Raw genomic sequence first — 415455 nt, forward strand, 5'->3', positions numbered from 1 at the left:
ACTTTTATTTGGATACGTTTCAGGAGCATTGATAAAATTTAACACAAACTCTGTGATGTCCTGCACACAGTATTATCTGAGAATGAAAAAAACTATAGAAAAACAACAGGAAAAAAACTATAGAAAAACTATAGAAAATCCCACTTTGCCTGCAAGGAAGGCTTCAGCTGCAGAATTAATAAATAGGATAAATTAAACACAGCTGAGAAAAGGTAACTTTGAGGTCTGCATGTAAAAATGAAGGTGCCCAAACACAAAACTGTGTTGGTCAATGATTAATTTATGATTACCAGACTCACCCTGTGCAGGAGCTGATTTCCACAACAGAGATTCAGGAGACAGAGTGACTTTACTTTTGGGAATTGAGAAATACCAGTCACTGGCATTAAAATGAATTAACTCTTCTTCTGCAGATCCCACAATGCTCTCTGGTTCATCCACAAAGAAAATGCTGAGGGGGAAGAACAAACCTGTAAATTCTAGAACAACCTGATGTCTGGAAGGTTTTTAGGCTATTTCTCATACAAGTGGCTACAGAAAAAGGAGTCAAAAGCATGTCTGGAAAAGGATTAGGAGGGAGTGAAACCCTCTCTAAATGGATGCAAGAATTAAAGTCAGTAGCTTCCAGAGACAGCTTGTAGCTCCAGACTGCACTGATAATCAAAGATGATGTGGGGAACATGACTTTTTTCCTTTGATAATCACACCATCTTATTGCTGATACTGTTCAAGCAAGAAAGATGAAAAATTTTAAGAAAAACAACTGGATACTAAAATCTTGGTATTTCTAAGGCTCAAAGCAATTTTTAGGGGTCAGTGGAAGAAAGACAGCACCACTAAAACACCCTCATGGCACCATTGCTCCAAGGAAAGTACTCCCAGACATTCCTGAGGGAATTCAGGCAGCTCAAGCTGCTGTTTGACGGGCAGCAGTGCCCAGCCAGCAGCTCCCCCTGCACAAAGGGGTCTCAGCCCTGCCTTGTGCCTCCCCATCCCCATCCCCATCCCCATCCCCATCCCCATCCCCATCCCCATCCCCATCCCCATCCCCTCTGGAGGAAGGAGCAGGGCTGCAATTTATTTAAGAGCTAATTAACACATTGCTAACATGACAGATCTCTTTAATTAGATGCTCTTTGTGTCATTTCTCTCAGGGAACAGGTGAGAAGCAAGACCCAAAGAATAAAAAAAACCCAAGAAAACAGAATACGGCATCTAATAAATTAACTAATCAGTTTGATCATGTGGGACTTTTAGTTAAAAAACCCTAAAGAGGGCTTTAGACAAAGATATGGGAGTGCTCATCAATACTTTATTATTATTACTTAATATACATTAATATTTTATTATTTAAATATTTAAACAATTTTTCAGAATAATTTTTTTAACTTCCTCTGGAGATAAGGTCAGCATTTAAAAAAGAGCATCAGTATGAATACTGGCTAACTCCATATCTTAATATCTATATTTTATACTTGTTAATAACTTATACTTTAAATATTAGAATCTAAATAAATCTGTACAATAACAACTGCAATTCTGGGGCAGTGTCACACCTCAGGGATGGGTTTACATGTCTTGAACATTCTCCTGGGTTTACCCATTATTATCTTTGCGTGTTACTACTTCAAGTCTCAGCTGACATAAAGATAATTTAATTAATTTAATTAATAAACCTTCCAGACAGTGGTTTGCAGGCTGGTTTTGTGTCAGGTGTTTTGTTTTGGAGTCGCTGGCGTCTCTGACATTCTCTGCTGGTCGACTTGACAGCAAAAACCATTAATATAGAAGAGCCGTTGGATGCTTTTAAATGGCAGATCTGACAGGGATGATGGAAGAAGGGCAGCCGGGTGGTGATTTAGGATGAGGGGGAAATGTCCTCAGAAAAAAAAATTAAAACCTAAAATAAGGACATTTTTATTATCCCACTGATACATAAGCGCTGCATGAACAAAGGGCTGGCTCTGTTGTCCTCTCCAGCCGGCGCAGGGTGAGCCCGCTGACAGTTCCGTGTTTGGGACGGGACAGCTCCCGTGTTTGCCCGGGGCTGGGGAGTTTTGTATTTCCTTCAGCTCCGTGTCCGACACCCGCCGTGTCCCGCCGTGTCCCATCGTGTCCCCCCGTGTCCCCCCGTGCCGGCCCCGCAGCCGCCGCTCAGCGGAGCGCTCCCGGTTCCCGGGAAACACCGGCACCCCCTCTCGAGCTCCTCGCTCCTCTCAACGCTCCCAAGAAACCCTTGCTGAATTTATAAGGGCGGTAGAATGGACCCTAATGGACAGGAGCCTAGCTGGGTTTTGTAATTTACTTTGGAATTTACTGAGTAATAATCCCAAGAAAATGATGCTGCATGGCTGTCCGAAGACATGCTAAACCTGCAGCAATAACACGAACAGAAGGGTGCTGAGCTTTTCCCTCCTCCATACCCTCCTGCTCCTGACATGCATAAGGCAGGGATAACACTGCAGATGCTGCAGGGAAGTGTTTAAATCCAAAGCAAAAATCTGTTTCCAATTAGGTCTCAAAAAAAAAAAAATTTAAAAAAAATCCATAGAAACTTTTCTGTTTAGAATTGTTTCCTGACATCACCTGAGCTTCCTGCCAAAACTCCAGATTATTTTGGTGTGTTCCAGATTTTACTGCTTGTTTAAGTTATTTTTTTCACACACCTATGCAGGAATGCTTGGAAAAAGTTGGTTTTTTTCTTTAGAAGTGTGTTTGAGACAAATACTTCAAAGCAGTGACAGAAGGGTTTGCTTAAACTCACACCATGTTACATCCACGGACATTCATCGCTTCTGAGGCTCAGCAGCACCACTGGAAAGGCTCCCAGGGACTTACCAGACATGGGGAAAACTGTACAAAAGTGATTCATTTCTTGTAACATTTATGACCCTTTCTGATTCTGGGGATTTGGGGTTATGTCTTGTCTCATCCCAAAGGGATTATCTGATTCAGTAGCTGGATGAAAGGCTTTAGGGGAACCATGTGGAAGCTTCCACCCTACAAGAGATGGAGCAGGCTGCTGCTCCCAGCCACTGCATCTCCAGGGATCAAACACCCACAGAGTAAAGAAAAATGGAAGGGTCCTTCAGAGCCTCCTGGGCACCCAGCAAATGGGGGCTGATGTGATTTATAAGGCACATGAGAACTGATACAGAGCAACCACACACATGTGCTGCCAGGGCCAGATGTGCCCCATTGGCATTTTTCAGGAGCTTGGAGTTATGGTACAGCAAGAGTGGAGTTACTCTGAGGAAGCCAGAGCATCATAGGATGGCTACCTGGGCTTCTGAAGGACCAAAGCAAGCTGTTTTACAAACAGAATGTGCAGCCTCTCACACACAGCTCTGGAGATTTTCTGCTGGGTGTAACCCCTGCTGCTGGATCCCCTTTGGCCCCAGAGCAGCCCAGCCTGATAGAAAGATGCTCAGAAAGCAGCACCCGAAAGCTCACCCACCCTTCTCCCTGTGCTCCCTTCTGATGAGTTGTTTTGGAAAAAAGTCTGAGTTGCCAGGTGTTATTTCCAAGACTGGAAGTGAAACAATTGGCTGAACTAGAGGAGCTTAGGGCTGTTCTGCAGGACAGGCAGAGGTGTGGGCTGGTCACAGACAGGGGACAGCTCACCTCTAACAGCAGGACCTGGTGCCTGGGTCCCAGCAGAATTCCTCCAGTCGTGTCTGCTTCTTGTAATGCCCCTCACTGCTGGCAAATGGATGGATTTGGACACAACAGAGAGCTATTTTGGGGACCATTAACATTATACCCTTAATGAGGCTGGAACTGGTCACAGGTGTCTAAGCCAAGTCATGAAAATGCCAGTTCAGTGAGCAGCACATCAGGAATATTCTGTGTCTGATGAAACCTTTTTTTTTTTTAGAAAAACATCTTAGGTCAAAACGGGAGAGTGGAGACCTGATTGCCTTTTGTAATCACAGATGTGATTGCTCCACTGATGTGCTTCCAGCTGTCTTAGCACATGCTATTGATCTCTTGGAACAGCTTCTATCAGTTATTAAGGACTGTCAGCAATCTCTGCATGAAATCTTAAAATGACTCTTGGCTGTAGCTGCAGGTTGTCAAACACAGAGCTCTGGGCTACAAGCTTAGAGCTCCAAGTACAAATGTTTTAAAATGTGATTTTGAATAAATGGAAATCAGCCTGGAGAAGAGAGGAGGAGACCTTAGAGCACCTTCCAGTCCCTAAAGGGGCTCCAAAAGAGCTGGAGGGAGACTGGACAAAGGCATGGAGGGTCAGGACAAGGGCGAATGGCTTCACACTGACAGAGGGGAGAGTTAGATTGGATATTGGGAAGAAATTCTTCCCTGTGAAGGTGGTGAGGCCCTGGCACAGGGTGCCCAGAGCAGCTGTGGCTGCCCCTGGATCCCTGGAAGCATCCAGCCAAGGCCAGGTTGGGGCTGGGAGCAGCCTGGGACAGTGGAAGGTGCTCCTGCCCATGGCAGGGGGTTGGAACTAAAGGCTCTTTAAGATCCTTTCTAGTCCCAAATATTCTATAGTTACATGATGAAACCAGGGCATCAGTTTTGGAAAAATATCTTTGCAGCAGGTGCCCTCTCCCAAATGCCTACTTATCATTTAATCTTTTTTATGCAACAATCTTGCCTGGGTCTTTCCTATCCACAAATGGTCACACTGCTGCAGCAGCTGACTGAAGAGAGCCACACTGTTCCCAGAACACCTCTTCCAGCTGAGAGATGCAGCAGTCATGAGAAATGCACCCTCATCCCCACTAGGAAGATACCATCACGCACCTGGGAAGCTGTGCACACAGCTCTGGGTAGCTCTGGAGTTCAGAGCAATTAATCCATTGTGCTCTGTACAGGGAACAAAACAGACATTAAATATGGACCACGCTCAGTTTCACTTCACATGGTATCTATCTCCTGCTGTATTTCAACCTGGTGAATCCAATCCTTGCCTTTTGTTTACTTTCTCTGCACCTTCCTGCTTCCATCTCCCCCTCTGTTCTCACGACTCTGCTGCAGTTATTACATTAATAAAATGCAGGGATGAGTCCTGGATAATAACATTTCTGGAGCGATGCCATGCTGGGAAGATGGTAATTTAGTTAATTGAATTCTGTCTAAAAGGGAACCAAATCAATATTCCAGCACGTGGCTGGCAGTGAAGCATTGCCTGGAACACACGTGGCCAAACCAGTCTCAGGGCACTGACAGGAGGAGCTTGAATTCAAGTGTTGGGTTTAGGTGGCAGAAGCTGCACTCTGATTCTTGTCTGAACATGATTTACAGCCTTGTCTGTGTATTTTGGAAAACATTGTCCATCAGGCTAGCAGGGAAATGGAAAAGTACTGAGGAAGCAGGGCAGGTACAGCTCCACAGGGCAGGTGTTTGCCAGGACCTGCCAGGACCAGCACAGAGCCCTCTGAGGAGGGATGTTCCCTGGGGAGCAGATGTTTGGACAACATATGAGCTCCTCTTGGTGATCCTGCACAGGGACAGAAAGGGTCAAACCTCCCTGAGCATATTTTATCCACTGTCTCCCTCTTCTAGGAACAAATCTATATCCTTAAGGACCAGAGTGATCCATCCTTATCAGTATTTTTGGTCAAATTGCTGAGAGGTCATGAGCAATGACCTCTCAGAGGAGCCAGTTCCCTCATCCCCAGCACACAACTTGCTGTCAAAGCATGAAGCACATTAGCCATGAACCCAGATGATTTTAGAAGCTCTCTAGGGAAGGCACCTTGGGGCAGAAAACACATTTTACAGTTAAATTAATTGCAAACCACCCACCTGATCCTTCTGGGCTGCACGTCTCAGTGACAAGGTGGGACACCACCTTGTAAGAGAGTCTGGATTTGTCTAAAACCCAGAGGAGGTGGCAGTTTCTGGTGGCAGTGCACCACAAGGGACAAGGTCTGGAGTGTCTCTCCACTGTGGGAGCGTGGCCAGAGGGTGGCCAAGGGGAAAGAGACAAGTGGGAAGGAGAAAATATCTTCATGTCTGGAGCTTGGACCAATGCACACAACACAAACACTGGCTGAGACACCTCCCTGCTGCTGGCTCCTCTGCTGCCAGGGAATTGCAGGCTGGCTGCAAAGTGTCTGTCTGGGGCTGGTGAGGAGCCAAGCCCAGAGCAGATGCTTGGCCAGAGGAAGGTCATTAGTATGAGGAAATGGCTGCAGGCCCTTGGTTTGGGCAGTGTCACTTTTCATCACACACAGTAGATCTTCAACTAATGCCCCAAGGTCTCAGCAGCCTGTGGCACCACTTCAAGCTTCACTGGGCAAAGAGCTGGAGCTGCTAGTCCTGTGGAAGTTTCTTCAGGTTTTGGTCTTCTCAAGTGCTGAGCAATCCAGCCCAGCCTCTCCTTGTCAGTCCTGTGCTCCACTGCCAACCACTCCAGGAAAGCTGCCCATGCTGCTCAGGAAAGCTGCTGTTTAAAGGCCATATTCCTTGCACTTACCTGTGTCTCCAGCTGGATTTGACTACTTTGAGGAGCTGTGGGATGTGTCTGTAATCAGGTCACAGCCACGGTACTGCAGGTGCTCTTTCTAAAGAGCATTCACACCCTCCTGCAAGGATGAATGGGGCCTTGAACATGCACACACAGAGCCAGCAACTCTCAGACCATTACACTGGTATTCAGTAAGATTCCCCTTTTTGGTGAAGATCCAGATCAATATCTTAGTCTTCCCAGAAAGCTGTTCCCATCACCTCAGAGGACATGATTATTTTCAGGCTGATCTGGGGCACTTTGCAGCCAACAGATCCAGCCACTCTTTACTGGCACAAATTCTCCTGGGGCTGCTTTTGGCATGACTGAGATGCCTTTTCTGTGCTGGGAACAGGGGGCACTGGAGCTGCCTCCTCCAGAACTGAGAAGGCTGGAGGGGAGAAATTCTGTATAAACTGTGGAGAAAGTGGTGAAGGACTTGAAGAGGCACTGGAGTGGGTGAGGAGCATCCTTGTGCAGGGGGTGGCAGCAGGTGGGAGCTGTGAGAGCTGTGAGCTCTTACCTGACCTCTGCAGGGACTCCACAGGCTGTGAGGAAGCTGCTTCTGTTCAGGATTCAGAGCAGGGAGAGGCTGGCTGATGGGGCTGGCTGTCCTGGGAGATCCTGCAGGCCTGCCTTGGATGAGCCATCACCTGAGCAGCAGTGGCATCACCTCAGCAGCAGGGTGGGGAGGCCCTGGCCCAGGCTGGCCAGAGAAGTGGGGATGCCCCATCCCTTGGAAACATTCACAGCCACGTTGGGCTGGGCTGGGACCAACACGGAATCCCTGCTCATGGTGCAAGGGCTGAATGAGATGGTCTTTAAGGTACCTTCCAACCCAAATAATTCCAGGATTCTGTGATTCCCAGTCTTGATTTCCCTGTATCAAAAACACATCAACACCTGCAACTCCCCTGCAGAGCTGTCCCCACCTGGGAGCTCCTGTGCTCCACAACCAGGGCCTGACCAGGGCCACACAGAGGCAGGGGATGAGTCCTGTGGGGCCTGACCTGCTCACCTCTTCCCAAAATAATTTTCCTTTGCCAAGCCTCCAAGGACAGGGCTGAGTCACTTCCCCAGACCTCAAGGCGTGCAGGGCAGCCTGGCCCTGGGAATGCTGCAGCTCATTTGTGCAGCTGGGCAATGGAGTCAGCAAAGGGTTAAAGACCCCCTGCCTCTCCCTTCATAAGCAACAACTTTTGAAGAAACTTTGGCTGTTCATAAAGAGCCTTTAGGGACAGAGAGCCACAAACTCCCTCCAACCTCTCAGAGGAGAAAGGAGAGTTAACATCCCCCAGCCCCCACTCCAGCCCACCACTGGTGCACCCTCAGTGAGGGTGGGACTGAATCCATCCTGGAAGAAGACAACCAGACAAGCTTTTCCTTCTCCTGTGTTTGCCAAAGCAGGTGTCTGGGATGCAGAGGTGCAGTGCTGTGCCATGGCAGTGAGTGAGCCAGTCCCAGCCTCATGTGTGCCCCTGACACATCCCTCACGTCCTGAGCAGTGCCAGTGCCACAGCTGAGGCACCTGGGATAACCCCTGTGGGTTATTTAGGGAGCCTGGCTCTGAGTGGATGACCCTGGAGGTGGATATGCAGCTGCAGATCCCGGCATGCCACCCCAGCAGCGCTGCAGCAGGCTCAGCCCGTGCCTGGGGCCAGGGTCACAGCCCCCACACCCGGTTTCATGCACTCGCCGAGTGACCATCCCATCCCGGAGCTGCCGTCCCGTCCTGGATCCCGGCCTGTTCCCAGGGATCGTTACCAGGAGCTCGTGTGTTTGGTTGCAAACAGAGCAGCAGTGGGAGCCAGGCGATCGTGTTTGTGTGCCTGCGGTTGCTCAGGCAACTCGGGGCCAGCCAGGAGCTGCCAAAATCCTCGGTGGCCAGGGCCAAGCCCCCGGCGCAGCTGCCCCGGGGCGGCCGAGCCCCCTCTGTCCGGCCGGGCGAGCAGCCGGAGGGGCTCGGGCCCACGAACAAACCAGAGCGGAGCATCAGTGCGGACGGGGTTTATTGCAGAGCCGGGTTACAGAGCGGGCCTGCAGCATCCTTTGGTTTGGGCTTCACGAAGGGAGCGGGAGGCCACGGGGGTTCAGGTCGGAGACCTTTACCGATGGCCAGGAGACTCCAAACTCTCGCGGGGTGCATCCCGGGGCTGGGCCGGGAGCATCCCGGCAGCTCCGGCGCAAACGGCACCGCAGGGTCCGAGCCTCGAGTGCCGGGCAAGCGGCAGAGCCAGGCAGCGTCGAGGGGAGGGCACCGGTGGGGAAGGAAGGAGGCGGCTGCGGTGGAACTGCTGCGGGGTTAAGGCAGGTCAACGGAGGGGAGGACAGGCGGCGGTCCCCGCTGGGACAAGGGAGGGTGCCCCGAAAGCCGGGGCTGAGGTAGGGAAGGTGTGGGTGCCGGCGGGGCAGGGGAGCCCTGAGGAGCAGTGCTGTTAGTGCGGTGTGGGGCGGCGGTGACAGCACGGGGGACACGGAGGGGCGGGGGGATCGCAGCACGGGGGGGGCACGGCGCAGCGCTGGGGCAGAGCTCTTGGCCAGGCGCCTTCCTCAATCCCCCCAGCGCTGGGGGCCGACATCCCGCCAGCCCGAGGCCGGCCCCAGCGCAGCCTCCCGGGCCCCAGCTCACGGGCACGTCCCGGGGCTGTGCACCGACCCCACGGCCGGCGCGCAGGGACCGGGGCGGTGGCGCCACGGGCACCCGTCCCTACTTTTTGACTTTGGCGTCGTAGGTGCCCGCGTTCTTGTAGGCACTGACGTAGCCGCTGGTGTCCACGATGTTCTCCCGCCCGCTCTTGCCTTTGCCCTTGCCGCTCTCGTCGAAGCGCTCCTTGTGGGAGCCCGTGTACTTGGAGGTGTCCGTCAGCCTCTCCACAGCTCCTACTGTCTTGGCTTTCTGCAGTGGGAGATGGGACATGGGACACAAGAAGATGCTCCATCCCCTTCCCACACAAGCTCCAACCCTTGCCCCACATAAGCTCCTGACACTCAAAGACCCTGCTGTGCCCCCTGTGCCCTATGAAACCCTCAGGTCCCCCCTCACTCAGGGCCATGGGGTCTCCTAGAAAGCATCCGTGCAGTGGGCAGAGCTCCATCCTCCCCTCCTGGTGATCGCTCCTGCTCCCACAGCCCAGGGGCTCCTCACTCACCGTGACACCAACGTTAATGGGCTCCTTCCCTGCCACCAGCTGGCAGATGGCTTCATAGGCCTCCTCTTTGCTCTTGTCCTTAAACCTCTTGGGGGCCAGCTCCTCCAGCGCCTTCTTGAACTCCTCATAGTTGATGACGCGGGCTGTCTTCCCTCTGCAAGAACACAACTCAGGCTGCCACCAGCACATCTTTGGCTAATGCCTCCAAATGGGATGAGCTGCATCAGAGAGATCCTGACTTTGTCCTACCCTCACCCACTTCTGAAATTCAGCTACAGCTGGATGGGTTGGACTGGGCACAGCTGGTGCTGAGCTCCAGGATCTTTTCAGCCACATGCTGAAGTCCCTGTTACCAAACACCAGGGTGCATGGAAGTGCTCTAAGACTTGGTGCTGGTGTCAGGAGAAGAGTGCATCCATCCCTACTGTTCCCAGCCTGCCTGGGTTGCCCGCCACACTCTCTCCCCTGGCAGGCATCAATCCTCCAGTCAAATTTGGAAGGACATGCACAGAGTATCTCTCCCCTGAGCTCCTGGTCCTTATCTCTAGGGCAGCAAAGCAGCCTGCTCTCCTGCACCCCAAAAACCTCCCAGTGCTCAGCTCCACCTGATCCAACCCAGGAAAATGGGAATTCCTGGACAAGGCACATGGAGGAATCAGGTTCTCCACGCATCCTTGTTCCTGCACCCTGGTGTGGAACATGAAGCATCATTGTGTCCCCAGGGACCCTAAAAGCAGTTCCAGGAGCCTTTTAGCCCTTCAAGCTGCCCCTGTGACTGCCATGGACCAGGATCCTCTCCAAGCTTGGGCGCTGGCTGGCCAGGCCCAGGAAGGGCCACATCACATGGGACAACCCTGAGCACCTTCCTCTGTTCCCTGTGGCACCTCTTGAGAGATGGGAACCTGGCAGAGCCAACCAGGCCCACCCCAGTTCTTGGAGTGGGAGCAGGGGCACAATCTCTGCACTAAATCTGAGCCTCCCACCCCCAAATTTGGGTTGATTTATCATTAGGTCTCGCAGAGGCAGCCACATGTCCCCCCTGAAGGTGGGACACTGCAGGACAGCTCCCACAGCTCTGTGACAAGTGGGATGGATAGTCTGGGCACACAGCAGGGGTAGCAGAGCTCTGTGAGGACCCCACACCCAGACACACACACCCTGCCCAAACTGCAAAAGCATCCAAGTCACTTACTTCACCTTGGAGAAGACAATGTCCACGTCGGTGCTGGTGACGCTTTTGCCGTCGGTGACTTTGCAGTCCTTGCACAGCTTGGCCCAGTTCTTGCCGTTCATCTCCTGCCCCGTGGCCTTGGTGTCGCCGTAGATGGCGAATTTGCGGAAGCTCTCTTCCAGGGATGCCACCTCAGCATTCCCGGCCATGGGGCTGCAGCACAGGGCAGATGGGCCCGGCACCACCCAGGCTCCTGCTGCCTGCAAGGCAGAGCTCAGCTGGCTGCTCAAGGCCCTCGAGGGCAGCAAGAGGAGGAGGAGGAGGAAGGCTGGCGAGGATGGAGGCTCTGCAGCAGGATCGGGGTGTTGGCAGCACCTGCGGGCGTGGGGTGAGGGCTGACAGCGGGCTCGGATGAGCCCCGAGGCCGAAAGCCAAGAAGGTGTCTTGGGGAATGGAGGCTCCTGGTCGAGAGCTGTCAGCAGCGAGGCTGTCGGCTCCGGGGCTGGCGGGGAGTGAGTGCATCAGCCTGTCCCCTCGGGAGTACTCTCCGGGAATGACGCAATGAGTCCGCCTTCCTCCCGCTCGCTCGCACATCAGGAGAAGCGGCACCGCCGCCTGCCTTCAGCCCCACCTCTCCCCTGCCTCCATCCCCCTGCGTGGAGCTGCAGCACCCCAGCCCTGTGACCTGCCCCCAGGGGGGGCCAAGCGTGATGCCCTGCAAGGTGACCAGCAGCCAACAAGTCTCTGCATCCCGTGGCGGCACTGTTGCTGCTGTCCTATCCCCGCTTGCCATCGCCTCGCCAGCCTCGCCCTGGCGGCTCAGCATCCCTCCCCACGGGCTGAGCACCCACAGAATCTCGCCTAGGACTCGGCACTGCCGAACTCCGGGGAGCTCCAGCACCCAGGGGTGCTCCGGCATCCCGAGGTGCAGAGAGGGTACCTCGCCCGGTGGGTGCCCGGGCAAGAGAAGCTGGCATGGGGCCCCGGAGCCTCGGCGGGAGCCGGGGAGTGGTCCCTAAGACCGTCGCTAGGGAGGATGGGCGTTGCCTGGCGACCGTCGCTAAGGAGGCGCGGCGGGGCGGGGATGCCGCCGGTCCCCTCCCGGCCTCGTCCTCCCGCGGGCTCCCACAGCCCCGGGCCCGCACGGCCCCGCAGCGGCAGCCGGGGCTCTCCCCGCCCGGCTGGGAGGTCACTGCCGGCGGCTGCGGGGTGCCGGGGCAGCGACGACCCCCGCCCGGCCACTCCCCGGGTTTCCTCCCTCCCCGTGCAGTAGCCCCGGGACGGACACCGGAGGGGCCGCGGGTGCGGGGGGTCCCGGCCGCTCTGTCTCTCACCTCCAGGGCACTCAGTCACCTCCCGGTCACTCGCTCACGTCCCGGCGCCGCGCTCTGAGGCGGGCGGGGGCGGCCCCGCCGCCTGTTTAAGGCGCCGCCATGGAGACGGGAGGGGCCGGGCCGCCCCCGCCCGCCTCCCCCGGGCCGCGGCACAGCGGGAGCGCCCTCGGGGCGGGGAGATGGAGCCCGGGCAGCGGACCCGGACCACCTCTGGGACCCTCCACCACTGCAGGAAGCCTCTCTGCTTCCCCAAGAGACCCTACCGGCACCTGATCCGTCTTTCCTACACCCCACAAGGTCTCTCCATCACCCTACAAAGCCCCAGCATTGTCCCACAAGGTCCCCTTAGCACCCCCCGAGGCCCGACCATAAACCCACGAGGTTTCTCCCTGACCCCCTCAGCACAGGCTCCCCCGGCACCCCAGCTGTGCTTTACCCTACAGCCCTTCCCCTGCCCCACACGGTCACCATGCCCCCATAGAGGAACTGTCCTCTTGGTGGGTGACACCACAGACCAGGGCCTCTGCCCAGGCTGAGGAGACAATGCCAACCCCTCTGGTGTGTCAGGGACTGTGGTGAACACCTGTGGCCCAGTGGAACACACTTGGAGCAGCCACATGCCAGCACTGCCCACCCTGGCAGCCCAGAGCATGACCACACGCAGGGCTCCCAGTGGGTGCTGTGAGCTGAGCCAGTACCCAAATATTGTGGTTGTCATGGAGCTCCAGCACAACCCACATCTCTTACTCACTGCCCCACCTCAGCTGTTTGCCCAGAGCCTGCTTTGATCCCTGTGCCCTCCTGGCATCGCTCGGGGGTGCAGGGCATTGTGGGTGATCAGCTACAGCACCAGCAGAAGCTCTGCACAGCCAGGACACACAGTGTGAGATTTGCTGCTGCCTTGGGGGTCCTGAGGACAAATCAGCAGCTTTGGGGACTGGGAAGTGGCTCAAACATCAGTCTTTGGCACCCTGTGGTCTGTCTGCCCTGCTCCCTGTCCAGAGAAGCTGCAGGTTTAAGGACAAACACAGGTGTCCCCATGGCTGAGCTGTCCCAGGGCATCAGTTCTGCTTGTGCACCCAGAGCATTCTGCTGTAGGGCACAGCCCCAGTGACAACCTCCCCCACTTGGCTGAGGGGTACCTGTTCTCTCCTGGGACACTATTGCCTGTTCTTGACTGAACAAAGCCATGAGCAACCCACTCACACTGATTCTCTCTTGGATTAGGGTCTGGAGACTTCCAGAGGTAACCACCAGCCAGCTCTGGGAGTTTGGGATCATTAACTTTACCTCTCACTTCAGAGGTGAGTGCCAGGGCTGGTGCCTGAGGCCTCAGGTGTGTCACAGCCCCTGGCCCCTTTGTGTAGGCATAGCTGGTCAGACACATGAAGGACCCCACTTTATTATTCCCCCCATCCAACCCTGTGGCCCCTCAAGAGCTGCTCTTTTACAGCCCAGCCAGAGGCAGGATGGCAAGGACATCCTGGAGGGGAAAGTTCAGAGTGGGAAGGGCAAGTGCGGAGGCTCACCTGATGCCAGAGTCCAGGCAGATCTCTCCAAGTGTTTTTCCTCTCTCTGGTTTATCCTGGTAGAGCTCAGACATGGCCAGAGAGCCTGGGAGCTACATGGAGCGGGTGGCACAGGACTCTCCTGATCACACATTCTTCCTGCTCCTCATACAATGTGAAAGCAGATTCCAAAGTACAGAGGGTCAGAGGGGACAGTGCCTGGCTGTGAAGTGAGAATTTCAAGCTCTCTGCAGGCCATCAAGGACCCAGGGGTGTGATCCCACCTGCAGAAAGGTGGGGAGGAGCTGTAAACTCTCTGTTATAAGGACAAGGGAATAACTAATGCCACACAGAGGAGGGTGGTTAAGTCTTGATGAAGGTACAGCCTCATCCTTAGCTTGCCCTGCAGCTCCCCACCAAAGCAGGTGTCTGGCTCTGCTTCCAGCTGACACCTCCAGACAGGAGCCAGGTAATATCAGCTGGAGCACCCAGCAGGACTTGGCAGCTGTGGGCAGCGTGGGAGCCTGGATGCTCCGAGCCAGCAGCAGGTGGAGGAGGAGTTGGACATGTGGGCAGCTCTTCTGTAGGAGCTTCAGCTGGCCCTGGGGCTGCAGAGCCCAAGGAGCCAAGCAATGGCACACGGGGAGAGCCGGGTGAGGGGGCACTGAGCCACGGCTGCTGGGTTGCCCACGGGGTCGGGTTGAGCAGGTCAGATTTCGGTTCCTGAGGGCTGGGGTTTGTTGTGCGTTTGTTGTCACCATGACAGCCCTGTTGGGATGGAGCGTGGTCCTTGGCCGGCTCCCGCTGTTCCTCATGCAGCCCGGAAAAGGAAGCCCGGGAGGAGGCTGTGACTTGGTCCGCAGCCCACGGGACGGGCAGGAATTGAGAGGAAGGCTGCACAGGGCCTGTGAAGTGATGGAGGAGCATGGACACGGCCCAGTGCTCTGCTCGCCGGGGGCTCTTCCCTTCTTATCAAGGTCAGGATGTTCCCAGGCTGTCTCCCGCCCCAGGGACACAATGAGCCGAATTCTCTAGCGCTCACCCCGGACACACCGAGGCTCACACACAGCTGCATCCCCGAGGTGTAGCTTCGGCTGCTGGGCTGCTTCCTGCTGAGGCTGTGTCCCTCTCCCCACCCTCACACAGAGCTCGGAGTGCCGTGATTGCTCAGGGTGCAGCTCAGAGCTTGCACGAGGGCACAAGCACAACCTCCGAGCACCCTCTGAGCTCACCCCCATCCTCTGTGCCCCTCGCTCCCTCCGAGGCTGGGCACCGCAGCCTCCCGGGACTCATCCCGTTCCAGGAATGAGTCTCTGGCTCGGTCGTGTCTGGGGTGGGATGAGGTTATGCGGGAGCGCCGCTTGTCTAGCGCGAGTTGCTACAAAACAGAGGGAAGTGTTTCGGAGGTTGTGCAATATGTACACGGTCACCCCAGCAACAGCGTGTCCACAAGGCATTAGCGGGGCTTAGCTGCGGCTGCTGAGAGCGATGGGGACCGGGCCGTGCCGTGTCCGTGCCGGGCGTGCCACCGAGCACGAGCTGCGGGTGTGCCATCCACGGCACCGGGCACAGGAGCGGGGGGAAAACTCCATCCCCCGGCAGGAACTTCCTTTTGCCCCCCCTGCAGCTCAAGGCAGCTCATTGAGATGCTCTCAGGACGTGTCAAAAGCAGTGCAGGAACAGACTCCTACAAAATCATTTCCCAAAGGAAGGTCCCCTTGACTTCAAAGAGGAAACAAAGAAACTTGAGCCAGCCTCAAAGATGAAAGTAACCACGACGTGCATCCCATGCCAAGGTGGAGGCTTGGAGCAGGCACTGGTGGAGGCTTGGAGCAGGGCCTGGCACAGCTGCCAGACAGTGGCCAGGGACCATGATATGATTTCAGAGGATTGTGGAAAGCTGTCCTCCTGCAAATCATTGCTTCTTCCTAATGGAAAGCCACAGTGTCTTGTGGTGAAAACAGCTGGTCCAAGGTACTGCCTCCAGCTGGTGGGAGAGTTCACACCCTAGCAAAAACCTTTTATTTAGTGCTGGAGAAAGTGCTTGAGGATGTCAGACCTCAGTGTGTCTGCAGTAATGGGGAGCTGAAGCATCAGGACTTCTGCTGTCAGGACCTTAACCCAGCTTTCTTATGGCCTTAGGCTGCAGCTTGTGGTCATTGTTACCCTCTGGTGCTGAGCTCAGGACTGCTCTGCCCATGCTGGACTCTGCAGCAGCACCCCAATGTGACTTGTTCCTTCTGCTTACTGCCACAGGTCTGCTATGGACATTCCTCATGCAGAGCAGCAGAAATGCCATTGGCATTTGAACCTGCAGGGTATCAACATTAAAGGCCCAAGAGGACAAAAGCAAGGTTGGGAAGGAGAGTCCAGGAGCTAGAACTGTCTCAGCCTCACCATTTTCACTCTTGGGTGCTCACTGTGCATCTTCAATAGTGCTCCTTGGATATGGTTGTGGCAAAACCATAAACCCCAGCCAATTTCTATCACCATGTGGCAGACACAATTCTGCTGCCCTTGAGGCTTAGGATATCAGAGTCCAACACTGGCAGTGCTGGGAGCCATCCTGCTGGAGCCTGACTCTTGGCTCAGCACCCAGCTGCTCCAACTCACGGACACAGCTCTGCATGTTTGGTGGTCTTGAGCTATACAGCAGAGTGGAGCAAATGTTCCAGCTGAAGGCAGCAGAAGGATGTGCCTGGACATCTGATAGCCCAGGAAACCCAGCTCCCCTCAGCCCAAAGAGCACAGCAGCCTTTCTGCAGCAGAATGCAGAGCTGGCTGGGCCTCCTTCCTCTGGTGCTCCAGCACAAAAACCAGGCTGGGGTACACAGCTCAGGAGAAGATGGTCTGATCCCTACCCCTCAGGGAAGACACTCTCATCTAACACCCAAAAGGCCCTGTGGAGAGGGGACTGCTGTCACCCCCACATCAATTACAGTGCTGAGCCCTTCTGGGACTCCAGAGGCTCAGGGAGAAGAGAACCAAACAGCCCAGGGATCAACAACAGGGCAGAGCCAGGAATTGCTGCAAAAGAAAGGAGGAAACTATTTAGCAAAGAATATAGAAAATTTTATTGTGGCCAGAGCTACCAAAGAGCTCCATACATGATTTTGGGACTGATTCTGCATGGACAGAGTAACACACAAGGTCTGCTCAGGGGCACCTGCTGAAGAGGAATTACCAATGCTTTCTGGTGGAGGGACAGCTGGCCTTGGAAAACCAGGAGCCCAGCATTGCTGCAGGACACAGTTTCCTTGGATGACAGTGGACATGAGGAGAAACAGGAGAGACTTTGTCTAAGTAGGACACATAGGTGAGCAATGCCCTGGTCTCTGCAGACACCCAGTGCCACGTCTGCTGGTCCACACTCACCTGCTTTCCCAAAGCATCACACTGCCAGTGGGAACCACTGGCCACAGCAGGCAGGGAAGCTGCAAGGAGTGTGACCACAGGCCAGCCCTTCCTGCAAACTGAGACAAAATGACTTCAACAGCTACATCAGACTTCACTTTTTCTGATCAACAGATTGTGTAAATTGATGAAGAGTCAAAGCTCCTCATCCCAGTTCTTTCAGGAGACAAAAAAATCACACAAGAGAAGAGTGGTAAGGCAACCCTTTAAAACACTCCCAGGTCTTTCTCTCAGGCTAGCCTCTCCCATGAAGGCTGTGAGTCCAGCCTGCCTGTCCCATGTTGACTGTGCCCAGAGAGCCTTTGACTCCGGATCCCTGTCCTGCTCTGAGCCAGTTCCAAGGAATGCTTGCAGACTGAGCTAGACAGAGGGAGAACAGCTTAGCTTGGCTCTCACAGCACCATGCTTTGTCCTGTCCCTCCCTAACCTGCCATAGGCTGGAGAAAGGTCAGTTGTGCCTTCCACACATCAAAACATTTTGAAGGGTGATGAAGACTTCCCTGGCTTCCTTTTCTTTTCTGGTGCACCTGTTTGCTCACAGCACCAGCAGTGTGCTGTGCTGGGATGTGCCTGGAAATGTGCATCCAGCCACGCCAGTGCTGCTGCTCAGGGCTGTGCCAAATCCTGTCAGACATGGCCATGCTGGTGGCTGCTGTCTGGGCTCTGAGATAGCTGGCTGCTAGGCAGATCTGGGCTTGCTAAAGGCCCAACCTCAGCACTCAGCCAGGAACCTGAAACAGGGCACACTGCTTGGGGAAGCCATGAGGGCAGGGAGAGCACAGGTGCTGTAGGATGGCAGCCCAGACAGCTCTCTGCAGCTCACCCCCAGCACAGGGTGCTGTGGCTCAAGGCACTGCCATGTGCCCCACTGTCTGCTGTGGGATCTTTCTGCACTACACACACCCCAGGCTTGGCTGTGGACTAATACGGATCTGGCAGCCCAGGAACTGGAAAGGTTTCAGGGCCTGCTGTATCCCAAGACTTCTGATGAGAATGCTGCAGTGTGGGGCACCCCAGACTGCTGGGAAGGGGGAGCAGGTCAAACTATGCTGCCTTCCAGAGAACATGCTGGTGGTGGTCTTGGCTTGGGGATGCACAGTGGAAAGCGGTATAGGGATGGGGCAATCCTGAGGTTACTCCCTGACCACCTGCTGAAGCCCCTGAGCATGATCCAATGACAGGGAGTAGGCAGATGGAAATACAGCTTGCAGGGAATGGCAGAGGTGCAGCCTTGTTCTTCCCCATACACTCTGCTGGGAACTTACTGCAGTACCAGTGTGCAGAGGGCCAAGTGGGGTTGGCCCTTCCCCAGGGAAAGCACTTGAGCTCTCGTGAGCAAGTCTACCTCAGGTTTGCCACCTTGCTGCCTCTTGCCTTTGGCTGAGGATGAGAAATGTCCCACTGCAGCCTGACAGCACGTGCACAGTGAGGGGTGAGTCCTGTAGGCCTCCACTCAGCACTACAGCTGTTCCCAAAGGCCATGGCTTTGAAGGATGATCCCTAGGCCGCTGTGGTGCTTGTCCTTATGTCCTTTGAGCATGGATCATGTGTGCTCACATGCTGCTTGCTGGTGCATTTTCTGTGGTCAGGCTCTGACGTGCTCTCACTGGGCTGGGGCTGAGGAACAAAAGGTTCTCCACTGCTCTTACTTACAAACACAGCAGGAATCTTAGAAAAAAGCTCCAGGTCTCGTTCCACATGTCTGTCCTGCTGGCAGCTTCTTTTGACCTTGTGCTCAGAATACAGATTCTTCTTCCTGACTCCTCTGGGATTGTCTGTGGACAAGGGATAATGTTGAGAGTTGCCTGAGTTATTCTGAGGAGGCCCTTGAAGGACTGGGCTCCCAAGGTGAGTCTGAGCCACAGGAATCTCATCCATGGACTCAGCAGACTCAGAGTGATAGTCAGCTGGAGGTCCTGCTGCCTGGATGAGGCCCATGCTGCTGGGGGACACAGCAGCTCTCAGAGGAAAAGCTGGCACTAAGAGGTGAAGCCTGTGGGAAGGTGAGGTGACAGCAGCCGTGGCTGGGAACTCTGCAGATGGAAATAAAGGGAGAGGAAACCTTAAGGAGAGAGAGATGTCTCAGCCCCACAAAGACATCAACAAGCCCAGGAAGTCTGTTCTGGCTGATGCACTAGTGTTAAAGCAGATCATACATATATTTATGCAAGATTCACCAGAGAAGCTGACTGGTACACTCTCACCTGACAGGGGATCTGGGAATGAGGGCTGAGGTGTAGCATGTGCTTTAGATCCACTGTCCATTGCAGAAGAAGAAACTTTCTGCATTTTCTTTCTTCTTTTCTTCCGTTGCTGTGAAAGCAAGTAGCCCAAGAGAAGGGAAGTCACTTCACCAGCCCAAAGGAAGGAGACAATTTTTTTACTTATTACCTCTTTCTAATTCTTCCTACTTTGAATAACAAGCACTAGGTATAACCAAAGTCCAAGAATATTTTACCAATAAAGACTGAGATACTACAAAGAAGTAATAGAGAACAGGCATTTAATGAACACACCCCCCAATATCTGCATACAGTGACTCTCTCTGTGTAGGTACCTTGAAGCTGCTGTCTCATAGAGCTGGGGGGTTGTGTGAGACACTGGTCACTTACATTTGTAAAGCCAAACTACAAAAGGGAAATAAAACTCACAGAGCACAGGATGTCCCAAGAAAGGGACAGTCCTTGTCCCAAATACAATATTGATGAAAACAATTTTTTCTTGCCATCTAGATGGCAAGACTGATTAATAAGCTTGGAGGAAAGAGGAAAAGCACCACCACCTGCCATCTGAGCAAGAGGAGAGAGCATCTGGATGCAGATATGTGAATATCAGGAGCCCTGTCCACTTTGGAGAGCTGTTCCATACACTCAAGCTCCATATTCACACACACCATGTTTCCCTGGGAAACTGCTTTATTTGAACATTTAAACTGTTGGATTTTGCTCTATAGAAAACATGCAGAGCTTCTAACATCAACAAAGCAGTATAGCCAGAGTCACTGAGCTGCACTGGGGCAGCAAGGCACTGGATTACAGCTGTGAGCTTACGAGGGGACTGTAGGATAGCTCTGATCATGCCTGAGTGGAGACAGGAGAACATCACCTGGATTTGGTGACTGCAGGGCACAGCCACACCTGCAGACACTCACTGAGGGGAGGCAGAGCCTGTGTGAGCAGGGGTAAGCACAGCCTGCTCTAGAGTGAGCCTGCCTCAGCACCTGGCTGGGTTGTCAGCAGCACCTTGGGTGTGTGGCAAATCCTCCTTACCTGAGAAGGAGCCACAGAGTGAAGAGATGGGGACCCAGGGGATGAGCTCTGCTTGGGGTCACCTTCTTGGTTATGGACATAGAGCTTTGGAAAGCTAAAAACACAGCAGACACACAAGGTGATTCCCTAAGGCAGGATGTAAGTCTGATGCTCTCTTTGCCTGCACACACAGATCAGGCTGATCACAGCCTCCCCTGCCTTCCACAGCATTCCCAGCAAAACTGCAGGGGAACTTCTCCTGCACAATTGTGCAAAATATGAAGGAAATCCCCAGGGACACAAGTTAACAGGAAAGGACTAATTAAGAAACAAGGATCCTGTTTTCCCATGAGTGCTTGCCTGTGTTATAAACTTGTAACTGTTGTGATGCATTCCTCCACAACCTAAAATCATGCAACTATAACGAGCTCAATAGAGGAGTTACAGGACAAATCAGCCAGCCTTAAAGTAATTTTAATATAAAACAATTAATAGAAACCAGTTTGCTATAAAATATTTAATATAAAACAGCCTAAATAGAGTATTCTAGGAACAATATTTTCCCAGGAGAGGGAAGGCAAGTATTCCTGCAGGTATCTACCCTCCTGAAACTCAAAGATATCACCATGCCTTGCTCCAAACACTGATGCTCCCTATCCTTCTAAGTACTGCTGTCTTAGGGCCCATCAGTGACCTTAACAGCAATTTCCCATTCACCACACATGGTGCTGGGAGAATCTTATCCTTGACTTTTCTCACCTTTTTCCTGAAGTTACTGTTGAGAATTCCTCTACTTGAATTCCAGGGTCTGTATAGCCAGGATTACCTGACAATAAGTCTGCTTCCTGGAGAAAAACAAAACAAACAACATCTTCAGAGTAATACAAACACAGAGGGGAGAAGAGGGATTTCCATTACAGATGTACTCTCTCTCCTTATGCCAGATATCTTTCATTCTTATTGGTAGCACAGCAGGAAATTGAGCTTAAGAAGATGGAAAACCCAAGATTGGCACAATTAGAAGTCCTTTATTAATTTGTTTAGTCCAGTCAGTATTTCATATGACTCAAAACCAAATCACACTTACAGAGATCAGCTTAGTCATTTCTTGGGAGCACATTCAAAATACCACTTAAAGCTTCCATTAGTTACACAGTCCAATCTGAGGAGCTCTGCAGTGAATGCAAAAAATGTCTTTTAAATTCAAAATGGAGGTGAGGAGAATGGAAGCATCAAATATACAGGAAAGACATAAAGTGTTTTCTATTTATTGTGTAACCCTGTATGGTTAAGACCTGCTGATTTTTAAAAATGAGTGTGATATATTGTTTATTTGCCTCAAGTATGGATGAGCTCAGAGTAATGACAGCTGAACTTGAAAACTGCGTATTTTCAGAAACATTATAAGAATAAGTCTCCTAAATCCAAGTGCTGTATTACAGGAAAGGAGCCCAGTTCTCCCTCAAAAGCACCCAGTTAGCATGGTCAGAGTACCAAGGGATGAAGAGTATGAAGCACTGTTATCAAAAAAGGAAAAATCATGCTCAGAAGAACCTGGACACCACACAGCTGCTTTTAAACTTGGCTAATCATCAAGAGAACTTCTTCATAAGTATTTCACTGTGCAGCGACTATAAAGATATTTTAAAGTAACTTTTAGGTTAAGATGGAAGGACTTAAAATGTGATAGGCATTAGCTTCAAAAATAGCTAAAACGAGCTCATGAAGACCTTTTTGGCATGTCCAATTTTGACTTCATGAAGACCTTTGTGGCATGTCCAATTTTGACTTCATTTTCTCAAATTTGCTGATCAGGCTCTTTTTTCTGAAGAGCCTGATCAGCAAATTTGAGAAAATGAAGTCAAAATTGGACATGCCACAAATGAGTTCCTGAGAGATCCAGGGCCTCTGCACTTGAACAAATTCATAAACAATCAACAAAAGAGCAGAGCAGTGAGAAGCCTGGTGATGACACTCCCTGATGTAAGGCATTAAAAATGAAAGCCCGCCGCAAAGAGCTGCGGAAGATCTTTGCAATATTGAATTACAGGGTGCTAAAATGGCACAAAAAAAATCAATATTGCTAGAGGTAAAGATGGAAAGTGAAGCATGTGGGAAAAGCAGTTTAAACTTTATATACAAAGCAACAGTCTCTGAACCGGAAAAGAATCCATGGAGCTGCACATTCAGTGACAGCCAAGAAATCATTTCAGATGTTAGGAATAAAAAGGAAAGACAAATAAAAAGAGAAAAAAATGCAGCTGTTTTATAGGTAGTAACATAAAATCTAAAGGGAATTGGTTTAGAAATCAAAACCATGTCCTTCTGATTTCAAAATTCATCCAAGTGCAAGATTAATAATCTGCAGAAATTTACTACATGTATTTCAATTGGAACTTGTAACTCAAGTCACATCATCACTCATCACCAAATGAACACAAAGTGTGCACAAATGTCTCCTCAAAGCTCCTTGGGACATTTACAATCAAGATTTACCTTCAGGCCTCATGCACCTGAGTCACAAGGGAAGGAGACCTGACACAGTCTCATGTCACTGTGAGTGTACAGGCAGAGATGCAGGTCTTTTCAGAGGGAAGCAGCTCATGGCTGAAATGAGCTGCAGCAGGAGACATCTCACTGCACAGAACAACTGAAAACAATCAGGACTCAATGTCCACAGCACATAAACAGGACTGCAGTACTGGCATTTCAAGGGAGCTTAATAAATGATTCATCTTGAGAATAACGTGGACAATTTCTTTCCAAGCAGGGAATGAAAGAGCCTTTTTAAATCCATTTTGTTCATTTCAGCCTTCTATAAATAATGTAGAACCAAATCAGCCACATAAATGAAAGTAAAGCATTAGAGCTGACTATGAAAACAAATGAGACTCAATCAGTAGAAAATACAATGTTCTCTCTGAGTGTGACACAACAGCTACAGCCACAGCAACAGCCACAGCACAGAGCCCAAGCCTCCCTCTGCTCCCAGGCATTTAGCAGGAGAATCAGAATCCTTCCACTGCAGCATCAAGACGAGCCACCCTTTGCAGCTGGGGTGTCAGGATTCAGCTGCTGCTCCTGCTGAAAGCAGACTGCTGGAGTGACACACTGCCCAAGTTCTGCCCCCATGCAAATCCTGGCCACGTTCACCAACTGCCAGCTGTGACCACCCCAAGGTCCATGGCTTACAAGCCCAGGATGGATTCAGCTCCCTTGCCCCCTGCAGCTGCCCTTATCAACCACTTCAGTGTCAGGAAGCGCCCTGAAGTGCTGTCTGCCTGGAGGGGAAGCAGAATTGAACAGGAAGAAAGAGTTCTTGTCCCAAGGAAGGTGGGTCTGTTGCAAGTGTTGAGGCTGAGAGTGAAGACTAAGTTTGTCTTACATCAACATTGGAAGAAAGAAACAATTCTGAAAGTGTAAGGGAAGCTGAGTAAAATCTGTGTTTAATATTTAAAATCAAATCCCACCAACCTGAATCAGCTTCCAAAGCAAGTTCAAAGCTTTAGGAATGTGAGAAGAATCACATCCCAGCTGGCCTCATATGAAAGCCAGCTCCCTGGCATGAATGCAATTATGCATTAAAGCATAGGGTTTGGTTTAGTTTATATTTCTTTGGACTGCAAATGACTGCAGAAAAAATGGTTACTTGCACATCCTGCTTTAGGTATGGTAATAGAAGCAAAGGCTCAATGTGGCCAACTGTTTTGCATTTTTTGTAACATCTGAACCACTTAAATGTGCAAAATTAGGGCTCGTATTTTGTAGATCCTACAAGTACATAAGAATCCTTTATCCTGAACAAGAATCCTTTAACTTGAACATAGCTAAAGACTTGACCACAGACCAACATGGAAAAGTGAAGCCAAAACCAACACCCAAGCTTGAATAAGGCTCAAAACCAAACGTTAAAGGGGAAAAGCATGTTTCTTCTTAGTCCCTAAAATGAATGAACAGTTCAGACAAAAGTGGGAAGAGGATAATTTCCATTTTATGCTTACAACATGTTGGATCAATTACAAAGGGTTGCAGTGTTCAAGCTAAAGAAGGCTGTATTCAACACAGCTTACAAAAGGCAAGTCACTTGGTGTCCTCCTACTCCAATCTATTTGTTTGTGTTTATCTCTGGTTGCTATGTAAGAAACAAGGAAAATCTAGTGGGTTAACATTTTTCTTAACAATGTTACTGGGCATCATCCAGTCTTTCTTGTTCCCCAAGGTCCTAACTGCAGTCCTGAAACATCAAACTCCTTTTCACCCTGCTCCTTCCAGGCTTGCTGCTTCAAATTAACCATACTCACACATATTTAGATAACAACCAGTGCAGACAGGAGAACAACACAGGACAGGAGAATGCTAACATCCCAAAAGTGCACACACACATAAAGTCCACCCCTGTTCAAATACATTTTCAGTATTAACTAAAATTCAATAACTAGATGATTAGAGATAATGCTTTGTTATTTTTTTAATTTTCATAGTAAGCAAAGCTCTGTGAAACAAAGTGCCAAATATTTTTGTTGTTATGGAAACCTCTGTTTAAACTGAAAGTTCAACTTTTCCAAAACAGTAAAAAATATATATGAAAAGCTAGGGAGTTCATATTATAGAAAACTAAATGAACTCACTTTCCCCTTTGCTTTGATAGGGAAGAACTATGGATGAATCCAGAGACATCCCAGTATCTCCACAGAGAATACTTGGATGAAGCTTGTATTAAATTAATTTCTTTTGAAATACAAAAATGTTTGTATAGTAAATAACTTACTTGCATAAAATGAAAAATTACACATGACTGAGAATCACAGAATTTAGACTAGGAAGAAGTTTTGGAAATTTCTAGTTCAAGCCCCTGCTGAAGACAGTATAGAATGTGTCCAGTCAAAATCTGAGTTAATCCAATAATTTATTTTGCCTTGTATCAAAATAAATTACACTGAACCACTCCATTCAGAGGCAGATATACTTACCTCAGCAGAGTCTAACAGCATTTAAGAGCTTGTAGAACTCTTTTTACACAGACATAGATCAACATCATGGTAATAACAAGGACCCTTATCATTATACAGACTCATTTCAAAGAAAAGCAGATATCTGGGTCATTTCTGAAAACTGGTGCCCTTTTCACTTTTAAGATGGTTAAATTACTGATATTATTAGCTGCTCAGTGATTAGCCCCAGTTTCCCCAGCCCTAGAGCCTATCTCATTTGAAGTCATGACACAAGGCCCCAAGATGTGCAGTGCCACCCAAACAGATGGTCCTGTCCTTTTCAGGGAAAGGATTCTTCCCACTCCTCAGTCACCCTCCTTCGTGCTGAGCCAGGCATTTATGTGACTGCTTGGTGAACCGAATGGGAGGCAGCTGGGCCAGCTCAACTATTTTTTTAATAAAGTTTATTGTTACTCAGATGAGTTCCCCCACCCTGTCCTAATGAACAGCTGTGCTGGCAGAAGAGACAAGATAGTGCAGGGCCCAAAACAAGTGGTGGAGGAAGAGAGTGGGTGGGATTGATTCCTTTGAAAGCACTACTTGCTTATACCTAAAGTGTTCATGGAATTACAGGCCTTGCACTCTTTCACATCCTACTCAACTCCATCAAAGTACCAAGTCTTATCTTTGGCAACTGCCTTTAAAATCTGGAGCACAAGAAAGCAAAGCAAAGTTTACACAGCAAACAAACAAGGCTGTTTTTGGAAAATGGGCTGAAAGTGAGTACCTGACTGGGTCTCACTTGGGAGGAACAAGACTCCTGTTTCTTGTCTACCTTGTCTGGCTGCTGCTGGGGACGCTGCTGCAGGATGTACTCATACGTAGTCAGCTTGTGCCACACTGAAAGGGAAGAAAGAGACCTGTCAGCACAGGAAAGGCCCCTCCCTGACTGCACTTACACAAACAGGCTGGATAACTATACCATCAAATAGTAACTATAAACATGAAGAAACTGATAATCCAAGCCAAAAGCAGCTGTGCTCTGTACATCCTACTAGATCCTTTATTGTCACCATCACAAAGCTTTCTTATAGTCCTGCTATTCTAAAGTGTATCAGAATGGTACAGCCCTCTATACTGTAGTAATTTGTTCAGTTCATTTCAGGGCAAATCCATTATTCTTGTCTAAGAGGTTTAGATCTGCACTGTACAAATAGCCCAGTGAGCAATCAGAAGGTATTGCAGAAGGTGGTGCTAAATGGAGAGAAGAAATGGAGCAGGTTAGTGTGTCCTGTAGTGATTGAGACACTTAATGTGCAAACCAGAGAGCATCAAATGCACAGCTTGCCTCGTGCCAAACAGATGTGCCCAGAGTTCACATCCCTGACTTTATGAGCTCTCCAGGTGCCCATGCAAACACATCTTCTTCCATGAATGACCAAAAGCATGTGACATTTCTGAGCAACTTGGTTTCTTCATCAGACCCAAGAGTCCAAAACGCAGACATTCTTCCCATAATGACCTTAAGTATTTTTAGAGAATAAACCCAGAAAAGGATGCTGAAGGGTTTTAGTGCACAGCCTGGTGGCTATTCCTCCTTTTTACAGAAGCACAGCAGTTAAAGCAGATGCCTAGGATCAGCTGGACTAAAATCCTCCCTCTGCCTGAAGACATTTAGATCACTGATATCTTACCTCTCAATACCATGCCCTGAACACAGGACTACTTCACAGAGAAGTGGAGGAGAATCACCTTATGAATAAATAAAAATCACCTTTTGAAGGAATCACAATCACTTTATGAAGAAATAAAAAATCAGGATCCATTTGGCCAAGAAGAGAGAACATAGAGATGAATGTGAGTCTGCAGCCAAGGGATTACTTAACAGGGACAGTGCAGGGTGCTGGCAAGTGCTCCTAGAATGGCACCCTTTGCTTTCTTTGAAAAACAGAATGTTGCTTCATAAGCAAAGGCCTATTAACCATTTTAAATTTGGATTTTGTTGGTTTCTGAATACTTAGAGTGTAACTTTTAAAATATTTTAATAGAGCTATTTAGTTGAAATACTGCATTTTTTGGCCAGATAACACTGCAGCACATTGCATGCAAAATATAATCAGTCTGTGAATAACCCTATATGCTTTCCTATATTCCCTAGTATTTTTTTTTTTTTATTCTACTATCAGCCTTTTGGTATTGAAGAAAAAAAAAGTCCTCCCTCCAAGCTTCTGAAGTGCCATGCTTCACCAAATGCCTCCAGAACTGAATCTGAATCAAGACTAGTAATTTTGAATACATGGATCTACTATTTGAAAATAACCTACTTTATTTGAGTGATCATAGTGAGTAATTAACTGGAGAGTAACTCTGAGATTTTCACTGTGCTTGTAACAAAATTATAGATTCTAAATTTTAATAGCCATACCTGACTTAAGCCATTTTGTAATGAGAAGCCTAAGGGCAGTACCACTCACATGGGTGCTATTGAATTTCTGTAATTTAATTACTGAAAAACAAAAAAGTATATGAAGAAATACTGACCAACGGTAATTACACTGGAATTGGTAAGGTGTATTTCTAGTCTCAAAAGAGGGAAGACAGTTCATTACTACACTGTCTACCTTAAAACATTCAGAGGAGACTATTGGCAATTACAGGTATAAAATAAGAAGAGTTTAAGTTCACACATACTTTGTCTCCCTAAAAACCAGTAGTAAGTGCAAATGCAGTGGTAAGTGCAATACATATTCATATGCATATGCAACACACAATAAAGGCTTCAGTGTGGTGACACCCCTCCTTTAAAGCAAGGGCTTGCACACTACATTCTGCACAGCTGGGAACATTTTCATTAAGGCAGCAGATTATAATGTAATAAAACATTAAAAACATTAGCAATAATTCTGTTTTCACACAAGATGGAACATAAAGATTTAAAATTGGGCCAAAAGTAGAAGTTAATTTGGCTCGAAATTTATTCAAAAAGAGGAAAAAGAATCACACCAAGACAAGAGCAGCAAAATCTCCCCCAAGCCCAGAGCACTAGTGGCACACAAAGAGGTTTCTGTCTGTCAGATAAAGCAGGTCATTATCTCAGGCAGGGAGCACCCTCTTGTGGAAGCTGCATACAAGGACAGGATAAATACCACTCAGAACTAAACAGAATAATCCTTTTTCATTCAGGAGAAACCTTCCTGGAGCTTTGTTATGCTTTTCGTCTTTAAAAAGTGCTAGATCAACCTTTCAAATCTCCAGGCAGTGCCATTAACCCAGAAAAGCCAACTGTCAATTCTGCCAAGGAAGTGAAATTGCAGCGTGCCCAAATTTCAGTCAAGCTCAAAGAAGCTGTAGAAGAAAAGGATGGTCAGTGTCCTCACTGGGTGCACTGTCCCTGACAGCTGGGAACATTCCCCTACCAAACACTACACTTCAGCAGTGCAACTGTTTTGCTTCTGGAGCCGTGCTGGTTTGTGCTGACCTAGTTTGTGTTGGCATCTGCAGGTCTGTTAACTGAGAACCTGAAAATCCATTCAAGGATCCTTTGTAACCTCTGTCCTCACTTCTCTTCCACCACATCCCTTCTTTCCTACTTCTGGCACCACCAATCACTGCAAATGTAAGATCTTTCCCTATCATGACTTTCATCAGCAGCCAAAAAGCATTGGCTTAATTTTGGATGATAGCTGAAGAAAAGTTTTTGACGCCCATCTCTACATAAACAAGCATAAATATCCTTTCTTGACAGAGCAACAAGCAGTAGATCTAAAGAGAAGCCTTTCTGAAAGCCTCTTCCTCTGAATTCCACAAATCTTCTTGTATCAATATGGTACAATTTCCATAAAGGGACCTTAACCTGCATGGCAGTGCTCCAATCAGAAATTCAGCTCCACACATCCACATTTCTCTGGGTAAGGGAAAAATACAGGCTCTTTCACACAACAGAAGTGGGGAGCACTGTGAGGAGACTCACAAAGGCCGTATGTGGAGTTAATCTGAATCTGCCATCACTGGCACCAAGCTGGGATTGACCAGTTCATCCCACTTGGCCTCTCCAGTACCCTACCATGCGCTTTCAGTTTCAGGATAACACAGAATAAACATGGCTGCAGAGGACCAACATAAGCCCCACATTACACAAGCACTGATAAGCCTACCTGGTACAGGGGGGAATTCAGAAATATAATGTTAAATCCCAATTTTGCACAATGGGTGCATATTAGTGACATGGCTGAACACACAGTGAATGCAGGATGAGTAGAAGATAAGCAAAAATGAAACGGGGGTATAGATGACAGGAACAAAATACCTACAGAGATAGATGTGAAAGGTCAAGAGGTGGCCCAGCAGGATCATGGTCACTAGGCTGAGAAGAATAAAAATCCCAGCTGTCACCAAAATGGCAGGTGCCCGAGTCTCAACAGGAGATGCAGGAAGAAACACAAACCAGCGGTCCATGTGGTTCCTCAAAGCTGTAAAACAAAGAGAGTTGGAGGTAAGTAGATTGTCCAGGTATGAATTATCTCTAAATAAACTTTACAGTTGGAAATCCTGTTAACTCAAAAGTAGATGCAGACCCATTGTGCACTGGAGGCCTATGAAATCCAGTGTCTGCAGGGCTTTTAGGAAGAGCAACTAGCCCTGTAAGGAAAGACATTCCATCCAGCTGAGCAGAGATACTCTAACAGAAATATAAAATGGAAGCAGTAAGGAACGGAGCTCCTCCTCAGTGGAAGAGCTGACAGAATCCAAACCCTCATCAAGATATGCTGCCTGCTCCCCAGGATGCTCATGTGAAGCACTGCAGTACCATCGAAGTGCTGGTCAGAGCGAAGCACCGCGGGGTCGACGAAGAACTCCACAAAGACATAGAAAGCGACGAGCAGCAGAAGCCCCAGGCCCAGAATGGCAGACAGCACGCTGTTCAAAAAGAGCCTGCCAGGAAAGGGAGAGGTCTCAGTGGCTTCAATAACATCACACACACAAATCAATATCCCACCCTCTAATAAACATAGAGATACAGACAGCTACCTCAAATTACTGTCACACTTTCTTACACTTATGATAAGATACTGGTGAACAGCTTTACTTATTATTTGTTACTCTGAGGGACTAAACTGTGACCCTTTAGTGCAACCATGGTTACAAAACAGTCAAGTATATCTAGGACAGACAAAGAGCTCCTTTGCACAAAATCTGAAGTGTAGTGTGTGTCAAAGGCAAATCCCTTCCCGATCTGCTTCACCAGCCACCAGTGTAACATGGCACGCAGCAACAACACCACTTTGCTTTCCACAGGGTTTAAGTGCAGGAAAGTAAATTGAGAAGCAACAGCGACGGTCTCCTTATTCTTATCTCAAACCTGGCATGGATTAGAGGTCCTTATATGCTGCTGTGACTCCTACCAACTGGCAAGTCTTGTAAGGAAAGCACATGATGTGGATGCAGGTTGTCTCAAACTGGAACAGCACCATCATGGTTCCATTCCTACTCCAGCTTTCAGAAGCACTAAGGACACTCAATTAACATCCTCTAAGCATTTCCTAATACTAAATAGTAACTCTGTTTCTAGTTCTAGTAACTCTATTTCTAGTTCTCTGTTTTTACTTACAGATGTTTAGCTACAACATTCTAAGTTTAGGAATTTTATCCCTGGTTATTTGAATGTCATGATTATGCTTGTATTTCCCATCTAGTTTTCTTATGACTGATTCTATTCAGCCAGGGGATAAAACAAAAATGGTTCTGCATGTCTAAGTACAGACTGGACTGAGATACAGGAGAACCCTGGAAAGAGAAGAAGCTGCATTATTGATGCAGTGTTGTGCTTCTGCCACAATGCCAAGCTCTTACCAGTAATTCCTCTCTCCCACACAGTTGTTGAGCCATTTGCAGTGATGATCAAAGCCACACACACACTTGTTGCAAGTTCCACAGTGCTTTGACTTGGCACTCCTGCCAAAGAAAGGGTAGCATTAGCATGGCAGGCAGCACCAGCTCATTACTATGACTTTTCAGTTACTCAAACACAGGGGGATACAGCAGCAGAGATCCTGGTAATAGTGAGTAAACCTTCTGCATCAGGAGTACTTCATCTCCCAAACACTGCGGCACCACAATCCCAAAATTCGCTTTTCAAGGCACTGCATGATTTTTAATTTGGAGATTGTTGAATTCTTATTTGAATCCCTTCAGCAATTCAGCAATACTCAATGCCTGCCCTCCAAGCATTTCCTGGAACTCGCAGCATCCAGCTAGAGACAAGCGCGCACACACACACACACACACAAAGAGACACAGAGACACAGAGACACAGACAAACACACACTGATACGTAAAACACCAACACCCAGGGAACATGTCACACTACAGCCTTCTCCACACAACGTGAGCAATGAAATAAAACACAGAACCCTGCACACAGCTGACAGAAGGCCCCTACCCAACTACCTGAACCCTGCCACAGCATGAAGCTTAACTTGCACTGTAGCAGTTCAGGGGCTCAATTTCAAATCTTAGTGTCTGATGTTGAGGACTAATGGTGAAATGCAATGATGAAGAAGACAGCGCAGGAGAAAGAAGAGATACTTACACATCTACATCACAGACATGGCAGTGATGGTTCTCAATGACATGTGCGTGTTGGTTACGGTTGAAGGTGGCCAGAGGGCCCAGATAGTTTTTTTCTCGCACATTTGCATCCGCAGGATCAATGGAAACTGCAGTAAGATGAACAACTAAATGGTAGATAAAACACACTCCTGGACACTGAAGTACACAGTTAAGGATTTAATATGTCTTTTAATCTTTAATACACAAACCCCACACAGATGAAAAATTTGTGGCATAGAATTAGAAATTGCTATAAAACCGATTGCAGCACATTAATCTGAGCTTTATTGATAGAGACGTTTGCCTTGTAATAAATATCCCTGGAAAAAGATAACTCAATCTACAGGAACATCCCTCCTCATTATGTACTACTCTGTCTTGCAGAAGTGCCCTTCCTAGCACAGAATGTCTTCAAAAGTTACCTGTACTTACCAGAATCTGACCCCAAGTACAGCCTGGTGACATAGGTCCAAGTTTCTTAGTCCATACAGACTCCTTGGAAAGGCTGTGCACATGCCCCTTTCACTGGACCAGACTTTCAAGAAAAAAAAGGTCACATCAAGGAAGTAGTATTGATTACCTTGCTTTCCTTTTCCTTAGAATCCCAAGGAGGAGGAGCACATCTTTAAAGCAGGCTCCTACAAAGGATCCAGAGTTTGTCATTGTTTCTATACACCCAGATGTGCACATCATTGATCATACTAAGACCTACAGGAAATAGATCAGTGTAGTAAGTTAAAAAAGGAGGCCTCTGAGAGGTCCAGCTCACTGGAGCTCTGATGGCTGGTGGAGCAGATTGGGAAGGGATTTGCCTTTGACACAAAAGAGACATTAGTGCTTTATTAATGGGAAGTAAAACTTGAGGAAATGTTAATCTGTTGAATTAAAAGTAACTTTAGATTGCATTAAGATATTTGTTAGACAAATTCATAAGGTTTGAACTGTGATAATATCAAGGACTTGAGCAAGCTAAATAGATGTAAGACCACTGAGCTAATTATATTAATGTCTAAATCATGCAGGTGTAAAAACTATAACAATAATAAGCAAAGTCATCCCAAACATATCCAAGACTTAGAGGCATCTGTGTCATATGTATAAATGATGTAAGTGCACACCCCATCCCTTTAGAACAAGGTCTGGTCTTGAGGAAGTTCCTTCCCTGGGCACAGATAATAGTAGAGGTGGCACTAGGAGTACTGGGAGCACTAGGATCACTCCCCAGCTGCTCCAGGCTCAACAAGCCAAGGGTCCTCAGCTGCTTCTCCTCTAGACCCTCCACTATCTTTGTTAGATGTGTACTAAACTGCTGCTCCAGACTGTTCCATAAGAGACCTCTCCTCTGAAGTTCATACCACACCACCTTGTGTACCACTCCCAGGAGAGTGCTCAGGGAGGAGATCCACTGTGAGCCACCACAAGCAACCCACCATCCAACCACGAGCAAGCCAAGCTGCCTTTCATGACTCACCCAGCCAGCACAGAGAGGTGGGGCTGCCTTCACAACAAGGATGTTTCAGGAGGGGCTTTTTTGTATGACTTCCCTCAAACCCTGCAGCACCCTGGTAGAAGAATAATATAAAGCAAAGGAAACACACAGGCAGAAGCAGGCAGCAGAAGGGAACTGGAGGCAAAGGCAGTAACCTTAATGGAGAGCGATGAAGCAGAACATCAGTGACCTAAAGTGAGGATCTCAAAGCAACTGTTTTTTTATAGTCAGGAGATGATCAAGATGATGGTGACAGTTCAGAGAAACATTCTGGCTTAGGTGCTTTTCTCCTATGCTTTCTGTGCTACCCAACAAGCGATCTGTGCTAACAAACCCCCAGGGACAGTTGTACCAGCCCCTGCTCTCCTCTCCATCCAAGGATACGATGTAACCAGCGGGCAGCCAGTGGCGGGGCAGGAGGGGAACCAGGATCCCAAAGCCAACCAGAGCAAAGAACAGGAACAGCAGCCAGGCAATGACCTGGAACAGGTGCAGGGGCCAGCTCCAGCCATTTCTTCGAGCACGTTGGACCTTCACCTCAGGGACAGCTTCACCCAAATCCTCTGGAGCTATCTTATTATGGGGTTTATTGCAGATATTCATCTACAGAAATCAAAAATGGAAAACAAAAGGATGTGAAGCAAAAGTACTGTGACTGAGCCCTGGTGCTGGAGAGATGCTCCAAGGCAGACAAAAATGATGACACACATGAAGAGAAACAGGTCTGAGCTCAGAAGCAATTTCTCCTTTTCTCAGTTTCTGATGGATTATTATATGCTGCTTTTCACTTGCCACAGGGCCAGAAGAGCTTCTAACAACAGAAAGTTGGGCTGCTCTGCTTCACAGAAAACATGAGATAGCAGGGAGAGCAAACCAGGCAGGAGATCAGGGGCAGCATCACAAAACCAGCACAAAGGAGCTGTGCTGGACCTGAGCTGACTCAAGGTACCTCTGCACCACTCCCACCCTTCCTTAGTAAATAAGGAGGATGTGAAATTAACATCTAACATGACAAACAACTTCAATTAGTCTGATTAACATGCACAAGAGAGTGATGAAAGAAAAGGAGGAGGTCTCTGGCTCACTTGTGGTATTTTTGATAACAGTGCCAGAACAATTCCACAGGGCTGGAAGAGAGCAAGCACAGCAACTGCTGAAAGAGTGAGCAGGACAATTCCCACCTTGGTAAGCCAACAGCCCTTCAGTCCCCGGTGAAGGGCTGGAAATGTCTTTTTGGGTCAACTGGTAGAGGAGTGAGTAAGAATAGCAAAGAATATAATTTATGTTCATCAGCATGGCCTTATCAATACATAAGCTGGAAAAAAAAAAATTCCTAACTTCACCCTTTGAAGTAATTAGAAGCATCTGCCTGCATTCACCATTTAAGTTGCTACCTTGCAACTGGCTCATCACCGATGAGAAATCATTACAAATCATGTCATCCTTTTCTCATTAGGCTGTTGAAAACTTGCTTGTGCATCACTTCGAGCTACCTGTTACAAAACCCACAGTGGGTATATCCGGCATGCCTTTATACCCAGCTTCAGAAAACGCTGAATATAAAAACCAGCATGAAGTCACTCTCAGGGTAGACAGAGAGAGAGGCACCGGGACGCAAGCGCAAGAAGCACCAGGAGCCGAACCGGCCCGGGCCAGCGGTTTCCCGGGCAGCCACTCTGGTGAGAGCCGCGTAGACTCCTCCCGCACTCCACCACCTCCAACCCCTCACCTTCTTCCCGCAGAAGCGGTGGACAGCGGCCCCGGCCCCGCCTCATGCCCAGGCAGGGCGCGGGGCCCCCGGCTGAGGCCTCCACGGCAGCGCCCGGCGCCTCCGCGGGCCTCGGGCCGCTGCGCCCGTCGCCATGGCAACGGCTACGGCGGCGCGCAGGGGGCAAAACAAGCCGGGCGCGATCGCTCCTACATGAGATTCCGTCCTACATAAGCCCCGGGGTGGGGTCCTCTCATACCCGGGGAAACCCTGCCCACGACACCCCCCAGCCTTCCAAGGGGTGACATTCCATACAGATGGGGCTGGAGATGCCCAGTGAGCCATCGGTGGAGGCTGGTTGGGAGCTAAAGCCATCCCACTCCTGGAAAATTCCATTCCCTGCTATATCGAGCAGCCTTTATGGCATGAAAATGTAGTATTTTTGTTTATATGTATATATATATATATATTCAGATATACACTGTGATGTAATGAGGTTGCTGAATTTTACTGGGGTGTTTGGAATCTTACTTTGGAGGCTTTGCAGTGGTTTGTGCTTAAGTAAAACAAAGTAAAGGACATGTAACTGAGGATTGCTTTATCAGTGGAGGATAAAAGATACCCCTGGGCAACCAGGATAACATAGCATTTGATGGATTTGAAACCCTCCTAGCATCATCTGGCATCAGTGATTCCAGGGATGCCTGGATTGTAGAATCATGGATTACCCTGAGTTAGAAGGGATTCACAAGGAACATCAAGTCCAACTCCTTACCCTGCACAGGACTACCCCAAAAACTCACACCATGTGTTTGAAAGCATTGTCCAAATGCTTCCTGAAGTCTGGCAGGTTTGGTGCTGCAAACATTTCATTTCAGTGCATTCCCTGACAAGCAGCAAGAACACTGGGAAAACAGAATCATAGAAGCAGTAAGATTGGAAAAGATCTCTAAAAATCGAGTCCAGACACTAACCCAGCACTGCCATGTTCATCACTAAACCTCATCCCCAGGTACCACATCCACACACCCTGTGAGCATCTCCAGGGATGATGATTTCACCCATGATTTCACTGGGCAGCCTGCCTCAGAACCTGGCCACCTTTTCCATGAAGAAATTAATACCCAATTTAAACGTCTACTGGCACAACTTGAGGCCATTTCCTCTCGTCCTATTGTTTGTTACCTGGGAGAAGACCCCGATCCCCCCTGGCTCACCCTGCTGTGAGGGAGTTGTTGAGTGATAAGGTCCCCTCTGAGCCTCCTTTTACCCATGCTGAGCCTTCCTAGCTCCCTCATTAGCTCCTGACCAGAGCTGTACTTCAGACCTTCCCCAGCTCCATTGCCCTTCTCTGGGCTCGCTACAACACCTCCATGTCCTTCTTGTAGTGACCTTTGCAAACTTTTATTATCATTAGCAGTCAGTGATGTGGCTGTTAGTGCCTAGTCCAGCTGTACCTGAAGGTTTCAAGGGTAGAAGAAAACCTGCGCAAAACCTGGGTTGTTTTGTCCATTTTGGCTGGGACACCTCATGTGCAGGGATAAATATTTACCCCGTAATTCCCTTCTTTTTATCCTAGCCCGCCACCGCAGTGGGCACGGGCCGGCTGCGGGTTTGTGTGACGCAGTTCTGCTGGCCCGGCCCAGCCCAGCCCAACCCGGCCAGGCCCGGCCCGCTCCTCTGCTGGCCCTGGGGAGGCTTTTCCGCCTGCCCCGGCCGAGTGCAGCCTAGCCCAGCCCGGCCCGGTCCGGCTCAGCCCAGCCCAACTCGGCCCGCACCTCTGCTGGCCCTTGGGAGGCTTTTCCGCCAGCCCCGGTGGAGCACAGCCCGGCCCCGGTGGCGGTGCCGGCGGCGGGCACAAGGAGCCCTTTATGGGCCGCCCATGTCTGCGCACAGCGGCTGCTTTGTGTGAGGGCTCCGGCCGGACCCTGCACTCAGAAGGGTTCTGTGTGCGGCCCGGGGGCGGTGTGTCCTCCGCTTGCTGTCCCCAAAGGCCCTCGTCACCTTTTGAACCCCTGGCTGCACTCCCTGCGCAGGGTCTGGCCATGCTGGCGGTGACAGGGGGTGCCCGAAGGGTGTGGGGCACTGCACCCCACTTGTTGCCACAGCCCACCCTCCTTCAGATGGGTGCAGGGGGACAGCTCGAGTGCTTGGGGAGCTGCAGGTTTGACCAGCCTGCATCAGAGCTGCTGCAGAAGGAATCCTCCTGCACACAAGGAAGCGCAGCCCCTGTCAGTATCCCCTGCTCACCAGGACCAGGGAGCCCTGCTGTGCTTTCCAGGCTCTTTCCTTCCTCTGTCCAAGAGGACAGTCTTGGCTGTGCAGGATGCTCAGGGCAGCATGTTGGAAGTTGTGCTTGCCCATGGCAGTGGAGTTGGCACAAAACGATCCCTTCCAACCCAAAGCGTTCTGTGATTCTCTGCTCAGCCCATCTCCCATTTTTATGCCGGGAGACTCTTCACTGTGGCCTCAGGAGCAGCGGTGCTGAGAGGGGCATGGACACTGCATGACCCTGGATGGGCTTGATAGCTCTATTGGTAGCTCACCCCAAGCTCTGCAGGGTGACCCTGCCATTAGCACAGCCACCAGCTGTCCCCAGGAGCCTTGCCTCAGGAGAACAAAACATAGAGCAAGGAGGACACCCTTCCCACAGTCACTTTTCTTTTATTAGAGATTACAAGATACAAGAAGCTGAATCTGCATGCCAAGTGCTTTTGGCTCACTCTGTCTTTCCCTTCTGTGTGCCATGTGGGCAGAGAGGAAGGGGGCTGGCAGAGGCAGGCACCCCCACTCCGGTCCTTCCATTGGCCATGGGGTTTTTCCTATAGGGACAGTTTTTGCTGTGATGGTTATGAGAAAGCATTATGGCAGAGGGATATCTCCAATGGGACAAAATCTGGGACCTCTGAGCTGAACCTGCTCCATTCCTCCCGGGGAGAGGCCCTGGCATGGCCCCACACCTGCCTCCAAAGGCAATCAAAACACGTATGGGGACACAAAGGCCATGACCTTGAAGATGTGCTTGCCCAGGAGGACTTTGTGGGAGAACTCGCTCATCTCCAGCTCCACCTCCAGCGTGGCTGGCCCCGCCACGGGGCTGGTGAGCAGCAGCTCTCCCGTGTGCCTGTCCGAGCGCCGCACGGCGAAGACGCCACGGCCCTGCCCACCCGCGATGGCGAAGCGCAGGCTGTCCCCCACCGAGCGCGTGGTGGACATCCTGAACAGGACACGGGGCACGGTGCGGTTGGCCTGGAGTGGCAGGTAGTGGAAGGAGATGGAGCTGGCAGCCAGCTGGCAGGCTCGGCTGTCCATGGGACAGGGGTTCCGCTCGCACTGGCTGCCAGGAGAGAAGGGTGCCACCGCTCAGTGCCGTGGTTTGGCTCTCAGCGTAGCCACATTTCTTCTCACAGAGAAAAGCAAGGCAATCTTCCCAAGAATGTTTCTGGGATTCACATTTTCTGAGCCTCAGAGAATGATCAAAACAATTCTTATCTCATTTGCTGCATCTGTGTTTGTGCAAAAGTAGAATGCAGTATGGAGATTGTTTACCCAAAGTGATGGTGTTTGGTTTCCTTGGCCTATCAGGGCCAAGCACGTGTGTGTGTTGGGACTGTCGGCTGACAGCCACAAGATTCAGTGCAGTGGAGTGCAGTGCTTAGCAGATTCAGTTTAGATGTAAAGTAATATAATGTAATATAATATATAATAATATAGTATAATAAAGTAATTAATTAGCTTCCTGATAAGATGGAGTCTGATGCATCATTCTCTCCCCTCATTGGGAGCAAAAATATTCACGATACTCAGGGTGCTGCCCTCATCCTTGCACACAAGCCCAGCCCATGCCACAGGCAGCATCTCCAGCCCTGCTGTCGGTCCTGTGGCACAGCAACCCAAGACAGCCACATCCAGGTATGCCCATCATCGGATCTCTGCCTCATCGCTGTTTCTGCCAGGCAAATGCCATGGCTTGCAGGGACACAGCTCTGGGTGACACTCTGAGGCTGGGACTGGGATGGAGCCAGATGTGCCTCCTGAAGAGGAATCTGTCAGGATCAGGGATGCTTCTCTATTTGGTTGGCACAAAGCAGTTTAATCTCAAGAGTGGGATGTCTGGGAATGCTGGAAGGCAGCTGATGGCACCACATGGATGTGCAGCAGAGGAAAATCAGCATCATTCCCCCCAGGCTGGGACTCTGAGAGGGGCCAGGATCCTGGATAAAGCCACCACATATTGGGGTGCCCCCACCTGCACCCCCAGCATCCCAAGACCACCAGGGAACATGCCAAGCACACCTGAGCACCCCATGTGGCAATGGGCTACCAGTGCTGGCTGCTACTCTCCCTGCTGGCCCTGGGTGACACAATGCAGCCCCCAGCTCACAACAGGACTCATCATCCTGGGACAGGGTACGACACAGCCCAACACGCACAGTAGGGTACTCACAAGGCAGAGGTCTTGACATAGCTGGTGTTGTGGCGCGGCGGGGGGCACTTGGGGCGCACGCAGCGGTGGCTCCCAAAGGTGTTGATGCAGAGGTCGCCCTGGCTGCAGTTGTGCTGCTTCCCAGCGCACTCATTCACGTCTGTGGTGGTGACACAGGGTGAGTGGGGCTCTCCCCACTGCACCCCTCTTCCCATGGCCATGGCAGGCTCCCTGCCCTGCACCCTGGGTTCTTACCCTCACAGGCATTGCGGTCAGCGTGGAGCAGATACCCAGGGGGGCAGAGGCAGCGGTAGGAGCCTGGGAGGTTGAGGCAGTCATGGAGGCAAATCTGTGTCTGGGGGCTGGACTGGTAGAGCTGGCATTCATCCACATCTAAGGTGGACAAAGTGGGGAATGGTCAGAGGTCCCATTGGCACCAAGCCTTGGTTCCCCACCCTCCATCATCTCATCATCTTCACCCCCCTTTTACCTTGGCACACGCCACCAGGTTGCAGCTGGAAGCCGGTGTCACAGCTGCAGCGCCGGGAGCCTGAGCGGCCCTCGGCACAACGGGGCTGGCGGCTGAAGGAGGTGTTGCTCAGTGTCACCCAGTCTGCAGGGGGACAGCAGGTGTCATGCTGGAGGATGGGGAGATGGTGGGGGCTAAGGTACCGGGGCTGCCAGGGAAGGGGGAGATAGGCACAGCAAGGCCAGGTACTGTCCCCATGAGAATCCCCATCCTCTGCAGCCCAAATCCAGGAACCTACAGGAGTAGATGGGACTCTGGCAGCTGGGGCCTGACCAGCCTGGGGGGCAGAGGCACGTGTAGCTCTGGTTGCCATCCACACAGGTCCCGCTGTTGGCACATGGGTTGCTGGAGCAGTCATCAATACCTAGGGAGAAGGAGCTTGTGAGCATCAGCTGGAGAGGTGCATCCTTGCATGACCCCAGTGCCCATTGCTGCAGCCTCTGAGCACAGTAATGAAACCCCAGCTCAGGGTGACAGAGGAGCCCATAGGGAGGGCGGAGCCCATGGCACCCCAACCCTGCTCCACTTCACTTCTGCAGAAGGGTTGGGTGCCACTCCATGTACGGTTGTGCCGGCAGGCGCGTGTCTCCGAGCCCACCAGCCGGAAGCCGGCGTCGCAGATGAAGTGAACCTCGTGGCCCACCCGCAGACTCCGGCCCAGCATCCGTCCATTCAGGGGCACTGCCAGCTGCGGGCAGATCTCTGTGGACAGACAGACATGGGTGGGGATGGGCACTGCCAGCCTGGAGCCAACTCCAGCCTGACAGGGAGCTGGGGGTCCTTTGCCCAGGGAGCTGGGGGTCCTTTGCCCAGGCTCTGCAGGGCCGGGGGTCAGAGCTGGCCCCGTGAGGATGTCACCCATGGCGGTGACCAGCCAGGATTACCATTGCGTTTGGTGGCCGGTCTCTGGAGGCGGCTCTGGAGGATGGAGAGCTGGTGCCGGAGCCCGCGGGTGCCCTGCAGGTGGGCAGCCTCCTGTGCCACCAACAGCTTCTGCATCTGCCGCACCACGCTGAGTGCCTGCTGCTGGTTCAGGCACTCCTGGGGGATCATGGACACACCTCAGTCATCTGCTGGGTTCCCCTGCCACCCTACCACAGCCCGGGAGGACCCTTCCAAGCAGACAGCATCTTTGGGGTTGGTTTGGATGTCCTGCCCTGGACAGAGCCCCTTCCCATCCTGGCTGGGGTCTGACCCTGGCTCTGTGTCTGCTCCAGCCTCAGCCTCCACCTCCCAGTCCTGCTCTAGCACTTGGATGCTGTGGAGAAGCTGCATGCCCTGAGTGCATTTAACATCATTTCACTGCTGCAGGGGAAAAGCCCCATGACCATCCCCCTGGCCCCGGCAGCTCCACAGGTACTGTGGCTGTGCCATACCCCCTACTCCGGGCTGGTGTTGGGGTGTGAGAAGTGGGTGCTGAGCAGCCCAGAGAGGGAGGTCTGCTGGGGGGCTGGAGGGGAGAGAATACAGGTCCTTACCTGGGAGCTGCCAAGGGGCAGCTGAAGAATGCCCAGGGCCAGCCAGACTGGCAGTGGGGTGAGGAGCATCACGCTGGGGCTGACTACAGGGGCAAGACGCTGACGGTCCGTTTCTGCTTGCAGCTGCGCTCCTGCACTCGCAGGGATTTATCTGCAGCCTGTGCCCATGTGTTTGTTGGTTTTTCCCCTGCCTGAGGCCGAGCTGTAGGAAAGTTTCCCCTTGGCACTGGCTCTAGCCTCTCCCTTCCCTTCCCTTCCGTTCCTTTCCCTCTCTGCACATCAGAGGCTTTGGGGCCTTTCATGTCCTAGGGCCAGCAGATATCGGGGCCAGGCAGTGGCTGTCACAGCACTTACAGTGGTACTGGCGGTGCCGGGCTCACCACACGACCAGTCCTGGCTCTGGGGCTCCCCAGCATGCAGAGATGCAGGATGAGGCTAATCCCATGCACTAGCTAAGCCTGGGAAAGTCTCCTGGGAGAAAAGATGACTTTGAGGTCTGTGCGGGGGTTCTGCTCACCAGTGGGGCTGGGGCTGCTGGGAAGGGTAGCCCAGGAATGCTGCGGACTCACGGGACTCAGCACAGCTTTGCTGGGGTGAGCTCAGCCCTGGCTGGAGTTCAGAAGGGCACCCCAAGGTGCTGCTGCAGCCTGGAGCTGGGGTGCAGTTGGTGTTACAGTCCACATTAACATAAAGGTTAGGGTTAATGTTAGAGCCAGCATTAGGGCTAGGGATGAGGTTAGGATTAGGGTTAGGATTAGAGTTGGGGTTAGGGTTGGGGTTAGGATTAGAGTTGTGGTTAGCATTAGTGTTAGGTTTGGAGTTCACATTAATTTTAATGTTTTGATTAGCATTAAAGTAATTGTTAGGGCTAAAGTGAGTTTTTTTGTTAGGGTTAACGTTACTGTTAGGATCAGTGCCAAGGATTCAGATCCATATTAGCTGGAGGGTTTGTATCAGAGTCAGGGTTGGCATTATCATTAGTGCCAGGGTTCAGGCCAGGGTCAGGTTTAGACTCAGCCTGAGGGAACTGAAGCATTTACAGCTGGGTTTATGCTGACACCCAGCTCAGCCCTGACAGCTGGTGCGTAGGATGCTCCCAGTCCCTCCTGCCTGTGGCATTTCAGAATCCTGAGCAAGGATGTCTGAAGCCCTCACCTCTGCCCTGTGCCAGGGGAGCACCTGACATGGGTTCTGCAAAGCCCTGTGCTGGGGCAGAGCTCTCGTGGTGCTGTTGAGCCCCCTAGGCAGCCAGGGCCATGGGACCCCTGCTTGATCCAGGTGCCCACTGAGACACGGCCCCCTTGGGCCCAGCACCTCTCCCGCTGCTGGCCCCTGGCTCTCACATCCTCCCACCCTGTAACCACGCTGCCCAGCTCTCTGGAGCGGGTATTTGGCTTCGTGCCTGCACGGTGTGTGTTACCTCCCCGGCATGTTTAATTCATGGGGCAGGAGGAAGGCTGGCAGCAGGGGCCCCCTTGCTGCCCCAGCCCCTTGGCTTCCAGTCTCCCAGCGTCCCAAAGTGGGTGCCGGTTGTGACCCCTGCTCCTGTTGCCTTCACAGCCCGACCCGGGCTCGGCAGAGGGGCTGGGGCAGAGCACGGAGGGCTGACCCCGCTGCGGGACATCCCGGCGGGGCTGCAGCCCGGGGCCCTGGGAGTTGTCTGCCACATTCGCTCCAGCGAGCAACTGTTTTGACAGAGCCATTACTCACCCGTCAAGCTTTTGTTCCCGCTGCCCAGCGGTGCCTGTCTGGAGTCCTGAATAGGATCAAATCCTGCAACCAGACACACACACACACGCAGGAGCGCGCGGCCGAGCTCGCCCCAGAGCCGGGGCTGCTGCGGGGCGGCTCGGCTCTCCCCAGCCCTCCCTCCGGAGACTGGGGGTCTGCTCCCCCCATCGCGGGACCTACATGAAGCTCTTGGTCCTGCTGGTTTGCAGCCTCCTGGTGTGGAGGGTGGGTGAGACGAGATCGGATGCTCCAGAAAAGTCGTCCCCGCTGGCTCCAGGAGGTAACTGGTGGAGGGGCTGCCTCTCCGGCAGCAGGGCTGGGAGGCAGCTGGTTTGGGGGATGAGTGCACCCTGAGCACCGTCCCTTTGGGCCAGATCAGATGTGTGGGGGACTGGGTGGGTGATGGGCACCCAGGGGTGGCAATGGGGGGCTTAGTGGGTGGTAGGGGCTGAAGATGGAATGGGGCTGGGAGAAGGGGCATGGACTTGGTGATGGGATGGAGTTGGGGGGCTCTGGGGCTGGTGTTGCAATGGAGCCAGGGGGCTCTGGGGCTGGGAATGGTATGGAATGGGGCTGGGGGTCCTGCAGCTGGTGATGGGGGCTCGTGATGGGTCTTGCCCAGTGGGGTCTGGATTCTGGCAGGACAGAGGCGGTGGGGCAGAGGGGGTACATTCCTGGCAGTCTCAGCCCACCCGTGCGAGACGGGGGCCCAGCAGGCTGCTCCCCCTCATCCCCTTGCCCCTTTTGTGTTCCCAGCCTAAAAGCTCTTTCTTCTCTCCCCTCAAGTCTCCATGGAGACCCGGGTGCCTTCCCGGTATCCCCGGCTGCGGTTGGACCCTTCAGGGGGAATTCCCACGGCCTCCTGAACGGTCCGGCCACAGCCAGGGATATGGGGAGGGCACTTGTACCTCTCAGCCCCCTCTCTCCCTTCCCTATCCACTGCTGTCCCCCCAGCTCTCAGCACGAAGGAGACCTTCCTGGTGCTCTCACTGCACAACAAGTTGAGGAGCAAAGTGCAGCCCCCTGCTGCCAACATGCAGAAGCTGGTGAGCCCCCTTGCAGGTCCCGTGTCCCCCACTTCTGATGTCACATCCACCTTCCTGCCCATGCCCAGGGAGTGGGCAGCCCATGGGGGACACACAGTAGTTTGCTAACATGCTAATGAAGCAGAAGCGCTGGCTGGTGCGGGGCCCCTGGGGAAGAGCATGTCACTGCCAATCCAGGGCACACTAAAAACAGGGCTGATCCGTTGTGGTGCCTTTTGGCGACCCCATGTCTCTCTGATCCTTCCTAATCACCCCAGGACACAGCCGGGCTCTTTGGACTCCTTTGTGGGGTCCCCCATTCCCATGAAGGCCCTTGATATTCCCTGACCACCTCACCTGAACACACCAAAGGCAGGGCTGGTTCCTAGGGGTGTCTCTCATGTCCTGTGGTGGCCCTCAATGTCCCTCCATCACTCCCCAGCTGCCCACACCAGGGGCAGGACAGGTCCCTTGCAGCATCACCCATTGTTGAGCCTCTGATGTCACCTCCCGGACTGGCCATCTTGGTGGTCCCCACACCCCCTGGGGCTGTTCCTTGGGTAGCTTATGCTCATCTCGCAGGAGTGGAGCGAGGAGCTGGGGCGGCTGGCGGGGGCACGGGCAGCCAGCTGCCTGCAGGGCCCCGCTCCACCGCCAGCACCACAGCTGGGCTGGAGCGAGCTGCTGCTGCCGGCGGGCACGGGCGGCTTCGGGGCCGTGCTGGAGCTCTGGTTCGCCGAGGGACAGCACTATGACTACAGGACGGGGCGCTGCGCCGGCAACGCCACCTGCCGCCACTACACCCAGGTGGGCACGAGGGGCACGGGGGGGCTGCTGGGGACCGGAGCCCAGTGACAAACGCTCTCCCACAGCTGGTGTGGGCCACAGCAGGGCAGCTGGGCTGCGGCCGGCACCGCTGCCCCGGCCCCCACGGCCCCAGCGAGGCCTTCGCGTGCGCCTACTCGCCGGGGTAAGGGCTGCGGGTGGGGCCGGGGCGTGGCGGGTGGGGCTGCGGGTGGGGCCGGGGCGTGTGCCTGAGGGGGCAGGGTTTGTTGTGAATGGGCGGGGCTTAGCGATGTGGGTGGGGTCTCAACCAGGGTGGGGCATGGGTTGACCTATGGGATGTGTGGCAGGGGAGGGGGAGCTTGTCCCGGTGGTGGGTGGGGCTGTGCACTGAGGTGGGTGGGGCTGGATGATGTGGGTGGGGCTGGAAATGCAAATAGGGCCGTCTTTTGGAAGACGCAGGGTTTGGGTGTTCTGGGCGGGGTTGTGTGCTGAAGTGGACGGGGCTGAGTGCTGTGGACAGGACCGAGTGCTGGAAGTGGGTGGGGCTGCGGAACGAAGGCGGGGCGGTGAGTTAGAAATGGGTGTGGCTTTGAGAGGTGGGTGCGGGCTTGCCCTAGAAAGGGGTGTGGCTTGCCCGGGTGGGTGGAGCATCTTCCTCCAGCTGTCTGTGGGGCCAGGGGCAACTGGGAGGTGGCCGGGATGCCCATCCTCCCCTACAAGCAGGGACCCTGGTGCTCCCTCTGCACTGCTGGCCTCTCTGGCTGCTTCAAGTCCTGGGACCACAGCGGCGGGCTCTGTGGTGAGTTCCTCCCGTCCGCATGGCCTCTGCATGACCCTGGAGATGCTGCCTCCACCCCTGATGTCCCACTGTCACTCTGGTGTTTCCAGAGGTGCCCAGGAACCCCTGTCGCATGAGCTGCAGGAACAGTGGACACCTCGACATGAGCAGCTGCCAGTGCACCTGTCCCCCCGGCTACACGGGCAGGTACTGCCAAGGTGAGAGGGCACCGTGCAGCCTTCAGAGGCTTGTGCGTGGCTGCTGCAGGGCATGCGGGCGCAGGCTTGGTGCAGGGCATGCACGGGCACAGCCCATGCTGTGGGCAGCACGGGGGGCAGGGGCTGCCGAGCCCCCTGGCAGCTAATGCAGTGCTGTGCCCGCAGTGAGGTGCAGCGGGCAGTGCCTCCACGGGAGGTTCAGGAAGGAGGAGTGCTCCTGCCTCTGCGATGCGGGCTACGGAGGAGCAGAGTGTGGCAGTGAGTCTGCGCCCCCTGCACTGCTGTGATCCACAGTCAGGGCACCCCAAAGCAGGGCAAAGGGTCCTCCGTGGGCCCATCTCTGCTGGCACAAGGACCCACCTGCTCCTGCCTGTGTCCCCAGCAAAGATCCATTTCCCCTTCCATGCCTGTGATGTGCGGATAGACAGCGACTGCTTCATGGTGTCCCCTGAAGCCGACACCTACTATGGAGCCAAAATTAAATGCCAGGTGAACTCCTGGGGTGCTCCAAGCATCTCTGGGCAGCTGAAAAGTGCCACCCATGCTTGCAGTGCCTCTGAGCATCTCTCCTCTGCTTGGAGTGGTGCTGGGCCATGCAGGTGGGACAGATTCACTCCTTTTCCCACAGGAGAAAGGAGCTATGCTAGCCCAGATAAGAAACCAGAAGGTTCAGGACATCCTGGCTTTCTACCTCAGCCGCCTGGAGATGGGTAACAGGGTGACAGACACCGATTTTGAAACTGGAAACTTCTGGATTGGTAAGAGACAGCAGTAGGCAGGGTGCAGAGTGCCCGGGGTGCTGGCAGACATGCCAACCCAGGACCTGACCACCCAGGTCTCACCTACAAGACATCCAAGGCTTCCTTCCGCTGGGATGTGGGTGAGCCATCCTCGTTCACCAGCTTCGCTTTTGGGCAGCCGGACAACCAGGGGTAAGTGGATCTAGGGGACACCAAACTCTGCATGGTGTCACTGCTGGCTGGCTTCAGCACCATCCTGGTGGGACACAGGTTTGGGAACTGTGTGGAGATGCAAGCATCAGCTGCCTTCAACTGGAACGACCAGCGCTGCAAGACCCGAAACCGGTACATCTGCCAGTTTGGTGAGTGGGCAGCTGGGAGCCCTCCTGGGTGTGCTGGGCCCTGGAGGTGCCAATCCCCAGCTTTGCTGTGTCTGTGCCTTGCTGCCAGCCCTGCCCAGACCTCTGTGTCTCTCCTGGGGTGGGAATCACTGACTCTTACGCACTCCATTGCAGCCCAGGAACACATCGCCCTGTGGCAGCGGGACCCCTGAGCTGGCAGCCCTGGGAACTGGCCAGCGCTGGCTGCTGTGCTGAACCTGGGGCTCAGGAGGAGCCTGGTGCTGTGCAAAGCCCGGGCCATGGCTCAGGAGGATCTCTGCACAGCTCGCTTGTGCAGGGAATGAGGGGCTGAGGGGACCCATGGCACTGGGACCTGGCAAGAAGGGGTGTGCTGTATGTTAGCATCCCTGACACAGCATCTTCTTCTGCCCCTCACCTTCCTCTGTCACTATCACTCTGCAACACCCTTGGAAGGAGACATCCCTTGCAACAGCCAGGTACAAAGGCATCCTCCTCCAAATTTGGCAGCTGGGCTGTCTCTGGACTGGCGTCTCAGTGATATGAGGGGCCAAGGGGGCTCTTTGGGGGTGCAGACCTTGGCATAGCTCAGGGAGGACCAGGCTCAGCTCTGAGCCATTCTCCTGACCTGGGTGAGAACGCCCCAGCCTGGTGGGCTTCTCACCATCACCTGGTCCTTCATCATCTGCCTGGTCATTAATAAAGACCCTTTCTCCTTTGGGAAGAGCAATTTGTCTCATTTTCTTCCCCTAAGCCCACCAGACTCTCCTTAGCCACAGTCCACATCCTGCCTGCACTGGATGGAACCTCCAGTTTCATCTCTGGAGTGGGTTCTGGGGTTGCTGGAGCCAAAGCCAGCCTTGGCTGAACTCATCTTCAGCATGTGAGGTTTGGAGAGATGGTGCTAGTCAAGAGCTACTTCTTCCAGCCCTAGGATGGCCCCAAGTCACAGCACCCCATGTGCTGGGTGCAAGCCGGTGCCCCCAGCACTGGTGGGTGTCAGTGGGTGCTTTTAGAGGTGATGTGCCACTGCTCTCCTCCTGTCATAACAGCCCATCCAGTGCTGGGCTGGGAATTAAAATAGCTTCATCCAAGGCGTTTCATGGCCTGTTGGTTGTGCCCTGTCTCAGCCGAGGGAAGGCATCATCCACATCGATGGGCAGGGCCTGGGGCCCCTGGGGCAAACTGGGCAATCCAGTGCGGCCCGTGACCCCCCCCACCCGGCAGTGGTAGCGCCCGGCGGCAGCGCTCGGTCGGGTGCCGGGTGCCGGGTGCGGGGAGCGCGGTGCGGGGCTCGGGGTGCGCTGTGTGGGGCCAGAGTGAGGCCATGATGCTCTTTGGCAGCGGAGACGCGGGCTGGAGATGTGAGTACCGGCCGGATCCAGCCCTCCACCCTCCCCGGGCGCCCCTTTCCCCGCAGGATAGGCTGTCCTCTCACACCCCTTCCCCGGGAGATGCTCGCCTGGCACTGGGATGCTCAACTGGTTTTCCATAGGCTGTTCTCAGCCAGGCATTGCATCTGCAGCCCGCAGGACTCTAGTAAGAGCTTTATGAGGGCCCCTGGCCTGCACCCAAAGAGTCCTGGTCACACCTGTGCTCCCCAGTGTCACGTTTCAGTTCCATGTCCCTCATTTCTCAGTCATCCTTCTCTCACTGATAGGAATTTGTTCTGTATTTCTAATTTGCTCAGGTAAAAGAGTGTATTGTATTGGAAAGAAAAATAATTTGTATTTCTTTTCTTTGGTTATTTGACTCCAATGCAGTTTTTAACTGTCTGAAGTGCACAGTTTTGTACCCCGTTTTATGTGCTGCCAGACACAACCCCCAGCTCTGATTGTCTTCTTGGATGCTGCCTTTCCTACAGCTCAACCCAGAGCCACGAGTGCAGCTCTGCCTTGTATCCCAATGGAAAATACCCAGAATATTCTCTACTAGCCCACCATGGTGCAGCTTGGCAGAGAAGACCACCTGCTCCACTCCATCCCCAGGAATAATCAGATTGCAAGGAAGCACCCAGCTCCCCCTGAACTCAAGGACACTGGGAGCAGAGGGGGTGACCCAATTGTAGAAGCACATCCTTCCATATCTGCCCATGGCTCGCAGAGGTCCCAGGAGGGCCATGCAGGCAGAAGACTCACCAGAAAAAAATATGATTTATTATTAAGAAATAACTAACAAAACACAACTCTGCCACCCTGAAGCACTGCCTGGGCAAGAAGTCCAAGGGATGCACAGTCCATGCCATGATGTGGCTCCTGCCTGGTGCTGCCTGCACAGATGGATATGGTGGGGAGCTTGGAGTGAGGGTTTCAGCCTGGTGCTGTGACCACCCCGGGTGGAGATGCAGGGTCCCAGAGTGCCAGCAATTGCTTGGAGGGAGGTCTTGGGCAGGCTCTGGCTGCTGAGGTAATATGGAGGTTGTTCTTGGGGTGCTTCAGCAGTGTGCAAGGCAGTTTGGGTCCTGTGGTGTCAGCTGAGAATGGTCTCCTGCAACACGAGGGCTCCTTGGGTGCACTCTGGGGTGCTTGGGCAGTGTGTGGGGAGTGCAGATTCCCGTGTCCTTGGGCACAGTTCTTGGGCCTCCAGCTGTGTAGGCAACATGAGGGGAGTCCAGCTGTGCAAAGGTTGACTCATCCAGTCTCCAGTAGCATCAGGCATGGATCAGGCTGAGTCTGGGGGATCACCAGCAGTTACAGTTAAACTTAATAAACTTTTAAGAATCTAAAAGTAAACTTATTTTAATCCTCAACAGTGAGGCGTGGATCAGGCAGGCTCCAGGGGTCTCCGGCAGCATTGAAAGCAGCTTGGGCGGGCTCTGGGAGATGCCCCATCCTCACACTGGGGTACGCAGGTCTCACGGGCACTCAGGCACTGGTGGCGGCGGCAGCGGCGGTGGCAGCGGCGGCGGCATCGCGGCGCTGGGTGGCCCGCAGCAGGCTCTGCCGCAGCACCGGGTACTGCCGGTGGCAGCCATCGAGGCCGAGCCGCAGGGCTTGCGCCCAGTCCTCGGGCGGGCCGCCCCGGCCGCCGCCCAGCACGGCCGACACCTGGTTGAGGGCGGGCAGCAGGGCCAGCGTGAGGCGAGCGGCGGCGCGGCGCTCCTCGGGCTCGGCGGGCTGCAGCATCCATGAGGCGGCGGGCGCGGGCGCCCGGCACAGCGCGCAGCCCACGGCCAGGTCGTACATCTCCACCCCCGCGTCCGCCAGCGCCAGGGCGGCGGCACTGACGGCGGCGGCCAGCGCCGAGCCGCCGTCCTGCAGCAGCAGCGCGCTGACGGCCAGGCGGGCCCGCGGGTAGCGGCCCAGCCGCACCGCCGGCTCCAGCGCCTCCCGCAGCGCCGCCGCCGCCTCTCGCTCCGCCTCCCGCTCGGCCGCTGCGCCCGGCCGGCCCCGCGCCCCTCGCCCCGCGAAAGGCGCCCGGCGGAACTCGCAGATCAGCCGGCCCGGGCCGGGCTCGGCCGCCTCCCGCGGGCCCCAGGCGGCGCAGAGCACCTTGGTGCCGCTGCCCAGCTCCACGTAGGCCGAGCCCTGCGCCTGGCTCAGCAGCCCGGCCCGCGCAAACAGCGGCCGCAGGGCACAGGGGTCCCGCGGCGCCGCCCCCGCGCTCTCCTCGTCCTCCTCATCCTCGGCCGCGGTCGCTGCCCACAGCGCCGGCGGCTGCGACTCCTCCGGGCCGCGCAGGCGGCGGTGATCCAGCGGCATGTTCGGCGGCACCCCGTGAGAGGGCGGCGACGGGGCGGGCCCGAGCAGGAGGCGGGCACAAGCTGTGACTGGCAGCGGGATCCCAGCCCACTCCATCCCGTCCCATCCCGCCTCCAGAACCGGGGAGCAGAGCGCGGGGCAGGGAGCCTTTATTACAGGAAAGCTACGCAGGGCACAGAGAGGGAGACAAAGGGACCGGAGTTCCCCCCTCAGTCAGTTCTTCAGCTCCCCCAGGCGGAGCCTGGCAAAGTCCGTGGCCAGTTTCAGGGCTTCCTGTAGGCAGCCCACATTCTTGCCTGTTGCCTGCGCAGAGATGTCCTTTCCGCCACCTTTGCCGTCCATCAAACCAGACACTTCCTGCACCCACTGGCTGGCCTTCAGGCCCTTATTTGCAGTCTCCTGGGCAGGAAAAGAAACCCAGCGGTCAGCACTGAATAGCAATTGCTCCGCCCTATGCCTACCACCCCATTAAGTCGTGACTCTTCCCCTTCCCTATTTGCAGAGCACAACCCCTCTTCCCTCACTTCTGCAGCCTGACAATAAGCCCAAGCACAAAGGCTGTGGCTCTTGCCAAACCTCAATGAGTTCTGGCTGTCTAATGTTAGATAGTTCCTGTCTGGAGGCTGCAGCTCCTCCATGGAGGCTCAGGGAGAGGCAGCCGCATAGTCTTGGCATTACCTGGGGTACTTGACACAGGCAGGTGATCCTGCCAGCTTCATTATCCACAGCAAAGAGCATAGCAGCAGTCTGGGGGGAATTAGTCTTGAAGAGCTTCAGAGATTCATTCAGAGCCTGGAAGAGAACAAAATCATTATATGACTGCCTCCCTGCACTTGCATCCAGCCCAGCTCCAGCCCCAACAGCACGCACAGAGACCTCAGGGATCAGGAATTGCATGAAACCAGCCAGCAGCACTCTGCAAAGCTCCTCATCCCAAACATCAGCCATCTTCACATTCGTGGCAGTGTAGAACCTTTGGCAGGGGACATAAACCCTACCTGTGTACCCCAAGGCAGGAAGGAGAAGATGCTTTTATTTCCCCACCTTGAGGTATACAGCAATTGGCAAAATCAGCCCCAGAATAATCCTTTGCCCGAGTGTACTGGCTGGAGGGCAAAAAGCTCCTCCCAGCAGAAGGGAACAGCTGTTCCAAAGGGAGTCAAGAGTACTCAAACACAGCATGAAGAGCCTGCAAGAGATATCAGACACAGCAGGCAGGGAAGAATCAGGGAGACTGTCACACATTCTATTATTCTCAAGGAGACCATCCTGCCTCACTCACACAGACAGCATGATGCAGCACAGAGCCCCAGGAGTGGGTCCTCCGGTGAGCAAAGCAGTGCTGCTCTGGGTGGATTTGGAACATGCTGGTAGCACGGCCATCCCATGGGATGCACCCTTCTGCCAGGAAAAATGCTGCAACAGCACCCACTGGAGGCAGAAGCATGGGTATCATGGTGATGCTGGTGGCCACAGAGAGTGAGCAGGATCAGCTCCAAGACTCAGAGAGGAAATTTTAACAGAGCGTTAGTCCACAGGGGTCTAAGCCCAGGCACAACCAGCTCCCACTGCCTGGTACTTACTGGGCTCAGCACTGTGACACAACACACACAACAGAGCATTCATTCCAACAGAAATCACTTGGAAAAAAACTTGTGTGTGGAGGAGGGAAGGAGGAGATTCAGCCCTGGCCAGGGAAGAACTTGAAGCTAGCTGAGCAGACAGTGCTGGGGGCAGCTCTCTGCCTGGCCCTGTCCACACACTCAGCCCAAGACATCACTCCAGGAGCTGATCTGCAGGGCCCACAAGCATCATGACCTTCATGGCTCAGCAGAGCTGCTGCTCTCAGTCCCTTATGTGCATTTCAGTGTTGTGACTGCTGCAGGATGAGTCTTACCTGGGACACAATGGGATTTCCGCTGGGCTCCTAATCTACCAGCATGGCTGGAAACTCAGCAAATGATAGAAACCCCACCACCCCTGCAAGCTCACTTGTCAGTCCAGGAGGTGGGACACAGGAGAATATCCCAATGGTCCTTCCCCCTTCCCAGGGATGGCAGGTGGCAAGAGGGACAGCTCTGTAGCACTGAACTACCTCCCCAAGTGATGAAAGACCACCCAGCTGCTCCTCAAGCAGGAAGGCTGCTGAACACAGATCAGACTTTCCCATACCTTTGCTGAGGCTCCATTTTCCATTTCCATGATGACCCATGGCTGGTTAGGGTGACTCTCAATAACTTGCTTGGTCTTCTCCAGCACCTGAGGACAACAGTGGTCAGCCACTAAACCATCCACACTGTGTATGGACACAAGAACCACCTGGGTAGAGCAGGGACAGAGGTCCCCAAGCTGCCCAAACACACCCACAGCCCATCCTGGAGCAGCCTCACAGTATGAAGCCAGGAGGAATGTGCTCTGACAGGCAGGTCATGCATGATTCCTCCTCCAGAAAACTCCAGTGGGATCCAGGAGGAAGCCTGCACCCAGGGCCACTGTTAGGGCAGGAACAGGCTGCCAAGCTTCAACCCAGGGAACAGGCACAGAGGTAATTCTGCTTCAGAAGGCAGCAGGAGAAGCTAGAAGACTGAACAATGTGAGGGGCACTCCCACACATCAATTCTCTTCCATCCTGGACACTGACAGAGCTCCCAAAGGAGCACCCCACAGCCCTCCCACACTGTCCTTTATTCCAGCCCACAGCTCACTCTTTTCTGGATGTCGGCTTTGCTTGCTCGGTCCAGGTCATCCATGACTTTCTTCAGTGCTTTAACAGCCTCTCTCAGTTCATCTTTCTGCCACTGTGGGATAATAGCAGTGGCCAGTGTCTGCAAAAGAGGAGCAGGTAGAGAAGGTTAAAGGCACCAGTAATCATGGCAGGAGATGCAGTACCTCATGAACTCTGCCTCAGCTGGCAGAGCCCAGTAAGTTCCACTCCTCTCCCAGTGCCAATGACCTGAGGAAAGAGGTGCTGGCTGCAGCACCCACGGGATGCAAGGTTGTTGGACAGGAGCAAGAAGGTGAACTCAGGCCTCATTAATACCCAGTTCTGGTAATCAGGATCCCTTTCACTTTGGGGAGGGAGAGCACTGCTACCATCCTCACCTCACTGAGATCTGTGATCTCCTTCTGCACGTCTTTGTTGGGAGCTGTCTGGACCTTCACCTTGGCCTCCAGGGCTGACAGCAGTTTCCTGAGGCTGTCGACTTTCCTGAGAGCCTAGGAGGATACAATCTGAGTTAAATCAAGCTGGAAGATTGAGCAGGCTGGGCTTTTGGTCACCTCAGAGTGCGAAGGGGTGAGGAATGCTGGAATGCCCCAGGATGGAACTTAGTAACTCTTGGAAAGCCACAGGGCCAAAGCAGGCAGCACTTGACCAGAACCAGGGTGTGACACTGGCACATGGGCCCCAGGTCTCTTTCCTTTGCCAGCATTGCCAAGATCCCCCCAAAAGAGAAATCATCTCCCCAACGAAACCCCTTTCTCCCACTTTAGGGAGCACCAGCCCACATCCAAAGTCACTGCCTCCTGCAGCAGAGGACTGGATTCTCAGATTTCACCATTCTCCCACTGGCCCTGCCAGCTGCTGAGAGCTCTACATCAGCAGCAACTCTGAAAAGCAACCTGAGCTAACCCTGGAGCCCTCCCACACACCCAGCCAGGTTTGTCTGCCACAACACCTACAGCTGAGACTTCTCCCTCTCTTTCCTGCTATGACTGTAGGACAGCCAGGGTCTCCAGAACAGTCTTTGGCAACAGCAGCACCCTCTTCCATGAGTCCCTCAGAGGATATTGTGCAAATTTGAACAAAATGAACTTTGTCACAGGGCTAATAGGTGGAATTTCACAGAGGATCTCTCCTGCCTACCCTTACCTTCCGAGCTTCAGCCCCGGTGACTGCAACTATCCTCCGAATGCCTTTAGCAATTGCTTCTTCTGAAACAATCACAAAGGGGCCAGCATGGCTGGAGTTCTGCAAGTGCCTTTGGAAAGAACCCAGACAGACCCACAAAAGAGAGTTAGAAGTCCACCTCTCATCTCAGCAAGAATCAGCAAAGAAATAAGACAACCATCCTGCCAGGGGAATGCAGCAGTGTGGGGACAGGCAGAAAAAACAACCACTGCTGAAAGCAAATGAGTGAGGAAAGGGTGGTAAGACCTGTGCTCCTTGCACTGCCAGAGACACTGTGTGAGGGCAGGGGCAATACAGGCAGTTTCCTGCCTGCAAAAGGTAACTTTAAAGACTGATTGACTCAGGACTGGGAATGCAAAGGCACATCATCATCACCACCTCCATCTCTGCCCTGGGTCTGCCCAGTGTATGCTCATGACAGGAGCTCAAGCTCCACAGGAACTCCTTTCAGCCACCCTGCCACCTTCCCTGGCCTCTCCAGGTACTCACGTCCCTCCGCAGAACTCAATAGAGGTGATGGAGCCCCCAGGGCCAGAGGGGTCAGCCAGCAGCTCCTCCACAGGGATGCCAATGGACACCACACGGACAGGATCAGGGTAGGTCTCGTCAAAAACTGCCCGAAGTCCTTGGATAGCTTTGGCTTCTGCGAGAGGGCAGTCCTTGGCATACACAGTCTGCAGGGGACAGCAGAGGAATGCAGGTAAGTACCAGTCATGTCAGCTGTGACTGAAGGCCCACATTCCCATGAAATTTCTTCCTCTGAAAGATCTAAAGTCATGTGCTTTACCTGAGCTGGGGTTTGTTGAGCTACAAGAATCACAAAGTTATTAGAGGACATCTCATCTTCAACACTCCCAATACCACCTGCTCACACTCCCTGTGTGTTACTGCACATGCAAATGGCTCCAAGCACAGATTCCAGGGTCCTTCAGGGTCAGCTCTGACACTTGGCACCAGACAGAGCAACTCTCCTGCCATTGGGAACACATCACTGGGTTGTCTGGGTGTATGTTGTAAATCCAGCCAGGCCTGCAAAAGTACTCTGCCAAACTTCCTGGCTCTTGCAGCTGACTTGACACTACTGCAGGCATGGGAACACTTCAAACCTACAGAGGGCTTGAAACCAATGAACTGAAAAATGCATATGGGTTTTTCCCACTCAAAACCCTCTAAGGTGATGGCAATCCGTGCACAGTACTGCACCGGCAGCTTGGAATCCTCCTGTGCATGCCTAACTCCCAGCATCCCAGATCATCCAAAATGGGGACTCAAGGCATAAAACATGTCACCCATACCCACCTTTGACTCCTCGATCATCTGGTTGGCAATCCCCTCAACTTTCTTGATTTCCTGTGTGGACAGGGCTCCCTTGGCCGTGAAGTCGAAGCGCAGGCGGTCGGGAGCCACCAGGGAGCCCCTCTGGTCAGCCTCCCCCAGAACGGAGCGCAGGGCGAAGTTGAGGATGTGGGTGGCCGTGTGGTTGCTCATGACCGGCCTCCGCCTGGCCTGAGGGAGGAAGCCACTGTTGGATGGGGTCCCACGCCCCAGAGCCACAACCACCTCCAGCAGTTGAAGGGGAGGTTAATGCTCTGCTCCAACAGAATCCTAAACTAGCTCAGGACATCAGAAACAACTGATGGCACTTGCTGCCTTGGAGCTTCAGCTACAGGTGTTACCCACCAAATCTTGTTTGGCCTGTGTGGAAAGAGGCCAAGGTCAGATCAGGACACAGATAACTAATTTCTGTTCCTCAGCAGGGAAAAGCACTTCCAAGATGGAAGCCTTCCCTCTTCCTCTAAAGGTGCTGCCTCTACAGGGAAGGGAAATTCATCAGGCTGACTGTGCTCAACCCAGCACTCAGTCAGCAAGCTGAGCCCACAGGAGCAATGTTTGGACTGGGGCAGACAGCCCAGGCTCTCTGCTGTTGTCCCCATACAGTGGAGCACCACACACGTTCTCCCTGCAAGACAAAACCCAAAATATGTTTCTGCCTGTGACCAGCAAATGCAGCAAGAGTGGGTCTGAGCTAGCTGGGCATTATCTGCCTTGTGGTAGGAGAAAGCCAGGTGTGAACCAAGAGAGACTTGGAGTCAGCCAGACACTGGTTGATCATGTGATGCAGGGAGAGCAGGACCCAAACACTGGGCCCTCAGAGTGGCACGGATGAAAAGAAACGAGACAAAATCCAGAAACAAAATCCAGAGAAAAGAGACAAGCCCATGTGTTACACCATATTTTAACTCACCTCATCAATAGTCAGGTGGACCTGATCTCCCACTTTCAAGCTCCCATACAGAGTTCCTATGTGGAGCACGTAGCCTCCCCGGACCTGAACATTCTTCACAGTGAATTCTGTTTTCTGTACAAAGAGGGAAATGCTCCATGTGAGCAGGGAAGACATCCAGCCAGAAGTCTGAGCTGCAACTGGAAAGGTCGCAGCTGAGAGACAGAGTGGTATGTGTGTTGGAGAAAGCTGAGTGTCCCCAGGTACAGCACACAGCAAAGCAGAGAAGTGAGTGAAGGTGGGGCAGAGTTATGGGGCACAGAAAGAGCTCCCCACCTCAGCTCCCCATCTTGGCTTGAGAGCACTGCCCTTGGGCTTGGCAATCCCAGCACCACTACCACAGGCATCCACATTCTGATGACAGCAGCAGAGAACTGAGCTCCTCAAGGAGCAGGGGGAACAAAACTCCAGCACATCCATGCCATGCTGTACCCCCAGAAAGGAACCCTATGCCATGTGTGACATCTGACATGGATGGGAAATTGCTGGAGCTTGCTTGGCCCCTTCTCCCCTCTGTCCAGGCCCTGAGTCAGACTGAGTCTAGCAAAAGGCTCTCAGGCCCACTCACATCCTCCCTGCTGTCGTCATCCTTGACCATGTAGCCCTGGTCGTAGATCTGCCCACCCTGCTCGGCGTAGAAGCAGGTCCGGTCCAGCACTATGCCGCACTCCTGGCCAGTGGAAACCTCCTCCACAAACGTCTTCTCCCTGCGGATGGCTTTCACTGTGGCCACGAGGTTCCCGAAATCTGCCACCAGGATGAGAGGCAGTGTCAGTAAAACAGGAAAACCTTGTAGACACCACATGGGAGCAGAATGTTATAGCAACATCTCTCAGTTATTGCAGGGGCTCATGGCAGCTAACATATTTGCAGGGGATCAGGAGAGAGGAGTAAGGCAACAGTTAATTGGGAATTTCATTTAGTGCCCTCCAAGGCAGGGACTGTCACTGCTTTCCACCTATGCAGCAAAAGTCAGCAGCCCATATGGCTATGAGCCTGCAGTCTCCTGAATCTCCATCACATCAAAAAACTAGCAGAAGAGCCCAGCAAGCAAGCCAAGGACCCTCCAACAGGCCAAGCAGAAACTGCAGTCTCCTGCAGCACTGGCAAAGGAGCAGCTGAGAAACACCAACATAGGAATGTGGAGACATAAAGCTGCAGGAACAGGAATTCCCTTAATTTGGCAACAGCAGTACAGTAGCCCCTGAAGAGTCTGTCGTCTTTCTCTGCTCAATTAGTAACAAGCAGACTATTCACCTGCACAGCCTCCCACTGCCAGATCCATGTTCCAGGAAAGGGGAGCCCAGAGGTACATGCCAGGGAAGGTTTAGTAGCAGAACATGACTATGAGAAGGTTTTTCATACCATAGGTACCACTCGGATCTGAAGCATAGTTGTATTTTGGTGAGTCATCTGTCACTTCCAGCCCTCGGGCTCTCAGCTCTTCAATGGCATAGATGTCCAGCATGAGGAGATCTTCTCCTCCAGCACCCTTGCCCTGGGATTTGAGCTGCCAAGGAACAAGGTTTGAGAAATGACCTGCCAAATACCAAGGTTTAAGAAACACCAATGCATGCCAGCCTAGTTGCACATCTCACTCACATCCCTCAGCACTCCCTGATTTAGAGCCTTGCCCTGGGAAGCTGTGTGCCAGCACCTGGAATGTGCTATTTTTCTGGCTTCAAAGCACCCAGTTCCAGCATGCAGACCAAGTGGGCCTGAACCCAGTAAGGACAAGGCAAGCACCCAGCTGGTCAATGCCACTCCCTGCTGCTGCAGCAAACATTCTGGGAAATGCACCCAAGGTGCAGGCCTGCCTGGATACTGATCCTTGGACAGGGAATAACTTCCCTAACCAGAATAGGACAGCAGAGGTGCTCCCAGCACTCCATTATCTCTGTCTGAAGGCTGAGCTCAAGCTTCCAGGCTTTGCTAGTGAGGAGAACCAACCCCAGCTGTACAGAATAGACATGTCCCACAGCAACCTCAGCTGTCCTGGATTTTCCCACAGGACAAACCATGAGGCATAGGGGGTGTGAGCAGAGTCAGTGAGAAAGGAGCAACTCATGACTGCAAACTGCAAGGAAGGGAATTCTACCTGCCCACTAATAAATTAGCTTCCCCTGGAGCTGTAACCTACCTGAGCATTTTTCCGCTCTTCTTCAAAGCCCTCCATGTCTACAACAAGGCCCTTCTCCTCTGCAATCAGCCCAGTGAGATCCGCAGGGAAACCATAGGTGTCATACAGCAGCCAGGCAGTGTCACCTGCATAGAAAGGGCAAAGCAGTCACCTCTCATGTTCCATGAGACGCTGCTCCCTTCCCTGCTCACCCACCAGCTCCTAGCTATGGCAGGACAGCGAACAGGTCTGGAGAATGTGAACATCCAAAAGGTTCCTCCCTGGCAGCACAGAGATGTGTGTCTGGGCAGCTTAGAAACCACAGCAAGTGAGCACAAGCCAGAGGAGAGATGGGTGGTTCAACTCTAAAAGATGTCTTCTGACTCCAACTTTGTCTCCCTACCACCTTCCACCACCACCTCTAATTTTCCTACCCTTTCCCTTCCCCCAACTTCCCTAAGCCTGTTCGTAACCCCAGGTATCAAATGACTTTTACTGCATCCAGATGGAAGTCACAGCCTTACCAGGAATGACTTTACTGTCCCCAAGGCTCTGGATCTTCCTGTCCAGGATGCGACGGCCTCTGCTCAGTGTTTTCAGGAACTGATCCTCTTCTTCATTGATAATGTCCTTTACCATATCTGGGTCCTTCTTCAGCTCAGGAAAGGCATCTCCCTGCAGACCCAGGAGGAGGAGCCCTTCAACATGGAGATCTGCACACCTCAGCAGAGGAAGTTTTAAGCAGATACAGTGGAATAGGAGCACTTACCAGTGACTGCACCACCACATCAACCAGAGTAGCAAAGAAACCCTTGGGGGCATTGAGCTTCTCATGGGAGTAGCGCACAGCCCGTCGGAGAATCCGCCTCAGCACATACCTATGGAATAGCAGAGCCCCCCCCAGCAAATGTTACACATCTGAGCTGTTCCCAGGGGCTCCATCAGCATCCACCTACCAGCACCCCCTCCCAGGCCCAAGAGCACTGGAGTTTTCTCCTCTCGTTTTCCCTCATGGCAGCAGCAAGGCACAGGTGAGGTGCTAGTCCCCAGCTCCACGACCCACATTCACTGTGTGCTTATGGAGTCCACTGGCACCTTCAGCACAGCTCCCCAGCCCAAAATTCCTTGCTTTTTCAACAGCAACAGTGCACTAAGCCAGGCTTTGTGCCTTTCTGCCCTCAGTCATCTTATCTGGGGGCTGGCATAGCAGCAATGGTGCTCACAAGAACCTTCAGACTCGTGCATCGTGTGGGTGTGAACCTTACTACAGCGATTCAAGCATCAAACATCCGAGCAAACACTCTGCTACCCACTGCTTTAATGATGAATCCAAAGAGATCCCAGAGCCTTGAGGGAAACCTTGCAGAACAGAATGAGTGGTGACAATGCAGCAGCTCCTTCTTACCCTCTGCCAGTGTTGTCAGGCCTGCCCCCGTCCGAGAGGGCCAGGGTGATGGTCCGTGCATGGTCAGCCAGCACACGGTAGGCCATGTCTATTCCATCAGCATCCTCGGCCCCAACCTGCCCCAGGTATGGCCTGGCACCTGTGCCCTTTGCAAGAGGAGAAGGCAGTGGGCAGAGGGTACAATTACTGGCAGTGGCACCATGGCAGAATTTCAGGCAAGGGCCTCAGAAGCCAAGCACAGACCACCCTGTCCAACCAGTCCCATATATCTCCCCAAGAATTCAGGGAATGGATGCAGCTAGGTCAGGCTTCAGTTCATACCTTTTGGATGGCTTCAAAGTAAGGAAGGAAAAGGTCAGTGTCATAGTTGGACATCTTGTTCTGCAGCACAGAAACCAGCCTCTCCAGGCCCATCCCAGTATCAATACTTTTCTTAGGAAGGGGTTTCAGTGTCCCATCAGCTTCCCTGCCAAAGAAAGGTGAGATGTTATGGATGGAGGCTCTGCAGGAGGAACCCCATTTCTCTCAATCTCCCTAAGATTTAGTTCCACCAGATTTGTGACACAGGACCATACACAAGCCACACAAAGAACAACTTTGATAAAATACAGTTAACAAGACCCTAAGCAACAACTTAGACCCAGAACAGACAACAACTTATTTCCTACTGAACACCTGGCAGATAAACAGAGAAAATATTCTCAGTTTGTCCCAAAAGCAGCCTGACCAACCCGTTCTGTACCAGCGGGTAAGGGGACAGAGCATGACAAAGTGCTCAGCTGCTGGATAACTGGGAATGGTGAGTAAGCTGTGGGCAGTTGAAAGAACAGACAGCCCAAGCAGCCTCCCAAACTGAACGGCAGCAACCTGGCTCACCTGGAAGCTGGAAGCAGGTCTGGCTCACCTATTGAACTGTATGAACACCAGGTTCCAGATCTCCAGGACGTTGGGGTCATCCTGATTGACCAAGTGTGAGGCATCTCTGTCCCCGATCCGGTCATAGTGGATCTCACTGCAAGGGCCACAGGGGCCGGTGTCTCCCATTTCCCAGAAATTATCCTTCATACTGCCAGGCAGAATCCTGCCCTCAGCCAGCCTATAAGAAGAAATTTATTGAACAACAGAGACTAACTAAAAAGAATTCCCCAAACTAAAGGCTATGCCAGAGAAATCACAGCTCACTAGTTCCCTAGATGGGCTGATGAATTCTTAGAGTCTTGGGACAGATCAATCCAAGAGCCTAATGCTCACTCAGGATCCCTGCTGAGGGGATCAAGTGAACATTGGCACCTGGCATTGGCCATCCCATGTGGAGACAGAGGTTTACACAACACCTCAGTACTGCCATCAGCAAGAAGACACTGATGCAATGAAGAACCTCTCCGATGAAAAAAGGCTGAGAGAATGTGGATTGTTCAGCATGGAGAAGAGAAGGCTCTGGGATTACCTTGTTGTGGTCTTTCAGTACCTAAATGGGACTAGAAGAAATCTGGAGAACCATTTCAAAGGGCATGGAGTGATAGGAAAAGGGCTTTAAACTAACAGAGGACAGATGCATATTATATATAATGAATAAAGTCTTCCCTGTAAGTGTAGTGAGGCAGTAGAACAGGCTGCCCAGAGAAGCTGTGTCTGCCTCATCCCCGGAAGTATTCAAGGCCAGGTTAGACAGGGACAGGAACAAGATGAGCTGTAAGGTCCCTTCCAACCCAAACCATTCTACAGCTGTATGATTCCATGATCTTCTCAAATGCTGTCAGTGGCACCACACTGGGCAGGACATCCCATCCACCTCACCAAGCAGAACTCTTAAGCTTACACAGGAGATTTTGAAACCAGAGCTCTTGGTATCTTCCATCTAATATGAATACTTCCCTTTGGGGTGGAAGCTCCACCACTCTGCAAAAGTTATTTGTGACACTTCAATTTTGTTAAAGTCTCCTTTTATATGTGTTCTGCCACATAACACAAGCCATCAATGAGTCATAGAAACATTTAGGTTGGAAAAGACCTTTCAGATCACCAAGTCCAACCATTACTCCAATACTGCCAAACTCACCACTTAACCATGCCCCAAAGTCTCACAGCTACACAGCTTTAAAATCCCTCCAGGAATGGTGATTCCACCATTGCTCTGAGAAGCCTGTTCTGTTCTGCTCCTGTGAAGATTTTTTCCCTAATATCCAAGCCAAATAAATTACTATTCCTCATCAAAACATGCTCCTTCCTCAATGAAAAGCCTTACCCCAAATCCAACCAGATCTGCTTGCACTCCAGGTCTGGTTGCAGTCCTGCAGCCTCATTTCCACCAAAGTAAGTGACATAAAGTCTTTCAGCAGGGATGCCAAACTCCTTGGTGAGAAGTTCCAGTGCCAATTTACAAGCAAGTTCCTGCAGAAGGAAACATGAGGTCAGCAAGTGAATGCAAAGACAACTTCTCTTCAGCATCCAAAGTACTGACTACTGTAGGTATCAGCAGCTGAAAACTTTCTGACTTTTGACATAAGAGAAAAATTAATACATGCAGTGAAGAGGGCACAAGAAACATCTCATATGACTGTCTTGATACAGCCAAGTTAACAAGTAGCATGTTCACTGCCTCCAAAAATGCTTTTAATTCTGACTTTGAATACTAGACTAGCAAGAAGCTTGGGAAAGGAAGTCAATATTGTATCATCACTCCTGTTTGAAGGTCAGTCATATCTGCATAGCACATGTTAGTCATCACATCTCCAGGACAGCCAATAAAATCTCCACCTGAAGACTCCAAACTAGCAGAGTTAATTTAATCAGCTTTGTAAACCTTAAGTAATTAATCTCAAATCATTCTGCAGGGTTGGGGCAGCTTCCAAGCTCATTTATTCCAAAGGAGCCACATGCACCTCTTTGCCAACATATTCTCTTTCTTCTTGGCAATTGCTCTGCTGAGCTTACAGAGACACAAATCTGTGCAAGAGATTCAGAGCTGCACCCAGACTGTTTTACCTTGAAATAATCCCCAAAGGACCAGGACCCCAACATCTCAAAGAAGGTGTGGTGGTACACATCTTTGCCCACATCATCCAGGTCGTTGTGCTTGCCCCCTGCTCGAATGCACTTCTGAGTGTTGGTGGCTCTGCTCAGTTTAGCGAGCGGGTGTGAGGGGTCGATGGTATTGAGGAAGATGGGTTTGAACTGCAAGGAGAGAAAAAGGACAAGTGAACTGCTAGAAAAGCTGAGAAACTGAGGAAAGCACTCAGAACCTGTTTTCAAATGTTGCATGCAACAGCAAGGCAGTAAGTGTCCTGATATCACTAGTCTGAACATACGCAAAGCACTTTCAGAAGCAAACCTGCTGCTCCTGTCCATGAGAAGGCTGCCTACAACTCAGCACTTGCACATACACACAGGTATTCCTAGAGCCCACCAAACCCCAGGCCTTCCAAACGGACTGAAAGCTGCCAGATTCCCAGCTGTCAAAAATAACAAACTGGGTGCTGATCTGCAGCAGAGCCCTTGCAGCATCCCAGTCTCAACTGCTCTTCAAAGACACCATTAGTCATTTGTGCCAGGACTGCTGTGGTACCAAGGATCAAGGAAACGAGACTGGCAGAGCTTTCACCACAGGAACCTATTCCAGTGCTCTTGCCAATTTTGTGAGAGCACAGAGGACTCCAGAGGACATACCACCCATTTCTTTGTGACCAGAAGGAAGGTGGAATAAAGAACAATTTTCCCAACAGCTCTGCAAACAGCTTCACAGGTTCCAACAGGATATGTTCGTAAGAATGCAGTGCCAGGGTGGGAATCCTACCTGATTCATACCAGCATTGGCAAAGAGCAGTGTGGGGTCATCCAGGGGGATTGTGGAAGATGAGTGCACATAGGTGTGCTGGTTTTCCCTGAAGAAGTCAATGAACCGTTGCCGGATCTGGCTGGCAGTGAGCGGGGTCTCCATCTGGAAGCTGAAGTTGCCACTGTCCAAAGCAAGTGGCAGGAAAGTGGCAAAACCTTGGTGCAGTCTGAACAAATGAAAACAAACAACACTCTGATGTGCTGTCAGCTCAAGGGGAACATCAGGATCATTGTCTCCAACTCCTGAAAGGGTCTCCCCACATTGTTAAGTACTCACTGATACTTCTGTTCAGCCATCAATCTGCCCCAAGCTGAAATTTCCTCTCCCCCAAACTCCCTGATTTCTGGGCTCTACCTCAAGTTGCCTGTTGTCTGAAAACACATCGTTATAAAGTATCAAATGCACATGGATACTAAACTTAGTAGGTTGTGTTCGCCTTAGCGGGGACAGAGGGACAGCCAAGTCACCAAAGCATTCAAGGCGAATAAATGCAGAGTGAAGAGACATCATTACGACCTTCCACTATCTAAAGAGCCTTATAAAAATGATGGACATCAACTTATTACATGGGCAGATAATGATATGACAAGGGGGAACAGTTTTAAACCAGAAAAGGAGAGATTTAGGTTAGATATTAGGAAGAAATTATCCCCTGAGTGGGTGGTGAAGACCTGACACAGGTTGCTAAGAGAAGATGTGGCTTCCCCATCCTTGGAAGTGTTCAAGGCCAGGTTGGATGGGGCTTGGAGCAGAATTGTGTAGTGGAAGGTGTCCCTGCCTATGGCTGGGGTGTTAGAATCAGGTGGGCTTTAAGGTACCTTCCAATCCAAACCCTTCTGTGATTCAATGACTAAATCATAGAACAGCCAAGTTTGAAAATGGCCCCTGAATATAACCTTGTCCACCCTCCCTGCTCAAAGCAGAGCCAGCTGCAGGGATGCCTGGAAGCCTTCCTTGATGGGACCCACATCCCCACACGCACACCAGAGGCAAGTGACAGCCTGGAGGGCAGCACCGCCCGTGCCCTTCGGCTACACAGGGCTGTCCCTGACAGTTCAGCGCAATGCGGATCCAGGGAGGGAAGTGAGATTCCAGCAGCCAGCTGCGGCGCGGAGAGTCGGGAATTCCCCACAGGAGCAAGGCCTGGGAGCACTCAGCACACAATCAATTAGGCTGGAAAAGTCCTCTGAGATCATCGAGTCCAACCTCGATGATGCAGGAGGGAAGGACCCGAGGTGGGGAGAACCAAGCACAGCAGCGGCCCCAGGACCTATCAGAGCCTCTGCCCAGAGACACCCGCTCTCCAGCGCCCGAGGAGGGGTGAGGGCACCGCGGTGTCCGGCAGTACCGCCGGCCGCCCGGCATCCCCCCGCGGGCCCGCATGGGGCGCGACGAGCGCACCGCCACCGCCACCGCCACCCTCCCGCCCTGCCCTCTTCGTGCCCCTCTCCCTTGTGGCCGCGGGTCCCGGCCGGGCCATGGAAGCCAAACGCAGCAGCCGGAGCTCCCCAGGCCCCTCGGGCCGTACCTGCGCGACCACCGCCGCCCCTCGCTGCGCTCCTCCGACCGCGCCGCAGCGCCGCTCCGCCCCGCCCCTCTGTCAGACACTACCTCCCATTGGTTGCGGGGGCTGTCACTCTTCTGCCAGCCCCACCCCTCCGCGCGGCGCCCCGTCCCCGGCTGATGCAATGGCGGGACACGGCGGCCACGTGACGCGGGTGGGCTGAAGCCTCAGTGGGCGCCGCCATTTTAGGGGTGCCGGCTCTGCCGGCATAGGGAGGTTGCCTCAGAAATCAGGTTCGGTCCCTGGTGTGCAACGAGCCGACAATGACACACTCGAGTGAGACATTGTTTGATTCAGAGCTGCCCCAGCCTGGGTGCTCGGTGGTATTCCACAAATCCAGCACACCCCACCGGAGTTTCCATGCTGTTATTTATACACAGAAATTCAGGGTTAATAACTTCTCAAGCACAGCCCTGCTGTTAGGATTGACCAGTACCTTCCATACAAAAAACGTAACCCCAGCTAACTTCTACTCATGCTCAGGGGAAGGGTCTTTATGCACGGAGGATCTTTTTGATGTGGAGGGGTGATTTTCAGTGTTACAATGAAGACAGTTTAGCTCTGAGACACACGGACCAGTGTATTTTGCCAAGTTAGCAATCCCTAAATCTTTTTAGTTCTGGAATGTCCTTGAGTGAGGGATGCTGGCTCTTGCCTCCAGCGATTAGCTCTCCTTTCCTGCTGATTAGGCTTGAAAGTATACAAAGGTCTTACATCAAAGAACAGCCTGACTTAAGATAATACTGACTGACACATTCAACATTTTTCAACAATGATGCTGCCTGCTGCTGTGGAGGGAGCAGGGAGCTGTGGGGCTCAGCTGTGAAGGGGCTGTGGCAGAGCAGGAGCTGACTGGGGTGCTAGAGGGGTGAACCAAGCCCTGTGGGGGGATGTAGTGGCTACAGGGTCTTTGCAGGGGTCTTCGAGGACAAAGTCAAGGCTGTGAAATGCAGGAGAGGTCACTGCATGACTCTGGTCATGGAGCTCACAGGGAGGGCCTTGTGGACCGTGGCCAAGGGGCACAGCATGTAGGCAGGGGAGGTGCCACCCTGACAAAAAAAAAAAATCACTCTGAGGACAATCAAGCATTGAAAGGGGGTTTGGGAAGTCTGCAGGGTCCCTGGAGGGTTTTGAGGTCAGGTTCAAGCCCTGGGCAACCTGCTTTGAAGTCATTGCTAATCCTGCTCCTCCTGATGGGCCTTGGAGTAGAGTTCTCTCAGTTCCTCTCTAACCTGGATGGTTCCCAGGTGTCTCTATGGCATTGTAGTCTGGTCTCATCTCTTCCTTGGTGCATACTTTCTGGCCCTGGGCCGTGATTCTGGAGCCAGGAGTGTGCCTGTGCTGCTGTCCTTGGCTGCCATCGGTCAGCCCTTTCCAAAGGCCACTCCCCTGCTTGGCACTGGCCCGTAGCCATTCCTGGTCGTGCACCCTTCTTTGCTTGTATCTGTTGTTTCCTTCCCGAGGAGCCTGGAAGGAAAAGAGGAAACTCCAGTCTAATTTGTTCTTAATGGGAGCTCTGCTCTGGATGCTGCTGGCAGAGCAGGCAAATTTGTGCAGTGCAATTGTCTGTGCAGGTGATTACACCTGCAAGAACGTCTGCAACAGCAGGTCTGTCTCCAACACCATCCAAATCCACACCCCGCATGCTTACCTCTCATGGGGGCCATAGTCTGTCCACCACCATGGAAGGAAACATCACTGCTTCTTCCCCTTCATGATCTGCGTCACCTGAAAGCTCATCTTTCAAACATGGGGGCCCTTCACCATCTCCCAAGTGTTTCTTTGTTGATTGCCAAATGTGGAACCACTCAGCTACTTGGGGAATAGAGACTTCTGTCCCTTCTGCCACACTGAGCAACAGGTATGTGCCATGAGGCACATCCAGATGGGATGGACTCACCCCCACTACTTTCCTTTCCTTTTTTCCTCCCCCACCTCATATTCATGTTGCCCCAATTCTTCTGTTTTAGCTGAGGCTTTTTACATGGCAGCTCTTTGCATCTTTTAACACTTCTGCATCCTAAAAATCCATGCCCCCAGGCTGGCCTGGGTTGCAGCAGCCTTGCTTTTACAGGCATTTCTTTGGCTTATAAGCATCCAGCATTGTCGTCCAGCAAGGAGGAAGGTGATGGATGTGAGCTTGAAGCCCCAGCAGTCGGTGGTCGAGGCTGCAGGGATTGGGGGGTTGTTCTTTGCTGGCTCCTAGGTGCTCAGGGCAGAGGGAAGTGTTGGCAGGAGTGGAACTTGCAGTACACAAACTGCACTCCCTGTGCTTCCCAGGCTGGGCTTTGGATTAATGTCTCAAAATTCAACCATCCCAAATTTACCCTCCAAACTAGGAGATTGCTGGCCACAGCCAGATTTGAACCTGTTCTCCTTTTCCGGGTAGTGCTCTTCCAAGCCTGCAGATGAGGTGGACCCTTCTGCTGTTACAGAGATTCTGGGAAGTAGGGCTTTAGAGGAGCATAGTGACAATGCAGGTGACATGCAGCCCCATTGTGCCAAATGTCAGGGAGCCCTCGGTCCTCTTGAGACCCTGGCTCCATTTGGGGCAGGCGAGGGGCCAGGTGCTGGCACTGTCCCAGTCCCCATGGGTGCCCAGAGCCACACCCTGGGCTGTGCCGGGCTCCTCTTCACGCCAAGCAGGCGGCAACCTTGCCATGTGTCACCGCCCGGCACAGAGGCTAGGGACATGGCTGCTCTGGCTCGGAGTGTCCTGGTGACAGGGTCCAACCGGGGCATCGGGCTGGAGCTCGTGCGGCAGCTCGCCGCCAGCCCCCGGCCCCCCCAGCACATCTTTGCCACCTGCCGCGAACCCGAGGGTCCCAGAGGGAAGGTCAGTGTGGGCACGGGAATGGGATGGTGCTGAGCCAGGTGGGCAGAGGGGATCCGCGGTCCCCGCAGCCCTGTTGGCTTGCTGCCCTAGCTGGGTAGCCCAGGAGTGGGGGCAGAAGTGCTCTGGGAGTCTCATAACCCCCCCAGCTCCCTGGATAAGGTAGTGCCCAGTGTGGCCGGGTGGGATGAGGCTGGAGAGGCAGACATGTATTTAGCACTCACTCCTGGCTGTGCCCATGGCTGGCCAACCCCTTTTCTGTTCTGGGATCACTTGGTGGGGGGGGCAGTTCCTAAGCCCAGCAGCACCTTTCTCCTGCTTGCTGTGGAGCTGCTGCCCTACCCCAGCCACTGGGAATGGCCCTGTGCTCTTTCCCCAGAGAAAGCAAAGTCACCCTGGCTCAGTGACCTGGGAGCAGGGGTGGGACACCTGACCATGCAGCCGGTGGCTTCTAACCTCCTCCCTTGCCCCATCACTTTATTTCCAGGCCCTGCAAGAATTAGCTGCCCAGCACTCCAGCATCAAACTGGTCCAGCTAGGTATGGAGCAACTCTTCTCCTTGCACCCAAGATTGCTTCCAGCTCTCTGGTGACTTTGGAGGTGGGAGCAGGGGCAGCTTTTGCAGGAAGCTCTAGCCCTGACAGGTGGGGAGGGATCCATGCACACCTGGGCAAGCTTCTCCCTGCAAATTAAGCTGTGCCCTGGCTGGAGCAGTCAAACTGGCTTCAGAGGAGGCAGAGGTGGGTCCAGACATCTCAGCTGAGCAAGTTTCATGGGAAAGGGATGACGTCTGTTCCCAAAGATGCTAAATACAGTGCCCAGGTTGTGGGCTGGGACACATGGGTTCACAAAGTGAAGCAAGGCAGGGCACAGTAACTGCCTGGATGGTTCCTAAGTAGGAGGGTTGGTTTGGGATCTGTTGGGAGGTGGCCATGGTTGGCATTTCTTTCAGGTAAAAAAGGGAGGAAAAAATAGCTAAAAATGACACATGGGAAATCTGCTGATGCTCTGACCCAGAGGCACAGGATGTCCACAGCCTGGACTGGTGAGATGTCCTCTTGGCCATTCCCTCCTTCTGTGGATGTGGGCCAAAGTCAGTGACCTTTTTCAGCAGCATTTGGGAGAAGCACAAGGCAGCAAATAGACCTAGAGAGTATAGGGAGAACAGCCAGGCTGGCATTTGGAATTGGCAAAGTTGGGGTATTCACAGGAAAGAAGCTTTCAGGGTGCTGGACAGGGATAGCTCACTGGGGAGGACAGTGTTTGGGTGAACAGTGGGGAGATAAGGAGCACCAGGCTGAGGATATGTCTTGAGAAGCAGAGATTTCCTGTGTTCCCCTGTGTCTGAGAGAGCGAGGGCGGCTTTTATTAATGAGGAATTAAAAGAACATCTAAATCCAAAAGAAATGTTTTGGCCAAGTGCTTGCACTAGGATTGCCATTGCTGTAAAAAGTGAGGTGGGAAGTAGCCATAGCTTCTAAATATTTGTATTTCATTGAAGCCAATAATAAGAAAACTGAATCAAGGCTATTCCATATCAGTATCTACCTATCTACCTACATGTTTATTTATTTAAAAACATCTGAAAAGTTCAAATAATTTCAGTTCAAGTTCAGTTTTTTTTTAATATTTCTTATAAAATAGGACATTATTGAGTTCAGGCTTTACTACAAAGAGGCAGCAAATGTCTCTTTTGCTATTAAGTAGATTATGAAAGTAAAATACCTTCTCTGTAATAAAAAATACATGAGCTGTGAGCCCCAACTGGCAGTATCTGATGGGAAGAGCATGGCCAACATAAAAGGGACATCTCAAGGGACTGGCCTCTACATGAACAATCTTTACTAAAAACATGCAGCTGAAGCCCCAAATTGTCAATAAAGTCCCAAAATAAGCTTAAAAGTGCTTAAATATCAACAGCAACAAGGTAGTTTTTAAAAAGAGAAGTTGCTTCCAGCTCTCTTGCTCCATAATAAGGAAGGGTTGTCTTCAAACCAGTGACAGGAATGGACTTTTCAGAAAGAAATGTTAAAAAAATAACTCAAAAATGTGTAAGATCTGTCACTTCTTTTCATTCTCTCTCTTTCTTTCCCAGCCTTATTTCTTCCAGGGAGACAAATGTTGGTTATTTCACCAAATTTGGGGGTTAAGGACTAAAAATGTGTTGGTCCCACATGCCTTGGAGCAATGACTCAGCTAATCCCAACAGAGGAGTTAATCATTCACCAGTGGCCAAAAAATCCCTCAAGTGTGCTGGAGTGGCAGAACCTTGAACTTCATCCCATTGTTATCCAAAGAAATAACTCCAAAGCACTCTGTGATTTGTCCTGCAACTGGACATGTAAAATCCTCTCAAATCCCAGGGCTTCTTCCCTTCCCAGCAGCCTCACAGCAGATTATCCCATGGTGTTCGCCTCAAATGTTTTTAGGACACCTCTACAAAGGTCGGGGCTGCACAACACAGGGTAGCAACAAGTCCCATGCCACTCACATACTTGCTTACCACCATAAAGACATCAGGCTAGTTAAAAATGCCAGGGAAAAAGATCTTTTTGCTGCCCATCAGTCTGTAAATATTCCAAGAAAGAAATCTTCAGCCTTGGAAACCTTTGCTAAGTCACTCTTTTCCAAGAATGAGAAAAGAAACACAGCTCAGGGGCCAAAGTGTTGCAAAAAATCTGCAGTCCCCCACTCCCAGCAGGCTCATACATTGGCATCTGCAAAAAACACTCACAGAAATGTGCATGGAAACAAGGGCACACTCCAACCTGCCCATACACGTGAATATTCATGATTTTTAAGGGCTCCGTGGTATACCTGAGGTATTAAAAAGCAATATATATAAAGTTTAATGTTGGCCTGATCAGCCCATTTCACATTCTGAAGGTATTTAGATTACCTTTTTAAATAAACAAACTATGGCCACTTCAGTTGGTGAGTATCCAGGACATGATGTAAATCCTAACAAGCAACCCTGACAGTTGGACACAAACTTCAAAAACCACCACTTTTATTGCCTAAGTCAGAAAAATCCTGCAATTAAACCATGACAGAACTTCAAACGCTATACCAGTACTTCAGCAAAGAGGAAGGCACTTGGGATGCTTATCCCTGTTAGCCCAATTTCAGTTGTGCCTTGTTACTTGAGAGGGGTTGTTGCCACAACTTGGTCAGTAGGGATAGGGAAGGTCAGATTCAGAGCCTGCAATCAAATACTACAGGCTACATCCCAAATCTTTTATTACTTGTACTCACCTCAGCTCATCTGTCAGCTCCAAAACCTTGCGGGTAACTGCGTGAAGAAAAAAATGGCTCCCTGTGGAAATAAACTTGGGAGCCTCAGTGTGCAAGGAACAAGCTTCCTTGGTACAACCATAAAGTCCTTGAATACAGAAAGTAAATACAGACAAGTTTTTCCTACCAATAGCCCCCACATGACCCAAAATGAGTTGAATTAAGGTTTAATTCAGCTGAGGCTGCAAAACCAAGAGGTGAGGACAAACTGCTGTTCATTCCAATGTGCATAATCTGCTAAACCTGCTGCATCCTTTCTGTATAGGAAGTGCTGGTTCCAGCCACAGCACAATTTCCAGTGGGTGCTGTGTGATCCACCAAAGCTGTTCTTCACTTTGCTTTTTCCCTGGCAGACACAGTGAATTTGCCCAGCATCCAAAGGGCCATGCAGACTGTGGGGAATCATCTGAAGGACCGGGGCTTGAACTTGCTCATCAACAATGCAGGCATCAGCTCTCATGCCACACTGTGCTCCCTAGATTCGCAGGAGATGCTCAATGTGTTTGCCACCAATGTGGTTGGGCCACTCCAGGTTGTCAAGGTGTGTCTGAGCCTTTTGCATTTCTCCTGCTTGGGAAGATGTTCCCTGACGAGAAAAAAGGCATCTCCATGGATCTCCTCTGCCTACCCAGAGGAGCTCAGCAGCTTAGCCCAGCCCAGCATGCCTCTTGCTTAGTTCTTCCCCACCTGGAACGGCTGCCTGCTCCAGGCTCATTGGGCCAGGTCACTCCTTTCCTGGGGATGGAAAGGCTGGAGCCTGGCCCCTCCGTGCGGCATTTTCCCCATCCCCTGCACTTATGCCAGGAGTGTCTCTCCAGCTGCTTGTCTACAGTCTGTGACAGAGCCCTCCAGGATGATCCTGAAATTGGGGTTCTGTTCCATGTTAATAGAGTGTTGGTATATTTGCAGCAGGAATTTCTGCCGCTCCTGGAGCAGGCGGCGAAGGGCACGGGAAAGGAGGGTCTGAGCTGCAGCAGGGCAGCTGTCATTAACATCTCCTCCAAGCTGGGCTCCATCGGCCTGTGCCTCCACGTGCCAGAGGCCCCCATGTACCCGTACCGGGCCAGCAAGGTGAGCAGCCAGGGGAGGTGCTGGGGATGCTGTCCCAGGCACAGAGGCCGTGGAGGGGAGGGAGCCCTTGGTCACCCCCTGCCCCAGGCACCCACATCCGGCCTGGCTCTCCCACATGGAAGCAGAGAGACTGGGACAGCAGCAGCCAGGACTGAGCCTTTCCAGCAGGTCATGCTGATGCTTTGCCACAGGACCAAGCCCCATTTCCCACCTCCACAGCCATTTTGTGGTTATGAAATGTCTCCTCTCCTTCCCACCCACTCCCTGGGTTGTGCTGGCAGGGTTGTGCCTCTTCCAGGCTGCCCAGAACATGGTGACGAGGTGCTTGGCTGTGGAACTCCAGGACAAGGGGATCTTGTGCATGGCCATCCATCCTGGCTGGGTGAAGACTGACATGGGCACACAGGAGGTACTGGGCTGTGCAGGGGAGGGTCAGCAGGACCCCCACTGAATCCCCATGTCCTGGGGAGGGCAGGGGCACTTGGGGGATTTTGTGTGATGCTGTGGGCTGCCAGGACCATCTTCTGAGCAGAGCAGGCAGGGAGCAGGCAGCAAGCTGCAACATACTGAGTAGATGGGATAGCCAGCCCTGTCTTCCCAAGCCAGCCTGGAGAGGTGTGGCAGTAAGAAAAAATATCCCCCTGAGCACCATGGATGCTGCTCCCGGGCATGCACCCTCCCCGAGAGCTGCTCTCTGTTACAGCTCATTGTTCTTTTCTGCAGGCACCACTGACAGTGGAGCACAGCGTAAGGGGCATCCTGACTGTGCTGGCCAGCCTCTCACAGGACACCTCTGGAGCCTTCCTCGACTGGGAAGGGAACAGCCTGCCCTGGTGATGGACAAATGGATGGCACCTCTTGCCCATGCTGCAGACTCTGCTCGCTGGCTCATCCCTACTCACCCTGAGCCCTCCCCACACTGCTGGGGAGAGGGAATCAGCTTGGGAAACAGCCTCTGCTTCCCTTCCCACACCATGTGTTCCCTGTGGTCCATCTGTACCCCTCACTACTGTAAAGTCTGGCAGCTGATGCCTCTCTGCTCTGTCTCCACATCCAGTCTCAAACCTCCCGTCTGAGCCCGGGGCAGGATCCCTGTGCTCTGCCTGAGCTCTGTGTGTCCCTCTGTCCCACCTGTGACCAGACATCCCCCAGCTGAGGGAAGAGGGCAGCTGCTCCCTGTGACCGCGAGCCCCTCAGGCAGCTCAGCCTGGGCAGGGGAAAGCCAGGCCTGAAGGGGCTCAGGAGAGGGGCCCTGCTCCAGCTCCTCCAGTGCCTCCTGACGGGGAGGTCTCCAGAGGGCAGTCACGGTGCCATGGGACCTGCTGGCTGGAACTCATGGGGATGCCAGTGACAGCCGTGGGTTGGGAGCAGCTGTGGGCACCACCAATCCCCAGTGGAGCAGAGGGATACCTGGAAAGGGCCACCCCATGAGCTGGCACGGCACAAAAGAGCTGGGGGTCTCAGCAAGAGTTTATTGAGAATGTGGGGGAGGTGGGAGCCATGCCAAAGGGACCTCTTGGCTTCCAGGATCCTGAAGTGGTGTCTCACCACGGGATGACATTCCCTTCCCAGTCCAGGTAGGCGCCCGTGTTTTTCTCAGAGAGGGAGGAGAGGACCTTCAGCATCCCTTGCACGCTGTCATCCACTGTCACAGGGGGCTGTGGGGCAGAGGGGGAGATGCAGCCCATGCCCAAGACCTGGCTGAGGGCCCTGGAGCAGCTGGAGCCAGGGGAAAGAGCTGCTCCAGGGCAAAGAGAAAGCTGAAAACCCCATGGGGAAGGGACTGAGATGAGAACTGAGGGGATGGGGACACCCAGCACAAAGGGCCAGGACAGGGGGAGCTGCCCCAGCAGGGACTGGGCAGGCAGGGAAGCCATGGGCAGGGGCTCAGGACAGCAGCTCCCACCGATGCAAAATCAGCACAGGAGCTCTGATGGACCTGCCCTGGGGGAATTCCTACCGCATCTCCGCCAGATCTGCCCATGTCAGTTTGCACCCAGCCAGGGTGGAGAGCGACGCAGAGGATGCCGTGCTCCTTGTACGCCAGGGACTGGCACTTGCTCAGCATGTTCAGAGCAGCCTGTTGGGAGACAATGCAGGGACAGTGGTGGGAGGGGAAGGGGGGTCTGCAAGGGGACCCGCAGCTGGGCAGGGCAGGGGAAGTGAATCTGTCCCCAGGACGTGTGACAGCACCTTGCTGCAGCGGTACGAGGTGACGTGCATTAACTCCCAACCAAAGGAAGAAGCGATGGAGCCAGCAATGCTGGATATGTTGACGATAGCAGCCTTGCTGCAGCTCAGCCCTGAGCCTGGGCTCCCCTGGGCAGCCTTCTTCAGCAAGGGTAGAAATGCCTGTGAGGAGACAGAGGGGACAGGGGCATAAATGGACATGGGACAGGTCAGGGGAGAAGCTCCCTCCATGGTGTCATCCTCCCTCCTCTTTCCCATTGCCCCAGCCTGGCTGGCTCCAGCTCGTGAGCTCCAGCCCATGGCTCCCTGAGCTTCTCATCAACTGAGAGCCCATTAGTAACCGGGGTGGAGGCAGGATTCCCTCCCACCAGTCCTTCATGTTCCCCCAGGACAGCCAAGCTTGGGTGAGTGTGTCACCTGGCCCATCAGCATGGGTCCAACCGTGTTGGTGGTGTAAATCTCCCTCATGTCCTCCAATGTCTCCATATCAAGCATGTTCAACTTCATAATTCCAGCATTGTTGATGAGAAGGGTGAGTCCAGAGTCCCCCAGGCGCTCCCCAACCTTGGCTGCAGCTGCCTTGATGCTGGCGGGGTCAGAGATTTCTGCAGGGCCAACACAGGGGAGGTCAGAGGCTGTGTCCCCATGCTGGAGTCCCCTCGGTTCCCCTGGAGGTGGCAGTGCCCGATGGCCCTGCAGGCACTAGCCCATGGCACAGCTCCCTCCCAGCACGGTCTCCCAGGGTGTGCCCAGCTGGGCACTCGCCAGAGGAACTGGGGCAAAGGACCCGCACCTCGGGGCACCTACCGAGCGGGATGATGATGATGTTGGGGTGCTTGGAGGCCAAATTCTGTAACTCCTGAAAGAGAGGGCACTGTGTAGGCATGGAGAGGCTGGAGGGACTGTGCAGAGGCTCAGTCTTTCCCAGCTAAAGCCCACATTGCCCTGGCTCCATCCCTGCACTGCCAAGGACCCGCACTGTGCTCCAGCTGCCCTGAACCCAATGGATGGGGAGGACTCCATCACCAAGTATCACTGTTCCCTCCATGCATCCCATGCACAGCTGCTCCTAAGTTGTCTCAGCCCAGCTGCCCTGTGCCCCAGGTGCCTGACTGCAGCTCTGGCCCCTTGCAAGCCCCATCCCTGTTCCTATCTCCCCCTGGCACTGGGTGCTCCCATCCCCCAGCACAGCCCCTGCCTCCCGCCTGGCCTCACCTGTGCTCTCTGTCCCTTGGGGTCCCGACAGCCTGCGAAGATCCACTGAGGTGGGTTTGGCATCTTCAGGAAATTCTGGACAAACCCCAGGCCGATGCCTCGGTTGGCCCCAGTCACCAGAACGGAGCGGACATGGAGCCCTGCCATGCTGCTTGTCCTCACCTGCTCCAGCTCTCACTGCTTGCTCTGCTCTCTAATACATCCTTTTAGCTTTTCCATACACTCCACCCACTCAGGGTTTACACCAACCCTTGGATCCAGGAGGAGCAACCTCACCTCCCCTTCAAACTCCAGGCCATTGATCCTGGCTGGGAGCCAGTCCTTGTTTCTAAAGGGCAAAAACCTTTGGCGTTTTCAGGCAAATTCTGCTGTCCTTGGGAAACCTAATGCCACAAGCCAGGAGAGGTTGATGTGGCTGAGGAGGGAAGGAGCAGCATGTGGAAGGGATGTGGGAAGCTCCAGGGCTCACATGGGCTTGACACTTTCACAAGAAGGGCTTTCTGCATCAGATCCACACAAGACTGGGAACAGGCTGATCTCATCCCCCAGCCCCGATCCCCTGGGCCAGGACACTCCTCACATGGCCCCCAGCAGACACTCTCTGCCTTGAGCTGGCCTCTTCCGAGCCAATGCCCATTCCCTGATTGTCAAGTGAAACAAGGCTCCCATGGAGGGAAGCACACCCAGAGGACCCAGTCTGCTGGCAGAAAATGGGCACCTGCATGGCCAGCACGTCCCCAGCTGCTGGCCTTGCACTCCAGCAAGACACAAACTGCAGGCTTGACTCATCTTCATGCAGCATCTGAGTCCTTGCAGCAGGAATTTCTGCCATTCCTGGAGCAGGCAGCCAAGGCAAGGAGGGTTTGAGCTGCAGCAGGGCAGCTGTCACCAACATCTCCTCCAAGCTGGGCTCCATCGGGCTGTGCCTCCACGTGCCAGAGGCCCCCATGTACCCGTACCAGGCCAGCAAGGTGAGCAGCCAGGGGAGGTGCTGGAGAGGCGGTCCCAGGCACAGAGGCCATGGAGGGGAGGGAGCCCCTGGGTCACCCCCTTCCCCAGGCAACCATGCCTGGCCTGGTTCTCCCACATGGAAGCAGAGAGACTGGGACAGCAGCAGCCAGGACTGAGCCTTTCCAGCAGGTCATGCTGATGCTTTGCCACAGGACCAAGCCCCATTTCCCACCTCCACAGCCATTTTGTGGTTATGAAATGTCTCCTCTCCTTCCCACCCACTCCCTGGGTTGTGCTGGCAGGGTTGTGCCTCTTCCAGGCTGCCCAGAACATGGTGACGAGGTGCTTGGCTGTGGAACTCCAGGACAAGGGGATCTTGTGCATGGCCATCCATCCTGGCTGGGTGAAGACTGACATGGGCACACAGGAGGTACTGGGCCGTTTAGGGGAGGGTCAGCAGGACCCCCGCTGAATCCCCATGTCCTGGGGAGGGCAGGGGCACTTGGGGGATTTTGTGTGATGCTGTGGGCTGCCAGGACCATCTTCTGAGCAGAGCAGGCAGGGAGCAGGCAGCGAGATGCAACATACTGAGTAGATGGGATAGCCAGCCCTGTCTTCCCAAGCCAGCCTGGAGAGGTGTGGCAGTAAGGAAAAATATCCCCCTGAGCACCATGGATGCTGCTCCCGGGCATGCACCCTCCCCGAGAGCTGCTCTCTGTTACAGCTCATTGTCCTTTTCTGCAGGCACCACTGACAGTGGAGCACAGCGTGAGGGGCATCCTGACCGTGCTGGCCAGCCTCTCACAGCACACCTCTGGAGCCTTCCTCGACTGGGAAGGGAACAGCCTGCCCTGGTGATGGACAAATAGATGGCACCTCTTGCCCATGCTGCAGACTCTGCTCGCTGGCTCATCCCTACTCACCCTGAGCCCTCCCCACACTGCTGGGGAGAGGGAATCAGCTTGGGAAACAGCCTCTGCTTCCCTTCCCACACCATGTGTTCCCTGTGGTCCATCTGTACCCCTCACATCTGTAAAGTCTGGCAGCTGATGCCTCTCTGCTCTGTCTCCACATCCAGTCTCAAACCTCCTGTCTGAGCCCAGGGCAGGATCCCTGTGCTCTGCCCGAGCTCTGTGTGTCCCTCTGTCCCACCTGTGACCAGGCATCCCCCAGCTGAGGGAAGAGGGCAGCTGCTCCCTGTGACCGCGAGCCCCTCAGGCAGCTCAGCCTGGGCAGGGGAAAGCCAGGCCTGAAGGGGCTCAGGAGAGGGGCCCTGCTCCAGCTCCTCCAGTGCCTCCTGACGGGGAGGTCTCCAGAGGGCAGTCACGGTGCCATGGGACCTGCTGGCTGGAACTCATGGGGATGCCAGTGACAGCCGTGGGTTGGGAGCAGCTGTGGGCACCACCAATCCCCAGTGGAGCAGAGGGATACCTGGAAAGGGCCACCCCATGAGCTGGCACGGCACAAAAGAGCTGGGGGTCTCAGCAAGAGTTTATTGAGAATGTGGGGGAGGTGGGAGCCATGCCAAAGGGACCTCTTGGCTTCCAGGATCCTGAAGTGGTGTCTCACCACGGGATGACATTCCCTTCCCAGTCCAGGTAGGCGCCCGTGTTTTTCTCAGAGAGGGAGGAGAGGACCTTCAGCATCCCTTGCACGCTGTCATCCACTGTCACAGGGGGCTGTGGGGCAGAGGGGGAGATGCAGCCCATGCCCAAGACCTGGCTGAGGGCCCTGGAGCAGCTGGAGCCAGGGGAAAGAGCTGCTCCAGGGCAAAGAGAAAGCTGAAAACCCCATGGGGAAGGGACTGAGATGAGAACTGAGGGGATGGGGACACCCAGCACAAAGGGCCAGGACAGGGGGAGCTGCCCCAGCAGGGACTGGGCAGGCAGGGAAGCCATGGGCAGGGGCTCAGGACAGCAGCTCCCACCGATGCAAAATCAGCACAGGAGCTCTGATGGACCTGCCCTGGGGGAATTCCTACCGCATCTCCGCCAGATCTGCCCATGTCAGTTTGTACCCAGCCGGGGTGGAGAGCGACGCAGAGGATGCCGTGCTCCTTGTACGCCAGGGACTGGCACTTGCTCAGCATGTTCAGAGCAGCCTGTGGGGAGACAATGCAGGGACAGTGGTGGGAGGGGAAGGGGGGTCTGCAAGGGGACCCGCAGCTGGGCAGGGCAGGGGAAGTGAATCTGTCCCCAGGACGTGTGACAGCACCTTGCTGCAGCGGTACGAGACACCTTGTACCAACTCCCAACCAAAGAAAGAAGCAATGGAGCCGCCAATGCTGGACAGGTTGACGATGGCAGCCTTGCTGCAGCTCAGCCCTGAGCCTGGGCTCCCCTGGGCAGCCTTCTTCAGCAGGGGTTGAAATGCCTGTTAAGGAGACAGAGGGGACAGGAGCGCACATGGACATGGAACAGGGCAGGGGAGAAGCTCCTTCCACAGTGGGCAACATTGAGACCAGCACTGGGGTGTCATCCTCCCTCCTCTTTCCCATTGCCCCTGCCTGGCTGGCTCCAGCTCCTAAGCTCCAGCCCGTGGCTCCAAGAGCTCCTCATCAACTGAGAGCCCATCACAGCGCCAGAGCACTGACAGGAGCCCCTCCCACTGGCCCTTCCCTCCCTCTGTAATGTCCAGCTTGAGCACATGGGAAGGGATCCTTCTGGACCTGTGCTGTAGTGCTGGCGACTCACCTGGCCCATCAGCAGGGGTCCAACCGTGTTGGTGGTGTAAGTCTCCGTCATGTCCTGCAGCGTCTCATTATCAAGGAGGCTTGGCTTCAAAATTCCAGCATTGTTGATGAGGAGGGTGAGTCCAGAGTCCCCCAGGCGCTCCCCAACCTTGGCTGCAGCTGCCTTGATGCTGGCGGGGTCAGAGACTTCTGCAGGGCCAACACAGGGGAGGTCAGAGCCTGTGTCCCCATGCTGGAGTCCTCGGTTCCCCTGGAGGTGGCAGTGCCCGATGGCCCTGCAGGCACCAGCCCATGGCACAGTTCCCTCCCAGCACAGGCTCCCAGGGTGTGCCCAGCTGGGCACTCGCCAGAGGAACTGGGGCAAAGGACCCGCACCTCGGGGCACCTACCGAGCGGGATGATGATGATGTTGGGGTGCTTGGAGGCCAAATTCTGTAACTCCTGAAAGAGAAGGTACTGTGTGGGCATGGAGAGGCTGGAGGGACTGTGCAGAGGCTCAGTCTTTCCCAGGCAAAGTCCATGCTACTCCGTCTCTGTCCCTGTATCAATTTGTGTCCAACACCTGCTCCAGCTGCCACATCAGTGGGGCTCTGTGCCTTCTATACATGCCTTGTGCCATTCTCCCCTCCATGTATGCCATGCACAACTGGTCCTGTGGCATCCCAAGCCAGCTGACCTGTGCTGTGGGTGCCTGACTGAAGCTCCAGCCCATTGCAAACAGCATTTCTGATCCAGTCTCCCCTTGCCCAGTCTCACCTGTGCTCGCTGTCCCTTGGGGTCCCGACAGCCTGCAAAGATCCACTGAGGTGGGTTTGGCATCCTCAGGAAATGCTGGACAAACCCCAGGCCGATGCCTCGGTTGGCCCCAGTCACCAGAACGGAGCGGACGTGGAGCCCTGCCATGCTGCCCTGGCTGTGGCTGCACTGCTCTCGCTTGGACTCTGCCAGTGCCTTTTGCTACTTGGTTATCTCGCATGTTCCCATGAGGACTTGCATCAGCTTGTGGCTCTCGGAAATTCTCTGCCTGCACCTCGATCTCTTGGCTCTGGTCCATACCCATGATCCATTTTTCCTGCTGGCTGTGGAATGACGCAACAGGAGCCAAGTGTCCTGCCCAGACAGGGAGTAGGCCTGGGCTAGGTGTCAGGAGCGTTGCTTTATGCTACCAGACCTGAGCCGTTTGGTTTTCAGGGCCAGCACTATCCCTGTCCTTGCAGTGCGACACCCTCTCCCACCACCTCCCTCCCTCTTGGGATCCCAGGCTTGTCCCTCCCCTTGCCCAAGGTCAGACGGGCAAGGCTGGACTCGCTGGCTGCACAGTGCAGTTTGTTGGCCTTAGTTCATGCAATGCCAAAGCCAGGGCTGGGGATGGAGCAGTCAGGACAGGTGAATGTCCCGTGAGGACTTGAGGATGGAGCAGCCAGGACAGACAAGTGTTCCTTAGCCACAAGAACAGGCTGAGAAACATAGAAACCCTCCAGGACCACTGGGAAAAACCCTCCAGGGCTGACCAGAGTGACCCCTTTCCTCAGAGTCTGCTCTAACAGCACCTCTAACATTTAAGTGTGACAGAAGGATAATACCTGCCCCATCCCTGGAAGTGTTCATGGACAGGCTGCAGGGACTTCTGAGCAACATGGTCTAGTGTAAGGTGTCCCTACTTGTTCAGGGGGGTTGGAACTAGATGGTCTTTAACATCCTTTCCAGTCCAAACTATGGCTCTGTGATGCCATGATAAAATTAAGATTTGCCCCTGGGTGTTACTTTGGTGTGGCTGGGAACCAGGGCTGTGCCCAGGCACATGCACTGCAGGTGAACATCCAGCCCCAGGGTGGCCCAGGTACCCTCCAGCTCTTTCCTGAAGTACAGACTGAACCAATTGATGGACTGAACTCCCAGGGAAGCATCTGACTGGTGGATTCAGGAGCTTTGGACAGGCCTGAGGACCACTGAATCATAGAATCATCCCCCAGGAGCTCCTGTTGCACCTAAAACCAATGGAGAACCATGACCTGCATGTTTCCATGTGTCCTCATCCTGCAGAGAGGGTCTAGGCATCTGATGGATGATGGATGGATTGTACTTGGTGGTCTCAGGGGTCTTTTCCTGTCTAAATGATTCTCTGATTCTATGATCCCATGGCCTCCCCAGCTGGTTCCTGCTGCAGCATCACTCAAACTGCCCAGACCATTTGCAACAGTGGAATATACACATTTAAGATAGTTCAGAGATGTTGTGTAGGTAGTTTAAAGTAATTAATGACCACTTATATGGGATGTGATTGGGCAGGACTAGGGGGTATAAGCTTGTGGAACCTCTCCTGCTCCAGCTGGAGATGCTACTCCAACTTTGCTTTGCAACTGGACAATGATGAGCTGTCATGTTCAGGAGATCTGATCCTCCATCCAAATGCAACCTTTCCAAAGAAATCAGCTTTTGTCAGTAAGAGCAAACCCTGCTGCCCACTCTTCTGTGTATGTGGTGAATTGACCCTGGCTGGATGCCTGCCATCTACCAAAGCCACTCTATTGCTTCCCTCTGCAACTGGACAGGGGAGAGAAAAAAATGTAACAAAGGTTCATGAGTTGAGATAAGGTCCAGGAGAAATCACTCACCAAATACCATCACAGGCAAAACAGACTCAAACTGGGGATATTAACTGAATTTGTTACTAACAAAATCAGAGCAGGATAATGAGAAGTAAGATAAATCTTAAAAATACCTTCCCTCCACCACTCCCTTTTTCCCAGCTCTACCTCCCCCTGCTCAGCAGTGCAGGGAGGCAGGGAATAAGGGTTGTGGTCAGTTCATCACATGTATTCCCTGCTGTGACTCAGGAAGAAGAGCTGGACTCCTTTCCCTGCTTCAGCATGGGGTCCCTCCCATGGGAGGCAGTTCTCCATGAACTTCTCCAAAGGGAGTCCATCTCCTGGGCAACAGTTCTCCACAAACTGCTGCAACATGGATCAATCTTCCATGGGGTGCAGTCCTTCAGGCACAGGCATGGCTGCACCATGGGCTGCAAGAGAATCTCAGCTCCGGTGCCTGGAGCACCTCCTCCCCCTCCTTGTGCACTGACCTTGGTATCTGCAGAGCTTTCCTCTCATATATTCTTACTCCACTCCTCTCTTGCTGCAATTACATCTGCACAATAACTTTTTTGTTTTCTTGTTAAATACGTTATTACAGAAGTGTTACCACTGTGGCTGAAGGGTTCAGCCTTGGCCAGCAACACGTCTGACACTGGCTCTGCTGGACATGGAGGAGGCTCCTGGCAGCTTCCCCAGATGGCCCACCCCCACCAAAACCTGGCCATGCAAACCAAATACAGGGTGACAATTATATCCATCTTGCCATGCCATTTCAGTACCCTCAGTATCAGCCCACTGATGGAACCACAGCTCTGGCACAGGGATGGAAGGCACTGACTGCCCCAAGTCACAACTGAACTGGTGAGGGGAGGAATTTCCCATCCCTTAAGCCAGAACATCTCCCAGGTTGCTTGACAGATTTGACCAAGTGGCTTTAATACCTTAAAATGAGATAAAGGATGGACAAGGCTGTTGTGGCAGGATGCTTCTTCCCACAAGCAACCATCTGGGGAAACCCTGGGATTACCTGGAGCTGGAGTCAAAACTAAAGAAAAGAACATAAAACCAAGGTAGAGTTCCAGGGATGGTTTGGCATCACATATGAACCACTGAATGGCAAACTGTACTGACTGGGGAGGGATCAGTTGCTCCAACACCCCACCATGGGCAGGGTCACCTTCCCTTAGGCCCAGAGCCCCATCCAATGTGGCCTTGAACATTTCCAGGGATGGGGCAGCCTCAGCTTCTCTGGGGAACCTGTGCCAGTGACTCACCCCACTAGCAGGGAAGAATTTCCTCCTCATATCTAATCTAAACCTGCCTTTATATTTTCTGTTTGAAGCCATTTCCCCTTATGCTATCACTCCAGGGCAATGTCCAAAGTCCCTCCCCAGCTCTCCTGTAACCCCTTTATGTACTGGAAACGGCTCCAACATCTCCCCAGACCCTTCTCTTCTAGAAAGGGACACGTGTGCCCAGCAAAAGAGCCGGGGTTGGGCACAGGGATTGGGCAGGGCATAAGTCTCAGAATCTCTGCTGGTCAGAGTGACTCTGAGATACGTACAGGCCTCTTTTTCCCAGCCTGGTAGTCGAAGAAGGAGTCAGGATTCTTTTGTTCTCAAGGTTATTATTTCTTATCTATAACATTCTTTCTCCGACCTGCCGCAGGTCTGTCTGGCAGGTCAGGGTGAGGCACACTGGCCGTCTTTGAGGTGGTGTTATCTTTTTATACTAAAAACTACATGTATGTTATTTACCATAACTTTCCAATACCTATCACCTGTGTCAGACAGTGAGTTTCTACCTTAAACCAATCCAAAAGTGCCACGATCACAGCAGAAGATGGAGGCCAAGAAGGAGAAAGGCTGGACACGCCCATATTCCTCCATCTTGCCTCCTGAACCCCCATTCCAAAAACCCCAAAAATCTATTTTTCACCCTGTGAAAATAGATTAGACAAACTAAGTTAGACAAACTAACTATTATTCTACTTAAATTCTCTTGACATACAATTCTTCATATAAAGGTTGGCAATTGTTTTTCCATGGGTCAAGATCTAAGGCACAGGGGTCTTGGGCTCTGTGCCAAGGTCTCTGAGCCCCCCGGGCAGGGGCTCAAGTCTTCCAGGGCAGTCAGAGGAATTTCCTGGGTTCCGACACATAAGGATGGGGACTGGGATTGGGGTGAGACGGAGGGCCGGGGCGGGGATGAGGACGGCCGGGAGCCGGACCCGAGCCCAACGCTGCCGGCGGCGGCCCCTGCCGGGCCCGGCCGCCCGCCCCGCCCCGGAGGTGGCGCCGCCGGGCCCCGCTTCCTGTTCCGGGCCGCGCGGCCATGGCGGCGGCGGCCGCTCCGCCCGGCGGGGCGAGCCCGGGGCTGGCGGCGGGGGAGCGGTGAGGGGGGGCCGGGAGGGGGGTCAGCCCTGCCTGCCCTAAGCCCCCGCCTGGCCCCAACCTCGCGTGGCCCAGACCCGCCTGCCCTCAGCCCCACCTGCCCTCATCCCCTGCCCGTCCTCAGCCCGTGCGTGTCCCCAGCCCCTACCTGTCCCCAGTTCTTCTCCCTTTCACAGTTCAGACAGTTATAGTTAAGACTTGGTCCCAGGAGAATAGTTATTGGGTGATAATAAACAATATGGAAAGAGGTAGAAATAAATGTCTTCTCCTGTGTGGGAGACTTGAAGAAGGCCAGGCACACTCCAGAGCTGTGAGTGTCCCCCTGCTCTGTCTGAGCAGGATGCAGCAGGACCTGTGCCCCCAGCAGTGTGGCTTCCTCAGCACAAAGCCCTTAGGATGGGTCCTTGCAGAGAAGTGGGTGGATTTGGGTGCACTTGGGTGGATTTGAGCAATCTCCTGGGTTTGTGGCTGTGCTTGGAGTGCAAAACCCTTCCCAGGGTCATGGAGCACTGCTTATGGCTTGGTGTCTTGTCTCTTCTCATGTAGTCTTGTGTGTGTAGACAAAACTGTGGCTTCTCCCAAGCTCTACGTCCTGGAGCCATGGATTGCTGACCTCTTGGTGAATTACGAGCAAGTGGATGAGCGTGAGAATTTCCTGGCTGGGCAGGTGGTACGGGTAGGTACCCAGAGGGACTGTCTCAAAGTGCTCCAACAGCCTTTGAAATCAATTCTGGGAAGTGTGCAGCGGTTCCCAGTTTGGTGGCTGTGGATGTGCAACTCTTCCTCCTCAATGTCTCTGATTTTAATTTTTTTTTTTGAGGAGGAAAGCTTGGTGTCATGACCACCTTCCTGTGAAAGGTGTTCCAGGTCTATGAATAAGAGCTCTTTTTGTTTTATTCCCTTCTCCAATCTCCTGACAGGTTTTGAGTGACTCCAGTGCAGCTGGCCAGCCTGGGCTCCTCCAGGACGCTGTGGTGCAGGTCTCTGACGGATCCTGCTACATCCGTGTGGTCATTACAGCCGAGGCTCTGCAGGCAGAGGAAAAGTGGGTTCCACCATGGCTGGGACAGCAGTTCTGCCCCAGCTGGGAGCAGCTGGGCTCCTGCCTGCTCTTGTTTCAGGTTGTGTTAAGCTAAAGCAACCTCAGGGTGGGAAGTTGGTGTAAAAGAGCTGCTAAGAGAAGAAAGCTGGAATGCCCTTGCTCCATTGTCTGCTGGTTGGGATGGGCAGGGATCCATTGCAGAAGGTGTGATGCCATTAGAAAAGACTGTAGAGCCCTTGGGTTTTGTGGAAGGAGCCAGATCATTAACCATGGTAGCCTGGGTAGCTCCTTCGGTGCTTTCCTCCATTTCCTCATTTGGACACCTTTAAACTGTTGGGGTGCTGGTAGCAGAGAGGCAAGGATAAGCAGCAGGAAGAAGCTGCTCTTAGGCAGAAATTACCAAGGAACAAGGAGCCCTTGGTGCCTGCTGCTCATGCTGAGACATGTTCCAGAATGCCCCAGTGTGGTTGGCAGAGCTCTTGCAGGAGCCCCGCTATGTGTCAGGGGGGGTCCAGCTCTGTTCTTCAAGGCACTTGTGCTCTGCTCCTTTTCCAGCGCCCACCTGCAGCTCAGGCTTTCCAGCCTTAATTGCAGAATTATCGTCCTGCAGAAGTACACGGTGTGTTTTCAGGACGAGGCCAGGCTGGTAAGTGCTCTGAGGAGTGGAAGCAGCCTGTTCCTTTACGTTGCTGTGCTTCCTGTGCTCTTGCCTGTTTCCAGCTGCTCCCAGGAGCTGAAGGCAGGTGATGGGTGGCCTTTCATTTCCATCTGCAGCTCCGGTGGGGTCTGTGGCAGCTGACCTGGGCAGGGATGAGCCCTCACTGGGGTTGGGGTGCATCTTTCCCAGGGTCACCTGACTGTCACCTCTGCCTGTTGGACAGCGCAGAAGGCCTGCATGGGCTGGTGGCAGAGCAGCCCACTGTCCCCTTGCAGTGGTTCAGAGGTGTCCCCACAGACTCCCCTGGGCTGCCCCACCCTGGCATGTGGCTCTTGCAGAGACATCAGCTGACACAGGAAGACACAAACTCCTGTTTGAAGGGGGCTTGTCCTTTTTGAGGGGACCTTCTCTTAGACTGGAGGGTTGTTGGCAGAGCTGGGGTGGCTGTGGGAGTGCTGGCTGTCCCCAGGGAAGGCAGGGGCAGTGTTGGGACTCAGAGGTGCCTTACAGGCTCTGTCCTCCCCACAGGAGGACTGCGAGTTTTACCTCACGGCCCAGCAGTTCATCGTGCTGCCCATGCAGAGACAGAGGATGGAATCATCTGATGGGTATGGCCCATGGGATGAGGGGGTGGGGGCTGTGCTCAGGGGGACTTCATCTTCCCCACAGCAGCACTGACCCTGGGAGTCCTGATGTGATCTGCTTGTGGCAACCCCTTTTGAAGGAGGGGTTGTCTCCAAGGCGAGGAAGAAGGGAGATAGGGATTTGGGGGGAATCAGTAACCGGCTTCTCTCTTGCTGCAGGAACCAGGACCCCTCTGTGTTGAAGAAGATAAAGGAGCTCTGGCTGTGAGTATGGGCCTGAAGGATGTATCCAGATGTGTGCAGCCTCAGACTGGGGTTAGAGCAGGCTGGCAAGGGCTGGCACAGGTTATGGCAGCTGCTGGTTAACCTGTGTGACTCTTTGCCCTGGAATGTGACAGAGTTGAATAGACCATGAAAAATTAAATTGTGGTGGCCCATTGCTAGCCTCTTCCTCTGAGCTAGGAGGAAACACCTGTGGGGAGCTTGTTCCTGCCAGTGGTGGGCAGCACAGCTGCATGGGTGAGCCCTGCACAGCTCATTCTTCATCCTTGGAGATCCAATACTGGAGATCCTCAGGGCCTTCAATCAGTCCATCTCCAGGGGTGAGGCTTCCTGATATCTATACCTGGCATACTGAGCATGTGGCCAGTGGCAAGATCAGCACCCAGTGGGGGATCACTACTTTCACAAGCTGCTTCTTCCAATCCAGGGTGCTTGATCTGTGACCAAGAGCTGCGTATGTCCGAGCCCTAACCTGGCTTTGTCTTCTCCTTGGTCATTACAGGAGGAATCTTGCTGTGAGGAATGCTCCCAGCTCAGGTAAAGGGTTGTGGGGGGCATGCAATGCTCTTGACTGCCTGGGGAGGCCCTTGCATTTCCTCAGCTTGGTCCATGTTAGGCAGAGGTAGCACAAACCTGGTCAGATCTCACAAGCATATATTGCTAAGCCCAAAGCAGGAAGAGATAATGCTGACAGCTAAAGCAGAGTGGTACATTAAATGCCTGTGCTCCTGCTCCTGGTCCGGGATTTGTGAAGAAAAGAAAGATAGTTTCTAGAAGCAAAGGAAATGCAGAATTGTGGGTGTTCCCACAGGTTTCAGTGTCATGACAGTCACCAAGTCATGCAGCAGGGTAAAAGTGTTTGCAAGTGAGGCTTGCCTGAGTTCACCTGTCTCCTCCACTGGTGTCTGTGTGTTCTTACTCCAGAGCCCTCTGTCTCTCAGCTGATTGATGCCATAGGACAGAAGCAGCTGGAGATTTTGAAGGAAAATGCTGAGGAATGCTTGGATTTATGGAAATCAAAGGAGAAGCCAGTGACAGTGGAGGATGAGGTTCCCATCACCCAGTGGGAGGCAGAGCGCAAGAAGGAGGTCAGTCTGTCTGCTGGGACCAGCTGGGACAGGGCTGTGACAGCTCTCGTGGGTGGGGGAAGGAAGGGAAAGGACAGTGGGCAGAGCTGGAGGTTTGCTGGGGAGGGAGATGGTGTTGGGTTGGCAGGTACAGGTAGACTTCTGCATCTGGAGAGGGACTGCCCAGCAAATCCTTGTCACGTGTCTCATTTCAGCAGGGTGAAGAAGTTTTCACGGTCCCAGTCAGTGCCCTGGTGATCCCTCCTGAGGAGAAGGAGGCAGTTGTTTGTGATTCTTCTGAGGCAGTGTCTGCAGGGTACACAGGTAGGCAGTGCAGCACCCAGGCATGTGAAATTAGGGGCTCCCCAGGGTGTGGAGAAGAGATCCCGGAGAAGAGATCCCTTGCTCTGGGTGTACCTCATGCTGGGGATATGACCAACAGTGCCCCTTTCATTGCAGATACAAGCCAAGTAGCTCCTGGAAAGAGTAGTGATGACAGGACAGTACCAGGAGACCTGAGTGTTGTATCTCAAATCAGCTGTGAGTAGCAGAATCTGCAGATCCTGAAAGGATTTGTGTTGGAGGGGACCTTAAAGAATATCTAGACCCAGTCCCTGCCATGAGAAGGGACACATTGCACTAGACCAGGTTTCTCCAAGCCCTGTCCAGCTTAGCCTTGAACACCTTCCAGGGCTGGGGCAGCCACATCTTCACAGGGCAACCTGTGCCAGGGCTTCCCCACTCTCACAGGGAATAATTTCTTAGAAATATCTAATCTAAGCCTGCCCTCTGTCAGTGTGAATCCATTCCCCTTTGTCCTGCCACTCCATGGCCTTGTCTAAAGTCATTCTCCAGCCCTCTTGGAGGCTCTTTAGATACTGGAAGGTTCTTGAAGGTCTCCTTAGAGCTTTCAATTCTCCAAGCTGAATAACCCCAACTCTCTCAGCCTGTCTCCATAGCAGCGGTGCTCCAGCCCTTGGATCATCCTCATGGCCTCCTATGAACACTCCAGATCCCATCCAGCCTTTAGTTTCCTCTACAGTTGGCTCAGCCCATCTCCTTGGATTGAGTGGAGGAGGTACTGGTGTGGCCAGGTCTTTGGGAGACCTTGAGCAGACAGGGGATGGTCCCAATCCTTGAGCTTCTTGAAGCTGCAGCTTTGGTTGATTGTGCTGGGAGCACAAGAAGTCATTTTGATGCCATCACGGAGCGTGAGTCTCCTGCCCTGGTGTGGGATCCTCTCTGGCTCAGCACCATGATGGGTTTGTGTCACCTTACTTGGCTTGGTGTCACCAAGCTTTGCTACAGAATTACCTGTGGAAGCTCCATGTGGAGGAGGAGCTGAAGGCAAGAACTGTCCTGGGCAGTGCAGGGTGTAGGAGAAGGCCTTCTTCATACCTGCCTGCTCTCTGGGCAGTGTCTGCCTCTCCACTGCCTGCTCTGGGAGATCTTGGAAAGGGTCTCACTGGAATACGCCACATTTTGGGCTGGAAAGGGCTGCAGAGCTCCCCTCAAGAGCTGTCTCTGAGGCCTTGTGCACAGGGGATCCACAAGGAATGGGCAGCTGCTTTCTTTGCCAAAATCTACCCTCTGGCTTCTTCATTGCAGATGCTGTATCACCAACCTTGTCAGATAGCCTGGAGGGATCCCTGGACAACCCCTGGAATGGAATGCCCTCGTTGTCTTTGACCCCGAGCTCTTCAGATGGTGAGTCCCCATGTCCCAGGGCATCCAGCCTGCCTTCCTGGCAGGAGACAGATCCTCTCTTCTCAATGGGTGTAGCTCACCCTGGATGCTGGCTTGATTTCCTCTGGCCATAAAACAGTGCTGTGGTGTTCACATAGCCTGGACCTGCATCATTCCAGCCCTGACACTTCTTGTGTGCCAGGGCAGGTCCCACCACCAGCCCCCTGCTCAAATTGATGATGCTTTTCCTCTTACTAGAGAAGACCTTTCAATATGACCCTCCCCTGAAGACCCAGAAAGATGTGGCTGCTGACAGCAACACCACTGACTTGTTGGAATTGTGTAGCCAGAGCTCTCCCGAGGGCTCACCCCAGGGAGATGCAGCACAGATCTCCTCTCCCTCCCTGCTCTGCTGCTACAGCAATCCCAGTCTGGCAGAGATCAGCACCAGTGAGGCAGCATCAGCTGCAGAGGCAGCCTGGGATGCCCGGTGTGCTGATCAAAGCCTGCAGGGATCCAGGGGCTCTCAGCCCACCCTGCCCACTCTTTCTCCAGTTTTCTCAGTCTTGCCCAGCAGCAGCTTGCAATTGCCATCTAGCAGGATTCCTCACAGGGAGCAGGCCTGCTCCAGTGGCACAGCTTCCTCTACAGAGGCATTGAAGCCTGGACTGGCTCACACCAGGACAAAGGGAGGAGAGACTGTGGGTGCCAAGAGGAAGCTGGTGGAGGAAGATGAGCAGGCCCCCAGTGAGCAGCAGCATCTCCCAGGCACCTCGAAGTGCAGGGGGAGAGGCACACACAAGAGATTGGTGCTCAAGAGCTCAGAGGGTGCAAAGAAGAGCAGAAAGGAGACAGGACTGGAGCATAGAAAGGAGCTTGAGGAGGAAGAGGAGAAGGAGGAAGAGCAAGCATCCCCTGCAAGAGCTGGGCCCAGCTCCAGGCTGGACCAGTGCAGTGCTCCGGAGCCGGTAAATACAAAGCAGCTGGTGAGGTCCCCTGAGGGCTGGGGGTGCCTGGGGAGGCTCTCTGTGCCCACAGCACTGGTGTTCGTCCCCAGGATCTTTCCTCACCAGGCTGGTGGGGATGGGAATTTGAATGCAGGTGTCAGTGTAGATGGTGGAGGATCTGGGAACCCTGAGGGAATCATGTAATCACTTAGGCTGGAAAAGAACTCCTGACTTGGAAGTCTAACCATTCCCCAGCACTGCCAAGCTCACCACTGAACCATTGCCCCTGCTGCCATATCCACAGGTCTTTAAATCCTTCCAGGGATGGTGAAGATGTGGTTTAGCCTGAGTTAAACAGTTGGGTAGGAACAAACAATTGCTGGAACATCTTCTGAGCTATCTGGGTAAAAGAAGATCAGAAGAACAGAAGGAGAGACACCTCAATCCTAGGTGTTTTCCTGGGGTTATTGGGCTCTCAGGCTGTATGGGGCTGCACTCTGGGTGCTGTGGCTAGAGCAGACCCGTCTCACCTTGCCCTTTGCTTTTGTAGTTCGTGGAGAGACCACCCCAGTACCAGTACGAGGCACCGAGCCCTGAGCTCTGCCAGCAGGTACAATCTATCAGGTCAGTGCCATATCAGCCATGGATTTGTAGCTGTCCCTTCCTTGTTCCTGCAGTGGGACTCACATACCTATAGTGAGCCCCCAACCTCTGCCCTACCCCTTGTCACCAGCTGCCCCAGTGGTATGTCTACAGCTGGGTTTCTTCTCACCCTGGCTCCTCCTGTCTGGTTTCTCAGGATCTCAAAGGCAATGCTGAAGTGGGCATGCTGGATGCTGACTGAGGAGGAGGACTCCTGAGCCCAGCCCATCTTTCATTCCTTTGTTTCTTCAGTGGGTCTGTCAGAACACTGGGAAGAGTGGTTGGGGGAGGGATGGGGGGATACCAGAAGCTCTGTGCCCCAGGAGACTGCTGAGTAGGCTGGCCTGGCTGCAGAATCCCTGGTTCCAGGGGTGCTGGCATATGACCTGTTGGAAGCCAATACCCTCAGTGCCAAGAGGGGAGAAAAGCTTTCATTCAGGCATGCCTATAATGTGAGCCACATCCCTCTCCCACCTCTTCATCCTTTTCAAATGCCTTGTCCCAGCAGGTGGGGACAAGAGGTGACCCAGTGCCACCATAGCAGCAATGGCAGAGGCCATACAAGCTGATCCTGCTCCAAGAGTACCCCAGGAGCTTGGATGGTTTATTGAATAAGTTTAGGTAGGGTCCTGCACTGTTTATTACAAAAAATATCCCGCAGGGTTATGCTGTAGAAATTAAAAATTGTATATTTTTTAAATACACAGCTCTTGTATTAAAAAAAAAAAAAAAAAAAAAAGAAAAAAACCAAAACAAGCATCTTGCTTTGTCGTAAACATCCGTGTAAGGAATGCGTTTGGTCCGGAGCAGAGGGCAACACAGGAGAAAGCCACTGGGGTGTCAGGATCACACTGGTGCCGTCAGGGAGCTGCGGGATGGAGCTGCGTGCTGAAAGGCGCTGGGTCGTGGTCCCGCTGATGGAAGCCTGCGTCTGGCGGGGGCTGGAGAGAGCGGTACCCCATGGGGTCAGGAGCTGGAGTGGTGAAAGTGCCTTGGGAACGCTTCCTAAAAATAGCTGGCTGCCTAAAATCACCGGCTCCCCCACTGCAGCCCACAGTGATAGAGGGCACTGGGGACTGCAACGCCACTGGATGCATCCTGCAGGCTCTGACAGTCCCTGGGCATCTGGGCAATGCTGGTGGCCCGGCTGTCCCCATGGCGAAAATTGGGCAATGCCATCATTGGCACATCCACGCCAGCCTGGTGCCCCGTCTATCTTCTCTGCACCCCAGCTGCCAAGCACCCCGGCACGGCGCACTTGCTTGCAGGGTTTTATTGGGAACAGCGTGGTGACATGCAGGGGCTTCACTGTCCCAGGGCCGGCTCCTCCCGGCCCAGCACTGGGCGTCTTTGGTCTACGGCAGCTGAGTCTTGTGCATTCCCAACAGTTTGTGCCAGGGCTTGCGGCTGCTCACCCTCAGTGCCTGTGCCAGCCTGCGGCTCCTCTAGCCCGGCACGGGGCCAGTCCTGCAGTGTGGCACCTACAGAGGTGACAGGTGCCAGGGTAAGCATGGGGGGACTCTTGGTACCCCAACAGCTGCTTTAGCAGGGAGGGGAACATCTCACCTTCAGCATCCGAGGTTGGTCCAGGCTCACCCTCCATCTCTGAGAGGGACTCGTGCTTGGTCCTGTGCCTGAGCACAGGCGAACGCCGCAGGCGCAGGGGAACGGTGCCCACTGGGGGAAACACAACCCAGCCCCATGTTAGGGTGGGGCACAGTGACCTGCCTCCTGCTGGAACTGATCCCAATGCTGAATTCCCCTTGGGAGCTTTCCAGTTTGGCAGTGCCATTGTCTATCACCCACCAGCTGGGAGAGGCAGCGCCAGCACACATGTGGAACTCCACCACCCACCTCTGTTAGTGTTAGGTGCATGGAGGTCTTAGGGTTCCACTTCACACCCAACTTACTTCCCAGCTCCGCCGGGCACTCGGGCTCCCTGAGCTGCTCCTCATGGACGGACAGTGCTCGGCGGCTGGGCCCCCGTGGCGCTGCCAGCCGTGCCATCAGCCGGTTGTCTGTGTAAGCAATGGGGAGGTGCCATTGGAGGACAGCCCACGGCACCCCAGTTGGCAGGCCCCATCAGCACCCAGCACCCACCGTGTGCCTGGCTCCCTGCTGCTGTCCATTCCCAAGGGCTCCAAGAACAGACCAGCAATGGAATGAGGCACACATGGGCACCTCGTGCATCCCTACCTTCAGTATTGGGTGGTGTGGGCAGGGTGCCAGCACCCACCTCCCCACCATGGCTGACCCTCCGTGGCAGTGCCACCGGCACGTTCCTGCCCAGCCGTGGCAGGCTGCTGCTCCAGCCCTCCCGGCCCCCGGGCTCCGGCAGCCCGCTGGGCTCTGCTAGGGTGAGGGAGCGCTGGGGCTGGTCGGAGCTGGTGGCTGGTGGCTCAGTGGGCAGCTGCCTTCCCAGGGCTTTCCAGGCTGGCCGGGGCTCGGCGCTGGGCTCCGTCCTGGCGGCTGGGCTGCGGAAGGGTGCGTCTGTGGGGCAGGCAGGATGGAGCTGTGGGCGTCCAGAAGTGACAGCCCCAGGGATGGTTCTTGGTGCTGGGAACCAGCCTGCAGTCAGCCCAGGAACTGGGCAGTGGGCTGGTGTCCATCTGCCAACACCAGGGATGGGCACCCATGGGTGTAGGGGCACCTTCCAGAGGGTGGAATTCTGCCCATGTGCCTGTGCCCACCAGTCCCTGTTGGCTCCAGTCCCCATGCTTGGTGCTAGGAGAGGGGATGAAGTCCTCTGCCCCAGGGGCTGATGTGAACCCCAGCATGCACTGGTGACCCACCTGTGGACACAGAGTGTGTGCGGGCCTTCAGGGATGGGGGTGAGTCCGCAGAGCTGTCTACGATGTCCCCTGCAAGCACAAGCCACCGGCCAGCAGCAGTGAGCTGGGGTCTGCCCAGTGCCACCAGCACCCAATAGAGGAAAGATGTAGTGGGACCCACAGCTGGAGTCCAAGGGGGCCTGCCCATGGCCACCCATGGGTGCCCAGCTGGGTGGGGGTCAGGGTGGGGAAGGAGCAGCCCCTCACCATCTGAGCCAGCTTTCTTGATCTCGCTGTCTTTGCTCTGCAGGGGGGAAAACACTGGTAAGGGGTGTATCAGGGAGGCAGTGCCCACAGAGACAATGGGTGCCAGGCTCTGATGTGGACGCATGCAAGGAAAGGAGGGACAGACTGACAGACATCATGCAGTGTATAGGAATTCACCCCTTGCAGAGGGCAGAGGCTATGGGCAGTGGCAGCACAGAGCTGGGTGCTGCCATTCCCAGTGGGGAGATGTCCCCACTTGAAGGACCACCATCTCCTACCACCCTGGACAGGCAGGGTTCATCCCAAAAATGGAACCAGTCCCCACCTGCTGCTTCTTGCTCTCAGCAGCCGGGCCCTTGGTGACGCCGATGCGATGGAGCATGACCTGCACTCTCTGCTCGAAGGAGCTGGACAACTCCCCCTCGCTCTTCTCCAGGTGCCTCTTCTGCAGGAGAGACACAACCCTGCCAGGAACACAGACCCACCACAGCACCTCTGGCACCCACACTCCTGCCTGCGGTGCACCCACATTCCCAACCCCAGCCATGGTGCCCGGAGATGGTGACATGAACATGAACCAGTGGGGATATCTCCAGCCATCACTCCAGTGTCCCCACATCCCCTGGTAACCCCACTGGAATCCATGGATGGGAGCAGCACCCACCAGATGAGCTGAACAGTGGTGGTGGCTTGGTGACTGTGACAGTGCTTACCTTGTCATGCCTGACCCCCAGCGCATCCTCGTCCTCCCCGGACAGCAAGATGAGTGACTGGGATTTGCCCTCCCGAGAGTATTTGGGCCGGATCCTCCGGGCAGAGTCGGGAGTCTGGCAGTGCTCAGGCTCTGCTTGGGGCTCGGCAGAGAGCCCCCCCTCCTCCGATTTACTCAGGGGCTTCCCTGACTCGCCTGCCTTGCTGGGGGCTCGTAAAATGTCACTGAGCATCGAGCGCCTGCTCCTAGGGGCAGTGGGACCACCCTCGGGCTCCTTCTCACACCTTGAGCCCCGGCTGGATTTGGGTTTCTTGAAGGCAAAAAAATTCCCAATTTTCTTCTTGAGGGTGCGGGAACCAGAGGGAGCCAGAGGGGTTGATCCTGGGCATGTCTCCGGAGTTGTGGGGCTGGGGAGAGATGAAGCATAGGAAAAGGTGAGCTCCAGACCACCAAGAGGTAAGGGATCAGTTTTTTCAGCCTGCCCACCCTAAAGTGATGGATCCAGACCCTGGACACTCCACCTGAGATGGCAGTGTCCTGGCAAGGGCACCCATTCCCAGCATGGTTCCCCTGGGTGCTGCCTCATTGCCTCCCCACTGTGGAACAGACTCCATGGCCACATCCAGCACACCATGGCTGCCATCCCATTCCTCCTCCCCCAGCCTTGCTCTTGGCAATATCCCTGGGTGTACTGCTTTCCCCAGCATCCCTTTTGCACTGGGACCAGCACCGTTTGCAGGGAGGCTGCTGGCATCTGGGGATGGGTGTGTGCTGGGCAGGTGAGGGGCCCTGAGCACCCCTGGGCTTACGGCAGTGTTTCTGTGATGAGCCTCTTGGCAAAGAAGTCCTCCAGCCCCTCGTCCACGCGGGTGATGCTCCTATCCTCGCTGTTCTCACAGGCCACGGGCTGCACCTGTGAGGGACAGCTGCTGTCAGCCCAGTACAGGGCAAATGTGCCCCCGGGCATGAAGGTGTGTCTGTGACCTACCCCTGGGCATGAACAAGTGGGTGCCCCTGCAGGATGGGTGCTGACACGCTCCATCTCGTACCCAGCATTAAAGCCAAACCATGGTGTTATCAGCTGCATCCCAGCTCTAATCCTGCTCCCTCCCTTGAGCATTGGGAGCTCCAGGCAGCCCCAGGCTCCTTCCAACCCCTTGCCCAGCACAGTGGCTGAGGTATGGCACTCGTACTGTGGGAGAAGCCTTTGGCAGGGATGCCTCCTCCATCTGAGCTGCAAAAAAGGGACCCCTCTGGTAGGTGATGGAGCAGGTGACCTGCAAGGACCCACATCTGCATCCTTTAGGTGTTCCAAGTCCAACCTTGGAGTGCCACCAAAGCCTGCCTGAGAGCCACCTGCTCCATCCCCGTAACAAAGTGATCCACACCATAGCCAAGCCTTCCTCCATGGCACCTTCCTCTCCCTGGCATGTGCCGCTGCATCAGTGCCATCCTATCGATGAGAGAGAGGCACTTCCCCATCGGTGGCATTTCAATCCATAATGACTTTTCATTACAGCTGGATTGATGCTGCTCAGGAGCCGTTCCAGCCATCTGAGATCTGCTCCCCCTGTCATATCACATCCATCAAAGCCTGTCCTTGCTCAAATCTTAGCCCACCCTGGGTGCCAGCCATGCCTGTCCCACTGCAGGGTGATGGTCCCCTGGCCCTGCCAACCTCCAGAACCCACCCTGCCTGTGGGACACAGCTCCTGCCTCCCCTCCGGCCCTGTGCCAGCCCTGATCCCACCACAATCCAAGGACAAGCATCACCACAGCCCTGCAAGCCAGGGCTTTCCAGCAAGTGAAAGGATGCAGCTGCATCACGGTGGCATGGGGATGAGGTGATGCCAGCAGGATCCAGCCCCAGGGACAGTGATGGAGCTGTACTCGCCACTGACTGCACCCAAAAGTTACTTTTCCTTTGGGAAGGGGGGTGCAAAGGCAGGATCCCCATCCAGTCGCCTGTTGGATGGGGGGAGCACAACCCACCTCATCACGGCTGGCAGAGCCCCACCAGCATCACCAGGAGCCGTGGTGGCCACCAGTGCTTCAGGGATGATGGATTTTGGATAAGGGGAAGCAAATGGAGCTCAGGAGGGAGGCAGCTGGAGCCATTGCCAAACACATCACTGGCCCTCTGCACCCAAACTCTGCAGGGTTTTTTCATTCCTCTCCTGGCTCCCACCGCTCAGCGTCTCCCAGTGGGGAGCAGGAAAAAGGATGGATGATTCCCCTCGCCCCCCCCCAGCCCCCTTGCCCATCCTTTCAGGCAGCCCCCCGAGGAGGAGGAGGCTCCGGCAGCAGCTGAAATGCAGAATAATAAACCCATCGCGTCTTTGCGCATCTTATTTTCCTGCCTTGCAACGAATACTGACCGCAATAATTCACCCAAGCAGAAAAAAAATGGGAAAACCACCCCGAATACACCCCACCTCCCTTGCCAGCCGTGCCCCCACCCTTACATTCGGCTTGCTGGGCGGTTGCTTGTGCCTGCGGTTGGGCCGGGGCCTGGCTTTGGTGCAATGCTCCAGCTTCTCGCCGGCGGTCGGCAGGTCCATAAGGAATCCGGTGGCGGTGGCAGGCTGCGTGGCGGGGAGCGAGCCGCTCGCAGGCTCAGCATCCTTTGTGGAGGCAGGGCGTGCCGGCGGCGCGGCGGGGCTGAGTGACGGCGGCGCCCGGTGAGCTCGGAGCCCGCTGGCGTCTCGACCCGCTGCCGGCTCCAGCTCCGAGACACCTACGAAAGGCGAGAGGGTCCCTGCTGACACCCGCCCTCTCCAGGCCTCCCCATCATCATCATCATCACCATCAGCATCATCATCACCGACGCCGTCACCTTCGCCCACGCGCGGAGGGTCAGCGAGCGGGGCACTGGCTCCGCCGCGGGGCGGGAGCGCGGCCGTGCCCGCCGGGAGCGTGCGTGGCGGCTTTGCGGCGCAGCCTGGGATGGAGCCTGCCACCGCCGCCGGAGGTTTGCGTGCCGGGGATGATGCTGTGGGGGGGAGTGTGAGGGGATGCTCAGGCAGGGGCCAAGCCGAGCCGAGCCCCGCAGCCAGCCCTGAGAACTGCAGCAGGCAGCAGTGGAACGGCACAAACTCTGCCAGCAGTGAGCAGCACTCACAAACACACCCGTTTTGCTCTGCAGGCAGCTCCTCATCCCCCCATGTACCCTGTGGATGGGTGGCAGGGTGCTGCGGGGCTCAGGGATCCCCTGGGGACACAAGGGTGCTGGAGTTTGCATGGGCTCCACTTCAGCCAAAGCAGAGAGACCCACCAGCTGCTCCTTGCCTGTGCCCCCCCTGAGATTCATTTCCCTCCCAGGCTGGTGGGGACAACACCAGCAGCAAGGGAAACCCATGGGACACATCTTCTCCCTGAGGGTGGTGGGTGAGTGGGTGATGCCGAGGTCCAGGTTGGCCGTGGGAGATACCATGGCACCCACAATCACAAACAAACTGCCTTCCCCTGGCTGGCTCTGTGAGGAGGGAGTTCAGGGCATTTACTCCACTCCCTAAGGGCACTGAGCTAGCTGGGGCCCAAAACCAGCACAAGAGCAAGGTCATGGTGAACTTCCCCCACAGACCCCACCATGGCACTGGGAGAGGCTCTCTGAAGGGTCCAGACCCTGCTGCCCTCAGCCCATGACTGTGGGGGGCTCAGACCATGAGGCTCCCCCGTTGCTGCTGCGAGCCCCCCGCCCCTGCCATGCCCTGTGGAGGCAGCACAGCACCCACAGCAGAGGGACAGCTCCCACAGCGACCTTACTTCTCACAGTTGGTGTGGGCCGAATGCTCCTGAAGTGCTTGTTTCTCCTCCGCAGGGCCATCTTGTACTGCAGGGAGAGAGGGATGGGGGCAGCTCCGGCATGGGCAGGCTGGCTGTGCCAAGACACATCCCATGGCAGCCAGAGCCTGCCAGGCTTCGCCCAGTGATGGGTGCTACCCCTCCATCACCCCTAGGCTCCCAGGGCTGCACCCCTTCATCTTATCCCAGCTCCAAAACCACCCACTGTGCTGGATTGGATACTTCCCCATCCAGAGCCATGCGCTACACTGGATCCCAGGTCCCAAAGCAGCAACAGCAGGACAAGGTACAAGCAGCCAGGCCACCACAAGGACACGTTCCGGTGCCAGCAGCATGGCCTGGCAGGCTGACGGTCCCATTTCCCAGCACTAATTGCCTTAGCACTGCCCTGGGGGGAGTTGGGGGTGCGTGCACCCGGAGAGGCTGTGGCTAAGCCCGGCATCATCCGGTAAGGCGGATAAAGGGCGGCTGTACCGTGGGCATCACGCGGCGGCTCCGGTCCCTACCTCCTCTGCAGCCAGGTCCGGAGGATTCCTGCTCCTCGCCAGTGCCGTGGCATCGTCCTCAGCCGACTCCGGCAGCAGCACCAGGAGGTCGAGCCCCTGCTTGGAGAGGCTCTCTGCCTAAAACCATTAGGAAGCGCTTAAATTATCCCAGGGGCTGAAGCGTGCTGGGCTGCCCTGTGTGCTGTGCGCTGCTCTGCTCCCTACCCACGGCTGGGATTTGTGAGCGGATTTAGGCCTGATTAGCCGGTGTCCAGCCCAGCGCAGCTGCCCTGCTGCAGGAGTGGCCGATGCCCGGCGTCACCCCAGCACCCCCCAGCACACAGCAGCAATGCTGGGACTTTGCTCAGGGTGTTAATATTGCTGTGACCATGCTGGGAGAGGATTACCTGAGAGGAAAACCAGCCTGGGTGGGAATTGTCCTGCTTCCCAGGCTGCAAATCCACGGTCATGGCATTGGTGTCCAGGCACCTGGACAATGCTGGGGTATCCAGACCCCTATCCTGCATCCCAGCCCCACATCCCCATCCTGCAGGTGCTGGCAGCCCCGAGCACTCACCAGTTTGCACTGGGCGATGGTCAGGTCTCCCAGCACAGCATCCACGATGCAGTCGGCTACAGCGGCTGTGATGGAGAGCTTGATCTCACTGGGAGCAGAAAGAGGGTGCTCAGGGCCAGCACTCACCAACCCTGCAAGCCATGGGGCCATCTCCCCAGGGAGGGCTTTGCTGAGGAGATGGATGCTTGGCTGTGGCACACAGCAGGGCTCCCAGGACATGCCCGTGTGCTGCAGCTTGCTGGGTCTGTGCTGCCAGAGCAGGAAGGGGAATAGGCATTGGCTGGGATGGAGAATGCCAAATGTATCCCATTGTTGATGGTCAGGGCCAGCCAAGGGGATGTGCCTTCATGAACATCATCGCCCCACAGGTTTCTCCTGCGCCCTAGGGACTCATCCGAAGTGGATCCAAGCAGGAAACAAAGTGCTACTGCTTTGCTGGAAAACCCAGCAGCAGGACCCAGCACACCTCTACCACAATGTGGGGAAAGGAGAAGTTGCTAGAGAGCCCCCAGAATTCTCCTCTGGCCCCAGGGATCAGTGCCAGTGACAGAGTGAGAAGGAAGAACAGCACATCACCCACTTCAGCTTGCTGAAGACATCGGTGACCATCTGGTCCAGGACAGTGCTGAGGCTGAGCTGGTCCTGGAGGCAGATCCTCTCTGACATGGCATTGACCAGCTGATCCCTGACCCCACTCTTCTGCACCACAGCTGGGCACAGGCTGTGGGCCGTGTCCAGCACCGCCTGCATGATTGCCTGAAGTTTGGGCAGGAAAGGAAGGTTTCAGTTTCTTTTCCATCAGGATTCACATGGTTTTCAGTAGACACCAACCCCCTTATCCTTGGGCCAAAGCTGATGAACATCCTGTGCCGCCCACGGGTGCCCACCTGGATTTCCCGGCTGCAGGTCTGTGACGCTTCCTCTGTGAGACACTCCAGCTTGTGCTGCAGCTTGCCATTCTGGTAGGGGGTGTTTCCAGCCTCATACAAGAGGGGCAGGATCTGACATGGGAAGAGAGATGGTGTGGATCACCCTGGGTCACCTCATCTTCTCTTCCCATATTTCCATGCACAGCCTGCACCCGTGGCTCTCCCATGGAAGAGCATCACATCCGCATCAGCTGGGGAGACCCAGTGATCTTTTGGCTTTGCTGGGTTAGGTTTGGGCATCCTTGTCCCTCAGTTTCTCCCTGCCACCCACTGATTCTCCTTCTCTTCTTGCACCCTACTACACTGCTTCCTGGATCAGGAAGACGCTTAACCAACCCTGTCACACCTTCCCAACATCAGTACTGTCTTCTTAAATCTTGTCTCTGCCAGATTAAGTAATCAGCAGGGTACCAGGGAGGTGGGGAAAAGGGGAATGGAGGTGGTTTGAAGAGAAGCAGAGGAGAAGGAGGAATAGGTGCAGTGAGGAGAGAGAACCAAGACCAGGAGGATCAAACCATGCCTGACAGAGCCAGGAGCTGCCAAGCCAACACAATGGATTTTTTCATGGGCTGATGGAGCATTCTCATTGCTGGGGTGGGATGAAGGAGCCCCGGGGAGGGACCCCTCAGGGATTCAGGGAGGTTTCTCAGTGTGGGCATCTGTGGGTTGCAGGGTGTTCTCAAAGCTGGAGCACCCATCTCTCCCAAGGAGGGATGTGTGAGCATGGGATGCCAGAGGAAGAAGGGTTGTAACCCTGTAGGGAATGTGCACACAGCTGTGTGTCTCTGGGGCAAGGGTACTAAGAACATTTTGATCTTTGTTCTAGAAGGGAATTCAGAAATTCTCAGCTGTTCTTTAGTTCTTGCAAGTGCTCGGTGGTGTGCGTCTGTTGCATCGACGTTCTGGAATTCCCTGACCGCTGGTTAATGATGTCATTAATTAATCAATGTCCAGCTTCGATCCCGAATGGATGCTGGGTGAGCTGTGGGGGTTTCCCACACTGTGCACTCACACTGACGGAGAGGTTGGCGTTCCTGATGGCCTCCTCAGCACAGAGGATGTCCGTCTCCACCTCCCTGCCCGTGCAGGTGCTGAGGATGTCGACGTGCTTCTGCACACTCAGGCAGATCTCATTCACCATCTGGAGCACAGAGAGGCTGTGTCATGTGCCAGCATTGGGGCAGCACTGCCAGTTCCCTTCCTTGCTGTGACTTTCCCAGAGAAGAGTATGCTCGGAGGGGGCACAGGCAGGTTACAGCCTCCCTGCCTAATAACCAGGGATGCACACGGCAGGGATGTGCTGGCAAGAGTGCCCAGGGGGCAGGAACACACTGCACAGGTTAGCGTGGCAGCAAGTTATCTCAGCAGTGCATATGCATGAGATGCATGGATGCAACCAGCAGGGTTCCAGGAGATCTGCTTTCCATCCGCCCCCACCCTCGCCACAGAACCATGACATGGTTTGGGTTGGAAGGGATCTTAAAGGTTCTCCTGTTCTAGCCCTCCTGCCATGGTCAGGGACACCTTCCACCAGACCAGGTTGCTCCAAGCCCAACCTGGGCTTGAACACTTCCAGAGATTTGGCATCCACAATTTCTCCAAGCAACAGCTCCATGCCTCTAATCTGCTCTGCCTTACACTCAGGAAAGGTTAAAAGGGTGTTTTGCTGCTTGCAAGAGCTTACATGAGCAAGCCAGGGTGGTTTGGGGCAGGGGAGGAGCAGCCCCATGCAGTAATTTGTCCATCAAACCTGTTCAGAAGAGGTGGTGAGGATGCCCTGCTGCAGCCGGAAGGTCTGTGCCGGCAGCGTTTGCCGCAGCTGGTTTCTTGTCAGGCAGGACTGGAGCTGCAAAGGAAGAGGCCATGAGCAGTGATGGTGGCCCCTGGCCCTGGGTTCCAGCCCACCTTCCCCACCTTGTGCACGGCCTCCTCCGTCCTCTCGGGGTGGCTGCGGTAGGCCTGCGCCACGTCGCTCATCGGCAGCGGCATCGACTTGAGTGTGTAATTCCTGTGAGGCAGAGTGGGGTCAGCAGGTGCCGCTGCACCCAGGGCTCATCCCCCCTGCTCGTGGACATGACACCCACTCAGAGCCCACCCAACAGCAGCCTGGATGTTGTGCTGAGGTCCAGCCCTGGAGATAGGGATGGCCAAACTCTGGCCCTCGGCAGACCCTGATGGGGTGGCAGTGACCATGTGCCCAGGCTCCTCATGCACCCCTCTTTCTTCAGACCTCTGGAGATCTGCACAGCCAAACACCAGACAGGGTGGTGGGTGTGCTCAGCAGGGGAACAAACTCTATCCATCTGTCACGGGCAGGGAGGAGAGGAACATCACATCAGCACCACCAGCAGATCACCCTGTGCTAACTGGGGGCTCCTGGGGGCACCATGGGCACAGATCCATGACGCTGTGCTGGTTGGGGTGCAGAGCCCAGGGGAGTCTCTGAGGTTGGTAATGGGGGTGTCATCACCAAATGGGTGCCAGGTTGCTTTTCTAGCTGCAAGGCCAGAGCTGTGGACCAGATCCCTTGGGACATGTATGAAACTGTGTGATGGCCAGAAGAAAAAAGGCCCTGGGGACAGTGACATGTTGGTGACAGTGGCTCTTTTGCATGGCAGTAACAAGCCAGGAGGACCAAGAGGCTCCTTCCTTACCTCTCCAAAGCTTGAGCCACCTCCAAGAGCCCATGGGCAGTTGTGTTGTTCCTGTCCCAAACCACAGTCCTGCAAAAAGAAGGACCTGGGTGAGCCCTGCCCACACCCACACTACCCTGAGGCAGGTGCTAGCAAGAGTCAGCCCAAGGCTGACCCCAGGCATCAGAGAGCCTGAAAGTGGGGTTAAAAATTACAATTTTCAGTGAGCAAAACATAAACTTGGACTTTGCAAGGAGCTAGAAGTTAGGTGGGCGCCTGGAGGGAGTGAAGGGTTGGGAGGACACATTCAGGCACCATCCTGCAGGCAGGGACAGATGTCTCCAGAGGAACAGCTCTGGCTGAACAGCATTCCCTGTCCTCTGCAGACACCCCTGCTTTGGTTTTGTGTACACAATATGGTCAAAAATGGTGTTTTAGGAACTGATGGCAGAGCACGAGATGAGGGCAGTGACCACAAAGGTTTGTCTGCAGCATGCTGGGCTGGGCAGGAGCCTGGAAAGGAGTGGCAAGCACCAGGGCAGGGATGGAGCTGCTATTTTGTCCTTCACATGTCCCCTGCCAGCACTGCCAGATGACTGCCATGGGTGCAAAATGCAGTCATAGCACCCAGCCTTGTACCAGGAGTGATCCAGGACCACATCCATGGCCATCGGGAGCTGTGACAAACTCCTCTGATGGCATCAGCATCACAACCATCACATCAGGGCCAGCCACAGGGTGTTACAGAGCTGCTGCTACCTGAGCTTGGTGTTGATCTGCAGGGCCTTGGCGAGCATCTTAGCCCCCGTGTCCCCCATGGAGTTGCCACTGATGTCCAGGGACACGAGGCTGGTGTTACTGCCCAGGGCACTCAGCAGCACGTTGGTTCCCAGCTTGAGGCGCGATTCAGCCACAGACAGTGACTCGAGAGGCTAGAAAAGGGACAAGGAGGGGGACAGGTGGCCAGGACAAGGTGCATGTCACCCTTCAGACACAGCCTCCACCCCTGTGCAGCAGCCTCTGGGCTGGTGCTGGTTTTGGAGAGAACAAGTGATACTGAACCCTGAGAAACAGAAGGGCAGTGACTGCTTGGACAGGCTGGATTTAGCTCAGATGCCCAGCAGGCAGTGAGGAGAAAGGAGAGGTTTTTTGGGAAAGCTGTGCTGAATGCAGGTTACAATAAGTCTCCTCCATGACTTTAGCCAGATACAGGCTTCCATTTTCCCAGATTTCCCACTTCTCTGTCTGAGCTTCTGCTTCAGACTGAGGAAAAATAAAAGCAGAAGGAGTTGAATGGCAGTGGGAGAGAGGGAGGATTGCTCCCAGGGGTCTGGATGGCAGCACTACGTGGAGACTGCACAGTGGAGGCTGAGGGAGACCAGGAGCATGGATGGGATGGTTCTGGTGGCTGAGGGTAAGCTGGACTTACACAATCCTCCTCCTGGGTGAGCTGGACAATGCGGTGCAGGACATCCAACAGACCTTCCCTGCAGGAGAGGTGTGTGTGTGAGGGGGTTACTTGTGCATGCCCTGGGGCCACAGAGGCAGAGCTCTATCCTCTCTCCCACTCTTGCCTGGGCTATGATTCATCTCTGACTCTGCACCAGGTGCTGGCAAGTGGTGACCCTCCCTGGATGGGCAGGCAATTCCTACCAGCCCATGGGCTTTTGATGGGGAGGGAGAGTCAAGGTGGGTGCACCATTCCAGGATGGCTCCAAGCCAATCCAAGCTCCTTTGCACTCACTTGGATTTGATGTTGAAGTTTTTCCCCAGGGAGACGTGCCTGATGGATTTGCTCCTGCCAATGGAGAGCACCAGGGTCACCATGTCGGGGTCAAAGCCTGCAGGAGAGGGAGACACCCCAAGATGCTCCAACAAACCCATGGAGGTGGCATCAAGGTGGTCCCTCACAGGAGAGCTGCAGAGCCACCGAGCTGCCACAGTGGGATGCTGGAGATGCCCAGGGAGGCTCCTGGCTTTCCCAAGGAGACTGAAGACTTGTGCTGAGCTGGGGTCCCTGAGAAATGGCCTCCAGGAAGGAGCAGCCACTGTGGGCACTCCTGATATGGGGGTGCCAAGGCTGTGCTGAGCCACTGGGGCACTGAGGAAGCTGGAGATGGAACTTGCTCTCTGCCATTCCTCAGGGATGTGCCCCCCCACCACCCACCCACCACCCTGGACACTATGGGGGGAGGGCAGCTTTCAGGCAGCTGCCTGCACTCCCATCCTCCTGGCTGCACCATCCCCAGGGAAAATCCAGCAGAGATATGAGCAGGGATCTGCTCACCCAGCAGCTCAACCAGCCAAGGGCACCAACACCCACCTATGGACTGTTCCTCCTGCACAGAGGTGCTCTACTGGGAAAGCCAAAAAGAGAAGCGTATTTTGGCAAAGGTTGACTGAAGATTTTGGGTGAGAGCATGAGCTTCTGGAGCACTGGTGTCCTGAAGGACTTCAAACCACATCAGTTTTCCCAGAGCCATTTGGCTACTGAGGAGTTGCATGGTCTGCTGTGAGATCTTAGCAAGGCTGTTTAGAAGTTTCGGTGAAATTAACAACTGGCAGAGGTGATGTTTGTGATGATTAGGATCGCTCGCCCATGGCTTTGGAGGCCACAGCAGGACAAGGCTGGCAGCAGAAAGGTGGGAAGGGTTTCTGCACAGGGAAACCCTTTCAGTGCTTCAAACCCTGAACCAGTGACAGGAGAACACCTCAGATTCAGTGAACTGAAGAGGACTGCATCAAGAAAGATGCAAAATGAGAAATTCTGGCAAGTCTTGCAGAAGGAGGGCATAAAGAAATCACCTCACTCCCTGTGCTGGGACTTGAAAGCCCAGGAGATACAGGAGATCTTTTCCCAGGCTGGGAAAAGCAACCTACCATTGTCAGACAGGTCCAGGTGACTGATGGAGCTGGCATCAGGGATGAGGTCCTGGATGACTTGGGCTCCCGCTGATCTCAGCTTGGAAGAAAGAGCAAGATATCAGTACAAGGGGAGAGAGCGAGCCCTGCAAACGAGATTCTTCTGTCAGGGAGGTCAGACTGGGCACGGACCCTCCCACACTGCCACAGTGGGACCCCCTGGCCAGAGGGGTGCTGCCCGTGGCTGCTGAGCCCTCACCTCACAGCTGCTGAGATCCAGGTGCAGGTCACTGATGTGACTGTTGTCTGCCAGCCCTTGCAGCAATGCCCTGGAAAAGTCACCAAAGCCCCATCAGTGCAAGAAATGGGGGCACCAGCAGCTGCCATGGGGCACCCCCAACAGTGCAGGCAGTGGGAATGGGATGCTGGAGAAGAGCATCCTTCCCAGAGCTCTGCCTCTCACATCCCCTTCCCTCCATCCTCCCCCTCAGCCCTGACCAAGGTCTCCCCAGGCTGTGCTCACCCCAAATCCATTCCCGCAGCCCAAGCGCACCTTACGGCATCGGCTGGCAGCCTGGTACCTGCCAGGGAGACATGTCTGAGGGAGCAGGCCTGGCTGAAAAACTCCTTGATGTCAGGGGAGATGGTTTTCACCCTCCTGAAAAGGATGGGCACAACATGGCAACAACTGCAACCCAGCACCAGCCACACCCCTGGGTACCACATCCCCCTGGGTACCACATCCCTCTGGGTACCACAAACCCCTGGGTACCACACCCCCCTCACACCATTCCCACGCTTACTTGTGGGAATACACGTTTTTGGAGAGATCCAGGTGGATGAGGCTGGTGTGGGATCCGTGGACCAGGGCTCCAAAGAGCTGCCAGGGTGGGGATGTGAGCCGTGTGGAGGAGGAGCCAGAGGCACTGCAGCCCCTCACACAGCTCAGGGATGGAGGGGGCTGAGGGCAGGGCTCAGTGCCAGGAGCCCCTGCGTGGTACTCACTGCATCCAAAGGACAGTCTGTGCCAGCCAGGCTAAGGTGGGAGAGCGAGTGGCAATGCTGGAGGAGGCTCTGCAGGTTCTGTGAGCAGAGGGGGCTCAGCAGCTTTGCCCCTGAGTCCCACCCCCCACCCTGCAGCCCTGGAATCCCAGTTCCAGCCTGACTCCTCCCTCTTGCTGAGCACAGGGGTGATCCAGTGCACAGGAGCCCACTCTCTCATGGGCTACATCTCAGCTCCAGATGGCATCTGCGACACTCCCACAAGGAGATGCAGGGGGATGTCCCCAGGGTGTCCCTGGCTGCTCCCAGGCATGCACAGGGTGCTGCAGCCATGACCTCCCCATCCCTGGGGTGCTGCAGGGCAGGGCACAGACCAGAGATGACCAAAGCTGTCCAAACAAGACTGGGGACAGAGTCTGAGTGTCACCCCACCCCATCACAGCATGGATACTCACACTGATGTCATCCCCAGCCAGGGTGCCTGGGTTTCCAGAGAGGTCCAGGTGCCGGAGGGAGAATCCAGTGGCTTTGTTATCTCTGAGGGCCTTGCATAACGTGCTCATCCCTGCTCAGAGAGAGGTGCATGACTACAGGCTCCCTGCACTGGGGAGAGCCAGGGAGCAGAGCAAGGGAACTTCCCTCCAGCTGGGGCAGCAGGACATCACATCCATGGAGGTGCCCTTTCCAGGCTGTCCCTGCAGCCCCTCCATCACTCTTTTTGTGGAGTGGGGCAAGGGCATCTGGGCTCTACCTTTGGCTGTGAGCATTGTCCTGGCCAAGCTGAGGCTCTGCAGACCCTTGGAACTCTTCTCCACGTGCCGGCTGAAGGCAGAGACCCCTGATGAGAGCAGAGAGCTCTGAACGGCTGTGCCAGCACAGCTGGGTGTCCATCCCACCCTGAGCTGCAGCCTCCAGGACAGGAGGCAGCTGCTGGTGGGATCTGGAGTTGAACATCAGTTTTTGTGGGTGTAAACTCATCCCAGCCCAGAATTTGAGTACCTCTGTCTTCCAGCTGGTTGCCAGAGAGGTTGATGGTGTGCAGGACCGAGTTGGGATGGCTGCTGAGCGCCTGGGCCATCCTCTGCACAAAGTCACTATGGGGAGAAGGGTCACCCATCTGAGCAATGCCTGGACACCTCCAGGAAAGACAGCCACCAGTCCTGTAGTCTTACAGGGACATGCCAGCAGCTCCTGCCTGTGTGGCAGACCTGGCTCCTCTGAGCAGCCAGAAAGAAGCAGAGCATCTCCAGGGGTGGGTGGTATTCACTTCCAGGCTATGGGAGTCTCTGCTCCCAGTGAACTTCCCAGTGTGGAGGGGATGGAGCCACCAACCCTATGGCACAAAGGTCCATGGATGGACCTCCCTGCTCCATGTACTGAGGGAAGAAGCACCAGGCTGCCAAGATCCTGCTCATCATTGCCTTGCAACACCTTCACTTACGCTTTCAAGCCACTGTTCTCCAGCACCAGCTCCTCTAGTGTCACTGACTTGCTGAGCATGTAGAGCAGCTGCTCTGAAATCTCCTGATTCTGGCAGGGAAGAAGAAAGCCTTTCTGGGAACCTGGCCACCTCTGGTGCACTCAGAGCCACAGCACTGGCACTCACCAGCCTGAAATCCTTGCAGGAGAGCTTGGTGAACCACAGGTTGAAGGACAAGGCAGCAACACTCAGCGCCACATCCCTGCAGGGTGACAGGGAAGAGGGAGTCAAGGGCCAGGTTGAGCCAAGGCTAATCCCAAATGGGTGGCTCAAAACACCCAGCTGGTGTGCCAAGACATCCAGCCCCAGGGTGCCCCAAGATTGCTGGAGTGCCCCAAGACAGCCAGGATGCCAGAACACACCCATCCCATCCAAACTCAGGGTGCTCCAACTGACCCAACCCTGGGATGCTCCAAGACACCCAACCTCAGTGTGCTCCAGCACAACACTCAACAGAACAGGACTGGGGATTGTGGGTTTAAAGCCACCCACAGGTACAGATCATCTTCCCCAGGTTATTTCCTTGGGGAAAATAAAATGAATTAAAATATTTGCGTGCTTCTATCAAAACCTCTGGGTTTTAAATTCTTTTTTAACTCTGAGCTCTCATGTGAGCAACACCACAGGTTTTGGTTGAGTGGAAACAAGTTTCTTTTTTACTTCCTCATCCAAAGAAATCTCTAAAACCGTCTCCTTTTTCACCAGCTGAACACAGATCCTCTGTCCCCCAGAACACTCAGCCCAGAACTTTGACTTGCTGTGGCCCAGCCTGGCAGCTGCTTCCCCTGAGAGCTGAGCCCTTGCTCTGCTTTTCTTGGGATGGAGACGTGGCTGAGCCCCAGAGGGAGAACTCCAGGCACAGCTAGAGCTCACAGCCCCACTATCAGGTTATAATCAGGTGATAACAGGGTTATAACAGATATCTGGGGGGGCTGGTGGAGAGCACTGCAAGTTTCAGAATGGCAAGCTGCACCAGCTGCTTTGCATAGGGAAACACCTGACAGCCACGAGCTGTGAGAAGACACTATGACATTGGGTTTTCAGCCCTATAAACAGCTCCCAGGCTGATCTAAGAGTTAAAAATGGACAGAGAGGCTGCCTGGACTCTCAGCTGCTGCCCCATGGGACGGGGCTCAGGGTGTTTGGTGAGGGGGAGTGTCAGGCTGCAGATGTGGCATCCCTGGAGCGTGTAACCTATAAAAGCTTTTAACGTGGGCAGGGGAGCATGCTGGGCCCCCCAACCGGGACAGAGAGAATGAGGATGGGTGCTGGGACACTGCAGGCAGCATGGCTGTGGGGCTCACCGGCTCTCCAGGTGGCTGAAGTCCAACAGGTTGAATTCCCGGCAGTCCTGGCTGTGGTAAATGTTGTCCACGTCCTTCCCAGAAGGAGGCACACATGGATCAGGCTCAGCACTGGGTCCTGGGGAGGGCTCAGGTCCCTGGTGCTGCTGGAGGGAGCTGAGCCCTTGGGGAGCCTCTTCTGGGGAGTCCCTTGCCTAACCCCAAAGCCTAAAGCCTGCCCTGATGCTCTGGCTGGCAGGGGACATATCCCAGCTTGGTGGGACAGATTGGCGAGCCTTGGACAACTTCTGCAGGGAATGGTCAGAAGGCAGCACACCCCAGGCTGGTGGGAGTGAGGGTGTGGGGAGGGGATCAGTGTCCAGAGGAAAGGGGGATAGGGAGTCCTGCTATGGCTGGGCCCCAGCAGAATTCTCCTCTACTGGGACACCCAGCAAGGCCCCAGATTTCCAGGGCCTCTCCTGGGTCACGATCTGGAAAACAACCCGGTCCAAGGCACGGCGCTCCCACCTGCACTTTGATTCCAGCCCCCCAGGAGCAGGGGGCACTCAAAGCTGCAGCTCCCAGCCCCAGCAGCACCTTGAGGCACCCACAAGCATCCTGTCACCAAGTGACACCCTGCTGCATCCACGGGAGGACCAGCTTACCCACTGGATCTCCTCGCGGAAGGCAAAGCCGTTGTAGTCACACAGAGCAGCGTAGGTCTCTGAAAATCCCCCTGCAAGGAGAAAGCAGTTTGGGGACAGACCTGCCCAAGGGAACATGGAGGAGAACTTTGGGGAGAGTGGGCAACAGGAGAGGGATGATAGCATCCAGTGATGCTGAGGGCTCCTCCTTTCCTGCCCAAAGGGGAGAGAGATCTACTGTCAGTCCCCAAGTGGGGCTGTGGCTTGCTTTGCTTGGTCCATGTGGATACCAGGCAAGGCACATTGCCACGGGGATAATGGAGGGATCCTGCTCCAGACCAGGCTACAGGAAAAGCTCCTGGCTTTGCAGTGGTGCCATATGGGGCACGTAGAAACCTGCATAGCTACAGGTCCTTGCAGGTAGATTCTGAGGAATATTGCTTGCTGTCCTGCTTCTTCCTGGGGAGCTACATCCCCTCAAACCTGCTTGTGCCCCATGGGATGGGGTGGGCTGGTGGGCAGCAGACCCCAGCAGCAGGGCTCCATCTGACCAAAGCCATCACAGGAGCCCTGCCAGCAGAGGCGAGGGCTGGCAGCAGAGCTGCTGTGGGTGGATGCAGGGCTGGTCCTCAGAGTGCTCCTACCCTCCAGGTCCTGCCTGAGGGAGGTTATGACAGGACTTACCACAAGGCCCAGGGTTGCTCTGCAGCATTTCCTCCAGTGAGTCTGTGATCTGCTGGATCCTCTCATACAGGCTGGGGGGGGAGTTCTTGAGCAGTGTCCTGGGGAGGGAGCAGAGGGGTGTGTCAGTGTGGGCCAGGAGAAGAGCATCCCCACCACTCTATGCTTAGCTACAACCCTTGTGTATAGGGTGGTCAGAAATAATCAGTCAGGGAACAGGGTCTCACCTCCATCCATGTTTTTCTCCTGCTAAAAGCAATGTTGTAGACCCATCCCATATTTGGGATTTTCTAGCTGCAGGTGTCCTGGTTCATGGCAGGTGGGTTGGAACTAGATGATCTTTAAGGTTCCTTCCAACCCAAACCATTCCAGAATTCTGCAGTCTGGGGCTTTTCTGGGCAAAGGGGCTGCTCTGGTTCCTACACCACCACTCCTCAGGAGCAGAAGACCCTTACCCAAGAGATGAGTCTGGAAAGACCTTCTTAAGTGACATGGTGACATGGATAACAACTTGCTCCAAATCATCCAAGGACATGAACCGGAAGGCATAAGATGCTGCATCTGTTTCTATGACAACCTGCAGGGTCCAAAGGATGAGAGATTCCTGAGCAAGCTGGCAGCACACAGCATCCCCAAGCCCCCAGACACAACGGTGACAGCCATCAGCTCCTCACTGCCAACCCAGCCATAAGCACAGAGAATGCTGTGAGCACCAGGAATTTAGGATAAAATACATTAGTGTGCCAGAATAAAGCATAAACCTCCTGAAAATTCAGCTTAAGCTGATGCAGAGGCAGCCCAATGCAGTGAGGTGAGAACAGCCTTGTCTTTGCCTGCAGCAGCTGCAGCTGGAGCATGGAGGTTTCCTCCCTGAATTTATTTAATCGAGGTTTAGGGCTTTTTCAGCTTATGGTTCCTACCAGGAAAAAAAAAAATCCCATGGCAACATGCTCCCTGATTTAATTACACGCTGATTGAGGCGTGGGAGCAGGATGACAATTATCTGCTGGCATCGTGCAGGACGGCGCTTCCGCCAGTGCCCGGGGCTGTGGAGGCAGGAGAGCGTGGGACCGCCTGCACTTAACAATCCCTGGGCTTTCCATGTCCCAGTCAGACATCTCAGCCCCCTCCACCCAGAGGTATCAACTCCCTGCACCCCTCTGTCTGTGCCCAGCTCCTGCAGCTGTCTCCTGGAGCTCAACCACACAGCCTGCTGAGCAGCAGAAACCCCATGTGGAGGCTGAGGCCATGGTTGCTGATGATGCTTTACCAAGAAAAAGCCAGACAGGATGCTAGAAAGGAGCAGGCAGGAGGTTAACCAGGACCACAGCCCTGTTTTGGCCAATACATCCAAGCCTTGATATGCAAGTCCTCTCTTCCATGGTTTCCACCGCCACATCTGCCCTATGTGCCCGCCCCTCTCTAAGAGGATTAACGGGGTTTAAAACACCCTCCTGCTAAATTTGTCTTCACCTTGGTAAGCCTGCAGCCATTTGTCACCTTGTCCCTGCTGAGCAGGAGGTGCCATGGCCAGGCACTGTCCGTGGATGTCAGAGGGGAAGAAGTGCAGGCACCCACCCAGCACCCCTGGGTGCCTCCCTGCACCTCTAGGGCAATATCCTGATGAGATCAACACTGGTGACCCTCAATGTGCAATGGGGGACCAGAACAACCCTAGATCCAGTGGGGAGCTCTGGACCAGGGTTTGCCACAGGGGAGTGGGCAGAAAGAGGGGTAATGCCCAGGCTTGGTTTGTCCCAGTTTGTCCCACTCACCACACTGGGCTCTTGGACTGTCATCTCCCTCACCTCCAGGAAGCTGAAGCTGCTGTGAACCTGTGGGTGAGAGAAGCAAGAACAACCCCATTGCTGATGGAGAAAGGAAACCCAAGGGTTCCCCTCAACTCCCAACTTTCCCATGCCTCAAGTAGTGCTTGGCCTTGGCCCCACCCTTCACCAGCCCCCAAAAAAGACCCCCTCCCCTTCCCCCCATCTCTCTCCTCATCCTGCTCTTGAGGGCTTCCCAGACCCAGTGGCCCAGGTGACTCATGGGTCACTCCCTCCAGTGACCCAAGCCCCCCCGGGAACCCCAGGGCTGTACCAGGGTCCCCACACTTACCCTCACTGGCAGCATCACAGGCAGCACATAGGCTCGCCAGGGTGTCAGGACCTAGGCAAGGTGTGACAAGGGACCATGGTGACATGGAAGCCACCCCTGCCCCTCACTGCAACCATGAAACACCTTCCTGGGGAAACCAGGAAAGCAAGAACCAGGCCAGACTCTGCACATACCAAGATAAAGTCGTCATACTTGGATTTCACCTGCAGCTGGATGCTCAGCACCAGGAGCACCTTCTTTGCCCCCAGGAAGGCGGTGATGCCCTCTGGAAAGACCAATGTCCACATGCAATTAGGTGGTTGAAGTCACCTTGGTCCTCTCTCACGTGCCCTGTTGCTCTTGAGGATACTGTCCCCACCTGAATCATCTCCTCTCCCTCCACATCTGACAGTTAGACCCTGGTTGCCCTCAGACAAGCCTCACACACCACCTGTGGCTGTCCTCTGCTGCTCAGGTGATGCACCCACTTCCCCATCTTCTGCCACAGCCTCAACCAAGCACAGGGCTGGGGGCTGCTGCTTCACACTGCCTGTGCTGCCTCACCCACTGGGAGTTGGCACTGAGTGATAAGAGGGTCCTGATTTCTCTTCCTTTCCAAATTTACCACCAGGGAGCAGCTGGTCACCCAAGTCCTTCCTCTCCACGAGGCAGTCAGGGTGGTCACATGTGCCATCCTCCACAAGGTCACAGACTGGTCACTCCCACCATCAGTGGGCCAGTGTGAGCATCGCTCCTTCCCTGAGCACCCTCTCTGTGCCCTCCTGATTCATGCCTCTCATGGGAGAAAACAGCACCAAAACCACAGCTGTGCATCACTGTGCAGAGCACACCAGACTGTCACGATGACATCAAGCCCCATGGGTCAGTGGTTTGAGCCACACCTCCCCAGGGGTTGGTAGAGCCAGGGCCTGAGGCTGTGGGGACACAGTGACCCAGCTCCTTCCCACCTCACTGCCAGCCTTGGAGGGGCTGATGGGGCTGAAGGACCCTGAGACCCCTGAGGCCTTTTGCTTTTCCAATCAGCCAAGAGAAGGCTGTGAGCAGTGCTATTTCACACCCCCCATGCTGAGCTGCAGGCTGTGCCTTCCTGGGGAGCTTCTGGGGACCTTTGGACCTGGCCAAAGGAGCCCAAGCCCATGGGACTGAGCAGCACCAAGCTGCACCCACAAATCTGGCAGCTTGAGCTGTGCAGAATCCCCTCCTTGAGGAGCCAGGTTATCTTGGGATGCTCTTGGTCCAAGGTCCATCCTCAGACAAATGAGTTTTGCAGAGAGGAGGAACCCCCAGACACTGCATGGGCCCCCCTGAACCTCAGCTGTAGCAGCTGAGGGACCCAAAAGGGACTCTGCCAAGCCCAGCAAGACAAATGGGGGCCAAGCAGGCCCGGTACGGGCAGCTCCATGTGGCAGCGGTGCCCCGGCAGCGCAGCGGCGGGCGATGCTTACCTTGCAGCTCAGTGGGGATCCCTCCGGGGGACACAGCCATGCCTGGGACCGCGGGGTCACCTGCCCAGGGATGCGGGTGTCAGGGCAGCATCCTCGGGCGCCGCGGGAAAGGCACCCTGCTGGGAGGAAGCGCTGAGGTTACCAGCCGGCAGCGCCGCCGCCTCGGTGCCTCCTCCCCCTCCCGGTGCCTCTTCCTGCCCCGTCAGGCGAGATTTACCGCCTGAGCAGGAGAAGCGAAATGAAAGCGACGGTGCCCACGGCCCACCGGCCCCGCCGGGAGGAGAGGGCGGCACTACCCAGCACCCCTCTCCTGCCGTGTGCCTTCCCCTGCGAGGGCAGGACACCCCTCCCGGCACGAAGTGGGAGCATCTCCCCACAGCTCCAGCCTTCTGAGGTGGAGGATCCATGACCTCTCTCTGTCTCCTGAGGTGTTTCATGGGGACATATTTCTGCCTGAAGATGGCTGGTGTGTGGGGTAAGGGCAAGTTTACCCTTCCCAGCACTGGGCAGCCAGCCCAGCTCCATCACCTTGCACTGGGAATCTGCAGGGGGAGCTAATGGAGATGGGGGAAGGTGCCCACTGCAGGCTTCTCTCTGGAGGATGGATGCTGGTGCCCATGGCAGGATGCTGAAGGAAGGGCTTTTCCAGAGCAGAAATGCCCCAGGCTTTCTGTCAAAGTGACAAAACTGCAGTCCCAAAGCAAGGGTGAGAGGCAGAAGCCAGGTGACCTCCTTGGAGCAAGAGGACTGAGCACATCAACCACTCCACTCATCCAGGAAGGTTTTGGACCAGGAAGTGCTCCTGTGTCCCGTGACATGCTGCAGAGCTTCCCTGGACTCAGGATTTCCCACTGTTGGCTCAACTTGGCCCCATTAGAAACTCTGGAAAGGTGCTGAGGGAGAGGCAGAGCTGCTCTCAGCCAGTAGCCTGAGTCCCTGTGACCAGCACCCACCGGGATGGATGGTGACAGCTGCCTTCTTCCCCTAAATTGCCCCTTTCTGACAAACTTCCAAGCTCCAGGCTGAAATCTGCCAACAAGGAGCTCACTGAGTTTTCCCAGAGGTCAAATGACTTGGGAGAAGGTGGTCCTTGGAAGGGACTTCGGGTGAGTTTGCCCTCCTGCTACATGCACTCGGGGCCACAGTGCTTCTGAAACCACCTTCTGTGGAAGGGTGAAGGCAGGAAGTATCACCCTGCAGGGATGGCATCTTCACAGAGCCCAATGACAGCACAAGCTCTTTTCAAGGAGGTGACTGGGGAGGACATGGCTCAGGGCAAGGATCAACCTCTGCTAAGGCACCTCCTCAAGCCTCCTGAGCTATGTCAGTGGATGGATGAGCACCAGCAGGATGAAGGGCACAGGGTGTTCACCACCCAGTGCAGTCAGCGGCCACCAGTAGCAGTCCTGGCTGGATCCATGTTTTTTCCAGGATGGGAGAAGGCCAGGCTATTGGTATCTGAACTTCTAAAAGGGCACTATCTCCCAGCTTTGCCATGCAAGGATATTCAGGACAGAGAGAGAGCAGCTGTCCCCTTTCATGCATCAGAGTGGCTTCTATAGAAGACTAGAAGCATAGAGGAGCTCCAGGCAAGCTGCATCCAGCAGCTTGCCATTCCCCAAAATACTGGCTCCCACATGCTGGAACATTCTGAGCAGCAGTGCAGCAGGACACGAACTCCAGGAGTGGGGCAGACATCCATGTGCACAGGTGTTCCCTGCCTCTGTGCAAGCCCAGGCACGCTAGGATGTCCAGAACAGCACACACCCTCTGTGTCCAGCAGAGAATAGCAGCACAAGCACCAGGGATGGCAGCCAGGCCAAGCCACTGGCAGAGGCAGCATTGCTCCTTGGATTCATCCCAGCCCTGGCTTTACACTCAGAGCCCAAAGCCCAGCTTTTCCAGCACTGATAACAGCTCTTGGGTTGAGCAGAATTGTTCTGTCCATATTCAGGCTTTGGATGCTGCCCTGGATGTGCATCCTTGGCAGCAGGCTGGGATATTGATCTGCATCTCTCCAGAACAGCTCCTCTGAGGGCAAACCAGAAGCCTGCAAGAGGCACAAGCAGAGATCCCTGCCCAAGGCAGGAGCCTCAGCTCAAATCAAATAAAACCCAGTCTGCATAACAGGACCATTGATTGAGCAAGCACAGAGAAACCAGGTCAACTGAGCAGATCGCAAGGTAACACACCAGGCTGGGGAAAAAGAAGGATGGCCACAGGGTGACAGCTTCCATCCTCACTAAACCTCTACTGGGGTATGTGAAGAAAATTCTAGAATCAGAGCACAATAAAAAAGTTGCTCAGAAATTGCTCCTCAGATCTGGGTTAAGGGCTAGGGTTATGCTTAGGGATAGGGTCAAGCAAGCCAAGGAGCCCAGAGCTCCAGGGACACTGGTGCTGGCAAAGGCCTGCCAAAGCAATTGTGGCAAGGCCCCAAAATTGCTGCTCCTACACCTTTCTGATCTGGACCCTCCCACAGGAATGGGCACCTCAGCCCCAGTGACAAGCTGCCCTGTGCCTTGGGCTGAGGCTCCAGAGCCAGTGTCCCTGTTGAGTCTCCAGCTCCAGGGACACTGGCACTGGAAGAGGCAATTGCAAGGGCATTGCACAGGGTGATGGTATCTGTGGCAGGTACCTGTCAGAGACTGGATGTTGCACATCTCACAGCCTCTTGGATTGCCAGTGCCTGTGTCTGGTGGGAGGGGCTGGTGGAGCTTGGCTAAAGGTGAGGCCACACCCTGCTCCATCCCCAGACCACCCATACCAGGGCTGGGCTGTCAGTCATGGACTCTTGGTGTGCTGCTGTTCACCTGAGCCCTGACTGGCCAGGGCACCGGCCATGCCACCTCAGGGGTGGGCACATGAAGGGCTTAAAGGATGGAGCATGAGGCCAGCACATGGTCACAGCCCATAAGCCTTCATGGAGTGGCATCTCCTCAGATGAACACTACAGAGGTCACTCAGCACCAGCCATACCTGTGGTCTTTGGACAAATACACCTCTCAGCTCTCATCCTTTCAGCCTCCCATTAAGCTGTTCACACACAGCCACCTCCCCCAGCTCTTCTGAATTCCTGGAGCTGCAGCACCTGGTATGGTGTCATCCAGGCCTGTGTACAACAGCATGAGCTGCTGCACATGAACACTCACACAGACCAAGGGAGGTCTCTGCTGGACCATGTGTGGCACCTCCTGGGGCCACCACACCATCCTTCACACCCCACTTGTCAGCACTGGCTTCAGCCACAAGGTTTAAGATATGATGGTGTTTTTCCTTACAGAGCCCAAGGACACCTTTGGTTTTCCCACTCACCACAAAGCCTCCCTAGCTCCAGGCTTATGTAAAACCACCTCAGCACTGCCTCAGACTAAAACATCTTGGCTTCTGAGCACATAAGCCCCTTGCCCAGCTGGGAAAGCACTTGAGGATTTACCCATTTCTCAGCCAGACCTGACTTCTCACCAAAGCAGCCCTCTCCCACCTGCTGCAACAACCCTCCAGCCTGCTCAGGACTGCAAGCTTCCACCTCCAGACAGGCTTTCCTTGGCAACTCATAGAAGGACCATCTCTCAAGACCAGGGATAACAAGTCACCAAACACCTCGTGAAAGCCAGATCTAGCAACTCTTGTGCTTGGTTACAGTCTCCTGTAAAACAGTGTAAAATAAATTAGTGCCATTTGCCAACAGTGACTCCTGTACCAGAAGGAGGAGGTTCTATCCTGAACCTGCAGTGACTGCCCACAGCTGGCACCCTAAGCTGCTGTCAGAGGTAACCAAAAAACACACCACAGAAACTCCACCAAACTACCACTCCCATTTTTCAGAACAAAATGGAAACAATATTCCTGTTAACTAAACCATCAGCTATAACCAGCCAAAACAAACAGAAGTAACAACTACTCCCATGTTACTCCAAGCTTAAGCTGTTAACACCAACATTTGCATTCTACATCCTCCCTCCTCTACACACAGAGCAGCACATCCTGATTTAATGTCACGGACAGGTACCTTGCATTTGGCATGGGGCAGAGAGAACACCAGCAGAGAGAAAGGAGCCAGTCCTGTTGACAGCATCCTTCTGGGAAGAGCAGCTTTTCCATCTGGAGGCGGCTGCCAGGTTGCACCGTGGATGTACACAAAGAAAGCAGCCAGTGAGCACACGTGTTAATCCGTTATTATTTATTAGCTGTACAGCAGTATATTCTCCTTCCCAGCTTTCAAACCCCATTACATATTTTATAACAGTATTTTTTTTCCCATGTTGGCTTCCTAAAATAATGAAAAATATCACACAGTACAGCTAAGTACAAAAATGCATCAACCTAGAGTCTGATAGCTAAACTGATAGCTCTCTTAAAAGCGATACATAGAAGAAAAATTTGTTTGAAATCAGCAAGACTGAGGCTCTATAAAAAGCTTACATATTTTAACATGTGACATTTTCATATACAGGCATCATTTGTATTTCACATTATTCCTTTTTTTGTCTTTATCAGAGATTCAAAAATTGTAGAATTACTGACCTATTAATAAAATTTCCTGGCCCAGGTTGAGGGCTGCAGTGACCCACTCATAAATCACCACGTTTGTCTTAACATAGGATTCATAAACACAAAATACAACTACAAGATAGAGCAAAGAAAATGTATTTGTGAAATTATAACTCAAAAAGGTTAATTATATGTTTCAAATTGGTTGGATGGTCACATCCAGAGGGCAGTGGTCAACGGCTCAGACTCTGGATGGACAGCAGCGACTGGTGCCCCTCAGGGGTCCATACTGGGACCAGTGTTATTTACTATCACCGTTAATGGCATAGATGAAGGGATGGAGTACACCCTCAGCAGGTTTGGTAACACCAAGCTGAGGGTGCAGGGACACACCTGAAGGACAGGGCCATCCAAAGGGACCTAGACAAGCTCAAGAAGTGGCCCTTGGGAATCTCATGAGGCTTAACAAGAGCCAGCACAAGGTGATGCACCTGGGTTGGGGCAACCCTTGGGATCAATCTGAGCTGGGAATGAACTGATCCAGAGCAGCCCTGGGGAGAATTTGGGGGAGCTGGTGGGAGAGACTGGACATGGCCCAGCTGTGTGCCCTGGGCTGCATACAGAACCCTGTGGGCAGCAGGAAGGGGGAATTCTGCCCCTCTGCCCCACTCAGGTGAGACCCCACCTGCAGTGCTGCATCCAGCTCTGGGGTCCCTGGACAAGGAGGACATCGAACTGTCGGAGCGAGTCCAGAGGAGGCCACAAACACGATTTGAGGGATGGAGCACCATTCCTATGAGGAAAGACTGAGAGAGCTGGAGTTATTCAGCCTGGAGAAGAGAAGGTTTTGGGATGACCTAATTGTGGCCTTACAAAACCTTGCAGGGATCCTACAAGAGTGCTGGAGAGGGACTTTTGGCAAGGGAATGGAGAGACAGGACAACAGGGAATGGCTTCAAACTGACAGAGGGCAGGGTTAGATGAGCTATTAGGAAGAAATTCTTCCCTGTGAGGGTGAGGCCCTGGAACAGGTTGTCCAGAGAAACTTACTGCCCCATCCCTGGAAGTGTTCAAGGCCAGGTTGGACAGAGCTTGGAGGAAGCTGGTCTAGTGAAAAGTGTCCCTGCCTGTGGCAGGGGGTAGAACTAGACAGTCTGTAAAAGTGCCTTCTAACCCAAGCCAGTCTAAGATTCTATAAAATACTTTTTTTTTTGTGCTTCAAAACCAGATTTCACATGTGGGTTTCTCTTGTTCTGCAAGCAATAGTTTGGGTACATATTTTCTCTACCTTATCAACAGCTTTTCCAACATTTACACTCTATCAATTCTCTTGTCACATAGTTTGAAAGGAATTAGAATACTGGGGTTTCTTTAAACTGCATTTTTGCATACCTCTTAATTAATGGAAAAAGATTAAAATGTAAAAAAAAAAGTTATTTACAAGCTTGACCATTACAGAAATGCTTTGCAGAAAGCAAAGCATATTAAGGACAGAAACCAGTTGGAGCATGCCAAAACTACCATGTGCAGCCGACTTGGAGAACCGGAGCTACTCAGTGGGAGAAAGCAAAAACAAAAAACCAAAAAAACAAAAAACCAACCAAAAAAAACATTTCAAAAGTCTAGAACCCTCCCAAGTCTGCATTTACAGTTAAAAACACTACCGAGAGAAGAGGCTCAAGGACTCTGGGAACTGGAAGGGCAAGTCCGAAGTGGTTTTCCACATACTCTAGTCAAGGCTTCCACTTTTGTATATTAAAACTTGGTGCATGTAAACACGGCCCTTGGACCAGCTTTACAATGCAGTTCAGAGCAAAACTAAATCAAGCATCTCAGAGGAAACCCTCAAGGACTCCAAAATATTTCCTAATGTTCCATGATCCTGTAATGCTAACATAAAACAGCAAGTTCTAGTTAAATCACATTCTAACATCGTTTTATTTCCCAGTATGTTTGGTAAAATGGTCTAAAATGATGCACTTCCCAAAGCCAAGAAAAAGATTAAAGGAAAAAAATAGATTTGAGCCGCTTAAACACAGCCCAGGCCAGTTCAGTCAGCCAATGTGGTCTTCCTCCATCACCGGTCCATCATGCTGAGAATCATCTCAGGGGTGAGGTCTCCATTGGGAGCTTCCACTACAGCAGGCTGAGCTTCCTCCTCTTCCTCTGCTGTTTCTGCATCAGGTTCTTTCTTCACTTCAACTATAATGTTTTCAATTTCACCAGTGTTCTGGTCTTCAACCTGAATGATTGCTGCAGCTGGAAGGGCAAAAACAAAGGAGGAGGGGGTGAGAAACAGATTGTTTTACTGTTTTCAGAGCCAGTCTGCATGCCTCAAGCAGGTCTTTGGTAAGACTATTCTATGGCAAGGGAAGGTGAGGCCAACAGCAATCACTGCTGCATCAGTGGGGAGTTTTCAACCCACCTCACTCACCCCAAGCATCAAGCATTTATTTTCTTGTCCCTTTACGAAGATGGGCCCCCAGTACCACAGTTCCAGTGTGCACTTTCATATTAAAACATCTTTCAAACAACGGATTTCATACAATAATGAAATCAAGCCCCATATCAATATACAGGCCTAAGACAAAACTTAAACTTCAGAGGAAATTAGTGATGACACATTCAGCATTAAATGTTTCCACAGAATAACCCCAGGGAGAAAACAGGCCACACTTTGTATCACTGAGCAGACAGCCGAGCCACTGAAGAAGCCACCACCTCCTTAAAGGAACTAATTTCCCTTTCCCATCCTACTCTGAGCCTAAAATGTATTTACTTCGACTTTGCACAGTTACAATGTCTATTCTTAACCACATCCCTGTGGAATTGAAGAAATACCTGCACTGGTCCTTGCTCAGAACTAACAGCCTGAAGCAAGTTCACTTGTGGCAATACCTGCAAAAGCTAGCCAGGTAAGAACACCATGATGTTTTTACTGCCAGCTGTTTTCCCAAGGACTGTATGTCAGCAGAGACAGCATAACTGGTACAAAAAGAAGTGAGCAGTTTGCACAACTATGAAATGAAACAATACTAAACAAACACAATGCCCTTTCTTTTTTAGTCTGGCCTGAAGTTGCCATGCTCCCTCATGACAAGGAAACCCTTGCAACAAATTTCAAGGTGAGTTCTTAGCAATGCAGAGACAAGTACAGTTACCTACTTTTAAAATAATCTCATTTGCAGGGATCACACCTACAAGAATGGCCAAATCTTAAGGCAAAAGGTGCTCAAGCAAGCAGGGTAAGGTGAGCTTCAATCGGTGACTTACGCTGGGATTGTTTTGGTTGCGCAGCAGCTTTGCCTGGTGGTCTTCCTCTTCTTTTCTTACTGGGAGGTGGTGCAGGAGCCTCTTGCTCAACTTCTGGTTCAGCCTCAATTTCTACTGCTGTCTCCTCCTCATCTTCATTATCATCCAAATCTGGTTCAGCATTTTCCTCTGTAAGAAAGCATGTCAGATAAATCTTCAGTTTTAACAAGAATAAAACACATCCATCTACACAGAAGCACCATCAAATCCCGCCCAAAAGGGATGGCTTCGAAGGAGTCACCTCTGAGAAAGAAGGCAAGTAAGGCCTTTGCTCAGAAGCTGCTGCCATAGACTGTTAATCTGTTACCCTCACTTAGAGGGAACAAGCTGTCCTTCAGAAAACAAAAGGTAATTTAATTATGTTAGATTATGTGGTAAAAGCTACTCTGCACATGCACAAAGGAGCTCAGAGATAACAGCACAAGGGAGACCAAATAACACACAGCTGGGCTGCTCCTGAGCCCATCAGAGGGTCTAACAGCCCATCCAAGTCTCACCTGCACAACACAAAGGAGCACAGCATTGCACAATGGAAGGCGGGAGCCCAAATTCACGCCTTCCGAGGAACAAACTCCCTGTCCAGACCCCTCCCAGAAGGAGTGTCCAGTGTTTCACACCAGGCGTGAAACCCATCCCAACCATGGGAAGCAGCCCTTGGTACTACGGGGAGTTAGGGAATTGCTGGTTGGGACACAATAGGATGCAGGAGGAAGGCCATTTTGGATCACAAAGGACTATCTGCAGGATGTTTAGGGGAGGGGATGAGGTGATTTCAAGAAGTGTGGGGAAAATAGAGGGGCAAGAGGATAAAAGAGGTTGATTCCATGTAAATTGCTATGGCAGCCATTCCAGGATCTCTGTAAAACAGGAGAACTCCAACAAGCACCCAAGAATCAGGCACCTACCCCTCAAGCTCTACACTTTATTCTTCACAACACTCCTTAAACCTAATAGGTGAGGACCATCAACGCATCCAGAATGCTCTTTTTGCCCAGACAAAAAGCAGTGAGAGATGTCAAAGAGAATAACATTGTTTGGACAGCAAAATTATTGCCCTTAAATTTGTAAGGCTGTTCACTACAGGAGTAGCTTCACTCAAGAATATATGGGCCACAAGGATACTCCCTTTTGTCTGACTAAAGGGAAAAACCCCAACCCACACTGGGGCATGTACATGCTGCATGATTTTACAATCACTCAAGTGATACCCCCCATGAGGAATTTACTGGATTTCTCAGGTCCCACCTTTTTAGAGGTTCATGACATTCTCTCCTCAACTCAATGTCCATCAGTTAACATTCTGTCTAATGCTGGGCAGCCAGAACTATCATTCACTGCTTGGTATTTCCTCCACCCCCCTTCATTAACACAAATAGGTCTATTTCATCCCAGCTTTGCCCATAATTTTTAGGTATTTAGTAGTTGCCAAACCTCATGAAATTGCAGAAATCCAAATAAACACAACAGTGAATAATGCAATTCCTCAAGCAGGTGATTAGCAAATCTTTCTTACAGCTACTCAGCTCTCACTGGTCAATTCTTCTATCAAATGACTTCTGAGGTCAACCCACACTTGCCACTTCCACTGAGGCTGAAGTGATTCCCTCAGCACAGAGCCTGGCATCATTCACTGCATATCATCAGCTCAATAAAAACCCTGACTTTTGACGAGCTTCCCCTACAATAAACCGCTTTAAACTCAGACCAAACCAACTAAATAAAATGCAAGTTTTCAGAACAGGCTGAACTCCCAGGAAGTTTGAAATCAGATACTAAGAATGCAATACTCCAGAATGCCACATTCTGAATTACCTTCCATCAATTATTTCACCCTGCCTCCATTACCTTATCATGTTTTAAATGCACAATGAGTTACATGTGCTTAAATCACCTAATACATTTTTCTAAAGATCTATACAAACATGAGTTTAAGCAGCAATTTCTATAGTTTTGAATCAAGGTTTGCAAATAATTTGATCAGACTCATCCTAAAACTTGTTTGCCATGTGAGATTTTCAGATATGCATTGTCTAGCCAGAAATATCCCTGTTCTCCCAGCCTACACCCCTTGATTATTAGATAAAGCACTCCAGATAAAAGACTAATCAGCAACATTCCTTCTGCAAAATCACCTTTGAACTGGTTGGTCTTGAGACTCTACTTGGCTCTTCCTGTTGAAGACATGTAGGGGGATAGAATATAAGAAAATAAAGATAGTGTAGAAAGTAATCTTAGCCCTAAGGAGTTGCAGCTGGGCCAGTTATCAAAGATTAGGAACAGGCCTGACTTTACCAGGCCACAGCTGTAACCAATGAGAAGAGTGCTATAAAAGAGTGGGGTGGCTGGTTGAGAGGGGAACTAGAGTCAGTTGGCTGCTTTGTGAAGAAGAAAGAGTCAGTGCTCTGAGGAGCTGCCCTGAAAAACACCAAAGAGGTGTGAAACTTTTGTGATAAGGAGACAACAGTATAGGACCCCTGCAATGAGATGACAACAAAGACATGATGAAGTTTTTCCTCTACCAGGAGACAGAAGTAGGCCTGAGTTTTTCCTTCATATACAGTATTAATCTCCACCACTCCCTTGGATGTTGCCAGCCTTTCTCCATAGAAGTAGGTAAACTATTCAGTGGTGGAATTGTCCGGACATGCCACCCAGTAATGCTGAAGAATGATCAAGTAACATTTCATAGCAATGCATTGCAGAACCACGCAGCCTCTTTTGGGACTCTGAAAAAAATTACCAGAGAGTTTCCCACACAGGCAGGGCAGGAATGGCACAGCTGACACAAGGGGTGTAAGTGTTTTTTAAACTACTGTCTTGGAACAGGCCTGGGACAGCAGGCTCTGTATTATCCCTTACAGGCAGTACATCCCTCTGTACTTGGCCATGTATCACCATATTCTGTGCTTGCCAACCAGACAAAAAGACTCTTTCATGTGCCAGAAGAAACCTGCAGAACTGGCAAACCAGCAGCTAACACACACAGTGAATCACAGACCTGTAACTCTCAGAAGGTACTGAGCTGTTCTTACCACTATCAGAAGAATCTTCTTTCTTAGAACGCATCTTTCTCTTTCGGCCACGTTTGCCTTTCTTTGTCTCTCCTCCATTCTCTCCTTCCCCACCATCTAGGCCAGAGCAGTTATCAGCATGTCTGGCCATCGTGTTCTACTCAGTGAAAGATCAAAAACACAAGAAAAGTTAAACCATGCATTGAATTCAAGATCAGACATTCTGGCTCCGTATTTTCAAACACATTTCTGGTAATTATGCCTTTTACTTTTTTTTTTTTTTTAAAGAGAGATTCTTTAGGGGAAACGGGTACATTCATTAACTTTATGAATTAAGCTGCATTTCCACATTGTTCATGGTGTGAATGCTAATGTTTGTTGGTACCAATTCTAAATTCTCTCTCCTCTCTTTCCCTCTTAAAGAGAAGGGCTCTATTAATAGATTCGTATTTTACCCTGTACCTCACCCATCTTTCCTTTTGGGTAAACATTTCCCTCCCCTTGGCTAACAAAAAAAAAAAAAACAAAAAGCCTCATTCCACCCCAACCCTGCCCAGTTCAAAGCCTCTTTCCTTACCCTGCGAGTGAATGTTTTGCCACACTTGGAGCAGACAAAGGCAGCAGGGACAAAGTTGGGATCATGGTATCTCTTGAAGTGCATGTCAAGGAGCTGCTTCTGGCGGAAGGTTTTATCACAATGGCTACAGGCATAAGGCTTTTCTCCAGTATGGGTCCGTTTGTGCATGACCATGTGCCGCTCCTGGCACGGAGAGGAAAAATGGAAACCCGTGTAAATGGATACAGAAAAGTGAACTTTCAGCTAAAATGAGGCCAAAATTTTATGGTTAATATCAGGAAAAGAATGATTCCACAGCAATGCAAGAACATCTTGACTGATGGCATATTCAGTCCTAGCTATTCCCATCCTATATGGGCTCTTATTCCTTGGTCAAGGGGTACATCAAGGCTATAAATTAGAAGGTTCTTCTCTAGTGAACAGAATCACACCAAGAAAAGGCCACTTGTAGTCTCCTTTACACCCTTCAAAAAATTTAGAGAGCTAATTTGATCTTGACAGCTGGTTGTCACCCTGGTTTTTTAAGTTCTTCTAAGCCTTCTGATGTTTACATTCTTGTAATGAACTTTCTCCTGCACTTTATGTAAATAACTTATTGTTTTGCATTCTTTTATGGAGGAAGAGAAATTTGATGGTCTGTTTCTTTGTCCAGAGTCATTGGAGAGGTGGCACTGCCATCCTCCAATCCACTGTCACTTTTGGAAATCTAGAAATGTTGGAGTCAGAATTAAACTTTCCCTCTTTTTTTACCATGGAGAGTCCAGTGTCCACGTCATTTCATTTCGTGTCCTAGAGCAATATCTGGTCAAACCTAAAACCTAAGATTTCCATCCTATACTTTCAGAGCCTGTCCTAACACTCTTAAAGGGTGCCAGTGCCCCCAGCTTACCTGTCTGCAGGCATAATCACACTGGTCACACTTGAAGCGCTTCTCGTTCTTGTGGGACTTTTGATGCTGGATGAGGGCATACCTCTCATGGAACACAGCGTCACAATAGCGACACTTCTTGCCCTGCTCAATGTAGGAATGCTGCTTCCGCAAGTGGACACCTACAGGACAAAGAATCAATCTTTCACCACCATGGATTTGAATGAATGAAGCATGAATGATGAGCCCATGGTCCTTCAGTGATCCTCCCAAGATCAGCCAAAACAGTGGAATTTAGGATTCAACTAAAAACCTGAAGGACTTGCAAGTAAAACCAACTAGAACCATTTCTAGACAGAAAGAGCTCCCAGAAAAACTCCATTAAGATTTTCCACAGGATTCCAGGTTTGGTTATTACTTGCAATCTGTGCTGATTCAGGATACTTGAATTTTATGACACATGATTGTCAAACTAAAGTGTCCTGTGGACTGTTATGTTTAAGACGAACTTAAATTGGCTGGATACAGCCAGAAGCCAGGTAATTCAGTGGGGGGAAACAGGATTTTCTGCAGGATTAGAAGTCAGAGTGACAGGACTAGAAGGCGACAGGGACATCAGCAGATAATCCCCAAAAGGTTTTAGTCACTTCTTTAAAATCGTCCAACTAAGAGCATACCACAGCTGCACGAGGTAGCTTAGGGTAGATTAAAGCATTATTAAAAGAAAAATTCTTCAGAGTTAACATCAGTTTTCCTCTGTTGTAAATCAGCTTGTCTGCTCCTGACATCAACTGACTGCCTTCTTCTCAAACTGCCTCTCACTGCAGTATTTGTCTTTACTGGAAGGGAGCCTGCCTTCCTATTACTTGGGTGATAATTCTGTTTAAAGACAGAAAGTTCTGCCAAATCGTGGCTCCTTCCTTTCCCTCAGCTGCTCTGGGCATGATATTGTTTGTCACCTTCTAGAAACATAAGAGCTTGCCTGCTGGAATCACACTGGGTACTGCTCACTAGCTCTAATTCAAATCTTTTAACTTGATGAAAATATCTCTGCATAAAACTTAATGGCCTCCAATATGCAGGAGGTTAAGCCAAGTGATCTTCTTGCTTTTCAGATCCCAATCCTTATGCTGTTGAAATCTCAGTCCAAGTTCAATAAATGCCATATATAGGCAAACAGTAACTTACCTTGTATGCTTGGGGAAAAAAAATAATGAGAAGAAACTGAAAATTGTTCTAACTTGCAGCAGCTACAAGCTAAAGGTGTGTTTTACCCGCCCCATATGTGAAGTTGTGCTTCATGATGTGCAGTTACCAGACTGGGTATTGGGTTAAGAGACAGCAGTTGGGTTATGTGAACTCTAATTCTGGGAAGTTTTGTACCATCTTCAGCAAATGGCTACGTTTGGGAGACACGTACCCAGGTCACTCTTTCTCGCTATAACAGTATCACAGTGAGGACAGTGGAATTTGGCCACATTCTCCGTGTGCTTCTGCAAAATGTGCATCTTCATGGTACCGCTCTGAGTGAAACGAGCATGGCAGATGTAACATTCATATGGCTTCTCTCCTTCAGGAACAAAAGGGAAAAATAGAAAAAGTACTTTTATCAAAAAGAATTCTCACCAAGAAGCCCCAGACAACCTCCTAGAAACTTGCAACACACAGCTAGACAACAGAAATTGTAATTCTACAAAGCACTCAATAACATCTTTCTCTGCAAGTTATAGCTCCACTAAGTGTCTTTCTACAAAGAAATTAAAGTTCAATCCTTAAGGAAGTTAAATTATTCTTACTCTGAGAAATACAGGCAAGACCTATATGCTGCCAGAAGAGAGCAAGTGACATCAGATTTTTTTGGGGTGGAAGTTCTGATGTTCATGTATACATAAAAGGGCATATTTCTCCCCTTTAATTTTAGCAATATGATTAATTTGGCACTGCATTAACATTCTGTGCTAAAATCATCCCTATTTATATTGAAGAAAAAATTAGCATCTTTATGAACTAACATGCATGAGATGCTTTTAAAAATGCACTAGAGCACGAAACTCCAAATGGCTCTACTCTTCAGCTGGAACACTGCAAACAGAAGTTTCTTCGGTTCACACTAGAGGTGCCTGCATTTTATCACCTCACAGTCAAACTAGAAATCACAATCCGCCAAGCTCATTTCTCAGTGAAGTAATTTAACCTGGTTTTAAATTTATAAGTGCTTACAAAACATGGTGCATTCTCTTCAGCTACACACTTGATTAAGGTTTTATATTAAACTACACAATAGTATTTGTTTGCTGTGTGTCAGCAGACACTGTAGTCTCAGCACCCTGACACTAAGAGAACATGGCATCAGTACCGGAGTGGGTCCTCATGTGCCTCTTCAGTTTGTAGGTGTCTCTGCTGGCATAGCTGCACAGGCTGCACTGGAACGGGCGCTCCCCGGTGTGCGAGCGGATGTGGCGTTTCAATTTGCTAACCTGGAAGCCAAGGGCAAGACTGAAGTTAGCACAGATGAGCAGGCCAGATTGTCAAAAGCACAAGAAACCAGTCAAGAGTTTAAGGCAGTTTATATTTACTTAGGCACAAAACCAAACAAGCACATTTCAGTGCCATTTTCCCACTGCACACAGCCACTTGCTCCTGCCCACTCTACCTCGCCTCCCAGCTTCACTCTGTCTTGCCTGATGTTTGCTCCCACACTCAATGAGGCCTTTAGACTCTGTGCTCACCTTACTGCTATTGACCATCTCAGCATCTGAAGACACCCTAAAATTTTAAAATACCCTGGAGAGACATAGGGAAGTGGTGTGGGGAAGCTTAATTCTTTTCTCCTCCTGCTTTTATTTAGAAGGTACAAACCCAGCTCAAAGCAAGAACACCAACGGTATGGCATTTTCTACTCCAGCCTGATCATGCTGCTTAATCACCAACTTATGCCCACAAAAAGCAGCATGACCTCATAAGGACCAACATGGTTGTTCTTTCCTAATTTATACTATGAAAACCTCTGCAACATAACTTATTCAGCTCTCAAACCACAGGACCTGAAGTGACAGCACTGCAGGCATATCGTGGGCAGGGGGAAAAAAACCCTGAAGCCCCTGCACCAGCTTTCCCACTGCAGCCTTCTTCCACTGCAGACATCCCATTTTTTTAAAATTATGTAGCTGATCATCTGGCTCAAATTTCCTTTCACAGTATAAAAGCTGTCCAATAAAATATCTAACAATACTGCACAGAGGGAAGGCATTCAAGAAAGCTTAATTTGCCTGAGCAGATTAGACAATCATCTAACTGAGACAAAGGCTCATTAGTTTTAGCTACAGACACCTTCATGGCATAAACAGATGATGTGCAGAATGCATGTTTCTAAAATGGGAGAGGACTGTGGACTGAAAGGACATCCCACTGCAGCAGGAAATGTCTGTCTCATTCAACATGAAGCACACTACAATTCCTGCAATCAGCTTAAAGGACAAATCATTTAAGAAACTGTGACAACTATTGTTTCCAAAGAGGAAATGGGTATCACCTAGAATTTCTGTAAGTGATCTCAAACTGCTTTCTGATTCACTGAGGAAACCCCACCATTTGCTTCCAAGAGCAACCCTGATTTATAATTTCTTTTTCCCAGAGCCTTTCAACCAAATGGCCAAAGAGGAAATGCCTAAGAACAGAGTTTGTAACAGATGGTGAGCAAGCTTTGAAGTGCACAAGGAAGCAGTCAGCACTGTAACAAGTCCCATACCTCCACACTGGCATAGTCACACATGGAACATTTGAATGGTTTCTCGTGGGTGTGTTTGTAGCGGCGATGCCGAACCAACTCTCCACTGGTCACAAAGGCCATGTCGCAGTCTGGGCACTTGTGAGGGCGAGTACCTGACGGTGTGCAGCAAGACAGGAAGACAGTGATACAGAGATTTAGTGACAAAAGAAAATACGGGGCAGTGCTCGTTGCAGATTTTTTTTATTTTTTGTTTTCCAAGTGAATTAGCAACACTGCTTTCATGTTCTGAAAGATTAAATTAGAGCAACAGAATGCACAAAAGTCAGAGGTTTTGTATAAATAACTAACAGATTTAAGATGTTAGAGAATTAATATCCTTTCAGTGAGGAAATAGACTCCTTTATTTTTGTACCACTTGGTTGTTTACACATTAGGAACCAGCTAGTCAGACGACGTAAGTTCACTAAGCAGAGAAAATGAGGGATTATGAATTATACTCTTTTCTTTGGCACAAGCAGCTGAAAACATGAGTGCTAATGCCCAAGGCAAAGAGAACATTTCTATAATTTCAGGTAACTTGAGATCAAGCCCAGGATCAATTTTGTACCTGTGAACAGGATAAGCTCTGCACCTGACCTGGCCAGGCAGAAAACAACTATGCCATTTCCTCTTTCTTAGCTTGCTCCAGAAGAGAAAGTAGGAAAACAAGCAGGGTCTACCTTCAAACCTTGCTCTGATGGCAGAGCAGACCCTATAAACACAATGCATGCCAAAGGAAGAGTACCTGTGTGAGTGTTGAGGTGGTTCCTCAGCAATGTGACTGTCCGGAAAGCCCTGCCACAGAGATGGCACTTGTGTGGTCTTTCATCGGTGTGGCTTTTCATGTGGCGGTCCAGGTTGGAACGACGCGGACAAGTGTAACTGCACAGCTCACACTGGAATGTCTTCTTTACACCTGGTCATGAAGGAAATCATCTTTAGTCTTTGACAGTACTGTGGTCTACTGTGTAATATAGGAGGAAAGATTCTTGGGGCTATAACTACTGTGCAAGGAACCACCATGCACCACTAAATCCAACTGCATTGCCTGTGACTGGTTTGGATTCAATTTTCACTGGTATGCCAGCACTTATTGTTCCTTCTGCACTCTAAAAAGGGTTCCTTAACTTACAGTTCTAACAAAAATCAAACAGACTTATTACTGTATTTTGCACCATCTACCTTGCCCAGCAAGTGGTTCTGAAAAAGCCCACAGAATTAATAATACCATTGGCTCCTGATGTAAAACATGCACACAAACTGTTACATGTACAGTACAGCAGAGAGAACAATCTTTTCAGTCACAGTTGTATGAGAATATTAATGCCACAGTATCATACTTGTGGAAAATGATCTCCCTGTCAGCCTATAGAGAGGAGAAGGGAGGTGTGCCCCAGAAACACTGCAGTCAAGCATTATTACTTTGTGAGCAAGCAGCATTGGGCATGTCTGCTCTACTCCCACTTGCACGTATTCATTCACCTCAGTCACACTGCAATCACCACAACAAAAGCATTTTCAAAACCATTTGCAGATGAGGAACTTACCTTTCTTTTTAATTTTTGTTGGTTTTGGTGGCTTCATATTGCCCACCACCTTTTCTGCATTAACCTCGGACAATAAACCCTCCTGCTGCTCCTCTTCAAAGTCATATACAGAGACATCCACATCTTTGCCTTCCTCAGTGTAGCGAAGCTTACTCTTTTTGTTTTTCTTTGTTTTTTTGGCTGGTGGCTGATAGTCTGGATCTTTTTGCCAATTGGGATCTTCCTGTGGCTGAAGTTCACCTTGTTCCAGTGTCTCCACCTCACCGTTTGCACCCACTTTTACAACTTGGAAGCCTTCTGGTAAAGGGAGAGTGTGACAGATCATGGGCTCTCCCTCTTGCAGGCCTCCTTTGGAAACCTCATTTTCATAAGCTCCCTGCAGTTCTTCCACAGACGTGGTGGCAACAGGTACAGTCACTGGTACAGGTACTTGGACCAGTTGAAGCTCACCAAGGTTTATAGGCTGCTCTTCCATGTTAACAACCTGAAGTGTTATGATCTGTGTGTCATCCACAGTAGCCTCAGTTTCTTGAGGCACTGCACCTTCCATTACTTCGGTCTTCATTTGAAGAAGAGTTGGATCCAGCTGATCCATCATCACCATCTGCACCCCACTGCTGACATCCTGCACCACTTCACTTCCATCTGCTTGGTTTGGTGGTATATGACAAGCATCATCCTCTTGTCCACCTTCGCGGCGTCTTTGATAGGTTTTCCTCTCTTTTCCCTTAATGAAAGTTTCTGATTCCTCCACAATAGTGTCGACTGCCTCACCTTCCATTTCACCTTCCTGCTGTAAAAACAACAGAATGAATGCTGCACACCATCCAATGCGTGTTTAACAACTGCACAAACCCCACAGAAGGACAAGTTGCTCAACTGGAAACACCCAACTCATCCCAATCATATTCAGGAAACAGGAGCTGAGAGCTGTAGTTCTCCACAAGCCCATCACACTGCAAACCAAGGCAATCACAGAACGCTGCCTGCAGTGAGACAACTGTATCAGCTTCTTGGAAAGGAAGGAAAGCAAGGAAGAGAGATTGAGTGATACACATGTTCCCGTTTCTCAAAGACCACAAATCCCACCAGCAAGATGCACAGTACTATAATTCCTTACTGAGCTTATTTAATCATTTCACATAACTGAGCAGTATCAGAGGCAGTCTCCGGCTATAAATTTTAAAGGTACAAAATTACCACACTGTTAAAAACAAAAGGCCAACCTTAGAAAGTGTTACATTTGAGATCTGCAGAACTTTTCCAGGAAAAGGCACTAAGACTTAAACACAAGAACATAAGCTGCACTTATTTAATACCAAATTACTATTACTTCAAGTCTAAACTCCACTGAACAATATAAGGACATAAAAGAGACAAGTATGTCTCTTGTCACCAGCCTGGAGTTCAATTCCTGCTCCCACCTCTGGCACTGCTGGGCCCTGAGTGGATCTGAAGATGCACTGTGCACTCCCTCCTCAGCTGAATAAGTCATAGCAGGAGACACAGCTCAGGTAAAATCTTATTTCAGTGTAAATGATGTGGACTCTGAGCTGGTTGGACTCTAAGGATCTCACGACACCTGTGTTAAATCCATCCATACAGTCACAAACAAACAGCAACACAGAAGTTTAGCATTTGAACTCAGAGTTCAGCATGTAACTCTGACAGTAGCTGCATGCAAACATAACACTGAGATTTTGTGCCTCCTCAGATCACACAGTGTTCTTCACTGTAGTTGGGGAAAAATATTAAACTCCTGTATTCTCATTATGCAGGAAGGTTATTTCAAGAGTAATAAGAGCTAAAATAAATTATCATTTTGCAGCTTTTTCCCAAACAAAAGAAATAAGATTATAGTAAAGGAGCATTTTGTAAGTCTGTCTCTGTTCCAGGTGGTTTCCTTTGTAAAAATAAGAGGTCCCTAACCACACCAAACACCTTCCCTGCATCAGGATACCATTTTTTATACCCCTCATTAAGCATTAAAAAGGTACCAAGGTCAATTTTGGGTAAGAAGAAAGTGACAAAAAAGCCAGCTTCCTTACTAAGACTGTGAAAAATTCCTGAATCCAGTTCCAGATTTGCTAAGAGACTTCTGTATTTTCCCATTAGACTGACAGGCCTCTCAGACTAGCTAAGTGAATTAATATAAATATTTAATCTCCCTTGCTAACTCAACACATTAAAATCCCCACACTATTTTCAAATATCTACACTTAATCTTGTGTACTCAATTTTGATTATACAAAAGACAAACACAAAGCACAGCTAAAGTCTCCATCAGCTTTAAAAAAAACAAGACACATAATTGCTATTATTTTTAGAGAGTTCTTGCTTTTACTCTACTGTCTTTTCTAGTATCATCCACTTCTGCTGTAAAAACAATACAGATCATCTTGTTCTTCAGCCTGCCCAGACAAGGGACATAAATTAGCGTGGTGTCTTGACACTGGTGATGTCGTGGGCAGCCACAGTCTCCAGAGGGCACCAGATACCCAGGAATAGTGACATATGGCTTCATGCACACTCCCTGCAGGGATCCCGCCTCTCCCTTCCTTCACCACCCGTCAGCTTTTCAAGTCGGAGCAAATCCATATGGACAAACAGCTGAAGTACACGAGATGATGTAAGTACTTAACACCAGACAGCAGGCAATCAGAACAGAGCAGGTCTTTGGCCTGCAGCAACTGCAAAAGTGTTTAACGATTATCTGAAGTATTTGCAGAGAGAACTTTCCAGGTGACCAAAAGTGTCTGAACAAAAAAAAGGAAGGACATAGCTAAACAACATATAAAAATGTGGTAAATGGGCAAGGAGGTAATAAAATATGTAAGATGGAGGGAAAAAATGGCAAAAGTCCATCTGCAAAGCTAATGCAACTTTGGTGCCGATCAGAGGTTTGCAACCTTGATACAGAGGTGGGGCCCTCGCAAGGACCTTCACATTCACTGTCAATATCAGCTGGTAAAAACATTGCTAAGTCAAGCAAGCCAACAGGCCAAAATTTGCCAGTGTCCTCTATGATTCTACAGTGGAGTAGTACCAAGGCACCACTTCTGACTTGTAAGGCAGAAAATCCTATGTCCACCAAGGAACAGGACACTGGCATACAAGAAGACTTTGGCTCACACTGTCAGGAATTTTGCCAGCCTAGGAATGCAGGTGTATGGGGACACCAAGGAAATGCCTGCAGCAAGACTCAGGTTAAAGGCACTCACAGTGGGGGTGTACCTGTGTGAAAGGAATGGATGGATTCTTACAGCCGTCCGGTAAAGAATCTCAGACCTCGCCACTGCCCCTGTCCCTCTGTCACCTCTCACCCCGTTTCCCGTCGGGCGGCTATCAGGGCTTACACGGCGGGGCACGGCTGCCCCCGAGCGGCGAGACGTGGCACTGCACCGGGGCTGGGGCCGCCGCCTCCATCCCTGCCTGCCACTGCACCCCGAGCCTGCCACCTCCGTGTCACCTCCATCCCTGCCTGCCACTACACCCCGAGCCTGCCACCTCCGTGTCACCTCCATCCCTGCCTGCCACTACACCCCGAGCCTGCCACCTCCGTGTCACCTCCATCCCTGCCTGCCACTGCACCCTGACCCTGCCACCTTCATCCCTGCCCACCACTTCCACTGTCCCCTGCCCACCACTGCCTCCTGACCCTGCCACCTCCATGTCACCTCTATCCCTGCCTGCCCCTTTCCACTGTCCCAGTACACGCTGCATCTTGACACTGCCACTTCCACTGTCGCTGCCTGCTGCTGCATCCTGACCCAGATTCCCTGGCCTCCAACACTCAGCACATGGATCAGCATTCACTCCTGCCTATTCCTAAGTATCCAATATACTCCTTTCCATCCAAGTTAGTGCATCTGAAAATGTCTGGTTCTAAACCAAACTCTTGCCACAGGGGAAATGTCACAATATTCCGAATGTCACAATAACAACATATAAAATTACAGAAATATACAGGAGCCATCTCACTTGATGCTTTGGACAGCCCAAAAATCTCAGGAAACTGTTGAGATTTCCTCTGAAGAAGTGTGGATTGACAAATTTCAAAATTCTTCAACTGCAGGGTGGGGACACAGGATGTACCCTAAACTTGAGAGGAAAATATATGGGTGCTTCCAATTAAACAAGCACTCTGTAAAGACTCCATTTCTGCTGCAGCAAGCTTTGCACTGGCTGTCCATGCCACTTCTCAATCACTCTGTCTTGAACAATTTGCTACTTCTTTTACTTAATTCTTTTTCTTAACCCTAATTCTCCCTTTTCATAAAGTGAGTCTCACAGGCAAGTTTTGTATTTATTGGAGGACATGTGACATTTGCTACAACTATGACCATTATAGCAGAACACTAGGAATAAAAACTGCAGAGTTGCTCTGAACTTTTTATTTCTGGCTTTTGTCTCCAGCTCTCTTCCTACCAGTTACTGCTACCTTACACCAACAGCTCGGTTCCACAATGACTGAATCTAAAAAGGAAAACAAAGCAGCAGGTTAAAAGATGCAGTAAATCAAGACTGAAAAAAAAGCAAAAGAGAAAAATATTCCACAATAAGGAAAATGACCAAAAAATAAATCAAAGATCTGAAAGCACAATTCCCACTAATAGCTCAAGCCAGCCCTTACACATGGGCTCACCCAGCAGGCTCTACTGAGAGACACTGTGACACCAAACAGCTCAGTGCACTGTCACAATCCAATTAGCCAGGTAAGGAGCTGTGACATCCAAACAACAGACCTAAGCTTCCTCAGACAGCTCATGGACAGCCCATCTAAAAAGCTGGAACAAGCAGAAATACAAAGTGCTGTGCGTTTCATACAACTGACATGGCATTCCAATGAAAGGAACCAAAAAGGTTGCTTGAGAGAAAGTAATTTAGTGCCAGCTATCCTGCTGACTACAGCACACGAGAGTTTCAGCCCAGATATGCTCACTTTCTTCCCAATATCCAATCTAACCATGCCCTGCGTCAGTGGGAAGCCATTCCCCCTTGTCCTGGCATTCCATGCCCTTGTCCAAAGTCCCTCTCCAGCTCTCTTGAAGCCCCTTTAGGTACTGAAGGGAATTGTAGAAGCACTAAAAACAACTTGCTGTCATTGTCAATGTAGAAAGCACAAACTCAGAGGCAGGGATGGCTAGTGCCAGTGCCTATTTTTTTAACTGGCGTTATTTATAACAAAGCTGCTATCAAAGAAACATTTGTCTGCCTCTCAGGCACATTAAAATTAAGGAACCCTGAACTGCATCAAGTTTCATGTACCAAATTACACAAAAAATTGTATTTTTGCCAAATAAGGCATAGCCTCAATAAAAACTGCTGGGAGACTAATGCAATTGAGAAGTGTCATACGTTAAATGTTACACATTTAATGCTGTAATACTCACTTGAGGAAAAAAAAAAAAACTCCAATAGAAACAATGAAGCCAAATGTTGTCAGCAAATTTTAGATGCTCATAAAAAAATGAAAAGTATCAGCAGCTACTCTAGTGCAAACAACCCTATCACCTTGCAGCATATTCAGGCCTTGAATTCAAGTCAATCTACATACAGATCCCACTCAAAAACTGACATGGCTTCGACACGTGTAGATTAGCCACTTATTAAAAATTACATGGGAGTGGAAATAAAGCCTAACATTATAACATGAGAGATTTGTGTTCCTCCTGCATTCTCCAAGAATCCCTCTGAAAGCTGAATAAAGGAATAAACAAAAACTTCAACTAGGAGTCTGCAGTTATGCACTGTATTTGCCTCTTAAAGCAAGAGAAAGGTTGAAAAAAAAATACACATCCAACAGGATTTATAGACAACAGAACTTTTTTCTCCCCTGCTTGCAGTCCACACATGTCTGTGTAAGTATTTTAGGGCATGAGCAGATGCAGATTAACTGCAGGAGTGCTTGGCCATTCTCCTTCCCACCATGAAACAGCCATATCTTTTCCCTGAAAAGTCTCCCAGCTAAGCACAGCCCAAGATAAGGCACTTTAACAGGTAGGCAGCCTTTCCATTTCCTCCAGCAGAGCTACCCTGATAAGAGATGAACATGGCGCGACTGTAACTTACTCTAAAGCAGACAGACATACATCCAAACAGGCCAGCTGTGCCTTTCACATGCAAAACACCAAAGAGTTACTATCAACAGGAGAAACTAAAGCATTGGGTAAATTTCTTTCACTAAGTAATTTTCTCACAGCTTAAGGCTTTCATTTGGCTACTGCAATAATTTCCATATTCACTGGTTATGACTGCTACACCCATCTCCAGCTGTTTTCTCATTTCCTCCTTGCCACTTACAACACTGGTACTAAAAGCAAACAAGAAGAGTAAAATGGACAAACATTTACTGCAGCTTTAAATGAAAAAAAAGGGTAATCTCATTAACACACTATTAAGCAATTATTCTGAGAAATATTTCAGCATCTTGGAGGGCAAAAGCAAGAAAACCAGAAGTAAAAAAGCAAACTTCACCACAGGTGAATAAGCATTTTTGCTTTTCCTCCGCATGAAAAGGGGCCTGTCAAGACTATGTCCCAAGAAATACATAAGCCAGCTATGGGAATGAGAGCTGCAATTGGAAAATGCAGAGCTGTAGAAGGATGGTTTCCCTGAGTGCTGACCCTGTGAGGGGATCAGAGAAGACAGTGTTGGTGGTGATTACCTAACCACGGTGTCTGTGCTGGGAGGTTGGTCTAAATAGGACAAGAAGAGCACATTGTTCTAGGAAGTGATTCAAAGCTTTTAAGTGAATCCCTACACTAAACTGACATATAGAGGAATCCACTTTTTCCTTACTAAAAGACAGAAGACCAGATTTTTAACCTGTGTAAGTTTCATGGTCTCTGTAAGACAGCTAAACACAACATTCACTGTCCAAAGAGCTGCTCTCAGCTCTTTCCTTCACACTGACAGAATAACTCACCATAATGAACTCGACTGAGAACTAATTTGGCCCAGATGTTATCAAAGGAGATTTTTACCTTCAACCCCTACAAACTCCCAAGGGCACAGCCAAGCCAGTCCCTTGCTACAGGACATTCCTTGCCCACAGCCAGCTTGATGCACTGTTAGAATCAAAATGCATCTTGTGCCATTTCTCTACTTCCCCACTTTTCTTTTCTCTGCTCCTCCTGTAACCTACAGAAGAAATCTTCCTGGTTGCTACTGCTGCCCAGGGCATCCCAGCAGAGCTCTTTCCAATTTCACTGTGTCTCATGAAATGACAAAGCAATGAGAAGCTTCATTCAGCACTGGCCCCTATTTTTCAGTCAGCAAGGAGCACACACCTGTGACCTGCTGCAATTACTCAGAATAAAGCTGACCTTTCACTTTGGATCTGAAACTCAGGGAGCTCATGTAAGACGTGGAAACAGAGTATATACCCAGGGCCCCCTGCCAGGCAGAAGGAAACTCAATTCCACATCTTTCCTCAGCTGTTTGCTGAACAAGCTCCCTCTTAATCCTTGCACCTGACAGTGGCAGAAAGCCCCAGATCATGGCTCTTCCAGAACTAATACTGCTAATTCTGCTGTAATAAACAGCAGCCTACAATGGAGAGAAAAGCAGATACAATAATGTCAACTGCTTGAAACTTGCATTGTGTAACAAAAGATAAAAAATAATGGCAGTTACTGACAACAAATCCTACACATATTCAAGACACTTGGGATATCTTGTAACCTGACAAGGAAAGCCTTGATGAAGAAAGCAGACTGATGAAAGCATTTACAGCTTTATTTCTGGAATAGTTTTTTCCTTGCTTTTATTTTAGATTTGGAGAATTAAAGGTCAAACGAGAAGGTAAAAGGTACAAAATTAGTTAATGTTCTTAAAATTTGTTCCATTCTTCCTTAATTTCTCCTTCAGTTCCTATCTACCATTCTTTCAAATCTCAGTTTTATTTTTTCACTCTGTCTTTCAATAACTCCTAGTGCATCTCACTAGATGACACTAGGTCTTTATTCATTCAGAGAATTCTCTACTGAAAGCTAGGAAATGCAGAAATGTACTCTAATCAATAATTTTTTTTAACGTTTCCCTTTTTAATTTAGTAAGGAAGTCATCATGTTTTGCTGACCTGATAGTCCATTTTAGAAGGACAAACACAATCTATTCAGGTGTAGAATACAGGAAGTCTTACACTTCAAAAAAAGCAATCACAAAGGAATTTCTTTTTAGCTGATCTTAGATCATAAAACTAATCAGTCCCTCCCTTTTACAAGTCTTCATAAAGTAAAAGTGATAAAGAAGCTCATGAAAGACCACTAGAATACCTGAAGGTACTAAATTGAAAATCAAAAATGATTTCAGCTTAAACAGCCTGAAAAATCCACTGCCACAAAAAGTGAAGCCTTATACTGTAGGCAGATACTGGAAAAGATTCTTAGTTTTATCAAGTATTTGTCATCATTTCTTCTATCACACATTAATTTAGGCTTTCATTTAATTTACTGGCAAACTGCTAACAGCAAAAGGTGTTTTTTCAAAATAAGTCTGAGCAGAAGAGGACTCTTTAGCCATCTGATTGTATTGCATGATACAATATGGCAACACCAGCCACTCCCACACCTGAAAAAAGACCTGTGCAACAAGTTTCATGGCATTCTAGAGACTTCATAATAAGTATCCGGATTTTTTTTCCTCCAAGGCTTCACCTAGATGAACAGGTATCCAAGGACTTTTGGTGAACAGCTATTTCTTTTATCTTTGCATATGTACTCACTAAGTAGTGATACTCCACCAGGACAAGGGAATTCAGGCTTCAAATTGGAGGAGCAGGAAGTGCTTATCCCTGGGATGGTAACTTGGGTCCTACCCCATGAACAACAGCTGCCCATGCACTATTAGTCACCTCACAAATCACACCCTGATGCACACAAGGAAAACTAAAGTCAGTGCTAGTTAACCTAATGTCAGGCTGTCAAACACAGAGGTGCAGTTTACTGTTGTTGCAGCAGGAACAGGAAATTCCAGGAGAGTTTTGAAAGCACCTATGGCAGAAGGGTGGTGGACAAGACAAACTCCCAGAGCCTAAATTAAGACATCCTTGCTTTTAAGTCACAGAAAAGTTAGTCCGAATTAGTAAGTGTTGGAGCAGACATAAACAGAATCAAACCCAGGTGACTCCTTTAAAGTGACCCTCATGCTGAAATTTTAAGAAGCTTCATTGCTTTACACACACCTCTAGTTCATCTGGACTCGTATTCCAAATATTCTCATACACCAAGCCTTAAAAGTGCTATAATCAATCTTCAAAGCAGATGAAGCAAAAAAACCCCAAAATCCCACAAAGTCACTCAACCTTGGAAGGAAAAAAACAAAAACAAAAACAAACAAACAAAAAAACCACCAAAACAAAACAAAAAAACTTTCTCCCAGGAAGCAGTAAGGTCTCATTTCCAAACATATTCACTCTGCAAAGAAACCATCCCTTCCTTTAAACTGCCTCCATCAGCCCAACTATTCCTCATGTTAGCTCAAGCACTCTCAAGACTGCAGCTACTGGTCAGGAAACTAATCCAGGCCAGAACTCACCCAGCTAAAGATACCTATTTTAATCCAGACTAGGTCTCTGGTGTGCCCCAACACTAAGGGCAGCCAAAAGAGAAGCAGGGTCAAAGTGTTTCTACTAGCACAATGTTAAGCTTTATGTTCAGGAAACTACTGCCTCAGCATGGAACACATACCACACTTTAAACCCCCTCAATTTACATTTATGTTCTTGATGCTTCTGCACTTCTGCCTGGACTGATTTGTTCTCTTCATGCTGGCTATTCTTCATGCAGCTCCTGAGGTCAGAACTCACTCTGGAACAGAACAGATGAACTAGTGAAACTACATAAAAGAGAAAGGTAAGGGGGGGGTGGGGAGAGGGAGGGGGGAAATAAAAGCAGTGTTCAATACTTAATGCTTGTTTAACACAGGTGTAGTCCCACACCCCTAACAGAACAGCCCTGATAACTGCTTGAGGACCCCTTCACTTACCAAAAGAGCTATAAGCAAAACCAAAGGAATATTTTAATCAGCTTTAATACTTTCACTAGGATGACTGAACTCATATTACAAGCTTCTCTACCTACCTGTTCTCAAACTCTTTAGCATTTACAGTTCTGACAACCTAAAGCTCCGGATGCCTCATGACAGATTACAAGTGCAATATGACATTTTAGAGCCAGCTCTGCCTACTTCAGATGGCCTCTTTGTCCTCTGCTGTGGAATAGCACATCACACACTGAAGGAGTTTTTATTGCTGAAGAGATGTAAATGAGAGCAAATATCACTCCTTACACCCTGTCAATGCAGCAGTGGATACACTGCTTATATCAAATAACAAAATCAGCTCTAATACAGTTCTAACCTTGCCACCCTGAGGAAGACAAGGCTCTCTGCTCACTGAAGCAAGCTTCATTACCCTTATCAATTAAGGGCTTAAAATATCCACATTTACAGAAATACAATACTTACAAGACAGCACTTTATTCCTTTGAGTAATCCTTGTCAGTGTGCAGTGTGCACACATGCTAAAAACCCTGGGAATGGTAAGGAAGTCCAGAGGAGTAATTCTCAAGAGAGGCACCTATTCTTGCACTCAGTAATGAAGGCCAAGCAGTGTTGGATTTCACACTAGTTGGATTTCACACCCTTTGAATTTAAGTGCTTCCCCTCCAGGTTCTTCTGTCATTTATTCAGTACAAGGCACTCAAGTCTGGGTCCTGGCTGCATTTATTACTTGGCAAGTCTATTTATAATTGTTCAGCAGCTTCAAAGAGCATTACTGATAAGAGGTTTGTTGGAGCTGTGGATGCTCAGTGATAGTGAGCTTTTAAAAAATTTGGAATTTTTTAATCTAACACTCACACTGCAAAAATCACAAATGCTACATACAGGTCCTGACCAGGAAAGAGGATGCTCAGAGGATACATGGGGTGTGCTAAACTGCTAAGGGCATATTGAGACTGCTGATGGAAGTTGCATCCTTGCCAGCTTCTGTGCTGTACAACATTGGAAAAGATTTCCTGAACTTTACAAACTTTTCAATTAATGCAGACTTCTCCCTTCAAAAGACACTTGATACAAAATTAACACCTCCCACATGGAATATTATCACCTTACAAGTTTTGTCACACAGACAAGAGGACAACAGAACACACTGAATTGAATGAAAGCATCTGTTTATCCACTTTGGGTTTCCTGAAATTTTGAATCAAGAAATAGTTTTCTTCAATTTTTCAAACCTAATCTTCTGCTTGGCAAATGATTTAACAGTAGAGAAAGCTGTTTTAAATAAAGATTGTACTCAAACTCTTACAAGAGGAAAGAGAAAACAAACCTATAATTGTAGCTCTTTTCTACACTGAAGACAACACAAATAGAGAACATTTCACAGAACATTTCACAGGGATGCCTGCAGATTAGCACTGGTGGTGAGTTAATGCAAGGCACAGCCATCACCCCTCTCTGTTTACAAGGTATTGATTCTGATTAAGGAAATAAGTTACTGGAGTTTTTTAAGAGATGTTTTGAAGCTGCTTGGACACCACTCAAGAATTATCAACCTACTAATTAATGTACAATCCAGGGAGCTCCAAAGATGCAAGGGACTCCTGTTCTGATCCACTCCAAGGGAACATCCCAAAGGGAGAGTAAGTCATTTCTACTCTCCTTTACTGCAGAGATGACACTGAACTTCTGTTAAATACCTGGTGTATTTTCTGGCATGAAATATCTTGCATGAATTTACATTCCATCAGATCTTTGACATATGGGCAATGTTTGAAAAGCTTGAAGGAAAACAGGCATAAACTGAAAATTTAAAGTGCTTCATATGTCCACTGCTGAGCTTAGAACACATGGAAAAAACATACCAGAAGGCTGCCAGAACAATAAGGTGGCTGGATATACAAGACCTACACAGCAGAATGACAGAGTTAGCTGTGAAAATACCATGGGGAGATCCTACTGCTACCTTTAAAGGGAAGCAAAGAGAAGATGGAGCCACACTCTTGGAAGCAGAGAGCCAAAGGACAAGTGCAACAGACCAGCTGCAACAATGAGTGGTCAAACATGGGAGTAGGTAGCTCAGAGATGCTGTGGAAACAAAAATATTTCCTAAATACAACCCTAATTGACCTCATCTAGCATCAATGCCAGCCCTGCACTGAGTCAGGGGTTGAACCAGGGTACCACAAGAAGTTCCTTCCAACCAAAATTATTTTACCATTCTCTGGCACTACATAAAATGAAGGATAAACTTCAAACACAAATCATTGAGACCTTTTTCCATCTATTCAGTTATAACTATGATGCTCCTAGGACTGAGATTTACTGGTCTCAGCACTCACTTCCACACAAGACGGAGAGGCCCTGGAACACTTCTGCAAGCTCTCATATACTGACCAGTTCTTTGAACTGTAACTCCTGGCAATCTATTGGGAACCAGCACTTTCAGAGTGGTGGATATCCAAATCACCCAGTATTGAAGAGAGCAGCACTAGAAAAGCACAAATACTGTGTTTTATTGTTTAGGAGACACAGAATCACCTGTGCTATGAAGTACAAAAATGCACATCAGACAAGACTCCTATAGGGACTTCAGTAAGAAAAGAAGGAAGCATTACTGACAAGAGACCTCACTACTATTTTTATAATTTGCAGCAGAAAACCCAGGTCCACAGTGAGTAATTCTAAACTAAAAAAAAAGGAAAATCTGGCTTTGAAGTACTGAGGGCTACTGTATCCTCTTTTCTCCAGGATGTTAACAAGAAATTGTATCTTGTCCGATAGGCAACAGGAAAGGTGTGAAAAGGCAGATGAAAACTCTCCCTTGGCTGCCAGCACTGGAATACCTGTTTCAAGAGGCAGCACATCATACTGACCAGCAACTGCACTGGATCAAGCACTTCTAACCAGGAAGAGCCAGACTGGTAACACAGCAGGACAAACATTCAATCTCTCTCCTTTGAATCTGGTGGAGATGGAGAAATCATCCCTAAGGATTTGTCTGCACAAGCCACTCAAAGCAGATGTCTCCAAAACCATTACAGATGACATGTCAGGAAAGCGAGACATCAAAATATTTTATTGTCTGCTCCACCATACTGTCATGGAAGCTCACAAATTCTTCTTCATGTAGGTCAAAATGTTGGTAGGACAAGGAGAGGATGCAGCTGCTTTAACAGGACACACAGTACAGAAGCGAAGCATAAAGTAGTTGGGGATCATGTAATGCTCCAGGTAGCTGAGAGCAGGCAGGAGTCAAGAGCAGTCATTCTTTGGCAGGAAGGAGAGAAGAGTATTAATAAATATGGAAGGTAGGCAAGGATCAAGTAATCAATGAGTACCTTTTGAGTATTCAGTATTGCCACAGGAAGCGATAAATCTCTCTTCAAAGATCAGAAGTGGCAGTAAGTTATATACTCAGCAGGAATGCTGGATAACACTAACTTCTTCCATCCTCCAAAAAGAAAAGAAAAGAAGAAAGGTTTTAATAATCAGATCAGCTTTGACTGACACTATTAGCCCTCAAAAATGTAACTTTTTTTCCAACCTGTAATCTGGAAACTCCTGAAGTGCCTTTAAGGGGTTTTCTTGCAGTACATACTGAGAAAGCAAAACTGAAGTTTAGACTGCACTTCCACTGCAAACAGTTTAGAACACAGGAGAAGCTACTGGTTAAAATGTAATAATGTTAACTTATGTCATGGAATTATACAATCAAAACCAGGGGGTATTTTTAATTCCGTGGCATTTCCTGTTTTCATTTTCAATCTCTAGATGTTAGAAGCGGTTTCAAGGGAAGAGCTCTGCACATCAAATACAAGGAGACAGAAAAACTATACAAGAAGCTGAAGTAATTGGCCAAAAATCACTACTGGTTCTACTGCAGTGAAAGGCTCTTCCAGGAGCCAGTCCGGAGAAACCATGTCTCTTTCAACATTAAACAATGGGAGAATTCAATTGCCTGGACAACAATTTTAAACATACAGGGAAGTTTACAGCTCCATTTCAAAGGAGTAAAAAAAGTTTACAAATCGCCAAATGCTGCTATTACTACTTATGCTCTTGGCTTCCCTCACAGAAAGCCTCTACTTACCCCAAAATATTTTGGGGCATGGTTCCACGAAGGCTCAAATCAAATTTGAGGCAGCTTTTTTTCCACATCCACTTACATGCTATCGCCCTCATGAAGCAAATTCTGCTGACCAGTTCATCACCTGGAGATGAAACTGCCAGCACACACGTGGAAGGAGATGGGGTCACAACAATCCTGATGCAAGCCAACCTAATTTTCCAGGGAACCCTTGACTTTCACCTCCTTAAATGCTTTGGTGTTTATTCCCAAAAGAGCAAGAATTGTACATTTCCTTGTATAGTTTTTATCAATAGGTTGGGAAAAAATGAGAAAATTTCTTTTATCCAACGTGAGCATAAAAAAAAGCCCTACAGGGACAGATCATTGTCCATTTAGTGCAGCAGTCTGTCCCCAAAAATTCTAGCAGGAAACAGTGTGTAGAGAGAGCAATCAGTCATGTCTGTGGTTTACCACCCTTATCCCAACACCCAGTCAAGGGATTAGGGATCATTGCCTCTGGACTTGTGGATCCCCTTCTGAACCTACAGCATCCCCACAGACTCTTACCAAAACAGGTTTCCCTCAATTGTGGTGTATTTACCTCATTTTTCACTCCTACAAGCTATAGGCTCACCACAAAACTCCCTGCACTTACCCAAGAAATTGGCCTTGTGTGAGCACAGGCAAGCACAGCAGCCAGACTGGGCACAGACTGAGTTCTGTGAAGAACTCAAGGGGCAGCAGCAGAGTGACACCATTCACCTTCTTATGAACAGCCAGGAGAAACCAGAATTGCCAAACTCAAGCATCATGTGCTTCTGTTGAAATTACCACACAGAGGAGCACACGGATTACAGGTAAGCTTGCTCTGTAGCTCTGAGTTCTCAAGATTACATGTCCCCTTTCTACCTTTCTAATGTAAGATGTGGAAAAAAAACCTTCGCTTCCAACAATCTCCACCTAGAGATGCTTAAGCCACCATCAAGCTATTCACTGCAACATCCCTGAGAGCTAAGAAAGTGTCAAACACTTGTGTCAAATCTCCACACGAGGCATTAACATAGCTTAAAATTATTGATTTGTTTACTCCTCCTTTCACAGCTTTATGCTTCAGTTTAATTCCTGATTAAGCCAGTATTTTACTCAGAATCCAGTTTAAAACTAGGATCACTGCAGATAATATAATTCCACACAACAAACACAAATTCAATATATAAAAACTCCTTTGCTGATATAAAGACTGTCTGAGCAGCAGCACTTGTGCCAAGGTCCTTGGGCTGCTTGGTATGCAGCGAGCTGGACATGAGCCAGCAGCTTGTCCTGGCAGCAGAGAGGTAACATTTATCTTTCCAACAGCTCCCCAATGCCACAGCTCAGATCAGGATGTAAAGTCACAAGTCTGGACCGGGTATACAGGACACTGCTTGACAGATTTCCAATACATACCAATATCTGCTTATTTTCCCCATTCAGAAGATTTTACTGGTTTGATCATATTCTTGATTGAAAAGGAAAAGTCCTAAACCTCTCTCTGTTTAAAAAGAGGGAAGGTGGTTCAAGAGAAGAGGTGCTATCCATAATTTTCTTTAACATCCCTGGTTTATCACTGAGCCTGACCTCTCATGAATGACAGTTCTCTAAATATATACGAAACAAGAAAAAGTCAGCACTTTGCAGCTGGCTGAAGCAATTTTTAGATTTTTTCCCCCACAATCTTGATTCAAAGATGATAAGAAATTAGAAAATATATGACTGCTCATGATATCAATCCATTAGTTAACCACCCTCCCTGTGAAACACTTAAGCCTTTTAATTTGAACTTATTGGGTTACAAATTCATATTGTGTTTGTCAACAAGATTAGAACAAGATCACTAATATCCAGTATTATTTTGTAAGGGACATATCTGAGGACTCTCATCAAGTCACCTCAGTTTTGATGAGAAGCTGCACAGCACGTGTTTAACATTTTACTGCATGGCAATACAGCTTAGATTTCCATCACACTGGAGATGAATCCCTTTTCACACAGTAATTTTTTGGAGGGTTTTGAGTGCTGAGGCCAAAACCATATGTAGGATTTTGGGAATGACTTGATCCCATCCCACAAGATGGGCAAGAACATACTCGTGTTTATTTCACTAATGCATTTAAGAACCACATTAGGTTCTTTGTCACAGCATCACCTTGGAAACTTGTGTTTATGCTGTTTATTCACTATGACTCCAAAACACACTTCAATCACTGCTTTCTAGGATACCATGTGCCTTGATTTAAATTCACCTGGAATACCTGGTTCCCAGGTGCACAGCTTTACATGTAGCAGCCTTAGCACACACACTGGACTGGATTTACTCCACCTGACAATCACAATGGCTGCCTTAGCGCCCAGTTATTTTCCACGAACCAGAAGTTTATCATGAACAAGTTTTTAAATACATTTTTCACCAACAAAATCATTAATGAAAAAAAATTGTGACAAGCAATTACTAGTTTTTGCTGAATATCCATGGAAACAATTCACTCTTGTACACCCCCAGATTAATCCTGAACTAAATGGCATTTACTGATACTCAGTACTAATATTAATATACAGTAAGGCCATCAAGATCAAGTCCTTTAAAAAAGTCAAAAAATAAATTTAACAAGCTCTTGTTTTCTTAAAGCCTTTGCTACTACGATTAACACTTTTCTCTACATTAACTAAATTCTGTACTAAGAATAAATGGGAGAGAGGGTAATAATCTGAACGACACGCATGTTAACACCATGCAGAGCTAGCCAAACACCCAAGGTGTCTTGGGCACCTGCCACCCTCCCTGCACAGCCATGTTCATCCACTCCACCTCCTTTTAGAACTGACACATCAGCACTTCTCTGACCTCCTGGAATTTCACTACTGTTCCAAAGTGTACTGACTATAAAATCTCCATTCCAATACTGCAGTTAAAAATATTCCAGTGGTGAAAAATATACCAATATGCCAAGGTAAATGTCTCTCTCCCCTCCCAATGTACTCTGGTAGGGAGCAGTTTTAAAGAGTTTTTGTGTTTTGTCTTGTGTTTATTTTTTTTAATATACTTTACCTGTGGATGTCTGAGACATATACAGGCTTCTAATGATGATGCATTATTAATACAGACAGGGGTGCAATTCACATGCCAAACAATCTGGGATTTGCCTTCTGTTTTGCCAGAATTTGACAAATTCAATGATCAGAATTTTTCTACCGTATGGGAAAAAAATATGCAAAACAAGATTTTCAGTATAAGATGAACTTACTTAACCCTGTCTTTACATTTGAGCAAAGCTTTCCAGTGAAACCCATGAAGCTTTACAAATTTCATGAGTTTGCAGCTATAGCAGAAAAAATAAGATGCTGCTGCTAACTGACTGACACAATATGTATCTGGGCAGACTACTTGCACTGCAGGGAGAAAAAAAATACCCTGTAGCTCAGCTTGCTGCACTGCTACCTTTACACAAGCCTTTGCTGGTGTCACTGGTCAGAATATTAACTGATCACTGCCCTTGTTTTTTTAAATAATTTCAAACATTCCTGGCCTCACTTCTTAATATGAGCCCCCCACAGCACACTGAAATCCTCAAGTAGCTGACAGTAAACTGAGGGAGGGCTTGAACTGAGGGAGGGGGGGGGTCTCTAAAAACAAACCTTTACAGAAGAAATGCAACTCTATCTACGACTCAAAACTTCACCTGCAGGGATAGTTAGAGAATAATGCTTCGGGAGTCCATTCTATCAGAGATGTCCCCTAAGTCAGTGCATGTTAACTGCGCCATTCTTGAGAGCTGGCTCTGCACTACTTCTCTTTTCACCTGTTAAGAACCACATTGGAAGGAAATTAAGATTTTATAGCTTCCAAGGTTTTATATACTGAGGAAAACTTCACTTTAGCTTTAATTTACATTAGATACCCAAACCAAATTGTTCTGTGTACAGTTACTTAAATGTTAACATGATCTGAAACATAAAACTCCCTACTCACCTTCTGTTTATTCTGCTCTTCTTTTTGAGATTATTTTTCTTAATTAGAGAAAAACAGATCACTCAGCTGAGCAGCAACTCTTTAGTTTTCATATTAAATATATCTGGGGTAAGCATACCTCACTTAATTCCTAAAGACTGATGAATTATTGGAGAGATCTGGGAGAAGCAGCAGAACAGGGTGTTGTAAATGAAATTCAAATATCTTTCAGCACAATAAAAAGCAGTATTTTTAGCTACAGTCATGACAGATTCTTTCTAAGTTTCAGTAAAAAAACCTGAAAGAACAAGTGCCACACGTATGATCTGAACCATTGTTACCATCACTAAATATAAACAATAAAAGGGAATTTCCTGGATCTGTGTGTGTCTCTAAGACCATGTAGGTTACAGAGTAGCAGAGCTTGATACTATATTGACATTTTAAGGTTTAGTACACCAAAGAGTGAACTGGGCATCTGAACTAAAGCCAAATGGATGAACAGGGGTTTACAGCTAAGCAAATAAATCAGTACAGTTCAGTAAGTCATCACACACAAAACAAGCAGTCAAAGCTTTGGTTTCTTTCAGCTTTTGTCAGTGTGTGTCCTCATGTGTTAAGGTAAAGCAGTGGCTGCTCCTTATTACACATATTTCTAGAGCACCTACAAGCACATTTGGGATCCTAAACCTTATTACTCCCTCAAGCATTCCCTCTCTGGTAAAGAGGTAAGAGAAGCTAAAGTTGGCAGGATGGGGAATTAGGGAGTTTTTATGCAAATATAATCAATAATATAGCTGAAAGAGCTCATGTACAAAAAACGGCTCAGACAGAGCAGGGAGAGCTATCCAGAGGTCAGCAGAACCTGTTTAAGTATGAGGGATAAGTACAAGGAATAGGCTGGCTTTGCTCCAAGAACAGACAGGCCTAATAATATTCAACATCCAACTTCCAAAAATCTAGAAAAGCAGGAGTTCTTGGACATGAAGTCCTAAGGGAAGGAGAAGAAATTAAATTCTGGAGTAGGCTGTGCACAGAAATTCCTTAGCAAGTTAGTAATCCCATATAATTAGATTTTTCAGGTAAATGCTGAATTAAGTCAAGAACAACACGGGTCAGCTTCTGGCATTTCAAGACACAGCCCTGAGAGCGCAGCAGGCGGGTATCAACCTGCAGCCCCAAGAGCTGGTGAGGATGCACACAAATTAGCTATGGATCATAGTCAAGATCCAGCCTGCTCACATGAAAACAGCTCTTGAAATAGCTCCTTCCCTCAGAAACTCTGCAGGCACGAGTCACCAGCAAACTTAACGCTGTAGTGACAGTTCTCCAAGCTCTGTCTGAAATGGACGAGCCTTGCTGTTATTATTTTAGTTGCAGGGCCACTGGAGGCTACAGGAACTCGAGTTTTGCACCTTTTGCTCAGATACTACTCCTCAAAAATACCCCACAACGTCTCTTGAGCCTCTGTGCATCCTAATAACCGTCCATGCACAGCGGATAACATTAAAACTGAGCTAGCCCTACACATAAAGAAGAAAAACAAAATGGAAGTAAAAATCCATCAACCAAGGGAAAAAAAAAGGCAGCAAGCACTGCTTTGCCCTTATACTAAAATTCAGTTCTGCTGATGTCTTCTACACCGAAGTAAAGTGTTAGGGGAATCGTTTAAGTAAGAACAGGTTGAATACAGAGCAGAATTATTTCCAATACTCAATGGGCTCCTACAAATTCAACAGGCTCGGCAGAAGATTAATGAACTGGAGAATTTGAGATGATATTTACACACTTCCTGCACTGAAACAAAACGACGTACACTGGAAGTGGTAAACAGTGTTTTAGATGCAGCGTTTTAACAACACCTCTGGAGTTTATTACTAGGATTCAGTAACTGCCTAGAGATGAGGAACAGCCATGCATGTATTTAGGGGAGACATGCTCGGCAAAAAAATAGGAAGTCACAAAAAGGAAAGCGAGCTCATTCTCACCAAGTCCTAAGGATTACACTGAACGGAGAAGGATCCATACAACACGACAAAACCCTTCTACCGAAGTCATTTCACAAGGTTAACACAAGGCCAAATCCGATACCATATAAACATATATTCTAAAGAAATCTAAAGCTGATTTCTTTCTCTCTTGTTTAGAGAACAAGCAGCAAAGCGTTTGGACACAGAGCATGTGCGGTTTCCTCCTCTGCATCACAAAAAGAATCAGGTTCTGTGCTTCCCCCCCCCCCCCCCCAAAGCAGCATAGACCCATGGAAGGGAGGGAATAACGCCGTCCTTTGCCATGAGATTTCGGGCTCTATCCCTGGGCAAGCGCCTGGCTGCGGAGGCCCGGGAGGTTCCCGGGGAGGTGCCCCGCGAGTCGGGCAGCCGGGCCAGGTCCCAGCAAGTGACACAGCTGCTCAGTAGCAGCCCAGGTGCTCCCGATCGGAGCCCGAAGCCCTGGGGGGACCCCGGGCCCGAAGTGGGGTGGCGGGGACGGGACGGGGAGGGAAGGGCGGACACAGAACGGCGGGGCCGCCGCTCTCCGGGAGCGGCGCGGGGGGTGCGGGGGGGGCTGCCGGCCGGTCACCGCGGCGAGAGCGGGCGCCCCCCAGCCGTGCCCGCCCCGGTGCTGCTGCATGGCGCTGCTCAGCCTGCCTTGCAGAGGGAGCTCGAGTCCCGCTCTGCGCCTCGCAGCGCCTCTCACTCCGCCGCACACGCCAGCGCAGCGAGGCGGCGGCCGGCGGGAGCGGGACACGCAGCCGTCCCCGCGGGCAGCGTCCGGCCGGACACCGCGGCAAGACACGGGAGGCGGGCGGAGGGCGCCGGGCGAGCCCCGCGGAGGTGCGAGAAAGGGGGGGGAGAGGTGGCGGGGCGGGAGGGGAGCGGGCCCGGCGGGGCGGGGGAGGAGGGGGAAGGAAGGGACGTGCGGGACGGGAAGGGAAGGGAGGGGGCGGTAATGGGGCGGTTAATCAGCGCCGGTGGCGCGGTGGAGGAGACAAAGGAAAGAAAATGGAGTCGAGGCCGGCGGGTGGCGGCGGCCGGGGAGGGAAGGAGGGCGGGCGGCCCGGGCGGTGCCGCAGCCCAGCGCCGCGCTGTGGGGAATGGCGGCGGTGGAGGCGGCGGCGGCGGCGCGGGGACGGTAGAGGGAGACAAAGCCCCCCTTGCTGCCCCGGCGGCGGCCGCTGCGGGGCCCCAGCCGCGCCGGAGCCCCATCGTGACACCTAGAGGCCGGAGAACGCGACTGCAAACCCCCCGCCGCCGCCGCTTACCTGCGCCCCGCGCCCCGCCGAGCTCCCTCCGGCCGCCGGGCCCCGCCGCCGCCCCGCGCCGCCCGCGGGCCCCGCGGAGGAGCCGCCGCGCCCCGCACGCCCCGCCGCGGCCGCCGCCGCTTTAAGCGCCCCGGCACCAGCCCCGCGGTTTAATCGCTCCACAGTCGCTTTCGGACACAAAATGGCGGCGGGCGGGGCACAGTGCGCACGCGCCACCCAGCGCGGCTCTGCCGCGGCCGCCGGCCCGAGCGGGGGGGAAAGGGGGGGCGGGGGGGGCCGGCGCGCGCGGGGAAGCGGCCGCGCGGGGCAGGCTGGGAGCGGCGGGCGGGGCAGGGCGGGGCGAGAGCGGGGGGGAGCAAGAGCGCGAGTCGCGCGCCAACTTCAAACGCGCGGAGCCCGCGGCGTCACCCTGCGCGCGCCTGTGCGTGCGTGCGTGCGTCACAGCGTCACGTGCCGCCGAGGGGCGGGCAGCCGGGGGGGCTGGAGGCAGCGCCCCTCCCTCCCCTCAGGGCGGTGCGCGGGGCGGTGTGAGGGGAGCGCTGGGCAGCTCCTCCGCGGGGCCCGCTCCCCTTGCGTGTTAGTGCTGCCCCGAGATCCGGACAACGGCGGGCAGTCCCAGCTCTGCACGCCGCTGCTCAGCTGGAACTGACCCCCTCAGCTCAGCCAAAACTGCCCCTTCACCTCTGCAAAACTTCCAAAGCAGGAGGCTGTGCCTTAGCTCCGTGGAAAGGAGCTCCTCAGGAGAATAAAGCCACAGAGAAAGTCCATGCTCCGTGCTGAGGAGGGTTTTGTCCTGGTTGAAAGACCCAAACTTCCCTTAAGCTGGAAGAAACTCCAACACTGAGGAGTCAGTACAATCATGAATTAATCAGCAGGAAGGTCATAGGACAGTTTTAAAAATACCAACAATTGTCTAGAATTAGGGTCTAGAGAGGAAACCATGGGAGGAGTAGCTAAGGGCACTTGGCTTGTTCAGCCTGGGACAGAGGATGCTGAGGGCAGAGCTCACGGTGGGCTTCAGCTCCCTCAGGAGAGGCAGCACCGATGGCTGCTCCCTGTGAGCAGTGACAGAGTCTGAGGGAACAGCATGGAACTGTGTCAGGGGGAGTGAGGTTGGGTATTAGGTAGAGGTTCTTCCCCAAGAGGGTGGCCAGGTACTGGAACAGACTCCCTAGGGATGTGGTCACAGCACCAGACCTGACAGAGAAGCGTTTGGACAACGTAAGGCATGTGGTGTGATTCTAGGGAATATCCTGTACAGGACCAAGATTTGGACGTGATGGTCCTTGTGAATCCCTTTCAACTCAGGAGATCCTAGGATTCCACAATTCTGTGATTTAAGATGGAGTTTGCCTGGTGTTTTTAAGGACCTTAGGCTTGCCAAGCTCATAATCAAGTAGGACAAACCAGCTCCAGTCAGCTTCAGCACAGTGGGAATGGTAGATGTGCTGCCAGGTGTTTAGTAGGGAGCTTCTGGGAAAGTCAGCAAGGTTGATTTCCATGGGAAGTTAGACACCATGGTGTTTTCTGTCCACAGCTTATTCCCAAAAGGTGAAAAGAGCCATGGCACCCTTGGTGAGACGCATGAATTTATGTGAGGATACTCGGGGGCTTGCCTGTCTTTTATTTGCTGCAGTTTCCTGAGTTGCTGAATCTTCTGGGTTTAACATATTCTCTCATCTCCAGCAGTGTTGTAGCAGCCCCAGAGCTGATTGACAGGCAAGCTGAGGAGAGGAGAATTCCATGAGCTCATGCTGCATCCTCTCGGTATTTTCTTACCATAAATCCATGTGAAATGGAGCAAGAGTAATGGGTTAAAATATTAATGGTTCAAAAATCAGACTCATTGGAAGGAAGCTGCATCTTTTTGTTCCTCTTACTCCACCAGTCGCTGGAGAACAATAAGGCCAGGAATTCAGAGAGAAATCTGTTAAGAAACCCCAACACAAACCTGTGGTGGGAATTTTAAGGCTGTTAGAGTTGAAATCCATGTTAAAAATCTTTCCTCCAATTTAAGCCTCTTGAGATATCACTGCAGGTTGGGGTAAAAGCTGTTCAACGGCCCAGGCGTTACCACAACCTGCTTAACAAGTGACAAAGCCATCAGAAAAACATTAGCATACATTAGCATGTGTAAACTGTACCCTTAAATGCTGGTATGAATAATGGTGATGACTTGCTGAGCTGCGCTGTGGAGAGGAGGGTCCCTCTGCCAGGGAAGTTGGGCTGAGAGTGAGATCAGGCCCTGACCCGGCTTTACGGGTTTCTCCTGCCTAAGCCTAAGCTCTCTCAAGTCCTTGCAAAGCAGCAGAGCGCCGTGGGCTGTGTTCTGAGTACCAGTACTCCTTTGGAGGTTGTTGACGACCCAGAACAAGTTTCCTTCTCAGGATCATGACAGCAAGATAAGTCCATTAGCCAGTTTCAGTGGGGCATAGGCAGCTTTACCGAGGGGCCAGAGGGGATGAGCTGTGTGGGTGCAGCCTTGGCTGAAGGAGAAATAAATTATCTACAAAGCAATGGTAAAAAGTGGCCATTAATTATGAGAGGTGATGGTGTATCCCACAACCATGAGCTCCTGGGTCTTCATTGCATGAGCAATTTGAATCATCAAAACAATACCCTGAATTTGAAGGAACCTCACAAGGATTTTTGAGTCCCATGTTGGACAATCAAAGCTTTGCTAAAATAAAAAAAAAAATCCCCACATCCATGGCCTTCCAGTTTAGCCACTGGATGAGTTGGTGTAGAAGGAAATTAAGTTAGCACAGCACGAAGAATCTACTCAGAACATTTCTGTAGTGTGAGTTTTTAAAAAATCATGTGCATTCTAAGCTGTCAAGCCATCAATTCTCACGCTGCAATTTTTGGGGGAATGGCATATCTTTCGTCTGTAGCCATGAATCCTGCTTTAAGCTTAAAATTTAGCTCAGGCACGAATCAAAATGGAGAGGAGCAGTGGCTATGTGTAAAACTATCTCTTACCCTGTTTTAACTACTTACCCAGGGCAGGGTGTAAATGGTTGCTAATGATCCCTCTGCTTTTTGTTTGAGCCATTCCATGTCAAACGGTCGCATCTTTCTAGTAGGAATGTCGCTGCTTAGGAAGCAGAAGGTTTTTGTCCTGGCAAGCACCTATTCGTGGACTTCTGCCAGAGGGTGTCCCGGGCCATCCACCAGCGAGTGCTGGGGGTCTGCCCTACTGATCCTGGGTTTCCTCACTTGGAGGCGCTTTTGAGCTGATTTGCAGGGAATTCAAATCCCCAGCTTCAGTCCTAACTGTGACTGCTCCTGAGTATCGGTCTCTGAACCTGTCCAAATGAGACACCCAGAGGCAGATGCTCCTTCTAGAAAAGTTGCCTGAGCAAGGCCTTTCCCAGAGACACCTTGCCCATGAGCAGAATGGAAAGAACTGAGGCCAAAGAACTCTCGACCACCTTGCTGAGGCCGCGGGTAGGCTCACCCTCCTCATTCCAGCTCTGCACTTCCATCACCTTCACAATCCCTCGGGAGTCACCACTCTAAGTCAGCTCTAAGCAAGGCAGTAGTCGAGCTTGAGAGCATTAAATTACATTTTGAAGGCTGCCTAGAGCGCCTCGTCTCTGTGAAACAAGGCCCCAGCTGTTGCCCCAGGAGTGGTCCTTGGAGAACAAGCCCATACAGATGTGCCTGACAGCCCTGCAAGGAACACGTCCGTGCTCACGAGGAGGCTGTTGCTTTGCTGTGGTTCAGCTCAGGCTGCCTAGCTGTTCCAATCATCTCTAAGTGCCCCAGTGAGTGCCTTGGAAACATAATTTCCCACAAGCCTAGGAAAAGGTGGGAGGTCCAATTTTAAGATTGCTCAGACCCATAAACTGTAACCTCCAAAAATTACTTCTCATCCAGATTTAAGTGATTTCTAACACAAGAGCTGATTGGAGCTTATAGTGCCACAAAGTGGCAGTGTCTCCTTGGGGTCATCCTGGCTGGTGGCTGCTGTTGGTGTCAAACCTAGGCAGATGCACCAGCCCGGATGCTGTGCAATAGGAGGGAACGTTGTGCTGATGGTCTTTAGGGGCTCCTTAGGACACTTTCCCAAGACTGGCAGGTAAAAAGTGATACCGCAGAGTGCTCCAGAATCTGTATGCACCCTTCCAATTAAAAGGAAAAAAAAGCAAAACCAGCAGTAAGCAGGGAAAAGGAACATCTTTCCCAAGCCAGAGCACATGGATAATGTAACTGTGACACAGACACCCTCCCACAGGCTGCAGCTCCTGCAAGAAAAGCAAGTAGCTGCTGAGCACAAGCACGTCCGTACGGGAGGGGGATGTTTTAAGTGCTGACACAGTTTTGGCTGACAAACGCGGTGCTGGCACGCTGTCTCCTTTGAAATAACAAACGCTGCTGCAAAACGTGCTCTGCACTGCTGTGTCTGTCCCTAGGGCTGTGAAAGTGGCTCCCAGGGAGTTCACCCATGAAGCTGAGAGGTCTGAAAATCAAGACCTTTTTGTGTGAAGTTTGGCCCTGTGGAAATGGCAGTCCTGCAATTCCAGGTGACCTGGTGGTGTCCATAGGGCAGAGGTCTTTGGCAATGCCAGCACAGACTCATTCACAGCAAGGGGCTCATCAATAGATTCTCAAGTTAATCTGTTTGAGTTTTTTTCCCACATGTTCTTACAGCCACAAAAATAATGGGATTATTCTTTGCAATTCCAGGAGCAGAATCATTTTGTCCTGGCCTGCAGCTCCCTGCCTCCCCTGACGGAAGTCTGCTTTCCTGCTCTGATCTCTTCAGTCAAGGTGTAGCTTATCTTGGAAAGTGGAATTGTGCTGCTGGGAGTGGACAAGGTTTTGGCAGGGCAAGGGGAACAGCCAGGTAGGTGAGTGAATTAAATTAATGGCTTTGGCCACTGGGGCACTGGGCTGGTTTTTTTTTTCAACAGTTATTGCAAAGGGAAAAGAAACCAAACCAAACCAAACCAAACGTGTGAGATGGCTGGGCCACTTTCCACCTCGCAGGTGCTCTTGTCTGCAGTTGCATGTGCCAGCTGGGACCTATATCCCTCATCTCTTGCTGCTCGAGCTGACTATATGATGCAGTGCTTTGGGAAAAGCACTGTGCTTCTCTTCTGGTGCTCATCCAGCCCCCAAAGCAGGTGGAAGAAGGCTAAGGGATGAGTGATGCAGCAGTGTCCCCTGGTTAGCCCTCCCTGCAATCCCATCTGCAGATAAAACTGCATTCAGAAGTGGTCATGCTGAGGGGGTGTCCCAGATGGGACCACTTGCACCACAACATGCTACATTCTGCCTGAGCCTGCCCCAAAAAGCTCTGCTACAGTGAGGAAGGAGGAAGTGAAGGCTGCAGCCTCTTGGGATGTACTTAGAAACCCTGGGAAGCATCGATGGATGGGCCTTGCTTGCCCTGGGAACTGTAAATCCCTTGCTCCGCTGGTGATGGCAGTGCCCCTGCTCTGGCAGAACTAAGGGGATGTCCCTGTCTCCTCTGCTTTTGGGAACATCTTTGCTGCTCTGAACTACTCCCCTCCCAGGACCATACAGGCCATTAAGATGATTAAGGGATTGGAGCAGCTGTCCTGAGAGCTGGAAAAATGAAGGCTTGGGAAGGGGGTTCTTGTCCATGCCTGGTTGGGGGATAAAGAATCACAGAATAGTAAGGTTGGAAGGAACCACTATGGGTCATCTGGTCCAACCTCTCTGCTCAAGGGGTCATCCTAGAGGGCATTGGACAGAATTGTGTCCAGATGGTTTTTTAATACCTCCAGTGAGGGAGACTCCACACCCTCTCTGGGCAACCTGTTCCTTTGTGTGGTCACCCACACAGTGAAGCTGTTCTTCCTCATTTTCATGTGGAACTTCCTGTGCATTAGTTTCTGCCCATTGCCTCTTGTCCTCTTGGGGGGCCTCACTGAGCAGAACCTGATCCATCCTCTGGCACCCTCACTGCAGATACTGACAGACATTGATGAGGACCCCTCTCAGTTGTAACTTCTCCAGGCTGAACAGCTCAGCTCCCTCAGTCTTTCCTTGTAAGAGAGATGTTTCAATTCCTTAATCATCTTTGTATCCCTCTGTTGGATCTGCTCCAAGAACTCGATGTGTCTCTTGTACTGAGGAGCCCAGAACTGGACACAGCATTCCAGATATGGCCTCAGATATGGAGGGGCAGGATCTTGCTCTGCTGCCAATGCTCTTCCTAATGCATTCTAGGATACCAGTGGCCTTCTTGGTCCCCAGGGCACACTGCTGGCTAAGGGACATCTTCTTGTCCACTGAGATTCCCTGGTCCTTCTCTGCAGAGCTGCTTCCCAGCAGGTTGGCCCCCATCAGGTACTTGTGCATGGAGTTATTCTTGCCCAGGTGCACCATCGTAGTGAGTGTTCAGGGGTTTAAACCAGCAGAAGGTGGTAGGCAGGATTTGAGAAGAGGAAGGCAAATGATACAAGCTTAAAAAAATCACCAGTGAAACCACAGAGACACATCACAGAGAGGGGAGGGAGCAGTTCTGGAGGCCCCCAGCCCCACAGTGACACCATGCAGGGTATAGGAGCAAGGGCCCCAGCAGCCCTGCTTCATGATGCCAGTAGAAATATCCAGGATTCCCCCTTTCTGCCCAGCCCAATCCTCACTGCTCAGTGTGGCCCAGCAAGAGGACAAGAGGCAATGGGCAGAAACTAATGCACAGGAAGTTCCACATGAAAATGAGGAGTGGCACAGGACCCAGCACTCTGCCATGCACTTTGTAGCCTGATGCCACCTCCTCCTTGGTGGGGCAGAAGGCTCCGTGTCATCAGCCACATGCTGCCAAGGCCACTGAACTCAGGAAATTTAATAAAAGCAGTGAGAACCATTTGTGTTGTGAGTGTCAGGGAGGTGGCCCCCACTATGCTGCTGCACCATGCTGTCAGAGCCACCAAGAGGGCAAAGTTCCTGGGAGAGCCATGGGAAACAGTGCTGTCCTGCCAGCAAGCTTCTGAGAATCCAGCAGCTTGTTGGTGCTGAGGAGCTGCACAGGAGTGACACAAAAACCTCAAAAAAAACCTCCAGCCTCAGGGAGTGTGGTGAGGGGACACAGAGAACAGCCTCCCTCCCAGCCCAGTGGTGTGTCCCTCACACAGTGAGGTGGGGACAGCGGATATCCTGGGACAAGGCACAGCCAGTTAGGCAGAGCAGCTCACAGGGTGGTTTAGCATTCCCTGTCACACCCATCCGGTGTAGGAACATTTGGGAACATGGCCTGGCCACCACAGCTGCTGCAATCTGCTTCTAGTGCTGGACATGGGTCCTTACTGGTCCAAACTGGAAGTCAGGGCCTAGATAACCAACAGCAGCTGGAGATGGGGAACGTGTGGATTTACACACACACACTCACACAGGGCTGTTTCCATTCCCAGGGCAGCCCTGGTTTTGGTGGCCCCCATCCTGTGGGGTCACCTCCTACTACTTGGGTGATGCATCCTATGCTCAACAGCCAAATTTTGGCAACATTTGGCTGAGTTGCAGGGCCAGAAGTCACAATTATTTCCCGTGACATCCCCTGTCACCCTCCAGGCAGCTATGCTGACACCCAACTTGCCCTGCCCCAGGGCACTGGGGCCAAAGAAACACCCTTACAGCGACACCGACACTCTTTAAAGATTTTTATTTCTGCTTTAAAATCAAAATTAGTCATTCTCTGTAATTACATTATATATAGATTTATAGAGACAATATAGAAAAGAATTTTTTGCTTTTGTTTTTCTGCAAAAATCTGTAAATAAAAAATAAAATAAAACAAAACAAACAAAAAAAAGAGGTGGCAGCTTCTGTCCATCCGTCTGTCCATCCCTCTATCACTCCTCCTGCCCCTGCCCTCCACAGCACTTTCCAACAGGCCAGGAAAGGCTCTGGGCTGAGGCCACATCTCACTACACTCCCTACAGCCACAAGCCAGGGAGGGACAGGAGCACGTGGAGCTGGAAAGAAGAAACGCCAGCAGAATATATTAATATCTTATATTTCATTTTATTTAAGTCCTGGGGACTCCAGGTGGCAGAGGGCAGCAGTCCCCATGGCCCTGGCAGCTCCTGGAAAGAAACAGCAAGGTTTCCAAAGTGCAGGTCCTTCCGGGACAGGGCGCGTGCCCTCGAGCAAGAAGAAGGCAAGAGGAGGCAGAGAAATCCGGTACCTCTCCCTCCACCCCAGTCCTGGCAGCTGCAGCGGACGAGGGGGCAGGAAGGGTGGACTCCCTGGGTACTTTAAATAGCGATCAGAGGGTGGGATGTGCAGCGAGCCCCCTGCCCAGTGGTGTGGAGGTGACACCCCTGGGGCCGGTGGCCGGGGACAGGGAAGCGGTGCTCCGTAAGGCAGTGTGCGGCCATGGCGAGCTGCCGGCGGGCGGGGTAATACTGTGGTGTGCTGCCGGGAGCGGAGCTGCCGGGTCCCCAGTCCGTGCAAGCCCGGGTGGCCCAGCAGTGCCTTTGCCCTCAGGGATGGCAGGCGGGTGTGCGTGGGTCTCAGAAAGCTGTACTGGCCATGCTGGCTGGTGCAAAGATCCGTGGGAGGCTATCCAGGGTCTCCTCCAATCGCCGGTGAGCTGATTTACCGTCTTCCCCTGCAAGTACATGCCACGGTCAGTGATATGAACTGCAGAACTTCTGTCCCCTGCCAATCTCTGTCCACTTACCCTGGCCTTTCCAGGAAAACATGCCTAATACCTGGTAGAGCTGAGCCTGCGTGCTATGGCTACAGCATGGAAACCTCTCTTGTTCTCTATAGCATACCCCTGGGCAGGTCCCAGCTGGGATCTGGATCAAAAAGTCCCCAGAGCTCCCGACTGAGAGGTTGAAAATCCCGTTCTCAGCTGCCCATGTGGGACAGGGTTAACCCGTGTTTCAGCTGCAGGACTGTTGGCTTGTGGAGAGCCTCACTTGGGGCCAAGGTACCAGTGCTCACTGTGCCAGCTCCAGCTCCAGTGGCTCCAACAGCTGTGCACATCGGCATGCACTGGCATGGGGGTCACAAGGGCTCCCCCAGAACCCCCAGGCACACACAAGGATGCACACATCCATGCTACAGGCTCACTCTGAGCTCTGCCTGCAAATCTGCCCGCAGCGGCCATCCCCAGCAAGAGATGGTGACATGGACAATCTGCTGGGACATAGGACACAAGGCATCTACATGTGTCGGGGTGTCAGTGGAATGTGCACTATCAACAACCAAGACTATCAACACACAGACTCCAAAACGTGACACAGCTGACAGGCTCTAAGACAGAGACATTCGTGAGCAAAGCAGCCAGAGCAGGGACAAGGGGTACAAGGACAGCTCACGTGTCCCAACCTGTGCAGCAGCTGCCACGATCTGGAGGCCTAGAAACACACTCAGATGGTTCTCTCAGGGCCATCTAGCAAATAATAAATAACAACCAGGCTTAGTGCTGTGGCTACAGGATGCCTGGCCCTCACTGCCAGCTTGTTCTTGCCTGGCAGAGCTCGGGGCGTGATGAACCAGAGTGCGTGGGGTAGCCATGGAGCCCCATCTCCCGTGGGCACAGCTGGCACCAGGAGATGCCACTTGGGATGCTGTGGGTGGGGAGCAAGCAGAGAAGCATCAGGACACTCACCGCACAGCATCAGGCTCTGCTTGGCTGCCTCCCTCACAGGCTCTTTGTCGGTTTGGCACAGGTAAACCAGCTGCTCGATGCTCTCCTTGGCCTGCAGGAGAAGGGACAAGGAAATGAGTTTTGGCTGTCAAGGCTGGAGCAGGAACACAGCCAGATGAGGAGGGTAGCAGAGGGCACTGCAGCCCCAGGGTGCAGAAAAGCCCCTCATCCTCTTTCTTTTCCTCCTCATTGTGTTTCCTCTTCTCCTGGAACATGCAGCCCTGCTGTCTCCTCCCCACATCCCTCACCTTCAAGCAGCCCAGCGCCGCACACCCTGCCACACGTGTCTGCACCTCCTCATCCTCCAGCTGCTCCAGGAAACACACGAGGGCCTGGGGGAGATGGGGGAGTCAGTTCCACCATCTGTAGCAGAGCAGGGGCAGCACCCCGGGGTCTGTGGCACCAGCCCACGTCATCCCTGGCTTGCCCAGCACATACCCGTTGGCGGAAGCGGGGGTTTTCTGCCAGGCTACGGAGCTGGGCTGACACGGCGCTCACCACCTTGCTGTTGCCCTCCACGAGGAGCAGGCTCAGTGCCTTCAGTCCCTCCTTCTTCAGGCGGCCCTCGGGCATGCGCTTCAGGGCACGCAGCACCACGTCCTGGTCATCCGAGTTGAGGTTCTGTGCCAGCAGTGCTGCAGGAAGCCATCCAAGGTGTGGGAACTCACACAGCACTCCCCCACACCCCTGCCACCCATCCCCGGGCACCTTGGATTCATGCTGGGCAGAGTGGGGCCCACACAAGGTGCTAATGCATGGAATTGCTCCCCAAGACACTAGGGGACCTACAGCAAGGATATCAAAAGGCAGCATGGGACTGGGCTGCGCTCTAGATCAGACTGACTTGCCCACCCCAAGGATGGCTGAGCCTCTTGATGATGCCCTAGAATGGTCATGGCACTGCTGCAGGGTGATCAATCACTATGGTGATACTCTGGCACCCCATCCCAGGACTTAAGGAGGGTGGGAGGACACCCACCTTCTTCTGCCAGCTCCATCATGTAGCTGTCAAGCACCAGGGCACCGAGCGACTCAAAGTGGCTCCAGTACTGGAAGATGGTGATCTGCTCGCTCTGGGCACTGCCGGGCCGCCGGGGCAGCCGCCGATTCAGCACGTCCTCCACCAGTTTCACAAACACTGTGGGAAAGAATCAGGATCACAATGTGCAGCAGCATGGTCACTCCTCTGTGGAGCTCCTGGCACCCATATCCTCCCACTCATGGTCACTGAGTGAGGCTGGCAACTCCCCAAACACCCCTGGGCACCCACTCACCAATATCAGCCAAACCAGAGTGCTGCTCGCTGATGGGAGCTGCATACTGGGCACTGAGCACCTGCAGGAACCGCTCCACAGGGCAGGTGTAGACATTGGGCACTTCCACACAGAGGTCCCAAAGGGGCAGCACGCCCTCCTTCCGTGTCGAGAACTGCACCACTGTGGGGACAGGCACTGTCAGACCTCCCCGAGGCCATGGCAGCAGGCAGGTGACTCCTGCCCTCCATCTGGCACGGTCCGTCACTGCCCAGCCATGCCCACGAGGGGACACAGGCTTCACACAGCCTCCAGGATGGCACAGAGAGTCCCCTCAGCTGTGTTTCTTTACCATCAGCTGCTGAACTGGCTGCTCCTGTGCGCTCCTCCGTCAGCTGGCATACGATCTCTAGCACCTGGGACTCCCGCAGCAGCCTGTCCAGGGCATACATCTCCTGGCACCGCAGGGGACCGAAGGTGCCCAGCTTCTGCAACACACAGCCAAACCAGGGACTTCAGGGACAGAGCTCACTGCCCACATCACAGCCTCCAGGCTGCAGCAAGACCCCCTTCAAGGGGATACATACAGCCCATCCCAGGGTGTCCCCTGCTGCCATATCCCACCCTGGTCCTCACCAGCAGCAGGCGGTTGCAGTTGTTGAGGTGAAGCACCAGAGCCTTATCCAGGAACTCATTGCCAGTGCTCATGGGGTCAGTGCTGGCCTCAGAACCACTGCACATTCCAGTGTCATCTGCCCCCATCTCGCCAGCGCTGGGGGCTCTGGTGCTGCGCAGGGATCTGCCAGCCCTCCTGCAAGCCAGGGAGAGATCAAGGCCGTGGATCAGCACAGGACAGCTGGACTTGGCCCTTCCCCACCCACAGGGCAGAGGACAAGTCCCAGAGGCTCAAGGACTGCCTTCAGCCCACCCCTCATGGAGAGCTGCAGGGTGACATTATGCCACCAGAAGGACCAGGTACTGCTGGTTCTTGACCTAGACGTTCCCTAAGCTGTGATGAACAGATCTAAATATGCTTGGGCACCCTTGAACATCCCCTATTCCAACTGCCCCAAAGCCATCTCCTGCCCTGTGCCCCATGCCATGAGCCCCACTGTGCACCTCTCATCTTGGAGAGGCTCCTCCTCAGAGCCTTCTGAGTCCTCCATGTCGGAGGTGTTGAGGAAGCTGAAGCTCTCCAGCGCGTGCTCCACTGTCAGGCTGATGCTGGAGGCCCGGCTGAGGAAGACACCTTGCTTCTGCTGTGGAGGAAGGCATGGTGGAGATGGATCCTGGCTCACCAGCCAAGACAGCCCTGCCACCCGCATCACCAGGCTATGCCATCATGGATGGCCCCATCCCCATCACCCAGGGGCACTGCCACCAGGGATGGTATTGTCTCCATTATCTCTGAGCACTGTCACCATGGCTGGCCCTGTCCCCATCATCCCAGGCACTGCCAACCAGGATGATCCTGTCACCCTCACCCCATGACACCCCTGGGAGCCCCTCACCAGCAGAATCTCCTCCAGACGTTTCAGCTCCCGTTCGAGGGGCTGCAGCTCCGGGAACTGTCCCCGATAGTCATCCAGAGCTGAGCCCAGGAGGCCAATTGCCTCCTCCAGACCTGAATCCACCATCTTCCCCCGTGGCACTTCAGGGGTGCTGGTGGGCAGTGGTGGGGTTGGGATGGGGATCTCTTCTGCAGAGGCTTGTGCCAGTGCTGTGGGGATCCCGGTGCCATAGTCACTCTGTGCTGGCACCTGGCTCTGCACTGGCTCTGCACTGCCAGCCTCCTCGTCGCAGGAGGTGGCCCATGCCACAGAGGCACGAGGCTTGGCCTCAGTGGCCCTGTCCTGCCCTGACACAGCAGCTGCCACCGCAGCACCAGGCAGAGGGTGTGCATCTTGCTTTCCCATCCCTGTGTCCTCCGTGCTGGACGCAGGCTCCCAAGGGCTCTCCACAGTCTTGACCTCCATTGTGGCATCCACACTGGCCTCGCTGATGTGGCTCAGAGTCCGGGAGTAGGGCACATGCCCGTTGGCCACTGTCTCCTTCTTACGGCTGCTTGGCTCCTCTGGCTGGCTCCCAGCAGATGGGACACTGCTGCCACTGGCTCCAAGCATGGCGTCAGCCTCCTCTGGTTGCTGGGAGAAGGAGATCTCGATGGCAGGGGCGGAGGCCTGAACCTCAGGCTGCACGATGGGCTTGTGTGTGGCATGGCGGGCACTGCTGGACAGCTGGGGGCTGGAGGAGTCATCTGAGGACTCAGAGGAGATGGACCAGGCTGTGCCATTCTCCAGCTCCTCTTGGCGCCGCAGCATATTCTGGAGAGGGGGAGAATGGTGTCAGCTGAGACCCTGCTCCTGCTGCCCCATCTCCTCCAGCTGTCTGCGTGTCAAGCAGCAGCAGAATCGATCTGAGCTGGACGGCACTGACGCTGCCATGGCTCTGCTGACACAGCAGGATGGCCAGCAAACACCTGGCATCTTCCAGCTCTGGATCCCATCCAATGCCAGCAGGCAATCCAGCTCCCCATGAACAGCCCCATATGTCCTAGAGCCTTGGGGTGCCGGCACTCCCTCAGCAGAGGGGGATGCAACACATGGAGCCAAGGACAACAACCACCATGGTTTCAAGGACAGCAACAGCTCCAGCACTAGCTGGTGGGGACAGCACTGGCCACCACCAATTTTGTGGTTCACCATCACTGAACTGATGCCAAGCCAATTCCATGTTAGTCACACCAGCACCATGACAGCTCACACCAGCACCACACCAGCACTGTCACACCATCACCATTTCACCAGCACCATCACCAGTACCACATCAATGCCACCAGCACAGGGACATGGAGAAGCTGTCTATTCACTAGAGCCCAACTCTTGCATGGGGGTGAACCCAGGGTCCCGTAGCTTTTGGACCAGCTCTGCAGGACCAGCCAGACCCAGCCTGGCAGAATCAGGCCTTCAGGCATCAGCGAGGGATAGTGAGTAGGAGATAAGGACCGGCTACAGCTACAGCGGGATGGCCACAGTGCTGGGCTAAGCTACTGGCCTGCTCCAGCCCTGCACTTACGCGGCCCTGCTGCGGCCATCTCCCGAGCTCGGCCGAGGAGACATCGCCACAGGAGCAGCTCTGAGACAGCTTCTCGAAGAGTGTCTCCCGAAAGATGTCCAGCAAGGACCAACCACGCTTGTCAGCTGCCCGCTCCGGGCTCTTGGGCAGAGAGAAGAGGAGCTGTGAACGTGGGAGGGAGGTGCAGGTGCCGGTACTGGGGAGTCCTGGTGGGATAGCTGGAGAGGAAGGAGCTGCCTACCCATCCCTGAGCTGTGCCACCCTCTCAGACGTTGCCTAGGCACATCCCTGTGTGGACCCCTCCACTGGCCATGTCTCCTGAGCAGCCCTGCCTGGTGCACACTTACATAGAAGGCCTGTTCCCGCAGGGATGGCGTGTCAGGTGGACTCTGGTTGTAGGTGGAGAACCTCTTGTTCACTGTGGAAGCCTTGTTGACAGTGCTGGCTGCCGAGGGCTGGTCGTCCTTGTCAAAGGGGCTGGGGAGAACAGCAGGGACGTGAGGGGTATGCACCAGCCCAGGGAGTCTCAAGGCACCAGGACCCCCTCCAGACCAGCTCTGGTTTTCTATAATTACAGCCCTGTTTTGGGATGGGAGACAGCCTGGGGCGGGTCATCTCTTGCTGGGCATCCCTGCACTGCCATCTGCCACCAGCAATGCCTGCTGAGGTACTCACTTCCAGGTCACCTCCAGGCTGAGTTTGAGGGTGCCCAGGTCGTTGATATCCACAGCCACTACCTGGGGCAGAGCTGCAAAGAGGTCCTTGGTCTCACAGGACACATTGCCCACCACAACATGGTTGGCCAGGCTCTTTAGCTCCGTCACCTGGAGAAGGAGGAGAGGAAGGAGAGAAGGAGATGAAACCATGGGCCAGTGAGGGTGATGTTTAGGTGAGGTGTTAGAAGTAAACCCTGGGAAGTGGTAAAATCACCATCCCAAAAAATGTTAAAAAAAGTGTGGATGTGGCACTTGGGGACGCAGTTTAATGGTGGATTGGCAGTTCTAGGTTTACAGTTGGACTTGATGATCACAGAGGTCTTTTCTGACCTAAATGACTCTATGATGCAGGGGAATAGCTGGCCCACCCTATCCCTGTCCTTTTATGCACTATACCTTGATGGAGAGAAACTCAGTGACGAGGGGTAAGAAAACCATTTCCTCGCTGTCCCACACCTGCTTGCTGTTCACCTCGATGCGCCCTCGCAGCTTCCACCGCTGCCGTCCATACTTCATGAAGATCTGGGGATGCAGAGGTATGGGTATGGGGAAGACACAACCCCAGGGTGATGGGTGCTCTCTGTATGTCCCTAGGCATGGCCATGGACTCATGCCACCCACCACCACCACCCTGCAACACGCCCTCCACGCCAGCACCCACCTACACCCCTCAGACACCCCAAGGACAACAGGGCAGAGGAAGAGCAGAACCCAACCCATATGGTCCCACCAACCTCATACTGGTCACCAGCACAAAGCCGGGCAAAGCCTGCCAATCCTGCAAGAGAAGGCAGAGGGGCGTCAGCAGGCAGCAGGCAGGCAGGCAGGCAGCGGGACAGGGATGGAGCAGGACATGGTACCTTTCATCCGGATGTGGAACTCGCCCAGCTGGCTCTCCAGTTCATTCTCCAACAGACACATGTTCTGGGAACAGACAGACGGATGGACAGGACCTATGAGCAGCCACCCATGGACTCAGCACCCTGCCAGCCCAGCCAGCCAGCTGCCTCACCTCTGTGTACTCCTTGTAGCCCTTGCTGGCCTCGGCCAGGCTCTCGCGTGCCTCCCGGCTGCCTGGCGAGCCTGTGCTGTAAGCCTTGACCATGTTGTGGGCTCCATCACGGAGCCGCCGCTGGATGCAGTAAGCCTCATACAGCTCATCTATCTGCAAGGACAGGCCCGAGCTGCAGTGAGGGGCAGGGCTGGCAACAGCATGGCCACCCCAGCACTGCCTCAGCTCTCACCTTGCTGGCATGAAACTCCAGGCGACGCAGGAAGCGCTCGATTGACTTCACTTGCTGGAAAAGCAGAGGAGATGGTGTGAGTGGCAGCACAGCCCCTCCATGGAGGAGCCACAGGTCAGGATATGGCCCTTGCAATCCTCTGCGCTGAGGCTGGGGTCCTGCCTTGGAGCTGCAGGGTGGCAGCCAGTGGGAAGCACCCATGTGCTGCAGCCTCCTCCAGACTCCCATGCACCAGAAGGTCCTCCAGGAGCCAAGCCAGGCTCCAGGGTGCTTTTTTCCCAGCCTGTGAGCTAACCCATGTCCTGCATTCACTAAAAACAGCTTCTGTTTGCCTGAAAGGGGTTACAAGATCATCTCTGCTTCATCCCCTGCCCACCTGGGCTACCCTGCCTGCAGAGCCCCAGACCTTCTCCTTCCCAGGGGACAAGTCAGCAGGGCAGTGCTAGAGCGGGCCTGGCAGTAGCACATCCCAGGCACAAGGAAGGGGAATACAAGAGAGATGAGACACTGATCCCGCTTACCTTATCCAGATCGTAGAGAAAGCCCTGGAGGAAAGATCAGAGGCATAAGATGTAGCACAAAGCCAGCTCTGCCCACCCAAAAAGACCCAGCACATGGCATCCACCACCCATAGCACAGCAGTGGGACATGCAGCACCCAGCCAGGGCTGGAGAGTGCATGACAGAGGGATGGGAGCCCCAACACCAGAGCCTGGGCTGGCCCCTACAACCCCACAGAAACAGGCTCTGTTGGAGGACACAGATGAACCACAAGTTGTCCCAGCTGTGCCCATAAGCCCAGCTGTTTACCCAAAGCACCACTCCCCATAAGGTTCTTCCCAATCAGCACTCACCAGGCGTGAATTCCTCTTGGACTCACGGATCTGTGTGCTGAGCTTCTCCAGTTCCAGCTGGTGCACCTCCAGGTAGGCCCTGGGGGCAACCACACCATGGGAGTCAGATTGGGATGCTGTCTCCAGGGCTCCTGCTCCCCACAGCCCACACCAGCCCAGCACACATGGCAACACATCCCCACTCCCTGTGCCAGCACGCAGGTGTGGGAACTCATATATGCCTCTACATGGGATGTGAGACCCCACACAATCTGGGACACCAAGGCAATGTGTCCAAGAGACCTGATATGTCCCTGCCTGGTGGGAGCAGAGAGCTGCCAATGCCAGCCATGTCACAAACTGTCCCCCTGCCCCTCAGGAGCTCTCAGCCTCCACCCACCCAGCACTTACGTCAGGCCCTTCTTGAGAGCTTCATACACCTCGTCCAGGCGGTTGGGCTGAGGCACCTTGGGTGGTGGGGACTTGTGGGACATTGAGAACATCCTACTGACCCTGGAGCCAGTCTTGCGGGAGACAGTGGGGGTGAAAGGTGAGAGATTCCTGGGGAGAGAGGCTGGGATCAGCACACAGCACCAGGGTCCTTCTGGGTGCTCCAGCCAGCCAGGCACCCGTCTCTAGAAAAGAGTGATCTCTGGCATGGAGGCCAGGTCCACTGGGCCAGGTACACCAGGTCCCTAGTGCCAGCTGGGAGGAGACTAGGCAAAGGAAGATGGCACCACCTGGAATCAAACTGAATTCCTGGAGGGTCTATGGGGACATATGCAGCCCTGGCTGCCCTCTAAAGGGGGCATACTTGGTCCACCCCAACACCCAGGGTGCCAGGGGCATAGAGGTGATCCCTCTGGGAGGGTGAAATATGCCACCCTGTGCTTCCAGGGTAAGGCAAGAATCTCAATCCAGCAGGGGAACATCCTGGGGACTGGCAGCCCTGTCACCTCATCACCCAGCACAGACACATGGGGCAGGGACATGCTCACTGATGCTGTGCCTCTCCAGATGTCACCAAACCTGCTGGATGGAGCTGCCTCCCCCAGCCGACCCGCGGGATGCCGACCCAGCGCTGGGACCTGAACACCACCCTTCCTGCCTTGTGCAATGGAGTCACTCCCCAGCCCAGCAACACCTCACTCAGACTGGCTCTTCCCTTCCTCCTTCCCAAGCATCGTCGTGCCACCAGTACCCAGGAGACACCATGGGCTCCTCATTTCCCAGCCTCAGGCCATACCTCCCATCCTGTGCTGCTCTTCACAGAAGTGACCAAAAGACTTCCCCAAATCATGGGTGGGGAAATTAATGCCTTGGCCTCGTCCCAAGAGATGGGTAAGCACCTCATTTCCACGATTCCTTCTCCTTCCCATCCTCCAAGGTCCCTGGAGGCATCTCCCACAAGCATCTCCCTGGCAACCACAGTTTGATTGCAGGCATCTAAAAGCCTTCCCTCTTCTCTGTCTCTAAAGGACCCGCTCTGGTACCCACAAATCATAAGCAATGTGCTGGTGACCTGGAAAGTGTCACTTGGCCCAGAGGCTGGACAGGACTTGGGGACAGAGTTGAGCAAGGCAGGAGGCCAGAGCACAGGAAGGATCTGCCTGCTACTTAAGAACTACCTGCAACACGGTAGCCAGGAGCTAGGCATGGTGCAGAGAAGGTTGGTGGGGAAGTGCAGCACATGGGGATAGGGTATGAAGGGACCGTAACATCACGAGTGGAGGGAGAGGATGGAGCAGGGAACAGCTGCTCCTCCTCCTCACACTGCAACTGGCAGGCAGCTGGTAAAACCTTTCAAATGATAGGTTTGAGGTGACCCTGAGGAAACCCTGATTCACACCAACACTCAGCCCCGCAGGATGTCAAGGCTATCAAGACACTTCAAAGACACCCCAGCTCTACCGCACCCATTAAACATTATGAGATGGTCACAGGGAAGGTCTTAAGAGCTGGTTGAAGAATGAGGTGAGCTACACCTGCCCTCTCTCTCATGCTCTCATGGCAGCAGCCACAGGGCTGAAGGATCCTCACCCCAGCTGGAGCACGGCATGGTTAGAAGGTTGGGATGATGAGCTCTGTCTCCTACACGGCCTCAGTGTTCCCTGCAGGCCCCTGTGCAACAGCCCCTGGCTACCAAAAAGATCCCCGAGGGAGGTGCTGGGACAGCTAGATGGAAAAGAGCCTCAGGATGCACAGCAGGTCCCACCACAAGGCCCCAGCCTGTCCCCAGTCCCTGTGGCAGGCAGCATGAGCAGCCATCTCCTACCTGAAGGGCCGGTCGGCCGATGAGTTCACTCCGGCGAAGGACTGGCTCCTATTGATCTTGGTGACGAGGACTCGGCGCTGCGGGCGCACAGACAGTGACATCGTTGAGTGTGACCTGGAGGGCCGCCCTGGGGACAATGACACATCAGGGTCACCAGCAGCAGGGTGAGGACACACATGCAGGCAGGACTGCTGCCAGCACTGAGAACAGCACCCACGGACCATGGGTTGGGAGACTTCCCACTCTCAGTCCAAGAACACTCCTGGTGGCACTGGGACACAGATCCCATGCTGTCCCCAGAGATACTGCCCTTGATGAAGTGGGGCTCTGGGCACTGTGAGCGCTCAGTGGGCACACCCAGACAGACATGTCCCAGGTTGGCCCTATGAGAGGTACAGAAAGGGGCTGATGCCCAGTGCCTACCATGACCTTTCCCAGATACATCCATGGCAAACTCTCCACGGTGCCCAAGCCCAGACACCTCCTCCTGAATTCCGCCTTCTCCTATGTCCGTTGTCACCCATGCCACCCTGCTGCACGGGCAGGACTCAGCTGCCCAGCCCTTCGATGTCTCCTCACTTGCTTCCGCTCACTCCAGCAACCAGGAGGGAAACCCAAGGACAACAAAGCACTTTGGAAAGTTCCCAGCTTTGCCAAGAGCTCTGCGTGGGGGAAGAAAAGGCCAAGCCATTCCCTGCCAGACCCTGGAAAGTCTGTGCAGGCCACACGTGTCCAGCCCCAAGGCTGCTGCACCCTGTCCTCTGCTCATGGCAGTGACAGTGTCAGGAACCTTGAAACCACTGCCATGAGCTGCCTGTCCCCACCACAGCTGGTGCAGTTGATGCCAACCAGGGATAGAGTAGTTTTCTGAGTCTCAGGGCCTGCACCTGGCTGCCAGTCTGCATCACAGGAACCATCCCTGTAGCCCTGGCCAGGGCTGGGGCTTGGGGAGGGCAGCCCAAAGGACAAGGCAAGAACAGGGGAGAACAGGGCTCCTGGCCCTGCCACCCCCAGCAGTGCCAGCTGTGCACAGGAAGGAGCCCAGCCCACAGGGCAGCCACGGAAGAGCAGGATGCAGGATGCTCCACTTCATTCTGGCCACCACTGATGGCAGGTCAATCCCTCTTTCCCAGCCAGCTCTGAGCAGAGCTGTGGCAGCTGCTGGGGATGAGCCCACACCGTGCCCAGCAGTCACACACCACCAGGGACAGCCAGGCAGGACCCCAGGGATGCACAGCTTCCCTGCTGACAGACTGAGCCAGAGCTACCTCTCTCCATCCTAAGGAACTCACTTTGCCTTTCCTCATGTCTCCAGCATGGCCGACTGTGAACAGCACAGGGACACAGGCACTGCTGGGGCTTCCACCCCCTCCCATCCCCATCCCATCCCCACTCCTTCCACACGCCCAGGAGTCCAGTTCAGCCTGGTCCCACACGGCTCACATCCACTCAGCCACCAGTGGGCATCCCCCCGGCACCGTGCCCTTCACCACCTTGCACACTATGCTGGGGCCAGGGATTTGCAGCACCCAGGATGTGCCAGAGCCATTTCCAGTCAAAGCTAACCACCACCACCACTCACCTCTATCCCAGTGGAGCTAGGAGGCAGCAGGTCCATCTGGTTCCCCCTTGGGACTCGTGTCCCAGCCCACACCACGGAGCCACTCGGCGGGTCCCACGGACACAGCGTTATCTGGGTTCCAGTCCCTCCATTTTCCAGGACAACACTGTCCCAATTAAGCTCATTATGAAGAGCTGTAATCCCTGGCAGCCCAGCTGACCTGCAGGCCTGGGCAGATTACCCTCTGCAGGGCTCTTTAATCTGCTCCCCACTGAGCGAGAAGGGCCTGTGGCACCCATGCTACAGTGGCTCAGCCATAGGACAAGGCTCTCATGCATGGGGCAGGTCACAGCTCAGAGTGAGAACAGTCCTACCAACCCATCCTTCTCCAGCCCACCTTGCCACTTTGGAGCACAGTGGGACCTCTAAGGAGGGTTTCCCAGGCAAGAGCCCACACTGGGGAAGGACGGTGAGGTTGTCAGAGAAAAAGATGCTGAGAGCATCAGGGAAGGAGGATGCAGGAGGGGGAGAAGAATGCTGGGTGTGCTGGAGGGGACTGATGCCCCAGCACAACTCGGAGCCATCTGCAGCCACCTGCCCAGGCACCTCAGATGCTCCAGCAGACACTTGTGCCATGCTGGGTCCTGCTCCAAAGCACAGGAGGCTCCCTCACTGGCACAGGGAGCAGTGGCTGCTGACAGGACCACATCCCTGTGCTCCAGCCCTGGACCTGACTCTCCCCCACACATTCACCATGATGCACCATGGCACCATGCATCCCCAGACCTGGTACTCTGCAACCAAGATCCTGTGCCAGGACCCCAAGCCCCCTTGGAGGAAGGGGACACCGTACCCCTGCTCTGCAGGAGTGATGCTCCCAGAGCCCCAAGGATGCTCCAGCCCAGCACAGGCAGCCAGACGGGTGCCGAAGGGCAGCACTCCCTTCCTGAGGCAGGGCAGGCAGGATGTGGGGTCTCTGTTCCTGGCACTCTTGGGCTTGGCTCACAGAGGAGGAAAAATCCCCAGCATAGTGCATTCCTGACATTACTGAGATAAGAGGTACCTGGTACCAGCAGTATAGCCAGCCCCTGCAGGGAGCAGAGCCTGGGGCATGCTTGGAAGGGATCACTGGGCACCGTATCTTGCCCAGGCTGGTGAGCCCTGTGCCAGGCTTACCATGAGGATGGCACCATCAGAGCACCAGCACACTCATGTCCCTGCCACAGGCTAAAGCCCCAAGCAAGCACATCCTTTCTCTCTCCTAAGCAGAAAAAGTCCTGCCCCAAAGGTTCAGTCCCAGCAAGGCCCACCGCCCCCTGCCCTTAGTTAGGGCTCAGTGCTAACAAACCTGCCTCCCGACCAAGCTTTTCACCTTTTCCGTGCCACAGACTGCCTCCAGATCTCCCAGCGTAGGAAATGCAATCCTAGGAGTGTGTCCCTCTGTCCGTCCTTGGCCAGCACTGCCCGTGGGCAGCGGCCAGAAGGGCAGCAAGCAGCTGAACAGGCAACACAGCACGGGCTGCTGGAGCCCACCCCGGGGCTCTCCAGCCCGGCTGGGCTGCCGGCTCCTCTCTCGTCGCCCGGTGCTCTGGAGATGATTGGGATCCCAAGAATGCTGGTCTGAGCAGCGGAGGGGGCAGTCCGACCGGCTGGGTTGGTCCCAGCTGGTTTCTGTTTCCGACACTCAGACACCAGCCTCAGGTCGCTCCGGCGGGTTTATCAACACTGCCCTGGTCGGAGACGCCCCAAACTGGCTCCCCCTGAGTCCCCAGCCCTGCAGCCCTGGGAACTGGGGGTGCCTCTGACCAGCACTTCCAGCGATGTCACTCACTGAAGGGCACCAATGCCCAGGGTGGCCAACCCAGCAGACTCCAGCACCCCTCACCTCGGGGAAGACATCCAGGACCAAGGTGCAGCACCTAGGGCACCCAAGGGAGGTGGGCTGTGGTCCCTGCACTGATGGCATTGCGGCGATCCCCGGGGCTCAGCAGGGCACATTGTCCCTCAGTGAGGGAGGCCACGATGGCCCCAGGACCATCCAGCCTGCCCGTGGTGTCTGGGGCAAGTGGGGGGTCCTGCCACCCCGCCCCAGCACCTTTGGGTGAAACCTGGGCGCACGGCGGGGATGACCTCGGGAGCCTGTGAACTCAGCCCGCTGGCTCGGCTCTCCCGGGAGCAGCCGCTGCATCCGTGTTTGCACAGCTGCGGCCCTGCTGCCCCAACCCAGGCACGTACCCTGGCCCCCGCCGGCCCCTTCCGGCCCCAGGACGGCCCTTGGCCAGCTCCCAGCGTGGGCTGGAGCCGCTCTTCCCTCCCATCACGCCTCATCCCCCCTCAGCACAGAGGATGGGAGCATCCGGGGACCGAAGCCATCACGCCTTGGTCACAAGGAGCCTGAGAGCTGCCTCTTCCCTGACCTCTCCATGCTCTGCCTCTCCTCCAGGAAGGCAGGACACACCCGGTTCCTTCTCGTGCTGGGCAAGGAGAGGGATTGGGGGCTTTTGGGAGTCAGATGAGTCAGTGAATGGCATCCCAGCTCCAGTGACTCAACCGGAGAGAAAGTCTCAGCTATAAGGTCACAGCCCCACAGCCCCCACGGGAACAGGGAATGGTGGTTTGGTTGTTTGGGTGCTGGCTGCTCTCAGTAGTTTGGGTTGGATGGGTGCTGGGTGCTCTCAGCCCCATGGCAGCAGGGACATGGCGCTGATATCCGCCTCTGCAGCCAGGGGAGGCTGCTGGCTCCTTGGGCCAAGTGGGAGGGCAGCAGGAAAGGGAAGGAGCTGCGAATGGGAAGAATTGGAGGAAGTGCTTATTTACCCCATGGAGTATCCCTGCGGAAGGGCAGGGCACAGCTCAGGCGGACACTCACAGCCAGTTCCTTGGGGGGGCTCACAGCCCCCAACCCTGCCACTCATCCCACGGGCTCCCTGTCTCCAGACAGAAGGAGATGCAAACCCAAACTGTAACTGTTTGCGGCCACCACTGGGGCAGGGGGTTTCCCAAGGGCTGGCAAAGCTCAAGCCCAATGTGTTCTCTAGGATGGCTCCTGGGAACCAGCCCAGGACTACTGTGGTCCTGGTGAAGGGAGTCCCCCACCACTGAAGGCACAAACCAAACACCCAGCCAAAATCCCCACAGACACCGCTCATCTCCATACCCCGTGAGACGGGGCTGCATCCTGGCCATGGGCACCAGACTCTGCTCCTGAGTGGGCTGTGATCCCTCTCAGAAGTGCTGGGAACCTCTGGAAGGATCCTCTTGGGATTGGCATAACCTTGTGGAGGTCCCACATGCACCTTCCCCCTGACATTCTTATCTCCAGAGTGCTCTGCTGGGTACCAGCAGCTGCCCCTGCAAATCCTGCCCAGACAACTTGGTCCAAGTGCACAAAATCAACTCCAAGGCCCTCTGTTCTGCCCAGGTCCCCTGGGGCCACCATGCCAGGTATGCTTGACATGGAGATGGGCTCTGTTTGTCCTCAACAGACAGGGGGGCATGAGCGGGACAAAACCAGTTTGCCGAGGAAAACTGTGGCATCAGGTACTGCCCTGGCATCAGGGGTGCATCACCCCGGAGCAGCTGGCAGCTGTGGCCCCTCTCCTGCCTTGAGACACAGTGGATCTCAGTGGAGGCAACCGCAAGATCAGGCAGCCAGGGGGTCCTATCCTGCATGGACGCCCTGTCCTGACACCCCGTCACTGCAACCCGCGGTGACAACCACGTCCCTTGCAGGTGGCGGGTGCATATGTCCTTGGTGTCCCTGTCAGGGAGAGCTTTCCCCTCAAGAAAACTCCTCACCCCAAAAAACCCCGCCGGAGCCCAGCCACGTCACCCCGGGAGCCTCGAACAGCCGGGGGTCCCCAAATTATCGCCGTTCGCTGGGGAGCCCTGGCACTGCCGGTGCTCGGTACCTTTCGGTTTGCCATTCATTGCGTGCTGCTGCAGCACATCCCCCTCGGGCTGGGCTCAGCGTCCCGGGTGGTTGTTGCTCTCTCATGCCGTCTGTCCGCCCGAGTGCGGGGGCCGTGGCCGGAGGGCCCCCCCGGGCAGCAGTCTCCTCCCCCGCTTCCCCTGCCCGCGGGCTGACATCACTGCCCAGCGCCGCAGCTCCGGCGTGACTCAAGGGGACGGAGAACGGGAGGACACGGGATGATGCCTGACTCCCCTGGACGGAAGGGGCCCCACCAGCACCGGCTACACCCGGAGCACAGCACACTTCGGTCCCTATGCTTCGCTCCCCACCGCCCCCCTAGGGAAACTGAGGCACGGGTGGAAAGGAGGGGAACGCACTGCAAACCCCCCCTCCAGCCCCTCTCTGGATCGCTTCCCTTGGAGACCCCCGGCACCCAGGGCCGAGCACACGCCAGTGAGCGCACACCGCCCTGCCGAAAGCCCCGCTGGCCCTGAGCCGCACCCGAGGCTGGGCGGGGGCTGCACAGCCCCTCGCCCCCGTCCCTGCCGGCTCCACTGCGGGCAGGCACAAAGCCGTGGGCAGCAGACGCTCACACCACTGCCGCTTGCTTCTGCATTGCTTGGGTTTAAATATAAGTACATACAAATGTAATAAATATATATAGTTATATTTATGTATATATAAAACCACCGTGGCTTTGCTGTAGGTTTCCCACAGCATGCAATCCCGTGGTATGCCTGCGGGCATCCTCCAAGACCCAGGAGCCACTGGGAAAAGGGTTTCCTTACTCAAAAGTCCTTACTTTGTATCCTGAGTATCCAAAGCCTTGGAGGAGCTCGCTTCAGCCAGGGCTTCCTCACAGGGCTCTCCAAAGGTGCTGGGGTGCAACTCCCATTTGGGAATGTCTGTCATGCTTTCCATGGGGGTCCAGCTCCCACAGCACAGTGTGGCAGACCCACCTGCCCTCCATGCCAATCCCAGCAGCCAGCAGCACCTCTCAGGCCCACAACTCCCTGTTTAGTGCCATAATAACCAGGAGACTCTGTGGCACAGATGTCACCATGTTTCAGCGCTGGTCCTGGGAGTACCCAAGACTGCAACCCCCCTCCAGGTCAGACAAAGGCTGGAACAGCCAGCTCTGTCCAGGCTGGGATCAGCTACCCCTCACCACGTCACTGGAGCAGGAAGAAACACCTCCCTCTCAGGCTCCTTTCCTGTTTGCTGCTGATTTTAGAGCAAGGTCAGGACAGGTTCAGGAGGAAAAGCACTGAGCCAGTCTTGGGGGTCCTTGCAGATATGAGGTCCTCCCACAAAGTTAACCCCTTCCCCAGAGAGTGAGCCTGTTGTGGGATTGCTTCCCCAGCCCAGAGCAGGTCCCCTCCCTGCAGGTCCTGTAGGGGACAAGAAGCATCAGGGGCTCCCACATATGGTGGCATGGCTGCCCCACTGTGGGCACCTACATGTGGCTTTGGAGCCAGCCAAAGTCAGGCCTGCAGAGCTGAGGCTGCAGCAGTGTCAACAGAGAGTGCTGTGACCCAGACCATCCTCAGGTCCCAGGGCCCAGGTGAGTACCTGGGTGGGAGCACAGCATCAGCCACACTGGGAGAGCAGCTGGAGCTGGTGAGGCTGGGCCAGCTCTGCGAAGCATCCAAAGAAAAACCATCCCAGGTGTCCACCAGCCTCCGTGCCAGTGCCACAGGCCATGGCAGCCAGCAGCCCGGCACACTGCAAAGCCCATCTCCACCCCAGCCTTCCAGAAACTGCAGGAAAACCATGTCTCCTACCTCTCCCAGATACAATGCATCCCCCCGGCTCTCCCCACCGAAGGGCAGAGTCCCATCCTGGCGGCTGCCGTGGGCAGTGGCCACCACCGGCTTTTCACCCCGTGCTGATTCTCCCCAGGGAATGGCATCACTGCCGGCACCGCCCCGGCCCCGACCATCCTTGTGCAAAGCCTGCACTGGCTGGCAGCCGTGCGGAGCCAGCGGCCGGCACACGGCCAGGCAGCGCGCCTGCAGCGCCGGCCCATGCCAGCTTGTTTGTTCTCATTAAAGGTTAATGAGAAAGCCACGCTAAAGCTGCCCCAGCTGCGGGAGGGGCTTTCCCCGGTGTCACACAGAGTGAGGGACCTCCAGGCTTCCCTTGCAGAGGGGTGACAGCCAGGCTGTGCTGCTTGTGGGGACTCTGGGTCTCTGTAGCCTGCAGTCCCAGGGGGATCTGTGTGGCAGCTGACACATGGGTGAGGTGCCTGGCATGGCACCACCCTGGGCATCGCCCTTGGGGAGACCACCAGGAGCAGGTAGGAGACAGGGTCAGGCATTCCAAAAGTGGCAGAGGGTACCGGAGAAGGACACATCCCATCAGCCATGGCCTCTGAGCACCTCACAGCACCCTGCATGGCACTTGGCGAGGCTTGACAGCTCAGGACACCTTGCCAAGGGAGGGCAAAGGAAGGGCACAAGCCACACCAGCAGCGCCAGGGTGGTAATTGAGTTAAATGAGTTCCTGTTCCTGGCTGGGCTGGGAATAGGGAGTGGGTGCAAGGAAGGGGACATCTCCATGTGACTTTTCAACTCAGGAGGTTTCCCTGCATATTCACCACTCTGGCTCAGCTCAACCTGCCAGGGTGGCTGCCTCAATCCCTCCTCTGTAGCAGGGATGTTGTGGGTGTAATGCCTCAGGTGCTTCCTTTTTGGCCGTGTCCCTTTATGCCTTCCTCGTACCAGGCTTGGGGAGCTGCCCCAGGCATCCCCACGCCAACCACAACAGCTGAACATGCAAACACTCCCTGGGCAGCCATGCTTGTACACACACATACAGCCACGGCCAGTTTGTCCACAGGCAGAAAAATCCAGCAGGTTATTCCCACTTCCCTGCCCTCCACGGGATAGGAGACCAGCTTCCCATAGATCCCACATCCTGCCAGCAGAGTCCTAGGGAAATTCTCCAGCTTCTCCCTGCTCCCAGGGATCACCAGCACTGAATCTGAGCCCATCTAGGCCCTGGAGAAGCCACCAGTCCCAATTCAATGCTGCCTTAGTGGCACCAGCACCAAAGGCCAAGGTGATGAAGAAGCTATTTCAGGCTGTTTTGGACAAGTACTCCCAAGCCACAGACATCTTTGAGTGGCTGGGAATGTCACCACAGCTGGAAACCTGACAGGAAAGGGCATAGACTAGCCTCAGTTAGTGTCAAAAGTCATGGCTAGCCCAAAAGGTTTGTGGAGATGGAATCAGCCTGGTGAGGGACCAAAATAGCTCTTAGCCATGGGGGAGTCCTGGGGAAGGCAGGAGATGACAATTTTGGCAAGAAGACACACAGCCACAGCTTGAAGGAGAAGCACAGTAAGTGACCAAGTGATCTGTCCTGAGCTGGGACAGCTGGTCCTAGAGCTGCAGGTGGTCACCCCCACCACAGTGCTACAGCTGACTTCTTGGACTTTACTTTCTGCTAAAACTGGCAAAGCCAACTATAAAAAATCCTGGGAGCCCAACGCATAGTTTTCTCCACAAGCGGATGCCCTGAGGGCTGGAGAAGGACCAGCCCTGGTGCCAAGCCAGGCTCTACCCCCAGCCAGGCTGGCCCTAAGCTGTCAGCAACATCCCTTCCTGGAGGGGCTGGGCACGGGGCGGTGGCAGACTCGAGCCCTCCCCCCTCGCTTCCTCGCATAGTCCCCACACGGCAGCAGAAATAGAAGCGATATAAATGGCAGCCCTATAAATAACCCCAAAGCACGCGGCGGGGAGCTCGTCCCAGCCCAGCACTGGCCTCAGCCCACGCAAAGCCAGGGCTTGGGCTGCCTTCACTGTGCCCAGGGGATCTCAAATGCCAGCTGCTCCCTGCCCGCCATGGATTTCCCAGGGTCCTGTCCTTTAGGTCAGTGTCATGGCAGGAGCCTCAGCCACGGGCACGCTCTGGATCCCAGCCTAATGGCATTCCTGGGGGACACCCTACGCCCATCCAGCTCCTCCCGTCCAATGCCCATCGCAGGCATACTGCTGCAACCCAGCCAGCAGAGTCCTGGGCGAAGCAGCAGCTCTGACCAGGAGCCTCAGCAAGACTTGGGAAGAGATATCCCTGTCCTCACCACTGTCCTCACTGCAGATCAACAGTTATCCCCTGGTTGCACCCCAACACCTCTCAGCTGCGCCCCCCGACATCCCCCATCCCTGCCATGTCCATTGCTGCCCCCATTTCCATGCTCAACCCCATCATGACATGTCCTCCACGGGGATTCAGCCACCACCATGGCAGGGATACCACCATGCCACCACAGCTCCTCTCCACCCAGGAGACTGTGGCAAGGCACTGGGGACCCTCATGAGCCGAGAGGAGGCAGCGCCACTGGTGACAAGCCGGTGACAAGCCCTGCACTGCCGGATTTTGCGCGGCGTCACAGCCTCCCGTCCGAGCCCTGCCAGTGAGGCCACCAGCCAGGAGACGGGAGATACGGGGTTTATAGGATGCCCAGGACTTCCCAGTGCCCTCGGGAGTTTCCTCTGGGAATGCGGCAAGGGCGAAACCAGCTGAGGCTGTTTGCATGCCCTGGGATGGCCGGAGGTGCGGCAGGGGAAGGGTTAATGGTGCGAGGCCTTCCCAAGCACTTCTTGGCAGGCTGGGAAGGGCTGGGAGACAGGAGGATCGGGCCAGCAACAAAGCGAGATCTGTCTCATTAATTCCTCCGAGCATTCCTCCCCCCGTCACCCTGGAGGGGAGGAGGAGGCAGCACCCAGCTGACACGGTGCACCCAGGTCCCTGGGGAGCCCGGCGGGTCCCGCCCGGCGCGGGGCTGCCATGGGGGGCGATGGCTGCAGCCTCTCCCGCGGGATCCAGGGCTCTGGAGTCCGCGGGCGCTCGAGCACGGCCCTATATGGGCACGGGCAGCTTCTCCTTCGCCCTCCGTAACCCTGCCCGTACCCCTGCCTGGAGTCCCGAGGGATTCAGGACAGGGCACGGTTCGTGCCACCAGCGTCATTCCAAACCCGGGAGCGAAAGAGTGGCTGGAGAAGCTGATCTATCCCAGTCAGGGTCTGGGGGGCACCGGGTGACATTGGGGCTGCTCGCCCTGATATCCCACTGTCAGGCGGCTCCTTCTCCGGGCGTCTCCGGCCACGGTCCCGGCCGGAGCGCGGAGGATCGCTCCGATCCGCAGTGGGGCGGAGGAGCCGAGCCCCGTGTCCGTGTCCCCGTCCCCGCCCTCCCGCCGAGCCCGGACACCCCAGCGCGGCGTGGGGCGCCCACCGGGGGTGCCGGCAGAGGGGACACGGGCGGGCGGTGGCTTGCGGCGACGTGGCCCCCCAAGGGTGTAGCCCTGCTAAGGCCACCAAACCCGCTCCCCCCGACCCTCCCGTGACCGCGGGGTGCGGAGGTGCGGGTGGCACTCACATGTCCCAGGAGAGGCGGGGGGCGATGCGCGGGGCGAAAGCGGGCCTGGCTCGGTGCATCCCCTTTGTTCCACTCCCATGGACGGGAGCAAGCGGGGAGTTCGTGCAGGCTCTTGGCAGCGCCCACCCCGGCTCTCTCCATGGAAACGCGGGAGCCATGTGATTTCGGCAGGAAACCACGGCCCAGCCAGCGCCAATGGCAGCTGCATGGACGGGAGCACCTCCCTCCCCGAGGCGATCGACACCGCTGCCGACACCGCTGCCGACACCGCCATCGCCACCACGGCCACCACCAACACCGCCGCCGCCGCCACGGCCCTGCGGGGGTTCCAGACCCCCCGGCCCATCAACATTCCCCGGGGGTCCACTAGCCCCACCGTGAGCCGGAGCAGGATCCCACCTCCCCCAGGGCGAGGGGAGTGGGGCAGCCCGGCTTGCTCGGCCCCGGGCTGTTGGCCTTCCTGGCGCACACAGCGCCCACAGCCTCCCTTTGCCAGGGAAGCAATGGCTGGAGCAATAACAGCAATACCTCCTCCCTCACCGCCCCCGTCTCCCCCCAACAAGGGCCACAGCCTCCCAGGCTTCAGTGCTCTCTGGACCCCGGGCATGTTTCGCATTCCAGCAGTGAAGTGACATGACCAGGGCTGTGCAGTCAGTCAGTCGGTGGCAGAGGGAACACTCAAACATCCTTGCTCCCAGCTCTGTGACACCCAGCACCCCACCCTGCCTCCCCCCACCCAGCTCCTGCATCCAACTGAGCCATGCTCGGACCTCTGCCAATCAGAAAGTGCAATCTGGGGGAGCAGAGCATGGGCACTGACCCACATTCCCCATCCCACCAGCTTCCAGCATCCTAGGGAAGCAGCAGAAGAGCACTCCCAGCTTCCCCAAGTAAGGGACAGGCAGCAGCAGTCTAAATGCAGGCTGTCCCTCGGCAGGCTGTCACCCGAGGGATGCCACAGTCACACAGTGCTGCTTCCACAGCTGCTGGTCCACTTCCTAAACCCTGGCACCTCTGAGCATCCCTGAAGATGGAGGGGTGAGGAAGCCACATGTGTTGGGGGACTGCACCCTGCTCCTCTCTCCCAAGACCATCTTTCTCCTACCTGTCCTAGATCCTACTGAGTCGACCCAGTTTTAAGTGGAACTGAAGCTTTGCAGCCCTGGTGAGACATCCTCCATGCAAGGACAAGGCTGTGCAGTGCTCCCTCTAGCCCTGTGAGGCAGAAACACTAATTAGACCATCGTCAGGTCCTGGAGCCCAGTGGAGCAGGGCAATATCAGTGACAAGGAAATCATTGCACCACTCTCACTCTCCTGGGGCCACACCAAAGAGCAGAGCATTTGCTGCCAAGATTGCTCAGTGAGAACCAGGGCGTCCCAGCTCCCAGCCCAGTTCTCCAGGCTGGCCTGGTTACACAGGAGAAGTGAGGCAAAGATGGAAGAAGGGACAGCAGGTCCTGAGGCCACCAGGGAAAAGCCAAGACAAAAGGCCAACAGGGAGAGGCTGCCAAGCCATGTGGTTGATGAATCCCAGAATGATTTGTGTTGGAAGGGACCTTAAAGACCACCCAGTTCCAACCCCCTGTCATTAGCAGGGACTCCTTTCTCTAGATCAGGTTACTCCAAGCCTCATCTAACCTGGCCTTGAACACTTCCAGGAACAGGACAGCTACAGCTTCACTGCACAGCCTGTGCCAGGGCCTCCCCACCCTCACAGGGAAGAATTTCTTTCTAATATCCAATCTAATCCTGCCCTCTGTTACTTCAAAGCCACCCTCCTCCTTGTCCTGGTATTCTGTGCTCTTGTCTAAAGTCCCCCTTCAAGTCTTTTGGAGCCCTTTTAGGTACTGGAAGGGACTCCAAGGTCTCCCTGGAGCCTTCTCATCTCCAGGCTGAACAGCCCCTACTCCCTGAGCCTGTCTCCACAGCAGGGATGCTCCAGACCTTTAAGCATTTTCCTGGCCTCTTCTGGACTTGCTCAAATAGGTCCACATCCTTCTTATTTTGGGGCCCCAGACTGGATGCAGTGCTGCAGATAGGATCTCACCAGAGCAGAGCAGAAGGGCAGAATCTCCTCTCTCAGCCAGTTGCCCACTCTACTGAGGATGGACCCCAGAGTACGTTTGGCTTTCTGGGCTGCCAGTGCACACGGCCAGGTCATGTTGAGCTTCTTGCACAACCAACACCCCCAAGCCCTTCTCCTCATGGCTGCTCTCCATCCATTCTGAACCCAGGTCCCAGTGCCACACTGTCCCTGTATGACCAGGGTGACCCACCTTGTGCTTGGTGTGGTCAGCACCACTGTCCCACTCTGTCATCACCTGATCCAGCATCCCACCTGGATCAAGTGGGGGGCTGGATCCCACCCACACCCTGTATGTGGTGTCACCACTGAAAATTTTCAGTTGAAAGTGACATCCAAGGATTATTGGGACCAAGTGCCTGAGCACTTTAGGTCTGACACAAAGTTAAGAGCACTGTCCGAATGCCTCTTAAGAACTGACATGCTTGGGACATCGACCACCTCTCCAGGAAGTCTGTTCCAGGGTTTGACCACCTTCTCAGTAAAAACTTGGGGTGCCTGGAGGTAGACTGACCCACACCATCACATTCCACTTACCTATGCACCACCATCCCAAGTTAAGCCCCATTCCTGGTTGCTGCTGAGGAGCAGCTGTATCCCTGCAGACAGCAGGAGAGGGGACTGCACCCTCCCCTCAGCCACATGCCTGCCTGCCCTGCCAGGCTGAGTTGGGGAGCCAAGCACTCCCTGTGCCAAGGTCGGAGCTGGCACACTGCACTGGCTGCTTTGGGAGCTTGCTCAGCATGGACCAGCTTGGCAAACAAAAACAAGGACAGGCTCCTGCCTGAGTTCTGGCAGCATCCCTGGCCTGCCTGCCCTTCAAAACTCCCTCCTGGATTTATGGAGGTATGGTGTCTGCTGGCAGGAAGGAGATAAACCTCCCAGCATGGATTTGGATACTCCTGGGTTAACCTTCCCAGCATGGATGCAGATAATCTTGGTTTAACCCTTTTTTTATGGATATGGATACTCCTGGGCTAATCTTGCCAGTGTGGCTATGGATGGGTACTCCTGGTTTAGTCCTTTCATTATGGATACAGATACTCTTGGGCTAACCCTCCCAGCATGGATATGGATACTCCTGGACTCCTGTCACTGAAGGAGCCTTCCCAGCAGTCTGGTTGGGAAGCTGGGCTTTGGTGCAGGAAAGAGTCCCTGAGCCCAAGGGCACTTTGTCTGAGAACCTGCTGGCATTAATGAGTTCCTCCCAGCACAGGATCAAACCTTTCCAGAGCCTGGTGACCCGAGACCACTCCAAGCACATTCCCCTCCTCCTGGCAGCTTCAGCAGCAGCCGTGCCAGCTGCCTGCAGCCGCCTGCCGCGGTGCAGAGAAAGGCCTGAGCCGTCGGTGGAGCCCCACACCACGGGTCTCTGCCCAAATTGCTCTTCTCACTGCAGGCTGGGCCTGGAGCCATGTCTTCCTCTCCACTCTCTCCGGAGGGCTGGAGGCCAGCCCTTGGCTCCAGGCTGGAGCTGCTGCATGCTCAGCATTCCTGCTCAGCGCTGGAGCAAGGCACACAGAGGCCGGGGCTCCAAGCCTTGCACCGGGACAGCCACGAATGCTGAGTACACTCAGAGCCCAGCCACCACCCCTGTGAGCAGCTGAGGTGCCTCCACAGAGCCTGCCACCATCCCTGCCACCACCTTGGAGATGAGCACCCAGCATCCCAGCACGGAGCTCCCCATCCCTCCAGCTGTGCATTTTTGGAAAACACAACCTGGTAAAAGCTAAGGGAGCCAGGGCGGTGCTGATGCAGCATGAGCAATGTGAGCTGCTGCTCCAGCTGACTCACCAGAGCCCAGGCCGTGCTCGGGAACTGGCCGGCAGCACAGAAAGGCTGTGCCAGCAGGTCCTCTGAGCTCTGCTGGAAAACCTTCCCCAACACACTTGGGGCCAGCTCACAGCGGCAGCAGGCCGGGGCATGGCCCTGACCCAGCCTGTCCTTTTCCATGGGGCAGAATTGCACGTCCCAGCACTTTGCCTGCCCATGGGGCCAGGAAAAGGGAAGATAGGATACCCCTGAAGTGGCCACAAACCTACTCGGTGTGGGCCAGCACTGGGTGCTGGTCAGCTCTCCCAGACTCTGGCCAGCAATCTGGAATCCAGGTCAGGGCTTTGCAGCAAAGCCAGGACATCCAGACTGTGACTTCATCAGATTCAGCCTCAGCATGGGCCAGGAGGGTAAGGAGCGGCAGAACAGCACTGGTGCAGACTCTCTCACCACCAACCAGCCGCCCCCCCTCCTAACTCCCTTCTCCACCCCGGGAAAGTTGCTGGCAGCATCTCCAACTCCTATCCCAGCTCAGCCTGGGATGCTGAACATCCCCTGGGACCACTCCACCTCCTGCAAGCAGGCAGCCATGCCCATCTCAGCACAGCGGGAACCAGCTCACACACACACCCGCAGGATCACTCCAAAAGTATCCATGATTCACAAGACTCCTACAGTCCCTTGCTGTTGTCCAACACTGAGCAGGAAGGCTGAGGTTGTGGGCAAGCCCAGAAACCAGCCCAGCCCAGCAGACATAGCCAGTGGCAGGGCAACTGGCACAGCTGGGCAATGGCACAGCTGAGCTGTCAGCAGCCTTGAGGACTCAACATTGCACCAGATGAAGCAAAGCTTGGCCAATCCAGTTGGCTGAGCTAGGAATACATTGCCCCAAAGCTGGTGCTGTAAGGATATGAGAGCAAAAGGCCATTCAGAGCACGAGGTGTTTTGGCAGAGCTGAGTCTGCAAATTTGGCAGAGCTGTATGCAAATGCATGTAAATATAGTCCTCCTAAGCAGGGCAGGGGATCCCACACACACCCTGATCTGCTCCACTGCTGAGGTGGGGTCCCTGTCCCCCCGGTGAGCAGCGCCTGCTACACCCAAGAGCAGAGTGAGTCCACCTGGGAACAGACCAGTCCACGCTGGTCTCCCAGAGTGTGAAAGTGCTTCCTTCACTGCAGTGAGCAGCAGCCTCCAGCAAAGCTCCCTCCCCTCCAAAGAAAACAACAAAGAAAATGCTAGGATGGGGATTAAGGAAATGAAACCGGCTGTGCAGGGTAAGCAAGGATAGGAAGTGGCTGTGATATCTCCTCTCCCCACTGGCCTACAGCTCTCCTAGCCTGGAGCCCACAGCATGGCACATCTAAACCCAAGGGAAATCACGTGCTGGAGAGTGTGTTGAATAACTGGGAGGTTTCTGAGTGATCCCTGCTCCTGAGATAGAACAGGCACTGTTAGGGAGCCTCTGTGCTCCCGGACTGGCATGACTATGCTCTCTCCATCCCAGCACAACATGCAGGGAGACCTCCTGATGCCACAGGCTGCACTCTTCTTCTGAAGCTGGTACTGTGGGGTGGCATGTCAGGAGTTTTGCTCTCACAGAAAAATTAAGGTTGGAAAAAACCTTTAAGATCATCAAGTCCATTAATCCCACAATTCCAAGCCCACCATTAAACCACATCCCCCAGATGTCCCATCCATATGTTTTTTTTAATACTTCCAGAGGTGGTGAGGCCACCATTGCCCTGGTCATCCTGCAGCTATTCTACCTCTCCTGAGCTGCTGGCCCATATGGATTTGTGCTGGGAAGGAAGGCCCTGGAGGAAAGCAGTGGCAGTCAAACAGAAAGACAGGATTAAAACGAGCTGCTAAAAGTTGCCAGTGGGGTAGGGGTAGCAGAGGGGGGACAGGCTAATAGCAGGGATCCTGCCACATCCTCCCCACCCAAGTGATGCTTCTGAGCAGGGCCGGTTCCAGCTCTTGTTCATGCCTCTAGCACATGTGTGAATGCCACCATTCACACATGTGCTAGGCTGTGGCTCCAGCAAGTCTCTCCTGTATCTGTCTCACGTCCCAGCGTGCGAGGGCCAGCTCTGTTTACATGCACAAGTCTCAGATTCTCCTGCTGGGGATGAGTCAGGCTTCCCTGGACACCCCGCTGAGGTGGTGGTGTCAGGGCCCCAGCTGGCGTTTGCCTCCTGAACAGCTCTGAGCCGGTGGATGCCAGGCTGGGGAGCGGCTGGAAAGGGCTCGCACAGCCCTCTGCCTGCTTTCCATCCCGCTCGGAGCCATCTGCGGCAGCACGGAAGGCACTGAAGGCTGCAGCTCCCTGCCAGGAAGCTCTCCCTGGCTCGGCTCCATTGGGTCACCTTCCTTCCCCTCCACCCCACAGGCACGTCATGGCTCAGCATGGGGCAGTCAAACCCCGAGCAAGCCCCCAGACACCTCCAGAGGTGTGGGTGGGATGGCCAGGCTGCTGCTAAGAAGACCCCATGTCCTCCAAAGCCTTGGGGTGCTGGGGTGTCTCCTGGGGATCCAGCTCACAGGAGAGAGGGGTCCCCTGGATTTGGGACCCCCAGGGACAGAGGCTGGAGCTCGAAGGAGAAGCCAGCCCTCTTCCCATCTGCACATTGCCTGGAGATGCCGAGCTGCCGCTGGACTTGTGGGGTGGTGAGATGAGTGCCAGCTGCACGCCACTGTCCAGCCTGCACACAGTGGCAACCAGCAGGCTGCCCTATCCACAGGGTCCCCAGCTGAGCCAGACTGAGCATCCCAGGAGATAAGAGAAACCCCAAAACACCCCAATGACATCCACCTCCCCCTACCCTTTCATTGCTCCCAGCCCTTGCTTTCTGCTCCTCTTTTCCACACATCCCAGAGTCAGAAAAGTTCTTCTCTCCAGAGAGAGGCCTTTTCCCTATGCTTCCAAACTTCCCAGGGTGGGAAAAGAGACTGGAAGCTCCTTTTTGGATACCCCCACCTGTGTCCCCCTTGCTGTGACAGGGGCTGGGCTGGCTCTGTGCAAGCACAATAACCAGAAGTGTGTGGAGCCGCTGGAAGGAGTGATGTTCTGGGATGGTATGCAGCCCTGACAGCACTGGCTCTGCTTTAAAGGGTAATTTTATCCTGTAATAACAAACAAGAGGAGCCAAGTTCCTCCCCAGCGTCACTTCCCTGGCTCCAAGGAGAGGGACATGGGGGAGAGAACTCATTAGAATGAGCTTGGATCCTTGTTTTTGCCATCACAGGGTCTTAACTCCACTCCCCCTTGGGACAACAAGGGGGGGGGAAGATGCTCCAGGGCAGCAGGTCTGGGTCGAGAGTTGGAACAGATATATTTGTGGGCTGACATTCTGGGGCCTGAGGAGATGACCCCTCTAGCAACTCCTGTCCTGCAGACAGCAGCAGGAAGCCTGCCCCAGCCCATGGCATGCCTGGCTGAACCTCATCACCATTCCCACAGCCCCCCCACACACTCGCAGCACTGGTCAGACACACTGGCACCTTGGCACTGTGCCAGCTCCAAGTGCAGCCACCCGGGAACTTGTTCTGCAAAAGCTGGAAATTCAGGCCCAGCTGGTGCCATGGGATGGGCAGGGAGAGGCTGACCTGCTCCAAACCCCTGGCAGGACCCTGCAGAGCAGGACTGGGTGCTATGGCCAAGGGATCATCCCTTTTGTGGGCATCCCTGGGGGCACAGGCATGGGCAGAGCCCAGCTGTGGGAGGAAGGGTGAGCACTTCTCTGTGACCCATGGGTGCACCCTCCTGTGCTCCCAAACAAACTGGTGTTTTTTTGAAGATCCCTGGGTGTTGCAGTGTCAGGGCCCCAGGGCACAGAGCAGGCTGGTTTATTCTTAGGGGGCACCGGGGCATGTGATGGGCTCATCAACATGTGTGGTGCATTCACAGGGGACAGGGAGTATCTCTGCTCACCCCTTCAGGCTCAGCAATGGCTGACCTACCTCTGCTCCTGCAGGGACACTGATGCTCAGGAAATGCTCAGGAAAGGTGTCCCTCGGTGGTCATCACCAGGGAGGGCACAGCCCAGCCTGTGCTGATGGGATACTGATGTCCCCTCCTTGCCAGTCGAGAAATGGGGACAATTTGGCAGAGCTCAGTTGTGTGAGAAGCTGATAATCTGGAGAAGGCTGCTGAGATGTTCTGTCTGATTTCCACTTCCCCAAGGAGCACTTCTGGACATCCCGGGGTTTGATTAAATCCCAGCCTGTCAAATGAAGCTGGAGAAGTGCTGCATTTCTCTTCCCCAAGATGGATTTCCTCCAAACCCCTTATTAGGGGTTTGGGTTAAGTCTGTGTGAAGCTGGTAAAGCTGCTGTCTCCATGGTGCCCCACCAGCAGACCAGGGGGCTTCCAGAGGAAGCAGAAGACAGGATCCAACCAGCTAAAAAGGGGAAGAAAGAGGAAGGAGGGAATCATTGGCATCTAAAGCTTTCAGGGCCTTAGAGGTGGCAATGCCACTGTCTGCCCTCTCCAAAAGGGGTTGTGGGACACCCATGGGAGACAATGTGGTTTAGGGGAGATGAGTCAAGGGGTGCTTCTGGTTGCCAGGGAGGTAAAGCCTGGAGCAAGCTCCCAGTACCAAACCATCCTCCCAGGGCAGATGTGGAGCCTGCCTGCCTCTGGCTGATGGGAGTCGAGAGCAGGGCAGGCACCAGTGGGTTAAAATCTTGAGGTGGGACTTGGGTGAGCTGCTTCCTCCCAGCAAACAATAATAAGGGAGGGAGAAGGGATGGATGGGGCTCTGCAGGGGCTGATAGCAATGGAGCAACCCCAGCCCTGCAGCTGCAGCTGTGCAGGAGGAAGCCTCAGCACATTATCTGCTGGTCCCACTCAGCTTCCTCAGCAGCCCTGGTGCTGCAGGGACCGGGTCGTTCCTCCTCCAGAGCCTCATTTCTCACAAACACAAGTTGGGTCCCTGTGCTGTGATGGCAGCCCTGGACCCCAGCACCCCCCAAACCCTGCACTCTCAGACAGTCCAGCCTTCCCAGCATCAGTGTTTCCCACTGCTGGGGGCTCTGGAAATGGTCACCCAGGCCTCAGAGCCCCCCAGGACTGCGGTGCCACCCAGCACACAGTCCCCACAGCGACCATCCTGCTGCCCTATCCCCCCCCATCCCAGACAGTGCCCACACCTTGGCAGAAAGAAGTTTTGGCTGGAAGACGACTCCTGCAAAGGGGATCTCCAGGTCCTGGCTGAGGTCCCTGCAGTTCTGGTTGCCTCTGCTCCTCGTCCTTCTTAACAAAGATCTGCTGCACCTGGAGCTCCTGCAGCCTGGCCACGCTGGCTGGTGTCCCAGCACTTCCTTGTGCGCGGCTGTTTGTGACCTGCCTGCTGCTCCACCTCCGCAGCTGCATGGCTGTCACAGGAGCAGCCCTTTTCCGTTTCGTTTCCGTTTTTTGACCCTCTCCTCCTGTAGCAGCCTTTGCCTTTCACAGAGGCTCTCCTGCTGCTGTCTGCCCCACTCAGGTCTGGGAGGGTGTCTCTCAAAATGGGTCTTGCCCTGATCCTGGCAAGTCAGGTCAGGACTCCTGATGTCCTCAGTGCTCCTACCCCAATCCACAGACCTGCCTGACTCCAGCTCCTGGTGCAACAAGTCTTTGCCAGTGAGCTATTGGTCTGGAATAAGGCAGCTGCTTTAAGAGCCTGGGAAATGTGGGCCTTTCCCACCACTGAGGTCAATCCCTGGAGCCCGGAGAGCTGCTGGGCTCCCTGGAGCAGAGAGATGTTTGCCCCCAGATGTTACCATCGCTCCAGAGAGGCAGGGGAAGACTGTCTGAGTTGCTCTGGGTGACAGCTTCCCCACCCATGGTCTCTGGAAGTCCCAGACATGTTTCCATGACCCTGTGCAGCCTCAGGAAGAGTAGAGTCCTCAAGGAGTTGTCCGGCTTTCCTCACTGCTGGAACCAATGCTGGCACCTGTGCCCCAGCTTCAGAATAGAGATGGATCAGCTGGTAAAAGCAGATGGATCCTAAATCACACTTAGTCTGTTCAAACCTGCCTGTGCTCCCAGGGAGCAGCTAGCTGGTCAGGGGGAGCTGGGATCTCAAGTGTCTCCTGGGGCACTGTAGTGCACCCAGTGAAAGGACATAGGGCTGTGTGCTGCCATCCCAGTGGGCGGGGGGACACTGAGGTCTGACACTTCCCAGAGCCAGGAAATAAGCCTGACACAAAGGGCAAAGCCAGCAAAAGGGAGGGAGGGAGGCAGGAAACATCAGGCAGGAGAGGAAATGGGGAGATAATCAGCTCCATGAGCACAAACACCCGGAACCTGTGCAAAGGAAAAGCCAACACCACTTGGCAAGCATTTGAGCAGGGAGACCTGCCCATCTGGCCTTTTACTGAGGCTTCCTGAAGAACATGTGCCCTGCAGCACCTTACGGTTCTCAGGGGTCCCTGGCCTCCAAGTTACCACGGGTGGCACAGCCCCTGGTGGCTTAGCTCCAGCATGTTCTCCCTGGGATGAGCCTTGTCTCAGAGGGTGGAAGGATGGGCTCCTGGAGAGCACCTGGCTGCACTTGTAAAGGCAAAGCAGTCACCAGGGGTGAATCCCAGTTGCAGAGAGGTCCAAGCTGGGTCATGCTGCCCCAGTCTCGTGTTGGCTTGAAAACTGGGATCAGCTGACCTGTTTCCTCTTGGCTCTGCCCAGAACTGGTCTGTTATCCCAGCACCCAAAAGGGAGACCACTGCCAGCAGTGCCCTGGGGTTAGTTCTTCTCCCCAAGAACTGTGTCCAGTACTGCCAGACTGGACTCCATCTGCAGAGTTTCCCACTCCTCCTACCACCTTCAGAACACAGGGCTGCCCATGCCCCAGGTGACCTGACTACATCCCAGGTGATGGAGCTTGTCCCAGCTGCCAGCAGTCCTGCCTCCTGCCGCGTTCCCAAGGGAGCAGTGACATACATCTCATGGGGCTGGCAATGACCACAAGGGGGACGATGACTGTAAACTGACAGAAATCCATGGTGGGATCCCTGGCATTGCTCATCTCCCAGGATCCAGCACGCGGCGTGGGACAGAAAGGAGGAACGTGGAGAGAGATGGGCATGGAGCCAGCCTGTGGTGACTGGCTGGGCTCCCACTGGCTTGTGTGGAGTAACTGGGGCAGGAGAAGTTCTGCCAAGGGGCAGGGAGGGCACTCGGGGGAGGCTTGGCTGTGTCTCTGAGCCAGCACTGGGCTGAGCACAGCAATGCACTGGCAGGATCAGGCCCCTCACCCACGCTCCTGTCCCTCAGCCATTCCTTCCCAGGGATTCCCCTCCTCCTGCTGCCATTTCAGCACTGATAGGGAGGTGCCCAAGTTGGCACTGACCGCTCTGGCCAGTGATATGAGTTGGGAAAGAAAAAAGCAAGCATTGACATGGGAAATCAGGTGGCTGGATCATGTGGAAGAGCCCAGATGGTTCAGAGCTCCCCTGAGGATGAGGCTGAGGTCAGTGTCTCCCTGGCAGGGGGCACCCATGCAGCAGTGGGTGCCTCATGTGGGTGCTCTGCTGGCAGTGCTGGCTCCTGAGGGCCTTGGAAAGCACAGCACAGGCTTGGAAAAGAGCATGTCAGCCTGGGCATGGGGAACACAGCTCCTCTGGCACAGCCAGGTGGGGCATGGCTTCAAGATTCCCAGGAAAGCTCTTGGTGGCAGGCAAGCTCCCACTCCAGAAAGAGGTACAACTCCAGCAAAGCCCAGACCCAGAGGGACCTGGATGCCTCAGCTGGTCCTCCAGATGAGAAAGAAAAGGTGGTGGCCTCTGAGGGAAGGAGCAGGGGGCTGCCTGTCCAGCAGGCCAGGTTGCTCTGCCCACCTGAGACCAGGCTTGGTTTTGCAGGATTCTTGTCTCCTTTTGGCCATGCTACTTTAAGAGAAGCTCTTTCCAGAAGGGGCAAAGCCCTAATACCACCCCAAAATCCATTTCTTTGGGGCTGTTACCACTTCCTGGTCAAATTCCTGCAGTCAAGGGCTGCCCAGCTCACCTTATTAAGGTTCTCAGCTTCTCCATCCCACAGAAGTGCTGTTCCCATGCTGTGATCCCCCATGGGACCAAATTTCCCCCACCCAGAGGTACCATGCCCAGCTGGGGCACCACTGTGGCAAGAGCTGTCTGCCTGGGATTGCAGAACTGGACTGTCCTGCCCAGTCTTCCCATTCCAACCATGAGGCTGCTCCCAAAGACACCATGTCCAGAACAAGGTCATCCCAAGAAATCTATGGCAAATACACCATGCTTTGGTGGAAGCACAGCAGAGACCAGGCAGACCTGGGCACACCCTGGAAACAGACAGGACAGCAGGAACTTTGGGTGAGTTACATGTCCCCTTCAGCTCAGAGCAGCTGAAGACAACGCAGGCAGACTGCTTGGATCACAGGATCATTCAGGCTGGAAAAACACCTCCAAGGCCATCAAATTCAGCCATTAATGCCAGGCTATTTTTGCAGAGTCAAGACAGTCTGAGTGGAGACTCTGCAGCTGGGAGAAGGCACAGGTACTAACTGACTTTATTTATTAGCAAGTTAAAGGCAGGGATCACACCCTGCTCATCCACTGGAGTCCCAAGTAGGTCCCTTGCAGACCAGAGAGGACTGAGCACCCTGGTGGACCTGTGCAAGCAGGAAGTCCCGTGGCAACGGGGAGTTCTTGCAGGGACAGAGGGCAGTCACCAGGGGATGGCTTTCCCTTCCCAGTTGAGAAGAGTCCCACTGTGTTTCTCAGAAAGGATTGGCAGCACAGACAACAACCCCCGCACACTTGTGTCCACTGTCAGGTCAGCCTGCAAAGGGAAAAATGAGACACCACCATCATTCCAGGCCATACAGCAGGACCCACTTGGCTTGTGTGCAGTGACAGCAAGACTCCTTCCACCCAGAGTGAGAAGAGAGCCATGGGAGCTGGGACAGGTCCACTATGCGGGAGGATGGTTGAGCATCTGCACTGCTGGCTTGGATGGAGGTGGCTTGGGCTAGGAAGCCAGCCACAAGTTTAACCAAACAGGAAGAGGTCCCTGCTGCAAATGAGATGCTTTGTGCAGCCTTCTCAAAACCCCAGTGCTGTAGGGACCACCTCCACTTCAAAACAGGGATCCTGCAGGATGAGTGGAAACCTCATGGACCTGCAGTTCTTCAAGGAATGGGGCACAGGATGGGATGGTGTTGCTCTTCTCCCTGCTCTGTTGGATTCAGGTTCTCTGCATATCTTTCAGGCTGCCCAAAGCCCCTTTCTTCCCCCTAAACAAGCAGCCTGATATGTGCTGATGCTATTTCCCAGACGTCCCAGTATCCACATGTTCTGCAGGGGCCCAACACAGACATGGGCAACTTGGAGCACGAGAGGCAGCTCATTTTCACGTGGATCCTCCCTCCAGAGAGCCATCTTGGCCACCTGGGCCACCTCCTGTGCAGGTTTGCAGCCTTGGGTACCACCTATGTGTTCCCTCTTGACCTGCTTGGCCAGAACTCACCTCCTGGGTGCCCATTTCTGTTTTCACCCAGCCAGGGTGCAGTGCCACACACAAGATCCCAGCTTCCTTGTAGGTCAGAGCCTGGCACATGGTCAGCATGTTGAGGGCAGCCTGGGTGAGGAAGCAAGCATCATCCATGGGCAGCAAAAAGTTCCATGAACCAGGTTCCCTACCCATTGCTGCCTCTTGGTGAGGGAGAAAAAGCAATGCCAGGTTTTCAAGAGACAGTGTGTGTCTTCCCTGGGTGGTAATGGAGATGCCCTGGGAACTTGGGGACTCCCTCCATCTCTCCATCCCAGGTGTTTCCCTGAGATCCAGCCTGGCAAGGGCAGCTCTGACCCCATGGAGCTCAGGAGCCAGGGCAGGTCATGACTCTCCATACCTTGCTGCAGCGGTAGGAGATGACAGGGTGGAAGAAGGAATCAGGTGTTTTCTTGATGGACCCTAAGATGGTGGAGATGTTGATGATGGCTGCCTTGCTGCAACTCAGGCCCTTTTCTTTGCTGTCCTGGGCAGCCTTCTTCAGCAGAGGCAGGAAGGCCTGGGGAGAAACAACCTAGTGGGACACCTGTGCCTCAAGCCACTCCCACTTACTGCAACTGCAACCCAGCCAGGGTGAGGAAGAACAGCAGGATGTCAGGAAAGTCCAGGTGTTGCTGCAGTGGCCCTGCCTGCTCCCAATTAGACTTGCACAATTCAGAGAGGCTGCAGAAGCAGCCTCTTCTTAGGCTTTAAGAGCAGCCCTAGCGCTCCCTTGCACAGCCCCAAGAAATTTGGCAAAGCCCTCCAAGATTTCTGTTGTGACCATGGACAGCTTGGGACACCCTCAAGTTGGGCCAGATTTCATCCCCAGAGCTTCACCCGTACCTGGGCCATCAACATTGGCCCCACTGCATTGGTCTTGTACGTCCTGACCATGTCCTCAGCGTCGACAGTCTCCAATGAGGCCGTGGGGGTGTAGATGCCGGCGTTGTTTATCAGCAGGTTCAGCCCCATTCCGTTCAGCTTCCCCTCCACCACCTTCGCCGCATCGGTGATAGCCGAGGGGTTTTCCACATCTGCAGTGCGAGAGAACAGTCTGAGAGCCACGGAGAGAAGAGGGAGGGGAGGACGCCGAGGAAATCTGCGCATTCTGACCCGCGCGGCCCTTCCATCCACGGGCACCAGATGGTGCTGTGAAACCAGCTCCAACTCATCCCAATCCTCCCAACACCGCCGCCTCCGCCCGCAGTTGAAGGCGCCCGCCAGGAAAAGCCCACCGTGGGGGCAAACGGCTGCTGTGACTCCCATGCTGCGTCAGTTCTCAGCAGCCACCGCTCCAAAGTCTACGTCTGAGCAATTTCTGGAGAACCCAGGACAGCCTCCGTGGGGACAAGTCCCCAGGAGAAATGTGCTGGGACCTTCTGTGAGACAGCTTCTGCTCAAGCTCTGGGCTAATCTTACAGCACTTCCACAGGAGCTGCTTTCCTCCCAGGGCCCTCCTGGTCTTGCCTAAGACTTGGGATCAAGGCAGAGCAAGGATGAGGTCACTCAGCTGGGGGAGCCAGGGGGCTGCCCAGGATGGGTCTCAAGAAGATTCTGGTCCTGTGGCCATGGAGAAAGGAGGCTCCAGGGAATGGGGTACTGAGGCTGAGACAGGTCTGGAGAAGCTGGGGTTTTGGCAGCAGGACGTGAAGAAGCTCTGAAGACGTGGATCCCCACGTACAGCCTGAAGGGAGGGAGGGAGGGAGGGAAGGAGAAATGGGGCACGCATGGCTGGCAGTTAACAAATTTACCAGCTTAGAGGCAGAGCACACATACCCAGCTTTACAAGAACCAGGTTTGGGTGTTTGGATGCCAGATCTCTCAGCTCCTACAAAAAGAGACATGGAAACAATCAGCACGAGGCAAAGGCAATGCCAAGCATCATGCTGGGGTGCCAGCAATGGCCCACCCTGAGGGAAACATCTTCCAGGTTTACGCAGTGCTTGTGAACAGCTGGCCTGGGGACTGGCCTTGGCTCTCAGGCTTCTCCCAGGCTCCACAAAGCAACGTGCCATGTGCTCAGGTCATGACACGGCCATGACTGCAAGATGCTGTAGTCACTTTCCCAAAGGGTTATCCACAGCCCAGCCAGAGCCAATGATGGGAGCAAAGTGTAAAGGACCAGTTTATCAGAGAACTTATGTGAACTGGCTGGGAATACAGCCAGAAGTGTCTCCCAGAGGCTGCCGGAAATGAGGTGGAAGAGGAACACCTGTGAGTGCCAATATCAGATTTGATCTATGAGGAAATCATATCTGGATAGGCCAGTCCCAGATCCACTCACTCTGGACTTTATTAATGATTAGTGAATTTAATCACTTGGCACATTTTTATTGGTTGTTTTCATCTCATGGGGATATTGGGCGGAGTGGGTTAAAAGCTGAAGTCCTGGGAGGAGGACTGTAAATCATTCAAGTGACCTTACAGCTGGGAATAACACTTGATAAACCATGTAAACAGCAGCCTGTGATCCACTAGCATGCATCTTAACAGTACCTGTGTCTCCTGTATCTCTGTACCTCCCTGTACCTTTGCCTGGTGTTGCTTCAGGGATCCCCTGGTTATCAAGATAACAGAAATAAATGTACTCTTTGTGTTTTAGCCATCGATTTTCTGCCTGCCTGTGCCAACTCACACAGTGGAGGATTCAGAAGCTCTTTTCAGCAAGGAAACTTTCTACTGCGCAGTTCCTGGCAGCTCTTTGCTCTGAGTCTCCAACTACGGCAGGTTTCAGACAGCAGAAACCAAACCACCTTGTTTAATGTGCCCAAAAGGATTGCTTTTACAACTAAAAACTTCTTCCAAACATGCCCACAGGAGAAATACAAATTGGTGGTTTCTTTTGAGAGAAACATAGAGCAGGAGAGCTGCTGGGACTGGCTGCAGCTCACTATCAGTTATTTGTGGGCTCCCTCACCAGACCCCATCTTCCCACATGAGCCCTGGGAAATCATGTCAAATTAATTTGTGGTGGCCAACAGATATTTCTCCTCCCCTGTTTTTCCCTCAACAGCCTCATATCATCAAAGCAGGAGCTTGCCCCACTCCAACACCTGGTGCAGGCACAAAAGGGCAGGAGAAGAGATGTGGCCTCTGCTGTCTTTGTCCTGTGGTCATGCACTTCAGCAGCACCCTGACAACACTGCTCTTACCCTACCACAGCTGGACAAGGCTTAGGGAAGTACCTCCTGGCTGGGAGAGTTGCATGAAGACCACCTTGTAGGAAAATTGGCTCCAGTCCAGCCCTGAAAAAAATCCCTGATCTCATCACTGCCCTGCAAGAGTCCTGCAAGTTGTGGGGAGGAAGAATGGGGCAAAAATAAAAGACCTGGCCTATCTTTGACCCAGACAGCTTGGGCACCAGGCACAGCAGGAGCTGGGCACCCCCGGGTTGGCAGGAGGGTGCGTTCTCACTGTGCCAGGACTACTCCTGGCAGGGAATAATACACACTTGCAAGAAGATGCAACAAACAATCAGCTGGAGCCAGGATCTATCAGAGAGCAAGTTTCTCCCTAGTAGTATTTCAGTGGGACACAGCAAGCAGAGGAAGACAAGCTGGATGTAAAGAGAGCTGGAAGAACAGAGAAGCTTTGTGACTCCCTGCACAAGTAACATGTGTGAGTCTCTCCCATTTCAGCAAAGGGGAAAGCAGGGACAGGGGGATCCCACAGTTCTACTGGCCACCACTTTTGGAAACCCCATATCCTGAACCTCCGGATTTTGCAGAGAGCAGCATGACACAGCAGAACCGGCCCGAGCAGCACCGCTGCCGCTCGCAGCGCCTCAGGCCTTGAGGCCAGCCCAGCTCGGGCCGTGCCCGCAGCGCAAGAGCCAAACCTTGGCACGACAGGGCGGGTCCGGGCACATCCACCACGGCCCGGAGCAGCCCAGCGGCGCGGCCTCAAGGGTGACACGGCCGGTTCTTCGCCTGCTGCACTTCAGGGGACTTTCACAAGGGGCAGAGCACCGTGCGAAAACCAGAGCCCCGCGCCAGCAGCGAGTCCTTCAGGCCGCTGACAGGGGCCGAGCGTGTGACCGCCGCCCCCCCCGGCCCGCACTGACCTGTGCCCGCGGCCCCTCGGGGTCCCGGCAGGTGGCGAAGATCCAGGCAGGGGGGCGCGGCGAGCCCAGCAGCTGCTTCACCAGCTCCAGGCCGATGCCGCGGTTGGAGCCGGTCAGCAGCACCGTGCGCGCCGCCGCCATCGCCGCCCGCGACCCGGCCCGCCTGGCGCCGCCTCCCGAGCCCACGGGCCGCACCGGGCTGCCCCGACCCCGCGGGGAAAGCCTGAGGGGGCGGGATTGTGTCTGTGTGTCTCTGTATGTCTGTAGGTCTGTGTGCCTGCCCACCTAATGTTCAGTGCAAACAGAACAACCACGTCCCAGCCCTGGCGTCCCCGAAGGGAGGAGCGAGGGGTCTCGGAGCGAACCGGGAGCGCTGAGGGGACTCTTGCTCAGGCTGGTGCGTGAGGGAGAAAGCTTGCAGCAGGTTTGGAGTGGTGTCTGCAGCACCTTTGGCACACTAATCTTAACCGTAGATAAGAGTCAAATAAAAAAACCCAACCCAAACTAAACCCAATTTAGCGTTAGAAAGTACCAGCCCCTTTACAAGCTGTTTTTATTGCCTGCCCAGAAATGCTCATGATTTGCCTCTTTCCCTGATCATTATATGCAATGAATCTGGTTAACAAATAGATCCACGAAGATGCTCTGAGGCTGTAGCACCCCTCCTATAGAGGTGGGCTGAGAGAGTTGTGGTTGTTCAGCCTGGAAATGAGAAGATTCTGTGGAGCCTTTAGAGCCCCTTCCAGCGCCTCAAGGGTCTTAAAGAGAGCTGGAGGAGAACTTTGGACAAGGGCCTGCAGTGACAGGACAAGGGGGAATGGCTTCAAACTGACAGAGGACAGGATTAGATTGGGAGTTTGGAAGAAATTCTTCCCCAGGAGAGTGGTGAGGCCCTGGCACAGCTTGCCCAGAGAAGCTGTGCCTGCCCCATCCCTGGAAGTGTTCAAGGCCAGGTTGGACAGGGCTTGGGGCAGCCTGAAGGTGTCCCTGCTCATGGCAGAGGGGTTGAATGAGGTGGTCTTTATGGTTCCTTACCACCCAAATGATTCTGTGATTTAGGCAGTTTGGGCTTGCAGGTTTTTTGAGGGATGTTTTCTCCTTTTTGTTGCTATCAGGTACCTGGTTGAACAGCTGCACCAAAGGGGTAGTGTAGTGTAAAGAAAGGAAAAGGTTTGCTGGCATCTAGGGATGGGGAAACAGGGTTGGAGGGGAAAAGGAGAACAGAAGAGAGATAATCAGCTGGAGGACTGTGTCTGGAGGGGATCTGCTTTTACCAGCCCTGCTGCCAGCCTGGAGGTGGGTGTTATTGTTTTATTTTTAGCTGTTATATGGATAGCCAGATACCCATTAAAATCCCATTACGGTGAGCACACAACTGGGATCTCAACAGTGAAGTAATGACTAAGCAACTCTGATGTATATAAATGTTGTTATTTATGTTGCTTATTGTCATCCTTGTTTGACAAACACCACAAAACATTTCTGATACTGATAAATACACCAGAAACTAAATATTTATTTCAGTCGGGTAATAGCATCAGATGATTTGTGCTAACTCTATTCTGCTCCATGATGGTTCAAGTAGACGGGAACCTCTGCTCCCCAGTTTACTTCTGGATATTAAAATGCTTTTAGACTTTTCTTTTACAGAAGTTGGAATTTAATAAAAATAAATCTTTAATTATACTACTAAATACTAAGAAAAAAACCCAAAACCTTCCTTTTAGCAGATACTTGGATTTAAGGTCCCCTTCTCCTTTTCCTGCCTCCTGTGCTCAGGCCATTAATTCAGTGACTTCTCAACAGAAATGCTGCTCTGTCTATGGCAAAGTTTAGCAAATAATAATGAGAGTTACCAACACTTACCAACTCTCATAATAATGAGAGGTACCAACACTGGTTAGGGTGAACCACAGCCAGGGTTTGGCCACCTATTCCACACAGATCCTGCATGCTGCAGGCAAATTACATTGATGAACTCTTCCCGAAAAGTGCTTGTTTGAAAACGCCTCGGAGTCAGGGATCCCCAGCGGCCTACTGTGCAGAAACAGTTAAAGTGCAGCCAGAGCTGAGGGCAGGAGGAGCCTGTTCTGAATGCTAATGCGAACCGTGAAAGAAAGGCAGCTCCAAGTAGCAGTAACTGAGTCCTTTCCGGGGCGAGTGTGGGCATTGCTTGACCTGCCTCTGTTCCCCATGAATGAAATAGAGGATTATCGATTCTTTGAAAACCTTGTTAGTTAAGTGTTGGGAGACTTCCAGCAGGTAATAATGAAAAATGCAACCAAAAAGAACACCACCAAATAATAATAAAGCAAAAAACCCCCAAGGCTTATCCAAGTGCTCTAGTTTCACTACAACAGGCATTGGGAAACTCCGTGCTGCTTGGTAAAGCGCTGAGTCTGATATTGGTGAATTTTGGAGCATTTGAGGGTATAAATCATAGCATCTTAGAATGTTTTGGGTTGAATAGAACCTTAAGATCACCTAGTTCCATCCCCTCTGCCATGAGCAGGGACATTTTCCACTAGACCTCCGTAAGAATACAAAGTAGTATTTGAGGTCACTTAGCTAAAAAAACAAAACTAGTAATTCCTGTTATCAGCTCATTGATGCTGCAATTTGGTTGAAGATTCTGCACTGTAAAGAACAAAATGCATGTGGGCACATGTCCTTTGCACTGAGCTGATGAATTCATCATAAGTGTTGCTTTAAGTTACTGGATTAAAAAAAATGTAGCTAGAGGAAGAGGGGGAAACATCTTAATTTAAAAAAAAATGGTAAGTGGGTTTTTTTCCCTCTTCCTTTTTACAAATATGGTTTTAAACCAGAATGAACAACTATGGTAAGTTTTAATTTCTGGTGATAAAATACCAATGTAGCCCATTTTACTCTAACAGTGTCCACAGCTACTTACAGAACAATTTTTTGAGTTTTTGCTGTTCACAGACTGTATTTTTTCTGCTCAGGTGTGTGGGCAATGGGTCACATCATTTAGGCTGGCATGGCATTTTTGGAGTAGCATGGTGCTCAGCTTTTAGCTTCTTTACAGGGAGTAAATTTTCAATAGTCCCATAAATGCTTTTTAATTTAAAAATTTTACTCACTCTTTCCTGCTTAAATATCTTTCCTTAATAAGACTTACTGATTTTTCTCAACTGGATTCCTAAATTAACATCTGCGTTATCTTGTATCTATTCCTAAACTTTACAGTGCCTCCTTTTCTCACTTAATACTTGGATGTCAAACCAAGGCAGTCACAAGCTGATCATTTAGCCTGTGCCTTAGTGTTCCTGAGAGGAAGCATATCTGCCACGTGTGACAGCCCGTTCTCAGCCATCCCTGTTAGCAAATCTAATAGTGGGAAAGAAAATTCATCTTGCTTGGTGGTTCTGAGGTCCCTCTTCATGGCACTGTGCTGAAGCATGAAGAATAACCCAGCCACCTATCCTTAGAGGATGGGAGAGAAGAAGGTCAGTGAGAATCTGTGCTGTCCCCATGGGTCCTGGCAAAGCAGTTCTGTCCCTGTGGTGCCAGCCCTGCTACACCTAGGTAGCTGAGGCATCTTGGCTGCTGTCACAAGGGGAATATCCCCAGAAAGTGTTTCTGAACCCAGTGTGAGGCCCCAGGCTGGCACAAGGTCAAAACATTGTGGAGGTTACATGGACAGTGTGAGTATTTTAAATCCTCAGAGTCATAGCATTACAGAATGGTTTGGGTTGCATGGAACCTTAAAGACCATCTTGTTCCAACCTCTGCCATGGGCAGGGATGCCTTCCACTAGACCAGGTTGCTCAGAGGCCCCCCCAACCTGGCCTTGAACATTTCCAGGGGTGGGGCAGCCACAATTTCCCTGTGTAATCTCTGCCAGGGCCTTCCCACCCTCACATGGAAGAATTTCTTCCAAATACCCAATCTAACCCTTCCCTCTTGTCAGTGTGAAGCCATTCCCTTTGTTCTGTCGCTCTATGCCCTTGATCAAAATCCCTCTCCATCTCTGATACAATGCAGATGTAACCTTGATGAGTGCTTGGAAAACAGCAAAGCTATGACAAAGGTACCATGGGAACTTCACCTGGGAACTGCAGGTAAGCTCCCCCAGTCCCTGCTTCCTTTCACAATGAGGTATCATTACTCATAGAATCATATCATGGAATCACAGAATGGATTCTGTTGGAAGAGACCTTACACATTACTCACTTCCAACCCTCCTGCCATGGGTTTCCAACTCCCCTCAGATCACTAATCCTCTTCAGCCCAGAAGAAAATTAATCAGGGAGGGTGGGTACTGCCCAGCTCCAGTTACAGTGCTGGGTTGGTCTCACCCCACCTCTCTGTGGGTGGCTCACTTATCACTATCTATTGATTCTTTAGTAAATGACTAATAGGTGATGACAGACCTGAATGCAAGGTGGAGCAGTGGACAAAAAAAGAAAAAGGATAAAATCAGCCTGATTAATAGCATCGAGTTTATTTCTTATTTATAGTAGATTAAATGTACTAAAACTAATTGTGCCGCACCCCTGATCCCCTGGCAGGCAGAGAAAAGCATGTTCCTCCATGCTTCTGTCAGCAGCACTGTCATTGTGCAATCACCTCAGTGACTGAGAGCATGCTTGAGCCTCCAGCAACTAAGAGCGGAAAAGGTGTGATAGCCTCTTGGAAAACTGTCTCCAAGTCTTCCCAGTGTGGTGATGTGAAAACAATCCATGGGTAAAATGTGCAGCAGCCTGAGGGTCATGGGAGAAGAGCTGCAGTGCCCCTGAGCTTGGTGTTTGTGAGGCTGCACCTTGAATCCTGTGTTCAGTTTTGGGCCGCTCACAGCAAGAAAGACATTGAGGTGCTGGAGTGTGTCCAGGGAAGAGCAATGGAGCTGGGGAAGGTCTGAAGCACAAGTCTGATGAGGAGCCGATGGGGAGCTGGGAGGGCTCAACCTGGAGAAAAGGAGACTTGGGACCCTCATCACTCTCTGCAACTCCCTGACAATAGCCAGGTGAGGTCAGGCTCTGCTCCCAGGTAACAGGTTACAGGACGAGAGGAAACAGCCTCAGGTTGTGCCAAGGGACGTTTCAATTGGATATTAGGAAAAAATTCTTCACAGAAAGGACTTTCAAGCACTGGTACACAGGCTGCCCTGGAAAGTGGTGGTGTCACCATCCCAGAAGTGTTTAAAAAATGCATGGTTGTGGCACCTGGGGACATGGTTTAGTGGTGGATTTGGCATTGTTAGTCTAATTGCTGAAATCAATGATCTTAGAGGCCTTTTGCAACCTAAATGATTCCATAATTCTGAGGACTTTAATGCTCAGCTTAAGATTTAGACCATGCAAGAACATTTCAGAGCAAAGTAAGCATCTGAATCCCCTCTTAGGAGCTGGACCAAGGTCCTTCCAGAGGCTTGGGGACAGCAGCAGCCCTTGTGATGAGACTGGGCTGTAAGGCAGTGAGACTGGTTTCTTCCCCCTCTACCTCTTCATGCCAGGCTGGATTTAGACTCCTGGTGAAGCAGTGCTTGTTTAAACTCTAATAATCAATAATGCAGTGTGTGGCCCCAGAGCAAAGTCAACATGATACGTTTACAGCTCTAAAACAGTGGAAGGCTACACAAATGAGGTGACACAGCAAAAATAGGAAAGTTAAAATGTTAATTGTTTATTTTCTGATACTATCTGCTTCTGAGTCACTGTGGAGGTTTCAAACAGGCTGTGGGTGAGGGCCTTATCCACCACCTAGAGGAAGAAAACCATGGAAGTCTATTTGGAGGATTTGAGCTCTTGTGCATCTGTTGGCAAGTATAGTTGAGGTCTGTAGTCATTGAAAAGGAAATACTGAAATGATCTATTTAGCCTGAATGCCAGTCCAGCCATGTGGGAGACCCTCAGTGAGAGATCAGTCTGAGAGGCTGACCTGAGAAGCTGAAATGTTGTCTTTGAGATCACAAGTTCTAGCATCATCATAGCACAAGGATTTCGTATTATCAGAGCTTCATACCTTCTCGATGTTCCTCACAGGCAGCTCCACTACATACTGACTGTTCCAGTTCCTTGCAATAGTAACCTAACTCCTCTCAATCCTCTTTCCTTACTCTTATATATCACTAGTTCTTGCTGGTTACAGGTGTGGCCTGTCAAGATCAGGCCCACCTCCAATCTTCAGCAACTGGTCCAGCTGCAACTCATTGGGGGACAAGATCACCCTCTACACTGAAAGGCCCAAAGCTTTGTACTGCTGGTAAGTGGTAGGAATTCATAAGGGAAAATAAGTCTCTCAACCCATTATGGAAAATTCAAAAAGTAGACAGAGATCCAATTAACCAAGGAAGCAAAGTGGGGAAAAAAATAATTGCATGGAACTTAAGGAGAGGCTCAGACTTGCCAGAGAGAAGATATGGGATCAGCTCACCATAGAAGCTCCAGTGTGCACCTTCCCAAATGGGTTTGGGGAGGGTACCCTTTGCAGGTCGTCCCAGGTCAGAGCAGGAAAGGACCTTATCTCACAGTGTCTGCCAGCTGAGCCCCAGAAAACAGGCTGGAGTGGGCAGGAGGAAATCAGCTGCTGCCAGAGCATGGAGACACACTTGGCATTGCCACCGGGAGGAAGCTGTTCTGGTTAATGCTGCTGCCAAGATATCCTGGGGCAGAAGGTGACATATGAGCAATGTTGTCTCCATTGCTGCCCAGCAGCCTGTGCAATGGCTCTGGGACTCAATGTAGGAGGACAAGGGGTTGGCAAGAGGTTTCTGGGGATGGGTCTTCACTTAGAGTGGGGCAGGAACACATGGTGTACACACACACCTGATCCAGCCTTGCAAACCTGTAATGCATCACCTGAGGTACTGAACAGCACTGGGCTCCACTGATGGCAGCACAGAACAGTCAGTGCCTCATGGTAATAGCTGAGGTGGAGAATAGGCTTTGAGCAGGGCATTTCCTTTGCAGGTAAATGTCCCAGGTGCCTGAGTCCTCTGTGGCTCTGAACAAAGGGACAGCTCAGCTTAGAGCTGCATCCCATGGGATGGGGCACATGACCTGCAGCATGGTGCTGTGCCGGCCATGCAGGTCCCACCCTTCTGCCAGGACACCACAGTGGGTTTGCTCTCCCTCTCCACAGGTCTTTGCTCCACAATGAGGGAGAGGTTATTGTCTCTTGAGGAAGAGGCAGGTGCAAGGCAGAGAACGTTTTCTCAGGGCCACCTGAGGGACAGCTTGGTACAATGTGGAAAGACTATCAAGCCCACAGGATGCTTGTGAACGTGTCAAATCCACCTGAGCCATGGAGCTTCCCACATCAACTCACATGCTGCTCCCTCCCTCTTCACCCACAACAGCCCCACCTGGCTTATGGCATCAGGTTACCCTGAAAGGAATGCATAATTTTCCTGCAAAAACCAAGTGATTTTGCAGTTAAGTAACAAGGATTGGTCCCCAGCCAGGACATATGTCCTGGAGCTCAAAGAGCTGGAGCAGTTGCTCCTCCCAGAGAAAAGCCAGCACTAGTGCAAGCTGTGAGTGAGTGGGGTGGGACATGCTAAAAGGAAATATTAGAGAGCTGGCTAAACAGTGCAAGCTGAAGAGAGAAGCAGCATGGCAGAGCTTTGTGTCAGCTCCGTTCTGGTGACTGGGGCCAACCGGGGACTCGGCCTGGGGTTTGTCCAGCACTTCCTGAGGATGCCAAAACCACCTCAGTGGATCTTTGCGACCTGTCGGGACCCCAAGGGACAGCGAGCACAGGTGAGGCCAGGTGGGAGGCAGGGGCTGTGCTGGGGGATGGGAGCACTCAGTGCCAGGAGGATATTGGAACAGGGATGGTGCTTGCAACTGTCTGGAGCTTCAGTCAGGCACCTGGGGCACAGGGCAGGTGGGCTGAGACAACGTGGGAGCAGCCGGGCATGGAGGGGACAGGGATATGTGATGCGTGCAGGAGCTGTGGAGTGTTCCCCTGGAATCAGGATCAGGGCAGCTAGAGCAGGGTGCTGGGTACTTGGTGGTACAGGGATGGCACTGGAGGGACATGGGTTTGGCTGGCTTAGCAGGGTGAGCCTTGGCAATGCTGTTCCAGTGTGTTGGTACCAATGTCGTGATGCCTCTTGCAGGACCTACAGAATTTGGTCCCCAAACATCCCAACCTGGTCATCATCGCTCTTGGTAGGTTCCCTCTTGCCTCAATTCCTCTGATGAATGCTTCGGCATTCATCACAGCCCTGGGAGCTCCACACAGGAGACAGTCTGGGGGGGGCATTTCCTTTGGGGGACACAGGGGATCCCAACACCAGAGGGTCACTGAGCTCCAGTGTATTGGCCCTGCAGAAATTGCCGACCCTGCCAGCATCAAGGCGGCTGCAGCCAAGGTTGAGGAGCACCTGGGGGGGTCTGGGCTCAACCTCCTCATCAACAATGCTGGAATGGTCAAGTCTAAGATGCTTGAGGAGGAAACGTTGGACGACATGACCGAGACTTACACCATCAACACAGTTGGACCCCTGCTGATGGGCCAGGTGAGTCGCCAGCACTACAGCACAGGTCCAGAAGGATCCCTTCCCATGTGCTCAAGCTGGACATTACAGAGGGAGGGAAGGGCCAGTGGGAGGGGCTCCTGTCAGTGCTCTGGTGCCGTGATGGGCTCTCAGTTGATGAGAAGCTCAGGGAGCCATGGGCTGGAGCTCAGGAGCTGGAGCCAGCCAGGCAGGGGCAATGGGAAAGAGGAGGGAGGATGACACCCCAGTGCTGGTCTTAATGTTGCCCATTGTGGAAGGAGCTTCTCCCCTGCGCTGTTCCATGTCTGTGTGCGCTCCTGTCCCCTCTGTCTCCTCACAGGCATTTCAACCCTTGCTGAAGAAGGCTGCCCAGGGGAGCCCAGGCTCAGGACTGAGCTGCAGCAAGGCTGCCATCATCAACATATCAAGCCTTGGAGGCTCCCTCACTTCTTTCTTTCCTTGGGAGTTGGTACAAGTTGTCTCGTACCGCTGCAGCAAGGTGCTGTCACACGTGCTGGGGACAAATTCACTTCCCCTGCCCTGCCCAGCTGCGGGTCCCCTTGCAGACCCCCCTTCCCCTCCCACCACTGTCCCTGCATTGTCTCCCCACAGGCTGCTCTGAACATGCTGAGCAAGTGTCAGTCCGTGGCGTACAAGGAGCACGGCATCCTCTGCATTGCTCTCCACCCCGGCTGGGTGCAAACTGACTTGGGCAGATCTGGTGGAGAAGCGGTAAGAATTCCCCCGGGGTAGGTCCATCAGAGCTCCTGTGCTGATTTTGCATCGGTGGGAGTTGCTGTCCTGAGTCCCAGCCCATGGCTTCCCTGTCTACCCAGTCCCTGCTGGGGCAGCTCCTCCTGTCCTAGCCCTTTGTGCTGGGTGTCCCCATCCCCTCAGTTCTCATCTCAGTCCCTTCCCCTGAGGTTTTCAGCTTTCTCTTTGCCCTGGAGCAGCTCTTTCCCCTGCCTCCAGCTGCTCCAGGGCCCTCAGCCAGGTCTTGGGCATGGGCTGCATCTCCCCCTCTGCCCCACAGCCCCCTGTGACAGTGGATGACAGCGTGCAAGGGATGCTGAAGGTCCTCTCCTCCCTCTCTGAGAAAGATACAGGTGCCTTCCTGGACTGGGAAGGGAATGTCATCCCGTGGTGAGACATCACTTCAGGATCCTGGAAGCCAAGAGGTCCCTTTGGCATGGCTCCCACCTCCCCCACATCCTCAATAAATTCTTGCTGAGACCCCCAGCTCTGTTGTGCAGTGCCAGCTCATGGGGTGGCCCTTTCCAGGTATCCCTCTGCTGCACTGGGGATTGGTGGTGCCCACAGCTGCTCCCAACCCACGGCCGTCACTGGCATCCCCATGAGTTCCAGCCAGCAGGTCCCATGGCACCATGACTGCCCTCTGGAGACCTCCCCTCAGGAGGCACTGGAGGAGCTGGAGCAGGGCCCCTCTCCTGAGCCCCTTCAGGCCTGGCTTTCCCCTGCCCAGGCTGAGCTGCCTGAGGGGCTGGCAGTCACAGGGAGCAGCTGCCCTCTTCCCTCAGCTGGGGGATGCCTGGTCACAGGTGGGACAGAGGGACACACAGAGCTCGGGCAGAGCACAGGGATCCTGCCCCGGGCTCAGACAGAGGGTTTGAGACTAGGTGTGGATATAGAGAAGAGAGGCATCAGCTGCCAGAGTTTAAAGAGGTGAGGTTTACAGGGGGACCAGAGGTGAGTTGGGGAAGGAGATAGAAGCTGCTTCCCAAGGCCTTTTCTTCTTGAGGTGCCACAGCCAAACACCTCATCCCCGTGTGCTTGGCAGCCTAGAAGAGGCACAGCCCTGCCAGCACAACATAAGAAGAGCATGAGCAGGAGAGGAGACATTTCCCAGGAAGGAGTGAATACATTTCCTAGCCACAAAACGGCTGTGGAGGTGGGAAATGGGACTCAGTCCTGGAACAAAGCGCCTGAACGACTCTCCTGGAAGTCTCAGTCCAGGCTGCTGCTGTTTCTCTGTGCTTCCACCTGGGAGAACCAGGCCGGGCTTGGGTGGCTGGGGCAGGGAGTGACCCAGGGGCTCCCTCACCTCCAAGGGCACCATGCCTGGGACAGCATCTCCAGCACCTCCCCTGGCTGCTCACCTTGCTGGCCTGGTACGGGTGCATGGGGGCCTCTGGCACGCGGAGGCACAGCCCGATGGAGCCCAGCTTGGAGGAGATGTTGGTGACAGCTGCCCTGCTGCAGCTCAGACCCTCCTTGCCTTGGCTGCCTGCTCCAGGAATGGCAGAAATTCCTGCTGCAAGGACTCAGATGCTGCATGAAGATGAGTCAAGCCTGCAGTTTGTGTCTTGCTGGAGTGCAAGGCCAGCAGCTGGGGATGTGGTGGCCATGCAGGTGCCCATCATTCTGCCAGCAGACTGGGTCCTCTGTGTGTGCTTCCCTCCATGGGAGCCTTGTTTCACTTGACAATCAGGGAATGGGCATTGGCTCGGGAGAGGCCAGCTCAAAGTAGAGAGTGTCTGCTGGGGGCCATGTGAGGAGTGTCCTGGCCCAGGGGAGCGGGGCAGGGGGATGAGATCAGCCTGTTCCCAGTCTTGTGTGAGTCTGATGCAGAAAGCCCTTCTTGTGAAGGTGTCAAGCCCATGTGAGCCCTGGAGCTTCCCACATCCCTTCCACATGCTGCTCCTTCCCTCCTCAGCCACATCATCCTTTCCTGGCTTGTGGCACTAGGTTTCCCAAGGACAGCAGAATTTGCCTGAAAACGCCAAAGGGTTTTTTCCCTTTGAAAACAAGGACTGGCTCCCAGCCAGGATCTATGGCCTGGAGTATGAAGGGGAGGTGCAGTTGCTCCTCCTGGATCCAAGGGTTGGTGTAAACCCTGAGTGGGTGGAGTGTCTGTGGAAAAAGCTAAAGAAATATTAGAGAGCAGAGTAAGCAGTGAGAGCTGGAGCAGAGGAGGACAAGCAGCATGGCAGGGCTCCACGTCCGCTCCGTTCTGGTGACTGGGGCCAACCGAGGCATCGGCCTGGGGTTTGTCCAGCATTTCCTGAAGATGCCAAACCCACCTCAGTGGATCTTCGCAGGCTGTCGGGACCCCAAGGGACAGAGAGCACAGGTGAGGCCGGGCAGGAGGCAGGGGCTGTGCTGGGGGATGGGAGCACCCAGTGCCAGGGGGAGATAGGAACAGGGATGGGGCTTGCAAGGGGCCAGAGCTGCAGTCAGGCACCTGGGGCACAGGGCAGCTGGGCTGAGACAACGTGGGAGCAGCTGTGCATGGAATGCATGGAGGGAACAGTGATACTTGGTGATGGAGTCCTCCCCATCCACTGGGTTCAGGGCAGCTGGAGCATAGTGCAGGTCCTTGGCAGGGCAGGGATGGAGCCAGAGCAATTTGGCTTTAAGTGGGAAAGACTGAGCCTCTGCACAGTCCCTCCAGCCTCTCCATGCCTACACAGTGCCCTCTCTTTCAGGAGTTACAGAATTAGGCCTCCAAGCACCCCAACATCATCATCATCCCGCTCGGTAGGTGCCCCGAGGTGCAGGTCCTTTGCCCCAGTTCCTCTGGAGAGTGCCCAGCTGGGCACACCCTGGGAGCCTGTGCTGGGAGGGAACTGTGCCATGGGCTGGTGCCTGCAGGGCCATCAGGCACTGCCACCTCCAGGGGAAGAGAGGGGACTCCAGCATGGGGACACAGGCTCTGACCTCCCCTGTGTCGGCCCTGCAGAAGTCTCTGACCCTGCCAGCATCAAGGCAGCTGCAGCCAAGGTTGGGGAGCACCTGGGGGACTCTGGCCTCAACCTCCTCATCAACAATGCTGGAATTTTGAAGGCACAGTCCCTTGATAATGAGACACTGCAGGACATGACCGAGACTTACACTACCAACACAGTTGGACCCCTGCTGATGGGCCAGGTGAGTCGCCAGCACTACAGCACAGGTCCAGAAGGATCCCTTCCCATGTGCTCAAGCTGGACATTACAGAGGGAGGGAAGGGCCAGTGGGAGGGTCTCCTGTCAGTGCTCTGGTGCCGTGATGGGCTCTCAGTTGATGAGAAGCTCAGGGAGCCATGGGCTGGAGCTTAGGAGCTGGAGCCAGCCAGGCAGGGGCAATGGGAAAGAGGAGGGAGGATGACACCCCAGTGCTGGTCTTAATGTTGCCCACTGTGGAAGGAGCTTCTCCCCTGCCCTGTTCCATGTCCATGTGCGCTCCTGTCCCCTCTGTCTCCTTAACAGGCATTTCAACCCCTGCTGAAGAAGGCTGCCCAGGGGAGCCCAGGCTCAGGGCTGAGCTGCAGCAAGGCTGCCATCGTCAACATATCCAGCCTTGGAGGCTCCCTCACTTCTTTCTTTCCTTGGGAGTTGGTACAAGGTGTCTCCTACCGCTGCAGCAAGGTGCTGTCACATGTGCTGGGGACAAATTCACTTCCCCTGCCCTGCCCAGCTGCGGGTCCCCTTGCAGCCCCCCTTCCCCTCCCACCACTGTCCCTGCATTGTGTCCCCACAGGCTGCTCTGAACATGCTGAGCAAGTGCCAGTCCCTGGCGTACAAGGAGCACGGCATCCTCTGCGTCGCTCTCCACCCCGGCTGGGTGCAAACTGACATGGGCAGCTCTGCCGGACACGCGGTAGGAATTCCTCCGGGGCAAGCCTATCAGAGCTCCTGTGCTGATTTTGCATCAGTGGGAATTGCTGTCCTGAGTCCCTTCCCAAGGCTTCCCTGTCTGCCCAGTCCCTGCTGGGGCAGCTCCTCCTGTCCTAGCCCTTTGTGCTGGGTGTCCCCATCCCCTCAGTTCTCGTCTCATCCCTTCCCCATGGGGTTTTCAGCTTTCTCTTTGCCCTGGAGCAGCTCTTTCCCCTGCCTCCAGCTGCTCCAGGGCCCTCAGCCAGGTCTTGGGCATGGGCTGCATCTCCCCCTCTGCCCCACAGCCCCCTATGACAATGGATGACAGCGTGCAAGGGATGCTGAAGGTCCTCTCCTCCCTCTCTGAGAAAAACACGGGCGCCTACCTGGACTGGGAAGGGAATGTCATCCCGTGGTGAGACATCACTTCAGGATCCTGGAAGCCAAGAGGTCCCTTTGGCATGGCTCCCACCTCCCCCACATCCTCAATAAACACTTTCTGAGACCCCCAGCTCTGTTGTGCAGTGCCAGCTCATGGGGTGGCCCTTTCCAGGTATCCCTCTGTGCACTGGGGATTGGTGGTGCCCACAGCTGCTCCCAACCCACGGCTGTCACTGGCATCCCCATGAGTTCCAGCCAGCAGGTCCCATGGCACCGTGACTGCCCTCTGGAGACATCCCCTCAGGAGGCACTGGAGGAGCTGGAGCAGGGCCCCTCTCCTGAGCCCCTTCAGGCCTGGCTTTCCCCTGCCCAGGCTGAGCAGCCTGAGGGGCTTGCGGTCACAGGGAGCAGCTGCCCTCTTCCCTCAGCTGGGGGATGTCTGGTCACAGGTGGGACAGAGGGACACACAGAGCTCAGGCAGAGCACAGGGATCCTGCCCTGGGCTCAGACGGGGGGTTTGAGACTGGATGTGGAGACAGAGCAGAGAGGCATCAGCTGCCAGAGTTTACAGAAGTGAGGGGTACAGATGGACCACAGGGAACACATGGTGTGGGAAGGGAAGCAGAGGCTGTTTCCCAAGCTGATTCCCTCTCCCCAGCAGTGTGGGGAGGGCTCAGGGTGAGTTGGGGTGAGCCAGCGAGCAGAGGCTGCAGCATGGGCAAGAGGTGCCATCCATTTGTCCATCACCAGGGCAGGCTGTTCCCTTCCCAGTCGAGGAAGGCTCCAGAGGTGTGCTGTGAGAGGCTGGCCAGCACAGTCAGGATGCCCCTCACGCTGTGCTCCACTGTCAGTGGTGCCTGCAGAAAAGGACAATGAGCTGTAACAGAGAGCAGCTCTCGGGGAGGGTGCATGCCCGGGAGCAGCATCCATGGTGCTCAGGGGGATATTTTTCCTTACTGCCACACCTCTCCAGGCTGGCTTGGGAAGACAGGGCCGGCTATCCCATCTACTCAGTATGTTGCATCTCGCTGCCTGCTCCCTGCCTGCTCTGCTCAGAAGATGGTCCTGGCAGCCCACAGCATCACACAAAATCCCCCAAGTGCCCCTGCCCTCCCCAGGACATGGGGATTCAGCGGGGGTCCTGCTGACCCTCCCCTAAGCAGCCCAGTACCTCCTGTGTGCCCATGTCAGTCTTCACCCAGCCAGGATGGATGGCCATGCACAAGATCCCCTTGTCCTGGAGTTCCACAGCCAAGCACCTCGTCACCATGTTCTGGGCAGCCTGGAAGAGGCGCAAACCTGCCAGCACAACCCGGGGAGTGGGTGGGCAGGAGAGGAGACATTTCATAACTACAAAATGGCTGTGGAGGTGGGAAATGGGGCTTGGTCCTGTGGCAAAACATCAGCATGACCTGCTGGAAAGGCTCTGTCCTGGCTGGTGCTGTCCCAGACACTGTGTTTCTACCTGGGAGGAGCAGGCAGGGCTTGGGTGGCTGGGGAAGGGGGTGACCCAGGGGCTCCCTCCCCTCCACGGGCCCTGTGCCTAGTACCGCCTCTCCAGCACCTCCCCTGGCTGCTCACCTTGCTGGCCCGGTACGGGTACATGGGGGCCTCTGGCACGTGGAGGCACAGCCCGATGGAGCCCAGTTTGGAGGAGATGTTGGTGACAGCTGCCCTGCTGCAGCTCAGACCCTCCTTGCCTTGGTTGCCTGCTCTAGGAGCGGCAGAAATTCCTGCTGCAAGGACTCAGATGCTGCATGAAGATGAGTCAAGCCTGCAGTTTGTGTCTTGCTGGAGTGCAAGGCCAGCAGCTGGGGATGTGGTGGCCCTGCAGGTGCCCATCATTCTGCCAGCAGACTGGGTCCTCTGTGTGTGCTTCCCTCCATGGGAGCCTTGTTTCACTTGACAATCAGGGAATGGGCATTGGCTCGGGAGAGGCCAGCTCAAAGTAGAGAGTGTCTGCTGGGGGCCATGTGAGGGGTGTCCTGGCCCAGGGGAGCGGGGCAGGGGAATGAGATCAGCCTGTTCCCAGTCTTGTGTGGATCTGATGCAGAAAGCCCTTCTTGTGAAGGTGTCAAGCCCATGTGAGCCCTGGAGCTTCCCACATCCCTTCCACATGCTGCTCCTTCCCTCCTCAGCCACATCAACCTCTCCTGGCTTGTGGTATTAGGTTTCCCAAGGACAGCAGAATTTGCCTGAAAACACCAAGGGTTTTTTCCCTTTGGAAACAAGGACTGGCTCCCAGCCAGGATCAATGGCCTGGAGTTTGAAGGGCAGGTGCAATTGCTCCTCCTGGATCCAAGGGTTGGTGTAAACCCTGAGTGGGTGGAGTGTATGGAAAAGCTAAAAGGATGTATTAGAGAGCAGAGCAAGCAGTGAGAGCTGGAGCAGGTGAGGACAAGCAGCATGGCAGGGCTCCACGTCCGCTCCGTTCTGGTGACTGGGGCCAACCGAGGCATCGGCCTGGGGTTTGTCCAGCATTTCCTGAAGATGCCAAACCCACCTCAGTGGATCTTTGCAGGCTGTCGGGACCCCAAGGGACAGAGAGCACAGGTGAGGCCGGGCAGGAGGCAGGGGCTGTGCTGGGGGATGGGAGCACCCAGTGCCAGGGGGAGATAGGAACAGGGTTGGGGCTTGCAAGGGGCCAGAGCTGCAGTCAGGCACTTGGGGCACAGGGCAGCTGGGCTGAGACAACGTGGGAGCAGCTGTGCATGGGATGCATGGAGGGAACAGTGACACTTGGTGATGGAGTCCTCCCCATCCATTGGGTTCAGGGCAGCTGGAGCATAGTGCGGGTCCTTGGCAGGGCAGGGATGGAGCCAGAGCAATGTGAGCTTTAAGTGGGAAAGACTGAGCCTCTGCACAGTCCCTCCAGCCTCTCCATGCCTACACAGTGCCCTTTCTTTCAGGAGTTACAGAATTTGGCCTCCAAGCACCCCAACATCATCATCATCCCGCTCGGTAGGTGCCCCGAGGTGCGGGTCCTTTGCCCCAGTTCCTCTGGCGAGTGCCCAGCTGGGCACACCCTGGGAGACCGTGCTGGGAGGGAGCTGTGCCACGGGCTGGTGCCTGCAGGGCCATCGGGCACTGCCACCTCCAGGGGAACCGAGGGGACTCCAGCATGGGGACACAGGCTCTGACCTCCCCTGTGTTGGCCCTGCAGAAGTCTCTGACCCTGCCAGCATCAAGGCAGCTGCAGCCAAGGTTGGGGAGCACCTGGGGGACTCTGGCCTCAACCTCCTCATCAACAATGCTGGAATTTTGAAGCCAAGCTTCCTTGATAATGAGACACTTCAGGACATGACCGAGACTTACACTACCAACACGGTTGGACCCCTGCTGATGGGCCAGGTGAGTCGCCAGCACTACAGCACAGGTCCAGAAGGATCCCTTCCCATGTGCTCAAGCTGGACATTACAGAGGGAGGGAAGGGCCAGTGGGAGGGGCTCCTGTCAGTGCTCTGGTGCTGTGATGGGCTCTCAGTTGATGAGAAGCTCAGGGAGCCATGGGCTGGAGCTCAGGAGCTGGAGCCAGCCAGGCTGGGGCAATGGGAAAGAGGAGGGAGGATGACACCCCAGTGCTGGTCTCAATGTTGCCCACTGTGGAAGGAGCTTCTCCCCTGCGCTGTTCCATGTCTGTGTGCGCTCCTGTCCCCTCTGTCTCCTCACAGGCATTTCAACCCCTGCTGAAGAAGGCTGCCCAGGGGAGCCCAGGCTCAGGGCTGAGCTGCAGCAAGGCTGCCATCGTCAACATATCCAGCATTGGAGGCTCCCTCACTTCTTTCTTTCCTTGGGAGTTGGTACAAGGTGTCTCCTACCGCTGCAGCAAGGTGCTGTCACACGTCCTGGGGACAAATTCACTTCCCCTGCCCTGCCCAGCTGCGGGTCCCCTTGCAGACCCCCCTTCCCCTCCCACCACTGTCCCTGCATTGTCTCCCCACAGGCTGCTCTGAACATGCTGAGCAAGTGCCAGTCCCTGGCGTACAAGGAGCACGGCATCCTCTGCGTCGCTCTCCACCCCGGCTGGGTGCAAACTGACATGGGCAGATCTGGTGGACAAGTGGTAGGAATTCCCCCAGTGCAGGTCCATCAGAGCTCCTGTGCTGATTTTGCATCGGTGGGAGTTGCTGTGCTGAGCCCCTGCCCATGGCTTCCCTGCCTGCCCAATCCCTGCTGGGGCAGCTCCTCCTGTCCTGGCCCCTCGTGCTGGGTGTCCCCATCCCCTCAGTTCTTGTCTCAGTCCCTTCCCCATGGGGTTTTCAGCTTTCTCTTTGCCCTGGAGCAGCTCTTTCCCCTGCCTCCAGCTGCTCCAGGGCTCTCAGCCAGGTCTTGGGCATGGGCTGCATCTCCCCCTCTGCCCCACAGCCCCCTGTGACAGTGGATGACAGCGTGCAAGGGATGCTGAAGGTCCTCTCCTCCCTCTCTGAGAAAAACACGGGCGCCTACCTGGACTGGGAAGGGAATGTCATCCCGTGGTGAGACACCACTTCAGGATCCTGGAAGCCAAGAAGTCCCTATGGCATGGCTCCCACCTCCACCACATCCTCAATAAACTCTTGCTGAGACCCCCAGCTCTGTTGTGCAGTGCCAGCTCATGGGGTGGCCCTTTCCAGGTATCCCTCTGTGCACTGGGGATTGGTGGTGCCCACAGCTGCTCCCAACCCACGGCTGTCACTGGCATCCCCATGAGTTCCAGCCAGCATGTCCCATGGTACCGTGACTGCCCTATGGAGACTTCCCCTCAGGAGGCACTGGAGGAGCTGGAGCAGGGCCCCTCTCCTGAGCCCCTTCAGGCCTGGCTTTCCCCTGCCCAGGCTGAGCTGCCTGAGGGGCTTGCAGTCACAGGGAGCAGCTGCCCTCTTCCCTCAGCTGGGGGATGCCTGGTCACAGGTGGGACAGAGGGACACACAGAGCTCAGGCAGAGCACAGGGATCCTGCCCCGGGCTCAGACGGGGGTTTGAGGCTGGGTGTGGATATAGAGAAGAGAGGCATCAGCTGCCAGAGTTTACAGAAGTGAGGGGTACAGATGGACCACAGGGAACACATGGTGTGGGAAGGGAAGCAGAGGCTGTTTCCCAAGCTGATTCCCTCTCCCCAGCAGTGTGGGGAGGGCTCAGGGTGAGTAGGGATGAGCCAGCAAGCAGAGGCTGCAGCATGGGCAAGAGGTGCCATCCATTTGTCCATCACCAGGGCAGGCTGTTCCCTTCCCAGTCGAGGAAGGCTCCAGAGGTGTGCTGTGAGAGGCTGGCCAGCACAGTCAGGATGCCCCTCACGCTGTGCTCCACTGTCAGTGGTGCCTGCAGAAAAGGACAATGAGCTGTAACAGAGAGCAGCTCTCAGGGAGGGTGCATGCCCGGGAGCAGCATCCATGGTGCTCAGGGGGATATTTTTCCTTACTGCCACACCTCTCCAGGCTGGCTTGGGAAGACAGGGCCGGCTATCCCATCTACTCAGTATGTTGCATCTCGCTGCCTGCTCCCTGCCTGCTCTGCTCAGAAGATGGTCCTGGCAGCCCACAGCATCACACAAAATCCCCCAAGCGCCCCTGCCCTCCCCAGGACATGGGGATTCAGCGGGGGTCCTGCTGACCCTCCCCTAAGCAGCCCAGTACCTCCTGTGTGCCCATGTCAGTCTTCACCCAGCCAGGATGGATGGCCATGCACAAGATCCCCTTGTCCTGGAGTTCCACAGCCAAGCACCTCGTCACCATGTTCTGGGCAGCCTGGAAGAGGCACAGCCCTGCCAGCACAACCCAGGGAGTGGGTGGGAAGGAGAGGAGACATTTCATAACCACAAAATGGCTGTGGAGGTGGGAAATGGGGCTTGGTCCTGTGGCAAAGCATCAGCATGACCTGCTGGAAAGGTTCAGTCCTGGCTGCTGCTGTCCCAGTCTCTCTGCTTCCACCTGGGAGAACCAGGAGAGATGTGATTGGCTGGGGCAGGGGGTGACCTGCCCTCCACGGGCCCTGTGCCTGGGACCGCCTCTCCAGCACCTCCCCTGGCTGCTCACCTTGCTGGCCCGGTACGGGTACATGGGGGCCTCTGGCACGTGGAGGCACAGCCCGATGGAGCCCAGTTTGGAGGAGATGTTGGTGACAGCTGCCCTGCTGCAGCTCAGACCCTCCTTGCCTTGGCTGCCTGCTCCAGGAATGGCAGAAATTCCTGCTGCAAGGACTCAGATGCTGCATGAAGATGAGTCAAGCCTGCAGTTTGTGTCTTGCTGGAGTGCAAGGCCAGCAGCTGGGGATGTGGTGGCCCTGCAGGTGCCCATCATTCTGCCAGCAGACTGGGTCCTTTGTGTGTGCTTCCCTCCATGGGAGCCTTGTTTCACTTGACAATCAGGGAATGGGCATTGGCTCGGGAGAGGCCAGCTCAAAGTAGAGAGTGTCTGCTGGGGGCCATGTGAGGGGTGTCCTGGCCCAGGGGAACGGGGCTGGGGGATGAGATCAACCTGTTCCCAGTCTTGTGTGAGTCTGATGCAGAAAGCCCTTCTTGTGAAGGTGTCAAGCCCATGTGAGCCCTGGAGCTTCCCACATCCCTTCCACATGCTGCTCCTTCCCTCCTCAGCCACATCAACCTCTCCTGGCTTGTGGTATTAAGTTTCCCAAGGACAGCAGAATTTGCCTGAAAACACCAAGGGTTTTTTCCCTTTGGAAACAAGGACTGGCTCCCAGCCAGGATCAATGGCCTGGAGTTTGAAGGGCAGGTGCAGTTGCTCCTCCTGGATCCAAGGGTTGGTGTAAACCCTGAGTGGGTGGAGTGTATGGAAAAGCTAAAAGGATGTATTAGAGAGCAGAGCAAGCAGTGAGAACTAGAGCAGAGGAGGACAAGCAGCATGGCAGGGCTCCACGTCCGCTCCGTTCTGGTGACTGGGGCCAACCGAGGCATCGGCCTGGGGTTTGTCCAGCATTTCCTGAAGATGCCAAACCCACCTCAGTGGATCTTTGCAGGCTGTCGGGACCCCAAGGGACAGAGAGCACAGGTGAGGCCGGGCAGGAGGCAGGGGCTGTGCTGGGGGATGGGAGCACCCAGTGCCAGGGGGAGATAGGAACAGGGTTGGGGCTTGCAAGGGGCCAGAGCTTCAGTCAGGCACCTGGGGCACAGGGCAGCTGGGCTGAGACAACGTGGGAGCAGCTGTGCATGGGATGCATGGAGGGAACAGTGATACTTGGTGATGGAGTCCTCCCCATCCATTGGGTTCAGGGCAGCTGGAGCATAGTGCGGGTCCTTGGCAGGGCAGGGATGGAGCCAGAGCAATGTGAGCTTTAAGTGGGAAAGACTGAGCCTCTGCACAGTCCCTCCAGCCTCTCCATGCCTACACAGTGCCCTTTCTTTCAGGAGTTACAGAATTTGGCCTCCAAGCACCCCAACATCATCATCATCCCGCTCGGTAGGTGCCCCGAGGTGCGGGTCCTTTGCCCCAGTTCCTCTGGCGAGTGCCCAGCTGGGCACACCCTGGGAGCCTGTGCTGGGAGGGAGCTGTGCCATGGGCTGGTGCCTGCAGGGCCATCGGGCACTGCCACCTCCAGGGGAACCGAGGGGACTCCAGCATGGGGACACAGGCTCTGACCTCCCCTGTGTCGGCCCTGCAGAAGTCTCTGACCCTGCCAGCATCAAGGCAGCTGCAGCCAAGGTTGGGGAGCACCTGGGGGACTCTGGCCTCAACCTCCTCATCAACAATGCTGGAATTGCAAACCCAAAATCCCTTGATAATGAGACAACAGAGAATATGATACAGGCTTACACTACCAACACGGTTGGACCCCTGCTGATGGGCCAGGTGAGTCGCCAGCACTACAGCACAGGTCCAGAAGGATCCCTTCCCATGTGCTCAAGCTGGACATTACAGAGGGAGGGAAGGGCCAGTGGGAGGGGCTCCTGTCAGTGCTCTGGTGCTGTGATGGGCTCTCAGTTGATGAGAAGCTCAGGGAGCCATGGGCTGGAGCTCAGGAGCTGGAGCCAGCCAGGCTGGGGCAATGGGAAAGAGGAGGGAGGATGACACCCCAGTGCTGGTGTCAATGTTTCCCACTGTGGAAGGAGCTTCTCCCCTGCCCTGTTCCATGTCCATGTGTGCTCCTGTCCCCTCTGTCTCCTTAACAGGCATTTCAACCCCTGCTGAAGAAGGCTGCCCAGGGGAGCCCAGGCTCAGGGCTGAGCTGCAGCAAGGCAGCCATCATCAATATGTCCAGCTCTGCAGGCTCCATTGAGGATATATATTTGTGGGATTATGGACAAGTTGTCTCGTACCGCTGCAGCAAGGTATTGCCAGATTTTGCTGGGGTGAGCCCCAACATTTTCCCTGCAAAATCATCACACTGCCTTGCAACCTCCCCCTCTCTATGCTTTGACTGAGCTCCTGTCAGCCCCTGCGTGCTCATCAGAGATCAGTTATGTGCCTGGCCCTGGGTCCTTCCTCAGAGGGACATGATACGGTGTGACTTCTTCTAGGCTGGACATCTGCACAGGGATAGTGTTTCATGTACCCCAGGAAGTGTTCCCTTCTGCCCCATCCCTGCCCCAGCTGTTGGGTCTGCACATGTACCCTGGCAGCCCCCCTTTCCCATCCATTGCTGTCTCCTCCCTGTCTCCCCACAGGCTGCTCTGAACATGCTGAGCAAGTGCCAGTCCCTGGGGTACAAGGAGCACGGCATCCTTTGCATCGCACTCCATCCTGGCTGGGTGCAAACTGACATGGGGGGTGGAGGAGGATCATTTAAGGTAAGAGATCTCCTGTCCATGGTCTGTGAGAGCCTCATCATTTAGGAATGAAGAATTTGCTGGGGTCTCATGCTGGGCTGTGTGAGAGCTCCTGGCCAGATACCCTGGAGGCACAGGAGGGAGGGAGGGATGTGAGGACTGGGAATGCTTCTTGCCCAGAGCAATTATGTGTTTCAGGGCAGACCCCCGAGCACAGACCTGCTTCTCTCTCTGCCCCACAGCCTCCCCTGACAGTGGATGACAGCGTGCAAGGGATGCTGAAGGTGCTGTCCTCCATCTCTGAGAAGGAGACTGGGGCCTTCCTGGACTGGGAAGGGAAGGTCGTGCCCTGGTGAGATGCTGATTCAGGATTCCAACTGTGAGGACCTTTGCTGCCTGCACCATGTTGTACCTGTCCCTTAGTAAATGAGTTTCCACAAACAATTAGTAGCACTGTGTGTGCCTCCTTCTCTTGATCTTCTATTAACTATCACTGACAATCCTCACTGGTGCTTTGAGAGCTCTTCTCAGTTATTTCCGCATATCACTGAGCTGGATTGGTCTGAGCATTTGTTCTTGTCTAACTGGGGATCTGGACACCATCCTGATGGGAATTTGTCCCTGGGCTCATCCCAGAGGTCTCCCTCAGAATGGCAGCACCACCTTACAATGACTCAGGCACTCTCCCCAGTGAGTCCTTTCTCGTTTGCCTGTTCAAAGTTAAAGCAGAGCACTGTTCAGTTTAACTCCTCTACCACACAGGTCAGGAAGACAAAACCTGACGTGATCCTCCTGGCTTGCTTATGCCCTGCTGGGGATCAAGGCACTCAAAAACACCCATGAAGACCAGGGCCTCAAATGGGAAATCTGTCAGTGCGGTCTTGAGCCCTCTCAGGGATGGGAACCTATTCTGTGTTCCTGTTAAATCCTGTCTGTACCTCTCTTCTTGGCAGCTCTGCTCCCTGTTGCGAGCTGGTGTGTGGAGGCAGGATTGGCTCTTGGTGTTGTGTACATTTCCATGGGGCACATGTGGCACTGGAGGCTCCAGTGATGAGCAGAGGTGCCCACAGGTCCTCTAGGACTCACTGTGGGGCTGATGGGGTGGGGTGTGGGACCAGACGGGCACATGGGGCCTTGGGGTCCATGGGGACCCCGGGGATCCCCCACTGTGCATCCTGTGGTGCAGGGAGGGGTGGGGAGGAGCAGTGGGATGGCTCCCAGTGGGCTGTGGGCTGCCTTGGATGTGGAGCAGGGAGCTCTCACACCCACGGAGTCCTTTCTTCACCACCAGCACTAAGCCCAACCTGCGCCAGGGCCAGGAACAGCAAATGCAGCTCTGGAGTCACCAAAGTACAATGCTGAAGGCATGAAATTGGGGAGGAAGGGAGGAAACACAGAGAAGGATCATGATAAGTCAGGGAGGTGGCAGTGGGACCCTGAGGATGATGGCTGATGGAGACCAGGAACATTTTGGATTACCCAGACCTCCCTGACTGTATCCTTCCCACAGCACCACTCAGCTCCCCATGGAGATCATTGTGCCATTTGTTGTATTTTCAAATGAACTCCCTCAAAGTTGTCGTATTGTACAGGATGCTAAAATGAATTCATTAATTTCTCACCTGTTGTATCACTTAGATTTAGCTGAAATTATTATAACTCTGACTTTGCTGTATTATACGATGGTGGCACCACTGCAGGAGGCCCCTCAGCAGCACTGTCCTTTGCAGCAGTCTCATTTCCTGGGTGCCATCCCAGCACTGCCAGTGTTCTGCACAACTTAGGTCACTGTTCTAGGTTGCCAAGGCTCTGAGCAACAGCATCCAAGCCCATCCGTAGCCTCCTTAACTAAACAGGATTTTTTAGCCAGGCTGTGCCAGCGGAGGGGACAGTGCGGGGACATTCCCCGCTGTGCTGCTGCTGTGTGCGGACCTGGCAGGCTGCAGGGTTCCCTCTGCCGAGGGGCTCCCTGCCCTCCACGGGCCCTGTGCCTGGTACCGCCTCTCCAGCACCTCCCCTGGCTGCTCACCTTGCTGGCCTGGTACGGGTACATGGGGGCCTCTGGCACGCGGAGGCACAGCCCGATGGAGCCCAGCTTGGAGGAGATGTTGGTGACAGCTGCCCTGCTGCAGCTCAGACCCTCCTTGCCTTGGCTGCCTGCTCCAGGAATGGCAGAAATTCCTGCTGCAAGGACTCAGATGCTGCATGAAGATGAGTCAAGCCTGCAGTTTGTGTCTTGCTGGAGTGCAAGGCCAGCAGCTGGGGATGTGCTGGCCATGCAGGTGCCCATCTTCTGCCAGCAGACTGGGTCCTCTGGGTGTGCTTCCCTCCATGGGAGCCTTGTTTCACTTGACAATCAGGGAATGGGCATTGGCTCGGGAGAGGCCAGCTCAAGGCAGAGAGTGTCTGCTGGGGGCCATGTGAGGAGTGTCCTGGCCCAGGGGAGCGGGGCAGGGGGATGAGATCAGCCTGTTCCCAGTCTTGTGTGAGTCTGATGCAGAAAGCCCTTCTTGTGAAGGTGTCAAGCCCATGTGAGCCCTGGAGCTTCCCACATCCCTTCCACATGCTGCTCCTTCCCTCCTCAGCCACATCAACCTCTCCTGGCTTGTGGCATTAGGTTTCCCAAGGACAGCAGAATTTGCCTGAAAACGCCAAAGGGTTTTTTCCCTTTGGAAACAAGGACTGGCTCCCAGCAAGGATCTATGGCCTGGAGCTTTAAGGGGAGGTGCAGTTGCTCTTCCTGGTTTCAACGGTTGGTGTAAACCCTAAGTGGGTGGAGTGTCTGTGGAAAAAGATAAAAGGAAATATTAGAGTGCAGAGCAAGCAGTGAGAGCTGGAGCAGGTGAGGACAAGCAGCATGGCAGGGCTCCACGTCCGCTCCGTTCTGGTGACTGGGGCCAACCGAGGCATCGGCCTGGGGTTTGTCCAGCAATTCCTGAAGATGCCAAACCCACCTCAGTGGATCTTTGCAGGCTGTCGGGACCCCAAGGGACAGAGAGCACAGGTGAGGCCGGGCAGGAGGCAGGGGCTGTGCTGGGGGATGGGAGCACCCAGTGCCAGGGGGAGATAGGAACAGGGATGGGGCTTGCAAGGGGCCAGAGCTTCAGTCAGGCACCTGGGGCACAGGGCAGCTGGGCTGAGACAACGTGGGAGCAGCTGTGCATGGGATGCATGGAGGGAACAGTGATACTTGGTGATGGAGTCCTCCCCATCCATTGGGTTCAGGGCAGCTGGAGCATAGTGTGAGTCCTTGGCAGTGCAGGGATGGAGCCAGGGCAATGTGGGTTTTAGCTGGGAAAGACTGAGCCTCTGCACAGTCCCTCCAGCCTCTCCATGGCCACACAATGCTCTTTCTTTCAGGAGTTACAGAATTTGGCCTCCAAGCACCCCAACATCATCATCATCCCGCTCGGTAGGTGCCCCGAGGTGCGGGTCCTTTGCCCCAGTTCCTCTGGCGAGTGCCCAGCTGGGCACACCCTGGGAGCCTGTGCTGGGAGGGAGCTGTGCCATGGGCTAGTGCCTGCAGGGCCATCAGGCACTGCCACCTCCAGGGGAAGAGAGGGGACTTCAGCATGGGGACACAGGCTCTGACCTCCCCTGTGTTGGCCCTGCAGAAGTCTCTGACCCTGCCAGCATCAAGGCAGCTGCAGCCAAGGTTGGGGAGCACCTGGGGGACTCTGGACTCACCGTCCTCATCAACAATGCTGGAATTGCAAACCCAAAGTCCCTTGATAATGAGACACTGCAGGACATGACAGAGACTTACACCACCAACACGGTTGGACCCCTGCTGATGGGCCAGGTGAGTCGCCAGCACTACAGCACAGGTCCAGAAGGATCCCTTCCCATGTGCTCAAGCTGGACATTACAGAGGGAGGGAAGGGCCAGTGGGAGGGGCTCCTGTCAGTGCTCTGGTGCCGTGATGGGCTCTCAGTTGATGAGAAGCTCTTGGAGCCATGGGCTGGAGCTCAGGAGCTGGAGCCAGCAAGGCTGGGGCAATGGGAAAGAGGAGGGAGGATGACACCCCAGTGCTGGTCTCAATGTTGCCCATTGTGGAAGGAGCTTCTCCCCTGCCCTGTTCCATGTCCACGTGTGCTCCTGTCTCCTCTGTCTCCTCACAGGCATTTCTACCCCTGCTGAAGAAGGCTGCCCAGGGGAGCCCAGGCTCAGGGCTGAGCTGCAGCAAGGCAGCCATCGTCAACATATCCAGCATTGCTGGCTCCTTCGCTTCTTTCTTTGGTTGGGAGTTGGCACAAGGTGTCTCGTACCGCTGCAGCAAGGTGCTGTCACACGTGCTGGGGACAAATTCACTTCCCCTGCCCTGCCCAGCTGCGGGTCCCCTTGCAGCCCCCCTTCCCCTCCCACCACTGTCCCTGCATTGTCTCCCCACAGGCTGCTCTGAACATGCTGAGCAAGTGCCAGTCCCTGGCGTACAAGGAGCACGGCATCCTCTGCGTCGCTCTCCACCCCGGCTGGGTGCAAACTGACTTGGGCAGCGCTGCCGGACACGCGGTAGGAATTCCCCCGCAGAAGTCAATCAGAGCTTCTGTGCTGATTTTGCATCAGTGGGAATTGCTGTCCTGAGTCCCTTCCCAAGGCTTCCCTGTCTGCCCAGTCCCTGCTGGGGCAGCTCCTCCTGTCCTAGCCCTTTGTGCTGGGTGTCCCCATCCCCTCAGTTCTCGTCTCAGTCCCTTCCCCATGGGGTTTTCAGCTTTCTCTTTGCCCTGGAGCAGCTCTTCCTCCTGGCTCCAGCTGCTCCAGGGCCCTCAGCCAGGTCTTGGGCATGGGCTGCATCTCCCCCTCTGCCCCACAGCCCCCTGTGACAGTGGATGACAGCGTGCAAGGGATGCTGAAGGTCCTCTCCTCCCTCTCTGAGAAAAACACGGGCGCCCACCTAGACTGGGAAGGGAATGTTGTCCCGTGGTGAGTCATCACTTCAGGATCCTGGAAGCCAAGAAGTCCCTTTGGCATGGCTCCCACCTCCCCCACATTCTCAATAAACTCTTGCTGAAACCCCCAGCTCTGTTGTGCAGTGCCAGCTCATGGGGTGGCCCTTTCCAGGTATCCCTCTGCTGCACTGGGGATTGGTGGTGCCCACAGCTGCTCCCAACCCACGGCTGTCACTGGCATCCCCATGAGTTCCAGCCAGCAGGTCCCATGGCACCGTGACTGCCCTCTGGAGACCTCCCCTCAGGAGGCACTGGAGGAGCTGGAGCAGGGCCCCTCTCCTGAGCCCCTTCAGGCCTGGCTTTCCCCTGCCCAGGCTGAGCTGCCTGAGCGGCTCACGGTCACAGGGAGCAGCTGCCCTCTTCCCTCAGCTGGGGGATGCCTGGTCACAGGTGGGACAGAGGGACACACAGAGCTCGGGCAGAGCACAGGGATCCTGCCCCGGGCTCAGACGGGGGTTTGAGATTGGGTGCGGAGGCAGAGCATCAGCTGCCAGAGTTTACAGAAGTGAGGGGTACAGATGGACCACAGGGAACGCATGGTGTGGGAAGGGAAGCAGAGGCTGTTTCCCAAGCTGATTCCCTCTCCCCAGCAGTGTGGGGAGGGCTCAGGGTGAGTAGGGGTGAGCCAGCGAGCAGAGGCTGCAGCATGGGCAAGAGGTGCCATCTATTTGTCCATCACCAGGGCAGGCTGTTCCCTTCCCAGTCGAGGAAGGCTCCAGAGGTGTGCTGTGAGAGGCTGGCCAGCACAGTCAGGATGCCCCTCACGCTGTGCTCCACTGTCAGTGGTGCCTGCAGAAAAGGACAATGAGCTGTAACAGAGAGCAGCTCTCGGGGAGGGTGCATGCCCGGGAGCAGCATCCATGGTGCTCAGGGGGATATTTTTCCTTACTGCCACACCTCTCCAGGCTGGCTTGGGAAGACAGGGCCGGCTATCCCATCTACTCAGTATGTTGCATCTCGCTGCCTGCTCCCTGCCTGCTCTGCTCAGAAGATGGTCCTGGCAGCCCACAGCATCACACAAAATCCCCCAAGTGCCCCTGCCCTCCCCAGGACATGGGGATTCAGCGGGGGTCCTGCTGACCCTCCCCTAAACAGCCCAGTACCTCCTGTGTGCCCATGTCAGTCTTCACCCAGCCAGGATGGATGGCCATGCACAAGATCCCCTTGTCCTGGAGTTCCACAGCCAAGCACCTCGTCACCATGTTCTGGGCAGCCTGGAAGAGGCGCAAACCTGCCAGCACAACCCGGGGAGTGGGTGGGCAGGAGAGGAGACATTTCATAACTACAAAATGGCTGTGGAGGTGGGAAATGGGGCTTGGTCCTGTGGCAAAACATCAGCATGACCTGCTGGAAAGGCTCTGTCCTGGCTGGTGCTGTCCCAGACACTGTGTTTCTACCTGGGAGGAGCAGGCAGGGCTTGGGGGGCTGGGGAAGGGGGTGACCCAGGGGCTCCCTCCCCTCCACGGGCCCTGTGCCTGGGACAGCATCTCCAGCACCTCCCCTGGCTGCTCACCTTGCTGGCTCGGTACGGGTACATGGGGGCCTCTGGCACGTGGAGGCACAGCCCGATGGAGCCCAGCTTGGAGGAGATGTTGGTGACAGCTGCCCTGCTGCAGCTCCGACCCTCCTTGCCTTGGCTGCCTGCTCCAGGAATGGCAGAAATTCCTGCTGCAAGGACTCAGATGCTGCATGAAGATGAGTCAAGCCTGCAGTTTGTGTCTTGCTGGAGTGCAAGGCCAGCTGCTGGGGATGTGCTGGCCATGCAGGTGCCCATCTTCTGCCAGCAGACTGGGTCCTCTGGGTGTGCTTCCCTCCATGGGAGCCTTGTTTCACTTGACAATCAGGGAATGGGCATTGGCTCGGAAGAGGCCAGCTCAAGGCAGAGAGTGTCTGCTGGGGGCCATGTGAGGGGTGTCCTGGCCCAGGGGAGCGGGGCAGGGGAATGAGATCAGCCTGTTCCCAGTCTTGTGTGAGTCTGATGCAGAAAGCCCTTCTTGTGAAGGTGTCAAGCCCATGTGAGCCCTGGAGCTTCCCACATCCCTTCCACATGCTGCTCCTTCCCTCCTCAGCCACATCAACCTCTCCTGGCTTGTGACATTAGGTTTCCCAAGGACAGCAGATTTTGCCTGAAAATGCCAAAGGGTTTTGCCCTTTTGAAACAAGGACTGGCTCCCAGCCAGGATCTATGGCCTGGAGTATGAAGGGGAGGTGCAGTTGCTTCCCCTGGATCCAAGGGTTGGTGTTAACCCTAAGTGGGTAGAGTGTCTGTGGAAAAAGCTAAGAGGTAATATTAGAGAGCAGAGTAAGCAGTGAGAACTAGAGCAGAGGAGGACAAGCAGCATGGCAGGGCTCCACGTCCGCTCCGTTCTGGTGACTGGGGCCAACCGAGGCATCGGCCTGGGGTTTGTCCAGAATTTCCTGAAGATGCCAAACCCACCTCAGTGGATCTTTGCAGGCTGTCGGGACCCCAAGGGACAGAGAGCACAGGTGAGGCCGGGCAGGAGGCAGGGGCTGTGCTGGGGCATTGGGAGCACCCAGTGCCAGGGGGAGATAGGAACAGGGATGGGGCTTGCAAGGGGCCAGAGCTTCAGTCAGGCACCTGGGGCACAGGGCAGCTGGGCTGAGACAACGTGGGAGCAGCTGTGCATGGGATGCATGGAGGGAACAGTGACACTTGGTGATGGAGTCCTCCCCATCCATTGGGTTCAGGGCAGCTGGAGCATAGTGCGGGTTCTTGGCAGTGCAGGGATGGAGCCAGGGCAATGTGGGCTTTAGCTGGGAAAGACTGAGCCTCTGCACAGTCCCTCCAGCCTCTCCATGCCTACACAGTGCCCTCTCTTTCAGGAGTTACAGAATTTGGCCTCCAAGCACCCCAACATCATCATCATCCCGCTCGGTAGGTGCCCCGAGGTGCGGGTCCTTTGCCCCAGTTCCTCTGGCAAGTGCCCAGCTGGGCACACCCTGGGAGCCTGTGCTGGGAGGGAGCTGTGCCATGGGCTAGTGCCTGCAGGGCCATCGGGCACTGCCACCTCCAGGGGAAGAGAGGGGACTCCAGCATGGGGACACAGGCTCTGACCTCCCCTGTGTTGGCCCTGCAGAAGTCTCTGACCCTGCCAGCATCAAGGCAGCTGCAGCCAAGGTTGGGGAGCACCTGGGGGACTCTGGCCTCAACCTCCTCATCAACAATGCTGGAATTTTGAAGCCAGGCCTCCTTGATAATGAGACAACAGAGAATATGATACAGGCTTTCACTAACAACACGGTTGGACTCCTGCTGATGGGCCAGGTGCATCGCCAGCACTACAGCACAGGTCCAGAAGGATCCCTTCCCATGTGCTCAAGCTGGACATTACAGAGGGAGGGAAGGGCCAGTGGGAGGGGCTCCTGTCAGTGCTCTGGTGCCGTGATGGGCTCTCAGTTGATGAGAAGCTCAGGGAGCCATGGGCTGGAGCTCAGGAGCTGTAGCCCGCCAGGCTGGGGCAATGGGAAAGAGGAGGGAGGATGACACCCCAGTGCTGGTCTCAATGTTGCCCACTGTGGAAGGAGCTTCTCCCCTGCCCTGTTCCATGTCCATGTGCGCTCCTGTCCCCTCTGTCTCCTTAACAGGCATTTCTACCCCTGCTGAAGAAGACTGCCCAGGGGAGCCCGGGCTCAGGGCTGAGCTGCAGCAAGGCAGCCATCGTCAACATGTCCAGCATTACAGGCTCCATGGAGGATATGTATGTGTTGGAATTTGGACAAGTTGTCTCGTACTGCTGCAGCAAGGTACTGCCAGCTTTTGCGGGGGGGGAGCCCAGACATTTTCCCTTCCGAATAATCACACTGCCTTGCAACCTTCCACCTCAGTCTGCGCCCCTCTCTACCCTGCGACTGAGCTTCTGTCTGTCTCTAGGTGCCCATCACAGCTGCACATATACCCTGGCAGCTCCCCTTTCCCATCCATTGCTGTCTCCTCCCTGTCTCCCCACAGGCTGCTCTGAACATGCTGAGCAAGTGCCAGTCCCTGGGGTACAAGGAGCACGGCATCCTTTGCATCGCACTCCATCCTGGCTGGGTGCAAACTGACATGGGGGGTGGAGGAGGATCATTTAAGGTAAGAGATCTCCTGTCCATGGTCTGTGAGAGCCTCATTTAGGCTCTCACAGAGCCTCATTCCTTCATTTAGGAATGAAGAATTTGCTGGGGTCTCATGCTGGGCTGTGTGAGAGCTCCTGGCCAGATACCCTGGAGGCACAGGAGGGAGGGAGGGATGTGAGGACTGGGAATGCTTCTTGCCCAGAGCAATTATGTGTTTCAGGGCAGACCCCCGAGCACAGACCTGCTTCTCTCTCTGCCCCACAGCCTCCCCTGACAGTGGATGACAGCGTGCAAGGGATGCTGAAGGTGCTGTCCTCCATCTCTGAGAAGGAGACTGGGGCCTTCCTGGACTGGGAAGGGAAGGTCGTGCCCTGGTGAGATGCTGATTCAGGATTCCAACTGTGAGGACCTTTGCTGCCTGCACCATGTTGTACCTGTCCCTTAGTAAATGAGTTTCCACAAACAATTAGTAGCACTGTGTGTGCCTCCTTCTCTTGATCTTCTATTAACTATCACTGACAATCCTCACTGGTGCTTTGAGAGCTCTTCTCAGTTATTTCCGCATATCACTGAGCTGGATTGGTCTGAGCATTTGTTCTTGTCTAACTGGGGATCTGGACACCATCCTGATGGGAATTTGTCCCTGGGCTCATCCCAGAGGTCTCCCTCAGAATGGCAGCACCACCTTACAATGACTCAGGCACTCTCCCCAGTGAGTCCTTTCTCGTTTGCCTGTTCAAAGTTAAAGCAGAGCACTGTTCAGTTTAACTCCTCTACCACACAGGTCAGGAAGACAAAACCTGACGTGATCCTCCTGGCTTGCTTATGCCCTGCTGGGGATCAAGGCACTCAAAAACACCCATGAAGACCAGGGCCTCAAATGGGAAATCTGTCAGTGCGGTCTTGAGCCCTCTCAGGGATGGGAACCTATTCTGTGTTCCTGTTAAATCCTGTCTGTACCTCTCTTCTTGGCAGCTCTGCTCCCTGTTGCGAGCTGGTGTGTGGAGGCAGGATTGGCTCTTGGTGTTGTGTACATTTCCATGGGGCACATGTGGCACTGGAGGCTCCAGTGATGAGCAGAGGTGCCCACAGGTCCTCTAGGACTCACTGTGGGGCTGATGGGGTGGGGTGTGGGACCAGACGGGCACATGGGGCCTTGGGGTCCATGGGGACCCCGGGGATCCCCCACTGTGCATCCTGTGGTGCAGGGAGGGGTGGGGAGGAGCAGTGGGATGGCTCCCAGTGGGCTGTGGGCTGCCTTGGATGTGGAGCAGGGAGCTCTCACACCCACGGAGTCCTTTCTTCACCACCAGCACTAAGCCCAACCTGCGCCAGGGCCAGGAACAGCAAATGCAGCTCTGGAGTCACCAAAGTACAATGCTGAAGGCATGAAATTGGGGAGGAAGGGAGGAAACACAGAGAAGGATCATGATCAGTCAGGGAGGTGGCAGTGGGACCCTGAGGATGATGGCTGATGGAGACCAGGAACATTTTGGATTACCCAGACCTCCCTGACTGTATCCTTCCCACAGCACCACTCAGCTCCCCATGGAGATCATTGTGCCATTTGTTGTATTTTCAAATGAACTCCCTCAAAGTTGTCGTATTGTACAGGATGCTAAAATGAATTCATTAATTTCTCACCTGTTGTATCACTTAGATTTAGCTGAAATTATTATAACTCTGACTTTGCTGTATTATACGATGGTGGCACCACTGCAGGAGGCCCCTCAGCAGCACTGTCCTTTGCAGCAGTCTCATTTCCTGGGTGCCATCCCAGCACTGCCAGTGTTCTGCACAACTTAGGTCACTGTTCTAGGTTGCCAAGGCTCTGAGCAACAGCATCCAAGCCCATCCATAGCCTCCTTAACTAAACAGGATTTGTTGGCCAGGCCGTGCTGGTGTCGGTGCCAGCGGAGGGGACAGTGCAGGAATAGCCTCTGCCACACTGCCAGCGTGTGGCAGACCCGGCAGACGGCAGGGTCCCCTCTGCTGTGATCGTATAGTGGTCAGTACTCTGCGTTGTGGCCGCAGCAACCTCGGTTCGAATCCGAGTCACAGCAACTTTTGTCCACAGCCGGGAGGGAGGCAGCTCTAGGGGTTTCAAACATGTCATGCCTCGGGAGGGACCACAATTTTGGGTGGTCCGAGAGTGACCAGACTCGTACCAACAATGATTTCCCGACCTGCAGTTGCTGTGCAGGGTGTCACCAGTGAGACTGCAGTGGCACTTCTGGGAAAGCACTCCAGCTTCTCCATTTTTCAGGCTGACGTGAGAATTTAGAGGAATTTGCCCAGCCTTCCATGTTCCACTTCCTCACAGTTTTGCAGAAAGAGGACCAGAAGATGCTGTGGGGGCCCTGCAGAGTGAGTGGAGGTGGGAGGCAGCAGCTTGCTCAGCTCCTGGCCCCCAGAGCATGAAGGACCTGCCACAGCAGAAGGCAGATAATCAGATGAAAGTCCTGCTCTGGCACTCCCTGCTCCAGGGGAGCAGGATTTTGGTTGCAGGACTTCCAGGGACACTTTCACAGCAGAGGCAAAAGTCACCCAGAGCTGAGGGGTCACCCTGACACACTGTAGGTCTGGGAACTCGAGGTCTCACGGGCACCAAGAAGCAGGTGGAGATCTCTGGGTGCACCAGGAGATGCTTCAGCCTGGGGAAGCCTTTCCAGCTGCTGTCTTTACCCTTCAGGAGCCTTCATGGCGTCACCCTGTTTTCTTGGACTTGGTGCCCTCTCCTGACAGCCGCGCAGAACTCACTCTAGTGGGCAGCTTTCAGAGGAGAAGCGACACGAAGTGTGGCACAGGCTGGTGGTGGAGAAGGCACCACCCCAGCAGTGGGACTCAGCTCGCTGTGGGGGCATCGGAGAGCAGCAGGAGGCTGCAGCACTCAGGCAGAGGGGCTCAGGAGTCTGCAGGGCTGGTGCTTGGGAAAAGGGGAGGGTAGATTCTTTTTCTAGCACAAAATAGATATATTTTCTTTTGTATCTTATCCAGAGCAAGAAATAAAGGGAAAAATTCATTGCACATTTACTTTTGGGAATTGAATTTATAGGGCATTTACTTGCATGACTTCATACTCCTCCAACATTCATTTACTAAATACATATCTCTTTACTTAGGGAAAGGTCAAAAACCATTTTTTTCTGTTCTAAAGCAGCTGGAGCCTCCTGTGCTCCGAACAGAGCCTGGCTTCCCTCCCAGGAGAGATGCTCCAGTCCCTTCAGTATCTTCATGGAGGCTGTCACGCAGAAAAAAACAGTTGCTAGGAGGAGCCTAAACTTTAAGAACTCTGCCTAGAATCAGGTGCACTCCCTTCCCTGAGCGAGGGAGCAGTGGAAAACACAGTCTCCTGCACCAGTTGCCCCGGTCGGGTCTTGTCCCGACAAGAGGAAGTGCTGCTCCTGCCTCAGGGCTCCTAAAGTATAAAGCCACCGCCTGAACAGGGGCTTGAACCCTGGACCCTCAGATTAAAAGTCTGATGCTCTCCCAACTGAGCTATCCAGGCTCACATTAAAGTTTGAGGGTGGTCTGTCACAGGTGGGGGGGAACCCCCCTTTCCTCTGCATTGCAGGGACAATATGGGGACTCTGGTATTTCCCACTCCCACGCCGCCCCGACGAGGCTGCCAGCGCAGGCCAGACTGAGCACCCGGGTTCTGGGAATCTCCCTGGGCGCTGAGCAGGCACAGGGATGCGCCCTGGGAAGGCGCCGCTGCCGCAGGGATGCGCAGGCAGGAGAGGAGCGGGATGCTGCCGGAGCGGCTGTGAAACCTCCGCCGCTCGCAGACAGAGGCAGGAGGGCCCCGTCGGGGCAGGAGCAGCAGCGGTGGCTGGGGCCGAGCAGGGCTCCGAGCTCTGCTCTGCGGCTGCAGCAGCCTCGGCTCGAATCCGAGTCCGGCGGCGCTTTCGCAGGAGCCGCGTGAAAGCAGGAGGGCACCTACGGGTGCCACCCCACATATTCCCTTGCCCTTCCTCCCCATTCTTCAGGAGGGGACCCTTTTGCTCCATAGGGAACCCACCCTGTCAGCCAGCCCACCCACCAGTGCCCTACAGCATCCGTGTCCCACCTCACACTTCCCGGGAGGAAGAAGACATCTTCCCTTCAGCAGGAGAATATGATTTTGCCCCATCCCTTGAAGTGTTCAAGGCCACGTTGGATGGGACTTGGAGCATTCTGTTCTAGTGGGAGGTGTCCCTGCCCATGGCAGGGGTTTGAAATGAGATGAACTTTAAGGTCCCTCCCAGCCAGAGCACGTACCCAGTGCAGGCTGAAGCTGCAGGGGCTTACCCCAGCTGGGACTGTCACAGAGGGAGCTTTCCAGTGGGTACTGGGAGCATGCTGCACAAGGCAGGGGCAGTGCCCAGGATGGCACTGGGGAGCATGACACTGCCATGTGGCACAAGGAGCTGCCCAGATTTGTCTTTTTTTATCCCAACCCCTCCATCTTCTCCCAGATACCTGGGACCACCTGCCCACGCTGGCAGCACCAGCATCCCCTGCCAGGGCAGGGGAGTGGACAGGGGCTGTGTTCACCGAGGCAGGGAGTGAGCAGCCCTGGGCAGCCCTGGGCCATTGCCCCTAGAGAACCACACAGAGGCAAGAACGTGGCAGCCATCTCCCAAGAACACGGCAAAGGGACACCGAGGCACCGGGAAGCTGCTCAACCTGCGGCCCCCCTGAGCAGGCCTCCCGGGGCCCTCAGAACCCCCCGGCGCTGCTGGCTCGGACAGGCCACGACGTGTCCATAAGGCCAGTCCTTCGTCCCTCCCCGTCCCTCCTCCTCCTCATGGCCAGCCCCTTGCAGCTCTCCCCTCCCCTGCAGCCCGGGTGCCTCTTGGCCGGACCGGCGGTACGATCATAGAAGGCAGTTTGGCCCGGAGCCGTGCGGAGGATCCCGGCCATGGGGAGCGGCGGCGCCGGGGCTGTGCTGCTGGCGCTCTCGCTGCTCCTGCAGCCCACGGCCCAGTTCTGGCTCTTCAACGTCCTCTTCCCACCCACCACCACCCCAGAAGCTCCCCCGACGAACAGCACACCGCCCGTGGTTCTCGGTAAGGTGGCGCCAGCGCGGGCACCTGCAGGCTCTGGGTGGGAGCTCTGGCTGCCCTGCAGCCCCCCAGGCAGACACTGAGGCCGGGGTTCTGTGCCACTGCTGGCTCACTGGGGTTTGTTTGGCTGTGTGGATTGGAGCCACCAAGTGAGGGTGTCACTCAGTCCCCTCCCATTCACCGGGCTGGCCATGGCCAGGTAGAGCCTTTTGGAGCTGAGGGGGCAGACTGGGCACCCCAGAAAGCAAATGGGTCTCTGATATCTCACACCTGGCCCACAGAGTGTTTTAGGGCTTGTTTGTGTCTGGGGAACTCTGCTGGCAGAGGGACAAGGGCTGCAGCACAACCTCTTCTGCCACTTCCCAAACAGGCTGCCATTGGTGCCGAGGGTGGATCCACCACCTCTCACTTTATTAAAGCCCACCCCATCCTGTGTCTGCTCCCACTCCCTGGAGATGGCTAAGCCATCCTCTCCTGCTGCAAAGAGGATCCATCTCACATCCCACCAAATCCCGACTCTGACTGGGGGCAAGCCAGCAGGAACAGGGGCACGGGGAGATTAAAGGAGACGCGGGGGCATCATCTCAGGGAGGTGGAAGCAACTACCACCAGCTGGTGCCACTGTGCTGCATGGTTCTGCCTTCCTGTGCCAGCACCAGGCACTTGAGCTCAGGTTTTGCCATGAAAACTCTGCTGAGCAGAGTCGGGGTTTTCCTCCTTTTTCTTGAATCATGATGAGTTTCCCCTTAAAAAAAAGAGAAGAGAAAAAGCAGAAGATCCCTCCCTGCTGCAATGCCAAGAGCTGACCCTGTAAATTCCCTTCCCAGGGGCATCAGGGGGTGCAGGCCTCCATGTGCTGGGGTGGTCAGAAGACCCAACTCACTGTCACCAGGTGCCTCTTTCCAGGATTACCTGTGACAGTGGCTCACTGTCACCAGGTGCCTCTTTCCAGGATTACCTGTGACAGTCAAAGCATCTCCTTTTGTCCCCGGTGCCAGCCCCAGGCCGTATCCCACGCCCAGATGCCCCTTGTGCCACTTGGCTGCCTCTCCTGCTCGGCATCCACAATCAACCCATCCCCCTGGGCTGGGCGTTCCAGAAACCCCCAGTGCCCTTGGGACCACTGATAACCCCTCTGCCCTCACAGAACTCCCTTAATAATTACCTAATGTCCTCTGGGAGGGGAGGCAGAGCTCAGAGCTGTGTGCCAGGGGCAGGGGGGTCCTGGCTGTGCACCTTCAGGAGCTGTCAGAGCAGCTCATGGTCCTGCTCCTCTTGCTGACCATCCCTTCTGCCCACTCCCTACCGGGGCTCTCCTACACCTGTCTGATCCCCACCCAGGTGCTTTGAAGACAGGATTAGGCCCTCCCTGCACCCCTAGGGATGTGCTCCAGGCATGAAGGAGCTGTGAGGCAGGTTGAGGAAGGAAACTGCTACATCTCCTTCCCCCTTTGCAACGCATGAGGCACTGAGGTCCACACCAGCCCCAGCCGTGTGTTGCAGGCAAGTCCTTGGACCTGCTGGGGCCTTGGGATTTGTCACATGCTGCTCCCATTCCACCAGGTTCACTGTCCCCTGCAGTCATTCACCTCTTGTCCTCACCCTCACAGTCAGTGCTGGCACCAGGAGCTGGCTCTTGGCTCTTGCACACAGCAGGGAAAGCTCTCCATGGTGCCTGATCCCAGCACAGGCACATCTCTCATGGCAGCAGCAGGACAGGTGTCCCATCTGCTGGGAACCACACTGACATTCCCACAGGCAGACCAAACACCTTGGTGACTGTCACCTTCCACTGAGGGCTGGCTAGGGCATAAAAATGAACTTGCTTAAAGGTGTGCTGTGTTTCCTGCACACTGTTCCCACTGAATTTCTGCAGAGTTCAGTTCCACTCAGCACTGAACCACTTCAGAGCCACTTTGTTCAGCCTGTATGGAGGGTTTAAAGTTCAGGAAACTCTCCCTGGGAGCTCTACATCCCTGAACTGGCCACTACCCCCAGACAAGGTGTCAGGAGTGCATTAGGAATGGGCAGCACAAATTTCTTCCCCCAGGCTGCAGCAAGGAGAGGAAGGTGGGAACCCATCCAGGGAGGGGGAGAAATCTAGGATATTTTGTGCTGCTGGGGACTTGTGTGTTTGAGCCAAGCGTGACAGCTCTGGGGGTCACCCCACAGAAATGCAGCTCTAGGGGTTCCCAAGGATGCATGTTTTCATGCTCACCCAGCATCTCAGCTCCAAGCACCCTTTCTCCTGTGCAGAGTGGGTTGTTCTCCAGGGATGCTGCTCCAGCAGGTGCTCAACCATCCCCAGGCTACCCCAGGGGAGCACTGCCTGGGGGTGGGGTAAGCACCAGGTAGGGCAGCCCCGAGGGTGAGTGGGATGGGGTTTCTAACTGGCTCTGCTCTCCCTCTGTGGTGCCTCCAGTGCCCGGATGTCTCGGGAACCAGCTGGAAGCAAAGCTGGACAAGCCAGATGTGGTGAACTGGATGTGCTACCGCAAAACAGAGGATTATTTCACCATCTGGCTCAACCTCAACACCTTCCTGCCAGTGGGAGTTGACTGCTGGATCGATAACACCAGGTACCATCCAACTCCACCATGGGAGCTCCCTGGGGAAATGACCTACCAAGGATCTCCCTCCCCTCTCCTCCCCCTGGCCATGATCTAGCACACACAAAAAAAAAAAAAATGGGAGGACCATGGGATTGTTTGGGAACACAAGTGAGTGGCTACTGCTCTGAGTGTCTGTCACTTTCCCAAGTCCCTGCCATGTGCTCAAGCCCAGCTAGACCACCCTGAGCACCCACTGGAGATGCTGCCACCCTGCTCAGAGCTGCGGGGTCAGGGGGCTGTGGCAGCTAGTTCCATCAGAGCCTCCTGTCCCAGGATGCCAAGAGAGCACAAAGGACTCTGGCTGGGCTCCAGTGCACCTCACATCCACACAAGGCTTGGAAACAGCCAGGTCCAAGCCGCTACCCAGTGATCTCCACCCCAGCCCTGTGTTCTCCATGGAGATATGGCTCTTCTGCCACCTCTTGTCATGTCCCCACAGGGTGGTGTACAACCGAACCTCTCGGAAAATGTCCAATGCCCCAGGGGTGCACATCCGTGTTCCTGGCTTTGGCAAGACCTATTCTGTGGAATACCTGGATCAGAGCAAGCTGGCAGGTGAGAGGAGGAGAGGCCAGGGTGTCTGGGAATCCCACGTGCTCCCTGCAAATGGGGAGCTGTTCCCATGTTTCCAGCAGGGACCAGTTCTGTAGAGAGCCTAGGGCACCGGGACTGAGGGACATTAGCTTGGGTGACACACTCCAGTTGGGTGCTGGCAGGGAGCACCCCATCCTTGACCCCAGGACTCAATGGGGTGCACAGAGTCACTATGTCTGCCTGGAGGCACTGAGCTACAGGGCTAACCAGGGAACTTTTTGACTATGACCAGGACCAGAATGGAAAAAGCTTGACAAGAGAAGACTACAGACCTAATTCCCCCTTGTTCCCTCTGCCCACAGGCTACCTGCACACCATGGTGCAGAACCTGGTGAACAACGGCTACGTGAGGGACCAGACGGTTCGGGCAGCCCCCTACGACTGGAGGGTTGGACCCCGTAAGTCTGGGGGTTGTGGCCAGGCCCCCCATGCTCAGAGGGAAGCAGGATGACCCTCATGCCATCGTGCTCCCCTCTTGTCCACAGAGGAGCAGCCCGAGTACTTCCAGAACCTGAAGGTGCTGATCGAGGAGATGCACGATGAGTACCAGAGACCTGTGTTCCTCATCGCACACAGCATGGGCAACCTGCACGTCCTCTACTTCCTGCTGCAGCAGACACAAGCCTGGAAAGATCAGTACATTGAGGGGTTCATTTCCCTGGGTGCCCCCTGGGGAGGCTCCGTCAAGCCCCTGCGTATCCTGGCATCCGGTGGGTGACTCCTCATGTGCAGCCACCTCTTTGTTTTCTTTCTCTCCTGCCAAAATGGAAGGGTGGTGGGCAGGGAAAGGGCAGAGGGATGAAAGAGGTGGAGGACCCAGTTCCTGTTTAGCCTCTTTGCAGCCCAGAAAGCCACAATCACTTGCCTAATGCTGACAGCCCAGAATATCTACAAGTCACAAGTCCAAGAATGCATGAGATTAAAAATCTTGTTCTTGAAGGTTTTAACATCTGGCCCCTTGCATCACCCTTAAGTCACCTGCTAATATTTTTCTCCATTGCCACAAGAGCCAGAGATATTTTTAAGGTCATCTGCGGTCCTTCCATGGTCTTAGGACTCCTGACATACCAAAAAATGTCAAGGCTTGAAAGAGACATGCAAGTTGGCCACTTACTACTGCTTGCTCCTGTCCCTACAGGCAAGTGTGGTGGTGCCCGGGTTGCAGGGAATGTTCAGGGCTGGGTTGGTCTGTGCCATCACACATCCAGGTTTGTCTCCACTCAGGCCCTTTGAGCAGCTAGAGATGTGGAGAGGAGTTTGGAAGGCTGTTCTTGATATCTGCAGACAGGGGGGTAAGGAGAGGGCATAAGGTTATGGGCCAGGGAAGAGCTGAGCTGGAGAAGGCCAGGGGACCGTGTTGAGTCACTGTGGGGAGCGCTGATCCCAGCCCAGCTCTCCAAAGGCTCTGTCTGTTTGGGGACATTGTGGTGCCATTTGTGATGAGCCCTTGTGTGTCCTGCAGGTGACGAGCAGGGCATCCCGCTCATGTCCAACATCAAGCTCCGTGAGGAGCAGCGCATGACCACCACCAGCCCCTGGATGTTCCCCACCACCCTGGCCTGGCCCGAGAGCCACGTTTTCATCTCCACTCCCTCCTACAACTACACCTACCGTGACTACCAGCGCTTCTTCACCGACGTCAACCTGGAGGATGGCTGGTACATGTGGGAGGACATGAAGGACTTGTTAAAGGATTTGCCCCCTCCTGGGGTGGACACGTATTGCCTCTATGGCACAGGCTTCCCCACCGCAGAGACATACATTTATGATGAGCGTTTCCCCTATGAGGACCCCGTGGACATAATTTATGGCGATGGGGACGACAGCGTCAACACGCGCAGCTTGGAGCTGTGCAAGCGATGGCGTGACCAGCAGAAGCAGAAGGTGTACGTCCAGGAGCTGCGAGGTGCCCACCACTTCAACATGATCTTCAGCAACCTGACCCTCAGTTACATCAACGAAATCCTGCTGGGGAGCAAAGAGGAGCAGGAGGAGCCAGGGCAGGCGAGATCCAGCCCAGAGGCTGGGAAGTTGGGGAAGATGCTGCGTGAACACAAGGTGCGTAAGGAGCCTAAAAAGAACTGAAAGGAGGGAGGGCTGGCTTCCCTTCGTGATGGTAGGCACCACAAACTACCATGCAGGGGAGCAAAAGACTTGGAGCTGAGTTTGGAAGGAAAGTGAGCAAGACCAACAGCTCAGGTGGATGGGCTGGCACCCACTTCCACACTGATTGGTTCTTCTTTCGGGAATGGTGATTAATTTTACTTCAGAGGCTTGTCACTTCCCACCAGCAGGTGGATAATTAACCATGCTGCCAGCTCATTAACATCACACTTGTGAATTCCAGCGTATGCACAAGCCCTTGTCGCTAGCAAGCCATTTTTAGGCACTTTAGAGGCTGTGGACCTGTGGTGCTGTAGCTTCTGCTCACTTGGGACAGAGCAACTGACTTAAGAAGAGCAGGCTCTGACTTACCAGGTGATCACAGAGGTAGCATGGGGGCAGCACAGTAGGTGTGGCTTACAGAGCAGTGAGCTAGGCTCCTTGGGCAAGACCAACTCGAAATCAGCAGATTTACAAAATAATAAACACACTTTGCTTCTACATGCTGAGCCTGCCTTGTCCTTGAGAGCTGGACGGTGAAGCCAGCCATAACCAGAAGGTGAGGTGCTTGCTTCCTGCAGGCACTGGAGGAGACAGGGCTTTGGGAAAAACCGCAAGGCCGATGATGCAGCTGGGGTTGGTGATGCGACCAGGGCTGGCAACATGATGTGAGTGACACTGTGGTGGGGTTGGTGACATAACCAGCGTTGGTGATGCTACTGGAGCATGATGTAACTGGTGCTGGCAGAGCAACTGGATTGGAAATATAACTGGCCTTGGAAATGCAACTGGGACTGGTGATGCAGCTGGGGTTGGTGACACAACTTGGGGTGGCGATGCAGCCAAGGCTGGAGATGCCAACAGGGTGGGGATGCAGCTCGAGACTGGCGATGCAGCCAGGGGTGGCAATACAAATGTGGTGACACAGCTGGGTTTGGCCACGCAACCGAGGCAGCAATGCAGCCGGGACAAGCAGTGCAACCGAGACTGGTGTGCCTCCGGGCCTGGTGATACTGCCGGGGCTGGGGCTGCTCCCGCGGCTGGCGGCGCTGCCGTGCCCGCCCCGATCCCGCGTTGCGGAGCGCAGCGCTCGGGCCCGGGCCGGGCTCGGCCGCCGCGGGGCGGGGCGGGGCTCTCCCTCCGCGTTCCCCTTCCATTGGCTGCGGCGCGCCGGGCGCGGCGCCGATTGGCCGGCGGCGGCGCGTGCTCGGGGCGGGGCGGGGCGCGGAGCCGGCGCAGCCCCGGTGCCGGCCCGGTGCCGCCGCGCTGGAGGCCGCGGGCTCGGGGCCGATGGGCTCGGGGGCCATGGGCTCGGGGGCGGCCGGCGGGCCGGGCCATGGCGCGCCGCTCTGCCCATGCCCGTCCCCGCCGCCGCCGCCGCCCCCCGCGCCGCGCTGTCCGCGCGGAACCCGCCGCCTCTCCGAAACCGGGGCCGGGACGCGGCGGAGCGAGGGCGCGGCGGGGCGCGGGGGGCTGCGGGCCGCCGCCTCGCTGCCGCACATCGCGCGGGGCCGCGGCGAGGAGGGCGGCGGGCGGCGCAGCCCCTGCTTGCTCGTGGCGCTGCGGCCGCGGAACGTGGAGGCGGAGCGGGAGCGGTTCTTCCGCGCCAGCTTCGCCTACGACCCGCAGTTCGAGTACGCGGAGCCGGTGCCCGCCGCCGTCCTGGACAAGTACGGGGCCGCCTCCGACCGCTTCGTGGCTCAGGTGAGGCGGGGCCGGGGAAGGATGCTCGGCCGGGAGGGAGGAGGAGGAGAAAGGAGGGACCGGTGCAAGGGTGTGGGATGTACCCTGGTGGGGTTGGCCAGAAGATGGTCCATGGTCATAGAATTCTGGAATGGTTTGGGTTAGAAGAGGTTTTAAAGACCGTCTAATCACCCCACACACCCTGCCATGGACTGCAACATCTTCCACCGGATCGGTTGCTCCAAGTCCCATCCAACTTGGCCTTGAACATTTCCAGGGATGGGGCAGCCACAGCTTCTCTGGGCAACCTGTGCCAGGGCCTTGTCACCTTCACAGGGAAGAATTTATTCCTAATGTCCACCCTCAGTCAACTTAACACCATTCTCCCTGGTCCATGTGAAACCTTGCCTTCTTTCCCTCCCAGCTGGTGCCTGATCCCTCTCCTCTTAGCATCTTTGGTATCCTGCCTTCATTACATTCACCCTGTGATTTCTTAAACCTCAGGTTTTAGTGACCTCACCTACCTGCAGGAATGGTACATGCTCTGTGGTGACATGGGTCGTGCTGGTGCTGGGTGATGCCAGGTTGGATGGGGCTTCAAGCAACCTGGTCTAGTGGAAGGTGTCCCAGCCCATGGAGGAGGATTGGAACTAAATGATCTCAAATGTCCCTTTCCACTCAAGCCAGTCTGTGTTTCTATGATCAAACTGGCTCCTGCTTTTGCTGGGAGCTGTGCTCTATCAGGGACACCTTGCTGGTATGCCTTTGCACTTGTTGCTGTAGAACTAACAGCAGAGGAGCTGGAACACATGGGTGACAGCATGGAAAGTGCTCCTTAGCCTGAATTACCTGGTGGTTAAGTCTGGCTTGTTTTCTGGAAGGCCTAAAGGTTCTCCAGTGCAGCAGCATCCTTAAGGCATCAGCAAACATGGTCAGTAATGATATTAATTGGTGAAGACTCCACTCAAGGAGTCTGTTATCATTTTTCTTAACTGTTTCCATGGCTTATACCCTACTAAAACATTTCTGAGTTGCTCTCTGCCATGGAGATAGCACTGAGAAAACTGTTCCTGGTCATTCAACAGGAGAAAAGAAGCAGGAGTGTCCTTTCAGGGTGCTGCGCCCACAAACAAACCTTTGTGGATGCAGGAGTAGAGCTGCTCTGTCCCTTCACCCTGTTCTTGGAGCTGGGAGCCTGGCTATGTCCCAAAACCAGTTTGCACCTGGGAGTGAGCATCCTGCCTCTAGAAAGAGCATCCTTTCTGCCACATGAGCAAGTGAGCAGATAAAAACTTCCTCTTATCCCAAATTCAGGCTGGCACACCAGAGGTGTTTCTTTGCACCTCTCAGTCAGGAGTTACTTATTCAAATAACAACTTCCTCACTGGTTTATTTATTTTTTTTGAATGTTTACTTTTCCCTGCATCACTGCCCATGCCTCTGCCTGGGTTATTATCCAGATGATTCAGACCTTTTCTGCAAACAGCTTTCGAGCAGTTTGTATTTTCCAGTGTGTGCCATACCTCTGCTCAGATGAACTGGTGCCAGAAAGGCTCTTGCAGGGGAGACACTCTGATGCCTGCAAAGACCTCGCAGCTTTTGGCATTTCCCTCCTGTATTTTATTCCCTGAGTTGTGCAGTAAAATGAGTTGCTCAGAGCTCTTGCTCCCCGTGCTTTTTCCTTTGGCGCAGTTGGCTTGCAGCAGAGTAAAAGATGAATAATTGAGATTATTTTTCTCTGGGAAGTGCTTTGAATGAATGGAATGAAGGTTTGTATCCACTGTGGATCCTGGAAGCTTTTGCAAGAGATTCTAAGTGTTGAGTGTTTCTGCTAATGTTTCTCCAGATTTTCTGGTGAGGCTGGGATGGGGCAGCATTCATGGCACTGTTCCTCTGCTCTTACCCTGCAGTAACCTCCTTCCAGTCTCTTTTTATTTTGGGAAGCATTTTTCGTTGGCAGCTAACTCTTAGCTATAAACTGCTTTTATTTTCAAAGACCTTCATTAATCATGGAGATTAAATAAATGAGACATTTTGCTAAGTCAGCATCCTTGGACATGAGCAGACAAACCAACACCAGCTCCCTGCTTCCAGCTGCTCTGCATGTGTTTGGGGGGTTATTTTATTTTCTTAATAGAAAACTTAAATAAGCCAGGAGGATTCTTCCAGCCCTGTGGAGGCTCATCACCCTGGAGATCACAGCCCTGGTTTGCCACGTGAATTTGAGTGGCACCATTACAGAGCTGGAGGATTTGTTGTTCCACTGCATATGTTGGGTGTATGATCTGGGGATGCTCAGGACATTGGAATCTCAGGAATGTTGCTCCCCAGGATGTGCTCTGAAGGTCGGGAAGGAGCTCTCTGGTTGTCTTACTCCTGGGCACCAGCTGTGCTGGGTTTCTCTTGGCTCAGTGATTTGGTTCTCCTGGGAGGAGAGAGGGCAGAGGTGGGAGGATAAAAGGTTGTTTTTCTGCAGTGGTCAGCTGAAGGTACCTTGCAGTGCTGTAAAAATGAGTCTGATTGTTTAGCAAACAGAGCAAAAAAACCCAAAACTCCCCACCCCAGCACCCCAGAAAACAAAACTGACAGCAGAAAAACTGTGCACAGCTTCTCCTGGAAAGACTCAGTAAATGACTTGAGAATAAAAACCAGCTGTGAAAACTGCCCAGAGAAGGAAAATCAGGACCTTCTGCAGGGATAGAGGAGGTTGCCCACCAGATGCAGACCTAAAGCCCCTCTTAGGATCATAGAATTGTTTAGGTGGGATAAGACCCTTAAGATCAAGTCCAGCTGTTACTTAAGCACTGCCAATCCCACCACTAGAACACGTCCCCAAGTGCCACATCTATATCTTTTAAATGCCTCCAGGCATGGTGACTCCACCTCTACCCTGTTTCAATGCTTGACAACCCTTTCCATGAATAAATTTTTTCTAATATCCAACCTAAACCTCCCCAGGCACAACTTGAGCTATTTCCTCTTTTCTTGTGGGGTGTTGGATGATTTGAGCACCAGTACTGATGGTGAGCACCCATCTCCTGATCCTGGTAACCTTAGGGACTAGGGAGGGGCAAGTGATCTGGGGCTGGGAAGCTTGGCAGCAGCCCAGCCAGGTTTGCAGATGCAATAAAACTGCTGGAGAAACTCTAGAACTGGTTGAAAGTCATCTGCTTTGGAATATGTACTAATATAATCTGAATATAACATCTAATATTAATATATTAATATATATTCCAATGACTGGAGAAAGTAATTGCTTGAAAATATCTGCAATTTAAGCACACTTTTTGGGGAGGAAATGTGCTAATAAATGTTCATATTTTATAGATGCTCCATAAATGTTAATGTGAATAATGGAGCACGTGATGCTTTTATTAGAAGGCTACTTGGGAGTACAGCAGGCTGGTGGTGCTGAGATGCTGCTTGAAGCAGCATCACTGCAGAGGGTGATGCACAGCCTCACTGCTGAGCTTGGAATTCAACCCTGGAGTAAGAAACTCTGGGAGTAAAAAGCAAGCTCAGAGGCTGGAGATCTTTGTGCAAGCACTGGAGTTTGCAAGGACAGCTGAAAGCAGAAAAGATTGAAAATAATCATGGATTTAACCACACTGCAACGATGCAGTTTAACTTCTGCTTTGCCCCATTTCTGCAAGAGATGCCTGCAAGAGTGATAAAAAGCAGAAAAAATATGCTGTGGGTTATGTTGTGTGAAGTGTCTGTCTGTCCTGGTGGCTGCTCCAGCCAGCTCAGTCTCCTTGGTTTTTTAGATCATGCAATACCACGTGGGATTTTATTGGCGTTAATCGGGGTTGCCTTCACTGGGTTTGTTGCACGTGGGATTTTGTAAGTATTTGTAAGCAGGGAGGTGTTTGTGCTTATGTTTGTACTTTCTGTGTGCCACAGGCCATCAGGATCATTCGGACTGTCCTGGAGAAGTACGGGACCTACGAGAGCTTCGAGGTGGCCACGGGCGGGCGGCTGCTGAGCAAGTGCCAGATCTGGTCTGTGATCCGAAAGTACATGCAGAAGGAAGGCTGTGTGGGAGAGGTAATCCACATCCCTGCTTTATCACTTGTAAAACACAGCAAAATATTTATTTTCTGATAAAAAGGACTCTGATTAAGAAATGTTTTGGTTACAAACAGGAAGCTTTTCTGCTCTGAGCAGTGGTGTCCTTTCACCTCCAGCTTCACCATACCCCAGCTTTAAGACATGAGTGCTGGTTCCCCGCAGACTTCCTGTGATGTTTTCCATGTGTATCTCCCTTCTGTGCTTGAGAGAGAGGAAGCAGCTGCTGCTTGTCTGCATGGCCATGCAAGGAGCTTTTTGCTGCATGCTTGAGGCGTCAATTACTGTTGGGAAGCTGTCTCTTGCTGTTGGCAGTGGGAGGGCAGACTTCTCTGACAGCTGCTTTTACCCACGTGTCCAAAAGCAAAGCCAGGGGAAAAGACTTCCTGCTGTCCTGCAGGGCATGCAGGTTATGGTGCTTTGAAACCCCAGGCTTGGGTTTTAAGGCTGGGAAATACGTGATTAAGATACAACAGTAGCCACGTGGGATAGAGCCAGGGGAGAAGTTCAACATGTCCTAACCTGGTTTCTCTGCACTCCCTGCAGCATCCAGCATGGAGCATGCCACAGGTGCCATTAAGGAGCCTTTTTTATCCCCTCTGCCAGCAAGGTGTGGGCAAAACACTTCCACTGTCCTGGGTTCAAAATCTGAGAAGGATTTCTGGACCTGGCTTTTCATGTGTTGGCTTGCAGGGCTTCCTGGGGCTGTTGGCTGCAGGGCAGGCACTGTGCAATGCTGGCTGGTGTGGGGGCTTCCTCACCACTGCTTCTTGGCCAGACTCTATTTCCTATCTCTGATTTTTCACCTGTGTCTCCAAAGAGGGTTATTGGTGAGCATTCTCCAAAGTATCACCTCGCCAGTGGTACCCAGTGCATTCCATGCAGGCAAAGCAGGAATGAGTGCTCCTCTGAGGTCCTTCCTCCCCAAGGACATTTCATTTCCTCCTCAGACACCTTTGGTTTGCCCTGATGCCTCCTGAGGGTGTTCCTGGGATGTGGATTTGGCACCTTGGTCCTCCTAAGCCTTTGCTTGGGACAGAACAGATTTCTGCAGATGTTTCCCTATAATTCATCTGCCTTTGAGTGCCCAGAGCCAGTCCCAATACCCAGCCAAGCAGCTGCCATCTTACAGACCTGCACTTAAACCTTGCTAGTTGAGCTCTATCTCTTGGGTTTATTAATTTATTAAATTCAGCTACTCTGTTCTCCATTAGTTGAGCCCTGGCTGGGCAGAAAGCGATTGATTTTCTTAGGTATTGGTGTACAACTGGCTTCCTTCCAGCCCTGTGTAATTGTCCCTGTGCTCAGAGCTATTAGGACTGGAGTCAATGAACCCTGTGGGTCCCTTCCAGCTCAGGACATTCTGTGATTCAAGGCAACACAGAGTTCAGTCACTGTTCGCACATCAGTGTGGCTGTTTTATCTGGGGCCTTTGATAAGTGCTTTGGAAACAATGAAAGCATTGGTTTGTTCCTTTCTATCCAATGGAAATTTTGCTGGATGTGTCTGGGGTAGGGAAGAGAGAAGGGTTTCACCTGCTCTCGATTCAGCCACGTTGGCAGAACTCGCACCCTGTACAACACCAAAACTTGTTGAAACTTCTGCATCACTGATAATCTCACACCCTGTCAGGGAACTGGGTGGTTTCAGGCTGTGTCTCCCTCCCTGCACCTGTATCTCTGATTCCTGACTTTCACCATCTGTGTCTGTTCTGCCGTGCCCTTTGCTTCCCTGGTCCATACTAATCGTGGTGGCTTGCTTAAAAGAGAAGAACCTCGTGTGGGGGTACCTTAGCCCAGAGCACGAGCAGCTGGTGTGTCTCTGCCCACGGGCAGTCCTGCAGGCAGTGTGGCCAGGCTGGTGCAGCCCCTGCAGCTGCCCTTTGTCCCCAGCACCCATCAGCAAAGGCAGGATCCTGCTTCCAGCACTGCAGGCAGCACGCTCCTGGGTAAGTGCTCATGCTGGAATTAAATTTGTGCCCTCAAAAGCTGTTTTGTTGGGGTCCAAGCTGCAGATCCTGAAGCTCTTCTGCTTTTCTTCTGACTTAGGACAGACATGATGCTGCCAGAGGTTTCCATATGGATTTCAGTGGGCTCACAGCTTGCAGCAGAGAAACACTTGGCCCCACTGGTAAGTGCTGCATGGCAATCCTTGGGGTTGTGGAGTGTTGTCAGCCTGAACACTGCTAGCTGGTGTCTCTTGGGATCCCATCAATGGCCTCCCTCTACCTTTGAGCTGCTTGCTCAGTGTCAGAGGTCCTGAGCAGTGCCAGGAGAGACAGGAACCCATACCCTGGTGCCATGGGGACCACCAGAAGCCTTCCCTTCGTTCCTTGGGATGAGCTCTTTCTCCATCAGTGCATTGACAAAAGCTGAGCAAAACCATGGACCACAAGGATCGCTGGGGATGCTGCTCAGAATGAGAGGTCACAGACCTGGAGAGCTGATCCTGCTGCTCTTTGGCTGGAGTTGCAGCCCTGGTTGTATCTGCAAAGCTGGAGGGTCCCAAAACAAGGCAAGTGGTGCTGCTCAGCAGGATGAGGTTTTGTAGCAGGAGAAGGGCTGCAGCATAAGAAGCTCTGGTCTCTGGCACTGCCCAAAGTCCCTTTCCATTGCTCCTGGATGGCTGGTTCTGCATGAGGAGTCAGAGGTGAACTGACAAGGCTCAGCACTGGAGGGATTCCTTTTCACCCTGGTATATTTTAACCCAGGTAAGCAGTTGCACTGTAAGTATTTGATGCTGTTTGTTTGCCCAGTGGTGGACTCTGTTAGGCTGCACTTTTGGCTTTCATAATAATAATAAATCTGACTTAAAGCAAACCAATTCAGTCTCCTCTCGTTTTTTTAATAAGAGAAGAATTGTCTTGTGCCTGTGTTACTAACAGGCACATGTTAACACATGTAACACAGGCACATGTTTTCATCCTGAAAAATGTCAGTTGTGAAATAACAGGTTGTTTATAGAGTCAATGGGTATGTAGGGGGGCTTAATTGCTATCCTGAGGTTTGCCACTGCCAAACCTCAGATGTAAGAGCTCCCAGGGACCATCCTCTGGTGATGCTGCAGCTTTGAGTTGCTGCAGATCTGAAGTCAGGTGGTCAGAAAGTGCTGCTGGCTGGCAAGTTAACTTCTGGTGAGCAGCTCTCTTGGCTCCAGCACCTGTGATAGCCAGGTTTCTCAAAATACCATTTTTTTTCTGCTTTAAGATACTGACTAATCCTACACATGCAATGTCCATCCCTGCTGTGAGTTGTGGCCAGCACACATGGTTCTTCCTGTGAGGGTGGACTGGCATGGAGCCATCCTCACTGCTCATGTCTTGAAGCCTCAGATGAGAGAATCTGTGGAGAAGTCCATGAAAATGGAATCAGAGCTTTGGATCCCTCAGGAGATGTTTCTTGGGGAGTGCAGAGCCATTACACAGTTGGTGCTGTTGGGTGTTCAGAGTGGGGTTGTTTTGATGGCCAAAGTTACTGCTCCATCCCATTGCCAGTGGGGATGCAGAAGTGGGACCAGGCAGGTCTCCAGAGGATGTCCATCCTATGTGGCCACAAAAGTGTGGGGAGCCCATGGGAACAAGCTGGGAAGGTGATGCTGGAGCCACAGGGGTGCTGCAGGAGGCTACCCAGGAGCTGCCTGCTCCCTCCACAGTGCCTGCTCAGCTTTGTTGGCTGTAAAGAGATTAAAGGAGCTACTTCATCCCTGCATGAGATCATCTCTCTCCTCTCATTATCCCCCCCACCCCCAGTGGCTCTTGCTGTCTGTCATTCCTTTGGGGAGCTGCAGCACAAGCCAGTGATGGTGCAGCAGTGCCAAACGGCGCCATCCATGCTGTCAGTGGATTTTTCTGACCATCTGCCACCATCTCAGCCTCTGCTGAGAGCCAAGCCCCACTCATGGCTGTTGCCTCCTCCTCCTCCTGCAGGTGGTGGTGCAGCTGACCGATGACCTCCTGTCCCAGGCAGTGATGATGGTGGAGGACAGCCGGCCCACGCTGGCCATCAACCTGGCCGGAGCCCGGCAGCACTGGCTGGAGGGGATGCTGCGCCACGAGATCGGTCAGCTGGGCTGCTGTGGGTGGGGGCAGAGCTGGGGGACACTCTGGGCATTCACTCCTGTCCCCTCTCCCCAGGCACTCACTACATCCGGGGGGTCAACAACACCCGGCAGCCCTGGCACAGCTCCGAGGGCCGCAAGCAGTACAGCCTGAAGCCCGCCAACCCCACGGAGGAAGGCCTGGCCAGCCTGCACAGCGTCCTGTTCCGCAAGCAGCCCTTCCTGTGGCGAGCAGCCCTGCTCTACTACACCATCGAGAGGGCCAGCCGCCTCTCCTTCTCTGCCCTCTTCCAGGACCTGGAGCAGTACGTCCAGGATGCTGGGGTCCGGTGGGAGTACTGTGTGCGGGCAAAGCGGGGTCAGACGGACACCTCACAGCCAGGTACCACTTGGGGGTGTCAGTTGAGTTTTGGGAAGAATTCTATTTACTTATTTTATGTATTTCTTTTTTGGTTTTTTAAGAAAGAACAGAGTGTGGTATGTTCTGCTTCTGTGTAGGTTGAGCATCACCAGTCCTGTAGAGTGTGAGCTGGCACAGGCAGCCAGAACAGGCACAAAGTCATGGCTAGAACACAAAAAGTAAATTTATTTGCATTACCTCGCTAACTGGGGGATCCCCAGAGCAACTCCCAACACCTGGGCAGAGGAACACAAGATCAAAGGGGTCACCAGCCTGCTGTTCACAAGCTTATCAAGAGTTACACCCAGGTGCAAGGTCACTTGAGCAGTTTACAATCCTCCAGATCACAGTTTTGCTTTTAACCCTTTCCTCCCAACACAGCTAGAGCACCCAGTCCCTGTATCCCTCCCCATCCCGAGCACCACTCTCCCTGTCCCATGGGAGTGATTTGCACAAGCTCTTGGCGAAGCAGCAGGCAAAGGAGAGGAAACATTTGGATACATTTGGATGCTTGCAGTGGTTTACCCTTTAAAAAATTACTTGGAAAGAAATGTGAAAGTATCTCAGTGGGGTTTGTGGCTCTGGCTGCACCCGGCTGCCTCCCCAGTTCTCACCCCTTGGGACTCAGCCGTCCTGAGCCCTGGCACATGTATGGGCAGTGGCCTCATTCTGATTACTGTGGTCAGCAAACGTTCAGGCAAGTGGAGGGTGATGGAAGGCAGGAGCCCTCTCCCAGGCCTTTTCTGCTGCTCCAGGCTGTTTCAGTAAGGACCAGGTGTACCTGGACGGGATTCTCCGCATCCTGCGCCATCGGCAGACCATCGACTTCCCACTGCTGGCTGCACTTGGAAAGGTAAGAGCCAGGGTGAGGGTGGGGCAGGGAGTGGCTGATCCCACAATCCCATCCCAAAGCTCACACAGGCTCCCTCAATCTCATGACTTCCCAAAAACCAGCCCTCGCCTGGCAGCCCTTCATCTCTGTCTTTTCCTGTGCTCATGGATCTCTGCATACCAGGGAAAGGCTGTGCTGGGTAGGATGCAAGGAAGGACAGGACAATCCATAATCCTCTGCGGGAGACCTTCGGGAAGAGGCTTAACCCAGCAGGTTAAGCCTTTCTGGCCCTTAGCCACAGCAGTCCTGCTGTCACCTGTCCTTGCAGTGACCGAAAATTACCAAACCCACAAATCCTTGCAAATCCCACACCCCCAGCAGCTCTCCTTCTGCCTCCCCACGAGCAGCAGGGATGTTTTGACTGACCCAGGGGTCTACAAGGGCACCAGATGCCTCCCGTGGCACCTGCCAGGGTTTGGAGTGGAGGGGACTGACCCCCATCTCCTTCCTACCAGGTGTCCTACGAAGATGTGAATCGGCTGAAGAAATTCGGGGTCCTGGAGAAGGCTCGCATCCCCCACTTCATGCAGGATCTGGAGCGGTACATGAAGCAGCTGGATCACATTGTCACCACCAATGGCCTGAACGAGGAAGAGCTGGAGCAACTGCTGCCTGACTGAGGGGCACCCCCTGAACCAGCACCCCAGGGGTGTAACTGGTGCTGTTTGTTGGGTATTTACTGGAGCAGAGGGCAGAGCCCGAGGCGGGCGCTGTGCATGTAGCGCTGTGTAGGGTAGCGCGGCCAAGGGCCCGTGTGGTTGTGTTGATGTGTCCCCTGCATCGTCCCTGTGTATTGTGGGGATGCCTGTGCTGCTCCACGTGGTTTTGGGGAGCCAGACAAGAGGGTTCAGGGAGAGTGAGGGCAGAGTTGGGGCAATGTGCTGGTCCCCAAGTGCAGAAGGCTGTGCTGGGGGAGCTGCAATGGGGGGGATTGCTGTAGGGTGCCAGGAGTGCTCCCAGCACTGTGGGGGCACCTACTTGGGGCCAGAGACAGGGCTGGGGGCTCTGGGCTATGCCTGGCAGGGAATAAGGGCTGCACTGCACCCATAGATCGCCCCATGGATGCCTCTTCCACTCCCTACCCCTTCCCTCATGTCCCCCACCAGCAGCAGGAAGGATTTTAATCCCCCATTACCAATCTCTGCCCAGCTCTGCACCCCAACTACAGCCACCCTGCCTGGCTTTGAGGACTCAGGGTGGGGACTGGGCTTGATGTTAGGAAAAAAGCGTGTAATAAAGGTGATGTAATGGAAAAGACATGTGGGCAAAAGGTTGTGGATAGCATCAAAACCATGGCTGGCACCAGTGTGAACACCCACGGTGCCTCTTGCTGGCACAGGCAAAGCTGCGTGGTCTGAACTGGTGCGTCAGGGGCTGGAAGGGGTCATGGACTGTGACAAACAACATACTGGACAGGGACATCAGTACATCAAAGCAGGCAAAAGTAAAAACTGCCTCATTACTGGTCTTTAACACATGAGCTCTGGAGCAGTCACAGTACCCCTGGGAGCACCCTCTTAAGAGAAAACAAAACAAAACCCAAACCAAACAAACCCCACAGCTTCTTGTCTTACATCCCACTGAGCTCCTGCAAAGGTAGCACAGGCCAATCTGTGGCTCCAGAGAGCTCAGGCTCCATCCCAAAAGCTCCAAGTTTGGCTGCAAGCCCTATTCTCAGCATCCCCAGCTGCCCCTCACTCCTGATCCTGCAGGGCAGCTGCAGATTCTTCACAGGGTGCAGAGGCTGTAGCAGGCAGGGCAGCACAAACCAAGCTTGGGAAAGGAGAGCACTTATCTCTGGGGATTCTGCTCCCCTCTAGTCCAGCTCTCCAAGAACAGGCTGGCACTTTTCACAGCTCCCCTGCACAAACCCACTGCCAGCACGGTCAATTAAGACTCTGCTCTTTAATGTACTATTTCCTCCAACATTGCACTCCCCAACGCTGAATGCGATACAGCGCTGCTTTAAAAAGATATTTACACACATCCCAGCATCACCCCTTGTCAGCCCAAGGAGCAAGGCCTCAGCCCACGCTAAGACCCAACCAGGGGAAGTCTCTTGCAGCCTTTCTGTCGGAATGGCAGCAGTGACAAAGGGCAACAGAGCTACTGCGGTGGTTCTGGATTGGTTTTGGTCGCATCCCTGATGAAATAACAGCATGGAGATGGGAGAGGGTGCTGATCTATGCCCAGGCAGGGCTAGAAGCGCTTCATCTGCCGGCGTTCCTGCCGCCGCTGCTTCTTCTCGTTGGGCTCCTGAGCAGCGGGCGAGGACTCGGCTGTAAACCAGGGCCCCAGGATGTTCACCCACAGGAGGTAGAGAGCGCGCCCCGGAGCCTGCAAAACAACGTGGCACAAACTCAGGCACTCGGGGAGGGACAGGAGGGCTGGTCCTCCGAGGGACACAAAGCAGCTGATCAGAGGCACCTCAGGGTGCACGGAAATCAAAGGCAGTGGCAGGCACCCAAAATAAACAGCCTGATTTCATTCCATGGTTGAGGAACATATACAGAGCTCAGACTTCATGCACGGAAATCCCAGCATCAGGTCTGAATTACCCAGAGGGATCCAACTGTCCAGACATTCCGCCTCTCCTTCCTTTGGAAAACACACCCATATTTCTTTGAATTTATGAAAAAAGCAATCCAGATGGTCTCCAGGGGACAGCCGAGTCTAGGCTGCCCTCTGCCAGGCCAGCTAGAGAGGAATTTGTGGGTGAGGACTGAAATAAGATCAAGGACTGAACTGGGATAACTTTCCATGCTCCCACAGTTGCCTTCTGTACCTCTGTGGGATATCCTCAAAGCAAATGTGGGATTTTAAAACTGAATGGAGACATTTTTTCTCCTTCTGCACAAGCAGTTTTAGCTGGAGACACATGGCAAACGTTTCAGGAGTAGAAAAGGTTTGGTGTGTTAAGGGGAATGAAAGCCTGTAGCATTTTATCTATCCAAAAGCACAGTGTCCAGCAGATCCCAGCCTTGGTGCATGCTGAATGGTTCAAACAGCCAAACATGATGAAACACTGTTTGTTACAGACACAGAAAGACTCTGTGCACCAAGACAGCTTTGATCTGCCTCATGTTGCTTGTTGCCCATTTATGGGACCAGAGGGAAAGACAAAGGCCAGCATAGTTTTTGTGTCATTGACCCAGAGGGATCAGGAATTCTTGCCTTGTTCAGCCTAAATTTTAAACAAGATGTGACAAGGACATTAAAAAACATATCAGGAAATAGTTTGGTCCTGAAACATGACACTGAAATGAAATGGATAAATAATGTCCTCCATCCTGAAGACAGGGAAAGAAAGCAACAATGCAGAGCAAGATGGAAAACAGGAGGGCTGGGGCTTACCAAGAGCCAGAAGTACCAGACGTAGAGCGAGAAGCAGCTCAGCACTTGGACTATAGCTGTCAGCAGGATCACATCCTTGAGGTGCCTGAGGGAACAAAAGCAAAGCATTAATCTTTCATTCCAACCCCTGCCAAACACAGCAGCTCCTCTGCCAGCACAGTCTGCTCTGCCTCAGGGGAGCGACCCTGCCCAAGCCAGGCTGTCCCTGCAGCCCTGCTTTGCCACACACAGTTATCTAGAAGAATCAAAGCAGCAAACAACAACAGCAAAATACTCTGATGAATTAAAGAGATGATCTCTCTCTGAAAAAACAACATTGAGAAAGCTGAGGAATTGCTGGGGCTTGGAAATCAGCAACAAAACCACCCCCCACCCCCACAGCTGAAGCAGCAGCCAGCACTGCTGATTTGACACCTATAATGACATCAAGTGTAACTCCTCACGACTGGCAGTGCTGAAGGGAGCCATGAATCTTCCCCATGCCATTTCACAGGCTGACAGACACTTGGGGTCACTAAAGGACAAGCACACCACAAGCAGAGCTACAGCAGCAGACAGCTCCTCCTCTCCTCCTGCTTATCTGACTCCAGCTCTTCCGTGCCAGCCTGAGGCAGAGCTGAGAGCAGCCAAGGAGAGGAATAAGCTGCCCACACTTCAACCACCACCCTCGGGGGATCTGACACCCAGGAGAGGTAAACAGGTATTAGTTTTTCAACACAAGCCTCAGGGAGTGCCATGAAGATGTAGAAAAGAGGCCAACTCTCACTCTGGTTAAATCATCATCTGCTGGAGTAAAAAACCCTTGAGTCACATCCAAGAATGGAGACAAGAAAACAAAGGCTATGGCATAAACAACATCGACTCAAGACACTGCAGAATCCACCATCAACAGCTCTAGCACAAGACACTGAGGGTTCAATGACCTATGGCATTACCAGAGGCCACAGAGGGGTGAAGGCAGAGCTCCCACCAAACCCAGTTCTCCCAGAGACCATGAAGATGAGCCTTCCCCAACCCCAGAGCAACACAAAGCATCCATTTCAGCAACAGACAGCACGAGAGAAATGCCATGAAATCCACAGTGTTCCAGAAGCAGCTCCAAAGGAGCAGCATTAATCAGCTGCAGCAGGCTTAGCTAAGAGGCTGGAAATATCCACTGCTTTCTGAAATACCTGCTAGCCTAGGGTGGTTCCCTGATCCCCAGAGAGGTAATTTAGAGGTACAGGGTAAGGATGGGAACTTCAGCTCTGAAGGTTTTGTTTTTAGAGCTCTGCCTCCCCTGTGTTTTGCATAGCCCATGACTCAGATAAGCATTAATTCATTTTAATGTGTTATAAACCCCACCCCAAATGCTCAGGCAGAAAAAGCTCTGTGCCTCAGTAGCAAGGGAAGTACATCTGCACCCAGGACTGCAGCAGTGCTGTGGCTGTGCCTGTCACCTTTTCACAGCAGGTGCTGGGATCCCTGTGCTACCTCCTGTCAGTCACTTCCCCTGACAGCACCATCACACACACACAGAGGGCAGTTCTCAGGCACTCTGCCTCAGTGCCTCGCACAACTCCAAGAGGCACCTCCCAAAATCAGGAGCACACCCCAAACATCAAAGTTCTGTATTTTCCCTTTTTGACTGTCCCACATTGTTTCACTAAAAAGGTATTCAAAATATTTTGCAATTCCACTCCAGAGAGCCAAACCAGTATAAAATGGGAGCAAAACACTTGGCTGACCAGCAGGGAAATAAAGTCTCTATAGATGAAGAGGGGGTAAGGCACCCAGCTCATAGGTCATAACCCCTCTCCTCCTGGCCACGGTGTCCCTTGTCTGAGTCTCTTATACCAGACATCTGAGTCACCCCTGCTGCAGGCAGAAAAGGTACCATTCCACCAACCCAGACACAAGATGAGAGCTCATCCTGGGCAGAGACAGCAGGTTCTGTACCCCACTGCCTGCTGATAACATCCCCAGGTAAAAATCAAAACTTACGTTAATGAAACTGTACACATCAATATATGACCCTGACAGCCTGAGAACACCTGATGCAACACAGAGGGCTCAACTGCAAACAAGGCCCCACTGTGCTTCTTCAAAAGCCTGGCAGCAAGGGAAGGACAGAGGTAAACCTGGAACTGTAACCCAAATACGTGGCAGGAAGGAGCCAAGGACCCCAGCACCTCGCTGAGCACACGCTGAAGATCCCCAGCAGAGGCTGGACCTGGGCAGAGGCTGAGGGCAGGGAACACAAAGAGCAAAGCCTGATGTGTCCACAACTACCTGGCAGTTTTCTGTAACTAGTTTGAAGCTCACTGTTGAAAAACATGTAAATCTAGAATGTATTTCTGCTGTACCAGCACAGCTGCCTCCTTATTTTATTTAGCAGTGCTTTGCAGGAATTACTGCAGTGTTTCCTGCAGTACTGTGGCATTCCTTCCCCAAGGAAAAGACAGTTACAGTAGCACCAACAACACTGGACAGGCAGAGACTCAGTGCTGTTTGCAGAGGGACACAAAGAATGCACAAGCATGGGGGACAGAAATGGCTGAGGAGGTGACAGGAGCTCGCTGAGACAGAGGCAGGAATTTTTAGCCTGTACAGCATTTCAAGACATGGCCAGTTTGCAGCCAGGATGGCGTAAGTGGCAGCAAAACCCTTCTGCTCTGTCAAGCATTACCTGCTGCGCTGGTTTTAAAAAAAAACACCTATCACTGTGTGCTGCAGCAGCATTAGTTAACTGAAAGATGACTGTAAACTACTCCTGCTGAACTCTTTGTGATCTCTTACCTCTACAGCTCAGCCCTATGGACAGTGACCGTGGCAGGCTGACACACCCATATTGTGGCTCCTGACTGGGGCACACCAAGCCAAGTGTTCAGGTAATAAAGACAGTTAAGGTACACTCTGAGAGAAAATGGTTCCAAACTTCCAGCTCCCTCCATGCCCATGGCAGTCGGCAAGATGAGGAGGGAGCTGAGGCCCAGCCTTCTCCTCGGGAGCCTCTCCTGGCTCTGTGTGCACGCTCAGGCAGCAGGTCCTGCTCACCTGGACTCGTGCGGGTGTGGACACTCACTCTGCCATCCCCTGCTCCATATTCAGGTCAATTCCCCCGTCGGCAAGGCTGCCATCGTCTGTGAAAGACGGCTTTGCCATGGAGTTCATGGACCGGTAGCTGGTGCCGTAGACCACCAAGCTGAAGATGAACGCGACCTGCAACAGGGAAGATGCTGTCAGCTGCGACGGCCACGACCCCGGGGCCGGGGGCCACGAACGAGCCCCAGTCCCGGCGCCCCCGCCGGGGCAGAAGACGGTGCCCGGCGCTCACCCACGTCCAGGCGGAGGCGGCGGAGTAGAAGATGACCAGGTTCACTACGGCGTACACGGCCTGCGGAGAGAGAACGGCACAGCTTTCCTCGTCTGCCCGCTCCCGCCCCGCGCCCCGCCGGCCCTCCCGGCCACACTCACGGAGGCTCCCAGGATGATGCGGAGGTAGAAGCGCAGCGTCTCCCGGTTCTCCTCGAAGATCTGCTTCTTGCCCTTGGTGCCCGCCTTCCCCTTGGGCTGCGGAGCCAAGAGAGGCGGTCAGCGTCTCCCCGGAGTCCCGGGCCCCGCAACCCCGGCCCCGCACTCACCGCCATGGCCGCGCCGGCTCCGCGCTCCGCTTCCCGCGGACGTGACGCGACGGAAGCGGCGGGACAGAGCCCCGGGGGCAGGCGGGACAGGACCGGGCGGGACAGAGCCCCGGGCGGGCGGGACAGAGCCCGGGCGGGCGGGATAGGGCCCCGGGCGAGGGGGCTGGGCGCGCCTCGGGCCGGGAGGGGACGGTCCTGCCCCGCGGTTCTCCCACGGAATCGCGAAATAGCGAGGTTGGAAAGGGTCAGTTGGTCCAACCTCCCTGCTCAAGTAGGGTTTTTCCAGAAGTGGTTTTTGATATCTCCAGTGAGGGAGACTCCACACCCTTTCTTGGCAATCGAACTGGGAAGAACTTCACTGTGCGAGTAACAACGCAACGGAACAGAAAGATTGCCCAGCATGGCACTGGGACCATCCACAGTGCTCCCAGCCATCCTGGGCTGGAAATGGCCTTAGCTGTAGTGAGCTTGACTCTGAGCCTGCACCTCAACACCAGGAACGAGACCTTGCCAGCCATCCTCCCAGCTCCTTCATGCACGGCTCCCACCGTGCTGCCATCCCAGCCTTACCCACTCTGGCTCTTTTTGACCCTCAGCCGGAGCCCTTCCCCAAACCTCTGGAAAGGACACGGCTCCGAGTTCTCCACAAGTGTTTATTGTCCCAATACACAGGAGACAGAGGCACGGTTGGATCCTCACCGACCTGTGGCTGTTAGCACAACACCCTTGGGAGAAGCTGCAGGCACGAGGAGGTGCAAGGAACTGGGGTGGGGCTCTGGGGCTGGGGAGGAGGTAGCTTGTGGTGCAGTAGTGCAGCAGCATGGCTGAAGTGTGCAAGTATCTGCCCCAGGTGGGGAAGGCACCAGAATTGGCACGATGGGCACACCAGGGTCTACTCCTCACACCAGGCCCAGCTGAATGGTGCTGGGAAAAACGGGCTTGTACCCTAATCACCCCCATTCCAGGACAGTGCAGAGGGCTCAGCAAAAAGACCTTTCAGTGCAGGCACATTGTGCCCTGTAGATGCCATCTGCTTGACAAACTTAATGGAAAGGTGTGTTCCATCCTTTTTCTAACCACTTTGTTGTCAAGAAAGGATCCCCTACACTGATGGTGAAAGTGAGGCAGTGCAGATTCGTACCTTTGTAGTGTTACTCCCCCTCCAGCTATCCTAGGGCTGCCTGTACCTTTATTCCAGTCCACATCCTTGCCCTCTCTGCCCAAAGCCTGGCTGCAGTGTGGGGGAATCAGTGCCACCACAGAGGGGTTTGACTGTATTTCATCTCACCTCCCCATGGCAGGGAGGCAGAGCAGCCAGGTCACCCCCCTGGAACAGGAGGCTAATGCTTGGTGGCTCATTCCCATGCTCTTGCAGAAGGCAGGACACAGGCAGGAAAGGGTGGGACGCCCAAGCCCCCAGACAGCACCTGGTTTGTCCCTTTGGGCCAGAGATGAGGGACAGAACCTGGAGATGGGGGGCTTGATTTTGAGGGTCATAGAGGGTGGGGACAGGGCACAGGGAGGAACTCACTGCTCTGCATGGCTAAAGTCATAGCAGAAGTTTAAGTTGCTGGGAGGCTTTGGGATGGGAGGGGGGTCGTCGGGAATGCTGATGTTCTCCAGGTCCAGGAGCCGCAGCTTGAGCTCCATGGACAGCAGGACATCGAGGTCTGTCTGTGTTCGCTCACTTGTCATCTCCTTGCCCAGAAGCACATTCAGCCCATCTGTCCAGAGGCAGAACTGGGGAAGCAGAGCATGGGCATCTCTGGCACCAGCCCCAGGCAGCCAGAGAGCCCAGCTCTCCCCTGCTGTGGCTTCCACCCCCCAGGGATACAGAGAGCTCACTGCCCTGACTGCTGTGCCCTGGAACCACATCTTGGGCATGGTGTGCCACCCCAGCCGGTCCTGGAGCTCACCTCATACCGGGTGGGGGCAATGAAGTTGAGGCAGTATTCCTCCACATCGTGCACAATAGAGAAGGCCAGCTCCAGGACATCCTGCAAGGACAGCACAGGGGCTAGCTGGCTTCTCAGCTGGACTCTTCCCAGCCCTGGTGGGGTTCAGAGCAGGAGCTGCACCCAGCCTCCTCCTCTGCACTCCAGGAGACCCAAGAGGTCTCTGTCCATGAAACCATACAACCTGCCACCATCCACCTACTCCCAAAACCCATTCCCAGATGGACAGGATAAGGTGTGAGGTGCTGACCTTGTTCTGCTTCCCAGAGCTCTTCTCCTTTGTGTGTGGACACTCCTTCCCCACCAGCAGCATCTTCATGTCTGCCACAGGAACTGTGGCAGCAAGTGGAAGAGCTGTGAGTTCCTTCTCCCTCCTCCCATACCTCTCCCCCTCCTTCAGGTCCCCCATGCGCAGAGCCCAGTACAGCCCAAATGTGGGGACTCACAGCCATCCACAGCTTGGGGTGGGGGGGTTCAAGACACTCTGCAGCACCCTTTGGAAAGCCAGCCTGAACTCCCACAGCTCTCAGTCCAGCAATACCAGGAGATACTGGGACAGCCATGCAGCAGCCAAGCAGAGGGGCTATTCACACCTTAAGGCAGTCTTAACCTGGAGGTTATCAGAAGGCTCCCCTCCCTCCTTCCCATCCTCTCTTTCTCTCCATCACCTACTTTTCTCTGTCAGGCTCTCGATGGGGGGAGACTGCACCCCCTCCTCCACGTCCCCATAGTGCAGCACCTTGTGGTTAGGGGACAGGCGGCAGTACCACAGCTTGTCTGCAGCAGAAGAGCCATGAGAAATTCTCAGCCTCCCCTTGCAGATTTGCCCTTCCCAAGGGGCATGGAGCTGCCCCTTATCAGCACTCCCCACTCCTCCCAGCCCATGGGACAGCCCATACCAGCTGTCCAGGGAGTTGGGCATTCTACTCCCACAGATTAACTGGGACTTCCCCAGTGGCAGGGGACATGGGAATAAGCCTCTGCCCCCCTGCCAGGCCCCCCCACCCTGGAGCAGGGTTCTGGCACCCACCCTGCCTGCGGCGGCTGCTGATCTTGCGGAAGAGGGTTCCCTCGCAGAGGTGCAGCAGGCGCTGCTGTCGGATCAGCTCCAGGAGCTCTGGCTTCAGCTTCTCCCGCAGCTCCCTGGGGAGAGAGCCAGCAGAAGAGAAGCACAGCCATTTCAACAGGCACTCGCTGACCTCCCAGCCCGATAGCATTGTGCCTGCCTCAGGCCCCCATCACAGCCCCACTCCCGGCCCACAGCCCACTCACAGCACAGGCACAGCCAGTGTCTCTTCCTGGTGCAGCCGCTCCGTCTGCCGCAGCTTCAAGATCTCGCTGTAGTTCAGTGCGTTCACTCTGGTCTTAAATAGCTCCAGGGACGTGGGCTTGAGGGACAGGGTCCTGGTGATCTGCTCCCGCACCACCTGCATCACCTGCCAGGCCCAGGACGTCAACTCCAGTTTGGCAACACTTCCCAAATCCCTGAATTTGTACTCCCATCCAGGGAAGAAGTATCCCCCCTCACCTTGTCAAAGTCCTCCTGGGTTGCCCTCATCTCCTTCCAGGTCTTGTTCACCAGCTGGATGCAGATGCAGAACAGCTCTTCAAAGAAATGATCCTGCCCGAAGAACATAGGGTAAAAGGCCTGAGCCGTCTCCGAGCCTGTGGTGAGAAGGACAGATGAAGCCAGACTCCCCCATTTTTCCAGGGGATTTCAGTGTCCAGGGAAACCTGGGTGTTTCCCAGCCCTACATCCCCTTCCCATGCTGTCAACCATGCCAGAGCCTGGTGGCTGCATGGATGCAGTCCCCTGCCCTGGCAGCTGGTTCCCCAAGCAGCAGGGCAGGGAGAAGGACAAGCTTGGGCACACGTACATGGCTCTCCAATGTGCAGGATCTCGCAAAGGATCAGGGTGAGCTGGATGCTGCTTCGAGCAAAGGGACATTCGTGTTTGTCTTCCCGGCTGCTGTTCTCAAGGATAAACTGGAGAAGAGGGCCATAACCTCATGTTACATGGATTTGGAGGGCTGCCCCAACATTGAGTGTCAGACATGCCACGCTCCTCCTGCATTCCTAGTCAAGCTGTCCCCCCAACAGGTGAAGCCATCTCTAACACAAGTGACCCACTCTTCCCAAAATCCAGCCCCAGCCTCCTCCTTCTCTTGTGGCAATGTGGGAGCTGGTCACAGGCACTGCAGGTTGAAGCATGGCTCATGCCCTGCTGGTTTTGCCCAAACTGCCCCAGTTAGCTGGGGAAACCAAGCTGTGAGCAAACACTGGCCTGGAAACCAAGCTGTGAGCAAACATTTAAAAATTATAGGGACCCTTCAGAGGCACTGGCTTCAAATGGCTTCTCCTACCCACAGGAAGGACTCATCTCCATCTGAAACAGAGCAGGGACACTTGCCTGGGTGTGGCCAAGGACAGATCACAAGGAAAGGAAAAGAAAGTGGAGATCCACCAGCACTTCTCCACCAGGGAGTTCTCTGGGAGAGCACAGCACCTACCCTGCTGTAGGCATTAGGGGTGTTCCTGGAGAAATACACCATGTTGTCCAGAGCAAGGAGTCCTGGTGGGGCACGGCGGAGATCTTCTGCTGGGTTGCTGTTGTTCTAGGAGGACACAAAGGATGCAATTTAGTAGCTGCTGCTTTGTTCTTCAAGCAGCAGTGTCTTCCCAACACAGCCATGGGGTTTGCCTTTGAGTCCCAGCACTCCACAGCACTCGCTGTTCAGGAATGCTGAGGGAGCAGAAGGGAGGTACTGCATGGTGGTCCCTCAGCATCAAAAGGGACATCTGGCTAAAGAGAGCCATCAGAAGGTGCCACCAAGGCCATGTGGTGGAGCCAGCATGGGGCTCAGGAGGCGATGCAGGGGGAACACACCATGAAGCCCAGCTTGCGGAATTCCTTGGCACACAGGGATCGCCGGCGCTCGGTGCTGAAGGTGCCAGCAGATGCCTCGCTCTCTGACTCAAAAGCAGCCTGGCGCAGGGACTGGAGGAGATCCCGCTGCTCCTGGAGGGACAGCAGAGAGGAGGGGATGTCAGTGAGCACCACAGAAGCAGGTTCGCCCAGGGCAAACCCAAATGTGTTGGGTTCACCCAAATTTGAGCTGCTGATCTTGCGGAAGAGGGTGAAAGAGACCAGACTTGCAAGGAGAGTACTCCCAGACCTGTGAGTAAGGATCCATGGACATTTTCATGCGATGCTCACACAAGTTGAGGCTGACAGACTGCAGCACGTAAAGATAATGGGCCATCTCGTCCCCCAGTGGCTCGGAGCTGTGGATAATGTTCTACAGCAGATCATGAGACAGAAGGTTCCCCCATGCTGCTGCTTCCAGTCCAAGCACAGGACGCAACAGCCAAATCCCAGCAGGTCCTGCTGCTCAAAGGGGTGTTGGGAAGTGGGAAACTCTCCTTGGGGTTGGGCAAGATCTGTGTGCACTGAACTGCAGGTAGATGGGGGTGCAACCCTGGGCACGTGGGTGCCAGCAGAGCAGCACCCATAGGCATTCTCAAGGAAGGGGTATGGGGCACACAAGCAACCCAGCCAAGCATGGTCACCAAAGGTTGGGGCTCAGGGGACAGGGCCTAGGGAGAAAGGACAGAGAATGAAGCACAGAGCAGACCCTTGCACAACCCCAGCTCCTCACCTTGTGGATAAACTGCCTGATGTTCTTCTCCCTCAGGTAGTCCATCATGCCCTAGGAAAAAAAAAGGCTGTGAGACATTCCCCAGCTCAGCACACCACCACTTCCCCCAAAAAAAAGAAGGAGGCAGAGTGAGGATATAGACTTTAAACATCTCTGGGCACTTCTTGCAGCCCTGCCATCCCAAAGAGCACAAACCCCACAGCAGAGGACCCAGCTGCCCAAAGTCCCATCATGGGGTGGGGGGGTGGGGGGGCACCCTGAGAACTCAGGTGTGCTAGGGGCTGGGTCATTACAATCACTGTGCCACCACCAACTGTGATACTTCTGTCATTTGAGCCAAAAGTCCTCTCAGCTGAGGGCTCTCAGCAGAGCACCCCACTGACAGGGGCACGGTGGTGCCTGACTCTGCAATGCCACCACCCTGCCATGGTGCCCCTCACCCGCCGCTCGGTGTCGGTTGCGCTCAGCAGCAGTGCAATGAGCAGAGCCATCGCCTTCAGCTGCAGCTGGGCATTTGTCCTGTGGGAGAAAGAGCAGGAGGATGTGAGAGTCACCAGCTCTGAGGAGGGGAGTGAATGGTGCTCTGGCCTCTCCACTTACACCTGCAGGTGGGTGAGAAGTCGGTCCAACGTCACTTCTTTTTTGACCACTTCAAAGAGGAGGCGACTGGTAGGCACCATATTCTCCAAGATAGATAAGGAGAGCTGTTGGATAGATGCATCCACTGCATTCATGTTGACATAACTTACTATCTAGGAGACACAAAACCATCTGTCAATGGCAGCCTGAGCCTGGAGCACCAGGATAACAAGGGATGCCACAGGCACAAACTATGGACTTTGTAGAAAACTCTTACCTTCTTAATGAAGACTGTACTAAGATTTTCCCAGGAAACAAAATCATGCTCCATCAGCTCTGTGAAGGCTTTGAGGGTATGAGCCAACATCTCCCCTGTACTGGAGGGACAGATGAACAAATACAGTGAGGATGGCTCCAGATACCCTGCTCCCATCTTATGGTGGTGTCTCTGCAGTTGAATATTGGTGGGCATGTTAGAAACAGCTAGGGAAGAGAGCAGTGAGCAGGAGAAAGGAAAGAGACTGTTGGGTAAGAAAACAGACTCTCACTTAGTCATCCCAGGAAGTTGACTTGCCCAGGAAGTCAAGGCAAGGGAAGTTCAGTAGTTGGAAGCTGCATCACCATGGTACAAAGATCACTGCAAACAAGCCCTCAGGAAAGCTGAACCACCCCACATCCCTCCCTCTACTTCCAAGAAACATGTGCTGCATTGCCTGGTTCCACATTCTCTGTGTGACAGGAGCTCAGAGCAGCTGCACCATCACATCCTGGAGGAGTCACACAGGTGGTGGTATTTGGCTACCAGGGTTTTCTCAAGCTCCTGGCAGAACTCTTGAAGCTATAACCTCAGGGCAGAGGGATCATTCAGGGTGGCAGGAATGAGGAGCAGCACTGGAGGCCAAGATGATCACAGGAGGTTTCCTGGTAGCAAACCCCATGAGGCTACAGATAACCCAGCCAAAGAAGGGATGGAAGGTTCAAGTCTGGGCACATTCACAAGGAGTCAGGACTGCATATCTGTGGGGACCTTCCCCTGGCTGCCAGCATGCAGGGACACAGCCACAGTACAGGCATCAACAAGTCAGGAACACAGAGTCCACTCCAACACCCAGCTTAGAGCTCATGCAGCATTAGCAAGGGAGAAGAAAAGTCAAGGACTGCAAGTAAAGTCCTGTCCTGATACTAACTCGTTCCCTTCTTCTACAATAGAGTAGATTTGCTTCAAGCCATTCCTGCTGATGAACTCTTGAGCAAAGGTAACGTCCTGGGAGAGGCTTGCAAGCTTCTTCAGTGAGTCAGTCTTCACATCCACATTCTTGCTCTGGATCCCGATATACAACTGCTCTGCTTCTTGGTCCTACCAGGAGGGAAAGAATCAACCCAAAGGGGCTCATGGAAAGACAGCAAGAAACTTGAAGGTGGCTGTAAGAACTGAAGTGCAAGTTTTGGAAGAAGCCTCAGGCTAGAGCAGCCCCAGTAAGGAGCTGAACAGAGAAACAGAACCACCAGAGCAGAGACCAGGTGGAGTTGAGGATGGTGGTCAAACTGGCATGACACCAAGAACAGTTGATGAGTTGGCCCCCTATGTCCAAAACATTTCAAGATTATTTAATTTCTCTTCAAACTCCCCCAAACTCTGCCAAGGGAAAATGAAGGCTGAGACATGTCTCCTGCCTGTGTTATTTCTGCTGGGTCTGAGGCACAGAGGAGAGCCATCATGAGCTCAAGTCATGGAGGCAGTCAGAAGCAGAGGGCTCGGAGCACCCCACGGCAGGGGCACGGAGCACCAGAGCACACAGCGGAGGAAACAGAGGGGCAGAGGGATGTACCGGGGAGGTGGTCAGCCGTAAAATGCTCCCGTTCTTAATGTCCCTGCGGTTCTGTAAGGAGAGAAGGAGCCGGTGAGCCGGTGGGCGCTGCAGCGGCGGGGCCGGGGGGCCGGGGGGGTGTCTCACCGACTCGGTGATGTAGGTCTGCCGCCCGTCCGCGTACTGCAGGGCGTAGCGCTCGGCGTTGGGCAGGCTCCACCTGCGGCCACAGGCGGCCGGTCACAGCCCCATTCGGCTGGTGCCGGCAGCCACCGGGTCACCGCAGCCTGGTCACGGGCTGTCACGACTCGCAGGCAGCGAGTGCGGTACTCACGCATCACAGACGTCCTTGAGCACTGAGGCGAGCGGCTTGGTCTGCGAGAGGGAGGCCGGCCGTGACCCAGGGTGGGGGGCGCGGGGAGGGGTGCGGGGGTGCCGGGCAGTACCTGCTGGAGCTCGATGAGTTGCGGGATGGCTCCCACCATCTGGATGGCGATCTTCACCACGTCCTTGGGCGGCGGCATGGCTCCCGCGGCCGCTCCGCACCGCCAGCAGTTCCGGGTTGTTGCCGCCGCCGCCGCCTCCCCTCACGAAGGGCCCGGCCGCCGCACCGAGGCCTTGTGCCACCACCTCAGCCCCGGGCAGGCCCGGCCCCCTCACCTGAGCTGACGCGGGTGTGGCAGGACCCACCTCCGGCAGCAGGACAGGGCCTCCTGCCGGGAAAGGAACCCCATCCCTTGGGCTAGGGCAGAGAGGAGGCACAGGCTGGGGCAAGGTGAGAAACTCTGGAAAGTTTTTGTTTATTCACGTCAGAGAACACTCTGTACAAATATGACAGACAATTTTCTTCCCTTGCAAAAAAAAAAAAGTATAAAAATAATCTTTATATATGAATCAAAAGTTCATTTGCAACTGTAAATTCTTCTCTAAGTATCCTTTTCAGGAGGTCGTCTAACTGGTGGTGGACATGAACACTGGGAAGGAGGGCAAGGGCCAGGCAGTACATGAAGAGCTCGAGCTACACCAAAGCCATGGAGCCTTGTCAACAGGCAGGACCAAGGGATTCCGGGCAGCTTCCATGTGGGGAGGGGAAGGTTCAGGGACAGGCGGCATGCAGGCTGAAGTTCATCCCCCAGAGGGGTCTCACACCTCAGCTGTCTTGCCAGCAGCAGCTGCCAAACTCGTGTCCCCATTGCTCTTCCTGAGTTCTTCATGCTTTCCCCAAAGAGGCTGCCAGTGCTTTGTTACTGCAGAAATGAACAGTCCTTGTGGAGGAGTCCCATGCAGAATGAGAGGGCCTGAGGAGCCACTCCAGGGACACAGGTCCCAAGCATATGCTCTTCTCACCTCTGCAGGCTCTTGATACTTTACATCCCTTAGTGCTGGTGCTGCAGCTGGTTGTGTGGGTCACAGGCAGTGAGCAGCTACACAGAGAAATTAAACATCAGCTGTTTAAATGGACTGCTGGAAGCTCCCTGTCTGCAGCCGCCAGCCATGGCCTGGCCTGGCTCTCTGTTCAGCAGTTTGCAGAGCAGGAAAGGCAGGACAGCTGCTTCCACTGTAGTGGCAGGAAGATGTGCAAAACTAAAGACACTCACAGGACCCGACCAAAACCCAAAGTTGCGGCTTGCAAAATACAATACAAATTCCATCAGGACATTTTTACTCCAACCAAACTGCACAAGGTCCCAGCCTGGTACCAGCTGATGATCCTAAAGAAGCCAAGAGCAGACCTTCCGTTACAAAGCAATGAAGAAAACGTTGAGGAAAAACGATGCAGAGAAAGCATCACAGTAGGTAAAGACCTGCCACAGGATCAGGAACTGGGAGTGTGGGTATGGGCACTAAGGGAGCAAATGCAAATATACAGAAAACCTGATCCTGAGAGAAAAAGGGGTAAAAAAGCTCACTATTTTGACAACACCTACCTAACCTGTCACAGCAAAATACTACTGAATTGTAACTGCTTGGTCACCTTTCAGACAGTTGCAAATTCAAGTGCAATGGTTGGAAAAATTTGCTATTTGCAAATATGAGCAGGCTCTGATGTCCCTGGAGTACCTTACAGGAACCAGCTGAAGCAGTCTTATCCTTTGAAACATCTCTTCAGTCAGGCAAAACCAAAAATTAAAACCAAAACCATACTGGCACCTCTGCTTTAGCCTTGTTGAAACAGCACAGCTGCTGGACAAGGAGCTGGAGCCCCTGGGGTTGTGCATCAGAAGGCTGGTGAAAGCAGATCCAACATTCCTGCTGATGCACCAACAGGGAAAGGCTCAGTGCTCCTGGGTCCTACAAGGAGCACTCAGCTCCTGAATCCCACTTGGAGGCACAGCTGGCTAAAAAAAAGTGCTTTTTGTAAAGCATACTAGCTTGGTCTGAAGTCACTGAAAGAAATAGACACTTTGGTGCCTTTTTTTTTTCCTCTTGATGCCTTTTGGAAATAAAACTACCCCAATCCAAACCACTAACACAAAGAAATCTAACAAACAACCTCTGGGCTTGTTAACTGGCCATGGTATTGGGGCTCCTTGTAGCAGCTGGTACCTAGGAGGTGCAAAGTGCCTCTGGGAGTGCAGGAAAAACCAAGGCATGCAGATTGGAGGAAGCTCAGAGAGGCACGTGGGCAAATTCTGCAGGTGAACTGGGAACACTCAAAACACAGACCCTTTGAGAGGGGAGAGACGCGGGGGAAAAGCTGCATGTGCGTCGTGCACATGCACCAGAGGAAGAAGCAAACTACAGGGAGGCTCCCAGCCTGCAAGTCCACATCTCTTGGTTCTGAGTCCATTTGACAGCATCTCTGAATTACTCGGCCATCGAGTTCTAGCACAAAAGGAATCCAAAAATAGACACTTTCCAAAGAGTTACAAAACAGTCTGTGTTTGCAGGGCTCACAGCCGCACTGAGAAGTCAGAGGTTGAGGACAGGCACATCAAAGAGGTCACAGACACCTTCACTCTCATCCAGGTTGTAGATGTAGTCGTGATCTCCAGGTGGAGGGGAGAGGCGGAGCAATGGAGCAAACACTGAGGAAAGAGAAGCCTGAGGTTGGTTACTAAACTCAGCACTCCCACCCCAGCTGAGAGCTGCCAATGGCACTGAGCAGCGTAGCCACCTCACAGGAACAGTCTTTGAGGTGGCTTCAGTCAGCCTCACAGAATTGAAGAGACTCCTGGGTCTCACACCTCTCTCAGGGACCGGCAGGACAGCGAGAACTGAGTCTGTGTCCAGAGCCCAGAAAAGATGAGGCAAGTCTGCAGTCACAAGGCTGCCAGCTGGGTAAAGTCACACAGCATGGTCTTCCTCCGAGGAAGGCCACACCATGACAGGAAACTCTGAGACTCACCTTCAGATGACATCAGCTCTTCCAGCAGCTCAGAGTTCACACATTCTGGGGAAGAGACAAGGTTGGTAGCAAAACAGTCTGCTCTCCTGGTCTGCTCCTGAGTAGTTCCCCACTTTCCCCACCCTTGTTATCCCTTCTCTGGTAAGGCACAGTATGTGCAGCAGTGAAAAGAAGCTTGTGCTTAAAAGAGATAAAACCATGTAGTAAAAGTAATTCCAGCACAAAACACTAAGAGAGAACTCCAGCTCCTGTGGCTTAGATTGCACAGCCTTAAAGCAGCTGCCAGTGCCAGGACAATGTTACTGGGATCACACAGAGGATGAGAGGCTGCATGGAGTGTGCTGCAAGGACCGTTCCTCTGAGCTCTGCTGTGCTGCTCTCTTCCAGTCCTGAGTGTTGCCTCTGTAGCTGTTGACTCTTTTGTCCTTTGCTCCTGGATTTTTTTAATCTTCCCCCTCCAAACTGTGAAGAATACTCCATAAAACCACATACTTTACCACAGACAGTAAACATCTCCTTTACAATAGTGTCCACATAGTGACACAGTAGAGTTACTTTGGGGAAGTTAGATCTTTTACATGGCTGGGGCTTTGCAGCAGTTTATATCTCACATTGTGAACTCAAACTTGCTCTTCAGATGTACTTAGACATCATCAAGACTTCATCCACTATCTGCAGCAGAGGTGCTGGGCAAGGAGGAAGGATGTTCTCCAGGCTGACTGTGGAGCCCAGGGCTAAGAGCACACAAATTGGAGACTCATATGTGTCTGTGACTGGGTCTGTGGGGATTTTTACCCAAAAGCAGCACCTTCACAAAGCATCTGCTAGAGCATGGAACTAAGGACAGCTGTTGTACATCTCCTGTGACCACCACTGAAGTGCTTGGGTGTACTTGGCCCTGCCTTGCTGTGAGGCTACAAAGTATTTGGCCAGTAGTGAAGAGGAATAAATGTACTGATAAAGTTTCCCAGTTTAGGTTTATGTCAGACCAAATTCCTTCACCTTTTCTGCCCTTAACCCAGAGTCTGTCCCACCATTAGGCAGCAACCCACAGATATTCCTTGGACAGAGTCAGAACTCCAAACACACGTAACAGCACTTCCCTCCCCTACTGCTCCAAAATTACCAGCTCCTCCACCACCACCACTGAGAAGTATTTTGAAGAGAGAACACCATCTCCTCAGATTATCTGCTTGGATTAGCCTTAGGCAGCTAAAGCTGAAACAAGACTTAGCAACTTAGCAGGGATTTTTCTTTTCCATACTGCTGACAAGCTGAAGGAGGAGCATGAAAAGGCTGAACATGGATTAGTGTCGGCATGGGGACAGGAAAGCCCTTGCTTGGTGCACTGCAGGCAAGATCTAACAGAGGTTGCTGGAAACATGGAGACAAAAAAATACATACAGAAACCAGTAATTTTAAAAGTGCCCAACTACTCTTTAGTAGAGGGCCAGCAGCCACCAATGACCACAAGCACCTTACAAAACCACATCCACAAAATAATCCAAAAAGGAGTGAATCAAACAAATTGTCCCTTTTCTGTGGATAGATGGGCACAGAAAAAAGCTGTGGTCAGGGAATGAACGTACCTCTCATTGGATCAAACATCTCTGACAGCTCTTTGGGAAGTTCCAGTACTGCAAATACAACAAACCAGATGGTTTGGATCATTACATGAAGAGTCTGAAATGCTTTACAGCAGAATCACCCACAAACCTACTGTGCTCCTTACGCACCCAAATCATCCAGAAATTCTGTTCCCACACTCCATGTCAGATATTTCTGCTGCAATGACAAGCAACAAAACACTTGAGCTCCACTACTTTAAAACAAGTTTGTAGGAGCCCTGGGACATGAACATGTTATCACAGTCAGCAGCTGTGTCTATAAACCTCACCCAGTACACTGCCTTGATTACCTTGTGTAAGATGGGGACATGCATTTGGAGAGGCACAGTGATAAGATATATGCACATCCAAGGCCTAATTCCACAACCAAGATGACTCCACAGCTCATGCTGCTCTGAAACACGCCAGCAGCAGAAGTGAAAAAAGCACTGGGTGAGCTGTGTTTGAATAAGATTTCTTCTTCTAACCATAACCTAACCTCGAGTGTTTCTTCAGGGAAGTTGGGCTTCAAAACATTCCAGCAGTGTGGCTTACCTAGAGGATGCTTTTTCTCTCCTTGGGCCAGCCTGCCATTTCCTGGCATAAAGCTCCAGAGTTCCTTTTTTAAAGCACATCAAGGAGCTCCCCAAATATATACTGCAGGGTCACTAAGAACACAAGATCACTAAAGACAGATGAAGTATTCCTGAGCAAAGGAGGAAAAGGGAAACAAGAGCTCTCCTAATACGGAAAACTCCCCAAGTTACAAAGGCACTCTCAGTGGTGGCTGAAAATTCTATAGCTTCATGCAGTCTCAAAAACAGGACCTTACTCTACAGAAAGGATTGAAAAGGAATAACCCTACATGTAACAGCAGAGACGTGTGTCATGAGGGTGTCCCTTGCAGATTTTCTAGTACTGATGTGACAGAAAGCAGCAGGACACTAGACAAGACACAGTCACCTTGTCACCATGTTTCCTGGCAGCCTCACAGGGCACTGCCTACTCATCCTTTGCAGACTCTGGCTGACAGCAAAGACAGAATGGAGTTCAGCTCCTTCCTCCAGGCCCAGCAGCCTTTCCCTCACTCCCAGCAGCCAATCTCTCAGCAGGATTTTGGAGCAACACATGAAACAAGCAGCATACTCACCTCCTGTGGGGTCGGGCTTGATGGGCTCAAAGGAGGTAGAGGTGCTGGGCAGGACAGAGCTGCTATCCAGCGAGGCTGAGGACTGCAGCAGCTGCGTGTCCAACGCCGCCGGCTGGCCCTCGAAGTCACCGCTGCCCTTGGACTCTGCCGCCGGGACATCACACTCTGGGAACAGCCACAGACACACCCAGGAATGTCATCTCCCATCAGCTCAAAGGCAGCTGCAGCACAGACTCAGCCCTCACTGGCAGTGCTGGCCAGGCAGCTGCACAGAGAGAAGCTTTCCTGCTTTCCTCCAGGTCCATATTTGGATATATTTCCTGCTGATCAGTGAACCTGCATGACCAGCTTCTCCCCTACAGGTGCTCCTACAGGTTGGCACTACTCACTGAAGCCAAGTGCCTGATCTCCCTGAGCACAGCCAGTCCCACTAACCAAGGCCAAAGGAAGGGCAGCAGCAAAGGCAACGATGCCCCTCTGCCAGGAGCTTTCAACGCTGCACATCCGGCAGTGCCAGCCCCAAGGAATGTACCCTGCTCTACCAGCCACCAGCCCGTTTCTGCCTCCTGTAGCTCCCTCTCACCTGTGCCTGCATTTTTCTGTGTGGGAGGCCCATGGTCCTGAGTGCTGGTGGGTGTTGGTGTGGAGGGCTGGGTGCTGCTGGGAACAGAGGCCTCCTGGAAGTGGGCGAGTGGTGGGATTTGCGGTTTCGAGGGTGCAGCTGCCTGGCACTGAATGAGGTCTTCAGGGGGAGGGACAGGGAGTACGACAGGAGGAGAGCTCCAAGTATCTTTGTTTACTAGGAGAACATCAATGGGACCACTTGTGCTCTTCAGGTGGATCTGGTATTTCTTCTGTCCATTTAGGCCCTGAAAAAAATCAAAAGCAAAACATAGACTTACATTAAAAACCGTTTTCAAAGAGCACATCAATTTTCCACAGGCAAAACATGCATGTAAACACACACACACACACAGAGAGTCTCTGCACTCTGCCCATGAATTTATCACTCACCTCAGGGACAGGAACCTCCAAACGTGTTCCTGATGGGGCTCGAATCACAAGGAGGGTGTCTCCTGTGAAAACAGAAGCAGTCAGGGCTCCTGGGCACAAGCTGTTGTGATGTTAATTAAGCACTGATGAAGAGCCCCACCTCAATGCCCCCCCTCTCCTGACAATCCTCCATGGAAGGAAGACATCTACACCCTAAGCACATCATACAGTTCCTAATGCCTCACAAGAACTAGCTTAAATTCACTCTTAAGAACATCTGAATCCTAAGGGAAGTATCCTTCATTCTGCTGTCACAAGCTTTTAGATGTGAATTAGAAACAAGAGAGCTGCACTGCCAGCAGAGAGATGGGGTTGAACCAGGCTCAGAGCCAGGCTGCCAACCTCAGGCTGGTGTCCCAACACTCCCCAGTCTCTACTGGCCAGAGCTGCCTTAGTTGTACTGGATTCTCCACAGAGCCCAGCACAGGTGGGGCTGGAAGCCAGGCCGACAGCATCCTTCCTTTCCAAGTTCTGCAGCTACTTAAGACCTACACCCTAATAACTCAACAGTCACAGGCAAGCAGCTCCCAGCCCATATCTGGGTTTAGAGAAACATGAACAGAGAAATAAATACCAGAGCTGTGAATATCTGACATATTTAGATCAAGCAGCTTGCAGCTTTCACTTTTAATGTTTAAGCTTTAGTGTGGTTAATATTCACAATTCCCCAGTATTCTGATTAAGCTTCATGTGGTAATTAACACAGAAGATCCCCAGAGTGATGAAAAAGAGTGGACAGCAGAAAAATATATCCCTTAACTTCAGGCTGGCAATCAAAAGTCAGATCAGCAAAAGGTAAAGAGATTAAAAACAACATGGGATGTGTCAATTGGATGGGATTTGTTTAACAAACCTACACTTAAGAAAAATGTAGAAGACATTTAAAATGCAAAATAAAGCTCAAAGACACCAGCTCAAACTGTAAAACCTCTTAGTTTCAAAGACAGGTGCTGGGTTTGTATCTCCTTTGATAAATATGTCCCAAATACTTGTACAAAACAGCACCCAGTAGGTTTCCACTTCCTTTTTGAATCTGCAAGTGCAAAATGCATCAGAGCAACAGATGCAGAAATTAGGTTTCCCAGTCACTAAAAACTGACATATTCTTACTTCTTTCTTTTTTAATTAATCTCTATTTGACAAGAGTCCAAGAGTGGAAATCTTGGAGCAAGCAAGTTCAATAGCAGTCAATTAGAGAAACCAAGAGCTGAAATTCAGCCTGCACCACAGTTCAAGAACACAAGAGGTTTAACCAAAGAACATCTGTAAGGCTCAGGTGTTCAGGAGAGGAAAATGAATCATGTAAGGCATATTCATACAGGAAAACTGGACAGGCAATGGAAAACCATGGATGAAAGCCTCCATTCTAGAGGGAACTGACACCTACCCTCAGTAAGATCTAATCTCTGAATGTTTTGGTGAGGTCTGACCTCCAACACAAAGAGGTTTACAAAAACCAGGTGCAATGAAATGCAAAACACTCAACCAGCCAAGCAAGGAGCTGTCTGCTGGTCTCCAGTAAATTCTTCCAGACTGTTACAAGTGATCTGGCCCCCAGCACTGTCAAACTGAAAACACAATGCCTGCCCCCAAAAGTGCAGCTTCAACCAGAAGAAAGAGCAAAGCCAAGGGGGTGGTGATGCAGCCGTTACACCGGCAGGAACTTGATGAACAAGGAAAGCACAAAGGCAGCAACAGCAAACAGAGGAGCTGATGAAGTGCAGGGTGAGAATAGTGCTTGGAGGAGATGAGGAGAGCCAGACACAGGTGAGATTATGCATGGCTGGAGGCAGCCAGGATAAACAGCTTCAATCTCTGCAGCAGCTAAGCAGAAGCAGGTTGCCAGGTCAGGAGAGGTCAGGCACCCACTGAAGCAGAAAGGGGCTGCAGCTCCACTCCACTACAGCTGGGAAGAGCAGTTTATGTTCTGAGGCTGCCCCTCTGCCTGCTGGCCACCAGGCATTTACATCTGTCATTAGAACTGGCAGCAAAAGAAACAAAGACTCCTGTGGGTTTTCTGCACTTTTGCCCAGAGACAGAACATAGGACTTCTGATACAGGCCCCCCCAGCTTTAGGAATGAACGAGTGAGAGCAGAGAAAGTGGTGCATTCCCTTCTGTCCTCTGCTGTCTCCTTCCTGCATTCTTGTTGGCAGGGGAAATGATGTAGCTGAGGGACCACCTTTAATACTATTTCGCTGCTTACATCATGGTTTCTGCTGTGAAATAAAATGTTTTCTGTCATTAGAACACTGACCACCCAAGCCCTTAAAATTAAGGGCTTCTACCATAACACACATACACCCAGCTGTGAAACCCAGCAAGAAGACTTCCTTAGGAGCAGCATCTCCATTCCTTTAAGCACAAGTAAAAGATATGGCCTGTCCCCTCTAATGGAGACAATAAAGCGGCAACTCAGTGGTACACAAACCCAGGACAGCATCAGAGCTGACATTACATTTCACTTGATGCTGTTGGCCAGCCCCTAGTCTGCTGCCCACTCTTTCTTGGAGAAAGGAAAGCAGCTGGGACAGACTGACAGGCCTGCAGCATCACATTTTTACAATGGAGCACCTCATTGAAAATGAACATTTCCTCACCTGTGAAGCACTTGCAGATATCTTCATGTGTCACATATGCTAATGTTCCCAAGGTTAAGGAGAAAGGCTGCAGCTTCCTGCACAGACAGAGAGCTCAAAGGGCACCTGGTGCTTCCTTTCTGAGCACAAGGAACACCATTCCCAGAAGGCTCTCCATGCCACACTCTGAAGTGGTCTGCAGGTGAGGTCTGCAAGCTCCATGCCTGTCAGAGCTGACATCCTGAGATAGTTAAGCCACAAGAGCTGGTCTACACTCAAGAAAGTGGCACCTGTGACTCAGAAAGAAGCCCTTTTCTCACTGTGGTAAACATTACTGTGTTTTTTACTTCCAAAAGCCGGAGGAGAAGCTGGGTGCAGAGAATAGCAGGTCTCCAGGCTGTTACCCTAATTTCAAACCAAAGTGCTGCCTTTTGACCCCTTTCAGTGCAGCTTCTCCAGCAGCAACAGGTCAGCACCCACCAAGCCCTCAGGTCTCTGCTTCTCAGCCCAGCAAGTGAACATGGAGACAGAGCCATCAGTTCACACAAAGGATATCGACTGTTCTGCATGTCTTCTGTGACATTTTTGATGCTCTGCTGAACCCACATCTTCTGCTGCTCCAGCTCCTGTTCCCGCTGCTCCAAGTCCTCAATGTCTGCCTTCAGCTCAATCAGTTTGTGAGCTATTTCACGTGTGTTGCAGCCAGGACCCACCCCCCTGGGTAAAGCAAAAATGTGTTAGATACATCAGCCTCTGGAGGCCCCCAGACCAACCCCAACCTCTCTGCCAGCCTCTTATTCCCACCTGTGTCAAACATCAATGCCAGATTGCCTGGAAAGCCATGTCTGTTCCCACTTTAGATCCCCACCTCCCAGCACAGCAATGTTTGGTACATCTTTTTATTTCCCACAGTCTAGCAGGACTCTTCCCCACCTCCAGTGTCATGACAGGCATCTTTTCTAGACTAAGGCAGTGCAAATATTTGATTTGTACCAAAATAACACCTTTGCTGTAAGAGAGACACCATATGTACTTCAGCTGTCCTCACTGTGCCATCAGCACAGCCCAGCTGGGGGAGGCACAAGCATGGGCCACTGAGGAACCTCCCTCTGCACAGGGCATTTTAATCCCACTGTCACTTAAACCTGCACTAGAAGGGACCTGTGAATGATTTAGACCATCTCTGCCACTCACTTCCACTGGATACTGTTCTTGGACTTCTTCTCAATCAACCCGATGCCTTCCAAGACATTTGTGATGTCGTAGATCCGTCGCTTCTGTCGCACAGCCAAGGTATCTGCAGCCTGAAAAAGGTTAAGACACTTAATTCCAAACTCTCAGTCATGTTTAGCTCCTTCCTGCCTGGCAGACTAACTCCTGGCCAAGTACTTTGCTCCCCATTTCATACCTCTCCTGTTTCAGCGTTTCAAGTTACACAGCCATGTTCTTGATCTCATATGACCATGAGAAGAAGTCACTAATTTTTCTTTTTTTCTTACCCCACAGCCTCCCCACTAAACACAAACCAAATTCCAGCACTCCTGCTTGCAGTGGATCCAAAAATCACCATTCTCCAGTAGCAAAGCAGAGCTAGAAAACAGTAGTTAAGCAGCCTAAAAATTCAGTGCTCCCTCGGGGTAGAGCTGGAGATGGGAAGGGGAATGCTGAGAGCCGTCTGTGCAACACTTCAGTGAAATCAACATTCACAAGGTCTTCTCTAAAGCTGATCTGATGCCACTTGACAAAGAATCAATATCTTTTCAAGAGATTCCTCTGTTTGAATGACATGACTCCAGGTGGAGAGGAACCATGAGCAAGCCTGGGGCTTCCCTGCCTTGCTCACACGACCCTTTTCCCCTCAGGTTTCAGGACTCGAGGAATGGCACTGTTTCCACTACCACATGGCAACCTGGCACCAGCAGGATTTAATGTGTGCACAGCCAGGACAAACCACATCAGTGGCAGTGCAGACAGAGCAGGTTAGCACAGGAACCATGTTCCTGTCACCACCAGTGAGGGGCCAGGACTTTAGAGACCCTACACCACACAGTGTAAATAAATCACACTGACCAACATGAATTCCCTTAATGGACATTTGAAGCACAAAGATATTGTCAAATCCAATGAGAAAACAATTTGGCAAAGGCATGGAGCCAGGAAACTCCTCCAGCCCTGCATTATTGGGGCTTTCTGGCACTTGTCTGTCTCACACACATCCCCACTTAAGAGATGATTATATAAACCACAGCAAAGGAACTTCCCCTACAGGAAAGGCCAGAGACTAAGTACTATACATTGCACAGTGTTACTTCCTCTAGGTGAAGATCTGAAAAATACAGAAGCAAGATGCATTCACACAGCACTTCTCCACTGCCTAAAGGCATGGGGGACACAACCTCTGGCAGGTGACTCTGACCACACTCCCCCTCCTGGTGTCTGCCAGGAGGGTTAAGTGTTGTACAGACAGTTTGTATAGGTACGTCTGCCTGTAGGTGTCTGAGGCTTTGGTGCCAGTCATCAAGTACAGGACAAGAACACAGAGGAGAACAAGGTGGTCAAACAGTTCTGCAACTGAAGCACAAAAACACCTGCAATGTATGGCAAGGTCCTAGTGCCCGGGACATCCCGATGGGGTGGGGAGAAGCGCTGGGAAGGAGGAGCAGGAGGGGGTGTGAGGGCGGCCAATGCAGAGCCCTCTGTGCACTGCCGGCAGCTCTGTCGCATCCCAGGAACCCCACTTTCCGTGCACCTAGAAATGGCTGGAAAAGCTCTCCAGGATCATCGATCCCACTAAACCCCACCACTGAACCATGTCCCTAAGCCGCACATCCACAAACCTTTGACCAGGGACAGTGACTCCACCGCTGCCCTGGGCAGCCCATTCCACCAGTGCCTCACCATTCTTGCCGTGAAGAAATTTTTCCTGGAATCCAATCTAAACCACCTGCTGCACCGGGCGCTGCCATGTCCCCGTTCTCTCCCTCCAAACCTGCTCCAGCCGTCGGAGCACCGGTCCCGCCGGAGCCCCGCTCTCCCGGCAGCCGCTCCCTCCGAGCCCACCCCCGGGCCGGCGGAGCCCTCGCCCCCCGCCGGCTGCCCCCGCACCAGCTTGAGGTCGAGCACGCCGTCCTTGGCCTCCTGCAGCAGCGACACGAACTTGGTAGTCAGCAGCCCCAGGCTCTTCTCGTGCCGGCTGGGCGCGCCCGCAGCCCCGCTGCCACCCCCGGGGGGCTGCGCCCCGCACTCCGCCATCTGCCCGCCGCCGGCTCCGGGGCCGCGCATCCGCTTCCGGGCCGCGGGGCTCCCCGGGAACCTCCGGGGCGGGGACGGCGGCGGGGCGGGGACCGGGGACTCCCCCCCCACCGCCTCCCGGGGGTACGGAGATGTTCCGCTTTGCTCCCGGTGTTTCGTCAGCCCCGTCGGTTTGGGGCTCCCCCGGATAAAGCCAGGGGTGCGTCCATCCCCTCGCCGTTCTGTGGTGCCAAAGTCAGACTCCCGCCCTGTGCTACCGAAGCCAAAGCTCAGCCATGTATCCAGCTCTCACCGCCCCGCTGACAGGGGCGGTTTGCTGCTCCAGCACACCCAGTGCCGGGGGAATCCTCCAGCCTGTGCCCGGGGAAGGCAGCTTGTGGCAGGGACACATCTCCAGGTCCATCCGCAGCCATAGAGGATGCATCCCCACCTTCTCGCCTCCGGGTCAGGCTGGCACAGCGCACCCCTTCATGGTGGATCCACCCTCGAGTGGGCTCGCATTGTTGATGGGCTGGGGTCTGACACCCCGCTGTCCTCCCCGAGCCAGGGTGGGGGCAAAGGGGCAGCGCTGCGGGCACGGACAGGGCTGAGTGTCCGTAGAATAGGAGGTGCCGGTGAGGGTAGACAGGGTATGATCTCCAGGACGAGAGGAAATGGCCTCAAGTTTAGCCAGGAGATGGTTAGATTGACTATTAGGGGAAATTTCTCCATTAAGAAGATGGTCAGGAACTGAGAAATGTTGTCTAGGGCGATGGTAAACTCGCCATCCCTGGACACGTTAAAAAGGCTTGTGGATGTGTCACTTAGGAACATGGTTTAGGTGGTGGGCTTGGCAGTTAACGGTTGGTACTCGGTGATTTTAGAGGGCTTTTCCGACCTAAATGATCCTTTGATTCCGTGATTTCTATTCCCCGACCCCCGGCTGTCGCGGTGCCTTCCCGTGTCCCCCCTCCCCTCCGCCCCCCGTTCCTGACGTCCTGAGCGCGGCTGCGGGAACACAATGAGGCCCTGAGGAGCGCGGCTGCTCCGGCTGAGGAAACGGCAGCCGGCTTCCTCCGCAGCCCTGCCCTGGCCCCGCAGCTCCGCACAGCCTGGACACCATGGGCATGTCTGCGGAGGACGAGCGCGCCGCCAGCCCCAGAGGTAACGGGGATGATGCTCCCCGGGGAGCCGGCGAGCTGGGCAGGGAAGGGATGCTGCTGCTTGCAGCACATTTTGGGGATTCCCCTGCCCTTTGCCTCACCACCCCGTCCACCCTCCTTTTCCCCGTGCCGGGGCTGGTGCCTTGTGTCCTTGCGGGGGAGCAGCCTGGCTGTGCTTCCTGATGGTGATACCTGCGCCGGGGCAGTACTGCCCACCGCTCATCTTATCCTCAAAGCTGCTGTCCTCCTCCCTAATCCCCTGGTCCCCAAAGCTGCCAGCGGCTCCTTAGCAGAGCAGGAGCCTGGCTTGGCACTGGGTGACAGCCCCGCGGGGCTGCAGGGAGTGGCTGGGGATGGGATGGGGTAGGGGAATGATGAAACCAGGCACTGGGGACTGGGAATGGTGTGTGATAACTGTGCTGGTTCTCAGCCCTCCACTGTGGCCAGAAGCTCTTTGGCATGGCTTTGGACCCTGTGTCAAGGGAGACAGAGCTGCGTGGGTGCTTTGGGGAGACCAGTAGTCTCCAATCTTCACCTTAACCTGGCTCTTCTTCCTGCGAGAGCTGCCGTCTCCCCATCCCTCCTGCTGACTCACTGCTGGAGTCTCAACCCTGCTGACAGCTTCCCAAGTGGTATCAGACCCCCCCAGACAATCCAGCATTGTGTTTGGGGGAGCCGCTGGGATGTGCGCTCGGCTTGGGGACAATCTGATCTGGCAGGCTGAGTCACAGCACCCCAGGGCAGCTTGGCTTCTTGCTGCCACAGCTGCTGTGACAACCCCAGGGCGTGGTGGTGGCATCTTGGGGGCCACTTGCGGAAGGACCCTCTTGGTGCCACGCTGCCCAGCTTCCCACATCCGTGTGTGCTTGGAAGTCCACTGTTGGCAAGCTTCCTGCCTCGGGCCTCAGGGGCCCTTCCTGCCCCATTTGGTTGTGCTCACTGACCCCTGGCTTCATCCCCAGACGAGGAGTGGCCGGAAGCAGAGAAGGCTGAGAAGCTGGCGAGAGGAGCTGCTCTGAAATGGGCTTCAGGGGTGTTTTACCGCCCTGAGAAACTGGAGGGGCTCGGGCACTACCGGAGACGAGAGACACAGAGGAACAACTCTATCCAGTCCCGGCTGAAGGTGTGTGTTTTCCCATCCCACGGACACTTGCAGCCACACCCCCTCCTCAGGCAGGCATCCCAGCCAGGGTCCTATCTTGCACCATGAATCCTCTGTTTGTCCTCTTTTGACAAAATCTTTTCCTTTGGCTGGCATTTGGTGGGTGAAGTGCAATTGCTGGGGGGAGAAGACCCCCTTCACCCTCTGCCTTACCCCCAGGCAGTGTCTGAAGTGTTAAAAGGAGTCTTCTGTGTCTCTGACAATCCTTCAAAATAGAACACCAAGGGGGCTCAGCACATTCCACGTGCAGGACTCAGAGCACCCCATCCCAGCCCCAAAGGCTGCCCTGCCCCATGGCTGGGAGGAGGCACAGAGCTCCAACCTGTCCCTGCCTGTGGGTCTCCACTGGGAAAACTCCATCTCTACATATTTGTAAGGGCTGTCCCAGTCCCCCTGCATTCCTGCCTCCTCACCCACATCCCCTTTTGCATGACCCAAGGAATTATTAACCTCAGGACTGATTCAGTCTGAGCACCACAACTTTCTCCTGATAATTTTAGAGATGGTTTCTCCTATCTTGACTCTGGATGAATTGTCTGGGAGGCCTCAGTGAAAAGCAACTTGCTTCTGAGGATTCTTGGAACCAGGAGCAGTGAATTAAATGAGGGGATATAGGGCATGGAGATGTGCCAGTGCCACTGCAGGGCTGGAATAGATGGCAATCCATTTGGGATGAGGGTTTATATGGCCACCGAGGTCCTTCATGTCTTGGGGGCACATAGGGGCCCTATGACCCACTGCCCCTTTGCAGAAACAAAGTAATCTTTAAAACTGAAATGGACATCTGATTACTGTTTACCCTGGCAACACAGATCATACAGGGCTGGGGCAAAAGGTGTGGGGTCCTCCTGCCTTTAGGAGCTGCTCCAGTGCCCTCCATCCTTTTCTGCTCCCCAGTCAACTGTCCAGTCCTACCTGGAGGGGGTAGGTGCAGGGCTGGAGCAGCTGCGGTCGGCGGCCCAGGAGGTGCAGGGTGTGTGCCAGGACCTGAGTGCTGCACGGTGGGCCCTGCTCGACAGCGCAGACCACTTCCAGGGCCTCCAGCAGATGAGGAAGCTGATGGAGGAGCATGTGCAGCTGGCCTCGGTGGTCCAGGTGCTGCCCCAGATCTTCTCAGGTAAGGCAGTGGCCCAGTCCTGATCAATTTGGGCTGAAAAGCACTGGGGGAAGCCTCAGTCCAACCATGGGGTCTGTGCAGGGCTGGTGGTAAAGCCCGAGCAGGTCACTCAGGCTTTGCCAGTTGGATGAATGGAGATATCCCTGCTTCCCCAGGGCCTGATCCACTGGTATTCCCAGAGCCCCAGACCTTCCCCCTCACCATTTCCTTGATAACCTGCATCTATGTCCCTGCTGCAAACCCCTTCATCTCCACGCTCAGTGCTGGCATCTCTCCTCCCTCTCCCACAGTCCACGAGGTTTTTTCCCATATCCTGCAGCTGCTCCATGGGCAGCATCTCTTGGAGGCCCATGTGGAGCTCATGATGCTGGAACAACTCCGGGATGACATCCTCTCCCAGCTGCACCTCCGTGGGCTCTCTGGTGCCCAGGCAACTGTGCTGTCCTACTTCAGTGGCCTGCAGGACCTCAATGAGAGCCTGGCCAAGCAGCTGTGGGACATTGTGGGCAGCAGCCTGCGGCTGGTGCGTGAGGACCCCATTCTCTTTGTCACTGCTGTGAGGATTATCGAGCGGGAGGAGAAAATAGATGACACTCTGCTCTTGGAGGCCACCTTCTTGCCCCCTGGCCGCCCAAAGGGCTGGAGGCAGAAGTTCTACCAGGTCCTCCAGGACACCATCACAGGAGGCCGTTTCCATGTTCCCCGCATGGATGCTGAGGGGCCCGGGCTAGCCAAGCACCTGGCAGCGCTGCAGAAGGACATCGTGTCTGAGCTGCGCGTGGTGAAGGACCTGATGGTCCAGTGTGTCCCAGCTCACTACAACATCCTCAGCGTCTGCACTGCCACCTACCACCAGGCCCTCAGCAGCCACCTCCAGGAGATCCTGCGGGAGGACCTGGACAAACAGGGACTCTTCCTTATCCTTGAGTGGGCGCTCCGTGTGTACCACAGGTCAGCACCAAGCAAGTGAGGGATGTTGTGGAGAGCTGGGTTGTTCACCAGCTCATGGATGGGTTGGGAGAGTGTCTCTGGCTGCCAGGGGATGATGACCAGGAGGGCAGAGGGACAGGTAGGAACTCCTGGAAAGCAGACCTTCCCAACCCTGCTCCACCTCTGCTCTCCAGCCCAGAGATGATGGGTCACCCTGACCTCCTACCAGAAGTGGATGTTTCTGTTCTGGATCCCTTGATGTCCTCTGAGCTTGTGGATCAGACAGAGAGGAGATATGTGATGAAAGTCAAGGTGAGTGAGCAGGATGGGGATTCCCACTGAGCAAAGCATCTGCTCTGACAGCAGCTGCAGACCATGAGCCTGGGATGAGGCCCAGGACTTGCTGTGCTAGGTTGGGTCTCAAGGGAATCTGTACTTGGCTTCTTGGGCTGCCTGTGGGGGGTGTCCATCCTGCAGGCTAGCGTGTTCGAGTGGATGCAGAGGACCCTGGAGGTGGAGTTCAAGGAATGGTTCAGGGAAGAGGAACCTGAGACAGACCATCAGGGCTTCTTCCACTCAGCCTTGCCTGCCATTGTCATGCAGGTGGGACCCCAAGAACATGGGTACAGATGGGGCATGGCCACACTGAGACTTCCCAGAAAGGAGTTCATGGCCTGCAGGCTCCCCCTGAATCACCTCCACTTTCCTCTTCTGCTGTAGATGCTGAATGAGAACATCCAGGTGGCTTCCTTGATCACTGACTCTCTGCAGCAGAAGATCTACAACATGGCCTTGGAGGAGCTTGAGGCATTCCTGGGCCGGTCAGTGGAGCCACTCACACCCCTGTCCACCCTCCCAGACCCTGGGGCCATGGCTAAGCATCACAGGCTGGGGGTGGAGATCTGCTGTGGGGCACCCAGTGCTCATCCAGGTCATAGAAGGCTCAGCAGCCTCTCTGCCCATGGAGCTGCTCTCTCAGCCTTTGGGGACATCAGCTCTTGAGGCCTGCTGCCCCAAATGCTCGTCTGCTGAGCCCTCCCAAGGGAATCCAGAATGGGTCCCACTGCCCCACCCTGCCCAATGACCTGTCACTCTCCAACCTGGTGGCAGGATCTGAAAAGAGCCAAGTGAGCTGGGAGGGTTGTGGGAGGTCCATGTGTCCACAGGAGCATCCCAGGGCCAGGTCCCCGTGATGGGACGCCTGGAGCTCTGCCTGCCCATCACGGCTGCCTCTGCCTCGCTGTGTTGCAGCCTGCGGGAAGCGCTGGTGCAGTGCGGGAAGGAGCACCAGCAGGACCGGGCCGTTCCCAAGTACTACATCTCCCACCTGCTGGCCGTGCTCAACAACAACCTGGCTCTCAGGTAACCTGCACCAGCACCTGGCAGCTCTTGTAGCAACACCCACACCTATCCTCCCTGGGGCCAGTGTTCCCACTGTGCTTCCCAGGCTACCTGTGCCCTCTCTCCTCTCTCCTAGCAATTCTGTCTCCTCCCTGCACCCTGACACTGCCTGCAGAGAAGTCCCTGGATCCCTGCAGGCTGCTCTAGACAGGATGCAGAAGAAAGCCACCCAGCTGCTGCTGGAGGAACTGCTCCTGGACCTGCAGGTATGTTGGTCCAGCACCTGAGACCGACAGGGCTGCAACAAAAATGAACCCAGCAATAACAGCCCTACTGCAACTCGAGTTTATTCCTGCCCAGGGTCTTTTCCATGTACTCTGTACCCTGCTATCACCCTGCAGACATCTCTGCCAGCCGGTCCCCCAGACCTTGATAAACCACCCGATGTCTGTCACCAACAGCACAACCCCGTATCACTGGGGCAGATGGCTCATGGTCCCCAAATCACTAACAGACAGAGCCCAGGAGCCTTAGCCCCCCCCCCAGTTGCCTCAGCTCCTTCTGGCTTTTCCATGGCAGAAAACCAGCTGGAGAGCAGCAAAGTCTTTGTGGAGGATACGAGTCCATGTGCAACTGCCCGAGTCGTTTCCTGCTAGTGTAGTCAAATTTAGCTTTCCTGGAGTCTGGACCAAAAACCTGGAATAATTAACGACATTACTATTTACGGCTTGAATGCCATGAAAACAAAGGAAGAGCCAAAGGGTGAAGAGCTTGCAGGCAGCAGTGGCCCTAGCCAAGACAGAAGGAGTGTGTGCTTGCAAGCAGGAAGACAGGCAAGGACAGCAGGGCGGGAGTAAGAAATCATGTTATGTCTACACAAGGGAAGTGGGGAGGAGTGGAAATTAAAAATAGGCAGGACAGGCCAAAAGCAGGTGTGTGAGGAGCAGCTCGCTGCCCATACCTCAGGTGTGCATCATGACCCAGATAAAGTCCCAAAAGGAGGCTCTCAGGGTGTCAGGGAGGGACAGCCCCAGTGTTTCCATAATTTCCTAACCTTTACCACTCTGCTGATTTTACATTGAGTTTTGGCTGCAGGGGCAGCAGGGGCTCGGGGGCTTTGCAAGGCAAAGTGGCCGTGGTGCCAGGCAGCAGCTGTGGGTGTTGTGCTGCCCTGAGCTGGCAGCTCTGTGATGGTGCAGGGCACAGACACTGCTCTCTGCTCCCTCCAGCCCCTCTGCCTGCAGCTGCCTTCCCGCAAGTGGCTCTCCGGGTCCCAGCTGGTCGGCAGCATGTGTGAAGTGATTGACAAGTATGCAAAGGACTTCTCCCGCGTCAGGAAACCCGTGTTCACGGTACCTCCTTGGAGCTGCTGCTTGTCTGACAGGGAGGCTGGGCAGTGGGCACTGTGCTGGGGTGCAGGATGCTTGGGATGCAGGAGAGTCTGTGTCCTCTGGGGCAGTCCAGAGAGCACCGCCACATGGAGATGTTCAGGGCTTCCCCCAAATCCAGCTGTTTTCTCTGTCCCTTCAGTCAGGGGGCTTCCCAGGAGATTGTTCCCATGGCTTGGTGGTGTATCAGCCCTTTTTGCCTCTGCCTTTCCCTGGGGAGCTGGGTCTGGACACCCAGGCAATGCCAGCACTAACAGCTGTCCCCTGCCCAGCTCCTGCTGGCGGAGAGCGAGCTCCTGGTGGCAAACCAGTACCTGCGGGCCCTCCTGCAGAGGAAGATGGTGTGCAAGAGCCGGGAGGAGCGGGGCCAGCTGTGCCACCGCCTGCTGCAGGACGCCACGCAGCTCCGGGAGCTCTTCTGTGGCCTGGTGAGAGGAGCCTGGCTGCGGTGGGGAGCCGGGGCTGCACCACGGAAAGGGAGCATCACCTCACCCTCCTGGTCCCCTCCAGCCCACAGCCCGCGAGCGAATGGGGCTGTTGCACTTGGGTGGTTGTGAGGCCAATATGGGAGGAACTGGCTGGATTAGGGACTCTGGGGACCATCACCCTGCCCAGCAGCCCCTGATGGGTGGGACATGCGGAGTGGGAAGACACCAGCTGCAGGGGCTCAGGTCCCCACGTGGGCACTGAGGACGCAGCTGTCTGCCCAGCCACTGCAGTGACATCCTCTGGGTCTCACACCTGGCTGCTTTCCCTCCCAGGGCCTGGACCGGTGCCAGCAGAGCCTGGAGGCTGTTTTTGCCCTGCGGGAGCTGATCTGCCTCAAAGACCCAGCACTACTCAGCCTGGAGGTGCTGGGCTTCATCACCAAGTACCCTGATGTCAGGTAAGGTACTCCCTGCAGGAGGGGACAGGTGTGAGCCTGCTCAGGAGAGCCAGTCTTGGGCTGCACCCTCCGAGGTGACACAGCAGAGCAGGCAGAAACCTGAGCTTTTGCCCCCTTCTCCCTGAGGTTTCCTTTTCCCATGATCCAGATTTCACGGGTTCTTGAAAAGTCCCAAGGGCAAAAGTGTACAGAAAACAGCAGTTCTGCTGTGGCATTTGCACATCTGTATTTGGTGGCCAAAAAACTGTGAAAACTAACAAAACACCAAATTGGAAATGTCAAAACCAAATTCAAAACGTTTGAGGGGATTGTTTCAAGAAAATGCTACTTGGCCTGGTGCAAAGTACCAGATTTCCCCTGGCCCTGGCTTGGCATCTATGGATGGGGGGAGGTCTGCAGGACACGAGCAGTGCTCGGGCTCACCCCTGGCTCTCTGCCCAGCGACGAGCACATCTCCACCTTGCTGGATATCCGCGGGGACGTCTCCAAGGAAGTGCGGCACGTGGTGCTGGAAATGATGGCTCAGCACCCCCAGGTTCTGCCCGAGGGCTACCGGCCCATCTTCAGCACCATCCTGGTCCCTGTGCCGGAGCTGCCCTTCTGCCTTCGCAAGGGCAAGTGTGCCTGACTCTGCCTGGCACTGGTGCCCTGCTGTCCCAGCTGGGAGCCATGTGGGGTGAGAACAGGTGACGTGTGGCATCCCCTACACACAGCACCTCGTCCTGTGCTGGGCACAGTCTGGATAAATGCCATTCTCCTCTGGTCTTGCCCCATGAGAAGACTGTCCCCTGCAAGCATCAGTCCTGGGATACCTGGACTGGGGGAAATCCAACCTGTAGCTATTTTGGTGGCCTGCTGGGACAGTGACTGAGGGCTGCTCAGGCTCAGGCCCATTGCCTACAGGAGAAAGAACAGTTGCAGAATGGACAGGAATCTGCAGCTGGGACAAATTTATGTCTCCATGGGGCTGCAGAGATGTTTGGGTTTCCCCAAGTCTCCAGACCGCCCCCTGAGCCAGTGTGTCCCAGCCAGCTCTAAGTTTCTTTGCTTTTTCTGTTTCTAAGGCCTACTTTTCCAGCTTTCCCCAAACCCTCTGCTTTTAAGGATTCCCACACTAGCCATGAAGGCTGAAACCATGCCAACTCTGAGGCAGTCTGAAGCCTTGCTAGAACCAGGCTGGCAGGAGGGTTTCAGCTATGGGAGGTCCTCTGGGCTCAGCCCTGGGGTTGGGTACTGCTGCTCCACCAGGCTGGGCCCTGCATGGCTGATGGGGAGCAGCTGAGCCAGCTCATCATGGCTCAGGGATGCTGAGGAGAAGAGAACAAGGTGGTCTCCCCACCCTGGACAGTGCCATCATCCCTATCCCTGCTGACACAAAGGGACAGCTCTGATTTCCTGCTGACCTGCCAGACTCCTGGCTCTGGCTCATTTGCCAGGAGGAAGACTGGAGCTGGTGGCTCCCAAGCTGCATGGAGAGCGTGGTTGTGCCTGGTATGTTGTCCCACTCCAAGGTTCCTCTGTGATGGGCAGCACCACCCTGAGCACTGGCTCTCCCTTCATCCTGTGCTGCTGCCCAGGCCTAGCCATCTCCTCCCAGGTACCATATGAAGATCAGGAGCAGTCTGTGTCTCTGCCTACACCCTTGTGCCCAGTCCCTGCAGTGCCCTGGGAGACCTCCATGCTCTGCCATGCTTCCCACCCTGGGATGGGCCACATCCCACTGTCCTTGCATGGTACCACTGCTGGAAATAAAGGCCTAAGCTCTATACTTGTTCCCCAGTGTGCAGGCTCTGCTCCCTGGAGGGTTGGGGCAGGGATCAGGGTATGTGGGTGGTACAGAGGGAGGGATCCATCCCTGTGTTCAGCATCACCCCAGACCTGGCCTCCTTGCACCCTGTGCCAGCCCAGGAGATCACTCAGGACACAGGGGATGATGCAAACACTACATACCCCATTGTCCAGGCCAGAGGGGGCTGAGTGCTCCCCAGCCCTGGGTCAGGTGGCTGCAGAGCTAGGGATATGCTCAGTGAAGGGCTCAGCCTCAGCTTGGGGAGGTGCCCACTGTCCTCCCTGGGGCTCCTGGTGTGCTTGCCCAGCTGGCCACACTCCAGCCTGCCTGGGAAGGTGTCTGCTCTCTCCACCTGCCCCCGCTGGCTGTGGGACTTGCTCACCTGCACCACAGTCATGGTTCAGAGGATTCAACGCTGAGCCCTGGGAACATCCAGGTGGGTCCAGGCCAGGACTTCATGGCCATGTGGAAAAGCAGCTCTAGTCCTAATACATCTGAAAAATGTCTGAGCACAGGATGACCTCCCACCCCAGGAACTGGTGCCCATCCCAGCATGTCCAGCCCCACTGCTAACCCAGCTGTGTGCCCACAACCAGCCTCCTGTGCCCTCCATCACAGCCCTGTGGTGCTCTCCTGCTCTAGCTCCACAGGCTGCAGTCAGAACTAACACAACCCACGACAGCAAAAGCTCAAGCTCCCCAGGTGTCTTTTGACAGTACCTTCCCACATCCCTCTTTGTGTGTGTGCCAGGCTTGGCCCGTCACTGCTGCCCACACGTGTCACAAGGCCAGAGCAATACCTTGCCAGCTATGAGCCACATGGCTCCCTGGCTGCTATAAAGCTTGTGGTGCCCAGGGGTTCAGTCTATCTCCTTTCAGGATGGCATTCCTGTGGGTAGTTGCCTGTCTGGCCCTTGCCAGCGCCGTCTCAGCTAAGTGTTGCCATGGGTATGGGAAGGTCCTCAGGGTGCAGCAGGATGCCAGGGAGGGTGACACACAGCCACGCACACCAGCACAGGCAGCCCCCAGATACGAATCCTGAGCTTTTGGGTCACCCTTGCCCCCTGTGCCTCTCCTGCAGGCTGCGGGGTGCCCACCATCAGCCCCTCGGTGGCCTACAGCGAGAGGATTGTCAATGGGCAGAACGCTGTGCCCGGCTCATGGCCCTGGCAGGTGTCCCTGCAGGTACAGCACTGTCCCCTTCCCTGGGCACTGCCCTAAGCACTGGCATGGCCAGCCAGCTGCCAGGGGACCTCTGTCTGTCCCCAGCTTGGGGGTGTTCAGCCCACCCAGCCCCAGCTCATCTTCTCTCTTCCCTCCCCAGACCACCACAGGATCCCACTTCTGTGGTGGCTCTTTGATCAACCAGTACTGGGTCGTCACAGCTGCCCACTGCAACTTCAAGTAAGGAGTGATGGCAGCCCACACCACTGCTGCTGGCAGGGCCAGGGGCTCGGAGCATCTCTGAGTGGCACTCGGGCCAGCCCCAAAGGCCTGAGCAGCCCAGGACTTCCTCCCCAGTTGTCCCCACGGTGGTTTCCCTTGGGTTCCTCATGCCCATGGCTGCCCCAGTGCTGCTCCCACCCGGGAGGACACTGGCTGCATGCTGCCCCTGACTCCCTCTTACCTCTGGCAGCCCGCGTGCCCACGTTGTTGTCCTGGGGGAACACAGCCTTGCTTCCAACGGCGAGCCCGTTCAAGTGAAGACCGTGTCCAGGGTGAGCCAGGCGGGTCCTGGGACGGGGCTGCAGCTTCACGCTGCGGCCACTCCCACAGGGCAGCCATGAAGGGCTGAGCTGTTTCTCTCTCTGCAGGCCATCACCAATCCTGGCTGGAACCCCAACACCATGAACAATGACATCACCCTGCTGAGGCTGTCCACGCCCGCCCAGCTGGGATCCCGTGTGTCCACCATCTGCCTGGCCCCTGCCAACCTGGTTCTGCCCTCCAACGCCTGGGCTGTCACCACCGGCTGGGGACGCACCAACCCCAACTGTACGTAACTGCAGCCTCAGGGAGGGCTGTGTGTAGCTGCTCTTCTTCCTCGGGGCTCTGAGGGTCCAGGGGTGCTTGTGGCGGTGACATCTCCTGTACATGTGGGAAGGGGGGGGAGCCGGGCAGTGGAGTAACCTTGTCTGAGCGTGCACCAGTGTGCACATAGGTGCAGGTGTGTGCTCAGGGGCTGGGGGTGTGTGTAACCCAGGGATGGCTGTGCACAGGCACAAGCAAGCCTGCCCTTTCTCTGGGCTGCCTGCACGAGGTGATCCTGGGGAAGAAGGGGTTTGTTGGCACGGGGGAGGAGGAAGGCACTTTGTATGGTAGCACCCATACACCAGTGAAAGCTTGCCCAGGTCACCTGTGTGAGCTCTAGGAGACCCACAGACAGAGGTGATCTAATGGTGCTTCTTTCCCCTAGCCCAAGCCTTGGCAGCAGTCCTGCAGCAGGTGACCGTGCCCCTGATCCCCCAGAGCCAGTGCATGCAGTACTGGGGCAGTCGCATCACCAGTGCCATGATCTGTGCCGGTGGGGCTGGTGCCACCTCCTGCCAGGTAAGGAGCCAAGCTCCAGCTGCACATGGTGGGTGGAGGAGGAGGAGGATATGCAGGGTCTTGCTGAGCTCCCATTGCATCACAGGGAGGGTGGAGGAGCAGGGTACACGGGGTCTTGCACTTATGGAGCCAGATATTTAAGCTACAACACCTGGCTGTGTGCAGGGGTTCAGGTGGCTGGGGTGGCAGGGACCAGTTTGGAGCATGTGCCAGGAGCACTAAGCAGGAATCTTCTCCATAGGGTGACTCTGGTGGACCTCTGGTGTACCAGACTGGGAATGGCTGGACCTTGATTGGCATTGTCTCCTGGGGAACCTCCAACTGCAACATCAACACACCGGCCATGTACACTCGAGTCAGCCAGTTCCGTAACTGGATCGACGCTGTTGTCGCTCAGGGGTAAAGCTGCTGCCAGCATGATCCCTTCACTGGGATTAATAAAGTATCAGCTTTTTCTTCTGCCAAGCACTGTTTCTGGCTCCTTTCTTCTCATGATGAAAAGTGGGATGGAAGATACACAGAGGAGCTTGGGACACCCCATGCTTCTCTCTTTCCCAGAGCTGGAGCTTGGTGCCCAGCTGGGATCCAGGGGGAACTGCCAAACGACGACAGGAGCTCAGGAAGAGGGGAAGCAGGGCTGGCTGTGGCTCAAGGGGTCTTCAAGCACACCCTGGCACCAACCCAGACAGTGCTGAAGGTTGGGAGAATAGTCCTCCCACTGACCCAGGTGTGAGGTGTCACCAGGGGAAGGGACTGTGGAGCTGCAGCTCAGCACCAGAAAGGACTGCCCAGCTTGCAGTGGAAGGTGGGTTTTGGTGGGGGCACAGAATCCTAAAGGATGCCTGCCTGCATTTAAAGCCATGACTCGTGTAGCAGCTGAGAACACAGCTGAAAGGGACAACTGCCACAGGCAGCTCCAGCTCCTGGGGATGATGGAAGGGGATGGATGGAGAACAATACACTGCTTCACACCTGCACATCTGCCAGGTAACAGCAGGAAACTGAAGGCCATTGCAAAGGAAAATTTCAAGCTGAAAACAAATGTCAAGGCCAGGTGACAGGCTTTCACTCAAATGGGTTCTTGAGTCAATGACTGGTGGGGAAAAAAAAGTTTTGTGTGATACAGGAGTAGCAAGACACATGCTCAATGAATTCCAGTCTGGTTCCCAGCAGCTCCAAATAGAGCTGGTGATAAGGCACTGTGGAGAGAAGCAGGATCAAACTGCCCCAACATGAGGTGTGGGGTTCAGTTTTCCTTACCAGTGATGAGAAGGTGATACAACACCTTTGTTGTGTGAATCACAGCCCCCAAAATGTAATCACTCAGTTAAGCAGAGAGTGTGACATTACACAGGGACACACTGATGGGAGGGGTATGGAACATCAAAGGAGGGCAAACACAGTCTGGCCCATATGATTGAGTTAAAATAAATACAAATCTGCTCAAGTAAAGCATAGGGTTAACAAATTTTAGTGGTCAATAAGAGTTAGTTTTTTTTAGTGGTCTGCTCCGCAGGGAGCATCTAACTGACCTTAAAGGCAAGTCAACAGAGATGTGGGATGGACTAAGCAGGCAGAGAACTGGGGCTATAGGGAACTTCAGACAGGAATGACCAACTGCAGCACAATGGGTCATCTGGTTTGTGTGCTGAGCTCTCTGTCAGCTCTGCCACCACTGGGATGGAGTCCACTGCCCCCGGAAAATCCTGGAGAGGAGGTGTCTCAAGAGAGGTGTGCATTGTTCACTTGATATTACAAGTTTTCCTGTTGGTCCATAAAAGCTGCTCAGAGTAAAATTGGAGAGGTGATGAGTGGCTGTGGACAAGCCAGAGCATTCCTCTGGCCCAGTCTACCACCTTGCAGCCAATGAAAAAAAACCAGAATGTCCCAAAGCGCCTGTTCAGCCTCCCAGCTGCACCTCCAGCAACAGGCTGAGTGCCTGCCTCATCCAGGGCATCCCACAGACATCCCAGCTTGCACAAGGTCTCCCTTGGGCAGTTCCTGGCCTGGCAGCTGCATTGCAGAAACCAACAAACTCTCTGATGGGCACTTTGGTACCTCTTGCTGTGATCTATGAATGTAATACAGGGGTGAGCACATCCTGGCTCTCCATGTACTTACTGACCATTATCCCCAGCCTGGAAATCAGGCCTGGAATTGCCTTCCAGCAGCCAGCCTGCAGGTGATCCACCAGGTACAAGTAATGACAGCAGAACCGTGGGGTACACAGAATACATGGACATGTTTTAGCAGAACGAGTACAACAAATAAATAATTCTGTACACTCTAACTTGAACATTACAGACTAATTACAATGGGTCCCACCTCATCTGACAGGACAGTCCTTAGAGTAAAGCCAGGACTCGAAAGGCAAGGCACAGAACGGGACACTGGATGGGACACAGACCGACTGAATGAGACCAGAGTCACTTCCAAACTGTTCCAACCCAGCACCGGAAACTGGGCAACCAAAAATAACATCAAGTGCCGGAAGATCTCAGATCCAAAGGGCTTCCCGGGAGGTTCCTTCCGTAGGGAAAGGCAACAGGAAAGCTCAGGGCATCGGGGCGTCAGCACAGGAGCTGCTGCTTTGTAACACCAGGAGCTGCTGCTTTGTAACACACCTCGCTGGGCCATGGAGCTGCTCCACGAACTGATTCCACATTCAGCAAAAAAACAGTGCAGTGACCTCTGCAACAGCAGCCAGAGCTCGCCCATCACACATCTGCAGCATCACCAGGCAGGGGGGGACAGTGGGAGAGGGACAATTGTCACCAGGCAGAGCTCCCGCTGCTCCTGGCACACCGAGGGTGGAAGGCACTGAGCTCCGTGATGCCGCTGGCCACAGCACGTCCCTGCTGTTCACATTTATTTCTTTGGGAAGTTTCCTGCACAGTAGGCACAGCTGACATGCAGGTACCTGCCTTGGAGTGCTGCACTCTTAATCCAGGGTGAAAGAGGAGACTGAGTTGTCAAAAAAAAGCACCAAAATCCTCCCAAGAGTGGTGAAGGCAACTTGGGACTGGGTACATGCACTGAGTGGTACAGGCACTTCATGACACTTTCCAGGAGAAAGCTGAGTGGGTGAGAGGCCTGGACAACCCAACCTCCCTGCAAATTCTAGGGCTCATACTGGTGCCAAAGAAGCCAATGTCTGTGTTGCTTTGCATCATTTAGAAAACTAAATTAAGTCAAACAATTGAGATTTTAATTTATCCCACCTCAACCCCCCCAAATCTTCAATATCATTACTTAAAACAATATGGCCCCACACAGCCTAATTGGAGGCCTGTAACAGCCACACAGTGGTTGCCCTATGTGGTACAAGACTGAGCTGAGCCTGCACTGCAGGTCCTCAAAGGCATCATATGGAAGCTTCTACCTTGCCCCTGGACTTGCCACAGCTCCTACAGAACCAAACCCAGAGCTGCTGCCCAGCAGCCAAGTGAACCATCATTCCTATTCCAGTTTGTGCATCAGATAAAAGCTGACTCTCTTAGTACTGCAGCCAAACACCCGGGTAGAAAACAGGACTGAGAAATGGAGCAGGGCCTCAGAAATAGTGTAAATTACCAGAACAGAAAATATCTCACCTAAAAGAGGAAAATACCCAGATTCCAAAGGAGAGCGTGAGGGTTTATCACAACCAGAACAAACACGTGAAGCAGGCCCTACACTGCAGCTGGTTTCCACATCACCACCAAAGCCAGCAAGTCTGAGCCCGCTTGTCTGGGCTTAAGCTCCTCACAAGGCTCTCAAGCTTTCCTCCACGTACAGCTGTGTGCTTCCAAGAACAACACAGAGCAGGAGCATCTGGATGCTATCACAGCTGCAGTGTTAAACAGCACAAATTTCTTCAGGATCGAAGGAAGGGCAGTTTCTACCCCCACTGGGTTGATGTGTTAAGATTTTTAGAAGCCTGAGTGAGAAGTAAATCAAACATGGACTGGTAACTGCTGTTTTAGGAAAACACACTACACACTCAAAAATCTGGATGCAAATCTTTAGACCCCCTAATGCCATTTCTGGAAGACTTTTTCACATTCTTTTCCAATAACCCTTGACAAAAATAATAAAAATCAAGGAACCAACAGGCCACATTCTTTGAAGCTGTAATTCTCTCCCTCAAGAGAGCAGCCAAACTCCCAGGACAAAGGATGGGATTGTTTTACACAGTACTGCTAAGTTCCAAAAGACAAACCACCCTAATTCCCTTTACTCTCAAAGAGCATCGCACCCAGAAACAGAGGGGACAAAGCGAGGAGAGGGCTGTGCTTGGACGAGGACACACCACAATTTGCCACTAGGTGTCATTCCAACTCCACCTCCCCTTCGTGAGCCAGAGCAGGCGAAACAGAAGCACTCAGATTTGTGGTGGTCTGGAACAAGCAGGTGTTACTTCTGTCCTCCCTGCACATTCAGAAGGGAAATTTCCCAAAAACACCCTGTGAGCCAAATTAAGAACCACCATTAGAATCAAAGAAGGACATTAAAAAAATTAAATTAAAGAGTAGAAAAAAACATTTCAGAGAGATTTTAGTTTCTAAAATCCCCAAAAAAGGCACTCCTGAAAAGTGTAAACTCCTGAGACTTAAGACCAACTGAGCACTGAGCTGCTCCTGTGGAATGAAGACAGATGATCAAGGTAATTCACAGTGAAGAGCTTCTTAGAGGACAGATTGAAGGCACCTGGACTATGGCTCAGAATTACAGCACTTTGCCTGTCCCCCTGCACACCAGACCCAACTGAAAGCATGTCCCCCTTGCAAGAATAAAAGCACCTGAGGAATTGTTCTTAAGCTGGACTTTCCAACGTGGCATTTGGATCATCACAGTTTTCCAGACTGAGTGAAAGATCACTGAGGACTCCAAGGTCACTTGGACAGAGCTCTGCTCATCTCCCCTCTGGCCACACGTTATCGTCTGGCTGCAAAGCTCCTGTGAATACTGGATTTAGAAACAGAAGAGGGAGGGAGCCAAGGGTGTTAAAATTGAACTACAGAAGGAAAGCCTGTAAAGACTTTCCCAAGTTTACACTGATTTTTCCATGTAAACAAGAAAACCTTGCATATGTGAGAAGAATTAGAGTTCTTTTTTCAGAAAAGCCAAAGCTCTTTATGGGATGGCCTTTGCCCGCTTCCCACAGTTCCCAAGCAGTGGAGTGCCCGAGGACTGCACACACCTCAATACCACAGAGAAGCAGTTGCAGCTATCCAGTATTCTCAGCTATGTGAAGGATCCTCCCTTCTGCCAATTCATTCCTAGTCACAGAGCATCACCACCAAATCCTGCGACTGTCAGGAACCTGCACAGTAACCTCCTGCTTTTCAAAACATATTCCAGCCCAAAATAATCACAAATGATCACTCTGAACTTCCCCTGGTGAAAAACCAGTTGTGGAATAGATCAATGAAGGAAAAATTGTCACAGAAGAGAAGGTTCTTGTTCTGCTTTGTGAAGGTGGAGAAACAAGCCTGGTTAGCCCAGAGCTTTATGCATTCCACATCCCATAAGAGAAGGATAAAGGAACAGCATGGGCAGATATCTGCATGATGCCTGGGCATTTTCATGGTCTAGTGGTTAAGGGGAAGGGTCTCAGTTCTAGAGGTCTTGGCTCAGTTCATCAGTTTGACCCCCTCACACAGGCAAAATCCCTGTTTTATGGATAAAAATGCAGGATAATCTGGAGAGGGCCATGGGAGCAGCCAGGAGGTGAAAACAATCTCAGTGCCTGGAGTGATGCTCCAAACACACCAAAGCCTCTTCAAGTAATGGCTCAGAAGCAGACGTGCTCCAAGGGAGCCTCCTGCTACCCCCTGACCTGCAGGGCCCCCATGGCCCAGCTGATACTGGCCTAAGAGGAGCTCCTGCTTTTGGAGAGCTGTTTGCAGTACCATGAGGGACACTGAACTGTTTATGAAGCAAAATGTGGCAAGCTGCCTGCTTTGTCAGAAATCACATCTAGTTTATAGCTCACGGTAACAAACTAGGGAAAAACAATGTGAGGAGGTAAAAGATGCAGAAAATATTTTTGTTTGCAGTCCACAGAGTTGAAAAAAAACCCCAATTTGAGGAATTCTACAGTATCTGTTAATGCTGATGGAAGAAAGACTGCGTGTGACATGGTAGGATGGGTTCCTCAGAGCAAGGGCAGCCTGAAAAGGATGTGAGGTTTCCAAAATAACATGCAAAACCACACACAGGATTTCAGATTCACTCCTGCTACACACAGTGGCTGTCCTCAAGTTTCTGCTCTACTCCCTACCACATGCTTGGGCACACCAGGCTGGTTACATGTATTTATAGCCCATCCCACCTTTGGGGTGGGAAGCACACCCCCAGAAATCTCCCCCCGCTTTTTTTTTTACCTTAGCACAGAAAACTCCAATTGTCTCCCATTAAAGCTGCTTTGCTGTTTGCTGACTAGGAGTGACTGTGAGAGCTCCCTGGAGATGTGACTGACCACTTCAGCCCTGCTGACACTAAAACACAGTGGCACAGGCATCAATCCTAGGAAAAGGCCAAGCTCACCAGACCCTTGAGCTTGGACTGCCTGGACCTCCAGTCCAGAGCCAAGCAAGCCCTTCCCAAGTGCACAGCACAAAGCAAATCGGGTGGCTTCGGAAGAAAAGTTTCAAACCCCAGCATTTTCCTTCACTGCTGATCTTGTCTCTGCTACCATGAGAAGCCAAATCCATCCTGTGCCTGTGCCATCAGCCCCACTTTGATGCTCTAACTAGCTGGGAAGAGAATCTCAGCAGGCTTGCAGAAAGCTCAGCTCTGCAGCCCCCACCTCTCCTGAGAGTCCTTTCTAAGAGGCCACCTCATCACCTACACAGCACAAGGACTCCTCAAAGGCAGCTTTTTCCTGGTGAACTTAAGTCACCCCTCACAGCTCTAGGGCATTTGTACAATGTCTCCAGGGTACTGTCATTGCTGACATTCCCAGACTGGGCTTAAACTACTCAAGCCCCTACCCTGATGCTATGGAGCTATTTGTGGCCACCCCAACAGCTCCCACCACCAGAGTCCCAAAGCAGGGATGGCAGTGCTGGGGCTGCACAGGCACACAAAGCAGGGGAGCCCTGTCAAATCTGCAGACAGGGAACAGCCTGGAACCACCAAAGTTCTGGTGCAGTGACATGGTCAGTAACACTGTGCTTACAGTGGTTATAGGCCATTCCACCTCTGGGGTGGGAAGCACATCCCTAAAGCCTCCCCCCTCTTTTTTCCCCTTAGCACAAGAAAACTCAGCCTTCTCCACCTTCTTCTGAAGGGTGCAAGGTGTGTAACACGTCAGAGACACAACAGAGCCACAAGAACAAACCCTGCATGACAGGCACTGGTCTTACTGCAAACAGGGAAAGGACAATTCCAGGAGTAAACGCTTGATGTCATCAAGTGAGCCCTTGACGTCATCAGGAGGATGGCAGCCCTTGGGGGAAACCTCACAGCTTCCCAGCCCTCGTGGAAAACTGCTGTCTGGCATCTCTTTGGCATGGAGCTGGTGGGCAGCACACCAGTGAGTCAGAGCTATCCCACTTCTAACTGCACATGACTCATTCCAGCTTCGCTGCAAAGGCACCACGGAGTCTGACTAAACCAGCCCAAAATCTGTGTATCCATAATTTTTAAATACATATACACCCCCACATGTGTATGTGCACACACGGACGTGCACGCACAGACACACCAAGTGATTGCTTCTTTTTTCCATACACAAGTGAGAGAAACTAAACACTCTGGAATTAATAAATAACTATGAACAACCAAGCTCCTGGGCTACAGAAAGAGCTCTTCTCCCCACGTGGCTCCTTAATTCCTTGAGGCTCGGAGCCCACAAGGACTCCCCCGTTTCTGGCACGAGACCCCGTGGCACAGCTCGCAGGCTGGCACGGCCACCACGAGGTTCCCTTTCCTCCGCACGGGGTGAGGGGGACACCTCCCCATGGGAGGGGGGCACGCCTGCAGGGAGGGAGGGAGGAACCCGGCTGTTCCTCGCTGAGTGTGTGCACACCTGCGGCGCAGAGCAGACCTGTGGCAGGGGTCCTCCTTCTGAATTTTCTTTTCAAGAGACTCAAGCTCAGCCCGTGTACTGCTGCTGGTAGCGCAGGTTGAGCTCGCGCAGCTCCCGCTCCCGCACGCGCCGCGACTTGTTGGATTTGGTGGAGCGGCTGGAGCGGGTGGACTGCGCTGACTTGGTGCTCTGGCAGCGGGAGGATGCCCTCTTGAGAAGGTTCTGTGAGATGGAACGGTGCAGGTTCTTCATGGAGGAGGAGGCTGCCATGCTGACCACCCACGGGTGCTTCAGGGCCTGAAGGGCTGTCATCCTGTCACTGGGGTCCACCGTCAGCAGGCGGTCGATGAAATCCTTGGCCAGGTTGGACACGCTGGGCCAGGGCTGAAACACAAAAGAGGTGGTTGGAATGAAACATCCTTGCTGATTAATTAATTCCTCCCGTGTCTGCAAGGTGCTTTGGGGCATTCTGCTGCTTCCCCTCTCTCTTTTATCCTCAAATTTTCCAAGCTGTAACTGGCAGTATCTGCCCAAGGAGAATGAGACACAAGTACTCCACATGAGAGGAAGAGGCTGAATTAGTGGAAAATATCTGCAGGTACACAGGTACAGAGTAGATCCCTCCAGCAGCTGAGCTCAGGCACTCAGAAGCTGACCCTCCAGCCTGCAGACACTGACACATCCCATGTGCACACACTCAAAGGTCTCAGCCAACCCCCAGACCCAATCATCTCTCCAGCAAGCCGGACCTGCCCTTGTCCATCTGGTCCCAGATCTTCCTGGAGTTTTGTCCTTGTCCTTAGAGACACACACACACATGAACACCCCCAGCTTCCAGGCCCTCTCCCCATGTCCAGCTCCATGTTCACCACCAGTCACACACCCCCACAGGCCTCTGCTTGCTCCAGTTGCTGCACCATGACACACACAGGCTCCCAGACCTATGTCCTGCTCCAGCTGCTGGTCCTTCCTACCTCATCTTCTCACATCACCTTCCAAAATCCTACATCTATTACCAGAAGCACAGGAACTGTATCTCACTGAACACCCTCCCTTGTCCAAGTGCCTTCTATCCCACAAAGCCATTACTGCAGGAACTGGAGCCCTATCACTCACAGAGCATGGATTCTGACATCCAGGGTTCTTCTGACTCTTCATCTTAAGGCACACATCTAGGGAGGAAGCACCGACCTCTGCACTGATCCTGGAACCAAAACCAGGCAGAATTTTCTGCTGTGGAATTTGGTCTCACTCCCACATGGAAATTTAGATGTTGCTACTGGTTAACCCTGGTATAGCAGTTCAGCCCAGCTGGAAATAACCCCATAAAATGTTCTAAATATAAAGAAATATTAGATATAAGAAATTTTCAATAGTGTTTACCACGGAAAGAGGAAGGAATTTGTTTTACAATATGCTAGTTTTAAAGAAATAAGCCCAAAATAATTATTTTGTCCTATAATAAATATCCTCCCAACACACCCAAGAATGGCCATAACAACTTATGAGTCAAACACCTACAGCCACAAATGTTGAATTGTTTCATTTCTGACATAATACTGTATTTGCACTAAGGTGGGAAGTGAGAACATTTCCTTCAGCATGAGGTGAAGGCTGGGCTGTGGATGTGGACAAAGCTGGGAAGAAAAATGTGACAAAACCCACTGTAAGGGTAGAGAGGAGGAGGCAGCATGGCCAGCTGAAAACCCCAGGTGGTGAATGGAGCCAGGCAAGAGCAGGTTTCTGCAATCACTGGGTATTTTGGGGGTCTCACCTGTCCTGAAACCACCAATACTGAATTTTTCAAGTCTGTGGAGATCACATCCCAAGCTGCATTAAGAAAAAGCCTGAGCAGATTTCTGCAATGAAGATTTCCATATAATAATGGTGGCATACATGTAACTGAGTGGACCCACCCCTGTCTAGTTAAAAAAGTAAAACTCTGCTATTCTCTGTCTCTCATTCTTCTCTTCATTGGATGAGGAAGAAAAGCACCCAGCTATTTTAAAATTCAGGGTTCACTGACTGTAGAACCAGAAATAATGTCCTTTTCTTGCACAGAAGGTCTAAAAAAGGTATGTCCTGATTTTTTGGAGGTTTGTAATTCATTGCTACAGAAAGCAATTTTCTTTTCAAAAGACTCAAGGCACCAGCAAGAGAACAAATCCCTGGGAGGATTTTTTAATGAAAAGGAGGATGGTGTAAGAGTTACAGCACTGCTCCCAGCCCACAGCCTGTCAGTGCATGGCCAGGAAAGGTGAACGTGGTCACTGCCAGTAACTATGCAAGAGAAGAGACTGAAAATGGTATTAACTACCTGATATAAAGAAAATATTGCTACATGAATAAAAATATATAAATGTTCCTGAACATATTCAGAATAGAAATGGAAATACTCAGGGAGGAAGCAGAGTCTTCTCCAACAGATCAGACACCACATTTCAAACATTAAATCCATTAACAACACAACAACAACAACAAAAAAAAAAACCAACAAAAACATTCAGACTTTTCTGTCATAGAATCATTATGGTTGGAAAACACCTTGAAGATCATCAAGTCCAACCATTAACCCAGCACTGCTGTGTTCACCACTAAACCATTTCCCCAAGTGTCACATCCACCTCTTGAACCCCTCCAGGGATGGTAATTCCACCACTGCCCTGGACAGCCTGTTCCAGTGCCTGACCACACCTTCAGTGAAGAACTTCTTCCTAAAACCCCATCTAAACCTCCCCAGCACAACTTGATGCCATTACCTCTTCCCCTGTCTACTGCTTTATAAAGGATATAATTATAATATAATATATAAGTAAAATTAGTTTGTCACAATGTGCCTTAAATGGCTTTTTCTTAGCTGATGAAATGTACCTTGGCAGTGAATGGTAAGAAAAAACCAGGTGCTTGTTAGAACAGAACAGGGACAAATTCTGACCACAGACTCATGAAAGTGATTGTTTATAAAGAAGGTAAATAAAATAGCAAAAATCCTTTTCAAAATAATCAAGAAAACCACAATAAAGGTTCAATTTTAACTGAACACACTGGTCTCTTTTGAAGATTGATGGACCATTGAGGAGCTCAGCCTCCATGGTATTCACACCAACAAAACCAAAAAGCTGAATCTGCCCTACCATGGGGGAATATAAATCCCATTGCAAGCCTATAGAGTCCCAAGAGACTTTGATAAAGTACTTCATTTGTTAAATAACAGCAAGGGGAATCAACTTGCAGGATTTAGTCTTCATTGCCCTAATCTCAGCTAATCCCAGGTGGTGCCATATGTCAGCTGGGAACACATCACCTTCCCTTCACACTGGGGGTTTCCAGCTGCAGAGAACCTCTGGGTTCCCTCTTCCCTCATGGCCAGATCCAAATGGAACCCAGGCAACAAGAGGCTTTGCCTCCACTCTTCCAAGCTTGCCTTGGAAAGCTTTTAAAGACCCATTTTCTGTAGGTTTTTTTATGACTCCCTTTCAGTGATCCATTCTGCTAGAATCACAAACTCATCATTACCTGGCTAGTCCATCAACCCCCAATTCCTTCTTCCCTTCTCCTCCTCCCAGGAGCCACAGCTTATCCCATTCTGTTTCCTTCACAAAGGACTCATTCTCCCCTTCCAAACAATCCTAATGGGACATCCAAGCTCATGATACATCTATTAAATTTACCAACTTTACCTCAAAGTGAAGGTAAATGCAGGTGACAATTTGCTCTCTGTGCAGTAACTTTTTAAGAACTCTTCACTACCAGCTTCATTTCTGTTACTGGCAATTGAAGTGACTTAAGATACCCACCCTGAAAGAGCTTTTGTTCCCCTCAGATGGAGAAAACACATCCACACAACTCCAATTTCATGGTTTTTCCTGGGTATTTCTTCCCCTCTTACCCTAAAACCTTTTACCTTTCTGAATATGGTCCCTCACAGAAATACAATCATGCCAGCACCTCCATCCTCTCCTTTTTTACCTAAGTCCACAGAAATGCAAGAGATGCTCAAATGAAAAGTATTTGAGAACTGGCACAACAGTACTTGGAAATACATCTTCAGGACACACAGGAGAGCATTATTTTCTCTTCCAAGTGTAAGTAATTGCAGAAACCTGGAATTTGAGGCAACCCAGGAGCTATTTTGCTGTCTCCAAATGCATTCAAACTTCAGTCAAATGAGATTCTGGTGAGTGAAATGAGCCTCTAAACACCAGGAGTAACATTACTTCAATATTTTCAAGTCTTATTAAAAGATGGCAAGTGTGATGATTTGGAATTTGAAGAAATATATGAAGTCTGAGGGTCTAGGAACTGTGATACATAGCCAGCCTAAACCTTGAGAGGCCTGTCCAGTTTAATGAATCCTAAAGAAGAATAAACTCCAAACAGAAGCACATTGGATTTCTCATTATTCCAATTACTCTAGCTTCACCACAAATGGTGAATATGGAGTACCTGCAACTAGATTTTTCTTCTGGTCAGCAAACACAAATCAGTTTATTGATCTGTTTACACAGCTGGAGGTTTGATTTGCTGCACCACACACATCTTTCCTATTCCACTGAAGCTTTTTCTTTAGTAATACATAGGGCTACATTCTACCCATGCAATTTGCAACCTCAGTCCCTGGAGAAATGCATCCACTCTCCAGAAGACTTGCATCAGTTGACAAAACAGCAGTTTTAACTTAGCAAAATCCCATTAATCCTCCAAATTAATACTGCAAGGCAGCAGCAGAGGGTTGTATGGGAGATGAGGGAGGTTGACACTGGTGTGTTTGGGGAGGACATGAAGTATGCTCACATGACAGGACTGAAGCAGTCCAGAGGAGATGCTGCCCATCTGCTTGCCTGAGGAGACAGAGACTGGCTTGGAAGGAAAATGCTCCCATCCAGTGGCCATGAAATGCTGGATCAGCTAAACCCTATCAGATAGCTTTGCCTTTAAATCTCAGTGCTGCAATGACAAATCCTGCTTTCTTGTGGCACAAAAATGAAGAGAAGTCACTAATACTTGCATTTCAAATGTGATGCAGTTTGAGTACAACTTCTGCCCCCTCTGTTAGACTGTGTTGCTTCAGAAAGATAAAGCTCTGGTGTCTTTCTGCAGAGAAGCACAGAATGGTTTGGGTTGACAGGCACCTTAAAGCTCATCTAGGCCAAATCCCTTGCCATGGACAGGGACACCTTTCACTAGCCCAGGCTGCTGTGAGCCCCCTCCAACCTGGCCTGAACACTTCCAGAGATGGGGCAGCCACAGCTTCTCTGGGCACCCTCTGCCAAGGCCTCAGCACCCTCACATACCTTAAAAAAAGGTGGAATAGCCAGATTTGGAGCTGAAGCTCAGCAGTGCCAGATGAATGACAACAGAGATCTCCTACATGTGACCAGTTTTTCTAACAACTGCAATCATATCCTCTGTCTGGGATACCTGGTGCAGTGTCAGCTTCAAAAACCTGATTTCTCATGAGATAATCCCTGCATACAGAGTCATTTAACACTGGAGACTATTGGCCTCATGCTGAAGGGAGGCCTAAACATCCTCTGGAAAGTAATGTCTGTAACTCTAGAATTTAGCACAGTGACTAAAAACATGATTCAGCACAATTTACAAGGAAAAGAAAAGTGGGGGGAGCAGAAGAGCTGCACAAAGCTGCAAAGGGATCTTCTGGTTTGTTGAGTACAAACAAAAGAGGGAACAATCATCTAAGCTCTGCTTTTAGACTCAACAGGTACCCCCTGAAGGAAGGATACATTCTAATTTCCTGAATCCTGCCAAAGTTACATGTTGTTTTCAGGAGAAGAAAAACAATGTTTATGAGGAAGGTGAGGGAAAGGCTTGGATCTCCCTTGCCAGTCAGTCTTTACAAAAACATGAAGCACAAAGCATGTTATCACAGCTGCAAAAGATGGCTCTTAGGCCAAAAATACTGTATCCCAGTCCCAGTGATTCCTAGGATGAGTCTGAGCACTGCAGAAGCCTCAAAGCACCAAAGAGACTGAGGAGCCCTACAGCAGAACATGGGTTCCTGCAAGGTTCTCCTACAGAAAACCTTCAGATATCTTCTTTGCAGTTTCACAAGATAAAATAGATTTATTGAGAATAAGCCTGCCCCAACAAATAGACTGGGTTTAGTGCATCCACTTGGTCAGAGGGAACTGCCTTGTCACCATTACCAGCAGTGCCCCACACCACAGGAGATGAACACAATTCTGTTGTCATTCCCATTTGATGCTGCACTCACCATCGTGCCAGCAACATAGTTTGGTTTGTACAAACAAAGTGAGACAAATGGGAGTTTCTGTAAATTTTTCAGCTGGGGTTTTCAGCCCAGCCATTCCTTGGCATGAGTCACCAAATGGCTGCAGAAGGAGCTACATCAACCCAAGAGAGCGACTGGAACAGAGTCCAGAATTAGCAGCACTTTGACCAAGTATGAAACCCATCCCACAGCCTGTCTTACAGCCTCAGTGACAATGGGAGAGACTCCCATGGTAGAGACACTTTGCCCTGGTCCCTCAGGAATGCCAGCTGCTGCTTCTGAGGGAGCACTACCATTCCCTACAAAAGCATCTCCTAGACTTCTAAGCTGCATAAAACATAGGGCACTTCACCCATCTGCAACTCCAGCCCTGCTAGACAACAAACTCAGGGGAAAGCAGCCTCCTTTACAATGCCTTAAAGAGCTCTCAAGTGTGTTATGTTTTATTCAGACTCAGGCTCCAAGGCTGGAGGAGGAGGAGGAGAAGAAAGAGATCCTCCTCTGAGTGTCACTTAGGCTGGGCGACCGCGTGCAGCCCTCTGCTCTGTGTCACTGAATCCCTTCACCCCGCTGCTTGTTATTCACAGCAGCATAAAATCTACTGAGGCACGGGCCAGGCCCGCCTGTGGGGAACAAACAACGTGCTGCTCTCTGGTCTGAACAGCCAACTCACCTCTCTCTCTCCTGCAGCTGATGTGAGCTCGGAGCCAGCGAGCAGAGAGCTCCCAACAGGTGCTGGAAACAAACTCTGACCTGTGCGACCGCTGTGCATCTCCCCACCCAACCGGAGGGACCTAGGCAGGGGTGGGAGCCAACACTCCCACTGCAGAGCAGCTTTCGTTTGATCTATTGATCAAAATGAGCAGATTTTGGATACCAGAATAAGGTCCCTGAATTTTATTCTGCCTGCAACGGGAGCTGCTGTAAAGCTGTCAACAAAGCCTGCACTGAAAACAAGCTAATGACTTAAATTTATTTTCTTTTCACAAAAATAAGTTAAGCCAACATATGTGTGGTGCTGAAGGCAGGGCACATCTCTCCAGCTTCTGTCATTTTTCAGAACAGCTGCACCTTAAAATTCCAATGTTTCTGGTGGCAGACAAGTGACATGCTGTTAGTTTTGAGAAGGAAATTAACTGGACTTGATGCTCTAAGAGGTCTTTTCCAACCTTAATGATTCTAAGAACATCCCCAAGAACCCTCTTCATTGCATTACCTATTTATGCACGATGCAGCCGTTTTGTCTCATTTGGGAGATTCCCACATGACATCAGAAAGCAGGAAGTGTCAGCTCCAAAGGAGCAGGTTGGGGATGGCAACTGTGACACATGACATGGCAAACCAGCCTAGGGCTGTGCTGGGGCTGCAGTGACACCAGGTTTGCACCATCCCAGGCATAGTTCAGCCCCCAAACACTTGCAATGGGGTGATCAAAACCAACTAGTTCCAAAGAGCTGGAACAAAAAGTTTCCAATGAAAAGATGAAATGTGCTAAACTCTGTGCAGGGGCAGATTCCCAAGCATTCAGCAATAATTTGTTGATGTGGGGAGAAGGAATAAAGGAAGGATGAAAGAGGAAAACACAACAGCCCTTTAATAATCCAGAGCATTATAAGTATGCGCAGCCATCTGGTGCGGTGAACTTCTATAACCCAGCTTTTCGAATGGAAATAGCCAGCCCATTTTCCCTGGACAGGCACTGAGTATTCAGCTGGAATCATGCACTAAAATTACAGCAGCTACAAAAACAATAAACACAAAGCTTTTCTCTCCAGCCAGGGGCAGCCCTTCTAAGTGCAATGCTTAGGGAATAGCTGTTAAAATGGGGTAATACCACATTTCAGCTCGGATCACTTTACATCTCTTAAAAATGTGTCAGCAAGTTACAGCTGCACACAGAGGACTTTAACCACTACCTTGACTGAAAAATTGTCTATTAAGGAAGTTCGGGTTAAGAGACCTGGACTTGGAAGGATGCAGGTGAAAAGATGAGATCACCAAGTATACAGTGCTGAAGATTGCCATGCAAATGGAATGAGTCAAAAATTTCCAAAGGTACTGCTATAGCCCCAGCTCACAGCAGTACTTGCAGTAATACCTTCCCCAGACTGTTCCTAACATCTGGGTCTCCTGACATCTTCAGTGCTTTTACTCTGAAAAACTCAAATTTGAGCTGAATGATGTTCTCTCACTCTGAACTATTACCTTAAGAGAGTATTGGCTGTGAACTGAAACTGAAGTCAATACGTGTTTCTACGTACAAATTCAGAGTAAGAGCTTAATTAAGAAATGGCAGTTCCTGACAGGGAGGAAAGATCTTCCCCAGGGAGGAAGAATATCTTTCATCACACTGATTAGAGCAGTGGTGGGGGGATGAACAGATAAGCTTATAACCTCCCACACAACCCCCTCCTGCAAGCTCCAAGCTGTCGGTGCACAAGCCCTGGGCACTTACGAGGGAATGAACAAGGGGGAGTAAATCCTAAGAGAGTCTTAGCTGCCACTCCAACCCTGCCCTGCTCCCCAGCTGGCACTAGCTCTCCTCTGCTGCTCTGGACAGCTCCTTTAACCTCCTAGAGCTCACAGATGTGTCACAGAATCATAAAATATTCTGAGCTGGAAGGGACCCACAAGGACCCACAAGCCCCAGCTTGCCCCACTGTCTGGCTTGACTCTCCTTTCTTCCATATAGTCACTCTTTCAGTTTTAACCAGAATCCAACCCTGCCATAGTTTCAGAGGAGGTGAAATGATGCCTCTTTGATCTCAGCATTTCCTGAAAGCCCAGGTTTAGTGCTTCCCAAGTTAGGCCAGTGTGGCCCAATGCCATTGCTGGCTTTCTCTCAGAAAGCACTGTTTTGGGTAGGCAAGGTGGATGTAACCCATTTTAAAGTAAACAAAACATCAGGAGACACTCTAAATAGGCTTGCTAGGTTTTCCACAATTCAGTCCTGGGTCACTGCTTTATAATTGCTTTTCCTGTCACTATTTGGGACATTTTTGTTAGAATTCAGAGCAGGATAACTATTCTAGATCCCATTCCAACACATTTCTCTGTATTTTCTTCTCAAATTTCTTTCAGCATCGCAGCTATCCAGTGATGGAGACAGAGATCCTGCTGAAAAACAAAGTATGTCACTGACACTGCACCAAACTGCACACACAAGAAGGAAAAAGAGCAAACAAAAAATCCCTAATGTAACACATTCCTAATTCTGCAGCTATACTCTTGTACCAATGTGATCTTTTTCCCTGTTCAAATCCTACCCTGCTCTTACCCACATTGTTGGGGTATTTCTCTTTTCAAAAGAAGATTAAACCATTTCAGTTTTCTATGTGAAATCATACTACCTACTGTGGAGCCTGGCCATCCCCATGTTCAAAAAGACTGTGGAGAAGATCCAGGAAAGAGCTTCCAAGATAGCCAGGGGTCCTTGACACATGGCCTTCAAGAAGGGGTCAGTGGAGCTGGACTTGGTCAGTCTGGCAAAGAGAAGTCCAAGGGCAATCCAATAGCACTTATTTAAAATGTTACTACATTTATTTAAAAGTAGTTACAAGGATTACAGAGCCACACAACAGGTCCAAAGAAGGGGCAACAGGGAGAAGCTGTGCCTTGGAAGGTCTGTATCAGGAAATACCAGGGGAAGGGTGGTGCAGCCCTGGAAAAGGTCGCTGGGGAGGTGGAGGATCCTCATCCCTGAAGCCCTTCAAGACTCAGGAAGACAAAGTCACAGCCAGCATGACCTAGTGCTGGCAACACTCCTGTCTCAAGCTGAAGGGGATTAGAGCTCTCCAAAGGTCTCTTGTAACCAAGGTTTCTATTACTCAAGTGCTTCTCCCCTCCCTGCCCCCAGCCAGTACCGTCATATCCCCTCCAGAGCAGCAGCACATCCCTAATCCCAACACATATCCTGCCCAGGCTCCATCCCACATGCTTAACAGGGTCAAGTGTGCCCTGAATGCTTCAGAAATAAACATGTGCTGATCAGCTGCAGGTAAATTTGGACTAATATTCAATTACCTTTCCTGCAAGGAAGGATGTGCTTTAGTTCTCTCTCCTACTGAGCCACTGACTTTATAAAATTCATAGCAACTTTGAATTCTCCACATTGCTCAAAGTGGGTTGACACTGACCTTGGCATTTAAATAGTTAATTCCAGAAGACTGAAAGACAGACTGCACAGTTCCATAAATTTTGTTTCTTTGGGAAATCAGGGTGAAGGCAGGGCTGCAACAGACACCCAAGGATCATCCAATTCATCCCTTGGCCCCCAAGGATCCACCAGAGATGCATCACTCCTGACAGATGACTGCCTCACTTGTTCCACAAGACAGCTTCAGAAATCCTCTGGGTAAACATTTTTTGGAGTGGGAGACACCAGCTTTGTAAAAAGTTCAGTGTGAATCTTTCTAAGTGCCATTTAAGACTCTTGTTTGACATAATCTGGAAAAAAGATTATTCCTCTTCCTCTTTGAAGCAGCCTTTTACATATTTGCAAACTGCTATGACAACATGTTCCCTAGGCCAAACAGCCAAAAATGTTTTAGTCTTCCAGAGACTGTGGTTTTTTGACTCACAACTGTTTTTGTTGATCTTCTGTCAAGTCTCTCTGCTTGGCCTGTGGTGTTTTTGAAGTCTGCTGCCCAGAAGTGTCAGAGCTTCAGCTTGGCATCTGCAGCAGCCACTAAACACAGCAGGATCACAGCACACGCTGCCTTTCTGCTTATACACCTCAGTACATTCACCTTTTCCCACAAGTATCATACTGCTCTCACACAACAGTTTGTGATTCATAGACACATCCTTTTGTGAGAAGCCAACACCTCCTAATTTTCTGTTCTTCACATACTTTTGTGCACTAACGTACTCTTACTTTAGAAAAACCAAACAAACTACACCCGCTACTGACTTGCTCAAATTTGATAGGGCTGTCTGGAACTCAATGCCCTTTGCAGCTCTTCCAATTCAATGTCATCTACAAATGTAATGAACATACCTGCATATCCTTCACCTGGGTTGGTCATTAACCCCCAAATACCTCTGGACCTTCAGGCATTTCTAGAGAACCACCATCACCACCATGTTCCCCTTTGTTGATGAGCCACCAGTAAGTAAATGTCACTTTTAACACGACAGGTTTGGGGAAATACAAGGTTTGGTCCCCAGGCTCTCCCTGCTTCACAGTTCATTTCCAAAAAGGAAGTTTTCAGAGACCATGGAACACTTTTATGAAATAGCTGAAGATCTCTTCAATGTCAGATCCATCCTTGGCAAACTCCAGTGCCAAACACTGGAGGTTTGGGAACTCCTATAACTTTGGAAAAGGACTTTGCCATGAAATTATTTTACATTCTCAGCCAAGTGTCAAGTTTTCCTTAGTTTTGCAATATCAGCCTCTGAAGCAAAACGGTAGCTGAAGAATGCCACCAAGAATTCCTGAATGCCACCAAGAATTCCTGAAGCTTATAAAGCTAAAAGCAAATAAAAAAAATATGAAGGACTAAGCGTAGAGAGGTAAGAAACTGTAACTCAGGCACTCCTATCAGCAATGATAAAACAGTGTATCAAGTCTTCTGAGTCATCCCAGCTGTAATGAGAAACCTTTCTCACATGTGAGATACATAATCATTCTCAGTATTATCAGATTTTTAAAAAGTTTCTTGGAAATTACTCTTCAGACACAGACAAAGGTAGGAAACACACAAATGTTTTTATCAGATAGCACAATTCTACCTTTTGTGAGACATAAACCCAGACTCTTTGGTTAATCATTTGAAGTGCCTGAAGTACTGGTGCACTGGATGTGTAGGGGGTGCCATGATTATGGAAGTTCATGAGCTATAGACACATAACCAGGCACACACCAGCACTTTGGGGAATCCTGCAGGAACAGCAGGCATCTCTTAACAGCCTCCTCCAGAACGTTCTGCCTCTCCTTGACTTGTGTGAACAGCTCTCATGTCACCAATCAACACTAATCTGGTGCATTAGTAAAAGCTCAGTTTTCAGGAAAATCTATAAAAACATCCATTTGGAATAACAAAGGTATTGGAAAACATGCCTGGTTTTTCTACCTCGTCACTCACTTGGGGCAGCAGGGGGGCAAAGCAGGGGGGTGGGTGAGACTGGAGAGAGAGGAGCAGCTCATGCTCCAAACAAGGGAACTTGGATGCACCACTGCCAGCCTGAACCAGCCCTTCCAGCTCCAAACAACTAATCCCGTTCCCTCTGTCTACAGCCTCAACTCTGCAATTGCAATCTTGTCAGATTTAGGGATTTCAAGGATTAGGTAAAGAGATTGCCAAGAAAACCTCTGGGCTTAGGAAGCACCTTTTCAGCCCTCCAGCTCAACATGAACAGGAATTCCCCAAAACAGTTTTTGCTGTTGAAAAGAGATTTCAACAATGTGAAATTAAAACCTTGACTTCCTACCTATGCCAAGCACGCTGCTATACTCCTCCTTCCTCACCTCCCAGGGCAGGAGCACACTGCAAATGCTAGGGAAGTCCCAAATTCAGGTCAGAGCAAATCTGAAACACCTCTCAATGCCAGATTGTTCCGAATATATCAGGTTCAATTGCCTCTCTCCAAGGCAGGGTCAATTACAGGCCACAAAGTGATTTGCAGCAAGGTACATGTTCACAGCCCTTCCCCACAGAGCTCAGTTGTGATTAAACAAAAGTGGCTTTTAATCTGCAGCAGGGGCAGCAGCTGGAACTACAGCCAGGTGCCAGCTCTGCAAAACCTCAAAGCCTCAGCCTGGGACTCAGAACAGTTAGGAAGATGCTGTAATTTTCTCCAGAGTGCAACACTTTTACAGCTCCCCCTGAAAGTTCACTTTAAAAATGTTTTACAGGTGCCAGCCAGTCCTCCCTGTGCTCCTAGATGCTGCCCTGGTGTTATACTTCCATACAATCATCTGGGGCCTCAGGTCCTCAGCAGAGCAGGTCCAAGAAATCCAGCTGAAGCAGTACAAGTGGTTACCTCTATCCACTCACCCCACAACCTGTGATAAACTCCCACATGTGCCACAGCAAGGAGAGAACCAGATGAGTGCTCACACCCTGCTCAAGGGCTGCACCTGGCTCAAGCCCAGCACCACGAGCAGCTGGACCTCCAACACAGACTCCAACCCCTGGGTAACCATTTCCAAGAAAGGGCAGGAGGGGACAGCTGCTGTATTTAGGGACAGGTTTCCTGCAGGTCACACCTCTTCCCACTGCAGAATTAACACATATTCTCCCTCTCTGAACCTTGGTTCTAAGCCAATGAGCATGGAATAGCATGTCTTGCCTCAAAATACACCTGCACTAAGGTATTAGAAAAAACAACACATCTGAGCCACAGCTGGAAAACCAAGGACTCAATCAGCCAAAGGTAAAAGAGGAAACAGCCTAGGCTATTTTCAGGCAAATGTAAAGGAGTCAGACACCAATGGTAGCTGATAGTTCAAATCCTTCCTGTTAATAATGTGTATTCTGTACAGAGGCAGCTCAATATTCTTTTTCTACCCTACCAATGTCCCTTTATCCTTACATCCCTAATTCTGCAGAAATACTATTCCACCATTAACAGGATTTTATAGGGCCTCCAGATGAAGGAATGAAAATATATGTCAAACCACAGCACTACTGTAAATCCCTCCCCCCCGATGTGGCTCTTGCCTTCCTCCATCCTTATATTACATGCCATACATTGTGCACCACTTCCTCAAAATCAGTCTTTCACCACAAAAATCTTAACCAAGATGCTCAGCTGCTGTCCCTCACTGTGCCTTGAACCTGCAGGTACTACTGGTGTAGACAGCAGCCCTAAGGAAAAAGGGCTGTGAATGAAATCCCTGGGAAAAAACCCACATTCCTCTTCCCCACGGAGATTCCTTCCCTGCTTTCTTTGTTTCTAGAGGCTTTGAGGCTTAGCCAGTTTCCACCCTGTCCTGATGACATGCACAATTCTGTGAAATATAAACTGTTAACACTGAGTGCTGCAGACTGCAGCAGTATGGAAATGGCAGATGTAGGCAGAGAAAGATGACCACTCTCCTTGCTTACCCTGTCCTAGCATTGGAGGTTCTCTCCACTGCTGTGCTGCACATAAGCTGAAGTACACAGTAAAGAGGCAAAAGGAGTGATTTTGAAAAAGGTCCTTGTGACATCACTTCTGTTGGAGGAAACAACCTTCAAAAACAATCTTAAGATGCAGCCAAAGCAAGGGGGACTTGATTTTCAAATGCATGCATTGGTTTCAAAGCCCTTTCACTGGAAAAGGTGTTTCTCTACCTGTAAATAAAGTGCTTGCCAATGCAGCATGCTGAGTTTTTGCAGGAACATGGTCACTGATACATGCAGGAAGAGGCAGGATTTCCCAGGTTTTAATTGAGGTTATCACATTTCCAAAGATGTCCCTTCCTGCAGAGGGAGAGATCTGGACAAACACTTCAGCTCTTGGAGCTGGAGTGACACAAGCACACCTATCCTCCTAGCCACTGAGCTGGTGCATTAAAAGAAAAGAAAGAGCAGAAGCCAAGAGAAGTCCATGTATTGGGCTGGCTTCAGTGTTCTGTGCCTGGCTTGGAGAGGAGCTTTCATCCTGTTCAAGTGCTCCAGCTCTTCAAAGGAGAGCAGAGTGCCCTTTTCAGCAGAGCCCTGCGACTGCAGCTCGCCAACACTCTTGTTGTTCTACTTCAAAATCACTGCTTTCACACAGCCATGTGAAATGCAAAAGCACATTCCTCTGTAAATTGATGGGGTTTTACTTCTTCCAGGCAAAGGGCTCAACAATTTATATAAAAAACAATTCTTCCCTACACAGGGAAAAAAAGCCAGCTCTAGTTTTTAGGGGAAAAAAAGCCTGCATTACTCAAAGAACAGGACTATTGTAAAACACTTCTACCATCTAATGTGGCTCACAGGAACAAACAGCAGCTGCTCTAAGTAAAAAGCTCTTTCCTCCCCAAGAAGGCTAAAACGTGGTCCCAGAGACTTGTATGCTCACACCAGTAAGTACTGCAAATGTGTTTTAAAATCCTGCCTTCAGCTGCCCCATCCTTGTTTTCTTTGTTACACTATATTCAACAACTTGGGCCACTCAAACTCCAAACTCCAGGGGAAAGAATGGAAAGTTGGCCACCCTGCTGCTTTGAAATCTCTCCTCTCTTCTGGCACAGACATCAGAGGCCAAGGTGATGACTGCCCTGCAAAAGCATCTAATGGGTCTAAAGACCATCTTGGCACAGCCATGGAGGGCAACACCACGTGTCAGTGTGGCCTTCTAGGGACCCCACAAGGGAGGGGCCCTGCTGTACCCAGACCCTCCCAGGCACTGAGCCAAGGGGAACTTCCAGAAGAATCAGGTGGCTTTGCACTGAGCTCCTCTTAGAGCAAAGAACAGCTCTACACTTTGCAAAGTAAATCTTCAATTAAGGGGGGCACCTACCAGCTTTTCTGGCCTCTTGTACTTACAGGACTTTATCTCCTGTATTAAAAAAATATATAGGACTGAGGGAGCATTAGAGGCCAGTGATGCTTCTCTGCTCCTGGCTATATTTTAAACTAGCTTTGAATGTTTTCCCAAAGACAAACTCCAGTCCAAATTCAGGGAAGCCAGTCTGCCTTACTGCCCATCTTAAACAGATGTACTGCAATAAGATGACCAGAGTTTTCCCTCTTTCAGGGAAAGCCAGCCAGCCCTGCCACAGCATCAGTGCAAAACTTATTGCATTGCAAAACTTATGTACAAAACCTCATCCAAAGTTTCAGAATGCTTGTCCTATACTGACTGTATTCTCCTGAAGGTGATAAGGATTATGGAGAGATTTTCTCTGATATGCAAGTCAACTATTTTTCCCTTATAAGAGACCAGTTTCTACAGTAAAATACAAGTATGCAGAACAGAAAGTTGAGTTGCAGCTATACATTTCCATCTGAAACTTTTAGGGGAAGGAGGTTACCAAGAATAATTACAGTTTCTTTTTGTTGCTTGTGCCTTTCTTACATTAAGTTTGTCATTTGATAGGAAATCCAACTACAGTCATCATAATCCATAATGCAATGACTGATCAGTCCCTCTGGGGTGGGATGGGCGATTCAGCAACCAGCTCCCAACTGAGTCAGATGCAGTCTGGGTTCTCTACCCCATTCCCTCTCAAAACGTTGAATAAATGCAGGAAATTAATACTGAAATTTGACAAGCCTGTCACCTGTCTCCTCCACTATGTGTCACAAGGGATTTGAGGGATTACAAGTCCTCCACAGTCTTTTAAGCAGCCCCCACAATGAGGACAATTACGAGGACACTTTGGAAATGCTCCGCAGATGTGCTTGGGTAAGGACTCATCCTGTGAACATGCATCAGCTGCCTTGGAATGGCTTTATTTTTATCTTGTTTTCTGCCAGGTAGTACAGGTAGTTTGTTTGCTAATGCACTGCCTGCACTCTCTGTGCTTCATGCTTCTGCTATTAGCTGCAGGCAGGGAAAACTGCTTGGGGAGAAAGTGGTTTATCTTTTTACTCACACAGACTGAGTTGTTATGGGAACACCATTCATGCTACTCATCCAGAATAACTTGGTTTTCCTGTAACTAAGGACATTCTTCCAGCATGAATCTATCCATACAGGATCTGCAGAGTTTACTCAACACCTGCATTTAACTTGGTGCTTAAAACTCCAAGTTAGGGCAGAAGATCATTAAGATTCTGAATGCTCAAGGAGAGAGAAAAGTAGAAATGCATTGCACACACAATTTACAAGTCAGGCTTCTCCTTTGACCTTTGGTCATTCTCTCCATCAATGTGTCTTCCATGAATTTGTCCAGTTGCTCTTCAAACTCAGGTAAACTTCCAAGGTCCACAGCCCTCATTTTCACCCTGTGAATAGCCTGTATCATCAGAGACTGTGCAGGCTTGTTAGGGAACTTTCTCCTGCTGGCTTTTAGGCAGAAGGCAACAGATCCTTCAATCTTCGCTGGTTTTGTCCTTCCCTATGGAACTGACCATGTATTTCACATCTGTGCTTATCAGCAAACTCCTGATCCATGCAAAGGCCACTGTCACAACATGGCTGCAAAGCTCCTTCAAGAGATTTTGGTGAGGATTTCTATCAAATAATCTAAGCCATACACAACCAGTTCATCTCTCCACAGGCTGCAAAGTCTCTTGCAGAGCTCCTACAGACTTGCAAAGCCCAACTTCCTTCATATATCAAGCATGTCTCTCCTATCAATGCATCCTCTAGCACCCTAATTTCGAAAAAGCTTTTTTGGTTATTTGACTAAGACATGTTCCCACAGCAGCACACACCAACCTCACCCACTGTGAGCATACCACAAAAAGCTGATTCTGTTCTATGAACAGGAGAACAGCTCATGAGAGAAATGATATGTCCAGATCAGATATCAAAATCAGAACAATCCATACACCTTAGCTAAGTTTCCCAATTTAACCATAGCATACATTATCTTCCACTTATTCCATCGATTTTCCCAGGTGTGTAAAGCAACATAAAAGTACTGGAATTCAACAGAAGGAGAAGCTTTGAAAAAGAATCAGAGCAAGCCTGTCCTAGCAGGATAATGATGGTCCAATCTTCAATTCTGCATTCGCAAATTCAAAGAAAACTAAGAATGGAATTCCAGCTTTATTTCTCAGTCAACTTTTTAAGCTACAAAGAGCTCCCAAAAATCAGTTTTAACTCCAAGACTTCAATTAAAAATTAAATGAAATAATTACGTCCAAACATTCTTTTTATTAAGTTCTAACAAAACAAGTGAAAAATAATAATTTTGCAGCAGGCTACATTCAAAGCAGTGTCAATAGCTCACCTAACCCTTACTCAGGATGCTCAGGAAAAATAGCATACCAGTTACAAAGCCAGCTGTCCTTCCTTCCTCATCCTAGCCATTACCAGAAGCAGTTCAAAAAGTAGAGGAGATACAAGAGATAATCAGAGCAGTGATGTCAGCAGTACCTGAATAACCTATTGTGGGAGACCTCTCCTATTGATCTGCTAATGGCCTCTTCAAACAGACCTCACACTCCAGGAACAGGAGCCGGGGTAACAGGGTCCCAGTCAGAAAGCAATTACATTAGCTGGACTACAGATCACTTGTTTTTCCAAGAAAATGGAGCTGCTTCTCAGGTCAGCATGCTTCTTGGCTTTTGTTCCTCTTTCAATACAGCTTTGTCCTCTGTGACCAGGTTTTGGGGTCAGACTTTTCAAAAAGCAGGACTCTGCACTGAGACTCGGGGCACTGCTGCTGCCTGCCATGGTACAGCTTGAAGACAGCTCCCTCCTTCCCCATGGAACTTGTCTGAGCCACACAGCTCAAGCTGTCAGCTCTGTCAGGCTTCTTTCAACATTTCCTCTTCTGTTTCAGATCCTCAACCTTCAGATTACAGAGAAGAAAAGCAGTTGCTCCCATGAAACCTCTGCTCCTGCATCCATCCAAGACAGATGCTGTCGGCAACGCACTCGAGTATTCGGCCCACTCCTACTCCAAAGAAACCAGGACTTGGCTCCTGCCATTCCCATTAGCCTGACAAACTTATCAATAGCCTCATTTCTGACATCTTCCCACTTCCTACAGTGTAACACAAAGAAAGAAGAGCCATTGTCTGTGAACACCAAAAACTCGGAAGCATAAAAACCCAGAGTGCTGGCAAGATTGTGGGAAACACAGCAGACACCTTTAAACCTCTGGCTCATTTTGTCTTCTCCTAGAATTTATTCACAAAATGAGCAGCCTCTTTACTGCATCTCCTGCCAATACCTGCCTACAGTCAAGCACCGTGCAATTCAGGGGCATAGGCTTAATTACACTGGTAAATTAAAGCATCCATTTTCCCTGGCTCTAGAGGAACAGAAAGCATCCAGGCAACAGATACAGGCTGCTGGCTGACATACATTTGCTTTCCAAGCAGTAAAGCATCGACAGCTTTCCAAAATAACCACTCATGTCACACACAGTATCCATAACAGCTTCCTAAAGTGTGCAATTTGTGATGGCATAACAAGTAAAATGCCTCAGGCTTGTGCATTGAGGCTTTCAAAATAGAGAGTTTAATGATTTCTCTGTGGCACATGTGCTACCTCTGCATGTACAACCAACAAGGCTCCAATGGCCTAGCTGCAATTCACAATATTTCTCAAAACAAATCCGTTCTGGTACAAGGACCAGTGGACATCAAAGTAAATTACCCCAGGGAACCTTCAAAACACTCAATCCACTCTCTCCAGATTGCCTATAGCTGCACTGAGCTTGATCAGACTTCCTTCAAATGTTAATTCTTTTGGAGGAAAAATTGAGTCTGTTCACTCATTCTTCAAGCAGAAGCCAGGCCATGTCCTTGGTTATTCACACTGCCTTTCTACACGTGCTTTTCAGCTCTGTATCTTTATCCAGAGAACACAGACCTGCACTCAATAGTCAAGGGCATGGCATGGCAAGGACATGACAATACCAACACTCATTCCTAATATCAACAGGGGCTTGATCAGAAGTGTGAAGATGCTATTTAGAAGTGTTTAACTTCAACTTGTTTCTTCTGAAGAGCAAGAAGCACCTTCAGGCCCCACTATCATTTACAGAATGCCTAAAAATTATCCCCCGAGACTCTTCTTTCCATGCTTACCTATGAAAACTATCCTTCAATCCTCCATTTTCTCACATACCAAGCTCAGGAAGCAATGCAGATCAATTTCTGAAATAATCCCATCTCCAGATGGAAGAAGTAAGTGCCTCTTGCCTGCCTAACCTTGTCTTTCAGCAAAGTTATTTTCCATACTACACTTGGATTCATGTCAGGGATCAGACTAGTGATACATGTGCCACATTTCAAACACCCTGGCACAAGTTTCAACTGCAAAGCCTCTAACAGCAGCTTACCACAACCAGAAACCCACAAGCATCCCAGCTCTGTTCTACAGCAAGTTTCCTCTTTCTGTGCACACATTTTTTTAAAGGCACTCGCTATGCTGCACTGGGAGCAGACAGAACATGGGAAAGGATTTTAAAAGCCAGAATCACAGACTTTTTTTACCCCTGGTAATGTTACCACCCATAAGACAACCAGTTTTTGGTCAGCACATAGACACACCTAGGGAGAGCTTCTTGCTTGACTGCCCCTCACCGCACTCACCTCGCCTGAGTAACTGTACTTTCCCTTCAGGATCTGCCGGTACAGGCGGGTGCGGTTGTCGTCCTCAAAGGGCATCGTGCCGCTGAGGAGAATGTAGGAGATCACCCCCAGGGCCCACATGTCCACGGAGTTCGTGTAGGGCTTCCTGACCAGGATCTCGGGAGCGATGTACTCCGGAGTGCCACACGTGGTTTTCATCAGGCAGTCGTCCCCCTTCTTGCGCGCGCTCGCCAGCCCAAAGTCCGTGATCATGATTTTGGAGTCCGTGCCCGGGTGGTAGTACAGCAGGTTCTCCGGCTTCAAGTCGCGGTGGGTGATGCCCAGCGTGTGCAGGTACCTCACGCCGTCCAGCACCATCTGCAGCACACGCGTGGCGTCCCTCTCGGTGAAGGAGCCCTTGGCGATGATGCGGTCGAAGAGCTCGCCGCCAGTGGCCAGCTCCATGACCATGTAGACGCGGTCCTGCGTCTCGAACACCTCGATGAGCTGGATGATGTTGGTGTGGCGCACGCGGCGCAGGACGCTCAGCTCCGACTCGCACACCTCGCGCCCCTCGCGGTACTTGGTCTCGATCATCTTGATGGCGTAGGGCTGCTTGGTGGCCTTGTGCTCCACGCGCACCACGCGGCTGAAGCTGCCCCTCCCGATCAGCGCTTTGATGTCGTACTTGGCCGTCACTCGCGGGTCGAACTTGGCGCGGTATTTGGCCACTTTGTTCTTGCGGGGCTCGGGCTGCTGGGCGGGCAGGGCATTCCCGGGATAGGGGTTGGTGTGATGGGGAGGGGAGGGAGAGCCAGCTTTGATGACAGCCCCGCAGTCATCTTTGATGAAATGCTTGTAGATGTCACTGTGGCCCGTGTAAGGTTCGACTTTTTTAACCAGGTCTAGCTGCACATCTTTGGGGGGCTCGGGAAGCACTTTGCTTGTCCCACAGCCCATCACTGACTGGTGTTAATTCCCTATCAAGGCATGTTCCCAGGGGAGCATCAGCAGCAACCACATCCGGGGTGATTCCCACATTTGAATCTTAGAAAAAGAATGAGAAGAAACAAATAAAGAGAAATCATGGTAGTAAAGATTTTTCCCTCCATTTGAATCAAAATAGGGCCATGCTGTCACAAACTGAGAATATGGGATTTCCACTTTTCTCTGCTACAGAACACGCACAGTGCTCTGCTGCTTTCATCATGAGTGAGTGAAGGCAGTGCCTACAAACACCCAATCATGGTCAGAACAGATGTGTCCATGGAAATCACACAGTATCTCTCTTTATTGGGGATCATTTGTTTTCTGCTCCCTGCTGAGTCCTGAATCAGACACAGAACAGTTGAGGCTGCACAAGACTTCTGGAGGTCTTTTTGTCCAGACACAATTGCTCATTAAAAATCAAATAAAGAAAAAAAAGTCAAGCATTTCCTTTAGTTTTGTTAGAACTGCTCAACTTTCTCAGTCAGCAGCCAATCCAAACCATCCAAAGTTCTGAGTTTGCTCACCAGAAGGTCCACAGAGTACCTCAGCAACTTGTACACTTAACCTGTCTTCCCAAGACTTTCTTTATATTGAATTTGTACACTGTATTAAGCCTCTCACTGCTTTGATGCTGGGGATCAATGGAACAGCAGAAGAGGCAGGGAAAATGGAGCCAGAGGCACACTGGTTTTAGGGTGCATTCACCACTGAACTTGCTGCAGCCCCTGCTAAAAGGGAGATGCGCACTTGCCCAGGGCAGCTTTTAGCCAGCATGTCACTCATCCTCCAAACCCTGAGAAATTAAGGTGGGCTTTCACATCTTTCAACATTCTCAGTTTTGCTTTATTTTACATCTTTAGGCACCAAGTGGCTCTTCTGGCTTTCCACTGGAGCTGCCTGTAAGAAGTGGAATTCCTCCCTGCTATTCCAGACTAGGAGCTCTTGCTCATCACACTGTGTCCCAACAAAACCAAACCAGCTGCACTTGGGCAAGTCCTTATCTGCAGATTAAAACAATATGACTGGTCAGGAGATGGGGAAGCCACCTGCAGCTGTGGCAGTCACTGGGCAGTTCCACATTTGACTCAGAGCCCATCAACATGTGCCTGAGCCTTCAGAGGAGGCTACAAAAAACCATTAGCCTTGAAAATATGATTTCAGGTCTTACCATCACCAGGTGTATCTCCACTCAAGCACCACCTCTTCAAGCAACTGCTCAGCATGAACAGCAGAAAAGGAACCCCAGCCTGTCTTCCATGGGGAGAAGCAAGTGGAGAAATAAGAAATGTTTTAAAGGGACACCTGGAAGAAGTTGAGACTCTTCATCCAACCTGGAAAGAAAACCAGGCTTTAGTTAAGATTCAGTTTTATAATCAAACATCATCAAAGTAACTTCTCAAGGAAAAAGTTCCCTCCTGGCAGCACCCTGAGGACAAACAACCCAGCCATGCACAGACATGCCTGTAGCAGGGTGCAGGCAGCAGAAATAAAAACCAACTTCACAGAAAGCTTAGCTGACTTCCACCAAGCACTGCCCTGGAGGTGGGGCTTCATTCAGATTAAAGCACCATGATAAGAAATTAAGAGCTCTGGCTAGTCCTGAATAATGCCTCCCATGGACAGTTTTCCCAGCATTATTGAACCTTAAAGCATTTTAAGTTAACAGAGAAATGGAATGAGAGCATCCATAAAGAAAATTACTATAGAGTAATTCAACATGTAGAGAAGGGCTCGTGTAAAACATCCCACCCATAACTAAAACCAAACAGAAGAATGAATGACTTGAAAATATCATCCATAAATCCATTCATGGCATTAACTGAGATCTGGCAGCAACTCCAGCATGTCAGTGGCTCCTCCTTGTACATTTGAGTGTTTCAGTGAAGGCTACAGAACCAGAGTCAGCAACAAAATGCTTAACTCCACATTACTGCAGGACATGCTCCTGCGCCGAAACCACCAAGAATGTGGGGAAAGGAACTAAGATAAATTACAAGCATTACAAGCTCTCCGAATGGGAAATCACATACTTGCCAGGCGGCAAACTATCTAAGCTACAGCTGGAAGAGGTGGGAAGGAATATGGGATTTATGCTTCTCCCCTCGGAGATTGAGCTCCTCGCCTGCCGTCTCACTAACGCATCTCGAACGTGCCTCTCACTGCCTGGCATAAACCTGGCATAACCTGGCATGCCCTCTGCGAGCTTCTGGTGGATTTCGGAGGGGAAACCCGGGGCTGGGGCTGCTGCAGCACCGCAGGCAGCTGTGCCGGAGCTAGGGGCAGAATCAGCCGGGATTCCCAAGCCCGTTTGTTTCCAGAACTCATCCCAGCCCAGGCCGCTTGTCGCTACACTGGAAAGGGGAGCCAGGGCCGGGGCGGTGCCGGGAGATCGTCCCGCAGCAGGTTCGGCTCCAGCCTGGGAAGTACCGGGCCCGTCCCACTGAGGGGACACTCCGGGAGCGGGCAGGGCTCCCTCCCCGGCCCGCCCGTCCTCGCGGCCCAGCACCCGGACAGCGGCGGGGCTAAGACGCCGGGGCCCGCCGCGCCCACGCCTCCCGGGCCTCATCACCGCCGCCCCCGGAGTGAGGGAGGGTGGGAAAGGGAGGGGAGCGGGAACCAGAGCCGGGACCGGGGCCGGGCCGGGCAGTCCCGAGGGCGCCGATCCCGGACTCACCTCGGCCCACTCCGGCCGCGGCGCGGCACCGCCTCCTGACGTCATCACCGCGCGCCGGGGACGCCCGAGGGGCGGGGACACCGCGCACGGCGATTGGCGGAGGGGGCGGGGGGCGGGGCCAAGGCGCGGGGAGGGCGGGGGCGCTTTACCGCCCCCTGCCGGAGCTGCTCGCGGCTTCGCGAGCGTGGGGGGCTCCGGGGCCGTGAGGGGCTCCGGGCCTCACAGCAGCCCCTGGGGCCCCTGAGCCCCGCCCGGGACCCCTCAGCCCCATCCCAGACTCCTCAGCCCCAGGACCCCTCAGCCTCACGGGGCCCTGGAGCTCCTCACCCTCACGGACCCCAGGCCCCCCTCATCTCTCTGGTCCTGCTGTTACCCGCAAAATCGGGCTCGTTCTTCGGTGTGCACTGAGCCAATCATGACACGCTCCACAGAGACATCATCGATCGTTTATTTCAGAGCTGCCCCAGCCTGGGTGCTCGGTGCTATTCCACAAATCCAGCACACCCCACCAGGCTTTCTGTGCCATTACTTGCACAGAGAAGTTCAGGGTTAGTGACTTCCCAAGCACAGCCCCTCTTTTAAGATTGGTTAGTAATTTCCATAGAAACCAGGTAATTCCAGGTAACTTATACTCAGGGGAAGTACCTTCACCTCGGTAGTGTCATTTTGACTCATGGCATTGAATTTTAGTGTTACCGTGAAGATAGCTCAGCTCTAAGATACACCGACATGGGAGTATTTTGCCAAGTTGGCAATGTTTACATAGGTGAACATCAACATCTTAGTTTATTACATCCCAAAATCTTGTTAGTTCCAGAATATTCTTGAGTGAGGAGTGTTGGCTGCTGCCTGTTCCACCGATCAGCTCTCCTTTATTGCTGACTAGGTTTGAAAGTGTACAAAGATCTTACATTAAAGAACATCCTGCCTTATGGTAACATTGACATAATCCACATTTTGCACCACTGTGACCCTCTCCAGCCCCTGGGCTGAGCTGGTGTCCCCTGGCAGGGGCAATGTTCCCACTCCCCGTGCTCCTGCCTCGGAAGAGCGACCGCAGTGCCTCCTCTTTGGAGCCAAATGCAGCTCTGACAGCTCCCCAGCAGCTCCTTGGAGCCCGCAGCCCATGGAGCAGCTCCGAGGGCTCCCCGCTGGGCTAAGGGACTCTGGAAAAACATTCCCTTTGCAAGAGAATTGCCCGGAAGCATCGGTCCTTTTCCTTGGCAGGGAAAACCCGGTCCCTGTGGGACTGCTCTTGTGCACAGCAGAATAACGAGGAGCATTCCTTTCTCCTTTCTTTACCCCAGCTACTAAGTGCCACAATACCCACAAACTTTGCTTGGTAACTGCCTGTGGACTTACTTCCTCATACCCTTTCCTCATCCTCAAACAAAACACTCCACGTCCCGGCCCTGGATGACCTGAAAGCAGGGAAACGAGGGATGACACCTTGCAGGGATGCTGACGGCACTCCTTTCCCTTGGGGACATACAAACGCAATGCTGTCGGGCTTGTTTTCTAGCCTGGCTGTCACGTCATTCCCGAGGCAGCTCAGGTGGAGCGAGGCTTTTTTCACACTCCTACCATGCTTTTAAAAATAGCCGGGTTTATTTTAATGCTCCCGGGATCTTCGGCTGATTTGGAATGATTAGTAAGTCATAATGTAGTAAAAGTTGTACCTGCTGATGCGCATTATTGTCATCAGCTGCTTCTCTGTGTAATTCCCAACAAGGTGTGGAAATGCGTGAGGGTTGAGAGGGGGCTGCCTGGGCTGGAATTGCCTCAACGGATTGGGTGAGTTGTGCAGTTCTCTGCAAGGGAAACTTCCCAGTACTTGTTGTCCCACACAGTAATGGTGCAGCTAGTAGGTTTTCAGCCTTCTAATCCCCCCACTTTCTTTATGGAGATGTTTCCCCAGCCACACATCCCCGACACTGTCCCTGAGAAGTGGCTTAACCTGTGTCTGACATGTGAAACCTTGCACGTGTCCCTGGTTAAGTTGATCCTGTTATTTTAGGCTGTTTCTCAAGGTCATCCCAGCTGATGGGTGTAGAGCAGTGGGCTGCCTCACCTTGGCTAGGGAACACAGGGCTAAGTGCTCAGCAAGGATTTGTTTCCCTCAGGGAATGCATCTTCCCTTAGTCACTTCCTCACAGCTTTGTTTCCTGACCAGCCTCATGGGAACACTGAATGAGGCTGTTATGGGTCAATCGCTGCTGAAAAATATCAAAGAGCCAACAGGCATCAAACCCTTGGGCCAGAACTGGGGACTTCTGAGAACCTCAATCAGAGCAGCTCTTGTATTATTTATGCTGTGGTGGTGCTCTGAGACCCACTGGAGCCAAGAGAGCTTCGCACCAGACATCTGCACAAAGCCAACATCCTCCTGGCAAAACACCCAGGGATGAGGCAGGAACTGTCTGTTCATCTGTGCGATCCACTGCCTGCCAGGTCAGGCACCCGGTTTGACCTTGGGGTCATTGCCTGTTGATTCCTGATGTCTGTTATTCCATCTAGAGCCTTTCCTGCAGCTACAGCAGGAAGATTTCTGACTGGGATAAGCACCTTGCTGCTGAGGCCACCAGCTGTGAAGCTCTGAGCACTGAGAGGCTCTGCAGCCGCTCATCCTGCCAGGCTCTTCGTGCCTGGGCTCCCACCAGCGCTGCTCCAGGCAAAAACCATTGGGATTTTTTCTCTCTCCTCCAAGAGGGGACTGGTAACAGGTTTCTGACACACTCACAAAGCAGTGCTTTGCTTGTGCAGGGTCTAACAGCAGGTTTTCCTGCCAAACGGGCTGTTGTCTCCTTGGTTTTTTTTTTTTTTTTTCCTTTTCCCTTCCAAGATGCTGCTCCCCCTGGAGAGCAGCCTCTCCCTGCTCTTCCGTGCTGACCCCTTCAGAAATCCCCTGTCAGCTCTGATGCTCAAGACCTACAGCCTGCCCCCAGCCCCATGGGAAGGATTCAGCCCTTGAGGCAGGAATGTCTGTGAAGAGTCACAGAATCCTGGGATGGTTTGTGTTGGAAGGGACCTTTAAAGGTCATCCAGTTCCAAACTCCCTACCATGGGCAGGGACAGCTTCCACCAGACCAGGTTGCTCAGAGCTCCATCTCTGAACACTTCCAGGGAGTGGAACACTAGACCTCTGCTCCCCTGGTCCTGCAGCATGGCAGCTTCCTCCTGAGCCCTCACCCCTCTGCAAGGATGGGTTCCCTTAGGTTTTGTATCTCCTGTTAGTGGCTTCTTCAGGGCTTCTCCTTTGGAAGTCGCTAAAGGCAGGCTGGGACCAGCAGTGCAATGCTGGGTACCCACAGGTGGAGGATCCTCTCTCCCTGGAGGTGCAGAGATGCTCCAGAGCTGGCTCCAGCACCAGCACTAACCCTGCTTGGAGCAGGAACTTCAGAGTTCCCTTTGCATCCCACACTTGCCTGTGGTGCTGCCAGCTGACTCCAGAGTCTCACTGGGGTGCCACAAGCTGTAATTTCCTGTGGAATGGTGGGAATGGCTGGAAGCATCCCCCTCCCCCAGCGCCACAAAGCTGCCTGGGACATTGCTGCACATCCTGAGCATGGGGCAATTTGGGGATCCCAGGACTTCCTGCTGTGCCAGGCCATAGGAAGCCAGGAGAACGAGGCCCCTCATCTGCCACCAAATGGATGGGGTGAAGCGGGAAACCTGGATTTCCTCTGAGCTGCATCCCAATCCTGTGTGACAGCAAGCCCAACCCTCAGCGGCCATGCCAGGCCAGAGCTCAAGGTTGTCCCAGCAAGGCTGAGCAGAGGTCGTAATGGGAGGATGTTCAATTAAAGCTGCTTAAAAAAGAAATCCAACTTTCCATATGCCTCTCTGGAGAATAAAACAGCCCCAAAGCTGAGCGCAGATGAGGTGCCAGGCGGGGGCCTGAACACAGCCCCCACAGCAGAGGTGACTCCGGCTCAGCTGTTCCCACTGTCTCCAATCCGTGGGGATTGAGGTTGTCTTTTGGCGGTTCCCTATGGAAAGTTGGACATTTGGCTTAGCAGAAATCCCCATGCAAACTCGGACACTGGCCAGCCCTGTGACATAGTGTCCTCCAGGCTATGCTTCTTTTCCAATGCTCCCACTCCCCCTGGGGTGCCAGCAAAGCTGTAGGTGGCAAAACTGGTGCCTGGTTGGGGATGCCAGACTGGGACAGTGGTACTGGGGCCATGGAAGGGCAAGGAGCCATTCCCCCTCTGCTGGTGGCCTCCACACCAGTCTATCCAGTTAGGGAAACCCAAATGTGTCCCTACAGATGAGGAGTCATTCCCCAGCTGGCACATTCATCAGGAGGAATTTTCCTGGGTGAAGGAATGGAGGGTTCAGCCACCATGTGACAGAGGCGTTGGGCAGCATGGTGGGAAGTCAGCCCTCATGTCACTGTGCCACGTGTGCTGTCTCATATGGCCACCTAGAATAGTGTCACCATCTGGTTCCAGTTGCCCAGGGACATGAGAGCCTCCCTGGCCCCTTCTGCGATTGCAAAAAGTGAATTCAAACATCAACTCAGCTGGACTCAGCTGGCCTTTATCCCTTTTCTTCTTCTTTTTTTATTAATTCAGGTTTGTCTCTTAGAGAAGAGAGAGGGAGATAATGTCTGCAGAGCATTTAATCTTCTGCCCAAAGAATAGCAGAGAGCAAATTAGGATCTACTCCAATTAATTTGCCTTGATGGGCAAAATCTGGAGAGCGGCCATATCTGGGAATTAAGAACAAAAGCAGGGAGTGTAAAGTAGGTCACCGGAGTTTCGTAACCAGAGCGAGGGGTTTCCACAGCAAGGCGGGCGCTCCAAAGCCTCCTGGTGCCGGGTCCACCAGTCTCATTCCCCGCCATCTGCTCCTTTCAGCCTGGACTGTTGCTTTAAGGTGCTGTCAATGTGCAGGGAGCCAGCTGCTTGTTCTGGGGACAGGAACAAAGATGTTGTCCCTTCCCACAGCAGGACACAGCTGCAGGACTGTCCCAAACCCTTAGACCCAATGGAAAGACAGCCACTGGCTCAATGTCCCAGTCTGGAGAACCAAAGAGCTTTCCTGGGGTCACAGGTGGCACTGGGGTTTGGGTAGTGCTTTGCTGTGGACCCTTGCACGTGCAGTGTCACCAAGCAGTGCTGACCCACACTTTTCCAGCATGCCCAAATCCCAGCCCTGGCTTCCCAGCGCCATTAGTGCCTGCAGGGTGTGTGGTGACATGGTGATGCCTTTCAGCTGCAAGACACATATGGAAGCACAGCCAAAGGTGTGAGCCACGTGTGGTGAAAAGTGCTGGTGCTCAGGACACATGGTGGCATAGCCAAGGGTCTGTGACATATACGGTGACAGTTTCCAGGACATGGGACCTTCTGCTGCGTGTCTTTCTGCACACAGGGTGAAACACCCGGAGTGTTTGGTGGGTGCACGTGGATCTTCCCAGGCTTTGATTCCAGCTGGATTGAAGCAGCACAGTTTGTTGTCTGCAAGTGTCACTATCGTGGTGGCAGCCTGTCACAGCACCACGTTGTGACGCTCCATCTCCCCGGCCACCTCCCACTGCCCCACTGCGATCCCACCACTCCCAGCCCTCGGAGGTGCCGGCAGGCGCTGCGCGGTGCGTGGCCGGCGCCCGGCTGGCGTTTATCCTCTTAGCCACCCTGCCGGGATCCGCCACTAATTCACCCTTAAACACAGGATTGTCAGGAACAGGGAAGGAAAGAATCGGCGGATTATCCCCCTGGCGCTGGCGTTAAACACGGGGAGCGGCAGCTGCTGCTGCTGTGAGGAGAGCTGGGGTGGTGTCCTGCCCTGTGTCCCATGGGACACCAGCCCCAGGATCAGCATCTTCCCCCAGCAGGGACTGCCGGGACTCCAGATGTTTTGTGTCCCCCCAGCCAGCTCCAGGCTGGTTAGTGAGATAAATAACGGGAAATAAACACAGAGCCCCCCACAGAGCTGAGGGATCGGCAGCAATCACTCAGCCACATGGGATGAACCAGCAATCCTGTTAGTGTTTCCTGGACCCAGAGCCTGGCAGAGGACTGGGACAGCCAGGGTGACATCCCAGAGGTGACCAATCACCTGTTTAAGTTACGAGAGCTCTCAGGAAGAGGTTTTATGATGAAACAAACAATATTTTTCCCTGGCTTGATGAGGACAGTGATTACTGAGCTCCTGACACACACGCTGAAGGCTTTCAGCCACAGGACAGCATGGCAAAAGCTTTCCCAGGCCAAAACCATGCGCCCAGCTGCTGGAATGTTTTTGAGACAGCCTTGAAGTCATGGAAATCACAGAAGCAGCAGCAACTCGCTACCCACAGCACATAGGAGCTCATGGCTCCTGCTCTCTGCTGAGCCTGGAGCAATCCTCAGAGCAGTGGCACTTGTGTTGGCCAGAGGATTTTGTTGCCTTTCCCAAGTGGGATGGTTTCCCACATGCCAGCCAGATTTACCCACCACTGCTGCTGGGGCCTGGGGGCCACACCAGCAAGGAGCCCGTGATCTGTGCCACAGCTGAGGTGGCCCATTTGTGATCCCAGTGGCCCTTTAGATGATGGTTGGGGAGTGAAGGCTGTGCCCAGGAGAGTGGGGAGGACGCCTCACCAGCCCAGACCTAGGGGAGCTGGTTTGCACTCTGGGCTTTAGTAGCTGGGAAAAATATCCTAACTTTTCAGCATAACAGTGATGGGGATGGGAATTAGAACATCTTCCATTGATAGATACAAGTTTAGCCAAGTTAAAGGCCCACAAATGATCTTGGTTTAACTTTGACAAGTTCCCTGTGAACCTGGATGAGATTTCCAGTTCCCTAGTTTTTTTACCTCCATCATCTTGGTAAAAAAACTCTGTTCCCTGCAAATCATAATTTTCTTCATGACTATGAATACAGCAAGACCAAAATAAAAAGGGGTGGAAAACAGAAAATGTCAGTGGAGTTGCCCATCAGAGGACAAGCTATTGGCTGCCAGAAAGACAAACAAATCTGCACCCTGTGTTTTACTGAGGTGCCCTTTAAAAGGAATAAAGCATTTGACCCACCTCTAAAGGGAATATCTGCTATGCCCAGCCCTGAAAAGCAGCAGTCAGGGATCACCAGGGCAGTGGGAATTGCCTCCTCCTGGGGCTGTCCATGGTCCCATGGACTACCTGGCATGGCCATGGGCCATACACCGGAGGAATGGCCCCTTTAAAAGGAATAAAGCATTTGACCCACCTCTAAAGGGAATATCTGCTATGCCCAGCCCTGAAAAGCAGCAGTCAGGGATCACCAGGGCAGTGGGAATTGCCTCCTCCTGGGGCTGTCCATGGTCCCATGGACTACCTGGCATGGCCATGGGCCATACACCGGAGGAATGGCATCACAGACCCTCCCACTGACCCTTCTTGGGGACTGGTGCAGGGAGCATCTCCTCTCCAGTCCCCAGAGCAAACGGGACTTGGGAGGGGCTCAAGGGGCATCCCATGGCAGAGAGACAGGCGAAATGTAAAAGTGTCTTTTAATATAAATATAAATCCATCTGAAGTGCTGCAGGAGAGGACCGTGCCCCGCGAGGGATGCCCGGGAAGGAGGTGGGCGTGGCGGGGACCGGCCAGCAGCCAGGGGAACTGAGCCGGCATCACCTGGGCACCCCGTGGGCGAGCAGGGCTACAGCCAGGGCAGCAGCAGCGGCAGAGCCAGCAGGGCCAGCAGGTGAGGGTGCAGGGCGGCGGCCGAGCCCCGCAGCGTGGCCTGGTTGGTCTCAGAGGCCGGCGAGCTCTGGGCGCTGGCCAGGCGGCCCCGGGCGCTGCACAGCTCCTGCAGATTCCCCTGGAACTGGATCTTGCGGGACTCCTGGCGCAGCGACTCCCAGACGGTGGCCGCTTCCACGGGGCATCGCGACAGCACCTCGCTGGCGCAGGTGTGGAAGTCATCCCAGGACCTGGGGAGGAGGGCGGGAGTCGGGGCGATGCTGGTGGCAGGTGACCCCACCGTCCCAGCCGCTCCCACGGGGACACTCACTTGCAGATGGCGTCCAGCTCCTGCGCCTCGTCGCCGCCCTCCGCCTGCTGCTGCTGCCGGACGCTCTGGGCCATGCTCTCCCCCAGGCTGAGGAGGCATTCGGCGAAGCCCTTGTAGATGGTGTCGCACTGTCCCGCCATGCTGACGGGCTCCTGGCTCGCGGCTGCGGGGCACAGAGAGGAGAGACCGAGCTGAGCCCCCCCGAGCCCCGACAGCTCCCGCCTGCCCGGCTCAGGTCAGGTGGCGTGAGGGTGTCACCGGCTGGGGGTGACACGGGGCTCTGAAATGTGGCGAGACGCTTCCACATCCCCCCAGACCGCCACATCCCCTCCCTGGGCACTCGTAGTGACCCTTCGCTCCCGGCCCGGGACCCGACGCGATGTGTCGGCCCCGCAGCGATGCTGCCACTCGCCGCAGGGCTCCTGCCGGCCGCGTCACCTCGGGCCTCCCCGGCTCTCCCCAGAGCCATCTGTCCCGGCCTTTATCCCCTGACAGCAAAGATTAATTTGTGACTACAACAGAAAAAAAACAAAGCAACGGCTCAGCAAGCTGGAGTCCCTGCTCTGTCTGCAGTGGGAAAGAGGGGCAAAGGGAAAAAAAAAGGGGAAGGGAGAAAGAGAAAGGGTAAGGGGAAGGAGGAAGGGGAAAGGAAAAAGGAAAGTGGGAAAGGAGGAGAAGCGGAAAAGCAGGAAGGGGAAGAGAAAGATGGAAGGGGAAAAGTGAACATGAAAGGGGAAAGGATAAAGAGAAAAGGGAAAGGGAAAACAGGGAGGGGAAGTGGGGGATGGAAAGGGGAAGAAAAAGTACAAAAGGAAAAGGCACAAGGGCAAGTCTGGCTGCTCCATTCTGAGAAGCCCCTGCTCTGCTCCACAAAAAATTCACCATTGGCACTGGCCAAACCCTGGTGCTGGACACAGGACAATGGGTGACCGGGTGTGGACATGAGGACTGCCAGTGCATCCATGACCGGTGGGAAGCCCAAAAACAAGCTGGTGTGTGACTGGGTCACAGAGAAAACCTGCATGGTCCTCAGGTCTGCTCCAGAGGTCCTGTAGGCCAGAAGGTGTGGGGTCCCTGTGCCAATTCACAGGAACTCCAAAACGCTAGAGTTTTGGAAGTGACAAGGGTGTGCACCAGGGAGGTTTCTAATTGAGGAGAGCCTTGCAGGGGACTCCTGTGGAAAGGTGACCCCAGAAACAGCTGAAAGTTTCCTGGTGACTGCTGAGGCAGCCAGGATGTCTCCAGGAAGCTGTGTGCCTTGCTGTTGGCATCCCACACCTTCACCCCTGGAACAGGGTCCAGAGCAAAGTGGCTGTGGTCGAGACTAGCACCAGGGTGAGCCTGGCACGACCACAGGGCACTTTTGGTGCTTGCAATGAGAACCCCCTGAGCAGAGCACCAAGGAAAGCCTCGGACTGATGCCAGACATGTGGGTCACAAACATCACAGGTATCAATAGAGAAAGTGGGATCCATTGCTCCTCTTTTCACCCAGCCAGGCACAAGCCTGCGTCCCACCAGCCCAAGAACCCAGCAGCTGGCAGGGCCAGATGATGCCTCCCTTCAGCCGGCTGGTCCCTGCTGCAGGCTGAGGTTTCCCCTCCTGGGCTCCTCTAAAGTCCGGCACAAGCCCTTCCCTCTGCTCAGCTCCCTCGGCACGAGGCTGGGCAGGGCGAGCAAAGAAGGAGAAAGCAGGAGGGCAAATCACCTCCACTGCTCCGCTGCAAAACCGTGGGGAAAAACCTGCTCCCGGCTCCGTCAGGGAGAAAGCCCAAGGGAAAGGCACGGAGGAAGTTTCCCAGGGCGCTGCAGAGCATCCCGAGCTCCCCAGCGAGAGCAGCCATCCTGCTCCTGGGGAAGGGTCGGAGTCACCCACCCTCTGAGCCTAAAATCCACCCGGGGTTTGGTGGTCCCTGTCCTTCATCGTCCGTGCAGCTGGACCAGGTTAATCCCAGGTTCCCCATCTCTCCTCAGAGCAGAGACGTCTCTGGGTATCGCTGTGCTCCGCATCCCCCCTCGGCGCTCGGAGGAGCGAGAGCGTGGAGGGGACACACGCTGGTGCCAGTGAGGCGCAGGACCTGTCGGATGACAGTCCCCCAGCGATCAGGATGCCCTCCGGCATCCTGCTGAACGAGGGCAGCAGGGAAAGCCAGCGGGTGCTGGGGTGGGCACACAGGGCTGGAGAGCAAAGCTCGGGAACCGTCCCCGCCTGAGCAGAGACACCCCGGACAGCGCCGTGAAGCCGCGTTCCTCCTTACCCGCCATCTCAGGACACGGGACAAGAGTGGATGGATCGCTGAGCCGAGGGGCAACCGGGCACCCCGCTCCCCGCAGCTACAGAGGGTGCGGGACGCGGCCGGGGTCCCGCTCCCACCCGCCCGCCCCCCAGCCCCGGCGGAGAGAGCCCGGGGTGTCGGTCCCGCAGCCCGGCCCGAGCGGTTCCGCGGCACTCACCGAGGTGCAGGAGCAGCGAGCACACGACGCCCAGCAGCCGCCAGCAGCCGCTGCCCATGGTGCGGACCCCGCGCCGCCGCCGCCGTGTGCTCCGCGCCCGCCGCCGCCGGCAGCCCCGGCCCCGCCGCCCGCCCCCGGCCCGCCGGCACCGCCCCGGCCCAGCCCCCGGCACGCCCTGCCGGCTCCGCCGAGGGGCGGAGGAGCCCCCGGGGCTGGACACCGGCCCATGCAGTTCACGGAACCACAGAATGGTTTGGGTTGGACGGGAACGCACAAACCATCTCGTTCCAACCCCGCAGGGATTGGAACCTTCCAGCCCTGTGCAACCTGGTCTTGTGAACACTTCCAGGGATGGGGCACCCACGGCTTCTCTGGGCAACCTGCGACCTGCTGTCCTCACAAGGAAGAAATTTTTCCTTATATCCTAACTAATCCTGCCCTGTCAGTGTGAAGCCTTGCCCTGTCACTCAATGCCGTTGTCCAAAGCCCTTCTCCAGTTCTACTGGAGCTCCTTTATGCATTGGGAAGGTGCTGTAAGGTCTTCACAAAGCCTTCTCTTCTCCAGGAAGGAGGAGCAGCCAGAGGTATTTTTGCTGTGAAAAGGGGAATTAATTTCCCCTTCCCACAGCCAGCAGCCCACCATCAATCACCTCCCGTCTCTCCCTGGAAGCAGAGACCACTATGCCCTGCTGGACTCACACAGGAAAGCTTGAGCAGAGATCCAGGAAAAAAATCTGGAAAGAGAGGAGACGGTGGCCCATCACCTCAGGCTCCAGCCTGGAGATAGTTTGATATCCTAAAAGACCCCTCAGTCTTCCTTCCATTGCACAACAGAAGAAGATCTCCATGTCTTTTTTTCTCAAAAAGTTTTTTATTGAATTGTTCTCCATGTTATTTCCAAAAAAAAAAAAAAAAAACCAAAAAGGAAAAAAGAACAATAAAACCCCCCAAAACTTCAAAATTTAGATAAAAAGAAAAACCTTGTGTAAAATCAAAACTAATGTCTGAAACATGGACATGCTCCAATGCACAACAGAACCGTGGCCCCCTGGGGCTCTTGCAGTTTGCTGCTGCCTCAGCACCTGGACTCAGAGCCCCTCCCTGGGGCACTCCAGAGGTATCACCCCTGCCCAAACCTGCCCCACTGCGCCAGGTGGGCCGGGCACTCCACTGTGGATCTGGAATTAACGAACCTCAGAGTAACTAACTAATTAATGAATTCTAGCTAACCCCTCTTGCTCAGCTGACCTCCTCCCTGCGCCTACAGCCTGCCAGGGAGGAGGAGTTTGAGCCCTTCCCTAAGGTGTGGGTACAGGTTTCTGGCCAGTGAGGAGCAGCCCCTGGGCTCAGTGCACACCTCGCTGCTCCCATGCTGATGGCAGCAGATCCAAACTTTTAAAGGGGTAAGGAATCCATCGGCTTCTGCTGCATGAGACATGGACTGCCAGCCAGCCTTGGGGACGGATGGGCAGGTGAAGAAGAGATTTAACTCTCAAAAAAGAGGCTGTTTAGGAAAAATAAGCCAAGTGAATGTTCAGTGACTATTTGGAACTATACACAGATGGTGTTCGCCTTAGAGACATCACACACGCGTTGATAGATTTTCTGGCAAGAGCTCTTCACACCAGCCAGGCGTTGTTAGTAACTACAGATCTGCTGGGTGGGCTTTGGTGGAGCAGCCCACCAGGCAGGCAGCTCCTCCTAGGTCATGCCAGGGGTGACCAGGCCCTGCAGCATGATCATGAGGCGACGCGCAGGCTTGCTCAGAGGGTTGTGGGGTTCCACCTGGAGGAACTGGAAGAGCTTTTGCCGCACCTGGTTCATGACTGACCCCATGTGGTCTCGGGTGATGGGGTCGCTTTGGTCAAGGTGCATCACTGCATCCTCCAAGTAGCTGAAGGAGAGAGAGCAAGGTTAGGACCAATCCCAGAATCTAACCCCAATCCCATTCAGTTCATGTTAGTGCTGAAGACGTTTTGTTTCCCGCTCCACTCAACTCAGCAGTATGTTCAGTTGTCATGAAATAAATATTCCTGACTCACAGCAGAGTCCACCTATCTCTTCCTAAACATGTGAGGTCAGCCTACAGCTCCCAGCCTGCCCACCTGCCCCACAACCTGGCTGCTGGAGCCAAGGCAGAGGCAGCAGCCAGTGAGAACTCCCCACAGTGCTGGAGGTGACTCTCAGTAGATAATTTTTTAAATACCTTTAAACAGAATAAGTCACTCATTAGACAGTAAAATCCATCATCAGTGAGGCTCAGTTTGTGTAGGGTTACAATAAAATCCATCCAGGAAGGGGTGGGATAAGATCAAGACTTTTACCAACAAGACACTGAAGTTCAGATGAGCCATAAGCTTTTAAACCACAGCCTGAGTAAGGCAACGTGGTCACTGCAGGTTTTCAAAAACAATCCAGTTTAAACTTTACAGCAGCAGCTTTAACTCCAATTACCAGCCTGTAACTTGAAGCTCTTTTCAGTTTTTCTAGCTTGCGTATCCTTATTGAGTTAAAAACTCAATTTAAGTAATTTTTCCATACCAGTCATAGTCAAAACCTGTAGGTACCTTAACAATCTAGCTTTTAAGGGCAGATAGCAGGGTTTTGACTCAGACACTAAAAATGTTCATGGCAAGTATCAGTACAGTCACTATTTTGTCACACAAGCTTTGCTTGGAACATCTACCAGAAATTATACCAGGAGCTCCTGCTGCAGCCTCCCACTGAGCCTTTCTGACAGTCACGACAAGAAACTGCTGACACAAAAGTCCAGTGATGGGTTAAGAGTAGAGGACAGAGCAAACTTTCCCTGGATATTGTACTGTGCAGGGAACATGGCACTATCCCTTCTTTTGCCTCCACAAGGAAATTGTTCCTCGGGGAATGGGGATTGCTGCACAGGCTGCAAATATTTACAGGCTACAATTCCAGAGGTACCAGCACCTACTGCTGGGTTCTCGTCCACTACTACCTCAGGGCAGCAAAGCTTTCTGTGGCAATGCTGACATATTTTTCTGAGTTACTACTGGCTTTAAACATGCCAGTAACAGGCTACAGAAACTCCAACTTTTGTCAAAGTTCTACCTTCCACTTCTAGGCACTGAATTTAAAGCCAGGGCTAAGAACAGGACCCAGTTCTCTGGTCATACTTACTTCAACTTCAGTTCTGTACGAGTGCCCAGATCTGAGGAGAGCTGCTGAATGAGGGAGAGCAGCACAGGCTGGGACAGTGGGCATGGATGCTGTCCAAATACTTGCTGAGTATCCACAGTCTCACAGACATAGAGAACGAGGTTGAGATCGGCTGCTGTTAGAGCCTGCAAGGAAGACACAGCTAGAAATGCATGGGAACCAACAAGCAGGTGAGGGACACAGGACAGAGCAACAGCTCTGGGATGCTCAGTGGCTCAACAGCCTCCTCTGGGAGCAAAAACCTCTGCTGTACAGGCCAGCAGGGCCATCTTTAGGCTCTTGCTCGATGCTCTGAGGACACCTGTGTCTGTTCCAAGCTGAACAGAGCACAACCACAGAGAGGGGAGCAGGTTACTGTCAGCAGCATGGAGCAGTGCTATCACTCCCAGAAGAGTTTGTCTGCAGCAGCTCAAAGGGATCTGCCTGCATGTTCAAAGTCAAAGGCAAGGTCAGGCCCCAGCTGGTAGAGCTGCCTGGAGAGGCTTATGAAGCTGTGTGTGCCACGTGTCAGCGCTGATGGCAGAACATGCTGGTTTACTGGAGCATTGACACTGTCCTGGCAGGACATGGGCAGGGATGAAGGAACTTAACTGCTATGAAATCATGGAACCTGCATGGCTCTGGCTCCATCTGCATGAGAACAACTGCATCCCTCTGCCACAGGTCTTTTCAGTCAACTCCTGTGTAAGCTGTTGTGACATTGTGCCCACCCTGAGGAGCCCTTTTTTCCTTCTCAGTCCCCAACAAGCAGTGGATGACTACCAGGAAAACTAGGTACCTGCTGGAAAGCTTGGTTGAGGTGTCCCTGCTGGAGCAGCTGAAGGATGTGAGTCTGCTGGGACTGGAAATCCATGTGAGTAGAGGGGATGGGTGTCCCGGCTGCCGAGCGCATTGCCTGGACAATGCTCGAGGTGACAGCTGCCTGCTGCTCCTTCATAGCCAGGCTCACTTCTCCTTTAATGACTCGCTGCACCTGGGCCAAAATGGACTCCTGCATGCTGAAAAAAACAAAGCAGAACCCATGGGCACCTCTGAGAATGAAGAGCCCAGGGATAACACTGCACAAAGCTTATACCAGTGAGGAAACACAGGATGGTTTGCTTTTTGTAGTGGGGCTCCCTAAGGGTTCACACAAACAGATCTGAGGCACAGGCAACTCTGTGGCCAACACCACAACATCCCAGGGTGCACTTGGAAGATGCTGGGATTCTGTGCAGGAAAGTGACATTTCAGGGAACTAAGTCTCTCATCAAACAGTGTTTTAAATCTTTAATGTCTCTGGCTTAGAAGCAAGGAGTCTAAGTTGTAGGGTTATCCCCAAATGGGGCCAGCTTCCTACCGGAGATCTGTCAGATGCAGCTCCTTGTGTGCAGATGACACCTTTAGAATGAGAACACACTTATACTGTGCCTGTGACTTCTCCACAGAAGAGGATTTCACAGTGCAGACTCTGCTGCTCTGTGTGACACCTTTTCCCTCAAGGGCTGGATTCTCCCCTCTCACAAAGGGCACAAAGCATCAAACCTGCTCTACCGCAGGTAGAAAAGCAGGGCTTCCTTGGGAACAAGAACAGCCCAAGCAACAAGACCAGGATGTAGGCTGGTGGCCTTCCTGGCAACTCTGGCCTGCACTGAAGACCCCAGTGTGTTCTGACATATGTTCTAGTGGCTTAAAATAGACAGGGCTGTTCTGCCCTGCAGGTGACCACCAGCCAATCCCAATGCCTGGCAATCTGCCACTGCCTCACAGCGTGAATATGCTGGAGGCACTGCTGGGATCCCATCCTGAAAGCAGGAGGGCAAAGCACAAACTGCTGCAGAGCAGCTGCGGGGAGAGAGCAGCCTGTAGAAACCGTATGCCTGAGGACACTGAGTAAAGAAAAGACTCCTTTGAAATGATCTTCAGGAAGTATTCAGATTTGAGTCTGCTTAGTGGTGCCTTAGATCCTTCTGTTCTCCACTGTGCACATGGGACCTGGAGAAAAGCAGGCCCTGAGCTTCCCAATAGCGCTGGGAAACCTGCGGGCAACAGTCACCAGCCCACTTGCTTTGCCATAGCGCAGGGCCAACAAGCAGCCCTACAGCACTCCTGGCTTGCACGTACATCTCAGTGACATCTCTTTCCACAAGGCCAGCTGCCAACTTACTTGCCCACGATGACGTGGAGCTGGTGCTGCACCTCGGCGTGGACGCTGGTGGCGATGCTGGACGCCAGCTGCTCCGTGCTGCTCTGGAAGGTGCTGATGAGCTGCCGCAGCTGGGCCAGCAGCGGGTCCCGCACCTCCTGCTCTCGTACCTTCTTGTTCTTCAAGTGAGCCTCCAGCTGCTGGATATCTACAACAAGCAGAGAGGGAGAAGTTTGTGCCATCTGCAGCTGTGGAGATGATCAGGGCAGAAATCCAGCTGCCAGGCTCTACATGTTCTCCAGCAGAAGTGATTGCTGAGCCTGTGTATGAGCACAGGACAGAGGAGAAGCACAAGCCTTGTTTTGGGCCATATTATATCAAACTAGAAACCCATCTTCCAGTCTCCCCATCACACAGCCACAAACCCACCAGCTCTCCTACAACAGACTTCTACAGGCACTCTTTGTTCAGGGGATAAAGGCAGGAGTGAGAGTGTTTTATTTCATATGTAGTGTGAATTGTGATCTGCGTTAGTTCAATGCTCTTGAAGAAAGAGGGGAAACTTTTCTGACAAGAAAGAAATCATGTCTCCAAAGATTTAAAACCTATATTTTAAAATATCTTAGGAACTGGCCTGATCAAAAGAGAGAAGAATGTAAGCTCTCATATTGTGGGAGACTTGTGTGGAAGAGGAAGGGTGCAAATTAACAGCAGCTGGAGACACCCTGCTGATCTATGGCCAACAGAAGTCACTGTGCTAGCACTGGCCACATTCAGGCCCTCTCAGAAACCAGCTTTGCAGAGTAATACCTGTTCAGCCCCCCCAAAGGCCAAGGATCTGCATCCCAAACCTGAGAACAGGAATGATCTTCTGCAGTGCATCATTGTACAGTTTTCCTTACTTAAGGGTATGGTGTATTTCAGCCTTTGTCCACACTCTTCAGCCACTATTTAACCTCTGGTCATCCTGGTACCCCTTGCCTAAACCTTCTCCAATCCATTACTCCTCTGAGAGGAGGGCCTAGCTGCAGAACTGCTACCCTCTCCATTCATCACATTCCTGACACCAGGATGGGATAATTCTGCAGCTGGGCTTTTCCTACTCAATAGATGAAGTCACAGATTCCCAGAACACAGCTGAGTGTTTTACTATGTGGGCTACAAAGACCAGAAGTGAATCCCTACTCTTATAGCACCACCCACAAAAACCTCCCCACTTCTGCTTCCCAAGTATGAAACAGAACACATGGATGGGCTAAGAGGTGAAACACTCACCAGTGAAACTCTGAAAGGCAAAAACATAAGGCCAGAGTGTTGCCAGCCACTAATGCAAATAGTGCAGAGAACAACTGAAGAAGAAAACCTACTCACATTCCTGTGTGCCCTGCTTGAAGGTGTCATTGATTTGCTGGAACATGGACTGGCAGCTCTTCTCAAAGGCTGGCAGCACGACGCTCTGGAAGGCCTCCCTGTAGGCTGACTGGATGGGTCCCTGCAGAGTGTCAGCTGTGGCCCTCACAACACTGTCTGTAAGGTTCTTACAAGCACACAGAGAAGATTCCAGAAAATTAACTACAGTCTGCTCCAGGACTGATGTGAGCAAACACCAGGTCCCTGCAATACACCCACACCAGGTAAGGACATCCCAGTGTCCAAGGCTGTTCCCTTGGCTCTTCCCACTGGCCAGGCTGCACTGTGACTCCAGCAGGCAGAACCTCTGCTTGCTCAGGGGCTGCCCAAAACCAGCACCACTTCTGCTGTAGAGCAAGGGAAGGTGGCACAGTCAGGCACAGCTCCTTTCCCCTTCTCCTCCTTCCTTCCCAAAAAAAAAGAATTCCCTGCCAAGGTAAGTAAGCAGCTTGTGCCCCCTAAATAATGTAAATATGGAGAACAGAATGCAGCCAGTCAAACGTTTTACACTTGACTGAGTTGGCCCTAAAAGTCACTGCTGTGGTGAGAATTTCTACTCTAGTAGAAAATGAACAACTTGGTAAATGAAAAAAGTGTTAATGAGGCCAAGTGGGCAGGGGAGCATGCAAAGAGCTTATCCTCCTAATGAGACCATGAAAAACCTTTGACTACTGGCAGCTAAACTCGCATTACCTAGAGACAGAGGTGAGGGGAAAAGGCATAAGAAGTTGCTACCCAGGCAGGTGACAACTCAGTCTGTCCTGCAAAAGCTACTGTGGTACTCCTTACCTTTGATTTCACTAGCTTGGTAATATTCTCTTTCAGTGTCCCCTCAACAGCAGTGAGCTTGGTAGCAATAGTATTACTGAGCTGGCTGACAGTAGGGTCCATGCTCTTGGAAATGCCTAGGCATAACAAAAACAGGACAAAAATGCAGCTTTAAGCCTAAAGTCACACTTCAAAGCCCAGAAAAGAAAACAGAATCAAGTTATGCTTGGATATGACACAGCAAGGGACAATGATCACAAACTGTGCTTGGGGAATTAAGGTTGGACATTTGAAGAAAGTCTTTGCTAGGAAGGTGGTACAGCTCTGGAAGTCACCAGAAGTTGTGGAACCTCCAGCCTTGAAGGTTTTTAAGAGTCGGTGTGACAAAGTCACAGCTGATCTGACCCAGAAAAACAGGTAGCCCTCCCTTAGGCAGCTACTGGCTGCAGGCTTTCCCACCAGCAGTTTTTGGAACATATCCTTACATGCATGGTGCCAGTGCACCGAGAAAGGGCAAAGACAACTTCAAGCTTGCTCCAGCCAAGTCTCAGCACTTCCAAATTCATCAGCCTCTTTCACCTTCCTCTACTGAACAGACTCCAAAAGCTTTGGAGATTATTATGGAAGGTCAGACCACACTCTGGGAGGGAGCATTCCCTCCGGGAGCCTCACACTGCTTCTAAACCACAGCCCCTCTTCTCAGATTACAGTGGGGCCCACAGCAGCCTCTTGTGCAGACAGACTGGTGCTCACACAACCTAACTCCTGCTTCATACAGTGCCAGCACTTCCCCAGTGTGCTTTTGATCCCAATGGAGCTCCCTGTAGGGCTCCACCTCCCAGCCACAGGCAGCCACACTCACACTGGGGCACTGTCTTCTTCATCTCCTCGCGGATGGTCCTCTCCAGGCGGTTACACACGGCTGTGGACAGGGACTGCGAGAGCTGCTGGGACAGCTGCTCCTGGAGCTGCCCACTGCGCTGCTGCCCTTCCATCAGCACCCGCTCCAGCCTTCTCTCTGATGAGAACTGGGGTTAAGGAGCACAACAACAGACCTCCTGTCCACCCACACCACTCCTGTCCACAAAGATGGACAGTAGCCTCACCTCGAGAGGCTCAGTGAGAGCAAATGTGCAGCTCTGGTTAAAGAGTGTAGTGTTGTGCAACTGGCCACTGCCTGAGGTGGGATAATGTACCAAGTGCACCTCTGGTCTACAGCAGCACTGCAGCACTTATGGCTTAATGGGTTACTAAGATTTAGTGGCACAGAGAAAGTGTCAGTTCTGTTCTATTTCTGAGTTTCTTGCCCTGAGGAAGAGCCTGAGAGGAACTGAAATAGTTACACTGCAGCCAGGCCTCTGCACCTACGGCCTCAAGCTCCCAAGATCCTTGACCTTTCTGAGCCTTCCTCACACCTCCAGTCTGCCCTGCAGCTTCCACTCAACACCTGCAAACAAGGATACGCTCCTGCTCCTGCTGGGAGTCGATGACCCTCTCCATGTGGCCCATGAGGGAGCTCTGGATGGCATCGAGGTGATCCGTGAGCCTCTGCAGCAGCTCCATCTGGGTCTGCCGCAGCTCGGAGAGCTCCCGCTGTTGGCTCCTCAGGATGCACATCACCTCATCCTGGAACTCTGGTGTCACCTGCATGTGGAGAGGACAAGCATTCATTTCTAACAGGACTGGAGGTCAGCTTGGTTTCTGCTCAGTATTGAGTCAAGCCCTGTGCCTGGAGGTGAAGTGTAACACACAACGCAGCAAACAGGACCAGTTTAATGCCTGTTCCCAAGAACTGTTGTGCCAAGGAACAAATTGATCAAACAAGGTTCCTGCATGGAATTAATAAATGGTTGCTTAGAATATCAACTGTTTAGATCCAACATGCCCTTCAAAACAGATTTTATTCACTTTTGGCCAGGTACTGAGAGTGTTGATGCCTACAAATGTAAACAATGACCTCAAACACTCACAAAAGAGCTGTGCAATCAGTACACTAAGGAGGCTTCTTTAGAGCACTTTTTCAGAGCTTTCATTTATTTGAGAACACCAAACAACTGGACAAGTATAAATTTATATATGTTGTCACTTCACTGCTCAAAATAGTTCAAGGAGTGTGAAGACCCACCCTTAAGGGGAAGGAACAAGGAGACACACACATCAGGGCCAATCCCCCTGTGACCCTTTCTTTGACAGGAACAGCTTATCCTGCTGCAGGCAGAGGCAAGTATGAGAAAGAAATCATCAGTCTGAAGAGCACAGAGCTCCTTCCTTCTCTGCTGCATGCCAGCAATGAGCAATTCCAAGCTCAAGTGCAGCCCCTTCTCAACCTGCTAGGGCATGACCCATGACACTTCAAGGAACTGGGATGAACTTTCTCTTAGGTCTTCCCTAGTAAGATATGAAGCATCAAGAAGAGCAGCTCTGACTCACCTGGTTGTTAGCTGATCTTGGTGACTGGCTCATATCCCTGGAAATAAACAGAGAAAGAGTAGTAACCCAGTTATGTCAATTAACTCTTCTTATTACCCAAGTCTTCTGCCAAAACAGATCACACGTTTTTTGGTTGCTTTAGATTTTACACTCCAGCTCGTAACTCCAGCTTGCCTTGTGTACCATGGAGAATGATGGGAAGGTGATGAAATCCCAGTCCTTACAGCACTATCACACTAACATTTGCACTGTTCACACACCCTGAAATTCCTTACAGACTGGTCCCTTTGCGGGGAAGAGACCTGAACCAACTGTTAATGAGGACTATTACAAAGTGAACTCCATTGTGGTTTTTCAGTTTTGTCAAAATTCAAAGAGAGGAAAGACCCAAACAAAAAACAAGTATTCATTTGTTAAAATTTAGAATGAATGAGCACAAATCAGTGATTCTAGCTCTCAAGGTGAAGAAACTAGAGATACACTCCAGCTCATACAGCAGAATAAAGAAAAACCCTGAATTGAGCCACTAATATTGCATGTCTCCATCAAAGTCACAGATCAGTGAAGACAAGTAAACACTTTTAGTTCCCAGACAGTATCCACTTAGCAACTTCAAAAGGACTGAGACAGAAAAAGTCAAAGTCATTTCAGAGGCCAAGAGCTTCAGGGTGTCACTGTGCAGGACCACAGCCAGAATTAAATGCCATAGCCCATCTCTGTTGGGATCTGCACAGCCAGAGATCCAAATCATGGAGCTATGGGAACACAAGAAGAGGACAGAGCCCTGTGCAGAAGCTCTGCTGCTCTCCTCACACTGATGCAGACAGATTTCTCTAACGTGCCACGGGCAGGCCTTTCCAGTCACCAATTTTCACTTATAGGATATTGATTCAGGCTTGTTTAGAAACACACAGAAGCAGCAAGCAGGTAACAAATGACAAATATTGCTGAACAAGGGCACTGTGCTGCTGATCAGAAGCCAATTAAAAATGGAGGCCATTGTGACACACATAGTTCCAATGAAGCCTTCACTGAAACCAGTGAAAGGGCCCAGTGTCCCCTCACAACGTTTAATTTACCTCCCATACATTCTTCTCAAGCCCAGGCTGTATTTTGGATTTTGAGTCCCAGCTGGAGATAGTGCAGAACTATTCCCACACCTGAGTGCCAGTCAGTGTCTGAGTAACCAGCAATGCCTTCTGTGGGGTTCCTGCCCTTTGCAAACAGGCTGAGAGCTGGGAGCACTTGGCTGCTGCCTCAGACCCCAGTGGCTGCAAGAGGTTGTGCCCTGCCCAGCTGGTGCTGAGCCTGCTGTGCCCTGGCCAGCCCAGCGTACCCGTCATCCTTCTTGCCCTTCCGCTTGAGCTTTGGGGAGGCCCGGGGGGATGCCTTGACTTTCCAGTCCTTCACAGGCAGCCTCTGCGCAGATGCTTTGGCACCAAATCCACCTGACGTGGAAGCCAAGCTTGCAACTTCATCATCGTGGTCACTGTGAAGGAACAGCAAGGGAGAGGACATCACTCACAACACTGGACTGTGCCAGCCTTCACTGCAGGGATGGATTCACACAGCTCTTCATCCACACATGGCCAGAGTCAGCTACAGACAGCCCCACTTAACCTTTCACTGTCACCTCTACAGAGCTCAGACCAGGCTGCTCTGCTTTGATGCAGGTCTGCTCAGGCAGAGTTCGAGTGCTGAGCAGCAAGGCTTGGAGGGTCCCTGCATTAGGGACAGCAAGGCCCAGGCAGCATGGCTGAACAATGCCTGCTTAGCTGCCAATCCTGGCACACGAGCCCCAGCATGGCCCAGCAGGGAACCCAAGCACAGCACATCCCTACAGCTTTACAGACAGCAAGCACTGGACACAGAATGCATTGCAAGAACAGAGGAGGATCAGGTGAGCCTAAGATGTCTGTGATCCTCAGTATCTTGGAGACTTTCCCCAATGACCAGCTTCCAATACAGGCTGCAGGTTTCAGTCTGAATTTATGTGTGGATTGTGGACAACCCTCAGCTGTCAAACAGGGCTGAGTTTGTCAGAATGTGCCCCAGAATGTGCCCACAGAACTTCAGGGGCACTTATAAGGGAGAAAAGATGTCAGAGGCAAGAAACTTACTCCTGAGGTACCCTTGCTACCTTATACAATGCACAGCATTAGGAAACTGATCCCTTAATAGGTTTTTACTGGTAATTAAACCAAGCTTGGTCCACACGTTTAGAGGCAGCACAATCAAACCTTTCCCTACAGAGAATAAACTGGAAAGGGCCCAGTTGCCAATCTGGAGATGAGCTGAAGTCACCAGAACATGAAGAAAGCTGGGCTGCAAACCCACATTAAGTCAGGAGACAAAGCAGAGACATTCACCCCACACGTGAAGGCTGGCTGGGGACAGAGGCACAAATGCAGCCTGAGCTGAGTAAATGCAGGGTGAGAGAGGGGGCTGAGCACTCTGGTACCTTTGCTCTGCACTGGCATCCTGGCTGTCATGCTGCAGAAGGTGGTAGCTGTGTCGATGGTAGGAAGAGCTCTTGTGCTTTTCTTCAACCTCATCCCTTGGGCTAGAGAGAGGAAAAAGAAAACACCATCACAAAAGTCTCTTTCAGCTTGGATATTCATTCTCTCCATGTCTCATGAGAGATCCTGATAGGAAGTCTGTAACAAAAATCACCCCACACTGATCCCACAGATCCAGGAAAAGGCAGTGTTGTGTAGAAGCACTAAGCACTTGAACTTGTCCACGTGCTTTTCTGGGGGCTCAAAAGGGGAGAAGCAGCTCAGCTATGCTTGAATTACCAAGAACTACCTCCCAACAGACATTCATACAAAAGGGGTAAGCCACTACTCAAACCTGGCAGCACACCAAACTTCCTAAAATAGCATCACCTTGGGTTTGTTCTTCCTCATTTAATACTGATCACTCAAGCAAAAATCATCAGTGCTTCTTAGCTCCTTAAAGTGTCTGAGGAAGTGTGTGAATTTGATGGGTCAGCTCCAACAGACAGAATTGTAAGAGTGGATGCAGTCTTGAGTATCACAATGATTTTGAGAGCAAACTGCACGTGCTTCTAGGCTGTCGGTTAGGTCTGCCTGAATGCAGCTTGCAGGACAGACTTTACACAGAAGTGAGCACTCGTGCAATCTCTCACAGTCAGAGATAGCTGATCTGGTATTCTGATATAAGACATCCAGAAGAATTCAAAGACAGAATGGGATTGAGGAGAGTTGCAAACTCCTACACAAGTATTTTCTCAAGTTCATATTATGAGTAAAAGAAAACATATTGTGTAGAAACACAGTCTTAATGCCCTCCCAGAGCCATCAGATGGGACTGTTTCCTGAAACAACATCCTCAGCTGTGGAGGCACAAGGTGAGGCCTTTCTTTGCAACTCTGATGAGTGAACAGTCCAGGATTTCCTGAGGGACAACACTGACCCTCTCAGCCTTCCAGTCCTGCTGAAAAGGAAGGTGTTTGCAAATTCACATGGTGCATGTAGCCCCAGCCTAAGGGGTCTCTGGAGATGCCATGTGCATCTCACTGTTCTCATCCTACTACAGGACAGGAACACTGATTCTGGGATGGAACCCAGCACTGGTCCAGCATAACAGATTGCTCCTTCTAAGCAGCCTAAGTGATGTTGCACCATCCTTCATTCCTGCTCCACTGCCATTTATTTTCTGACTGCTAAAGTACTTTATGTATTTATAACACCAGCTGCATAGAGCCAGTCCTAGAAGAGAGACATACCTGACAGTTATTTTGTCAATTGATTCAACAAAAGCCTGCATCACCTGGGGCAGAATGTAGCTTGTACTGGTTTGATTTCCAGAGCACACAAAAAAAAATCTCAAGTCTCCATGTGAACATGAAGGCCAACAAAGTAGACTTTTCACCTTCTAAACAGAGATCATTTATGCTGCAAAGGGTATCAGAGAGCAAAAATGGTTAGAGGTGGCCTAGGAAGTTCAGGACACAGCACACAGGAAGGCTGACTCATCAGATCCTTCAAGGGAAAGAGGGATGGAGAACTGCTCTGGATTAATCACAACATAAGAGCTTTTCACCAAGCTGCCAATTTGGCAATGCAAACAAATTGCCCCACGCCAGACAAAGCCAAGGCATTACCTGTCTGCCATGCTGTTCCTGGTTTCCCGGGTTATGTCAGGAGCCGCTGGCCATGGCTGACTCACAACACTGTCAGAAGATGCATTTTCCTGAGTTAAAGCAGTCTCCAGTAATGATGGAGCGTTCAGTCTGTCCACCTCCACTGGAGGCATGTCCAAAGAGTGGTGGCTGTGCTCAGAGTTGTGGCGGTTCCTGGGAGACAGCAAGTGCAAGGCAGAGGCAGCTGAGGCCATGCTGTCTGCGTGGTGCCCGGGCTCCAGCCCCTCCCCGGGCAGCGCGGGCGCAGCCGCCGCGAAGCTGCGCTGCAGGGTCTCGGAAGCAATCTCTGGGATATCCTGGGACATGGCTGTGGAAGCAGAGGAAATGACGTCTGGGGAGCGCTCACGGGTAGGAGAAGCCTGGGGCACCACCAAGGGCTCCACTTCCTGCAGTTCCAGTGCTAGAGAGGAGTTTCCTGGTGCCACCTACAAACAGAAATCAAACAAGAGGCTTTAGGATAATGTGGAGACACCTCAAGAATCCCTGAGCAATTTCAGCTTGTAGAGGCCCATACAGAGGTTCCTTGGCCCATGAGAAGGAAGGGAGAAGCATTTTGGGCCTTACTGGAACAGGTGCCTTTGGTGTAAGCTTGTCAGGGAGGCCTGGGATAAGAACAGAGTGACTCCTAGGACTGGTCTGGAGACTGCTGCTGCTGCTGCTCAGCGTGAGGCTGGTGTCCAGCTGCATCTTGGGGCTCACAGTCAAGTCTTCTGAAGCTCTGCAGAAACAGACACCAGCAAATCAAACAGCCCACAGAAATGATTGATCTGCATCAAACACTCAAGGTGAGGCAATGGGGTACAAAGGTCAGTGGAGGAGCCCTTGCTCTTTCCACTCCCAGTCAATGAGCACCTGCATCTTCTAGTCCCCATAGAGCCCAGAGAGATACCAGGTGGAAACAACAAAAAAAAAAGAAAAAAAGGGGGCATTGCAATTGGGCATTGCAATCTTTTAGAATTTGAGGGGTCAGTGAGAGAAGGGACCAATTGTATCTCCAGTGCACACTGTACAAAGTACAGGGAGAAACACAACACTATGAGATAGGTCTCTCTCCTTTTCCCAAACCCCAGAAGTGAAGTTCTCCCCTGTTATGCAGTCCAACCCACTGTCACACTGTAAGATTTTCCTACCAGTCCTAATTCTCTCCCTGTCTTTGGTGGCTGCAGAGTTCTCTTACCTGTAAACAACAATGGCCCTTTGGGAAAAGCATGGAGAGCAACAAAACTAAGCTGCATTAACAGAATCCCTATGAGGCACACATAAAATACTCTTGTTGGCCCCTAGATGACAACAGACATGTTCCAAGCTGCAATAGGGATGCAAACAGCTGCCTATACAGGGATGTTGGGACTCAGGCCAGTTTCTAACTCTGGTTACAATCTCCTCTCCTGCAAGACATGCTACAGCTCTGTGCTATCCCAAAGGCCTGTGCCAGCTCAGCTGTAGATGCATTATTTAACTCATGTGCTATTCACCTGGGCAGAGAGGCATCCGTGACAGAAGTGCTGCTCATGGCTGTGACTGCAGTCAGGGAACTGACACTGCTGCCTGGAGAGACAGCGATCTGCAAGGAAACACAGCAGTCAGGATGGCACAGAGGGCAACAACACAACTCAGCCTGAGGAAGAAAGACTCCTAGAGAGTCTTTGGTGAAGAGGGAATAGAAAACACCCCCACAGGTTGGGTTGTTCTGCTAAGGTGCTCAAGGTGCTGGTCAAAGGCAAATCTCAAAACATCCTCATCATATGACTGCTTTTACTGGGGAACTGCGGAGTCCCCAGAGTGACCTCACCAGTGCAGAGGCAGAGGGCTTATGGCAGAGAGTGGGGTACTCCAGAGGGGTCTCAAGTCTGAACAGTGCCAACAGTCCCCTGATCATTTCAGATCTGCATTTCCACAGGAGCCCATCAGCAGGATGTGCAGGGTGGTATATTTTCTTCCATTAAGTTATATCATATCCCCAAACAACACGTGTAAACCAGTAAGAGCAGTGTCCCAGCCCAGATACAGTTATTTAGCAAACCTCTATTTCTACAAAGCATACCTACATCAGTGGTTTTGCAGTTAAACACAGCACTTACAACACAATCTTAGGCCAGTTTAGCATTTCAGATGTGCCAACAGGTCTCTGCTCAGTCTGGTTATATGCAGAGTTTCCTGTGTGCTCTGCATTCAGCTAGCAGAGCTTACCACAGCCATTACAGCTGGAAAGCGTGTCCAAAAGTACCAAAATCCACCCCCATCCCTTGCATCACCTTAAGAGTGCTGATCTCTGATTACCTGTTGAAGAGAAGTACTTGGTGTCATGAATGCATCTGGAGTCATCAGCTTGGGTTTGGCATCACTGGAGAGGGAAAGGAAGTCTGCTGGCACAGGCAGATCCGCGATGCGCCGCAGGTCCGGCTGGGAGCCATGCACAGACTCCTTCTCAGAGCCCAGCCCCTCCGTGCTCAGATCAGCCATGTGGTCTGGAAAGGCTTCAAGAGACATACAAATCAGTCTGGAACTTCTCTCCAAAACTAAAGTTCTAATTCCACTAAGTATAAACTTATGCCATGCTTGATTCCAAAAAGAACAAGTAAAAACCCTGCAAGATCCCAGTCAAAGCTTGGAGCAAAGCAAATCCTGTGTTATGCTTTCTCTTTGTATGCCTCACTGGATTTTATCAGGCTTTGATAATAAAATGTCCAAGCTTCCTTTCTTCCCTAAAAGCAAGGCCAGTTGAACTGCCACATCCCAGAATGGTGAATGAGCTGAAAGAGCTCATCACAAACAGCCCAGCCCCCTCTACTCCCACAGCTCTGCTGTCACTCTGATCTCTTCCACCTGACAAGAAACAAACTCCAAGTTTCTCTCACAAGTGCCAAATCACCCAGGAAGGTGAACTCAAGCATGCACAAAGCATTAGCACTCCTGGTCTAACACATCCCAAACTCCATACTCACAACCAGGGTCTAACCAGCTTCCTGCTCCACTGCTACTCCATATTCAGAACCCTTTATGCAATGACACCACTGCAGAACAAAGAGATACCCAAACCCACCATCCTGCTCTCCACACCAATAACCTTTAAAGGCTCAGCAACACTGAAGACCAATTTAACACACATGCTCACCAAATTCTTCATGAGAGCCATGGGCAGGCATGGAAGCACTTGTGTCAGGGCTATGAAGAGGCTGGAATCTAATCTGCACATCCTGTAGGGCCCTAGAAAGAAACAAACATCTCTGATCAGCTTAAGAACCACCAGGAGAAGACTTAAAGCATCATTAAAGCTCAGAAGATTTCTCTTCACTGAACTAATTCCCTTGGAAAATGCTTCAGTGTTTTCTGCCTGTCACAGAGGCAACAGAAGCTGATCCTCACTCAGCCGTGTCACCCAGTTCTGCCACCCAGGGTATTCGAGATGCTGCCCAGCACTTGTGTGTGAGCACAACTCTGAAATCACTCATGGCCATGGAAATACAATCTTGTCACACCATTCAGGGCTACCTCCTGTAAGGCCATGCACACCCCAGCCAGAAATGTCTATGGGGCCAAGTAGTTTTTGTTACGAGCAAAAGAATTTAACTTAAATTTCTACAGGTCATGCAGGGTTAGGACAAACACAGACAGCTGCACATACATACTCACTTGGTGTGAACACAGAAGAGCTTTATCAGCACACCTGCTGCTGATTCAACAGCCCCAGAGCCCTGAGCACCTTCTGGAAGGGAGACAAAGGTAAAATATGAAGTTGCAAGGAAACTACACACAAAGTACTACAAAAGCATCACAGCAGGATGAACTGACAGCAAATAACCAGCATGATACAGATTCTCTTTATCAATGATCTGGATGAGGGGATCAAGAGCACTCTCAGTAAATTTGCAGACAACTCCACAGGATCACAGAATATCCTGAGCTGGAAGGGACCCAAAATGATCACTGAGTCCAACCCCTGGCCCTGCACAGAACACCCCAAGAAATCACTGCATGTGCCTGGAAGAACCGTCCAAATGCTTCCTGAACTCAGACAGGCTCAGTGCTACAACCACTGCCCCAGGGCACCTGTTCTTGTGCCCAACCACCCCTTCTGGATGAAAATTTTTTTCCTGATATCTAACAAAAGCCTCCACTGACTCAGCTTTATGCCATTTCCTTGAGTCCTGTCTCTGGTCATGAGATTGAAAAGATCAGTGTCTGCCCCTTGTGAGGATGCTGGAAGACTGCAATGAGGTCTTCCCTCAGTCTCCTCCAGGCTGAACAGACCAAGGGACCTCAGCCACTGTCCATACAGATTCCCCTTCACCATCCTCATGGCCCTCTTTTGGACACTCTCTAACAGCTTAGTGTCTTTTTTATATTGTGGTGCCCAAAACTGCACATGGGACTCAACACTGCACCACTGCAGAGCAGAGCAAGACAATCCCCTCCCTTGACTGGCTGAGGATGCTGTGCACCACGTTAGGCAGAAATGCTGATGTGCTGGAAGGGAGGAAGGGCTTACAGAGGGATCTGGACAGGTTGGATTGATGGGCTGAGGCCAGCTGTGTGAGATTCAACAAGGCCAAGTGCCAGGTGTCCTGTGCTTGGGTCACAATAATCCCCTGCAGCACCATGAGCTGAGCAGAGTGGCTGCAAAAGCTGGCCAGTGGGAAAGGGCCTATGGGTGCTGGTTGAGAGCAGCTTATAATGAGCCAGCATGTGCCAAAGTGGCCAAGATGGCCATTGGCATCCTGGCCTGTTTCAGCAACAGTGTGACCAGCAGCACCAGGGCAGTGACCAGGCCACACCTTGAATCCTGTGTTGCAATGCTTGACAACCCAGTTTAAGCCTGGTGAAGAAATTTTGCCTAACAACCAATCTAAACCTCACTGGGCGCAACCTGAGGCTGTTGCCTCTAGTCTTGTTATTTGGGAGAAGTGACCAGCCTTTCACAGGAAAGTCAGAACAAGCCAGGAAAGAAATCCTGACCACACAGCAGCCAGATTTTGTCACCTACCTACACTCAAGTTGTCAGTTTCCTCTTCTGCTGGGAGCACCTCGGTGTGCCGAAGGCGGCAGCGGCTCACGGCCTGGATGCCAAAGCTGAGCACTGGGTGGGTAAGGAGGAACTCTGAGATGGAGCTGAAGTAAGCCTTGCCCTCCTCCTGGTTCTGCATCAACTCCATCACATACAAGACCTGGAAATGGTAAATCAGAGCTTTCAGAGCAGACCATGCACATGTGTGGGGACTACACAGCTGAGCATCCAAAACAGATTGGGAACAAGGCAAAGATCTAGGAATAAAAGCCTGGATCTTGAAATTTGAAATGGAACACTCAAGGGAACCACAAGCACCACACTCTTAAGCGAGTCAATGTTGATCAAGAACTCAATCCTACCATGCCAGACACAACTATCTCCAAATGAGAGCTTTACAAAGGGTGAGAAATAATCCTTAAGGCTCCTCAGGATTACTCAGCTGAACTGCTGCCCTTTTTCATCAAACAGTGAAATTGCTGAGTCAACTTCTGCATTTTTATCTACTAACATGCAAATCCCAGACCTAGGCAGCAGAACCAGTCACACACAAGGCCAATTCTGCTTCAGCCACCATTTCCCACAGGCAGCAACAAAATGAACCACTTACTTTTCTCTGCACATCACTAAGTATCAAATATTCAGCGGAGAGGTCCAGGCAGACTTTCAGGCTGGGAGGAATACTCATGGAGCTGAAGATGTCAGGAGAAAAGCTACATAGACAAATAAGAGGGAGGGGGTGCAGACAGCAAGGTAGATTAGCCCAACTGGCATGATTGCTGTGAAACTGCAATAATTACCAGAACTCCCACGGAACCTTAAGGAGTTTACAGCCCTATTACAGTGCAACCACCCACTAGAACAGAAACTCCTTTGCTGAAATCAATGCTGACATCAGCTAAGAAAGCAGCTGGGAGATGGCAAGATAGGATCGAGTTATGGATTCTGAACACTGAAATGGAAGGTGACACTTAAGTCATTACTCATCATGTTCCACATTCATAGGAGTACAAGAGTCAATGCTACAGATTTAAAACAAAAAATCCACCAAATCAAAATAACCCTTCCACAAATTTTGGACCTTCTGTAGTGTGAGGTGGAAAAAGCAGCACTTGGCTCTATGTCATTTCTTCTCATTTAGAGATGGAAAATCCAAAGTGGCCTTAAGCATGCTTATGGTGAGAGAGGCCAGGATCCAGCATCAGAAAAATAAAATTAGGGAACCTAAGCTGAGTCAAGGGATGGATTAAAGCACAATTTCAATTTCTGGACCTACACAAATGGCTCAACATTTAAGCCTTAGACAATTTCTTAAGCTTTATCAACACAGCAGCTTCTCAAAATTTAAAAAGAAAAAGCACTAATAGGAAAAGATCCTAGATTGGTTATTGAGTATCTAAAATTTCCAGAGAAGAAAACACTCAAGGTGTGCAGATCTGTTGTGCAATCTCCCCTCATGCTACAGCTATGTCTATGCTTTACAGAACAAAGCAAAGACAACAGATCTTGGTAACACAAATAATAGAAGTATAAACTTCCCTGGCCTTGCCTAAGCTTGACCTGACAGTCTGCCAGAGCTGAGAGCTTCCAACAACAGATCAGGCAAAGGAGTAAAATCCATGGGACACCAGGATTGCAGGTCACCTCTGCAAATTCAGTACCCTTAAATCCCAGCCTTCAGGGGCATCCAGGCACACGTACCGAACAGTCTGCAAACAGGTCCAAGACACCGTGCACCACATCTTCAGTTCTCTGTTCTGATCGGCTCCTGTGATGAGAAACCTCCAGAAGGGAACTCTGTAGGCACAACAGATCCCAATTCTCTTAAAGAAGATTGATCCTTCCTAGAAAAGCTCCTCACAAGCTGCCCATGGCCGATTTTGCCCAACCATGGCATAGAATTCCCAGAAAATTTCTGCTCTGAGGCAGACTAGAAACCACTACACCTCTCAGAAACCTTAAAGCCACAACTGAAGAAACAGTAACAATAAAAGCTATATTTTCAGCAATGGGCAGCTGAAATCTGGAGGACTAACACGCCATTTAAGATTGACCATACCACAAACCTGAGAGGACTCAGGTTTTTCTAATTTCTCAATTTAGAATTCTCATTACGTTCATGGAATTGGCACTATGATTAAGGTCCCTTTAGGATGTGCTTCAGAGTCTCATTTATTTCTCCACCACTAGAAAACTGACTACAAAGATGACAGGACTTGTTCTTACCACAAAGCTAAAAACTTTAAGTATGATTCAGTTACAAGGAACTTTCAAGACAAGGCAGAGTAAGAAAACAATGCTGAACTTCAATACTTCAAGCACAGGATTAGGGACTTACTCTGGGTCTTGTTTTTTATGGTTGTCACAAAAGAGCAGGCAGGAAAGAGGCCTACCATCATGGGGTTTCCACTCATGAAGACACCTGGGAATAAATCAGAGAAAACAGCCAAGTGTGAAGGGAGTGGTAAATGAGGAGAATGCTGAACACACAACTCCTTGTCCAGAAGCCACAAATGATTATTGACTTGTAGCTCTCCTTATATAAAATAAGGAGATCACACAGACAAATATTGTTACCAATAAATAAATAAATAAAATCCCATGTTGCCATTTGGTCTGGTGTCTTTACAAAAATACAAAGCAAAAAGAAGTCAACATTGAGAAGAACAGCTCAGAGCAGATTCCTGCATTTACACAGACAGTGCAAAAGAGTTTGACTACAGCTTGTGCAAAGCACAGAACTCCTGTTTCCAGACACAGATCTCTGCTTTTTTCATAAGTCTATGATTTTCAGTGATGCATTTTTTCAGCAACAAATTACAAACACTTATGCTGTATCTTTATAATGTCCTGAGAATGACCATCACAGATAATTCTGTATCAAGGAAATTCTTCCAGAGAAAATGCTGCTCTCTGTTCCAAGATCCTTCATTTCCCAATTCTCCAGTTACCTTGGCTCATCCTGTCCCTCAATATAGATCTGCCAGAATTTTACAAAACCATCATGGCTTGCTGTGGCCAACACAGTTCCATCTGGAGAAAGTGCTCCCTCACTCAGGCACTACACAGAGGGGGGAAAAGAGACACAGAAAAGTAATTTAATAGCTTTTCTTACTTTACAAGAAGAAAAGGCTCCATCTTCAAACAAGAATTTGACTAACAATTGATAGTAGAGAAGACCAGAGTCATTTCTAACAGAAACTGGTAGCTTCTAACATTAAGCCTTTTAACCCTTCACAGAACAATTGACAGGCACCCTCCTTCTTGGTAATAATAAACTATCACCTTTTCCAGACAGCAAATTCAAGTACAAGGGATTCTGTTGCCACTGATCTTCCTGTTATTCATGTTATGAATAGAGCTCATTTTGGTTTGGGGTCTTCTGGCTTTTCACAATCATAATTGCCTCACAATTGTTTTTTTACAGCCAACTGTCCTAAGAACTGCAGCTCCTGAGACACTATAACCCAAAGAAAACAAAAAAACCCCAGGTTTGTACCGTGCTGTGGCCTTTCACCACAATGAAACCTTCTTTGATATCAGGCACTTCCACCGGCCAGGAGCTGTTGTTGGTTCGGATGATGTCCAAGTCCCACACCTCTGCCTGGAAAACAAACATGCAGACACACAGGTTTATTTTTATAACCACTGGCTTGATCCAGAGAGCTTCCTAGATCCTTATCTTAAGGCCTGATACACCAGCCCAATGGAAGTGTGTGACATACACCTTCCCATTTCCACACAATTTGGCCATTCAGTACTTTCCTGGCACGGCACACAACACAGGGAATTGGCATTTGTAGCTGCTGCCCACCAAGCCCCTCCCTTGGGTACTGTCTCAGCCTGAACAGACAAGTGATGTCTGTTTCAAGTGGCCCTTGGCATTTGAGGGTGAGCAGAAGTTCCCTTTCCATCCTCCTGAGGCCCAGAGAATGATCTCTCCTGGGAAGAGAGGAATCCAACATCTTACAGGAGGATCCCCAACATGGACTAGACAGGAGCCTTTACAACTTCATTGCAAACTCAGCTCTTTCCTCCATTAAATTCTCTCCTAATGATAAATTAGGGCAACGTTTCCAAAGCAGTTTCCTTACCCTGTCCTCATGCAACAACGCCAAGGTCTGACTCCCCTCCTCGCCGCTCTCCTCGTTATCGTCGGGGATGAAGGGGCACCAGATGATTCTCCGGAAGGTGTTCAGGGGGGTATTGTCAGGTCGCTTGATGTTAACCAAGATCTCCTCTCTGATCACCAGGGTTAAGAAATGTAACATTCTGGCTCTGCTGCTAATGCCCAGCAATAATCTGTTCAGGCTTGGTCTGCTGTTTTAATACTGTTAAACCTCAAGGGGTTTTGGGCCATTCATTCAAATAGGAAGCAGGTAAAGGGATTCTGCTGAGAAAGCAGCCAAGCTAGAGTTTCCTCACTGACAGAAGAGCTTCAGCTTACAAAAGTTTATAGGTTCTCACAATTTTCTCTTGCAGGCTGCAGTGACAGGATAAGCACAACAGGGGTACACAGCCATGTCTGAATGTGCAATCCATCAGACAGCTAATGATTAGATGATTCTTTAGCATTGCAACACTACTAGGGAAAGACAGAAGAGCTACCAAACTGCCCCCAGCTGAGTGCTCGAGTGCACCACTACAAATCAGGGCTTCAACAACTACCACCACCTTTGCTCCAGTTGCTTTTGAAATGATGGTGCACAATTAAAATTAAAAGGCTACACTCTGAGGTGACATACCTCACACGTTTCCCAGAAGCACTGAGCAATCACTCCTAGCAATTAAAAGGAAAATATTTAGGGTAATGAACACTGAAAATAAATTTCAGGGCCACTAAAAGGATGACAGGTTTGGAAGGAAGATAGTGAGTGGATGGGACATATTACATCCTCTTCCCTAGAGAAGTAACTCAGGAAAGGAGGTAGAACCAGACAAGGCAAACCTCTGTCACACACTTGAGGCGACACTGCCCACGGCCAAGGCCAGCTGCTACAGACTGACACTTCTCACTGTCTACTTTGCCTGGACCAGGAGCACTGAGGTGCTCCTAGAATTTCAAGCAATGCAATATCAACTAATGACTGTACTGAATGCAGGTAAAAGTTGACAGATTTGACACTCTGAAAGGGGCATAACTATCAATCTTTACCCTGCAAGCTGTTATTCTGCAAAGGCTACAAAATCAGAGGGTAATGCTGGGGTTGCATTCACATCTAATCATTACACAGAGGCTGACAGGAGGTGTATTTGGACAAGATACTGGATTTTTTCTTTATCCATGGCCAGGCGCCAGACAAAAAGGTTGCCAGCCTCGTCCAGGCAGGCCAGCTGGTTGGAGTTGAGGTGAGCAAAGGCCAGGTCTGCCACACCTCCCGTGAATCCCTTCAGCAAGGTCCGCTCAGCAGTGCTGACACTCAACACCCGCACCATGGCAGAGCCATTGCTGGCAGCTGTGAGACACACAGAGGGAGAAGTCACCATTCAGGTCTGTGGTTTCTCTGCATAATTCTCATAAACTTCCCATAACTCTTATGAACGTCTCATAATTCCCAGGATTATCCTCATTAAAGATGCTGCTATTAAACACGAGGCCTAAACCTTCATCCTGAGCTTGCCACGCTTCCAAAGCTGACCTCCAGTGACAGTGAATTAATTTTATTAGCAATTTAATTTTCAGTTACTGCAGAAAAGGAGTCACTGAGAGGCAGATAGCTCAGATACACGTTCTGTAAGGGGAAGCAAAAGGCATGAGCATTCACTCTGCAGAAAGCACTGCTTTTTGGCTTGCATGACTGAAAAGAAGATGCTTCAGAACATTAGCACACTAAGCTAAGTTTCCAGCTTCCCCTTTTCCGACAGACACCAATCACTACAAAGCAGGCAGTCTTACAGAAATCATGGTACTTTCACTTCCTGATGGCCACATCAGCCCTAGCAAACCACTCAGCTTCCCAGTGTTACTACACCCAAGCTTTTAAAATACTTTTAAAAGGGTGAGACATCCTTCAGCTACTCTAAAATAACCTCAGCTAGGAAAAAACACAAGAGCAGAGTAGCAGGTTTCATCAAAGACCAGATAAACTGGTGTGAGAACTAAGAACAAAGAGACACAGACACTCTGTTTTTCTATGAGAGCAGAAAGAGACACTGTAGATAACTAAGTGTTCATTTCATAGAACCCTTAAGGTTGGAAAACACCTTTAAGATCATCAGGTCCAACCAGCACAACCCTCATGTTCACCACTAAACCATGTCCTCAAGTGCCATATCTATGTGTTTTTTGAACACTTCCAGGAATGGTGACTTCACCACTTCCCTGAGCAGGGCAGTTCCAACGTTTTAATTTCTCCTAATATATAATTTAAACCTTCCCTGGCACAACTTGAGACTGTTTCCTCTCATCCTGCCACTTGTTGTTCTGCCTTCCTCTCTCTATTGCACAAGGCACTGCAGCTGCATTGCTCTTTGGATCCTCAAAATTTAGCCTTAAACTCAAGTCTAAATTTATGCAAGCAAATCCATCACAAACACTTATCTGCTCAAATTACTATGGGGCTGTTTCTGTGCTTTGCTACAGAGCAGTTTGTTTGCTGCAAAAAGATTTAATCAGAGGAGGAATATGAACATCAGCTCTCCTGTAAAACCAGTGTAGTCCTTCAGCTTTTCCTACATCCCCACTGAGTTATTCTCTTTTATTTCTAACTCTCCCAGATAACAAACTCTTCTCTCCACCATTGCTTATATTCCCTCTACAACAGCATTCTGACATGAGTATTGCATGGTATGTTTCAATTAGTGCCAGTTATACTGTTCTGATGCAAACTCTGCCTTTCTGAATGATACACACAGCAAAAGAATACAAATCACATCCAAGACAAGAAGGTAACTCACCTCTAATGGCATAAGCCAGGTAAGAGTTTGAAACAGCTATCAGATTGCCATAATAGTATTTCTGCTCCCAGTCATATCTAGCAACAGGCTGTATTTTCACCTGTTCAGGAGAAAGAACACAAAACATGAGAAATGTCTGGAATTATCTTTTCCATCTTTGTGGTCCCTTAGTTTGCTGCATACTAAGGAACAAACTGGAACAGAAAATGCAAAAACACAAAAGGGAAAATTAAGGAACAAAGTGGAAAAGGGCTGAGTGCATCAAGACCAGATGTCTCTCTCCTAATCATCAGCGTTTGTTCTGAGCATGGCTTAGTTCTCTGCTCAGCACCAGCCCTAATTTCAGCATATTGGTTCTTGCAGCTCTGACCTGCTGGTCAGACCTCTCAGCAGGACTGACACCAGCAAAACAGCCAGGGAAACCCTCCCTTCAGGGTGCAGGGAGGAAACAACCAGCAGAAAAATCGTGTTTGTGGAGAAAGGACACTTTCCCAGGAACCTACAGCTTAGATCATGAACTTCTGAAAATGAGAAGATAACTCGGCCAGACTCTGGAGTAACAGAATCAGTTACAAGACAGTGCTCCAACTTTTTCTCCTTGTTAAAGTATTTGACAAACTTCTACCTAATTACAAACTCATATGACATAAGAAAGAAGATACTTATTTCTGTTTAAAAATATTCAAGCATGAGCTGATGTGACTAAAAAAGAGACAGACCAGGCTTTCTCCTGCTCCTTACCTTGTTACTCCCTCTGGCCTTACTGGTGATGCTGGAATCACTGCTGGCCACTACCTCCACATCTTTTGCTGATATCACTAAGCACGTGGAGCTGTCATCACCAGAAAGGCAGCTTTGAAAAAAAGAAAAGGGGAGGAAAATCAGACAGGACTCACAGGAACAGAATATTCAACACTTTATGTTAAATTTTAATAGCAACACAGCAGGATTTGCGCATCTAAGTGCTTGAGCTGAACAAGGGAAGACAGAAACTCCTCTCAGCTGAGTCTCCCTTCCCTGTGTGTCACAGGTTTGTGTCAAACACCTGCTTTGCTCAGCCTGCTTTGAGAGTCAAACACCTGCTTTGCTCAGCCTAAAAGCCTTCAGTTCATTTCACTTGAGCACAGACCAACATTTGATTCACCTCCCCAGCACTGGAAGGTGTGAAGAAACCAAAACCAACCAGCTGAATGTCATCAACAAAACAGTGCACACTGCTCGTGGTTCTCACGGCATCCTCTTTCAAAACCATGACCAGAGAACCCAAGCAGAAGCTACTTCCATGAGCTCTGCAACACCTCAGGTGACTTGGGTCCCTGAAGGAGTCCTGCTGGACATCTACAGGGGAACCACAAGTTTCAACCAGAGCCCTCATGAGTTACATTCACTCTGACCTACAATTTTCACCATGGAAATGTTGTCCTGTTTCCCCCTTCTCTGAACAACTCTGCAGGTATTCTTCAGTTCCTGAGGTGCAAGGATGGCAGAGTCCATGCACCAGCCTCACAAAAGCTACAAAAGCTCTAACCAAGAGCACTGTCTCACAACTGCCTCCTGAACTGAACACAAAACCCACTGTCAGACTCCCAGCACGCATCTCCACGCTCCAGAGAATCAAATTTGAGCTGTTTACTACTCACTCTCAGCATTTCTTTGACAAAACTTACATGACTTGTTTCTCCTGCAGGGCTCCTAGGGAGATGCTGCGATGCACTGGCTTGGCCAAAGCAGGTCCATCTCCGCCCCCAAGGGGGTCAGGCACCAGCAGCCCATTCAGGTCCCCGTTGTACGAATTTGACGGTCTCTGGTTCTCATTCACCGCACCTGAGGAAAAGCAAGACCAGCTGTGCCCAACGTGCATTTAAAAGAAACAGCACTGTGTGAAATACACCACCTGCAGGTGCTTTTTGCCAGCCTCTATTGGTCTGTCAGGTAGAATAAGCTGAACTGGTTAGGAGAAGTGCTCTACAAAAAGGATGTGTAAGAGACCTCCCGTGTGATGACAAACTCACCTTCACATATCTGAGTGAAATTTTTTCCTTCACAAGCAAATCAGAGAAACTCCAAAGAGTGTGTTTCAAGGAACTTAACCTGGCTTAAGGAGCAAATAGCTTTAGATCAGAAAGACTAAGCTGGTAATTCAGATTTACTGAATCAAGTGCCAGACCAAAAGGTTCTTGATAAGTCACTTCTAACCCTCAGGCCTGCAGAGAGACCTCTGAAGTCCAGCAGTGCCAGGATCTGCTGCAACATTTGGGGCTGGCTGGAAACAATACATTTGTTACTTTCCAAAACCTGCTTCTGACTGTGAGACCTCGAAGTCCAGGTGTTTAAGTAATTTTCCTAGGAAATTCTGCAGCTGTGCATTTGGGATTCCTATATTTTTCCCTTGGTTGAACAATCACAGAGAAGTTTACAGCACTCAAATTTTGTGTAAAGCAGCCATTTGTTCACAGCCCCAGCTGTGCTTTGAAGAGTGTGTATGCCCTGAATTTGCACATGTGGCCTAGCACAAACTGCCTGGTGGATTCCATGCCTTCTGAAGGCTTTAGGAGGGGACAGACGTAACAGGGGGTGAAGGAGACTCTTCTTCACTAGCAAGGCAAATATTTGACAACCCCCACTGGAGAGCAAGGTCCCCCCACCTGCACCCCCACATCAGCACACCAAGGAAAAGCCGCCTGTCTCAGCGAATCCTCGCTGGAAATTTTCACTGGTTTTGAAACCCGAAATTTCGTATACTGTTGCCAGGTAACAACTGCTGCTGAGCTCCTGCAAAATGGCTGCTCCCAGGACCAGAACTCCCCATCACTGGCACATGGAACAAACCTAAACACAACTGTGGGCAAGAGGCAGATCCTTCCAAAGTGAGACAACCTTTCTGCTACTGAATAGGCTTCAACAGATCAAGGTGAGTGCTGCTGCCTAAAACAAAACGGCAATTATTCATTTGCCAGAAGGGTATTTTAAGCTTGCCTGTTTATGAAGTCATTATGGACACAGAAATGTGCAGTGACAGGGTACCCTGATGCAGGGACAATTTGGGCACTCACCTCAGAGTAAAAAAAGCAGCAGCGCTCACACAGCACAAGGAAATTCAGGCAAGGGAATGTGATCCAGCACCTCCCACTGGTGCTGTGCTTGCTGTCACAGGATTAAGATGTGCCCCTTACTCCTACAGCATATGGTGGGTGCTTGTCCAGTTGCAGCTACTTCCACTGACAGCACTTGATCCTTTGTGACCAAAGACAGGAAAATATTCCCTACAGAAAAAGCATCCAGTCTCCCAGAGAAAGATGATACGTGCTTTGCCCTTTTGCAGCCACAGCAAAGTCTCATGTAAGTACTGCTGCTCTTTTACACACAGCAGGACAGTGATGTTTGCTCCATGGGAAAAAGGAAGGAGGAAACACTCCCCAGAGGCTGATGGGCCCAACATCAGCTCACCCAAGTTCAGGAAGGGGCATAGCTCAGTCTGTGTTAGTGGAAGCCAGACAAGCACAGGGGCTACCTGTACACAATCCTGGAGGCATAGAAGAAGGGACGAGGCTCTATTTAGCAAGAACATGAACTAAACCAAAAGGTTAAGCCAGACTGGTAGATCGAGGTCTCAAAGGGAAAGAAGAGTGTTTGTATTCATTACCTTTTCAAAGAGCAGGAGCAGTCAGAGCTGAGACTGAACTGTTCCTGCTCCCACCATCAGCTGCACCAGGAGATGCCAGCCTGTACTGAACGCTGCCCTGATACACCATGAGCAGGGTGAGCCCACGTAACACCTGCTTAGCAGCAGAGTTCTCTGCATGGATGGAAGGATATTGCCCAGCACCAGCAGGGATGCTCCTCCTCACTGACAGCCTGTCCCCACATCCCAGCAGGCAGGTCCATGCTTTGGCAACAGCTACTGAAGCACTGGATGAAGTTTGCCAAAACAGGGAGAAACTGTGTCAAGAGAGACAGACTGGGTAGTGGATTACATTTTCACAATCACCAAGCCCAGCAGAATTTAAAAAGTATTGGGACAGCTGTAAACTCTTTAGAGCAGGGAGTGTTTCTTGTCACCTGCCTGGACAGGACTTAGAGGAACACAACACTGCTCACAGCTACCTGCACCTGGTACTGCAAAACTTGAGGGCTCCCCTATTCCTCTCCCCTGGCATCCTAACAGGAGTTTCAGAGACTTTCAGCTAACATGTGCACTCTTCTTCTTCCCCTTATTATGTCAGTCTTTTCAAGTTTATTTGCTGTTACCCAGGCAGTGATTTTGCTGAGAACTACCACAGGTTCCTTCTGTGAACTTCCTGCCCACTTGCTCCTTCTCCTCTCAAGTGCCTCCTTGTGCACTGGAGCTGACAGAGAAGGTAAAAAGGGAATGAACAGGAAAGAAGAATGAAAGAAAAGCCATACTCTGTCAGCAACTCCTTGACTTCAACCAGCAGGAGAAGCTGTTTCAGGAGAAAGTCAAGCCACCTTGAGCAACAACTTCAACCATTTCTCAACCACAACATATCCCTTCAGTTCAGAAACTGCTTGTGAAATGAGTGTCCCCATCCCTGCACTGAGCTCTCCTTCCAGTCTTCCAAGTACAGTGCTGCACTACAAACAAAAAATGTATTTTTCTTGTAAGAATTAGAATTCAGGAACATGCTAGCACTGCAGAAACCACAGAAACTATTCCAATCAATGAGAAGATTCTCTAAGGGTAGTAGAGCTAATGAAGCTGCCTTCCTGTAGATTTATTCCATCACCTCACAGGCCTCTACAGCCCTCCACAACCATCCCACACCCAACCTCTCTTCCTTTTGGCCCAAACAAAAGGCAGCACACACGGCAGCTGCTTTGGACGTAGCACATTCCTGATGAGTCTCAGGACATTTTGAAGTTATATTATTCCTGTCTTGCCTTCCCCTTGAAAGGAGCACAAGAGGGGCATAATTCCGTCCTCTACCCAGAGGCTAAGATATTTTTGCAAAGCATTCATGTCTCAGTCTCCTTCAGAGTGTTTTACCTCACCACACTTGACTGAAACACCACGGCAGGTTCAAGAATGGAGATGAGAGAGAGCAGAAGATCCAGGAGAGTGGGAACACTATCCAGCTGACTCCCGAGCCCGCTGCTGATACTCCTACAGGCAGAAGGGAGCCCGCTCAACTCTGAGCAGAGAGGTATGATAGTTCAGAGCACAGGGAGAAGACTCACAACCACTTCAGAAGAGATATTTGTATCCCATTTCACGTACAAATAAGGAGAGTGAAAAGTTCCTGTAAACGGGGAACCTGGCACTGATCTCGGAGCAGCCTACCAGCCCCTTCCACTCAGCCCAGAGAGACGCCTGGGAAACACTCCAAGTGCTCCTGGGAAGGGGGGGCACTCGTGTCACGGAGGTCGGCGCTGTTCAGCTCCCAGCAGCAGCACCTCTCAGCTGAATGGAGCCCCGAGACCGCCGCAGCAGCGAGCTCTGGGGCCGGCTGCCCAGCGCCACCAACCCCCTCCCTCCAGGCTGGTCCCCAGCCCGGGGGCTCCTCTCCTCACCGGCCGCTCCGCACCGCGCCGCCGGCTCCGGGCTCTGCGGGGAGCGAGGCAGTGCCGAGCGGGCCCCTTGGCCCCGGGCGGGTCCGAGGGCGCTGCCAGGCACCCCGAGGCGAAGCGGTCCCGGCCGGGCCCCGAGCGCGACCCCTGACAACCGGCGGGGCGGCGGCGCAACGGGCGAGGGGCTCCCGCGGCGCGGCCCGAGACAAGGCCCCGCCCGGCCTGGCCCGGCGGCCTCTCGCGCCCCCCCGGTCCCCCCTCCTCACCTCCCGGCCGGTCCAGCTTGAGGATGTCCCGCAGGTGCTGGGTGGCGTCCTCGATGTCGATGCTGGAGCAGGAGGCCATGGGGCCCGGCGCGCCGCCCGCCCGCGCCGCCGCCGCCACCGCGCTGCCCGGCCCGGCCCCGCCGCCCGCGCTTCCGCCTCCGGCCCGGCCCTGCGAGCGCCGGGCGGAAACCGCCGCCCGAACGGAGCGTTCCCGGCGCGGCGGGGGCGGAGCCGGGAGCGGCGGGGCCGGGCCGGGCAGCGCGGTCCGGGGCTCCCCCGCCGACCCCATCCACCCCCGCCACCGGTAGGCTGGGGACAGCCGCCCTGGGCAGCCCCGCACACACCGGCTCCCGCCGAACCCGAGGAGGCTGCACACGCAGCACAGCGCGGGACCTGAGCAGAGCTGCAGGCACCAACTCCTGGAGGGCGGCACGGGAGCCACGCCCTGTGTTCGCCGGTGAAGAACACACAGGTGTCCTGTTTGGCTTTGAAAGGGCGCGGAGACTGACTGCAGGCTACCACCACTGTTGTCATCCTCCTGTACTATGTGGGGAATTTGCATCGGTAAGATACAACAGGTGAGAACTAAGCTGTTCATATTAAAAATTGAGCCAGAAAGCTTTATTACAAAAGCTGCTGAGAAGGAGAGGAAAAGGTGAATGGAGGAGGGCAGACCTGCCCTGCACTCACTGCTAAAACTGTCAAGAATCGTTCAGCTCGAGTTCCAACTCTGCAAGCATTTCCCCACCAGACAGTCTACCCCCAGCCAGCACTATCACACACACTCCACAGCCAACTCATAAAAATAATTTAAACTTTTAAGAAAATCTCTGTTTTATTGTGTAACGTAGCATTGAAACATCTGAACAAATCAATAACTGGGCTGTACAGGCTGCTGTTCTTTCATTTCTTTGGGTTATAGAGCATCTTGTCAGTACATAAACAACAACCTTTTGCATTATAAATTCTTTCCGAGGCATGCTGGTACAACACAAATTTCTCTTATCAAATGCAGCTAAGTCTAACTTCCAAACATCATGCACAAGAAACTCATCTAGTGACAATGTAAACTCAGCAGAAGGGCAGGTCACAAGTCTTGCTTGCTCACGCTCTGCAGTGCTGCAAGTTTGTGTATGATATTTGGAATGTTCCGTGAGTGTGAATAATACCAGTTAAGAGGAGAGGAGGAAAACGGAAAAAAAAAAAAAAAAAAGAAAAAAATAAAAGAAAAAAAAATAAAAGAAAAAAAAAATGCCCGGGTGCCTCGGGATGGGCTGCTCAGCCGAAGTTGTGCAGTGCTAGCCTGAACATGTCATTGGTGCAAACCCAGGCATCGTTGATGTTCTTTAATAGAAATATCTGGTGGAATCCCATGATAGGATCTTCATCAGCCTGTAGAAAGAGAGGGGGGGAAAAGGTTCAAAACACTCATTTTTTTGAAAAACTTATTCCAAAATTCATGATGAGGTAACTTCAAGCTAACATTAACAGTGACACTACATGCTGTAAGATGTGCAGTACCCCAGGAGACACCAATTCCACCAGAGGGTCTGTTCTGAGGGGCTTTGCAGACAAACACCCAGGGTCCAGAGACAAGGAAATCCTGCAACAGCATCTGAAGTTGGGGTTTTGTGGAAGACTTGCTGACATGTCACTCACCACACTGATGGAGCATGCCTGCCTCAGTGTGGAATCACAAATCCCTTGCCCAGGAATTAAGCTAAAAAGAAAGTGGTTCAATTTTTTAACTGCTAAACTTTGGGTTGATGGCAGAAGGGAGTTTCAGGGAGTTTCTGTAGAGGTTGGTATCAACACTTTGCCTGCATGACCCAGGTGATCTGGGCTTTGAAAACCTTGCCAGAGCAGGTGCAGCTGGCCAGAAACACAGTACTTCCCACTCCAGTGTCCAGCAACAGCTGGAAGGGAGCAGAGCATTCACTACAGCTGTGACAATATGTTCTAAGCACAGGGAATGGCTGCAGCAGTGCCTCCACTCCTGCCTGACAATATGTCTGGGTATTTACAATATTACTACAAAAGCAGGAAAGACTATTAGAGGGAGACTAGTACTCCCACCTAATTTTATTTACCCATCTTCTCAGAGACATTGTGCAGGAATTAAATCCTCAAAAAAACAGAAATGATTCCCAAATCAATCAGTTGGAAATCACACAACAGGATTTAATCTGAAGAGCACACAGGACCAACTACAAAACAGTCTTCTGATGGTGGCTGTCATGTGTTCAGTTCAGCATTTTTGGAGGATTTTAAGCTTTATTTTTTCAACACATAACTATTCAGCTTCAGAAAAGGGAGGAAATTTACAAAAATGAGGCTTGAAAAGCAGCAGCCAGAGCAGCTGATGAAAGAGGCTGTCAAAGCAGTGAACGTTCACTGGCAATGGCCTGCTGCTGTTCACTGAGAAGTGAAAAGTCTGAAGAGCAAAGCAGACTACAGAACAAACAAAAAAAGAAACTTTACTTTAAAAAAGTATTCATGGACTGTGAAACAAGTCAGCTTTGAGGACCAACTTGCAAAGGACATCAGTTATATCACAGAACAGCAAGTGTGCCAGAATGCTGGTGGCATCAGGTGCATGGAAAGGAAGTGTTCACATCCAAAAAGCAGAGCAAGGATTTCACAGTGACAACTGCCTGGGAAGTTAAGTGGTGTACATGAAGTGCAGTCTCAGTAACTGTGTGCTAATTCACAGAGTAAACCAAAGTAGGCCCTAGACTGGCCCCTCATGAAAGTGATACTGAAATAAGAATAGATATTTATTTATTAAACCAGCTGAGAGCTCTAAAGCTATCAAGGCAAGCACAGGGTTAGCAGTTGTTAGGAAAGAACAAAGAACCAAAACCCAGAAGCAAATGCATAAATAGGCAAAGAGAACCCACATATCAAATCCTGCATGCATTTCTTATAAGTTAAAAAAATAAAATGCTACAATAAAGTCATAAAAGGACAAGAAAAATGATCCCGCTACAGGATGGTTTCCTACTGAAGAAAGTAAATTGAGTACAACTTTTCAGCTTGCAAAAACATAATGAGAATGGGGAGAACAAGCAAGACAAATTACTGTAAAACCAGGAAGAAGAAAGTGAATGAGGAAACTACTACAGCCAGAAATGACTGAATGAGAGAAAAATCCTTAAAGCAAGACAAGTGCCAGCAGTCACTGTCCAGCAGACAAACAGGGCAGCTTGTCCCTCACACCTGCTTAGCACGAGGCAGAGGCTCCCTAGGAAGGAGCCCAGTGTGAACAGCAGCAATTCTGCTGGGCTAGACCAGCCATCCATCTCGTGTGTTAGCACACATGACAGCAGTCATGGCAATTATTTCAAAGGAAGGGTTATCCCCACTACACATGCCCAGAAGAGAGGCTCACTTATCTGAGCTGTAGAGGTGGCCTGTACACTGAAGCCTGTGCCTTTTCCAGCTTCTCCTGGGTATTCAAAGAAACCCAGCCCAGGAGAGCCTCACCCCTGCTTGGGAGTTGGCAGGTTCTCAACTCCCAGTTGCCCTTTGTGTTGCACCAAATTTGAGCTTGTCATTATTGACATGAGTATGCTTTAAAATATACCTCTGGAAAAAAAACTACCATCTCCAGACAAGCTTTAGTGTAGGTCTCTTTGATTTCTGGTAAGCCTAGGTAGATTCTAGTAAGAGCACTTCAGCTCTTGATGCTTAAGGAGAATTTCCTCCTTTCTTAAGAAATTCAGGGCTGAACACATGAAGAAAGATTAAAAGAGAATGCTCCCCAAAACATTTAGTGTGGTACAGACAGCAAATTCCCAAAATAAAGTGACACATTATTATTTTCTTTATTCCTTTTATGTTATCCCTTCATAGCATAGAGGAGCAGTATACTTTAAAAACAAGGAAAATCCCAGACTATATTCAAGGTGAAGTATATACTTTATAGTCCACTCCCCAATTCTGACTATGTAATATTAGCACATAGCAAAGGCTCACAGATTAATGACTCAAGATGCCATATAAAACACAGACTAATCCTATTCCATTTTAGTTTAGATCTTCATCACAGCTCAGATAACACTACTGAAACTCTCTATCTTTACTTTTCACTTCAAATTCAGGCATATTCAACTCAGTATTTGCTTCCACATGTGAGCCCAGGCTCAAAACACAAGGGGCTTTAGTCTTCCTATAAAACTTTCCTTTGTGCAGTTCAAATTCTTCCATGACATCACTGAATTAAAACAAAAATTAAACAAGTCCCAGAAACAGACTGAAAGAATCCTCTGATTTCGAGGCCAGCCTTTTGCTCAGCATGAGCACAGACTACAGCAGCTCTGCATCACAGAACCACTGAACAGGCTGAGTTGGTCCACAGGAGGGACCTTTAGAGATCATTGAATCCAATCCTCCTGTCCTGGGCAGGGACATCTTTCACTGCATCAGCCACAGCCTTGTCTAGCAGAGTCTTCAAGTTCTCATAGAACAGATGTTTCACAAGGTGTCCAGGCACCACTTCCCAGGGTTTCACTCTTCTCATGAAAATCTTCCCTTGTGTCCCATCTGTACATTCCAAGTTGTGGTTTCTAACCACTGTCCCTTGTTACACTGTCTGGCACAACTGAGAAGAGTTTGCTGTCAGGCTGTTGGAAGTACTCAATTACTGACATTTCAAGCAGATGCCATAAGCCACCTCCTCTCCCAGCTCCACAGGCTCTTCATCACCCACAATCTTGGCAGCTTTTTGACCTTTCAGTTTTTCTACATCCTTTCTGACCTGGAGGCTCAAAAGGAAGTCCTCAGCTCACAGAGCAGTGAGTCATGTCAGAGTTTGAGATGCAACACTGCTTTGCATTTCAGGTTTAGCTACACAACTTTCCTCCTCTTGTCTGGTCAGAGAGAGTTTTACTTCTTCACCAGCACCCCCAGCAATTATTGATTGAACTACAGGGTTGCAACAACCCTTTCCTTTGAGGTAAGGATAATTACTTGAGACTGCAGGTTCTTTCAGATGTTAAGCCTTATTTAACAGGCTTTAAGCAGTGCTTGAAGTGTTCAGCATGCATTACAAAAATACCCAGTGATTTTAATTGCAAATTTCCTTTTCCTTTTAAGACTAGGAAACACTGCATAACAATTAGTTATTCACAATTAATTCTGCATGATCACTTCAAAAAAATCACACTCTGGGGAAAGCCACAGATCTGCCACATGGCTCTGAGAACACACAAGCCACAGCCATGCTTCTCAGCCGAGCTCAAGGGACAGAAGGGCGAGAAGAGAGCACTCCTTACTCAACCAGGACAGCGAGGACTGGAAGACAGGGAAGGCAGAGGGTTAAACGTTGTGGAGGGCTAGCCTGAAGACTTCGTTGGTGCACACCCAGGCACCTTGAAAATTTTTCAACAAAAAGGTTTGGTGGAAGCCTAGAACTTGGTCATCATCTGCCTGAGCATGACAGGAGAAATACATTACTAGGTGAAGCACACTGAAGATACTGGGTGACATTCTGGATGAACATTGGCAAAGCAGGGTCACACCAAAAGGAATTAATTCCTAAAGGCTTAAACTGATGCTCACTCTTCCAAGTTGAAGCAAGCAAGCAGCACTCAGTCAAGGAACAGCAATAAAAACCAATATGATTAGAATAAGTGGATGTATATTTATTATACCTCTACAAAAGGATAACCCCTCCCAAACATTTAATACCTGTCAGCATCCTTTAAAGAGGATCTTTGAAAGCAATCACTGCACTGCTTTAGCCAGCCAGTTAGATCCCTGCCAGTGGCAGTCACTACTTAGGTGCTCTGTTACTCTGCAGCATCTTCTCAAAGAAGCTGTTGTGCCCCAGCCCCTCAGTGCAGGTGATTATTCTGCTGCAAAAGGTTGTTTTTTTAAAAAATTAATTTATAGTTCATACTGGTATATTAGCATGCTACTGGTGGTCTTGGAAGTGCCCTTCCTTGTGCAAAATTCTCTTAGTTCTCCTTGAGAGCAATATATGCAGGCTGAGCGGCCACATCACTAAGAAGGCAGCTTTAAATAAAGTGAGTATGCAGCTCCACGTTTGCCTGTTATAGTGTTCCCTGCTCGACTGGAGCTACATGTGAGCCACTTGTTAAAATGCACCACCTGCACCCAGTTGTTCTCAGTTACTGTATTGTACACAGAGCAGCACTGAGATGCAGTAGAATGGCTGTCAACATGTGTGAATTGGCAGGAGAGAAAAGCATTCACTACATATGATAGCCAGGCTCATTCATGCCACAGACTGTGCCTGATATTTCATTTGTCCACCTCTATAAATATCACACAGGGCAGAAGCAAGCATGAAGTTAAGGTTTTAAGTTGACTTTGACTTTCTGGACACTTGTTCCATGAGAAGCAGCATTCATGGGATTAAAATGTGATTTTTAAAGCTAAGGTTTGAGACACATAAATGTGAAGAGTGGAAAAACCTTTCCTCACTTACTAAAAATTCACAAGCAAGTTGGATTTGATCATGACCACAGGCATATTTTGTGGACACCCAAGAGCAAGGCTGAGGAGATCAGCACATCTGTCCTGTAATTCAGTGCTTTCCATGGTCACGTGTGGCTGCTTTTCCACAGTGTGTGTGCAGGTGGGACTGAGCAACAAAAAAGCTGGAATCCAACTTGCAGCTAGGAAGCAGGAGCAACTTTAATGAGAGCCAAAGCTGCCTCTGTTAGGTTTAGCAGTGGATGCATTACACTGGTCACTGCTCTTCTCAGCTGCCCAGCCCAAAACAAAGAGAACAGCTTAGCAAGCAGATTCAAACATTGACTCCTATGTCTGCTTAGTAAACAGTACAGTGTCAGTGGAAGTTTGAATGCTCTGATAGTAGAAGTGCCATCAAGTTAGCAGGAAAAGGAAATCTAAACAGCAATTTTAAAACAAACTGGGTGCAGGTAACTCTAAAGACGGGACAGCATTAGAGGCCTGACTTCACAGCATGGCTGGACCAAATGAGCTCTGATAACTTTAACTACTGCTATGTAATTTTACATTTTTTAAACTACCACCACCCACTGTGAGCAAGTTCTGCCTGCAGCTGATTTTATGTATAGACTATTTTTTGCAAATTCCAGGACAATGTCTTTCATTCATAAGCAGCTTCATGAATTTACAAGTCTGTGGCCCTGGTATATTGGCAGACTGGGTAAGTTTGCACAGTTCAGTAGTATCACTCACACAGCAATATGGTCATACTAAGCCTGAAAAATAATCTGATTCTTCACAAGAAGCAGCTGTTTCAACAATAAGTGTTTGATCTCAGAGGCAACATTCCCATTGCTGAATCAGTTTTGATTACAGAGGTACAGGACTGTATCAACACCAGGATTGTATTCTTGTGTCCTGTGACAGTAAAAAAAAAAGTATGGACTCACCCAAGGGTGGTCAGTTAACAAAATGAAATCTGCTAAATCAGAGCTCAATGCAAATATTACATCAAGGAGGATATTAAACTAGATGTGCTTCAATTGTCCAAGAACAGTGTGACAATGCTTTTAAATGCAACAGAGGACACCAAAACCTTACTGCATCAGGGTAAGGGAAATACTGATGCCTCTAGAACCCACATAGTATTTGTCTGCACAGTAAAATACACAATACTTTGCTTGGCAGCACATGACTGTCAAATTACAGGTGGTTTACCTAGAACTAGGTATCTGAAGGAAGGAGCATTTCTTGACAGTCTTGAACAGCAGAGGAGCAATATCCCAATGCAAGCTTATCCCCGTTCCTTCCCCACCCATGAAAGCATTTAAATGTATTCAGAAATCAGATTATTTAGAATCCTGCAAAAATCGAAGACATAAGCACTCATTAACCTGTAATGGAAAGGGTTTACCTTAAGCTGTCCCACTACCATACTGAGTATACAGCTATCAGGTGTAGGTTGGTGGTCTTGTGCTGTGATGCTGTGTTGTATTTTTTGGAAAGGGAGGCTCTGCAATGAAAAGAAATCAAAATAAGGAAATGTAAAGTAATGGAATTATTTAACTTACAAAACAAAGATTGAGCAAATCCAACATTATGAAGTGTTAGACTATAGTGGCAGTACTGCACAGAGAACTATTGCAAATGAGGGCACTACTCATGTGGGGTAAATTTTCACAGGTATGTTTTTCAAGCACCAAAAGAGGAAATAATGTCACCATACACAGTAAATGCTATCTTCTCCTACTCTAACTGCACTGCCTGAAGGGTTTCAGATCATCTGTAAGCTCAAAGTTCTTATGATGAAGGAACAAATCTCTGCTCTGAACTGTGTTATCATCTAATACTTGATGTTTACCAGACAACTCCTAATTTGCTTCTTTGTTAAAGTGGCTATGAATGGAAAGGAAAAGTGGATGAAATCTTCAAGACTTGAAATCCACATATCCACTCTTGTCCTTCTAAATTCCTTTGACACTCAGTAGCCAATGTCAGTATGTCTGGAGGTGTGTGTGCAAGGAAGACACTGAGAAACACCCGGCATTGGAGAGTAATTCCTGTCTTTCAACTTTGACCACATTCACATTCCAACACGGACAATTCCAACCAGTGAACGTGAAACACCTGGGAGATCAGAGTCCTGTCACACAAATGCAATTTTGGGACTGTTCTCCCAAAAGCTGCATTATTGCTAGGTGCCTTAGTGGCAGTTCAGCATGGATGGAGCTCTAGGTGACCATGTGGCAGATACCCAAAGTCCAGGAACTGCACAGGACAGCAGCACGTGGCCATTCAAACCTCAGGTGGCACTTGGATGCCTTTGGTGCATTTGGAAACAGGCTGAAACAGATCCAAATGCATACTCCAACAAGTCTTGCATTTCCCTCTAGTGGAAGGAGCCTCAAAGACTTCCTAGAAGGCCTAGGTAGAGACACAAGTCCTGCTGTCAGGGATATGAAGCAGTCTTGGCTCTACAAGCCTAAAGCTCTAGGAAGATAAATCCATGGATAACAGAACACAGAAACGGTGGAAGGATCGGGACCTGAGGATGCAATGAAGTGTAGGGAGCAGCCCCCTAATTAGAGGGACATTATTCAAGACCACCCTTTAATAAAGACTGTGGTGTTTCCTCTCGGCTGGGAGTGCAATCCCAACCAACTCAAAGTGCAAAGTGAACCAAGTGCTTTGCAGTACGGAATAGACATTTGGTAGCAACGCAAATCCAGAGCCTTCTTTTCTGAATGACCAGCAGACTGTTTTCCAGGGTCACCATCCTGAACTTGAATGTGCAAAATGCCCACACAGCCTGCTCAAGCATAGGCTGGGAAGTTCCTTTGACAAAAGGGTACTCCAAAGCCTAGTCCCACCTCAGCACAAGAGCTTCTTGTTGAACAAGCCCTGCAAAAAGATTCTCTTGAAAAGGCAGAGGGATGAAGGGGAATGAATGCAATTCATTCCAGGGAGGAAGGAAAGGCTTTGGAATCAAGAGCTCTGCAAAATGATAACAAGGAGGCTGGGTAAGACAGTGGCTGTTTCAAATACCTGATTCCACAGGACAAGAGGAAATGGCCTCAAGCTACATCAGAGGAGGTTCAGGTTGGACATCAGGAAAAATTTCTTGACTGAAAAGTTTAAGCATTGTAATGGGCTGCCCAGGGAAGTGGTGGAATCAGCATTCCTGGAAGTTTTCAAGAAACAACTGGACATGGCACTTAGTGCTATGGTTTAGTTAACAAGGTGGTGTTCAGTCAAAGGTTCAACTTGATCTTGGACAACTTTTCCAGCCTTAAAGACTCTATGATTGTCCTCTTCAGAGGAAAGGACCCCAGATAGCTGGCCAGCCTAGTGAGCTGCTCATGTGATGCACTGGGAGAAATCCCACTGGAAAGAGTAGGAGTGTAGGTGACAGAAAAGATCACTGATTTTTAGGATAGGATAGGCAGAGGCTACCTCAAAAGGATAGCTACTTATAGACATGCATCTGTACTGGAGTGAAGGATTTTGTGGTAGGAAAAGTACAATAAAAGTGTCTAAAAAGCATGAAGCCACACAACAAGCAAGGTTTTTACCATCCTCTGACATTAGAAATTGACTGATCTTTCACTATGAAAACTATGGAATCTCCTTGAAGTCAGGTAAGAGAAATTAGGCAAGAATAAATTGAGTAGCATAAACACTGCTGGCAGCAAGAATACTTATCTCAGCTTCCTCCTTGGTCCAGTATGTTCATAGAACTACGTAATTATTATCTCAAATGCTTAGTGTAAATCAGGCTGCCCCTAATTAGCACAGGCACTCTATGTTAAACAAGTCCAGCACCAATTAGGACAGAAGGAACAAGCGTCAACTCCCACGCTGTAGCAAGGTACAGATGTGCTGGGCTTGCAGTGCAATGCCCATACAACCTTGCCCTACTATATTAGATTGAAAAGGTGCCATACCATTGCTGTCACACAGCAAAGAATTTGATCTAAAAGAAAATGCCACCTCTTTGTGCTTACATCAGTTCACCAGCCAGGCACTGAAGGACACAAGACCACAAAAGTGTGAAAGAATTTCAGTGTCAAACTTTCAGGGCTGTGCTGAACTGACTAAGCAGCTCCAGAAGCAGAGTAGGTGAGCACATAAAGCTGACATAGCAATGGGAGCCCAGGCAGCTCAGTGCTGACAGAGGAATGCTGAGCGACATTAGAGTCACTGTAAGCTGATACAGCCCATAACGAGCCACGGCAGTGGAAGGGCACAGAGTAACTTCAGTGCATTTCCTCCTTACTTTAAGCAGATGGATACAAGCCAGAAAAATTTTCCCTAAAGCAGAGTAGTGTGTCTTCACTCACCAATTCCGACTGCAGCAGGCACAAAAATCCAGAAAGTCCACCTTGCACCAGTGACAGGGAAGGTAAAGATGAGCTGTGTCACAGTGGGAAAGGGGCTGGATCTGCACTGGGCTGAATCCAAGGCAGCAATCAGACACTGGCCAAGCAAATGCTTGGCTGGTTGGGTATCTAAGTGGCTGCAAGCCCAAAAGTCTAAAGAACACTGAGTACACAAACAAGCAACCCTGGAGCTTGGGTAGCTCCTCACCTACGAGCAAGCAGTTGCTGCTGTTTCTGAGATGTGCAGCCTTCTCAAAGGCAACACAGGTACCTAAAGCACAGACCTGAGGGCAAACCTCAGTCTTTACAGTTAAAGATGCCTTAGGCAAAAGAAGCAATTCCAAAACACAGGAGCAGTAGCTGTGCAATAAGCCAAGTGTCAAGTTACAATTACTTTTCTTCTCAATGTGTAATAAAAATGTCTGAAATGCCATACTCAGAGCAGACTGTCTGGTGGCCTAAAAAGCATGTCCTCTGCATATCTCGCAAAAGAAACAAACTTTCTAGTCTCATGACAGCTTGCAAGTACCCCCAGTTTTATAACAGAACCATGGGCTGACACAGGAAGATAAAAATTCTTTTAGTTTAAACGAACATAGAATTCCAGTGTCTTCTCACTTGCTGAAGGGGAAACACATTTCAAAGTCCTGAACCATACCTGCTCACATCTGAACTGCTGACAAATCTGCATTGAGGATAAGTCAGCTTCTCCACTATAGAACTTATTTGCAGTTTATGTATCAGAAAACAAGTTGTTCCTTGCTGTAATGTGTCTAGCCTTTATCACAGACAGATCCAAGTAACAGGATTGCTATTGCTTCTTCCTTGGCATGCCTTAAAAGAGCAAAGGCACCTTTCACTCCTCTAGATCAGAGGCAGCTTATGCATTAGACCTTTTAAAAAAAATAAATCAATAATGTCAAATACAATTGCAGTCACAAAATAACCTTGCAAACTGTGGAGTCAATTAACATTCCAACATTAGAGCCATCAGTAGAATAACCCACTGGACAGCAGTAATTCATAACATTTCTTGAAGACATAAGCTGGAAGCACAAGTTCAAGATTTTTGAACTGCTTAAGTCTAACTCAACTTTTCAGAAGCAATTATCTTCTAATCTTCCTAACTGTTTCCCCAAACATTCAGTAAGGATTACAGACTTACAGTGAGTTTTTCAACAATGGCTGCTTTGCCCTGGAACTGCTGTCCTTCCCACGTAAGGCATGATGCATCAATCTGGGGGAAAAAGAAAAATGTCAAACTTAGGTAGCCCTTAAGCAACCCTGATAAGAGACTTTATGTATTTAGCAGAAATCTTCAGAATCCAGGTATTTGAAAACTACCTCAAAGAGACATAGAAAGAAACCAGCAAAATCAATTGAAGAACTTTGGAACAATCAACTAAAAATTAAGTAGAACACATTGCATTTACATAAGTCTACCAGCAAAAAGAATTCCTGCCTTTGGATAAAAGTCAGCTTTCAGAAAAAAAATCTAAAGGATAAAAAAAATTCAAAATTTTGCAGACAAAGTCAAGCATGTGGAAAAATATATAAAGAAAACTGACAACATGGGTTACACCACCTGGGTAGTGCTTCAACTCACCCACCTCAAGCAATTCAAAAGTGACTGGCCAGATCCCTACCTGAACTAGATGACAAAAGTCTTAATTGACTTGGATTACACCACTAAAGATAAACTGAATCTTGTGGTGGAAGTAGTGATACAGAAATACAAACCAAATCTAAGCTCCCTGCTGCATTCCTGCATGCTATAATATTTGTTTGCTCCCCCAGGGTCTCTGAAGGGAAAAAGCTCATCATTAAAAGCCCATTTCTACAGAATCCCCCCAAAATTCTACAAATTGTGACCTTGGTGCATTTCAGCCATACAAAACAGGGTGTTTTCTCCACAGTTCAGGAGCTGCACAAAACAACACACATCAGTGACCTGCATAATAGTTCTCCCAGTTATATGTGCATAGGACTCTTCATTGAATGATGAAGGCAGAAAAACCCTCAAGGTGAAAAAAGCCAGGAGTTCACTGTGTGGAAGGGCTTAAATCCAGGAACTTAAATTAGTCTGTACTCAACACCACTTTGAACGTACTTGGTAATAAAATACAAACTACTAAGAGCCTCCATACTTAGTGCTGTGGTTGGAACACAAACTGCTTGGTTTTCTTTCTCTCTAGGCTCTGTGCACAACTTCTTGGGCAAAGTCAACCAACAATCTGGCAGGTAGCAAGTACACAAAAATCCCAAGAGCAAATGGTATCATGCTGCTGGATACTGCTGAGGTATAAGGAGGGGTGTCAGAGGGTATTGAACCATTTAGATCCTCAAGAGCTTGCTGACACTTCAGCTCATCTAGCAGATGAAAAACCAGCCAGAAAAACAGGATATGCTGCTAGAAGACTTGTCAGCCTTGAACCTCTTGCTGCAACTCCTCAGCCACCCAGCAGCATTCCTCACCATCAGCAATCAACTCCACACACAGAGCACTTTGCGTGCTCTGGAGGAATCTTCCCCCAAAACTAAAAACTGATGTTCCTTGGGTTTGTTAATTACAGTTTTTAATTCTGGTATCCAAGTCTTCTTCACCCAATAAGAAACAAAAATAAAAACCTAATGTTTGAGGAAATTTAAACTAAATCTACATTCATTTAACATGTTATTCTACATATTTAAAATGGGTTTAAAACTGTAAATCTATTTTAATGTTCAGAGGATTAATATAGTAGAGGTCCAAGAAACATCTGCAAGAACTGCTAAACACAGGGTAGGGCTTAAATTACATCCCACTTCAAGAGGGATCCAAGCAAATCCATGCCTGTAAATTAATGGCAAACTAAGAATGTTAGCTTTTACAGAGCACTTCATCACAGGATTATCATCAAACACCTCCAAAACAAATCACTGCCTCCAGCTAAACAGGGCTTTTGTGAATCTGTCTATAAGGCAAACAAAGCTCCAAAGAGAAGTGAGACATAAAAGAAAAGCAATAAATAAAAGTGAGTGTGATTGCACTGACAGGCATTCTGGAGTCAGGATAAAGCCCACTGTCCCACCCTGTGTATTCTCACACATCAAACCAGGGAATTCCAGACAGATAATGGGACAGAGTCCCAGCTCCCCTTCTGTGGATACTTACATATATTGCTCCTAACTGAGTCCTGTCTGCATCAAAAAGCTGGTAGTAATGTTGTACAAAGCTGGATCCAATCTGCTCCCAGATAGGCTTGTCTCCCATTCTGAATCCTCAACCAGAGCCAGTGACTACAAAACAAGCAAACAAAATCATCAGAAAGACCACAGGAATAAGTGAAACACTTGGCTTGTGCATTAGCATCAAGAAACACAGATCCTCTCAACTGGCCTGAATTTTTCTTTGGGATAAGTAGGACAAACTCACCTCTGTATCCTAGACTTGTAAATAAAAGTCTTGGATACTGAATGGTTTAATTTCTAATTATTGGTTTGTAGTGCTATTTCAGTGTGAGGTCACATCTCATGTACAAAAGTGGAGAACAAGAACAAAACCAAGTGTTACCACCTCATCTTCACATATTTCAGAAGTTACACCATCTGAACAAGCTGGCAAGTGCTCACTGTTTCAACTTGATCTCATTTACTGTAAACAACTGACCTGTTAACACAGATTGTCTGCAAGTGGCTTACACCAAATGTATTTAGCTCCTCAGGTATTTCACCATCTACAGGCCATTCTAAGAGTGTCCTGTCAATGGCACACAACAAGAATTAATTCACTAGCTCATTGTTCAACACAAGCTTACTGCCCATCCTCTTCTGTCAATGAGGCTGAAGTAGACTCCATATTTATCTTTGAACCTGTGATGACTTCAAGATACAAACCATGATTTCTCATAGTGGTGAGAATCTGCAGTTCCTAGTGAAGGTGCTGAAGGCATCCCACACTTCTGAACACAAGTCCCTCTATTCCAGAAGGGTTAAGCATAGAGCATTCACAGCAGTCTAAACAGATGGCTGTATCACATTGCATTTTTCAAGAAAGCAAATTAATTTTTATTTATCCTGATCTCTCTCTGAAAGTCTGAAGAATTTTGCTAAAATTCAAAACACAAAAATGCTGCACTCGAACCCCACTAACATTATATTTTAAGACCTGAGTTCACTTCAAGCAAACTATACTTGCTTAACATCTAGATCTGTCAGCCACTAGTCCCTCTTCTCAGTACCTGTCCAGGAACCTTGGAGTAACAGGTTTAAATTGCACTGCAAGCCTAGAAAGGTATGAAATTCTGTTTTAGGACACAGGACATAATAGTTATTTTGGTTTCCTTTAGCTGTCAATTACTCACACACCTGTATAAGATTTAACAAATTCCTAAGAGAACATATTCCCAAGACTTCCACAGAGGGTACTCGAAGGCCCAGCTTTCTGTGCGCAGTTGGACAAGAAAACTCGTTTCATGTTTTAGGCCTCTGAGATTTACTCATACAAATGGGAACTGAAATGGGTTCAGACTCTAGGTTGGAAGTATTAAGGTCATACAGATTTGGCCAGACTTACAGAAGAGCAAATCTCTTTTGTCAGATCAATGGCCTAACAGCAGGTAGCATCTGTGTTTTCAGGGTGGTAAATTCAACTACCAAGAACAACTGCTGCACAGCTTTAAACATCCTTATTTCACAATCAGACACCTAGGCAGTATAGTCAACATCAAAGTCACCAATCCTGCACACTAACAAAAAAATTCAAAGTCTTGTTGCCACATCACTATTGTTTCAACTGCTCCAAAGAGATCTACAGTCTGGAGTTAGTCACCATCATGAGCTCTCCACTGATACTTGCAGTACATACCTCAGTCTGGAGGAGTTTACCCAGTGTGGCCACTCCTCTGGGAAAACACATGGCAAATTAAAAAATCACCCAAGTACAATAGATTAAAAAAAAACAAAACAAAACCAGCCCCACACTCACCTCCTAAACAACTTAAAACTAGTTCTTTCCAAGTGAAAAGGTTGTATTGATTGCACATCCATAATTGCTGCATACCAGCCTAACCTGGAATTGATCCAGAAATCAAATAACTTCAGCCTGTATTAGGGGATTTTATGTTGAAGAAAAACCACCCTAAAACCATGGCACCAACTCCCTGGAAACTCTACTGAGTGATGCCCACCCTGCTGAAAGGTAGGACTCATGTCATATTTGGAAACCAGAAGAAGCAGGACTTAAGTCTGATGCCTGGAGTTTGCATTCCAGACCTGTGAGTACCTAATTTGGGATGGCTGCAGTGGAGCCAACAATCAGCACAGGTGAAAAACACCTTGGTTCACTTTGTATGGATCAAGCATCAATTCCAACACATGAAGTTACATCACTGTCAGATATTCCTAAACATTTAAGGGCAAATCTAGTTGACAGTATTGATGCTCAGCAGTCACACATCTAACACTGAACTGAAGTCAAGGACAAAAAATAGCCACCAGCTTATTCTTCTGAAGCTAAAGCAAGGTAGCTGTTGCCATTTTAAACTTCCCCACACACAAGATGTGCATTCACCCTTACAGCTCCCTGTACCATCACACAAACCCAAGATCAAGCTGTATGCCAGCACAGCACCTCATTTAGTCCCTCAAGGCACAACAGCCTCACTCAAGCACCAGATGCCTTCTGTTCAATCCTGAACATGTGAGAAAGCCTTAAAGACTGTAAGGAACGAAGGAATTCTTATTTTAAATATGGAAAGTAGAATTATCATTTCTAGATCTAAAAATTAGTATGTTAGCTTGCTATCTCCTCCTAAAAAAAGTATTTGTGTTTTGAACAGTAAAATACTATTAAATAAATAAAATAAAAACCAGAATAAATTTGACCAATTATAGCGTTGATTTTTTCAGAAATAAGAAAAAGCTAAAAAAAAAAAAAAAAAAAAAAAAGTGGTTGAAATTCATGATCCTTGACTAATTTCTTTTGTTTGCTACAACCTTACTCTCTTTCCTGTGCCATTCATATATGGTTTTGCTGAACACTCATTCTTCCTGGAAAGGTTCATTTTCCTTTTCTGATTTGTCACCTTTTCCTCCATGCTGTCTTGTGTTTTCTGCCTGTCATTACAGATGTAAGAAGCTTAGAGATGTACCTAAAGAAAGAACAAGACGATCTGTGTCATCAAGCCCAGTCCCTTTCAGTGAGACACAACCCATGTAAGATTGTATTGATACACTTATCAGTGCAGTATTTTAATGATATAAATATAATATGAAAGGCTTTAAGATCTATTGCAAACCTATGAGGAAAGCATGGGTTCTGATGTTGTCCAACACTAGGGCAACACAGGGGTGCCTCAGCGCCATCCAGCCAAATCCAGCCATGGTTCACTCAAATCTGTCCATGGCTACAGAAACAAGAACATCCACTTAATATAATGGCAGATAAAAGAAGTTTCAATAAACTAGAAAGCTCCTAAGATGTTGCTTAAAAAGGACATGTGTTCTTTTAAAGGCACCTGCTGAAAGTTACTATTGTAAGTGCATTACTGGATATTCCACCTTAATTCCCCATGGAAAAGGAGATAATTTCCTTTAGCTAATTAATTTCCTTGCCTTTGTCACTTCAAACCAAGCCTACCTCCTCACATCCACTTAAGGACATCGTGGTCTATTTGATTAACAGCTTCTTCACAAGGCACAGCTGTAAAGCTGAGCTACCAGCACATAGTGTAATACTTAATTCACATTATTCACACTATTTCTTGGACTCTGCTCATACTAGAGAATTTATCCCCACCCCAAATACTACCCAGCAGTCAGTGCTGAAGCAGAAACCCAATACAGGGCACAAAAGTTGCAGCTCCCAGCAACTCTCTTCAACAGGTATATATATGCTGACAATGCTGAACTGAAGGGCTTCTCTGCAGGGGCCTTCTGCAGTGACATCAAAATAAAACTCTCCAATACCTTTGCCAGGCTGCACACTGACATGTCAAGAGTAAATCCCATCCCTCTGCACATCTTTCATGACAATCCCTACACATCTCATCCTACAAGGTACCAGGGCATCCCTGGTGATTGCTTTGCATCCATCTGCTTTGGCACGTGGCAGACTGCACCAGGAGCAGGACAAGCTGCAGGACCCAGTGTGCAGCAGCACTGAAGAGAAAGGTGCACCCATAAGACAGAGAAGACCTAGAAGAGAGCAGAGCCACCACATGGGCCCTGAGTGACCTTGAGTAAAACTAGGGTTACACGGCCTCAGGCAGACTTTTGTCCACAAAATCCAAAAATAAAGAATCTTTTCCATTGCTTGTCCCAGCTTTGGTGTCTCTGTCTATACTCACCCCTCTTCCATCCCTCCTGCCTTAGGTCTGGGTGTGAGATTAGCACAAGCAGACCAACACTGCCCATAACTCCTCAGAGGAGCACAGTCCTCAAGAGACTCATTTTCTGCCACCTGCATGAAACCTCCTCCTACTGTTTCCTTCCCAAGCTACAAAACACATGATTCTCTGTCAGTTTGCTGCAGCACAAAGTCCAACTTTCTGCTCAGGCAGCACCACCAGCACTACTCAGAGGGGTAGCTTGAGGAAAAGTCACTTTTTTACTTGGAAAAACAAGACTAGTAAAGAGATTGCCTTCTCTGAAACACATAAGTGCCAGTGACATTTGGAGCAGGTGAGCTACTGTCACAGCTCTGCAGTATGGAGAAAGACCAAAAAGTTGCTTCAGCCAGCAGTTAGGTTCTACCACATTATCCAACTTGAACACATGTAAGGTTGCTGCTATCAATTGAAAAAATTAAATCATTCTGAATTGGAGCAAGGTAGGCCTGTGATTCTAAAAGAATATGACATTTTCTGAAAAAGTAAACAGAAAGTAGCATGAGCAATAGTAAAATAACAGAGGTGGTCTGCCAGGGATTGCCACATTTAAAAAGCAAGCTGTATTCAAAGAATCAATGAACAACCACCACAGGCACAGAAGGTCTGTGAAGTCTTTCTGGTCTGCAAAACACTAAGAAAAAACCCACTGAATTTAAAGAGGAAAAACTTCAAACCAATACATTCTAATGTTAGTGGAGAAAATTGCTTTCTATTATCCAGTTATGACTATATTTATTCCACAAGTAATCTCAGCATAAATAAACTATGCTCCCAGAATAATGAAGCCAGCCAAACACCATCAAAGTTACTCTCTCTCTTAAGATTGAATTCAAGCTTGTTTTCTGGAAGATCTGAGAATCAGTGCAACAAATTAGCACCAACACCACCCTTAAATCTGTGCTGCTGGTCCAGTGACATGTGAATCCACAGCAAACATGGTTCTGACCATCAGTTGCTGCATCCTTCACTACTGATTAACAGAAGCAAATAAGGACAGTGAAAGCACTCTCAGCTTTTTCAGTTCCTGATACTCTTGCAATTTTTACCACACAGGTATTTTAGATCACTTAGATTAGAGAGTCAGCAGTCTTTAGACTGGTAAGTAAAGTAACGCAGGCAACAATTTCAGGCTATTTTTCCTTCAATTGCTTTTCTTCTGCCACTAAAACTTGCAAAGACAGGAGTGTCTCCAGTGTGCACTTTCTAGGAACACAATGCAACCAGCATCACAGGACCAGTTCATCTTCTTTCTATTCAACTCCACCAACAACCACTTGATAACAGATCATCCTCCTTTAACAAAGGATCCACTCCCAACAGAGAAACTATGCAAATTATCCCAGAATGCACGTTTGCAAGGGACCTCCTCCAGTCAAAGCAGGAGGACAAACCTGTTCCACGGCCTGACTGCCCTCATACAAAGGGCAGCTGTCCCCTGTCCTACCTGAATCCCATCTGTTCCAGTCAAAGCCTTGCGTCCTGCCCTGCCATGAGGTACCCTGAGAAAAGCCTGGCTCCATTCTCCTGATAATGGCCTGACAGAGACTGGAGGCTGGGATTAAGCTCTACTCAAGCCTTCCATAGACTAAACAAGCCCAGGCCAGGCAGAGTGCCCAGTAACACAGGGATGCAGAAACACTGGAACTTACTGAGGGGCATCATGCCTCATCAGCCATTTATCCTCAACACACTGCAGCTCTGTCTGGTAAATGCCAATTCAGCAGTCAACCTTTCTCATTTGAAAACCTTCAACATTTCCAGTTGAGGAACAAATTTATGCATTCAGAGACTGAAGGAAAGAAGTGTTTCTCTGACGTATTTCACAATTATCTCCACAGCAGTTGACTGATCCACAGAGGAGAACCCTCTGTGAACTACAGCTCAAGGCCAATCAGAAACCATTGACTTCTGAGACCTCCACCAAGTAATTGCCATGGACTGCTTGGTGAAAGAAATGACATTATCCTAAATATGCTTTTAGAGCTAAAAATAATTAAGTCTAGATATGTGAACAGCGAAAGGATGGAAAGGGAGAACAGAATGGGGAAGATGACAAGGTCCAGACTATTTCCTTTTGGGAAATACATTTACTTTCCCCTTCTTGTCTTTTTATTCCTCTACTCCAACTTTGTTAAAACAAATTAATGAGGGAATTATGCCAACCTGAACTACATCTTTTTTTGTTAGAAATGCCAGCAAGTGTAAGGCCACTAGTACACAAAGCAGCTCAGGAAGACTCTGGGAAAGCTTTCACTGTGCCTGCAGCTCAATGCTCATCCCATCTGCAACCTGACAACCCAAGAGAGCCACACAGAGTCAGTCAGGATGATTTTCAAATATACAGACATATATTACACATAACTGCAGAGGGGAACATAATGTTTTGTTGTTAAGCAAAACCTAGAATGCTACACAACTGCCTTTTTTTTCCAGAATATTCTTCATGCAAGCTAAAAACTGAATTCAAGTTTGCAAGGCTGAAGCTACATTTCCTTTCCCCAAAATGAATACAGGACTGCCCAGATTAAAAAAAAAAAAAAAAAACAAAAACGGGAGGCACTGGGGAACTGGAGGGGAGAACTGCAACACCCTGGTTTTCTTTACCTTATAGACACAGTAACAAAATACTGAATGGCCAAACTTGCCACAATATCTATAAGTTTCAAAACAACCAAAAAGAATCATACTTGCAATGTTACCAGCTATCAGTACATGTTGCAATTCCTTAACTAATCACACTCTACACTTTCACTAACTAAATGATCCTCTTATTAAGAGGGCAAAAGAAATCCCAGCAGAGAGAACTGCAGAAAGTTGTTACCACTGGCCTTTTTTCTAAGGACCTGAACAAACACAGATGTTAGGCAAATATATTTCAAATCATCAAACAAGTAACTTGCAACCTTTTAGGCAAATAATAATTAGGGGCCCAGTGGGAAAATAGTTAAATTGTCCAAAAGTGAGCCAAAACATAATCTCACTTTAAATGAGATCAGGCATTTCACTATATACAGAAATTTTGGTATTTCTAGATGAAGGTCTGTGAAATGCCTTTTGTTTTGCTGCTCCTAAAAGAAAATGTAAAGTCACTACACACAAATACAGAAGTCACTGCTTGAACACAACTTTTCAAGAAGGCAAAAGAATATTAACTTGAAAGGGCACCTGATTAAGGAATCAGAATTCACTTTCAAGCAACGTTTCTGCAACCAATTCCTACTGAAGCATTTACCTGGGCTTTTTTGTTCCCAGTTCAATACAGTATGTCCAGCTCTAAGATATATTTACACTGGAAATTACGGACTTGAAATGAGCTGAATTATTATTTCAGACTGCCTCAGACAGGAAGCTCAATTTGAATTGCAAGAAGAGGCTTTTGGGGATTTAAATGTCTTCAGAAAGCTATCTCACATGAACTGAATGTAACACACTCGTTGCTATTCCACACCTTTGCGGGTTTTGATTGTTCTCAAAGCTGAAAAGTGACAACAGCCAGAGAAGGCAAAAAAATTTCTTTCTTGCACATCATACTTGAAAATGGCAACCCAGTGTAAAAACTACATGGTTGCAGCAGATCACTGAGAACATGAACTTCACTCCAAGGAAGCATGAACCTTTCACGTTCATTGTGACAAAGTGACTCAACCATGTCAGGTAACTTCAGTCCTCTCACAACCTTCTGGTAAGACACAGAACAGCAAGAACATTAAAACAGAGTACACCTTCTGCCCTGCACAAACCATCTCCTCGCAGCTCCCGGTTCACCGCCTTTAACCCTCCTCCCTGCGATACCGAGCCCTGGCAAAGCAAGACCGAAGCACGGACGGGCACCAGGCCGAGAAGCCTCGGTGCCTCTGAGGGCAGCGCCGGGCACAGCACGCCCGGGGAGGGCCGGGCGCTGCCGGCGGGGCGAGGCGAGCACAGCCCGCACCCCCCATTGTGCCCCGGCCCCTCCGGAGCGATCTGCCCCGAGCCTGCGGGCCGAGCTCGCCCCTGCGAGGCCCCTCGCTCCCCCCGGGCCGCCCACCCCCCTCAGCCCACCCGTCGGCCCACCCCCACGCGGGCCCCGCCAGTCGCGGGCACGGCCGGCGATGGCTCTGCTCCCGCCGCCACCGCCCCTCCGGGACCGCGCTGCCGGCGCCTCAAAGACGGGGAAGGTCAGGGCGGCTCTGCTCGGCGGCTCCCGCCCAGCCCGGCCCGCGGCAGCCGGCAGCGCCCCGCGGCGGGGATGGGGCTGGGCCACGGGGCCGCGAGGGGCGAGCGCGGGATGTGGCGGTGCCGCGCGCCGGCCCGCGGGCGGTGCCGGTCCCGGTCCCGCTGCCACTCCCGGTCGCGCCCCCCTCACTCACCCGCGGCTCCCACTATGGCGGCGGCAGCGGCCCCGTGCGCGGCGCGAGCCCCCTCAGCCTCCCTCGCCCGCGCTTCTGCCCCGCCCCACTCCGCCCGGCCCCGCGGAATGCCGGGACAGCGAGTCACACCAGCCGCCGGACGCGCACTAAGAAGGGCGAGTGGAACTACAACTCCCGACAAGTCCCGCGCCGTACCCCGCGGTGGCTCATTTGAATGAGGGAAGGGGCCCGCGCGCCGCTGGCCCCGCGGCGGGGCCCCGGAGCATTGTGGGATCGTGGGGGAGCGTAGTCGAGCCGGCCCCTGTGCCTGGGGAGTGAGGGGGTCGGGGTTGTCCCCCTTTGGGGAGAGGATTGTCCCCTTTGGGACAGGACTTTATCCGTTTGGGACAGGGTTGTCCCCGTTTGGGACAGGGTTGTACCCTCTGGGCCAGGGCAGGACCTGAGGCCCTGAGTGGGGACGTGGGTGGTCCCAGCCGCAGCATTGCAGGTCCTGAAGTTAATTTTAGTTCCCCCCATAAGAGCTATACAGTGACGATTTTTTAAGAAATTACTTGACTTGATTGCAGTGAAGTCAGCAAAGAAGGTGTGAGGTGGTAGAAAAACGCATTCAAATAAATACTTGTGAACATGTAAGTGATCTAAAAAGCGTGGTTTGGGTCCCACTGGAGCCCTCCCATATTCCCTGAAGCAGCAGCAGCAGAGAGGACTCATGAAGGGTACAAGAGTTGTCAGGATTTAGGATTACATGCCTAAATGAGCTGTGGGCAGAGTTACATTCCTAGATTTCTTGTGTGACTGGAAAGCTGAACTGGTAGGTGGTCTTGTACTGCAGCGGTGGATATGGGCTACTTAGGGAATACATGACTTGTTAGTGCTTGAGCTCAGCAGCTTGGGGATGTTGGACAAGAATGCATCATCTTAAATAAAATTATTAACCCTCTGGGCCAAAAGCTATCATATTATTACATAAAAACTTTGAAAAAACTGAAAAAGCCCCCGAAACTTTAAAAAAAAAAAAAAAAAAGGAGCTCAAAATAGGTACAGAACCCAAAAAGGGAGTCACTATTAATCTTTAGAGGAATTGTTATGAACCTAAGGTTTTCCATTAGGATCATAAAAGCCATTTAGAATAAACATTCTTCAAGTCCCCTTCTAGGGCTGACATTTGATAATGCACAGAAATGTGACAACCAGAAATGGTCAGAAGTGGTAGAAGAAAAATATTGCAAGGGTACAGGCTGGATTAGAATACAGAAAGGTGAGGGGTTGAAAGAGAAGAAAAATGTTTGCACTGAGCAGCAGCAAAGGTTTATTTGCTAGCATAGTAAGGTGTCTTCCTACAGAATTAACCTCTTAATTCCCTGAGGTATGGTTGCTCACTTCCTTAATTTAGCAGGAAATGGGGAAAAGTGCATGAGGAAAGGTGTCTGCCTTTATCAGAGTTTATCCTGCACTGGAAGGGACCCAAAAGGATCACTGAGTGCAGCTCCTGGCCCTGCACAGGACAGCCCCAGCACTCACACTGTGTGCCTGAGAGCACTGTCCAAACTCTTCTGAGCTCTGGCAGCCTTGGTGCTGGGACCTTTGCTGGTTCTTTCACTGACCTAAACCACTCAGTGGTAACACATCACTCAAAACCATTCCAGGAGCCCCAAACCCACCCGATTCTTTGTCACTTCCCACCATCCCAATCACAGTGACCCTCCACAAATACTGTTTCTGTTTTCCCTGGGCTGCACTAAAGGTTAGGGTGTAGTGCACCAGGCTCCAGTCCCATCCATGGGGTTGGGCACACAGAGGGAACATTGGCCACGTGGACCTACAGACCTTTCTAAATAAGGGGCCACAGGCTTGTTCCCTCTAACTCCCCTAATCCTTCAGAAATCCTTCATCAGAATCTCCCCAGATATGCCCATACCAGTCCCTTGGATCCACATCTGCTATCACCAGAAGTGGATAATCCTATTATTTGGGGAGATTGTGTTGTTGTTTTGGGGTTTTTTTTGTTGTTGTTGTGTTTTTGGTTTGGTTTTCTGTTTGGTTTTTTTTTGGGGGGGGGGGGGTGTTGGGGTTTTTTTGTGGTTTTTTGTTTTGTTTTGTTTTGTTTTTTGTTCAGGGAGGTTTTTTGTTTGGCTGGTTTAATTTTGGGGGTTTTTTGTTTGTTTTTTGTTTTGACAGCTTTATTTCAATCCTTCGTTTCAATAAACATATTTGCTTTCCTTCCCTGTTGGTTCTTCTAAGTCATCTGTCTCCAGCTGTTTCTCTATTTCCAGTCTCCTGTGCTGTACCAGGCGCGCTCCCAAGGTGGCACACACGCTCTTTGCCATGCCCTCTACTGCCGCGGGGCCCTGCTGTGTCTCTCTGCCACCTCCTCCAGGTCCAGCCCCTTGTCCTCCCCCCATTCCATCCCTAAAGGAGATGGGGCACAGCCCTTACTCCCCAGAACCCTCTCTACTGACATCCTGCTGACGATGCCAAGTAAAATCTTGTGTAACCCTATAAAAACAAGGCAAGTAATAGATCCAAATGAAATTTATTTACAAGGCAGCTGGCAAAAAAGCTTTTATTTGCTCAGTGTGGCTCTTTCTGGCAGAGGGCCCCTCCTGTTAGCAGCAGAGCTGTGCTCATCTCAGGCTGTGCTGGGGCTGCCTGATGAGCCCTTGGGAGAACACACTGCACCCCAGGGTTGGAGGCTCAAGCTTTTGGGCACAAGGAAGTTAGGAGGTGATGTGGTCTGATGTTTTCTTCTAGATGAGAGCCTGTCTTCTCAGCCCCTCTGTCCCCTGAGCCATCCCCAACAAAACTTCTTTGATGCATTCCCTCCCTCTTTTCCTGTGCCCTGCAAGGTTCCCTTGTACCTGGCAAGGAGCAAGTGCTGAAAGGCTCCTGCCACCCTCCCCCTGTGTCACTTGAGCTCCTTGCATGCCCCAGCAGGCTTCCTGATGCCTCTGAGAGCAGATCCAACTAAGATCCAGTCATGTCCAGAGATAAAATCTGCAGCAGCTCCATAGGTGCTTTGTTGTTTTGTCACTTAAGTTCTGCAATGCCAAAGACTGTAAACCTGACAGACTGAGAAGTCCAGCTGGCCAGGGGAGTCCAGGATGGCTCAGGCACCAGTGGCACAAATTGGCACAATCAACTCTTCCCTTTCAGTGATGCAGAGGAGCTGGTGGAAATAATCCTGCAGGAAAAGAAACTGTCTCAGCCCAGAGCATTTATCCCCATGTTCAGCATGGGCAAAGAGTATCTCCCACTTCTAGATCCAGTGCAACTCCTCTGAAACCAGAACAGGTCCTCAAAATCCAGGCCAGATGCTCTGAATCCAGCCTTGCAGGTCCACTTTCCACTGAAGACACCAATCTCTTGGGCCCTCCAGACTCACCTTGTTCTGCCCAGGGGTGAAGAGGACGTGGACAGTCGTGTAGAGGCCCGGTGGCACCTGGTGGCACATGTCCTTGGGGCCCACACACTGAAATAAGGTGAGCTCTCCAAGGTGACCTTCACCAAGTGAGGAACCTGCAGGAGAGATATGGAATGATGGGTTTGCCACTTGTGGGAACAGGTGGACATGCCTTGGTGCCATCTTTAACCACCCAGCACAGTGTTAACCACAGCTCCACATCCCAGCACTCACCTTGATCCTGTTCCTCAGAGCCAGTGGCACTTCACAGACCTCACCAGGCTGTAGTTGTGAAACACCACCTCTGGTGGGCAAGGCTGAGGTGAGCTGTGATCCAGGCCAACTGCTGAGAGCTGGAGAGGCCAGAGAGAGCAGGGAAAGGTTCAGGTGCTGGGAGGAAGATTCTGCTCTGATCCCCAGGGAAGTACAGACTCTGGGTGAGTTCATCTGCCCAGCTCACACTGGGGAAACAGTGGCTCTTCCACCTCTGCCCTGGGCTGATCAAAAGCTGCTGGACCACACTGAGCAGGCTCAAGCCAAGCACCTCTTTTGGCATCCTCCTCAATTATCACATCAAATAGCAAGGAAAAGGGCAGGGAAAGGCTACCTTGTGATGGGATGTCCATGCTTGTGTTGAGGCTGGACAATCTGGGGCAGATTCAGCTTCTTAGTGCTGGCCAGCCTCTGCTTGATAGTGAGAGACATCTTCTGGAAGGCAGAGGGAGTCAGCTGAAAGGTAAAAAAATACCAAGAGCCTCAGAAATGCACTTATTCATAGAGGCTTTTCTTGTTCATTTGCTACTGATGAATAATTTGTGACCACAACCACTAGGACAGTTCTGGAAGCCCTGGAAGTTACCTGCTGAAATATTTAACATCAGTAAATTAATGATATAGAGCAGAATGCACATGCTGTAGCCACGTGGCTCTGCCCCATTAGCTCCTCTGTGATTTGATGTGACATGTTTGGGGATTTCTGCTCTTTGGGCATTTGTTTCCTCTCTAGTTTCACTGGATTGAGCTGGTGACCTTTGCAGAAAGTGGGGAGGAGTTATCAGAGCTCCCCTAACTCCCACAACACTCTCAACCCACCATGTGGAGATGTCACTGCTGGGTGAGTCCGAGGCAGGCAGGAAAGCAGCTCTGTGCCAAGGCTGAAGTGCACAGCAATGGGCCCAAGCTTCAGTGCTCTCTTGTTAATTAGCATTTGTTTTCTCTGTCTGGCCTCACACACCCCTCCAGAAGAACACAGAGATCTCCTGACAGAGCCCCAGCACCAGAACATCTCCAGGCAAGTGAGCTGCAGTCAGCAAAGGGACATTTGTGGGTGGGGAGGAGGAATTGCCCTGACTCCACTGCTGGGCAGGATCTGTGCTCCACACAGGAGTTGGGACAGAACAGCTGGTTTGGAACCTGTTCTAGCTGGGACCAGCCCTGTCTCTCAGAGCTCCAGGCAGAGCTGGAGCTGCCCTGCATGTGCCAGGTGCCCAAGGGCAGGTTGGTGAGAGCAGCACAGGTGAGTGTCCAGCCTAACAGAAGGAATCAGTGCCACACAAAGGGGATGGAGAGCAGCACACCCTCATGGCTTCAGCTGGACATGGGTTTAACTTGGCCCTGGTGGCACAGCCAGGCAAGACACTGCACTGTCCCTGAAGCAACACACAGTGCTCCCTCCTGCACCAGGACAGCCCCAAGAACAGGAGCATGACAGACAGAGGTGGGGAGGGGGTCTGCAGCTTCACAGAGCTGCTGGACAACACATGGGGCAGGGAGAGGGACACGAGGGGAGTTTCCAGCCTTGACACAGCTCAGGCCCAGTCACAGTGGGTACCCACAGTTACAGGTTTCTCTGCCTCTCTGACTAATTTTCGATTACAATGTTCCACCACTCTGCCCTGGGATCCAGAAGCCGTTGTGGAGAATGCCTGGCCTGGATCATTTGTGCCACTGGCCATGTCTTGGCTCACCTGGAAGGAGCAACAATGGAACTCTGAAATCCAGAATCCTATTCATGCAGACCCAAAGGATACACTGGTGTCTCCATCCTGTGGCATCCTTCAGAAATGAAGAACATGAGGCCACCCCACCCTGATTCATCATTAGACCCTATTTTAGTGGCTGAGTTAAGATTCATAGAAGCAAAACCCCAGAACAAACAGACCCTGAAACAAAACAGCCTTTTGCTGTGGTGCAGACCCACAAGCCAAAAGACTTGTCACAGCCTGGTGGCACTTAACATCTCCCACCTTCCCCATTACTTCTGTAACCCCATTTTCTGACGTTATTAACCAAATCTCTGTTAATATCCAAACTGTCCTTTATCACTTAACAAGTTTTCTTGGTGGGAACAGAAGGAAAGTGAATGTCACTCGGCTGCTGGCCTGGGTGCGTCACCGAGGGAGCAGGACCTGCCACACGATGGCATTGTCCCCTGCAGGAGCGGCTCTTCCAGCTCGGGGAGCTCCGCAGAGCCTTCCCCGTGCAGAGCGCGGTGTGAGCTCCTTGGGGCCCGCGGGAGCCTTGCGAGGGCAGAAAAGGACAAAGGACGTGTGTCCCTTCCTCACAGCTGGCCACATTAGGGCTGGGGGGCAGTGCAGGAGCCTGAGCGAGGGCCAGGCGTGGGTGGGTTTGTTCCTTGTCAGCCATCCGGTGGGTGCCCAGGGGAAGCAGAGCATCCTTTGCCGATGGTTTTTCCTCCCGGCGGATGGCGGCCGGCGGTGGCCGGGGGCTCCCGGGGGCGGCTGCAGCACTGCCCGGCACCTCTCCCGGAGAGAGCCTTTGCTCCTGTCACAGCTCAGAGCAGTCCCAGGGCTCCTGCTCCTTGCAGTTGGCTTGGTCCCTAAATTGCACCTCACTGGCCTGGAGTGAGTGAACCTGCAGTTCTCGGGAGTCGTGGGCTGGGGATGGCCAGGGAGGATGCTCACACCAGGGAGGACTCCGGGCTCCAGGTCAGTGAGAAGGGACACAGACACGTCTGCTCTTTGTGCAGACAGCTCATTCTGTTTTGGTACACAGTTATGAACAGGACTACTTTTGCTCATAGCCCTGGTTTGACATCAGTGCTGTCCTAGGGAGGGAAATTGTTCCCCAAATAACACTTTGAATCCCAGACATATCTCATCTCTGCTTTCTTCAGTTCTTCCCTGCTGCCTCCTTGGGAATGGTAGCCTGGGGCAGGAATTTTATTCTTATCCACAGCACCCTCTTTTTAAACTATCCCCAGCCAACCACAAAATGCTAATGTCTGGCACCTGTTGCTCTTTTAGGTGACAGGACAGCATTGACCCTAAAAACACACCCACAGTCACGACAGCAGGTCAGGAGCCTGAGAATCTCATGCATCAGGCAGTGAGACAGGCATGACGCTGTCATGGTTCCAGAAAGAAAGCTTGGTAAGGCAAAAGCACGCTGCCCTGGAAACAGGCTGGCTGTTCATCTACATGCACTGCTGAGGGAGCAGCTCCACAGTGGGTTACAGGAGTGTGGAGGCTCTGGGCAGAGCCAGAGGGGGAGAACACACCCTGTTCTTACAACGTGGGGTGCAGAAAAGCTGGGGTGGGAGGGGGAAAGGGTTCAGTGACTCCCTGGTCTCTCAGCTGAGCCAGCAAGGCTTGAAAAGGGTTAAAAACCTGGGCAGGGAACTGTTTGCCTGGACTTGTTTTTCTGCCCAGCCCGAGTGTCCGTTTATTGTGCTGGGCCACGGAAAGCCTTCCTGGCTCCCGGGAGTCGTGCAGGCTCCTGGCTGTTGGCGGCTGCCTCTGTGTAACCCCGGGCACCAGCGGGAGCTCGGGGCGTGCCTGTGGCCGGGAGAGCCACCGGAACGAGTGGGGTGACAGCTCCCATCTGGAAGGCTGTCACATCCCACTCTGCAAGAAACGTGCTGGGATGGAAGGGCTCAGCTCAGCCCGGGGGCTGCCAGTGCCCCAGCACAGTCACCTCTGTCAGGTCACAGCACTGTACCTGGCAGCCCCCTTGTTTTTGGGGCTGGCCCACAGGTGCCAGCAGCCCCCACGGAGACCCTGCTGGGGATCAGCCCCATGGCTACACTGGAGAGAGGTTTGGGGATCCCTCCTTCACCCACACCATCATGGCTTAATGTCAAACAGCTCCCACAGCCTTTCTTGGAAGGCTCTCAGACATCTCGTGCCCAGAGGAGGCGGGAAGAGGTGAGCCTTTCTGGGAACAGAGCTGCTTCTGGTACGCTCCTTTCTTCGAGGCTGCCGGCGTGTGTAGACACGCTGCATGGAGAAGTGGGAAGAGGAGATGTTGAGAGGTGCTGATTGTGCTGCGTGGGGCCCATGGGCTGGCTCTGTGGCAGATGGGGACTCACAGCACCCCAGGCAAAGTGCTGGGGCCAGGACCTGGCTCTTCCTGCCAGGAAAACCCTTCCAGGACACGAGGATGCCTTGCACAGGCACTGGCTGCTCCTGCTGACATGGGAGGGAGGAAGAGGGGGAGTAAGTAGGGCTGCTGCAAATAGGCACATACCTCATCCTCTCCCACAGCCCAGGCAGCAGGCACTAGCCTGGCCTCAGGCTCTGGCAGAGGTGAAACAGCAGAGCCATAGCACTTTGCTGCTCCCCATCTTCTGTCCAATCCACAGAGGCTCCAGAAGAATCCTTTTCCAGGAAGCAAAGGTGGGGAGAGCCCCTTTTATCGCCCTGGCACAAAGCAGAGCACAGCCACCTCTGTGCCAAGGGAGAGCCTGGCAGCAGCTCCAACTGCAGCCGTGGTCTCCTGTGGCACATGGAGATTTCTTCTTGGCCCCCTGGCCACTGTTGCTACCACTCTCACCTCTGCTCCCTGCAGGGCAGTGGCAAAAGACTGCCCTTCCATGGATCATGGAATCACAGAACAGTTTAGGTTGGAAGGGATCTTTAAATGCCATCTAGTCCAACACCCCCTGCCATGGGCAGGCACACCTTCCACTATCCCAGGTTGCTCAGAGCTCCATCCAACCTGGCCTTGAACAATTCCAGGGATGGGCCAGCCACAGCTTCTCTGGATAATCTGTGCCAGGGCCTTGCCACCCTTGTAGGGAAGAATTTATTCCAGATTTCTGATCTAACCCTGCTTTCTGTCAGTTTGAAGCCATCTTGTCCTGTCATTCCATACCCTTGTCCAAAGTCCCTCTCCAGCTCTCTTGTCCCATTAGTACTGGAAAGGCTCTGAAGGCTCCCTGGAATCTTCTCTTCTCCAGGTTGAACAACCCCAGCTCTCTCAGCCTGTCTCCACAGCAGAAGTGCTCCAGTCCTCAGAGCACCTTGGTGGTGTCTGGACATGCTCCAGCAGCTCCACATTCCTCCTTGGGCCCCAGAGCTGGGGGAACAGATCCTCTGTCTGTCCTCCATCATGCCAGCTTTGTGGAACTGTTCCCTTCAGGGCCTGCAGCTACACAGAAGGACTGGGACATCAGGATGTCTCCCCAGCTCTGTAGGGACTTAGGCAGGAGCCAAGGGCTTGATGTGTTCAGGGGAGCCTGCTCTGGTACAGTCCCTTCATGCTCCTTCTCCTCAGCTGAAATCTGCCCAGGTTTCACCTTTGCCATGCAGGCTCCTTTCCCAAGAGTTCCCCATCCCCTTTCCTAGGAAGGAGCTTGCTCCCATGGCTGCCCTGCTCTGTGGGAGGCAAGGGACTCTTCCCTGTTCAGAAAGAGCATAACCATGGTGTGCACTGAACAGCTCCATGTTTGTTTCTTTATACACAATATTTTCAAACAACTTGAATCTTGTTTGTTGCAGCAGACAGTGCAGCCTTTGGCAGCCTCCATGGGACAGGCACAGGATGAGCTTTCCTCAGTCCAGGCTGCTCCAGCTGCCAAGGAGAGGCAGCAATTCCCCCTGCAGGTGTGCACCTTGCCCTGCAATGTCCCACTGGGATCTGCCAGCAGCTGGCAGCTCGGGTGTGATGCTGCCAGGGGAAGAGCTGCATTCCACAGCCTGGCTGCCTTGGGATGCTGACTGGTAGCTGTGGAAAATACAGAGTATCAGCACTTTGCACTGCATGCTGGGCTTCAAATTGGTTCTCATTTACGGAGAAGGAGGAAGCCATTGTGTTCAGAGAAGTGAAAGCCAGTGTGATGTTCTCTACTACTTTCAAAAACATATTCTATGTAAAGCAGTTCCCTTAAAACACAAGCCCCAGAATGGTCAGTACTTCCAAAATTGGAGTTTTCCGTCCCCTGTGGAGACACTGGCTGCAGACAGATCCAGACATCTGCTTTTCATTTCCTGCTTCATTCTTAAATGTGAGAAAATAAGAAATCATGTGGTGCCTTTCTTGATCCCCTGCCATTTAATTCTCTCCCTTATTACATTAATGGCCCAAGAGCTCTATATGAACCACAAAGGCTCCTCCAAAGAGCATCTCCCAAGTAAGAGGCTACAGTTGGCTCTAAGGAACCTTCTCCTGAGTTTGGCAAGGGTGTCCTTGGCCAGGAGAGAGGGGCTTGGTGGGTTGGTTTGTGTCAGAGCAGCTGCTGAGCTGCCAACACCACTGAGGAGAGGTGGGTTAGTGTGAGGATGAGCTGCCATAAGGCAGCTGGGAGCTTTGTCAGGGGAAGGAGAATCCCATCCTATGTCCAGAGCTGGAGTCACGTGTCAGTGTGTCTCCTTTGCAGCACCAGCCCTGGCTGGGCTGTCCCAAAACCTAAATGTTCCTGCTGCCTCTTTCCAGCAAGGCCCTGGGATGGAGGACAATACTGTGGGCAGACAAGGATGCTGTCAGAACCTGTTCCCAGGCCCTGCTCTAGTGTCACCAACTCCTGAGCCTGGGGAGCTCCTGAACATGCTTCCCATGAAAGCGGAAATCATCAACATTCTCATCTGATCCACTCTGGCATCTTTCTTTCAGGTCAGATACAGGCTCCCAGCTCTCACTTACTTTCCCTTTTAATTCTCAGTCTTGACCTTATTTCAAGGAATACAAATCTACTGTAGCAAGAAATTCTTTCACAAAGAACCAACCAGCAAACACTTCCAGCACGGAAACTCCCTGAAGGAGGTGGGAGGTGTTCTGGGGCCATTTCCTGTTTGTTTAGGACACCACCCACATTGTCTTTATATGCTGCTTTGCATATAAAGCTTTGCAGGTTCAAGGTGCTTTTGCCTTCAGGAGCAATTCCTCAGGCATTAGTCATATATTCCCTCCTCCTGTGGGGACCTTGATCCTGTGCACAGCTCAAGCAGGCTGTGAACAGCTCTGGTGGGTGGGAAATGCTGGAGCTGCTTTCAGGTCTCTCCTGGGTGAGATAGGATCTGGCACTTTGACCTGTGCTATATGTGGTTTGGAACAATAAAGTGAGTTCCTGGTAAGGGTTGCAGCAATCAAAGGTTAGGGAATGACATCAGATCAGGCTTCTGAGTGTGTCTGGTGCCTGTCACCAATGTCCCCAGCAGACCTTGTTCTCCTTTTGTTCTGCATCAAAACCAGTGTTTAGGTAGCAGAACATCCGTCCTGCTACAAAAATGGCTTTAGAGCAGAGCAGGAGCTGGAGGCAGAGAGCCCAGACTCCAGCATGGACACTGAACTGTCTGCTGTGACATCCTTTTGTGGGTGCTGAGGGTACACCTGGGGCAGTGCTGGAGGCCCAGAGCTTGCAGGACCCCCTGGTGGTGCCCAGTGTCCAGTGTGTTGTCCCTCTGCCCACACTCCATGGCAGGAGCACAGGAGAATGATTGTGGATGCTTTTCCCTTTTCCATGTTCCCTTACTGTAGTTACATACAGGGGGGTAAAAACAACCCTCTTCCTGTTATCTACTGCTTTTCTTTGGTGCTGTAACACCCTCCAGAGAGCCATTGGGTGCAAAGGGTTGCCTCAAGAAATCTCCCAAGGAGGAGTGGGGACAGGCTGGGATAAGCTGGCCCTGGTTCCCAGCTACTCAGTTTTTCTGCTCTTTGTTTCCCTGAAGGCTTGGATGTCCCTGGCTCGCAGGGTTGCACACTCCATCACTTGGATGCTGTGACTCTGGGATTGCTCATGTAGGAGCTCACCTGCCTACTTGCACTCATCCATATCACAATTTCATCTACATGTCCAGATCTGCACTGAAAAACAACTTGCTGTTCCTGGAAACTACAGTGAAACTAAATCAACTTGAGAAAACAAGTGCCGAGACAATTCGTACTGTAACTAAAGAAGGTAAAATCTGTTGAAGGTAAGAGAAGTCCTGAGATCCTTCACTGTCATGTGGGAATCCTTAAAATCAGAGAGTTTGGGACAGCTGCAAAGACAGCAGAACTGTGATTAGAGCTAAGCAGCCTGCCTTTTGCAGCTTTCTCAAAACCCTCTGATTTTATGGATTCCCACATGTCAGAGTGACACAGTGTCTGTGTTTACCATTAGTTATATCAGGAATGTCTCATGGAATACATCAGATCCTCTGACTTTGGGTTCTTCAATGCTGCAAGACCTCAAAGAAGTGCAGTGAGGGTCTGGTGTGGTGGAGCAGATGTGGGATGGGATGGGATGGGATGGGATGGGATGGGATGGGATGGGATGGGATGGGATGGGATGGGATGGGATGGGATGGGATGGTGGTATAGGAAGTGGATTGGCAGTGATGGTACCAGTTTTCTGCCAGCTGCAGCCCAGGTTTGTCACTACTCATTGGAGCTGCCTGCTCCCAGTGGAGGCAGTTGCTGTGCCTGTGTCCTGCTTTTGGTGGGAAATACAGGGCTTGGTGGTGGCTTAGGCCCTGGCTGCTGCCAGCCCTTGGTGGCTCGTGGTGTCCCACAAAGCCACACTGAGGCTGCAGCTGCCCTCCACACTCCTGCTGTGGAATTCCCTTGTGCAGATGTCACCTCCAAATCCAGCTGCTGAGCTCACAGGGAGCAAATGGAGATGTCCAAAAGTGACCTGGAGGAGTCCTCTGCCAGGTAAAACACCTCCAGCCCAACCTGCAGAGGAACAGCAGCTGCCAGAGAGCAGTTTGTGCCTTAAAACAACACGCCTATGGCGAGTCATGTCTTAGGCAAACAAAGCACTCCCACTGAGCTGAATGTCAGAGCCCTTCCTCAGTTTTATCCATCTCTGGCAGCAAACCCTTTGCAGAAAAGTCAGGACTTGTATCTTCAGGGGAGATGTGAGCACTTGTAGGCTGTGCCATCACTTCCAGCAGCCAAGGTGCCCAATGGCTTCAGGCAATGCCATTTCCTGGGATTAAAATTTCTTGTGGACCTTGAGAAAACACCATTTGGGGAAGGGCCAGGAAACATCCCTACAAACTCAGCATGTTCTGTTCTTGCTAGATCAAACAGACTATTTCAAGCCTTAATTTTTATTTCATTTCCTTTAAATGGCCTTTTTCTTCTAATACAATACAAAACCTGAAGTTGCAGGCTGGGATTTTCACCAAATGCATTATATGGAAACCTGAGGGTTTCGCTTTTGAAAAATAAAATCCCAACTGGAATTTCCCACTGCACAGAGATGCCAGATTTCCACCAGCCCTAAGAAAACTTCAGCCAAAAATATTTATTTTCTGAGGCAGTCACAGACTCAGTCTTGAGCTTATCTTCATCTTTCAGTGGAGGGAATTGTCAGGGCAAAATTGTTCTGTCTCCTGGGACCGGAGACGAAAGAGAAAGAAAAGGTGCAGGATGTGGCTGCAGCGTTGGTATGTCCGCTCCTGATTGCGGACATCCCTTTCCAGTGCCAGGGGCTGGCGCTGGAAAGCCCTGAGACAACCTGGTCCTTGCAGAGCTGGGGGTCTCCTGCTCCCGGGGGTCTCCTCCTCCCAGCAGCAGCAAGACCCCGATGCCTGAGCCCCCGTGTTCATGGAAAATCAGGCTGCCCTAGCGAGCACACACTGCAGACAGCATGGCCAGGGCACAGGAGCTGCCTGCAGAGCCCCCGGGTCCCTGCTCGTCCCTCTCCTTTCTGATGCTCCTCAGAGGCAGCCTGGCCTGAGAGCAGAGTGTAGCTGATGAACTCATGATCCTGATTAGCAAATTCCGTCTCTTTTGGCCTAATGACTGCTGTCGTAAGATGGCTGCCGAAAAGGAAAGGAATAACTGCTTTGGCATTTTGGGTAATTAATGAGCTTACTGAGCAGCGGGGAGCTGTAGTGGGAGGTGGGGAGAGCTTTACAAGCCTAAGGACAGTGATGCCTTGGGAAGAGACACATTTGTGGGAGAGGAGGAGGGAAAAGCCGACCACTGAAAGTCCCTGCCTGAATAATTTGCCAAGTAGTCTTGGCTGCTGTGCGTGCTGGGAAAAGCTGGTGTTGAGTACATCTGGGGAATTCCAGGAGCCATCCCGCGCCACAGCCGTCGCTATTCCCTGCCTTCTCCCTGTTCCCTCCTCCTGCTGCTGTCGTCACCCTTGGACACGTGTGAGAGGCTGAATAACAACTAGAGCTCTGTCTCGGGGCTTCACAATCCTGGAATGAGCGGCAGCATCTGTGTTGCTCCGGAGGATGCAATAAGCAACCGGGAGTGGGAAATACTGCCGGTAATCCCTCCCTGCCTGCCTTTCCTCCTGCCGACCACGGGAACATGAAGGCTGCCTGTCTCCAGATGCTGCTGTGGGCCCTGTGCCTGGTGACCCTGGCTGGAGGTGAGACACAGCCCGCTCGTCCCCACTCTCCCCGGGGACAGCCAGCTCGGGGGGATGGCCGCGGGGCCGGGAAGGGGGCGGTGGCACTGGATCGGGCTGTAGGGACCTTGCGGGATGGATGCAGGAGATCCCAGGGCAGGGTTCGGGAAGCGGTGGGGAGGGAAGGCAATAAATGGCCGCAATCCTGGCATCAGGGACACCCGAGAGCCCCGTGATGGCTTCTGTCACACCGGGGGGCAGATGGGGAGAGCGGCGGAGACACTTCCCGTTAACCTGTGTTAGGAAAAAAGCCATAATGTACTCCTCGTCCCCCTTTTTTCACGTGCCTGGGGACGTGGCCCGAAGGCGGCAGCCTGGCCGAGGGTGGGTGGGTGTCTGAAGAGACGACACCCTGTGCTGCCGGTGCCGGTGCCGCCGTCCCTGTGAGGCAGGGGGTGTCACTGTCCCTGCTGTCACACGCTGCAGTGTGTGTGTGTGCGAGGGGAGCCGCTCTCCTGCTCGGATAAAGATCTCTGCGGGCTCCGGGCCGCGCTGGGCTGGCTCTGCGGGGCCGGGCTCGCTGCCGGCAGCTGTGGCACCGCTCAGTGCCCGCCACCCTTCAGCAGGGCGGTGCTGGGCTGTCCCGCCGGCCCTCAGCACCGCGGGCACGGCTGGGCTCTGCCCGGAGCCAAGGGTGATTGTTCCCACGATGCACAGAGATCACAGAGATCCGTGTCCTGCTGCCGGCCGACGGGAGGGTGAGGGCAGCGCGGATGGAGCTCCTCCCCCCGCACACCTCCGCCAGGTGCTGCAGCGCTGGCCCGAGACACAGGGACACCAGGCAGGGACACCCGGCAGCTTACCCTGCCCTGGGAGCCCGCTGCCTGCTTGGCACTGCCTGACTCTGCTCACCCGTGGCCGAGCATCCCTTTCCCCCAGAGGAGGAAACGGGGCTGGCCCTGCTGAAGGCCTGGTGGAACTCCCTGGTCTTGGGAGGAACTGTGCTGAAAAGCTGGTGCCAATGGCTCCTAAGAGCAGTGGTCCTGGGCAGAGAAACTCCCAGATCCCTTTGGCAGAGTCAGATGCAGCTCAGAGAAGCAGGGATGTGTGCCCCAGGAGGAGGGCTCCATGCTACTGTGGCACCCCTCTGTCCTGGGAAGGTGCTTTCCAAGCTCCTCCGCTCTGGGAGAAACCTACCAGGAACTCAGCCAGATGGAAACTGTTTGCATTGGTGCCAAATAATTGTAAAATCAGTTCAGAGTTCTCAAAGGAGCAGATTTGGTTCTCCAAGGAACACGGACTGCTCCTCACTGTGCACGACCTGGCTACCCACAGAGACAGCGTGGCCCTCTTGTCACTGTGCCTGTTTTGTTGAACTGTGCTCTTGGAAGTGGAGGCCACCAGCAGAATATCCCCTGGCTAATGAGAGCTGATTGGCAAGTCAGCCACCCTGAATTCCCAGCAGGGAATTCTTGACCCTAAAATGGCACAGAATACATTATTGTGTGAAAAAAGAGTTTTGCTTTAACTTGACTTGACTGAGGGTTGGAAATGGGCTTCTGTAGAGGGGCCACAGGAGTGTTTGCTTGGGGTTTCTTTGCAATCATTTCCCCAGTAAATGATTAAAATTATTCAGAGTGCTCTTGCATTGATGCTCATTCTTGTACCTGGTACCTGGATCATTCCTAACTGAACTGCATAAAATTTGCCACATTCCCTTGGGAATCAGGGCAACATTTTGTAAGAGACAGCCTGATTGAAACCAGATGTCAGTTCCTTTCTTCACAAAGGCCCCAGATAAATCAGGGATTGTTTTTGTAAATCCTGCCCCCAGGGATGCCAGGAACAAGTTGTCTGGATGTGTTGTGCAACTGCCTGTTGTGGGAGGCTGGAGGTGGATGCAGGCATGAATGGCCCCAGTGGTGTGACTGGCCTTGCCCCTTGAAGGGGTCAAGGGGGGTTTTATTTTTACACTTTGCAAACTGAAAACTATATTTTCTGGTGGAGGTCGAAAAGATGTGTTAGGGGAGCTGGGCTGCTGAGATACCTGTGGGAGTGAGGCATCATTCACCAAAAGGTTCTTGCTCTGCACCCTTTCTCTGAGCCCAGGTGGCCTTCAGAGACTGTGGGAGCAGAGAGGCAGGATGCTCACCTGGAGGGGAGGTCCCACAGGAGGAAGAGATAAGACTGATAAAGGAGAGAGCAGAGCACCCTGCCCACTGGTGAGGGTTGCAGCAGGTCTTTGGGGGATGAAGAAATGTATTTTCTGGGCATCGTGCTGAGACCAGTCGTCCTGGTAGCCAAAGGGGAAGGACCTGCAGGTCCAGGGGCTTGCACATCCTACAGGACAAGCTGAAATGCTGTCCCAAAAGCTCACAGGTTTCACAGTGCTTTTTTCCCCTCAGTTTTCTGGGTATCTTACTGTATGTGTGGGTGCTATTGTCTTCATCAGGATCTGTCTTCATCTCAGTCCAGCAAGGATTGGAAACTTTCGTGGCAAGCTTTGGATTCTTCCCTGGAAAAGGGAGAAATGAAACAGTGCTGGTTTTGAGAGGCTCTGATAAAAAGTCAGCACTTAATGAGGTGAAATTTTTATTTCAGGGCAACCCAGAGCACCTGTGTGGTGTGCAGAAAATTGCAAAAATTTTACAAAGAAGTTACCAGAGAATCTGATCAGGAGCTACGAGACCAAATCCGTCTGTGGACGAAATATCACCATGTAAGTGCTGCCCCACTTCCAAGTGGGATCAGGGTTAAATGGGTGGGGAAAGGGACTGAGTGACATACCTGGAAGGACAGGGCAGAGGAATGACGGGGGGAGAGAGCTCATGTGTTCCTCTGAAAGCAGAAATTTTGTCTGAAGACAGATTCAGACTTGTGAGCTTGTCTGGAAAGGAGAAAAGCTCCATTTCTTTTCTTTGGGATAATTGCTGTTTTGTGCTTATGCTGAAGTTCATGCACCATTGACACCGTTTTATTGCAGCCCAGGGGGTGGCTCCACAGTGAAGCTGCTGGGTTGACCTTGGGAAGTCTCACAACACCCAGTAATCCAGAGGGTTTTTCCTTCAGGCCTATGTTCCCCAGGGCAGCTGGTGCCTGTGGAGCTTTCTGTGTCCAAGCAGGACAATGCTTCTGAAAGTGAAAAACTTATTAGGGGAAAACCCTTCACCCATGAGTCATGTTCAGCTGCTGCTCATTCAGTCAGATATCAGAGGCACCTGCCTGCCCTTCCTGAAATGAATCATCCAAACAGGACTTGGTGTTTGTATCTACACACCTTCCCCACAGCCCTGATCACCTGAACCAGTGTTTTCTTTACTCAGTGAGTGATCCCTTTCTATTTTCAGATTTGTTACTGTGAAGTCCAGGAGGATTTGTGCAGATTCAGATGAAGGCTGGGTGAAGAAGATCAAAGACAAACTGGACAGGAAAAGTGCCACAGTGATGCCACCACATGATGTCACCTTGGCAGAAGAGCCTGGTAGTGTTGAGAGACGTGTTGGTCTTCCAGAACTGGCTCCATCTCAAGCCACTGCTCCAGCTAGTTTCTTCCAAGGGACTGGAACAACACTTAGGGAGAGAGTTCATGCTCCTGCTGCCACGACAGAGGTGTCCAGCACGCCCCCAGTGGGCAGGCAGGAGCCCCCCCAGCTCCCTGCAGGATCCAGCCCCGTGACACAGGAAGAGGCTGTGCACCCTGAGGTCACTCCAGAAGCAAAGGGAGAGCCCTCAAATTCTCCTGCATCTTCACCAACTGTTGCAGCAGGCCTGGGCTCCAGGCAGCCCACCCCACACCCCACTGGTCAAGACACAGGTTCTCCTAACTCCAATTCAGACCTGATGGCTGCTGCCAGAGGGTCAAACCAACCTGTTCTTGGATCCCTGAGCCCTACAAGAGCCAGAGCCAGCACACCAGACACTGCTTCCAGCAGTTCTAGGTCAGATCTCCTCTCCAACTGGGACAGTATGGAGACCATCACAGTCACAGAGACAGCACCACAGACTGCTTCAGTTTCTACTCTGAGCTCCACCACTGCCATAGACAAAGCTGCCTCTGTCCATACCAGCAGGGTTGTTGGTCCCTCTGCAGGGACAGCAGCATTTGATCATTCATTGCCTGTAGGAAAGCAAGAGCCTTCAGACACAGTAGTTTTTACTCACCAGGCACTGTCGAGCCAAGCCAGAGTGCAGATGATCACAGTCAGGCCAAACAATCTGCCTCTGCCCAGCTTCCTGTCCAAATCTCAAATGCACTTTGTCATCACAGTTTCTGTGGTGTGTGGACTGATGGTTGGCAGTGTTGCTCTTGTATGGGTGTATCTGAAATTTGGAGTCAAACCAGAAGAAACGTCAAGAGAAATGGTGCAGGGCTTGCTCTACCAGCAGGCAGGGCAGCAAGACAATGTCTATCCAATGGAAGCAATATGAATGCTTCGTGGCATGGACATTTCTGGCCTCATCTGTATGAGTGTTGCTCCAGAAAAGCTGTTCATGCTGAAATGGTGACCAGTAGGAAGCAAGCCTGGGAATAAAAATCACAGAGAAAACTGACTTTTTGGTCAAGCAGAATGCCCAATTATACATCTACTCCATCATTGACCAATCACAGTGTTCTGGACATAAGGGAGACACTTCTTTTCTACTGCACTGCTCTGTACAAAGGCTGTGGCTCTTCTATTGCTGTTGCTGGCTCTCTGCCAGCTGATGAGATTTTCCAAGTTGCTGTTGGGAATTTTCCTGTGGTTCATCGTGGCCCAGGCAAGAAGCCACTCACCCACCCACACTGCTGGACTTGGGCTCAGCCACCTTGAGCAATCTTAGCACCAAACCCACACAATTTGCACTCAAACTCTCTGCTGCTTCTTTCTTTGCACTTCAGGTCTCTGCCCTGCCAGACCAAGACTGGAGCTGGTGGCCAGCTGGGTGCTGGCTCTGCCTGGGCTGATGGAATTTACTCTCATCATTTTCTCTTGCTGGAGGCATGAGGGATAGCCCAGCTATCCCTAGAAATAGTTGACCAACACTGCATCTGATCAGGGGACTGAAAGGCAGTGCTACAGGTCTTCTATTCAGAGAAGCTGGCAGCCCACAGTCTGTCTCCTCCCTGAAATCAGGCCCTTCCTTTTAGCAGCTATGGGAATTTCTTCTTGCAGATGAATTCTGAGAGCTGGTTCTTGGCAAATCAATGCAATAAATCCCTTCTGCCAGCTGATGCACCTTGTGTCCAGCTGCATCCACCACCAGGGCAGGATAATGCTGATGAATCTTCACAAATGGGAGAAATCAAGAAGCCACCCAATAATTTTGGTATTCCTGTGTTATAATTGGAACATTTTTGCTCTTCTCTGCAAGCACAAAACCCAGGAAATGTGGAGCTAAAGGCAATTCTGGATGTAGTCATGAAAGAATTGCCACAGCAGACATCCTTTTGATCCCCTTTTCTCTCTAGAAATAAGCACATTTGCTGATCCACACAAAAAAAAAAAAACCAAAAAAAAAAAAAAGGCACAAAATGCCAGTTCATGGTTCTATACTTCAGCCACATTTCAGTTTTCCCATTTTGGATAGCACTGATCACCAGGCTATGAAAGCACTGTTACAGAACCAGGCTTTTTTAAACCCCAAAGTGATTTTGATTTTTACACATCCTGACATTGCTGTACATAAGTCTTATGTTTTACCTGTGGTCAAGTCTTGAAAGCCCTTACTAAACTTTGACTCCAGGATGAATTCTGCTGGAGTGTGCAAAGGTCTTCATGACATGAAGCTTTGTAAGTAGATACATATCAAGGGTCAGATCCTAACCAAGCTCAGGGGATCAGATCCCTCAGTACAAATATGCATGCAGAAAATAAAAGCAAGATCAGCAAGAAAAAAGCAAGAAAATAATAAGCAAGATCATAAAAAATGATGGGCCAGCTGTAAAGCTGAGCTTGAGGAATGTGGCCTGTTGGATCTGTCAGATTGCACCTTCAGGACATCCCTCCAGCCCTGCAGTGGGGGAGGACAGACCACAGCTGTGCTTGCTGTCTGCCATCACACATCCCTCACTTCTGCATTTTGTTGGCTTGAGGGGTTCCTCTCCTTTGCAAGTACAGGAAGCAATCAGATTTATTTCAATGATTAAATTGGAGTGAAATCCTTCCTTGTGCAGCAGCTCAGCTGTGGAACTCTGGTTGGGGTTGATTTTCCCAGGGGGTAAATCTGGCTCTGCCAGTGCCACCTCCCCATGCACCCCACCTGTGCACAGCTGGAACTTGTGAGGTGATGTACTGTGGCATTATTTTTATATGAAACACTAGAAATGTTATTTTTGTAAAAAGGTTTTATAGCTTTTTGAATGTATGTAATGTCCTGTGTGAGCTGCTTGGAGTCGAGACCTTTGTGGCAGCACTGGGAAACACTGTGCCTTGTCTATTTTGTTGCTGGTCTTGGATGGCTTGTGCATGTCCCTGGGAGCTGGATCACTGCCCAGGCCCTTCAGCAAGCAGGGTGGACACTTGTGTGCTGCAGGTGAAGTGCTGGTCTTGCAGCAGGCCTGGGGAGATGGATGTGCACCAGCCAGATCACTTGGAGTCCCACCAGTCCTCGGCAGGACACTGCTTCCAGCTCCACCACCAGCTCCCAGCTGCTGTGACCCCTCTGGAACTCATCAGGAGCAGCTGCTTCTCCAGGCTGGCCCTGTCCTTGTGCAGTCCCTGCTCCCCTCTCCTGTCCCTTGGCTGTTTGCAGGCAGGGTGCTGGCACCCTCACAGGGGACAGGGGGACACTGCTGTTCCTCTCTGCAGTCTGGGAGGGAGGGAGGATGGAGCCTGTGGGTGTCACCCATTTCTGGGGGTTAAAATACCACTTGCTGTAGAGCACAGTGACTGTTACAAGCTCCAGTTTGTTTGTATATTGAGTGTGTGCATGAGATATGAGCTGTACATTTTTATAGAAGTAAAAGTAATAAAGTCCTTGTGTTAAAAACTTTCACCCTGAGGGGACTGAGCCTTGAGCTGGGTTACCAAGCCTGGTCCCTGCAGAGAGGAACACCTGTGATTGAGCACTGTGGAAAGCATCCCAGCATCACCAAGAGATGGCAAAGCTGGCCCAGCTGGATGTGGCCAGGCCATTGCTCCATCTCCTTTTAGGGTTTGATCTTGCAGATGTTTGCAGGAAATATATTTCCTCACAGGGAGTTGTGTCTCCCATGTCACCGAGGCCATAGGGAAAACTGGACTTTGGCATTGTTTAAGCAAAGCTGAGGTCAAACAGCAGCTCAGAGACAGCAAACATCATGCTCCAAGTCTGTTCTGTAAGGAGCAAGAGAGCAAGGGCTGAGACAGGACCTCTCCCACCCAGCCAGGGCTTGGGCTGCCCTTGTGGGCTGCTCTGGTGCTGGAGAGCTGGGGAGGGCAGCTCAGTGAAAGAGTCACTTCTCAGGGGTTTCCCTGGAGTGGGGAGCTGGCAGGAGCAAGAGGGATGAGCACCTTCCCTACATCTCAGGAGCTCTTGTCCCAACCATCTCTCAGCCCCGTGCCCTTCTAGGCGGGTGCAGAAGTCGATGAAAATTTCCTGCAGCCGAGTCACCAGGCCAGGAAGGTCATTTGGGGATGATGAGGAAAAGGAAACGAAAGCACTTTTGTTTTTTAATTTCATTTCTCCTCTCCTGTGGAGAGGGCAGGAGGAAGGAGGGGGTGATGCAATCCAGCCAGGCCTGACAGGATGAATCATTTCCGATCCTTTCCCCGGGGCAGAGGTGGCCCCAGCAGGGCTCTTGGGGCTCCTCCCCTGGAGATTTTGGGTGCCCTGGGCTGTGGGTGGCACACGCTCCCTGGCTTTGCTGGTGTGGGTGTCTGGCTGTGCAGGGAAGGACCTTGTGCCAAGGGTGCCCCTCCACGCTCCTTCCCCTGGAGCTCCATGGGTGCCCCAGGGGTGGAGGTTGGTCCAGGGCATAAATAATGCCACGTCTGTTCTGCTCAGGGGGATGGGAGGTGCATGTCCTGCCCTGATGCTTCCCCACAGCCCCCAGGAGAAGGGGCATCCATGGTCAGGAAGGACCCTCTCAGCCCTTACTAACCCACATGTTTCATTTCCAGCCCCACAGCATCTCCACCATCTCATTAGCAGCTGTTTAGATTGACCTGGTGAGAAGGAGAAGTCCCTGGGGCTCCTCACAGGATCCATCAAAGGTCAGGCCTGAGGGCACTAATTGGCCATAATCATCCTGACCAGCCTGATCGTGGGGGGGCTCACCCCCACAGCACCCCCAGTCCTCTGCCCGAGCCTCAGGAGCCCCATCTAGCTCAGGTTTGAGTCTCTGCTGTGCTGTGAGTGCTGCTCTGATATCCTAGCTCTGATCCAGCCCCTGGGTCTCCTGGCTGGATGGAGCTCTGTCTCTGTCCCCATGTCCTGTTACTGCTGAGAAAATTCCCCCAGCCTTCCCCAATGGATTCTGGATTTGGTTCCTGACCTTGGTGTGCCTGGGGCCACTGCTGGAGGCTCTGAGCCCTGAGCTCAGACCCTGTGGGCTCTCACCTGCCTGTGCTGGGGCACCCCTGGCTCCTGGCTCGTCCCTGCAGGCTGCACCTGCCAGGGACACACCTCTGCCATTATCTCCTCCAAGCTCTGGCTTCTCCCCAGGCTGGTGTGAGGTGAAGAAGACCAAGTGCTGCCTCCATCCTCCCTGGTTTGGGCTGGGGTTGATCACAGGCCTCAGCGTGGTTTCTTTCCTGTGAAATGTTGCACAAGAGCTCTCGTGCTTGGGGCAGCCTCTGGTGCCACCACCACCTCACCCTGCTGGCTCAGCAGAGGCAGGACAAACAGGGGAACAGCCACGGTCCTGCTGGGCTTTGTGTTTGCTTGATCTCCCCTTTTATGAGAATTGTGTCCCTGTTGTGTCACTGCAAGGGCTGCTCTTGTTGCTGGGGTCCCTCTGGGTAACAGAGAGGGGGACTGGCTGTGACTGTCACAGGTGATGGAGGAAGGCTCATTTCTTAAACCTTCATAATTCACCCTGGAATTCTGCCACAAACCGAAAAATTTAAAAAAGAAGAAGACAGATAAAAGTGAGAGTCACCCTCCAAGGAGGGTTGTGATGTCAGCTTGCTGACTCTGACCATAACCCCATCAGAAACACATTTTCAAAACAACATCTAGGTCCCTTAACATGCCTTGCTCATCACATTCATTAACTGCATTTATTTTTCTGATTGCTGGGGTTTTATTCTAATCAAACACTAAGGAGCAGATAAATACAAAACTTGTTCTAGTGCCATCTTGAAATTATCAGGGCTAACTCTGTTCAGAATTAAATCACTAAAAATTAGACTGAAATTGCTTCCATGCCCTATTTTTTTCTGTTATCTCAGCTTTGCTTTAAAAGCTGAGCTGAAGCATCTGCCTGCTGCTTGCTTAAACTCTGGGAGCTCTAAAAGGCTGAAGGTTGAATAAAGGAGCCTGAAGTCCTCATTAAGCATCATTTCCCCTGATTGCTACTCCACACAGAAGGCTCTCCAGTGCAGAGTCTCCCTCACAGCCCAGCTCCATCCTTCACTTAACCCTGAGGTAATTGATTGACCTCATTGGATAGAAATGGAAAAATATCTCATTTTAATGTGTTTGAGGAAGCTGACATCACATCTATTACCTCATCTTCCTTAGCCAGATAAGGCCATGTCCAGTTTGTGGTGCAGGTGCCCTGACCCGTGCCTGCCCCTGGCTGTGTGTGAGGGTTTCCTGCACGCCCACAGTGAGTGTCTGCTCTGTCCCCGTGCCTGTGGAGGAGCTTGCCCAGTGAGTTAGTGCAGGCAGAGCCTGGGGAAGGGCTCCTGAAGGCACACAGCCTTGCTGCAGCCT

At 52.0% G+C, this 415455-nt stretch overlaps 33 protein-coding genes, 2 long non-coding RNA genes, 2 other non-coding genes and 1 pseudogene across 77 annotated transcripts; 17 read left to right on the plus strand and 21 right to left on the minus strand.

The window, feature by feature from the left end:
- Positions 1 to 8470: 8470 nt before the first annotated feature.
- TPPP3 (tubulin polymerization promoting protein family member 3) lies at positions 8471 to 12242 on the minus strand. 3 transcript variants are annotated; one of them, XM_059857258.1, is made up of 4 exons: positions 12133 to 12242; positions 10820 to 11173; positions 9628 to 9781; positions 8471 to 9374 (listed from the first exon to the last, which is right to left on the minus strand). In XM_059857258.1, exons 2-4 carry the CDS (start codon positions 11005 to 11007, stop codon positions 9186 to 9188), a joined length of 531 nt encoding a protein of 176 aa, XP_059713241.1. In that variant the 5' UTR covers positions 11008 to 11173; positions 12133 to 12242; the 3' UTR covers positions 8471 to 9185. The 3 variants fall into 3 exon arrangements, with proteins under 3 accessions (XP_059713241.1, XP_059713243.1, XP_059713240.1); XM_059857260.1 differs by having other exon boundaries at positions 10820 to 11058; positions 12133 to 12239; XM_059857257.1 differs by lacking the exon at positions 12133 to 12242 and having other exon boundaries at positions 10820 to 11321.
- Positions 12243 to 16690: 4448 nt separating this feature from the next.
- Positions 16691 to 35192, minus strand: ZDHHC1 (zinc finger DHHC-type containing 1). Of its 6 annotated transcripts, none has more exons than XM_059857261.1 (11): positions 35061 to 35192; positions 33716 to 33934; positions 31823 to 31998; positions 31084 to 31185; positions 30041 to 30165; positions 29544 to 29702; positions 26021 to 26133; positions 21062 to 21147; positions 20324 to 20417; positions 19259 to 19367; positions 16691 to 19087 (listed from the first exon to the last, which is right to left on the minus strand). In XM_059857261.1, exons 2-11 carry the CDS (start codon positions 33932 to 33934, stop codon positions 18555 to 18557), a joined length of 1716 nt encoding a protein of 571 aa, XP_059713244.1. In that variant the 5' UTR covers positions 35061 to 35192; the 3' UTR covers positions 16691 to 18554. The 6 variants fall into 6 exon arrangements, with proteins under 6 accessions (XP_059713244.1, XP_059713246.1, XP_059713245.1 ...); XM_059857263.1 differs by having other exon boundaries at positions 16691 to 18829; positions 26069 to 26133; positions 35061 to 35174; XM_059857262.1 differs by having other exon boundaries at positions 16691 to 18829; positions 35061 to 35172.
- A 2823-nt stretch (positions 35193 to 38015) lies between these two features.
- On the minus strand, positions 38016 to 41541 carry LOC132332951 (fibulin-7-like). Its single transcript, XM_059857689.1, has 8 exons — positions 41473 to 41541; positions 40879 to 41035; positions 40526 to 40696; positions 40233 to 40358; positions 39956 to 40078; positions 39721 to 39858; positions 39487 to 39625; positions 38016 to 38376 (listed from the first exon to the last, which is right to left on the minus strand). Exons 1-8 carry the CDS (start codon positions 41539 to 41541, stop codon positions 38016 to 38018), a joined length of 1284 nt encoding a protein of 427 aa, XP_059713672.1.
- Positions 41542 to 43383: 1842 nt separating this feature from the next.
- LOC132332720 (C-type lectin domain family 18 member A-like) lies at positions 43384 to 47303 on the plus strand. Its single transcript, XM_059857268.1, has 12 exons — positions 43384 to 43483; positions 44158 to 44249; positions 44811 to 45035; positions 45101 to 45198; positions 45692 to 45813; positions 45903 to 46010; positions 46176 to 46268; positions 46393 to 46499; positions 46639 to 46768; positions 46846 to 46942; positions 47021 to 47112; positions 47266 to 47303. The coding sequence occupies exons 1-12, from the start codon at positions 43384 to 43386 to the stop codon at positions 47301 to 47303; spliced, it is 1302 nt and encodes a 433-aa protein (XP_059713251.1).
- A 1940-nt stretch (positions 47304 to 49243) lies between these two features.
- Positions 49244 to 50906, minus strand: EXOSC6 (exosome component 6). Its single transcript, XM_059857269.1, has one exon. The coding sequence runs from the start codon at positions 50904 to 50906 to the stop codon at positions 49974 to 49976; it is 933 nt and encodes a 310-aa protein (XP_059713252.1). The 3' UTR covers positions 49244 to 49973.
- Positions 50907 to 50943: 37 nt separating this feature from the next.
- On the minus strand, positions 50944 to 65988 carry AARS1 (alanyl-tRNA synthetase 1). Its single transcript, XM_059857267.1, has 21 exons — positions 65892 to 65988; positions 64322 to 64529; positions 63514 to 63702; positions 62774 to 62919; positions 61433 to 61624; positions 60850 to 60994; positions 60529 to 60674; positions 59893 to 60001; positions 59648 to 59798; positions 59145 to 59269; positions 58370 to 58514; positions 57573 to 57751; positions 56966 to 57079; positions 56020 to 56226; positions 55210 to 55394; positions 54682 to 54790; positions 53913 to 54026; positions 53516 to 53635; positions 52983 to 53069; positions 51489 to 51602; positions 50944 to 51209 (listed from the first exon to the last, which is right to left on the minus strand). Exons 2-21 carry the CDS (start codon positions 64463 to 64465, stop codon positions 51024 to 51026), a joined length of 2907 nt encoding a protein of 968 aa, XP_059713250.1. The 5' UTR covers positions 64466 to 64529; positions 65892 to 65988; the 3' UTR covers positions 50944 to 51023.
- A 2581-nt stretch (positions 65989 to 68569) lies between these two features.
- Positions 68570 to 74161, plus strand: LOC132332952 (C-signal-like). Its single transcript, XM_059857690.1, has 6 exons — positions 68570 to 68763; positions 69248 to 69299; positions 72408 to 72595; positions 72967 to 73125; positions 73424 to 73534; positions 73849 to 74161. Exons 1-6 carry the CDS (start codon positions 68620 to 68622, stop codon positions 73960 to 73962), a joined length of 768 nt encoding a protein of 255 aa, XP_059713673.1. The 5' UTR covers positions 68570 to 68619; the 3' UTR covers positions 73963 to 74161.
- Positions 74162 to 74577: 416 nt separating this feature from the next.
- LOC132332953 (C-signal-like) lies at positions 74578 to 76696 on the minus strand. The gene is made up of 6 exons (XM_059857691.1): positions 76531 to 76696; positions 76123 to 76174; positions 75733 to 75920; positions 75319 to 75477; positions 75086 to 75205; positions 74578 to 74783 (listed from the first exon to the last, which is right to left on the minus strand). Exons 1-6 carry the CDS (start codon positions 76675 to 76677, stop codon positions 74670 to 74672), a joined length of 780 nt encoding a protein of 259 aa, XP_059713674.1. The 5' UTR covers positions 76678 to 76696; the 3' UTR covers positions 74578 to 74669.
- Positions 76697 to 76965: 269 nt separating this feature from the next.
- LOC132333012 (C-signal-like) lies at positions 76966 to 78354 on the plus strand. The gene is made up of 4 exons (XM_059857738.1): positions 76966 to 76978; positions 77374 to 77501; positions 77801 to 77911; positions 78226 to 78354. Exons 1-4 carry the CDS (start codon positions 76966 to 76968, stop codon positions 78337 to 78339), a joined length of 366 nt encoding a protein of 121 aa, XP_059713721.1. The 3' UTR covers positions 78340 to 78354.
- A 600-nt stretch (positions 78355 to 78954) lies between these two features.
- On the minus strand, positions 78955 to 81190 carry LOC132332723 (C-signal-like). Its single transcript, XM_059857270.1, has 6 exons — positions 80930 to 81190; positions 80563 to 80614; positions 80175 to 80362; positions 79696 to 79854; positions 79463 to 79582; positions 78955 to 79160 (listed from the first exon to the last, which is right to left on the minus strand). The coding sequence occupies exons 1-6, from the start codon at positions 81074 to 81076 to the stop codon at positions 79047 to 79049; spliced, it is 780 nt and encodes a 259-aa protein (XP_059713253.1). The 5' UTR covers positions 81077 to 81190; the 3' UTR covers positions 78955 to 79046.
- A 3896-nt stretch (positions 81191 to 85086) lies between these two features.
- On the plus strand, positions 85087 to 92765 carry ACD (ACD shelterin complex subunit and telomerase recruitment factor). Of its 6 annotated transcripts, none has more exons than XM_059857276.1 (15): positions 85087 to 85157; positions 85704 to 85833; positions 86078 to 86202; positions 86755 to 86845; positions 87386 to 87465; positions 87661 to 87705; positions 88226 to 88260; positions 88648 to 88811; positions 89006 to 89114; positions 89250 to 89330; positions 89737 to 89868; positions 90399 to 90497; positions 90735 to 91444; positions 91974 to 92047; positions 92223 to 92765. In XM_059857276.1, exons 1-15 carry the CDS (start codon positions 85099 to 85101, stop codon positions 92281 to 92283), a joined length of 1995 nt encoding a protein of 664 aa, XP_059713259.1. In that variant the 5' UTR covers positions 85087 to 85098; the 3' UTR covers positions 92284 to 92765. The 6 variants fall into 6 exon arrangements, with proteins under 6 accessions (XP_059713259.1, XP_059713260.1, XP_059713263.1 ...); XM_059857277.1 differs by having other exon boundaries at positions 89009 to 89114; XM_059857279.1 differs by lacking the exon at positions 85087 to 85157 and adding an exon at positions 85167 to 85284 and having other exon boundaries at positions 86078 to 86137.
- Positions 92625 to 115950, minus strand: CARMIL2 (capping protein regulator and myosin 1 linker 2). 4 transcript variants are annotated; one of them, XM_059857271.1, is made up of 40 exons: positions 115759 to 115950; positions 114487 to 114578; positions 114314 to 114364; positions 113971 to 114030; positions 112651 to 112772; positions 112199 to 112296; positions 111536 to 111606; positions 110892 to 110965; positions 109714 to 109789; positions 109549 to 109637; positions 109107 to 109201; positions 108859 to 108945; positions 108563 to 108672; positions 108111 to 108188; positions 107909 to 107985; positions 107659 to 107763; positions 107365 to 107434; positions 107124 to 107205; positions 105988 to 106084; positions 105673 to 105730; positions 105003 to 105175; positions 104265 to 104333; positions 103525 to 103618; positions 103361 to 103456; positions 102623 to 102751; positions 101569 to 101682; positions 101262 to 101437; positions 100682 to 100769; positions 100126 to 100242; positions 99581 to 99647; positions 98281 to 98807; positions 96625 to 96728; positions 95817 to 96222; positions 95429 to 95548; positions 95104 to 95140; positions 94858 to 94926; positions 94262 to 94555; positions 93976 to 94083; positions 93632 to 93742; positions 92625 to 93546 (listed from the first exon to the last, which is right to left on the minus strand). In XM_059857271.1, the coding sequence occupies exons 1-40, from the start codon at positions 115796 to 115798 to the stop codon at positions 93371 to 93373; spliced, it is 4707 nt and encodes a 1568-aa protein (XP_059713254.1). In that variant the 5' UTR covers positions 115799 to 115950; the 3' UTR covers positions 92625 to 93370. The 4 variants fall into 4 exon arrangements, with proteins under 4 accessions (XP_059713254.1, XP_059713257.1, XP_059713256.1 ...); XM_059857274.1 differs by having other exon boundaries at positions 98281 to 98552; positions 115759 to 115949; XM_059857273.1 differs by having other exon boundaries at positions 98281 to 98552; positions 107629 to 107763; positions 115759 to 115949.
- A 3976-nt stretch (positions 115951 to 119926) lies between these two features.
- Positions 119927 to 154826, minus strand: CTCF (CCCTC-binding factor). Of its 9 annotated transcripts, none has more exons than XM_059857291.1 (13): positions 154661 to 154679; positions 146683 to 146795; positions 143054 to 143148; positions 133337 to 134129; positions 132535 to 132705; positions 131769 to 131902; positions 130377 to 130497; positions 129441 to 129590; positions 128042 to 128202; positions 127153 to 127335; positions 126597 to 126732; positions 123526 to 123693; positions 119927 to 122511 (listed from the first exon to the last, which is right to left on the minus strand). In XM_059857291.1, the coding sequence occupies exons 3-13, from the start codon at positions 143105 to 143107 to the stop codon at positions 122330 to 122332; spliced, it is 2253 nt and encodes a 750-aa protein (XP_059713274.1). In that variant the 5' UTR covers positions 143108 to 143148; positions 146683 to 146795; positions 154661 to 154679; the 3' UTR covers positions 119927 to 122329. The 9 variants fall into 9 exon arrangements, with proteins under 9 accessions (XP_059713274.1, XP_059713275.1, XP_059713277.1 ...); XM_059857292.1 differs by lacking the exon at positions 154661 to 154679 and adding an exon at positions 151130 to 151221; XM_059857294.1 differs by lacking the exon at positions 154661 to 154679 and adding an exon at positions 151130 to 151158 and having other exon boundaries at positions 133337 to 134126.
- On the plus strand, positions 154075 to 161504 carry LOC132332729 (uncharacterized). Its single transcript, XR_009487979.1, has 2 exons — positions 154075 to 154232; positions 159353 to 161504. It is a non-coding gene; the product is annotated as an uncharacterized LOC132332729 (long non-coding RNA).
- A 775-nt stretch (positions 161505 to 162279) lies between these two features.
- On the minus strand, positions 162280 to 193738 carry RIPOR1 (RHO family interacting cell polarization regulator 1). 8 transcript variants are annotated; one of them, XM_059857289.1, is made up of 25 exons: positions 193563 to 193738; positions 192372 to 192811; positions 185657 to 185766; positions 173693 to 173819; positions 171829 to 171978; positions 171439 to 171517; positions 171107 to 171130; positions 170586 to 170639; positions 170354 to 170506; positions 170202 to 170265; positions 170076 to 170119; positions 169738 to 169863; positions 169301 to 169449; positions 168973 to 169102; positions 168626 to 168766; positions 167062 to 167874; positions 166670 to 166809; positions 166187 to 166361; positions 165903 to 166038; positions 165572 to 165733; positions 165277 to 165435; positions 164736 to 164932; positions 164546 to 164629; positions 164259 to 164349; positions 162280 to 163247 (listed from the first exon to the last, which is right to left on the minus strand). In XM_059857289.1, exons 4-25 carry the CDS (start codon positions 173791 to 173793, stop codon positions 163150 to 163152), a joined length of 3270 nt encoding a protein of 1089 aa, XP_059713272.1. In that variant the 5' UTR covers positions 173794 to 173819; positions 185657 to 185766; positions 192372 to 192811; positions 193563 to 193738; the 3' UTR covers positions 162280 to 163149. The 8 variants fall into 8 exon arrangements, with proteins under 8 accessions (XP_059713272.1, XP_059713271.1, XP_059713266.1 ...); XM_059857288.1 differs by lacking the exon at positions 185657 to 185766; XM_059857283.1 differs by lacking the exons at positions 185657 to 185766; positions 192372 to 192811; positions 193563 to 193738 and adding an exon at positions 184552 to 185173.
- Positions 193739 to 196893: 3155 nt separating this feature from the next.
- LOC132332728 (C-signal-like) lies at positions 196894 to 202138 on the minus strand. The gene is made up of 6 exons (XM_059857301.1): positions 201968 to 202138; positions 199681 to 199732; positions 198748 to 198938; positions 198263 to 198421; positions 197881 to 197991; positions 196894 to 197193 (listed from the first exon to the last, which is right to left on the minus strand). Exons 1-6 carry the CDS (start codon positions 202106 to 202108, stop codon positions 197080 to 197082), a joined length of 768 nt encoding a protein of 255 aa, XP_059713284.1. The 5' UTR covers positions 202109 to 202138; the 3' UTR covers positions 196894 to 197079.
- Positions 202139 to 209361: 7223 nt separating this feature from the next.
- LOC132332732 (C-signal-like) lies at positions 209362 to 211676 on the plus strand. Of its 2 annotated transcripts, XM_059857302.1 has the most exons (6): positions 209362 to 209694; positions 210057 to 210108; positions 210271 to 210458; positions 210778 to 210936; positions 211050 to 211169; positions 211471 to 211676. In XM_059857302.1, exons 1-6 carry the CDS (start codon positions 209548 to 209550, stop codon positions 211582 to 211584), a joined length of 780 nt encoding a protein of 259 aa, XP_059713285.1. In that variant the 5' UTR covers positions 209362 to 209547; the 3' UTR covers positions 211585 to 211676. The 2 variants fall into 2 exon arrangements, with proteins under 2 accessions (XP_059713285.1, XP_059713286.1); XM_059857303.1 differs by lacking the exon at positions 210778 to 210936 and having other exon boundaries at positions 209364 to 209694.
- A 1648-nt stretch (positions 211677 to 213324) lies between these two features.
- Positions 213325 to 215543, plus strand: LOC132332731 (C-signal-like; annotated as a pseudogene).
- A 613-nt stretch (positions 215544 to 216156) lies between these two features.
- LOC132333013 (C-signal-like) lies at positions 216157 to 217531 on the minus strand. Its single transcript, XM_059857740.1, has 4 exons — positions 217519 to 217531; positions 216995 to 217122; positions 216563 to 216695; positions 216157 to 216347 (listed from the first exon to the last, which is right to left on the minus strand). The coding sequence occupies exons 1-4, from the start codon at positions 217529 to 217531 to the stop codon at positions 216157 to 216159; spliced, it is 465 nt and encodes a 154-aa protein (XP_059713723.1).
- A 254-nt stretch (positions 217532 to 217785) lies between these two features.
- On the plus strand, positions 217786 to 219983 carry LOC132332954 (C-signal-like). The gene is made up of 6 exons (XM_059857692.1): positions 217786 to 217966; positions 218323 to 218374; positions 218577 to 218764; positions 219084 to 219242; positions 219356 to 219475; positions 219778 to 219983. The coding sequence occupies exons 1-6, from the start codon at positions 217820 to 217822 to the stop codon at positions 219889 to 219891; spliced, it is 780 nt and encodes a 259-aa protein (XP_059713675.1). The 5' UTR covers positions 217786 to 217819; the 3' UTR covers positions 219892 to 219983.
- A 465-nt stretch (positions 219984 to 220448) lies between these two features.
- On the minus strand, positions 220449 to 221959 carry LOC132333014 (C-signal-like). Its single transcript, XM_059857741.1, has 4 exons — positions 221947 to 221959; positions 221423 to 221550; positions 221024 to 221134; positions 220449 to 220709 (listed from the first exon to the last, which is right to left on the minus strand). The coding sequence occupies exons 1-4, from the start codon at positions 221957 to 221959 to the stop codon at positions 220596 to 220598; spliced, it is 366 nt and encodes a 121-aa protein (XP_059713724.1). The 3' UTR covers positions 220449 to 220595.
- A 241-nt stretch (positions 221960 to 222200) lies between these two features.
- Positions 222201 to 224557, plus strand: LOC132332955 (C-signal-like). Its single transcript, XM_059857693.1, has 6 exons — positions 222201 to 222394; positions 222751 to 222802; positions 223005 to 223192; positions 223513 to 223671; positions 224008 to 224130; positions 224352 to 224557. The coding sequence occupies exons 1-6, from the start codon at positions 222248 to 222250 to the stop codon at positions 224463 to 224465; spliced, it is 783 nt and encodes a 260-aa protein (XP_059713676.1). The 5' UTR covers positions 222201 to 222247; the 3' UTR covers positions 224466 to 224557.
- Positions 224558 to 226903: 2346 nt separating this feature from the next.
- Positions 226904 to 233605, plus strand: LOC132332733 (C-signal-like). 3 transcript variants are annotated; one of them, XM_059857306.1, is made up of 6 exons: positions 226904 to 227113; positions 227470 to 227521; positions 227724 to 227911; positions 228231 to 228389; positions 228502 to 228621; positions 233400 to 233605. In XM_059857306.1, exons 1-6 carry the CDS (start codon positions 226967 to 226969, stop codon positions 233511 to 233513), a joined length of 780 nt encoding a protein of 259 aa, XP_059713289.1. In that variant the 5' UTR covers positions 226904 to 226966; the 3' UTR covers positions 233514 to 233605. The 3 variants fall into 3 exon arrangements, with proteins under 3 accessions (XP_059713289.1, XP_059713287.1, XP_059713290.1); XM_059857304.1 differs by lacking the exon at positions 233400 to 233605 and adding an exon at positions 228923 to 229128 and having other exon boundaries at positions 226908 to 227113; XM_059857307.1 differs by lacking the exons at positions 226904 to 227113; positions 227470 to 227521; positions 227724 to 227911; positions 228231 to 228389; positions 228502 to 228621 and adding exons at positions 231362 to 231545; positions 231903 to 231954; positions 232157 to 232344; positions 232665 to 232823; positions 233029 to 233151.
- On the minus strand, positions 229719 to 231107 carry LOC132332939 (C-signal-like). Its single transcript, XM_059857680.1, has 4 exons — positions 231095 to 231107; positions 230572 to 230699; positions 230140 to 230272; positions 229719 to 229924 (listed from the first exon to the last, which is right to left on the minus strand). The coding sequence occupies exons 1-4, from the start codon at positions 231105 to 231107 to the stop codon at positions 229734 to 229736; spliced, it is 465 nt and encodes a 154-aa protein (XP_059713663.1). The 3' UTR covers positions 229719 to 229733.
- A 1521-nt stretch (positions 233606 to 235126) lies between the features above and the next one.
- Positions 235127 to 235198, plus strand: TRNAH-GUG (transfer RNA histidin (anticodon GUG)). The gene has a single exon. It is a non-coding gene; the product is annotated as a tRNA-His (tRNA).
- Positions 235199 to 236570: 1372 nt separating this feature from the next.
- Positions 236571 to 236643, minus strand: TRNAK-UUU (transfer RNA lysine (anticodon UUU)). Its single transcript has one exon. It is a non-coding gene; the product is annotated as a tRNA-Lys (tRNA).
- Positions 236644 to 237956: 1313 nt separating this feature from the next.
- On the plus strand, positions 237957 to 243993 carry LCAT (lecithin-cholesterol acyltransferase). The gene is made up of 6 exons (XM_059857308.1): positions 237957 to 238186; positions 240606 to 240762; positions 241235 to 241350; positions 241692 to 241787; positions 241875 to 242099; positions 242852 to 243993. The coding sequence occupies exons 1-6, from the start codon at positions 238039 to 238041 to the stop codon at positions 243472 to 243474; spliced, it is 1365 nt and encodes a 454-aa protein (XP_059713291.1). The 5' UTR covers positions 237957 to 238038; the 3' UTR covers positions 243475 to 243993.
- Positions 243994 to 244797: 804 nt separating this feature from the next.
- Positions 244798 to 255850, plus strand: MATCAP1 (microtubule associated tyrosine carboxypeptidase 1). 3 transcript variants are annotated; one of them, XM_059857311.1, is made up of 6 exons: positions 244798 to 245196; positions 249079 to 249222; positions 253169 to 253301; positions 253376 to 253681; positions 254455 to 254552; positions 255047 to 255850. In XM_059857311.1, the coding sequence occupies exons 1-6, from the start codon at positions 244798 to 244800 to the stop codon at positions 255209 to 255211; spliced, it is 1245 nt and encodes a 414-aa protein (XP_059713294.1). In that variant the 3' UTR covers positions 255212 to 255850. The 3 variants fall into 3 exon arrangements, with proteins under 3 accessions (XP_059713294.1, XP_059713296.1, XP_059713295.1); XM_059857313.1 differs by lacking the exon at positions 244798 to 245196 and adding an exon at positions 251292 to 251373 and having other exon boundaries at positions 249084 to 249222; positions 254455 to 255215; XM_059857312.1 differs by lacking the exon at positions 244798 to 245196 and adding an exon at positions 249790 to 251373 and having other exon boundaries at positions 249100 to 249222; positions 254455 to 255215.
- Positions 255851 to 256481: 631 nt separating this feature from the next.
- ELMO3 (engulfment and cell motility 3) lies at positions 256482 to 270227 on the minus strand. 2 transcript variants are annotated; one of them, XM_059857309.1, is made up of 24 exons: positions 270016 to 270220; positions 269904 to 269944; positions 269717 to 269789; positions 269591 to 269641; positions 268949 to 269118; positions 268039 to 268138; positions 267783 to 267934; positions 267623 to 267701; positions 267183 to 267233; positions 266700 to 266822; positions 266411 to 266542; positions 266034 to 266138; positions 265401 to 265509; positions 265052 to 265188; positions 264796 to 264959; positions 264554 to 264666; positions 264196 to 264300; positions 263774 to 263856; positions 263485 to 263565; positions 261402 to 261497; positions 261262 to 261321; positions 261010 to 261146; positions 257946 to 258030; positions 256482 to 256928 (listed from the first exon to the last, which is right to left on the minus strand). In XM_059857309.1, exons 1-24 carry the CDS (start codon positions 270091 to 270093, stop codon positions 256791 to 256793), a joined length of 2463 nt encoding a protein of 820 aa, XP_059713292.1. In that variant the 5' UTR covers positions 270094 to 270220; the 3' UTR covers positions 256482 to 256790. The 2 variants fall into 2 exon arrangements, with proteins under 2 accessions (XP_059713292.1, XP_059713293.1); XM_059857310.1 differs by lacking the exons at positions 256482 to 256928; positions 257946 to 258030; positions 261010 to 261146; positions 261262 to 261321; positions 261402 to 261497 and adding an exon at positions 262202 to 263308 and having other exon boundaries at positions 270016 to 270227.
- Positions 270228 to 270345: 118 nt separating this feature from the next.
- On the minus strand, positions 270346 to 282598 carry E2F4 (E2F transcription factor 4). Of its 3 annotated transcripts, XM_059857314.1 has the most exons (10): positions 282412 to 282598; positions 280501 to 280610; positions 279860 to 280023; positions 279328 to 279369; positions 276690 to 276751; positions 276259 to 276544; positions 275676 to 275840; positions 274508 to 274555; positions 272919 to 272963; positions 270346 to 272598 (listed from the first exon to the last, which is right to left on the minus strand). In XM_059857314.1, exons 1-10 carry the CDS (start codon positions 282586 to 282588, stop codon positions 272483 to 272485), a joined length of 1215 nt encoding a protein of 404 aa, XP_059713297.1. In that variant the 5' UTR covers positions 282589 to 282598; the 3' UTR covers positions 270346 to 272482. The 3 variants fall into 3 exon arrangements, with proteins under 3 accessions (XP_059713297.1, XP_059713298.1, XP_059713299.1); XM_059857315.1 differs by lacking the exon at positions 274508 to 274555; XM_059857316.1 differs by lacking the exons at positions 270346 to 272598; positions 272919 to 272963; positions 274508 to 274555 and adding an exon at positions 274608 to 274703.
- A 507-nt stretch (positions 282599 to 283105) lies between these two features.
- On the plus strand, positions 283106 to 292299 carry EXOC3L1 (exocyst complex component 3 like 1). Of its 3 annotated transcripts, XM_059857317.1 has the most exons (13): positions 283113 to 283701; positions 284663 to 284823; positions 285760 to 285979; positions 286270 to 286930; positions 287104 to 287221; positions 287387 to 287512; positions 287630 to 287730; positions 288161 to 288271; positions 288387 to 288516; positions 289480 to 289602; positions 289911 to 290066; positions 290400 to 290524; positions 290966 to 292299. In XM_059857317.1, the coding sequence occupies exons 1-13, from the start codon at positions 283659 to 283661 to the stop codon at positions 291150 to 291152; spliced, it is 2262 nt and encodes a 753-aa protein (XP_059713300.1). In that variant the 5' UTR covers positions 283113 to 283658; the 3' UTR covers positions 291153 to 292299. The 3 variants fall into 3 exon arrangements, with proteins under 3 accessions (XP_059713302.1, XP_059713300.1, XP_059713303.1); XM_059857319.1 differs by lacking the exon at positions 287387 to 287512 and having other exon boundaries at positions 283106 to 283701; XM_059857320.1 differs by lacking the exons at positions 283113 to 283701; positions 284663 to 284823 and having other exon boundaries at positions 285784 to 285979; positions 286299 to 286930.
- An 893-nt stretch (positions 292300 to 293192) lies between these two features.
- On the plus strand, positions 293193 to 295327 carry CTRL (chymotrypsin like). Its single transcript, XM_059857322.1, has 7 exons — positions 293193 to 293250; positions 293394 to 293497; positions 293637 to 293716; positions 293949 to 294030; positions 294127 to 294307; positions 294729 to 294862; positions 295104 to 295327. Exons 1-7 carry the CDS (start codon positions 293193 to 293195, stop codon positions 295263 to 295265), a joined length of 801 nt encoding a protein of 266 aa, XP_059713305.1. The 3' UTR covers positions 295266 to 295327.
- A 1758-nt stretch (positions 295328 to 297085) lies between these two features.
- Positions 297086 to 326975, minus strand: PSKH1 (protein serine kinase H1). The gene is made up of 4 exons (XM_059857321.1): positions 326914 to 326975; positions 325408 to 325570; positions 323271 to 324296; positions 297086 to 303263 (listed from the first exon to the last, which is right to left on the minus strand). The coding sequence occupies exons 3-4, from the start codon at positions 324207 to 324209 to the stop codon at positions 302946 to 302948; spliced, it is 1257 nt and encodes a 418-aa protein (XP_059713304.1). The 5' UTR covers positions 324210 to 324296; positions 325408 to 325570; positions 326914 to 326975; the 3' UTR covers positions 297086 to 302945.
- A 7404-nt stretch (positions 326976 to 334379) lies between these two features.
- Positions 334380 to 337452, minus strand: NRN1L (neuritin 1 like). The gene is made up of 3 exons (XM_059857694.1): positions 337353 to 337452; positions 334900 to 335062; positions 334380 to 334819 (listed from the first exon to the last, which is right to left on the minus strand). The coding sequence occupies exons 1-3, from the start codon at positions 337408 to 337410 to the stop codon at positions 334546 to 334548; spliced, it is 495 nt and encodes a 164-aa protein (XP_059713677.1). The 5' UTR covers positions 337411 to 337452; the 3' UTR covers positions 334380 to 334545.
- Positions 337453 to 338203: 751 nt separating this feature from the next.
- EDC4 (enhancer of mRNA decapping 4) lies at positions 338204 to 369269 on the minus strand. The gene is made up of 29 exons (XM_059857323.1): positions 369140 to 369269; positions 365015 to 365171; positions 364089 to 364200; positions 363348 to 363447; positions 361717 to 361906; positions 360545 to 360692; positions 359950 to 360054; positions 359402 to 359511; positions 358789 to 358872; positions 358152 to 358247; positions 357061 to 357163; positions 356430 to 356610; positions 355079 to 355151; positions 354561 to 354652; positions 353726 to 353922; positions 352921 to 353009; positions 352010 to 352163; positions 351407 to 351870; positions 349739 to 349840; positions 348614 to 348766; positions 347278 to 347314; positions 346311 to 346491; positions 345710 to 345865; positions 344869 to 344984; positions 344041 to 344206; positions 342691 to 342877; positions 341323 to 341542; positions 340506 to 340669; positions 338204 to 339246 (listed from the first exon to the last, which is right to left on the minus strand). The coding sequence occupies exons 1-29, from the start codon at positions 369216 to 369218 to the stop codon at positions 339054 to 339056; spliced, it is 4209 nt and encodes a 1402-aa protein (XP_059713306.1). The 5' UTR covers positions 369219 to 369269; the 3' UTR covers positions 338204 to 339053.
- Positions 369270 to 369387: 118 nt separating this feature from the next.
- On the plus strand, positions 369388 to 382563 carry LOC132332744 (uncharacterized). Its single transcript, XR_009487980.1, has 2 exons — positions 369388 to 369717; positions 377264 to 382563. It is a non-coding gene; the product is annotated as an uncharacterized LOC132332744 (long non-coding RNA).
- On the minus strand, positions 369956 to 391775 carry NUTF2 (nuclear transport factor 2). Its single transcript, XM_059857324.1, has 5 exons — positions 391679 to 391775; positions 383114 to 383238; positions 381125 to 381196; positions 376995 to 377093; positions 369956 to 370531 (listed from the first exon to the last, which is right to left on the minus strand). The coding sequence occupies exons 2-5, from the start codon at positions 383210 to 383212 to the stop codon at positions 370418 to 370420; spliced, it is 384 nt and encodes a 127-aa protein (XP_059713307.1). The 5' UTR covers positions 383213 to 383238; positions 391679 to 391775; the 3' UTR covers positions 369956 to 370417.
- Positions 391776 to 405384: 13609 nt separating this feature from the next.
- On the plus strand, positions 405385 to 410166 carry CX3CL1 (C-X3-C motif chemokine ligand 1). Its single transcript, XM_059857328.1, has 3 exons — positions 405385 to 405636; positions 408217 to 408334; positions 408963 to 410166. The coding sequence occupies exons 1-3, from the start codon at positions 405576 to 405578 to the stop codon at positions 410041 to 410043; spliced, it is 1260 nt and encodes a 419-aa protein (XP_059713311.1). The 5' UTR covers positions 405385 to 405575; the 3' UTR covers positions 410044 to 410166.
- The last annotated feature ends 5289 nt before the right edge of the window (positions 410167 to 415455 follow it).

The sequence above is a fragment of the Haemorhous mexicanus genome, chromosome 12 (genome assembly GCF_027477595.1).
Source record: "Haemorhous mexicanus isolate bHaeMex1 chromosome 12, bHaeMex1.pri, whole genome shotgun sequence".
In the NCBI taxonomy this organism is placed as follows: domain Eukaryota; kingdom Metazoa; phylum Chordata; class Aves; order Passeriformes; family Fringillidae; genus Haemorhous; species Haemorhous mexicanus.

Coding starts and splice junctions, on each gene's coding strand:
- TPPP3 (XM_059857258.1), bottom strand. CDS start 11,007: ATGGCCGGGAATGCTGAGGTGGCATCCCTGGAAGAGAGCTTCCGCAAA. Junction 9,782..10,819: donor ATTGTCTTCTCCAAGGTGAA/GTAAGTGACTTG, acceptor GTGTTCTTGCAG/AGGGAAGACAGCCCGCGTCA. Junction 9,375..9,627: donor CCATTAACGTTGGTGTCACG/GTGAGTGAGGAG, acceptor CTCCCACTGCAG/AAAGCCAAGACAGTAGGAGC.
- ZDHHC1 (XM_059857261.1), bottom strand. CDS start 33,934: ATGAATATCTGCAATAAACCCCATAATAAGATAGCTCCAGAGGATTTG. Junction 21,148..26,020: donor CCCAAGTGAGACCCAGTCAG/GTACTCACTTTC, acceptor GTTTTTCTCCAG/GAAGCAGACTTATTGTCAGG. Junction 20,418..21,061: donor ACAGTAACTTCAGGAAAAAG/GTGAGAAAAGTC, acceptor CTGTGTTTTTAG/CTTTCCAAAGCTCTATGTCC.
- LOC132332951 (XM_059857689.1), bottom strand. CDS start 41,541: ATGCTCCTCACCCCACTGCCAGTCTGGCTGGCCCTGGGCATTCTTCAG. Junction 40,359..40,525: donor CACCCAACCCTTCTGCAGAA/GTGAAGTGGAGC, acceptor CCTTCTCCCTAG/GTATTGATGACTGCTCCAGC. Junction 39,626..39,720: donor TGACCGCAATGCCTGTGAGG/GTAAGAACCCAG, acceptor TCACCACCACAG/ACGTGAATGAGTGCGCTGGG.
- LOC132332720 (XM_059857268.1), top strand. CDS start 43,384: ATGAAGCTCTTGGTCCTGCTGGTTTGCAGCCTCCTGGTGTGGAGGGTG. Junction 43,484..44,157: donor GTCCCCGCTGGCTCCAGGAG/GTAACTGGTGGA, acceptor CTGTCCCCCCAG/CTCTCAGCACGAAGGAGACC. Junction 45,199..45,691: donor GCGTGCGCCTACTCGCCGGG/GTAAGGGCTGCG, acceptor CTGTGGGGCCAG/GGGCAACTGGGAGGTGGCCG.
- EXOSC6 (XM_059857269.1), bottom strand. CDS start 50,906: ATGGAGTGGGCTGGGATCCCGCTGCCAGTCACAGCTTGTGCCCGCCTC.
- AARS1 (XM_059857267.1), bottom strand. CDS start 64,465: ATGGAGACCCCGCTCACTGCCAGCCAGATCCGGCAACGGTTCATTGAC. Junction 58,515..59,144: donor AAGAGCGGAAAAATGCTCAG/GTAGGTTACAGC, acceptor GTTCCTTGGCAG/CTCAAATCCCAGGGCAAGGG. Junction 51,603..52,982: donor AAAATGGAGCCTCAGCAAAG/GTATGGGAAAGT, acceptor GTTCTCTTCCAG/GCTCTGAATGAATCTCTGAA.
- LOC132332952 (XM_059857690.1), top strand. CDS start 68,620: ATGGCTGCTCTGGCTCGGAGTGTCCTGGTGACAGGGTCCAACCGGGGC. Junction 68,764..69,247: donor CCGAGGGTCCCAGAGGGAAG/GTCAGTGTGGGC, acceptor CTTTATTTCCAG/GCCCTGCAAGAATTAGCTGC. Junction 72,596..72,966: donor GGCCACTCCAGGTTGTCAAG/GTGTGTCTGAGC, acceptor TATTTGCAGCAG/GAATTTCTGCCGCTCCTGGA.
- LOC132332953 (XM_059857691.1), bottom strand. CDS start 76,677: ATGGCAGGGCTCCATGTCCGCTCCGTTCTGGTGACTGGGGCCAACCGA. Junction 75,478..75,732: donor GACCCATGCTGATGGGCCAG/GTGACACACTCA, acceptor GTCTCCTCACAG/GCATTTCTACCCTTGCTGAA. Junction 75,206..75,318: donor CCTCGTACCGCTGCAGCAAG/GTGCTGTCACAC, acceptor GTCTCCCAACAG/GCTGCTCTGAACATGCTGAG.
- LOC132333012 (XM_059857738.1), top strand. Junction 77,502..77,800: donor ACCCGTACCAGGCCAGCAAG/GTGAGCAGCCAG, acceptor TGCCTCTTCCAG/GCTGCCCAGAACATGGTGAC. Junction 77,912..78,225: donor CTGACATGGGCACACAGGAG/GTACTGGGCCGT, acceptor CCTTTTCTGCAG/GCACCACTGACAGTGGAGCA.
- LOC132332723 (XM_059857270.1), bottom strand. CDS start 81,076: ATGGCAGGGCTCCACGTCCGCTCCGTTCTGGTGACTGGGGCCAACCGA. Junction 79,855..80,174: donor GACCCCTGCTGATGGGCCAG/GTGAGTCGCCAG, acceptor TCTCCTTAACAG/GCATTTCAACCCCTGCTGAA. Junction 79,583..79,695: donor TCTCGTACCGCTGCAGCAAG/GTGCTGTCACAC, acceptor GTCTCCCCACAG/GCTGCTCTGAACATGCTGAG.
- ACD (XM_059857276.1), top strand. CDS start 85,099: ATGGCGGCGGCGGCCGCTCCGCCCGGCGGGGCGAGCCCGGGGCTGGCG. Junction 86,203..86,754: donor GCTCTGCAGGCAGAGGAAAA/GTGGGTTCCACC, acceptor CTCCTTTTCCAG/CGCCCACCTGCAGCTCAGGC. Junction 86,846..87,385: donor TTCAGGACGAGGCCAGGCTG/GTAAGTGCTCTG, acceptor TCCTCCCCACAG/GAGGACTGCGAGTTTTACCT.
- CARMIL2 (XM_059857271.1), bottom strand. CDS start 115,798: ATGGCTGTGTCCCCCGGAGGGATCCCCACTGAGCTGCAAG. Junction 99,648..100,125: donor CGGACCTGGCTGCAGAGGAG/GTAGGGACCGGA, acceptor CTCTCCCTGCAG/TACAAGATGGCCCTGCGGAG. Junction 95,141..95,428: donor CTGAGAGCAAGAAGCAGCAG/GTGGGGACTGGT, acceptor TCCCCCCTGCAG/AGCAAAGACAGCGAGATCAA.
- CTCF (XM_059857291.1), bottom strand. CDS start 143,107: ATGAAGAGAACAAATCAGTCCAGGCAGAAGTGCAGAAGCATCAAGAAC. Junction 128,203..129,440: donor AGCGAGAAAGAGTGACCTGG/GTACGTGTCTCC, acceptor TTTGTCCTGTAG/GTGTCCACTTGCGGAAGCAG. Junction 122,512..123,525: donor GCAACCAAAACAATCCCAGC/GTAAGTCACCGA, acceptor TTGCCCTTCCAG/CTGCAGCAATCATTCAGGTT.
- RIPOR1 (XM_059857283.1), bottom strand. CDS start 185,167: ATGCGAAACATGCCCGGGGTCCAGAGAGCACTGAAGCCTGGGAGGCTG. Junction 173,820..184,551: donor CCCCGCCTCTCCTGGGACAT/GTGAGTGCCACC, acceptor CATTGTCCCCAG/GGCGGCCCTCCAGGTCACAC. Junction 169,103..169,300: donor AGCCTGGAGGTGACCTGGAA/GTGAGTACCTCA, acceptor TGTTCTCCCCAG/CCCCTTTGACAAGGACGACC.
- LOC132332728 (XM_059857301.1), bottom strand. CDS start 202,108: ATGGCGGCGGCGCGCACGGTGCTGCTGACCGGCTCCAACCGCGGCATC. Junction 198,422..198,747: donor GGCCAATGTTGATGGCCCAG/GTACGGGTGAAG, acceptor GTTTCTCCCCAG/GCCTTCCTGCCTCTGCTGAA. Junction 197,194..197,880: donor CAGAAATGGGCACCCAGGAG/GTGAGTTCTGGC, acceptor TTCCCTTTGCAG/GCTGACCTGACAGTGGACAC.
- LOC132332732 (XM_059857302.1), top strand. CDS start 209,548: ATGGCAGAGCTTTGTGTCAGCTCCGTTCTGGTGACTGGGGCCAACCGG. Junction 210,109..210,270: donor CCTGGTCATCATCGCTCTTG/GTAGGTTCCCTC, acceptor TTGGCCCTGCAG/AAATTGCCGACCCTGCCAGC. Junction 210,459..210,777: donor GACCCCTGCTGATGGGCCAG/GTGAGTCGCCAG, acceptor GTCTCCTCACAG/GCATTTCAACCCTTGCTGAA.
- LOC132333013 (XM_059857740.1), bottom strand. Junction 216,696..216,994: donor ACCCGTACCGGGCCAGCAAG/GTGAGCAGCCAG, acceptor CGCCTCTTCCAG/GCTGCCCAGAACATGGTGAC. Junction 216,348..216,562: donor ACTGGGCTGCTTAGGGGAGG/GTCAGCAGGACC, acceptor TATCCCCCTGAG/CACCATGGATGCTGCTCCCG.
- LOC132332954 (XM_059857692.1), top strand. CDS start 217,820: ATGGCAGGGCTCCACGTCCGCTCCGTTCTGGTGACTGGGGCCAACCGA. Junction 218,375..218,576: donor CATCATCATCATCCCGCTCG/GTAGGTGCCCCG, acceptor TTGGCCCTGCAG/AAGTCTCTGACCCTGCCAGC. Junction 219,243..219,355: donor TCTCCTACCGCTGCAGCAAG/GTGCTGTCACAC, acceptor GTCTCCCCACAG/GCTGCTCTGAACATGCTGAG.
- LOC132333014 (XM_059857741.1), bottom strand. Junction 221,135..221,422: donor ACCCGTACCGGGCCAGCAAG/GTGAGCAGCCAG, acceptor TGCCTCTTCCAG/GCTGCCCAGAACATGGTGAC. Junction 220,710..221,023: donor CTGACATGGGCACACAGGAG/GTACTGGGCTGC, acceptor CCTTTTCTGCAG/GCACCACTGACAGTGGAGCA.
- LOC132332955 (XM_059857693.1), top strand. CDS start 222,248: ATGGCAGGGCTCCACGTCCGCTCCGTTCTGGTGACTGGGGCCAACCGA. Junction 223,672..224,007: donor TCTCGTACCGCTGCAGCAAG/GTATTGCCAGAT, acceptor GTCTCCCCACAG/GCTGCTCTGAACATGCTGAG. Junction 224,131..224,351: donor GTGGAGGAGGATCATTTAAG/GTAAGAGATCTC, acceptor TCTGCCCCACAG/CCTCCCCTGACAGTGGATGA.
- LOC132332939 (XM_059857680.1), bottom strand. Junction 230,273..230,571: donor ACCCGTACCGAGCCAGCAAG/GTGAGCAGCCAG, acceptor CGCCTCTTCCAG/GCTGCCCAGAACATGGTGAC. Junction 229,925..230,139: donor ACTGGGCTGTTTAGGGGAGG/GTCAGCAGGACC, acceptor TATCCCCCTGAG/CACCATGGATGCTGCTCCCG.
- LOC132332733 (XM_059857307.1), top strand. CDS start 231,399: ATGGCAGGGCTCCACGTCCGCTCCGTTCTGGTGACTGGGGCCAACCGA. Junction 231,955..232,156: donor CATCATCATCATCCCGCTCG/GTAGGTGCCCCG, acceptor TTGGCCCTGCAG/AAGTCTCTGACCCTGCCAGC. Junction 232,345..232,664: donor GACTCCTGCTGATGGGCCAG/GTGCATCGCCAG, acceptor TCTCCTTAACAG/GCATTTCTACCCCTGCTGAA.
- LCAT (XM_059857308.1), top strand. CDS start 238,039: ATGGGGAGCGGCGGCGCCGGGGCTGTGCTGCTGGCGCTCTCGCTGCTC. Junction 240,763..241,234: donor TGCTGGATCGATAACACCAG/GTACCATCCAAC, acceptor ATGTCCCCACAG/GGTGGTGTACAACCGAACCT. Junction 241,788..241,874: donor CGACTGGAGGGTTGGACCCC/GTAAGTCTGGGG, acceptor TCTTGTCCACAG/AGGAGCAGCCCGAGTACTTC.
- MATCAP1 (XM_059857311.1), top strand. CDS start 244,798: ATGGGCTCGGGGGCGGCCGGCGGGCCGGGCCATGGCGCGCCGCTCTGC. Junction 249,223..253,168: donor AGGAAGGCTGTGTGGGAGAG/GTAATCCACATC, acceptor CTCCTCCTGCAG/GTGGTGGTGCAGCTGACCGA. Junction 253,682..254,454: donor GACGGACACCTCACAGCCAG/GTACCACTTGGG, acceptor CTGCTGCTCCAG/GCTGTTTCAGTAAGGACCAG.
- ELMO3 (XM_059857309.1), bottom strand. CDS start 270,093: ATGCCGCCGCCCAAGGACGTGGTGAAGATCGCCATCCAGATGGTGGGA. Junction 264,667..264,795: donor ACACTGGCTGTGCCTGTGCT/GTGAGTGGGCTG, acceptor CTCTCTCCCCAG/GGAGCTGCGGGAGAAGCTGA. Junction 261,147..261,261: donor CCGCCTCCGCCTGGACGTGG/GTGAGCGCCGGG, acceptor TCCCTGTTGCAG/GTCGCGTTCATCTTCAGCTT.
- E2F4 (XM_059857314.1), bottom strand. CDS start 282,588: ATGCGCGGCCCCGGAGCCGGCGGCGGGCAGATGGCGGAGTGCGGGGCG. Junction 280,024..280,500: donor AAGAACAGTATCCAGTGGAA/GTGAGTGGCAGA, acceptor TGCTTTACCCAG/GGGGGTGGGTCCTGGCTGCA. Junction 276,752..279,327: donor TATCTGCAAGTGCTTCACAG/GTGAGGAAATGT, acceptor CTGTTTTCACAG/GAGACACCCTCCTTGTGATT.
- EXOC3L1 (XM_059857317.1), top strand. CDS start 283,659: ATGGGCATGTCTGCGGAGGACGAGCGCGCCGCCAGCCCCAGAG. Junction 287,731..288,160: donor CTTGAGGCATTCCTGGGCCG/GTCAGTGGAGCC, acceptor GCTGTGTTGCAG/CCTGCGGGAAGCGCTGGTGC. Junction 290,067..290,399: donor GGGAGCTCTTCTGTGGCCTG/GTGAGAGGAGCC, acceptor TTTCCCTCCCAG/GGCCTGGACCGGTGCCAGCA.
- CTRL (XM_059857322.1), top strand. CDS start 293,193: ATGGCATTCCTGTGGGTAGTTGCCTGTCTGGCCCTTGCCAGCGCCGTC. Junction 293,498..293,636: donor CCTGGCAGGTGTCCCTGCAG/GTACAGCACTGT, acceptor TTCCCTCCCCAG/ACCACCACAGGATCCCACTT. Junction 294,863..295,103: donor CTGGTGCCACCTCCTGCCAG/GTAAGGAGCCAA, acceptor TCTTCTCCATAG/GGTGACTCTGGTGGACCTCT.
- PSKH1 (XM_059857321.1), bottom strand. CDS start 324,209: ATGGGCTGTGGGACAAGCAAAGTGCTTCCCGAGCCCCCCAAAGATGTG. Junction 303,264..323,270: donor AGTACAGTTACTCAGGCGAG/GTGAGTGCGGTG, acceptor TTTGTGTTTCAG/CCCTGGCCCAGCGTGTCCAA.
- NRN1L (XM_059857694.1), bottom strand. CDS start 337,410: ATGGGCAGCGGCTGCTGGCGGCTGCTGGGCGTCGTGTGCTCGCTGCTC. Junction 335,063..337,352: donor CTCGCTGCTCCTGCACCTCG/GTGAGTGCCGCG, acceptor TGTGCCCCGCAG/CCGCGAGCCAGGAGCCCGTC. Junction 334,820..334,899: donor GAGCTGGACGCCATCTGCAA/GTGAGTGTCCCC, acceptor CCTCCTCCCCAG/GTCCTGGGATGACTTCCACA.
- EDC4 (XM_059857323.1), bottom strand. CDS start 369,218: ATGGCCTCCTGCTCCAGCATCGACATCGAGGACGCCACCCAGCACCTG. Junction 355,152..356,429: donor AACTGACAACTTGAGTGTAG/GTAGGTGACAAA, acceptor TCTCCCTTCCAG/AAGGTGCTCAGGGCTCTGGG. Junction 353,010..353,725: donor CAAGTACTTCTCTTCAACAG/GTAATCAGAGAT, acceptor GTTTCCTTGCAG/ATCGCTGTCTCTCCAGGCAG.
- NUTF2 (XM_059857324.1), bottom strand. CDS start 383,212: ATGGGAGACAAGCCTATCTGGGAGCAGATTGGATCCAGCTTTGTACAA. Junction 377,094..381,124: donor CCATTGTTGAAAAACTCACT/GTAAGTCTGTAA, acceptor TTTTCATTGCAG/AGCCTCCCTTTCCAAAAAAT. Junction 370,532..376,994: donor TGGTAGTGGGACAGCTTAAG/GTAAACCCTTTC, acceptor CTCTTTCTACAG/GCTGATGAAGATCCTATCAT.
- CX3CL1 (XM_059857328.1), top strand. CDS start 405,576: ATGAAGGCTGCCTGTCTCCAGATGCTGCTGTGGGCCCTGTGCCTGGTG. Junction 405,637..408,216: donor CCTGGTGACCCTGGCTGGAG/GTGAGACACAGC, acceptor TTTTTATTTCAG/GGCAACCCAGAGCACCTGTG. Junction 408,335..408,962: donor TGTGGACGAAATATCACCAT/GTAAGTGCTGCC, acceptor TTCTATTTTCAG/ATTTGTTACTGTGAAGTCCA.